This window comes from Rhinolophus sinicus, chromosome 18, assembly GCF_057876585.1.
Source record: "Rhinolophus sinicus isolate RSI-liver-muscle chromosome 18, RSI-T2T, whole genome shotgun sequence".
Taxonomy (NCBI): domain Eukaryota; kingdom Metazoa; phylum Chordata; class Mammalia; order Chiroptera; family Rhinolophidae; genus Rhinolophus; species Rhinolophus sinicus.
In genome coordinates, this window is record NC_142518.1 from 107,836,144 (window position 1) to 108,411,402 (window position 575,259).

The window sequence follows — 575,259 nt, forward strand, 5'->3', positions numbered from 1 at the left end:
ATGGGGACAGATGACAGATCACATAGGGCCTTGTAGGCTACTTGCTGTAAGGACTTTGGCTTTGACTCTGAGTCACATGGGGACTGACTGGGGAATTTTAGCGGAAGGAGGACAGGTTTGTCTTGTTGATTTGAAGGAGCTCTTTATATATTAAGGAGATGACTTCTTTATCAGCTATATATTTTGAAACGATTATTCCCCGTTTGTCTTGTATGTTTCAACTTTGTTTACAATATTTTTATATGTAAAACTTGGTAATATTTGTTTGATCAAATTTATCAATCTTTTGTATAATGGATAATTGTTGGCTAACCCCGAATTAATGTTTCCTTCATCAAGTAATAGGCCACAGTTTTCATTTGGAATCCACCCCTTCCCCACCCCTCACAATATGCATAGTTTAGGAGCTTGAAGCATTCCAGAAATAATCTGGCCTGGCCATGCCAAACATTGCATTTCCTAGCACCTGCTTTTTCCACATCAGTGACTGATTTGCAACAGGCATGAGACCTCAGCTACTTCTAGGGCCCAGCTCTTGGTTTCCACGTCCATATCCTCCTCTGAACAGGAGATCCAACTCCAAAGCAGGCTGCCTAAATTACCCCACGCCAGCTACTTACAGAGTCTCTGGGGGACCAAGAATCTGCCTTTCTCCATTCCATACCTACTTCATATATGAACGATAGAGATACGCAAGCAAGTTTGTGATCTGTCATCTCCATTATCTGGATCCAAATCAGAGGGATAAGGAATAAGTCAGCAATACCCAAGTCCTCAGGCTGAACTTTATCTATATATGTGAACTATATAGACTTCTTTTCTTTAACCCTTTTACTCACTCGCACCATTTTCCCACTCAGTGTATAAGAATAACAGCAAGTTCACAGAGTTATTATGAGGAGTTAAATGAGTTAATATATCTTAAGCCACTGAGGGCCTGCTACAATTGCTAAATAAGAGCTATTGAGCTATTATTATCATTATTACTTCCCTCAGGGTGGACTTACAGTGTCTCCTCTTCCAAGACCATATAAGGTTGATGTTTCTGGTTTCCTCTATTATGTCATTTTAATTTGGGGAGTGGTTTTGTGTCTTGGCTGACCTTTCAAGTGCCTGAGCAGTCTTTCTTTGATGATAACCCTATTAGAAGTGCTTTTCCTCTGAATGTGTGAAAACGCATTACATTTCCATAGTTATATGAGAAGCTAGCTGTTGCCTTTCTATTCTATCTTGCTGGTGTCAGTTGGTGTTTAGCCAACCTGATTTTTCCCCCCAATGTCCGTACTTTTTCGCAGAGACCTGTTTTTTTCTATTTCTTTTTGCTGTGTCTACTTTTTGCTAAAACACTATTAAATATTAAAGGTATTGTATATTTAAATTTATTTTACACATCAAGAGTTGCATTGAATCTATATATTAATGTAGGGTGATTTGGAATCGTTGTAATGTTGAGTCATCCTATTCAAAACCAGGATATGTCTTTCCATATATTCTAATCTTCTACTATGTCCCTCAACAGTTTTCTTCATATAAATATTGTGTATTTTTTAATTTTGTTATTGTTTTTATTTAATATCTTTTTTGATTATTTTAAATGTGGCCTTTGCTGCTCGCTTTCTCTATCAGGGATAGACAAACTATGGCCTGTGGACTAAATCCAGTGCACTGGCTGTTTTTGCAAACAAAGTTTTGTAATAAAGTTTAAATGGCCATTCCCATTCACTGGCATGTTGTCTATGGCTGCTTTTGTGCTACAGTGGCAGAACTGAGTAGTCATAACAGAGACAACATGGTCTGCAAAGCCAATAAGATTAACTAACTGGTCATTTACAGAAGAAAATTTGTTGACCTCTACTCTATGTTTTCAATCTAGTTGTTGGAAATAATAGGAAGCTGTTAATGCTTGTATATTAATTTTATCAGCTACTTTACTGTTTTTATTTTTTAATAGTTTTGCAGTGTTTTTCTTTGGTTTTCCAGGTATAACATCTGTAAATATGAATAACTCTATTTGCTAATATTTTACTTAGAATTTTTATGTCTATATTCACATGACAATCTGGCTTTAATTTTCTTTTGTGTTCATCAATCTAGGTTCACTCAGAAAAACAGAGCCACTTAAGTATCCCAGGAATTACTATAGAAATCTGGCCTTATTTTAATTTTGAATTATTTGAATTATCTGAATTACTTGAATTATTGCAATACTACTGCAAGGAGGTAGGGGTGGATTCCTAATGAAAATTAGAGCCTATTATTGGATAAAGCAAAAATTAATTCTGGGTACGCCAGCAACAAATACCCACTGTGCAAAAGTGATACATTTGACTGAAAATTAATTTGAATTATTTGAATTCATATAGAAATCCAGGCTGAGAAAGCTGGTGGAGCAGGTCAGCAGAATCATTGCAGGAGACCAGGAAAGTTGCAATTGGAAGGTGCAGGAAGCAGACACTGAATATCCAAGTCTGAAGCATGGAAGTTGGGGATCCTCAAAATCTTATTTGGAAACTTGGAATTATCAGGAATTCTGAGAAAGCTCCCATTCTGCAACAACAAAGTGGTAGTTCTGAAGCTATCAACAAGAAGCCATCGTGACTCTCCCACCTGTCCCTAAGTCTGATTGCACTATATCTGGAGACAAATGATCTCTGTTTCCCTTCTGCCTCCTACATCTCATGGGACTTCCTCTCTTTTGGCCATCTCTAACCCAGAACACTTACAGGGCAGGTGATTCTGGAAGTAGTCCTTTTTTTTTTTTTCTCCAAGAGATGGAGGTGATGCCAAGTTGATAAAAGACAATCTAGCATCTTTTTAAAATTTTGGTGTCAATGCTTCCTTTGGGTTCTAAATATGTGATCAGTTTCTGTGATTATTTCATGGGCCCTTGAAAAGAAGATGCATTTTCTAATTTCAGAAGATAGAACCAATCTGCCTTATTGATTAGGTACTGATGAGGTAGAGTTAATCTTAACTGTAATAATATATCTTATTAATTTGGTTAAATCCTCTACAGGTACTTAGTTTTTGACTTTTTATCATGGAATAATGGAGCTAAATTAAAAACTCCTACTCTGCTTGTTTCTAATTCCCTTCGTATTACTCTACATTTTGTTTTATAAATTTTGATGACATGTTACTTAGTGCATAGTCATTGCTGTTAAACCTTCCTCACATATTGTACCCTGCCCTTCTTTATCTAATTTTCCTTGAATTCAATCTTGTCTAATAGCAATTTTCAAATGTCTGCTTTTTTCAATTTTTATTTGTCTTATATGTCTTTGCCCATTCTTTTGCTATCAATTTTTCTGAGTCATTTCGTTTTACATAAGTAATCATATAGTCAATATTTAACTGAGTTTTGTTTCCTCAACTCAATAAGAGTCTTTTTTTGTGTGTATTAATATGGTAGATGTGTTTAGTATGAGGGTTACATTTTTTAAACTTTGATTTCCTGCTTTCTTTAATATGGCATTTCCTTCTATTATTTTTAAAGGTGCACAGTCTCTTTTTTAATTCTAATGGATGTCTTTGTAAGAATAATTTTGTATATTGTACATAATCCTCTATTTATTTAGCTGGTACTGACTCTTCAATAGCAGTAACAAATTAAATGAATATAACCCTACTTCTAACTTCCCCTTCCCTCTTCCTTTTAATTTTGTAGGTACTCTATTAATCTTAGTTCTTCTAGTTCTTTTAGCATTAAAATATATTTTTACCTTTTAAACTTTAATGCCACCTTAAAAAAATTTTACTCCCCCATTCACTATGAAAAATAAGATAGCCAACTTACGTGCACAATTTCACTTTCTCTTCCCTTATACCCCATAACTTTTATTGGTTATTTTAGCATTTCTCCATTATCATTGTGCACTACATTTACATTTTGTCTTTCCTTATTATGGTGCCAATTTTAAATAGTTCTATTTAAGACATCACGTTTTCCACTTTACAATACAGTGCTTATCAAGTGCATCGTTATTTCCTTTCCCTCTGCACATACTCCACATTCAAGTATCAAGAATGCCCAGCTATTTACTATATAGCAGCTCTACTTTAAAATGGAATTTGCTACAAATTTGGGTCCTTCCATATTTTTTGTGGAACAATGCTGTATCTATGCTCAAGGTTGGCTTAATCAACCTCTTCGATGGTGCGCCCAGAAGAGGTACCACCAGAAGGAGGGGTTCCACCACCAGGGAAGCCCCTAGGCATCCCTCCTGGCATGCCTCCTGCACTCCGGATGCCCATAAGATTTTTTTTCCTTTATTGTTTAACTCAGGAAAGTTTACTAGACTAACGTACCATGCTAATCTTTTTTTCCTTAACATATACTGTGCCCTGCCAATCGTTAGATTCAAATCGTCTTTAATATCAGGTAAGATTTTAAACATTACATCTTTGACTATTTTCTAATTTTTTAGTGTTTTTCTTCAAGAAGAAAACATTTATGCTTATGCTCTCTCTTCTCTGCCTGTCTTCCATATCTACAATTTTTCTCTAATCATTTTTTTAAATATCCATTTCATTTTGCTCAGTTGTCTGAAGGCTGCCATCCATAATCCTTTTGTCATCAGTGTTTACTATTACATTAGTTAATAGTATGATGATACAATGTCTTCAGCTACTATTTGCAAGGTAGCCATAATTTCTGTGATAACTGTAGTTTCCTCTTCTACTTCATACCCTAGACTCAACCAGCTCAATTTTAATCTCCTGATGCCTTTCTTGATTCCTTATGTATTGAGCTTTTAATCCACAGGGACTTCTTTTGTTAAGTTCTTGGAATTCTTAGACAAATATTTAGTCATGATTTTCATCAGTTCCACATCAAAACGTTCATGCTGTGTAGGCTTACTTTGCCTTTTTGTCCTGTTATTTTCAACCATTTTGTGATATTGTTGTAAGATCCCCTGGTTCCTATTTTCATTATTCGTCTTCCTTGAGTGAGCATAATCCTTCCTAGACCAGATATTTGAAAAGAATGGTGTGGAAGAGGGCCAGGGCAATGTTCCAGGTTAGCAGAAAATCCCCTGATTCCTAGTGAAGTCCTTTATGATTCATGGTCTTAGGGGACAAGATAGTCAGGTGGTTTTTGTGGATGTGTTTTGTGTGTGATAGAGAGTCAGTGACTCAGAGGTGATTTGACCATTGTTTTTCTTTTTAGCTCACAAAGAATGACCATTACAGAGACACTTAACACCCACAAGTTTTCTTCCACATGCTGCACATTTACAAAGATGGAACACCTGTGATTTTTCTCACTCATCCCTATCTTCCTTGCCATTTTAAATCCAAGAGGATTCAGGACGCCTCTGCAGTCAAACATGCATCCAGTCACCATTCCAAGTGAAAGACTGTTGGATTTACCTTCAGAGTAGACCACCTACTTTGGAGAAATTTGTGCTCTGCCAGTTCTTCCCAATATCTGAAAAGGCACTTATCTATAATGGAATGCCCATCACTCTAGCCCAATGTTCACTGGATGTGACATTTCATCTTATGTTTGTGGTTCGTGATTATAGGTGTTTCCTAGTTCCAACGAAAAAAAAGGGGGGGGGGGATTTCACGTTTCTCATTTGCTTTTGCTTTTTCAAATTTGGCTTCAGGGAGAAATACAGGCATTTTTACTCCAATATTTAAAATTAATATCAGGGAGTCACCTAGACTGCTCACTTATGTGTGCTGTGCTGTATGTGGTGTGACAAAGACTGCTACCTGTTCACCAGAATCTACTTCCTCTTCTTGAATACACAAGAAGACTACATTTCCCAGCTTCTTTTGCAATTATATGTGGCCACGTGATTGAGATTTAGCTAATGGAATTTAAACAGAAGCAAGGTATGCCAAGTCTAAGCTTTTCCCATTAAAAGAACCCCAACATGCACTCTTCCATGCTTTCCCCCTCCTGCCTAAGTTGGAGATAACCGCAGTGACGCTGAAAGCCATATGCTAAAGAGGGAAGAGCTTCCTTCAGCCTGGGCCTCTGAATGACTGTATAAAACAGAGCTGCCTGCCAATCTGGGACCATCCTGGATTGTTACACAAGCAAGAAATAAACGCCTACTGTGTTCAGTCATTAGGTGTGTGGGTTTATTTATTACCGCAGTCTAGCCTAACCAAAATAATATAGTGGGGGAGGCAAGGCCGTGGGGAAGCCTATTCAGTGTGTCATCCTTAGGGACAAGGTATAAAAATTATAAGGACCAGATACCAATGCTGATTGACTCAACAAAGACCAGAATAAGCAGTGATATGATACCAGAAGGAGATGCGGTGGCTAAAATAGGGGGATTGACCATTGCTATGGACAGTAAGTTAAGCGCAAAGTAGCCAGTCTCTGGGATCCTTATGTTATGGAAGATTGGAACCTACCTCTATATAAAATACAGGAAGAAAATAAGACAGGCAATCAAAGTGCATCATAGACATAATTATTTGCCCACAGGAGAATTTATAGGAAAAACTTCCTTTACCCATTTCATGCTGAAGGGGCATTCCAGCTATTCAACTCAGAGCAGCCCTTGTGGCGATTGCCATCTATCTAGCTGATGTCCTCAGAAGAATGGAATAAAGAGGCATCACTTTCAAGCTTCCCTTTCCCCACAAAGTGGGTTTGAATTCCAGACTTCGTCCTCAACGATTTCTGCTCCTTTTCACTTAACCGTTAGTCACTGAGTAGCTACTCGACCCTAAGCATCATACTAATAAGAACAGGAAAGACAGTGACACTTTACCAATGCCCGACGAGAATGAAGACATGAGCCCTCCCTCAAGGAGCCCTTGGTCTTCCCTTGGCAGTCCCCTTACTCCCTAGGCCAGAAGGGCTACGGAAAAAGCAGAACTCTCAAGTGGATTTATTGGAAAGCTAATCAAGATTCAGCTAAACTGTCCCTTTTTTGCAGGGACCTCCTTCTGAGACTCTGCACTTGATTTTGTATTTGCAATTTTGAATTATTTTTCTCAAAGAGGTCCCCCAACTTGTATAAGCTTCAGGTCCTATAAAACCTGGATCTGCTCCCTGGAAGCCAAAAAGCTTGACCAGAAATAACTTCCAGGGCTCATCCGGTGTTGGAGCAGTCATGGTTACATATTTAAATAAAAATGCAGAGAATCTGCAGGACCTTCATGGAGGCTGAAACCAAAGCTTTCTGCTGGTAGCATGACTGCCAGAAAACAGAAAGTGGGGTATCTCCATCTGCTGGCAGAAGAGCAAAACTGCACCACATTGCCTTGACTGCCGACACTGGGCTTTGTTTCCCTTTAAGTGAATAAATAAAATCAATCAAGCAACATCATATAGAATTAGGAAAGCAGAAGGGCTTACAACCACCTCCCCACAATAAAGCCATTACTTTCATTTTGAGGAACTACTTTACAACCTCTGTTCACAATTTTATATAGATATAACAGTTTATATAGATACAGACAGTCCTGCCTTATAGAAGACTTTTTTGTTTTGTTTTATTTTGTTTTCTACTGATTATAAGCATTTTACATATTCTACATTGTCTGCATAGCCAGCTCTTTTAATTGCTACGTTATATACTAGTGATGGGCCCTGAGAGATTTCAGCAGCAATCTTATTTAGGTAGCTTCCATATACCATTTTTACAAATAGTGCTGCAGTGGCCACGTTTGAGTATACAACTTTGTCTTTCCTGGGGATTATTTACGACAAACTAGGGCGACCAAATCCCACTCCATAACGTGGCTTAGGGAAAGCAGGACTTCAAAGGAAAAAGCAGCCCAGCCGGAGTCAGAGCTCAGCATATGCATCGTGGATGGATAAATGAATGATTGAGTCTGTTGGTCAGCGAATGACATACAAAGCAACCTCAAGGGGTTTGCTCTGATTTGCACAACGCGTGGAACATTCCAGTGTGCTAGTCTTACCACACTCTCATCAACACTGACAATCTCCCTTGAGAGAATTTCCACCAGGAGGTTTTTGACATTCTGCTCCAATCTCCAAGTTCCAACTGCTTTAACAATTTACATACTCAGTCAAATGTGGAATCTACTGAATTCTTATAGCAATTTTGCTTCACATATTGAAAGGACATTCTACATTAATCAATTATGAATCGTGATAAATCGCTTTCTAAAAATTATGTATGTGAAACAGCAATTGCCACGCCCCTTTGCTGGGCACACCCACCGCCCGCCAGTCCATGACTGGCTGGCTGAAAGATCAGGAAACAGGTGGAATGATGTACTAAATAAGCAACTGGAATAGAGGTCGGAGCTTTGCTTTTCTTCCTATTCCTACTATGGATGTGCCCTGTGACCCTGGACAAGTCACATCTCCTCTCTGTTCCCTTACTTCTAAACTGAAGAGGTAAGACTACTTGCCTTCTGAGGTACTTCTAAAACTAGAGTTCTATTAGTTCATCAGACCACATAGAGTCTTGGACCTTGCTGAAATCACTAGGCCTAAGAAGGCCCTAGGGCGGTCCCCTTCCTGGGCTAACTACTCCAAGTTAAGACCTTAAGATCGGGCCCATGATGTCATCATTTATACAGGAGTGAGGATGGCACAGGCCACACGACAGCCTGTTGCCAACCCAGAAACTAGGGTGCAGTTCCAGTAATCATTCTCCACGAAGGCAACTTGCAGAGGGCTGCTTTAGCTAAAGAGGGTTTTGCTTCTGCTGTATGCCCACTAGAGAGCCCACTAGATGCCTTCATGCCAAGCAGAGAATGGGATTGGGCTACTGAACTAAAAATACAACTCAGCACACTTTCTAAGCCCCACTCCAGAGCAGGCCAGGCCAATCCCTGGAGAACTTCAAAGACAAGCAGGCAGGGTATTGGTCCTCAAGGAACTCACAGTCTAGTGGAGGAGATAGGCCCACAGTATAGTTACGAATGTCCAACTAGAATTGCTGAGTTCTTAAAGTGAGTTCAAAAAATACAGGGAGAAATTAATTTAGACAAGGTGGGGAGAGATGGTGCTAGGAAGGGATTCTTGGGAAAACAATGTCACTTGTGTTGGGTCTTTCAGACAAGGTAGATTTTGATAGAAAGCAATAAGAAGGACCCGGAGGAGTACCAGACAACACAGTGAGAGCAACGGTCTGGACACAGAAAAGCATGGGGTGCGCTGTGCCATGTAAAATGTGGTTTGACCAGAGCATGGGATGCGCAAAAGGGCCTCCCCATCACCAGCGGGCTCTCCTGCTCAGTAGGAGTCCACTGTGGCTGGAAAAGGAACACATCAAAATGGGCCCTGTTTAAGGCTCAACCCAAAAGGGGGCCAGCTGGTAACCGTGGCTTTCTGTACCCTTAGCTTTTTCTTTCCCTGGTGTTGTCACAGACTTTGAAGGCAGTCCCAGGATTGTGCCAAGACAGATGCATGTGGGGATGTGGTCATCAAGAGCCTCTATCTTGGGAAATAGCGAGGGCTCCCATGAGAGGGCAGAAATGGGGTGATCCCCAAGGAAAAGGAGGCTCCTTCGCCATGGCTGTCCTTCCATGCAGCAGCTCTCGGCTCAGTGCCCCTGCTGTCAGGCCTGCTGCTCCCCATATGGTCAGCTCAGATGCGCGACACTCCTCGATTTTTATTATTGGAGCAATATAATCATTATTGCTCTCGTTACCCAACATCATATAAACACCCATTTAAGAGTAATGTAGGCATCATTTTTCTCTTTTATTTGATGAGAGCATCTTTCTGGTCGGCTCTTCTCATAGGAAGGCTGGGCAGTGGAGAGCAGCCTGCCTCATCACACTCTCTCCGAGGCCTGTTCCTCAGCCGCACATCCCATAAACACCACCCCTTCAGGTTGGAAAAGGGGCCCACACAGGTCTCATATGGCTTAGCAAGAGCCAGAGTCTCTGTGGCCTGACATCCTGGGATATCACCAACCACGAGTCATAAATTATTTAGGCCAGTGGGCAAGCTAGTGATCCACCCACATCAGGAATAGCAAATGGGATTCATCTCACTTTCCGATTTTGAATTCTTGGGAGTATGTGCCTGGAGTGCTGTGTTGAAAAGGATGCTGAGGCAGCATCTGGACCCTGTCCGAATATGCCTTCCATAGAGAGATGAAGCTTACAAGACAGGTGGAGGGGAGAGGGAAGGGATTGTTAACAGCCATCATAGACTACCCTGCTAGCCCAGCATAGGGCCTGACCCAGTGCAGGTTCTCAGCAAAGAGTCCCTTGAGTCAACAAATGGGTAAACCTGAGAGCATCCAACTCCAAAGCTCACGGCTTTCCTCCTGTGGGGCATGGCCCAGCCTCCTCAAAGAATCGCACTCCACGGAGGGCTGGGCCTGCAGACAGGCCTTATTGCCATCTGTTCTCTTACCAGCCCATGGAGGATTTGCTCAAAGATGTGAGGCTGAGGTTTGCTCGAGCTTTGCTCTCCCATATCTAGTGGACCATTCTGGCTCCGTGTTCCCATGGTAGTGCCCACAGCTCTGACAGAGCCAAAATAAATTTAAAAAGGAGAGTCTGACTCCAGCTGCTGGGAAAACCACCTGGGGTCTTCTTCAAGCCCCACCTAACACAGCCCAGTGGCTACATTGCCACAAGCACCTTATCACAGGCTCAGCTCCTAGAAACTCCATGACACAGAGGCCCTGGACTCACCTCTGCTTCCAGAATGGGTGACGTCACTGTGCATCACCACAGCTGACACACCTGCCAACCCTGAGAACCCCTGAGCAGTGACCAGAATGCCACAGAATTTGACACACTAGGCCAACGAACACGGTCCTATGCCAGGCCCCACAGAAGACAGCAGTCGTGTATAACCTCAAAGGGGACTCTGGTTTTCAGAAACGGCAGGAACACTGGAGAGTATCTGGACTGTATTGGAGGTTCTAGGGTGAGGAGGTGAACAAGAGGGAAGAGGAGCATTGGGATTATAGGGCACTAGAAACTCTCTCCCCAGTTCTTGATCTACTGGGATTCCACAAAAAAAAAAAAAAAAAAAAAAAAAAGGCTTTGAAAATAAATGAAAATTTCCACTCCCTCAAAATAAGGGTAAACATTTTACCAATTAAAAATAGCAACTGATTTGTAGAGAAAGAAGCCCATTGCCCTCAGTCTTACAGCTAGTTCATAGCAATCCCCAGGCTGAAAGCATGTTCTTCCTGAACCGTACTTTCCAAGCACATTGCCACAAGCCTATCCTATCCCTTGAGAGCCCTGCTAAAGGATATGTGCCCACGTGACCTCTTGAATGGCAGAAGTAAGAAGGCAAATGGATTCGTTCTTGGAGCTGTCCTAACAATGTACCACAAACTAGGTAGCTTAAACAACAGAAATGTATTGTATCCGTTCTGGAGGCCAGAAGTCGAAGATCAATGTGTCAGCAGGAATTATCCCAACCGATTTCTACCTCCACTTTCACATGGCGTTCTTCTTCTTCTTTGCAAGCCTATCCCTGTTTCTGAATTTCCCATTTTCGTAAGGACACCAGTCGTATCGGGTTAGAGCCCACCCTACCGGCCTCATCTACATTTGATTACATCTGCAAAGACTCTTTCCAAATAAGGTCACACTGAGATAGTGGGGGTTAGGACGCCTACATACAAATTTCGAAGGGACATAATTCAACCCATAATGGCAGGTGTAGTCAGAGACCAGAGGTCAGCAATGAGCAGTGAGGTCATAAGAGCCCAAAAGGCTTTCTGAGGGAAGGTGAAGAATGGGGTGCTGGAAGGAGAGTAGAGAAGGCTGCCCCTGACTCTCTGGGTTGTTGGGAAGGAGGTAGGAAGAAATGTGTTTTCCTGACAGGAAAGCACACCTGACTAGAGTTATTGAGGCACCAGGGGTGGCACATGCCATTCACTCTTCTTGCCCCACCACCCCATCCCCCCACATGCCCATCAACAGACATAACTGCATGGCCAGGAACATGAAACCAGAAACCACCTCAAAGATGACAAACTTCATAGTCATTCCTCTTTGCACTAGAACAAGCCAGTTGCCCTTCAATGGGCTAGCGGAACTTGCAGCTCCCACCTTCTATAGTTTCATGGTTGTCTACAGAATAATAGCAATGAAATGCTTTTAAAATCTGGTTGCAGGTTTATACAATCCTATATGGAGAACCTGTGGCCCAGAGAGAAGAGACTTACCCAACATCACAAAGAGAGTTAGAGACAAAACTAGAATTCACTCCTCAGTTTCCAGCATCTTATAAGAAATCCCTGATCATGCAAATGGCCAAGCCCAACGTTCTTTCTACTATTTTCCTGCCTTCCGGCATGTCAGCTTGTCAGCTGATCATGCTAGAAAGGTGGTAGCAGGTTTTCCCACCTTATGTGGACCCTTGCTCTTATCTACAGGGGCCTCCTAGAGACACCACCTTGCTCCAAAAAAGGGACTCCTGGAGGTAAGAGGGGGAGGCATGTCCAGTGTTGTATTGAAGTATGGGCTTTGTACCTTTCCTGTCAGTTGTCACTTTCTACTTTTTGGCAGCCTGCCCTTGGAAACGTGTTATTACCACACATCTCAGGGATGCTTCCGCTCTGCCGCTAGGTAGGCCAGGAAATAAACATCAAGAGTATGCCCCGGAGGCCATAGGCGAGACTTCTGAATGAAGTCTGTGTGTACCAGTGCATGGACTTTGTTGCATCTCCTCCAGATGCTGGGGTGGTAGGGTGGGAGTGGGGGGGTGCTTTCCTTTTTCTCCTTCTTGACTGGATACTTCACAGGTTAGCTGAGTTTGAGCGTCTTAAGGTGAGTGAGGAAGGGTCCACAGAAGGCAGTGTCCAAGCCCTTTAGATGCTGAGAGCCAGGGTACAGCAGAGTAACAGCAGCTGCCTATTACCAGGAAAAAGGGGTACTCAGACACTTGGCTCTCACTAGTAGACCCAAGGGATGGAGTGTTTTCCATAAGTATGTCCTCTTCTCTGACGGCGTCACTGACCCTTGTGCCAGAAGCTCGTCAGTTAGCCATTTGACTAAAAGACAACCCTTGTAAATGTTTCCTCAGCAAGACCTGTGACACACAATTCGTCTGGGGACACTTGCATTTGTCACCTTTCTAACTGCCAACTATTATTAAAGGCATTAGAATAGACCTAGAGTAACTATTTTACCATTAACATAGAGATGACTTTTAAGTTGTCCTGGAATGAAAGAAATCGTAAGACCGTTCAAATGTATGAGGTCAAGCACCTAAGTGAGTGGCTGTTCCATTTTTTAAAGTATCTAACAATTTGCGTGTAAGAGATTTCATGTAATAAAAGGAATTGAAAAAAATGGATGTGGGAATAATGTTTATCTTACCTTTCTAAGCCACAAAATGTACTGGAGAACTGAAAAGTCATACTAGCACAATGCATTTTTATAAGCTACACATTTTACACTGGCTTTTAAATAATACCTCTACTAGATCCATTATCACAAATTCCTCAGGGTCATCCTTATTTTAAAGTCTAACCAGAAAATGGAGTTGACAACCAATTCTTCGGCATTCTATTAACATGTGTTGAGCTGGATGGTAGGTCCCACACTGAGTACCTTATATTTTATCTCCTATGCTCTTGGCAACAACCCAGCAAGATAGATGTTAACACCATTTTACAACTGTAGCAACGAATGGCCAGAGAAGTGACATAACTTGCTCCAGGTCACACAGTGGGTAAGAGATATGGGCAGGATTTGAACCAATATCTGTGCTCCTCTGTGCTACTATGGGACAATAATCAACCAATAGTAGCCATGTAGCTCTGCACAGACCACTTTGGGGAATCACTTGGCCAGGGCTCTTTTCATTAGCTCATTTGTAGGAGACAAGAGAGCAGTCTTCATAGCCATATAAACTGTGAAATTATTCTCCCACATCAGTCATAGCTAGTCTCATTGACGAGATAACCCAATGCTTCTATCCAGCGAGACCTGAAGGATGGGAATATTAATTTATGAGAATGAGTCTACATCACCCTCCAAATGGGGGCCTACTATGTTCTGCTTGGGCATCTTGACTCCATGACCCATCCTCTTCTCTAAATTAACACCTTGGGAGATGGAACGGGGTGCTGCATAGGAGGGGTCCCTGACAGCAAGTTGGGTAGAGACCTAAATGGGATAAAAGAGTTTTAGGAATGAATCAAAGTGTGTTTTCAGGAGCATCCAGAGGCCCCAGCCCTGAGACCCTTTATAGAAACACACTTGGTTAGAATAGACTTGCTGTGTTGATGAGTTCACTCATTATGACTTGGGCGACGTGGGCTAGACAACATGTTCTCCTAGCTTGAATGCAGATCTTGGATTTTCTTCTCTCCCTGTGGGTAGGAAACATTTCCAGAAGAAATGGAAAACATCTGGAGAAAAACACAGCCCAGCAGTGAACCTCAGCTGCCATCCACCATATTAGCTCCTGAGATACATTTTCTGAGGAAGAACAATATGCCCTTAATGCAATTAGATCACAATACTGCAAGCCAGAAGCTAAAAGGCTTAGGTATCTCCCTAAGTTCTAAGTGGCTTTTTGTGCACCAGTTTAACTTTCCACCAAGATTTTAGGAGTGTGACATTGGAGCCTATGAATTTAGATAGCTCATTGGTTGTGGGACGCTAAGCACACACCGGTATCAAGTATGTTTTTAGATCCCTCAAACATGAGGAGAATTCAGGTAGAGTATCATACGTTACTACCTACTGCAGACTCGGACACAGCTCTGAATTTCTATTACAGCCTTATCCATAACTTTCAGACTTCATTAATTTGGGTAGAATTATGGTTTGGCTTTAGCTTTTTTAAAAGGTTGTGTGTGACAAAAAAATTATGCTTTCAATTTGTAAAACCAAATACCTACGTGAGACCTGTCATGGCCAGCATGAGCCGCAGACAGTCGCATTGATGGGGTTAATTGCCATTTTAAAATAATTCACTGTTTCCAGAGTGAGTCTTCTGTTTTTTTGTCTTTACACAACATTACTGTGTCTCACTCTAATTATTCAATGCTAAGTTCATACTTCTGAAGCAGGAGACTGGAGTCAGAGGAAATGGTGTTTGATTTGTTGCCATGGAAACGTCTAGCTGTAGATGGACTCTAATCCCATGACAACTCTCTCTCTTAAGAACCATTTTTTCTGACATAATAAAAATCTGATCAAGGTCAGATTTAATAACCATCTCAATTCCCCGACTTTCCCCTGTATTTGGTGTCAGAGACTCATTTTTGACAAAGAGATGCTTAAAAGAACTTTTGCTTGCTTTCTGTAGAAAATTATTGTTTATGTCTCTAAATGCGTAAACCTGGCTCCGTGTCACATTAATTTGCAGCCATACCTTTTGTTATTGCATAATTTCTGCATTAAATGAAAGTTACTTGTAATTGTTTGCACTGCGTTGGCAGATGTTAACATTTTGTGGTGCATTGTTCTTGTTAAAACATACATTAGGGGTATCAATAAAGCTTATCATTTGCCAACAAATGGTGTTTACAGTATTAACAAATGCCACGACCATTTGTCTTTCAGTTTGTACTGTAATAATTTTCTGAACTGATTATCATGCAAGCATGCAGTTCAGTGAGACGGGAACTGTGCAGTGCCATGCTGGAATGAAATACTTTATATTGGAGAAACGTAAATGAAAGATTGCCTGCTGTGTGACCTTAAGCAAAGCCTTTCCTCTCCCTGGGCTTTCTTGGCCTCATCTGTACAATGAGGGATGAGACCACATGGTCTCTAAGGACCCCTCTCACATCTGGCAGACCCTGATCTGCACTAGCCCTTCCCAGTCGGGGGCACAGGCTGCTGGGCTCCCGGCTTGCACCTCTTCCCGAGGATTAGAGCCCTAAGGTTATAATCAACTCTTCTACCTGCCATGCATATCCCAAATGCTTTAATTTGCTTCGTTGTAGACTTACAGTCGTCCTGTGAAGGAGGGCAGGAATTTTGAACTCCAATTTACAGGTGAAGAGCCTGAGACTCAGAGAGGTTAGGCTACCTGCCCGACATCACACAGCTTCTATTTAGCACAGGTAGGTCTCAGGTTCCCACTACTCCACACTGCCAAGGGAGTCAAGTTAGTGAAACTGGCCAGGAATACGGAGGCATCCAAACCCCTTTCATACTCAGAATTTTGAATCCCAGCTCTGTCTCTTACCACTTAGGTGTCCTGGGGGAAATTATTGAACCTCTCTCTACCTCAGATTCCTTATCTGTAAGAAGGGGAAGCTGACATGACTACTTCACTGAGTTGCAGGGAAACTAAATGAGAGTATGCATGTAAAGTGCTTAACGCAGAGCCCAACAAACAGTAGGTGCTCATGATGGCAGTGATGATTAACATGAAAACACCACACATACAATAAATCAGATGCCTATATGCTTACATCATTCCATTCCTTGACAGTCATTCTGTAAACATAGTTCTGATCTCCCTTTAGACATAAAGGCTCCATGATTTGTGTGACAGATGTAGCAGATGCAAATATCTTTCTTGCCTACTTTCTTGATTTCCTTCCACTCGTTATTAGAGCTAGTTCCACAGAACTCGGTGAAGGTGGCATTCTCTAGAGTAAGAGTCATCATAAGGCCAGGTCACCTGAGAGCCCATTCATCTGGGGGATTTTCTCCCAGAAGATTTACCTGTTTTGCAATTCTACAAATGCTTGAATGCTCTGGCCTCATATGAGACTTGGAGTTATGCAGAAGAAACAGGAACAACAGTCCATCGCCTAGGAACACACAGATTCATCTCCTTGCCTTCCAGCAATGAGAACCCTGCCCTGAATACCTTTGGTTGCTTCTCATACTTGCTCTTGTTTGGGGGTTACCAAGTGCCAAGGGACACAGGATGACTGAAGTCTGGGTCTTGGGCCTCCAGGAATTACCCACGCAACTCTCTTCCTCTATTTTTCCCATCCAAACCCCTCTCCAACATACACAGCTGAAAATAAATAGATTGATTAGATGGCTTCCAATGAACCCTCCCGTGCTGCGAGCATAAACAAGTATGGCGGGCAGGACTGTGTTTAATTGCTCTCAGGGCTACAGACTCAAGAAGGGACAAACATTGAGTCTCTACTGGTCACTGCTCTTATAAAACTCACTTGTTCATTTACAAGGAATCAACAAAGAAATATGTTAAATAAGAAGTAAAACGTTTTACAGACCTACAGCCTGGGCTTTTGTTCGCTGAACATTAGTGCAGAGAGTACCTTGAAATGCAGGCAAGATATTAAGCAGATTGCACTCTCTTAAATGACGAAATAATATCTTTCTCTCTGGTGAGATTTGGAATAAATGAGTGACATGTGTGATGTAAGGCTCAGGTAGTAACAGTACAAAAGAGGAATCAAGTAAAGAGACCAGATTTCCATTTCTCTCCTGACTCCTGGTCAACCCTCCCTCGTGGATTATCCAGTCTGATTTTCTGGCAAGTGTAAGCTTACAAAACATTTTTAAAGTAGTACTACTCCCCTAATGTCCTCCAAATTTGTCATCTCTCCATTTCCTCTGCTACTGTCATAATTCAAACCCTCATCACTTCTCTCCCAGTTACTATACCAGCTTCCTAGTTAGTTTCCCTGCCCTCTGTCACCCTCCTTTTAACTCTTCTACAAGGGAGATCTTGCTAAAACTGAGTCAGAAAATACTCAGGCTGTGACAAAGTACTTAACATGCAGGTACCCGTTTCAGGTACTGTGCCCAGCGTAGGCAACAGGGACACAGCAATGAACATTCACAGGTCGTCTCATGATAGGCATGACATGGTTATGATTGGGGCCAGGAAGTGGCTACAGAGAGCAGAAGTCATTCAAGCCTTACCACTTACACCACCTGTGTGACCTTGAAAAAAAGCACTTACCACTCTGGGCCTCAGGCTCCTTGACTGTAAAATGGGCATGAGAGTGATGGTCTAGTCTACCTCATGGGGATGCGGCCAGACCCAGGTGAAATTAGGTTGCCCAATTATCGGGCTCTATCCACCATGCATAAGGTGGTGTCCTTGTTGGCTCAGAAAGGACAGAGTAGTCTGAGCAGGTCTCCTAGAAAAGGTGAGATGTGGCCTGAAAGTTTGGCAAGGATTTCACAAGGTAAGAAGGAGAATAAAGGAGCTACCCTGGGTCATAAAGCTCAATTACAACCAGAGAGACAAATCTGTCCCTTAATAACCAACCCAACTGTGGCTGTTTCTATGACAAAGACAATAACAGCCCTTTCTCCCAAGTGTCACTGCAGAGTCAAGAGGAGGTTATGAGATGCCCTGTGCTGAAAAGAAAATGAACAATCAAACAGGGCTACCAGTACTTGAAGTGCTGTCAATGGTTTGGTGACCAAAGCCATCATTTTTCTCTCTTACTGCTCTAGTTTCTCTATATCCCAATGTCACTGTTTTGTAGTAAATTTGTCAAGTAATGTATGGCAAGAGTCAAGAACTGAAAGCAAAGTTGCCATAGGCACATTAAAGCCACTGCTGTCAGAAAACATGTGCAGATTTGTTTAGGCAAATATTGGGTGATGTCTTATAATGTCCCAGTGGGCACTGAGAAATGTCCCTAAGGAGGCCCTGCTGACAGTAGGGAAAGCAGGGTGAGGGGTAGGGCAGAGCGCAGGGGCAGGAGCCCCCTTCAATGCAACAGGAAGTCCCATAACTGAAATCCCCACGGCATTTAATAACCAGTGTTCAGTTTTGCGTTCCTCACTGGTGTGCTCACAATTCTCTTTGGGGAAAGCACCCTGGACCAGGAGTCAGGAGATCCTGGTTGGAGTCCTTGGTTTTCCTCCTACAAGTGGAGTGATCTTGGGTAGAGGCCTTGACCTCTCTTATTCTCAGTTTCCTCATCAGTGAAATGGGTAGATCTTTACCTACCCTAGAAACTTGTGTGAGAGAAGAGAAGGCAATGTAATTTGAGGGCTGTAAAGAGCTAGACAAATGGAAGTCATTTTTTATTATTAAATCACGCCTTGGAATTTACACATTCACTGCCTGCTCTCAAGGTTGAAAATAGAGCTCAAAGGTCAAGTGCAATTCATTAAAACCTAATTAGAAGACAAATTCTCTTTCATTTCAACATGTGATACAGAATCCAGCAGCTTAAGAAATAAGGATGGTTTATTTGAAACTCTTTGTTTAAATTCAAAGCTTCCAGGGATTGTCAAGCTGCTGCTCTGTGTAAGCCCTCTGAGGGGAATGCAGAGAAGTAGAGGGCACTATGCCCACCTTCACAGAGCTCACCATCCAATACAATGAGAAGACAAGGCCACAAATAAACAAGAGGCAGAACATGCTTGGGGGCTGACATAGCTTCGGGCCTAATGCCCTAGGCCAGGGTTCAGCAGTCTCATCTAACTGGGAAGGCATCATGATACTTCTTTAAAAACCAAAGGGTTTGGAGGGACTGAAAGGGAGCATATGGCTTGGCAGAGATAGGAGGCAAAAAGTGGAGCAGCAGACAGAAGCCAAGTGGCAGAGGTAGGAGGATGTGGGTCTAGTTCAGAAGACCCTGAATCTGCCCTGGCTGTGGCAGATGCAGTGCACAGGCCAGCTGATGCAATGAAGCTGGGAAGATCAGACTAAGGAACTTGACCACGAGTCAGTTCTTAGTGCAGAGATGTAGACAACCAGGGGGCTTGTCACACACAAATGACTCCATGGGTTTTGATTTTCTTCTGCTGGCTTCTTTGACCGCAAAGTCTTGCTGTTTCCCTGTCCTGCCTGAATGCAGGACTATCCCTCCATACTCAGCCTGGTCTCAGTCTGCCATAACCTGGCTATGCTAGATGAGTGAGTTCCGGAGGTCTGCACAACATTGCACCTGTAGTTAGCAATACTATATTATGCTCTGAAAACGCTGTCAAGAGGGTAGATCTTATACAAAAGGTTCTTACCACAATGAAAAAAAAAAAAAGATAGCAGAGCAGTACTGGAAAAGGGTGGCGTATGGGAGCACAAACAAAGGACATTTAAGCCAGAATGACGAGGTAAGAGATGCTTTAGGGAAGCATGATGACAGAGTAGAAACCCAAGGGCTCAGGCATTTGCCATGCAAATGGGGAGAAGTAGGAGTTCCTAGACAGAGAAATCATTGTGGTAAAAATATGGAACATTAGCTAATGCTGTATTACATGCTTGAAAGTTACTCCATGACTACATCTTAAATCTTCTCACTACAAAAAATAAATGGTAACTATGTGACGTGATGTAGGTGTGAGCTAACATTACAGTGGTAATTGTTTTGCAATACGTAAGTGTGTTAAATCAACATGTGTATATAAGTGTACCAAATCAACGCATTGTACACATTAAACGCACACAATGAACTGACAACTATATCTCAATAAAGCTGAAAAAATGTACATAAAATTTTTAAAAGATATGGAACATTCTACCCTCATTTCCCCCTTCAGATTCCCAAAGCTGGCAAGATCTTGCTACTCATTCTATTAACATCTAGAAACTTTTGTATAAACATACTCTGAGCTCTCTATACCGCAAAAGAAACCGTCAACAAAGTAAAAACCCACAGAATGGGAAAAAATATTTGCAAGTCAAAATATGACAAGGGGTCAATATAAAAAATATATAAATAACTCATACAACTCAATAGCATAAGAACAAACAACCCAATTGAAAAATTGAGATTCTTATGCTAAGCGAAATAAGTCAGACAGAAAAAGTCAAGAACCATATGATTTCACTGATATGTGGTATATAAAACTGGGAACAAAAGAACAAGACAAATGAAGAAACAGAAATTCATAGACACAGACAATAGTTTAATGGTTACCAGAGGGTAAGGGGATAGGGAGGATGGTAGATGAGGGTAAAGGGGGTGAAATATATGGTGATGGAAGGAGAACTGACCCTGGGTGGTGAACACACAATTTGATTTATAGAGGATGTAATACAGAATTGTACACCTGAAATCTATGTAATTTTACTAACAATTGTCACCCCAATAAATTTAAAAAAAAAAACCTATGTAACTTTACTAACCATTGTCACCCCAATAAACTTTAATTTTAAAAAATGGGGAAAAGACCTGAATAGGCATATTTCCAAACAAGATATACAAAAAGCCAACAAGTACATGAAAGGGTGCTCAACATCACTAGTCATTAGGGAAAAGCAAATTAAAACCACAATGAGATATCACTTCACACCTGTTAGAATGGCCTTTATCAAAAAGACAAGAGATAACAAATGCTGGCAAGCATGTGGAGAAAAGGGAACCCTCGTGCACTGTTCGAAGGATTGTAAATTAGCGCAGCCACTGTGGAAAACAATATGAAAGAGCCTCAAAATATTAAAAATAGAACTACCATATATCCAGCAATTCCACTTCTGGTAATATATTCAAAGGAAATGAAAACACTAATTCGAAAAGGTATCTGCACCCCACATTTATAGCGGCATTATTTCCAATAGCCAAGACTTGGAACCTAAGTGTCCATCAATGAATGAATGGATAAAGAAATTGTGATACACACATACATACACACACACACACACACACACACACACACACAATGGACTATCATTCAGCCAAAAAGAAAAACAAAAACAAGGAAATCTTGCCATTTGCGACAACATGGATTGCACTTGAGGGCACGTAAGTGAAATAAGTCAGACAGAGAAAGACAAATACTGTACGCATATGATCTCATTTATATCTGGAATCTGAAAAAATAAAACAAAACAAAAAATTATAGAAAAACAGATGAGACTTTTGATTACCAGTGGCAGGGGGTGACAGAAGATGGTCAAAATATACAAACTTGCAGTTGTTAGATACATAAGCACGAGGTATACAATGTACAACACGATGACTATAGCTAACACTGATGTATGGTCTATAGGAAAGTTAAGAGAGTAAATTCTAAGAGTTCTTATCACAATAAAAAATTTTGTTCTTTTTTTTCTTTTTGTTGTATCTATATGAGATGATGGATGTTACCAGAACCTATTGTGATCATTATTTCACAATATATGTAAATCAAACCATCATGTTATATGCCATAAAGTACACAATGATGTATGTCAATTATTTCTCAATAAAACTGGAAAAAAATTTAAAAAATAAAGTACTCTGAGCTCATAACCCAATACTTAGCACAGAGTCCAGCACATAGTAGGTGCTCAATAAACATTTGTGGAATTAATGAATAACTTATTGGCCTTATATGCATAAGTAAAAAAAGAAGAAATTGCTCTAGGTAGGAATATAAGTCAAGCACAAGTACTGCTCACTGAAGTAAGGAAAGGAATGAGAAACCAGGTAGTCTGCCAAGATCCTTTGAATAAATAGTTCTCCTGGGGTACAGATTGGGCAAGGCAGCCATAGCCCACTAGGCCTCCATCCATGTGCAAAACTTTGTCCTGGGTACTAGGTCAGTTTGAAAGGGTCCTGTCTGGTCCAGAAGTGATAGTATAGTTATGGGATGAAAGAGACCTTGGGAACAGGAAGAATGTAGATGAGTACAGGCCAAGGAGAGGTCAAGGTCAGACGGTGGAAAGGAACATCATATCTGACAAAGGAGACTATATCACCCAGATCAAAAGACTTTGGCCATGTTTGGTGGATATAGTCTTTCAAACTGTTTCTAATTCAAACTTTTAATATAATTGTCAGAAAGCAAAGAAAACGTGTAAAGGAAAAGAAGGTATGGCTGCCTGAAGTTTAAGAGGCCAAGCAGCAATACTGAAAAAAATCTAGCCTGGAAAGATCTGGTGATAGTGAAAGCTGTTTAAAAGTGTCTGACACTGCTCTACAGAACAAAATTGGTGACATACTGATTCCTTAAGGAAATATCTAAGTACCCCAAGCAGCTATCCCCAGGAAGATTTCTCTGAAAAAGAGGGAGACCAGCCAGTCTTGCTCATGGTGGGTCAATCCTGCTGATTCAATGACATTTAACTTGGTTTTTTAGAGTCTGAAACTACACTTAAGTAAAGGAAATTGCACTGAGAAAAACTATGGACATAATAGTGGTAATGTATCATGTGATTTCTTTTGTTTCCCTTCCAAAATCTCCAAGGTTAAGCATCGCGTACCCATCCACTTTATCATACCTCATGCCAGGCACTAGGGGTATTTCCTACTGGCTGGAATGTTAGGCGAGAGAGGAGTGCTGAGAGGGAGGCAAGGGGCACACCATTGATGGCCCATCTGTGCCATGTTAAGGAGGTTGCAGTTGATCCTGTGACTAGTGGGTCTCAACTCTTTACATAAGAGACAAGTGGGGACTTGTAGAAACATGACTGGACACCACTGAGCCAGGATCTACAGTTTGGGATGCAGACCAAGGGCGGCAAAGCAAGGCTGGTGACACTGAAGAACCATTGTGGGGTGCTTTGATGGTGGAGGCTATGTCCACTAGACCCCCAAATGATATTTAGAGTCTTAATAGGCATTTCAGCTCTAAGTATTTTCCATTAAAACCTTTAGATGTGATAAATAATATTAAATTTAAAAAATTTAACCTGCCTTCTTCACAAAGCCCGAAGAGTATTTCATGTGAAATTGCACTGGCACGACTGTACTTCATCTCAATCACGTCTAATTCTCACGCTCAGTTTCAAGCTTCTCCTTTGTTAATTGCCTTACTTTTGTTTGACAGTATGCAGGACAAACTCCTTCCCTGTAAGCTCCTCAGCACCAGCCTCAGCATTGAAGAAATTGGCTTTGCTCACTCTCAGGAGCTGTGGGAAAAAGAGGTAAAGAAGGGAAGACTTCCCCAAAGCTGTTCCAGGAAAGAAGGCTGCAAACTCTCTTTGGACTTCATCTGCACTCTTGGCTCTCCTGGGTCCCCAGTCTGTGTGCCCACACCACAGTCTCCATAATCATTAAGCCAATATGTGAGGTCTGACAACTAAGTTCGCAAAGTCATCCTAACAAAAGTGTTACATACCTTATTGCTGACTATCACTACGGTCATCTTCAAAGTACTCCCCTTGGGGAAGCTATGCACCGACGACAGCACCTAGTCCACCCTTCAAAGCAACTTTGGAACTCTCTTTCTGGAATGGCCATCAGAGCTGTCGTCCTATTACCCTTGATGTCTTGAATGTCATCCAAATGTCTTCCTTTCAGTATTTCCTTTATCTTTGGGTAAAGAGAGAAGGCATTGGGGGCCAGATCAGGTGAGTAGGGAGGGTGTTCCAATACGGTTATTTGTTTCCTGGCTAAAAACTCCCTCACAGACAGTGCTGTGTGTGCTGGTGCATTGTCGTGATGCAAGAGCCATGAATTATTAGTGACATGTTAAGGTCGTCTCACTTTTTCACGCAGCCTTTTCAGCACTTCCAAACAGTAAACTTGGTTCACTGTTTGTCCACTTGGTAGAAATTCATCACGAATAATCCCTCTGATATCAAAAAAGGTTAGCAACATCGTTTTCACTCTTGATTTGGCCTGATGGAACTTTCTTGGTCGTGGAGAGGTGCCCGACTTCCATTGTGCACTTTGACGCTTTGTTTCAGGGTCGTATTGGTACACCCAGGCTTCATCACCAGTTATTACATGGCCCAAAACATCGTCTTGTCTCTCCAAAAGGTCTTGGCAAACTTCCACTCTCCTTTGCTTTTGTTCATCAGTGAACTCATTCGGGATCATTTTTGCACACACTTTTCTCATGCCAAGATTTTCAGTTAAGATTTTCCTGTTTCTCTACTGATGCTTATTTGGTCTGCTATGCTTCTCACAGTCAGCCGACGATTTTGAGGCTCAATTCGAGGAACTTTTGGAATGTTTTCATCAGTTCTGCTCATTACTGGCTGCGCTGACGTCTCTTCATTAGTGACGCATTCTCTCCCCTCAGAAAAACGTTTGATCCATTTGTACACTGCCATTTTCTTCATGGCATTATCCCCATAAACTTGGACTAACATGTCCCTGACTTCACTTCCACTCTTGCTGAGTTTAACAAGAAATATAATGTTTGTTCTTTGCTCTAATTCAAGCTCAGACATTCTCGTGATGGCACACAAAAACACACAACAACAATAATGAATGCCAATCAGCAAGACACCACCACACGTTGACACAAACACAGCTGTCAGACACTGATATGCCAAGGTTATGAAACCTTACTGAGCTATTTGTCTATTTGTACAGTGCTGCCAACGTGAGTGCATGGTGGCAAGTTTGCGAACGTAACTGTCAATATATATACATATATATATATGACTTTTAGTATAATACTGTTGAATTCTCATGTTCATAAATAGGTACATTTTGCTACCATGTTTCCCCAAAAATAAGACCTACCCAGACCATCACTTCTAATGCATCTTTTGGAGCAAAATTTAATATAAGACCCCATCTATTATATTATATTATATTATATTATATTATATTATATTATATTATATTATATTATACCAAGTCTTATATTAAAATAAGACTGGGTGTTATATTAATTTTTGCTCCAAAAGAAGCATTAGAGTTGATGGTCCAGCTAGGTCTTATTTTCGGGGAAACACGGTAGCAAAATATACCTATTTATGAACACGAGCATTCAACAGTATTATATTAAAAGTCCAATTGGCCAACTGAACTCTGGCATATTTATATGATAGAATACAACTCAACATTAAAATTATTTTTAAAAAATATGTCGTCCCTGATATAATAAACGAAAAACAGGATACAATACTTTACATCCAACATGAACCTGATCTTATGTTTATATAGACATATATACTTTATACATTCATTAACATATCTGCATGTGCATAGAAAAATACTGAGAGAACACACAAAAATATTCTAAACGGAGGATGTCAGGGAGGTGGGATTACTGGTGATTTTTAAATTTTCTTTTTTTTCTGTATTTTCTAAATTTTGACCAGTGACTTTATCATCAGAAAATACATGTATTTTACGAAAAGGTAGCTGTAAGTTATTCTAAATGAGCTCATATCTACAACCTGAGTGAATTCCATTCCAAGACAATGGAACAACAAAGACAGGGAATAACTGAAGTCTGTCCATCCTTGAGGAATTTCTCTTATAAAACTAGAAATGACACTGGAAGAGTAGGAAAGGCAAAATTCTATCCCAATTTTCCCCAAGGATAAGGTGGCCCATTCTATAAATCACAAGTGTGTTTATAACCAATTGAATGACTGACTATACACCCAAAATTCTAATTAACTGAACTGTGTTAGCTGGAGGGGGACATTAGTCCTGCCTACTTTAACAATTTTCAACAGACTCTTGAATGGAGATATTGATGGCTTGTAGATAAAATTTACAGATGTCATGAAACTGGGAGGGAAATAAACTATATTAAAGAGCATAAGGACACAGGGTTATTTGAAAAGGAGAGCTGCTGAACAGAAACTATGAAGATTAAGTTTCATAAAGTTAGTGCAAAGTTCTGCACGTAGGTCCAAAAAGCCAACGTTTTTAGGTGAAGACCTGAATTAATGGCATGCATGAAGATGACGTAAGTCAAATGGAAGGGACTCTTCCTCACTGCCCTGCCCAAGTACTCCCAGCACATTCCCACCTCCACACATCTGCTTCTGGCATGTGCCTGACTGGAAGGCCCCCTTGCCTCACTCTCCTCTCCACAAGGCTGATCTTCTTTCCCTGAAGGCCTATCGCACCCTGCAGAGATTCAGCCCCTGCAGCCCTCCTTAAGGCAACTAACTGAGGATACCAGGCAGCATATGGTCTCTCAGGGAGGCTGGGAATTCCTCAGATGTGTATCATGCACCCCAACATAGGCCCTGCTCAATAAACATCTGGCAGGGAGGGCACAGATGTGGCAGTGCAGCCACAGAGATCTGGGAAGGTCATTAAGTAAAATAATAGTCCAGAAGGGTATGTATGCTGTTCTGTTCCCTATTATGCTGCTTGCTTGTACCTTTCAGGCCCTCGACAATTTATGGTACAGCAAAAATCCCATTAGAACAGACTACAAGAAGGTGTTCAAATTATGTCACTGTACTGGAATTTGGGCTGTTGAAGGCAATTCCAAATGAAAGAACCACTGGCCAGGACTGGCGCTTTCCATTGGAATGGAATTTGCCTTGTAATGTCATTTACAGGAACAAGATCTGCCTAGTCTTGAAGTTGCCTGTGGAACGAAGTGATAAATATCTGGACAAAAGTTGTAACTAGATTCTGTAAAAGCTAAGTATAATTCTTGGAGTATATAATTAGAGTGTGTGTTAGGCAGCTGAGGATGACCGATGACTGGGAATATGGCTCCACAGACTCGAACCCAGAGCAGCACGGCTAAGTGCAGACCCAAAAGCAAGTGACTATTAAATGACGTAGCTCATGATGCTAAACACTGACTATATATTTGTATCTTGTGTATAAACATGACGGCCCCTCTTCCGTTACTCTGAGGAATCTTTGATAATTCACATGTGAAATTAAAGGCATCTTATTCATTCAGTTATTTATTATTCTCTGTAAAATGAGTTAGGAATTTGTCCCCATGAATAATGTTAACCATAATAGTTAATTTACTCCTATTCATTGGCAGTAATAAAAATGTACAAGGGGAGGCAGAAACATTATTATTTCTTGCTTGAAGTGCAATTTCATGTGGTGAGAAAAACATGTTAATATGCTGCAAAGTGCTACAGGAATTTAGTTCTCAAAGGAATGGTGGTATTAAATGTATTCTGACAAGAAGGAGCCTCGGAAGGGAAACATTTATCTTCATAAAGTCATTAAATTTACTGAGCAGCATCGCATTCTTCCTGCAATCTGCTCACTCCATTAAAGGCGAAGCTGTGGAACTGGCTCTGTCACATGAGAGGTCCCTGCATTTCTGAAAAGAGGAAGAATGGGGCTCTTTCCCCTAATAATGGTTTCCCCCTGAAAGTCAACAAGCTCAAGCCCACACACACACACACACACACACACACACACAAACACACACACACACGCTGTTACCTCTTTCCAAAATAAGTAAATGGGTTACTGACAGGTTTCCTCTTTTCTGCACAGTGAGATGATTCTTCCTATGACCAAGAGAGAACAGATTTTGCAAACCCTCCTGTTTCACAGTTTCAAGAGACTCTTGGCGCTGAGGGTGTTTCCCCAGCCTGCTGAGATGCACCCCAGGCAGCTCACACAGGTCTGGGTCAACACGATGGCAGGAGCTGTTCTGCGTAGCAATTTTGTCTACGCATATGTGCATTTCTTCATCCAGTATCCTCATCCACACATATTGTCATGAGCCAGTGTTCTTGAACGTTGCAGAGGGGGAGCGTGCTCAGGTTCCTTGGAGTTATGTGCTTGTCTTGTATTTCTATAGGTAAAAGGGAGCTAAAATCGCCAAGAACAGCAAACGGACTTCAGAACCAAAGCCGTGCCGCCATCTTGGACACACGGTCGGGAATGAAAACAAACTAAACAGTTTTTAACACACTGCGAGAACATTTCCCACTCACCTTTCCTTCCCAACACTTTGCACACAGCTGTTGTTCTAGAAATGAGGACAAACATCCCAACTGCACTCACATCATGAGAAACAATGCATTTCAGGTGCAGGTCAGGAGAGGATGGGGGTATAGAGCACAAGCCAAAAATATTAAATTAAGAAGGGGTGCTGTGGGTCATGATTTGAAAATCCCAGTGCAAATTTATCTGGAGAAGAAAATGGCTTTAACTGTACCAATAGAACTAAGAGTTCCTCCACATCGTGCCACAAGCCACAGCTAGGACTATCTATAGACAAATCCAGAAGAGTCAAGCCATTTATTTGATGACATGAAAACCAGATAAAGGCATATCTTGTTTTATTGCACCTCACAGATGTTGCACTTTTTACAAATGGAAGGCAAAACCTTCCACCAGCAAAGAGATTACAGCTTGCTTTATTGCTATACTCGCTTTATGTCAGTGGTCTGGAAACAAACCCACAATATCTCTAAGATATGCCTATAATTGAAGGGAGCTAACTATAAGCTCCAAGAGGTCAGAGACAATATTGGTCACTATCACAGTCCCAGCACCTAGCTCATAAGACGTGCTCAATAAACATTTGTTAAGTAAAGGAATAGATGAATGTATGCATTGCTCAGTTTTGCTCAGGGAGTTTGCAGGCCTACATGGATGTCCTCCAAGTGATATTGGCCTGTCCAAAGGAGACTGCATTTTGTTAGCAGGATGGATTCTGAAATGTTTGACCAGGTTGATAGAATTTTCAGTGGCCAATTCCAAGAATTCTGATTCTCTGTTCTGAGAAAAGACTAATATTTGTGGAATATCCATCATGTGTTAATTATTTGACCTGTATTTTCACAGAATCCTTTGAGCAGCCCATTTTACAAGTGAGGAATCACATAAAGATTAAGTAACTTGCCTAAGAGCACATAGCTGGTAAACGGTAGACTAGTACTTACAACACATTCATTCGAGGCTCCAACATGCCAGGCCCTGTTCTTGGGTTTACCATAGCAAAAAAGACAGCATGTTTTCTGCCTTCCTAGAACCAATGATCCAGAGGTGGAAACTGTCATTGAACAATTAATAATCCAATTAATCACCTGGCTACACTGGGAAAAAGTGCTACAAAGAAGTACTCAGTGCTATGAGAATAAACAACAGCCAGAACTAACATTATCTTGGATGAGGGTCACAGAGGCTTCCTTGACAAAGTGACATTTGAGTAACACTTTTAAGGGTCAATGAGAACTAACTAGATAAAAAGAACAGAATAGGAGGGTACTCCATGCAAAAGAATCATGTGCAAAGAAGGCCCAGGGGCAGAAAGAAATGTACGAGTATATCTTCTGAGGAATCAAAAGGCATCCTGTGTGACTGGGTGGTAGAGAGTGAGGTGGAAAGTGGCTCAAGATGAGGCTGCAGTGGGCATTAGGGACTACATAGCTGATGTTAAGGGTTTGGGGATTTGGCCTAAGAATAATAGAAAGACTTTGAAAGGTTTTAAGCAAAAGAAAGATAAGATCTGTGTTGTTAAGAGATCACTTTTGCCACTATGTGGAGAACTAATTGAAAGTGGGTAAGAGCAGAAACTGGGAGATGTATTCGGAACCAGGACAGTTGTCCAGATGAGAGGAGATGACGGTGGCTTCAGTTAGTAGAGAGGATAAAGGAAGGTAGACATAGAAGAAAGATATTTAAGAGGTGGAATCTACAGGGCTGGGTGATAGATTGGCTGTAGGAAATCATGGAGAAGGAGGTCCCAAGGATGACTCTCAGATTCTGGATTGAGTCACTGAATGGAGGGAAATACTCTCCACTGAGACAGGGCTTGGATAGGGAGGAGAACATTCTGCCTACCTGGCATCTATTTACTCTATATTCCAGCAGGAAATGCCTTTCAACTCAAACACTGAGAGTGCTCCATCCTTGGCCTAGCAATTTGCACCAATTTTAGAGGTGAAATGACATTCTCATTCAGGAAGATGACTGAACTGGCCAATGGATGCTCAAATGGCATAACATGAGAAGACTAGTGCCCACTGAGGTTACAGACCAAGAGGATTTTCTTTAAAAAATGATTCCAATGGTGTTACAGAAGCATCCCCATCACCACCAATAAACAGCCCAAACCTGTTCAGCCTTTTCATAGCTTCAGCACCATGCTTCCCAGACTTTGCCACTGACGCTCAGTTAATAGAGTATGCAGAACAAGCCACCAGTGATGGGCCCAAGCATTTGTCTAAGCCTCACACAGTCTGTTCAATGATTTTTTAAAAGACCTTTGAAACATTCAAATAAATAGAGGCATTTTAGAATATCTGCCCTCTGTAACTGATCTGGCTAACTGCCAGCCCATCTGGAAGCCCACAGAGGAGAAGGCAGAAGAAGTTTCAAAAAATGGACTATGCAAAGCTCAATGCTTAACAGCCCAATGACTCTGTGAGATGATCTATCAAGAGAGAACAAGTTGAGCAATCTTCGCCTGGATGGAATGATAGCAGGATGGCCCTTCAAAGAGGTTCTTGTTCCCATACAGTAAGATCATTTGTTTTTAGTGCTATTTTATTCAGCATTTATTAATGAGTCAGGGACAGAATGTGACCTGATTCTAAGCATAGATTGTACAGCACATCAAATTCCTACATATACAGTATGTTTAAATCAAGGAGATTCATTTGTTCAGCAAATATTTTACATGAAAATATAAAATGAAAGGTTCAAAACAATCATTCATCGTGTCTGAACAACATGGCTATTATTTGGTAGACCCTTCATGCACTATGAAACTGCCCCATTGCTTCCCATGCTCTACTCCAAGCTAAGCTCTGTACCCCAACTCTCAGTGTCTACCTGGGGGCCTCACTTTGGGAGCTTTTTGGACTACCTTCTCTGTCTTTCTCAATTTCGTGTCCCACTTGGCTCTCAATTCTGAACGCTTTTATAAGCTCAGTGTTCCTCCATGAATTCAAAAGCAAGTGTTCCCCATAATGCTCAGCTTCTGAGAACTCTTCTAGCTGGACCACACCCAAGAACAAGATCTAAGAAGCCCCACCAGCAGTCCTTAAACCTAGCACTACTTTAACTAGTAGTGAGCACAGATATACATATGCATATACATGAAACTGCCCCCCAACTCTCCTTCCAATCACCTTTGTCACAGGTTAAACATGTGGGAGGCTCCTCACGTCACTCAGGTTAATATCGCCCAAAGAGGCAGAGCTTGTGGAACCAAGTTCTCACCAACTCAGCTAGCTACACCCACATGTGCCTAAGGTACTGGACCCACAGTAACTGCGTATCTTGTTTTGATGCTAAGATATTTGGAATTTGAAGAAAATCCCAGGAACCCAGAAAAGGTGAAAATCTGTCAGATAGTTTCCCTCTTTCAAGTGGCGTGATGATCAGAGGTTATGGAGGGAGCCTTGGCATTGAATCTTCCTTGGTAGTCACATCTTCTCTGGAATCAGGGAGAGAAGGAAGAGAGGCCATCTCATAGGGGGTTCTTGTATGGCAACCTTCTCCCCAGATTCCCAGGTTCTCCTCTCTTCTGCATGCTCACTCGCTTTTCATCATGTTGTAGGTAAGGTACAGCCCTTTCCCAATCTGTCTAGTAGAACTCTGAACTCGGAGGCTGAGAAGCTCATTCTTGCCTTTTTGTTGAGATTATTAAATCTGCCCTTTGCTCTGCTATTGGGTTGGTGCTTGGGTCTGGGATCTTAGCTATCAACGGTGTTAGCTCTGTGTGCTATAGAGTCAGGGAGCCTTCATCTTGAATGATGTCCCTTAGAGTAAAAAGAACACTATGTTCCTAAAGATTCTCTCAGCAAAGTGGTAGCTAATTGGCTGCTTGGGTAAGAACCCACATTCTAATTTCAACCTGAACTCATTTTTCTTCACTTCCACAAGGAGTCTTCTAGAATCAGCAAAGCCTGGGGCAGGCTGGGACTAGGGTAAGGTAAGTGAGGCATCTAGTGCCTCCTTGAGAAGTATGCCCAAGGTGCTTCACTTATGTATCCTAGTCCCTGCCCTGCCTGAGGCATAAGGCTAACATTTATCCCTAACAAAAAAAGTTCAAAGACTTAAAGTTAGAAAAAGTATTGACAGAAGAGAGATTTTTAATTTCTTTAGATCTTGGTCCATGAAATATCTTAGATTAGGCTTACACAAATTCATTCAGCAATTCAAAAGGACCTGTATGAGGTTCTGGGGACCCAAAGATTCACAGTGTCACTAACAATGTGTCCACAAGACCATACATTTTGTAAAATTTGCAAAAGTAAGATGTTTTAATCACAGTCAGTTAAGCCTACTGATCCTTTCGACTCTGACTTTCCCCTCAACCACATTTCCCCTTGTCTCACATGGTATTGGAATGGCTACAGGCATTTTCAGGATCAGGCTAGGGGTAGTTGACTTAGAATATATCAAATTGAGCTATGTAGGATATATTTATGGAGTTTGCAGTTACTTCCATGATTAGTTGAATTATTCCCAAGCATCCTCCTATGGGAATGACTTCCAGGACACTTCTTCCACCCATTATGCTGACTCACCTGGGGTCATGACACGAAAGTCCAGAATTCATATTGCTTTTGCACATGTCCTATAGCAGCTGGTACCAAAGGTGTGTGGCTAGTGGACGATCAACAAGGCTTGAGTGTACCCAGTCAGAAGCTAGTGTATGGAAAATTCTTTCAAATCTTACATACAGATTTAAAAAGAGAGAGAGGTCTTTCTAAATTTGACAATGTTAACAATTTAGATGAATTACCAAAAAAGAATTATGAAGCTAGGAGAAGAAAAGGTTTTCTGTACTATCAATGATATAAAACAAATTTCAACCAATAATGATAGAAGAAAAATTATCTTTCAACTTTCTCCATAAAAAATTTTTAAAAAGTGTCATATGCAGAAAGGATTAAATAATATGTCAGGCAGGTACTTAGTTAAAATAGTGTGTTATTTTTCAGAATTTTATGAGTTCTGGTGTGTTTGTCAGCCTTCCAAATTCCTGGTTCCTGTGATGCATTTTTCCTTTCTAAATAAATATTGACTTTTGTACCTACCGTGTTTCCCCGAAAATAAGACCTAGCCAGACATCAGCTCTAATGCATCTTTTGGAGCAAAAATTAATATAAGACCCGGTCCAAAACACGCATTAGAGCTGATGGTCTGGCTAGGTCTTACTTTCGGGGAAACGTGGTAATTTTGAATTTGCAGTTTTGGTTTCTTTTCTTAAAGAGGGTCACACAAATTTGGTAAGCTTCCGGCTCCCAAAATCTGGATCTGCTTCTGGTAGGAGATGGAAGATCATAGAGATTTATAGACATATTCATGATTTGTGTAGGTACTTTAAAAATCATTTTTAATAATAAAAAATGAGTTATGTACTAAATCCCTGTCTTGTCTCAGTTACCCACACCTGGGGAAAGGCTTGTTTGATGAGCCAAACAAGTGAAGTGGAGCAGCACAGTACCTCAGCGCTGAAGACCCAGCACCGAGGAGGAAATCATCATTTCTATGGGGAGCAACAAATGTCCTATCACTCAGAGCATTGTTTTTCAATTACAAACAGAAAGAATTTCACCCCCACACACTTCCTCTTGCAATATGGATTCAAAGCAAAATATTTATTGAGCATGCACAGCTCCAGGTCACCTTGGGATCAAACCAGGCAAGAAGATCCAGGCTACAGAGTGTGCTTGCGTGGTAGAAGTGCAAGTGAGATGAAGTCAAGTCTGGAGAACTCTGCTACATCTTGAAAAACCGGGCAGGCAAAGGGATGTGTTCATGATTTGCGTGGGTACTTTAAAAATCATTTTTTAAGGTGAGGAATTTCTACCCGCAGCAAGGATTAAGGCTTCAGACCAGGAGACAGAGGGAAGAGGGCCCAGGAAAACTAACTTTGGTATTCATTCTTCATTTGTCCCCACTCACAGAGCCCAGTGGGTCTGGAGGGATAGCAGGAGTGAAGCCAATTAGACCTCAGAGTGAGAGGCAGGGAGCACAGCAGGCCTCGAAGAGTGGTGTGGTACCCAAGATAGCCACTATAAGGGGGTTGGAACTGGGACTATCCCTAGCTACTTGTGCCGCAACTCACCCCAGACCGGCCCTAAAGAGGAAGCCGGCCAGGTAACATCCCTGCTGATAGCGTAGGCTTTGGAGGCAGGCCTGAGCCTCAGCTCCACCCTTCTAGCTGTGACCTAAGACAGATAATTTCATCTCTCTGTGTTTCAGTTTTCTCATCTATACACTGGGGATGATACTACCCACCTTACCAGGTTCTTACAAGGATTTATTAAAATAATACTAGCTGTAACTAACATTTACTCAGTATATACTATATGCCAGGCATAGCACAAAATACTTTGCTTAGTTGTTTATGGCATTTATTTGTCAGAACAATCCTCTTAGGAAGTTTTTCTCATTACCTCCGTTTTACAGATGAGAAAACTCAGGCACAGAGCAGTTGAGTAAGTTGCTCAAGAACACACAGCTAAATAGCAGAGCCAGGATTTGGGATGCTGGCAGTTCAACCTCAGATCCTGCATGTCTAATCACGCTCTCTGCTGCCTCTCACTGTCAAAGCTTGTCATTGAAATTTCTACTACAGACAAAGCATGGAAGGCTAAATTATAGACATTAAACAGAATGGAATGCTAATAACCTTGCTGGTGGGATGTAAAATGGTACCCCCCCCCCGCAATGGAGAGAAATTTGGCAATATTTAGCAAAAATATGTGTGTTTACCTTTTGGCCTGACAATACCAATTGTAGGAATCTATCCCACAGATGCACCTGGCAAAAATATGAAAATACATATACACAAAGCTATTTGTTGCAGAACAATTTGTACAAGCAAAAGACTGGCAACAGCCTAGATGTTCATCAATAGGGGATTGGTTGAACAAACTATGTTGCAACCACATAATGGAGTACTATGCAGGTGTTAAACAAATGAGGAAGATCTCAATATTCTACTATAAAGTGGTTTCCAGGATATATTGTTAAACTTAAGAAAAAGTAATGTGTATAAAAAAGTGTAGATCATGCTACCTTTTATTCAAGTAAGAAGGGATACAGAGATATGTATGAATATTCTTGTGTTAAAACGTTAAAATATAAAAGGATGAGCCATAAAAACTTTGGAAATGGCTGCCTCTAAGGTGTACAGGAAACAGAGTGGAGGGGACAGGGAAAGAAGCTAGATTTTTTTAAATTTTATTAAGTTTATTGGGGTGACATTGGTTAATAAAATTATATAGGTTTCAAGTGTAAAATTCTATAATACATCATCTGTATATTGCATTGTGTTCACTACCCAAAGTCAAATCTCCTTCTGTCACCATATATTTGACCCCCTTTACCTTTTTCTACCGCCCCACTCTTTTCCTCTCATAACCACCATACTATTGTCTGTGTCTATGAGTTTTTGTTTGTTGTTGTCTTGTTTGTTCATTTGTTGCTTTCAGTTTTATATCCCACATACGAGTGATATCACATGGTTCTAGACTTTTTCTTCTGATTTATTTCGTTTAGCATGATATTCTTAAGTTCCATGCATATTATCGCAAATGGCAGTATTTCATATTTTCTTATGGCTGAATAGTATTCCACTGTGTGTATATACCACATCTTCTTTATCCAATCATCTATCAAAGGACACTTTGGTTGTTTCCATGTCTTGGCCACCATGAATAATGCTGCAATAAACATAGGGCTACATATATCTTTACAAATTAAAGTTTTCAAATCTTTCAGGTAGATATTCAGAAGAGGGATTTGTGGGTCATATGCTAACTCTATTTTTAAGTTTTTGAGGAACCTCCACACTGCCTTCCATAGCGGTTGCACCAACTTACATTCCCATGAAAAGTGTGTGTGGGTTCCTTTTTCTTTATCTCCTCGCCAACACTTGTTATTACTTTTCTTGTTGATAATAGCCATTCTAACAGGTGTGAGGTGGTATCTCATGTGGTTTTGATTTGCATTTCCCTAATAGCTATTGCAGTTGAGCGTTTTTTCATATGTCTGTTGTTGGCCGTTTGTGTGTCTTGGGGAAAGTGTCTGCTCAGGTCCTATGCCCATTGTTTATTTGAATCTTTGTTTTTTGTTCTTGAGTTGTATGAGTTGTTTATATATTTTGGATATTAACCCCTTATCAGAGATGTTGTTTGAAAATATTTTCTCCCATTTGGTTGGTGGCCTTTTAGTTTTGTTGATGGTTTCATTGGCTGTGCAGAAGAAAAATTAACACATAGATCAATGGAATAGAATTGAGAGCCCAGAAATATATATATATATATATATATATATATATATATATATATATATATATATAGAGAGAGAGAGAGAGAGAGAGAGAGAGAGAGAGAAAGGAGCCAAAAACATACAATGGAGAAAAGAAATCCTCCTTAATAAATGGAACTGGGAAAATTGGAAAGCCACGTGCAAAAGAATGAAACTGGACTGCTATCTGTCACCATGTACCAAAATTAACTCAAAATGGATCAAAGACCTGTAACAATAAAATACATAGAAGGAAACATAGGTACTAAACTTATGGACCTTGGTCTTAGGATTTTATGAATTTAACATCAAAGGCAAGAGAAGTAAAAGCAAAAATAAATGAATGGGACTACATCAAACTAGAAACTAGATTTATTTGAATATATTTTGGCTTATAGATTTGACTTTGAAACCATGTAATCATATTACATAGTCATAAAAGAACTGTAAGAACACTATAAAACAGTAATTCCCCAAAATTGAAAGCAAAATAAAATAATCTGTGTATGTAGTTGGTGGCAGAGAGAAACTATTCCACCTGACTTTTAAGCAGTAATTTCATAGTATATCCCTAGTGAGATTTGCTTTAAGTACAAGAACTACAAAAAAATGGTAAATTACTTACAGTAAACATATTGTGATGGTAGCATGAGTATTGTTATTCTGAGACAGTTTGGGTTGTATGATGAGATAATTTGAATGAATAAGTATAATATTTTAATTCTATTATCCCCAGGTGGCCTTGAAAACTGGGGTTCTTAGTGTGAGAATAAGGAGATATGGACGTAAGATAGAAGATGTTACATAAACACCCTGTAGTCCTGAATTTGGATTGGAAGTATCAGTACGATCTCATGATATCTTTTCCTAGCTCTTCTGCTGTAAAGCTGTAGAAACAATGACGAGCCCAGTAACAATGAGCACCCTTAAAATGAAAATGGTGGTCTTGAAATGTCATTTGCCACTAAAAGAAACAAGGACTTCTTGGAGAAATGGCTGATCCTAGGTCTGGGGCAGGCAATGTACAAGATGAGCCTGGAGCATATTGTCCTACCAGAGAGCAAAAAAAGTATCCAAGACTACTGGGGTCATGGCTAAAGGACTCAGAAGCCAACGTGAAAGGTAGGGCTGTTAGAAGTGAAGTGGTAGAGGGGGAGGAGGAAAAGACCAGGTCCTCTCAGGGTTGAACACTCCTGTAAGCAAGGAAGTTGCCATCTTCAGAAAGAGCTGCCTCCTGGGACTTCCTACTCCTGCAATGTCCTTCCACCAAGCTGACTCCCACGCGCAATGACCTGAAGCTGAAGCCCTTATTCCTAAAACAATGACGATAAACTTTTCTAAAAGTTCCTCTTCACTCAGAAGACAAATCTGAAACACAGCTTAATGCTGCTATGAGTTTTTAATCATTGCGACTGTCGGTTGATCTAACTATTTTAATGAATGGTTTTATTATACTTCTGTCCTGAGGCTGTAAGCACAAAGCCCAATGGTAAAAATCAGATGTTCTCGCAGCCATATTTGTTTAGCATGTTAATAGTTTGCAGTGAATGTCCCCATCATGGTTATTTGTTACCGCTCACACTGAGAGATGATAGCAGTGGTAGTCTTTGTGGAAGAACCTTGAATGAGCTATCAGAAGTCTGGGGTTCACATTCTGCAATGTACTGGCTAGGTGAGCTTGGGCAAGCATATCGACTAATGTGAGCCTATGTTTCCTCATCTGTTAACGTGGAGATGATAAGCTTGACTAAACAGTAAACACCCTGCCTTGTGACTTACCTTCTTTCATATCATCTATTTGAACTATTATTCAAGTCTTGCCTTGCCATTTCTCTTTTCACAAGCTTATGTTTATCTCCCTAAGTTGGCTATACAGCTCAGAGGTCTGCCCTGGCCTGATAGTTCTTTGCACCACTTTACTGCTGTAACAACTGCACACCTACTCAGAGTGCTTTTTGAAAAAGAGGACTCTGAGGCAGTGAGTGGATGGGCCTGAGTCAGCAATCTTCCTCTGATGGGAACTTGCTGTGATCACCCAAGGTGGCAGTAAGGAGATCATATACGCCCACGCCACAAGAGGCATAGGAAGGGATTCAATGGGAGTGAATTCTCAGGCAAAATCAGTAGGGCTGAATGGGCTTAGAGGAATAAGAAAAAGTCAAGGATATCTCCAGCTGAGCTGGGCATGATCTCCAAGTTTCCAAGTATGGTGCTAACATCAATGACCCACCCCAGCTAAAACCATTCACACCAAGAGGACACTATAACCAAAGGACATTTGTTCAGTTGGTTGAAGCCTAAATCGTCCAATGGCTCTAATGGCACCAGGGATGGCACAGGCACAAAGAAAGAAGAGCTCATCAGAGGCCACTTTCTTGCAAGCCTGCCTGTGGTCTTGATGCTTCCAGCTCCCCACCAAAGTCCTTTGCAGACCAAAAGGTAAAGACCCCTATGAGGGGCTCAGGATATCCCTCTGCTTCCAATAACAAAGATAAGATACAGGCCAGCCCTGGCTGGAGCCCATCAACTCTAGATGCCAGACCAAAAAGGGCTCCCCAGAAAGCATGATTTCCTCCTCTCCCACATGTGTCCTCAGCAACAGGTACATGGCTTGCCAACACAACTTCCACCCAACCCCAAAATGCCTAGGACAGTCCTTCCTCTGCTGCCTAAACAAGGCCCCTGTAAGCTGGTCTTCCCAGGTACCCCCAAGCAAGAGGAGTGGTTCTTTCCCAGATCATTCATTTTAGATCTTTCCATGAAAGACAGCTCGGAAGAGGAAAAACCACAGGGACTTGGGAGTGAGAGAAATCTGGGTTAATAGCTTTGTGACCCTGGGTAAATCATTTCCTATCTCTGGGCTCAAGTAGCCATCTCAGTGAAATGGTAATAAAATGATAATGTATTTACCCAACAGGTTGTTGCCAGTGTTAAGTGGCACCCAGCCCAAGCAGGCACTCAGAAGCAGAAATCTTTATTACTATCACTCTATGTTGTGGTAAATTTAGTCAAAGAAAAGTCTACAAAGGGAGACAATCCACAGGATTGCTGGGAGTCTTTCCCTCCCCACAGCAATACACACATCCACGCATGCTCACACAGGCCTCCCACGGCTTGCCTGAGGCCTGAGCAAAGCCCAACCTCAGTATGCCTCTTGCACAGGTGAGGCTCATAGTTGCTCAAACAGTCCCCTCAGGAGACTCAGCAGAGGTTGAGCTCCCCTTCCTGTAGGCCAGGCCTGGAGCCTGCATCTGATTTGCATACTGATTAACACTGGTTGGAGAAATGTGTGATGATTTTGTTCCTTGTTGGTGTGTAGGGTATCCCAAGCTAGGCAGAAAAAATCTGATGCGCAGCTGAATTTCAATCTTCCAGCCAACCCAATCTGCTTTCCTCCTGGAACTAAAACCAGAGAAGGGTCTTGAACTCTGCCAGAAGCTTGCTAGCATCACAGTAAATACTTTTCAGGGATTCAAAGAGTCAAGGACCCAAGCCCCCGTTGTGTGTATAGTTCTTCCCCGTTTCTAAGGCACTTTCACAGCCATTATCACATTTAGTCCTCTAAATATCCCTGAGAGCTAGATATGAATAAACCCATTTTACAGAAGACTGTGGGATCATAGAGGTAAAGCGATTCATCTGAGGTCTCTCACACACGCATACATACACACACCTTAGTGGTTTCCAAGCTGAAATTCAAACATGAGTCTGGACTCCACATTCCATCTACCCCACTCTGCTACCTTTTATTACATCCTTCTTTCTTCTTTAATACCCAGCCATCTCCATCATCCCCTAATTGAGTCTCCTTTTCTGTGGCTCCCGCTCACCTAAGGAGTTTTATGGCTGCAGAGTCCAGCCAAGCCCTCAGGCCAGAAAGAAGAAGATGCCTACAAGTAGTGACCCGGCAGTTTCTGTTTTTAACAGTTGAATTTCAAAGGAAATGGATCTCACTCAACTAAATTTTCCTTCTATTTTTTCTAGCTATTAACGAACTTGCATATCTAATAAATATTTAATAGGAATTCCCCTCCAGCTGAATTTAGGCCCCTCAGCAACTCATTACCATGTCTTAGAATAGTATCCTCATTGTCACTTGCTTAATTATGCTAAGAAAGAGTTGAATTGTGTGGCTGTTGGGATCAGAAAGCGATTAAATTCACTTGGCAAGACTTTGGATATCTCATTATGATACTCATTTAGCACTTCTAATGGAGTTATTTTTTTCTCCAATACTGACTTGGGAAAGGCTTGCTCAGTGTAGCTCCGAAGTATTTCCCTAAGCCTTGCACAACTTTGCACTCTGCCAGAAAAGACCAGAAGTCATTGCATAGGTTATTTGCCCTCCCAAGAACACCAGCCACCCAAGGAGCAATGACGTAAAGCCCTGGAGAAATGGGTGCGGCAGTTGGACTGAACCAGTTTTCGGATCAGGCAGTGCGGTCCCCTCTGATGTTGGAATCCCTTCTGCACTAGCAACATCAAGGGTCATCCAGTCCCTGCTTGGATTCCTCCAATGTCAGGAAACTCACTTCTCCCTAAATCAGCCTCTTCCCTCTTTACAACATTCAGTAAGTCCTTCCTTGCTTCAGTCACTGGTTCTCTCCCTGTTTGTTTTGATAAGTAAATCTTCTTTCTCTGTTAGAAGAGCCTTTGGCAATGGGTAGTTTCCTCCTCTCCAGCCCTGCCCCCCAGTCTCCTCCTTTCTCACGTATGCACCCTTATTTCCTCCATTTTTCATAGGACACAATTGATTTCCAGGCCCTTCCTCATACAAATAATGCTCGTCTGATTTCCTCCCTCCCTTCCTTCCTTCTTTCTTTTCTTCTTGAGCACATACCCTACTGAATGACAGCCAGAAGAGTAGGTGCTGGGTATAGAGCGGTGACCACAGCAAACGTGGCCCCTGCCCTCCCAGAGCTTAGTGTCTAGGTAGGCAGACAAACAAGCACAGAGACATTTATATTAGTAACACAGGCATTGTGTGAGCAACAAGCGAGGAGCAACATCTAGTATTTATTGAATTCTGACTCTGCGCCCACTCTGCTAGGGACATTCCATGGATTACTTCATTTCTCCCTCACCACAACCCCATTCTACAGAGGAGAAAACAGAGGTACACAGAGGTCAAGTGATTTCCCCAAGATCACAGAATAAGTAGCAGATGGAGGATGTATATCCACAGAATACACTGTAATGGGGCTTCCTGATCCCGGAACCCAGATTGGGATTCAATACACCAAGAGTCCTCTGATCAGTCAAGAAAGAACGCCGCGTGTCCCTGCTCCTGAGTACTCCATCTCAGCTCCTCCTTGTCTTAGGAGCATGAGTCCTCCGGATGCTGGTTCTCATGAACGTGCTGACCACCAATCCCAGACACCGCTCATTGTACCACCTCCCTCCCCTGGCTTGGGCCAGGCTGCCTCAGTGCGGCTAAGTATTTCCCTAAGCCTTGCACAATTTTGCACTCTGCCAGAAAAGACCAGAAGTTGTTGCATACATTATTTGCACTCCCCAGAACACCTGCCGCCCAAGGAGCAATGACATAAAGCGCTGGAGAAATGGGTGGGGCAGTTGCCCGTCCCCCAGCTTTCCCCTCAGCAAAGCTCCGGCCGGCCCTTACACCCAGGCTCACCAGCCTTCAGGACAGGGGTTTGGCCAAAGAGAACAGAATCCTGGAAGAATGGCCTAAAGTTAGGTCCCAACTGCTCCCCAACATCCCTGAGCCTTATTCTTTGGAAAAATTTGCTTCTTTTGCACATGAGCAAAATAGACACAAGAGTGCCAAGAGCATGTTCAAGCCTGAGCAAACTATGTATTTTATTCCTGTCTCTTCTGCAGTGGACCACGTCCCAGAGGGAGGCCAACAGGTCAAGTTAAAAAGTGTGTAACCCTCTCATTTCCAAGGGGGTGCCCCACTTCCTGGATAAGGAGGATCAACTGGAACACTGAAATGTGCAGCCCCAATTCTGCCACCAAGTTGCACTGTGAGCTGGTGCAAGTCCCTTCCCCTCTCTGGGCCTCCACTTCTTGCATAAAGAGCAGTTTGAGAAAACCATCCTCCGTGGGCCTGTCTATCTTTAAGGTAAGGTGGGTTCAAGCCCATTTATGAAGTGCTTTGTCTTCCAAGAACATCCTTGAGTGCCTACTAAGTGCAACTCCTTGTGGAGAAGGGGTGAACTGGGTCCTAGGGAAGAGTGACTGAGGAAGCAGAGGCAGCTATTGTGATGCAATGTTTTGGCATTCCTGACACCTCCTTTTTGCCCCAGTGCCAGCTGTTTGCAAGCCCGGTCCCATGTCCTGGGAAGTACCAACACCACACTGCAGGCCAGAGAGAAGGAGGCCCAACCTCAACCAAGTTGCCTTCTAGCAACTTCTGGGCTGCCTCCCCCAATTATCAGCCAGCCCCCTGAGCTCTGGGACTAGAGCTCCTTCTAGTTGGTCTCTGCCCAGACCAGGGAAGAGACAGAACTTTCCCCAAACACACAGAGCCATTGTTAATAGTCACCACTCCTGGAGTTATTGCCTATCTTCAAAAAGAATAGGAAAGGCAGTGGTGATGCTGGAAAAGAAAAGGTGTGACTCAAATGAACAGAGACTGTCACTGGGATTGACCTGCCAGCTGACAGACCAAAAACCAAATAACCTGGCACTCAGCTGGGTCAATATACAGGGCCTGGCCCATATCCCTAAGCTCATATGCTGATCTCATCATTCTCTCAGGGTTGATTAGATGACGGGAGGTGCTCATACACACCCTGAAAGCTCTTAAGGTTCCAGGGAAGGAAACGAAAAGACTCTTTACTAGATTACAAAAAATAAAACTGCCAAGGAACGTCGCCCCACTCATCGCTGGGTCCCTAGGAAGCCAACTTGCCATCACAAAGTTGCTTGGGGAACATGGAGTCACCCTATGGGTCCTTGGTTTGATGCCTCCCCAAGTACATAGGGAAGTTGAACCAGGCAGTCTTGGATCTCCCATTCAGCCCTTGAAATGCAAAGAGTCAACGTAAGTCCTTCTCAAGCTTGCAAATAACATCCCAAAAGAGCCCCCTCTGTCCCTCTAAACTCAGACACTACACACGTCCTCTCTTCCCCCTTCACCGTCTTGCCACTCACAACATTTTTACATCTTAGTTCTCCATCTTCCCACCAATACAACCATTGCCTCTTGGCCGCCAAGTCTTTGCGTCCGGGCTCCATTCAAGAGTCTATGCTTTCCCCAGTTCTTCTTCCTAGCCCTCCTCATCCTCTGTGTGGTAATGACAATGTAAAAACAGCCCTAGGTGCTAAATTCACTCTGAGTAGCACCTTAGACTTTGTTGCTAATGCTGCTTTTGGGAAAATGAAACAATTTACTGGACCTTCCTATCCAAAAAGAATCATATCCAATGGTTCAGGCTTCATAAAAACAGCCACAGGTTCTGAGCACATAGTCCTAGTAGCCCCATATATATGAAAACAGTGACTTTGCTTACAAGAGCCCTTCCACAGGCTCAAACATCCCAACTTCACATGAACAAGGGTTGAGGACCACAGGGTGGCAGGACCGGAAGAGCACAGCACAAGAAGTCAGAGACCTGGATACCACTTGGATGGTTTCTCCTTAAATGGACAGCTTTGTGTAGCACATGACGTGTGCCTTGACTAGATGAATGACCTTGGACAATTCTTTTCACTTCTCTGAACTTCAGTGTCTGTATCTGTAACATGGTGAAAGCCAACTTGGTACGAAAAAAACGAGAATAGGAAGGAATTTAATTCACAAACAATATAGAGTTTATGATATGCCAGGCACTGCCCTAGACCCTTTACAAATATTAACTCACTTAATCTTAATCACAATCCTTTGAGGTAGATAGCATTGTTGTTATCTTGTTACAGAAGAAAATAAGGCACAGAGACGTTAAGTAACTTGCCCAAGTTCACACAGTTGGTGAGTTGGGATTTGAACCAAGCGAATCTAGCTCCAGAATCTGGACTTGATGCTATGCTGACTAACAGGCTGTTTTCACTATCTCTGACTTACAGATTGCTTATAGGCTTGGACACCACATCCAGTGCTTTTTCCTATTTGGTTCCACCTCTCACATACCCTGTACACTCACTGAAGATCCTCTAGAGAAACTTACACCTGGAAGAACCTGAAAATCCTCTCTCAGACCGGAGATTAGTCCTCCAGAGGACTGTTTGATGCTCCTGTGAAGTCTCACACTAGACTGGGTTCTGAGGTCCACGGCATTGATCTTACAGCCATGTCCTCATTTATCATGATACTTGAATCAACAGCTCCATCAGCAGCTGGAATATTGGGCTGGATGGAATTCATGGAGATGACATCTGGCTGGGCTCAGTCTTCTTTCAGGAGGCCACTGCAAGTCCCCTATCAGAGAAAAGCGCCAGAGAAAATTGTTCCTGCAATTCCTGACATAGGAGCCTTTGCGTCTGCAGAATGTGAGGCCACGGTTCCAACTTGTCCCTCAGCTTTCGTATAATAAATTTCTGTCTTGGGAGATTAACGCACTTCATTTCCTTTTCCCTCGTTTGATGCAGCCTACTTGGCTTACAGGTAGTTCTAACAGCAAGAAGAAGTTGGAAACACCTTCTTGAAAGCAACACAAAGCTCTGTCGGTCCTCTGTAAGACATTTTCCAGAGCCTCTCTCCTCTCCCACCTCCCCTTCAGAAAGCAGAACTACAACAGGCAGAGTGCCTTCTGTCAGAACATGAAGCCTGGCAGATAATTCTCCTGAGACAACACACCAAGTAACCAGCTCTGAGTGTGCTCCTACCCCTCACGCTTTAGAACGTATTTCACAGCCTTCTCTGAATTCTCATATCTAAATACATCGGGTAATAAAACTACTATAAAACTACAATGACATAGTTAAACAAAAATGCCTGATGTTTTATTCTTTTTTTATCCTTCATCTCTGGAAAGGAGAAACATGGTGCCAACACTTTAACGAGGGAGCCCCGCCTTGAGAGCAGACGATGCCTACATCTTGGTCCGTGCTTTCAGAACACATGATTTTAATCCACAGTATCTTCACCACTAAAGTCATCTTTCTAAGAGCACTCTGGCAAGGAAAGGCAAGCTGGCAACATGAAAAAATGAGTCCTGTGTCATGGTTGTTCTTTTTTCTTTCTTCAAGTCTAAAAGGAATCCACTCACAATCACAAATTTTTCTTTGTGATGAGGGGCAAGGAACATACCAGAAAAGGGGAAAACGATTACTAACAGGACAGCTGAAAGGAGATGGCTAATAGTTGATTAAATTTGGAAGTTAGCCTCTCTAGATAAATAGCCCCATCAAATGTTCTTTAAGAAGCATCAGTACAGGTTCCTTGATGGCATTCAATCAGGGAAATGATGGATGGAAGAAAATCAATATTCATTGAGTTTCTACAGAGCTGAGGGCATAATGCTAGATGCTTTCCTGTGTGCTGACCCATTTAAGCTGCAGAATGCTCCTGTGAGGGAGGTGTTATCGCCCTTCACTCGGTGGATAAGGAAATCAAGGCTCAGAGAGGAAGTGGCTTACTGAGGGCCACTAGGAAATGGCAGAGCTGGGATTCAAACAGCATGTCTTGCTCTTTCTGACAAAACTATAGAGTCACTGTAGGAAATACAGCTTATCATTTTAAATGGCAGGAAACGTAGTTTCCTGGGATCTGAGTACCTTTAGCACACACTACCTATCCATCTAATGCCTCACTTCATGAGGAAAAAAATGCTTCTCATGGACACCTGTACTCTGATGCAGTGACTATTCTTGTTAGGTATCCTTTGAGTTTCAGCTATTCAGTTATAGGCTTCATTCTTTTAGTATTTTCCAGAAATCACAAAATAGATCCTTGTCCACCTCCATTACTCAGGAATCTTTTGGTTGCAAGAGACAGAAACCAAACTCAATCTAGTCTAAGCCTCCCCCAAACCCCCATATTTGAGATAAAAATCCAAAGCCTGGAAACGGCAAAAATCCTCAGAAACAATAGGAAGTAGGGATCCAAATACCATTCACTAGCTCACCTATGATCATATACACATTCACTTATGAATTCTGTGTGTGTGTGTGTTTTAAAACCTTAATGTGTAGCTTCAAGACTGACTCTCTTAAGGTCAAGTTCAAAACTCCTACAGAAGGGAGTTCATCCAGCTTGGGATAATGTCTACACCTCTGAACAAAACAGTAGCCAAAGAGCATGAGGCAGACAATTTTATTGAATTCTTTGTATCAGTTTGTAGATTAGCTACCCTGAAAATTGCTCACCCAAGTCCAATTAGTTATAGTTGGGAACAGTCCAGTCATATTAAACATGTCTGACCAAGGACTGCCCCTTGAGCTGGGGCTGGAGGTAGCAAGGGTCCTATACCAGACATGTCTACAGCCTACTCAGAATTTGGGAGCTATAGAAGCCCTTAGATGTAGCACTCAACCCACTTCTGGCCATATGCAAGCACCAAGACCCAGAAAAGCCGTTGAATAGAGAATCGCTGTATACTCTTCACCTTGAGCCTCTCTTCTCAAGCAACCTTACTCGAGCTCTCACTGGCTGACAATCCTGTCATAACCAACCCAAGGGTCTTTAGGGAAACACTCTTACAGGAAGAACTTGCCATGAAAGGATTAACATGAGTCCTGCTCATCTGCCATTTTATTTAATTTCAGTTCATTTGTCCATATCCACAGAGACCATATATCGTCTACTACATTTGGCCTCCATTTCATTTCCTGTCACTAGGAACAGAATTGGTGTCCATGTGTGTCTATCTGCAATTAAGCTCAAAAACAAATTTAATTCTCATTACCATATCATCCCAGGTTCCTCGAAGAATTCTCTACCTCCCCTTCTCATGATCAGAAATTGCAAACCAGTGGCCCGCTGACCGACTGTGGTCCGCAAACCTGCCTTGTGTGACACGTAGTGCTTTTTAAAATCTGAATTATTTGCCAACACTTAAAATTTAGGAGATTTGTACATGAATATGCAAGTTTCTAGCTTCTCATGAAAATTTTGGAAACCTGGCCAGTCCCCCTGACAACAATCAGCCAGAGCTGAGTATGGCTGCCCCATGGAATGGTGCATTTGCTCTTCAGGTCACCATCTATTGTCTTAAAGTCACTTCACTCACATTACCTTCACTCATTATCTGTCTGTCCTCTGTAGGCCTTTGAGACCTCTGCCTTCAACGGTTTTTAACTTTCACTGTTAGTAACAATGCTGGTGTATTTATCTTCAACCTTAAATATTTTTTGGAACCAGTTAGGTATAAGTTATAAAACATTATTTTTTAAAAGAGATTAATACGAAACCTTGATGACTTCAGAATACCTTTGGCATAAAATCCAAACTATCAGCATAACATTCTGGATTCTTTATCATCAAATTCCAAACTATATATCCAGACCATGACCCACCGTACTCTACTATGTGTGCTCTACAACAGCCACTCTTCACTTCGCAGGCACCCCGTTGTGATTTCCTGCCTCTGCCATAGCTCATGTTCCCTCTGCCAAGAATGCCCATTGTTTGGCCAGCCAACTCCTATGACCTCTGTACAGACCAGATGCAACACCATCTCCTCTCCAAGTGCTTCCAAACATATGCCTGCCCAGGCCACCTGCTAATCCATACAGTGCCTTAGAATTAGAAGAAGGTGCCCCTTCCTTAAAACATGTTCTTCCGTCTTCTAAAATAATGTCCTAATAACTATACATATGTGTGGCACCTACAGTGTGGGTGATTTCTACTTAAATTTGGCACCCCTGTGCAGTGCGTGACCTGCATGGCTGCCCTTAGCAGTCTTGCTCCTGCTCAGTCAGAATTAACAACCCTTCTGTGTTCTCACAGTAATGTTTCACACCTCTACCAAAGAACAGAAGACATTATAGTATAATGGACTGCCCATATCTGTCATCCCTATAGATAGGTCACACATTCTCAGGGGGCAGGAACCACATCTTGATGATTTCAATATTCCCAGAACACATGGAAGGCAGTTCATAACAGGCATTGAATCAGTTTGTACACTATTGAATTGGGAACACCTGGCAGCTGGATGGAATAGATGGAAAATAGCAAGATCAGACAGACAGTCCAAAGGCATTACTAGAAGGGAGTGGAAGGTTCAGCTAATACCAGCTCATGGGCAAAGGGGCCCAGAGAACCCCTTAAAAGCAACTTGTTTTGAGTTGTCAGGAACAATATTAGACTTGGAGATCCACAAGACCATTAAAAGGAAAATCAAGAAGACTGAACTGAAATGTGTTGTGTTATTCCACTCACGAAATAGATTTTTCTTTATATTTTCCTGACTCCCTAACACAATAAAATAGCTTCAGCCTGACAGCCATCTTACTTAAATGAAACCATGATTTAATGAAATAGCATTTTATAAGCTGTAACCTACGCAAATATTTGACAGAAAATGGAGAGGACAGGAAAGAGAGGAGGGATAGGGAAGGAGAGGTAGGATAGAGAAGGTGAAGGAAGGCTGCTTCCGGGGATGCACACGGACCCATCTATGGTTGTCACACCTTCAAGTAGGGTTACTGACTGGCTCAAGGGATGAATGCAGAGAACGAGTTCATGCAGGTATGAAACAAGAGACAAGGGAAGAACACAGAAGGCAGTACAATCAAGGCAGTAAGCTTTGCTCCACAGAGATGATGGCAGGCCCAGGGAGAACTCTGTGAGCAGACAGCACCACTGACCACAGAGGTCTTGCTCCACCATCTTGCAAGGAGCAAATCCTCTAGATAGCACCACAATGTGAGTCCTCAGTGAGCCCATGCCTGCAACAGAGGCAAGCATGAAAGGCTCTCAGCAGACTTTGATAATTAAAAGTGTTCCATTTCCTCTAAACAATGTTGTTGTGGTATCTTTAAAGGAGGAATGCTACAACCTGCTTCAATCTTCTTCATTCCACAAAGTCTCTGAGTTGACAACTAATAATTAATGAACAATGAACAGTGTCTTGCTGCCTATCTCAGTGACTGGCACTCTCATCTCTAAAAAGAGAAAGATGTGCTACCATGGCAAGCTTCACAATCCCCACAGCTTCCAGCTCAGTGCCGGATGTGACAGGGCAGATCCCTTCGCAGGACCACTCAGCAAGAGGGTGTGGGGGTAGGAACAAGCGACAGCTTTCTAGAGCCAGGTCACAGAAGCCACCTGCCAACAGGGCACAAATTCATGATCCAGAAGCTCAGTCATCACCTCCATTCATTCAGTGATTTCATTGTCTTCTTCCACAGTGCTTTTCTCACTAACTCACCTCAGTTCTGCCCAAACTTACTGAGCATTTTCCATGTGCAGGGCCCTGGGGACTCAGGAGATGAACAGGCCAGGTGTCTCAAAGGGGCTTCGATCACTGAGTTGGCCTGTGATCAATTAGAGCGCAGAAAAAGAGTCGTGTTGACTGTCACTGAGCTATGTAGTCCTAGTCCTGACAGGGTTCTTTACTGTTCTCTCCTTTTAGGATATTGCCCAGCTCATTTGAAGATCTATGGATTTAAATACACATGCATATGGGAAGACCCTCCAGGTGGCTGATACCCAGAGCCACCTACCTGCCTGGCATGGAACACAGACTTTTTAGGAGAGGAGAATGGGGAGTTGGGGCCATTTGTTCAAGTCACTTGGGGGAATCTAACCATGGCTGTAGCACAATCAGGGCTGACAGCAGACTTAAGACATAAAAGGCAGCTGCCTGGTGCCAAGGGCTCTGCATTCTAGCCTAGCCCTGGCACGGACTTGTTGTGTCACCTTAAGTACCCTCCTCTCTTTGGGGAAACTGGGGTGCCTATCTGTAAAGACAGGGGTTTGGACTGAAAGTGTTTGTTCCTCACTGCATTCCAAACCCCCAGAGCAGTCCTTGGCCACGAACGAGATGCCTAGAAATGTTTATTGTCCAAATGATCTGCTACGGCTACTCCCGTTGCTGACCTTCCAGAACTCTGTAGAATCATCCTACTTGGTACTGTAATCTACCTTCACAGCTAGGCCATCTAATGACAGACTCTTCACTTGAATGGAGGTGGGGGTTTTTGTTGTTAAATCAGGTGACAAGCATTTGAGTTTCTCTTTTATGTTTTAAATCATTCTGCAGCTTACAGTTGCTTCCTCTGGTCACCTAGGAGATAGAAGCTTGCGCGAGTCATGCTCCCTTCACTGGTGATACATGCCACCGTACACAGAGATCTGTAAACATAAGGAAAGCATCAGAGATGAAAGCCTTGTTCCCATAATCCCCAGCCAAGCCAACATATCACAGCCTCACAGCCAATTCGTACAAGGAAAGAAGGGAGCAGACAGAAGAATATTAACACTGCCAATCTGAAAAAATGCAAGTTTAAAATTAGTAAAGGGGAAAATATGTCAATCATGACTCAGGCGGCATCACCGATCGCTTTGCATGTTCACTTCCTAACCAAAGAACCATTTGAAATTCTTTACATCCAAAATGTCTCTCGACAAAAATCGGTGCTAAGATCAGGCTTCAATGGGGGGCGGTGGACCCTCACAGAAAAGAGAAGGAGAGCCTGAGAGGAGAAATGTAAATCACAAACTAAAATGTATGTATGATTACCACAATTATCTTTACCTCTTACTAGAGAATTCTGGATTTATTGCAAAGTGTGGCCAAAAAAGTATAAAACAAAACAAAACATAGTAACATCTTCTACTAAGGCAGAGAACACGGGGAGGAGGGCAATTTTTGTGAGATTAAGGCAATTCTTGACGCCCATCCCGACCTCTGTTCTCAAAACTATAACTGGAGGTTGCAATGAAGCAGCAGTCACGTGGGAGCCCCCCCACCATGCCCTAGTCCTGTTAGGAGTGGATATGAAATACCTGAGGATGCTGACTAAGGCAAGACCAGTGCAGGCAGGAAGCCAGTCGTGATGCTGGGGGCTGTGCGGGTAAGTGGGGCAAGGCAGAAAGGGGAGCAAGTTCTTTGCACTTCATAAGGCCCCCAAAGCCCCATTGCGGGGACTAAAGGATGAGAGGAAAGGAGCATGCACTTGAAGTCCATCTACTCACCCTCTTCATTGGCCAGAATATGGGAGGACCCAGAAGGGAAATAACGATACTGACCACAGCGCTGGCACTCCAGAGGCCCCAGGGGCAGATGGACTACCGTCAGATGCATACTTACACATGGCTTGTACTAGGTGCAACACAAATATCTAGAATGGAAATACGTTTGGGAAGCTCATTCTCAGCTCTACCACATACCCTGTGAGTTCTATCTCAGACAAATCAGCTGCTTCCTGGCTTCAGTGTCTCCATCGAGGCGCTGCAGCAGGTGACGTCATGTCATAGGGACCTTGCAGACTGGTCATGACATGGCTAAAGCAAGCGCAGGGGACATGGGAACACAAGAAAAGCTCCCCATCCTTGTCTGAGCCAGGTGAAATTGGGGATGGGTGTTCCAAGCAGAAGGCCCAGCAAGTTTTCAACACAGTTGCCCTGCAATTGCAGTGGGTACAATCAGAAGTTTCTAAATCCAGTCCTGGCCTTAGAGACACTTGATTAGCCCTGAGCGAAATGCTCATTATCCAAGTGACCCAAAGAAACCCCTCGCCTCCCCTGACACTAATGTCCTGGCTGATGTAGGCCCACTCTGTCATCCCACAGACAGCCTGTCAGCATCTTATAATTAGGAATAGGCTGTTTCTGCCATCATCAAGCAGATCCATTTCACAGAGACAGCTTCTACATGTGAGTCAGTATTTCAAACAGAAAGGTTTCAAATACCAAAATCCAGGCACTCCAGTAAGCCATGTCTTGACAGCCTGGTCCTAGATGACTCAATATCCTTAATCTCACCTTCCTTTTGCTCTAGACAAGAAATTGCCCTTCTTGCTCCAGGACCAGAAGAAATTCAAACCTTTAAAGTAACTCTTGTCAATCTGGCTGAAAATAGCATTTTGCAATGGGAAAAAAATTTGACTAAGACCATAAAATGACGTTACTTCTTAGACATAAAGAGTCCTCTTAACTAATACATATGTACACACATGCACACACATACATGTTCTGACATTGAGAAATCTTTAAATAAACTACAAAACTGATAAATAGGGATATTGTATAGTGGAATTTCTGAATCACCATTTAATAAGAAATCAAACATGAAAGGCAAATATTTAATCAAAGTAAATGTGGTCACTCAAATCATGACCAGCCCCACACCTGTTCACTTAGGATTCACAGCAAACGAGAGACCATTGCGACCTACAAAGTGAGTGTTAAAAGCTCTGAAATGGGTAGTGGGTGTTTAAGTAAGAACCATCAAAAGAGCCAAAGAAACTGCCCACCTGACTTTCATTTGCATTCTGTAAATCATCGCACAGACGAAGGACTGAGGGCTTTCTGCCACTAATCAAAGGAAACTTTCTTTTCCAGGGAGCTCTAGAGTCACATGATTTTAATCTGCCAAATCTAAATGACGACACATCTTAACCTAAGCTATCAACTCTTCAGACGCTAATTGGAGAAAGGAGGCAGAGGCAAAGCAAAGGGAACAACAATGTATATATTTTCCATCTGACTATGCAAAACCGTAGTATTCTTCGTCATTAAACTCTCTTCTTACAAGACTCACTCATGAAGAAGTAATCACTTCCCCCTGCAAGGATTTGAAGGCAAACAATTGAAGTGCTTCCTTCATTTTTCTTCCTTGTCCATGCTTACTATAAACAAATGAGGCTTACAGGCTACGGGCCAAAGGCAAATAGAAAGGAGGCCCGTTTGGTGGGAAAGATGAAGGAGGTTTTCTTTGGTGTTCCCATGTTCAATGACAAGTTCATTAGCAGAATGTCTATTTATGTGTAATAAATGCTCCTTAGAGAAAATTTGCAAAATACAGAGGCACATAAAAAGACAATTGAGTTTTCATCCCGAAATGACCAATGTTAACACTGCTATATTTCCTTCTGCCTTTTTGGTTACAAATAAGTGCTGTTTGTTTCACATGGTTAAAATCAAATCATGCCAACAATTTCATATCCTGCTCTTTTCATGTACAATTATAAGCATCCTTACATATTACAAGCATCGTTTTGAGACCCTCATGATGTGCATGTGATAGAGACAAAAAGTGCACCATAGGTGGTTAAAAGCCTGGGCTTTGGGGTCATATAGAGCTGGGTTCAAATTGCAACTCCACTACTTACTGGCTCTGTGGTCTTATACAAGTGTTTAAACCTCTGAGCTTCAATCTCCTCCTCTATAAATTATGACAATAGCAGAGTATCCATCATCAGGGTTGTTTTGAGGCTTAATGAGATAATGCCATAAAGCATTTAGCACAGTGCCAGCCGTAACTCTTTCGTACATGTTAGCTGATATTACCGTGCTTCCCAGAAAATAAGACCTAGCTGGACAATCAGCTCTAATGCGTCTTTTGGAGCAAAAAATTAATATAAGACCTGGTATTATATTATATTGTATTATATTATATTATATTATATTATATTATATTATATTATATTATATACCTGGTCTGATAGTAAAATAAGACAGGGTGTTATATTAATTTTGGCTCCAAAAGACGCATTAGAGCTGATTGTCCGGCTAGGTCTTATTTTCGGGGAAACACGGTATGACCACCATTTTTAAATTATCCAATCTTTTATTTTTAGCCATTGTATGGCTTCCATATTTCACAGTTGGACAACTCTGCACTGTACACATAAATAGTTTGAATTCTTTTCCTGATAATATATTTCCCAAAAGTGAAATTCCCAGACATTCTGTGGCTGTTGATATGTATTGCCAAATTGTTTGGCTACATGGTTTTGCCCTACCTGGAATCAGTGTGAAGATATTACCAAGAGCTGCAGAACAGAGTGAGACTAAGGGACTCCTGCAGACTTTAAAGTTCTTAGGGCTAGAACGGCCCTTGAGGAGCACCAAGTACAATGCCGTTAAAATTACTAATGGGGGACAGCTACCCATAGAGATGACCTTGGCCTTATTTGAGCCCGGACCTCATAGACCACAGGACATGCATACAAAGCAGCATGTAGTGGGGCACTGCTGGGAGCCCACATCATCCATGCCCACAGGTTACTGAGCATTCAACACTGAATCCTATACCATGGGCCCTAGTCTCTCCCTTAAAGTCAAAGGCATATCTTCACACCCTCTTAGCACATCTCTCTCCAGCAGGAATGTTTCTAGCATGGGAATAGGATACAACCCCTGCTGTTTCCTTGCCTGAAGTGCTTTTACCCAACTTTTGAATGGCCACTGCCTTCTCATCCTTTATGTCATAGCTTCTGTGCCATCTCTTCTGAGAGAGAAGAACACCCGATTTTGAGTAGCTGCCTCATCCACAATTCTCTACAGTCATGCAAATACCTTTCATTCTAAGAACTCATCATGGCTTGAAATCATGTCTTTATTTGTTCACTTATTTATAGTGCATCTCCCCAACCAGACTGTCCACTTCATGAAGGGGTGAGACTATCTCAGTCTTGCTTAGTTGTATCCTTAGTCCCCAGCTAGCAAAGGGCCTGGCACATTGTAGGCCACTCCTGCCCTTTATTGTCTGTTTGTCCGATATTCAGAGCCCCCTTGGCCACACCAGCAGCGGGGCCCTGAGCTGGGCACTGGGGAAACAGGAACAAAGGATTACACAATCCCTGCCATTAAGGAGTGTCCATGGTTGTCTCTCTGCACAGCCATCTTGGCAAGAACTAAGAAGCCCTCATTTAGGAGCAATGTCCTATAATGCTAAGAAGGCAGCCAGAAGCCAGAGCTCACCAGTGGCCATCAATCCACAGGAAGGTTTATTCTACCACCCCCAACATGCATACTCATACTTGGCACCTGTGTGGATCTTGTCTGCTTTCACAAAGCCTCAAAAACCTATTCCTCAGATTCCCTTACAGCCTCCCATAAGCCAAGAGCTGAAAGGGCTGGTGCAGCAGAGCAAGAGTAAAGGAAAGATGGGGCAGGACAGAGGGCAAGAGTCTGAACTCTGGGCTTCAGCCCCAGTGTACCCCTCATGATAGTAGGTCAGCTCCTCAAGAACTTAAGTTTTCCCCTGAATAGTAGTACACAGTAGACCCTTCCCTGCCTCTTGGGAGGAGTCAGTGATCATGTGGACAGAAGGTAGGAGTGCAACCGGAAGGCCAAAGGGTCATTATAGTAAGTTGGGGAGATGAATATGCCAGCGCGTTGACCCTATGGGGCCCGTCTTGAAAATGTTGATGGTGGAGAAAGAGACAGAGCCATATATTCTGCACCTAGACCTAAACTTCCCTGGCCAAGGAATTCTCCTCGGGCCTTTTGAAAAAGCCCCCATGTTGGACTTCTTCTCGAACGGGCAGCCTACAGCCCTAAGAAGCTACTTCTTTTCTTTAAAGCAAGTTTTCTAATCAAATAGTCAGCATCTCCACAGCAGCCAAAAGAGATCTATAATTGATGAACCCAAAAGCTCAGACAAACCACAAATGCCCTATTAACCATGTGAGTCCTACAAAGGAAGTTGTGGTTCTGTCAGCGTTCCCTGCTACATAGAGCTGCAACATTGGCTTATATTACTAATTACATGCAGTGTGTGTATCTCGGCTTATAACAGATGGTGTTTGTGATGCATGCAAAAGCTTCAGATAGCCAAATGGTGCAGCCATGGAAATTTTCCAGAGAGAAGACAAAAACAACAACAAAATTGTCTCACCAGCAAAAATATGAAGACTGTTTATATTACTTCTTACTGTGGCAAAATAAAGAACATCCGATTCCTGCAACAGCTCCATTGAATAGGAGAAGCCAGCCAAGCATCAAGGGGCTGATACCACTGGAAAGCTCTACCTGAGGGACATGCTCTCACCCTTTCTAGAGGAGCTATTACTTATACAAGGTGAAAGTACAGAATCCAGGCCTCCTCATCCTACCAATTGATCTGGAACTCCCTCTACTTGCCAAGGTTGCCAACTTCATAGGTGGACTGCTCTAACGGGTAGGAATTTCTGTTCTAATAGAATACCCAAGATTTCTTTCCTGTTACTCACAAAACAAGTGGGGGTCATCTCTTCAACCCCCTTACTTCTCAGCTGAGGCTCCTGAATCCCAGATATGGAGGCGAGTCAGCCAAAGACAAGTGGCTAGACAATGACTTGACCTAGCCCTTTAATCTGAAGCACGGCAGCGGCCTCCTCACACACATAGAGGCAAGCAGCAAGCATCTATTCATGTTTTCACCAATTCTACAAGACCTACGTGAGCCACTTATTCCTGACCTGCTCCTGCTGTAATATCCTTGTGACTCTTGCCTGCCTCTGGACCTTCAAGCTGGAGCTTGGATTTTGTCTCCAGCTCTCTGTAAAGAACTTAGACTAGCCTCTTCACCCTGACCCACACTTTTGGCTCCACTGACTCCATACCCCAATCCCAGCAATCTCATCTGAGTCACAGCCCAGCCAATCCAAGCCATGGCTGAACCACCTCTAAAGACAAGGAAACTCAGACAGAGGCAAAAACAAGACCAAAGTCTAGTTCTTCTCACTCTAAGACCAATAAACTTCCCACTACATGATATCCCCTGCACCTGCACTGCTGTTATTGCCATAGTCTAAAACAGCCAGTAAATCTAATCCCTCCTTCATCCTATGAAGATAGTTTTCATATCTACCAACCATCCCTACCTGAGCCTTCTCTCCGCTACATGAATCAGCCCCAGCTTCTTCAAATTGACCTCATAATTCATGGTTTCCAGATCTTTAGAGGGCTTATAAATTCAATCATCATCCTCTTAAAAATAAAAAGAGAGAATACTTTGGATCCATCATGTCTATTTAGACCAGCTGCTTGTATCAATGCAACTGTGATCACGGTCATATTTTCATCAGCTGCATGTCACACGACACCAAGTTGTGGTCAACAAAAAACCCAAGATTAAACTCAAAATCAAAATCCTTCTTTAGGGATGTTCAAATAATGACAGGAGAGCAAAGATGCTTTCTCTTTTCTCTGGAGTCTTCAAGCTGGAATTTTGTAAACCCAGAGATGCCAGAGCCGTGTTCTACACCAGGTAAAGAAAGCTCATCTGAAATAGGAGAGAGAGAAAGCTAGACCACACTAGTATGTAAGCACATATTCACTGGTGCTATTCTCTTGCACGCTTCACCTAGGAAGGGAGGTTTTTGTCACTTACAACCAAAAGAAACATGACTCCAAGTTTCCTGAGATCTTCACATGGAAGGTTTCTTCTCCTACTTCACATTGCTGATTTATAGCCAGTGTAGAGCCTTTCCTTGTGGAAGGAGATGGAAGACCAGGTATCTGGACAATAGGAGGGGTAGAGAGAAGAGGAAGTGTGATAATGTTAGAGACCAATTCTTCTGCTTACCGCTTTGCTGAGTACCAGCCTAAGCCTTCTGTGGGCTCCTCCAAAGTTCCCTCCCATCTCATGAAGCTCAGATGAACGTGCCTTGCAGTTACCAAAGATTTCTACTCCAGATGGCAACCTCTGCAGAAGCTGGGTTCCTGGAGTGTAAAAAAAGTGCTTGGGAAAATAATAGGTCTGTGACACAGTCTGTATTTTTCCTGCTCCCAGGCCCTGCATAATGCAAGACCACCAATTGAAAGTGTGAAATGGAACGCCTTCTGTGTTCTGCGAAAGAAAATCTAAGAAACATGGACATGGCAAAAGTAAATGTTTGGGTTTGTAGTGATTGGCAAGAAGATAATCAAGTTGAATCTCCCAAGTGCCTTGGGCTCTTCCTCTTTTAAAGTGCTCTGTGCACAAATGAGAAAGGGATTTGGTGGAAAGACTGTAAGCTAACAAGTCACACGAGAACAACTTCCAAGCCAGCTGTTGCTAAAATAGGCAGCATTGTCCAGGAAAATGGTCAATATGATGCTGAGCGGAGAGCACTGTTCTTGGCATAGCTGTCCCCAGTGTAGCTAAGATGTAGTCCAGTAGCATCCATTACAATCAGTACTTAGAGGAACCATAGCTAGCTAATAGCCTTGCAGTTGTAAACTCACTCAGACAGGATTATGTGCTCCTACTAATACAGTAGTGCTGGAGTGAGCTTTGCTCGATTACATACTTGGCCTCAAGCCTTCTATTCAAGGCATTACAACAGCATCTCTCACAAACTCATCTACCAGGAAATCTGGTTTTTCCTCCTACACTAGTCTTAAAAAACCACCAAAGAAAGATTTTATTTGCTCACTGAGTTTGCACTTTCTTGCTTTATTTCAGGAAATGATGCTTCTGGAAGCACAAAGGGATGAGATAAAGAAACATAATGTCATGCATTTAATCTAGGAAACACAGTTCTTACATATTTATAAATCCTTTCTGTACACTAATTGATTTCTAATCTTTTGGAGAAACTGTTAACAGCCCAGATGGCAATAATCTGAAGAAGGGGAGTTAGTAAATGGCTTAAGATCAAACTGAATAATAATAATGAAAAGGGATTTATAGACACACTGGGGTATACACCTAAATGGAAAGAAATATTTTTTTGGGGGGTAAATTTTAGCAACTACTTTCCCACCAAGGAACCTTTGATAAAACAGCCTACTCACCTACCGTGTCTCCCCGAAAATAAAACCTAACCAGAAAATAAGCCCTAGCATGATTTTTCAGGATAACATCCCCTGAACGTAAGCCCTAATGCGTCTTTTGGAGTAAAAGTTAATATAAGACCCGGTCTTATTTTCGGGGAAACATAGTAGTTACAGATCATCTTAAAGCCTGTACTTGGCACCTTGGAGCTATTTAAGAAAACACAGAAAATAAATTAACATTGATTGGAGGAATGAAGCACTTCATGACTCCTTCAGGAATGGTGTCCTGAAAAAAGTGTGAAGCAGTCGCAGAGAGGGCCTGGGACTTTGGCAAATGTTCTAAGCATTCTCCTTCATATTGTCCTTGGGTGCCGTATCACCAAAGCTATTTGAAGAATGGACTTGACATTGCGTCAGCCAATAAGCTGGGGGGCATAGATTCACACTGATGTGTTCTGGTGCTAAGTTTTGTGGTCTACTACACGCCCAAAATACAATTGATGGATGTCTGCTCTCAAGACAAGATAATGACTACCTTTAATAAATGTGTAATCACTCTAGAGACGGACAGCAGCCAGGTACATGAGAAAGTATGTTAGGAGACTGAGAGTCCTTCCCAAATAAGTAACACAGATAAAGGAAGCATCTGACTCTTTTATTGTAGGACTGTCTTGACACTAAATACCCTACTGGATAGTATCCCCATAAACCTCTCATGTGTCCTAGAATTGCCAGTATTTCAGCAAATAGTGACAGAATTGAGTCAGTAATCATAGCAATACCAACTTCAACAACTCACAGAGATCTCATCTCAGATTACATATCTTTGGTCTTTCACTGATATTGACAACATAGTACTCCAGCTTTGAGAGGGAAATTCCTATAAGTTGATGTTTCAGCTGGAGGTCTTTGACTGCAAACAATAGAAAAGGATTCCAGGTAACTTAAGTGAAAATGAGAATGCATTAGAAGACTAGGGAAGCTCATAAGATCATAGAAAAACTAAAGATCCGGGATTGGAAGAGCCAGGAACCAGGAGTTCCGGAGAGTCTGGGATCACTCAGCAGTTTCATCCAAGCACATACCAGTACTGGAATTCATTCACTTATCTAATACATATTTATGAGTACCTACCATGTGCCAGGCATAGTTCTACATGCTAGGGATAGAACAGTAAACAAAATAGATAACACCTCCATTGTCATGGGGCTTTCACCCTAGTAGGGGGAGACAGATAATATCAATAGTAATAATCACAATGGTAGTGGTAACAGCTCTAATTTTTGAGCATCTGCTCTGTGACTAGCACTGTGCTAAGTGTTTTATATATTCATACACCTATTCAACAAACATTTATTGAGTCCCAGTATGCCAGGAACTGTCCTAAGTACTGAAAATGCAGCCATGAACAAAGCCAATAAGAATCCTTGCCCTCATGCTGTTGACATTATAGTGAAATGAGTAAGTTCAAAATCCCCCAAAAGCCAAGTCCTAGGAAACAGCATACAACTCGCCATGCTTAGATCATGTATATGCCACCAGCTTTACCAGGGCAGTAAGAGGTACATAGGAGAGCAGGCATCTAGATTTACTGTTTAACCAAGAGTAAACACAGTGGGAGAAGAGTCCCTGAAAAGAAATCAGGGAACTGTGAGGAAAGAAAATAGATGCTAGGCAGAAAAAAGTCTATTCCAACGTATAAGGCATGAGATAATGGAGACTACTTCACCTGGGCCTTATTGGTGTGTCAGGATCCTTAGTAAAAGTATACCAGAAACTAGATTGTATATAAACAGAAAATACAATGATGTTTTAGACTGCTTGAGCTTGACTCTTACTCCAAAATACACAAGGTTAGCTGTAGGATCGTGGGCAAATTATTTAACCTCTCTATTCCTCAGTGTCCTCTTTTGTGAAATGGGGAATGTTATTAATATCTACCAGTAGTGCTGACATGAAAAGTAAATGAGTCAATAGTTGTGAAGTGCTTAGAACACTATTTAGAAATATAGAAAGTACTCTGTTAAGTAAATAAAAATGGAAAAATACTTAATTGATAGGCATTCATAGGCTATTATGTAGAAAAAATAGGTTGCACATAGGTACTTAACATAATCCTAATTTTTATTTAAAAATTAACGGTTATTATAAAAAGAAATACACATATTAAATGGTTTGCAGCATTTATCTCTAGCTGAGAGTAGGATATGTGGATAATTTCTATCTTCTCCTTTTTTCCCATTTCTGTATTTTCTAAATTTCTAGTGTGAATACTTATTACTATTTTATTTAAGTTCTTATAAAAGCATCTATATTCAAACACATATAAACATCTAAATATCAGTAAAAGGAATGTGTTGGCAGATGGGGAAGTGACCAATTGCAAACATGTTTAAATTGCTTAACAACTTAATGTTACTCAGTAAGGTATGCTGAAAGGAGAAAAAAGTCAGAGGAAAATTCCCGGCTCTAAAATAATTATAATAAAGACCCTCAGTAATGATAACTGAGAGTCTAATATTACATTAGAAAAGAAGCAATCAACAAAAAAGGACCATACGTGAGTACTGGGGCTCCACAACCCTGGAGATACTCAAGACTCTCCTGCCTAATAGGACAAAGCCCAACATTGTTTAAAAAAAGACAGAGTTCCTGGCAACCTGTGAGACAATATCAACTGATTTAACCCTCATGTACTTGGAATTACAGAAACAGAAGGGAGGAACAAGACACACACACACACACACACACACACACACACACACACGAATGACAACAAACTTCTCATCATAAGCTATGCACGCCAGAAAACAATGGAACAACCACTTTAAAGTGCTGAAGATACTGTCTACTTAGAATTTTATATCCAGAGTAAAGATCTTTCCGAAATTAAAGCAAAATAAAGAACTTTCCAGACAAACAAAATTTGACATGATTCATTGCCATCAGACCCACACTACAAGAAATGTTAAAGGAATTTCATCAAGCATGAAGAAAATGATACCTGATGAAAATATGCATCTATACACAGAAACAGAGAACTGGAAAGATTAAATATATGGCTAAATATAAAAGCTATTTCTTCACTTTCTTTTTAATGTCTTTAAAAGCTGAGTGACTGTTTAAAGCAACAACAACTATGCATTGCAGTGTTAATTACATATATATACATGTATATATATGTGTGTGTGTGTGTGTGGGTGTGTGTGTGTGTGTATATATATATATATATATATATATATATATATATTCATATATGAGAGATGTTAACTAAACCTATTGTGATAATCGTATCACAATCCAGCTGACCCTTGAACAACATGGGTTTGAACTGCGTGGATCCACTTATACATGAATGAGGAAATGAAGGTGACAAGAGTTCATATGACTGAGTACCAGACAGGAGAAAGTTGCAGAGAGAGAGAAGCCCAGAGATCTTCAGGGATCTCCATCAAATATTCAGGAAAGTATTGATCAGTACATAAAAGTGAGAAATCTACCCAGACCAAATAATCACAAAAAAGGATTACAGGGAACAGTGCCCAGAGATCACACAGTCAGGAATAGTATCTGTTGTCTATAGTCAGTGTGGGAAATACCATAACTCAGGGAGCATTGGTTAGAGCTATGGCGCAAGGAATTATCTGTCCCAAAATGTCAATAGTACGGAGGACCAGAAATCCTAGGTTAAAGTAATAAAAAGGATCTTGCCTCAGTAATAGTGAAAAAGTAACCCTAGACTAAACCCTGTGCTTGTCCCAACTAACAAAACATTTGCTCATACAAGACCTGAAAGGATCAAACTATTTCCACAAAATTGCATCCCAGAACAAAGCTCGAGAATATTTATAGAAATGTAAAACCATTCAGTATCTAATAAGGAAAAACTGACAATGTTTGCCATCCAATAAAAAAATTACCAGACAGACAAAGAAGAAGAAACACCCAACCCATGAGAAAAATCTATTTACATTGACAGAGAAAATAAATAAATGGTGAAATTAATAGAAAAATGCATTAAAATAATTATTATAACTGTATTTCATATGTTCAAGAAGCCAGAGGAAAGACTGACCATGTTAAGTAGACAAATGGGACATAAGGAATGATCCAAACCAACTTCCAGACATGAAAACTAGAATGTCTAAGGTGAAAAATATACTGCATGGGATTTATGACATATTATGACACATTACAAATCAAAAGATTATGAAAGCATAGCAAATACATATCACCTAAAATGAAATACAAAGTAAAAACCAACTATAAACATAAATAAACAGAGCATCAGTGAAATGTGGCACAACTTCAAGCAATAAAATAGAAACACAATTGAAGTTCCCAAAAGCCAGATGAGAAAGTAAGTTCAAAAAACATTTGAACCTCTCTTTTGCTCTCCACCATATGACACAGCAAGAAGACATCCATCTGCAAACCAGGAAGCAGGCTCTCACCAGACAACAGATCTGCTGGCACCTTGATCTTAGACTTTCCAGCCTTCATATCTGTGTAAAAGTCTGTTGTTTAAAATATACATATATATATTTGAAGAAATAATGGCCAAAATTTTTCAAAAGTTGATGACAACTATAAACCAGAAGATCTATGAAGCTCAACAAACCCCAGCACAAGAAACATAAAGAAAGCTGTGCTAAGGCACCATAATCAAATCGCTTGAAATCAGTGATAAAAAGAAAATCCTCAAAGTAGCTAGAGGAAAAAAGAATGATACACTATGCATGGAGGAGCAAAGATGAAGATAATGACGATTTCTCATCGGAAATCACGCTATATGATTCCATTCATATGAAAGTCCATTGTAGAGATCCATAGAGACAGAAAGCATATTAATGGTTGTTTAGTGCTAGGTGGAGGGTGAAGACAGGTTATAGGGGAGTAATAGCTGAAAGCTACAGGGATTTTTCTTCAGGTGATGAAAATAATCTAAAATTGACTGTGGTAATGGTTGCATCTATCCCTGAGAATATAAAAATATTGAAATTTATACTTTAAATGGGTGAATTGTATGGTATACGAATTATATTTTAATAAAGCTGTTATAATATAATGGACTGTTTTAAAAAGAAAAACAACAATGTACTGGGGGATTTATAAAATACTAGAATTAAAATATATGAAAATGATAGCACAAAGGTCAGGAGGAAAGAAATTGAAGTATACTGTTGTATGATTCTCATAATTTATGTGAAGCAGTATAATGTCACTTGAAAATAGATTGTGACAACAAAAGGATGTATATTATAAACCTTACAGGAATCACTAACTAATAAAACTAAGAATTACAGTTAGTAAGCCAACAAAGGAGATAAAATAGAATCATAAGAAAAAACACTCAGTTAACTCAAAAGATATCACAAAAAGAGAAACAAAAATAGAAGACACATAATGAGATAACAGACTTAATCTCAACCATATCAATAATCAGATTACATGCAAACAGTCTAAATGCCACACCAAAAAAGGCAGAGGTTATCAAATTGGTTAAAAAGGAAAACTCTAGCTATATGATGCCTTCAAGAAAACACTTTCAATAAAAAGACACAAACGGGGTAAAAAATAAAAGAATGGAAAATGATATTCCATGCTGACACTAGTCCAAAGAAAGCTGGACTAGATATATTAATCAGATAAAGTAGATTTCAGAGGAAAGAAAAATGCTAAAGGTAGTGATCATTTTACAATGTTAAAGGTGCCAATTTATCAATAGAACATACTATTTTTTAAACTAAGAGCTGAGCTTCTAAACACATGATGCAAAAACTAAAAGAACTTCAAAATTAAACAGAAAAATTCAGCATTACAATTGGAGATTACAATACTCCTCTCCACAACTAATAAAAAGTATGGACATAAAACCAGCAATGCTATAAAAGACCTGAATAACAAAATCAATCTATTGGACCTAATTGACATATATAACAGAACACATATTTTTTCCCAATATACATGGAACATTTACTAAGATAAGCCATATTGAGGGCTTTAACATAGATTACATTAAATTTAAGAGGATTCAAGTTATATAAAGTATGTTCTCTGACCGCTACAGAATTAAAGTAGAAATCAATAAAAGAAAGATATTTGAAAAATCCCCAAATATTTGAAAACTAAGTAAAATGCATCCAAATAACCTATGAGATATGAAACAAAATTGAAATTTAAAATATATTTAACTAAATGAAAATGAAAACACAACATATCAACATTTATAGGACGTAGCCAAAGCAGTACTTAGAAAAAATGTAGCATTATACATCTCTATTAGAAAAGAAAAAAGGTGTCATAACAATGAACTCAGCCTGTCATTAAGGAACTAGAAAAAAAGAGCAAATGAAACCCAAACTAAGCATAAGAATGAAACTAATAGAGATCAGAGCAGAATCATTGAAATAGAAAACAAAAAACAATAGCGAGAATCAATAAAATCAAAATCCGATTATTGACTCAGTGAATAACACTGGTAAACATCCAGCCATGCTGATCAGGGAGAAAAGAGAAAAGACAAATTACTGATCTCAGAAATGAAAGAGGTAACATCACTAAAGATTCTACAGATATTAAAAGACCCATAAGAGCATATTACGGTTTAACATATGAAAATCAATCTATGTAAAACCCCACATTACCAGAATAAAGGGAAAAAACCCACATGACCATCTCAACCAGCTGGACATTAAGAATGAATCATATTGGTGGTATATAATACTTACCCTTGATATAATGTGATGAGAGTGGCATTTTACCTCTGATCTTCCACCCAAAACTCATAATCTCAGTCTACTCATGAGAAAAACATCAGACAAATCACAATTGAGAGGCATTCTACATAATACCTGGCCAGTATTCCTCAAAATTGTCAAGGTCATAAAGAATAGGGAAAGTCTGAGAAATTGTCATACCCCAAAGGAGCCTCAGGAGATATGACACCTAAATGTAATGTGGTATTTATCCTGAATGGGATCCTGGGACAAAAAAGGGACATTAAGTAAAAACTAAGGAAATCTGAACGAAATATGGATCTTAGTAATTGTAATGTAATGGTTCATTAATTTTGACAAATACACCACACTAAGCAGGACGATAATATATGGGAAATATATAGGAATGCTGTAGTATCTTTGCAATTTTTCTGTAAGACTAAATTTATCCTACATTTTATTAAACAAACAAACCAAAAACCCTGATGCGTGATCCCACGCCCCAGAGATTCTGATTCAGTTTGTCAGTATTGTGGCCTGAGCCTTGGGAGTTTTGAAAGCTCTCAGGGGATTCTAAGGTGCAGCCAGGTTTGAGAACTACAGGACGAGAAGCTGAGGTTGAGGACCTGGTCTGGGCAAGTGCCAGGAGCCACATGCATACCAACAATGCCTACTGGCCCAAACTTAATCTCATGAAATCATATTTCTGCAACAGACAATTGTTTCCCTGCTTAGAGGATAAACAGGTGGGACCAGACAAAATATCTTTTCGTATTATCCTCGATCAAACAGTGCTGTTCAAAAGAGCTTTCTGTGGTGATAAAAATGTTCTCTATACACTGTCTGATATGGTACCCACTCGCTACATGTGGCTACTGAGCACTTGAAATGTGGCTGTTCTGACTGAAGAAATGAAATTTTTATTTAATTAATTCAAATTTAAATAGCAACACGTGAATAATGTACTGGACAGCACTGCTCTATAACTTTTTTCTTCCTACAAGTTGGACTGGCCTATTTGCTAGGAGGCATTTTTGCTTTAAAACAGCAGTACATGGTGATGGAAGGAGAACTGACTCTGGGTGATGAACACACAATGGGATTTATAGATGATGTAATACAGAATTGTGCACCTGAAATCTATGTAATTTTACTAACAATTGTCACCACAATAAATTTAATAAAATAAAATTTAAAAAACAAAACAAACAAAAAAAAACACAGCAGTACAAGTGCTACCACACTCCCCCTTGTTGGCAACAGATGGGCTTGGCATCCTCCCTTGGCCTCCCTCACTTGGGATGCCTGCTGCTGGCTTCAGGAAGCAGCCATTGTGCCCTTGGAGGAGAGCATTTCTTCTCAGCTCCAACCCCCCTTTCTAGATCAGTTGGGTTCAATCCAACTCTAATTTTTCTCTGGACTTAATTCCAGACTCCTAAAGAAGAAAAGAAAACAGGGTCTCCTGGCAGAGGGCTGCAGATGTTCTGTTATTTGTTTCCATTTAAAAAATAGTTTCTCCCCAACCCTCTACCATATCCACGAATTTCTACTATACTGCACAGCTAATGACTACATTAAGCATTTGGAAGGTCTGCATTATTGTATTGCTGATAGCTCGGTAGCAAAATACAATTATACTATAGATGGCTTAGGCTGTCTGGGTGATAGGAAGAAAGAAACATTCTGGAGGGGAAGTATAGATTGAGCTTTATCACATACGACCCCCCACCCCCACCCCCGGCTGCCAGCTCCATATCCTGAATACTGAAAGCAAAAACTAAATACTGCTTTTAGAAATACTGCTGCCATGCTGAGGCCACGTACCGTGCCACTTACACAGTACGGTGGAAGTTCAGCTGTCCTTGCATTTTCGTAGGTGTAGGGTTTGTGTAGTGTTAATGATGCAAGATGGTGGGGAGAGGATGGATGACTTAAAAAGTAACAGCTTCAGCAGCAGTCAGAGGCTGTCCCACGCTTATTTCACAGATCAGGAAGATATCTAGGCTATGATGAGCAATTAGCAGAGGACAAAAAAATCGAGGCTAGCATTAGAATTAGAGATTCTAAATTGTGAACTTGACAGCAAGACTTCTCTGTTTCTCAATTTTGCCACATCTCTTGGACTTAGTTCAGGGCATATGGTTTCAGAGTTTGTTGTTTAACAGCTTCATTGAGATATAATTTAAATACTATAAAATTCATCCATTTTAAATGCACAATTCAATGATTTTTAGTGAATTTACATTTGTGCAACCATCGCCACTTTCCAGTTTAGAACCTCTCTTCCACCACAAAGAGTGCCCATTCAGTAACTACCTATTGTGGACTGAAAAATAATATTCACTAGGTGTTTCGTCACCAAAAAGGATTTATTCGGGAAAAAGAAAGGGTTGCCACCCAGGGCATGCGACATGGCAAGCCATGTGCACACTCAGGCCTGCTGCCAAGATGGAGGGGTTATTTATAAGAGGGAAAAGGACGTTAAGGGACTGGGTAAGTTAGAACCATAGAGCTTTATTGTTGTAGGCTTCTCATGATGAAATAGAGTGTAAGGACTCCTCCCATAAGCCCCAGCTCCTCCCATAGGCCCTCCTACCTAATGGATTCTGTTGGCTGAAAGTTCCAGTTAGCCGTTATCACTACTATTCCCAACCTTTCCCAAAACTTAAGCAACCGCTAATCTATTTTCTGTCTCTATGGATTTGCCTGTTCTGGATTTTTCATATAAATTGAATCATGTTATAAGTAGTATTTTGTGTCTGGCTTCTTTCATTCACCATAATGTTTTCAAGTTTCATTCATGTCGTAGCATGGATCAGGACTTCATTCCTTTTTATGGAGGAATAATATATCCAATTGTATGGCTAGACCACATTTTGTTTTTCCGTTTATCAGTTGATGAACATTTAGGTCGTTTCCACTTTCTGTCTATTATGAATAATGCTACTATTTGTGTACAAGTTTTTGTTTGGATAAATATTTCCAATTCTTTGGGGTATATACTTAGGAGTGGACTTGCTAGGTCATATGGTAATTCTATGTTTAACTTTTTGAGGAAATGCTAAACTGTTTTCCAAAGTGGCTACACCATTTTACAAACCCACCAGCAATGTGTGAAAGTTCCAATTTTTCCACATCCTCATTAATACCTTATTTCCCATTTTACAAAAACTTATAGCCATCCTAGTGAGTGTGAAGTGGGACATCATTATGTTTTGACTTATATTTCCCTAATGACTAATGACGCTGAATACCTTTTCATGTGCTTACTAGACATTCATAAATGTTCTATGTAGAAAATTTTAATTGAATCAATTGGGTTGTCTTATTTCTACTAAATTGTAAGCATTCTATTTATATTCTGGAAAGAAAAGTGTCTTACCAGACATAATATTTGCAAAGATTGCCTTTAATTCACTAGGTTATCATTTCACTTTCTTAATAATGTTTCGAAGAACATAAATTTTTAATTCTGATAAAGTCAAATTTATATTTTTTCTTTTAATGATTGTGGGGTGTTTTTTTTCCATATCAAAACCATCTTTGCCAAATCCAAGATCAGAAAGATTTTCTCCTACGTGTAGTCTAGAAGGGGGTCAGAGGTGTGGGCACATCTTCTGATTCCACTCTCTCCTCTGCAAAGTGAGGCCCTCTAAAGCACAAGTACCAGAGTGGGGCTCTTCTAGCATAGATCTAAGTGTGGTACTAAGCCTGCCAAATTCTGAGGAGCAGAAAGGTCGGGTAGAACTAATGGCGAGTGGTCCCAGGGATTTGCCCACTTGCCCTTTCTCCTCCATGGGCCCTTCTCCAAACCTGGAAACAGAAAATGGCAGCCAGCACAGCTTGTGCCAACAGGATGACCAAATTAATCCACTTCCATTAAGGCAAAGGGGGTAAACAACCTCAAAGGGAATGACTCGGCCTTGAGTCTTATAAACCTGGGCTATTAGTTCCTGTATTTTCCTGCCTTGTCTTCCCCAATCAGATTTCAACCTGTTTACCAACAATCTCATCCACAGGTCTCCGGTTTAACAGAGCTGTCTATGCATTTCCATGGCCCTGTGGCTGGGACAGTGGGAACCCAGTTCAGGGTAAGGACACCTGGCTGCAGGCTCTCCTCACTGGTTGCATCCAAAGGCAATGCCCCTCAATGGTGGGTGAACACCAAGCACTGCTTAGTAGCTGCTTCTCTAGTTGTGTGGAGAGACTTCAGGCAGCTCCACCAGAGTAGACAGCTCCAGCACACTCCCACCTTCACAATGAGCTGCCTGGTTTGAGTGAAGCCAGCCGCTCTGTTTATTCACGCACGAGCAAGCTGCTGATACGGAGCTAGTGCAATGCAGAGAGACATTCAGCTCTGCACTGCCCGTAAATGAATGTGCTTATGTGTTGCAATCCCCTTGGTGCAGGTGGGACATATGATACTCATTCACTCAGCACCAAGGGCTGGCCCAGGACTCAGGGCCAACTCAGCAGCAGCAATCTGTCATTTGTCACACACCTTCTTGTGTTGCCTTTCTCAACTTGGCTGGAGCCTCTGAGCCATGCCCAAGTAACCATTTCAAAGATTGCCATAGACAATAGAACTCTGTGGTGGTAGAAGCTTACAGAAGACAGATGCCCCCAAAAGAGGGATGGCAACCAAGTTTTGTTTTCTTTGGGGCGGGCTGGGGGCATGCTGACACTAGGCAGCAGAGCATAGACAGGCATAAACTGAAAAGATTTTGAAGAGGGAGAGAGACTGGAGTTGACCAATGCCCAGTGATGTGGACAGGTACTTTCAGGAACAAAGAAATATATAGCTCCTGGGGCCTCAGTTAACGCCCTATTAGATGCAGCTCTATTGCAGAGACAGAGACAGAGAAAGAGGATTGAACCTGAGAGTGTAAAAATGAAGAGGAAGGGATGGGGTTGGACCACAGCATCCCAGAGGATGGCTGCGTAGGTCCCATTCACAGCATTGATTTCTATTCTTTATGGACTCTTGGAAGTTCTAGTACTATTACTCCATAGAACAATTATGATCAGGTTCTGAACTTCCTAATTATTTCTCTTCCGGTTTCTGTTTACCACCCACCTTCCTTTCCATTGCTGTGTCAAAAAAATGTAATAGCATATGGTGTAGAAAGTTCATTTCGGTAAATTTTCACTTTTTAAGTAACTTATTTATTCAACAAACACTTCCTGAGGCTCAGCTATGTGCTAGGCCCTATACTAGATGTTGGGACTATCACGATGAATGGAACAAGCATGGTCCCTGATCTCCTGGGATTTACATTCCATCAGGGTGAAGGGTAGAGAGCAGTAAACACATAGCATAATAGGAATATAATCAAATGATGATAATTACTATGAAGACAAAGTAGCAAAATGGCAAGCAACTGCAGTGAAGGTGGCCAGAGAAATCACCTCTCAAGAAATAATCTTTGAGCTGAGAATTGAACAATGAAAAAGAGGAGAAGGGGGAAAGGAGGAATGGTAAGAGATGCCTGTGTGTGAGTCATACCTTCGCGTTTCTTTAATGTCACATCATCTTTTTGTTGAAAACTAGATCATTCAAATAATATAATGTGGCAACTGTGGAAGTCAGACTCGCCCCACTTTCTTGGGTTTTTGTTGTTGTTTTTGCTGCTGCTGTTTATTGTAATTGCTGTGTGGTGGTTTAGTGACTTTCTAAACTAATTCTGTAAAATCTGTATTTTTTGCTGTGTGTAGCCACTAAAGTCTCTCTTCGCTTAATGGTCAGCTAATGATTGGACAGAGATTTACTTAACCATGGTAGGACACTGCTCCATTCCAAATTTTCTCAGTAAGAAAGTGGGCTAATTTGTATTGGGTTTGTAGCATCCAAAAACCATTATTTTTTTCCTTGGGAGTGCTGTCAATAACTTTTATTTGGATAAATTTAGGCTTTGGTTTTTGTTTTTCTTTTTATGAGGTTATTTGGTTACTTCCTGCACAGTATTGGGAAAAGCAAACACCACTATGAAGTAAATGGCCTGGAGGTAGTTACTTTGTCCACCTTTCATTAGGGGATAACCCTGTCACCCAACATATATCACCCCTCTGCCGATTCGGGTTCTGACAATCTAAATGTTGATGTCATCAGAAAGAGAGAGAGAGAGAGAGAGAGAGAGAGAGAGAAAGAGAGAGAGAGAGAAGCACCACACCCTTTTTTTCTTCTTGCCCATGGCTTAAAATGTTGATGTGAATTTGTCTTCAGTGCCCAGCCCTCACCCAATCCTTATCGCGAATGTCTGGCCAACTCAACTGTGGACCTGCCACTGTGCCCCCCAACTCTCCAGAACCTCACTTTCTCCCTTTTCACACACCTGTCTCTTCCCTTCTTCCTTTAGGTCAGAGAACTTGGACACACAAACACATACACATACCCATTTCCTGGAATAAGGGGCTTTTCAAAGATTGTTGGCTTTATTTTAGTCCCGACCACCTCTGTTCCATGTTGAATCTTGTAGGAGTGTCATTTTGTAGGGACTCCTGGGCCTGGCTTCAGTGCTTTGGGCTTAGGCTACTACTCAATCTTTGTTAATGGACGAAACTTCTTGGCCCTTTTCACTCTCTTCACCTTTTTTGGAATTTTACTCGCACGGGAAGATTTCTTTCTTGGACTCCCATGAAGCAGTCTTTTTATTTCCCTCTGTATCTTCTTCACCTGGAAGGACAACAGGATGATCTCAGAATGACACTGGGTAAGAAGAAGAAGATGGCAACTGCATAGAAAGGAAGACTTCATGCTACTTATGTGTTTTATGCCAAGCAAGGGAAGGGTGTGAGTTTGGGGGAAGGAGAATCAATGGGAAAGAAGAGAGGAATTTGGCTGAGGGGATCTCACCTTGCCTCCATCTCTGGACATACGTTGACAGGGATTCTTACTCTTCTTCCTCCCTGTTTTGCTTGAGGTTGGTTGCTTCATGTCTCTTCTAGGTTTCTCTGGTTTCCTGGTAACTTTAGCCCTGTTGAAACGTCCCAGTAGTCTTCTCCAGAGCCCCTAGCTACCCTATAAAATATCCCTTGCCAGGACAACCAAGAGCCACACCCCTCCTCTTTGTTTGCTTAGCTAGGCACCTCCCCCAACCAGTAGGGTGTAAGGGGGCGTGGTTCAGACATCACAAAGCTCTACTCCTGGTTCCTCCCTGGGGGTGGGAATGCTGGAGAAACCAAGATGTGCTGGTTGGGGTTGGAGAGAGTGGGCATTTTCTGAACATTTCCCTAAAGAGCTTTCCCAAACTGACCTGCCATCCCTTCTCATCATCTGCACACACAATAGGAAAAAGGTACTCCCTCCAAATCTTTCCCCATAACCACTCCCTCGATTTTTCTTTTATTCTATTCTCTCCCATCTTTCACCATTACCTGGTAATTTGGATATCTTACCTGAAATCCATCCAAGATATTATGATTATATTTAAGTTTCTGTGGTGATGCAAATCCTCCCATTTCCCTTCAACGGTTTTCTCTTCTGCATCCTAAAGTTCCCTTACTTTTTGGCTACTACCAAGAAATTTTCCCATCCCATCTCCTCTTCACAGTGTCTATGTAGATCCTCAGTTTTCTATTCTCTAGTCTGAAATTGCTGCCTTTATCAGTAATCAAAACAGTGTAAAACTGGCATAAGGATAGATGTGTAGATCAATGGAATAAAACTGATTGTCCAGAAATAAACCCATATACCTACAGGCAATTGATTTTTGAGAATAATGCCAAGAACATTCATTGGGAAAGAATAGTTATTTCAACAAATGTTGTTGTGACAACTGGATATCCACACACAAAAGAATGAATTTGGACCCTTACTTCACCTTATATATGCAAATAAACTCAAAACTGATCACAGCCCTAAATGTAGTTGCTAAAACTAAAAAAGCTGTGGATCTTGGGTGGGTCATTTTCTCTTTCTGACTCCATTTCCTCATCTGTAAAACAGGATTAATAATAATACCCACCGTATAAGGTGACTGTAAGGATTAACTTAAATAAACAGAATATTTTACACTCACCATCGACAATTCACTGACCCTAACTCCCTTGAGAATATACCCACTGCAATGGTAACTCTCCTATACTGCTGGAGGGAGTACAAAGTGTTACAACTACTTTGGACAATTGGTTGGCAGTCAGTATACCTATAATGGAATATTCTTCAGCCTTACAAAGGAAGGAAATTCTGACCCATGCTACAGTATGGATGAACCTTGAGGATATTATGCTAAGAGAAATAAGCCAGTCACAAAAAGACAAACACTATATGATTCCACTTATATGAGGTCCCAAGATTAGTCAAAATCACAGTGACAGAAAGTGGAATGGTGGTTGCCAGGGGATGCGAGAAGGGGGAAATGAGGAATTGCTGATCAGTGGACATAGAGTTTCAATTTTGCAAGATGAGAAAATTCCAGAAACCTGTTGCACAACAATATGATATTTCTAACACTACTCAATATACACACTTAAAAACAGTTAAGATGGTAAATTTTATGTTACGTGTTTTCTAACCACAATTTTCAAAAGTAAAAATAAGATCAAATACTGTCAAAAACGTAAAGAAAGGAAGGAAGGGAAGAAAAGAAGTGTTTACTGTCGGGCCAAAAGCAGCCAGAAGAGCTAGCAGCTGATAAACCGAGTGGTACTAACACAGCACTCAAATCCATCTCCTCTGTCTGTTTGTTCTGACATCACGGTCCAGCTTCTCACCTAAAGTCCAAAACAGTGGCCCTCCACCTTGGTTGCATGTTGGAACCAACTGAGGAAATTTAAAAATTTTTGATGTGATCCCCACCCCTAGAGATTCTGACCTACTTTGTCTGGGGTATGGTCTGGTAATTAAATATATATATATATATATATATATATATATATATATATATATATATATATATATGATTCTAAATAACAGCTAAGAGGACCACTGATCTAGAGAGATTCAGAGTTAGTGTGCAGGTCTCTTTGAGGATGGAGTTTTCAGGCCTGGTGTACTTAAAGGGACTGAAATGAAGCAGCTGGTGGGAATGGAGCTGAGCTTGGTGATGACAGGAGGGTTGGAAAGAGAAGGTTAACTTCCGGCTTCCTGGCTTGAACAACAGGAAGGATGGTAGTGTAATTCCGTCAGGTGGGAAAGACTGGAGAGAGGGCCAGTATTCGCAGGGGAAGACCATGGGTTCAGTTAGGAAGACTTCTGGAGGTTCAGATGCCTATTAGAGATCCACGTAGAGGTGGTGAGTAAGGAACTGGATATAGTAGTCTGGAGCTTGGGGAAGGGCCCACTGCAGAGGTGAATTCTGTACCATTTAGAGGTATAGGGATTGATGAAATCACTCTGGGGAGAAAGTATAAAGTGAGAAAAGAGAGCTTAGAACCAGGCTCTTGAGTACTACAATACTGGCTTGGGAAACTGAAAAACAGAGTGATTTTTTTTGTGTGTGATTTAGTTATTTGTTTTTTTAATTAGTTTCAGGTGCACAAGACAAAGTAATACTTAGACTTTTATCTTTTATGTCCCTCACACTGTGTGAACCCCCCCATCCACTATCCCTCTGACATCACACAGAGCCATTACATTTACACTGTCTCTATTCCTAATGCTGTACTGTTTCTTGTAAGTACATACATATACACATACACACACACACACACACACATATATATATAAATACATATATATGTATATATATATGTATATGTATATATATATATATATATATATATATATATATATATATATAAATATATACACACACACACACACATACAAACTTGTAGTTGACATTTATTATTGTTCAGCTTCAGCTTCAGGTGTACAATGCAGTGATCAGGCATCTACATCATCCCTGAGGTGGTCTCCCTAATGAGACACGTGTCCAACGGATACCCTACAAAATCTTTACAACATTATTGATTACATTCCCAAAATTAATTTTCAAAACCCCGTGGCCATCTTGTGGTTACCGACTGTTTTCCAATCCCCTCACCTTCCCCCTTATCCCCACCCACCTCCCATCTAGCAACTCTCAGTTTTTCCTCTATGTCTCCAAAACTGTTTCTGATTAGTTCATTCACTTATTATTTTCTTTAGATTCCACATATAAGTGAGATCATATGGTATTTGTCTTTCTCTGTCTGACTTATTTCACTTAACATAATGTTCTCTAGGTCCATCCATGTTGTTGCAAATGGTAAGATTTCTTTCTTCTTTATGGCTGCGTAATACTCCATTGTATAAATGTACCACAGTTTCTTAATCCAGTCATCTACCGATGGGCATTTCAGTTGTTTCCATGTCTTGGCTATTGTGTATAGTGCTGCAATAAACATAGGGGTGCATAAAGATTTTTGAATTGGTGTTTTGGATTTCTCCGGATAGATACCTAGGAGTGGAATTGCTGGATCGTAAGGTAGTTCCATTTTCAGATTTTTGAGATACCTCCATACTGTTTTCCATAGTGGCTGCACCAATCTGCAATCCCACCAACAGTGCACAAGGGTTCCCTTTTCTCCACATCTGCACCAGCACTTGTTGTTTGTTGATTTATTGATGATAGCCATTTTGACTGGGGTGAGGTGGTATCTCATTGTGGGTTTTATTTGCATTTCTCTGATGGTTAGTGAGGTTGAGCATTTTTTCATATGTCTGTTTGCCATCTGTATGTCCTTTTTAGAAAAATGTCTCTTCATGTCCTCTCCCCATTTTTTAATTGGGTTGTTTGTTTGTTTTTTTTTTGGAGTTGAGTTGAGTGAGTTTTTTTTATAAATTTGTGATATTAACCCCTTATCAGATATATCATTGACAAATATTTTTTCCCCTTTCAGTAGGATCCCTTTTTGTTCTATGGATGGTTTCCTTTACTGTGAAAAAAACTTTTAGTTTGATGTAATCCCACATGTTTATTTTTTCTCTTACTTCCCTTGTGCGAGGGGATATATCAGTACAAATCTTACTCCGGATAATGTCTGTGAAGTTTCTTCCTATATTTTCTTCTAGGAATTTTATGGTTTCAGATCTTATATTTAAGTCTTTAAGCCATTTTGAATTTATTTCTGTATATGGTGTAAGGAGGTGGTCCAGCTTCATTTTTTTGCATGTGTCTGTCCAGGTTTCCCAGCACCATTTATTGAATAGACTGTCTTTACCCCACTGTAAATTCTTGCTTCCATTGTCGTAGATTAAATGACCATATAGGCATAGATTTATTTCTGGACTCTCTATTCTGTTCCATTGATCTATGGGTCTGTTTTTATGCCAGTACCATGCTGTTTTGATTACTGTAGCCTTGTAGTATAATAGTGATAGTTTTTTAATGGTAAAAATAATTATAACTAATATTTATTAGAAATTAATTTGTTCTTTTCTGCATTGCAGTAGCAAGCTGTCTTTTTCCTCTTTTTTAATGTTTTTTTTCTTCTTTATCCTGTATGTTATGCTTAATTGTATAGTGTCCTATTAGGTGTAGGGGTTGCCATTTCCTGTCTCTGTGCATAATACTACTCATGGTTTTGTATGCTTTTGCTTTTTAATTTCAGGTCAAATAGCCTCCTTCAGTATTTCTTATGCTAAGCGAAATAAGTCACAGGAAAAGTTGAGAACCATTTGATTTCACTGATATGTGGGATATAAAACTGAAGACAACAAAGGAACAAGACAAACAAATGAGAAACAGAAACTCATAGACACAGACAATAGTTTAGTGGTTACCAGAGGGTAAGGGGGTGGGGGGGTGGGAGATGAGGGTAAGGGGGATCGAATATATGGTGATGGAAGGAGAACTGACTCTGGATGGTGAACACACAATATGATATATAGATGATGTAATACAGAATTGTACACCTGAAATCTATGTAACTTTACTAACCATTGTCACCCCAGTAAACTTTAATTAGAAAAAGAAATTAATTTGTGCCGAGCCCTGTTCCCCAAGCTAAAGGCTTTGTTTGTTTTAATTCAATTAATCCTCACAACCACTTCATGAGTTAGATGATTTTTTTTTTAATTTTATTTTATTAAATTTATTGGGGTGACAATTGTTAGTAAAATTATATAGATTTCAGGTGTACAACTCTGTATTACATCATCTATAAATCCCATTGTGTGTTCATCACCCAGAGTCAGTTCTCCTTCCATCACCATATATTCGATCTCCCTTACCCTCATCTCCCACCCCCCACCCCCCGCCCCCCTTATTAATAAAGTATCTAACTGCATTTTGATTTTTGACCTTCAGCGCTTTCAAGCCCCCTCCCTCCTCCTCCCCCTTTTGCTCCATACCTGAGCAACTTAGGTGTTCTGTCCATTGGCACCAGTGGGAATTTCAAATCATGAGAGGCCCAGCCCCATGCACTTACTCCCACCCAGCTCCACTGCTCACCACAAGAAAAATCCAAAGCCATCTACCACCATTTCACTGCTGTTTCACCCAAAAAGGAATCTGAGCCCTTCTTTGGGGGGAATCTTTGTGCTGTTGACCATGTGAGTTTCCTGTGTCTGCTGTAATAGACTTCCTCAAACTTGGTGGCATGAATCAATGAAAATGTATCCTCTCACAGTTCTGGAATCTGAAGTGAGTTTCACTTGTATGAAATTAAAGTTTCAGCAGGACTGCACTTCCACTGGAAGCTCTAAGGAAGAATCTGTTCTTAGCCTCCTTCAGCTTCTGGTGCCCGCTGGCATCTCTTTGCTTGTGGCCTCATTGCTCCAACATTTAAAACTAGGATCTTCAAATTTCTCTCTTCTCTATCTTCATGTCTCCTTCTCGTGTGTGTGTGTGTGTGTGTGTGTGTGTGAAATCTACCTTTGCCTCCTTCTTATAAGGATACATGGGACTGCATTTAGGGTCCACCCACATCATCCAGGATGAAGTCCCCATATCAAGACCATTAACTTAATCACATCTGCATAACCCTTTCTTCAAATAAGGTAACATTTAAAAGTTCCAGGGATCAGGGCCTGAAGTCTTCAGGAGCCATTTTTCAGCCTACCACATCCCTTGGTGTCTATGTGTCATTTGTCCTGACATCGAAATATTCTTGTATCTGGGAGGACTGCCCAGTATCTAGTAGGGAAAGCTAGGCACCCAAATAAAATAGTATTATTATTCCTAATTCACAGATGACAGGACTAAAGGAACACTAGAGGTTGGAGAAGTGAGAGGAAGGTGTGTTTAGTTATGTGTTCTTTCAATAGGACAACTCCTTAATACCTAAAAAATCTCATGGGTCCTTTACAGAAAATAGGCAAAAAATGAAAAGGCCATCTGCAGTGCAATGAGCTGGCCTGGAAGTGTTGGAGGAAAGGAAAGAAAAAATGAGACCCAAAGAGCAAACCAATTTCTAAGTACAGAATAAGCTGATTATACTGTAGAGGAGAGCAGACACCAGGACTGCAGGCAGGGAGCTAGCAAGTGGCTCCCACACTGTAGTGATTTTCAGCTGTATTTATACGGAATTAGAGCTACCGTTGTTATACATCATCCTATTTTTATTAAGCGGGAGATGTGTCAAGGTTGACGGTAATTACTCTGACATGCTGTTTTCCATGATTATCAGGCTTACTTTGATGTGTTGTTCTTCACCGTGCTTTATAAGTTCCTCCTATGGTTCCCCTTGACAGTTTGTCTAGCACATATGATTAGGCGTGTCCTTCAACACTCCTCAGTGAGGTTGGATTAAGTTCAGTTTCCCCACAGAAGTGAGATCTGAGTTCAGGTACTGGTGCTGCCACTACCTGCATGCCATGGAGCAAATCCCTTCTCCTATCTGGGTTTCAGACTTCAAATCTGAAAACAAAAGGTATATGGCCCTGTTCAAAAGCACACAATTCTTTATGGTCGCAGAAGCACCCTGGACCCTCCCCAGAGAGAAAGAATTGAGAAGGAAACTCTTAAACCACAGCACTGCTGACCCACACAGAAGGCTGCTCACTGCCTTTGCGACGTCTCATATTGGTCCTGAATTCTACTATGTGGCATTAGACAATGAAAAACACTCATTTTCCTTTGGAGTGACTGTGACAGATCTCATTCTTGGCAATTACTGTAGGTGGGAATGAGAAAATGTTTTCGTGATGAACAAAAGCTTTTGTGTCTTTTCCAAGCAGTGGAAAACCGCCTAGATGGACACACCAAACCACCCTGATGGAAGACTTTGGAATGTCTAATTTGAAAACCAGGCACAGGGCAATACAATGAAAGGCCTCTTCCTCCTCTCTTCTACATTGCTTTTCCTCTCTCTGCTTGCTCCACTGTGCCAAATTTAAACAATCTTTTTTCTCTGGAAACTTGAAAACTTTACCATAATCTTTTTTACTGCTTTTAAGCAAGTACAAATGAATTAGCAAAACAGGACAGCCAAATAACCAGCGTAATGTGCTCCAGGGGTAGACAGCCTTTAAAAATACTCTTTATTCCATGCTGACTAACCCACCTCCCTCCAGCATAGGACAGTGGGGAAAGCATGGGAAGGGCTTTGAGTCGGCCTGATAAAGTCAGGCTAGAATCCCAGTTCTATTATTTACTAATGTGTGACTTTGGGCAAGTTGTTAACCTTCCTGGGCCTCCATTCCCTCATCTATAAAATCAGCCTCATAGCAGCTACTCACTATGGTAACTGTTTTATATGGATTATATCACTTAATCCTCACTGTAGCTTCTGAGGTTGGTGGCTTGTGCTTTTTGTGAGGATTAAGTGAGATAACTCAGGTAAGCAACAGATAGGTTGGGGTGCTAAAGAAAATGGTGGCCAGTTATTACTGGGTGCTCAGCTTTGTGCTAGGCATTGTGGGAGAAATCAAGAAGTATTGAGTCATCAAACATAGATTGAGTACCTACTTCATTTTATATAAAAAGTGGAGGGGGAATGTTCAAGGAAAGTATATGACACAGTTTGTCAGTCTTGACTAGTTCTTTTCTGTTTGCAGTCGTTTGGGTGATGTTGGATTAAATACCCCTCCTGGCCAGATGAGCCACCAAGAGTCATATGTTTCTCTGTTATAGTTACCTGTTCAGAGCTCAAGGCTACAGACTGGGACACAATCCTTTGGGCGGGGGGGATGGACATCACCGACATTGCTGATGAAGCTGTATATAAACCAAACCAAAGACAGAAAAGATTTGGGACATTCAAGTGGTCTCTGCAAGAGAAGGCAGAGGTTCACGCTCCCCTACTGCAAACCCTTCACAGAATGGCCTCCTGCAAGTTGGCCTTCATCCACTGACTGTCCCTCCCACCTCCAGTCTGTCACACATGCTCCTTGAAGAGCTTGCCAAACCCTCACTCTCTGATCTTCTTGTCATTCTTCAGGTCATCCCTGGGTCTGGCAGAAGACTTCTATGCCCATTGAAATTCAACTCATCTTACAAGTTCAAATAGCCCCTCAGGGGATGGTATCAGGACTGAAAGTAGAGGCCGCCTTTCTATGGCACATGGTGAAAACAGCAACTCTTGAACATGATGAGAGCTGATTAGCGTAGTTTAATCCCTACGAAATCCATCACAAATGCACAGTTAATTTTTAAAATAAATATAAGAGTGATATTTATGTAGTATGCATGAAACAATTATGAACATAAATTAATAAAAAGTTAGTACTGCACACCAGATGTCAGCTTATTGCCAGATGCCAATATTTATAACCATATGGAGCTATATCATACACATACCCTACTGTCAAGATTAACATGTAAACACTTTACAATTATATGATTACATATGATGTATAGATTTATATATGAGAAAATACAATTAACCAAGGGAAAAACTATAAAGATGGTTGAGGCACTAAATAGCCTAAACGATAAAAGAATACTAAAGACTAGAATAGAGTGCCTAAAAGCATCAATGATTTAAAGTGAGAAATGCAGTGCATAAAGGTTGCACCCTGAGGTTTTAGGCTACCACGATTAAAAGGAAACTCTGATTCTAAATTGCAATGAAATAAAATAAAAGTTTTATCCACTTAATTTTACTGAGCGACTGTAGTGGGTTGAATAGTACACTTCCCCCAGATTCCACCTGGAACCTCAGATTGTGACCTTATTTGGAAAGCGAGTCTTTGCAGTTGTAATTGGTTAAGGATCTCAACATGAAATCATTCTGAATGTAAGGTGAGTCGTAAATCCAATGACTGGTGTCCTTATAAGAAGAGAGGACACAGAGAGACACACGGGGGAAAGTCATGTGAAGATGAAGGTAGACATTGAAGTGACACACCCACAAGTCAAGAAATGCCAAGGACTGCTGAAATTCACCACAAATTAGGAGAGAGGCATAGAACAGATTCTCCATCAGAACCGCCAAAAGGGACCAATAACTCCTACACCTTAATTTCAGAATTCTGGCCTCCTGAACTGTGAGAGAATAAATTTCTGTTGTTTTAAGCCACTCAGCTTGTGATAATTTCTTACAGTAGCCACAGAAACTAGCACAGTTACCTTAACTTTGATATCCAAATCTGACAAATCACCAAAAATTAGAACTAAAAATCTACCTAATTTATGAATGTAAAAGCATAAATTCTAAATAAAACATTAGCAAATCAATTCCTGAAGAACATTTATTAAAATATCATAGTAAGACTAGTTTACTATGACTAGGCAGGTTTTATCTTAGGCACAGATAGGTGTTTGATTATTAGAAAATCTGTGAATAGTATTCATCATATCAGAATCAAAGTCATATGACCATCTTGATACGTATCAGGATGGCATCTGTTAAAATCCACATGAGTTTCCAATAACTGTTCTTAATAAAGTGTGATGATAAAGACATTTCGTTATCAGGACACACAATATGCATCTGAATGTATATATGCGTGTGTTTGTATATACACACATATACTTCCCAGCTCTATCCACTGAGAGGACTTAGAAGTAATGACCACAGTAGCAATGAATATACCTAGTACCCAGATCTTGATTCCTAGTCCTTGGAGAAATGAACTAGGGCAGCAAATGTACAAGATGAGCCTAGAGCATCTTGTAGTACCAGAAAGTAAGAAATGCTCAAAGAATGAAAGAATGGAGACATGACAAAGGGATTCAGGAATCAAACTGAAAGAGCACTCTGACTAAAGTTGGAATGATTTGAGTAACAAAATAAAGTAGTAGTGGAGTATAACCCAAAGTACAAAATAAATATACGTAAGTCTGTACTGATATAAATACATGATTGAATAAATAAATGAGGGAGAAAGGAAATCTCTTTCAATTCATAAATAGAGAAGGAATGATGGACATAACAAATCATCATTTGGCAGATACCACAGTAGTAATTGTTTCAAGAAGCATCATCAGTGGATGCTAAAATTAGTGGATAAAAGTATGATGAGAAACAATATTTATATAGTCTCAAAATATCTTACTACAAAATATTTATAATTACTAAAGGGAAAATAGTAACTTTACAGTGAAGAAACCTTGCAAACAATGATCAAAGTTAACATCATCAGAATTGGGAGATACTGACATCATGAAACTCCTGATAGGACACCCTAAGAAGGGCACTGCATCACTTCTGTGGTATTCGTGCACAAAATGCAAACTGTGAGTTTAATCAAGGAAATCTCAGACAAATTGAGCAACATTCTACAAAATACGTGGGCAATTCTCTTCAAAATTTTCAGAATCAGTAAAAATAAAGACTAAGGAACTGTCCTAGATTATAGAAGACAAGAGACATGACAACTAAATGCCATGTGTGGTCCTAGGTTAGATCCTGGATCAAAAGAAAAAAGAAAAATTAGTGGAACAATTGATAAAATCTGTATAAGGTCTATAAATTGGTTAATGGTATTGCATCAATGTTAATTTTCTGGTTTTGATGCTTGTGCCATGATTTTGTAAGATGTTAATATTTGAGGAAGCTGCATGGAGATTATATGAGAATTCTTTGTACTGTTCTGCAAATTTTTGTAAATCTGAAATTATTTCAAAATTAAAAGTTAAATAAATTTAAAGATACCAAAAACTTTTTTTTACATTATACTGTATCTCACACAATGCAATTTTATACAAATATTAAACTTAGGGTTTTCTTAAAGTAATAGGGTGCCAATGAGGGAATGGTCGCACTATGAGTATATTATATGGAGCTATATATGTAAATTTTATGTTCTGTATGATCCCAATAGTGTATAATTATTCATAGCTTATATGTATGCCAAAGCAAGAAATTTAAAGGTAATATTGGGAAGTAGAAGACAAAATTATTGTATTTGCAGATGTTATTACATTCTATCTACTTAGCAATGCAAGAGAATCAACTATAAGAACTAAGAAAATTCAGTTAGGTGGTTACCAAATAAATGTACAGGATTTTATAGTATTCTGTATGTCAGCAATAACAAGTTAGAAAATATAATTTTAAAAGAAAATCCCATTCACGAATAAAACCTTTAGAATACTAGGAGTAAAATTCTATTTTAGTAAGAGGGATTTGAAATCCAAGCTAGTAAGGAGTTTGGACAGAGCTGCTACAATTGGTTAAATATGAAATAAAATAAAGTACATTTGCCATTGAAGAGTAGCAAAATATACCACCCCAAAACATGTCTTTTTGGCATAAGGATTATTTTGAGAAATTGCAGATACAGGAGAAGCTCTGAAAACAGAGTAGAAGCTATCCTTTTGTAAGAGGAATTGGCATTCTAGAAAGGGGGCCTGTACTAGGAAGAGCGCTGTTAGCAGAGATCACTTTTTCATCTGAAAGACTTATCTGTCTGGCAGAGCAAACCTTTGTTTACCAAACACTTCCTCTTTTCACCTTGCTGTGGGTTGCCGCCCCTCCTTTGAAGCCCCAGTCCTGTATCCCTTTCCTCAGAATGGTCCATAAAACTCAATGGTCTGACTACCTTTTGAGTCTCATATCTTCATGTGGATCCTATGTGTGCATATGTATATAATTATTTTTTTTCTCCTGCTAACCTCTTTTATTACAGGTGGTCCCAGCCAAGAACCTAGAAAGGTAGAGGAAAAAATATTTTTCCTCCTCTACACCATTATAAATATCCTATGAATTAAATAGCAAAGTGTGAAATGTTTAACCATTGGGGGAAAATAAGCTAGACATCATTAAGGTGAATATTTAATCTCAGGGGAAGAACTAATTCTTTAAGCACAAGTAGGTAGAAGCAATAAAGGAAAAATTGCTAGTTTTGATTACATAAAAGTTTTTAATTTATTTAGTTCAACAAGACCATAAATAAAAAAAGAGAAATGACAAATCTGGAAAAACAATTGTAATATATGTGACAGGCAAGGATCAATACCATTAATATGTAAAGAGCTCTTACCATCTGACACTGCACCATGCTGAAACTAATATAATATTATGTTAGCTGTACTTTAATAAAAATCTTTGAAAACACATATTTTTACACCTAAAAAACTGCTAGGAAAATGTTAATATTTATCATCTCTGAGTAATGTGATTTACTAGGGGAAGTATTTTCTTTTTATTATTTCCTATATTTGTAGTCTTTTTACAACCTTTAGGTCACTTTTATAATCAGAAATAAAAACTAAACTAAAAAAATAAAGAGTTCCTACAAATAATCAGGAAAAAAAAAAAACTCCAACAGAGAAAAAAAAATGATGTGAGACAGGGACAGAGTAGTCATGAAAGAAAAACTACAAATGGCAAAAGAATGGGGAGGGGAGAGAGAGAAAAGGAAGGAAGGAGAGAGGGAAGGAAGGCAGGAAGAAAAGGAGAGAAAGATTGTATGACTTTATTAGTAAACAAAGAAATGCAAGTAAAATAATATTTTCATCTATAAAATTGGAAAAAAGTAAAAGGAATTATAATATGCGAGGTTGATGAAGATGCAGAGCTAAGGACACTCGCACACTGTATTGTGGATGATGAGCTAAATTAGTACAACTTTTCTGAAGCGCAATTTGACAATATAACAAGAGCCATAATGAAATTTATTCACTTTGATCCAGAACTTTCAATTATCCCAAGGATTTATCAGAAGTGTTCCCAAGAAAGTATGCATAATATATAGTGGTGCTGATAGGAGCAAAATACTGAAAACAATATAAATAGGCAGCACTAAGGAAATGATTAAATAAATCCTGGTCCATTTATCTATAAGATAAAATATCACACAGCCTTCAAAAATTATTATACAAAAATGTCAGAATTATGAAAACTACTTATGAAATACAGTATACAGTTAAGTAAAATATAATTCAGGGTAAAGTAATAAAAAGCATGCTACTAAAGTATAATCCTAACTTAAATATATATGTAATTTAAGTTAGGATTATACTTTAGTAGCATATATATATATATATATATATATATATATATATGCATATATATATGCATATATATATATATATATATATATATATATATATATATAATGTAAATACCTCTGTCTTACTTTAAATGAAACAAGAATGTTTATTTTGAATATACTGGGAACCTGATAAGAGCAAAAAAATTAAAAACATAACTGAAATTGAAATACTGTGAAATTTTAATAAAAGAAAATTCAATTATATGAGTAATTGAATATTATACATGTATAATTTATTAATTTATTAATTCAATAAATATTTATCAAGCACCAATTATAGGGCAAGCACTCTAGTAGGCTCTGGTGATACAATAGTGAACAAGAACACAAACTTGTCCTCGTGCCATTTGCACTCTGGTATACCAGATGTATTCAATATTTAAATACACAAATAAACATATAACTACAGATTTCAATAAGTGCCGTGAAGAAATAGTACAGTTACCGCTATAGCACAGAAATGGGGACTCATTTGTTAGGAGGGCAAGAGTGTAGAGGGTGTGTAGAGCATACAAATAAAACCTAAAAGTTGTTTTTTAAAATCTTAAAAGTGATTATTATTTTAATAGAACCATTAGTAATTATTAGTAGTTTTCCTTTTTATCATTTTTACTATATTTTCCTAAATTTCAGCAATGAACATGTCTTATTGTTATAACCAAAAAATAATAAAATACTTAGGAATACATTTAACCAAAGAGGTGAAAGACTTGTATCCTGAAAACTATAAAACACTGATGACAGAAATTAAAGCAGACACAAATAAATGAAAAGATGTTTCATGTTCATGGACTATAAGAATTAATGTTGTTAAAATGGCCATCCTACCCAAAGCAATATACAACTCGATGTAATCCCTATAAAAATCCCAATGGCATTTTTTACAGAAATAGAAAAAAAAATCCTAAAATCCAATAATGGAACCACGAAAGATTCCACATAGCCAAAACAATTTTGAGCAAGAAGAACAAAGCCGGAGACATCATACATTCTGATTTCATAATATATTACCAACTACAGTAATGAAAACAGTATGATAACTGGCATCAAAACAGACATGTAAACCAATGGAACAGATTAGAGAGCCCAGATAAATCCACATATATACAGTCAACTGAGCCTCCACAGGGAGCCAAGAATACACAACAGGGAAATGATAGTCTCTTCAATAAATGGTGTTGGAATAACCGGATATCCACATAGAAAAGAATGAAATTAGACACTTATCTTACACCATACACGAAGTAAACTCAAAATGGCTTAAAGACTTAAATGTAAGACCCGAAACTATAAAACTGCTAGAAAAAAAACATAGAGAAAGAGCTTCTTAACAGTGGTCTCAGCAATGATTTCTTGGATGACACCAAAAGCAAATGCAAAAAAAATAAAATAATAAAATAAAATAAACACGTGGGACTCCATCAAACTAAAAGTTTCTACTCACAAAGGAAACAATCAACAGAATGAAAAGGCAACCTACAGAGTGGAAGAAAATATTTGCAAGCTATATATCTGCTAAAGAGTTAATATGCACAATATATAAGAAACTCTTAAAACTCAATAGCAAAAAGAAAAAAAGAAACTAATAATTTGATTAAAAACTGGGCAGAGGACTTAAATAGACATTTCTCCAAAGAAGACATACAAATAGTCAACAGATACATGAAAAGGTGCTCAACATCACTAATCATCTGGGAAATGCAAATCAAAACCACAATAAGATACCCCTCATACCGTCAGAATAGCTATCATCAAAAAGTCAACAAATAACATGCGTTGGTGAGGATGTGGAGAAAAAGGAACCCTTGTTCCTTTGTTGGTGGAAACGTTAAGTCGGTGCAGCCACTATGGAAAACAGTATGGAGGTTCCTCAATAAATTAAACAGACTACCATATGATCCCACTTTCCCATTTCTAGGTATAAGTCCAAAGGAATTAAAATCAGGATATCAAAGAGATATCTGTACTCACATGTTCATTGCAGCATTATTCACAATAGCCAAGGATGGAAGCTACCTAAGTGTCTATCATTCAATGAATGAATAAAGAAATTGTGGTTGTCTTAGTTCAGGATACTATGGCAATGTACCATAGACAGGATGGCTTAAACCACAATTTATTTCTCACACTTCTGGAGTCTAGAAATCCAAGATCAGGATTCCAACATGGTTGGATTTTGGTGAGAGCTTTCTTTCAGGTTTCAAGCAGTCAACTTCTCCCTCTATCCTCATGGCAGAAAGAGAGCAAGAGCGCTCTCTGCATTCCCTTTTATAAGGGTACCAATCCCATGCATGAGGGCACCACCCTCATAACTTGATTATTTCTCACAGACTCCACCGCCTAATATCATCACATCGGGTGTTAAGATTTCAACATACGAATTTTATGAGTACACAGACCTTCAGCTCATAACAGTGGTATATACATACAATGGAATATTATTCAGCCTTTAAAAAGAAGAGAATCCTGCCATTTGTGACATCATGGATGAACCTGGAGGACATTGTGCTAAGTGAAATAATCCAGGTAAAGAAGGAGAAATAGTACATGACCCCACTTATAATGAGGAATCTAAAATAGACTCAAGGAAACAGAGGATAGAATGGTGGTTGCCAGGCGCTGGGAATAGGAGGAAACAGGGAGGTATTAGTCAAAGGGTACAAGGTTTTAGTTGTATAAGACAAGTAAGAGAGCTAAGAGAGCTACTGTATAGCATAGTACCTAGAGCGTACAATACTGTATTGTATACTTAGTAATTTCCCAGGAGGGTAGATCTTATGTGAAGTGCTCTTATCATTAAAAAAATAATAAATAAAGAGGGTGGTAGATAACTTTTCGAGGTAATGATATGTTTACAGCATACTGTGTTTCCCTGAAAATAAGACCTAGCCGACAATCAGCTCTAATGCATCTTTTGGAGTAAAAATTAATATTAATATAAGACCCGGTCTTATTTTACTATAATATAAGACCGGGATATAATATAATATAATATAATTTAATATGCTAGCTGTAAGTTGCATAATAACAGCAACTGTTTGGTTGTAAGGAGAAAATAAAACAATGGATATAAAGCACTTGGCACAGCGGGCAGAAGACAGTGAGTGTTCAGTAACTGACTACCAACATCATCATCGTTATTACTTCTCAGTTTGCATTTACAATCTTCCTTTTGAAATACTATAAGATCAATAACTTGTTAACCTTATGGCTCCCCACATGTCAGAGATAAGCATTTTCGCATGCAAATATGTCATATTTATTGATTCCTCCTCAATGGAAGAAAGTACTGTTGGTAGAAATAAAATATCAGCCTCAACTTGTACATATACCCAAGATCTCATAAGTCATTACAATGTGTTTTTGAGAGTTGCCACTTCACTGCTCTATAAAAAGCTTCCTGGAAAAAGTATTAACAGATGGCCTCTTACTCTCTGAGACTGTTAGTAGCACACCAGATGGCAACCCAAATGAGAAGATTCAACTTAAATTCTCCAAACTGAAGGAAATGTGATACTAGCTTTTTAATAGGTGTGTAGCATTAGAGGTAGCAAAGAAATGATCAGTTAAGATTAAAAAAAAACTGATTTTGTCTCGTTGTTTCAATGTGGAATACAGTCTTTATTGTCCTACCAGCTTGCCAGATAGTTCATATAAAATGCTGAAAATCATTTGCCCAACACAAACAAATTTTATTTGAAATGACTGACAGATTTATGAGGTGGAAGGCGAGTCTAAAGAATGAAAATACAAGGCAGTCCCCCAGAGAGGAGTGCTCTGTGCCATGGATATTCCTTTCTCTCCAGGACCAGTCATTAGTTTGCAACATTTTGCTCTTATTGTTAGAAATATTTGGCATCAGCTCAACTGTCAAACCTTTGACAGGGAGGTTATAACTGTTCTAGGATACTGATGTTTCCAGATGTCCAACTCACCTACTGCTGAATAAAAGCCTGACCTGGGGGTTCCATCACTACTATACAAATTCACCCAGGTGCCTTTGCGTTCCAAAACGACCACATTAGGATTCAGAAAAGGCCAACAGAGTCTTCATATGGGCTTAGGAAGGTGTCCTTCTACCATCTTAGGTTACATGAGTCAATGTGCATGCTTCTGGATATTAGAGAATCCCCAGATATCAATGTTTCCATAGCTCATGGACTCCCCCAAAGTTGGCACTCAACTATTCCACTCTGGAGACCATCTCGGATCCTCAACTATGGAAGCCAATAGGGCACACAGCACAGATAGATTTCTGGCAAAGTGGCTGAAAATATAATCTGCGGTATGAACACAGAACATTAAAATGTGCGTGTAGGCTCTCTGAATCAGTCATTGGGGGCAAATGGTGAATCACAGCCTCCCTGGCTGCACAACACTGCTGTCCTGTCCTGTCTCAAGTGCAACTCTAGTGCAGGGTTGGGATAGACACAAAGGAAACATGACTGCCACAAACCACATCAAATTTCCAGGAGCTCCTTCCAGTTTTCTTGTGAGCTCCTAGGACAGCTTGGAGAAGTGAAAAACAGGGATTGGGTCCATATCCTCTGCTCTCACAGACCCTTCATACCTGTGAGCTATAAGCTAAGACTGGGGACACCCAGGAGTTGGAGGAGACAGACATGGTTCCAGAGCTCCAGAAAACAGGTCCTGTCTAAAGAAAAAATGAGTCCACCAAGGGGGCTGCCCAGCATGGGAAACCAAGTTCAAAGAAGTACAAGGTGTCATTTCTACCCAGCATTATCTAAGGAAGAAAAATCTGGATCTGGAGTCACTAAGGAAATGATCCTTGTTCTGGGACAGGGACAGACCACAGAGCTGCCTTAATGCTGGAATGCAAAGGCCCACCCCAGGCCACCCACATCTCCAAGCAATATTTTACTGAATGATTCTGCTTCCCAGGTCTTTGGATACTGAGGAGACACAAAAGCATTCTGGATACTGGAAAGAGGGAAGCCCCATGATAGATTCCTTGACTTTTTGCGTTATACGTCACTGTCTAGTATTTCAGTTAGCATGAGTCTATTCTCACTTCAGCCACTCTGTCACAGTTTAAGACTGAGAATTGGACTGCAGGCTGGATTTTTTAACCTGGGGTCCATGGTCTTTTAGGATAGGTATTTAGGAGTTTAATGAACTCCACAAAATTATATATATTAATGTGTGTGTACCATGTTTCCCTGAAAATAAGACCTAGGGACAATCAGTTCTAATGTGCCTTTTGGAGCAAAACTTAATATAAGACCCAGTATTATATTATACCCGGTATTATATATTATATTATATTATATTATATTATATTATATTATATTATATTATATTGACTCAGTCTTATATTAAAATAAGACTGGGTCTTATATTAACTTTTGCTCCAAAAAAACGCATTAGAGCTGATAATCCGGCTAGGTCTTATTTTCGGGGAAACACGGTATATACATTTGAGCATGTAGGGTTATGAACGTGTTCTTTCAGATTCCCAAAGTGGTCCATGAATCTAAAAAGGTTAAAAACCATTTCTCTAGTTTCATGGTGGGCGAACACACGGAGGTGCTTGGTGAATGGTGTGCCTGGGGAGAGCACGGAAGCTCCATGGTACCCCTTGCCTCCACAATACCTTGCCCTGCACATCGTTTCCACCTGACTGCTTCTGAGTTACATCCTTTTCAATACATCAGTAATAGTAAGTTTAAAAAAAAAAAAAAACACAAAAAACACTTTTCTAGAATGTGGTGACCCAACCAAGGAGCTCTTCTGGAGAAACCCTACCCACCACTAACCATCACCCCTAGATGGCGCGTAGGTACCCAGACAGCATCCTTGCATCCCCTAAGTTGCAATGCCTAAACCATACCAGGCATGACCATTTCTATTATTCCTAAAGATTCTCAGAAAAGATTTTACCACTTCTCTCAGTTATAATCCAGAAAGGAAGCTGTTCTCAAAGCAAAATAATTCTTCTATTATTTGCTACCAAGTCCTCACCCACAGATAAGTTTGTCTTTTCTGTACTGCTAAGTCTTAGTATAATTGGCTCATCTTCCAGGAATTAGAAGTGAGGTCTGGTGGAAGGCTAATGTTTCTCAATCCAAAAATGTCTGGGTTTTCTTTACCATGTGATGTATTAGGGCTCAGAAAGAGGTTATACTAATCTCATAATAGTTAAATGAAAACATGATTGCCAATTAACAGCAGAGGACAATGTATGAACTTGCAAACTACACAGATGTCCTCTCAGACAAAGAAAGCATTTATATAAAGTCAAATATACTGATAATAACATCACATATTTATCATGGTGGCAGATGCAGGCAAAATCCCACAGAGAAAGCCTTCCTCTTGGCTTCAGCATTGGCTGCTATCCAAAATTCACAGACTATAAACAATGAAAACCTTTCCATGGAGAAAGTTAGGAGTGGGACTCACTTGGGGTCCCCAACTTTCTGAGGAAGTGCTCAAGCCATAAGTCAAAGTAACATTTTCATCAGCCCAAGGTGGCAGGCAGGATAAATGACCTGGCCATGAATGCACACGTTGAGAGGGAACTATGAGAGGGGCCCTCAGGAAATACCTGCGGAATGCTGACTCCCATCTCAGTGGGCCATTGAAGGTGTTACACCACAGTGGGAAGCAGAGCTCCTGTGAGCCTGTCTCACTCCAGTGAAACACAACGGCTTCATTGTCGACTCTCTGTGGAAACAAGTTTCTGGTTTGACTAGCAGCCTAATTCAGGGAACGTGCTGGCTGGGCTTTTATGTTATATGAGGCTAAGAAGGTTGAAGATAGCCTGAAGTCAGGCTGTAGGCACTAAAGCTTCATGATGGCCTAACCCAGGAGATTACAATTTTCTCTGTGATTACTGCTGCTCCAGGTGAGCAGATGTCCACATATTTTACACTGTATTTTCCTGAGGTGTTGACGCTTTCCAGCTTTTGAAGATGTAAATTTGTGATGTGTGAAATGAAAAGTACAGTACCGGTTCCTTTGAAAACCTAAAAGAAAAAAGCCATTTAGGAAAAATTCTTTCCCCTTGAGGTCACTGGGTTGATTTTACCTCAGGCTGGTTGTTACCAAACCTCATTACTAAGACTTACTTTCTAAATATCAAAGTTTCAGGGCATTGAGAGAAAAGGGGAGAAAGTGGTGCTGAGAGGAGGCTGGGGGGAGGTACGGGGTGACCAGAACTCCCAGCAGCTGGGCCAGTTGGGGTGCAGACCCCAAAGGAGTCCATTATTGCTAGGAGGCCCAGAACAATGGTCTCAAATCCAGAGTTTGTGGAAATGAACCCTCATTCTTTTTTCAAGCACTGAAATATCTGCAGGATGTTTTAGGGATAAAGAAGGGAAATGGGGTCATCTCCCACCACCCAGTGAATCACAGTCATGCCCTGCACATGAGCCTTTTCAGGTCCCTGGTGTCTCACTTGGGAAGAGTGGAAAGTTGGAGGTGATGATGGACACCTGTGACTCCCAGAACACTTGTAATCATAGAATTAGGGTTCAGAGGACTCTAACACAGGTCCCACACAAAACGAAATATCACAGGGAAGTTTAATGGACACTTAAGGACCCTTACAAGAGCTTTTCTGTGGGCAGTGATGGGTAGAAAAGAGTAAAAGCATGGATGGTTGTGGACTCCGGGAGCTGGGCTAGATTCCTTCCCACGCACCAACTTTCCAGGGCTTCCATCGGAGTTATAAATGACTACATGGTGTGGGACTATCACTGAAATATATAATTAATACACGTGCAAAGACAAAAGGACTATGTGTGTAAAGTGTCTGGCACAGCAAGGAGTTAACACGTGGAAGACACTGTTATTATCACATACGTAGTCATTTGAAGCTGTGCCCAAGTTCTACCACCAGACTGAGTTCCCTGAGAGCAAACACCTCTTGGTATTTCCCATGATAATAAGGCACAGTATCAGAAAGTGAGAGAGAGAGAGAGAGAGAGAGAGAGAGAGAGAGAGAGAGAGAGAGAGAGAGAGAGAGAGAAAAGGAAGGAAGGAGGAAGGAAGGAAGGAAGGAAGGAAGGAAGGAAGGAAGGAAGGAAGGAAGGAAGTAAAAGCACTACCTAGGTATTGCACGGGAACAAAAGAACAATCTCTCATCATTCACATCAAATGAATACTGCTGAGTTTACCTCCTAACATCTTTAAAGCCATTCCTCAACTTCTCTCTGTCACCACTGCCACCACCCTGTCATCAACAATAGCCTAGCCTATACAAAGTCTCCTAACTTCCGCCTATCTCAACTCCCCTTCAACTACCCTTCACTCGGCAGTCAATGGGATCTACTTAAAATTCATATCTAGTCATCATGTCACCCTTCTTTTTAAAACATCTCTTTGAAGCCATTGCACTTGGGATAAAGACCAAACTCCTTACCACAGTGTGGCACATTAAAGATGTACGTTGAGTCTGAGCAGTAGAAAAATCGAAGACCAACATGGCCACAGCCATGGGACTCTTAAAAGCAGCAGGGCACAAGAAAGGCTAATTCAATTCCCAAGTTGTAATACTCATTCCAGAAGAAGGCAGCCCAGACACCATCTGCTGAAGAAAGCCCCACTGTGGCGACAGAGCCCCAGAGAGCAGTTTCCAGGCTCTCGGCCTCACGTGAAAAGGTGCTGGCTCGGGTGGTGGATGGCCATCGGCTGTGGCTAGTTGGCCGTCAGTTGTAGCCAGTTAGCCAGTTGGACACTGGTATAACTGCCGCGGCTGTGGTGGAGAGAGAGTTGTCGGTCCGTTGGCAGAAAAGCGGGCAGCAGGTCGCACGTCGTGTGAATCCAGCCTCCAGTGAGACAATAATGGTATGACTCCCCTACCTATGGCTCCGTGGGTGTTCCTTTTTGGCCTCACCGTACGTATCCTGTGTTCTTGTGTGGGGAGCAGGACCGGAGGCCCCACAGGCCTCCCTGCCTGATACCCCGCACGACAAATGGCACAGCGAGCAGGGTCCCCTGCACGACAAATGGCGCAGCAAGCAGGGTATGGTGCCGGCCAAAAGTCACCAAAGGATGGCGGAGCAGTTTATGCGTACAAAAGTTCAGCTTCAGGAGGCCCGCGAGGAGCGACACCGGGAACGGGAGGCACGGTCTGCCCAGGAGACTCGAGCCTCCAGTTGGCACATCACCCTCTTGGCCATGGACGGCATTGCCTTCATTTTGGTGATCTGCTGCGGCCTTAGGCTCCGAGGGTTATGGACGTCTTACACGGAGGCCTCCACCCACTCAGACACCTGGCACAGCGAGCAAGATTCCGACCAGGTAGGAATGGAATCTGACTCTGGGCAGGAGGACGTGTGGCCCCCACACAGTATATGGTGTTCGGTGGCCACTGTTCTCAGGAGTTGGACCCCCAAGGAGGGGTGGGAGGACATGGACGGCTCTCCGGCCAGTGTGGAGAGGGCCCTGCAGGCTCTGGCTGAGCGGTTGCTGGAGGAGGCGAAGGCTACAGCCGGCCGCGTGGGCTGGATGTTCCTCACAACCTTGAGTCTCAACACGGAAAATGCGCTTAATGAAATGGCCCAGGTACCAGACCAGGTGTCCCAGTTGGAGGCGCTGGAAGCCCGGGTCCTCCTGTTAGAACAGGGGCCCCAAGGTGGAGACTCTGAGGCAGAGGCGGAGGAAGGGGGTGGAGACAATATAGCTCCCAACCCCCAAGCCCGGCCAATCTTGAAGCAAAGGGTAAAACGTGAGCAACCTTTGGGCCCTGGGGGCGTTGCTGCCGGCAACCCAGCTGTGACTGAGTTCACAACCTACACCTCTTACACTCCCACTGAGTTGCAGGAGCTGGGGAGGCGGTACAGACAGCGCCCTGGAGAGCCAGTCTCGGCTTGGCTACCACGTTTATGGGATGAGGGAGCAGACAGCATTCTCTGCTCCCCAGGCGAGATGGAAAAGCTAGCCTTCGTGACAGTGCATCCGTCCCTGCGACAAAGGTTACAGAACTGCCATAGGTTGGCCCATGACCAGGGCAACCACACTCTAATGGGTGGCTCACTGCTGCGGTACACAGTATGGGGACAGGCTGGCGAGCTGCCAGACACTGTGAGTCAATGGCAGTCATATACGGAACTTACTCAAATAATCCGTGAAATGGGTATGAGACATGCTATTTTTAACCTCAACATGCAGGGCCCAGATGACGAGCTTTTTACTGCCAGCATGAGAGATCTGGTTTTGGACACTGCACCTGCGAGTGCTTTTGGATCCTTGGTTGCTATTCTTACACCGTATGTAGGGCGACGGATCCATGAAGTTACAACTGCCATGGCCACCCTAGGGGATGTTGAAAGCTGGAGACAAAGGAAGTTAAGACAGGAGGTCCGCACAGTTGAGACCTGGAAGCCCAAACCAAAGGTGAAGGGGCGAGGTCGCGGGCCTCAGAGAGTAACACGCGCACAGATGTGGCGTGATCTCGTGGCAGCAGGGGTCGATAGGAAGAAAATAGACCGACAACCCAATGCACTCCTGCTTGAACTTTGGAAACAGTTGCGTCTGGAACAACAATTCCGGAGAAGCCTAAAGGAGGAGTCTGGCAAAGCGCCACCCGTGTCCCTCCAGGACTTCATGCGGCCGCTTGAGGCTGACTCCTCTCAGCTTGATTAGGGGTGGGGCCAAGGTACCCGGTCAGAGGGGACGAGCAGGGACCGGAGGCCCCACATGGAACTGTCCATACATTGGTCCCCTTCTAATGTACACAGGGTTTTGGCCCTAGGTGACACATGGCGCAGCGAGCAGGGTCCCCTGAATGACACCCACTCTGCCTAGACATCCAGGATACCGATGGCTGAGACTGAGCAAAAAGAAAAATTAAAATAAATTTTGGACTTCAATTTCTTTGGAGTTAAGCATTCTAAGCTTTGGACTTCACTTATAAGAGGAGATTTCAATTTGGAAACTTCTTTGGACCTTAACTTACAAAAACAAGAGGATCTAATTTGTTTTTGTTTTCCAACATTTTAATATTATATGCAGTTGTAACCTATGACAGCATCTACTGTTCTAATTGGGACCAAGTTTTCAAATATGAATACATATATCTTTGTGCAACTCATCTTATTTTTCCCATCCTTGGTTCCATTTTCATAATAAAAGAAGTATAGTATTTTTTTCAATTTTAAAATAAACATTTCCCCCTGGGGAATCTTTTATTTATTTTTCCCCATTTTTTATTGTGCTAAAATACACATAACATAAAACTTAACCATTTTTAAATGTACCATTCAGTAACATTAAGTACATTCATATTATTGTGTAACCATCACCATCATCTATCTCCAGATCATTTTTCATATTGCAAAACTGAAACTCTGTACCTACCAAACAATACCTCCTCATGCCACCACCCCTCAACTGCTGGAAAATACCATTTTACTTTCTTTTTTATTTTTATTTTTTCACTCTCCCTTTTCCCCCATGCTCCAGCCTCTGATAATCACCATTCCACTCTGTCATTATGAGTTTGGCTTTTTTTATTTTTTATCTGTTTTTTTTTTTTTTTTTTTTTTTAATTTATTGGGGTGACAATTGTTAGTAAAATTACATAGATTTCAGGTGTACAATTCTGTATTACATCATCTATAAATCCCATTGTGTGTTCATCACCCAGAGTCAGTTGGAAGGCAGTGTGGAGGTTCCTCAAAAAATTACGAATAGAATTGCCGTATGACCCAGCAATCCCTCTACTGGGTATCTACCCAAAAAATCTGAAAACATTTAGAGATAAAGACACGTGTGCTCCAATGTTCTTTGCAGCTTTGTTTACAGTGGCCAAGACATGGAAACAGCGTGTGTGTTTTTTTAATTCTACATATAAGTGAGATCATGCAATATTTATCTTTATCTATCTGGCTTATTTCACTTAGTATAATGCCCTCCAGATTCACCCAGGTTGTTACAAATAGCAGGATTTCCTTCTTTTTAAAGGCTGAGTAATATTCAATTGTTTATATATATAACATATGTATTATATATTACTTCTTCTTTATCCATTCATCCATTGGCAAACATTTAGGGTGTTTTTATACTTTGGCTATTATGAATAATGCTGCAGTGAACATGAGAGTGCAGATATCTCTTTGAGATAGTGATTTCACTTCCTTCAGATATATAGTCAGAAGTAGGATTGCTGGATCATATGGTAATTCTATTTTTAATTTTTTGAGGAACTTCCATACTGCTTTCTGTAGTGACCGTAACAACTTACATGCCCACCAACTGTATAAAAGAGTTTCCTTTCCTTCATAGCCTCACCAGCACTCATTATTTCTTATCTTTTTGATGATAGCCATTCGAACAGGTATGAGGTGATATCTCATTGGGGTTTTGATTTGCATTTCCCAGATGATGAGTGATGTTGAATACCTTTTCATATATGTATTAGCCATTTGTATGTCTTTTGTAAAATCTCTGTTCAGGTCCTCTGCCCATTTTTAATCAGGTTATTTGTTGCTTTGCTACGGAGTTGTATGAATTATTCATATATTTTCTCTTTTTTTCTCTTTTTTATTAGTTTCAGGTGTACAAAACAACATAGTGATTAGACATTTATATACCTCACAAAGTGATAACCTTAATAAGCCTATTACCCATCTGACACTGTACAGTTATTACAATATTATTGACTATATTCCCTATGCTTTACTATATATCCCCATGACTATTTTATTATAGTTGACAGTCAATATTATTTTATATTAGTTTCAGGTGTACAGCATAGTGGTTAGACATTTATATAAATTATGAAGTGATTCCCCTGACTAGTCTAGTACTAGTCACACTACACATAGTTTATACAATATTATTGACTATATTTCACATACTGAACTTTACATCCCCACGACTCTTTTGTAACTACCAATTTGTACTTCTTAATCCCTTCACCTTTTTCACCCTGCACCCCAACCCCCCTACCATCTGGCAACCATTAAAATGTTTGTTCTCTGTTATCTATGGGTCTGTTTCTGGGTTATTTTGTTTGTTTATTTTGTTCTTTAGATTCCATATATAAGTGAGATCATAGTATTTGTCTTTCTCAGTCTGACCTATTTCACTTAGCATACTACCCTCTAGGTCCATCCGTGTCACAAATGGTAAAATTTCATTCTTCTTTATGGCAGAGTAATGTTCTATTATATATGGTTATTGGGAATAGCGCTGCAGTGAACATAGGGCTGCATATATTTTCGAATTAGTGTTTGGTATTTCTTTGGATAAATACCCAGGAGTGGAACTGCTGGCTCATAAGGTAGTTTTATTTTTAATTTTTTGAGGAACCTCTAGACTGTTTTCCATAGTGGCTGCACCAATTTGCAATCCAACCAACAGAGCACTACTGTTGCCTTTTCTCCACATCCTTGCCAACACTTGTTGCTTGTCGATTCATTTATGATGGGCATTCTGACAGGTGTGAGATGATATATCGTTGTTTTAATTTGCATTTCTCTGATGATTAGTGATGTTGAGCATCTTTTCATATGTCTTTTGGCCATCTGTATGTCCTCTTGGGAGAAATGTCTAGTCAGGTCCTCTGCTAACTTTTAATTGGATTGTTTTTTTGTTTTGTTGGTGTTGTGTTTTTTTATAGATTTTTTATATTAACCACTTATCAGATGTGTCACTGGCAAATATCTTCTCCCATTCAGACTTCTTCAGAGTTGAGCTGAAATATCAACTCTTCCCGGGCTCCAGCCTGATGCCCTGCCCTGCAGACTTGCCAACCCCCAATTTCTTAAATAACAAATCTCTCTCTCTCTCTCTCTCTCTCTCTCTCTCTCTCTCTCTCTCTCTCTCTATCTCTATCTCTATCTCTATCTCTCTCTCTCATACAAATATATATATACACACACAAGCATATATGTTATATGTATAACATATATATTATATATACATATATTATGTATATATAATACATATAATATATATATAAAGGTAACTGACCTGCTGAAGTAACAGAACTACTTATCTGTAGAGCTCAGACTACGTAGAAGCTCTAACTCCTCACTGGCACAGTTGTCACCTATGAAGATTTCGCAAACACTTAAATCCAGCATTCCCCTTCCTGTGTCCATGACAGACATCATGAGTTGATCTTTCCTTTCCTCTGGGCCCTGTCGCATCCTCAGAGACTCCCTCAAGGCACACTCTAGGCAACCTGTTGCAGTCAATAGGCCCTGGCAGGTGAGAAGAGACCTGTTTGTCATCCCTGTTCCGGGCTATATTCAGAACCTTTCTGAAATTCATCGCCATGACTTTGGCAGAGGCTGGCAGTGCCTGCCCCATTTTCCCACCTCTGCTGCCTTAGCAGGTCCTTGGAGCTGGAGTCAATTGTGTCTTCAAGTCGCACCCCACCCTGCTCCACAGACTTAGTGCTGATTCAAGCCTACTCTGTTTTCTGACAGAGGCTGCAGAGACTACCCCTCCCCCCCAGAAAAAGCCCCACACCCAAGGGACTGGAGCTCGAACATAGCGTCACTCCCAGAGCCCAGATCTGATGGCCCATCAAGAGCTGAGTCTAGCATGGACCTGGCCAAGAATAGATAGTACTCGGGGTTGATGGACTGAGAAAAGGAACACATGAGTGAATGAACACCTCTAGACACAGTGAGTTATTTCAAAGTCTGTCATTCCAGTGGCCTTTAGAGGAGCTGACTAAGAAAAGGACAAAAAAAGTCACAAAGCTGGTCCTGTTATTCTGGAGTCCCCACACACCAGCCTAGAGCTCTGTCAAATATTTGCCAAAGTGCTTACAGATGCTGCAACTTCTCTTGTTACGGAATCTAAGGCCATGGATTTGGGAAAGTGGATTTGCAAGATAAACCCAGCAGAGGTGGCAAACCCTAGCTGGTTAATCACTGCAAAGGGAGCTGGTGCAGGGACCGCTGGCCCAGCCAGGAATCCTCCGACTACTCAGGAGACAAATCTGTCGACATTGCTCTGGGCAGCTCTTGGAAGATGGAGCCACCATGGAAAAAAACTGGGCCCTCCCCCATCCTGGCTGTGGGGGAAATCTGCAGCATACACAGCTGTAGCACATCAAGAGAAAAGCAAGTAAAGATAGCGCTCCAGGCTACAGGTTGAGTGGGATACATGACAGAGACAGCCAGAGCCTTCCACAGAGGAAATGCTTTAACAAACAAGGTCGGGCCTCTGCGCCCTCACCCCCACCTTTAACCTGCTGTCCTGTCAGAAGAGCCACACGGGCCAGCTGCGGAAGTGAGGATGCTGGGAACTAGCAAATCCAAGGCTACGAATTCCCAGTGGGAAAACAGGCAAGCTTTTCTACTATGTGAATACATAGTCTGCCAAGGTCACTTTGATGAGGCCATGAACAGGGAACCAAAAGCCATCTGGACCAGAGATTAGGAGATCAGCATCTGTCAGCATCCTACTGTCAGCAGCCTCACTGACCCCCCAAGGTCAAATGCTGTCCAAATGCTGGGCAATATTGCAGTGGCATAACCACTCTGATGCTTTGGATTTAGACAGTCTGTTCACACTGTCTGATCAAATCCTAAAAACAACCCAGTGAGCTAGGCAAAATACATCATCCCCTTTACACATGAAGAGAGAGATTAAGGCTCAGAGAGGTTAATATACTTACCTAAGGCCACACAGCTAGTCTGGGGTGGAGTCAGAATTCACACTCCAAAATCAGGGAACATTCTTACCTGCCATGGTTTCTCTGACAAGCTCCAAACAGTGATCAAAAAGTGTTGCAACAAATACCTTGGGAACCCCTGTGAGGCCCTGTTCTGCACTGTGAGAATACAGTGGTAAATAAGATACTACGCAATTCCTGCTCTCTGGACCTGTCTTTCTGGTGGCTTTGGGAATGTATGATGACCCATTACCAAGAACAGAACTCAAGTTCAGAAAATCATAGGTGCTGTGAAGGAAATGAAGCCAGGCAATATGAGAAAGATGTGGCAGGTCTAAAGACTGGGTGGGCAGGGAAATGAAGCAAGTGACAATTTTTACAGCCCAGGGCCCTTTGAGGAAATCACACTCCCCTAGGCTGTGCATCTGTGAGTTCCAGAGCAGGGCCAGCTGTCCAGATCAGGGTCTCCTCTCTGGAGGTCATGACCTGCAAGGTAAACCCTTATCCCCACCCTTCTGTCAGGTAGCCTCCCCCAACCCTGATCCCCCCAAAACTGGAAGTGACCCTTAAGCTACAGTCTGGCCTGGTACCATGCCAGTCTGGGACGATCCTGTCAGCCCAAGGAACTGAGGAAATGTGTATGTGTGTGAGTTTGGTCTGAGGTTAAACTCATCCAAGTTTAGTTCTAGAAAGAACTAGAAAGAAGGAAAATAAATCTATGATTGTATACTGCCACTCACCATGACCACAGCTCCCATGCAAAGAGCTGACCTTTCACAGGAGTCTAGAGTATGTCAGCTGGGAAGGATACCTCCTAGATGGGGAGACCAAGGACCCAAGGGTCACGGTCGGGGTCAAGGCTTGAATCTCAGTACTGGGAGGGCAGAGATGGGAACACAATCCCTAACCTCCAGGTGCTCACAGCCTGGGCAAACAATGAATGGTCCAAATAATTGCCATAGACTTTGATACTTGCAAAGTATAATTCTATTAACTAGTTGCTTGTTTCGGAAGAATCCCCTAACCAGGGGATTCTTCCCTCTTAAATGTTTGTACTCCAGCAGTGGTGGCCTGGCATATGTAGATGGATCACTTTCAAGAGGGTCCCACCTTCGCCCCATCCTCATCATAGAGTTTGGAAAAAGAGAAGACACATGGGCAGATGCTGTCAGGTGACAGAATGGGATCAACCCAGGTCTGTGTGGGCTCCTCCAAATCCCTCCAGGATTTCTCCTGGCCCCTTGAAGGTCTGATTAGATCAAAAAGAGGGGACCAGAATCAGGGGCTCCCTGGGAAATCTGGTCTATTTGCCAAAGCAGAAAATGGAAAATTCCAGGGTTGCACATCCCCACTGAATCCTGGAGACCTCCGGCCAGAGGGGAGAGCTTTGTGAGGGCAGAGGAGGTGAACATGAGTATGCTGGGACCACAGGGACTTGAGGAGCCCACATTCAAAATGCCTAGTGTACCACCTATAATGCAATACGAATGCCCCTTGCTGGCTTCACCCCCTTCTCTGGCTGCCCAGAGTTAAATCTCCTGCTGGTCCCACCTGCAGCCCCAGGCCTGCCACGCGGTTTGTGGTGACTGCGCCAGGGGTAGGACCTATGTCACTGCAGGGCCTCCCAGCCCAGTGACCAATGGGCGAACTCAGTGGGGCTGGCAATCAAGTCCCCTGAAGCTGATGTGCCTGTCTAGGAGTTGTAGGTGAGGGCGGTAAGCAAAAAGAGAAAAGTAGAACATTACCTCCAGTTGCCATTTCTCAGTGAGAAAACCCCTTCCTCTGAGACCCCTTACCACCAGGCAAGTCTGAGAGGTCGTTTGTTCTCTGTCTGAACTTGTGGCACTTATCACCACCCACCTGAGATGAGAACTCTTTGTGGCCAGCTTCAGCCCTCAACCACCCCGAGTCTCTGCCTTCCCTCTGGGCAGCTCAAGTCTACCTGTTCCAGGTCACCCCTCCTGTGTAGGGTGGCCTGAGTTTGCAAATCAAAATGCAGGAGGCCCAGTTCAACTGGAATTTCTGGGAAACGACGAAAAGTTAAGTATGACCCATATGATAGATACGTGGAACGTAGTGATAGTAGTCAATGATGCGTTGTTCATCTGAAATTCATATGTAACTGGGTGTCCTGTGTTTCATCCATCGCCCTATTCCTGCAGCCCACGTGGTGCCCCGCACCTGCTGCCTGTGCTGGTTGATGGAGAAAACTGTAATATCCTGTTTTGCAAAAGTATTGGGGGATAAATACTACAGGCTGCAGCCGCGGCATTTCTTCCTCTCGTGTCATTTTTGGAGGACGTTTTCACCGTGTATAAAGCCAGTATCTCATGGGATGCAAATCAGACCCAGTCCCAGAGGGGGGAGGGAAATGAGTTAGAAAGCAGTTAGAAAACAACCCCAGGGAATCTGAGACCCGCGCTTCATCTGCCGAGTCTTTTATTCTTGTTAATTCATAACAGTGTCTTTAAAATCCTGGACTAGAATTCTAGAACAGTCGGTGTGTGAGTGTGACAGTCATTATTCCTAGGAGACGCCCCCTCCGCCAGCTGGGCACCTACCCCGCGTTCTTGGTGCCACAGCGGCCTCCAGTGGCCTACCGGGGAACAGCACGCTGTCTCAACACCGGGCCAGAGCCATTCGGCGCGATGCGGGAGCGCGGCGTCCTTCACCACCCCGGGGCCTGAGCGGTGTGGAAGCATCGCCGCCCAAAGGCACAAGTCCAAATGCTCCATGTGGAAACAAAGCTCTTCCCTGCTGCTGTGAAGCTCCGACCAGACTAAGGCTGTATTTCATCTTGTCTGCCAACGTGTAACATATCTGCTGACCCAATTTTACAGATGTTCTCTTCAAAACGGACTCGGCTATGTGAATATTTTTCTTTAACTATGTGGTGATGGAAACGTCAAAAAAAGCCCCTTTAAATAAAATGAGAGATGGTTGGGCACAGAATTGATTCTTCTACCAGTTGCTGTGCTTAAATGGATAGTTGGGGTATGTGGAAAAGGTAAAACCACCGAAATTAGGACCCCCACCCACTGCCTCTTCTCTCCAACCTAACAACCCTCCTGCTTCAGTTTCAACAAAGGGCTGCCCCGCCGATCCATTATTGAAAACACACGACTCCCATAAGCTTGTTCATTTTCATATATGTAGCTCGGGGCAAGAGGTTGTCTGCCACAGCTTCCCTTTGATTTGAAAGCAATACAAGAATAAAGGGAAATGAAAAATATGGCCATAGAGAGGACAGCGCTTGATCCTTAGACACACACACACACACAAAGGCAATTTTCTAAACGGGTGGTCACCAGCCTTTCTCCTTTCACAAGCTGATTTTCTGGCAGCTTCACAGCTTTTAGTTGGCTCATTTGCTCATCATTTCAGCTGAAACCTACCTCCTGGGTGGGGAGACCCAAGAAGAGGAAGGTTGCCTAAGCCACAGCCTTTGCAGCAGCCAGTACAGAGACCTGGACTTGGAGGTGGCCATAGAACGGACATGGTGGACTTAGGTCTGAGGCAAGCTTCCGCTTGGCTAGCTGCAAACCCTTGGCTGAGTAGCTTCCCTCCTCTGGGCTGTAGCTCCCCTCGTGGAATAAGGAAATGCATGGGCATCCTCCCAACTCTGAGTCTCTGATTTCAGTTTTGTCTTCCTCAAAATCTTTTTTAAAAATTATTTTCATTCATTTAGCAAACATGTAAGTCCTAAAATGTGCCAGGTCCTGGGTGAGAGGCTTAGTATGGAGACATGAATAAGGAATGTCCCTTTCCTTAGAAGTAGGTCATCACAAAACGAGAGAAGAAATACTAGAGGAGAGACATAAAGCCAAAGGTTGCCCTGCTGATGGGAGTGTCAATGTGTGCAACCTCTTTGGAAGCTAGTTTGGCACCAGCTTCTAGATTGTCCTATGTATACTCTACATTAGTCAGGAGCCCTAGTTGCTTGACTAACTCTAGTTAACTTAAGCAGAAAAGGATTTGGGTTTGTTTTATAAGGCTATTGAGTAACTTGCAGAGTCCCAGGGAAGGTTGCAGTCTCAGACCCAGGTAGGACATAAGGGACAAAGAAGCTGCCACAACCACAGCTGAAATCACACCACAAAAACAGTCTGGCATGGACAGTGCCATTGTCACTTCCAGACATGCATGGCCACTATTCATCCACTGTTGCTGCAGAGCCTTCATGCTCTGCCATGCCACCACTCCTCCCTATCACAAAGATGGAGTCACCATGGTTCCTGCTTCACAAATCAGGGAGCAGGGTGTCTGCTTAGCCGAGTCAAGGTCACATACCTGGTCTTTAGACACAAGGGAGCCCCAGGAAAAATGGCCACCTGGCATTTTGTGCCTCTACAGTGGCAAGTGGGTTCTGCCCCCCACCCAAAATAATAGCATGAGGAATTTCCCCAGCAGAGGGAGACATTTATGATGCTGGTGGCCAAAATCATGACAAATGTCCTCTACAAACATATTTGACCTAGAAATTCCATTTGTAGAATTTAATCCTTGAGAGTTATGTTAATACTCACACAAGTACTCATTCATTTCACTAACATTTGTAATGGGGGGGGGGTTGCCATGTTCAAGGCCCTGGGAGAAATGGTGCAAAAACAGAGACACTCAATGCCCCCATGGAACTTACTGGGAGGGGGAAGGGTACACATACAAATGAAGTAATTACATAAATGCGTGTGAAAGTACAACGGAGCTGTGGGGCTAAGAAAAAACAGTAGGGGTACTATAAGGCAGCATCTCAACTCCCATTCCCCGCACAAGAACGCAGGATATGGTGAGGCCAAGAAGGAACACCCACGGAGCCATAAATAGGGGAGTCATACCACTATAGTCTCGCTGGCAACTGGTCGAGACACATAAGCAAACATCTGCCAGTACCCCAACAAGAGGTCTTCCTGCACCCCAGTCTCACTGGCGGCCGGGCGAGACACAGGAAGTGGGATCAACATGATCCGCAATATAATTGGCTTGCTAACTGCAATCCACCGTCCATTTCTTTGCCAACAACACTTGCCAGCCGCAATCCGCCATCCGCTTCTCTGCCAACCAACCAACCCCCTTGCCAGCATAGCCACGGCAGTTATATTAGTAGCTAATGGCTAACTGGTAACAGCTGATGGCCACCAGTTACAGCGGATTGCCATCTAATAACCAAGCCAGCACCTCTCCACGTGAGGCCGAGAGCCTGTTAACTGCTCTCTGGGACTCTGCCCTCACACGTATGCTGCCTCCTGACCTAGTCAAAGGCATTAGGGAAAGATGTCCTTGGGAAGGGAGGCTCGAGTGGGCCCTGAAGACAGAGTAGGAGTCAGGACAAGGAGGTATGGTGGGTCGGTAGGGGCCAATTCATGAAGGGTCTACACAAAGGCCAGGTTGAAGTGTTTTCTGCCTGTCCTCACTTCAATGAGAAATTACTGAACACTACAGAGGGTGCCAGAAAAATGTACACACATTTTAAGAAAGGAGAACTGTATTAAAATTGTAAGACTCAATATATACCGATAACAAAAAAGGAGTACAAGTCATGTTTGACTTCTGCAATGACAAGAGGTGCTCAGAGCAGTTACCATCAGCGTTCAGACACTTCTGATGATGGCAAACTACTGCTTGAGCAACGCTGACCAAAGTGTCCACTTGTATACATTTTTTGGCACCCCAGCTATATTTGGGAGTGGCAGTGGGCAGTGACATCAGATTTGCATTTTCCGAAGATCATCTTCAGAACTGTGACCCGGACTGCAGAAGCCCACTTAGGAAGTGGTCAGGTGTCCAAGAGATAGGAGATGATGGCGTGGAACAGTATAGGTAGAGATAGAGGCATGGCTGGGTTCAGGATATACTGAAGGAGGTGAAATCCACATGGTCTTTTGGTGGAAGTCTACACCCCATGGAGTTGCTGGGCTCTCCAAGGCCCCGTGGCCAGCAAAGTCATGAAGGTCAAGGCTGGGAAGAATATCAGTCTTGGTATTAACTTTTGTAGAAATATTCACATTTATAAGCTGTCATGGAAGAAGGAAGCTCTGAGATTTCCAGTTCTGTCCTCCAGGAAATAGCATCACATGCTCACATGCAAATGCTTCAGATTTGTATGTCATAGAAAGATGGAGTTGGGGAAACCTTAGAAGTTATGAAGCATGTTATAAAATACGATGTAGGAAAACAAAAGAACAAGACAAACAAATGAGAAACAGAAACTCATAGACACAGATAATAGTTTAGTGGTTGCCAGAGGGTAAGGGGGGTGGGGGGTGGAGGGTGGGAGATGAGGGTAAGGGGGATCGAATATATGGTGATGGAAGGAGAACTGACTCTGGGTGATGAACACACAATGGGATTTATAGATGATGTAATACAGAATTGTACACCTGAAATCTATGTAATTTTACTAACAATTGTCACCCCAATAAATTTAATAAAATAAAATTAAAAAAAAAAAAGAAAACAGACAAAATGTAGAATAGGGTCCAATTGTTGAATATATTACACATAGGAAGGGCTGTGCCAAGTTACCAGTGGTGTTAGATTATCGCCTTTGCTTTTGTATATGTTTCTAATTTTTCTGTGATAAATATGTAAATTGTATTGCAATAAGGGAGGAATCCAATATTATTTTTTAAAAGAAATTACCTAGTATATATAAATCCTCTTCTATCAGAGAGGAACTTAACATGGGAGAATCTCTCTTGACAGGAGAAATGAAAAAACCCAATAAACTCCTATTATAGAAACTTTTTCTGTTGCTGTTTTAAAAGCTTCGTCTTTATTTGAAAGCTCCTTGCCCTCTTTATTTTTCAAGACTACATGCAAAGGGCCACTCATTTTATATAGTCAGCACATTATTTTAATAATTGAGTGTGTATTCCCGAAATCCTAAAAGTCTCAGAGGCAGAAGGGGTTTTCCTAGTTAGTCCTGCTTTGGAAAAGTATTGCCTGTCAGGGTTTCTCGACCTCAGCACTATTGCCATTTGGAGCTGGATGGTTTTTGTTGGGGGGCTGTCCTATGCATGCTTCCTGTCACCCCATCCTCTCCTCACCTAATACCAGTAGCACTGCCCCCAATTGTGACAACCAAAAATGACTCCAGACATTGCCAAATGTCCCCTGAAGGCAGAACCATCCCTGTTGAGAGCCACCAGCCTCCGTGTTGCTGGTGAAAGAGGGCTCACCACAACTATGACCAGACTCTTCCAACCATGAGCTACTGTTCAAGTTCAAACTTCCACCGAGCAGCCATCTGTCTCCTGCAGTGTCTGGTGTTGGGAGCTGGTTTTTTCCTTGGGGCCATTAGACAGCATGTCCAATCTCTCTTGCCTATGGTAGTTCTGCAGAGATATCAAGATAGCACCATCCTCGGCCCCCCATCACCCCACACCTGCTCCCAAGTCTTTTCTGTCCCAAGTTGAATATTCCTCCTTCAGCTGTTCCTCATATGCCATGTTGCGCCTCCTGTTTGTTTCTCTACGTTTCTGTGACAGCTCTGGGTCCTTGGCTAAACACAATTCTCCAGGTGCTGGCTGACTGTGTAGGAAGAACCAGTGTCCACCTGCTTCCTCCCAAATACGCATTTATGTAGCTCAATTTTCCTTTCACTTCCTGTTGCTGTCACATTAAGTCCCTATACTAAGCTGTTGATCAAAATGCTAAAGATTTGCATGTATGACACTGCACCCTTGGGTCACCCCTCATTAGCAACTTGGTTCTGGGGCCCACCTGTTAGGCCTACATTTATCCATATCAAACTTCAGTAATTCACAAGAAACTGGTAACAGTGCTTGCCTCCAAGGACAGCAGGGTGGCTAGGGATGGGACATAGGAGAAAATGACTCTTCATTGTATATATGTGTGTGCCTTTTAAACTTTGTACTGTGCACACATATTACCTTGTCACAATAAACAAGCCAGTGAATAAATACATTTGACATATTTCATCTGCTTAGATTCAACCAATCCTTCCAGCCTGTTCCAATACTTTTTGGAAATTTATGATGTCTTCACTCGACGCCATACAGAAGCAAATGTGGAAAAAGATAAGCCGAAGTTCCTCAAAACATGTATACCTCAAGACACTACATGGGGGCTTTTCCCGTTGGGACCCCAGGAACTCACCCATTTCCTGCAAGCTTTCCTTGAAATGGTTGCTATTGCATATCTGGATTCCAGAAGAGGCCCACTCACCTGAGCTCCACACTTCCTTCTTTGTAGGAGACTCTGACTACAGGGCAAGCTGGGAGAAATATCACTGCCCAGAAAAGCACATCTACCCCCAAGTTACTACTCACCTCTTACCCTCAAGAATTCAACTCCTTCGTAAGACCCACATGACATCTGCCTCACACGGGTGGGACAGGATGGTTACCATAAAGGTGCAAACCTCTACCACCATATCAAGATCTGTTAAATGGCTTCATTTATTTTAAGGCAGCATCAAGCAGTCTCGAAACAGCAGCAAGAATTGCACACACAATGATAATGGTAAATTTAATGTGATTTAATTGTACAATAACACACGCTGCACTTGACACAAATACAAGGGTATCATTTTCAATATTGTGAAAGAGATGAACTCATAAAATCTGTTAAGCAAGTAGTGACTTTTCAATATCAATCACCTGCAAAAGGCTCCTTCCAAAATACACCCAAAACAATGATAAATATGGGCAACCGTTTCGTACATGTCAGACTTGCTCCTTCTCCAAACAACCTTACCCAATAAATCACGGTCCTTGACTTTTACAGACAGGAAAGAGCAAAAGTGGTTAACCCCTGGCCTTACCCCTCTCTGTATCCACATCCAAAGTCTGGCTTCCTAGCAGGTGCCAAACACACAAGACCTTGAGCCTTTGTTCCCTGCTGGCAGTGGGGCTCTGCTCCTCCTGCCAGGGCTTTGCCACAGGACCCTCTGCGGGCACCTGTATGTGGTGTCCAGACACCTCATCCAGAACCAACCCGTCATGTTTATTTTCTCCAGTGCAGACTTGACCCCATCCGAGCCTTAGGGCGATCGTCTGGAATCCAGAGCCAAACAAAGACATCTGTCAGTGACTAGCACCATTGGCTGCCAGCGCTTTTGGGTGGGACGTGGAGTAACAGACAGGAAACTGTCCCAAAGAAAAGCCTTGGGGGGTGGGCTCCCCACCACATCAGAATGCCTGTACTTCAGCAGACACTGGAGAGGAAAGCGGCACCTGGCCCACCAGCTGGGCTAATGCACAGGGACGCCAGCAGGAGCTCCAGTAGCATAGGCAGGGCAAGTCTCAAGAGCAGAGAGGGCTCTTACGCATCATGGCAACACTATGGGCAAGCCGAGGGCACTGATTAGTGACAGCCTTCTCAGCTTCAAATTCTCGTGTGCAGAGGAGGGCCTGCCCAGGAAGAACAAGGGGACACCACATGCTTCGGGTCAGGAAAAGGCGAGGCTGACAGCATGCTCAGCCCCAACAGGCTACACCTAAGGCCCAAAGAGAGAATGCATGAAGGCCAAAGGGGGCAGCTGGATCCCAGGCCCGAATTCAAGACTCCTCAGAGGAGCTATAGCCTACAGGTAGGACTTGAGCAAGGAGAGGAGGCCACGCTCCATTTCAGAATTTATACCCAAAGCCCTTCACATGGTGACATATGACGACTTGGGACCTGGCAGGCATCATTGAATTTGGACCAAGAGGGGGAAGAGTCAGGCCCTTGCCATCGTGCAGACAAGTCTTGCCCTCTGTAGCCAGAGGGAGGCTCCTGCAGAGCCACCTTGCTCATCTCTCAGCACACACCCCAACATTTTTAAGTGACAAAACATGAACGTACGCTGGGTATATGCCCCAAAGAATGAAAAGCAGAGAATCGGACAGATAGTTCTACAGCCATGATCATAGTAGCGTTATCTGCAATACCCAAAAGGTAGAAACTACCTAAGTGTCCACCAAGGGATGAATGGATAAACAAAACGGGGTCTATTCATAACGGAGCGTTACTCAGCCTTTCAAAGGAAGGAAATTCTGCAATATGCTACAACATGCATCAACCTTAAGAATTATTACGCTAAATGAAATTAGCCAGACACAAAAGGACAATTACTGCACGATTCCACTTATGTGAGGCACCGAGGGTAATCAAATTCATAGGGACTAGGGACAGAGAGTAGAATGGTGGTCACCAGGCATTAGGGGCAGGGAAGAATGGGGAGTGAGTGAGTGTTTAATGGGAACAGAGGTTCGGTTTTGCAAGAGGGAAAGAGCTCTGTAGGTGGATGTCGGTGACAGCAGTGTAACAGTGTGAAGCTACTTAACGCCACTGAACTTCACACTTAATAATGTTTCAGGTGATAAATTCGATGTTACGTGTATTGTACCGCAATTTAAACGAATGCATACGGAAGTTTAAAATGTCCATATCTGGACATATGTATGTGGGCAGGACAAAGAGCGGAAAGAACCGCGCAAATGTCAATACCGCCTATATTCTGGTGAGTGGGCTTCTTTTCATCACTACCGTTTTCCACATTTTCCACAACGAGCACGTGTTACTCTGGTAATGGGAAAGAGACACAGCATAAATCAGCATCAAACCAAACAACAAAAAGCAAAGGAAAAGGAAAATTTATTCAATCTTCCGATTGGGAGGGGTCTCCATGTTTAACAGAAACAGACAGGGGAAAAATCACATAGAAAAAGAGCGATTTGTTTGATTACTTAAAAAGTGAAACCCAATACTGAAATTCAAAGGCAATTCACACACTGGAAATACAGATGCCCAACAATCGTACTGACAGAACATGATCAAGGTCACCCATAAGCAAAGAATTAGACGGTTAAACAGGATACCACTTTCACTTCTTATCATTAGGGGTGCGGTGTTTTGTTTGGTTTGTTTTTTTTGGTGTTATGGTTTTTAATTTGTATGCTTCTTTGCTTTAGTTTCAGTGTTATTACCCTAAGGCAGCAGCAGAGTGAGGAGAGGAGTAAAACAGAAGCTTTTGACCATTGAGCACTAAGACACTAACCTAAGGGAGTATTTTGAAATACGTAAAAACATTTTATTCGCAAAGTTGTTCATCACAGCATTATTTACAATACTGAAAGTTTGGAAATCACGTAAATTCCCAATAATTGAAAGAAGGTTACGTAAATTACGATAAACACAACACAATAAAACATTGCTACCAGTATAAAGTACCTTTGCAAAAATCTGCAATAACCACATGTAATACTTAGTGAAAAAACAAGAATATAAAATTGCATGAGAAAGCATAAAGTATGATCACAACAGCATAAAAAACTCACACCCCCCACACTAGACATCAAGCGACTATCTTAAGGTAAAACACTGCTGCATCTTCTTTAACGACATTTCTGTTTCCCAATTTTTCTACAGTTAACACCATTTTGTGACCAGAAAACCATGCCTTTTCTCAAGTAAGGGGACCACAAGATTATTGAGCAATGTTCATTTCATCCCATGACGCCGTCTAGTGAGTCACAAACCCTCAGCCTCCTTGAGGTGGGACCATGGGAGCAGGCTGTGAAGAATGGTCATGAAAGCATGGTGAAGGGAAGAGGGGACAACCTAGGGGTGGACGGGCAGGTAGGGATTGGCAAAGGAGAGTTTGGGACCAGTATGGAAACTGGTCAACCGAGGAAAGGGGCTTCGTGGAGTCAGGGAAGACGCTGATTTCTCAGTGAAGGTCTGTGTAGACCTAGTCGTAGGCACTATTGGTGTTCTCAAGGGGTAGGACAAGAGAGGGATTTCAGGAAGACACATGGATTTTTGAGGGACCAGGGAGGAAAGAGGAGGGGTGGGTAAACTACTTGGAAAGGCTTGGGGCCATGGCCATGGGAGTGGAGAGGAAGAGGCCGACTGCCAGAGTGAACTCCCTATGCTAGCCTTACACCAAACTCACCTCCAGGCAAACTCACCTTACACTTCACTCACCTCCAGACACATCTTTGCAGGCAAACACAGGGCAGAGAATCAGCCCACAGGTGGAACTTGCCAACAGCCATGTGGATCCAGCTCAAATTCAGAGTGAACCTAGGGCAGCTCCATTCAACTTTCTGCCACGACAGAAAGCTTCTAGATTTGCGCTGTCCAATATGGTAGCCACTAACCACATGTGGTTATTGAGCACTGAAATATGGCAAGTGCAACTGGGATTCTGCTTTTGAAATGTTTATTTCATCTCAACTAATGTAAAGTTAAATAGACACATGTACCTAGTGTCTACTGGACAGCACACACATAGGGGAAGTTGTTCTCAAAGTGGGGTCTTTAGAGCAGCAGCGTGATGTGGAAGAAATGCAAATTCTCAGGCCCCATCTCAGATGCACTGAATTAGATCCTCTGTTAGGCAGGACCCAGCACGCTGGAGTTGACAAGCCCTTCAGGTGGTTCTGACATACCCTCATGTTTGTGAGAACGGAATTAGGGCCATTCAAAATGTCTGGGGTCACACGTTTCAAATGAACTATACGAAAGAACTGCTGGAGTGAAATGGGGTTTTCTACAAATCAAGGGACTGGAGAACCATTAATAATAGATGTCCAGCTCAATAGGAAAGGAGACAGGTGATGAAAAGCAACACATGTGTGGTTTTTCTTGGTCAAGTCAAGATAAGGAACACGAGCAGCTGTGATAGCCGAAAACCGCAAAGTGGCTGCTCATCCCAATGTGTATCGGAAACATGCAAAAGGAAATAAAAGTGGCTCTAAATTGGGTTCAGTGTCAAAAATGCAAAAGGCAACCGTAACTCATACGATGATTGCAAGAGCTCACTGTGGAACTTGAAGTGCAGCCTTCTTCACTTCTAAAGTGATAGATTTGTAAAGGGAAGCCAAGAAAAATTACAACCATAGGAGAGCAGAAGCATTCTGAGGCTACGCCCTTGGGTAGAACAGATAAGCTAGAAGCACTTCCAGTAGAGACAGATCCACACGCAAAAGCACCCCATGCAGACGCAGAGCTGGATGCAGATTTGGACATGCAGGCGAATTACTGCCAAAATGGCAGCTACACATCCTACGTGCATGTTGCTTGACCGTCTCCCAGCAGAGTTCAGCTTACAACTTCAGCAAGACCCGAATTTGAAGATTTTTGATACTAAACCTGTGCTTCAAGAAATAAAGCGCAGAAAAATGATCACATGTGCGTACTGTAGCCAACAGGAGCAATGAGTGAATGTGAAATAAAACCCTGTGTTAAAACTTACTGTAACTGTGGAGTAGGACATAAAGCTAAATATACTAAAAATATGTCAGGAGGAATTTACAGACAGGATTGTAAAAATCCTTGAGGAAGTGATAAGAGCCACAAAAGGATAAAGAAGGAGAAAGAAAAGGCTGAAGGGAATCACACATAAAGTTGAAGTTTCCACAGAGACATAAGCTTCAGGATCCAGAGAGATGAGTTGGGCCTTCACACCACAAGTAGAAACTGTTGTTGCCAGAACAGTAAGTCACTTCATCACTTAGAAGATACTTGTGTTACTATATATACTTCGATTGTAGGCTAATTAGTGAATACAGAAAACATTTTCTGAAATTTCACTGAATTGAAGTAATTTTTTTTTATACAATCAATATCTTGCCCTTTTTGGTTGCCATGGAATAAATACCCTTTAGTAACTTATGCTACTATGCTGTATTTTGTTTCACAAATATTTCCCTTTAAACACTGAAGTACCTGTAAAGAGAGAATGACTGAAAAATACTCACTTTGATACATGACTATCTTAGATGTTTATTGAAAAAACGGTTGACTCTTCTGATAACTCCTGATGATTGATCAGCTTCAACATGTTCTAAATATGAGTTGTGCATATTCTACCCTTTTTAAGATGACATAGGCTAAGCTTGTCAGAACCACCTGCCTTTTTGGTTACTTTCATATTTAAGGAATACAGAACTACATACTGGGGGATTTCAAATGACCTAATATTATACTAATGAACAGTTTTCACAATCCTCAAAATACTTTAGAATTTAATAAAATTAATGTTGTCACTACTCAGCAATTAAAAGTAGAATATTTCCTGCCTATTGCATAAATGGATGCCAGCAAGTAGCCAGCCCTGAAGAAGGAGAAAACTACGAAGGTTGTGAATGCCCCAATTCATGGATAGAGCTAGGTCTCTAAATGTTTTCCATTGCAAATAACATTGCCTTTCAATAGATGGACTTTGGGTTCAAAGGTCATATTGTTTACTAACAAATTACTATTTGGGCCAAGAAATCTCTAAAAATTTGAACTGAGTTTCCATATGTCTCATGCCTCTAGCTTACTGAGCATGATTTATGATTTGAAGTAGAAATTACACATTAATCTCTTCATGTACATTTCATCTTTGAATTTTGAAATGTTTTGATCTTAGAAACAAAAACTGAACACAAAATATTCAAGGCCTTGGCATCTAGCATTATTATTTAATTTTACATCTTTAAAGAGAAACCTGGATTACATGTTGACAGTATTTTAATACACTGGGCTGAATAAGAAATCGTATTAAATTATAAATGGAAGAACCAGGAACTCAGTATCAAACCTAATTGGATATAGGCTTACTCTTTGAAGTACACTAAATTCCACAAATAATTAAGGTATTACTTGAGAATAGTATTACGTTTGGTTATTACGGTCTTGATATCTAAAGCTTTCACCCTTTTAGTTTGTGCACTCTATACTTATTCATTCAATAATGAAGCTGTTCAAAAATATGACCATTCAAAGATAAAAAGGAAAGAAAAGGTTCAGCCCAGGCCCAGTTCAGTTACCAATTAGAAATTAATAAAGACCAAATCAAAGATTTGCCTGTTACACATTCTTAGGCTAAAGCGTCGATGCATGTTGTGTTGCGTGCCCCTCGGGCTGCTTCCAATATTATGTGTAATCAGAAAATGACTGGCTCTAACCCCTTCTCTCACCAGCTGGATGGCAGCACATTACATATGTGCCGTCAGTGGTTGGCACAACTCAAGGTGTCAATGAATGGGGAAGGTCTCCACCTCGGGTGTCATTATACATGTTGTGATCCTGCAAAGGGTCAGAATCTACAAAATAGAGTTCCCCTGCATGGACATCAGAAAAGTTAGCCAGAAATTCATGGGGATTGAAGCCAACCCACACAGTATACCTATAGTCTATCGTGCGTATGGAATAGCCCATGACCTTGATGTCTTTTAAGCTTGGCTTGTCAGAATTCCACTGAGGAGAATCTGCAGGCCGGGGGTACTGGCTATAGGCAATCGACTCACGGGGATTACCATGGAGAGCCACGTCCTCCTCCGAGTCATGGAATCGAAAATGCTTCAGAAGGCTCTGGCCTTCTCGGCACAGCTGCACGTGAAATGAGGGAATGGGACAGCGAGGTGGAATGTGCAGGCCCGCAAGTCCGGCGAGTGTGGGGAAGAGAGAGACAAGTTCCACGAGGTCCACAGCTTCCCGGCCTGAAGGAGGAAGAGACCCAGCAGAATGGGTTACATTACGAAACCTGCCCTAGCCAGGCAGAATGTGTGGAGCTGGTCTGGGCTCCACAGGCTGTCTTTTTTGCTTTTATGCTTCTTTTTAGCACAATATTGTGTGGCGTGTATCTACCACATTTTGTTTATCCCTTCGTCTATCACTGGACACTTAGGTTGCTTCTGCATTTTTGGCTACTGTGAATAATGCTCTGTGTACACGTTTTTCTTTCAATACCTCGTTTCAATTCTATGGGTTATACACCTAGAAGTGGAACTGTTGAGTTCCACATACATGGGAATTCTACCCGTAAGTCTTTGAGAATCACCGAACCCTTTTACACTTTAGCTGCACCATTTCACATTCCCACCAGCAGTGTCTGAGGGTTCAAATTTCTCCACATCCTCACAAGCATCATTGTTTTCTGTGTAGTTTGATAACAGCCACCCTAATGGGTGTGAAATGATATCTCATTGTGCTTGATCCATCCTTAGAGTCTAAATCCTGTACTTGATATGGATTATGTTCAATGTATCTTGGCTTTGGACCATCATTCTAGCCATTCTGGATCTCTGAGAGTTTGCTCCATGCTTCCCAATTTCATCTCCTACACATTTGATTTGTAAGCCAAATAAAAATTAAAAAGTAAAGAGAGTTTTAAAAGGACACCTTTACAATGGCAAAACCTGCCTGATGTGACCTTAACCAGGTGACCGAATGTGGCTTCATCGTAATGGCACAGGCCTCCAGGAAGGACACCAGATGTGATACAAGGGGAGCACACAACCTCATGTGTACGGAACTTGTCAAAAAATGTTTACCCTGAATCTAGTCACAAGGAAGCAATCACACAAATCCAGACTGTGGGCCGTTGTGCAAGACAGCTGGCTCAGACACTTTGGCTCAGAGTGAGATGCGAGAGCGTGGGAGGCTCCACAGCACAGCTATGACACAACTTGACTTGGGTTTTCACAGGATCACATTAGCTACCGGGAGGAACAAAAACTCTAGGGGATCGAGGGCACAGCCAGGAGATGTTAGCAAGTTGTTGCAGAAATCCAGCAAGAATTGGTGGCCGGCCGTTTGGTACACAGTGCTGGTGGGGAAGTGGTGAGAAATGATATGGACACATTCTGAATGGAGAGTGACAGGCTTGCTGACACACTGCATATCACATATAGAATATGAGAGAAAGACAGAGGTCGAGCTGCCTCCATGATGTGTTGGTCTCAGACTCTTTTGCCATTTCCTGACAGGCGGAAGAGTGTCAAAGGAACGGCCTGAGGTAAAATTATGGTCAGAAGTTCAGCTTTGGGAGGTGAGACTGGCTAAGTGGGACAGGCGGTTGGAAAGCCAAGTCCAAAGTTCAGGGAAGAGATACAGGCTAGAGATTAAATTTAGAAATAAACTGGAGGCCAGTGCACTTGTATGAATTTATAAGTTACCGAACACCTCCCAACAACAATTCCAAAAACAACTGTCAACCTGTCAGATTTCTCCAAGTAAAAAAAGGGCTATAATCGTGCCTTGAAACTGTTTAACTTTTTTGTCAATGACATGAAAGAAGACAGGGAATGCAGCACACAAATTTCAAATATGCAGAAATAAAATCAGACAGTAGAAAGCAAACTTGGAAAGATCCAGAAAGGCCAGGACAATGGCCCAAAACCAGGGAAAATTTAAACCACAATCTATATAAAATGCAGGATGTACATGTTAAAGATGGATTAAATGCAGAAGTCCAGAAAGGGGACACCCTTCTTTAGCAGAGCCCATAGGAAAAGCACTCCAAAAACAGCAAATGTCATCTGAAGTGCATACCTCTTCTCTCCACTGAGCTTATCAAGTCTCGAGACAACTCACAGAAAACCCACCCAAGTCGCCCCCTGAGGCAGGGAGGGTGGCTTGTCCAAGGGACATTTCTGGAAAAGGGCTTTCTCAAACAGGAGCATTTTGGAAGACAGAGACCAGGACAACCATAGGTCTACCACGATCTTGAGAGGAACAGCTGAACGATTGAGGACTTTGGCCTAAAGAAGAGAAGGCTATGCTGTTTCCAAAGCATGGGAGGACTGCCAGCTGCAAGGCTAGGTCAATGTGCCCTTTGCTGCCGGGGAAGGCAGAAGAAGAACCACCTGAGAACTGTACAGATCTCCTGGTTCACTAGACCAATGAGCTGCCCAAATGGCAACTGTCTCCCTCCCAGAGAAGCGAGTCCCTGCCTGAAGTGAGTAAGTAACAGAGTTCTGCTTACCAGGAGTGGGGGGGGGGACTCCAGCCAAGTCTGCCACCCCCTTCCTCTGACCTCCCAAGTAGGCTGCTGTCATCTGTCACCTCTATGACAGACCTCCCCATCCTGGGGATGCCTCCTGCTCCTTTGTCTCCCCCGCCCTGACCCAAACCCTGCCTCCTACAGCTCCTCGTGGACAGGGGCCACTCTTGTCTGCTCTGGCCCTGCCACTCCTGTGTGACCCAGAGCGTGGGAAGCACTCAGGACACGTGTACAGCAATGCCAACACTGGGCAGGAAGGTGGACTGGATCCATCCCAGGCCGTGATTCAGTAAGGTGCTCTCTATAAACTAAAGGAGCTATTACTGCCAAGCAACATCACTTCAGCATATTGTGTACCTGGCTCCATCAATGCTGAGACGGAATCAAAAGGGTTGATGTAAGGGAAAAGCTTGTCGCCTGCCTCTGGAAGCGGGGCCGTCCTTCCTGGAACGTAGAACATCAGGGGCACGCGAGTAGTGACGTCAAAATTGCTGTATTTAGCCCATTCTCCATGTTCGCCTAGAGCCCACCCTGGTTCAGAAAAAGCACCAAATAACAGAAAATAAATAACCACATCACAGCTTGTTCATGTTAGACACCATTTCATTTCCCATTGTGGAAACCAGGGGAAGCAAACACTCATCACCGACAAGAAAGAAATTCCTCTAGAATTACCACAAACAGGGTGATTCCGCCTGAATATTGCTTTATTTGAAGTTAGACATTTACCAGTATCTTGAATGAGGAAAGCTTTAAAAGGAAAAATGTGTTAAATTCCCAACGTAAAATATCTTCTTTCAACAAGCAACTGGCAATACATACCCATGTTCGGCTCCAAGGGACCCACGGACCCACCTCCCCCGCCGAGGCAGGGACCCCGACAGCCCTAGTGTCATCACTGCCTCGTCCTGTGCCTACCTGTCTGGACTCAAGTCTCAAAGCTCAGGTTTTCACTTTTGGCTGTGTACCGCCAAATAATGAGCTGTGCAACACTGGTACAATCACTGGCATTTAAAAAAGACAAGAAGCGCTTGTCCAATGTTTATCACATACCGTAGACCAAAAAATTATAACTTCTAATTCCACATCCTTAACCTTGATGAAAAATAGCCCTAAACCCTGATAGCAAGCATCCCTTGCCACAGATACCACGAATGCTCCAAGTTGGAAATGTCCAATCTTTTTTAGTTTGAGCACTCATTTTGGTGCAAAACATATAAAGGACACAGATAGTACACTGAGGTTTCCCTGTTACAAAATAACCCACACCATGAAGAGCTGCCATGTGTGGATTCAAGAAGGCTTTTGGAGTTCGGATGCAGGAAGTCCTGGGAGGGCCCTTTCAGAAGGACCTTTTGCATGCAGCTGCCACGGGGCAAAGAGAGCTTCCCAGCAGACCTTGCCTGCGTGGGGTGCAGTGGGCTGTGTCAGCAGTGCAGGAGGACAGTGGGCACGGAAGTGGATGGCAAGTCATTACGGAAAGAGTGAAAAATTATGTCAGCTCCATAAATGGGTACCGTGACTACAGGCCTTTATGAGGCATAAGCTAGATCTGTGAAACATGGCACGGAAAACTGTCTGTGACATGGTTAAGTCATAAAACACAAGCCAGGGAACAAAACTACACACATACGTAACACAACCAACCCCGCATTGTTCTGTGACTACGTGTTACATATGTGCACACACGTAACACATACCCATATGAACAACCAAAGGCTGGCTGACAGCCCCCGATCTCTCAGCCCCACTTGACCCGAGCAGTTGAGATAAAAGTGCAAGACTCTCCGGCCCTTTATGATATGCTCCGTGTGCTTTTTTTTCTTTTTACGAGCACATGGTGACCTAAAAGTATTGTGATTCGTATTTGATGATATTAAAGAATTGTTTTCCTATTTCTAAGTATGATAAAGGTAGTACGGTTAGCCTTCAAAGGAAACACATTTTATGAGTGATCCTACTGAGAAACTAGACCCTGAGGTGTGCTTCAAAACAATTCGGGGGGTGGGGGTGAGGTGGGGAGGATGAAATGAGCAAGATGGCCATGAGATTACATCTGGGGAGCCGGAAGATCGGGACCACACTATTGTATAGCCTCTACTCTTGGCACAATTCAATTTTTTCAAGTTAAAAATAATTTTTAAATAAGAGGTTTCCATTTTTGGAAAAAGCAGGAAACTACCTGAGAGGAGGTAAGCGTTGTGAACCCCAGGCGCAGGCTCCTGGCAGAGGACAGACAGCAGGGCTGGGGTGGAGGGGTGGAGGCAGGTCTGAGGGCCTTGTTGGGTTCTACCAGGATTGCTCTGGATCCTCCTAAGACCAATGAAACGTCCTCCACTCCTCTAGGTTAGACAAGGGGGCCAAAGGGGCTTCCCACACAAATGGACGGTTCCTGCTGTGTTCACCAAGAAAAACAGGTGGCTATAATGTTCCTCCTACTCACCCACCCACCTCCACCACCTTGGAGCAAGGAGCATCCAACTTGCTCCTTTGACCCACGGAGACAGGTCCCAGGAATCATAAGGTGGTCATAAAAGCACCCCAAGATCCCAGAGCAGGGCACCACTCATTCCCAAAAGAGAACACGCCTATGACAAAGGCAATCTAGAAAAGCACGTCTCACAGAAAAGTTCAAAGACTCTGAGTGACTCACCGGGGCATTTCCAAATGCTTACCGTGATCTGAGGTAAACGCCACGATCGTGCTGTTTGCCAGCTGAAGAGCCTCCAGAGCACTCAGAAGTTGGCCAACCTGCGTATCCAGGTACGAAACAGAGGCAAAGTAGCTCTGGCGGATTTTCCGCTGCAAGTTTTAAAAAGTAATAAGAGTTGTGGTGATTGAAATTTCCATGGCATACAGACATGCAGTTCCCCTCAACTCCCCGCACGAACGCCACCCCTCTGCTGATGCCAAGACTTGCTCAGCCAAAACACAACATTTGTTTCCCTACCATCTGCATCCCCTTCCCCCTTGGTCACACTGAAATCTGCAGGTCAGAAGGAAGACTCTTTTCTTAAGGTGATAGGCTTTCACATAGGGCTGAGATCACAGCAGGTGGATGAGCCACTTAACTGATTCTTTCTGTCTCCTTCACACACACCAACAGGTGCCAGGAGAAGACCGTCCACACAGGAACTGATCCCTCAGTCCCTCCAAACTCTGCTGAGGGTCACACCAAAGATACCACACAGTTGTATCCATTTCCTATGGCTGCTATAACAGAAGACAACAGACTGGGGGCCTTCAATTGACAGAAATGTATCATTGGCCACATATGGCCAGGACTCTGCACTTTTAACAAGCCATCAGGGCGATTCTGATGCAGGGGTCCAGGAAGCACACTTTGAAAACACGGGCCTCTTCCTTCCACTGGACACTTCCTGTTGAAGTATTCACGTGGTCACAGAAGGGCAGGGCTGCATGTGGAATGTTCCGGAAAAGGCCTTTGTCAGCATGTCTACTGCACTCCAGGGAGCAGGTGATGGATGAGTCACTATGAGGATTCTAACTCCGTGGTGGCCCAGCCCACAACAAGGCAAATGGACAGCAGACATTGCAGCTGGATGGCATGACCCGGCAGATGCCCCAGCTCCCTCTGCACCAACACCCTGCTCAGTTAGCCACCTCCTGAGAGCAGTGGGTGCCCGTGCAGGCTTCCCCACAGAGGGGACCTGCAAGTACCAGCAACATCACCCTATAACTGATGAACGAACCGTCACCTAGATTAAACGCCTTTCCCCGTGTGCTAGTGATGCTCATCCAGGCCTCTTCCCACATCCAGCGAGTCACCAAATCTACACATGCCCCTTCTCTAGTAAAGTAGAGACACTGACTCGGAGCCTCTGCATCCACCCAGCACTTCCCATGTCCTAAATGCCACCAGACCACCGCCAGCCCCAGCGCTCTGCAGTATGCTCTGTACACAGAAGGTTCTAAGTAAGACATGATGGACGGAGCAGTGTCCTGAGGAAGGCGGTGTCGCCAATGACACTATGCCAGTAGTGCCGCACCCCTCCCCCCAAACAAGCCTTGGTACCTGAAAGTCCACAGGAACCGGGCCATAGGGCACACTGAGGTTTAACGCTTGGACATCCTCCCGCTGCCTGATGTCCATCCAGGGGTTGTAGGCCACAGGAGGGAGGCCAGCAGGGACCTGGGGATCGGGAGCCAGGGTGATGCTCTCCAAGGGGTACAACTTCTGAAACTCCTAGAGGGAAAAGCACACAAAGCCACGCGCTTGTCACTCTTTGGGCAAAGGCACAAGGCTGGGACTGTCTTGGTTTTTACATTGCCTTTTCTCTAAGGCTGCGATGTTGACTTACACGGTGGCTCACTAACAAGCCCCAGGTCTTTCCCCCCCACCAGCAAGTCGGGCCTGAGGGCACTCTCACAACATGCCAGTGGTAATGGAACCATGTGACTTGTTTTCTATAAACCAAGCAGCGACAGCTCTCTACCCTCATATAAATCGATGCTCTCCAATCCCTATCCCCGCCTACCCTCCAACTGAAAAACGTGTGGGGAGGTGTAGAAGATGCCCAAACCACCCTCAGGTTCGGCACTTCCCTCGAAGAGCTCACAGGACGCAGTGCACGGTCATGCTCGTGACCAAGATTGACTAAGGAGAAAGGAGACCGAACACATTCAGCAAAGGGAGATGCCCCACACCTGAGGTCTGGGGGAAACCAGGCACTGGCTTTGAGGGTCCTGTCCCAGCAAAGTCACACTGGATGTGCTTAATGCCCCCAGTAGCGAGCTGTGGGACACCACAGGTGAAATGCTACTACCAGGGAAGCTCATTAAAGCCTCAGCACCCAGGGTTTGACTGGGCCTGGTCACCCAGGCACCCACCACCTGAACATACCCAAATGCCAGACTCCAAGCAAGAAGGCAGTGGTTTGCTTAACTACTTTAGGCACAGCGAGCCACTTGTCAGTTCTGGGAATGGTGGGAACACTCCCAAGATCCAGGTTCCCAGACAAGGGCCAACCTCGTAGGCGGGACTTTCAAAGGATGACAGTCAGACCTGCCAGGTTAACTCTCTTCTGCACAACAGGCAGGAGAACTGAGCCTCACTCCATCAAGGGGGCTGACCGCTCCTGCTAGGACGGAGAGATCCCTTGGGCCAATCAAAGCAAGCTACCGGCAGCATCAAAGAGCAGGTCTTCTGCTCTGGACTCTCATCACAAGTGATGGGCTTTCTAGGCCACGTCAAAAGAATGGGCTGCTCAAGCCTGGAGAAATCATAATGGGGAAAAACTGAAAAAAGATTTTTACAAAAGAAGAGAGTCCTTGCTCTACGCGACATACACGCAAGTACAGGATTTGAGGTTCCAACAAGCAATGCAGTGCCCTGTGTGTCAGAGTCTGACCTGACAGGCGCTGGGGAAAAGCGATTACAGAACAATTACTGAAAACAGTCCCTGAAATTGTATCACAAGGACCATCCCTTGTTGCAGGCTTTGGCAGCTAGGTCTGACTCACTTCTCTATCATAATCTCACCAACCAACCCAACACTTGCTCACTGAGTTCAAGAAAAGGAAATAAAACCCTCCAGTGGAGGGAAGTAGAAAGACAAGGTTTCCAACAAGATTCTTCTGGGTCCCAAGTCTACTTCTTAGCCTTGACTCTGAATCCCATCTTCACACCAGTGAGTGCGTCAGAGCCATCAGGCATCCCTGGCGACCCGGGATGGCAGGATGTGGCGACCTTCACTATACAAATCCCTCCTTCAACAAACCCGACGCAGCCATCACGGCTGCATTGGATCAGCCCTCAGCCAGCTCTTCACCTTGGGGTATCTGAAGGGGATGTGAGGCTTGTGATACCCAACGGCCAGGAAGAAAGGACTGGCAGATGATTTCATCTTTTCCAACAATCGTATGGCTTCCTCGGTGCTCTGTTTGTCAGGCAAAGTACCCTCGGGTACTTCTGCCACATCCACAGGGCAAAGCAGGTTGGCATGGAGTTCTCCGTCTGGCCCCTTACATGTCTTCCAAAACAAAAACAAACAGAAAGTCAGCTTTTTAAATGCAAGAAACAGAAATCAGGAAGGCGACATACACAATGGATTTCACATTCATATCAGCAGCCCATTAAGTATCAGTCACTGGGGACAGGCACACAGGAAGTAGAACTAAAACACAGAAGTGTTTCTTCCTTGTCCAGGCAGGGAGCAGAAATCCACCAGTACTTAGCTCCCTGCTCTTATTCCTCTGTCTCTAGGTCATGATGAAAGGAATCTCAAGTAAAAGAAGGATCAAAAATTTGCGTCCCATTCAACAATAAAAAAAGAGTCAATTAAAAAATGGACAAAGAACTGAAATAGATATTTCTCCGAAGACAATATACAAACAGCCAATAAGCACACATAAAGATGATTAACACCTTTAGTTATCATGGAAATGCAAATCAAAACCACAATGAGATACACACTAGTACACCGTAGGACGGCTATCATTTTTAAAGATGGAAAGTAAGTGTTGCAAAGGATGTGGAGAAACTGGAATCCTCATATGTTGCTGATGGGAATGTAAAATGGTGTGGCTGCTTTGAAAAACACTCTGGTAGTTCCTCCAGCAGTTAAACATAGAGTTATTATATGACCCTGCAGTTCCCCTCTGCCTGGGTATATACCAAAAATACATAAAAACTTAAGTCCACACAAACACCTGACCCAGCAATGCTACCCAAGAGAACTGACAACTCAAGTCCATACAAAAACCTGCGTATGAATGTTTATAGCGGGTTCATTCATATGGTCAAAAACAGGAAATGAGACAGAGGTCCATCAACTGGTGAATGGGTAAATATAATGTGTTCAACCGTACAACGCAATACCATTTGGCTATGAAAAGTAAGGAACGTCTGACACACGCTACAACATAGATGAGCCTCAAAAATATTACGCTAATCAAAACAGTCAGACACAAAGGGCCATATCCTGTATGACTCCATTTATATGAAATGTCCGGAATACGCAAATCCCAAGAGACAGAAAGTAGATCAGTTGTTGCCACAAGCTGGATGCTGACAGGAAATGGGGAGTGAACGATGACGGGTACAAGGCTACGGGTGGGGTAATGATGGTCTTACACTGGTTTGGGGGGTGGTTGCACAAGTCTGAATATTTTGAAAAATCACTGAATTGTACACTTTAAAAAGGGTGATGTTTATGTGTATGAATTAGATCTCAAAAGTTTTAACAAAAGAAAAATATTCGGTTTTGAAGACAGACTATGGCTTGTAAGTGACAAGATCTCCAGTCAAGTGGATAAGGTGACCTTCCATGGACAGTCCACATCGTCAACCACACCATGCACAGAATGCAGCCTACTGCTTCATTTCCCAAAGTGGCCATGCTGGCCACAAGGTCAGGGTCAACATGACCACGAATTCTACCTCACAAAGACCCAGGGGCAGTGGCAGCTGCTGCTCCATCTCAAAGAAGGGCGTCTTTCCACAGGCTGCTTTGTCCACCCCACCCCGGGGCAGAAGAGCCCAGCACCTGCTCCCTCTATGCTCACACCATCTGCAGTACTCACAGGGGATTTGGTACAGTCAGACCTACCGCTGTGAGAACAATTGTGGGGAGGGCGGGACAGGGACCAGGCATTTCTACGTGAGGTCACCAAAAAGGAACAAGATGGCTTCTGGGAATGGAAGGATTGAGATAGGGTCTTCCAGTCTCACGCTGTTAATACTCGAGACATAAATGAAAGGACAGAGCCCTTAGCTTTCTCTGTATTCTGAAATGCAACACCGTCAAGAATTTCGAATACTCCTCTGCATCCCACCAATCTCCACCAAACACACACCATTCTCCAGAGGACGGTGCTACAATCCTGCAGCTGCTTTTCTGAATTTCTTAATTGTGGGTTTTAGTTTCATCTATACATTGGAGAGTCTGTTGAACCACGATTAAGTGTCTTTGTACATTTCCTTTTTTCCATAATGCTCTAAAACTTTCAAACCCTTATCAAAGTTCCCGGCACCTGAACCTATGCATTTCAGCCCAAGACAGACGGATGGACGGTATGCCTTTCTTCCAATCTGGGTCGAGGCTCCTGGAGCACAGTTCTCTCTTCTCCCTTCCGTGTCTTGGCATCTTCTACAACCCTCAACACAGAGACTTACCCAGAATGAGCACCAAAGAGACATTCTATGAGTCTTACACACTAGAGCATAAGATTCTAGAACAAGGCATACCCCACCGGCTTCTAAAACCAACCCACCACTCTCATTGTACCTAATGCTAAAGACCCTAACACATGTCTCTGTCAAGTCAGGATCACACACCAAACCCACAAACCTCACTGGATACCGGCTTGAAGGAACTACAATATTACACTACACACAATATTTGACTTTAAATTGCTAGACAGGGAAAAGGTGGTTCTTTTTGGGAACAGAAGCCCTTTCACACCCTTACCTTGGTATTTTCATACTGTTCAGAGGACGGATGATAAGGTGGAACAGACCAGCTATATGGAGAATCATCACTGTGATTAGAAGATATTCCTTGAGGGGAGGAAAGAAAGTGTTTAAGGAAAACGTGAAGCGTCCTTCATTGCCCTCCCCACCCAAAGTTAAAACTTTGTAAACAATTGGGGAAGTATTATCTTCCCTCTTTGGGCTTCAGTTTCTTTAGCTATAAAATTAGGGGCTTAGGTCAGATGACAAGTCCTCATGGAAGCCTACTCTCTAGCTTCCTATTTGAGTACTAAGCATCTGACCTCCCCGTCCCTAAAGCCCTGATGATTCGTGCTAGGCTCTGAGGAAGGAACGCAAAAGGGTGAGATCTGCCAGCCTGTTACAGCAACACAGCCATGCAGAGCCCTCGCTGGAGCCTCTCACCCACCCCCTGAAGGAGGAAGCTGAACCACTGGCACCACCAAGAGGCTCAGAGCAAGTCAGTGCCTTGCCCGATGTCAACCAGATATTAGATGAATGAGCCAGGGTTCCAACCCATGCCTTAGAACTCCGGGTTCAGTGCTCATTCATGGAGCAGAAACACACCCCTACGCTGAGCACTTAACAGCCTATTTGGGAGGACAAAATAAGAACGTGTGAAATCAAGGAGGGAGGGACTGTCAGCCCTCTAGGGGGTAGAAGTGTTGTCATAAGTGGGGGGTGGCCCCAGTCACAGAGGTGATGTGGGTCTGCTGAGGGTGGGCAGCAGGCCTGAGAGGGGTCTGAGGGGAAGTGCTACCTATGAGGATTAGCCTGGAGGAACAGAGAGGGTAGCAGAGGCAGAGCCACAGGACCAAAAGCATCACCAGCACAATGACACATCCAGGGGCACTGGCTGCAGGGCTCTTCAGCACAGTAAGTGCAATTGAGAGAGGACAGGAGACTGACACACCTGGGTTCAAATCCCGACGCTGCCCCTTAGGACCCATGCAACCTTGGGCAAGCTACTTGACTTCCGTGAGCCTCAATTAACTCCTCAGGAAATGATGCCGAGGATACAAACCCACCTTGCTTGCTGTTGAGGGGAGGATCAAAGGAGCGACCAGAAAGTAACCAGCACGTACCTAGCTCTCACTCAATCATGGCTGCTGTCACCCTTCACAGGTCCTTCCCTGACAGAAAAAGGTCTTGAGAACAAAGACCCAGTTGAAAATGTGTTTCCACAATGACTGCAGGCAAAGCTTCTGCCCTCTGGCCAACACACAGGGCTTACAGCCTGACCCCAACTTCTCACCATCAGGAGTAAGGAGGCCAAGTCACTCTGTCAGGCCTTGTTTGGCCTCCTTTCCTGAAGCACGATTCCCCTCTGCTGTACTTCCTCCTCTCCCGCAGTTCGTCTCTTCCCTCCAGCTAGACTCAGACAAGGGGCGTCCTGATAGGAGTTCTGACTGCAGAAAGTTCTCCTGATGGTGGGTTTTTGGCTGCACAACCCGATTCCTGCACAACAGATTCAACTCCAAAACTGGACCTGACTTAGCCCAACCTTAAGTTACCTTCAACCTGGACAGGCCAGCTGGGTTGCAGAAGAAGGCTACTGAACCTGCTGATGGAAGCAGTGAGCAAAGGGAAAGCTACTGAAAACCTAATGATAAGCACTGCAGTCCACTGGGAGCCTGGGATTTCAACACACGTTCACACTCCTGAACGTCCTGCACTGGGCCGCTCCCCCAGGAGGGAATCAAGGCAGCTATGACTCCAGCTTCCCACAGAAGGAATCTGAGGCTCAAGGAGGGTGAATGATTTGCCCAAGGCCAACTGACCAGTTAAGAAGTGGCAGAGCTGGGACTGGAACCCAGGGTCCCAGATTCCTAGGGCCATTGCCCATCAGCAGTTCACTCTGCCTCCAGGGACGTTCATTCCAGAGGTGTGTGACAGCGCAGACCTGAAAACAATGAGGACTAAAGTCCACAGTACCTCTGAATGTTAGACTACTGTGCTGTCAGTAAATTGACTTTGCACGAATTGCAACTCTGTGGAAAACGCTGTGTTTAAAAGAAAATCACGACTTAAAATTATATGCACAGATCTGCAATCAGGAAAATGATGAGCCCAGAACAAGGGGCACATCAAAATACAGCTCTCCTAAGGCTGGTGCGATTGTAAGTGATTTCCATTCCGTTTATACTTTCCTTTTCTGCCAACGTCTTGTCAAATAATAGCAATTCTCCCAGAAGTTGAAAGAAGAGTCCTAACATTGCTCTGGGCTTCAGCATTCTCATTCTGGCCAGTTCATCGGGCAGCCAAACTTTGCTGGCAGAGATCCTGGGGTACACCTCCCCATCCAGGGCACTTTGTCCCACCCCAGGAGCCGAAGGAACCGAAACGACCCATGAGGCGTATGCGAAAGGAAGAAAAACGTCTACCCTTTTTCACTGTGGGTGAGGACATGAAGCCAGGTTGAGAAGCAATGTTTTGTAAAAGGCAGTAGTGAATCACGAGGTGTCCACTCAGCCCCAAGACACCTCCGCGGAGACAGCCCCAACCCCAGGAGGAGATCCCCGGACTCGGGCAAGAAACAAAAAGGAACCCAGACTTGCACAGCAAGCAGTACCAGGGTGAAAGACTTTTCCAACCGACATGGTCACGTAGCCATTCTCCTTGAAGTACTGGGGGATGGTGGAGAAGTTTCCAGCGTGTACCCTCCAGTAGGAGTTGAAGTCATACAGGCGTGTGGTGTCGGGTCTCCTCCCGGTGAGGAAGGACACGCGGCTCGGGGCGCACACTGCTTGCTGTTAGGGAGCAGAAGCAGAGGGAATTGCCCTCAGAGGAAAACATGCTGGGAGCTGAATGTAACCAGGCAACCTCCGGAGTCCTCGGCAAACAGCTGGACAGCTGAGTCATGTGGATCTCAAAGCCAGCCAGTGGGATGTGGGCCTCTCCTACTCAGAGAAGTAAATCTCCCAGGAGAGAAGGAGGGAAGGACTCAGCCCCTCAAACCTGGAGAAAACTGTGTCCTCCTCCTACAGGACACTGTTTCACGGGAGCACACAGCAGGCAAGGGTCCCAGGGCTGGCCCTGTGAGGGGTTCAGGAAGTTGTGCCACCATGGCAAGCTGCCTGGCACTCGCCCAAGGTCAGTCTGCAGACCTGAGGGTGGCACTCTGAGGCACCCATTCCTTCTCAGCACTGGACAACCCTTTCCCTAGGGAAGAAAGCTGCTCAGGACCATCCTGAGCACTTGAGGGCTGGGGCACGCCCTGCACCCGAGGAGGAAGGGCACCCTTGAAAGCACAAACTTCCTTGTTAGTGGACGAACCGGGGTATGGCAAACACCATTTTCCACATGATTCTTCCCTCTGACAGAGAGACGCCTGGCACAATCAGTGCCATCGAACAACAGCTGAGGGGACCCCACCCCCACCCCACCCTCAGTGCACAAGGCACACATCCACACCTCAAGGGCCCCAGACATACATACCTGGGCAAAGGCATTCTGGAAGAGGAGACTGCGGGATGCCAGTTGGTCGATGTTTGGGGACCTTATGAGCTTGTCCCCATAACAGCCCAGGGAGGGGCGCAGGTCGTCCACGATGATTAGAAGGACATTCAGAGCATCTGCACTGGAGGGTGGGGCTTCGGTGAGGTCAGCTGCACTAACACTGACCCCCCACCCATGGGAGGTGCTAGGGTACTGACAGGCCCAGGGAAGTCCCCTGCACCTTGACAACCCAGCTGGCCAGGTAAGAGAGGGCGGGAGAGGGTGATCAGAGGAAGGCCCAGTCCTGGGTGGCAGGGTTAGGCTTTGACCATGCAGGCCTCAAGCCAGCATGAGGGAGGGACAGAGGAAGAGACCAAAGGAGAGACCTAGGGAGAGCAAGGGAGAGAGGGGGAGGGAAGGACAGAGGAAAGGAAAGAAGAATTTAAGGGGAGAAGTATGGCTAGAGGGAAAAAAGCACTGTGGGTGGGAGGGAGGGAAGGAAGGAAGCAGCAATAGGATCAGAGAGGGAGCAAGAGAGGAAAGGATGGATATGTACAGGAAAGAATGCAGGGAACCTGGGAGGGAGGAAGCCCCCCTCCCCTTCCCCCCGCACCCCACCCCCCACACTACCACCCCCACCCCCCACCCCCGCCCCGCAATCTGGGACAGGGCGCAGGCTTCACCTTGGGCGTTGGATGGCACGGCAGACCCTAGCGAGGAGCAGACAGAGCCCAGGACCAGGCCTAGCCAGAGCTGACTCCGACCCGGCGGCGGCATTTCTGCCTCCGTGCGGCAGCTAAGGGTGCGATGGTGACCGGCGACGAAGCCAGTGCCCAGCCGCAGCCGCCACCGCCTCCGCAGCATCAGGCTGCGTGACAGGGAGGCTGGGAGGCCAGAACGCCGCTGGAGCACGATTGCGCCTGCGTGTCTTGGCCCCCACTTTCTGCCCCGCCCCGCACTGCACCTCGGGGGCGGGGCCTGGTGGCCAACGAGGCCCTTGCACCTGATCCTCCTTAAAGAGCAAGTGCGCGGCGTCTTTCCAGGTGTCTCCAAAGATCTGAGATACAACCACTGTCTTTAGCCAACAGTTTCCTGCCTCCTGGGCCTTGGTCGTGCTTTGCTTTTCACCTGGATGCCCTCCTCTTCCCTCATTTCTCTCTCAAACTCACTTTTCCTTGCACACAAGCCCAAATGCCATTTTCCTTCAATCAGGCCCTTTCAGAACCCGCCTGGGTCCATCTCAAAGGACCCGCTGTCCTATGCATTTTTTCAACAAATACTCTAAGTACCGCAGATGTGCTTACCAAGCACTGCTGGTGGCGTGGGGAGTTTTAAGTCCTGCCTTCAGGTAGCTTGCAGACAATACGTAACCAAATAAACAGAGTGGCAGTGGGCATGCAAGATCTGCATGGGAGGAGTTGTTACTTCCTATGGGGGTGACTAGTAAAGTGACATTCAAACAGAAACCTGAAGGACGCCCAGGAGCAAACCAAGAGGATGTCTGCAGGAAGAGGGCTCCAGGCAGAGGGAACAGCCATTGTGTGGCGCATGCTTGAGAGTGTTAGAGGACCACAGAGGCCAGGTGTGGCTGGCAGGTAACAGAATGGGAGCAGTGAAGGTCATGACTTCCTGGCAAGGATCATTCACTGTCTGTGGGGGCCTGAAGGTTGGGAAGGACATCACAGTCCGTGTTTCCCCTCTGACTCACCCACACCCCCAGTAACATAACCTAACACATGCGAGGCAGACTGGAGATCTTCTCCACATGAGTATTAGTATGGTTATTGGGACTTCCTACGCCCCGGGCAGCATGGTAATTTTCTCCTCACAGCAACACTGCGAGCTACATGCCATCATTCCCATTTCACAAATCCAGAAATTACAACTCAGAGAGGCTGACTCACTTGACCAAGGACACACAGCCAGCAAGTCGAGGAGCAAGGTGTCTCTCCAGGAGAGCCATGCCTCCTCAAGAGGGAGCCAGAGCATGGTCGTCGCCTGCTGCCACTGCTGCTGAGCCTGCTTTGCTGTTTCTTGGGGCCTCGGCAGGGCACCTGCTCACTCTGGAGCCTGGCTGGCATCCCCCCCCACCCCGGGAAGGGCCTGCCCCTGCCGGCTCTCCCCAGGCAGAGCACACTCAGCCCCTCCGGGGGTGGGGGCAGCCCCAGCCAAGGCCCAAAGCTCCCATGCTTCAGCTGGTCCCTCACTGTCCCTCTCTCATCCTCACACTTCCCTGGTTATTGGTGGCTGCTCAGGGTCTTGCCCTTTCCCTCCCAAAATCATGGCCTTAAGTTTCCAGAAACGTGAGCCCAGTGCCAACAAGGACTCCAGTGGATGTTTAGAAAAGTGTCCTTCCTTTATTTCCTCTTTCCTTGGCATCTATAATACTTGCTCATAGCCATAGGTGCCACCTATGTCTTGTGAACTAATTTTATACTTGTCCCTATCAAAAAGCCATTAAGGAAAAATAATTCGGTATACCCCATGGTGGACCAAAGAAGAGAATGAAGCCAAAGTCAAACACATTTCCTGCCTCTGAAAATGTCCACGGTTCTTTGGTGCATGAACTACCTTCCTATCCAGGCCCAGGGGCAGGGTCAGGGAATAAATACACGAGGAAGGAGGAGGCAGACTGGTCCTCACCTGCCCTCCTCCCCACAGATTGGGCACTTCCGGGGAGGAGGGGCAGCAGCACAACCTGATCGCAGTCACACAGGTGGACTTTCGATTTATCAAAAACAAGAGTTTCCCCAGAAGAAGCAATGGATGTGAAGACCAGTTCTCCCAGCCCAACACTGATTCAAGCACCTCTGACATGTGGCTGATGTGTTGGAGTCCACCAAAAAGGGGCAGGTGGAGATCCAGTTCTGAACAGCAGCCGGGACTCTGATGACAGATATGAGAGACCAGACATGCAGTCTCATCTGTATCTTTCTGGGAGAGTTTAGATTTGAATGAAGGTGAACAGCTGATGTTCACTGACAGCTGTGGCAGACACACCCAAGGGGGCCCCAAATGAGTCACGCCCTTGCATGATCCCCTCCCTTTGGGTGTGGGTGGAAGCTGTGCTTCTAACCAATAGAATATGGTGAAGGTGGGACAGGTTATCACACCTGTGACTACATCATGATGGACATATGATTCCATCATGCTAGCAAATACTAGAGATTCTCCTGCTGGTCTTTGAAAAGCCATATTGTAAGTGTCCATAGAGAAAGCCACATGGCATGGGACAGCGGGTGGCCTTTAGGACCTGAGGGCAGCCTCTGGCCAACAGCCAGTAAGGAGTCCAGAAGTCAGCCCTAGAACCACAAGGAAATAGATTTAGCCAACAACCAGGTGAGCTTGACAGAGGACCCTGAACGCCACAAAGGACTGCAGCCCGACCAACATTTCAACTGCAGCCTTGGGACACCCTGAGCGGAGGATGCAGCTGAGCTGTGCCTGTCCCTCTCACCCACAAAACTGTAAACTAATAAGTGTGTATTGTTTTAAGATGCTGAATTTGTGGTCACTTGTAGCGCAGCTATTGAAAATTAACACAGCAACATTATTCATTCGTAACATGAATAGACTTTGACCCCAAGGTCACATTTCTTCCAAGGGTGACCTGAACAACACTTAAGTAGATATAGAATCAGCTTCCTATACCTATGAAAGCATGGATGCCAAAAAAGAGTCCATGAGAGCAGGTTTGAACAGTTCCACAGAATCTACACCCATGAAGACCAAGCCACGAGATTCACTGGGGTATGTGTTGCCTACACAATCGTGCAGAGAAAAAAACAGCCTCTCTGTCCTCAATCTAGCTATGGCCATAATCAAAGAAAAGATGGAGGGAGAGGGGGATGTCTTCAGGTTTCTGACAAAGCCCAACAAGCCACAGACACAGCTGAACTTGAAGTTGCAGAGCAACAGATTGGCTTGAATGGTCAAATGCAGAAGTAGAGGCAGATGACGATGCAGGAGAAGTGAAAGTGAACGCTAAAGACTGATTTTTTTGGATACATAACCCTATTTATGGAACACAAAGCAGCTCCGACTGCTAGAGACATTCTAGACTTTAATGATCCCCACTATTGAAATGTCAAAGATGATATTTTTTCAAAGTACTTGAACCCCCCAACTAACCAGGAGGTGAAACTCCCTCTTAAATATCAGTTGTATTTGCACAGTAGGTTCAATTCATGGAGCAGTTTAAAGGGAGTAGCCTACTTTCACTAAATCTGTTTCGCTGAGAGCATCATACAATCAGATGGCCGATGTCTCAAGATTGGCACTGCTTTGTAGATCTGAGCCCACATGACATTTCATACGGGACTCTAAAGCAAACAGTTCTAATCCGGCTATACAAAATATATACAAGCAAATATTAAATAAACTTCTGGAAAATTAAAGAAATTATGACTGGTTCCACTTCCACTTTGAGTCAATTAACCAGACATACGCATTTGTTGTCTCTTATGAATTACGTTCATCAGAAAGCACGTCTGAAGCAGAGTTAAGTGTGCAGGAGGATGTCTGTGAGGGGGTGCCTTTGGGGCAAATATCCCTGGAAAGGATGGAAAGGGAGCAAGACTGGACAAAGGAGCAAAGGAGCTGTGATACAGGCCTGGGCTAACCTCACAGGGCAGTCTGGAGCAGGAAGAGCTGTTCAGAGTTGTCTCCAGTTAGGCTGAGATGGCGGGATATTTCTATATCATCTTGATAAGTCATTAAACGTGGCTACCCTGCGAGGAGTCTGATCTTGGGCAAGGTGGCTCTCTGCAGCTGAGGCAAACCCTGAAGGAAGGGCTGCCCTCTCAGCAAATGGGACCAGGAAGCTTTCATTGAAAGGGAGTTTAGGTGGCATATGTTTCCATTAACTACTCTTCACCCCTGGCAGGAGCAAACTGCAAGCCGCTCAGGACCTCAGAGGGAAAGAAGCACACAGGGTGGGGAGGAGAGGGACAGCGACCTGCAACGGCAGGTGCTCCGATGGCATTTGGGTACAGTGTGTTCTGCCAGTTGCTTCTGGGGGACAAGAAAGGGAGGCCGACTCTCAACAGGTGCCCAGGGCTCAGAAGAGGAGGCGACATCCATGGGCACAGTCCCCTAAAAGAACAACGGCAGAAATGGCAAGGACATCCTAAACAGAGGATGGGCTGTATTGTGGGGAACAGCTTGAGTAGGACCGTCTCTCCTGTCCCGGAGGCCGGGTGTCTGGTAATAGTGTGTGTGTGGGGGGGGCAGCACCCCAGGCACAGTGGCTCGAGGAAACAGAAGGAACCCCAAGAAGACCCTGATGTCTACTGACAGCTGTTGGGGCTCCAGGACGCCCGAGGAAGGCCAAGCAGTGGAAGGTGTGAGTGGGCAGGGTCCCGGAGACGAGGGCTGACCTACCTGGGGAGATGACCAGAGGGGGAGGGAATGAAGGCCTGTCCCTGCCAGGACTGTGCCTGAGAGGGAATAGGAAGCAACTGGTGAAGAGAATGTCACCTGGAGGTCACAAATCAGATCATCTTAGGGTTTGGCACCAACGTCTTATTTGTACTAAAAATCAAGACCGAGTAGCCACTTGGTCCCTTTGACAGGGGCAGCCCAATACCATGCCACCCCGCCGGCAACATGGCCAGGCCACTTCCTGGGAACCCCCACCCAGAAGGGAACTGGCCTTGCAGCCACTTCCCTTGGACTTTCCCCTCATCACACCACACTCCCCACCTTTACTGTTCCGCTTGTCACCTGGTTCTCTGCATACACAAGAGTGAAAAAACGGAGTCCTTCTGTAATGCCAGCACCGCTGCCCCACGCTAGCAGCCATGGAGTGGATGCCGCTAGCTCACCGGACACTTCTATTTCTTCAGTCCACAGGATTCGGGAGGAACACCAACAGCCCACCATTCAGGGGACCCTCCCACGTGACTTGAAACCCCTAGGAGGCAGTTCTGGGGTGTTCGACAGCAGCTGGTAACCATTCTTGGGGCGAGGATTGAGGACGGAAGGCCGGCAGGGATGGAGCTGGACCTCGTGGTCACTAAGGCCCCCGCAGTCCTGAGGCCCAAAGCCCATGAAGGAACACTCTGCCCCTCACCTCATCGCCAGCATTTCTGTTGCCTCGAGCTTCTGCAAGGAGAGAGTAGGTGCAGCTCACTGGAAGAGAAAGAAGTCCTCTGCTGATTCCACATTTACTAAGCAACTGCTGTGTCTCAGACGCCTGGCTTACAGAAACCAGTAAGACACAGGCCTTGCCTTCCAGGAACTCAGAGCCCCGAGGGGCCCAGAGTCTCTCAGCAGCGAGTAGTTACAACCCTGAGAGATAAGCAAGCGTCCAATGAAGGAAGGTGGGTGAGAAGGTACACGGTGCTACCAGAGCTGGGAGACCAGAGTGCCGGATGCTTGGGGGTGGGGAAGAGAAGAGATTGTTCAAGTTGTGGCTGGAAAGAGGACAAGAGTTTCCAGAGCAGGAGGCAGCATTCCAGGCCTGAGCAACCAGAGGAGCCAAAGGGAATGTGCTGGTAGCACACGTGTGTGTGCCTGGGGTGCAGGGAGTCTGCAGCACAGTGACGCAGAGTGGTGGGCGACAAGGGAGAGCGGGGGACACTGGAAGGAGCATCCCAAGGTCCCCAGGTGTTTGGGCTTAAACAGGAGAGGATGCGGTGGGGTTTCCAGTCCAGGCTTGACGAGGCACGTGTGCAGTTCAATGTCATGTGGAGGACCCTCTGGAGGAGGAAAGACAGGGGCGTCCTGGCCAGTGCGGAATCTCAGGTAATACCACTGGCCCCCCAGACCATGAGGCCTGAACTCAGGGAGTAGCAGCAGGGACAGGAAGAGGAGCATTTATGGTGACCGGGCATTTCAGAGCCAGGGACACAGGGCTTGGTCATCAAGTGAAAGCGAGGAAGGTGAGGGCAAGGGGACACGAGGAGCAAAGTGTGCAGGCACTGAGAGGGTTGAGCCCTACCTGAGAGGTAGAAGAGAGGAAACAGCTCTGACAGGGAAGCTGGCTTTGTTTGGGACCTGTGAGCTCTGAGGGGCAGCAGGAAACAGCGGGGATTTTCCTCCTGGCCTGCACAAAAAAAAGGCAATCTGCTGGCAGTCCTGGGGGTGGTGGGGAGCTGGCAGGAAGGACAACTGGTCTGGGCATCCTGTCCTGAGGTGCAGGACTCAGCCTAGAGGTCCTGCCCTCTCTCCACATCTGTGTCCCCGGGGTCCATGCTGAGGGTCGGCTTAGGTCACTGAGGACACTGGGCCGCCACTTTGAGTCATGCTTATGGTGCAGTGCGGACTGGGCACCACATGTCACCGCAGTCTAAAGGGCACCGCCTGGCCTTGGCACTGCTCAGCCCTGGCCCACCTGCCATGGAGTTCCCAGGGCCCAAAGCTACCTGGAGGCTCCACCCCCGCTCAGCTCCTCCTCCTCAGCTTCCCCCCAGCTCCACCGTGTCCCCCCCCCCCCGCAGCTAAACCCAGCTGCATCCTCCTCCTCCCCAACTATCGCCCGGCTCTGCACTGCTCCTACCTAGCTCTGCCTCTGCAGCTCTTGCCTAGCTTCGCCTCCTCTTCCCGTAGCTCCCACTCGCCTGCTCTCCTACCCCACCTTTCTCACAGCCCCGCCCACAGCTCCTCCCAATCCCTCTCACAGCCCCGCCCACAGCTCCTCCCAATCCCTCTCACAGCCCCGCCTCCTCCTCCCGCGGCTCCTCCTCCCCCAGCTTTCGCACAGATCATTCCCCAGCTACTCGCCGAGCGCTTTCCCACAGATCAGCCCCCAGGTATTCTCCGCGAGCTCTGCCTCCTTCCTGCATGTCTATGCCCAGGCTCACCCCCCCCCCCCCGCCCCGCACCTTCCTCTCGCCACCCCGCCCCGCAGTTACTTTTCCTCCGTCCTGTGACTGTCACAGCCGCCAGTCTGGAGCCCTGGACCCAGCCGGGTCGTCCCGCGCGCCTCAGCGTCTGGCGAGTCCAAGAGCGTCTCCTAGCAACCGTGGCCAGCGTGCATATTAGCCTGTGTACGTCTGCGCGTGTGCTCGTCACTGCCTGGCTGCTTGCCGGCTATGGGCGTGTCTGCTGTGTGCGTGTCTGCGAAGGGCGTGCCTGCTGGGGGAGTGCTCAGTACCCGCGTGTGCGCTGCATATAGGTGGGTAGCACAGAATACCAGAGGGTTTCCTTCCTTTATGGCAGGCTGCGTTGCGTATGGGCATGCTGCATTGCGAACCGCTGGGTTGTGACTCATAAGTAACGGCGCACTGCGTTGCTTATGGGCGTGCTGAGTGCATATATACATGTGTACGTGCCTTTTGAAGGCACGCAAAAAAGGGGTCATATTTGAACACCATAGGCACCCGTCATCTGTCAGCAGTCCCAGGTCCCTGAAAAGAAAAGGCACAACCAGGAAGCAGGCTGAAAGCTCTGTAGTCTCTCTGCACCCTGCGTGGTCACTGAACCTGGGCATAGGAGGAGGTAGTTCTGGCGCTGTTGGAATCGCCAGGCCAAGGAGTGGCTGCAGCCCCGGTGGCTCAGCGCACCTGTAACTTGCATGGCGGTTGGGGTCCGGAGACTAGCCTCACCAGAAGGGAAGCAGGATGTGCGGTGCCGCTGCCGGCCTGCTAGGCCCTTCCGGGGGACAGTGATTGTGACCTGGGGTTTCCCAGACTGTGGGGCTGGGGTCGCTCTCAGGACGCCCCAGGACGCACTTTCTTGTCCCTTCGTCCCTTCACTTGCCGCCATCCTTGTGTGTGTGCCTGTGACCTGCCACTGCCCATGCAAACGCGAGTGTGCTGCTCCGCATGCACAGGTCCGCCCTCTCTCCTGCCCTCCCCACGGGACCCTTACGCTGCCCTGTGCTGGGCTCAGCTGGTTGCCCGTGGCACACCTCCCAGTGAGACCTACTCAGGATCACATTGAGAGGAACTGAATTGTAGGGTCCCCCAATCCATCCCATGTGACGATGTGAGGGGAGGTGACGTTTATCTCCTCTTGGACACGGGGTCTACTGGGCTAGAAGAACACGACCCACTTAAGGGAAATGATTTTCTGGGCTTGGGGCGGGACAATCACGTGGTCCCTAAGCAGGCAGGGGACCAGAGAGCCACTGGCGTGATTAGTAGAACCAAACCATGAGTGAGATGCCACACGTGTTTCCCATCAGTGGGAAGGTCCTGGGTCCTGGTGTTCTTCAGTCCCTGCTGAGTAGAGGTCTGACTGGTATGTTAGGCGACATTGCTGTCTTGTCCCTAATGACCTGTCATCATTGTTCCTCTTGTCTGTGCAGGTGAAGAAGCTGACCCAAGTGGAAGAGCAGTTGTTCCTCAGGCCGCATAGCAGGTACTCCGTGTGGTGAGGCAGGAGGGCACTTCCTGGTTTTACATACAGTGCCCTCAGTTCTCTCGGGGAATTCCATCCACACACTTCAGGTCTCCTTGTTGTGGTCGTGTGGCGCTGAAGACAAAAGGGCCAAGAACCTGGATGGTGGGAACCAGGCAAAGCTGCAGTGCAGTCATATACCCCAGTGGAAGAAATAGAAATAGCCAGGCTACAGGGGGCCATCCAGCCCCCCTCATAAAGAATCCAAACCCCAAAACGAGGGTGACCCTTTGCTCCCCCATCAGGTGGGCGAAGGTTAAGCTCAGTGATGCTGCTCAGGGCTGCCAAGCATGTGAGGAAATGCACCGTTGCCCGTGGTTGGTGAAGCAGACGTGGGTGAGCACCAGTGGCAGGGAGTTTGCTGACATGTATCAGCGTCGCAGGTGTGCGTGCATGTGACCCAGGCCTCCTTCTAACATATCTTCAGTCAGCGAGTGTTGGCGGTAATGTCCTTTATAGTGGCAGAGGTGCAAAGCAGTCCGTGACCCTTCATCCACAGGGGAAGTCAGAACATTAGGGGACAACTAGCAATGGGATACCATACGGTCAGCAAAAACTAGGATAGATGAAGATGGACAGACATGAAGGCAGGTCCTGGATGTGCTGTTAATGGCGAAACCGTTCTGCAGCCTGTGGAGATACGTGGGAAAGAGCTTACACCTCTGTAGTCGTTTGCTGAGGTGCTCATATCAAAGTGACACAGCCCTGGTGGCTGAAACAATAAACAGGTGTTGTCTCAGAGTTATGGAGGTTGGAAGTCCAAGATTGAGGTATTGGCAGAGGTTGTGTCTTCTGAGGGCTGAGAGAGAATCTGTTCCATCCCTATCCCCAAGCTTCTGGTGGTTTGCTGCCAAGTTTTGGCATCCCTTGGCTTGTAGGTCTCAGCCTTCATCTTCACATGGTGTTCTCCTCCATGCATGTCTCTCTAGGTTCCCCTTTATATTAGGACAGCAGTCATAGGACGAGCGTCCACCCCAATGAGCTCACTGTAGCTTGATGACCTATGGAAAGACCTTTTCATTAGGATAAGGTCGCGGGAGCAAGGTCCTTGAGAGAGCAAGAGGGGTGGGGCCCAGAGCACAGGGGAGGGCGGCTCAGCCTGAGAAAGGGAAGGAAGGTGGAGGAGCTGGGCGTAGGGATGGGCAGGATGGTGGGTTGGAAGGGAGTGAACAGCAGACTACGTTCATCTTCTCGGGCCTTGTCTTTGTGAGTGGGTGGGTTTCCATAAACACGGGGACATAGCTGAGGTGAGATTTACATCCTTGAAGATGGGAGGATGGAAAATAACCAGAGTGGGAGGACTCATGGCTGGAGTACAGAGTCCACGCCCCATGATGGTGACAATGACGTGATGGGTAGCCACCAGTTGTGACTGTCATGTTAGGGTCCAGGTACTCACAGCCACGTGAACTCTGAGGCTCTGCCAGCTGCTGTGACAGGATTGATATTCGGCCCCGGGGCCCTGCTCTTCCCACTTCACAGCTCTGTCCTCCAGCAAGGAGGAGGGCCTCCCAAGTGCAAGGAGAGAAGGCAAGGACGGGGTGATGCAGTCAGGGCCCCTATGGTCATGGGCCATCACATCATCCCTCGGTGCTGCCTTCTCAGGTGAAGAGTGGGGTGACAGTGGAGCTGTCCCTATGCAGTTATTTCATGATGGAATTCTCGCATCTCTGGATCATGCCCATCCCAGGCTCTAGCATGGAGGCAGTGCATACATACCAGTGCCAGTTGTCCTGCTCCCCTTATTCGTTTCTCTGGGCTCGGGTCGGGGCTGGGGGTATCTGCTGAGAGTGGCCAGCAGTGGTATGGGACGGGGATGGAGGAGGGTGGCACCCGAAGGGGCTGGGAGGAAACAAGAAGTTAGATCCCAAGGGTTTGTGCTCAAGAGCCCTGGGGGAGGTACCAGGGAGCTCAGGGACCCGCAGTGCCTTGAGGTGGCAGGGCCACGGAGCTGTGTTGGGGTGGTGGGGGAGGGAGAAGAAGCAAAGCCCAGGATGGTCCCTGTCTGTTGGGAGGGGCTAGAACCTGCCCACTGGGTATGAAGCCAAGGGGCCGTCCCTCCCTGCGTCCCTCCTCTGTGCTCCACCTGGGCTCAGTGACCTCCTTTGCAGACTGACCACACGCTGCGCTGGATGTCTTTCTCTAGCTGTCCCTACCCACGTCCTTGAGCTCCCCAAAGACTCCATCGGATGGATGAGGCATCCCAATGACCAGCCCCTTCCTTTGGGCCTGTCAGCCAACTACGTGGTGGTAGAAGAAGGAGCCAGCACCTCTGCCCCCCGCCATGCCAGTCCATGGGGTTTCAGGGCCGTGAGCTCAGAAGGCGCGTGCGTGATGCTTATTGGCATTGGTGCTTCTGTTTCCGCAGGCCGCCTGAGCCCCGCGCGTCTCTGGGAAGATGAAGTTCTGCTGCCTCTCCTTCCGGCAGCCTTACGCAGGTTTTGTCTTAAATGGGGTCAAGACCTTGGAGACGCGTTGGCGTCCCCTGCTGAGGAGCCACCGGCACTGTACCCTCGCCATCCACATTGCACACAGGGACTGGGAAGACGCCTCCTGGAGGGAGCTGCTGCTGGAGAGGCTGGGCAGGACCCCCGCTCAGATCCAGGCCTTGCTTCAGGAAGGGGAGAAGTATGGCCGTGGAGTGATAGCCGGCAAGTGACGATGCCCTGAGCTGCTCAGACACCTGCAAGGGACCCCCAAGGCCTTGCTCAGGAGTTTGCGGCTTGTTTGCTTTTGAACCTTTTGGGGTTGGGCTGTGGTGTCTTTAAGCAGCACAACTTCAAAGGGGCAGCAAGCCGCCCTGGGCTAGGGGGTGGTGATCCAAGTTTCCCCGACTTCTGGTGAATCCCTTGTCCACTCGGCCTCAGTTCCCGTTGATGACCTGAGAGGCAGCGAGAGGTCCATGTCTGCATGTGTGTGCGTGTGTGTGTGTGTACGTGTGACAGACAAAGAGAGGCTGCACAGCACTCAACAGGGGGCCCGCTGGCCTCCAGACTCAGGCTGCCGGCCTGACCGCACTCGGCGGTCCCACTCCCACTGCCCACCGCATCCCACCCCTCACTGGTTGAGGTCCCACATCAGCTCCTGTCACCTGATGGCCTGTGGGCTCCGCGCAGCAGCCGAGGCCCTTCTCACCTGTACCTGTGGCCGTCCGCAGTCTGGCCGGGACCTGCCCAGGACTAGGTGGGGTTGTTGAGGACAAGGCCCTCTTCTCTTCACTGCTCTGCCTCAGCCTCACCCAGAATTCCCGGAAGAGAGTTTGGCACGTTGGAAGTGCTCAGAGGGCCCCAGTTCACTCCATGTCCATTGGGTGATACCAGCTTAGTCTCTCGAGGTTGTCACTTTGAATAACCGTGTTCTCTCACAGTTGGGCCTTAGTTTACAGAAGGAAACACACCTGTATGCTTCTGTCTTGCTGCACAGGGCTCGTTGACGTTGGGGAAACTTTGCAGTGCCCAGAAAACTTAGCTCCAGATGAGGTCGTGGAACTGGAAAATCAAGCTGTACTGACCAACCTGAGGCCATGAAGCCATGTGGCAGACATGTCACACAGCTGCGTCATGACCAAAGAAAGGTTCTGAAATACAGCTCTGATGGAAAAGTGATGACCAGTGTTGTTTGTTTTGTGGACAGTCTTTTATTTGTTTGGGGTCAATTCTGGGCAAAGTGATTGGTGGTTATTAGCTATGGGGATGGTGGGCTCTCCCCCAAGGCGATGCTTGGAACCTCCCGTCTTCTGAGCCAGACTGTGGGGGTCGTACACCCCCTTGGCAGATGGGTTGGCCCTACTTTTAGGGGCCTCTCTGGAAGTCCCCTGGAACTTGGGCTAGAGTCGCTCATAGGGGTCCCATGAGGAAAGACACTCCTTTTTCCAGATGCATAAATAATATAGGGGGGTTCCCCCAAGGTCAGGAGCCAGGCTGTTCTGTGTCCTGAGCTGCAGGTGAGGCTCAGTGGACCAGGTGCCCCAGGGCTTGCCTAAGGGCATCCCAACCACCTCCTCAGCTGGGTTTGTGAAAATGCTGCTGCTTCAAAGGAAAGAGGACAATGGGGACCAAAGCCTGTGTTGGGCCAGGGTTTCTAGCCTCCTCGGTCACATCTGATGAGGTGTGTGTGGCATGGGAACAAAGAACAGACTCACAATTCTCATTGGATTGTTTATTTACTGACATGGAGTTTTGCTTTTCTTTATTAAAGCTGAAAATCATCCACGGTTACATAGTGGTGATTTGATCTGTCACCAGTGGCTTGTGAGCTTAGGGAATTGGACTGTCCTTGATATGCTCGCAGAGTACACGCTTGTAATCTGAGGCCCCCTCCTCCTCCTCGTCCTCCTCAGGGGCCTCCTGTGGGGCCTTGACTGAAAGGGCCGCCAGCAGGAAGGAATAACAGCTGTTATACAAAGACATCACCGAACTATGATCTGGCGGGGGGGTGGGCAGTTTCCCTGCACCATCCCTTTCGGCAGTAGCCCTGGGCACAAACATGACGTTGCTGGATGTGCCCTCTGCACTTGGGCCACCTGGCTCACTTGAGGAAGGGTCTTCCATGGCATGTCCAGCTATATTGCCCATAAACCAGGTATCAGGCAATATGAATGACCGGGTGCCACTGCGTCCCCGAGCATTTGTGCCTTCTTTCTGGGCCCTTTTGTCAGCTTCGTTGGTGCATTTCTTGAGTTGGATTCTTTGGGAGCGTCGTGTAGGGGTTACCTCCTTCTTTCTCTTTGGAATTGTTACGCTCGTCCCTGGGCAAGTAATAATCATCAGATTACATTTTCTCTTGATGTTCTCGACGAGCAGAGGCTTCTGTCTCTGAAAGTTGCAGTGGCGGTAGATCTGAAACAAAATTAATCATGTTAGTCATTCTGGGAGAAAATACATCTATTTGACATTAATTGGCCCCTCAGGGTCTTAAGTCATCTCATCAGGTTATCTCTAAGGGGGTTATAGTTTCATATGAAAACCTATACTTTCTCATCTTTTGGTAAATATTGTCTCAGGTGAAAAAGAGTTATCCTTGGAAATGAAACCCTTTCAGGATAGCATTCTTGTTGGATAGCGTTGTTCTCTGTTTCCCGTACTAAGAACCCGTTCGGGTAACAGAGAACATGAGCAATGGGAGGAGTTCTACTTTACCATCATTGTCCTGTTCCCTGGAGAGCAAACCGAAGGGTCATTTGGGCGTATTTTGCTGAATCCATAGAGGTTCAGCAGGCGGATGAAGCTCTTCAAGCTGTCTGTTTCAAAGATTCTTTCTGCGCCCTTCCGGCTAAGAACCTCCGTCTGGAAGAGATCTTTCTCGATAACCACGGCGTCTCCATCGTCATTCCAGCACACAGATGTGAAGGTGTCGTCTTCCACTATCATCCAGAGCTTTTTGGGGAAGGAGAGCCCAAGAATGGCCCTGTTTCCTTCCACACTGGCAGCACCTTGGTTTGGGTCCTGCGGTTGTGGGCTGTCTTGGGGGCCTGGACCTTGGCTCACAGAGTTTTCACCATGGGTCCCCAGAATCTCCCTGGGATCCACATTTGGATCCAGTGATGAGACAGATGGGACACCTGTTGCTGGCTCTCCTTCCCCTGATGGGGCCAGCATGGCTTCTTCTGTCTCATAGGCACTTGGACTAGCCATGGAGCCAGTCTAGATCAGGAGCTTTTGCCACCTGGGATACTCGGTCACAAATGCCTTTGGTCACAGCAAGGATGCCCAGTAAATATGTTCCCAAAATTCTATTGACTCGGTCGTGGGGCAACCAGCTGCTTAAGTCACAGTCCACTTTCTTTGTCACATAATGTCATAAAGGCTGGTCTGGAGAGGGGGCCCTGGCCAAGTGTGGGGGAGGACATGGGGGCAGGACCCCAGCTTCTCTCTTTTCCAAAAGTACTGCAAAGCAGGGTTCAGGCTCAGGTACTACTATCTGCTGCCAGGCACGTGGATTCGTGTTGCTAGGCAGTGGATGGCTTCAGAAGCCATGATCCTTTCCTCCACCCCCACTCCTACAGATGGGGGAGGCCTGTTGCCGGTCTCTCCAATTGCTCAAGGGCCAGGCCCTGGTTAGCCCTAGCTTGGCTACCACCAAGACTGCCTGGGTCAGAGGGGCCCCCGGGGAACTGTACTTCCCAGAAGGTGGTGGTTGACCCAGTCTCAGTTGGTTGCCCCCTCTCTCATTCCCCCCTCTTCCTGCTTTGGTCTCTTCTGCCTCCTCCAGCTGGGTGGTCAGTCTTGCTCAGAGGGGCCCAAACAAAACTTCCTGTTTTCTTGCCCCCAGGGAAGTTGTCCCCCTGGTCAACTGGTCAAGTTGTCCCCAGGGCAGGGCTATGCTCCAACACGGTAGAAGCACTCCTCTGGTTCATCAAACTCAGTGTTACCCCCAAACACCTCAGACATGGTATGAACCACAGCAACAGCATGCCAGTGGACAGCGCCACCTTGCGCTGCAGGGGGGGGTCCCCTCTTGAGCTGTGCTTGCCCCCAAATCTCATCCCTCTCCAGATCACAACAGGATTGGCTTTGGTTCGGTGTCTTCCTCATAGGATCTCTTCTCTTTACCCAAGGTGGGCTCATTTTGGGACACCGGTGTTTGCCCTTCTCAAATCACCACCCCCCCCCCAGGCCCTGAGGTTCAGCCTCCCTAGGAGCCTCCTCTAGGCCCCATTTCCTTTCCTCACTGAGGTGGTTTGGCTTTTGCTCTCCCAGATTTCTGGCCTCCCACTTCCAAATTGGATCTCCTTTGGTACTTCCCCTTTTAATGACTGGCCTACATTCAGCTCTGTTGAAACAAAGCATTTTACTGACACTCTAATGCCTGCCCTGTTCTTGCCCAAAGGCCACCCCCAGCCCCCAACTGCAGGGACAGGCAGCAGAGGAGAAACTTACCTATCTGTTGATGTCTCATTTTGTACTTGTCCAAAGCTAAGGTGACCCTTGAAAGTGAATCCTTGGAGGCTAAGAATGGCACCGGGCCATTGGGTGAAAAGGGCTTTTCCACAGGGGCCACGTGCCATCGTCATTAACAGCCAGTCCCCACCCCCCTCTTTGTGGGCCCAGAGACCTGATCTCTAGGGATTTCTTCTAGTTTCTACAGTACCTGCCAAATCACCTCTCGGGACATCCCCGTCCCCCACCCCCAGTAGAGTTGTGGCAGTAAAGTCAGTCTCAAACACTCTCTGTCTGGAGTAAACTCTTTGTATTAGAGACAGAACAAGTCTCCAGATGAGTTTTGGGTGGGACTAGTCGGGTTGGTGGCAGTTGGCGGCAAAGACTAACTGATTGCCTGTTTCCTCATGTCAGTCCTTGTTCTCACTCCTGCATTCATGGAGCCATCCAAGAAAGGCACTGCCTTTTGCTGCCCCTCACTGGAGAACCGGTCAGGAGGACAGAGTTATGGAAACTCATTTTGAAACATGTAGAAAATTCAGAATTTTGTCCTGACCACTTCCTGAACTTGACCTGTCTTTCTGGCTCACTTTTTGACAATGAGTGTGAAAATGCTTTTGTCCCTCTTGCATATATCCCATCTAGACCAAAGGGACTGGGGGAGAAGAGGACGTGATGGAAACAATGTAAAGTTTTCTTACTGAAGGGGACCTGCTGATTGTGTCAGGATGGAGAAAAACCTCAACCCGACACCTGGGGAGGGCAGAGGAAAGACTATATGATGTAGGTTTACCAGAACAGCTCCTGGCAGCTTAGCGCTCCTCCTGAGGGAAAGGCGCCATGTTGCCTTTGCAAGAGCTGGGATCCCAATGGACCACTGAGCCTGGGAGCACACCTGACAGAGCTGATGAGGACGCAGCTGGGTGCATGCAGCTCTGGCACTTTCCAGGACAAACACCTGCACAGGTCACCCCCACTGGGCATGGACAGCCTAAACTGTTTGGAACTGACCGCCTTCACCACACTCCCTGCCTCCCAGGGACCCCCTTCTCGTCCTCTATCTGGAAGTGGGGACTTCAGTGTCCCCCACTATCCTGTACTTCCCTCCCGTGGGTCCAACTCCCTGGCCAAGTGGCAGAAGCACAAGAGAAGTAACAGGAGGCATTCCGCTCACACGATTCTTTCAAGTTTTCTTTCTTTTTGATTTCCCACAGTTTGAAAATGCCTAACCCAGGTTTTTTGTTTGTTTTTTTGTTGTTGTTTGTTTGTGTGTTTCTTTTACTTATCCTACTTGGTGTTTTCTGAGCTTCCTGAATCTGCGGTTTCATTTCTGTTGTTGATTTGGAAAAAATTCTCAGCCATTATCACTTTAAATAGTTCTGTGTATTTTTTCTCTTCCCTTCTTTTCTCATCTCCCACTTAGGCCTATGTTGCATCTTTTGGACTTGTCCGGCATTTCTCAGATATGTTCTTCCATCTTTTCATTCTTTTTTCCCCTTGCGTTTTAGTTTTGGAAGTTTTTGTTGACATTTCTTCAAGTCCGTTCATTCTGTCCCCACGTGTCCAGTCTGTTGATGAGCCCATCAAAGGCGCGCTTTATTTCTGTTATAGTGTGTTTTTAAATTAAAAGGTAACATATGTTATCTATTTTCAGTATCGCGGTAAAATACACACCACATAAAATTTGCTGTCATAACTGTTTCTAAATGTACAGTTCATTGGTATTAAGTACATTCTAATTGTTGTCCAAACATCACCACCATCCACCTCTGGAATTCTTTTCAACTTGCAAAACTGAAACTCTATACCTGTTGAACCGTCACTCCTCACTGATCCTTTAGCTCAACTCTGGCACCTACCTTTCTACTTTGTGGCTCTATGAATTTGACTACTCTGAGTACCTCATATGAAGGGACTCATACAGCATTTGTCTTTTTGTGTCTGGCTTCTTTTCCTTAGCATGACGTCCTCAAGGCTCATCGGTGTTATAGCACATGGCAGAATATCCTTGCTTTTAAAGGCTGAATGATATTTCATTAGATCACATTTTGTTTACCCATTCATCTGTTGGTAGATGCTTGGTTAGCTCTCACATTTTAGCTAAACAATACTGCTATGAACATGGCTGTACAGATACCACTGAGACCCAGGTTTCCTTTCTTTGGGGTATATACTCAGAAGCAGGGTTGCTGGATAATACGCCAATTGTTTTTAGTTTTTCTTCAGGAGCCACCATACTATTTTCAACAGCGGCTATATCATTTTACATTCCCACCAACCATGCACAAAGGTTCTAATTTCTCCACATCTTTGTCAACACTTGAGATTTTCTATATTTTTTTATGGTAGCCATCCTAAGGGGATGAGGTAACATCTCATTGTGGTTTCAATTTACATTTCCCTAATGATTAGTGATGTTGAGCATCTTTTCATGTGCTTATTGGCCATGTGTATGTTTTCTTTGGAGAAATGTCTGTTCAATTCCTTTGCTCTTTTTGAATAGGGCTGTTTGCCTGTCTTGCAGAAGTGAGGTAGGTCTATAAGTGCTGTCATGGGAATGTCCGGCATCCATCTCATTAAGTGGCAAAGGCATATGACTGATCAATATGTACATCGTGGATAATGCCACACATGTGTATTTCATACCACATCTGTGTATGAAAACTCCTAGAATAAGTTTAGCAATCATATACAGCAACATTTGTGGTGCCCTCTGAGGAGGGGGCTGAGTTGGGGAGGAATTTTGTAAAGTGAGAAATTGTGATTAATCTGTATTTTTAGAGCTTTTTTTTTTTTGCAACAAGAATGTATGCACTGTATGGAATACACACTATATGCAATATATTGTAATCTTTATATTAAATATTTATGTAAACCTAATAACAGAAATAGTAGAATAGAATAAATTCTGATGCGGTTTGTCAGGGGCCCTCTGCTGCAGGTGACCCAGGGGTCCAGGCTGCTTCCATCTTGTGGTTCCCCCATCTCAACACACAGTTGCTATGCTTGCTGGTGAACCGAGGCAGAGAGCATTGAACTGGCCTACTGGCTCTCATATGCTTGCTCTGCTCTTGTCTCAGTAGCAATGGGTCATCACATGGCCCTTCAACTCCAAGTGGACTGGTAACGTAGTGTCCCCTATGTCCAGGAACGAGAGCAAGACAAGATACGGACGGGCAGTGAAGTCTGTCCCTGCCACACACCGTCACATTGTAGGAGCTCAACACAAAGCAACCGTTATCATTTTCATTGCTCGGAGGAGTTCCTCTGGTCAGATGTGCCTGGAAATTCTCTGAATGTTTAAGTGCCTGCTACGTGACCGATGCCTTCAAATACAGAACTCCATCTCATTGTAAGAGGATCAGGGAAATCTCAGCCAGGAGGCTTCGCCTTCTCCACTCAATGGCACCTTCCTGCCCTTCCCTTTGCTCTAATGTCAGTAGGCTAAGAATTTTCTCCTTCCTTTGGTTGCATGGGTCAAATTGTAACCTGTGAGTCTCTGCTACTGTCCATGTGACTGAACTTGAACACGTGCACGTGTGCCATCAGGCTCACTGAAAGTCAGGACTTTCCTGTGGGGCAGATACCAGAGAGGACACAGGTGGAGGATGCCTAAATTCTTTTTCTTTTAAGTTTGACCTCACATGTTCACCAAGGAACCATTTCGCATCTCTTAACAGCATTCCAGGTTTGTTTGTTTTTCAGAGGAATTTGGTTTTACTCAATGTTTGCTCCTCATCTAACATTTATGATGAGGCGTTAATTTCTGACCACCTAAATAAGCTCTTTCCTCTGGGTATGTGTTCAACTCCAAGCTTCAAATAAGAAGCCCATTGAAGTCCTACTGCAAACACCAGGGTGGCTTCAAAAGTCCTGTGTGTAAGTCAGGGTTATGTCTCAAGGCCCAGCAGATGACAGGCATAATCAGACTCCACTCCCAGCCCCCTGGGAAAACAGAGTGTGGTGAAGACTCCCAGGGAGGGATGACCAGGTATCTAAAGAGGCTGGTCCAACGTCACACTTTCCACTCAGAGGCTGTGCTTGTCACACCGGATCCACGGTGAGCGACGGGAGAGCAGGGGACTTGTGCAGGAAATAGGACACACTTGTGCAGGAAATAGCTCTCTGTCGGGATGAGGGCAGCAGATTCTGTGCAGGTCAACAGGCCGGGTTCAGGAGGTGGACAGGAAGGCACACAGAGGAAGCCCAGGGGAAGGGTGCTGGCATGGGGGAAAGTGCTGGCACTGGGCAGAAATGCCGGCACCTGGCACAGTTAGCCCTCAACAAACCTCACACATCCCCAACTTGTGTTTGATCCTCATTGTCACCTTCCTTCCTTAGGCCTGCTTTTACTACCTGGGCCACAGGGTCCTACTGTGTCGTCTGAGAGAAGTCATGCATAGTACTGAGAAAAGAAATGAACCGTGAGATAGGTCTGCTACAGGCGGCAGAACATAGACTCTAGATGAATTCAGGCCAGGGGTCCGTCTCCGTCCTGGCACTTACTAGTCACGTAATCTGGAGAAAATTACCAGGCCTGTGAGCGTCAGGTTCTTCATCTGTGAAGTAAGTGGGTCTGATGAGCCCTGTCCTGTAGGACTGCAGGAGAGTATGGAGTTTGTAAAGCGACTCGCACAGTGCCTGGTGTACGTTGCAACTTTGGTGAGTGGCAGTGATGTCTAGTATTATATCACTCCCAAGCCCTACTGCTCTCTCCTCTGGAAAATTTGGTTTTTGTTTGTTTGTTTCTCAGATCTCAGAGATTATGCAATGCTAATTTATTCAGAACATTAAATTAGCCAAAAATACTGCTTCACAAATAAAACTCAGGACAATTTCCCTCCTAGAGGACCTATTATTTAATTTGAGTGTAGGGGAGTCTTTCCCAGGAGGATACAACTCAAAGCTCCTAGAATTTGAGTCAAAGACCACCCTTTTCCCTCCCGCCCAGCTGCTCTTACCTCCAAAGCACCATTGTCATTCATTCACCCTCACCAACATCTAGCCCTTGCTTAGAGTTGTACAAATTACACACAAGATAATGTAATTAAAATATCCTCTTTAATGCGCTGTGGCTGGTGTTCCATGGCCGGGGAAAGAGTGTCAGTCTAGAGGCTTCTCGGCATCACTTCAAAGGGACATGACTGAGTTTCTGCAGAAATCCTTGCAGGTGATGGGTGTGAAACATCTAGTTTGTACCCTGTATTCACTGCACTGGAACAAGCGTGTGGGACCCGTTCCCTATCTGCCCCGGGTGAGGATTGCTCTCTGGTTTATCCACTATCCCCCAAATAACTGCTATGTGCAGTTTTCCTTCCCAGGTTTTCCTCTCACGTACAAGACACACCATCTGCCCACCCTGACCGCTGCCACCACAAGCTTCATCACAATCATCTCCCACACAGGGAACCAGTTTCCCAAAGCCCCAAACGGCCTGAGTTAAGGCCTTTTACACTTGCGTGCTCTCCCCTGGAGCCCCACCGCCTCTCCCCTTCTTTCACTTGTTCTCTAGGACTGAGGGGACCCCTCACCACCTTCCCCATAGGACTGGGGCTCCCACCCTATCATTCAAGGGTGGGTGTGTCCTGCTGATCCTAGTGTCCCCGCTACTAACACAGGGCCTTCCAGAGGACAGAGGCTCTAGAAATGAGCCAGTGAGCGGGAGTTGTCCTTATTCAGATGAATTGTCTCTAATTTTCGTGGATGTACCAAGCACATCAAGGTATAAATAGATAATTTATTTCACAGAAAGACTGAGAAGAAATAACAAGCAGAACTAACAGCGTTTTACTTTTATTTCTCTATTTCTTGACCCACCGACTGTACTGCTAAGGTCTTTCACATTTCCAAGGAAATCCTGCTCCAATGCCATGGGATCTAGTTCGGGATCACAAACTGGGATGGAAGGGGTGCCAATTTGTGTTACACAATAGCACAACTCTTACTCTTCAACTCCTTAGTACAAATACATGTATGATCAAAATTATTAACAGACATAGATGTTGAAGCTTATTAAACCTTCTATTAAAAGGAACAACATTTGAAAAAATCACTAAAGGAAAATAGATCAATTTCTAAATCATCACAGGAGCCCAAAAACGTTACACACATGTTCCCCAACTTGCCCTGGCCCTCACTACCTAGAACGCTGAGGGCTCTCTACTCAAACACAGAATGAAGACTGGACCTCACTTTGAGCCCAGCAGGAGAAGCTACTGGGCCTGGGCCTGAACTGTGCCTGGATGCACGTGTGGCTCAGGCCCTCTCTTCCTCGTCACTCTCACCCTCTTCAGACTGGAATGGGATGGGCCTGGTATCCATGCTACTGACCCTGAACAAAAACTGAAGGACTTTCAACTTAGTGGTTTCAGCGTGGGCCCTGGGACCCCACAGGAACTCGTAACGAGCAGGCTCAGTGTTGGCCACCTGCCGATACTCCACATACTGTTCCTGCACCCAAACCTTGGTGATGAGCTCCTTGGGCTCCCCATAGATGGAATGCTCCACCCCGTCATGCAGCCCCATATCATTCAGCGCCTCCCACACTTTCTCCTCAGGGATGCTGTCGCCCGCCATGAGAATCACAAAGAGGAGCATGACCAGGAGGCCGTTCTTGGGCATGTGGCGCCCATCGTGCCCCATCCCATCATAGGTGAGGCCCAGCGAGTTGACCAGGACATAGGAGTGGTCGCTGGGGTCCACTTCCTTCACATCAATGCCAAAGACCCTCTGCAGGCACAGCGAAGCTTGGCGGAGGATCTCAGCGAAGTGGTCCTCGTGCTCTCTGATGACGCTGCTCAGCATTTCCGCCTTTGTGGTCGGCTCCTCTGCACGGCACTTCTGGAGCAGGAACCGCACCAACTCGGACATCTTCAAGTGCACTGCCTGTTTGACAGAGGACTCGGCATCTTCCAGGTCCTCCGTGCTGCTTTGCTGCTCCTCATCTTGGCTGCTGGAGCCTGCTCCCTGGATTTCGCTCAATGGAGGGGCTCCCATGGCCTCGGGAGAGGGATAGGCGCCTGGTGGTCTCTGAGGAAGACTAGGAACCACAGCAGCAGCCACCTCCTCTGGACTGTCTGGGAACACAACAGAGGGGGAAGAAGATGAGGAGGACGCAACTGATAGGACATCGTCTTCCATAGCCCAGAACACCTCCGCCTCCAACAGGTTCTGGCACTGTCTTGGCTCCTGATGGCCTCCCCCCAGCTTGCGGAGCTCATTCATCTGATGGTGAGGCATGATGACTCCTGTCAGGAGGCAACAAGAGTGTGGTGATGGGGACCTACACCTGGGGGGGAGGGAGTGTGAGCGGCCTCCGCTGAGAAACGCTCTAGGCCGCTCTGACCAAGGCAAATTACAAGGGCTCCTCTTTAGGGGTGCTCTCAGGCCTCACAGGGGTCCCTCCTTTGGGGTGTCCTCTCCTCTAAGAACCTGAAGGAGCAGGACAGATGGTACCTCAGGGTGCAGCTGGCACAGCCAGGGCTCTAGGGCTGACAGGATGGTGGGTATATTTAGGCGTTGTGGGGTCCCTTTTTCTGGGGTCAGGGAGCCACTGGGTAAATTCTCAGGGTGGACACCTCACCTTAGCTCCTAGCACTGTCTGGTCTTTCTCTGCTCTGTGACCGGAGGACATGGACCAATCTGGAAATGAGGGGCTCAGGCTAACAGAACGTCTGGGAATTTCCAGGGCTGACAGACAGAGCAGGCAGATTTCTGTGGGGACCCCTCTTTGTTCTGGGGATTCGAGTAAGCTCACGCCTCCCACACCATCCTCACCTTGATTCTTGGCAGGATCTGGGACTCCTCCCACTGTAGACAAGATGTGGCCCCCGGGATGACCTGACGTCGTCCGTTCAGACCAAGGTCCTCACCTTCCAGAGACCTCAGAGACAAAATGAGAAAGAACCCCATAAGCTCCACCCCCCCGGACTGGGTTCCCCCAACAACTAACAGTGGGGCTTGGGCTCGTCCATTCTGGAGTACGGATGTCCATATTCTGTCCTCCAGATATGGGCCTTTATTCCTGGCTAGGGTAGGTCACCCTGCTGACCTGATTTCACCCTGAGTGACTGTCCTTAATGAGAACCCCTGATAACAAGTATGTGGCAGAAGGGAGAGCAGGTCATACCCCTGCCTGCGCCCCGAGGATGAGAACGGGGCTCCCACATGCGGAGTGGCTTCTTTTCTCAGGGAAAACGAAGATGCAGTTCTCTCCAAGGGTTCAGATGCTTCCAACCATGGCAAAATCTCAATTCCTCTTTTAATGATCTGAACTCGTCCCTTTTGACCAAGGCCCTCACCTTCCTGAAGGCGCCGGGACAAAAGTGAGGGGATCCACCTATGTAAACCCATGTCAGGGGTCTCAAAGTACTGAAAGCAGCACACAGCGTGTTTCAGTGGGGTCCCCATTGTCTGGGGTGGTGGTACACTCGGTCCTCCCCAACTTCCATGTTACTCTGGAGGGCCTGGGCCCTTTTCCTTCTGCTGCCCTGAGAGGCATAGTGGAGAGTAAGGCCACCATGTCGCTGAGACCCCCACACAGGGAGGAAGTGGGGGAGGAGTCCCCTCCCGACCTCCTGCCAGGCCTCCCCTGGATACCTGCAGGGGTTTCTGATGTCTGTGGGGGGAGCCTTCCTGCCTAGGGTGGAACCCCCTCAGTCCTCCCTCAGGGTCCTCACCTTTAAGTCTGTAGGGCCTTGGACTCCTTTCCCCCCTCTGCTGAACGGAGCTGCACCCCTCAGACAAAGCCCTCATTTCTGTAAGCACTCCACTGTGGACGTTAGGACGCACCGCATCTTGCTCCCATGCCCCAGGAACCCAGCTGTGCCCACAGGCCATGAGCTAGCTGGTCCGTGTTGTTACCATGGTGGGAGGTGACCTCAGGCCTGCCTCAAGGCCACATTTCCATTACTGGCAAGGCCTGGGCCCTTCCACTTGTTGCCTGGCATCCGGCCCTGTCAGGTCAATGCCCTCAGGTTGCTGAGCCACCCCTCAGGCAGAAGAGCAGAAACACCCCAAATCCACAGCCCTGCCGTGAGACTTCCCTGTGTGGATGACAGGGTGAGTCACCTTTAATTTGTGCGAAGGGGCTGCATAATCCCAGTTCGGGTCCTCCTCTTGCCTCCTGGCAGAGCCTTGGTGGGGGGGGGTCCGTTCCTCTGCCTGCCTAGAGCCTGACCGCTAAGCCCTCTGGTACCAGAGTCCTCCAGTCCTCCCTCAGTGTCCTTGCCTCGGATGCAGACGGACCGGGGATCCTTCCCTCTGCTGCCTGAGGCCTTGCTCCTTATACCGAAGCCCCAGAGTGTCTCAGACCCTGATGCAGAAATCGGGAAACGCCACGTGAGGAAATTCCCCCCCACACATACCCGCTGTAAGGCCCACCAGAATCGCTTCTGTTATGGGGGCCAGGGTCACTCAGTCTCCCTTAGGGTGCTGTCCTTGACTCCTGGCAGGTCCTGGGCCCTCCCTCTGCCTGACCGAGGTTGATCCCCTCAGGCCTTATCCTTGACTCCTGAGTTGTCTGAGGTGCGGGAAGCTGGCGGGGGATGGTGGAAATACTCAACAACACAACCCAACCCTGGCGACTCTGAGTGCTGACAGCAGGGCAAACCTGGATTCTGTGGGGCCCCTCAGTCTCCCCCCAGGGTCATACTTTCAATCTCTGTTGGAAGGGACTTGAGTCTGTGCCCCCAGAAGAAGGCTGTGAGTCCCCGAGTTTCCTGAGGAGGTGGGGCTTGGGGTAGGGGTGCTCAGCCCCACAGCCCTACCCAGAGTCCACCAGAGCTAACAGTAGCGCCCTCAGGTGGATTCCGCAAAGCCCTCTTTGCTGGAGTGTAAGGAAGCCTCAGTCCTCACAACCCTCGCAGAGAAAGCTGCAGTCCCAGGGTCGATGCTATAGGGGGCGCTGCAGCTGCCACACGCTTGGGGGAGGGTCAGAGAAGAAGCTTCTCTTCCCTGCCTGTCTCTTCCCCAGCCCAACTGAGAATTGGAGACAATGTGTTCTAAAGGTTTACTTTTCACTGAAGACACTGAGCAGCAGCAAGGATTTGGTGACGCCCTACAGCTTTGCAGTTCTCTATATTGGCCTTGTGGAGGGCCGTGGTTTTCACTTTTTCATCCTCATTCATTGTTAAGTAATACATTTTACACCTCTACCTAATCTGTGTGTCCATTTTATGGGTTTATATAAACATAACATAAACGTAGATTAGATCTACTTGCATACCCATATGCATACATACCATGTACAGAAACATATATGCATGCGTGTTTATGTCATACATATTTATGTGTACAACACAATTTAGTTTATGGAAGACAACATAGCCTTACTATTCATAGCTTGGGGAAGATGAGGCTACCAGCACCCCAGACAATGGAGGTCCCGGTGAAAACCTCTTTATGCTGCTGTCAGCCCTTGGAAACCACCGACATGGGTCTCTGGAGGTGGGTTCCCCTCACTTTTGTCTCGGGGTCCTTAGGAAGTTGAGTGCCTTGCTCAGAAGGGATGAATTCAGGTCATGAAAAGAAAAACAAGGTTTTGCCATGGTTGGACATTTCTGAACGCTTCCTTGGAGAAAGTTTTGTGTTCCCTGAGAAAAGAAGATGCCACTCAGCATGTGGGAGCCCCATTCCTAGATGGGATCCTGTAACAATAATAGACTTTTGGGATTGATATGGGTTTGTTAGATGTGACAAATACATCATACAACGTATGATGAAAATAATCGGCCTGGGGGCTGGGTGTAGGGTCTATGGAAGGTCTCTGACTTGTTCTTGCAAATTTTGTGCAAATCTAAAACTATCTTAAATAACAAAGGTTATTTTTTTAAAGGCACTGAAAAGAGAAAGGGGGGAAAACCCCAGATGGGGAGAAAATATTTTAAATCCCGTATCTGATGGAGGACTCATGTCCCAAATGAATAAAGAACTTTTAGTATTAGAAAAACAAACAAGCCAATAAAAATATGTAACTACCAGAGGGTAAAGGGGGAGGGGTGTGGGAGATGAGGGTAAGGGGGATCAAATATATGGTCATTGAAGGAGAACTGACTCTGTGTGGTGAACACACAATGGGATTTATAGCTGATGTGATACAGAATTGTACACCTGAAATCTATGTAATTTTACTAACAATTTTCACCCCAATAAATTAAAAAATATACGTAACTAATTGAAAGACACTTCACCAAAGAGTGTACACAGATCACAAAAAAGCATCCAAAAGATGCTCAGCATCACTTTTCATTAGGAAAATGTAAATGTGAACTGAACAAAAGGTTCAACTACAAACCTATCAGAATGGCTAAGGTACCCAAACCTGAAAATACCAAATTTTGGAGAGGACCTGGAATTCTTCTTCATTGATGATAGGAAGGAAAAATGTTACAGTCACTTTAGAAGACACTTTGGCAGTTTCTTATAAAGTTAAACATAGACTTACCACTAGACTCAGCCTCCCTACTCCTGGTCTTATCTAAGTGAATTTGGAGTGCACAAAAAACACCCAAACTGTACATGAGTATGTAGAGCACTTTTATTCACAATTGCCAACCAAGACTTCCTTCAACAGGTGAATCGCTAAATAAGCAGTGGTACAGCTACAGACCTTTGAAACTTGTATTCAAAGCTCAAGCCACCCTGAAATGTTCCAGAAAAAGGCAATGTTGAAAGCCAGTTCTATCAAATGGTCAGTGAGAACTCATCATCTATGGCAACTCCTCCAAAGCCTACCAAAAGATTGGCAATTGTTCACCTCATCCTCCCAGGCTATCTCTGCTTTATTCAAAATCCAGATGAGGAATTCCCGTGAGAAGAACTCTTTAGACAAGCTCATTCACATAGCAGAAAATATCCTACATATATTAATGGCATGTTGAACACAATAGTGAATTAAATGAACAAGGAGCCCATGTCAAATAAATAAAAATAGGATTTAATGTTAGGAAAAGAACTTAATCGTAATTCCCTACATACAAGGTAGAGTAGGGAAAACATTTGGTCATGTCAATGGGTACAGAGGAAGCCTCGGAAAGAAATTCAGTATGAGTTCAGAGTGAAGCCTTTCAGCGAACTAAGCGTAAAAGGGAGTTTCCCTTCCTAAAGTTGACAGCAATCTACTTGAATGTGAAATGTTAGAAGCATTCCCATTACAGGCAGGGAGAAGTCAGAGACGTAGGCTGTCTCTTCTGCCACCCAAGACTGTACAGGAACACCAAGCCAGAGCTATGGGTGTCAAAGTGAATAAGAGGCATGAATATTGAAAAGAAACAAATAGTGTCTGTTGATCATACGATCATCAATCTAGAAAATGTAAAGGAATAGACACAAAGGTTATTCCAATGCATGAGAGACTGCAGGAAAAGTGTATGAAAACCACTATAGCCAAATCAAGAACCTGGCCATACAAAAAGAAAAAAATCTAATTAGAACATGTACTACAGAAGATCCCATTCACCACAGCAATAAAATCCAAAATTAACTAAGAAGCCTAATAAAAATATACAAGATCTTTATGAAGGCTAGTAAAAAAGTTTACTGATAGATTCAGGTCAGAAAAAAAAGTCCCAAATAAATGGAGCCATTAACAGTCATTCAAGGAAAGAGAATATTGCAAATATGTCAATTCAACTTAAACTATGGACATATTTAGTGTCCTATTGGCAGTTACCAACCTGACAATTAAGCTTGGGTGGTTGTCTTCTGCTCCCTAAATCAAAACTAGAAAAATATAGATGGAAGCTGTTCGGGGTGGGGGGTGGCAGGTAGTTCAACAACAAAAAATCTAAACAATAAACATGAGAAAGTCCTGGGGGAGACTGGAGGCTGTGGTGAGCTGGTCTTTGCGTTTGGGGTCGGGGGGTGGGGGAGAGGAAGCTGGGAGGGGCAGTAGTTTGCATGATGCAGATGACAGGATGGCTAGGAGGGAAGATTTTAAACTGACCCAACTTCATTGCACAGATCTGAGGCCCTGAGACCACACGTGCCGGTCACGCTGGGACAGACGATAGCAGGACAGTGGGAACATGGGAGCACTGAGGCATTTCACTGAGTCTGTGCTCAACCTGGGAAACCACCTTAGTGGGTGAGGACCGGCTTTTCAAAATTATTGTTTTAATAGAAGATGAAGAATAGACAAGAATTAGGATAGCGAATATCACAGTGAACCATGCACAGTAAGAGCAGGTATTCTTCCACGAAATAAGTTATGTAGCACGTATAAATATATATGCCATAAACACGCATGCATATATACATGTTTCTGTGCATGTTATGTATACATATGGGTATGCAAGTAGATCTAATCTACGTTTATGTTTATATACACGCATAAAATGGACACAGACTAGGTAGAGGTGTAAAATGTATTACTTAACTATGAAAGAGGATGAAAAAGTGAAAACCACGGCCCTCCACAAGGCCAACTCAGAGAACTGCAAAGCTGCAGGACCTCCCCAAATCCTTGCCGCCGCTCAGCGTCTTCAGGGAAAACTGAACGTTCAGACACACTGTTTCCAAATTCTCAGTTGTGCTGGGGAAGAGACACAAGGGGAAGAGAGGCTTCTTCTCTGACCTTCCCCCAAGGTCGTGGAAGCTGCAGCGCCCCCTATAGCATCGACCCTGGGACTGCAGCTTTCTCTGCGAGGGTTGTGAGGACTGAGGCTTCCCTGCGCTCCAGCAAAGAGGGCTTTGCGGAATCCACCTGAGGGCGCTACTGTTAGCTCTGGTGGACTCTGGGTAGGGCTGTGGGGCTGAGCACCCCTCCCCCAAGCCCCACCTCCTCAGGAAACTCCGGGACTCACCGCCTTCGTCTGAGGGTACAGACTCTAGTCCCTTCCAGCAGAGATTCAAGGTATGACCTTGAGGGGGGACTGAGGGGCACAACAGAACCTAGGTTTGCCGTGCTCTCAGCACTGAGTTGCTGGGGCTGGGCTCAGTGGCTGAGTACTAATCCCCCCACCCAACCCCCACCTCCTCAGAGAACTAGGGAATCAAAGACAAGGTCTGAGGGGAGGAAACTCAGGCAGCAGAGGGGAGAACCCAGTCAGCACATGACTAGTCCAGGTAAGGACACTGAGGGAGGACAGGAGGACTCTGGTACCAGAGGTCTTAGGGGTCAGACTCCACAGAGGCAGAGGAATGGGGCCTGGCTCTTCCAGGACACAAGCGGAGGACCGGAAGTGGGATTATGCAGCCCCTTCGCACAAATTAAAGGTGCCCCACCCTGTCATCCACACGGGGAACCCTCATGGCAGCGCTGTGGTTTTGGGGTGTTTCCGCTCTTCTGCCTGAGGAGTGGCTAAGGGAGCAGAGGACATTGACCTGAAGGGGACAAATGCCAGGCAACAAGGGGAAGGGCCCAGGCCTTGCCAGTAATGGAAATGTGGCCTTGAGGCAGGACTGAGGTCACCTCCCACCATGGTAACAACACAGACCAGCTAGCTCATGGCCTGTGGGCACAGCTGGGTTCCTGGGGCATGGGAGCAAGATGCGGTGCGTCCTAACGTCCACAGTGGAGTGCTTACAGAAATGAGGGCTTTGTCTGAGGGGTGCAGCTCCGTTCAGCAGAGGGAGGAAAGGAGTCCAAGGCCCTACAGACTTAAAGGTGAGGACCGTGAGGGAGGACTGAGGGGATTCCACCCTGGGCAGGAAGGCTCCCCCCACATACACCAGAAACCCCTGCAGGTATCCAGGGGAGGCCTGGCAGGAGGTCGGGAGGGGACTCCTCCCCCACTTCCTCCCTGTGTGGGGGTCTCAGCGACATGGTGGCCTTAGTCTCCACTATGCCTCTCAGGGCAGCAGCAGAAGGAAAAGGGCCCAGGCCCTCCGGGAGTAACATGGAAGTTGGGAAGGACCGAGTGTACCACCACCCCAGACAATGGGGACCCCACTGAAACACGCTGTGTGCTGCTTTCAGTACTTTGAGACCCCTGACATGGGTTTACATAGGTGGATCCCCTCACTTTTGTCTCGGCGCCTTCAGGAAGGTGAGGACCTTGGTCAAAAGGGACGAGTTCAGATCATTAAAAGAGGAATTGAGATTTTGCCATGGTTGGAAGCATCTGAACCCTTGGAGAGAACTGCATCTTCGTTTTCCCTGAGAAAAGAAGCCACTCCGCATGTGGGAGCCCCGTTCTCATCCTCAGGGGCGCAGGCAGGGGTGCCTGGATATGACCTGCTCTCCCTTCTCCCACATACTTGTTATCAGGGGTTCTCATTAAGGACAGTCACTCAGGGTGAAATCAGGTCAGCAGGGTGACCTAGCCTAGCCAGGAATAAAGGCCCATATCTGGAGGACAGAATATGGACACTCCGTACTCCAGAATGGATGGGCCCAAGCCCCACTGTTAGTTGTTGGGGGAACCCAAGCCGGGGGGGGGGGCTTATGGGGCTCTTTCTCATTTTGTCTCTGAGGTCTCTGGAAGGTGAGGACCTTGGTCTGAACGGACGACGTCAGGTCATCCCGGGGGCCACATCTTGTCTACAGTGGGAGGAGTCCCAGATCCTGCCAAGAATCAAGGTGAGGATGGTGTGGGAGGCGTGAACTTACTCGAATCCCCAGAACAAAGAGGGGACCCCACAGAAATCTGCCTGCTCTGTCTGTCAGCCCTGGAAATACCTAGACTAAGCCCCTCATTTCCAGATTGGTCTGTGTCCTCCGGTCACAGAGCAGAGGAAGGCCAGGCAGTGCTAGGAGCTAAGGTGAGGTGTCCACCCTGAAAATGTACCCAGTGGCTCCCTGACCCCAGAAAAAGTGACCCCATAGCGCCTAAATTTACCCCACCATCCTGTCAGCCCTAGAAACCTGGCTGTGCCAGCTACACCCTGAGGTACTATCTGTCTTGCTCCTTCAGCTTCTTAGAGGAGAGGACACCCCAAAGGAGGGACCCCTGTGAGGCCTGATAGCACCCCTAAAGAGGAGCACTATAAGTTGCCTTGGTCAGAGCCACCTAGAGAGTTTCTCAGCGGAGGCCGCTCATACTCCCTCCCCCCCAGGTGTGGGTCCCCATCACCACACTCTTGTTGCCTCCTGACATGCCTCACCATCAGATGAATGAGCTCCGCAAGCTGGGGGGAGGCCATCAGGATCCAAGAGGGAAGCAGGGTCTTCTGGAGGTGCAGGCGTTCAGGGATGAAAAGATGGAAGCCACGTCCCTCTCCTCCTCAGCTTCCCCCCCCTCTGCCCTGTTCCCAGACAGCCAAGAGGAGGTGGCTGCTACTGTGGCACCCAGTCTTCCCCACAGCCCACTGGGTGTCTGCCTCTCCTCTGCTTCCATGGAGACGCCTCCATTGAACCAAAGTGAGGAAGCGGGCTACGTCAGCCAATATGATGAGGGGCCAAGCGCCATGGAGAACACAGAAGACACCGAATCCTCTCTCAAAGAGGCCCTACGTTTGAAGATGGTCAGCCTGGTGAAGTTCCTGCTGCTGAAGTCCCGTGTAAAGGAGCCGACCACACAGGCGGAAATGCTGAGCATCATCCAAGAGCACGAGGACCACTTCCCCGAGCTCCTCAGACAAGCTTCGCTGTGCCTGCAGCTGGTCTTTGGCATTGATGTGAAGGAAGTGGATGCCAGTGACCACTCCTATGTCATGGTCAACTCGCTGGGCCTCACCTATGATGGGATGGGGCACGATGGGCGCCACATGCCCAAGAACAGCCTCCTGGTCATGCTCCTGTGTGTGATCCACCTGGAGGGTGACATTGTCCCTGAGGAGAAAGTGTGGGAAGCCCTGAATGTCATGGGGGTGTATGATGGGGTGGAGCATTCCATGTATGGGGAACCCAGGGAGCTCATCACCAAGGTTTGGGTACAGGAACAGTATGTGGAGTATCGGCAGGTGGCCAACACTGAGCCTGCTCGTTACGAGTTTCTGTGGGGTCCCAGGGCCCACGCTGAAACCACCAAGGCGAAAGTCCTGGAGTTTTTGCTCAGTTTCAATGAGGACAATCCCAGTTCCTTGCCATCCCAGTCTGAAGAGGCTGAGACTGATCAGGAACAGAGGGCCTGAGCCACACGTGCATCCAGGCACATTTCAGGCCCACGCCCAGTAGCTTCTCCTGCTGGGCACGAAGTGAGGCCTATTGTTCACTCTGTGTTTGAGTAGAGAGCCCTCAGCATTCTAGGTAGTGAGGGCCAGGGAAGTTGGGGAACATGCGTGTAACATTTTTGGGCTCCTGTGATGACATTGAAATTGATCTATTTTCCTTTAGGGATTCCTCAAATGTTCTTTTTTAATACAAGTTTTAATAAGGTTCAGCATCTAAGTTTGTGAATAACTTTGACCATACGTGCATTGTGCTAAGCAGTTTGAGAGTAAGAGTTGTGCTGTTCTGTAACACAAATTGGCACCCCTTCCATCCCGGTTTGTGATCCCGAATGAGATCCCATGGCATTGGAGCAGGATTTCCTTGGAAATGTGAAAGAACTTAGCAGTACAATCGAATGGGTCATGAAACAGAGAAATAAAAGTAAAAGCTTGTTAACTCTCGCTTCTTATCCCTTTTTGTGTGTCATTCTGTGAAACATTATATGTGTATACCCAGAATTGCTTGGTTCATTCAAGAGAGTCGGAGAGATTTCATCAGAATAAAGAAGAGCCCTGCTCAGTGGTTCACTTACCTCACAGACGTTCGCTGAGCCTCTGTCCTCTGGAAGGCCCTGTGTTAGTAGCGGGGATACTAGGATCAGCAGGACACACCCACCCTTGAATGATAGGGTGGGAGCCCCAGTCCTGTGGGGAAGGTGGTGAGGGGTCCCCTCAGTCCCAGAGAACAAGTAAAAGAAGGGGAGAGGCGGTGGGGCTCCAGGGGACAGCACGCAAGTGTAAAAGGCTCAGGCCGTTTGCGGCTTTGGGAAATGGATTCCCTCTGGGAGAGATGATTGTGATGAAGCTGGTGGTGGCTGCTGCTGGCATTGACAGAAGGTGTGTCTTGGGCGTGAGAGGAATTTCGTCAGAAAAGGAAAATTGCTCTGAGAAGTTCCTTTTGGATCGTGGAGAAATCTCACCTGTAACAGGTAGCGAAGATGCCCTGCACATTTGTCCCAGTGCATTCGAATGCAGAGAACAAGGATTTCTGTGCTATCAGGGTCTTGGTCCTTGATGTAATGAGTCACTAGACAGGCACTCTTCCATCTGGCCAGGGAAAGGCAGAACTGACTCCACTGCAGTGACAATGTATTTCGCTTACCTTGCATGCCGTTGACCAATTGTAAGCAAGTACTGTTTTGTTGCAGAAGACCCCACACCCAAATCAAATAATCTAGCCTCTAGGAGGGAAATAGACTAAGCAGCCTTTTTGGCTACTTTTCTATTTAGATTCCTGTTGAGCTTCCAATTCTCTGATATGTCATGGGAAAAACATTTCAAGAACAGGAGTGGTAGGGTCCGTGGCAAAAATAATGCTCAATAACTAGCTATCATTAAAGATCCAATACACGCCACGCATTTTGCTGGGTATTTTAATACACCCCCTACTTTCCAACAGTCCTACAAAAACGGTTTATCAAACCCATTTTACAGACCAAGAACCTGAGTCTCATAGTGCTGGGTAATTTTCCCAAGATCACGGGGCTAGTGAAGAACATGCTTGGCAGCATTCTGGGAATAGTCCCAGCATCCACTCTTTGTTGTCAACCCCCTTCCCCGAGTGGGAAATAGGCATCCTATTCCCAAGAGGCAGTCCTGGGATGTGCTTCTGACCCACCCCCCACCCCGATCACAGTGGCTCAGCCCCTGGGGAGGTTTGTCCCATTACTTTTCTCAGGACAGAGGGGTCGGTCGTCAGTGAAAAAGGTGGTAAAGCAGATGGATGTGTGTAAGTCCTGAAGCACTTTGCACACTCCACAGGGTAAGCTGACAGGTGCGCTGCAAACACTGGGCCATCCCTCTGCAAGTCTCCTTTTGAAACAGTGTCATTGACACCTACGCATATCTCACCATCTTCCCACCAAATTGATGCAAACTGATTGCTATTGACGATTTTCTACAGGAAAGGGGATAGAGAGGAGATCGCTGTCTCCCCACTGACAGCGCATCAGTTGGTGCGAGGCCTTTTGAAGGAAGGCTCTTGGTCACCACTTGGGAAGCAGTTCCTTTAAGCAGTAGCCTCAAGTTCAGGGTGCCCAGCCCACACTGGCTGGGCCTAAGGGAGTGAAGGGGTCCCCAGATGAGCATAGCTTTCGGAGCCAATCGCCAGAGCCATTGTTCCTGGAGGAAAAGGCAGCATTCCGAAGCCAGGCCCCTGCCAGTCTGATGACTTCTCTCATCTCTAGTCATACTAAGTGCCAGCGTGGCCCTCCCTCAGGTAAACAGGATAGTGCGGTGTGGCCAGCAGAACCCCTTGATAACGGTGGAGCTCGCGACATCACAGAGGCGCGCAGGTTGCTTGCGGGTAACATCACAGTACAGCTAGCAAGTGACCTGTTAAAGGGCCAGGCCACACAAGTAATCCGTCAGCTTGTCAGCATTCTGGACCACACACAGCCATTTCACTGGGAAAGATGAGTCACATGTGGGTACATGCCAAACATTCGGTGCAAACCAGGAACTGCCTCCTTGTGCTTGAGCTGCTGGGGCCAGGAGATACAGTGACGTGCTGACGAAGGCAGCCCAGAGCCCACTGGGGGCCCACTGGCCCTGAGGGTCCCAGACAACACTGGTGCTTTTACGCAGAGTTAAGTCCAGGCCCAGTGTGGCCACTCAGTGGCACGGCCACTCTCTCCTTTTACTATTGCACAGCCAAGGCAGTGAGTGATGTCCTCCACAGACACACTCCTAACACGCCCATGCCCTGGGTCCCCAGATGGCACATGGCAGAGTGCTGCTTAGGCCAATGGGTTAGCTAAGTGTCCCCTGGCCACCTGACAGATGGATGAGAATGGGTCCTTCTTGCTGCCACTCCTCAGCCTGCTCGTGCCCCACCCCACCTGCGCCCCGTGTCACAGCCTGTGTCTTCCTGTGCATGCCTCTGAGGGCATTAGCCGTTGGCCTTCATACTCGACTTTCTTTCCTTGACCGACATCAGCAGGGACCCCCATCCTGCTTCGTGCCCAGGGTTTGAACTTGGCAATCCTTCTTTGCGCTGTGGTGCTTGGAGGTGTGCAGATCAAGTGCAGCAGCCACGCAGCGCAGTCAGTCTAGCAGTCTCCCCACATGCAGGGCCATCTCCCCCGAAGCCCCCGAGATTTCCATGAAGCAGAAATGCCCCCAAACTTGACTGGTTAGCAGCCCAGTGCCCAGGCACTGTGCCCCAGTGCATGAGACCCGGGGTCCTGCATATGTCTTGCTGACACAGGCATCCTGGCCCTGCCATTTCCTAGTTGCATGACTGTGGGCCTGTTACTTGACCTCTGTGAGGCTCCATTTCTGCACGGGGGTAATCGCAGTTGCACCTGCTTCACAGGGGCCTGAGCATTCATTGGGACGTACAGCAGGTAGCACATACGTGACAGTGAAGTCATAGCGACTGTGGTTACCAAAAAGGGTGCCTGGTCTAACAGCAAGTCTGAAATGAATGAGCTTCAGAAATGATCCATCTGTGGCCTTTGGCTCCTGCAGGAAATCATCCACCTGCAGCCAAGTGGTGGGCTTCCTCATCTCTTGCTGCAAACACGGGCTGAAACGCCTCCTGAGTTCAGTGCCCATTAATTGTACAGGCAGGTAGGGCTCTCAGGACAGAAATCAGAGTATTTTCTTTCATCAGACGCAATATGTAGCCGCTGATGTGACCAAGCAATGCCTCAGGACCACTGAGAAGCCAGTTTCAGCTTTAGACAATTTTGGAACCCGAGAACACGTTTGTAAGGACCCCTTGGCTGTAACAGTTATGGCACTGCGTCCCCCAGCCAATGGCAGAATCTCTGAGACACCCCTTTCCTTCTGCATAAGGCATGTTCAGGCTGTACCTGAGGACTCGTTAGGGATGTTCACCTGCCCCCGCGTGTCTTGGCCACCTGTGGACACTAGTGGTTTCCTTTCCCACTGGCTGAGAACAACTGCAGAGTCCTGGACCATATCTAAAGCAAGACCGACACAGTGCACGTGGAAAATGAGGAACCAGTTTATTGAACAGCTAAAGGGAGCAAAAATAGTGGATTGAGCTACATTTGTTACACACCAAGCAGGAAAGGCTACACCACTGCAAATGTCTCCCTCCCCCCCCAAGACGAACAGCCTAGCTGGAGGCCACGGCCAGGCTGGATTCATGTATGCGCTGGACATCAGTTGAGCCCAGTTTAGTCAAGTTAGCAGCTGCCCACCTTTAACCATCCATGATTGTCCTGGATGAAAATAAGTGTTCCTTTTACCCTCCTTTAAAAAAACGGCCTCCTTCCCAGGTAGAAGGCTGCTATCCTGTCGGATCTGCTTTCTTCCCTTTTAACTCATGGCCCCACCACCAAGTCTTGGAGCAGCTGCACTCCTAGTTAAAAGCATGAGCGCAGCCAGAAGCGTCCTTGTTGGGAGCAGACAAAATGTGTCAGATGTTCACATGTACACCATTCTGCTGGCTGTGTCTAGTCTCAGCCATTTCCTCCAGTGTTCCAGTTTCAAGTCGTGCTTTCTTGTTTTCCAGCAAGGCAATAGTCCCAGAATGTTAGAAAAGCACAGACCATTTTTTGCTCTTTGTGGCTGTTCTGGCAGTAGCAGCTACTATGGATGTGGAGAAATTCAAGGGGAAATGGTGATGTCCCATCGAGGGGTGGCACCACAGTGGGGCGGGACAGGTGTGCCACCAACTTCTACTTCCGCCATAGAACACGTGTGTCTCCAGTACAAGCTTGTAAAAAAATACTTTAACACAATATACTGTACAGAACTAGGATTTCACACGGTATATTACAATGCTAAAATATTTGTATAAATACTATACAGGCACAGAGTCACTCTATTAGAAAGGGCTCACTGATGGGGCCATTAAAAACTGCTGTGAGCATGCCCAAAGAGAAACTACTTCCACAGCAGAGAACACAAACCGTAATGACGGCGTGGATACACACGGGGTGCCAGAGGCGTATTTACAGTTCCTACTGACTGCGCCACAACAGGAGAATCTGAGCTACGCACGTGCGCGCAAGGCCAGCCCGGTGTCAAATGACATTTTCAAAGAACACTTTTGAGAGGAATTTTAGCACTTTGAAAACCAGCTCTGTAGATGGTTCTTCTCTGACCTAATCGGCCATCCCCAATGGGTCTGAGCCAGCACGCTTTCTCCCCTCACACACGCTCCCTGCAGCCCATCCGATGACGCACCCCACCCCACACCATCTGTTCCAGTCACCAGACACACCACCTGTGTGCCCTGTTGTGGTGAGTCACTGGTAGGCATTGAGTGCAAACAAGGCATGAGATGGAAGTACCTGGAGACCCAGCTCCAGTTCCAGTTCTGGGGGGTGAAAAAGAGGCAAAGGAAGGTAGAGGTGTGCGTGCATCCCGGTGCGCTTGTGTTCTGCCCCAGGAAGTGCTGTCTAATCTGGCATTTCAATGTTTAATTTGGGAGGTGGGAGGACGTACTTCCCAGGGCTCTGGGTGATAACTACCCTGGTCTTCTTTCGAAACAGAGGAGCGATTTTAGGAGGTTCTGGAACTGGGGTTTCTTCGGTTTCCTCGTTATCTTCATGATGGAGGTCGTAGGAAATGTTTCCGTATTCTCTCAAAAATGGGAAGATTTCAAGCAGGAACTGACAGAAATCCTTGCGAATACCAAACCACCCTGAAAAAGAAAAATGTACTTTTTCAAACACTAGCCTCCGCTGCATTTCATGTTATTTTTCCTTCCTGCATCAGAAGTTCTCTCCTGCTGTCTCAGAAATGAAAACTGAGCAAGGCCTCAATACCACTAAGGACAAGAAGTCAGATGTGAGCGTTCTGCAAGTGGGGTTCCCAAACCAGCTGTGCTAGTGTCCCTGGGGCCCTGATAGGGTTGCAATCTTGGCCCGGCCCAAGAATTCCTGAATCAGAATTGGCGGGTGGGGCAGTCCGCTTGCACAGGCCGTCCTGGGATTCGATGGGGGCTCCAGTTTGAGTACTGCCCTCAAATATCTGCAACATCTAGACTCTCTTGATATCCTTCCCCTCCGGGGATAAACTCATGTACGACAAAGAATGTCATCCAAGGAAAGCATGTTTGGCCCAGGCCAGGAGGTGGCCTGAGCTCATGGGGACACCTCAAAGCTACTTCTCTGAGGCCCGCTCTTCCTGTCCGTGTACCAGGGGACTATCAGCTCAGTGCTGGCTCTCCTGGGCCACGATACCCTGTTCCATTGGCTTCCAGAAGAACATGCTCAAGGATGACAAGCAAAGGAGCTTAGTCTATTGAGGAAGAGAGCTTCCTCAAAGATCACTTCAAATCTGGGTATCCTAGTGTGCAGGTGGAGGAAGAGAGAGCAAGGAGGGCAGCACCGTCAAGATCTGTGATGTCAGGTGTGACACTGGGGAAAGCGAGAAGGAAACAGAACCTAGGAGGACTCCTGGGGTTTGGTGGGTAAGGTGGATTTTCATCTAATCCTCAGGAGTCCCTGAGAAGGAGGTATCTTGATTCTCATGCTGCAGTGGATGGGACGGGGCTCAGAGAGGCTACCTGCCAGGGTCAGTCCTACTGCAAATCGCAGAACATACTCCTAGGGAGGCTGTGGGGCAGGGCCGGGAAAGCAAGGTTTACAGCACGTCCTTCCCTTGGAAGATTCCAGACCTTTCTCAGCACTAGCTAGCTTTCCCATGAAAACTCCTTAATTGGGGCCCTCAGGCTCATGCTTTCATAGAGCAGGGCTACATGCATGCATGCAGACAGACAGACACACAGGTCAAGGGCTTCTGAAAGGCTGAGTACCTACAGTGGTTCCCTCCCTTCTGTCCGAAGGTGGTTGCCATCAGAGTGATCAAGGAAAGCCAAAGGGGGACAAATATTGGTATACAGGAGAATGCATTGTGGCCGTCCAGTTTGTGAACCAGCAGGATCTAAGGAAAGAGCAACAGTTGAGGTTCTTTGATATAGCACCTGAAAATGGACAAGGTCCGAAGCCAGAGCACCCCTCCCTCGTCAGGTCTCAGAATGGGGAAAGTCAGCTCCACAGGAGACCACAGAAACTCTCTCCTCTGAGGGAAACAAAATCTGTCCACCTGGAAAGTTCCCAACACCAGCACTGTTATGGGAAACTCCTCCTGGTTTTGGTTGGAGGGGTCAACAGTGCTCATCCTGTAATTCTCCATGGAACTCACATATGAAAATGCAACATCCAACTTCCTCTTTCTAGAAGTAGACAAATTGATAGAGATGCATCATAGCCAGAAAGGTGCATTTCTCACTGCCGGTGCCCAGCCTCCCCAAAGAAATGACATTCTAAATCTGTCGTTCTCTTGGCATGCTCTCCAGGCTTATGTGATTTCCAGGGAGAACAGGCTGCCCTTATAGGTCCACACGGTGCTGTCATAGGGAAGGGAGGCCTTGGGGGCCTTGGAATTTCTGGTGTTGGGAGCTTACCTCAAAAGTAAGGAGAGGCACGACAATGGTCATCCAGCTCAGTGCCATTGTGATGTGTGTCCTTCGTTGTTCTGCAATCACGTCCATGGAGCGCAGGAACAGGACAGACCACACGATGTAATAGAGGACCACCAGGCACAGAAAGGACATGAGAATCCACAGCGGGACACACACAACCTGAGGGAAGGAAGAGAGAAGAAATGTCTCTACGGTCATCTACTTGCGCCCCAGCCTCTGAGGGGAGGCGGAGCCAATCCCTTGCTTGATCTCTGCAGCGAAGACAGTGCCCCAGCCCCCAGGGAAATGGGGCAGTGCTGTCAGCGCCACGCACACTTGCCCCATCTCACCCTGACGTCCCCTATTCACAGGCCATTTCCCCATCCTGCCGGAGGTACTTTGGCCCGACTGGGGAATGTGCTCCCTGGAAACTTCAGCTTCCCAGAGTACAGAGACCCTCTGCTACGTCGCACACTGATGCTGGGAGGGCTCCGCTACCTGGTCCCTGCCACCTCCCCCAGACGGGTTCCGTGTCTGGTGCTGTCGTACCAGAAAGACCTTGTTTCATGCCCCCACGAGCCCACAGGCTAAGTCCTGGGGTCCTTATGATCTCTCCTCCCCTTGTACGGCCCACTTGGGACACGTCTGTTAGCCCTTTGTCTTGTGCTATCAATCAGTTAAACTGACAGTTTTCTTTTGGTGTACAGTTCTGATTTTTCATACATATAAGCATCGATCTGCATAGCCCCAGGCAGGACACAGTTCCTTGACCCAATACTCCCTCATGCTGTCCCTTCACTGTGTCACACCCTCGCCCCACCCATAACCCCTGGGAACCACTGATCTGTTCTTTATCAGCACACTTTTGTCTTTTCAAGAATGTGCTACAGATGGAATCCTACAGCACGTCTCCTTCTGAGACTCCCTTTTCTCAATCAGCAGAATATCTTTGAGATTCTTCCAACTTGTGTGTACTGACAGGTTGTTCCTTTTCATTGCTGAGTGGTGTTCCACTGGATGGACGTACCATAGCCTGTTCATCTAGCCACCCGTGGAAGGAGATTTGGGTGATTTCCTGCTTTTGATTATCACAAAGCTGCTATAAACACTTTTTTTGTGTGTGGCTGTATGTTTTGACTTCTCTAGGAAATACCCAGGATTGGCAGTGCTGGGTGACATGATAACTCCATGTTTAACTGTATAAGAAATTGACAGACCATTTTCCAGAGGGCCTATACAATTTGGCATTCCCCCTAGTGACATGCGAGTGTCCCCGTCCCTCTGCATCCGCCCCAGCACTTGGTATTATGGTACCTCATCCTGGTTTTTATTTGCCTTTCCCTAACGTGTAACGATGTCCTTTCCACGTGCCCATTCAGTATATGTATATCCTCTTTGTGAATGGTCTGTTCGGGTCTCCGATTTGTCAATTTTCAAATTAGGTTGTCTGGTTTTTATTTTGAAGTTTTGAGAGTTCGTTAGATGTTCTGGATACAAGTTCTTGGTCAGACATGTGCTTTGCAAATATTTTCTCCTAGTCTGTGGCCTATCTTTTCATTCATTTCATTTCACTTTTGAGCTCCTTTTATGGACCATGTAGTTGGTGTCATTTCCAGGAACTCTTCACCTAACCCCAAGTCCCAAATATTTTCTCCTGTGTTTCTTCTACCAGTTCTTGGCTTTTATTTGTTAGACCAATGACTTGAGGTGGTGTATGATTTTTAGTCCTGATATCTTGGTGTTCCTGGTCAGAGGCTTTGCTGTAAAGCCTATGCAAAGCCTCTTTCCTATGATCAGACTCTCATTTAGTCGCATGCCCCTCGTGAACAGAATGGTAGTGCTCATAAGAACCTCATTTGGTCTCTCTTGATCATTGTGGGAAACGTGCCATCAGGCTGCTTCATCTGCTGGGACCTGCACAGGATCGGGCCTGGAAAAATCCCTCTGTTCACCTACAGAAAACATTCACATTCCTATTCTTGTTTGTTTTACCCCCTGACTGTACCTTACACTAAAAATTTGGTCTTACCAAGATTTGTTTCCTCTGTGTCACAAGACAAAGTTTTAAACCCAAATTACAGTTCTTAAGATACAGTTCCCTGAAGATGTAGGATGGGTGCCTGGACAAAATAATAGACAATTTTCTATTATTTTCTCAAAAACTTGGGGGAGAAGTGATGAGTTTTGCTTTATTCACTGTAGAGGCAACATACATTCCCTTATTTTCCTCCCTGTCACCAAATGAATATTTTCTTTTTTTACTATATGTTTTTTTACTTTTGTTTTTTTAAACGTAAACCATTTCCATTACAGAAAATGTCTTGTGTGCAAAAGTACATATCAAGCAGCAGGGGGAAGAAAAACACCTGCATGACCTCATCTGTCAGAGGCAATGTAACTTTTCTACCTTTATTCTCATCTTCTTTCTATGCATTAATAGTTGAAACCATAGCATGTCCTCTAATTTGTATTAGGTTGGTGCAAAAGTAACTGCAGTTTTTGCAATTATTTTTAACCTTTTAAACCGCAACTACTTCTGCACCAACCTAATAGCTTGTTGTGTGTGTGTGTGTGTGTGAGTGTGTGTGTATCCACCTATCCACCCAACCATCTTCTTTCCTTCCTGCCTCCCTTCCTGCCTTCCATATGCACAGTCAATATTGACCAAATACTCATTAACTGAAGTCACAGGTTACAAGCATGACTCAGACCTCGCCCTTGGCAGGAGTATAAATTCACACAGCTTTCATGAAAAGCAAATTGGCAGTACAGTCTGTATTTCAAAACCTCAAAAAGTTCCCACCCTCTGGCCCCAGTAATACTGCTTCTGGAGTATTTCCCAAGAAAACAATGGGAAAAAATCAGGCAAAGATTTTTATGCACAAAAATATATGCTGCGGCACGATTTATAATCGTAAAATACTGATAACAACCTCGATATTCAGAAATAAGGGTGGTTTGGTAAATGCATTTGAAGAATATTTTCTATCAATTAAACACTTATGTTTTTAAAGACCTTTTATTGACATGGGAAAATGTTTATGATACAACATTAGAACAAAAAAGCAGGATACAAAATTATGTACATGATATGATGGTAACTTTTTTTAGAAAACAATAAACCCCAAAACAAGGAAACAAAAAACACTAACTGTCTTATCTCCCAGTAGCTCATGGGTGGTTAATATTCTATTACCTAGGTTTATCTGTCTTTTCCAAGTTTTCTACAATGAACACGAATTACTTTTGTAATAAAAAAAGAAAAGTTTATTTAAGGATTTAAAAAGTTACATACAAGCCAGGGCCAGTGGATGATCTTGTCCAGTCTTAAGGCAATGAATATAAACTGGAGAATGTTGACAGAACACAGGATTTCTAACTAAAAATGAAGAGAAGAATCAGTTAAACAAAGTAAAAGTTTGCCCGATACTGCAATTACTTGGCTAGCACACTAAAAGGCAATGCAAATTACAATACGGTAAAAGTTTTATTAAGTTACACTGGGACCACCTGATTTTCAGCACCAGAGGTGTGAACCTGCTCCTGGCCTTCTGCCTTGTACCCTCTGCTCAGCGGCTGCCCTGTCCTTTATGCTCGCCCAGGCAATGGCCTTGTTTCCAGGCTCACCAAGTGTGGAGGCAATCCACAGTAGACTCCCCAAGCTTCCGTCCTGCCCCTATCCACAAACACCTCTCTTCCTAACCACCCCTGTACTTCTTTCTTCTTGTACTCAGGACTCAGTCCTGTATTGCGCACCTTCCTTTCTGGCTCCTCAAGGACCTGGCACATCAAGACATCAGTTATACATTCTTTACTGCATCTTTAACCCCGCTTACTCCACTGATCCCTCCCAGAAACACAGGAACAAGTTCAACTCATTCCCATTACACACAAAACAACCACAAGACCAAATAAAGTCACCCTTCCCTTGATCCAGTATCCCCTCCTAGCTCTAGCTCTCTTTCTGTTACTAGGTGGGTGCAAAAGTAATTGCGGTTTAAAGGGTTAAAAATAATTGCAGAAACTGCTATCACATTTGCACCAAGCTAATATCATCAAACTTTGTGAGACATCATGGATACTTAAGCCCCATGGCCTACCCTGCCTTTCCAAGCTCCACACACTGTGATTTGGCCTCCACTCCCATGACCACCTGCAAACTGCTTTCCTCAAGGTCGCCAATAACCTCTGCAACATCAAACCACTTCAGTTCGCATCCTACTGGGCGTCTCTGCAGCAGCTGATATTGGTGACCACGCCTTCCTCCGTCTAGGGTCCCAGCATGCAATCTCACCCACCTCCTGGTGCTCTGACAATTCTTTCCCAGTCTCCTTTTCCTCTCCTGAAATGGGGATGCGCCCCAAAGCCTTAACCTCAGTCTTCTCTCCCCACTAGAGACACAAACACATGTGCGCTCACTCTGGCTCTGCTCTGGGGGTGGGGGAGAAGAAATGTCATCCACACCCCTGGTTTGCATTACCTCCTATTGGCCGGTTCCCTCATGTCTGTCTGCAACCTAGCCTTCATGCTGTGGCCCAGACCCAGATCTCCTCGAGGCACCTCAGAGGAAGCCAGTCCCAAACGGGGCTCATTATTCCCAGTACCTTTACCTCCACCTTGTCCCGCTCTGACAGGCCGCCCTCCCGCTGTCAGGTACCACAGTCGCCTAGTTACCCAAACCGCAGGCCAGAAAGCGTCCTACACTCCTTTCCCGCGCTCTCCGAGTCAGTCACCACACCCTTTCCTCTCTACCACGCAGCCTTGTCTTCACTCCCCTGCCTGCTCTCCCTCCGATTACTATCGCCTAGTCATGCCCTCCTCATCCCCAACGCCCCCAAACACTCCAGTGCTGGGGGCCGTCAGGTCCCCAGTGCCCTCCAGACGGTCTGCCGTCTGCCTCCAGTGCTAGCTGATGTTCGATGACTTGCCACTGCCCACAGAAGGAAAAGCACAATGAGGCCATTGGCTCTGGCCCAGAGCTTCTCCAAAGTTCCCAGTTCACAGGGCGTGTAGTGACTCAGCAATGCCTTCCTAGGCCTCTGGGCCAAAAGAAGTACCTAACAACGGTTCCACTGACTGAAGTCATTAGGTCTAAACTTAGTATTTGTGTCCCAAGTAGCCATCGATAAATGAATGAATGAATATACTAATACATAAACGAATGAATGAAAATCAAATCACTCACTCACCCACTCATTCCCTCACCTGAAGCAAACGAAACATATTTTCAGTTCATTCTTACATAAGCACCACTCATTCCTAAGGGGATGCGTGTGCCCACTGGATACCACACCATTTCTCAAGACATGTCCACCCTCGCTACTTGTTCTCCACATGGATTTTTGCATAGTACGACCTTCTCATGACAGCAACTGCCAACAACCCAGCTCCTTCCATGATGTCACTGAAAGGAATGGAATGTGACCTATAATAAAACCGTAAACCCCGTGGAGCTAGTGGTCCATGTGGTGTCCCCACAGATATGAGCTATCACTGCTTTCTCCTCACAAATGTCCAGTATACCAGTGGTGCCCCTGCGAGCTCACCACGATGCTTGGGGAACTGAGAAGATGGCCCCTACTCTGCCCAATCCATCTACACAGCCTCCCTTTCCCCCAACTGCCACAATGCCCTCCCTGCCACTTCATGCTCTAGGCATTCATTTGATTGTGGTAGAAAACATACAACAGACGTAAAACGTACCATTTTACCCACCTTTGTACAGTTCGGTGGCATTAAGTACATCAAACTGTTGTGCAACCCTCACCACCATCCACCTCCAGAACTCTCTGCAGTTTGCAAAACTGTGCTTCAGTCAGATGTGAGCCACCATAGTGCACTCAACACAACAGATTTTCTCCTGCCTCTGCCTTTGTATGCGTTGCTATTCCCTCTGCCTGGAAAATACCATTTCCTTCCCTACCTGCATAGGGCTCTCTGGCCAACCCTCACTCCTTCATGTCACTGTGTGAGCCTATCCCCAATCACCCCCTCGCAAATGCAGGTACTTCTCCTCCTGGGATACAGGGACCAAAGGGGAGCTCAACTCCTGGCAGGTGTTTCTTCTCATAGGTAGGGATGCCAAGAGCATCACTACACGAATGACATATTTTCGACAACTCTGCATTAGGCAAATACAGTTTCATGATCAATGCAGCCCTAGCCCTTGTGTATGCTTTGGCTTTCTAATAAACAAAGAAAGAAGTTTTCAGTTTTCTTAAACCTCCTTCTTAGCCCCTATCCAATGGTATTTAGGTAACTGTCTCAGTGCTTTTGAACCTGGGCGATGCTGCGCCCTTGGGGAGGGGTGAGGCGTGTGCAGGGGCGCTACTGGTTGTCACAAAGACTGGAGGGAGGGAGTGCCCCCACTACTATTTAGTGGGCAGAGGTCCTGCAACGCATAGGCCAGTGCTGTTCAACAAAACATTTCCTATCCAGAAGGTCAACTGCATACCCACAGCCCCCAGAGAAATGCTGAACCAAGTAAGTAATCTCTATAATGTTTGATCTCACTGATTGCGCTTAATGTAATCTTTTGCAAATGATTTTTAAAGCTTGGTTTTACTTCGTTTGCTCAGGTAATAGACACACATGCAAAGCAAGAGAGGCATAAAGTAGAGAGGTGAGGATGACTGGGGGAAATGTTATCTGTAAGAATGTAGGGAATACAGATTCAGGTGAAGATCGATACGGAATCTGGAGCTAGAGGAGAAATGAGTTTCGAAATGTGAATTTAGGAGATGACGTGGCAGTGGAGACAGAAAATGTAAACAAGATATTCAGAGGAAGTACACACCGTGAGGACAGAAAATGCCCAAAACTAGAATACTAACAAACAGCATCGGAGCCGAACACAGCGGTGGCCAGACTGGTCAGCAAAGGACTAGGGCTGCCAGGAGCTACAGTGTGGCTGGTGGCCAGAAAAAATGAGGACTGACAACGGCCTGCTGGATTTGGCCGGGAAGTGCTCAGTGCGTTTCGGGGTGTGCAGGGGCTGAGCGGGGAACCTTTCTGTGAATGAAAGGAAAAGGCACAGCAGCCAAACAGAGGACTGAGAGGGTTTCGCTGCTGTCATTTTGTTTTCTCTTTCCGGTAAGACAGACCAAAGTTACCTGAGAGAGTGCAATACGTTCAGGAGCAGATGCTTAGAGAAACCAGAGGGAGAGACGCTGAAGCGGGAGCTTGCCTGACCTGCCCCACGAAGGAGGATGGACAGGCAGGGAGCAGAGAAAACAGGTCAAGGTGGGGAATGACTCCTGGGGAACAGGGGGCGGGAGGGGGCACCATGCAGAGACAGACGGCTGGGGAAGGGGTTGCAGAAGAGCAGGGAGGATCTAGCTCAGAGCTTTTCAACTTGGCTTGCATTACTGTCCCCCTAGGAGTCTTTTTAGACATTTGTTTTCCTAGTCGCACTCCCTCATGAAATTTTCATACTGCTGGCAAGCTGCCGAGAAGGGGGGGCAGTACAGCGAAGTGGCTGGATTGTCCAGGTTTGGGGACGTGCAGGGAGGGTGCGAGTGAGCCCTCAGGGGTACCCCCTGCACAGTTCACAGCACCCTCTCCCCCAGCACCAGAAAAATCGTCCTTCCTCTTGGAGGCCAAGCCCATCCTGCTGTTTGGGGTTCTGTTCCCTCCGGTTTCCACAGACCTTTGCTTCCTCACCCTCCCGCTCCACAGGTGCCTTCCTCTCAAGGTTCACGTACCCTGAGCCACCCGCCAGCTCCTACCCTCCCTTTGAAGCCCAAGGCCATTTCCTTCTGCCACTCGTTACCCATGCAGCTCACAACAGAACGTTCCTAGTGTCCACTTCTCCGCTGAAGCCACGTGTGTAGAGCTGCAGGGGTGTAGGCCCATGGCTCCCGTGCGGTTCGCTGCACAGGATTCGGAGTCCAGCTGACTGCAGTGGGATCCCTGTCCTGCCCCACATGAGTGGCCGGGAGCAAATCGCTTACCTTCTCTGGGAAACAGGGATGACCCCTACGCCGACTTCACTGGGTTGTTGTGAATCCTTAATGAGCTATCACTGCATGCGAAGGGCCTAGCCCAATGCCTGGCACACAGTAAATGCTCAATAAATGTGATCTGTAATTATTTTCATTACTAGCATTAGTATTGTTAGTACTGCTTTTTAAAAAAATTTATCTGTGTATCCCCTATGTTTAGGCAAAAAGGGCTTGGTGTACAGCAAATCCTTGATAAATGTTTACTGAATGAGTAAATAAACATATAGGATAAGCTAACCGGACACCAGATGCAGTGTTGGAGCAGGGGGTCTGAGGCAGTGTGGTGGTTAGTTTCATGTGTCCTCTTGACTGGGCTATAGTAGCCAGTTTTCTAATCAAACCCTAATCTAGGTATTGCTGCGAAGGTACTGACTTTACGTAAAGGAGATGACCCTCCATGATGTGCGTAGGTCCCATCCAATGGGTTAAAAGGCCTTAAGAGCAAAAACTGAGCTTTCCTGGAGAGGAGGAAATTCTGCTTCAAGACTGGAGCCTCAACTCCCGCCCCGTGTCCAGCCTGCCAGGCTGCCCTGTGGATTTCAGAGTTGCCAGCCCTCCAATCACATGAGCCAGCTCCTTCAGATAAAGCACCTATCTCTGCATCTACACCTATACCTGCACCTCTCCTACTAGTGCTGTTTCCCAGGAGAAGCTTGACTGATACAGGTGGACAGGGGAAGACGTGAAGCTGTAAGAAGGCTGATGGTCTGGGTGAAAACAACCAGTGTTTTCACTGAGAGAGGGAAACAATGACTTCCACGGTCTTTTGTTTCCTTAGATACCCTGATCTAAAGCCAATGATCAATCTCTTCCTAACAAAGGGCAAGGAATCAACATTACAATCACTGACTATTCTGAAATCTATGAAATCTCACCTCCAGTGACCTGTCATGTCGAAAGCCCCAAACACAAGCTGCCACAGACACCGGGGAGACGAAGAACAGCGGCATGAAGACCAGGAGCCAGAAATGGTTGCCTCGCTCGATCCTGTCACAGACCAGCACTTCAAACATTAACAGGAGCAAGTGGATGCCCACTGCAATCAGCATGGCCTTGAACTCCACACACGTTTCTCCTTCTGCTCTAAAAAGGGACAGAAGAAGAAGGAAAAAAACAGCCTCAGTGCGGAATCTCCGTACCAAGCAAGCAGTCCAGGGCAAACACCACTTATGCTGATACTGAGTCGTATTTGTAACTCTGACCAAAAGTGAAGGAAATACCAAGTAGAAAGCTAACTTAATATTTAATAGGCGACCTTTCAACATCAAAGAACGACAAAAGTGAGCATTAAAATCAAACCGGCTTTAAAGTTTTAACTATATACGGATGATCTCAGAAGTAATGGCTACAGTTATTTTCCTGACAGTGGACACAAACACTTTTGTTCATACCGTTATATTCAAGTACTTCCAAGATTATTCAAGCTGATTGCTTCTATTGCTAAAAACTGACGAATGTCCCTTAAATCTCATGATCCTCATCTCTTAACAAATTAAAAACCATGTAAATAACATTTCATGCAGTGCTATAAAAATAACTCTAGTTTTACGAACAAGTGTGGGTTACATTTAAAGAAAGTTACAGTCACTATTGCTATGTGCTGTTTCAAAATACAAATAAAAAGTTTGAATGCCTTTTTATTTTCATTTCTATTCCATTAGGATGAATTAACACCTGCAGATGAAAAAGAGAAGAGCAAAAGAGTTAAAACTGTTCTTTTAAAACAATCCGTTTAATTAGCTAAGTACCATGCATGAACTTCACAGATTAACAATAAAAAAAGCATAAGGCCACTAATCAGGAAAATGCTTTGTAAAGCATTTGGAAGGCCTTCCACATTTCATTCAAAACGTAGATGAACATTTATGATCTGTCTCGATGAGGATAAATATAATTGAGTTTAGGATACAGAGAAAATGAGGCCAGTGGTTATTTCTATAGGACTCAACACTGTTCCCTTGAATATCGTTGACACCAGACGACACATCTGTACACTCAGGACATTCAACTATACACACACAATTCCTTTCCTTGCTCTAAAAACTTAAACCAAGAGAGAAAAGTTCAAATAGCATCTAAATATCAATTATATTTAAATATAATTGGAACCCAAAATATTCAATGATTTAGCGTTTCGTTCTTTTAGTAAACCTCAGATTTCTGAAAATATCTCATAAAAAAGAAAAGATTTGCAGCCATGCCGGTAATCCTTAAAAACAAAACAAAACATAAAAAACAATAACTTTAAAACAGCCACACACGAACGCTCCCCATCTGCCAAGGCTCCTCGTGTGGCTACTTTCAAGTTCTTAGATACGTATGCGGTGGTGTATTTTACATGATCTAAATCTTATTTTAATGTCACTAACCAAGAATTAAACAAGTTGAGGTGGTCCCAACTTCTACATTTTCCTCACATGAGCAGTTGCAGGTGTCCCCCTTTTTCTTCCCCACCTGTCCCCTAGGCATTCCTTCACTCCCCACCTTCCTGGTGAAGGTTCAGAATAGCCCCCCCTCAGTTCCTCATTCTTCCCTTTCGGAAGTTCCGGTCTCTGCAAGGGAGAGAGGGGAGACTCACAGGCCCCAGTAGCTCCAGGCTACTCGCTGGAGTGAGCCAACTCCAGGAACTTGGAGCAGCTGCGCCAGCCAAGAAGAAAGGCCCTGCTCTCCTGCACAGCATCTGGGGCTCATCTCTCCCCGTCTCAGGCACTCACTGTTTCCTGGCCGAGCTACCTCCCCCACACTAAGAACAGCCCTAGAATCCCAGGACTAGGAAACTGGGCCAAGGGGAGCCCCAGTTCCAGGACTGAACTGGAGATGGCTCTATCCCTGATGACCAGAGCTACAACTCTGGATAGTAGAACTGCTCCCACCAACGTGGGGGCTTCATACTTCTGAGTCTAACACGGCAGAACAGTTCTCTATTTTTCATGTATTTTAGGTTACATAGGCTTTTGTGGGCTGGCTGGGAATGGAACCACCCAAAATAACACCGCTTTTGCAAGAAAGTGCATATCAAACACCTAAGTTTAAAAAAACTTAAGACTAGAGTTCAGTTTGCCTGTATTATAGTTCTTATCAAACACTGGATAGGTAGAAAACAAAATAGTCCTTACTTTACCCGAAGTGAAAAACAAGATATTGCTCCCTCAGGATAGAGACCAAAGGGTTTTATCGTGCAGTATTACCGATATTGGGGATTTCGTGCCCAGACTCCAGTTCCAACTGAGGCTCCAACAATGACCATTAACTTCCACAGCCATATTGGCGCAAAGACAGCCCAGTAACTCCACTGAATGATGCCATCCAGACGAAGGGCCAGCAGCACAGAGAACAGCAGCAGACAGGCATAGATGAGGAATTTACTAGGAGAGAAGTAAAATGATTAAAGAGGATTCACATTTACAAATGTGTGATACTGACGTGAGGAGTAATAACAACAGGATTTTTCAGCACATGAAAAGAGCCATTAATTCAACGATCGCTTACTGAAAAGTTCTATGAAGTAGAAATACTGTGCTGGGGATAAGAAAAACATAAAGAAAACTAAAATCAATTCCCTGTTTTCCCAGGGTTCCTGTAGGAGGGACTCCACACAGAAACATACTGTGTTTCCCCGAAAATAAGACCTAGCCAGACAATCAGCTCTAATGCGTCTTTTGGAGCAAATATTAATATAAGACCCAGCGTTCCCAGTGTTATTTTACTATGATATAAGACCCGGTTTTCATAACATAACATAACATAACATCACAACAACACAACACAACACAACACAACACAACACAACACAACATAACATAACATCTATGTCTTACATTAATTTTTGCTCCAAAAAATGCATTAGAGCTGATTGTCTGGCTAGGTCTTACTTTCGGGGAAACACAGTATTTTGTCTCGTGGTATTCTCATCTACAAAAATAAAAAATCCAGGTAATATGTACCTCATAAAGTGGTTGTGATAGTGAATATGAAAAGTGTTTCGTGTAAAGCATTAAATTAGTGGTTCTCAAAATGTTTTGTATCAGGACTCCTTCACAATCTTAAAAATTACTGAGGACCCCAAAGAGCTTTGCTTATATGGGTTATACCAATCGCTTTTTACTATATCAAAATGTAAAACTGTTATTTAAATATATTTATTAAATCATTACAAATTAATTCATATGACACAAGTAAAATAGTTTTAATAAAAAAACTATTTTCTAAAATTGTTTTTATAGTTTTGCAAATGTCTGGCTTCACAGAAGTCTCCTAAATTCTAATAGACACATCTGCACTCATTCTGTTGCAATATGTCATTTTAGTTCAAGCGTATTTTTAAAACCTGGCCTCACAGAGATACGCAACTAGAAAAGAACTGAGCATTTTAACAGCTCTTTCAGATAATGGTGGCTATTCTTTGATAGGACACCGAAACTCAACAAGTGGTACCTTCTTGAAGGTTGACTATGGTGTGGAATCTAAAACCCTACCAATGAACTTTTGGACAATATTGATTCACTAAATAATTAAACCTTTCAAATGTTGACACATTTCACTATACAACAGCAAAAAAACCACATTACTTATTAGCACAAGCCACTTTACCAGAAATATTTTATTTATTGGGAGGCTGTCAAGCGCATGGTGGTGGATATAACTTTTCAAAAATTGTAATCTTCCCTTGAAAGCTCAAATTCTACCATTTGCAAAAACCACCATCAGTTGGATTCCTCGAAGTGACAAGTTCACTTGCATTGTTTTTGAGAAAATGTCTGTCAAACAACCTAATACAAATAACCACAGTCCCAGGTAAAAATGGTGTTCCATGAAAACAGCAGCTTGCAGCCTGGGCGTACAAGTGTTTTTCCTTGAGCCAACCAATGTACTTCAATATACAGCAGACGGCCTTTATACATTCTTATTTCTTCACACAGAACATTAAAATCGATATGCACTCAAGGGTCAAGATTGAATGACATTAATATTTTCTTCCTGCTTTATCAAGGACATTGTAAGTGAAGCTGGCTTTTTTGGTTGTTTTTTCTAACTGCGAGCACACTAGTGAAAAATGCAATGACGACTAGTACAGTTTTGTGTCACCAGCCTGATTTGTGCTCAGGTGCCAGCATTTGACCCACTGCTGCTTTTGCACCATCAGTGCAAGCATCAACCCAGAGAAAGAGGCAAAGAATGTCTTACTTAGTATTACTATGAAAAGTTTTGACCTTACAGACCCCTGGAAAAGTCCTTGAGGCCCCCCAGGGGTCTGTGGAAAATACTTTGGTAACTGCTGCACTAAATACATGTTACTGATGACTAATAACGTTCAAAAACAAGGGGTGGCCTTTACATGCTGCTACAAATCAAAAGAGCTACCGCTGAAAGATGCCAGCGTAAGAATGACTTCATCCCTAGACTTTGGACAAGAAAAGGGGGGATTCCCAAACTAAGAGAATTGGAGTGAGCACCACAAAGACAGAAAGTCAACAGCTGAAATGACTTTTTCTCTCTGAAAGCACAGGGAGATATCACAAAATCTAGAAAATCAGAACCCATATGTCAACCAAATTTGGCTACATGTATCATTACCAGAAACAATGGACTTGAAAATAGACAGAATACGAGTATTTAAAAGAAATAAGTGAGTGAGAAGATTAACAAAAGCAAAGGCAATTATAAACATAGGGTCATACATACATTGGATAATATGTAGAGGTAAAATTTTTCTAAAGGAGTTTCAGACTATAAAAAAAGTAGATGAGGTGGGGAGAGGTAAACCCTGTAAACTAAATCCATTATCTTCCCTAAAAGACAGTTTGCTTATTTAATAGAGGAAAAGAGTAGTGAAAATAATGACAATAGAAGTACCAAAATGTTTTAAATGTTGGAAAAGTGATTGTTTTATTATTTCTGACATAAAGGAAAATTAAGAGTTCTGGGTCTATTACATGAAAAACGAAAAATAGGAAAGAAACAAGATGAACTTACAAGAGGACAAATAATACAACAAATATAATTCCTAATTCAAACACTAGGGTTGGAAAAATAGAAATCGGAAGGAAGAGCCTTGTATTTGTTTTCTACTGCTGTCATACAAAATTGCTAGTAATCTAGTGGCTTAAAAAGCACAAACGCATTATGTTTACTGTTCTGGATGTCAAAAATCTGAATTGGGTCTCACTGGGCTGAAATCAAGGTGTGCCCAGGGCTGGGATCCTTCCGGAGGCTCTAGAAGAGAATGTTTCCCTGTCTTACCAGCTTCTAGCGGCTGCGTCCTGCCCCTTGGCTCATGGCCCCTGGCTCCAGCTTCAAAGCCAGCAGTGGAGTGTCCAGTTCTCCTCACATGGACTCACTCTGACCTCTGCTGCCCCCCCTCCTACATTTAAGACCTGTGATTATGGGCCAAGCCAGAGGATCCGGAATAATCTGCCTATTTTCAGGTCAGCTCATTAGCAACCTCAATTCTACCTGCTACCTTAATTTCTCTTTGCCGTGTAACAAACATATTCCCAGGTTCCAGGGATTAGGATGAGGGCATATTTGTGTGTGTGTGTGTGTGTGTGTGTGTGTGTGCGTGTGTGTGTGTGTGTGTTCATTATTCTGCCTATCCCAGGCTGATAATGAGAAAGGTCACTTACTGGATTGAAAAATAAAATCTAAATGTGTTGCATTCAAGAGTCACACTTGCAACCAATGTCAAAAGTCAAACCAAGTACAAGAAAGCTAAAGACAAATGTTTATCATGCCTGGGTGAGGACACGAGAAGCAGTTTACTAGTACAGTAATTTGATAAATTAGATTTCCAAACAAAAAGTATTAGTAAAATGACTAATCAGGAAAAATCTAAATAATGAAAACCTAGCAACATGACCACAGAATATGGAAATAGCATGACAAGTGTTCTTTTAAGAATATACAGAGATGTGTTCACTGTGGGCTTCTACATACCACTATTAAATCATCACAAATAAAGTACACAAAGTTCCTAAGGAAACTATGGAAGGAACACTCAAGTAGATAAAAATAGCATGGTTCTATTAAGAGAATTAAGTAGCAGGACAAAAAATATATAGAAACTTTCTTTACATGCATACAGATTTTTCCAGAGGGGAAAAGGGGATCATTGGGGCACTGATACACAATAAACAGAAATCTAATTAAAAATGTAAAATACTGTTTGAGTGCCTGCAATGTGTGGGATACACAAAGGTGAGAAAAAAAACAGCTTCAGCCCTGAAGATGCTCAAAGACTAATAGGAGCACAGGGCGGTGACGAATCCACAGGTAACTATATATACCACGGGAAACTGGTATGTGGCAGATAAACTGGGAAGGGAGGTGGGACTGGGGCAGTAGGTTGGGGATAGAGAATTCTAGATGAAGGGGATAAGATTTTTAAAAGTAGGAGACAGTCTTTTGTATCCCAGGAGACTGGAATCTGTGGAGTACATTCTGTGAAGTTTGGGGAGGTGGGGTGCTGGGGAGACGGGAGAAAAGGCACCTGAGGAAATAAGGGCAAGGCAGGCTCTGGTAAGATGGTTAGGGGATTTGAATATCAAAGTAAAGCCCTTGCAATGTATTAGTAGGCAATAGAAAGCCACTGAAGATTTTCTGAGCAAAAGGGTGACTGACAGAGGTATAGATGTGTGAGGTAGACTGTAATTGCTAGAGACTGGAGGCAGAAATTCTACCCAATTCATAATAAACTGACAGAAAATGGCCTAATCATATGGATCTTTTTCAATATTCATTTATTAAGTAGTATAGTAGCATTGAAGAGATGATTTGTGGAGCTTTATTTGAGCCTCAGGTTCCTCACAAGCAAAATACAGATAATACGACCTCTATCTACCAGGCAGCACAGAGGAAAGGATTAAAGAACTATCAGAAAGCACTTATAGCAAGGGCTTGAATCCAAGCAGGTAATACTTAAGGAATGTTAGTTTCCTTCCTTAAATAATGACTCAATCAAGGATGAAACACAACACTTCCAGGGAATATTTAAAATATATACTACTAAAACACAACTGAAATAGCAAAACACCTGGGCTGCTGCCAAAGCAAAACTCAGAGAAAATGTATCCACTGCAAAAGTGTAAATGAAAGCAAAAAAGAAAAGAAAAGAAAAAAAGAGGCAAAGGGAAAACTAGTGAACTGAGTTTCTAAGAAATGTTTTTTAAAAGGAGCCAAAATAGAAAAATAATAAAACTAAAAGTGGAAATACAGATTCAAAAACGGAATTGGTAAGTAGAACCAACTGCTGGTTCTTTGAAGAAAATGAACACACTACAAAGTTGATAAAAAAATTAATACAATCAGAAAACTTGAAAGTTGTAATTTATACACACAGCTTTAGTTGGAGGAAGAAGGAATAGTATCTGAACTATACCAATACATTTGAGACCGAGTAAAAAAAAAAAGACAACTGTATATCAAATAGGAAATTCCAAACCTGACTGGCAAGGAAAGAATATGATGCAGCAATAACACAGTGAGAGGAAAATTTATTTTTAGAAACGTCACAGTCAAAGCCTAAATTATAATACTTTGAGTTACTTTTCAAGAAATATTCAGACCAGAGTCCAAGTATAAAAATAAACTTCGCTTGATTCTCCACCAACCAGCAAATGGAGGTTCTACCTGGTATTTTGGCATTGGCCACTACTTCTAAATCTCATTTTCCCAATTACACTTCTAAAATGGATTTATTCCACTCGCATCTGAATTGGTAATGATAGTAAGCAATCACTGACTGAGTAGAGAGTCACATGGGTCAAACTACAAAGCTACTATCCTCTCTGAAATGTATATGGAGCTTTGGCTTGAGGCTTAAATTCCCTCTCTCTACTTTGGGGGGAAGGGAAAGGGATCACAGAGGGGAGGGAATATACCTAGTAAAGAGACGACTCTGTGAGGGTAAAAGTTCTAGTATCTGTTTCCTGCAAATCCAAAGAACGCACCTGGACTGTTTAGATCCTTCACTTTTCTCCGGTGAAAGCTGCTGACTTAACTGGAGCAGGCACACGAGCACGCACATGCCCACGTGTGTGCGTGTTCTGGGTGACACATCCCTGTGAACGCCTGTCTGTCTAACAGCAGACAGTGACTTCAATTGACAAACGACTAACTGACACTCTCCCAAATTGTTAAAGGGACTGCACCCCCCACACTGAGCAGACCCTTACTGACAAAATATAATGTCTTTTTGGGGCGATTTTAACTGGTTTTATTAAGATGACAAATGTTTAAGGGCATCTAACCAGTAGATATAAGAAAGCACAGAAGCCAAATAAAAACAAATCACTCTGAAGGAGGACTAGACAGAGCCCAGGCCGGCGTGAAGCTGAGTGATCGTGGGTGGGTGTGTCAATAATCAATTTTACCTATTTTAGCAGCTACCGTGTTTCCCCGAAACTAAGACCTAGACAGACCGTCAGCTCTAATGCGTCTTTTGGAGCAAAAATTAATATAAGACCCGGTCTTATTTTACTATTAAGACCCGGTCTAATATAATATAATACCAGGTCTTATATTAATTTTTGCTCCAAAAGACGCATTAGAGCTGACGGTCTGTCTAGGTCTTAGTTTCGGGGAAACACGGTACTATCAGGTTGTAGCTGACAAACTACAAATCGTCAGTTATAAAGAGCCTGTCTCTAGAGTTCAATTCAAGGCTTTCACCGTCAATTCTAGTCCCCTTGTACGGGTCTGACCTATGATCAGGGAAGGCGATGAGAAACCCCAAGCCCAATATTGGGGAGCTTAACTCCCAGAGTCCTAGGAAACCGTCGGAAACTCCTCCACCCCACTGTCTCTTCCCTACAACAGTCTCCAGTGGTACGTGTCTATTTGTACTCAGCATCACTCCTCAGCACGTTTACGAAATGCCTCAACATCCTGGCCTTCAAAGAACTCACAGCCAAGAAAAATATATGCGTAATTGCCAAGTAATGAGAATGAGATTTTTAAAACCAGAAAGTATGCATTCAAATGAGACTTGTCTCCATTCAACAGTCCCCCTGGGAGGCAACGCACTAACTCCACTTCATTGCTCAAACCATCTTTGGAGCCTGCCTCCTGGAATCGCGTGAGGCTGCAGTCTGTTCTCCCGAATAGCCTCAATGCTGTCAAACCTTCACCGAGAGGAGATTCGGTTTCTGGAAATGGCCCAAAGTCAGTCAGAGCCAAGTTTAGTGAATAAGATGTGTGATCAAACTAGGTGGCATTATTTTGGTTCAAAAATGCTATTTGATTATAAAGTGACAAAACTGATTTCCTTATATGTAACCTGACTCCACGGGAAAGTTCAGCTGTGCGACAAGCAGTATGAGCAATGGAATAGGTATATGTATATGCACACATTTCTCTTTTCCCTAAGTAACTTTTTTGAATGATAATACTCATTTGGATGCATCAACTCTCAAACTTTGTTTTGTTTAATCACTTACAACTCATAAATAGAAGGCGCCTTAGTATACCATACCTACTGTGGCATGGGGGGGGCTGTCACTAAATTAGAGAGGTAGCATGGTATGCAGGAAAGAGCACAGGCTTCAGAAGGAGACCAAGACTCGCTTTAGAATCCTGACTCGGCCGCTTGCTGCCTGTGTGACTTTAGGGAGGTCACAAGCTCTTGAAGACTCCGCAGAACAAGGCTGATAACTAACTTACAGTCTTGTCAAGATTCCAGATAATGGATTACCAAGCAATGACATCGTGCCTGGCACGTGGTACGTGCCCCAAAGGTGACAGCTATTATTAATAATAACCTCAGTATAATCAGAGCCTTTTCTTATTATAGGTGCTTTGAGATGACAGAATGACAGGTAAACAGACATTAGGGTGGTGAGTAGTTCTTCAACAATACCAACATACACTTAGCGCTGTTTAAAAACTGATACGTAAATAAGACTACAGGCAGGATTTTTCCATCACCTGACAGGCTGCCTGCAGGGCTCCCAGCACCCTGACCTTTCCCCAACTGTCTGAACATGCCAGGCCCTCCCAGGACCCCGTGCCTTTGCATACTTCGTCCCTCCTAAGATGCCTTTCCTGCCGTCTGGTCTGACAAAACCCCACAATGATATCCTCCTCTAAGATGGAGCTGTAGAACCTTCCCTGCCTGCTCTAGACAGAATTAGTGGCTCTGCGTCTGGTGCTCCCACAGCCTTTGGTTCCCATCTCTGGAATGCCTCATCCTGGGTTGAATGTGAATTTCTCTATTCATTTCTGTTGCTTCTGCTGGGCTTGAGCGTGGAGAGGGACCCATCCCGTTTCTTTTTGTACTTAGGCACCTAGCACACAGCGGGAACGCAGGAGGTGTTTGAGTAAGGAATGATTTAAATATAAATACTTTACAAACAGACTGTTAAAGGCCAGGTAGCTGCCTTTGGTTAACAATTACCAGCAATCACATTCATTTTTCTGACTTCACATAGGAGAGGAGATCCCTTACACAGACTCCAGAATGCCTTCAGAAGGGGCAGCATATGGAAGTTTCTAAACACTACCAAGCTCTTCAGTACTCCATGCCCACTTGATGGCACCCCTCAAGCAGGGTTCCTCGGCCTTTGTCCTGGTCCAGCACACCGGTGGGAGGCACTGCATTCACTGCGGATGACTCCAAAGGCCTAGCAGCTCTCACAGCCCTGGAGCACTGCCTGGCCACCGGGGCAGAACGGCCTTTCCTACGCCAGCAGCTCACCAAGGTAGCAGAAAGTCCCAGTGCTGCATGGGAGGGCAAGGTGCCAGCTGAATGCCACCTAGTCCTAGACCTCTACTCCCAGGAACACCTGGGAGTCAGAGTTTGCCAATTCTATAGACTTGGAATAGTGTGCCAATTCAATGCACAGGGCTCCCTAGCTGTGAGGAATCTTCAGGCATTCCGGGAAGGACTTGGTGGGTCCAGTGTGTGTGTTTCAGCCAGTCTTAATTATTGAGTAACTAAAAAGAAGTTCATGATCAACCAGTTCTGGGCCAGCTGGAAATAGGCAGAGGGTCAGCTGGTAGCCCTGTGCATCTGAGTGTTGACACTTGTGAATCATTCTCTGTCACTGCAGTTTTTCAGAGGCTGGCAGTACAGCAGCAGGTCCAACTCCCCAAGGCCAAAAGGTTGGAAAGGAGCTCTGGAGTCATGGCCCATGCCTTGGGACCCACCAAACCATGACAGTGACTATTTCTGCGACACACATAATACCCAAAGTAAAGGCAGCCACATTCCTCTTTCGTGTCATGGTCTTCCCTGTCTCTCTAACAGAATGGCTGCATTCTGAAGGAGGGAAGAGGGTGAAAGGAAAGAGAACCAGGCCACAGACCACCAGGAAAGCAGTGACTGAAAGACGCAGCTCTAGATTTCTCTTATAGGTTCTGGACAGTAATTCATTCATTCATTCATTCATTCATTCATTCATTCATTCATTCATACATTCATTCATTCCACAAATATTTACTGAGCCAGGTACTATTCCAGGCATGCAGGATACCATAATGAACAGTCATGACTCTGGCCCCATGGAACTTACAGTAGCAGAGTATAGTAGGGGAGCATTTAGGAAGGGAGACAGGCATTAATCAGATAAATATGCAGACAAATGTAAGTGTACAAATAAGCGTTATGATGGAGGAGTGAAGTATGCTACAGAGATTGTACAAACAGGGATTAGTGGACCTGGCCGGGGAAATCAGAAAAGCTTCCCTTAGCAAGTTTACAGGTGAGCTGGGATCTCAAGGATAAATTGGAGTCAGCTAGATCCAGGAGGAGAAGACAAGGAGAGGGAAACATTTCTGGCAAAGAGAACAGTATGTGTCAAAGTCCTGGGGTCAGAGGGAGCTATTGAACTGGCTCTGAATTACAGGCAGGGAGCAAGGCAGCAGCAATGAGGTTTGAAGCCTTGGCATAAGGTATCTCCTGTCTACACCCCTCAGTTTGCTTTCTAGCTGTCTGGAAGGTCCTTCTCATCATGGAACAAGGCTAAAGAACAATGTCAAAAACCAGGTATGCCCACGAGACCTGACACATCACTAGCTAAAAAATCAGACTTGCCAGTATTACCTGGCCACTGTCTTAGCCGTCACTCACTCCCATTGACTCAACACTGTGTCAAGAAAATAGTACCTTATAAAAGATTTTTCAGATAGCCATGCATTTCAACCCAGGTAGCCTTCAAGTGTTGATAAACATGCTGATGATGACTATAAATCTGTTCAGATACCTAATATTTCCCTGTTAATTTTCATACACCAATATTTTTTTGCGGGAGGGGAGGGGAAAAGCTACAGGAAAAAATGGTTAAGGGTGTTATCTATGCTGTACTATTTTGATTTGGCAACTCTGACAGACACTTAGATCACGCGAGGCAGTTCTTCGTAGCTTTGGAATGATCTGTTACCTTACCAAATAGTCCTGGAACTTTCTATTTGTAAAGCACCTTGCAGTCAATCATTAATTTGGCCTCCCTATCCTATTGAAACATTATACTCATTCTAAAGATAAAATGGACAGACAAGTGAGTGGCCGAAGGACACAATTTACTCATCTTTTTTGTCACCCTCACCAAACAATGTAGACACACAAGGTACGTGCAACTCTAACACCAATCCTGCTACCCTGCAGCCCAGTCCTAACCCCTAGAAGTAGCAGGAGAAGGCACTGCAGGTTGCTTTCCGTTACGTGCTCTCAACAGGCTCCTCTATGCAGAGTGCCTTCATGACCAGCAACGGTAATGACTACACTGCAATTGGGACACTGACGCTCCAGATCAGAATATGAACTTGGTAGTGCTCAACGAGGAATAAAAGCACCCAGGAAATCACAAGGGCTAGTAGCTTAAAATGTCACCGTCCCTAAGGAGACTGCACTCCCAACACGCATCCACTCCCAAGACGTCCTTTCATCCCCCACAAGCTGCCCAGACAGTGGTCTCCCCTGGGCTCCCACACAGTGCTGTATGTAAATCATCTATTTACATGCCCTTCTCCACCACCAAGCTGGGACCTCCCAGCATCCAAGGCACCTGCCATAGGACCCAGCATACAAAAGGTTTATTGAGTCCATGGCTCCCACCAGCAAATAAGGGAACTAGGTACTCCCTTCATAGAGCAGTGGACTTAAGAGCTCAATCGGGCCAACTTCTTTTCAGATGAGCAGAGAATCACTCAGTTGCATAGGGCCTGGTCTCCAATCCAGGTCTTAGGGCCCAGTTTAGTTCCTTAAATATTTCCTAAGCGCCTCTTATTTGTCAGACAAGCTGGGAGATGCTGGGGATAGTGAGTAGAACAGGAGATTGTCTCTGCTTCAGGGTGCTCACAGCCTGGGGGAGGGAACAGAGTTACAGAACACTTGGACAAGTGCAAGGACAGACACTTGATTCCTTAGCCAGTGTTCTCTCCACACTGTCCACTGGATATTCCCCAACTGGGAACTAGGACAGCAATATCTACTTCCTGCAAATAAACTTATAATGAACACAGGAGAAAAAGCGTATGGAAAATTGTCAGGTTCACCCCCAAAGGCATTATGTAAGGTATTGACCATACCCTGACACCAACTCCAAGGATTCAACGTTTCAGCTATCAGTTCGACAAAGAAGCAAACAAGGGAAGGATGGGCTTACCTCCAACGCAAAGCTGAAGGGCTGAGCGGACCTGAAGGCAACAGCTGGAGTGGGGGTTAAGGGTGGGCAGGCAAGTGAAATGGCCGTGGCGCAGGGAAAGGGAGCCAGGCAGCGGGGTGCAAGAAGCTGGAATGGAGAGGGGGAAGTTGGGACAGCAACGAAGGAGGGTAAACCAAGCGGAAACGGGTTCCCTCGGGGCCGGGCGGGGGGCCCTAGCCGGGAGGTTCTAGATGGCGCGGCGGGCCGGGGCGGGGGGCTGAAGGAACCGGGCGCAGGAGGAGGAAGCGGGCCGGCGCCGGGGGCCACAGCTGCCCCGCCGCCCGGTGCAGCACCGCGCCGGCCGCGCCTCCCCGGAACCGAGCCTGCGAGGTCTCACCTCGGGTTGAAGTCCTGGAAGAGGCCCCTCAGGTTCATGGCGGAGAACTTCACCGCGGCGGCCTCCTCCTCCCCCCGCCCCCCGCGCCGCGCAGACTGCGCGTTACAGCGGGTTCATGGTGCCCGCGCCAGCCGCGTCCCCGCCGCCTCCGCCGCCCAGAGAAACCTGAGCCACCGCCTCCCGCCCCTCCTTCCGGGCTTCCGTACGGCGACCGCGCATGCGCCCCAGGCCCCGCCCGGGCGGCTTTGGGAATCGCTGCGGGTCGCGCGTGACGCCACGCCCTGGCCCTCCGTCCCCGCGCGGTGGGCGGGGAGCTGGAGGCTGGGTGAGAACGGGGTCGGGGGAGGGGGCGGAGAGCCGAGTGGGGACGCGGACAGGGTGCAGGCCTGCGGGGAGGGAGCGGGCCGCCCAGGAGGCCCGCGCTGACGTCTTCCAGGACACCTGTCACCTTGGCTTGCGCTGCCTTCTGAAGATTTTCCCTAGTGAGCACTGAGCCTGGGAGCGTGGGAAGGGAAGGTGGTGGCCACAGGTGATACGTTGCATTTTGGCGATCTCTTTTCAGGTTTCACCTGTCAGATCTGTCAGTGACTCCAAAGTCGGTCTCCACTTCCTTCCCAACGCCCAGCCCAGCTCCAGGGAGATGGCTGGCCTTGCCAAATTCAGCAACACTGCATCAAAGCCATCTTCCCTCCCAACTGCCATTCCCTCCTGGGTTGCCTCTCCTTTGGTAGCAGACATATTCACTGGGGGTGGGGGATACCCAAATTAGAAACCTGGGGATCATTCTCATTTTGCTAAACTAGTTTAGAGACTCCTTGGCTCCTGACTAGACTTTTTGGTCCCCTCACACCAGACCTCTTCCACCCTTCCAGGCCATCATATTTATAACTGCCAGGTTCATCTTCATTGGGCAAGTCAACATCTTTGAGCCTCAACTTTTCTCCTCTGTAAAATGGACATGATAAAAACCTACTTCCTAAACTTGCTGGGAAGATTCAGTGAGATAGTGTGCATAATACCCTGCTTTATGCACGCTAGGTGCTCAGAGGATGCTCTTGCTATCTGATGCTCTTTCGATGCCTACCTCCTCAAGGAGTCTACTTATGGAATTGGAGAGCAGGACAAGCTCACAGCAGGTGACCTAGTCTGTCTTCTTCACCTCGGGCTGATTGAAGAGTTTTCCATGAGCACAGCGATACCTTACACATTAGTCAGCATCATGGATAATTGTCATTGTTACGATAGCAGTTTCCTGAATGGCAATTTTATATGGGTTAGCCCTGGGGGCAACTTGAGATCACAATGATGACAGTCATGCTTTGCCGTGATGTATCACCTTTTTTCTGAGAACTTGAAAGCATTTCACAAGTGGTAATTAGGCTTCCCAAACCCGCTGAAGAGTGGATATTATTATGTGAGCTGGTTTTAAGGATGAGTAACCTGAATCAAGTTTGTGAGCTGCTGAAGCACCAGGACCTGGTTTCCGAGATTTTGGTCCACCACCCCTGCCCATCCTCTGGGTGGAGTCCAGTGTTTATCCATGAGGAGGTTCCCAATGAACATTTAAAATCAGGAAGGAAAGCTGAGGCACAGAGAAGCTTGTAGAAAATGCCCTGAGTCACCCAGCTAGTAATGGTGTAGGAGCAAAGATGCAACTTGGGGTCTGGCTGAACCTACAGCCCACATTCTGCCAGAAAGAGGTACTTGCCAGTAGCCAGATAGGCCAGCACCATCTTAATTATGGGCAGCCTCACCCCAAAAAGGCATTAAGGAGTGAGTTTTTTCATTTGTGAAGAAAATCGAATAACAGGCACTGTTGCCTTTCTAAGAGCTTCACAGACAGAGATGAGGCAGGTGGCTCAGAGTCCACAGCCTCGAGAGCAGGTACTACTTGGTAAGGGTCCAGGGAGTCCCAAAGCTGAAGCACTGCTCTGCAGGACCACAGTCGGCCCAGAGATGGCCAGGATGGGGGATGCCTAGCCCAGGAAATACGACACAAATACACAACAAATTGCCAATGGATTCTTTGGCTCTGACAAGCCAAATTACCAAGAGGGAGCATACAGGCCTGTCCAAGAAGATACATGGGAAAAATGGGACTCCCCCAAGGCCTCATATCCAAATCTTTAAGAATTAGGTGTACCTGAACTGCTTCAACATCACTGGCACAGCCACGTACTCTACTGATGCTCTCATGAAAAGCAAGGTTGTCCTGTGGTTCACTCCCCTGGGCAGGCTGGACACATGGTAGACAAGCAGTTCGTAGCACAGTGAATATGGGACCCATGACAGTCATGCATCCTAATGGGTGAGGGTCTGTGGGGCCCTTTCGAACCAACCATCTGTCTGAGTGTTGGGAAAACATGGCTTTGCCCCTGATTCTCCTTTGTGGACATCCCTTGGCATCACACCCTGCATCCTGTCTCAGCCCAGCCCTATCCCTATACCCAGCCCCAGCCCCAGCACAGGAACCCAGGACAGGCAGAGACATAGGACCAATTACTTGCTCCTGAAGGTCCCAGGACAGCTGCCAGAGATATTTGCCACAGAGGAGGCCAGGAGAGAGCCAGGCTGAAGGTCAGCCCCTTGCCAAGGAGGCTGGAGTTCAGAGCAGGCTTTTGACCTGGTTGGGGAATGGGGACGTCTCAGGACAGCAGGACCATGGCAGAGACCAGTGACACCAGCTGTTCAGAGGGCCGGCTCAAGGCATCTAAAAAATGTCAGAACTTTACCCCGGATGGGCAGGGAACTCCTGGGTGCTCTGCCTCCACCCCCGGTCGGGACTGGCTAGGCACCTACCTGGTTGGCGTGTTCCAAAACAGTCTGCTTGACAAGATGCTGTACCCTGAAAATGCCTCCTTGAAGGACCATCCCAGCTGCCGCCACACTGCGGTCCATAGCCTCCTGGAGCGAGCACTGTCCTACACCAGTGAGTTCCCTCCAAAAATAGGCACTCGGAGTCCCTGCTTCCATCCTGAAGTGTCTCACAGGGTTCTGGTCCGGAGACTTGTCCCAAGAGCACCCATTTCACGATGTGGTCCAGGGCGCTAGCTCTCCTCCTGCTGCATCTCTCCCCATGTCCCTCCCCAGGCCAGCCCAGGGCAATGCAGATGGGATCTAGATGCTGGTCCTTCCACCTCTCCCAGGACAACTGACCCCCTTCACAGCCTGCCTCCTGGGACCCTAAAGCCCTCGCCATCTAGGCCCTTACCAAATCCTCATTTGAGGCTGCGGTGTCTGAGCCCTGAGGGGGGCGGGGTCCTGGTGAATACCTCTGCCATGTGCTACAGCCTTTCCTTTGCTCAAACTGCCTGTTTGGGATACCAAGGTCCTGACCAACTCTATGGGTGGATGAAAAGACACGCCAGCCCCCCTGTCTGCCTCTGCCCCACACAGCACAACCTCATAGTCACCTGAACAAGGCCATCAGTTTAATCAAATGTCTGGGTATTACAAAAGGAATTATTTCAAAACAACTAGTATTCACAGAGTTTACTCACAAGTTCACATGGCAATGTTTATTATTTACCAGACATTAGGAGCCTCACCAAGAAGATAAATGACGTCCTGCCAGCTCTGCCTGACCACTTAGAATTACAGGCCACAGACTGTCCATACATCCTGTTTGGTTCCCATTCTAAACTTCCTTCCTTAGGGCTGCTTTTAGTACTTTGGAAACTGAGTCTTGACCTTTTGTCCCTTGAGAGACATTATGGAGTGGTGAGAAGAGAAATGAATTAGTTCACAGAAGGTCAGCCACAGGCTGGGAGGACCACGAACAGTGTGGCTGACGATAAATTCAGGGCAGCCTTGTCCTTTCTTGCCCTGTGATCTTGGGGAAATTACCCAGCACTGTGAGCCTTAGGTTCTTAATCTATAAAATGGGTTTGATAAACCGTTTTTGTAGGACTATTGGAATGTAGGGGGGTATTAAAACACCCGGCAAAGTGCCTGGCGTATATTGGATCTTCAATGATAGGTAGTTGTTTTTAGTATTATTTTGATCCCAGGCCTGACCACTCCCTCCTCTGAAAATTTCTTTTCCTATGACAGAATTTGCAACTCAACAGAAATCTAAACAGAAAAGCACTCAAAAATGTAATTTGGTCTATTTTCCCCCCAAGAAGCTAGAATATTCGATGTGGGCGCAGGGGTCTTCCCCAGGAAGGTGAAACTAACAACACCCCGCTGAATTCTAGTTAAAGACTAACTGCTTAACCCCTTTGCAGCTTCTTTTCCATAGCAACAACTACTTTTATTTCATTTCATCTTCATGGAAATGTAGCCCTTCCTTAAAGGTAAGCAAAATAAATTCTTATTTCAGTGGAGTCAGTTCTGCCTTTCCCTGGTCAGATGGAAGAGTGCCCGTCCAGTGACTTCCTTCCATCAAGGACCAAGACCCTGATTGCTCAGGAAGTCCTTGCAGAATGGGGATAAAACACCTTGTTCTCTGCATTCGAATGCACTGGGACAAATGTGCAGGGCATCTTCGCTACCTGTTACAGGTGAGATTTCTCCACGATCCAAAAGGAACTTCTCAGAGCAATTTTCCTTTTCTGACGAAATTCCTCTCACGCCCAAGACACACCTTCTGCCAATGCCAGCAGCAGCCACCACCGGCTTCATCACAATCATCTCTCCCAGAGGGAATCCATTTCCCAAAGCCCCAAACGACCTGAGTTAAGGCCTTTTACACTTGCGTGCTCTCCCCTGGAGCCCCACCGCCTCTCCCCTTCTTTTACTTGTTCTCTGGGACTGAGGGGACCCCTCACCACCTTCCCCATAGGACTGGGGCTCCCACCCTATCATTCAAGGGTGGGTGTGTCCTGCTGATCCTAGTGTCCCCGCTACTAACACAGGGCCTTCCAGAGGACAGAGGCTCAGCGAACGTCTGTGAGGTAAGTGAACCACTGAGCAGGGCTCTTCTTTATTCTGATGAAATCTCTCCGACTCTCTTGAATGAACCAAGCAATTCTGGGTATACACATATAATGTTTCACAGAATGACACACAAAAAGGGACAAGAAGCGAGAGTTAACAAGCTTTTACTTTTATTTCTGTTTCGTGACCCATTCGATTGTACTGCTAAGTTCTTTCACATTTCCAAGGAAATCCTGCTCCAATGCCATGGGATCTCATTCGGGATCACAAACTGGGATGGAAGGGGTGCCAATTTGTGTTACACAATAGCACAACTCTTACTCTCAAACTGCTTAGCACAATGCATATATGGTCAAAGTTATTCACAAACTTAGATGCTGAACCTTATTAAAACTTGTATTAAAAAAGAACAACATTTGAGAAATTCCTAAAGGAAAATAGATTAATTGCTATGTCATCACAGGAGCCCAAAAACGTTACACGCATGTTCCCCAACTTGCCCTGGCCCTCACTACCTAGAACGCTGAGGGCTCTCTACTCAAACACAGAGTGAGCAATAGGCCTCACTTCGTGCCCAGCAGGGGAAGCTACTGGGCGTGGGCCTGAAATGTGCCTGGATGCACGTGTGGCTCAGGCCCTCTCTTCCTCAGAGTTCTCAGCCTCTTCGGACAGGGATGGGTATGAGCTGGCATCAGTGGTACTGTGCCTGTGCAAAAACTCCAGGACTTTCGCCTTGGTGGTTTCAGCATGGGCCCTGGGACCCCACAGGAACTCGTAACGAGCAGGCTCAGTGTTGGCCACCTGCCGATACTCCACATACTGTTCCTGCACCCAAACCTTGGTGATAAGCTCCCTGGGTTCCCCATAGATGGAATGCTCCACCCCGTCATGCAGCCCCATATCATTCAGCGCCTTCCACACTCTCTCCTCAGGGGCACTTTCTCCCTCCACAGCAATAACACACAGGAACATGACCAGCAGGCCGGTCTTGGGCATGTGGCGCCGATCACTTCCCATCCCATCATAGCTGAGGCCCAGGGTGGTGACCATGACATAGGAGTGGTCGCTGGCATCCACTTCCTTCACATCAATGCCAAAGAGCAGCTGCAGCCACAGCGAAGCCTGTTTGAGGAACTCGGGGAAGCGGTCCTCGTGCTCTCGGATGATGCTCAGCATCTCCGCCTGTGTGGTCGGCTCCTTCGCACGGTACTTCAGGAGCAGGTAAGCCAAGAGCTTGTTCATGCTGAAAGGCCGGGTGCTTCTCGGGGAGTAACTGGCCCCTCCCGGGACCTCCGAGGCGCTCGGCTTCTCCTCATCTTGGCTGCTGGAGCCCTCATCGTCTGACTGGCTCCATGGAATGGCTTCCATGGCAGAAGCGGAGCCACAGGCCCCCTGAGAGCTGTGGGGAAGACTCCCTGCCACAGGAGCAGCCTCCGGGCTGTGAGGTAACAGGACAGAGGGGGAGGGAGAGCTGGAGGAGGAGGGGGAGGGGTATTCCTCCTCCTCAGCCCCGAATGGCTGCTCATCCAACAGGTCCTGCGTCTCTGTTGGGTCCTGATGGTCTTCCCCAAGGTTGCCCAGCTCATTCATCTGGTTCACAGGCATGATGACTCCTGCCAGGAGGCAACAAGAGTGTGGGCAGCAGGTGGGCGATGGGGACCCACACCTGGGGGGGAGGGAGTGTGAGTGGCCTCAGCTGAGAAACACACCCTAGGTGGCTCTGACCAAGGCAACTTACAGGTCTCTTTACAGTTGCTCTCAGGCCTCACAGCGTCTCCTCTCCTGGGCAGCCTGTCCACTAAGAACCTAAAGGAGGAAGTGAGACAGCGTCTCAGGTTCAGGTGGCACAGCCCGAGGTTTGGGGGCTGACAGTGGGTGTCATAGATTTGGGCACTCTGGTGTCTCTTCTGATCGAGGGTGCACGAGCGCCTGTATACATATTAAGCAAAAGCTCCTCCCCTAACTCCTGGCCCTGCCTGGCTCTCCACTGCTCTGTGACCTTAGGACATGGAACTCAAAACAAGGGCTTAACCTACAAGGTCCTGAAGGCCATGTAAGAAGAAAGGAAAGGCACCTCAGTCCACAGATGGCAAATAGAGCTCTGGTCCCTAGTGCTGACAGGACTGGGGCCAGATTCCCAAAAGTCACCTGTGTTCCGGGGCAACAGTCACTTCCTTGTGCACTCAAGCTGCTCACCTTTCCCCTGCCAGAAACTCCCCACAACTACCACGCTGGCCTGAGGCAAATCACTCATAATGAGAACACACACCTTGAGACTAGACAGAAGGAAGTGAAAGGGCCCCAAACCTGACCTCACCTTGCCAGAACCTCCCAAGGAGTCAGAAAGGGGTGACCAAAGTTTTGGGTCCATCTCTGCTGGGATAGGGCTTCGATCATTTCTCACCTGGACACCCTGAAGGGCCTGGGAAACTCCTTCTCTCTACTGAGCCCACTCTACTTAGAAAAAGGCCTAGTCTCCATTAGACACCGGAAGTGGAAGTGAGCAGAGCAAATCCACGCAGCATCTTAGCTTGCTCTTGGCTGACAGAAGGGGCAGGGCAGGCCGGGGCTCCCCTGTGTTCCGGTTCCCCTCAGTGCTCACCATGATTCCTGGTAGGACCTGGGATCCTGCCCCAGCTAACCTGAGTCCAGACCCTCAGACCAACCCTGCCCACCCTGAGACTGCCACTCGGGAAATGAGCAGGGGCTCAGCCTGACAGAACTGCCAGGGATTTCCAGGGCTGACAGACAGAGCAGGCAGATTTCTGTGGGGACCCCTCTTTGTTCCGGGGATTCGAGTAAGCTCACGCCTCCCACACCATCCTCACCTTGATTCTTGGCAGGATCTGGGACTCCTCCCACTGTAGACAAGATGTGGCCCCCGGGATGACCTGACGTCGTCCGTTCAGACCAAGCTCCTCACCTTCCAGAGACCTCAGAGACAAAATGAGAAAGAGCCCCATAAGCCCCCCACCCCGGCCTGGGTTCCCCCAACAACTTACAGTGGGGCCTGGGCCCCCGTGTTCTGGGGTATGCGTGCCCTTATTCTGTCCTCCAGATATGGGCCTTTATTCCTGGCTAGGCTAAGTCACCCTGCTGACCTGATTTCACCCTGAGTGACTGTCCTTAATGAGAACCCCTGATAACAAGTATGTGGGAGAAGGGAGAGCAGGTCATATCCAGGCACCCCTGCCTGCGCCCCTGAGGATGAGAACGGGGCTCCCACATGCGGAGTGGCTTCTTTTCTCAGGGAAAATGAACATGCAGTTCTTTCTAAGGAAGGGTTCACATGCTTCCAACCTTGACAAAACCTCGATTCCTCTTTTCATGACCTGAACTCGTCCCTTTTGACCAAGGCCCTCACCTTCCTGAAGGCCCCGAGACAAAAGTGAGGGGATCCACCTATGTAAACCCATGTCAGGGGTCTCAAAGTACTGAAAGCAGCACACAGCGTGTTTCAGTGGGGTCCCGATTGTCTGGGGTGGTGGTAGCGTTGGTCCTCCCCAACTTCCATGTTACTCTGGAGGGCCTTGGCCCTTCCCCTTGTTGCCTGGCATTTGTCCCCTTCAGGTCAATGTCCCCTGCTCCCTTAGCCACTCCTCAGGCAGAACTGTGCAAACACCCCAAATCCACAGCCCTTACATGAGTCTTCCCTGTGCTGATGGCAGGATAGGGTATAGTGTGGCACCTTCAATGTGTGCTAGGGGGCCTGAGTAATCCCACCTTATGTCATCACCTTGCCTCCCGCCAGAGCCTGGGCCCCCTTCCTCTGCCTGCCCAGAGCCTGAACCTTCTGATTTCGGACGCCAGAGTCCTGCAGTCCTCCCTCCGGGTCCTCACCCTCAGTCCTGGCTGGACCTGGGCCCCCCCTACTATCCAGAGACCATCCTCCTCATACAATGTCCTAAGTCTGAGACCCGGATGTGGGATTCAGGACATGCTTCATGTCATGCCACCATGGGGACTCCGGGACTGACTGTTCTGGGGTATATGGTCACTCTGTCCTGTCTCTGGGTCCTCATCTTGAGCTGGGGCAGGGCCTGGGCCCTCCCTTCTGCCAACCTGTGGCCCTGCTCTTTATACCAAGTCCTCCATGTCAGAAGCAGATGCAGTGGTCAGGAAACACCGCATATGGTCATCTGGCTCTGGGGTATGCCAGGGCTCACAGCAGGAGCGAGCTTCTATGGAGTCCCCTCTGATCTGGCATCCAGGGTCCCTCAGTCCTCCGTCTGCAACCTCAGCTGGCTTCCGAGCCAGCCCTGGGACCTCCAATCGGCCATTAGTGGTTCTCCCTCCCCGGGTCCTCCCAGAGCTCACGGCAGGTATGGGCTTCTGTGGAGTCTTCTTTTGTGGGTTCCTGGGTCCCCTGAGTCCTCCCTCCTGGTCCTCAATTTCACTTTGGGCGATCTTGGTCCCTCCTTGATGACCTAAGGCCCTTTTCCTTACACGGAGCCCTCAGAGTCTCTCGTCAAGAACGGCACTGTGTTCATCCTGCCCTCTCGGCCACGATTGACTGATTGGCGTAGAGGGCCCCCAATCCTCACCTTGCCTCCGGCAGGATCAGGGATCCTCCTGTCTCTTGCCTGAGGCCTTACGCTTTATACCAAACCCCCAGAGTGTCTCAGATGCCGCCGAAGCAGAAATCGGGAAACGCCGTGTGTGGGCCTCTGCCCGTAATACTCACGAGACTCCCTTCTGTTCTGGGGTCCAGGGTCCCTCAACCTCCCTTAGGGTCCTACCCTTGACTCCCGGCAGGTCTTGGGCCCTCCCTCTGTGGACCTGAAGTTGCTCCCCTCAGAACTTTTTCCTCAACTCCAGAGTTGTCTGAGGAGGTGGGGGTTCGGTAACGGAAGTGGTGGGGGATGGGGTAGTACTCAGCCACAGAACCCAGTCCGTGTGGGTCTGAGTACTACCAGCAGGGCGAGCCTGGATGGTGTGGAGGCCCTCAGTCCTCCCTCAGGGTCATACCTTGAACCTCTGCCTGACCCGACTCCTTACCTCTGCCGACCCGAAGCTGGCGCCGCAGCCGGCCTCCTAGTCGCTCTCAGAATTCCGAGGCGGAAGTCAGTGTACGTCACATCCAAGCATTGCTTCTGGGGTTCCCCAGGGCTGACAGGAGGGGCAGAACTAGGTTCCCTGGTGGTCATGCAGCCCTCCCTGTCGTTCCAACCTGGAGCGGCCGACCTAAGTCTCTGCCCTCAGACCAAGGCTGTGACTCCTCAAGTTTCCTGAGGAGGTGGGGATTGGGGGTGCTCAGCCCTATCGCCCTGCCCAGAGTCCACCAGAGCTAACAATAGCGCCCTCAGATAGATTCCGCAAAGCCCTCTTTGCTGGAGTGCAGGGAAGCCTCAGTCCTCACAACCCTCGCAGAGAAAGCTGCAGTCCCAGGGTTGATACTATAGGGGGCGCTGCAGCTTCCACGACCTTGGGGGAGGGTCAGAGAAGAAGCCTCCTTCCACCATGTGTCTTTCCCCGCCCAACTGACAGTGGGAAACAGTGTGTCTAAAGGTTTAGTTTTCCCTGAAGATGCTGAGCAGAAGCAAGGATTTTCGGAGGTCCTGAGATTTTCTATGTTGGCCTTGTGGAGGGCCGTGGTTTTCACTTTTTCATCCTCTTTCATAGTTAAGTAATACATTTTACACCTCTACCTAGTCTGTGTCCATTTTATGTGTGTATATAAACATAAACGTAGATTAGATCTACTTGCATACCCATATGTATACATAACATGCACAGAAACATGTATATATGCATGCGTGTTTATGGCATATATATTTATACGTGCTACATAACTTATTTCGTGGAAGAATACCTGCTCTTACTGTGCATGGTTCACTGTGATATTCGCTATCCTAATTCTTGTCTATTCTTCATCTTCTATTAAAACAATAATTTTGAAAAGCCGGTCCTCACCCACTAAGGTGGTTTCCCGGGTTGAGCACAGACTCAGTCAAATGCCTCAGTGCTCCCATGTTCCCGCTGTCCTGCTATCGTCTGTCACACCAGGGCGACCAGCACGTGTGGTCTCAGGGCCTCAGATCTGTGCAATGAAGTTGGGTCAGTTTAAAATCTTCCCTCCTAGCCATCCTGTCATCTGCATCATGCAAACTACTGCCCATCCCAGCTTCCTGTCCCCCACACCCCCCCCAAACACAAAGACCAGCTCACCACAGCCTCCAGTCTCCCCCAGGGCTTTCTCATGTTTATTGTTTAGATTTTTTGTTGTTGAACTACCTGCCACCCCCCACCCCGAACAGCTTCCATCTATATTTTTCTAGTTTTGATTTAGGGAGCAGAAGACAACCACCCAAGCTTAATTGTCAGGTTGGTAACTGCCAATAGGACACTAAATCTGTCCATAGTTTAAGTTGAATTGACATATTTGCAATATTCTCTTTCCTTGAATGACTGTTAATGGCTCCATTTATTTGGGATTTTTTTTTTCTGACCTGAATCTATCAGTAAACTCTTTTACTTGCCTTCATAAAGATCTTGTATATTTTTATTAGGATTCTTAGTTAATTTTGGATTTTATTGCTGTGGTGAATGGGATCTTTTGTAGTACATGTTCTAATTAGATATTTTTTTTTTTTTGTATGGCCAGGTTCTTGATTTGGCTATAGTGGTTTTCATACACTTTTCCTGCAGTCTCTCATGCATTGGAATAACCTTTGTGTCTATTCCTTTACATTTTCTAGATTGATGATCGTATGATCAACAGACACTATTTGTTTCTTTTCAATATTCATGCCTCTTATTCACTTTGACACCCATAGCTCTGGTTTGGTGTTCCTGTACAGTCTTGGGTGGTAGAGGAGACAGCCTACGTCTCTGACTTCTCCCTGCCTGTAATGGAAATGCTTCTAACATTAGATTGACAGTAGATTGCTATCAATTTTAGGAAGGGAAACTCCCTTTTTCAACAGCCAAGATAAGAAAGCACCCTAAGTGCCCATCCATAGGTGATTGGATAAAGAAGAGGTGGCACGTATACACAATGGAATATTACTCGGCCATGAAAAACAGTGAAATCATAATACTTGGGACAACATGGATGGACCTAGAGGGTATTATGCTAAGTGAAATAAGTCAAACTGAGAAAGACAAATACCATATTTTCTCACTTACTTATGGCATTTAAGGAACAAAATAAATTAACAAAGAAAAACAAAAAAGATTTATAGGTACAGAGAACAAACTGATGGTTGCTAGAAGGCAGGTGTGTTGGGGGCCTGGATGAAAAAGAGTAAGGGATTAAGAAATACAAATTGGTAGCTTCAAATAGTCACGGGGATGTAAAATACAGTACAGACAAGAAGTCAGTAATATTACAACAACTATGTGTAGTCCTTGATGGATACTATACTAATGGGGGGACACTGCACAAATTTTAAAAATGTCTAAGTACTATACTGTACACCTGAAAGTAACATAGAATAATACTGAAAGTCAACTGGAACTGAGAAAAATAATTTTTAAAATGTTGGCATATTTATTTTTTTAATTAAAGTTTATTGGGGTGACAATTGTTAGTAAAGTTACATAAATTTCAGGTGTACAATTCTGTATTACACATCTATAAATCCCATTGTGTGTTCACCACCCAGAGTCAGTTCTCCTTCCATCACCATATATTTGATCCCCTTTACCCTCGTCTCCCACCACCCACCCCCTTACACTCTGGTAACCACTAAACTATTGTCTGTGTCTATGAGTTTTTGTTTCTCATTTGTTTGTCTTGTTCTTTTGTTGTTTTTGGTTTACATATCACATATCAGTGAAATCACATGGTTCTCTGCTTTTTCTGTCTGACTTATTTCGCTCAGCATTACACTCTCAAGATCCATCCATGTTATCACAAATGTTCCTATATCATCTTTTCTTACCGCCAAACAGTATTCCATTCTGTATATATACCACAACTTCTTTATCCATTCATCTATCGAAGGACATTTTGGATGTTTCCATGTCTTGGCCACCGTAAACAAAGCAGCACTGAACATTGGAGTACCGTGTCTTTATGTATAAATGTTTTCAGATTTTTTGGGTAGATACCCAGGAGAGGGATTGCTGGGTCATATGGCAATTCTATTCGTAATTTTTTGAGGAAGCTCCAGACTGCCTTCCATAATGGCTGCACCAGTCTGCATTCCCACCAACAGTGTATGAGGGTTCCTTTTTCTCCACAGCCTCTCCAACACTTGTTACTATTTGTCGTGTTGATGATAGCCATTCTGACTGGGGTGAGGTGATATCTCACTGTGGTTTTGATTTGCATTCCTCTGATGATTAGTGATGTTGAGCATTTTTTCGTATGTCTATTTGCCATTTGTATGTCCTCTTTGGAGAAATGTCTCTTCAGGTCCTCTGCCCATTTTTCAATTGGGTTGTTTGTTTTTTTGTTGTTGAGTTGCATGAGTTCCTTGTATATTTTGGATATTAGCCCCTTATTGGAGGCACTGTTTGCAAAAATCTTCTCTCATTCAGTTGGTTGTCTCTTCATTTTGTCGATGGTTTCCTTTGCTGTGCAGAAGCTTTTAAGTTTGATATAGTCCCATTCATTTATTTTAGCTTTTACTTCCTTTGCCTTTGCAGTCAAATTCATAAAATGCTCTTTGAACCCAAGGTCCATAGGTTTAGTACCTATGTTTTCTTCTATGTAGTTTCTTGTTTCAGGTCTGATGCTTAAGTCTTTGATCCATTTTGAATTGATTTTGGTACATGGTGACAGATAGCAGTCCAGTTTCATTCTTTTGCACGCGGCTTTCCAATTCTCCCAGCACCATTTATTGAAGAGGCTGCCTTTTCTCCATTGTATGTTTTTGGCTTCTTTGTCAAAAATTATCTGTCCATATTTATGTGTTTTTTTTCCTGAGTTCTCAATTCTATTCCATTGTTCTACGTGTCTGTTTTTCTGCCAATATCATGCTGTTTTGATTATTGTTGCCCCGTAGTACAAGCTAAAGTCAGAGAGTGGGATACCTCCAGTATTGTTCTTTTTTCTTAAGATTGCTTTGGCTATTCGGGGATTTTTGTGGTTCCAAACAAATCGGATAATTTCTTTAAAAATTGCCATGGGATTTTGATGGGGATTGCATTAAATCTGTATATTGCTTTGGGTAATATGGCCATTTTAACTATGTTGATTCTTCCAATCCAGGAGCACAGAATGTCTTTCCATTTCTTTGCGTCTTCTTCAATTTCTTTTAAAAATGTCTTGTAGTTTTCAGCACATAGGTCTTTCACAGATTTGGTTAAGTTTATTTCTAGGTATTTTATTCTTTTTGCTGCAATTGCAAATGGAATTGTTTTTTTAATTTCTTTCTCTGAGATTTCATTGTTAGTATATAGGAATGCAATGGACTTTTGTACGTTGATTTTGTAGCGGGCAACTTTACTGTATTTGTTGATTGTTTCTAATAGCTTTTTGTTGGAGTCTTTAGGGTTTTCTATATATAGCATCATGTCATCTGCAAAGAGTGACAATTTAACTTCTTTATTCCCAATTTGGATGCCTTTTATTTCTTTCTCTTGCCTGATTGCTCTGGCAAGGACTTCCAACACTATGTTGAAAAGCAGAGGTGATAGGGGACAGCCCTGCGTGTTCCTGAATGTAGAGCAAAGAGCTTCAGTTTTTCACCATTAATTATGAGATTAGCTGAGGGTTTGTCATATATGGCCCTTATTATGTTAAGGTATTTTCCTTCTATACCCATTTTATTAAGTGTTTTAATCATAAATGGATGTTGTATCTTGTCAAATGCTTTTTCTGCATCAATTGATATAATCATATGATTTTTGTCCTTTATTTTGTTTATGTGATGTATCACATTGATGGATTTGTGAATGTTGAACCATCCTTGTGCCCCTGGGATGAACCCCACTTGGTCGTGCTGAATAATCTTTTTAATGCATTGCTGCATTCGATTTGCTAGAATTTTGTTTACGATTTTTTTGCATCTGTATTCATCAGAGATATTGGTCTGTAGTTTTCTTTTTGTGTGTTGTCATTACCAGATTTTGGTATCAGGGTAATGTTGGCCTCATAAAATGAGTTAGGGAGTACTGTCTCTTCTTCAATTGTTTGGAAGAGTTTGAGCAGGATTGGTATTAGATCCTCTTTGAAGGTTTGGTAGAATTCACTAGTGAAGCCATCTGGTCCCGGAGTTTTGCTTTTGGGAAGGTTTTGAATGACTGATTCAATTTCCTTACTGGTGATCGGTCTGTTTAGATTTTCCAGTTCTTCATGGTTCAGCCTTGGAAGGCTATATGTTTCTAAGTTTATGTAAAAGAAAGTTTGATATTTAGAGTATTACATTTTCTTCAGCATGCTTACTTTCTCCATTCCCATATTCCGGTTCAGGCTTTTACTTTCCCCCTTTTTATGTTTTGGTCGCTACAAATTGTCCCTGTTGATGGTGGTTGAATAGCCTCCTTTAGTATTTCTTGTAATGCAGGTCGTGTATTCGAAAATTCCCTCAGCTTCTGTATGTCTGGAAAGGTCTTTATTCCTCCTTTATATCTAAAGGATATCTCTGATGGGTATATTATTCTTGGCTCATAATTTCTTTCTTTCAATAGTTTGAATATTTGATTCCACTCTCTCCTGGATTGTAGAGATTCTGCTGAGAAATCTGATGATAATCTAATGGGCTTTCCTTTGTACGTTACCGTCTTCTTTTCCCTGGCTGCCTTGAGGATTCTTTCTTTGTCATTGATTTTAGACAGCTTCGATACAATGTGCCTTGGAGAAGGCCTGTTGGGGTTGAGTTAATTAGGTGTTCTATTTGCTTCTTGGATTTCAGGATCCAGTTCTTTCTACAAGCTTGGGTAGTTCTCATCGACTGTTTGTTTGAATATACTCTCTGTTCCCTTCTCTCTTTCTTCTTCTTCTGGTATGCCCATTATTCTTATATTGCTCCTTCTGATGGAGTCAGAAAGTTCTTGTAGAATTCTTTCATTTCTTTTAAGTCTTGAGTCTCTTTCTTCTTCCATCCGTGTCATTTCCAGGTTTCTATCTTCGATGTCACTGATTCTTTCCTCCATCTGGTCAACACTACTACCTAAGCTGGCTATTTCACTCTTAATTTCTTCTATTGAGTTCTTAATCTCCAGAAATTCTATTTGGTTCTTTTTTAAAATTTCAATCTCTTTGGTAAAATGTTCATGTTGTTCTTTGATTGTGTTTCAGAGTTCATTAAACTGCCTTTCTGTGTTTTCTTGCATCTCATTGAGTATTTCAGAACTGCAATCTTGAATTCTCTGTCATTTAAGTCGCATATTTCCATATCTTTAAGTTCCTTTTCTGGAGACTTTCACTTTCTTTCTGAGCTGTCTTGTTGCCTTGGTTATTCATGGCAATTAATGATTTATTATTTCTCTTCCTAGACATCTACAGGAGTGGGTTCTGCAACAGGTTGATAGGAAGAGGTCTTTCTTTTGTTTTCCAGTACGTGTTTGTAAAATGTTTTATTTTCACTCCGACTGCAGCCCTTTTTTCTCTCTCACACTGTAGTGTTATGTTTTCTCTGCACTATTCCAGCTTCACACACAATGGGGGGATTCCCTGGAAGGCGGGCTTCTCCTCTGTTAGCAGTTCACCTGGGTCATAGGGCACTGCGTCCTGTCAGGATGCAGAGAGTTTTTGAAGTTCCAAAGCTCTTCCTGCACCAGATTCAGTGCCCGTGTGTTTCAGCAGTTCTGTTTACTACTGCAGGGATCCGCCGAGATAGGTAGGGACAGGGACGGGGTCAGTTGTGAGAGGTGGCCCAGAGCAATGCCAGCGACCACCACCACAGCCAGTCCTGTTTCCACAGCTCCCTCCCCTTTGCCGGAACTAATTGGGCTGCGAATCTGTGTCTGGGGACCACAGTTCTCAGAACTGCAAATATTCTGGCCTTTTGATTTGACACTGCTACTGTTCCGCTTCTAGTCCTGGGCAGGTGGGGGTGGGGCGAGCTCTGGGGGGGGGGGCGGCTAGTCTCAGTGCCTAAGGGTTCCGTTCTCTGCTCGGCAGTGAGGGCTTAAACCACCGTTTTCAGCCTTCTTCCCTCAGTCTTTGCTCCGAGGTCTCTGCCATGAGCGTTGGGTTCAGCCGTGTTATATGATGTCCTCAGCCCTGTGGACCATAAGTGGAGCCCTAGCAGTCCGAGTTCTTCCCTCTCCCGCAGCTGCAGTAGTTATGGGATGCAGCGAGCTCGGAGCACTGAGCTAGGTCTGCGTCCTGCACCCGCGGCTCCGTCTCCACACTTCTCCCTTCCCTCCTCCCCCGCTCACACAATTTGCCCACCTTTAGATGATTTCAGTAGTGGGCCTCTTCGTCTTGCCTGTCTGCTGTGCAGGGAGTCCTTTGTGGAGTTATAGCTATTTAATTTGTTGTAGATTCCAGGGGAGATTTCCAGAGGCTCATGTCACGCCGCCATTTTGATGAAATCTCTAAATGCTGGTATATTATAGAGAAACTGTAGTGGAAAAAAATTACAAGATATAGTGATGGAAATTCGAAATCAATAGGCAAATATGAGAACTTTAAAATTTAACAAAAGTACAAAGAGCAATAGTCATTAAAAAAAACTCTTTATCTTGAACTCTATTGAATTTCTTTCCGAGGCTTCCTCTGTACCCACTGACATGACCAAATATTTTTCCTACTCTACGTTGTATGTAGGGAATTACAACTGAGGCTTTTTCCTTTTGGTTTTGGTTTTGTTTGTTTTTTTGGAACATTAAATCCTATTTTTATTTCTTTAGTATGGGCTGCTTGTGCATTTAATTCAATGTTGTGTTGAACATGCCATTAATACATGTAGGATATTTTCTGCTATGTGAATGAGCTTGTCTAAAGAGTTCTTTTCACGGGAATTCCTCATCTGGATTTTGAATAAAGCAGAGATAGCCTGGGAGGATGAGGGGAATAATTGCCAATCTTTTGGTAGGCTTTGGAGGAGTTGCCATAGATGATGAGTTCTCACTGACCATTTGATAGAACTGGCTTTCAACATTGCCTTTTTCTGGAACATTTCAGGGTGGCTTGAGCTTTGAATACAAGTTTCAAAGGTCTGTAGCTGTACCACTGCTTATTTAGCGATTCACCTGTTGAAGGAAGTCTTGGTTGGCAATTGGGAATAAAAGTGCTCTACATATCCATGTACAGTTTGGGTGCTTTTTGTGCACTCCAAATTCACTTAGATAAGACCAAGGAGTAGGGAGCTGAGTCTAGTGGTAAGTCTATGTTTAACTTTATAAGAAACTGCCAAACTGTCTTCTAAAGTGACTGTAACATTTTTCCTTCCTATCATCAATGAAGAAGAATTCCAGGTCCTCTCCAAAATTTGGTATTTTCAGGTTTGGGTACCTTAGCCATTCTGATAGGTTTGTAGTTGAACCTTTTCTTCAGTTCACATTTAGGTTTTCCTAATGAAAAGTGATGCTGAGCATCTTATGGATGCTTTTTTTGTGTGATCTGTGTACACTCTTTGGTGAAGTGTCTTTCAATTAGTTACGCATTTTTTTTTAATTTATTGGGATGAAAATTGTTAGTAAAATTACATAGATTTCAGGTGTACAATTCTGTATCACATCAGCTATAAACCCCATTGTGTGTTCACCACACAGAGTCAGTTCTCCTTCAATGACCATATATTTGATCCCCCTTACCCTCATCTCCCACACCCCTCCCCCTTTACCCTCTGGTAGTTACATATTTTTATTGGCTCGTTTGTTTTTCTAATACTAAAAGTTCTTTATTCATTTGGGATATGAGTCCTTCATCAAATACGGGATTTAAAATATTTTCTCCCCATCTGGGGCTTTCCCCTCTTTCTCTTTTCAGTGCCTTTAAAAAAATAAGCTTTGTTATTTGAGGATAGTTTTAGATTTGCACAAAATTTGCAAGAACAACTCAGAAACCTTCCATAGGCCCTATACCCAGCCCCCACCCCAATTATTTTCATCGTATGTTGTATGATATATTTGTCACATCTAACAAACCCATATCAATCCCAAAAGTCTATTATTGTTACAGGATCCCATCTAGGAATGGGGCTCCCACATGCTGAGTGGCTTCTTCTTTTCTCAGGGAACACAAAACTTTCTCCAAGGAAGCGTTCAGAAATGTCCAACCACGGCAAAACCTTGTTCTTCTTTTCATGACCTGATTTCATCCCTTTTGAGCAAGGCACTCAACTTCCTAAGAGCCCCGAGACAAAAGTGAGGGGAACCCACCTCCAGAGACCCATGTCGGTGGTTTCCAAGGGCTGACAGCAGCATAAAGAGGTTTTCACCGGGACCTCCATTGTCTGGGGTGCTGGTAGCCTCATCTTCCCCAAGCTATGAATAGTAAGGCTATGTTGTCTTCCATAAACTAAATTGTGTTGTACACATAAATATGTATGACATAAACACGCATGCATATATATGTTTCTGTACATGGTATGTATGCATATGGGTATGCAAGTAGATCTAATCTACGTTTATGTTATGTTTATATAAACCCATAAAATGGACACACAGATTAGGTAGAAGTGTAAAATGTATTACTTAACAATGAATGAGGATGAAAAAGTGAAAACCACGGCCCTCCACAAGGCCAATATAGAGAACTGCAAAGCTGTAGGGCATCACCAAATCCTTGCTGCTGCTCAGTGTCTTCAGTGAAAAGTAAACCTTTAGAACACATTGTCTCCAATTCTCAGTTGGGCTGGGGAAGAGACAGGCAGGGAAGAGAAGCTTCTTCTCTGACCCTCCCCCAAGGTCGTGGAAGCTGCAGCGCCCCCTATAGCATCGACCCTGGGACTGCAGCTTTCTCTGCGAGGGTTGTGAGGACTGAGGCTTCCCTGCACTCCAGCAAAGAGGGCTTTGCGGAATCCATCTGAGGGCGCTACTGTTAGCTCTGGTGGACTCTGGGTAGGGCTGTGGGGCTGAGCACCCCTCCCCCAAGCCCCACCTCCTCAGGAAACTCGGGGACTCACAGCCTTGGTCTGAGGGTACAGACTCTAGTCCCTTCTAACAGAGATTGAAAGTATGACCCTGAGGGGAGACTGAGGGGCCCCACAGAATCCAGGTTTGCCCTGCTGTCAGCACTCAGAGTCGCCAGGGTTGGATTGTGTTGTTGAGTATTTCCACCATCCCCCGCCAGCTTCCCGCACCTCAGACAACTCAGGAGTCAAGGATGAGGCCTGAGGGGATCAACCTCAGTCAGGCAGAGGGAGGGCCCAGGACCTGCCAGGAGTCAAGGGCAGCACCCTAAGGGAGACTGAGTGACCCTGGCCCCCATAACAGAAGCGATTCTGGTGGGCCTTACAGCGGGTATGTGTGGGGGGTAATTTCCTCACGTGGCGTTTCCCGATTTCTGCATCAGGGTCTGAGACACTCTGGGGCTTTGGTGTAAGGAGCAAGGCCTCAGGCAGCAGAGGGGAGGATCCCCGGTCCGTCTGCATCCGAGGCAAGGACACTGAGGGAGGACTGCAGGACTCTGGTACCAGAGGGCTTAGCGGTCAGGCTCTAGGCAGGCAGAGGAACGGACCCCCCCTCCCAAGGCTCTGCCAGGAGGCAAGGGGAGGACCCGAAAGGGAGCCCCTTCGCACAAATTGAAGAGGCCTCACCCCTGTCATCCACACAGGGAAGCCTCACGGCAGGGCTGTGGATTTGGGGTGTTTCTGCTCTTCTGCGTGAGGGGTGGCTCAGCAACCTGAGGGCATTGACCTGACAGGGCCGGATGCCAGGCAACAAGTGGAAGGGCCCAGGCCTTGCCAGTAATGGAAATGTGGCCTTGAGGCAGGCCTGAGGTCACCTCCCACCATGGTAACAACACGGACCAGCTAGCTCATGGCCTGTGGGCACAGCTGGGTTCCTGGGGCATGAGAGCAAGATGCAGTGCGTCCTAACGTCCACAGTGGAGTGCTTACAGAAATGAGGGCTTTGTCTGAGGGGTGCAGCTCCGTTCAGCAGAGGGAGGAAAGGAGTCCAAGGCCCTACAGACTTAAAGGTGAGGACCCTGAGGGAGGACTGAGGGGGTTCCACCCTGGGCAGGAAGGCACCCCCCACAGACACCAGAAACCCCTGCAGGTATCCAGGGGAGGCCTGGCAGGAGGTCGGGAGGGGACTCCTCCCCCACTTCCTCCCTGTGTGGGGTTCTCAGCGACATGGTGGCCTTAGTCTCCACTATGCCTCTCAGGGCAGCAGCAGAAGGAAAAGGGCCCAGGCCCTCCGGGAGTAACATGGAAGTTGGGAAGGACCGAGTGTACCACCACCCCAGAGAATGGGGACCCCACTGAAACACGCTGTGTGCTGCTTTCAGTACTTTGAGACCCCTGACATGGGTTTACATAGGTGGATCCCCTCACTTTTGTCTCGGGGCCTTCAGGAAGGTGAGGGCCTTGGTCAAAAGGGACGAGTTCAGGTCATGAAAAGAGGAATTGAGATTTTGCCATGGTTGGAAGCATCTGAACCCTTGGAGAGAACTGCATCTTCATTTTCCCTGAGAAAAGAAGCCACTCCGCATGTGGGAGCCCCGTTCTCATCCTCGGGGACCCAGGCAGGGGTATGACCTGCTCTCCCTTCTCCCACATACTTGTTATCAGGGGTTCTCATTAAGGACAGTCACTCAGGGTGAAATCAGGTCAGCAGGGTGACCTAGCCTAGCCAGGAATAAAGGCCCATATCTGGAGGACAGAATATGGACACTCCGTACTCCAGAATGGACGAGCCCAAGCCCCACTGTTAGTTGTTGGGGGAACCCAGGCCGGGGGGTTGCTTATGGGGCTCTTTCTCATTTTGGCTCTGAGGTCTCTGGAAGGTGAGGACCTTGGTCTGAACGGACGACGTCAGGTCATCCCGGGGGCCACATCTTGTCTACAGTGGGAGGAGTCCCAGATCCTGCCAAGAATCAAGGTGAGGATCCTCTGGGAGGCGTGAACTTACTCGAATCCCCAGAACAAAGAGGGGACCCCACAGAAATCTGCCTGCTCTGTCTGTCAGCCCTGGAAATACCTAGACGTTCTGTTAGCCTGAGCCCCTCATTTCCAGATTGGTCCGTGTCCTCCGGTCACAGAGCAGAGGAAGGCCAGGCAGTGCTAGGAGCTAAGGTGAGGTGTCCACCCTGAGAATTTACCCAGTGGCTCCCTGACCCCAGAAAAAGTGACCCCATAGCGCCTAAATTTACCCCACCATCCTGTCAGCTCTAGAACCCTGGCTGTGCCAGCTGCACCCTGAGGTACCATCTGTCCTGCTCCTTCAGCTTCTTAGAGGAGAGGACACCCCAAAGGAGGGACCCCTGTGAGGCCTCAGAGCACCCCTAAAGAGGAGCCCTTGTAAGTCGCCTTGGTCAGAGCGGCCTAGAGTGTTTCTCAGCGGAGGCCGCTCACACTCCCTCCCCCCCAGGTGTGGGTCCCCATCGCCCACACTCTTGTTGCCTCCTGACAGGAGTCATCATGCCTCACCGTCAGATGAATGAGCTCCGCAAGCTGGGGGGAGGCCATCAGGAGCCAAGACAGTACCAGAACCTGTTGGAGGCGGAGGTGTTCTGGGCTATGGAAGACGATGTCCTATCAGTTGCGTCCTCCTCATCTTCTTCCCCCTCTGTTGTGTTCCCAGACAGTCCAGAGGAGGTGGCTGCTGCTGTGGTTCCTAGTCTTCCTCAGAGCCCACCAGGCGCCTATTCCTCTCCCGAGGCCATGGGAGCCCCTCCATTGAGGGAAATCCAGGGAGCAGGCTCCAGCAGCCAAGATGAGGAGCAGCAAAGCAGCACGGAGGACCTGGAAGATGCCGAGTCCTCTGTCAAACGGGCAGTGCACTTGAAGATGTCCGAGTTGGTGCGGTTCCTGCTCCAGAAGTACCGTGCAGAGGAGCCGACCACAAAGGTGGAAATGCTGAGCAGCGTCATCAGAGAGCACGAAGACCACTTCGCTGAGATCCTCCGCCAAGCTTCGCTGTGCCTGCAGAGGGTCTTTGGCATTGATGTGAAGGAAGTGGACCCCAGCGACCACTCCTATGTCCTGGTCAACTCGCTGGGCCTCACCTATGATGGGATGGGGCTCGATGGGCGCCGCATGCCCAAGAACGGCCTCCTGGTCATGCTCCTCTTTGTGATTCTCATGGAGGGCGACAGCATCCCTGAGGAGAAAGTGTGGGAGGCGCTGAATGATATAGAGGTGCATGACGGGGTGGAGCATTCCATCTATGGGGAGCCCAGGGAGCTCATCACCAAGGTTTGGGTGCAGGAACAGTATGTGGAGTATCGGCAGGTGGCCAACACTGAGCCTGCTCGTTACGAGTTCCTGTGGGGTCCCAGGGCCCACGCTGAAACCACTAAGTTGAAAGTCCTTCAGTTTTTGTTCAGGGTCAGTAGCATGGATACCAGGCCCATCCCATTCCAGTCTGAAGAGGGTGAGAGTGACGAGGAAGAGAGGGCCTGAGCCACACGTGCATCCAGGCACATTTCAGGCCCAGGCCCAGTAGCTTCTCCTGCTGGGCACGAAGTGAGGTCCAGTCTTCATTCTGTGTTTGAGTAGAGAGCCCTCAGCGTTCTAGGTAGTGAGCGCCAGGGCAAGTTGGGGAACATGTATGTAACGTTTTGGGGCTCCTGTGATGATTTAGAAATTGATCTATTTTCCTTTAGTGATTTCTCAAATGTTGTTCCTTTTAATAGAAGGTTTAATAAGCTTCAACATCTATGTCTGTGAATAATTTTGATCATACATGTATTTGTACTAAGCAGTTTGAGAGTAAGAGTTGTGCTGTTGTGTAACACAAACTGGCACCCCTTCCATCCCAGTTTGTGATCCCGAACTAGATCCCATGGCATTGGAGCAGGATTTCCTTGGAAATGTGAAAGACCTTAGCAGTACAGTCGGTGGGTCAAGAAATAGAGAAATAAAAGTAAAACGCTGTTAGTTCTGCTTGTTACCTCTTCTCTGTCATTCTGTGAAATAAATTATCTATTTATACCTTGATGTGCTTGGTACATCCACGAAAATTAGAGACAATTCATCTGAGTAAGGACGACCCCCGCTCACTGGCTCATTTCTATCCCCTGAGGTTCGCTGAGCCTCTGTCCTCTGGAAGGCCCTGTGTTAGTAGCGGGGACACTAGGATCAGCAGGACACACCCACCCTTGAATGATAGGGTGGGAGCCCCAGTCCTATGGGGAAGGTGGTGAGGGGTCCCCTCAGTCCCAGAGAACAAGTGAAAGAAGGGGAGAGGGGGTGGGGCTCCAGGGGACAGCACGCAAGTGTAAAAGGCCTTCACTCAGGCCGTTTGGGGCTTTGAAGAACTGATTCCCTGTGTGGGAGACGATTGTGATGAAACTTGTGGTGGCAGCAGCCAGAGTGGGCAGATGGTGTGTCTTGGGCGTGAGAGGAAAACCTGGGAAGGAAAACTGCACATAGCAGTTATTTGGGGGATAGTGGATAAACCAGAGAGCAATCCTCAACCGGGGCAGATAGGGAAGGGGTCCCACACGCTTGTTCCAGTGCAGGTGAATACAGGTTGCAAACTAGATGTTTCACACCCATCATCTGCACGGATTTCTGCGGAAATACAGTCATGTCCCTTTGAAGTGATGCCGAGAAGCCTCTAGACTGACACTCTTTCCCCGGCCATGGAACACCAGCCACAGCGCATCAAAGAGATTATTTTAATTACATTATCTTGTGTGTAATTTGTACAACTCTAAGCAAGGGCTAGATGTCGGTGAGGGTGCATGAATGAAAATGGTGCTTTGGAGGTAAGAGCAGCTGGGCGGGAGGGAAAAGGGTGGTCTTTGACTCAAATTCTAGGAGCTTTGAGTTGTATCCTGCTGGGAAAGACTCCCCTACACTCAAATTAAATAATAGGTCCTCTAGGAGGGAAATTGTCCTGAGTTTTATTTGTGAAGCAGTCTTTTTGGCTAATTTAATATTCTGTATAAATTAGCATTGCATAATCTCTGAGATCTAAGAAACAAACAAAAACCAAATTTTCCAGAGGAGAGAGCAGTAGGGCTTGGGGGTAATACAATACTAGACATCACTGCCACTCACCAAAGTTGCAATGTACACCAGGCACTGTGCGAGTCGCTTTACAAACACTCCATACTCTCCTGCAGTCCTACAGGACAGGGCTCATCAGACCCACTTACTTCACAGATGAAGAACCTGACGCTCACAAGCCTGGTAATTTTCTCAAGGTCACGTGACTAGTAAGTGACAGGACGGAGACGGACCCCTGGCCTGAATTCATCTAGAGTCTATGTTCTGCCAGCCTGTGGCTGACTTTCTACCTCATGGTTCATTTCTTTCCTCAGTACTATGCATGACTTCTCTCAGACGACACAGTAGAACCCTGCGGCCCAGGTAGTATAAGCAGGCCTAAGGAAGGAAGGTGACAGTGAGGATCAAACACAAGTTGGGGATTGTGTGAGGTTTGTTGAGGGCTAACTGTGCCAGGTGCCGGCATTTCTGCCCAGTGCCAGCACTTTCCCCCATGCCAGCACCCTTCCCCTGGGCTTCCTCTGTGTGCCTTCCTGTCCACCTCCTGAACCCGGCCTGCTGACCTGCTCCTCACTGCTGCCTCCTCTGAAGGCAGCACAGAATCTGCTGCCCTCATCCCGACAGAGAGCTCTCCTATTTCCTGCACAAGTCCCCTGCTCTCCCATCGCTCACCGTTATTCCTTCCTGCTGGCGGCCCTTTCAGTCAAGGCCCCACAGGAGGCCCCTGAGGAGGACGAGGAGGAGGAGGGCGCCTCAGATTACAAGTGTGCACTCTGCGAGCATATCAAGGACAGTCCAATTCCCTAAGCTCACAAGCCACTGGTGACAGATCAAATCACCACTATGTAACCGTGGATGATTTTCAGCTTTCATAAAGAAAAGCAAAACTCCATGTCAGTAAATAAACAATCCAATGAGAATTGTGAGTCTGTTCTTTGTTCCCATGCCACACACACCTCATCAGATGTGACCGAGGAGGCTAGAAACCCTGGCCCAACACAGGCTTTGGTCCCCATTGTCCTTTCCTTTGAAGCAGCAGCATTTTCACAAACCCAGCTGAGGAGGTGGTTGGGATGCCCTTAGGCAAGCCCTGGGGCACCTGGTCTGCTGAGCCTCACCTGCAGCTCAGGACACAGAACAGCCTGGCTCCTGACCTTGGGGGAACCCCCTATGTCATTCATGCATCTGGAAAAAGGAGTGTCTTTCCTCATGGGACCCCTATGAGCGATTCTAGCCCAAGTTCCAGGGGACTTCCAGAGAGGCCCCTAAAAGTAGGGCCAACCCATCTGCCAAGGGGGTGTACGACCACCACAGTCTGGCTCAGAAGACGGGAGGTTCCAAGCATCGCCTTGGGGGAGAGCCCACCATCCCCACAGCTAATAACCACCAATCACTTTGCCCAGAATTGACCCCAAACAAATAAAAGATTGTCCACAAAACAAACAACACTGGTCATCACCTTTCCATCAGAGCTGTATTTCAGAACCTTTCTTTGGTCATGACGCAGCTGTGTGACCTGTCTGCCACATGGCTTCATGAGACAGGGACACTTTTACCGCAGATCAACAGTCACTTGCCGGGACAGACAGGTGCTCCGTCTCCAAGTCTGATGGCCTTTTCACGGTGAACGGGCCACCCCTGGCTGGTCACCCTCTGGCAGTCATTCAGCGCCCACTCCCAGCCCTCCCACAACGCTCCCTAGATGCTGTTGAAACATCCTGGGAGTACGACCAGAACAAGAGAGGGGAAAACGTGTAAGGGAGCCCCGAGTACTAACCAGTTCTCTTAACAAATATTTCTTTGCACAACCCAGGAATCAGCAGGACCAAAATGAATGGCAACGCCAAGACATTTACTGGCAGCTTTCCCTGTTTCCTCAAGTTCAAAGTCCTTGACACTGTCAACAAGCCCAGAAGGGCACCCCAAAGGAAGGTCCCCTGCATCTGAGTGGAGAAACCTGTTTAAACGAACAGCACGGGGTGGTCAGTGCTCAACGTAGCGCGGCCAATTCAGATCGAACCCGATCTGTATGTCCATCCGCGGCACGATGGTGAGTTGATGGTCATGATTCAGCTGGTTCCTCAGTCCCCGTCCTCCGAAGAGCCGCCTCCGTCAGGCCTCCTGCCCCAAGGGGATCAGGTGCTCTGGGATGTCTACCTGGAAGATATCCTTTCCGCCTTTCCTCGGTATTGGCTCCAGCAACCACCTGGGGTTTGAAAGTGCAGTCAGGTACTTCTGCCTCAGGTTGGTCAGGACAGCTTGATTTTCCAGTTCCACGACCTCATCTGGAGCTAAGTTTTCTGGGCACTGCAAAGTTTCCCCAACGTCAACGAGCCCTGTGCAGCAAGACAGAAGCATACAGGTGTGTTTCCTTCTGTAAACTAAGGCACACCTGTGAGAGAACACGGTTATTCAAAGTGACAACCTCGAGAGACTAAGGTGGTATCACCCAATGGACATGGAGTGAACTGGGGCCCTCTGAGCACTTCCAACGTGCCAAACTCTCTTCCGGGAATTCTGGGTGAGGCTGAGGCAGAGCAGTGAAGAGAAGAGGGCCTTGTCCTCAACAACCCCACCTAGTCCTGGGCAGGTCCCGGCCAGACTGCGGACGGCCACAGGTACAGGTGAGAAGGGCCTCGGCTGCTGCGCGGAGCCCACAGGCCATCAGGTGACAGGAGCTGATGTGGGACCTCAACTAGTGAGGGGTGGGATGCGGTGGGCAGTGGGAGTGGGACCGCCGAGTGCGGTCAGGCCGGCAGCCTGAGTCTGGAGGCCAGCGGGCCCCCTGTTGAGTGCTGTGCAGCCTCTCTTTGTCTGTCACACGTACACACACACACACGCACACACATGCAGACATGGACCTCTCGCTGCCTCTCAGGTCATCAACGGGAACTGAGGCCGAGTGGACAAGGGATTCACCAGAAGTCGGGGAAACTCGGATCACCACCCCCCAGCCCAGGGCGGCTTGCTGCCCCTTTGAAGTTGTGCTGCTTAAAGACACCACAGCCCAACCCCAAAAGGTTCAAAAGCAAACAAGCCGCAAACTCCTGAGCAAGGCCTTGGGGGTCCCTTGCAGGTGTCTGAGCAGCTCAGGGCATCGTCACTTGCCGGCTATCACTCCACGGCCATACTTCTCCCCTTCCTGAAGCAAGGCCTGGATCTGAGCGGGGGTCCTGCCCAGCCTCTCCAGCAGCAGCTCCCTCCAGGAGGCGTCTTCCCAGTCCCTGTGTGCAATGTGGATGGCTAGGGTACAGTGCCGGTGGCTCCTCAGCAGGGGACGCCAACGCGTCTCCAAGGTCTTGACCCCATTTAAGACAAAACCTGCGTAAGGCTGCCGGAAGGAGAGGCAGCAGAACTTCATCTTCCCAGAGACACGCGGGGCTCAGGCGGCCTGCGGAAACAGAAGCACCAATGCCAATAAGCATCACGCACGCGCCTTCTGAGCTCACGGCCCTGAAACCCCACGGACTGGCATGGCGGGGGGCAGAGGTGCTGGCTCCTTCTTCTACCACCACGTAGTTGGCTGACAGGCCCAAAGGAAGGGGCTGGTCATTGGGATGCCTCATCCATCCGATGGAGTCTTTGGGGAGTTCAAGGACGAGGGTAGGGACAGCTAGAGAAAGACATCCAGCGCAGCGTGTGCTCAGTCTGCAAAGGAGGTCACTGAGCCCAGGTGGAGCACAGAGGAGGGACGCAGGGAGGGAGGGCCCCTTGGCTTCATACCCAGTGGGCAGGTTCTAGCCCCTCCCAGCACAGACAGGGACCATCCTGGGCTTTGCTTCTTCTCCCTCCCCCACCACCCCAACACTCAGCTCCGTGGCCCTGCCACCTCAAGGCGCTGTGGGTCCCTGAGCTCCCTGGTACCTCCCCCAGGGCTCTTGAGCACAAACCCTTGGGATCTAACTTCTTGTTTCCTCCCAGCCCCTTCGGGTGCCACCCTCCTCCATCCCCGTCCCATACCACTGCTGGCCACTCTCAGCAGATACCCCCAGCCCCGACCCGAGCCCAGAGAAACGAATAAGGGGAGCAGGACAACTGGCACTGGTACGTATGCACTGCCTCCATGCTAGAGCCTGGGATGGGCATGATCCAGAGATGCGAGAATTCCATCATGAAATAACTGCATAGGGACAGCTCCACTGTCACCCCACTCTTCACCTGAGAAGGCAGCACCGAGGGATGAAGTGATGGCCCATGACCATAGGGGCCCTGACTGCATCACCCCATCCTTGCCTTCTCTCCTTGTACTTGGGAGGCCCTCCTCCTTGCTGGAGGACAGAGCTGTGAAGTGGGAAGAGCAGGGCCCCGGGGCCGAATATCAATCCTGTCACAGCAGCTGGCAGAGCCTCAGAGTTCACGTGGCTGTGAGTACCTGGCCCCTAACAGGACAGTCACAACTGGTGGCTACCCATCACGTCATTGTCACCATCATGGGGCGTGGACTCTGTACTCCAGCCATGAGTCCTCCCACTCTGGTTCGTTTCCATCCTCCCATCTTCAAGGATGTAAATCTCACCTCAGCTATGTCCTCGTGTTTATGGAAACCCACCCACTCACGAAGACAAGGCCTGAGAAGATGAACGTAGTCTGCTGTTCACTCCCTTCCCAACCCACCGTCCTGCCCATCCCTGCGCCCAGCTCCTCCACCTTCCTTCCCTTTCTCAGGCTGAGCCGCCCTCCCCTGTGCTCTGGGCCCCACCCCTCTTGCTCTCTCAAGGACATTGCTCCCGTGACCTTATCCTAATGAAAAGGTCTTTCCATAGGTCATCAAGCTACAGTGAGCTCATTGGGGTGGACGCTCGTCCTATGACTGCTGTCCTAATATAAAGGGGAACCTAGAGAGACATGCATGGAGGAGAACACCATGTGAAGATGAAGGCTGAGATCTACAAGCCAAGGGATGCCAAAACTTGGCAGCAAACCACCAGAAGCTTGGGGATAGGGATGGAACAGATTCTCTCTCAGCCCTCAGAAGACACAACCTCTGCCAATACCTCAATCTTGGACTTCCAACCTCCGTAACTCTGAGACAACACCTGTTTATTGTTTCAGCCACCAGGGCTGTGTCACTTTGATATGAGCAGCTCAGCAAACGACTACAGAGGTGTAAGCTCTTTCCCACGTATCTCCACAGGCTGCAGAACGGTTTCGCCATTAACAGCACATCCAGGACCTGCCTTCATGTCTGTCCATCTTCATCTATCCTAGTTTTTGCTGACCGTATGGTATCCCATTGCTAGTTGTCCCCTAATGTTCTGACTTCCCCTGCGGATGAAGGGTCACGGACTGCTTTGCACCTCTGCCACTATAAAGGACATTACCGCTAACACTCGCTGACTGAAGATATGTTAGAAGGAGGCCTGGGTCACATGCACGCACACCTGCGACGCTGATACATGTCAGCAAACTCCCTGCCACTGGGGCTCACCCACGTCTGCTTCACCAACCACGGGCAACGGTGCATTTCCTCACATGCTTGGCAGCCCTGAGCAGCATCACTGAGCTTAACCTTCGCCCACCTGATGGGGGAGCAAAGGGTCACCCTCGTTTTGGGGTTTGGATTCTTTATGAGGGGGGCTGGACGGCCCCCTGTAGCCTGGCTATTTCTATTTCTTCCACTGGGGTATATGACTGCACTGCAGCTTTGCCTGGTTCCCACCATCCAGGTTCTTGGCCCTTTTGTCATCAGCGCCACACGACCACAACAAGGAGACCTGAAGTGTGTGGATGGAATTCCCTGAGAGAACTGAGGGCACTGTATGTAAAACCAGGAAGTGCCCTCCTGCCTCACCACACGGAGTACCTGCTATGCGGCCTGAGGAACAACTGCTCTTCCACTTGGGTCAGCTTCTTCACCTGCACAGACAAGAGGAACAATGATGACAGGTCATTAGGGACAAGACAGCAACGTCGCCTAACATACCAGTCAGTCCTCTACTCAGCAGGGACTGAAGAACACCAGGACCCAGGACCTTCCCACTGATGGGAAACACGTGTGGCATCTCACTCATGGTTTGGTTCCACTAATCACGCCAGTGGCTCTCTGGTCCCCTGCCTGCTTAGGGACCACGTGATTGTCCCGCCCCAAGCCCAGAAAATCATTTCCCTTAAGTGGGTCGTGTTCTTCTAGCCCAGTAGACCCCGTGTCCAAGAGGAGATAAACGTCACCTCCCCTCACATCGTCACATGGGATGGATCGGGGGACCCTACAATTCAGTTCCTCTCAATGTGATCCTGAGTAGGTCTCACTGGGAGGTGTGCCATGGGCAACCAGCTGAGCCCAGCACAGGGCAGCGTAAGGGTCCCGTGGGGAGGGCAGGAGAGAGGGCGGACCTGTGCATGCGGAGCAGCACACTCGCGTTTGCATGGGCAGTGGCAGGTCACAGGCACACACACAAGGATGGCGGCAAGGGAAGGGACGAAGGGACAAGAAAGTGCGTCCTGGGGCGTCCTGAGAGCGACCCCAGCCCCACAGTCTGGGAAACCCCAGGTCACAATCACTGTCCGCCGGAAGGGCCTAGCAGGCCGGCAGCGGCACCGCACATCCTGCTTCCCTTCTGGTGAGGCTAGTCTCCCGACCCCACCCGCCATGCAAATCACCTGCACGCTAGGCCAATCCGGCTGTGGCCACCAGTCTGGAGAGTCCTGGGTCACGGGCGCCGGGAATACTGCCTCCTAAGCTCAGGTGAGGTGACAACCCGGGGCGCGGAGAGATTCCACAGCATGCAGCCTGCTTCTCGCCAGCGCTTCCATCACCCAATGACTCAAGAACTCTGACACGTGACACGCGCCCGCTGTGGTTAAAAAAGACCCTTTTGGGCGTGGCTTATAATAGCACGTAAACGTGTATATAAACACGCAGCACGCCTGTACGCAACGCAGCCCGCCCTGACGCAACGCAGCTTGCCGTTACGCAAGGCAGCACGCCGGCACGCACGCTCTCCCCCAGCGGTACGCAATTAAGCATGCTGGTACGCACCGCAATGCAACGGCCGGTAAGCGAAGCAGCACGGCGGTACGCAACGCAGCACACCCACCGTTACGTAACGCAGCACGCTAATACGCAACGCAACCCGCCGGCGTGCAGCGCATACGCGGGTACTGAGCACTCCCCCAGCAGGCACGCCCTTCGCAGACACGCACACAGCAGACACGCCCATAGCCGGCAAGCAGCCAGGCAGTGACGAGCACACGCGCAGACGTACACAGGCTAATATGCACGCTGGCCACGGTTGCTAGGAGACGCTCTTGGACTCGCCAGACGCTGAGGCGCGCGGGACGACCCGGCTGGGTCCAGGGCTCCAGACTGGCGGCTGTGACAGTCACAGGACGGAGGAAAAGTAACTGCGGGGCGGGGTGGCGAGAGGAAGGTGCGGGGCGGGGGGGGGGGTGAGCCTGGGCATAGACATGCAGGAAGGAGGCAGAGCTCGCGGAGAATATCTGGGGGCTGATCTGTTGGGAAAGCGCTCGGCGAGTAGCTGGGGAATGATCTGTGCGAAAGCTGGGGGAGGAGGAGCCGCGGGAGGAGGAGGCGGGGCTGTGAGGGATTGGGAGGAGCTGTGGGCGGGGCTGTGAGAGGGATTGGGAGGAGCTGTGGGCGGGGCTGTGAGAAAGGTGGGGTAGGAGAGCTGGCGAGTGGGAGCTACGGGAAGAGGAGGCGAAGCTAGGCAAGAGCTGCAGAGGCAGAGCTAGGTAGGAGCAGTGCAGAGCCGGGCGATAGTTGGGGAGGAGGAGGATGCAGCTGGGTTTAGCTGCGGGGGGCGGGGGGACACGGTGGAGCTGGGGGGAAGCTGAGGAGGAGGAGCTGAGCGGGGGTGGAGCCTCCAGGTAGCTTTGGGCCCTGGGAACTCCATGGCAGGTGGGCCAGGGCTGAGCAGTGCCAAGGCCAGGCGGTGCCCTTTAGACTGCGGTGACATGTGGTGCCCAGTCCGCACTGCACCATAAGCATGACTCAAAGTGGCGGCCCAGTGTCCTCAGTGATCTAAGCCGACCCTCAGCATGGACCCCGGGGACACGGATGTGGAGAGAGGGCAGGACCTCTAGGCTGAGTCCTGCACCTCAGGACAGGATGCCCAGACCAGTTGTCCTTCCTGCCAGCTCCCCACCACCCCCAGGACTGCCAGCAGATTGCCTTTTTTTTTTGCAGGCCAGGAGGAAAATCCCCGCTGTTTCCTGCTGCCCCTCAGAGCTGACAGGTCCCAAACAAAGCCAGCTTCCCTGTCAGAGCTGTTTCCTCTCTTCTACCTCTCAGGTAGGGCTCAACCCTCTCAGTGCCTGCACACTTTGCTCCTCGTGTCCCCTTGCCCTCACCTTCCTCGCTTTCACTTGATGACCAAGCCCTGTGTCCCTGGCTCTGAAATGCCCGGTCACCATAAATGCTCCTCTTCCTGTCCCTGCTGCTACTCCCTGAGTTCAGGCCTCATGGTCTGGGGGGCCAGTGGTATTACCCGAGATTCCGCACTGGCCAGGACGCCCCTGTCTTTCCTCCTCCAGAGGGTCCTCCACATGACATTGAACTGCACACGTGCCTCGTCAAGCCTGGACTGGAAACCCCACCGCATCCTCTCCTGTTTAAGCCCAAACACCTGGGGACCTTGGGATGCTCCTTCCAGTGTCCCCCGCTCTCCCTTGTCGCCCACCACTCTGGGTCACTGTGCTGCAGACTCCCTGCACCCCAGGCACACACACGTGTGCTACCAGCACATTCCCTTTGGCTCCTGTGGTTGCTCAGGCCTGGAATGCTGCCTCCTGCTCTGGCAAACTCTTGTCCTCTTTCCAGGCACAGCTTGAACAATCTCTTCTCTTCCCCACCCCCAAGCATCCGGCACTCTGGTCTCCCAGCTCTGGTAGCACCGTGTACCTTCTCACCCACCTTCCTTCATTGGACGCTTGCTTATCTCTCAGGGTTGTAACTACTCGCTGCTGAGAGACTCTGGGCCCCTCGGGGCTCTGAGTTCCTGGAAGGCAAGGCCTGTGTCTTACTGGTTTCTGTAAGCCAGGCATCTGAGACACAGCAGTTGCTTAGTAAATGTGGAATCAGCAGGACTTCTTTCTCTTCCAGTGAGCTGCACCTACTCTCTCCTTGCAGAAGCTCGAGGCAACAGAAATGCTGGCGATGAGGTGAGGGGCAGAGTGTTCCTTCATGGGCTTTGGGCCTCAGGACTGCGGGGGCCTTAGTGACCACGAGGTCCAGCTCCATCCCTGCCGGCCTCCCGTCCTCAATCCTCGCCCCAAGAATGGTTACCAGCTGCTGTCGAACACCCCAGAACTGCCTCCTAGGGGTTTCAAGTCACGTGGGAGGGTCCCCTGAATGGTGGGCTATTGGTGTTCCTCCCGAATCCTGTGGACTGAAGAAATAGAAGTGTCCGGTGAGCTAGCGGCATCCACTCCATGGCTGCTAGCGTGGGGCAGCGGTGCTGGCATTACAGAAGGACTCCGTTTTTTCACTCTTGTGTATGCAGAGAACCAGGTGACAATCTGCCTCGGGCAGCGGAACAGTAAAGGTGGGGAGTGTGGTGTGATGAGGGGAAAGTCCAAGGGAAGTGGCTGCAAGGCCAGTTCCCTTCTGGGTGGGGGTTCCCAGGAAGTGGCCTGGCCATGTTGCCGGCGGGGTGGCATGGTATTGGGCTGCCCCTGTCAAAGGGACCAAGTGGCTACTCGGTCTTGATTTTTAGTACAAATAAGACGTTGGTGCCAAACCCTAAGATGATCTGATTTGTGACCTCCAGGTGACATTCTCTTCACCAGTTGCTTCCCATTCCCTCTCAGGCACAGTCCTGGCAGGGACAGGCCTTCATTCCCTCCCCCTCTGGTCATCTCCCCAGGCAGGTCAACCCTCGTCTCCGGGACCCTGCCCACTCACACCTTCCACTGCTTGGCCTTCCTCGGGCGTCCTGGAGCCTCAACAGCTGTCAGTAGACATCGGGGTCTTCTTGGGGTTCCTTCTGTTTCCTCGAGCCACTGTGCCTGGTGTGCTGCCCCCCCCCCACACTATTACCAGACACCCGGCCTCTGGGACAGGAGAGACGGTCCTACTCAAGCTGTTCCCCACAATACAGCCCATCCTCTGTTTAGGATGTCCTTGCCATTTCTGCCCTTGTTCTTTTAGGGGACTGTGCCCATGGACGTCGCCTCCTCTTCTGAGCCCCGGGCACCTGTTGGGAGTCGGCCTCCCTTTGTTGTCCCCCTGAAGCAACTGGCAGAATACACTGTACCCAAGTGCCATCCGAACACCTGCCGTTGCAGGTCGCTGTCCCTCTCCTCCCCACCCTGTGTGCTTCTTTCCCTCTGAGGCCCTGAGCGGGTTGCCATTTGCTCCTGCCACGGGTTTTGTAGCACCACCAGCGCTGGGACCTGCTTGACCCAAATTCCTGGTTTCCTTTCTCTCCTTCTTGGTAGGTCCAGTTTCCTCCTGTGATAACTGCGTTTGGCCCATCCTCCTACTGAGCTGCCTGGCTTCTTTTATGCGGAGTTGTGGGGTTCTCTGTGAAGTCTGGGTGCTAATCCTATCCTGGTGGTTTGTGTTTCAGATTCCTCCTCCTGCGCCTCGGAGGCTGGTTTCTTCCTTGCAGGCCTGCTTTGGATTCAGTATTCGCCTAGAGCCTCCAAACTGTAAGTGACCCCACAGGGACTGTCCCACTGCCCCTCCCTCTGGAGGCTGGCTGCCACCTGGTATGAGCAGTGCCTGAGGAGGAGGTGCCCTGGCATCCAGCACTCTGCCCATGAGAAATGGCTGCGTGTCTCTTTTATTCCCTCGGTCACAGGTTGGCCCTAGTTCCGAGCCCCGGACTCATCAAGAAGCCCCAACGAAGCTCTGCAGTTGCGGGAAGAGAGCAAGTCTTGTTTCTTTTTCCCAGGCTCTCCCATTTGACCTCCCGAGCCTCCCCCGGCCTGCTTCCAAGATGCATGTTCCCCTGTCCCCGTTTTCCTCTCTGTCCCCTGGGCAGCTCTGTTTGGCTGTGTTCCTCTCAGCAGGGCCCAGATCCAGTGGTCCAGCCTGGGAACCCTACTGAATCGTGGTTTTGTCTTCCTGGCACTCTAAGGCCACAGGAAGAAGCTGCACCACAGGGAACCTGCAGAAAGAGGCAGGCGACTTGGATGCCCTGGTTAGGTGTGAGGCCTGCTGGCGGAACATGGCACAGTGGAGTTGGAACCTTGGGAATTTCTGCGACTTCTGGCACCCACCACTTGCATTCATAATACAGACCATTATATCAGCCTTAATGGGGGGCAGGCAGATGCTTATTTCCATGTTTCCATCGTTCCTGGGCTCTTCCCTCTACACATTCTTCACTGTCCCCAGTCTCTGAGCACATGAGCCAGGACCCGCATTCCCGGCCCTGCCCAGCTCCAGGGTGGGCTTCCACACGTCACAGTGCAGCCTCATCCAGCCAATACGCAGTCCAGCTGGTTTGTTTACTAATTTGGTGGGCAGGACCTGGAACACTTGTGGCCATCCCATAACCACGGTTACGGGGCTCTCCTGGGGACACTCATGAACCCGGTACAGAAGATGCATTTAGCCCACTCTTGAGTATGTGCATACTCATTGTGGCCACTTTGCAGAGGCCAGAAAGCACCTGAAGAATCAGGACAGGTTGCTCATAAGGCTTTATCTGGAGGCAAGAACGTTCCCAACTTGGGTGTGTTCTTCAGTTCTTTTTCCATGCATTTTCTCTTGACTCAGTTGACTTCATGCTGTGTTACCATTTTGTCTTGTACTGTTTTCATTTTAAGTATTATCTCATGTTCAGAAAGATCTCTCAGAAGACATCTCACTAAGCTGAGCGCCTCGTTCTGGAGTACATCGGATGTCGGGTTCTCCTTGTTCAAGACAACTGACAGATCCTCAGGACTGGCCCAGGATACCTTGGACCAGTGACATCCTGTGATCAGAAACTCTGGCACAGGGGGGTCCTCCTGAAGCAGACACGGAGACAGAGTGTAATGAGTCTCCCAGCTCAGTATTAAGCTGGACACTGCCCGACAACCTCAAGCAGTCTGGTTGTCCCATTTCCAAGGTTCAGTCACTCACTGCATAGCCAGAGGTCCCTTTGGGAAGGGCTGGGTGATCATTCCAGTGCCTTCCTGCCATGGTGCTGCAGTGGCCTTTACTTTGGGGATGGGGCCAATTCTAGTTTACAGTTCCAGGTCTGGAAACAGGCTCGGGCAGGACCTGGACCTGAGAGCATGACTTGTTTATTGGGATGGCTGCTCTCAGCCTCCTGCTGTCTGTTCTTGCTCTTTTCAGTATCCATTTGAGGCTGTCCCTTGGTCAATTGCCCATCCATTTGGCCCCCTGGGGGGCAATGTGGTGGTGACCTCCTCCTCCACTCTGTGGGTCAGGCCTGCTGGTCGGTGGTGTCTGTCATCATGAGCCCCTGGCTTCTGGCCCTTCCATGCTGCCCCTGGACCTCTGCTGCACTTCTGGGGGGTGTTAGGAGATGCAGTCCCTTTCCTCCCTTACCAGGCTGGCATGCTGGGCCTGTGTTGTGCTGTGACTTATCTCTGGTTGGGGGCCTGACATTAGGCCGCCACCTCTTCCTGGCTTCCCTGTGACTCTCCCAGCTGTAGCACTGCTAGTCCTGCAGCAAATTGGGATGGTTACCCCACCTCCTGGTATGGAGGGCACCTGTGGGGAAATGTGTGTGTGTGATTTTTCTGTTCCCTCTGGTGGGGTGGGAGCAGTAGCTGTTTTTAGGAAGGGGTAGGCTACTGCTGCAGGTTCACTGGTTTCAGAGACATCTGGGGAGTCCAGATCTTTGCCCAGATGTTTCTGCTCCTTGTGTCAAGGGTATAGGTTTTCCCAAGTGCGCTTCTGATGTTGGCATGACAAAGCTGCTTGGTTGAACATTCAGTCACCTTCGATGTTCAGCCACTTTTATGGAGTCCTGGGTTTGGCCTTGGTCCACTGCCTGAGATGGGCCTCCTCTGTGGGCTATTGAGGAGATCCAGGGCTCTCAGTTTTCACTTTGTTAGCCACTCGAAGGTTCTCATCCCCCTGTGAGTCATCAAAGCACAGAAGTCACCGCCATCAATACCCATACATCACATACGTACACCTGGATCTTCTCACCTGCCAGGAAATTCCTCTCTACCTGTCAGTACAGCGAAAAGTCCTAACGTGCGAGTTCTAGCAGTGGGGCTGTGGCCTTGTGCCTGTGGCTGTCTGCACACCACCAGCCTCTGGGATGGGGTCCTTATTTCCAGTGGTTGGGTGAGGAGCAGTGATGTACCAACACCCCATCTTACCACCTGCTTTTTGGATCAGTCCAGAACCAACCATCTCAGGTTAGGTGCTGCTGAGGAAGTTAGGAGAGCCAAAGGCTGATTGGGGACTAACACCCACTAAGGGAGCAGGGAGGAAGTGGGGTTGGGCAGGGCTTCCCTTTAGCCTGAGACTGGGACCTGACAGTTCCTACATGACAGTCCCTCGGAGCCGCAGAGCCAGGGTCATCATCAGAGGCCCACACCGAGCCCAATCAGGCCCTTGCAGTGCCTGAGGCCTTGCAATCCATGTGGACGGAAGGGGCGAACCAACATCCAGACTGGACTCACTGGGAATGGGAGTGTGCTGAGCAGCACACATAGGGTGCCAGCTGCCTTGATATGGGCAGAGCTGGCTGCACCCTGAGGCTGGCAACTGCTGGGCCAGGAAGGGGGTGCACTTCCAGGGCATGTCAGCATCTGCATCAGCACAGCCCATTGGGAGAGGACATATCTGGGTACAAAACATCCTAAGGCCCAGCAGGTTGATGTGAGCAGGCACCTGCCCTGTAAGAGGCTCCTGGATCGTGCGGGTACACAGGTGCGCATGCTGCTCTGCGGTGCTCAGGCCGGAAGGGTGTACCTTGCAGGCCCACCTGTAAACTGCAGAGTGTGAGATTAGGTAAACATGAAGAGGAAGGAGCTGCTGGCTCAGGGCAAGAAGCTGCCAAATGCTTCAGAGATAGGGCCGTTGGAACCGGGCCTTGAAGGTAAAGGGGGTCTCCTTATGTGAGATATGGGGGAAGGCCCCTGAAAGGGCCAGATACATTTAGAGAACTCAGAGAAGTTTCATGACTGGAGCAGATGCATTTGTGGAGTGAGGTCATCGGAGATGGGACTGGGACACTAGACTGGGTCCACCTCACAGAGGCCACGCTTAGGAGTCCGGGCTGTGCTCTGGGTGCGGCTGGTCAGCGCCCTCACTTGCTGGTTTAATGGCAGTGTTTTACTTCTGTCCCTCGGAATAATTTGGTGATCACTTGGTTGGTCAGTCCATCATTTGACAAATGTTTGCGTGCGTGTGATGAGCCAGGCAGCATGTAGAGATGGGTCGCCCAGGGAAATAAGCTGCAGCCCTGTGTGACCCAGAAGCGGCCCTCCACAGACGAGCAGTGCTTCCTGCAGCATGCCCTTGTCCTTGCCGGTTGGATGTTTGGGCCTTTTCCTTTGCTCATTCTCCTGGCTGGTGATGAGGTTTCCAATTCTTCTTCCTGACTTTAGAAGGAAGTTTGGAGACATGCCCAGTCTGAGCAGAGTGGCTGCTGATGACCCAGAGAAAGAAGGCATGGGGTGGGCTTGGCCAGGTCGGTTCTCGGATGGCCTGAGCTGTGACAGCGTCCAGGGCCGGGAGGGATTTGGCAGTGTGGGCCCCTCACTCACTACCTCTGGACATGTGCTCTTTGAAGGAGGAGGGGAGGGGAGGTGTGAAGACAGGGACAAGGGAGTCTCCTTGGCATGTTGTGTCACTCAACTAGAGTGTTCCCAAAAATGATACTTGGAGAAAACTTTAGGAACGGGGCCCGCGAAGTGTCTAAATGACGCTTAACTAGGGTTTGACAATAGTAACGTGCTGCAAGCTCGTTGTGCCATCTGCTGGCGGACTCATCCAACTTCACTTTCAATGACAGCAGATAGGTGAGCAGAGGCTTGATCAAGGAGTGAGTAGCTTCTGTAGCAGAAAGCTCTGTGCAGGGTCGGGTGGTGGCGGCGGTGCGGAGAGAGTGTAAAAACGAGGGGCTAAGACTAATGTGTGGATACATGGTACAATATCTCCTCTCCTTTCCCTCCTCCGACCACTCCTGCCTTCTTGATCTTTTTAGCTTTCCCAAGGCATAGAGATGTCAGGTATAGAATGATGGATATTAAACAAATTTGTAATGCTTGTTACCATGAAGATACAGCAACCCAGCTTGCATTTTCCTTGTGAAGAGCCTATACTAGGAGCCCAGGTGTTGGCATGGGAGCCCATTGTTTGCGTCCCATGGGTCCATGAGGATGGAAGTGCTCCCTTATTTGAGTGGACGTGTGTCTGTGTCGCTCATAGGGCTGGGCCAGTGTGTGGAGCATGCAGAGGGGCTGGGGGGATAAGTTCTAGAGCCTGGGCTTTGGGGCCTGGGGGCCTGGATTGGGATGTCAGGTCCTCTCTTCCTACGTGACCTTGGCACTTACTATCTCCATGTCTCTCTGTCCTTTCTTGTAAGCCAGGTGGCACAGATGCCACACACCTCACAGGGCAGTTGCCGGGGCACAGCCTTGAATGTCGTGTCCTCTCCTGGTGGGGCTCAGGCTCTCAGTCTTTGCTTCTACTTTTGCACGTTAGAGGTAATTCTAGCAACATTGACTGAAGATTTTGCCTGATTACCAGGCTTTGTAAATTTCAGTGTGTTTTTTTTTGTTGTTGTTTTAACAGCATTCAAGGGACTATGATGTGATCCTGGCAAAAGTCCTTTATGCTCTTTGGGAGCTCTCCAGTTGTGCCATGTAGGAAATGAGATGATTGATCTAGAATAATTGTTCTCAAACCTTTGTGGCCATGGCATATCTTGGTGTGACCAGAGGTTCAGCCTCTCAAACAGATCAGGAACACACCGCTCAGCTGAAGTGAGGCCCCATCCCCACACCCCTTCCCGTCTCTTCATGGCCCGTTCCTCGTAGAGGCCCGTAAAGCATGCCACAAGACAGTTTGAAAACCAGTGCTCTAGATCCGTGATTGGAAACCTTGCATGGCACGTTCAGATCTCTCAGCGATCTTGTCAAATGCAGCAGTTCTAGGGTGGCCCTGAGAGTCTGTGTGTCTAACCACATCCCAGGTGAGGCCCAGGTGGCTGGCCCATGGATGGCAAGCCTGCTCACAGGACACTGCTTACCTTCTACAGCCTTTGATTTTGAGTTCTTTACTTACTGATACTCTGATTATATTATAAATCGAAAATTTGTGTAGAATGAATGTCTCTGTGAAGCGCGAAATCCTCGGTTATGCAGATGTGGAAACTGACCTTCTGGGATCTGAGGAAGACAGCAAGTATTTGTTTCTCTCCTAGCTTTGAGTGTATGCAGCATTTGTAAAATATTTTGTGAAGAGCACAATTTCGGTTAAGAAGCTGTTGGTTTATCCATGCAATTAGGGAGAGTTGCACTTTGGTTTGGTTGCAATTTGGATGCTAAGGAGGTCTATTTATGAGAGGTAATGGACACTTTTCCAAGGTTGCTTCTGGCAGAAACAGGTGTGACCTGCTTTCAGACCCTGGCCAAGGCCTGCATCCATGCTCTAAGTCTAAGGAAAGGTTTAGAATTGTGGACAGCTATCGGTATATCTGGCATCGATGTGATTTCTTGATAATCTTAATGATATACTATCCAGAAAGAAGCCTTCCCATAAATGCCCTCCATCCTTTCTATCCAATACTGAGTTGAGTGCCCCAAGTTTAATGTTGGTAGAGTGCTCTGTCTTCTGGATTCTTTGCTGGGACTCCTCCTGTGTGTGTCCTGCTGCTTTGACAGATTGTAGGGCTTCGCTCAATCAGGCTTTGTTTCACTTCAGCAATGTCATGGCTAAGATGGGGAGTCCACTTTCACAAGGGGACAAATAACCCAGTTGCTAGGGTGGCCAGTGGTTTTAAATGTGACTTGTCCTATGTGGAATATGGCAGAAGAAAAGAGTATTCTTTGTGGCTTTGCCTCAGCCCTTCATTAAGAAGGATGAAAGCTTTCCCATGGTGGCAGAGGTGGTGTTTGCACCACCTGAGAAAGTGAGGGAAGACTGACTGTCAGATAGGCGGGATCCAAACACAAAGGTATTCCTTTTGTGCCCGATTGGTGAGGAGAACATTCTAGTAGATGTGTGTTCCGGGGGCTTGTCGATGGGCTCCTTTAGTATCAGGCATGTAGGGGGCACAGAAGGAGTGGGCCTAGCTTTTTCTTGCTCCAAAAGCTGACAGTCTGCTGACTGCTCCATCCATTCCAACATCAGTGGCGATAGGTGACAATCATGCCTTCCTTCCTTCCTTGATCTCTTCACTCTCCAGTGTGTGAGCACCTCCTTTGTGCTGGGCATTGGGTGTACAAAGATGGAGAAGACAGGGAAGTTGCTCACAGGCCACAGACAGGCAGACGGTGTGAGGGGCCTTAAAGAAAGGCACAGTTCAAAGGTTCTGGAATCTCCAAGGAGAGAGACAGAACTTCGGCTGGGGATGGCGGGGCTGGGGCTACGGAGCTCAGTGTAGGGGGAGGTTTGATACAGAATGCACTGTATTCTCGTCACTTCCGTCAAATATTCAGCTCTCCACAGGTACCTCTGAAGGGCCTGCAAGTGAACCTTCCCTGGGCACCTTTTATAAAGCACAAGAATCTCTTTTCCCAGCCACCCCTCTTCCACTCAGTTTTCCACCCCTGGGACAAAATCAGCAGTGAGAAGTAGAGGGACCACATATAGAATCCTTAAAGAAAAGTTTCTGGAAGAATATCCTGTTCTTCTGGTGTTTCCTGAGCTCTCTCAAAGCTGGGGCCTTTGCTCCCATGACAAGCAGGTTTCTAATTCCTCTCTGGCGCCCTGGTGATCTCGGCCTCCCTTGTAGCATAACCGTGCTTCCACAAGCACAACTTTGTCCAGGGGTTGCCCTGGCTCGTGCTGCTTGGCATTCAAGTTCCGGAACCTGTCTAGCCTCAGTTTGCCCACCTGTCAAGTGGGAATAATAAAAATGGTCTTCAACTCGTGGGGTTACTATGAGCACTAGATGAGCGTGGGCTCAGCCATTACTCTGAGCTTCATCAGGCTATGACCATAACGTGGCTTTGTTCAAGGCAGGCTTCCCCTGCTTCCTGGGTCATAGGGGCCCCTTCTACTCCCCCAGTTTGTGCTCTTCCCCACTTCCTAGCACTCGGTGCCTCTGGCCTCCGTACGTCCCGTGTGTTCGTGAAGCCTCTGAAGTTGACTTCCGGGACTGCTCCTTCTTCCTGACAGACTTGATGGAAACTCTGGTCCCTGTCTGTCGCACTGTCCTACTCCTTTTGTGCAAGGTTACACTGGGCAATTTCAGTTGTCTGTGTGCACGTGTGTGCACTGTTACCCCAGCTAGACCAGAATCCCTCTGAGGACAAGGACCCTGCCTAGTTTATCTTTATGCTGTTCCCAGGGCCTGCCTCTGCCAGAGGAGACACTCCGGAGATATTGATGGATGATGGCAATAAACTGTTCCGTTCAAGTCATCCAGCATCCATGGATTCTACTGTGACAAGTCGCTGGACCACACTGGGCTTGGCTGATGAGTGAGATGGGCCCTGGCCTAGAGGCAGTGCATGCTGATGCTAGTGGGGTAAGAAAGACAAGTATGTCCGTAGCTCTCCTTTGAGGCAGGACCAGACACCAAGCACAGAACTACCTGTGACATAGTTGGAGGCCCAGGAGAAGCCAGGACACATGTCCCTGGGAGATCAGGAATGCTCCAGAGGGAGGCTGGCTCTGAGCTGTGCACTGAAGATTGGGCAGGGTTTTGAAGGGCAGGGTGATAGAGGAGTCCACTCCCCAGAAATCACCTTCAGTGTGGAGGGCAGGAGATCAGAGGCGGTAAGGAAGAGTAGCCCAGGCAAAGGAAGTGGGGCAAAGGGGGTTCCCCCATCTTATCTGTCTTTGGTCCTTGAATGAATCTGGCGGTATAGGTGCTGTTAGATCCGTTGGATTGATGAGGAAAGCGAGAGCACAGAGGCCAAGAGACTTGGCTAAGTGCTCTCAGTTGGATAGGGAGGGTGGGATTCAAACTCAGGATGGGCCGACACAGAGGCCGTGTGTCCGCCAAACGAGGTGGGAACACAGGGCATGCACTGAGCTGTGCTCCTGAAGTTTGGGGCCGGCCCTGGCTTGTGCGTGTGTTCTTCATCAAGTCCCTTTGCTACACATCTGCAAAGCAAGGGACTCAGCCTCAGTGACCACTTCAGGTCCTTCCAGGTCCGGTGCCGTGTGAGTCAGGGTTTGAATCGTGCTGCTTATCTGTGAGCCAGGCCACATCTTCCTTCAGAGTGCAGGAGGCACTGTTACACTTGAATCAAATGAGTATGCATTTCACAGAATATACTTCACGATGGCAACCGAAGAGTCAACTCTCTTTATTCATCTCTGGCTGGTCCTCTGTCCAGTGGAAAGGGACGCTGAATCCCAGGGGAGATGAAGGGCCTGCTATGCTGCACAGCTGTCTGAAAGCACCACCCTTAAACTTGCACCCCTAACACCGCAGTTGAGAACGGCCAGATTCAGCCTATGCATTCATCCCCACACTTGAGAGTCCTGCTGAAGGATTCTCCACAATGACCTGGGGTGACAAGTGTCCACCAAGTCTGTCGCTTGCTTCTGCGGATCTGTGCAGTCCAAGGCCATGTGACTTTAAAAACTGCATACCTCTTTACTTTGCTGCCAATCCCTGCATGTACGTCTTCCTACTGGGGTACAGCAGGGCTTGGAGATGGGTCGGGGGGAGATGAGGGAGTGTAAGTGTCATCTGTAGTCACAGCAAGTCTGCCCTCGCTTTCCTCCCTCTCTCTCAGACATCTGGGCGCTTGCTTGTGTCCCCTCCTCCCTCCTTTCTCCTCCTTCCTGGCAAAACTACTTATTGGAGTACATCCTATTTGTTAAATGACTGCTGTTTATATCAAATCAACCCCAAAGCAGTACTGTCAGTTTCCCCCTGAAATATCAACAAGGCCACCGCTTTAAACTGCTTGTACGTTCGGGAGAGAGGAGAGTCAGGGAGAGTTGGTGTGTTCCGAGCATCCCCACGGTACCCAGAGAGGGAGTTCAGCACGCCTGCTGTGCGTGGTCTCTGCCGTAGTATGCACAGCTAAGATTCCTGCAAGGCGTTGCAGCTCACAGCGTGCTTGCCCGTGGGTCCTTGCGTTCCAGCTCAGGGAGAATGCCTTTCCGGTCCTTTTCCTCATCCTGGTGCTATGTCAGATTGTCCTCAGGCTCCTGGGACTGCTTTATCATTCTCTCCACTTGAGAGATGAGGCAGCTGAGATTCAGAGAGGGAAAGTGACTGACCTCAGTTTGCACAGTATGTGACCAAGGCAGAACTCAGGCCGCCCTTCTGACTCCAGCTGTGGTTATCGGCTCCCTCTACCCACAGAGAACGGAGGGTAGACTGTAGGCCCTTGGGTTTCCCGAAGCCCAAGCTCGGGAAACATTTGCTGCTGTGACTACCTTTTGGGAATTCAGTCCTGACCAATTCAGAAGGTTAGCTTTCTTCGCTGTCTCTTTGGTCCCTGGATTGCTCAATTCAATTCTGAGCCTGCCCAGCGCAGCTCCCCTCTGCCTGTGGTTCATGGTTCAGGAAGCCTGACCCTGAACTAGCTCTTCCTCCTGTCCACTCAGTGTCTACCTAACCTCACGCAGATTTCTTACCTCAGCCACGGAAGAAAGACAGCTCTTAGTTTGAGTCCCTTGTGTTGTGTGCCAGCTCAGGCTGTCATTTTATTTCTAGGTCACATGGGGGTCACTCATTCCCAGGTACGTTTGCGCTCTGGTTATCTGGAATTCATTCTCATTTCCTTATTTCCTTGCTTCTGCTTACATACTCTCCTTTCTTCTGCATTGTTATCTGGGCCCCAAGCCTTTTATGAGTGTCTGGTTTCCCTTCTGTAACTCTCTGGACCAGACACAGATGCACAGTGAAGCTAATGAAGTTTAGGATTAAGCTCCAAGGTCACTGCTTGCACAGGCCTAGAAGGGGCCCTAGCAGTCTGCTTTATGCTAGTCATATGGCTCGTAAAATCTACAAAAGATTTTTCAGCTGCAGTCGGTTCAGGGCACCTCTCTTTTCATTTTGCTGTATCCGTCTCTCTTGCTCTTATGTGGGTGGCAATGCAGTGGCCATGGGCATGTTGGGAATCTGGCCAAAGGGAGGTTAACTTGGGATAGGTTGACTTTGAATTTGGAGAGACGTATTTAAGGGTCTCCCAACCAACTCCGCACATAATCAAGTTACTGCAAACTGCCCTGTTTTGAAGTTGCTTTCAGGAATACCTCCTCGTGTGCCAGCATACCCAGGATCAGGACAAGGGCAGTGAGGTGGGAGGGCACAGTGTGATGTCACGTGCTTCCCAGCACTAGGTGCCTGAAGGATATTGGCTCTGGAGAAGGATCAAGGTTTGCAATGTATGGAACCAGAAGCTGATCTGCAAAAAAGTCTTCCAGTCATGAATCAGATATGTGAAACTGACAGACACGTTCTCTTGTGTCCAGAATATACTCAGTGTGCCATGTACGCGGTTATAAACCCAACAGATTTATATTAAAATTTGGATGGGGGTTGTATGCAAAGGCAGTCTTAAAAATTGCTGTGATTGTGAGGCACGGACGGGTAGCAGGACACAAACATTGAGTAGTGTGCAGAAAAGAGGGAATTTAGCAGGCCTGAGACTGCTTATAAGGGTGCCACCCCCACCCCCACCCCGCTGGCATCTGGGGACTTGGCTGTCAGCGTGTCCCCAGTTAACAAAAAACTGATGAAACTAGCTTGCTTGTGTTTCGACTGTGTTTGAAAACAATGTGGTTCATGCTGAATCTCTGTTTTCCTTCTGGGGGTCTGGACTTTTGGGGCACACTAGGCAGAGGGTGCCTGTGTGACCAGCCCTGAATAACAACCGTGGGCACTGAATCTAGCCTGCTTTGGGCAGAAACATGACACACGTGTCTCTGCATTTTCGTTGCTGAGGGAAGAATGTTCTGCGGCCCCTCATGAGAAGCAGAGAACATACGCAAGTCTGCACATGGGTTCCTCCAGGCCTGTGGTTTTTCCCCTTCTGACCCACTCATGTGCCTTACTACATTGATTGCCATATAAATTTTAACTGTGAGTACAGTTTGCTGAGTCCTGTGAGTCTCAAACTGTAGCAGACAAGAAAAGTAGTAATGACATATTACAGAGGTGTGTCAGGTAGTTAATAAAATCTATGCTTGTGTCATGTCATTTTTCTTGAATTTTGAGATGTGTCTAACATTTGTTGACTTTTCAAATGTGTACTCTATTGTATTTCTTTTCTCATTTTAAGTATTTTCTTTCATTCCTGATTTTGTATTGGTAATTCTATATTCTTATCCTTAAAGAGGGCCCCCAGCGTTATAAGCTTCAGGCCCCACAAAAACTGAATCTGCCTCTGTCATGAATCCAAGACTTGTTGTTGACTTTGTTATTGTCACCCCGTATTTCATAGGTGGGGTGATTAAAACCCAAAGGTCTAAGTCAAGCTTACTTGGCAAAACTGGGACAGGATCCAGGTTTTCCAATTCCCAATTTAATGCCCTTTTTCCTCCATTCCATAAAGTGTTTTGACGAGTTGTCTGTAAACCATGGTCACAGTGCACCAGCCATATACTGTATGGCACTTAGGAGGCTGAAGTTCTAGTCCCTTCTCTTTCAGTAGGTGGGTAATCTTGAATGAGTCCTTTCACTTCTGGGACACGTCTTCCCCTTTTGTAAAACAAAAAGGCTGGCCTAGATGGTCTTGATAGGCCTTTCTCTCTCTGATATTCCCTGAGTTTGTCATTCTAGAAATGCTGAATCACATAGTAATAGTTGAAACCTTCATCTTGTCCTTTGTTCTTCACCATCTCTAAAAATGGATAAAATACCTACCTCTCTGCATGTATGTACCACCTCCTCTTTCTCCATTCATCCATCGATGGACACCCAGGCTGCCTCCACATCTTGGCCATTGTAAACATGCTGCAATGAACATATGGATGCACAGGCCCCCTCGAAGCAGCACTTTGGGTTTCTTCAGATAAATACCCAGATGGGGGATTACTGGGTCCTTCTTTGTCTCTTGTTATAGCCTTTGTTTGAAAGTCTATTTTGTCTGCTATAAGTATTGCTACTCCAGCATTTTTTTGTTTCTATTTGCATGAAAAATCTTTTTCCATCCCTTTACTTTCTGTCTCTGTGTGTCTTTCAGTCTGAAGTGGGTCTCTTGTAGGCAGCATATGCATGGGTCTTGTTTTCTTATCCAGTCATCTACCCTATGTCTTTTCATTGGAGCACTTTATCCATGTACATTTAAAGTGATTATTGATAGATACATAGTTGTTGCCATTTTATTCATATTTATGTTCTCCCCCCCCTCTTAAAGAAGTCTCTTTAACATTTCTTGTAATATTGGTTTGGTGGTGATGATCTTTTTACCTTTTGTTTCTTTGTTTTTTTGTTTGTGAAGCTCTTTATCTCTCCTTCAATTTTACATGATAGCCTTGCTGTGTATAGTAGACTTGGTTGTAGGTCCTAGCTTTTCAGCACTTTGAATATTTTGTGCTGATCTCTTCTTGCCTGCAAAGTTTCTGTTGAGAAATCAGCTGACAATCTTATGAGAGCTCACTTGTAGGTAACTAGGTACCTTTCTCTTGTTGCTGTTAGGATTCTCTCTTTGTCTTTAACCTTTGCCATTTTAATTATAATGTATCTTGGTGTGGGCGTCTTTGGGTTCATCTTGTTTGGGACTTTGCACTTCCTGAACTTGTATGTCTGTTCCCTTTTCCAGGTTAGGGAAGTTTTCAGTCATTATTTCTTCAAATAGGTTCTCAATCCCTTGCTTGTTTTCTTCTTCTGGTACCCGTATGATGCAAATGTTGTTATGCTTAATGTTGCCCCAGCGGTCTCTTAAACTATCCTCATGCTTTTTTTAAAATTCTTTTTTTCTTTTTGGTGCTCCAATTGGGTGTTTTCTACTACCGTGTTTTCTAAATTGTGGGTTCAATCCTCTGCTTCATCTAATCTGTTGATTCCCTCTAAGGTAGTTTTCATTTCAGTTATTGTATTCTTCATTTCTGACTGGTTCTTTTTTGTGATTTCTACATCCTTTTTTATGCTTGCTATCTCTTTGTTGAAGTTCTCACTTAGTTCATCGATTCTTCCCCTAAGTTCATTGAGCATCCTTATAATCATTGTTGGGACTATGTCTCTGGTAGGTTGCTTGCCTCCATTTCATTTAGTTCTTTTTCTGAAGTTTTCTCCTGGTTTTTTTTTTGCCATTTAGGACTTATTTCTTTGTTTCCTCATTTTGGCTATCTCTCTGTGTTTGTTTCTATGTGTTAGGTAGATCTGCTACATCTCCCAATCTTGGCCAGGTGGCCTTGTGTAGCAGGTGCACCATGGGGCCCTGGCACAGTCTCCCCGGTCACCTGCTCCAGGTGCTCCAGGAGTGTCCCTTGTGTGTGTTATATATATATATGCCTTCCTGTTATAGTTGAGCCTTGATTGCTATTGGCACGTCAGTAGGTAGTATTGACTCTCAGGCTGATTGGCTATGGGTTATGGTCGTGTCCACTGCTTATGGGCTGCTGTATGGGGGAGCTTACCCCGCAGAGCAGGATTCACCCCAGTGCACTCTGCTGCCTGCTGATACTGACCTTCTGGGTGTGCTGCTTGTGGGGCTAATTGGGTTGTGCTCTGCTGTGGTCCGAAGTTGACTTCCAGGTATGTTTGTTCTGGGGCCTCTTGGGAGGGGCTCCAGTGCAGGCCAAGGTAAGCCACTCCCTGTGACTGGCTGGGGAGTACCTGGCAGGAGCTGCAGTTGGTCACCCCCTGTGCTGGACCTGGAGGCATGTTGCAGAGGCCACACTGCAAACTAAGGACAGCTGCCAACAGTACCGGGCCTGGGGTAGTTCTGCAAAAATCCTAGTGCACCCTGAGGCCTTCTGTCACCTGCCAGTTCCCATAAGGCTCAACCGCTGATATAGTCTTGTCGTACGAGCTGAGTGCGGCAGGGTCCCAGGGAGTCACCCGGGTGGGGCGAGCAGAGCTCACCAGGCCAGTGCAGATTCAGATTTGGCCATGTGGGGGAGGGCTTTACACAGGAAAGAGGTTTCTACACAGAGAAAGTGGTTACTGTCCCTCCAGTCCTTGACCTGAAGTCACACAACTAAGTCTCTCCCTGTATGTCTCTGACTCCTCCCAAGTCACCATACCTCCACTAGAGTCCAGGGTGAGTGCCTGTGAGTGAGTGAGTCTGTGCACTGGCCCTTTAATAGGACCCCTGGGTTTCCTGCAGCCTTCTGTCTCACTCAGATAGTTGGAATCCCTGCTGTTTTTCACAGCCAGATGTGGGGGCTCCTCTTTCTGGCACCAGTATTCCAGGCTGGGGGGCCTGGTGTGGGGCTGGGGTCCCTCACTCCTTCTTGGGGTGGGGCTCTGTGGCTGAGATCTCCCTCCCAATTCTCAACTGCTACATGCAAATGTGTGGCCGGCTGTTTAATGTCTCTGCCCCTCCTACCAACTCAACATGGCATCTTCTTTATGTTCTTAGTTATAGTACTTCTGTTCAGCTGGACTTCAGATGCTTCTCCAGGTTAATTGTTCTATATTTTAGTTGTAATTTTAATGTGGTTTCCGGAGGAGGCAAGTACAGCATTTATCTGCCATCTTGGATCTCAGGAATCAGAATTTTTCATGGTCATTGAGCTAAGCTGCCTAGCAAGTTTACTGGAGCCTCACCAGATTGATTAACCTGTGAACTCTCTCCTATGTAACTTGAAAAGCCAAGAAGCTAGTCTTCAGCACGTGCAGGACCTCCCTTGGGCACAGCCTGGGTCCGAGCCTCTCTGCTACCTCAAAAACCTAGAGAAGGGAAATCCAGACCAGCTGGAGTGGCCAGCTTGCACACTGGGCATGTGCAGGGGGTAGACCTCCAGGTTGGCTTAGGGAGCCGGAGGATTCTGGAAGCTCCTGTGTGGTGTGCACCCTTTGCATGAGACCTAGTTCCATGTCCTTCAGACTGGAGTGGTTCGGAGAGAACCCTGGGCCGGACCAACCCAGCATCCACCAGCACTGCAGCAATGTCCAGCAACAGCTTGGCTTACAATGAGCACTCCAGAGGAGGGGAGGCAACCTCAACTATTTCCCATGCCAGTGCCTTCCAGTGCCATTCTAGTACCTTCAGCCTCTTTAGCAGTGATTTGAAGAAGTGAGGAGATAGGTTTTAGGTGTGGTGACGGGACTGAGAAACTGAGGATCCCAGAGGAGCAGTCCCCGGGCTCGGACTCCCCCAGTAGTGTCAGTTTTTAGCTAATGTATTTTTAAGCTCCATTAAGTGCACACACATTTAGGATTTTTATATCTTATTGGTAAGTTGACCTTTTTGTTATGTAATGTTCTTTATTTCTAGTAATATTCTTTGTTCTGAAGTTTTTGTCTGATGTTACTATAGCTACTCTGGCATCATATTTTGCTATTTTTGCTTTAGACAGTCATCTTTTAGAACAATTAAATATTAAAGATCAATTTATTTTACCTTAATTTATTTCTTTTTAGCATTTTTGACTTGTTTGTGAAGATCCACATTTCAGCCTAATATATTTCTTCAGCCTGAAAACTCCTTTAAGATTTCCTGTGGAGTAGTACCACTGGCTGTGATTTTCATTTTTTATTTTTGTTTTTCTGAGAAAATTTATTTCTCCTTCATTTTAAAAGTTAGCCTTATGGCGATATAATTTACATACGGTACAATTCACCTTTTAAAGTGTACACTTCAAAGATTTTTAGTGAATTTACAGTTGTGCAACCATCACCCAAATCCACTTTTCGAATGTTGCCATCATCCCAAAGATCCTTCATACCATAAGTAAATCACCTTCCCACCTCTTACCCTGGGGAACCACTAATCTGCTTTCTGTGCTTATAGATTTTCCTTCTTTGGAATTTCATATAAATTGAATCACACAATATTGAGTCTTCGAGGCTCATCCATGTTGTGGTATTTTGTTCCTTTGTATTGCTAATAGTATTCCATTGTATGGGTGTACCATTATTTGTTGATCTGTTTATTAGTTGATGAACATTTGAATGTTTTCACGTCTTGGCTATTGTGAATAATACTTTTTTTAAATTAAAGTTTATTGGGGTGACAATTGTTAGTAAAGTTACATAGATTTCAGGTGTACAATTCTGTATTACATCATCTATATATCACTTTGTGTGTTCGCCACCCAGATAATACTTTTATGAACATTTCCTTACAAGGCTTTGTGTGGACATGCCTGGAAATGGGCACACATTTTCTTCCGGTAGGTCTTTAGAGCAGAATTTTGCATTAACCTGGTTAGCAATTGGACTGGGTTTAAGGTTGTTGTTGGCGTGTCTCTGCTCAGTGCACCACAGGCTTCACATTCCTGTAGTGATTCCTCACGCTTAGGGTGAGAGCTGGTTTTCCCTAGCAATGTCTTTTCAACACCGAGCTTTGGGTCTTCCCTTTACACTGTGGCTCAGATCATCTCTTTGCATGCTCTTCTTCCTCGTCTCTCCCTTTCCCAGTAGTATTGTGCTGTTACTAGTTGCTTCATTTGATTTGCTTAGTGATTTGGGGAATTGGAAGGGGGGCATTTTTTGTTGTTCAGCTTAAACCTTGGTCTTAGGTACTGTGTCCCTTGGCAAGCCTTTTGCCTCGTGCCTTGTGTGATTCTGGGCCCAGCACATATTTCTGACTTTCCCCCAGGAGTAGTTCTTTTTCTGTTTCCTTCTCCTAGCTGCAATGCATTTCCACCAGTGCCCTACAGGTGACAGAGTTTGTTGTCCTTTCCCCCACAGAGTAAGGCATTTTTCCCTAGGGGAGATGGGAGAATGCATGGAAATCTACCCCTTCTGCATGGCTAGTGTTCCCCTTTCCAAGTTCTGTATCTCGGTGGTCCATTCTTAGGGCTCTTTCTGATCTTTTCTGAAAGCACCCAGTACGGTTCAGGGAGAAAGAAATCTTCCAGATAATTGAGTGTTCACATCTCCTTTCCTCCTGCAGGGACTGTATCCCCAGATCTTGGGTAAATTTGCTGCTCTGCAACCTCTTTCTAATGCATTAGAAAAAATTCATGAATTTGAAGTTAGTCGGGCTTGCATTTTGTTTTAACTACGGGAATGATGTTTCTTCTAGCCTCCTGCATACTGCATCCCAGAGTGGAAGCTGTCTCCTGGCTGATGAACTGTCAGATTTCCTGGAGCCCAGACTTCTCAGCTCCTCAGACCTCTCGTACTTAACTCATACAATGGAGTGTGCAGAACTCTTCCTTCTTGTGACTCTTGTCCTAAAAATGTCCTGCCGGGCTTTGCAGTAAGTACGTGTTGACTATTTTGGGGTACTCCTATTTTCAGGTATTTCAGATGCTGGTATTTATTCCTTCTGCTTCCTCTCAGCTGACACTGATACTATACTGTCTTGTAGATATTAGTGAATTATCTCCACCTGGTCCTATTTTGAGTTTCACGGAGAGGTACCTTTTCACCTAGTTTTGTTGTAGATATTGTTTATGGGTTTGTTTTGCTCATATTGCAGCACTCTGTTTTACATGGGTGATTTAGGGAGATTAAAAAACTGTTCTGCCACTGCTGCCACTTTCTCCGTAAAATCTTGCCTTCTTTTATGAAACGTATTTTTGCTATGTATAAAATTCTAGTTTGACAGACATTTTCTTAGTTTTTTGGTTATTGCAGTTTCAGAATTCAGTAAATAGCTTGAGGGACAAACTGACAGAATATTGGCCTCAGTTTCCCCCTTTTTCTCATCAGAATCCCAGCTCTTCAAGCTTCAAATATTTTTTCTCTGTCCCCAAAAGACTACCCAAAGCTCTGCTGGTTTCTTTCCTCTCAGTAGAGGCCCTCCGTCCAGGCCCTTGCTCATATTCCCACCCGTTTGCCTCATGCCCAGTGTGGGGGCAGAGCCCCAGAAAGTAGTTTCCAGGCTCTCGGCCTCACATGGACGGGTGCTGACTCAGGTAGTGGATGGCCATCAACTGTGATTGGATGGCCACCAGCTGTGGCTAGTTGGCCGTCAGCTGTAACCAGTGAGCCATTAGCCACTAATATAACTGCTGTGGGTACGCTAGAAGAGAGAGAAAAAAATGGGGGCTAGCAAGAAGATGGTGGCTGGGCTAGCAAGAGCAGATTGCAGAGAGGCGGATGCCGCCAGCGAGAATATAGTGGTATGACTCCCCCATCTATGGCTCCGTGGGTGTTCCTTTTTGGCCTCACCATATCCTGCGTTCTTGTGTGGGGAGCGGGAGCAGAGACCCCGCAGGCCTCCCCGCACGACACCCAGAATGAGCAAATGTCCTGAGGGGAAAAAATATGATTGCAGTGTTATCGCTTCTTTCCCAAACTCTTGTTGCCTTACCATTGCTCTCGTGTCTTCAAACAGATGTTTTAAAATGTTATCTGGCTTTCCTAGTTATTCTCAGTAGGAATATTAGTCTGCTACAAGCTACTCCATCACAATCACAATCAGAGGTCCACCTACACACTAAGTATTTGCAAACTAAAATGTCTTCTTTGTGAACTGGAGAAATTACTGAGGGGAGACATTTTAGGATATTCCTTTTCAGGTAGATTCATCACTGCTCTTCAAGATGAAAGACTCTCAAAATGAACAAACATGGCTGAGACTGAGTTATGTTATTGCATAATTTCCCTGACCTCTGTTTTAGGGTGGAAAAGGTAAGGAAATATTTAAGTTAGTACCAGATTAATTAGGTTGGAAAACGAGTGTTTCATAGACACTATAAAGATAGATATGGTGCTAACTTCTACACTTTTAGGGTCTGAATGAATGAGGTGCTACTACCTTCTGGTCATTACGAAGCCCACAGTACTGCTGCTATTTAAAATTATTACCTCTTGGTATGTTTATTGTCCTAGTAAAACACAAATAATCCTCTGTTTAGTTCTCAAGGACTCAGGCATAGGCACTCACAATAAATCCAGGAGTAATGTCCCTCTTTGGAGATAGAGAGCTCCATGCTAAGAAATCTAAAAAGGAACAGGAACTCCCTCGAGAGTAGATTTTACTCTGCTAATTATGCTTTCTGCCATAGTACCGCAGACGCCCTTGATCGTGTATTCCACAGCTGCGCAGAAAATTCCCAGAGAAGATTAGATTGTGTCTTCTGCAAGGTCTTCATATTGGAGTCTCTCCAGAAAGGGTGATAGGGCCACAGGAAAACAGAAGATTATCTTCTGTCCACAGGCCTTGTATTGCCAGGAAAGCAGCGTTGGGGTCTTAGCTCTACTGTTTACCAGCTGCATGACTCTGGGCCACTGACTGACCTGTCTGTGAATAAATTTCCCATCTCTAAAATCATCCTAACAATATTGGCTTCAGAAAGGTATTGTGAAGAACAACTGTAATAATGGATGAGAAAGTTGTTTGTAAATTTCAAAGTGTAGCGTACCAGTCAGGGATTGGTGTGATCGCTCGTTTCATCCCCCTTCAGTGTTCCTGGAGTCCCAGGGCAGGATGAAGTCTAATCCCATATTTCATCCAATGCACTGATCTTCTTGTCTATGTCCCAGAAAGGTGGCGTTTTAGCTTCTGCATGCAGAGCTCTTTCAGACATGGAATAGCTTTCCCTTATGCTTGTCTGGCAACTAATGTGCCAAGTCTTGGGAGATCTGGAACTTATGATCTCTTATGGCTGAGGAGGCAAGAGCAATGAAGACTTCTGAAGCCCACTGCTGTGCTGTGTGTTTAGTTTTGGGAACTAGTGTCTGATCTGGGAAATAAGCAGCCTCCTGTCGGGATGTATAAGTGGCTCTGAAAATGGGTTTGTTTTCATCTAGACCCCCTTTTCTAAACACATGGAAATTCCTAAGGGAAACCAAGTGCTAGTTCATCCCTCCAGGGTTTCTTTGGGTCTTTGGAATGGTAGTTCCTCTGAAAGGTCAAAGTGACCCGATTCTGGGAAGAGCTGGAGGCACCTAGTGACCTAAGCAGTTACTCAACAGGATGCGGAAGAAGACAAACCTAAGAAGCAGGAGGGACTGTTTCTCACTCAGATTAGCTAACCCATGCTGACCTTTTTTATATGCAAAAATAGTCATAGAATCTTAAAAAGTTATTTAATCTTATTGTTTGAGATTGTACACTTGTATTGTTTACTTCATAATAGTTATTTTCATCCGAGGTTACCAAGTGATAACCTTCTTAACCTTAGGCCTACATAAAATAGCATAAATCTTTGTTTTCTGTAAAAAGGCTATAGCAAATGATCTCTAGAGGTCTCTTCTGGCTCTGAGAGAGGTCTACAATTCTTGGATTCCTTCCTATAATCCTTTTAGAATGACTTGAACTCTTTCCCAGTCTACTTGGGATGGACAGGCTTCTTGTACAGCCTGGAGGCAGAGCAGCAGGCTGCAATGTTCTGTCACCTTCCCTTTGCTCTGAGACTCTCTGGTGCCTTATAGACCTCTTATTTACAGTTGCAGTTATAGGCTACGATGGGAATTCTCCACAGACTACTGCTTGGAGAAGTTCAACCTTTTAGAGACAGTTGCAATAAAAGAATTCTATCAAAAAGAACTCACTGAATTGCGATTATGGACAAAATGGCTTTGTGGGGACAAAATGTATGTTTGTTTTCCAGTCTCTCCTCCCATTGCTTCACTTATAATCTCTTTGCAGAAAGAAACATTTCAACAGAGAAGGCCATGGAAATTGAGACAGGTTATCTTCTCCGAGTCCTGACCTCCCATCCCTACCCCAGAAGGAACTTCTCTATTCACAGAAGCTAAAGCCAGCTCCAAATCCAGTTCCTTCCCAAGGGCAATTCTGTTTGGAAGTTGGATGCACACCTTCCAAAGCATTGTGGTCTCCCAGTGTAAGTTCAGTAACATAATGTCTTTCTGCAGCCTGAAAGAACTTTATGTCTTTGTGCTATCAAATAATGTGATAGTGTCTCAAATTTTGTTGGTAATGTTTAGAATGTTTACTATCATAAGGGAATTTTGGAGTTAGGTTTAAATTGTTTTATCTGGGTTACATATGACTCCTTCATTCTGGGGAAAACAAAGTTCTTTATTTGCAGCCTGTGTTCTCACAACACCCAGGCTGAGAGACTTGGGGAGAGTAGGAGCATCATTCGTTCTCATTCTGTAGGTGAAAACAATAAAAGCATAGAGAGGCAAACATATTTGCCAAGACAATGATTCTCAACTCCAATTTTAGGGACATTCCAGAGTGGCTCATAGGATCTCAAAGTGCCTCAAAAAATTGCTCTAAAATTCCCAAAGCCAAATTCATCTGAATCGACGTTATTATTTTTTTGAAGTGATAGCATTTTGGGGGATGGGTCCGTGAGTTTTACGAAAATAATACCAAAAAATAAGCAAATATAAGAACCAATGAAATGTCAAAACTCAAAAAACATTTGGGAAACAGTGGACTAGTCAGTACTTGAGCAGTCATTAAATGACCCAGGTGAGGTGATGAGAGGTATAAACTCTTGACTCGTCATCCAACGGATCTGTATTCTCAAAGGCAGTGTCTTGTGTGATGGCACATGTGAAGATACTTCTTTTCTGGGCAGGCCATTTATAGCACTTGAGAATGGTCCTAATGGCCTTTAGGGGTGATTTGATTTTTTTTCACTGCTGGAGAGGTAAAAAAAACATATAGTGATACACTTGAAGAGTGAACAATATAGTTTGTTGGAGCACGGGCTCATCATGTGTAAATGATGTCAAATATTTTTGGCAAGTTAGCTTGGGGCCACATTTTTGAGGGCCTTGAATACTACAAGGCCAGACAATTTAGTTCGCGAACTCATCCTAGAAAAAGTGCTGCATACCTCATTGCCGAATATCACTATGGTCACCTTTAAAGTACTCCCCTTGGGAAGCTATGCACTGATGCTAGTGCCTAGTCCACCATTCAAAGCAATTTTGGAACTCGTTTTCTGGAATGGCCATCAGAGCTGTCATCGTATTACCCTTGATGTCCTGAATGTCATCAAACTGTCTTCCTTTCAATATTTCCTTTATCTTCGGGTAAAGAAGGAAGTCATTGGGGGCCAGATCAGGTGAGGAGGGAGGGTGTTCCAATACAGTGATTTGTTAACTGGCTAAAAACTCCCTCAGAGACTGATGTGTGAGCTGGTGCATTGTCGTGATGCAAGAGCCATGAATTGTTGGCGAAAAGTTCAGGTCATCTAACTTTTTCACGCAGCCTTTTCAGCACTTCCAAATAGTAAAGTTGGTGAACTGTTTGTCCAGTTGGTACAAATTCATAATGAATAATCCCTCTGATATCAAAAAAGGTTAGCAACACCGTTGCAACAAGTTCGCGAACTTAATTGTCAGACTTCGTATACTGAGGTGTTTCAACTTTTTTCCATAGCCAGTTTGGAGGCATTGAAGGTTTTTGAACAGTGGTTGGAGGAGAAATATGAAATGGCCAGAATTAGACTTTGAGAATACTGGTATAGTTTTGGCCAAACTAGGACAAGTGAAGACAAAGAATTCAGTCAGAAACTTGCCACAGTCTAGAGGAAAGGTGTTATGGAGGTTGCCCCACTTTACTCTGAGCTCTGTTATTGTGCTGGTGTTTAGAAGCAGGGGAGGTGTTACCTCTTGAGTTTCACAGACTTTCTAGTTATGCCGGCTAGGATTTCGCCTGGCTCAACTAAAAAAGAAAAAAAAAAAAAAAAGATCCTGTGCCTCGCTTTTCAAGCGTACTTGTCCAGAATGGGCTTCTCAAGCCGCGTATAGGATAGTAGTCTTGGCATCATGACGTCTGTGTGGTTCTGTGAAGCTCCAAGTCCAAATTGACTGCCTCCAGTTCATTGCATTGAAAGAGAGGGCATCACTTGACACAGGCCAAGTCTGGAGTATTTAACACACAACGCTTTCAGGCTTGTTATGTGTGTGAGCTTGAGTAATGGGGACTCATTCTACTCTGATGTGAGAGGAAATTGAGAAGTTTCCCTATGCTCAGGTTGACAGCCACTACTTGCCTCATATTTGAAGGGGAAAATATAAGGACTATGCAATTTTGACATGAGTTTTTCTGTTCCTAAAAGCTTTTTTTCTGAAAACCCTAGTCTGTGGCTTGGGATACCCACAAAATAAAGGACTAATTTGTTTTAACGGAAAAAGTTATTTTTTCATATCTTTCATTATATGAAACTTTAGCAAAGGCAATTTCTTCCTTTACGTACTTTTTATGATAGACAAATTCCATCATCTCCCTACTAAGTAAGAAATAATGCTGAAAATGGTAGAATAATTTTAAAATTATGGGAGTACCATAGCATCCACAAAAACCTTGACTAAGCATTATGAAATTTGACCCTTACGGTTAATTTGTAAGCCCTTGGCGGTGAGATAGGATGTGTTCATTCACTTTGAAACAAAGGAAACCGATTGTGTCACAGGTAAGTTTGTATACTGATGCCATAGGGACTTCATCAGTGCCATGCCCTTATCCAGACAGTGCATTGGTCCCCACTGTTCCGCTTACTGTGATGATTTGTATTATTTTTATTTTAAAGATCTGTTTGAACACTTTTATCATGGGCAGCCATGCCTACTCCATTCCACTAGGTGGCATTCTTTACCCATGAGACTATCACAGCCATGCACCTACAAGAAGTCGCCAAGCAGTGGGCTGGGTTCAAACACTTCAGGGTTGGAAACACACTGCGGGTATCCTTGCCCCTCTACTCCCAAGTCTGGCACCAAGATACCGTTTCATACCTGCCGGCCTTTCAAAGTCTCACAAATGTTCATTGACCACCCACTGTTCTATGCCAGGTGCTGTGGTAGAGGCAAGATTTGAGATAAACTACGGTACGTCCTAGCCCTCCAGGAGCTCACATTCTAGAGGCAGGGGGAAGATGGCGTAAGAGCCAGAGTAGAGGGCCATGGCAGGGGAGAGATGCGTCTGCCTGGAGACTGCGTGACTGGGGGTTCTGAAGGCCTGGAGGTACATGAGCCTGATTTCTGGGGCTGTTGGTGTAGGGTGAGGGACTCCCCGGCAAGCAGTGGAATGGAGAGACTTGCATCATTGCATTATTTAACTGGTAGTGTTCCCATGTTCAGCCCCAGAGGCCAGGGGAGGAAAGCAGTGGCTATGAATGCTCCCTCCTGTTCCAGGAATGAACTGGGCTCTCCCAGAAGATCAAAAATGTCCTTACCATTCCAGGACCAATGAGCGGAAGTATCCATAGCTCTCTCATTTGGTTTTATTTATCTTATTTTTTATTTTTAGGAAATAAAAAAATAGAAAATCATACCTCCAAAAGTAACCTCCAGCCATGTTCCTACCAATAAGAATAAACCATTCTTAACATCTTGATATATTGGTTTCCAGAGTTTTCTATGTTTATACTTATTGTTATGCTCTACCTTTTCTCTCTCCTTGCTCCTCAAATGCAAACTTAAGTGTTTTTTTTTGTTGTTGTTGTTGTTTCCTGGAGTTTAAAAATAGGTACGTTGTGAAAAAGTGTAAAATGCAGAAAAATGAAAATAAACAAATCACCTGTGATCTTATCACTCGCAGCAAACAATAGTTGTTGTTCATTTGGTATATTTCCTTTTAGCTTTTTCTACATGGATTGTTTTTAAAAATTAGCTTTGTATTATATGTATTGTTTTATAATCTGCTTTTTTCACTGAATTTTAAAATGTATTTAAATATTCTTCTACCTCATGATTTTTAATAGTTGCCCACTATTCCATTCTATAGCTATATTGATAGTTGTCATACTTTATAATTACTATTGCTCAATACTTAGTTGGTTTTTTTTCGCTATTATAATAATGTATGTTCTTGTACATAAAATCTTTATGTGGATATATGACTATCAGGATAAGTTTAGAGAAGTGGAACTTTTGAGTTTAATAGTATAGGCATTAAAAGGCACTCTTTTATTGAATTTTTCTTTAACAAAGTGATACATATTTATTGTAGACCATATAGAAAACACAGATATACAGAAAGAAAACGTGAAAGGACATAAAAGTCACCCATATTCTTACCACTCAGAGGCAATCACTATTAACAATTTATTATAACCGTTCAGTCTTCTTCTCTCTATATTCTATATACTTTCATAAGCTTTTTACTTAATGTATTCTGAACATTCTTTTTAAGTTCATTATTCTTCTATACCTTAAATGCTCATACAGAATTTCATTGTATGAAAGTACCACAGTTTAGACTAACTCACTACTGTTGGACACTTAGTTTATTTCTGGTTTTTTCCTAGTATAAATAATGCAAAGATGAGAATTCTGTGGCTAAGTTTTTGTGAAAATCTTTAATTGCTTCCTTTGAATACATTCCTAGATGTGTAATTGTGGATTCCACACATATGCCCATTTTTAAGGCTTTGGATGGGTTTTGCTAAGTAGTCCTATAATAATTCTCATCTTAGAGGCAGAATGTGGGCATGCCCTGTTTTTGATATCACTGAGTGTTTTTGCCAATTTGACTGCGAAGAATTAGTATCTTATTTTAAAATTTACATCCATTTAATACCAGTGAAGCTGAACTTTTTTCTTTACTCTTTTGTCCAATTTTCTATTCTGGTGTAGATATATTTCTTTTTTTTTTAAGGGATTTTTAAAATAAATTTAAGATACTAAATTTTTGTCATTCCTACATGTTTTCTTCTTTAGCTAATTGTTGTGATGAACTATATGTCTAGATTTCCTAATATTAGACTGCGCCCCTGGAATAATCCCGCTTTTCTTATAGTGTAGTATTCTTTTTGTCTTGCCAGGTTTGGATAGCTGGTATTTTATTTAGGGTTTTTGCATCTATACCTGTAACTGACATTAGTCTTCAGCTCTCAATCAATCTCTGTCTCTCTCTCTCTCTTCATCATATTTTATGGACAGGATAACTTTAGTTTTATAAAATGAATGGGGTTTATTTCCTTCTTTTCCTTCACACTGGAAACTACTTTTAGAACATGGAAATTTTCTATTCTTTGTAAGTTAGAAAAAACTTGCTCAAAAACTATCTGGGCACTATAATAACCATTGGAGGAAATGTTTTTTAACAGCATAGTTTCCCCCCATGTTTTCTACTTCTTTGTAATTCCAATTTGCTAAGTTTCCTAGAAAATCATCCATTTTATTGAGATTTTCCAATTCATTAGCATTTTTCAAGCTTTTTTGCGATACAATACATATATCATACAATTCATCCATTTAGAGTGGTTTCTAATATATTCACAGAGCTGTGTCTCCGTCACCACAATACATTTTAGAACATTTTTAAAACCCCCAAAAGAAACCCCATAGCCATTAGCAATTGCTCTCCATTTCCCCTTAACCCCCCTGCCAGCCCTAGACAACCACTCATCTACTTTGTGTCTCCATAGATTTGCCTACTCCGGACCTTTTGTATAAATGGAATCATGCAATATGTGGTCTTCTGTGACTGGCTTCTCTTCATTAGCATAATGTTTCCAAAGTTCGTGCATGTTGTAACGTATACTATAATAGTACTTCATTCTCAGTTTTCTGTTTAATTAATAAACTTAATGTTTTAGAGCAGTTTTAGATTTACAGAAAATTGAACAGATCATACAGAGTTCCCATATATGCCCCTCTCCCCACTCCCTTGACCATAGTTTTCCCCCACTAACGTCTTGCTTTGGTGTGGTACATTTGTTATAATTCATAAGCCAGTATTCTTACATTATTATTAACTACAATTCATAGCTTACATTAGGGTTCTCTCTTTGTGTTGTGCACTTCTATGAGTTTTGACAAAAGCAGGATGCCGTGTATCCATCATTACAGTATGATACAGAATAGTTTTCATGAGTAGTTGGAACACGGGATTTTTAGTGCAGTCCTTCCCTCCTCCCACAAAACCTCGGGCAACCACTGATCTTTTTACTGTTTCCATGGTTTTACCATCTCCAAGATGTCATAGACTTGGAATCATACTTGGAAGCCTTTGCAGATTGGCTTCTTTCGCTGAGTAATACGCATTTAGGGTTCTTCCATGTCTTTCCATGGCTTCATAGAGCATTTCTTTTTAGTGCTGAATAATATTCCATTATCTGGATGGACCACAGTTTATCTCTTCACCTGCTGAAGGACATCTTGGTTGTTTCCAAGTTTTGACAATTATGAATAAAGCTGCTGTAAACATCCATGTGCAGGTTTTTGTGTGGACGTAAGTTTTTCACACATTTGGGTAAATACCAAAGAATGTGATTGCTGGATCGTATGCTAAGATATGCTTAGTTTTGTAAGAAAACACCAAACTGGCCTCCAAAGTGACTGTACTATTTTGCATTCCCACATGATGAATGAGCATTTTTGTTGCTCCACATCCTTGCTTGTATTTGGTGTTTTCAGTTGTTTGGATTTTAGCAATTCTAATAGATGCATAATTGTATCTCATTGTTGTTTTAATTTGAAATTCCCTAATGCATATGATGTGGAGCATCTTTTCATATGCCTGTTTGCCGTCTGTATATCTTCTTCGGTGAAATATCTGGTCAGATCCATTGCCCATTTTAAAATTGGATTGTTTGTTTTCCTGTTGAGTTTTAAGCATCCCTTGTATATTTTAGATACAAGTCCTTTATCAGACATTTATTTTGCAAATATTTCCCCTAGTCTGTGGTTTCTCTTTTCATTCTCTTAACAATGTCCTTCACAGAGCATACTTTAAATTTTTTTTAAATAAAGTCCAATTCCTTTTTATGGCTAAATAATATTCCTTTGAATGGACATTTCATTTCCTGTTTATCCATTCATCAGTTGATGGACACTTGGGTTCCCTTTGGCTATTATGAATAATGCTGCTATGAGTATTTGTGTACAAGTTTTTGTTTGGACATCTGTTTTCATTTCTCTTGGGTAGACACCTAGGACTGGAATTGCTGGATCATATGGCTACTCTATGTTTAACTTTTTGAGGCACTCCTGAGCTGTTTTCCATAGAAACTGCCTGACTTTTGCAAAGCATCTGCACCATTTTACATTCCCACTAGCAAGGTAGGAGGATTCAGTTTTTTCCATGTCCTCACCAACACTTGTTATTGTTAGTCTTTTTTATTACAGCCATTGTGGTGGATGTGAAGTTGTATCTCGTGTTTTGATTTGCATTTCTCTAATGACAGTGTTGAACACATTTTCATGTGCTTTTTTGGCCATTTGCATATCTTCTTTTCCTCTTCACTTTTGATAGTCTCTCCCATGGGAATTTCATGGATTCCACTAATACCTTCATACAGATGATTTCCAAATATTTACTTCCAGCCCTGCCCTTTCTCCTGAGATTGTCTCAGATTCCCATCTGCTAACTAGAAATTGATGTCCTGATTGCGTCTCAGAATTAGTATATCCCAGCTGAAACACAACAGCTTTCCCCCCTAGCTATTTACTCTTCTTGTGTTCCTAATTCTGTTAATTATACCATTACTCTTCTAATCACTTGAAACTTGGCATAATATTCGATTGTAAGAGAAATGGGATAGGGAAGAGTCAATTCATTGCCAAGTTCTATGTTACTTTCAGAATATTTTGCATCTTTTTTCTTTTCTCTCTCCTTTATCTCTCTCCTTTTTTTACTTTCTCGATCCCTCACTCTCCTGGTTCTTTTATGTCTGATCATTTATCTCAGGCTGTTTTTACCTGCCGCCTATGAATGGTCTGCCCCTTTCTTGACCATCTTCTGCAATCAGTGAATACATTCTGCCATGGTTATTTTTATGTAATCCCAAGATATGAACTATCATTTACACACATATAACTCCCAAATATGTATTTCTAGTCCTGAAATATCTTGAGAGCTTCAGACACAGCTATCCAACTATCTCTGCCGGACGTCTCTTTTTCACAGACTTCTCAAACTCGGTATGTCTAAACTAAATTATTCCCATCCCCGCTGCCCCCAAATTTGTTCCACCGTCGTATTTCCAGTCGTTGGCAACGCCATCCGTCTGGGATTCTCAGGACAGAAATCTGGCCATCATTCTTCCTCTCTCCCTCTCCTCCCAAGCCAAATAGTCACCAAGTCTATTCTATCCTAATACATATCTTTTAAATCTGTTGTTTTTATCCCCATGCTACTTCTTTGTTGAAGCTTTTGTCATCTCTCATTTAGACTGTGGCAGTGATCTTCTATCTTGTCTTTCTATTTCTGATCTCTCACCATGCCCCCCAAAAACCCTCCACGTAGTCTACCAACAGAAAGTGATTTTTCCAAACTGAAAATGTAGTCATGCCATTTCACTGCAAAGAACACACAAAAACAAGAACAATAGGGACAACAACAAAGTAAAAAAAATAATAATAATAAAACCAGGAAAATATTTAGTCTCCCTGGTGGCTCCTCACTTTCCTAAAGCCTATAGTTGAAGCTGCTTAGATGGCATGTTGATGTGCCTCCTACCTGCTTTAGCTTCGTTTCTCATTCCTCTCCACCCCGTCTTGTCTCAGGCTCCAGCAATATTCTTCTGGGATGTTGAACATCTTCCCTCTGCTCAGACTTTTTCCTGCTTATCCGCCTTCATCCTTTAAAACACTTTGGATGTTCCCTCCCCTGCAAAGCCTTTTCTGAGGATTCCAGCACAATGAACTACATTTCGTTCTGGAATTCTTGTGAGCTTTACACAATATCATATTGCAACTCTTTTGTTTATATGTCTGTCTTCCCTACTAAGCTGTGAGCTCTCCAAGGATAGATTTTGGCTGATTTTCCAGCTATATAGTAGGTGCTCAGTAAATATTTAGTGAACGAATGGTCAAGATAGTCTATGGGCTGATCTGTGATTCCCTGAAGTCTAACTCTGTGTGGCACTGAGTATACAATAACGTGATAACACAGGTTGCATCTCTTTTATTTTCTGTCAATCAAAGAGCCGAAACTTTGCAATTTCTTGGAGGTAGGTATGATCACCTGGATGATACCCAGAGGAAATTCTTGATAACATGCTTCAGTTAATGTAGACTTATACTTTCTGTGGACTCTGTATATTTAAAAAAAAAAAAATGCTTCCATCTCCGCTTTGTCTGGCTCTTGGAATAACTTCTGATAGTTCCCCTACTCTAGAAGTTACTTCTGGACCAATGACAGATCAGATTCCTTTAGGAATGTGGGCATTTTGTTGTATGTTGTCATTGCTAGATGCCTGCAGAGCTTGGGGTTCTAAGTAGTAATCTGTGGACTGGAGCTTACCCCAGAGGATGAACACCTCTATAGGAGAGAATGGGAGTTTAGGCCAAGGACTTTGGGGAGTTTATGGTCCCCTCTGGGCCTGCAGGATATGAGCCCTCAAGGACAACAGTGTAGTTCGGTAGAGAATAGCCCAGGGCTGCTCTAGGCTCACATTCCCCAGGACTAGCAAGTCAATTTGGTTTCCCTGGGCCCTGTGGGCCTGCACTTTAAGATTGCTGCCCCTGGGAGTGACTCTCAGGGGACCCAGTACTCACCTGAATAAACAGGCTTCAGGAAGACTTGGAGGAGCCTTAGGAAGTCCGGTTGTTGAGCCCAGTCTAACCGGCTGCACCAGGGCTCCGCACCCTTTTCCATGGAAACCTGAGCACAGGTTAGGCGGATGGCAGTGGAGAGAAGGATTGGGGCTCACTGACCTTTCCTCAGTGTTGCCCAGCTGTGAAGCCCGTGTCCTTGGGAGATTAGCACTGCACCTGTCAGAGTTGGTTCTCAGTATGCTATGCTTTCCCAGAGTGCACCTCCAATCCTGGTTAGGCCAGTGTACCCCCCCCCCAGGCTAAGTGACTTCACCCTGATACCTTGGTGACCCTACTGGACACTAGAGCTTGGTAGACTTTGTTTTTATGGAATGAAATTGTTATTTCTGGTTCCGAAAGACTAAGCAAAAGCTAAAATTGCAGAAATAGAGTTGCAATACTATGTAAGAGTTTACAAAAAAACCTTCACATACATTAACTGATTGGTTCAATCTTCACACACCTCAGTGTCTGGCACTTGGTAGACAGTTACATGTTTGGCATATGAATGAACATGTGGATTTTTATCCTATTTTACAGATGTGGGAACTGGGGCCTAAGCAGGTGGATTGAGTTTCCTAAAATCCAAATCTACAGTTAGTTAGTGTAGAGCCTTGACTTGAAATCAAGCTCATTTCAGGTTGATGTTTACTGAGCACTTATTACGTGAAAAACACTTGTCAGTGATGAATAAATATGTTCCTTCATCTGAGGAGCTTATAGGCTTGTCAGGAAGTCAGACACCTAAGGAAATAACTTCACCACAATGTGCTAAGGGCTGTCTATGATACAGACCTCTGCAGTGCTCTGGCATCACAGACCGGGGGCATCTAATTCAGTCTGATGAGATCCCGAAAGACTTCTTGCAGAAGCGACATGTGTGTTACATTTTGAAGGTTCGGTAGAGATTGGCCAAGGTAGAAAGGACATTCTAGGCTGAGAGTCAGCCTGAGTGGCAACACAGAGGTGTGAGCCAGCATGGTATGTTTCTAGGATTGCTGGAGTGTCGGGAATGATGACTAGGGAGGTGGGCAAGAGTCGAATCATTGCCTTGTACACCATTAATTCCCAAGCATTGCTGATTCATTCAACGAACCTAGGGAACTTAAAAATATAAAGATGTCTCACCCACATGCCCAGTGGTTTTCTGGATCAGCTGGTTTGACAGTCACTCAGGAGGCAACAGCAAACAATTGCAAAGTTGTAGCAGGGGAGAGACACAGATTGCCATGTTGGATCACTGGGGGTGATCTCTATGGAGGCAGGTGGATTTGGGAGGGCTGCTGCTGGAGGCACAGAGACCACTTAGGAGGCTGTTGAATTTAAGATTTCATGGTGGATGGAATGAGGTAGTAGCAGCAGTGATGGAGAGGAAAAGGCAGATAAAGACATTTTAAAGTGGTCAAATTCTTATGATGTGGGGAGGGGAAGTGAGGGAGAGAGAAGTGTCTAGGCTAATCCTCCAGGTTTCTGGCATGGCTGCCTGGGTAGAGGGGGTTTATTTCTGACCAAGATCAGGAATGGAAGGCAGAGAGAGAATGGGGAACAATTGATCGATTCAGCTTGGAACCTGCTGAATTTGAGGTACTGTGGGACATCCAGATGGGAAGGTGACTCCTTTGTTCCAGAACTCAGAATAAGTGCCTGGGCTAGAAATACAGATTTTGGCCCCTCCGTGTGAGGGATTTAAAGTCATGTGAGTAGCAGACAGCTCTCAGGGAGAGTATGTAGAGAGTGTACCTTCAATTGTTCTACCCCTTTCCGCCTTCAAGTGTTGTTCTCATGGGGAAGCAGAAGGTTTTATTTATTTGTTTTTAATGTTTTACCAATGCCAACTGGGGTAGTGGAAATGACATAACAGGTGGAGTTAGAGAACCTGAGTTGAAGCCCTGCCTCTGCCCCTTTACCCCTCTGCAACCCTGAGCAGTAACTGAGGCTCTCTCAGCCTCCAGATCTTTCTCGATAGAACAAGGGTAGTAGGAATATCTCCCTCACAGGGTTATTGTGAAAGTCCAGTGAGAAGACATATGAGAAAAATGTCGTGTAAAGAACCATAAAGACATAAGGGGTTCCACCTCCCCTCCAGGAAACCTGGACCGATATGGAGGAATTACAGGGAGGCAGATTTTGACCCAATGTAAGGCAAGACTGTCTAATCCCTTGAGCTGTTGGATGATGGGAAGAGTTTTTGGAGAAAGGACGCTCCGAGGCTCTGGAGGTCTTTAAGCAGAAGCTCGGTTTCTGGGCTTCTGCTGAGAGTTTTGTTGCCAGGGGTAGGGTCACCCTGGATGACCTCTGAGCTCCCTTTCATGGCTCTCATAGTGTTTGAATTACTAGGACACTTTACCCTTTTCCTGAAAAATTTACACTACTTAGTTGTTGTTTTTTTTATGAAAACAATAGAGGTTCATGGTTGTTTCTTTTCCTTTGAAATCTCTTAAAGCCCTGAACATTTTGGTTCCTAAGTGGAGTTTTGGTTTGTATACCACTAATAACCTGGCAAAGTGCTTCAGACCTAACTGCACGGGCATTTATAGACATGTTTATCCTAAATGCTCTTTAACGAGGATTCGGTGGATGCTGAGATGTGTCTGTGTAGTGTAGTTAGACCTCTCTAATACAGACCGGAGTGAAAGGGGGAGGGAGGGATGGGGATTCTAATACCGTGACAACTCCAAATCATAGGTTACTTTAAATGATGGATTTTTGTCATTTGCAAGCACAAATGATATTGCAAACCCCTAAGAAAATATTGCCAAGTAGAAGTCTTGATGGAGTGTACTCCAATGAGTAGGTAAAGATCATTTGAAATCACTACACTAATTATTTATATGCAAATGAATGTTGTCAGAGCGCTTAGGAACAAGTTGTTCTCTGAACTGGGTTAAACACCCCCTAAGAGCTCATGTTTATACTCTTACTCAGAAACCTGTTGTTGCTATTTTTCTTTAATAGAGGAAAGGTAAAACATGCCAGCCAGCCCGTGATTAAATTATCATAAATTTAGCAACAGTTTGAATGGAATGACATTTTTATATATTTATGCTATTGCCAATCACTAGTACCGTACACATGTGCTAAACAAGGCCTAATTTTTTTTTTTTGCTAACATTATCTACACAGAGATGATTTCTCGAAAGTTCTCTACCCATGATGTCTGATGATGAGGAATTATGTTTATGATAGTTTAGGTGACTTCTGAGCTCTTTTAAAAACATCACCAAAACAATTGCCTTAAGTAATAGTAATTTCATACCTGGCAAATATTCTAGCTAGAAGAAAGGTATTATAAACCATAGAAATGTGAACAATTTTGAAAAGCCAAGAATATAAGAAATGCATTGAGTCCTAATTGTGGGTAAAACTTAGCTTCCTCTTGTCATTCAGCAGGCCTTTCATGATCTTTGCAAGGACCCGGGTTAGCTTTGGGTTATCCTTTTTCATTGCACTGTAGCTAGGCCAAGGGGTGCTTGAGAGAAGCTTCTAGCCGATATTTTGAAAAAGTGAGTGTTCGTATATTGTTGTCTACGCCACCTGGACCAGGAGAAAGAGAGAACTGTGCCTGTACTTCAACTCCTAAAATGAGAGGGCCAGGTGGGGCAGCAGTGGGGTGGCAGACCCAAGGACAGGGACCATGGTGGCATGGAAGTTGGGAGGAAAGGAAAAAGAGTGGGTATCTGTGACAGAGCCAACGTGAGAAGCCAAGGAGCGTCAGGTCATGAAGCACACCGCAGGAAGATGGGTCAGAGTTAGGGGTAACGGGAGGAATAAGGGGGCATAGTTCAAGTCTAAGCCAGTCAGACCCTGTTTGGGCCATGGTGTCCCAGCAAGTTGGTTAGCTTTGGTCTCACTACAGAGGGAGGCTGAGCAGCCCAATAACCAGGTCATTCTGTAAGAGCCTTGGAGTTTATGTTGACTTACAACATCTCTTCATGCCAGTAAATTGCTCCATATGACTGACTGCTTGGACATGGTGTAGCAAGTTGACTTTAGGGGGCGATGTAGCGTGTTGGACAGAGCCCTGCCAGGAGGGGGAAAACTTGGGTGTTAGCCAGTGCTCTGCCACTAATTGGCCATGAAACCTTAGGCACAACATCTAATCCTTCAGAACCTCCATTTCCCTATATTAAAAGGAGGAGGATCGAGGGGATAAAGATGTAGAGCTCATCCATCAGTTATGAGTTCTAAAGCATAGAAAAGAATTCTGTGGCCTGTGGCATTTGGCTTGTTTGACCTGAGGAAACAAAATATATACCCTCTGCACTACAGTTGAGCTGAACCTAGGGAAACCCCGAAAGTCAAAATCAAGCTATAAATAGTCAAGTCCTTTCTCCAGTTTGTTTGCCAGAACCAGGGGTGTTGAAGACAGTCTGTGTCCTGTTGGGCTATGTAGCATTTGTGGAAATGGCTCGAAGCAAACTGAATAGCGTTGGATATTTGTGCTCCTCAGCCTGAGCAGATGCAGTAGCTCACATACCTGTGTTAAACCAGAGGTCCGCTGTGTTCCAGGCGGGCGAATGTGGCTGATAGCCCCTAGTGATACATCCACCACTGGCAAGCCACAGACCTTTAGTCCTTTGCCACAATCACACACGGCTCATTGGCTGAGGGCTGCGGTAAGATCGAATGCCTTTTCTGAACGGCCCACCCTGTCAATCCTCCCGATCCTGCTGGTGTGAGACAAAAGACATAAGAACTGCCATTGGACTTTTAAATGTTAATTTAAAAAATAGCCCTTAATTATTTTTTAAAAATTGCCTTAATTATAGCTTCCCACAGGCAGGCCATGCATTGCTGAGTAGTTTTACAAACAAGGGAATAAGTGAATAGTTGATAGGTGCTGGTGAGTTCTTTATTTGCATGTTGTCTGTCCCACATGTAGATTGTAATACTGCAATATCACAATTTGCAGCCAAATTAGAAGCACAATAAATTAACCCAATTTGTTCATTTCCTTTTCAATTATACTACAAGGAGGAGTATTTCTGTCTTTTGCCTTTTTTTGACATAAAGGCTTCATCTTAAAAGCAGAAAGACTTCCATATAGCTAAATCTATGTGTATGACAAATAAAGCTTGTTTTTATTTTCCTTACCCAGCTGGCTAAGATTCAAACATTAATTTTTCAACTGACGCATCTTAAATATTCTAGTTAAAATACACACTGCTGGCCAAGAATTGTTCAATCCATAGCACACTTTTCTTTGCCTGCAAGCAATAGGTAGTTAGAACTGTAAATGGGTAAACTCAGTCTTCCCATGTGGCGAGGTCAACAGAACTCATGGTGAACATACAAAGGATAGAGAACTAATTATTATTGAGATTCAGGTAAGTGATTTCTTAGGCATTTTAGCTGTCACGCTGTGGAATAATTGTAAACCCACCAGGAAGGAATTGCAAAACACAATCTACTTATCCTTTCCCTAATGGCTACATAGATTTTTTTTTTTTTCTGTTCTGCAATTTGTTCCAACCCTCTATTTAATCATTAAAAGGAATGTTGTTTTAAGTATTGCTTCCTCAATAACAGTGTTTGACCAGAATTCTACAAAATGGTGACTTTGCTTAGAGTGCGACTTCAATATACTGGCATGATTTCAGGCAATCAGAGCTATTAGTAATGGAATGCAGAGCTCTGTAGCAATTTTGTTTAAAGTTTTGTTTAAGTTAATATTATATCTGACTAATGTAACCATCTGTATCCAGTCCCATCAGTGACAACATAAAATTGTTAAACACCATTTCATGGGCATCAACTGATTTGGCTTGGGTATAATTTTATGATCATGCCTTATTGTACTACTTTATTACTATCATTTAAATATCAGTAACAGCAGCAGCAAATATTGTAAGGATGCCACCGAGCCCAAGGTAGTCGGTATGCCAGCTTTGTGACTAAATTCTTCCTGCTCCTAGGTCTTCAAATATTCTGTTCCTTTGTCCAGGAATGTCCTTCAAGTCTTGGTTTAAAGGCCTTTTCGAGAGGTCCGCCTTCCTCGTTCTCGCATTCTTGAACACTGTACCCATTTGTTTCCTTCATAGTATTTATCACAATTGGAAATGATATCTGTATCTTTTTTCTTATTGTCTCTCCTGCTAGACTGTCAGCTGTACAAGAGCAGAGATCATATCTATTTTTATTTACGTATGTATCCCCTTGCCTAGCAAAGTAAGTAGGGATTTTAGATACTTTTTTTTTGGGGGGGGACTCTAAATATTTTAATGAATAAATGAGGTGTAACATGGCAAAATTACAAGGAGGCAGGGCCCCTAGTTACAGGAGGCTGAGGACTTCCAAGTTAACCTCACGGTTGCATTTGGTCCTGCCTGGACTTGTACATGGACTTGAAACCATGCCAGACACCATTTCCACCTGGTGATCCACAGGCGTCTCACAGTCCGCGTTCCAACCTTTAATTCATCGTCTTGCCTCAACGCTCTTTTTCCTCCTTAGAGTCACAGCTTGGATAATGGCGCTGTCATGCATATCATCACCCAAGTAAGCGACTTGGCATTTATTCTCCCCCTCGCACCTCCTCAACTCCATCACCCAGTCCTGTCAGTGTGTCCACTTGGGTCTGTCCTCTCCCTTTCACCTCCATGAACATGACTTTGCTTCAGGTCCTTATCTTCTCTTATTTAAATTACTGCAAATGCTTCCTAATGATCTCTCTGATTCCCTGGTCTTATACCCTAAAGACCACCTCCTTTCCCCCCAAAAGTCAAATACTATCCTGTCTCCTTCTATCCAGAAGTCAATAAAGCAGGCAATGTGCAGAAGCAGCTGGAACCTTACTGAGCGAGAGATATTCAAAGATTGCAGACATATGATTTCTTCAAGATTAATTTCCTTTTTGTTTTTCTGCTATGAGTCCAACGGAATAAGCTATTAAAATGCTTTGAGCTTCTGAACGAAAGCACAGAACTGTGCCAGCAGAACAACACAAAGTCTTCCTTTATTTTTTCCCTTTAAGCATCTATCTGTGATGGATGATATGACCATGAATCTTCACTCAAATATGAAATCCTGAAGTATCCTAAAATCCCAGAGTGTCAGAGATGGACACAGGCCGTCTGGATCCTACGTCTGAGGCTCAGAGAAAGGAAGGGCCTTATTTAAGGTCACAAAGTGAGTTAGCTGAAGAATTAGGACTCAGACCCAGTTCTCTGTATTCCTCAAGTGATCATGAGGCTTGGTTTGGCTATATTGTTAAAACACTTGGCAGCCTTAAAGCCACTCCTCGGACCATTGTGGCATGACTTCATCTTTATTTTTATTTCTTGCTTCTCTTGTGTCTGAGTGCTAATCAGTAAGATTAGGAGGAAAGTCTGACCTTGATAATGTGACATATGTTTCAGTGGTGATTTTTAAAGGAGCATTTTGGAGCACTAGATATTTCTTGAACCTGCCTTGGGGGCCTTTGTGTGTATCAGTCAATTGGGTCCCAAGTAAACAGGGCTCTGGGCTGCCAACCCCATTTCATATTCCATACAGAGTTTTGTTTTCATGTTTTATATGGGCTCGTATTACTATCGGATTTAAATGAGTTCATGCTGACAAGGTGTTTTTGTTTGTTTATTTTAAGGTTTTTTATTAAAATACAGCTAACATACAATATTATATTACTTTCAGGTGTACAGCATAGCTATTCAACAGTACCCACCTAGCTCTATACAGTGTTATTACCACATTATTGATTATATTCCCCATGCTAAAGACGTGATCACCATGATAAATCCAGCAACCATCTGACACTGTACCACACTATCACAGTATGATTGATCTTCCCCCCCTTTTAAAATTTTCCATTAGAGTTGACATTCAATATTATTTTATATTCGTTTCAAGTGTACAGCATAGTGGTTAGACATTTATATAATTTAGGCAGCGATCCCCCTGACTAGTACCTCCTGGTATTTAGAATCGAAGGACAGCTGAAGAGCTTCCCAGACAAGAAAAAGCTAAAGGAGTTCATCATCACCAAACAACTATTACAAGGAATCTTAGAGGGACTTCTTTAAGATGGGAGGGGGGTTAGGGATGGGTGAAAAGGGGAAGGGATCAAGAAGTACAAATGGGTGTTACACCGTAGTCATGGGGATGTGGGCCACAGCGTAAGGAATATAGTCAACAATATTGTAATAACTAGGTATGGTGCCAGGTAGGTATTAGATCTATCAGGGTGATAGATGGGAATGGGGTTGGGGGCAGGGGGGAAAAGGTGAAGGCATTAAGCAATACAAATTGGTAGTTACAAAAGTCATGGGGATGTAAAGTGTAGGGCATATAATCAATAATATGATAAAAACCATGTTGAAAAGTTTTGAAAACTGTGCCTCAGGAATGTATGTGGTGGTTTTCTCCCCAGTCAAATATTGCAATTAAACAATATTTCTGTAGTTTTGTGTTTATTTTTAATTTGGACCCTTCTCTTATAATGATAAAAGACAGAGAAAACTGCAGGCTTACTCAGGTGAGTGTGGTAATTCGAATACAGATTGTTTGTAGCTAGGCAGTGGACAAGTGGCTGGGATTTTCTGGCTGCTCGGCTACGTGTTAGTGTGCATGAGTGAGGTCCGCCCTAAAGGGTCCCGTCCTCCCTCGCAGGCCACAGAGTTCACGGGACTGCTTGCTGGAAAGTATGTTGTCATTAAGAATGTAGTGTCTCTTGTCCAGCTTACTCGCATTCCATATCTTCAGTCTTTGATGCTGACCAGTGGTGAGCAAGGTGGAATGGCTGATTTCGGAGAGCCAAACACTGTGGTGGGGTAGTAAAATACTTCTTGGCATGGTAACAGGCAAGGCCACCCCTAACTTTGGCAGACCTGGGGTCGGGGCATAAAATGCAGGCTCACTGCCAGCTCCCCCTTCTTTCCAACCTCTTGGCTCTGTCCCTTACTCTGACAGGCCTTCCATGCATGCGTGTAAAAACCAGCCTTGCTCATCAAAGCATGGACCCCACTCCACAGCAGCAGTATTATGTGAGTGTTGGTTAGAATGGCGGCTCTCAGGGCCCACTCTAGGCCCACTTAACCAGGATCTGCATTTTAATAAGATCCCAGGTGATCCACAAACACATTCAAGTTTGAGAAGAACTGCTGTAGCCCACATGTTCAAGTTCCACCATCAATGGATGGAAGGGCAACAGCTGCCACATGGCCACCCCTCATTCATCCCGCCGTCCTAGGTTGTGCCCACCCGTGGTTTGATCCATCCTTAGAAAAGAAGAACTAGGGAAGAGGATTGCACAGGCCATGAACACAGGCTTGGGGCACAGGGGCGGGGAATTGCAAGGTCTTTGGTGCGAGAGTAGCATAGAAGAAGGAAGCAGAGACTTCGGGTGGCCAAGTCCCCTTGGCCCCCTAGACTCCTTGTCCTATGGGGAATAGTGTGGCTAGAGCAGGGCCAGAGCAAGGCCGTGTTAAGTACGGGACCTGGTTGCCCTAGTCTAAGAATGATACTGTTGAAAGGTGTCCTAGTTGTCTACATGGCTGGGGGAAGTTCATGCCTCCTCGAGGTACTAGGCAGTGGCTGCACCTTGGTGGCTCTTTGGTGTGTGGGGAAGTAGTAGTGTGGCCATTACTGCTTTAAGAGAATCAAAGTGCAGTGTTCTAAGCAAACCCTTTAGTAGCTGGGAGACCCATATGTTGACTTATCTATAGAAGGTGTACAGGGAAGGTGCCTCTTTTGGTGCCTAATGATAATTAAATTCGATCATCTGTTGGCCTCCAGCAGGAAACAGGTGGATGTGGGTGTGAAGGGCTTTGAACAGCTGCCTCTAAACCTAGGATGCAGGCAGTTTTTCTCTATGAATTAAGAGCAGTGGCTGCTGTGGTGGGCGTCAGGTAGCTGTGGAGGGGTAAAGTCGTATGTCATTGTGTGTCCACTGCCACCTGGATACTGCCATGGTTGTGGGATAAGAGCAGCTCTGAAGTGAAGTCCAATAGATTGCTGTTCCAGCCCTCAAACCTCAGCTTCTTCATCTGTAAAATGGATCTAACAGTCTTTACCCTGCCTGCCTTGCAGAGAGGCCGTGGGGTGGCTCTAGTGAGACAATGAATACCAAAGTGCTTTGTCATCTGCCAAGTGGGGCACACATGAAGAAACGATCACCCCACCGTTTGCTGCCTTTCCTCTGTGAGTGTGCCTTCCGCTGCGCATGAGTTTCAGATTTAGGTTGTTCTCCCCTTAGCAATGTCAAGTCTCCGTGCAAAGCCATCCCTGCCCCTCTGCCCCAAGGCCTTCAAGCCCCTTCCATACACATACACTGCTGGGATTCTTGTTTTTTGAGCTCCATAGACAGGGAAGGGGGATTTTATATTGGCAAACATTTGTGAAGAGACAAATAATTGCCTCTGGAAAGAGAATTATTTTCTCTTCCAAAAATTCATATTTGCTCGTTTAAATTGATGTGACTTTATTTTTTGGCTAGAGCTCTGCAGTGTTCCACTGAGCCATAATTATTCCTTCGGTGTTGCAGGAGTTTGCTGAGAGAAGGGAACTAGATCTAGAAGAGTGAATCCATCTAGTACCTATGTTGACACTCTCTCTGAGGCCACTGACACTGAAATGTTAGTGCTCGAATCTTATCTATTGGTATCATTTAGATATTGATAAAATGTGAGCTAGTGTCCTGGGTTGCTGAATCAAAAGCTGAATTCCATTCCCTTACATGGTACTGGCCCTGCACGGCAGATTGATGACCTTCTTGGCAGAGCACAATGGTAAGACAGACCCTGCATTCCAGTCCTGCCACCTGATTGTCAGACTCCAGGGGCCCCAGCCCCAATCAGGAGTAGTTGCTAAAGGTTAGCAGCCAGAAGACATAGAGAATCCCAGGACTGGAAACATTAAGAACTAAGCTTGGCAAGATAGTAGAAGTCCCCCTCCACCCACCACCACCAGTACATGGCAAATGGAATTAGCCTGATACCTCGAGGATTAAGTGCCTCTGGGAAGAGCCCCTGAGTCCCATGGGGGTTCATTCATTTCCAGCCTTCTTTGTTACATTGTGGTGTGGGTGATGCTGGGAGGTGTTCCAGGAACCCACTGAACACTTATCCTGCTTGGCTGGGGCTCTGACCTCCAGCCTGGGCTTTGTGAGGCCTTTCCCTGGGGGTGCTGGGCTCTGTCTCTCTACCTGGTTGCCAACTCGGGTCCAATGCAAATAAAACCTTGAAGAAACATGGTACTGCCACCTGCCTGATGCCCATGCTGCTAGGTCTTTCTTAACCAGATTGCCATCAGAAATAGCCAGCTTGAATTTGTCATGGTTTTTGATCTTTGTAACTTGGAGGACCAGGTTAGCCCCTTTGGGGACAACTCTGTGGCCCTCCCAGTCCTTGACTCTATTTGATCTGTGCTCATTCTGCTTTTCCTGCTCTCCTGGCATTGAAGTTTTTGGAGTCTCCACTCTCACTATAAAAGCTTTGCTGCAAAATACGGGCAATCATCTGCTTTATCCCATAGTTCAGTGACACATCCATGGGAAGCTGTGAACATCTCACAGTTTACTCAGGATTTAACCCACTCACAGTTTCTGCCTCATCTCTCCAGGAAGCATTAACCAAAGAAGCCACAAGAGGATTTATTTGCCAGCCTCCTGTGAAATAAAATGCTGTGCACTACCAAACAGCCAACCATCTAGATTTATTAGCAAAATCTGGCTGCTGTAGCTTTTTGACAATTTTCTTTTTCCTCTGTAGTCCAGCGTGAAATAGACTCCCCAGGATGAATTGTTATTGGGAGAGATTCGGGGCTGCCGGATGTCATTGGTACATGGCTGAGGAGAAGCCAACAGAAGAATTACCACCATTTTCCCCAAAAGCTGTGAAGGAAGGTTATTGATTATTTTTCAAATACCTTCCACCTTCATCATAGGATACCGTGGTCATTAAAGAAGCACTGTCATATATATATATATATATATATATATATATATATATATATATATATATATATATATATATATATAAAATGGTTTTCTGCTTTTTGTTTTCTTAATAGTCACTGTGCCCAGATACCTCTTTAGAGCCCAAAGGTCATGTTTCTTTCTTTGCCCATAGACTTTGTCCTTGCCCTTCTGGCAAACGGACTTGAATTGCTGCTGCTTGTGTCATTTGGCAGCTGGGTTTACTTAAAGGTCTTTGGGAAGGCCAGACAAGTCCGGTAACAGAAACCATTGTTGACTGCTCTCAACCTGCTGTCTGTCCCTCTCTCCCACACTTCTTTTTCTACCTCTCATGGCTTTCCATATAGGGTTGGAGGTACCATTTTTCTCTCAGAACTCCAAGTTTTGGGGTAAATATTATGTCTAAAGGTACATGTCAGAAGACTTTTTGGTGACATGTAAAGTACAGTGGCATTTGATCCATACAGAACCAGCCCTCCATCATACATAGATTACATGTATGGTGCTTAAGCCCTCAAACCCATTCATGGGGGCATGGGGGAGCTGTGGTAGCAGTGCTGCCCCATGGGTGTAGTAAATGTTGGGGTTTGGTCTTTTTATTGCCTCCTGGGCCATCCTTCAGGGTTGTTGTGGACCCCCTGGACTTCTGGGCCACCCTTTTGTGTTGAGGGGAGAGGGTATGCTTTGTTTCCTTTTATTCTGCATTTGTTTCAACACAATGTGCATCAAAGATCTGCTAATTAAGAACTATGGCTATGTTCTCCTGCCACAGTTCTGACTTCTCAATGCCCAGGTGAGAAACAGAGTCCTATCCAGGGTACAGTCATTTGCTCCAGGCTCAGAACACCTGGAGGACCCAGAAACATATGGTGCACTTTTGTTTTGGAGTCAAAAGACTTCTGTGAGCCCCTGCTGCCTTCCGGCCGCACCGAAGTGAGGTGTCCTGTTGTGACAGAGCTGCTCCCGAGGAGCCCTTTTCTGCTCAGCCCCGGGAGGAAGGCGCATTTTCTTGAATTTAGCATGATGGTTTTATAACACAATCTCCAAGTTTTTCTGATAGACTGGTGCTAAGTATTCCTGGTTACTTAAGTGTAAAAATTTTATTTGTGCCTCTATTTCTAATGTTTTTATCATTGCTGCTTTTGGAATTAGGATCCTGGAGGTAAAAGTCCTGCAAAATGTCTAGAGTTAGCTTTTAACTTGGAAGAACCCGTCTTAAGGGTCGGGTGGTAATTGAGTTTCTCTATTAAATACAATGTAGGCTAGACCCTGTTTTCTTCTTTAGGAATCCTGCCTGGAGAGTCGATTCACACAACTCCGCTGCTGCCAGCATCGTGTTCCTCATACTGGGTTGCCACTAGAATATGCATATATAGAATGGTTTAAAATTCTTTTCTCAATATAGTAGCACAAAAAAATTTGCATGAGGCTTGTAACAACACCGACAACAAAAACAATCAGGGCAGCACCGCTCCCTCCTAAGTCTGCGTCTCTGGAGCAGCCACTTTTTAAGCTGTGTTAGCTATTGCTTTTGATATTTACCTTCATATTTTATATAGTATATTTATACTGGTATTACTTGATTCATTATTTTAGGTGTTTGTTGACTTCCTCTGATGGTAGATGGGAATCTAGCTGTCTCGTAGCCTATTGTCAGTCAGACTTGGTTAGTTTATGTTGCAAAGCGCTTGTAATTACCAGTGGCTTTACACAACAAAAGTGTATTTCTTGCTCATGCTACATGTTTAGCATAGTTGGGCAGGGAGCCTCTGGCTCATGTCAGTCCTCCAGGCTGATGGAAGCTCCATCTTAACACCTGACTGCATGATCTTTGCAATAATGGCAACTGATAGGGTGATGGGGCTCTCGAAGTTTCTGCCCACTTATGATGCAAGTCCGTTTCACTCACATTCTGTTGATCAATGCAAATCATGTGGCCACACTTAATCTGGAAGGAGGCCAGGAAGTGCAGTCCTACCATATGCCTGAAAGGAGATGCCCTGGAATATCTGGGAAGAGCCCTAATAACTGCTATAGAGCCCCCTCCATTTTCCCTCCCCTATTGCCCCAATATAAGTAAATCATATATTTTTTTCAAAATCAGTATTCGATGCTTATATTATTATAGCTTGACAGAGATTGTCCACTGCCCAGCCAATGGATTGTGTTTACATGTCCTTGTTAAAATAATATTTTCCCCCTGGGGTCAGTAATTAATATGTATAAAAATATAATAGATGCAAAGTTTTCTTCTATTTCTGCACCATCTCTATTTTCTCTGGGTTCCCTTCTCCAGTTTGTTTGATTTGGCCTCTCTCATGTGAGAGGCTTTCCTCAAATGTCTTTTAATCCTTGGCTATCTATTCATATTTAAAAGTGGAGCCCTCAAACGCTGATTGGAAGTTTTGGATGGAAAGGCAGAGCTTGTCAACTAGTGAGCTTTACTATAGAGAGAGATTCAGCAGCAACTGACTTCATTGGAGGACATCCAAATGCCAGGATATAGAGGAATTTCCTCTAGTGACCTCTACTTATTTAAAGATAGAATCCTTTAGTCTGCCTGCAGGTATGATGGGATTTGGAGTAGGCTGGCTGGTTCTTGCCATTCCATATATAGACTTTCACTTGATCCCTCCATTTTCTGGCACATGCCTCACACCACCGTCTACTATACCTGACGTTCCTAGTGCCCTGAGTGTGGTTGGTGCAGTGTCTTCAGAGAGTACATCTCTTGTTTCCTGGGAGCAAAAGGGGTGGATAGAACAATTACCTGGCTAGCTGCATGGGATGAAGGAAACGGGGCAGTCTGCTCCTCCTTATACGGGCTTTGAATTCCTATTTTCCTGTATCTTACCCCTAGCATCTATGGTACCTAACATTTCTAAATCCTAAGTCTTCCCAGGATTCTTTGGGGGCTAACTGGCTCACTTTTTTTGGAAGTGTTTTTTTATTAGTTTCAGGTGTACAAAACAATGTAATAGACATTTACACCCCTCACTAAGTGATAACCCCCCTCCCCCAATCTACTACCCCTCTGACATGGTATATGGCTGTTACAATTCCTGGACTCTATTCCCTATGCTGTACTCCTCATCCTGTGACTATATGTATATTAAATTATAGTTGGCATTCCATATTGTTCAGCTTCAGGTGTACAGTGCAGTGGTCAGACATCTACACCGTCCATGAAGTGGTCTCCCTAATAAGACAAGTGCCCATCTGATACCCTATAAAATGTTTACAACATTATTGATTACATTCCCCAAACTGTCTTTCCTATCCCCGTGGCAATATTGTGGTTACCAGTTTGTACTTTCTAATCCCTTTACCTTCTCCCTCATCCCCAACCCCCTCCCATCTAGCAACCATCAGTTTTTTCTCTATATGTCTGAGACTACTGTGTTTCCCCCAAAATAAGACCGGGTCTTATATTAAGGTTTGCTCCAAAAGACGCATTAGGGATGTTCGGGGATGTCATCCTGAAAAATCATGCTAGGACTTGTTTTCCGGTTAGGTCTTATTTTCAGGGAGACATGGTCGAGTCCACAGTGGCTCACTTTTCATTGCCATCTCCTTCTATGGGCAATCATGTCATAGCTCCTCCACTCTTCTAAATTGATATACATTCCTCCATTCACTTCCCATCTTCAAAAAATCTGTTGACAGTTCTCATCCCTAAGGGTCTACTTTCCTGTTCTCCGAGTCTATGTGGACCTATACTGCTCTCTTCTTTCTCTCGTTGTTTTCTATTATAATTCCTTTACTGTTGTTTTAATGGGGCTTCAGGAGAGAAATAATTACATGTGGTCAATCTGCCATGTTTAACCAGAAGTCAAGCTGTGGAAGAATTTTTAAAACATAGTTTTCTTTACCTCGTGCTAAACTAAACATGGCCTTAAAATACGCCCTTGGTCTTCTAAATAAAAATAGCTTTGTACTTGGATGGGTGACATGCTTTCACTAACAAATTTTAAAGACAAAACATGAATGTTGATGGAAACTAAAATGTGTTCAGCACGTTCTGACGGTGAGCATGGTAAATAAATAAATGAGACAATCAATAAGGAAAGGGAAAGACGCTATGATGTATTCTCAATTTCCTACTTCAGATCCTCTCTTTACCCTTCTCTACCCTGCTCTGGGCCCCTGGAGGCTGACTTCTACAGACTATATCACCTAGGCTCCCTTGCCCTCTGGCTTTCAGTGGGTTCGGCCAATGGGCGAGATCCGTGGGGGAGGGAGGAGCATCAGAGAGTTGAGAGGAAAGAGAGGACTGGGTATTTATTTCTCCAGCTCCCTCTCTGCCAGGACACATTTGGCAGTGATTGTGTTTCCTCTTCCTTGTACCACACCGTCTGTTGGGTTGTCCTTTTCTGAAAGCCTCCGCTTTTACCATGTTCTGCTCTCCTTCCCACTTCAGGCCTAAGGATGGCACAGCTTCTCCCTGTTGCCCAATTGCTTGTCCCCTTCACCCTGCCCACACCTTCAGTTACACCTTTTGAATGTGCTCTGTTTCCTGCCAGGACCCTGGCTGGTACAAATGCTATAGTAGAGTTATCTCCTCACCGTCTAGGTGCTTTTGGACAAAGTGCTTCACTTGATGGGCCATGGATTCTGTATCTGAAAAATGCCGAGGTGGCAAAGTGTGGTCTGGTCTCTTGTCTGAGAGCCCCCTCCAGTAGTTCCGCCATAGGCACTGTCCATTGGCAGTTCTAGCTCCAGTTCTGTCCTTCTGACTTGATGGACCACTGTGGATAATCCTGAGTGGTGGATGATCACGACACAATTCCCTTCTTCCTTTGGGAGGCAGTTTGCTGGAGTTAAAAGAGTACAGACTTTGGAATCAGATCTGGGTTCAAATTCAGGCTCGGCCACTTTCTTACTGAGTTACGTTGAGTACATTAGTAAACCTCGCTAAGTCTCAGGTTCTTCATCTTAAGATGAGGGAATATGATGGACGCTATTAGTTACCTACCCAGTAGCCATTTCCTTCTTCTTTGTTAAAATAATGCTGATGTTTATTAGGTCGGAGCTGAACTTTTACTTGGGTGTTTTGATACTTGCAGCTTGTGGTAGATGTTGCCAGTGTGAGTATTTACTAACATCTGCTTTTCTCCTCCTGGGAACATGAAAGACTAACTTCCAAGCCTTCTTGTAGTGAGGCGGGGCTATGTCATTAAGTCTGGTCAATGAGCTGTGAGGGGAAAATGGCCTGTGTCACTTCTGCGCTGAAGCAGAGAAGAGCACGTGTGCAGTCTCCATGGGCTCTCTTCTCCCTGCTGTGGCAACTGGGAACCGTCCTCAGGGTGGAGCCTCCATGGCTTGGGGCCCCTGAGTGAGTGTGCGGAGCACAGACCCTCGTCACGTGCCATGAACACGTGACATGAGTGACAAGCGAACTGTTGTAGTGTTAAGCCAATGGAGTTTTGCTTTTTTAACTTATGTTTCCTGTTACAGTTGGCATACAGTATTATGTTAGCTTCAGGTGTACACCACAGTGATTAGACATTTATATCACTTACGAAGTGATCACCCCATAAGTCCAGTACCCATCTGACACCAAGCCAGTGCAGTTTTGAAATTAATTTGCCAGTTAATCCATAGCTGAAAGCATCCTTGTAGGCATAGGACACTGTTTTCCTTGAAGGGTTGTATGGATCAGATTTTCTGGGTTATATTCCTAGCTCTGTCCTTTATTAAGTTGTATGACTTTGGTCAAGTTACTTAACTTGTGTGTGCCTTGGTTTCCTCATCCATAGCACAAGGTTCCTAATACCTCCTCCCTCATGGAGTCTGCATGGATAATGAAGAAATGAACATACATGAAACCCTTACAACAGGGCCAGGCAGGCGTAAGTGCTATTCAGTGTTCGCTGTCAGAGAGGATGTATTTGAGAGTGTCCAGCAGTGTGTGGCTCTCATCAACAACTGTCGCTGGGACTTGTATTGCTGTTGTAAGAATTACAATGATCCATGGAAAGTCTTGGCATGTCGTGGGCATTTAGAACAAGGTCCCTATTATTTGGTGATTGTGCTTTTGTACTTACATCTAGATAGATGCCCCTCGTCTGTTAGTTATCTTCGAATGATAGAAGCCTTGCTCTCTAAGACTTCCCTTACAACGCAGGCTGTATTTAAGTGTTTGGATTTCAAAGGACATTCCTGAATGCAAAGTAAAGAAGACATTGAAATGGCAGTAAAGCCTTTGTTAAGCAGAGGAGGTACTAATCAGAAGTGGTACTATCCATAAGTGTGAGGGCACAGCCATCTACAGAGAAGCTCCACTCATGAGAATCCTCTTTTGGTTAATGAGTATTTGACTGCATTTTTCATCCAGAGTCCTTAAGCACTGTCGAACCGCACTCTTCAGTTTGCAGGTGAGGAAACTTAAGCCCAGGGAGGGAAGGGGCTGCTCTGGGATGATACAGCCAATAGCATAGGCAGGACTGGAGCCAGATTTTTGGACCCCAAATTCAGTGCTAGGTAGAAAAGGCCAGATTTGGTTTTTTAACATTTGTGCCCTTTGGAAACTAACACTGAACAACCAAAACTCTGGGCTTGATGAGAACATTAAAGTATTTCTGCTTTCCACTCTGTCCTTTGCATGGCTCATCATTATTTTGTTGGTGCTGGTGAGCTCATGCCTTTGAATACATCGGAAGTGACTTGATTTTTCTCTCTCCTTTGATGTCTAGTCATCGGCTGCAAGAGTGTCCTGTCCATTCTAGCTTTTGGATGGGCTGTGCAGCAAATCACCACCTACTTTGCTTCTTAGCCAACTAGAGGAAGGCAGAAATGAAAGAGGCCTGCCAGTATGTTTCCTTGGACACAAACACAGGAGGGGAGTTTCTGCGGAGCAACTAGTCTCCCCCCATTTTGGATTTCGGTGAGGCAGGTAGTTGAACCCTTTGAGGAAGTCTGGGTTTTCTCTGTCTCGGGAAATTACTGATAACATCAGAGCCAGAAGGTGAGTAAAATGGAAAAGAAAATTCATAAGAGTCACGCCAAGATTCAGATTGCTAGCCCCACCCAATTCTCCCCCAGTTCTCCTTTCAGCTGTGACTGGCTTCCCAGGAAGGAGAAAACAATAGTCTACTGATTGAATTTCTGTCTAAACTTCAGGCAATTAAAGGTGAGGGAAGTAAAACCTAGTTACATTTAGAATCAAAGTCCATATATCTCCATTGGGAGGCATAGTCTGTGTGTATACTTTGCAAGAGGAGCCTGGTTCTGAAGCGAAACTTGGAAATGCATTTGTTTGGGTAATTATTCTCTTGCTCAAAGTTTCTAGCTGGTCTTTCCAGGAAAGTGCAAAGGTCTTACAGTAAAGAGAAGAAAAAGCAGATTCATTGTGACTGGACTGAGTCCATATCGTGAGAACTGGAAAAAACTGAGATCTTGGGATAAAGGGAAAGCTATTGGACAGCTGGTCGGGAACATGGGGTAAAAACTCAGTCGTTCCTTTCTGACACGTGCCCCCTCCTTCCACCCCATGCAAAGAGGTTAAGTGTCTTAGGGACCGTATTATTTAGAAAAGTACACTCATTTATCTGGAGCTCTCTCAATGTGTAACAAGCGGCCCTTGGAAGTCACCGTTTTCTTTCTCTGCCAGGCCTTGCTCCTACCCTTCCCTCTAGCACGCGTTCCTTTGACCAGTGAATACATGCGAGAGGTCCAGTTGATTGTGCACACACAGTGGCGGCCCTGTGGGTGTCATGGTGACTAAAACAGTGCACCTCTGATGTACTGCTGTGCCATACACCAGCCTCAGAACTTCCCAGCTTGGTGCATCCATCGTTTTTACAATATTCCATGACTCAGGAATCCAGGCTGGGCTCAGCTTGGTGATTCTTGTTGTCAACAGAGATCACTCACCGGTGTTCAGCTGGAGGATGGACTGGTCTGGTGAGCCCATCACAGCACTCACACGTCTGGTGCAAGGATGGCTGGCAGCCTAGGCTCAGCGAACCCTGTCAACCAGAGCACCTACCTACCTATAGCCTTACAGCATGGTGAGCTCAGTGTGATGGGAGGTCTTATGTGGCAGTTCAGGCCTCCAAGAGCTAGTGTTTCAGTGACCCAGGATGGAGATACCTGGCCTTTTCTGACTGAGCCTCTGATGTCTCAGAATGTCACTTCCGCTGCGTTCTCTTGGTTTAACAAGACGCTGAGGGCCAACCCATATTCACAGGGAGGGTGATTAGAATCTATGTCTCAATGAAAGAAATAACTATGGCTTGACAGCTATCTTGAACATCGCAGACAGACAGCTGCTCTCCTCGAGGAGATTATCTGCTATTGGAGCAGGAAGCAGACTGGTCAGCAACTACTAAAGAGGCCCAGCCCCCCTTGAAAAAGTGACTGGAAAGCCTGTTGAGTTGTACAGTGAATCCTCTTTCATAACTATGCAGCAGAGGGCCTGGGGTTGTGCTCTCCTGGAGGGTTCTTAGCATTGAACCTCCTGCTCAGCAGTCCCTCTCATGCCACAAAACAACCAACTCTGCTGGCTAACACACATTCACAGGGCATGGTGGACAGCCTTATGTCCACACACAGCTGCTTCCATCATTCTCATTGGTTAAAATACAATTGTTTGACCCGAGGGTTTGCTAAGAACTTACTAATTATTCAGAGTTGTTCAGTCAGAATGTTGACATTGTTGTTCCATCCACCAGGACACTTTCCCCTCTCCTTCATTTTGCTAATTCCTACTTACTCTTTTTTAATTATTTCTTTTTTTCAGTTATAGTTGACATTCAATATTATTTTATATTAGTCTCAGGTGTACAGCATAGAGGTTAGACATTTACATAATTTATGCAGTGATCCCCCCGATTGGTCTAGTACCACCTGGCACCATACATAGTTGTTGCAACATTATTGACTATATGCCCTGTGCTGTACCTTACATCCCCGTGACTATTTTGTAACTACCGATTTGTACTTCTTAATCTCTTCCCCTTTTTCACCTAGCCCCCCCAACCCCTCTCCCCATATCTGCAGCCCTATTTTCACTGCAGCACTATTTACAATAGCCAAGATATGGAATCTACCCAAGTACCCATCAATAGACGATTGGATAAAGAGGAGGTACATCTATACAATGGAGTATTACTCTGCCATAAAGAAGAATGAAATCTTACCATTCACAACAGTATGGATGGAGCTAGAGGGTATTATGCTGAGTGAAATAAGTCAGACTGAGAAAGACAAATACCATATGATCTCACTTACATGTGGAATCTAAAGAACAAAATAAACGAACAAAGGAAACAGAAACAGACTCATGGATACAGAGAACCACTTCTCTCCTTATTCTTTAGAATTAAATATGAGGAGCTGTATGCCAGATTCTCTCTGAGAGAGCTACAGGTACTGGGGTGATTCAAACTGATACTCATTCCCTACAGACATGGATCTCCCAGGTGAAGGCAGATATTTAAAGAATCATTGCAAATGCTTTAAGTGTTCCACCAAAATACCCAACATGTCTGAGTCGCACAGATAGAGATTGGGACTGTGCCATTGTTTCTGCTGTTGCCATGGTGCTTGGCATATAATAGCACTTCAATAAATATGTATTAAGTGCAAGAGTGAATGTCGATGGTCCATTTGTTGAACACGTGGATAAAATTATGGTGATGGCAGAATGTTATTTCTCTTACTGTTAGAGCCCCCCACCTAAGATTTTTCCAGGCTGGACTAGGATCCCTTTCTTTAAGGAACAATGGGGGCAATGCCAGCATCTGGGCAGTTCAACCCCTTTCTTGCCAGCCAGATATGCTCGCCTCTGCTCATCCCTGGGTCAGTCTGATGTCTGGGGCTGGAAGGTGTTACCTCTTACATCAAGGTTTGTTCTTCTCCCCGGTTCATCTTTGACTTCAGCCATCATGACCCTGTTGATAGATGAAGCTCAGGGTTGATGGTTTCCTGCTGCCCATGTCCTATCTTTTGGAATAAATTCTGGCAGCCTTTAACTTGGCACCATGTGACCTAGACATACCTTGCCCTCTACCACCTTCTGGTGGACCTCGCTGACAGCTATATCGATCCTTTCTAGTAGCCTCTCCTTCCAGTACTGGCTTTCGCTGCACTGAATATGGTTTCTAGATCCCAGGTTCTTAGAACAAAAAGGGCATAGTCTGTGGAATAAGACATAATTGGTTTTGAAAGGACTGTTTTACTTTCTAGTTTTATCCCTCTGAACCTAATTTTCTCATTTATAAAAATGGGGATAATAATCATGACCTGGAAGAGTTGTTTTAAGTGTAGTGCCTGCCATGTAATTACTGAGAAAATAGTTCCCACCCATGTTCCGTCACAGTGTATTAACATTTGTATTCGAAGCAGACATTATTGATGCCTTTCCTTTCGGTATGTTATTTACTTTAGGGTGTTTTCCTAGATGGCAATGGTGATTTGCTTCTAGGGCTGGTTTTGACCACACCATGATCAGACCTTCTGGACTCTATAGTCACATGGCATGTATTATATCTGTCACTGAGATGAGGTTGTCATCATATAGGGCATACGTGGCCATCACAATTTCAATGCCCATTGTTACAATAGAGTTCAGAAAAAGTTAGCAGACCTTTTGCAAGAACCTATGCTTAATGTGTACTAAAAGACCTAATTATCAAAGCAGTCGTATTAGTCAGGATTCTCCAGAGAAACGGAACCAGTAGGAGGAGTTCCATGATCTACCATCTGCAAGCTGGAGACCCAGTAATGCCGGCGGGATAGTTTGCAGACCTGAGAACCAGAAAGCCAGTGGTCTAGATTCCAGTCTGAGTCTGAAGGCCTGAGAACCAGAAGAAGATTTCTATCTCAACTCCATCAGTCATAAAGAGATGGAATTCAACCTTCCTCTGCCGTTTTGTTCCATTCAGAGCCTCAAAGGATTGGATGAGGCCCACCTATATTTGGGGAGGGCCATCTGCTTTACTCAGTCTACCAATTCCAATGCTAATCTCTTCCAGAAACACTCTGACAGACACACTCACAAATAATGTTTAATCCCATCTCTGATCTCTGAAGGCCCAGAGAGTTGGACACATAAAATTTAGGCATCACACTGCCAGAAAACCTCGTTTGCTCTGTCTCACCTTCTGTCCAGCCAGGTATTTTCATTTACACCTGTAGTCACCCAGCGCAGGCTTGCTTGGAATTAATGCAGCATGAAAGGAAGGGAATAAATACAGGTACCTGCCATTTGGACAGCACTACCCTCAGGGTCAGGGTCAAAGGGCCTTGCCTTGTTCTCTGGCCTGCCTTGTTTGCTTAGGTCAGGAAGCCTTGCCGGTTTTCCGGCCCTTGAGGATCTTGTGCTGTTCCTTCAACATCTTCACAGTGGCTGACTTGTCTCCTTTTTCTATGCTTTTCTTGTTGTTGTAAAATAAGACATACATGATCAAATGCAAATAAAATAAGTGTGTTCAGTGAAATGTAAGCCCCTCTCTCCTATATGATCCCATGTTCCCTAGTTCCCTCCTCTAGAGGCAACTGCTCCAGCCAGCGTCCTGTGGTTCCCTCCAGAGTGAGTCTGCACACACACAGGCATACATGTAGATATTTGCATGGTCTCGGGGCTTCCCATCCTGCTTTGCCCACCAGTTTGTGTGACCCTTTGCTTCCCGTTCATTTTTCTGGTGCCGGTCCTGTCTGCCACCCTCTTTCGGCTTCATCATTCTCTACTTCTCACCTGCTCTCAGCCTGCTGCCCTGACCTGGGAAGACCCTAATCTGGAACAGGAAGAAGTAGAATTCATCATTTAGAAAGATGAAAGCATTTCTAGTTTCTATTTCCATTCTATATTGTCTAACCCTGCAAAATTAAATTACTCCTGTTCATCTGCTACTGACTCACTGGATTCTGTGAGCAAGGCATTTGCATTTTTCTTTACAACAACATCTTTCTCCTCAGGATGCTGTGGCAACTAATGTTTTAAAATTCTCAGAAAAAGTCATAATAATAAAACCTTTCCATTCTAAGCATCTAAAAATTAAATTGAGACCAAAGCATAGAGAAGTATTATTAAAGAAGCTAAATAGTTTACAAACTCAACCATGCCACATTGAAGATTAAATCCAAAAGACTGGGAATTCATTTAGGGCTCATTTGCATTTTGTGTTCCCAGGCATGGACACGTCCACAGTTCACCAAATGCATCACCACATAATAAGATGTGTTGAAGTATTTAGAAAATAGTAGCATCACACAGATAAAGAAGCTACTCATTCTATCTGGGGAGGTATTGAAAACCTACGGAATGCTGGGTTAGACTTTGATGGCCAAATGGGAGTTTTTCAGGTCAATAAGAGAGGGGTGGGCCTTCTAAGCAGAGGGGGAAATAGAAGAAGAGTGCACAATTGCAAACATATCCTGGGATATTCTGACAGCGGTAGGCAGTCCGTTTTGACTAAGGTTTGGAGTGTATGGCCGGAAAGACAGGCTTGAGACAGGCCTTGAAAGACTTCCATTCTATGCTAAGAAAACTGGGGGATTTTTTTCCTATAAAATAGGAGGGCACTGGAGCATTTTAAGAATGGAAGTGACACTACCAACTTTTTACTTTAGATTGTTCTGGCAGCAATGTGGAAATTGGATGGAGGGAGAGAGACTAGAAGCTGGGATACCAGTTAGCAGCTGTGTTAGTCCCAAATGAGAAAGAATGGGGGCTTTAACTAAGGCAGGGACAGAGAGCAGGGTAAATTTAGATGACCTGTCTGCCTTATGACTTTATATACGACTATTTGAGGTGGGTGTGGAAGGCAAGTGAAGGACATGAGAGGATTGACGAGAGGGATAGAGGGTAGAAATGAACCCATAAAATTTCAGAGTTGGAAGGGGCATGAAAGATCAGCTAGCCTCGGCTAAATACCTTTGGTTGCATCCCTACAAGTGACAGTCTAGTCTCTTCTGTGAATACCTCCAGTGACAGGGCGCTCCTTATATCTCAAGGCAGCTTACTTCATTTTCAGGTTGTTCTATTAGAAAGTTCTCTAGGCTGCACCAAAATCCATCCGCTAGTATCTTCTACTATTTGGCTCTAGATTAAACTCCTTGGGGCACCCCATCTTCTTTATCCATTCATCTATCGATAGACATTTAGGTTGTTTCCATATCTTGGCTATTGTAAATAATGCTGCAGTGAACATGGTACATATATCTTTTTGAATTAATGTTTTCATTTTCTACAGACAGATACCAGTAGTGGACTTGCTGGATCACATAGTAGCTCTATTTTTAATTTTTTTTTTAAGAACCTCCATTCTGTTTTTCATGGTGGCTGCACCAATTTACAATCCCACCAACAGTGCATGAGGGTTCATTTTCCCCACATCTTCACCAACACTTGTTATTTTCTGTTGTTTCCGTAACAGCCATTCTGACAGGTGTAAGAGGATCTGAATAGACATTTTTCCAAAGACGTACAGATGGCCAACAGGCACATGAAAAGGTGCTCAACGTCACTAATCATCAGGGAAATGCAAATCAGCATCACAATGAGATACCACCTTACATCTGTCAGCATGGCTACCAGAAGTTATTTACAAGGAAGTATCCATTACCAATTTGTTTAAACATCAATGGAACAACCTCAGTAGGGGTGTATGAGTGATTTTTTTTAAGCCCATTTAAACTCAGTTATAGACTGTATTTCCCAGAAAATGTGTACCCATAAAACGTACCAAATCTGAAGAGCAAATTAACATTTGAGAGAAAAGAGTATAGAAAACCTGCTAAATTCCATTTAAAAAATGGGCCTAGGTCTATTTTCAGTCCTACAAGATAGCCTGCCATTACAAACCCGTGCCATAATTTATACAATATTGATTTTATTGTCACAGCTTTGGAAATACTCTGTCATGTATATTTATGATGGCCCATAAATGTTCAGAATAACATTTGGACACCAAACCACTATTCAGAGTCAAGGAAATAGGGGGCTGTGTAGAGAGGTTAGGGCCCATTAATGGGCCAGTATGTGGACCGGAGAAACCTGCCTAAGACAACTTCTCTTGAAAAGCAAACAAAAGAAGCCCTCAAATAATAGGAGTTCAAAATGAGAATTCAAAAATGGAAAGCTGTGTAACCTGAGGTGATGAATCCATTTGAAAGCCCTCATTTTGTCTTGCCCAGGAATCCTCAAATGGTATATGTGTCAAAGCAATTGACACTCAAGCATTCAGCTGTACCAGGCATCCACATTTTCTGGTTGAGCAGATTGCAGCTTCAGCATATTGGCACTTCCTGAACACATAACTCCCAGTTCTAGACCTGGAGATGCTTGTGTGGCGAAATCAATACCTTGGGGACTCACAGCTCCAGTTGTATGGTGCTAGTTGGAAAGTCAGTATGGGGTCTAACCCAGACTAGCTCAGGGGCTTTGGTCCTGGGAGGGCGTGGGAGAGAAAGTGACTGTTTTGTTCCCATTTTGCTCCCATCCTGCATTAGAAACAAAGCACAAAGTTGGCTGGGATCAGTGTTAGCATTGCCCACAGCTGCTGAACTCTGATTTAACCAGATGCCATAACTATAGCAACGGGGAAATATTGAAATTTTGAGATTAACATGCTACTGAAATGTACTAAATATAGCCCACTTTGTGGTGGGATGCATATTGTAGATATTTCCTTTATTTTTCAAATGACAAAGTAAGTCAGGTTTTGGAAGGAACGTTAGTTTATTATATGTGATGGCTGCTGAAGTCTCCCTACACCCTTGGTCTACATCCATATGTGTGTGTTTTGAAATCAAGTCAGATAAGTCGGCTTGATTGTCCAAGGCATGAATGGAAATTGGGCTATCATAAGCTGTCTTCCGATTTGTGTGGATGTTGGAATATTCATCTTTGGGGTTCGATGGAAAGAACCTCAGGCTGAAAGACAGGAAACCTAAGTGCCAGCCTCTACTGTTAAATCATGTGATCTTAGACAGGTCCCTAAAGGGACTCTAGGTCTGAGGTTCCCCATTTTTTCAGTGCTTGGGGCTCAACTCTTCCAGCTGTCCCATTCTAGGATTCTGAGATATTTAGGGTTATGATTCTCTCTCCTTTGGAAGGTTCTTACTGACACCCTGCAGAATGAGAAAGAGAGATTCACATCCCAAGAGCCCTGGGTCAGAGAGGTACTGATAGTTGCAACTGGGCTCTCCTTACAGGTTTTCTTCTGGTTGGGGAAGTGCTCTCTCTACTCCACAAGCCCGATAAGGAGACTGACTATTGACTACATGCTCCTTCAGTCCTCCTTTCCTTACAGCTGGGCCTGTGTGGCCTCCAGATACAGGCCATCACCCCAGTCCACCCTACCCCATTCAGCAGGGCTCTGAGCTCCAGCTTGTCCATAGTCAAGGGAGATAAACTGTCCAGGGTCCTTGAGGCCGCGGAGCTGTAAGCTCTGCTCAGGCTCTGCGCCTCAGTCCTGATGAATAGATTCTTGATGCCTTCCCGTGACCAATCCTGGCCTTCTGTTCCGCATGCAGGAGCTCATTCCTTGTCTGTTACCCAGTCTGTTTTACCAGGCAGCCTGGGGCCCTGCCCTAATTAGCTGCGTACTTGGTGTCCTTTTCCTTTGAAGACTGGAAATGTGTTGCTTTGTACAGTCTTCTTTAGGTCTGAGCTTGGCCACTGCCAGACATCTCTGGTTTTCCCATCAGCCTGTATGAAGACATCTCTGTCCATGGTCGTGTCTGAGACTCGATGACACCGCATAGCCCAGCCAGCACAGCCCCATGTTGCTTACTGCTGTTGCTCACTGAAGCTGCTGCCTGCCTTGCCTGGACCGCTGCCTACTGTTTATCCCAGACGCTCTTAAGGAATGCTCCTTCTGCTTTCTGGGCACATGGCCCTGTTCCTCACTTCTGGACTGTCCTGGCACTGGCTGTTCACCTCTGCTTTTCACATCTCATTGGAGACCCTACCCTCAAAGGCTTCCAGGGCCGGACTGGTCTCTGGCTTCTGGATCTCCCCAGGCTGGTCTATCCCAACCCCAGCCAGTTTCCAGTTACTGTCTACAAAGTCTTTATGGACATTCCTTGGGCCAGGTTGTCCTACCTGGGCCCATCTCTCAGGATGGAAGCTACTGTGTCCAGACTTACCCACTATGTGCCTGTTAACAAACAGCCTGTGCAGCAAATGACTTTGTAAGCTAAATTCAAGTTAAAATTCTGAGATGGACAGTGAGGGAGAATTTCTGTATCTGTCTGTAACCTAAGGTAGAGAGGAGGAATGCTGTTAGGAATTTTTGAACCAGCAAGAGATAATTAGGTGAAAAATGCCTTTGTGACCTTTTTGGAAGCAAAGTTGCATGTGAACTAAGGTAAGATTGTTATTGCTATTAGTTGGCAGCCTAGTAATACTGAACTCCTTGCAAAGGTGCTTCTAGTTTAATGGAGTAACCCAGAGTGCGGCGCCCATAGCAGGGGCACGTGTCCTGGCTGGCTACATGCCCTTGTGCCGAGGACTTACTTTTTCTGAACCTCAATTTCCTCATCTGCCAAATGAGGCTTTGTAGAGATAATATCTTTGCTCTTTTATAAGTCTCAGGGTGGTGTCAAGAATACCAGTTAGTGGGTAGTGGATGTGAAAGTGTTTTAAGAACTAGAACACAGCATCCAGATTATCCAGATGGGTCGGGGCCATAGACATAGGGCCTCTTGCCCAGTTGTTGGACAGCAAAGATTGGTACCAGTGTCTTAAGGGAATAGTAGGTCAGAAATAAGTCAAACGGCCTACTATGGAGCCAGATGAGACCAGGGACACAGTCCACAAAACCAAGTGCTTTGGGGAGCCAGCAAAGCCCATGCATGGGGAAGCTGGAAGGAGAGGAATTTCCTGAGTGGAGAGGAATTTCATGAGCTAGAGTACAGGGGCGGCTGACTTCTTTTTGTTTGGTGCCTTCCGTTGCTAGTCTAGCAACTTACACTGAAACTATTTTGGAAGCAGTTAATAGGGTAGAAGAGCAAACCAAGTGTGAGGGCCTAGTCTCTTGAGATCTGGCAGGATTTAGGGACCAGGAAAAGGGTACAAGTCCAGTATCAGCCCAAGTAAAACCCAATTCAAAGGAGAACAGTAAGTGGCCGAGGTGAGCAGCCTAAGCAGCCATGTTTGAACACTGTGATGATTAATTTTATGTGCTATTTGGCCGGGCCGTGGTGCCCAGTTGTTTGGTCAAACACTAGTCTAGATGTCGCTGTGCAGGAATTTTTTAAGATGTGGTTAACATTTGAATCAGTCGACTTTGAGTAAAGCAAATTGCCCTCCATCATGTGGGTGGGCCTCACCCAATCAGTTGATGGCCTTAAGAGCAAAGATGGAGGTTTCCTAAAGAAGATAGAATTCAACCTCAGAACTGTAACATAGAAAGCCTTCCTGAGTTCCAGCCTGCTGGGCCTACCCTGCAGATTTTGGACTCAAGACTGCAACATCAATTCTTACCTGAATTTCTAGCCTGTTGGCCTGAGCTACAAATTTCAGACTTGTCAGCCCCTGTAATTATGTGAATCGATTCCTTAAAAGAAATCTCTATATATCTATATATCTACATCTATATATATAGATACATACATGTATATGTGTGTACACACACACACACACACACACACACACACACGAGACCTGACAATTAAGTTCACGAACTCATCCTAGAAAAAGTGCTACGTATCTCATTGCTGAATATCACTATGGTCACCTTCGAAGTACTCCCTTTGGGAAGCTGTGCACCGACGCCAGCGCCTAGTTCACCCTTCAAAGCAATTTTGGAACTCTTTTTCTGGAATGGCCATCAGAGCTGTCATCATATTACCCTTGATGTCCTGAATGTCATCCAAATCTCTTCCTTTCCATTTTTCCTTTATTCTCGGGTAAAGAAAGAAGTCATTGGGGGGCAGATCAGGTGAGTAGGGAGGGTGTTCCAATCCAGTGATTTGTTTACTGGCTAAAAACTCCCTCACAGACAGTGCCGTGTGAGCTGGTGCATTGTCGTGATGCAAGGGCCATGAATTGTTGGCGAAAAGTTTAGGTCGTCTCACTTTTTCACGCAGCCTTTTCAGCACTTCCAAATAGCAAACTTGGTTCACTGTTTGTCCAGTTGGTACAAATTCATAATGAACAATCCCTCTGATATCAAAAAGGTGAGAAACATCGTTGTAACAAGTTCGCAAACTTAATTGTCAGACCTCACATATATTATGTGATATGTATATATGCATCTATATCTATATTTATCTACCCTGTTGGTTCTGTTTCTGTGGAGAACCCTAACTGAAACAGACACCATGAAGATGGCAGTGCAGTGTAGAGCAGAGACAATTGCAGGATCATGGAGAGCGTCAATGAGTTCTCCTTATGAGTCCTTTTGCTGAAGTTGTCACTTGATTGCAAAGTAGTAATTGAAGCTCTACTCTGTCTACTAAGTGAGTAGCTATTGTGCCATAGAGATTGGTTAGCAAAACCTCTATCAACTCAGATTCCTGAGAGATCGTCCCAGAACCTGAGTGGAATGCTCTTACTTCATGTCAGAGAAGCTTTACTATGCTGCTGAGAGCACTGAAGCCTGAGCACCCTCCCCCAGGGGGTGGGGATCTGACTAGAAAGGGCCTCCAGCTCTGTCAGGTTGATAATGGGGTCAAGAAGGATTTCTGTGGGTCCTCTCACTCAGACGTACTAGAGTGAGTGCCACTGAAAATTAAGTTATCAGTCATTTGGTCCAGCTCCTCATTGTACAGATGGGGAGAGTGAGCCCAGGAGAGGAAGAGCCACTTACAGCAAGTTAGGTGTGCCCAGACCTGGCATTCAGATCTCTAGATAATAACTAAGGAAGAGAAGAAAAGGGGAAGGAAAGAGAAAGTTCGTTTGATAAAGAGAAGTCTGGATTCCCATTGTGCTTTTGCTATGGGCCATTCAGTGAGTAATTATCCCAAAGTTAGGAAGCACCCTATTTTTCACAGCTGGGTAGAAAGGAAGAAAAAGAGGAGAGAGTCTGAAAATCAAAGTGAAATAAAATAGGAAACCTATTTGTAAGGGCCCTCACTGCTAAATAACAAAATTCAAGATGATCAGCATAAGGGGGTCTCATTGAAGAGCAAAGAAGCTGTGCTGTGGAGTTCTCTAATAGCAAGATAGTCACCTGATCACCTTGGCCAAAGAGTGTTTGCCCTTGTTAAAATCAAGGCACACTTGGATTGCTACAGGACCAGATCTCCCTATTTCTTCCCATATTTGCTCAGGAATTTGGTTCTCTCCCAGGAGCATACAAAATTGAATTGATCAATGAAAATGGCATATGTGTTCATTTGTTTTAACTTGACTCTTGATAGCTTTATCCATTAAACTTTCAATGAAGTTGTAATTCTTTCTAAAAATATAAATTTAAAAAACATGCTGGCAATTCATGATCACTTTGGAATGCTTCAAGATGAATTAGTAAAGGTGACTCTCTTTCCTTTGCATTCAGTATTGCTGCTTTGTTCCTGTGTTTCCCATTTAGGATTTATTAGTGTAAATCCCCCTTATACATCATTGAAAGTGTTAGGATTTATATGGTGGAATATAGTCTGTGTTCGGCCTTCTAAGAGAGAGTGGATGACCTAGTAGGGTTTTATACCTTTAATTTCTACTGTTCTTTCTGGAAAGCTATTCATAATAAACTATCGTATTTGCGAAAGCAATGTTTCACCAATGGCATACATTATTACCAATATGGGATGTTTTACTGCACTTTCCATGGAGTCCCTGGGCTTCTCACTGAGATGCATTCTCATGGCAAAGCATGTTTCATGGCCCAAAGGAGAACATTAGCCTCTGCTCTGCCCCTTCCCTATTGGGAGCACAGCACAGCTTTGATCAGCTCCTTGAAGATGCTTCTGCTTACACCCTCTCATAGATCTGCAGACAGGTTTGCAAAGCACATTGGAATTTTGGCCGGCTGCACTACTGGAGTGGGGAAGGTGCTCGTGAGCTCTTTCTTTGGGTAGCTTTCCTTCTAGTTTTTCTCTTTTTGAGGTAGTGAAAACCTCCTGCAGGTTGCTTCTGTGATCTCTGTGTTCTCCCCCTTTATTTCTTTTCTCTCGATATCTTTTTCTCCTTTCTCATATACCAGCTGGTGGGGTGATTGAATAACTTTTATCCATTCATTGAAGCATTTACTGAGTCCTACTTCATGCAAAGCACTGTGAAATAGTCTGAGTTTTTAGAGTTACTGTTTTCAGGCGTTGTTCCTTTTTAAATTATAAAAGGAATATATATTCATGGTAAAAATACAAACAGTACAAAAGGATATGAAATGAAAATAAGAGCCCCTTCAAGCCCCTAGTCTCACTCCTTAGGTATAATAATCAGTAACCATCTCTTGTGTGTCCTTCCAGAACTTTACTATGCATATAAAAGTGTGTAGGCCCATTCACGCATACTCGCATACATGCACATAGGTACATATATACACATATATGCTTTTTCAGGAAACACCCATCAGAGCATGCTGAAAACAGTTTTGTCCATTTACTTCCATGTATATCTTGGTATGCTTTCCATGTCAGCACATGCAGTCCTGCTGACTGCCTTTAAGGCTGCTGGGTGAAGTGTAACTTTAAAAAAGCTGGAAGTTTTGATGAGTTTTCCATAGAGGGCACTAAATTTTGAATGTATGAACTCAGTTTTCATTCATTGTCCTCAGGTTTTTTATTTTGTCTTTATATTGGGAATGTTACTCACGTACGCATTCTGATAATTGAAGGATTCCAAGGGTTTGCAAATGCTTTGGTGACATCAAAATTAGCTTGATCGGTTTCCTTCCCCACACACCATGTGTCTACTCTGGCCCTGGACCACTCTCAAGGTGGCTCCTCAAACAGTCTCCAGAGCTTGTCCCAATACTTGAGGACAGTTTCTTTTCTCCTTTTCCTAAGAGCTTTCTCCTATAGTGTCAGCCTGTGTTTTCTGGTCTGGCCTCGTTGACTGTAAAGCTCTTGCTTATTTGGACATGTTGCATCCTCACTGGTTTTCATTTGTCCATGTGCAATGCGACTCTTCTCTCAAAGAGCTGCTAATTCTAGCTCACTCTTACTTGAGCCTTTACTATACATTAGATATTGTAATCCTCACAACAAACTCATGAGGGAGGCACAATAATTATCCCCAAATGACAGATGAGGCACATAAAGGTTAAGGACATTGTCCAAGGTCACACAGCTACCATGTTTTCCCAAAAATAAGACCTAGCCGGGCCATCAGCTCTAATGCGTCTTTTGGAGCAAAAATTAATATAAGACCTGGTCTCACATAAGACCGGGTCTTATTTTACTATATTATAAGACCAGATATAATATAATATAATAATAATATATAATACTGGGAATAATAAATATAATATAATATAATATAATATAATATAATATAATATAATATAATATAATATAATATAATATTATACCAGGTCTTATATAATATAATACCGGGTATAATATAATATAATACCAGGTCTTATATTAATTTTTGCTCCAAAAGACACCTTAGAGCTGATGGCCTGGCTAGGTCTTATTTTCAGGACAACACGGTAGTAGCTGGAAGAGCTGGAATGTGAACCCAGGTTTATCTGACCCTCGAAACTGCTTTTAAGCAGCATGAGTACTGTCTCCCTTAAGTCAGCAAGTGTTTGCTAGCCAGCCAATCATACAGAGCAGTCCTAGCCTTTCTGCGAGGCTGTGATTCCCTAAAGACAAGCCCCAACAGCTGCTCCCTGAGTAAGTGCTGCGTGACAGGCTCTGCAAGAGGGTCCCAGTGACAGTTTTCTCGTGCCGGAATGGCATTTTCTTACAAGCGAAACCATGGGAGGGATCCTGGGTGGGAAGAAGTACTTCCTGCTTATAATTCAAGCTACAAAAAGGTGCCCACATCGTGAAGCCCCACATTCCTTGTGAAATACAGTTCTAAGACCTCAGGCAGAATCAGCAGCTACTGCACAGTTTTGCTGTCCTCTCTTCTTGCTCTACTTCAGAGATACAGGCTTGCGACCCCTACATTGACCCCAAACACCAATATACATAAGGGAAATGGTCTTTTATTTGCCAGACCAGAGTTCTCCAGTTTCCCTATCAATTCTGCCCACCCTGGGTTGTTCCTCCTTGAATTCCGATTTATCTCAATGAGGTGACTAAGAGAAGGTACATGGTAATAGAAGATGATTTCCATCCCGGTCTCCTGCTTTTGGTGATCTCCATCCCTGATTTTCCAGCTGCCTTGTCATCATGTTCTAGGGATTCAGAATGTGGATGTGGTCATGGCCGGTTGCTGAACTGGGCATTTCTGAGTCCCTTGGAGTCCAAAAGAAAGGTCATTCCCCATGCCAGGTAAATGCATTTTATTTCTTCACCATCTGGTAGAAAGGGAATGGTTGGAGGAATGTTTATTTATTACTTATTTTCGGGTGTTTAGTTTTATTCTGTTTTGTTTTATTCCCAAGACTGGAAAATAAACCTGAAAGTCTGGAAAGGGAAAGGCCACACCAATAGTAATTGCCCTGGAATTGTGGACATTCTCAATAATAAATGTCTAGGTGGTGTGTTTCTTCCTGTTCCAGTCTAATTGAATTCAACAAATATCTGTTGAATGCCTGCTGTGAAAAAGATAAAGAATGAGTAAGACGTGGCTCTCACCCTCCAGGAGTTCACAGTCTAACAACAGGGAAATCAACATGTACACTGTTAATTCTCATACAAGGAAGACAATAATCAAGGTAAATATAGAAGTTTAAACATGGTGTTATGGGAGTATTGGAGGAGTGAAAAATTAAATTTAATTAGGGAATCTGGAAAGATTATGTTTGAAAAAGAAGCTTTTGAGCTTGGTCTTAAAGAATTGATGAGATTATTTACAGGAAGACATTGAGGTGAAAGATAGTGTAGGCTGAGGGGCCACACACTGTAGAGGTGAGAAAGCTCAGGGAAGGGCGATTGGTCTGGTAGGGTGGACAGCAGTATGAAACACACATCTGGAGAGCTGAGTCTGACCCAGTTTATGAAGAACCGCGACACTAGGCTAAGGGTTTGGACTTGCTCTGTAGATTGAAAAAGTCTTAGATTAGCACCCGCAACCCTAAATCATAGAGGAATCTCCCCTATCATCACAACCTCTGGGTGTTTGCAAGTGGTCTCTTTGTATAGAAAATGCCTTCTATTGCATTCGGATTCATTTGATGAAGATTCTCCATAAGACAAATACTTGACTTTAAAAAACACACAACATGGGATTGATTTAAATGGTTCCAATATATCAATAATGCATTTAATTTATTTCCCTCCCCACTCGTGTATATAATTACATGTACTTTGATTATCTTGACTAAGATCACAATCCATGCTGCTATAACCCAGGAGTAGTTATTTCATGATCTGAGCGGTATTGCATTTGAAATTTATCCTACTCTGGCTTCACTTCCACTCACTTTGAGCTTGTACCAAACCAGTTCCAGCTGTTCCATCAGGTGTCTCTTTTACTAGCTCTATTTGTTGTCTTTCTCCAGTAGTCCTATAAGAATGACAGATTAAATTATATCAGATGCTTCTTTCTCCAAGATATGTTAACTTTGCGCCATCCTCTTTTACCATTCAGCTTGTCATCCTATCATGAACAGGAATTAGCTTCATTTGGCATGATTTGTGTTTGAAGAATCCATATTAACTACTGTTTATCACTCAGGTTTCCCCTAGGTACTCATAAATGACTGCCTTAATAATTGTCCTCACAGCTTACCAGATATTGAAATTAAATTTATGAGTTTAATTCCCTGAGTTCCCTGGGGATTTCTTTTAAAGAAAAATGGAACAAGGCAGTTTCATGACTCACAGCAACTCTTCCATAATAAACCAGTGTGATAAAGAAAAACATTTTGCAAGGAAACAAATTTCAGTTTTAGCCTTCCCAAATTACTATTATAAAAATTAACAAATAATAACATTTTTTTTTGAAATACTAAAAGACATCCTGTGTCCTTTCAAACTATTTATTGCACTTATACATATTTTTAAGGGCCCTAACAGATGCCTAAAAATGTTAATCCACTAGTTTATAATCCTTACTTGGTGAAATTTAGTCTTTTTATATTCAAATTGTCTTACACTTAGAAAATAGCCCAATAATGACACTTTTAAAAGGTTATTTTGTAAGTACTGTTGGTTGGACATATGCTAAAGTAGTTTCAGGTTTCCAGGCAACCTGCCTGCCACAATGGTGGTTAACTATTTACAGCTTAATCATAATGCACTAACCTGAGACCTGAGTCGTATGTTCCCTGAATGCACTGTGGGAGTGCGGTAGGTAGGCTGTAGGTGCACCATAGCTACCTCTAAAATTGGTGAATGACTGGGGAGGGATTGCCGCACATTTGCTAGCAAACTGTAGGATGCCTGGAAAGGGATGGGTGCATAGACCATTAAATAACATCAAGAATTTAATCACGTTTCGATTTCTATTGTTGCCCAGCCAAGACTCTGCCTGCTACTGCAGCTAGAAATGTGTGGAATGACTAGTTGACATCAGTCATTGTAGAGAAGTAATTGATTTTCAGTGACCGAACAGTTTGGGCCCAGGGAAGAACAACATGCTGATGCTACTGTCCCCCTTTTCTTAATGTTCCATTGAAAAGTGCTAGGACATCTTTCTGAGCTGGGACCAGCCTCTTTCCCATGGCTTGGTCTAGAGGCAAATGATGTTTAAGAGCAATTGTGTTGGGTAATCTTTTTCAATAGGTATGACAGGTGTTCTGGAAGCTGTAGCATGGTGCATTTTGCTTCAGTCCCTGTCATAACTGTAATGCATAGGTTTTTGACTTGTTTTTGTGAATGTTTTTGTGAATGTTTTTATTTCAAAGACTGCCATCTAGGGCCATGCAGCAACAGAGCAATGAGAAAATCCTCCACTATACAATCATGGTCTGGGATAATATTTAGGATGAGAGAACATGCATAAGTTGCCTATCAACTTGACAGGAATAGACTCCAAATCTGGCATATCATGGCCTCACTCCTCACCCGTGTGCCCCTCAAGGGCAAGCCCACGGTGAGCAAGTCAGAGTTTCTTAGTGGGAGGGAAGCCTTGGGTTTCTGGACAAAGTCTTTGGATGGCATTTAAAGAAGTCATTCCATTTTTGGTAGCGTGGACAAGCCTTGTGGTACGCTCTTTTCTCTACATGAATACAATGACTGTCTCTCTCACATTTTTCTGATATTTATTCTGCAAATCAGCTACATGAGCCCCTGCCACTCTCCTGAATAAGCTCCAGGCATTACCTGCATGCTGTGTTCCTATGGAGGGATGGCAGTAATCTCTGCTAAGATAAACTAGAGCTTTTGTGGATAAAGCATAAACGCAGTGAAGTGTGTGTGGCTGTAAGATTTAATACCTCTACAGGTAATTTTTTTGGAGGGAGGATCTGGCATTTAATCAAATCCAGAGTCATTATGTAAATTTAATCACCTTGCAACACACTAGTAATTTTATTATCCCCTTTTCATTTGACAGTGCTTAGATACAAGTTGAGCTTAGAATTCCAGAGGTAGAACACTGCTGATGGAGGCATATTAAGGAAAATGTATGGTGGAAATGAGATAAAACCTTTATTCTTGCTATTGATTGTCGTCTTTGTATGTGTACAGGTGTCCAACAAAGGGTTTTTAGAATGAAGTGTGCCTGTTTAAAGTTTTCCACCTTTCTTAAAGCCCCCAATGAATTGCAAAGAGCCTGTTTTGAATGGACTGTGTGAAATCTACTCCTGTCAAATGGAAAACCTTAGCACTGAATGTGGTTCAAATTCTCCCTAACACAGGGGCCTCCTTTCCATTTGTGTAGCTCATTTTGTCTTGGCCTCTGGTTACTAGAATGATGTCTGATGTTGGATTATTTAAGCCGTAAAGTCTATTTAAAATATTTCCATTCATCAACACCAGTTTTGATAGATGTTTAAAAGGTCCATAACCACATCGCTGTTCATATTATGAGACTGAGGAAGAAAAGACCTGGTTAAGTTGGATTTTCCCAAAGTGCACCTGGGCTTTTTTGACCCCATGATTTACACTAATGATAGTGTCTTAATGAAAGGAATGAAGCTAGCTACTTAAACTACTTAAAGAGTAAAATTAGAAAGGAAGCCAGAGGGAAGACCTGATAACGTGTTGAACTGAATGTGCTAAGGCAAAAGAAATGGCCTTTTGGATATCTTTTCTTCCACTTCTCTGTTTTACTTTCCCCATTTTCTCTTATCTCTTAATCTGGGGGGAAAAACAAACTCTTGAGAATATCCCTTCTCCTGCAGACAGAGACTCCATGAGCTCCTCCATCCATACGCAGGAACATGGAGGCCCCTAGTCAGCCCGGAAGTCTTTCCTTTAATCACCTGATGTCTCTCCTGCTGTATCTTGCAGGCATGGAAACCAACAACTTAGGCAAATATGCTTAATTTGGGCTCAATTCAGATCACCAGTTTTCCTCTACCTAGAGTGCTACTTATTCCAGTGAAAGCTTTTCTTTTTTTCTAAAAACCGTCTTACTAAGTCCATGAATCATAACATGGCCTCATACTGAGAAATCAAAATGATGTAATCTTGGATTAAGATTGAAGTGCCTTCCTATCCAATTTCCCATTGACTTATTGTAATATCTGCTCTCTTTTTACCACTGATGCCTCAGCTTTCTCATCCTAAAATGGGGATAATAATTGCTACGTATCTCTAAGGGTTTGTACAAGGATTCAGTGAGACATTGGATGTGAAAGTATCCAGCTCTAGGTCTGGCCCTGAGCACATGCTAAGTAAAGGCAGGTTGAATCAGAATGGTCTTATGGTTAGGGGGATAAAGGGCTGACTTTTGAGAGGTGTTTATATGTTACATACAAGTCCTGTGTCAGAGATGTGGTTTGAAAATTCTCCCAGTCTATAGCTTGATTTCTCATTTTCTTAACAGCGTCTTCCACAGAGCAAAACTTTTAAATTTTGATTAAGTCCAATTTATCAACTTCTTTTTTATAGATCATGCTTTTGGTATAATATCTAAGATCTCTACCTAACCCAAGGTCATGAAGATATTCTCCAATGTTTGTTTGTTTTTTTCCTAAAAATTTTACAGGTTTATGTTTTACATTTGGATCAATTATATACCTTGATTTAATTTTTATATAAGGTATGAGCTTTAGGTCAAGGTTACATGTTTTGCCTATGGGTGTAAAATTGTTTTAGTACCATATGTTGAAAATGCGATCTTTTCTCCACTGAATTGCTTTGCACTTTTGTCAGCAATCAATTGGCCATATTTATGATTCTGTTTCTAGACTCTCTGTTCTGTTTCACTGTTCTATGGCTCCTTTCCTTTGTCAATACCACACTGTGTTGATTAGTGTAGATTTACAGTAAGTCTTAATTTAACATCAAATAGTGTTATCCCTCCAATTTATTCTTTTTCAAAATTGTTTCAGCTTTTAGCTCCTTTGCTTTTCAAATAAATTTTTATCTGAAAATACATGTTAATTGGAATTGCATTAAATCTTTAGATAAGTTTGGGAAGAATTGACATTTTTACTGTTTTTTTTAATCCATGGACAGTATGTCTCTCTATATTTAAATATTTAAAAAAATCTTTCATCAGTGATTTATGATTTTCATATGCAGAGTCTGTACATATTTCATTAGATTTATACCTAAGTATTTCCTTTTGTTTGAGCTATTGTAAATCGTATGTATTTTTTTTTCAAATTTTGGTTTCTAATGTTACATTGGGAATACATAGAAATATTATTGATTTTTGCATGTTGAACTTGTAACTTACTACCTTAATAAATTAATTTATTATTTCTAGGAAGATTTCTTTTGGTAAATTCCTTGGGATTTTCTGTGTAGACAGTTAAGTTGCTGGCAAATAGAGTTTTATTTGTTTCTTTCCAATATTTATGCCTTTTATGTACTTTTCTTGCCTCGTTGCATTGGCTAAGACCTCCAGTATGATGTTGAATTGGTGGTAAGAGAGAACGCTTTGTATTGCTCTTGGTCTTAGAAAGAGAATTTAGTCTTTTCCCATTAAGTATGATGGTATCTATAGGTTTTTTGAAGATGCTCTTTATCAGGTTGGGGAAGTTTCCTTGAATTTGCTGAGAATTTTTATCATTAATATATGTTGACTTTTCTTAAATGCCTTTTCTGCATTAATTGATATAATCATGTAGTTTTTATTCTTTAGATTGTTAATTTGGTGGATTATGTTGATTGGTTTTTCTATTATTGAACCAAACTTGTAATCCCATGATAAATCCAGTTTATTTCTTTATATATTGATGGATTTCATATGATAATATTTGTTAAGGATTTCATGTCTATATTCATGAAGGATATTAGTCTGTAGTTTGCTTTTTTGGAACAGTTTTTGTCTGATTTTGGTATCAGTATTAGGTTGCCTCATTAAATATTCTGGGAAGCATTTCCTCTTTGTCTATTTTTTTGGAAGATATTGTGTAGAACTGGTATTATTTCTTCTTTAAATGTTGTGTGGAATTTGTTAGTGAAATCATCTGGGCCTGAAGATTTTTTTCAGAAGGTTTCAACTACAAATTCAATTTCTTGAATGATTATATAACTGTTCTGTTTATCTATTTCATCTTGGGTGAGTTTTAGTAGTTTGTGGTATTTAAGGACTCATTGCTGTTTTGATCTTTACAATTACTCTGTGAAGTAGATGAGACAGGTAGTCTTTACTCACTACTCAGGACAGTTCCAAGTGCATAGTAGAAGCTTAGTTAATATTGGTAGGATGAATTTGTTAAATGAACTCCATTTCACAAATGTGGAAACTAAGGTTCAGAGTAGTGAAACAACTTGTTCAAAACTATTTAGCTCATAAGTGGCAATGCCAGGACTCAAACCCAAAAACTAAAATAGCTTTCGAAGAAAGGAAAGTGAGAAGGGAACTAATTCAGCATCTATGTTGTGCTAGACACTGCTGGATGCTTTCATATAACTTGTCTCATGTAAATTCTGACAATAACCCTGTGATATACATGTTGCTATTTCTATTTTAAAGTTGAGAGTAGTAAGGCTCTGTATTAGTTAGGGTCCTAACAGGAAATACATGGCATACTCAAATTAGGATAGTTTAAGGAGTGTTTAGTAAAAAGACTATTTACAAGGTATAGGCAGGGTATAGGGAAACTACAAGGGCTAATGAAATACACTGGGGCTAGTATAGTGAGGTTCTTACCCCACTACCACCACCACCACCACCCAAACCCAAAGGGGTGAAAGAAAGGAGAGTCTCAAGAGAGAACATCTAGAAAAAGAGACCTCTAGAGCAGGTAGCTTGGAGATGAACTGTGGTCTTTGGTCAGGGACATAGCTAACTCCCCAGAGGGTGATTCCACAGGGAGGAAGCTAGGAGGAAGCTACACTCTTTTCCTAGTCTTTGACCACTGGCCAGGCATCATTTCTAGCCGAACTCTACCAGAAGCCAGAGGCTGCTGAAGCCTGTTGATATAATCCATACCAGCCAGTTTCCTGGGAGGAAAGCAGGCTAGAGAGTGAATCTAGAGGATAAAGATGTTAAGTAACTTGTCCAAGGACAGCTTCATAGGCATGTGACCAGTGCAGTGACACAGGGTGCCATGCTCAGAAGTGGGCCCCATGCCAGGGCTTTAATGCCCGGTGGTTGCCTTTGAAAATCTGAATAATTTTATCTTTGAACGTGTGTTTTGTAAAGGAAGTCCAATGAGACAATAGAGCATACACTTGGGGATTGGAGCCTCCATTATTCACATATTGCTCCGCCTCCCATGGTCTCCGCATTGCTTCAAGATGGGTTCTCAACTGCCACTCCCTTGATTCCTGATTCCCTGGGCCCCTCTTCCCTTCCCGCACCCATGTCCATCTATCCCCAGAGAGAGCCTAGATGTGGGGAGGGTCAAGATCAGATACTTGCACCCTGAAGCCCCTCGGGGGGGGGGGGCATGGCAGTGACCATCCTTGTACCTGGTTCCTAGCACCAGGCGTGTTCAGTGGACATGTCCGTGGGGGCGAGCCTCTTGCCCATTCCTGATCCAGGTACCTAGTGCATCCTTGTGGAGAGGTTGTGATACCCTTGGGAGATGCCTATATGCTGTTGGTTGGGGTGGCAGGTTCATGGGAAGTGGGGGATGATGCCTGGCTGAAGTCCCCTGCCCTCTGACAAGGCACAGCATGTCAGTCCAGCAGCTGGTAGAAGGGGGGACCCAACAATTGTCCGGCCCACGCACACACATGCAACACAAATCATGATGCGGGATTCTCAGGCGCCTGTAAGAGTCTGCCTACACTTGCCCCATGAGTATCCCTGTGCCCTAGAGAGTGTCCTTTGGGCATGTCCCATATTTGGGAGAACTTCTCTTCCTCCTTCCAACTTTCCTGACTCTGAGTCTGGCGTGTGTTCGTCTCTTCTGGCCAGCTCGAGGCACCTTCCAGGGATGAAGCACTAAATACAAATTGCATAAGTTTGATGATTCCGGATATGAGTTAAATGCTGATATTTTTGTTTAAAACTGTCATTGCAAAATATAAAGATGAATGGTAAAAATACATGTTAATAGTTTTAAATTTTGCTTTTTCTTCACTTAGAATGACACTGAAAAGCAAATAGAATATACCATGACAAGTTGAATGGAAGACTGTAAAAGAAAGGAAAAATCTTTATATTTTAGTACCTTTAATGATACCTTTTTCTTGCTTTTTGAACAAGGGTTCACATTTTCAGTTTGCACTGGGCTCGACAAATTATGTATCTAGTCTTGCCTGGGTGTATACTTACAACATATAGATTTATCCAACCTTATTGATATTGTATAGGGCTCCAGGAATCTGTATTTTTACCGTGTTTCCCTGAAAATAAGATGTAGCTGGACCATCAGCTCTAATGTGTCTTTTGGAACAAAAATTAATATAAGACCCAGTCTGATATTATATTATATTGTATTGTATTATATTATGTTATATAGACCCAGTCTTATATTAAAATAAGACCGGGTCTTATATTAATTTTTGCTCCAAAAGATGCATTAGAGCAGATGGTCCAGCTACATATTATTTTTAGGGAAACATGGTAAAGTCACATCACAGAGTCTGTCATAGAAAGACACTACAAATAAGCAAGGAAGGAAAGCTAGCATAAACTTTGTGATTTTATATTAGAGTCAGAGATATCCATATGAAAACATATAAACATATCTATACCTATATATACATATATAAATATACATGTATAAAGATAGATACAGAAATACTGATATGTGTGTTTACATGGATTATTTTACATGCATGTATTTTCTACCTCAGTTCTCTGATGGGTCTTAGAGAAGTCATTGATTTGTTCAGTTTGTCCAGTTTTTCTTGTAAGGATGGGAATGATCACTTCCAAACTCTTATCAGAGCCGAAATCAGAAGACTATTTCAAAATTTACATGAAAAGTCACAAATCCTAGAATAGCTAAACAATAGCTGAAAAAGAAAACGAAAGGAGAAAGAATCAGGCTACCTGGTTTCAAGATTTATTATATGGCTACATTGGGTTGAATATATGGTGATGGAAGGAGAACTGACTCTGGGTGATGAACACACAATGGGATTGATAGATGATGTAATACAGAATTGTACACCTGAAATCTATGTAATTTTACTAACAATTGTCACCCCAATAAATTTAATAAAATAAATTAAAAAAAAAAAAAGTGTGGTTTGGCAGAGGAATCATTGGAACACAAGAGAGAACCAAGAAATAGACCCACACAAATATGCCCAACTGGTTTTTGACAAAGTTGCAAAAGCTACTCAGGGGAGGAAGGATAGACTTTGAAACAAATGATGTGGGAGCAATTGAACATCATAGGCAAACAAAACAAAACAAAACACCCTCATACCTTATGCATACATTATCCCAAAATGGATCATGTAAGTTCGCAAAATGTAAAACTATAAATATTTCAGAAAACAAACATAGGAGAAAATCTTTTGGATCTAGGGCTAGGCAAATATTTCTTAAACTTAACACCAAAAACAGTCTATAAAAGGGGAAAAAAAGATAAATTAGAGCTCATCAAAGTTAAAAACTTTTGTTCTGTGAAAGACCCCTTTTAAAGAGGATGAAAATACGAGCTATAAACTCTGAGAAAATATTTGCAAACCACATATCCCACAAAGAATAAAGAAGTCTAAAAACTCAACAGAATAAAACACAACCCAATTAGAAAATAAGCAAAAACAGCAACAGACATTTCACTGAAGAAGGTATATAGATGGCAGAGAGGTACATTAAAAGATGTTCAGTATCACTAGCCATACGTGTGTGTGTGTGTGTGTGTGTGTGTGTGTGTGTAATAGTTGACATTCAATATTATTTTATATTAGTTTCAGGTGTACAGCATAGTGGTTAGACATTTGTATAATTTATGAAGTGATCCCCCAATAAGTCCAGTACCCATCTGATACTATACATAATTTTTACAATTTTATTGACTATACTCCCTATACTGTATTTCACATCCCCATGATATTCAATATTATATTAGTTTCAGGTGTACAGCGTAGTGGTTAGACATATATACTAGACCTCTTTCTATTACATTTGCAACTTCATGTGAATCTACAATTATATCAACATAGTAGTTTTTAAAAATTGTAGCTTTACAGTGGAGAGACCTAGAAGAAATCTCCTTAACCAAATAATCAAGGCTAATGTCACCAGTATGTCATATTGATATCATGTATCTCCTGATACTACGTTATGAGAAAGGCATTTCACCTCCATGCTATCCTTCCCCAAAATACGTAATCCCGATTCAATCATGAGAAAATATCAGACAGACCCAAATTGGGGGACATTCTGAAAATACCTGACAAATAATATTTAAAATTATCAAGGTCATGAAAAACAAGGAAACACTGAGAAATTGTCATAGATGGGAAGTAACTAGGAAGCTATGATGACTACATACAGCACAGTATTCTGGGTTCAATCCTGGGACAGAAAAATGGCATTAGTGGAAAAATTTGTGAGGCACGTCATACAAAATAATTGATCAGAGCTCTTCAAATGTCACAATCATGAAAACATGAAAGGACTGATGAACTCATAGATTGGAGGAGACTAAAGACGTACGACAAGTAAATGCAACATGGTGTCCTGAATTTGATCCTGGAACAGAAAATGGACATTAGTGGAAAAACTGGTACAATCCAAATGAAATCTATGGTTTAGTGAATAGTTAATTTCTTAATTTTGATAACTACCATGGTTATGTAAGATTTTGACATGGGCAATGCTGGATGAAGTGTATGTGGCAGCCAGCTATGCTGTTTCTGCAACTTTTCTGTAATTTTAAAATTATTTCAAAATAAACTTAAAAAATAAAGCCTCCCTGGAGATTCTAATTTGTAGCCAGGGCTGAGAACTACTGCTAGCTCATCTATTAGATCCTGCCTCATGGGTTTCCACTGTATTCTCCTACTCGCTAGCCTGCCCTTTCTCCATCAAAATTGACCTGCTCTGGAGGGATTCGTTTTCAACTGGCTGCTGGCCTAAATAAGATGAGGCAAAAAAAACCCACAAAAGTTTCTACCACTATCCCAGTGGGAAACTCATTCCAAAGTTTCTAGCGTGGGAACTATCCTATCTGCTCTAGCCGGGTGCCATTACATAGTAAGAATTTCCACCTCAGAGATTTATTCCTTTGCATAAAGCATCATTACATTATCATTTAATAAGAATTATTAGTCATGTGAATTGGTACATCAGGGATGTTTCTTTTTTTTCAAACAGTGAAATGTATTACTGATATTAAAATGACCAAAAGAATCACATCTTGAAGATAACATTGAAAACAGCAAAATTTGAACTCAGAATTTTATGTAAAACACCAGAATCTTCACAAAATTTTGATCTGATATTTTGATTCAGGAGAATTTTTCTTGCTAAAAATAATGGCCGAAGGGAAAACTCTCAATAGCAAACGTTATAATCAGGCAAGCCAGATAGGAAAAACATGCTAATTAGTTGAGTCTTTGTCCAAAAATGCATATGGAAAACATTGACCTTAATATAAAATTTTTTCAATAAAATAAAAACTTTAATTGGAAAAATAAAGGAAATGTGTTGTATGGAAAACTGTTGAAGATACTACATTGGTTTTACTAACTGCCCTTTCCCCAATAACACAAAAAACCTATATCAATAACCTAGCATGTATCCTTCTATATATTTCTCTATATCTGTATAATCTTACATACTCATATTCATATGGTAGAGCCTTTTCATTATATTATAAAAATTGAACCATGTTATATACATTTCCAGGTATTTTGTTTTTCTCATTTAACAATACCTTACAGAAATCCTTTCAAATCAGAATGGGTTCATTTGTATAAAAGAAGGTCCATGAGAAGGATTGCGAGATTGAAGGGGAGAATATATATATATTTGTTTAAAAGAAGTTGCAAGATTACTTTCCAAAAGGACTGAAAAAATTCACCATTTCCTTTAGCAAAGTATGCAAGTCCCTCTTTCTCTGTATCCCACCAGCAGTTGGCATTACTATTTCTTTCCACCAATCTGGTAGAGGTAATGATTAATCCCAGTATTAGTTTAATTTGCATTTATCTAACTTGTCATAAATTTGGGCACCTTTTCAGGTTTCCTGGCAACTGGATTTGCTGTTCCACAAAATGCCTCTTTATATGATTTGGCCATTTTTTTTTAAGATTTATAAGGAGTGTTTATTCTGTTATAGGGTAACATTCTCTCTTTCTCTCTCTCGATATAGACGTAGTATAGATATAGATATAGATATATGGAAATTTATCTCTCTCTCCATATATATTAATATAATATATAATATATAATACATATTATATAATATACATTATATGTATTATATATATTATACATATTATATTAATATATATGGAGAGAGATAAATTTCCATATATGTTTATATTATATAATGTATATGATATACATTGTATTATATATAATATACTTTATATATTATATATAATATATATTATATATAATATACTTTATATATTATATATAATATATATTATATATATACACACACACATATATATCCCTTTAAAATGCATAGCATGAATGTTCAACTCTCTACCTGGCTCCTTATACTCTCTCCTTCCTGACTTGGGCTAAAGGAGCCCCCTCCCTCCTCTGAGTTAGTTCAGCGACTAGAAGTGACAGCATCCCAGACATTATTTTTTTCAACTACAGTTGACATTCAGTAGTATTTTATATTAGTTTCAGGTATACAGCATTGTGATTAGACATTTATATAATTTACAAAGTAATCCCCCGATTAGTCTAGTACCCACTTGGCACTATGCATAGTACAATGTTATTGACTATATTCCCTATGCTGTACTTTACATCCTCATTACTATTTGGTATCTACCTATTGGTATTTCTTGATCACTTCGCCTTTTTGACCCAGCCCCCCAACCCCTCCCATCTGACAGCCATTAGATTGTTCTCTGTATCTATGAGTCTGTTTATGTTTTGTTTGTTCATTTATTTTGTTTTTTAGATTCCACATATAAGTGAGATCATATGGTATTTGTCTTTCTCAGTCTGACTTATTTCACTTAGCATAATACCCTCTAGATCCATTCATGTTTTTACAAATTGTAGGATTTCATTCTTTTTATGGCCAAGTAATATTCCATTGCCTCTTCTTTATCCGATCATCTATTGATGGGCACTTAGCTTGCTTCCATATCTTGGCTATTGTAAATAATGATGCAGTAAACATAGAGGTGCATATGTCTTTTTGAATTAGTGTTTTGGATTTCTTCAGATAAATACCGAGAAGTAGAATTGCTAGATCATAAGGTAGTTCTATTTTTTTATTTTTTGAGGAAGCTCCATACTGTTTTCTGTAGTGGCTGTACCAATCTGCAATCCCACCAACAGTGCCCATAAGTTCCCTTTTCTCCACATCCTCGCCAGGACTTGTTGTTTGTTGATTTATTGATGATAGCCATTCTGACACATGTGAGGTGATAGCTCACTGTGGTTTTAATCTGCAGTTCTCTAATGATTAGTGACATTGAGCATCTTTTCATATGTCTATTGGCCATCTGTATGTCCTCTTTGGAGAACTGTCTATTCAGGTCCTTTACCCATTTTTTAATTCGATTGTGGGTGTTTTTTGGTGTTGGTTATGTAAGTTCTTTATAAATTTTGGATATTAACCCCTTTTCAGATATATCATTGGCAAATATCTTCTCCCATTCAGTAGGTTGTCTTTTCGTTTCATTGATGGTTTCCTTTGCTGTGCAAAAACATTTTAGTTTGATGTAGTCCCATTGGTTTATTTTTTTTCTTTTGTTTTCCTTTCCTAAGGAGATAAATCAGAATAAATATTATTAAGAGCAATATTAGTCATAGAGTTTACTGCTTATGTTTTCTTCTAGGAGTTTTATGGTTTCAGGTCTTACATTTCAGACTTTAATCCATTTTGAGTTTATTCTAGTATATGATATAAGAAGGTGGTCCAGTTCCATTTTTTACATGTATCTATTTACCCAACACCATTTATTGAATAGACTGTCTTTACCCCATTGCACATTCTTTCCTCCTTTCTCATAGATTAATTGACCATATAGGTGTGTGGGTTTATTTCTGGGCTCTCTATTCTGTTCCATTGAGCTAGGTGTCTGTTTTTATGCTAGTACCATGCTGTTTTGATTACTATAGGCTTGTAGTACATTTTGATATCAGGTAGCATGATACTTCCAACTTTATTCTTATTTCTCAAGATTGCTGGTGCTATTCAGGGTCTTTTGTGGTTCCATATAAATTTTAGGATTATTTGTTCTAGTACTATGAAAAATGCCATTGGTATTTTGATAGGGGTTGCATTGAATCTATAGATTGCTTTGATGATTTTAATTCTTCCAATCAGTGAGCACGGTATATGATTCCATTTATTTGAATGTTCTTCAATTTCTTTCTTTAATGGCTTATAATTTTCCAAGTACAGGTCTTTTACTTACTTGATTAGATTTACTCCTAGGTATTTTTTGATGCAATTATGAACTGGATTTAAAAAAAAAAATTTCTCTTTCTGATAGTTCATTTTTGGTATATAAAAATGTAACTGATTTCTGAATATTAATTTTGTATCCTACCACTTTACTGAATTTGGTAGAATCTTTAGGGTTCTCTCTATATAGTATCATGTCATCTGCAAATAATGACAGTTTTACCTCTTCCTTTCCAATTTGGATGCCTTTTATTTGTTTTCCTTGTCTGATTGTTGTGGTTAGGACTTCCAGTACTATGTTGGATAAAAACAGTGAAAGTGGACATTCTTGTCTTGTTCCTGATCTTAAGGAAAATGCTTTTAGCTTTTCACCATTGAGTATGATGTTAGCTATGGGTTTGTCATATATGGCCTTTATTATCTTGAGGTATGTTTCCTGTGTTCCAACTTTGTTGAGAGTTTTTAATCATAAACAGTTGCTGAGTTGTGTGAAACATTTTTTCTGCATACATTTTTTTCTGCATCTATTGATATAATCATATGATTTTTAACTTTCATTTTGTTTATGTGGTGTATCATGTTAGTTGATTTGCAGATATTGAACCAACCGTGAATCACAGGAATAAACCTCACTTGATCATGGTGTATGATCTTTTTAACATATTGTTGAATTCAGCTTGCAAATATTTTGTTGAGGATTTTTACATCTATATTGGCCTATAATTTTCTTTTTTTGTAATGTCTTTGTCTGGTTTTGGAATCAGGGTAATGGTGGCCTCGTAAAATGAGCTTGGGAGATTTCCCTCCTCTTGAATTTTTTATAATAGTTTGAGAAGGATAGGTGTTAATTCTTTGAAAGTTTGATAAAATTTACCTGTGAAGCTATCTGGTCCAAGACTTTTGTTTGTTGGAAGTTTTTTGATTACTGACTTGATTTCATTAGTAATAATTGGTCAGTTCAGATTTTCTCTTTGTTCTTGATTCAGTAATGGAAAATTGTATGTATCTAGGGATTTATTTATGTCTTCTAGATTGTCTAGCTCTTGGTTTCATTGATCTTTTGTATTGTTTTATGGACTCTATTGTGTTTATTTCCACTCTGATCTTTATTATTTCCTTCTACTCACTTTAGGCTTTGTTTGCTATTCTTTTTCTAGTTCCTTTAAGTGTAAGATGAGATTGTTTATTTGAGATTTTTCTTGTTTCTTCAGGTAGGCCTGCGTTGCTATGACTTTCCTCTTTTTTTTTCTTTTTTTTTTAATTTTTTTTTTTATTTTATTAAATTTATTGGGGACAATTGTTAGTAAAATTACATAGATTTAGGTGTACAATTCTGTATTACATCATCTATAAATCCCATTGTGTGTTCATCACCCAGAGTCAGTTCTCCTTCCATCACCATATATTCGATCCCCCTTACCCTCATGCTGAGCGAAATAAGTCAGACAGAAAAAGCAGAGAACCATGTGATTTCACTGATATGTGGTATATAAACCAAAAACAACAAAAGAACAAGACAAACAAATGAGAAACAGAAACTCATAGACACAGACAATAGTTTAGTCGTTGACTTTCCTCTTTAAGAGTGCTTTTGCTGTGTACCTATGGATTTGGGGTCAGTGTGTTTTCATTTTTATTTGTTTCAAGGTGTCTTTTGATTTTTTCCCTTGAGCTCATTGTTGACCCATTCAGTATTTAGTAGTATATTGTTTAGCCTCCATGTATTTATGTGTTTTTCAGTTTATTTTTTGTAATTGATTTCTATTTTCATACCATTGTGGTCAGAGAAGACGCTTGATATAATTTCAGTTTTCTTAAATTTATTGAGTCTTGTTTTATGGCCTAATATGTGGTCTATCTTGGAAAATATTCCATGTGCCCTTAAAAACAATGTATAGTCTCCTGTTTTGGGGTGAAATGCTCTAAAAATACCAATTAAATCCATCTGATCTAGTGAGTCATTTAAGGCTGCTGTTTCCTCATTGACTTTCTGTCTGGGAGATCCATTGATATCAATGGGGTGTTAAAGTTTGTTACTACGACTGTATTACTGTCAATCTCTCCCTTTATGTCTGTCAATATTTGATTTATATATTTAGGTGCTCCTATGTTGGAGGCATAAATGTTTACAAGGGTTAAATCCTCTTGTTGGATTGATCCCTTTATCATTATGAAATGCCCTTTGTCTTTTATTATAGTCTTTGTTTTAAAGTCTATTTTGTCTGATATAAGTATTGCTACCCCAGCTTTTTGTTGTTGTTGTTGTTTCTATTTGCATGAAATATCTTTTTCCATCCTTTCCCTTTCCGTCTGTGTGTGTCCTTTAATCTGAAGTAGGTCTCTTCTAGACAGCATATGTGTGGGTCTTGTTTTCTTATCCTTTCATCTACCCTATGTCTTTTGATTGCAACATTTTATCCATTTACATTTAAAGTGATTATTGATAGGTATGTTGTTATTGCCATTTTATTATTCATATTTATGTTCTTCCCCCTTCGTCTTCTTCTTAAAGACGTTCCTTTAACGTTTCTTAAAATACTGATTTGGTGGTGATGAGCTCCTTTAGTTTTTTCTTGTCTGGAAAGCTCTTTATCTCTCCTTCAGTTTTAAATGATAGCTTTGCTGGGTAGAGTTGTCTTGGTTGTTGGTCCTTCCTTTTTATCACTTTGAATATTCCATGCCAATCCCTCTGGCCTGCAAAGTTTGTGTTGAGAAATCAGGTGACAGTCTTATGGGAGTTCCCTCGTTGGTAACTAGCTGCCTTTCTATTGCTGCTTTTAAGATTCTCTCTTTGTCTTTAACCTTTGCCATTTTAATTATAATGTGCCTTGCTGTGGGCCTCTTTGGGTTCATTTTGTTTGGGAGTCTCTGCGCTTCCTGGACTTCTATATATGTTTCCTTCACCAGATTAGGGAAATTTTCAGTCATTACTTCTTCAGATAGGTCCTCAATCCATTGCCCTCTCTTTCCTCCTTCTGGTACCCCTATAATGCAAATGTTGTTACACTTGATGTTGTCCCAGAGGTCCCTTAAACTATCCTCATTTTTTAATTCATTTTTGTTTTGTTTTGTTTTGTTTTCACTTTTCTGATTGGGTGTTTTCTGCTACCTTGTCTTCTCAGTTGCTGATTTAATCCCCTGCTTCAGCTGATCTGCTATTGATTCCTTCTAGTGTGTTCTTCACTTCTACCTTTTTTTAAATGGTTACTATGTCCTTTTTTAATCCTTGCTATCTCTTAGTTGAAGTTCTCATTAAGTTCATTGAGCATCTTTATAATCAGTGTTTTGAACTGTGTATCTGGTAGATTGCTTGCCTCCATTTTGTTTAGTGCTTTTTTTTTCTGGAGTTTCTCCTGTTCTTTCATTTGGGACATGTTTCTTTGTTTCTTCATTTTGGCTGCCTCTTTGTGATTTTTCCGTGTATTAGGTAGATATACTACATCACCCAATCTTGACATAGTTACATTATTTAGTAGCTGTCCCGTGGGCCCCAGTGGTTCAGTTTCCCTTGTCACCTGCACTGGGTGCTCCAGGAGTGTCCCTTGTGTGTGTTGTGTGTGCCTCCATTTTGTAGTTGAGCCTTGATTGCTGTTGGCAAGTCAGTGGGTGGGCATCACCCTCAACCTGACTGGCTATGCAAATTTGTCCACAACCACAATATATGAGCTGCTGTGCAGAGGCTATCCCCATGGAGCAGGATTTGCCCCAGTAGGCTCTGGTAACTTCCAAGACCACCCTTTGGGAGTGCTACTTGTGGGGCTAATCAGGTGGTACTCTGTTGTGGTCTTAAGCTGGCCTCTGGGTGTGTTGGTTCTTGGACCTCTTTGGAGGGGCTCCTGTGCAGGCCAAGGTCAGCTGTTTCCTGTGACCAACCCAGGGCTACCCGGTAGGAGCTACAAAGTGATCCATGGTTGATCGCTGCCTTTGCTGGACCTGGACGCACATAGGAGAAGCCACAATGTGAACCCAGGCCAGCTGCCATCAGTACTGGGCCTGGGGCAGCTCAGCAAAAGGCCCAGGGAACCCTGAGGCCTGGCATTGACTGCTGGCTGCCTGTATCATGCAGCTGCTGAAAGAGCCTTGGGCGTTATGTGATTTAGGTGCAACAGGGTCACAGAGAGTCACCAAGTTGGGATGAGTTGTGTTCACCAGGTTAATGCAGATTCAGATATGGTGCTAGTGTTGAGCCTGGGGCTTCTCAACAAAAAGCCTGCAGCACGGGCAACACCAGACTCCTGCTGCTGAAGTTGCTTCAGGTGGTGCATTAGTTGCATGGGGTGGGGTCCCAGGGAGTCACCAGGGTGAAGTGAGCAGAGGTCACCAGGCCAGTGCAGATTCACATTTGGCCATGTGTGTGTGTGTGGGAGGGTGCTCAACACAGGAAAGATGGCACCCTCCCACAGGCTGCACAGAAGGAGGGCTCAATACAGGGACAATAGTGGCAGTTTCTCCAGCCCTTGTCCTGAAGCTACACCACTCAGTCTCTACCTGTATTTCTCTGGCACCTCCTGAGCCACTGTTCCTCCTCTGGATCCCAGAGTGAGTGCCTGGGAGCGAGACAGTCTGTGCGTGGGCTTTGAAGTGTATGCCTGTGTTTCTACCAGCCTTACATGTCACCCAGATGGATGGAATCTGTGCATATTTTCACAGCCAGATGTTGTGGGGGCTCCTCTTCCTGGCACTGGTGCTCCAGGCTGGGGAACCATGTTTGGGACTGGGACCCCTCACTCCTCAGCGGGGACCCCTCACTCCTCAGCGGGGACCCCTCACTCCTCAGCGGGGATTGAGAAATCCCCCCCCATCCTCAACTGCCACCTGTAGATGAGGGACCAGCCCATTTCACATCTCTGTTCCTCCTACTAGTCTCAACATGGATTCTTCTTTACATCCTTAGTTATAGGACTTCTGTCTATCAGAGCTTTTTCTGCAGCACCACAAAACACTGGGCACCTGTGGAGGAGATCTTTAATATTGTCAAGGTCATGAAAAACAAGGAAACATTGAGAAATTGCCATAGATTGGAAGCAATTAAGCAGATATGATGACTACATGCAGCACAGTATTCTGGATTTAATCCTGGGACAGAAAAAGGGCATTAGTGAAAAAATTTGTGAGACACATCATACAAAATAATTGATCAGTGCTCTTCAAATATCATGATCATGAAAAACATGGAAGGACTGATGAACAGTCATAGATTGGAGGAGACTAAAGACATATGGCAACTAAATGCAATGTGGTTTCCTGAATTTGATCCTGGAAGAGAAAATAGACATTAGTGGAAAAATTGGTACAATTCAAATGAAAGCTATGGTTTAGTGAGTAGTTAATTTGTTAATTTTGATAACTGTACCATGTTTATGTAAGATTTTGACATGGAGAATGCTGGATGAAGTGTGTGTGGCAGCTGGCTATTCTGTTACTGCAACTTTTCTGTAATTTTAAAATTATTTCAAAATAAACTTAAGAAATACCCCCCCACCCCCAGGAGATTCTAATGTGTAGCCAGTGCTGAGAACCGCTGCTAGCTCATCCATTAGATCCTGGCTCATGGGTTTCCACTGTATTCTCCTACTCGCTAGCCTGCCCTTTCTCCATCAAAATTGACCTGCTCTGGAGGGATTCATTCTCAACTTGAGTCCCTTGCAATCCGTTTTAGCTTTCTTTCTAAACGTGGAAAGCCAGCCCTTGTTTGGAGGCAGGAGGCTGGCATTGTGGGTGGTTAGAGCCAGGTGCTTCAAGACAGTGAGAAGCAAGAAGCCTCACAGGGTGATGCTCCATTCTTAGAGATCTGCCCTAGGTAGAGATAGTCAACATCTTGGATAGCAAATTCCTGTTGCTATGACAGCTTCCAAGAGCACACTTATCTCATCAGAGCCTGGGGCTTATTCAGTTGGCTCCACCCTCTTCCTGGAGTGCTCTGTTTATTAAAAGGGCCCTTCCCTTTATTTTGCTAGGATTAGTCATTATGGGTTGGTGCACTGCCCTTTCCCCCCCTCCACCCCAGCTTTTCATCTGCACCCTAGAAGGGAGGGCTGTGTCTTTGGGCCTGCTGAGAGTCCTTCAAGAGAGCTGATCTGAGAGAAAATTAAGAACAGCTGGGGGTAGACACAATGACATCATATGCCCCTAGCATAAAAGGCAGCTCAGAAAGTCTGATTCAAGAAGAACAGAAAAATAATGGGAATTGGAGAAAGGGGCTGAGATTTGGAAAGTATGTAAAGGCTGATTATTGAGGACAAGAGAGAAGACTAATCTCAGAGTACAAGAGCTGAGACATTGAAACTCTTACTAAGGATCTACTAATCTAGTATTAACACTTGGAGTCTATAGATTTAACAGCTGAAGCTAAACAAGGACAGATTGGTGAATGCTGTGATAATGCCCTGAGGCAACCTATGGTTAGAAGTAAGATTAACAAAGGAAATGGTTAGAAACAGCTATTTGCAGAGTAAGTTACAAATTGGACTCTTTGTTATAGACTGTCTTCCTTTCTTGATTGTTCTGTATGAGATTGCATGGTTTTCATATAAAAGTACATTAATTTACTTTATCATTTATTGTAAAGCAATAGATTCCTCTACATAAAATACTGATATTTGTTTGGAGTGGCATATCCTATGAAACTGAATGATAAATTAGTTCAGCTTGAAGGGATGTTAGAGATAATGTAGTTCAAACCTAATTTTATAAATGAGGTAGTTGAAGCCTAGAGAGTTAAGTGATATGTCCAAGACCACACAGCTATTACTATGTGACAGAGTCATGGTTGGAGCTTAGGTCTATCAATTCCTAGGCCAGTGCTGTTTTCACACCACATCTTTCTTACTTAGTTTAGCCATGTCCAAAGGGAGTCCAAGCTTCTACCCCTGTATTACTACTCATGACTGTCAGTGATCACAGGTAAAAAGCAGGCCACCTGGGATAATCAAACTGCCTCTACAGAATTTTTCTCAGAATCTTTAACATCTTAAGCATGGTGTGAAAAATTCACAGTGAAAAACAAAATACCAAGATGCACTTTGTTTGGCATTTATTTTATTATATCTCTATGTGCCATCTTTAAATATAGTGATGTTGCTCTGTTTAGCAGTTTTTAAAACATTATGTTATCAAGTTTAAACAGCAGTATCTGGCAATACATAGTTACATTGTCTGTTTCAAGTAACCACACTTAAGTTGTGCAACGATGGCAGTACTACCACTTGGTGATACCTTATCTTAATTGCAAGTTTGTCTCTTTGACGGATGAATAAACCTTTGGAAGAGTGAAGGTACAACCTAAACCTAGTAGAATGTCAGTAGAGTTATTAACATTAGTCTTAGAAATCTGATCAAAAGTTATAACCCAGGTAGTATGCGCAATCAAAAAACCTGCTTTTGTAACCTTAGAAGTTACTGAACATTAGTCTTCTTAAATAACATGTCTTTTAAGGAATGCACCTGTTCCAAAAGAAAGACAACAACCTTAACAGACCTTACCAAACAAAGCAGAGTTAATAAAGTAGTCAAAAGAGTAATTGAAAACAAACGAATATCATTGACAAGCTAAAGGAACATATTGGTAACATGAAGCAGGAATAAAAAGTTACAAAGAAGATGCATTCTAAAATATAAGCTATGAAAAATATGAGTTAAAATAAAGAATTTGACATACAATATTATATTAGTTTCAGGTGTACAACATAGCAATTAGAGATTTATGTAATTTACAAAGTGATCATCCTGATAAGTCTGGTACCCATCTGACATCATACATATTTATTACAATATTATTGACTATAGTCCCTATGCTGTACTCTACATCCCCATGACTATTTTTATAACTGCCAATTTGTACTTCTTAATCCCCTCACCTTTTTCACCCATTCCCCCAACCTGCTCCCATCTGGCAGTCATTAATCTGTTCTCTGTTTCTATGAGTTTGTTTCTGTTTTGTTTATTCATCTAATATAATATTGTATGTCAACTGTAATTGAAAATAAAAAATTTGTATATTAAAAATGAAGAAATAAAAATAAAGAACTTGATGGAGGGAGGCAAAAAACAAGATAGATATGGATGAAGAACGAATTAATGAGCTGAAATACCAGGCTGAATAACTTTCCCAGAAAGCATCAGAAAGGGATAAATCGTGGGGGAAAATATTTTTTTAAAAAATATAGAGACATAGAGAATGGAAGGATTAGTGTCAAGTCAGTATAATGAGAGCCCAAGAAGAAGAGAAAAAAAGTTAGTGGAAGGGAGCTAAGTGTTTGAAGAAATAAACACTTCCCCAGTCTTAGTGGAATATGGATGACTTCAGTTTAAGAGGATTTAGAGTTTGCCTAACAGAATATATAAGATAAAACCTATATCTAGAAACAGTAGTAAAAATAAAAAATATCAAAGATAAAGAGTAGCCTTCTCAGCAAGAAAAAGCAGATCACCTACAAAGGAACAAAATTATATTGATGTCCCAGTACTCAAAATACCAGAAGATAGTGGCATGCTAATTTTCAAAGTACTGAGAGGGGGAAAAACTTAGAACCTAGAATTTTATACCCAGCTAAATATAATTTAAATGTAAGATTGAAATATTCTCAGTCATTCAAGGCCTCAGAAATTTTACCACAGAAAGACTCTTTGAAATTAGTCCAATAAAACAGTATATGCAATGAATAAAAATGGATGGACTTCCCCAGAAGCCTCTCACAAATATTCCTTTAATTTCTCAGACCCATCAACCCTCCTCTTACTTTGGTAGCATCTCCAGGATTGAGATATTTGGAGGAAGCCAGTGTGTGGAGTTCGTATGCTATTTTGTAGGAACCTTGAGCGGCTCATTTCTGCTTTTGTTACAGTCTTATTTTTCCTGTTAAACTTATAAACTATCTGGGGACACAGTATTATTCATTTCTCTGTTCCCAATAGTATCTGTCACAGGGCTTTCTGTATGAGATAGGTATTCATTAAATGTCTATGACAGGAAGGGAGAGAGAGAGGGAGGAAATTTCAAGGCTGGAACATGAAGCTATGATTGCTTCAATTCAAGAAAATAGCTGTTCTTGCCTGTTTTTGTGACATCCTAGTGTGTGTCAATATTTTGCACTGCAGAGGACCACGTTTTCCATGTTAAGTCAGACTATAAGTGACTTGAAGGTAACTGAGCATTATTCATTTAACTAACAAAATATTAAAGGCAACCTGCTTATTTTGACTCCTCTTGATCATTTACTTGATTTTCCATTACCCTCAACCTCCCTGAGTAATTAATGATGAAGCGTGATATACTCACATACCAGTAAACATTCCCAAGTCAGGAATAAGAAGGGAAAGTAATCCATAGCATTTTATTTTGTCTGGAAATTGTCAATACATCTCGACAGTGCTGGTGAAAATCTCTCCCCCTACTTCAGCGAGGCAGTTCTTTTTGATCATGTGTGACTGTATGAGTGCCACTCAGGCAATATGGGTAATGCACACCTGTTGGCGTCCAAACCCTAAGAACTCAGTCTTGAAACAAACACTTTTGCCTTTCAGGGAAGAATTACATGGGTGGGTAGTGTTTCACACTTTTCTTTCCCTTGGCATTATTTGTTGGTGTTTGGAGGTGGGAAGAGCAAGAGACACCAGAGCTGAAAGAGGTGTCAGAGTTATTCCTTTATACACTTCCTGTAGTCAAATGTCATCTTTTCCACCTATCTAAAAAGCATTGGGTATGTGTAAAATGTTTACCTGCAAACTTGCTTTCTATAGTTGTCATTTTGTTGCAAATGCCAAAGAAAAGGAGCTGGACAGAACAGAGAATGACAGTAGCAGGCCCCCAAAACACATATATGACACATACACGTCTCAGAGGCCACCATTATCAGCAGCAGCAAATGTCAGCAGAGTTCCTTACCATCATTCTATGCTCTATGCTTTCTCACCCCTGATTCAGTTCTTGGCCATGTGTTTTTAACATTGAGTTGAGGTTGTTAACAGAAACTCTGGCATCTGGAATTAATTGAGTTATTGCTCAGGTACTTGAAATTCTTCCTACATTTTTTAGAAAATCATGTAACTTTTGGACACTACATGGATTTAATTCAGTTACTAGACATGGAGCACCTGCTCATTGCAGGCTCAGCTCTGGGCAGTGCCCAGGTACACTTACCAGTGTGAAGGAACCTTGGGGAGGAGTACAAATAAACTGGAAGTTTGAGGCAGGGATAGAACGTATCCTGGTGGAACAAAAGGAAAGACTTCTTGAGAAGGTGGCTTTAGGGACTGGACTTAAATGATGGGTAGAATTTCTACAAGCAGAGTCATTCCAGGGAGCAAGAACAGCTTGAGTAAAAGTAACAAGGTGAGCAATCATAGTATCCACTTAGGGCTAGTAATAGTCCTCATGTATTTAGTCATTACTCTATACTCATGTACTGAGTACACAGTAATGACTCAATACATATTCATGTATTGAGTATACAGTAATGACTCATGTATTGACTCGTTACTATGCCATGCATAGTGCTAAGGGTTTTCCATGTATTCTCTTATTTCATTGTCACCCACAACAATCTCCATGGTTATAGGCAGCAGCATCCCTACTGTACAATTCAGGAGACTAAGGCTCACAGCAATTAAGTAAACTTGGTTACCTGCTAAGACATGGCTGAACAGGGATTCAAACAGCAATTTGGGTTCCAAAGCCACTATTCTTTCCTCTCCTCTCCTCTCCTCTCCTCTCCTCTCCTCTCCTCTCCTCTCCTCTCCTCTCCTCTCCTCTCCTCTCCTCTCTTCTCCTTTCTCTCACTCTCTCTCTTTCTTCCAGTTTTATTGAGATATAATTGACATGCAATGCTGTATTAGTTTAAGGTGTATAATACAATGACTTTGAATAAGTATGTATATATTGTGCAATAATTACAACAATAAGTTTAGTGAACATCCTCCACCTCACCACTAAGCTCTATGCTTCAGAAATAAACATATGACTGGAAAGAAATGTTAGGACCATGATATGGAGAGTTTTAGGTGTTAAGTAAAGGATCCTCAATTTAAGGTAGTAGACTGTAATGTTAAAGGGAAAGGGATTTTCCTGTAACAGGAAATGAATGGTCAGTAAGGGATCAGCAGATTAGAGACCAATAAATAGTTCCAGAATGCTCTTCTTTCTTCATTTGTTCTGCCCCTTCCTAGGAGAAGAATGGGCTATATAGGAAAGAAACCTCCTTGTTCCTCTAAGGACTCTTGTGGAGAACTTCCTTTTTTTTTTTCTTTGACTGGAGAATAGGATTACTTAAATTTTTGGTTCCTATTGTGTTATCTTGGATAACTGAAGCCCCTTTTGTTTTTTTAAATTAATTTTTAAGGTTAAAGGAGATCTTTTATGTAGCTTCTCCTCAGTCATACAAAGAGGATTCATTAATTGCCCATGGCTATTATCTTCCTTTTCAATCTTATCCAGACTGGAAGGTTCTCTTGCCTTCACTTGTAAGTTAGCCACCTGTTTACCAGCCTTGGTTTGGGGTCCTGAAGAGCAAGTTCTTGGGGTCTTTAGATTCTCCAAGCTGCAATACAGTTTTTGACCTTCCACATAAAAGATAACCCGAGGAGCCCTTAATGAATTTGGTGTCAGTTCAAGCAGAAACATTTTAAAAGATTTTATTTTTTAAAAAATTTTAGACTTGCAAAAATGGTACATTGAATTCACTTCATCCAGCTTCCCCAAATGTTAACACCTCACATAATCATAGTAAAACTACAAAACCAGGATATTAACATGGATACAATATTATTAACTAATTTACAAATCTTACTCAACTTTCTCCAGTTGTTCTACTAATGTCCTTTTTTGTTTTGGGATCTAATCCACGCTCCCACTATAATCTGGAACAGTTCATCAATCTCTTTGTCTTTCATGCCCTTGGCACTTTTGAAGAGTACTCATCAGTTATTTTGTAGAATATTCTTCAATTTGGGTTTGTCTGATGTTTTCTTATGATTATATTGAGTTTATGCTTTTCTGGCAAGAATATCACAGAATTACGTGTGCTCTTCTTAGTGCATCATCATATCTGGGAGGGTGCATGGTATTGATGTGTCTCATTATTTGTGATGTTAACTTTGATCATTTGGTTAAGGGGGTGTCTCTCAGGTTTCTCCACTATATAGTTACTGTTTTTTCCTTTGTAATTAATAAGAATCTTGTGGAGAGATAGTCAGTTTCAGACTATGCAAATATCCTATTTATCATAATACTTTTGCCCACTAATTTTTGCATTTCTTTATCTATCTTAAAAACCATGAGTTTATTCTGATGCCTTTTATTCTAACCTAACCGCCCAGGGGTAATTCAACCCTTCCTTCTTTCCTTATTTTTAACTCCTCTCTCTAACAGTAAGAAAGCTGACACTTATTATCTAAAATACATTCACATACTTGATCAACCCTAATATACAATGTTCTTGCCTCTCTTCTTTTCACCCTGTTCCTGACTACCCCCTGCAGGTAAGCAAGCTCATTCGTTTCTGATTTATCATTTCTGTATTTCTTGTTGCACAAACAAGCAGATGCATGTAAATTTTTCTTACCATGTTTCCCCCAAAATAAGACCTAACCGGAAAATAAGCCCTAGCATGATTTTTCAGGATGACATCCCCTGAATATAAGCCCTAATGCGTCTTTTGGAGCAAAAATTAATATAAGACCTGGTCTTATTTTTGGGAAAACACGGTATATCCCTTTTTTTTTTTTCGTACATGAAGGATAGCATACTATAGAAATTCTTTTGCAATTTGCTTTTTCTCACTTAACAGTATATCCTGGAAACCACTCCATGTCAATCCATAGAGATCTTCCTTATTCTTTTATTACAGCTGCATTAGAACTCCATTGTGTGGATATATCATAGCTTATTCAGTCGTCTATGTATGGGCATTAGGGTTTTCCAATATTTTGAAATGACAAACAATGCTGTAATAAAAAACCTGGTACATGTGTATTTCCGTATTGTCAGAGGTGTATCTTCGTGGTTAATTCTTAGAAGTAGGACTGCTGTGTCAAACGGTAAGTGCATGTTGGTTTTGTTAGCTATTGAGAAATTCTCCATGAAAATTATACCAATGTGTATTCCCACCAGCAATGTTTGAATGTGCTAGTTTCTCTGCAGTCTCATAAATAAAATGTGTTCTCATACTTTTAAATTTTCATCAATCTGATAGGTGAGAAGTGGTACCTTGGTGTTGTTTTAATTTGCCTTTCTCTAATTTTGAGTGAATTGGGACATCTTTGTGTGTGTGTGTGTGTGTGTGTGTGTGTGTGTGTGTGTGTAATGTATTTGTGTGTATGTATATGTGAATTATCTGTTCATGCCACTCACTTTTTTCTTCTAGGTTTCTGGTCCTTTGTTCCAAAATTTTTGAGCATTCTTCATGCTTTAGGAAAGTAGCCTTTTGTAATATATGCTACAAATATGTTCTCCCAGTTTATCAATTGTGCTTTTACTCCATTTTTAGAGGGTTTTTTTGTTGTTCTTCTTCTTCTTCAGTGATTATGTGCTTTTACGTACCTGTTAGAATGGCTAAAATAAAAAATAGTGGTAACACCAAATTTTGTGAGGATTGGAGAAATTAAAACTTTCATACATTGCTTGTGGGAATGTAAAATGGTAGTCACTCTGGAAAGAAATATGACAATTTCTTATAAAACTAAATGTGCAATCACTATATAACCTAGCAATTGCACTTTTGGGAAGTTATCCCAAATAAATAAAAACTCATGTTCCCGTAAAAATTGTGCACACCAATGTTCATAGTATAGCAGATCCTTGAATAACGTCTTTTTATTCAATGTCATTTTGCTATAACGTTGATGAGATGCCATAGGAACTTAACTCGTGTTTGTATCAATTAGCCTGTGGTAAAATTGGTTTTATTATGTGTTACTTTGCTTAAAGTTACAGAACCTATCAATGATGTTAAGTGAGGACTTACTGTAGCTTTATTTATAATAACCCCAAACTGGAAACAACCCAAATGTCCTTCATTTGGTGATAGGTAAACAAACTCTGGTATATCCATCCCATGGAATACTACCCAGGAAGAAGAGAACGAAGTATTGATATACACAAAATCCTGGATGGGTGTTCATGACTTGATACTTAGTGAAAAAAGCCAACCTCAAAAGGTCAGTACGGTATGATACCGATTATATAACCTTCTTGAAATGACAAAATATATAGATAGAGAATAGATGAGTGGTTGCTAGGGGACACAGACGGGGGGAGGAGTTGATATGACCATAAAGGAATAGCATGAGGAAATACCTTTGTGTTGATGTAATAGTCTTTTATCTTGATTGTGATTACTATTGCATGGATTTTATTACACGTGTAATTTTATTACACGTGTAATAAAATTACATAGAGCTATAATCCTCTCACACATATGTGAGCGCATATAAAAACTGATAAAAATTGAATAAGCTTTGTAGTCTAATTAACTGTATTTTGCTATAATCATATAAGATGTCACCATTGGGGAAAGCTGGGGGAAGCAGCCAATGCACTCTGCGAACTATTTTGCAATCTCCTGTTAGTCTATAATTATCTCAAAAGAAAAAGTTTAAAAAGCAATGCCAGAGTTTTAATTGGAATGACATTAAATTACACATTAATTGAGGGTGGGGGCAAAGTGCAAAGTCCTGTGGTCAGCTGACATTAGGGAGATAGGATGAGAATGGCCTTGTGATAGTTCCTCACCAAGCTGCTTATTTTCCTTGCTCCAGAAGGAATTTCAGGGTGTTCTCCCAAGACCCGGGTCAGATTATGGTCAAGCCTTGACTTAAGTGGCCCATATGGAGACAAAAGAGGTCATTGCGTTTCTGTGTGATGGAGCTATTCTCTTACACATTTAGAAGTTCTTGTAGTTCAGGTCTGTTGGCAAAAATATTTTAACTTTTGTTTTACCTGAAAGTGTCTTTGTTTTGCCTTCATTCTTGAAGAATATATTTGCTGAGTATAGAATTCTGGGTTGGCATTTTTTCCTCACTTTAAAGATGTTGATCTTCTCTCTTTTGGCCTCCATTGTTTCTGATGTCAGCCATGTTTGAAACATTGCCCTACCACCACCACTCATGTATAAGGTGTTGTTTTTCTCTGGCTGTTTTTGTTTTCTAATTATATTTGGTTTTCAAAAGTTTGACTGTGAGATTCCCAGAGTTTTGTTTTCTATCGTCTTGGGGTTTGCTGAACTTCTTGAATCTTTAAATTTATGTGTTTCTTTAAATTTGGGGAAATTAAAGCTATTGCACATTCAATACTTACTTCTACCCCATTCCTTCCCTCCTACCCTTTAGAACTCTAATTTCATGTATGTTAGACCTTTGGGTATTGTCCTATATGTCCCTGAGGCTCTGTTCATGTTTTTGTTTCCTAAAATATTTTTCTCTCTGTTTCTCATATTGGATATGTCTATTGTTTTACCTTAAGTTTACTGAAACTTTTCCTCTTTCATTTCCACTCTGCTGTTGAGCCTATCCAGTGATTTTCTTTTTAAATTTCAGATATTTTTCCAATTCCGGAATTTTTATCTGGTTCTTTTCTTTTTTAATGGTTCCTATTTCTCTGATGTGATTTTCTATCTTTTCATTCATTGTGAGCATATTTTCTTTCCCTCCCTTGAGCATATAGTAATTGCTTTAAATTTCTTGTCTGCTGATTCCAACATCTGGGTCATTTCAGGTTCTCTGTTGATTTTTTTTAAAAAAGATTTTATTGGGGAAGGGGAACAGGCCTTTATTGGGGAACAGTGTGTACTTCCAGGACTTTTTTCCAAGTCAAGTTGTTGTCCTTTCAATCTTACTTGTGGAGGGTGCCGTTCAGCTTCAAGTTGTTGTCCTTTCAGTCTTAGTTGTGGAGGGCGCAGCTCAGCTCCAGGTCCAGTTGCCGTTGCTAGTTGCAGGGGGCACAGCCCACTATCCCTTGCGGGAGTCAAACCGGCAACCTTGTGGTTGAGAGGACGCACTCCAACCAACTGAGCCATCTGGGAGCTCAGCGGCAGCTCAGCTCAAGGTGCTGTGTTCAATCTTAGTTGCAGGGGGCACTGCCCACCATCCCTTGCGGGACTCGAGGAGTTGAACTGGCAACCTTTTGGTTGAGAGACCACTGGTCCATGTGGGAATCGAACTGGCAGCCTTTGGAGTTAGGAACATGGAGCTCCAACTGCCTGAGCCATCGGGCCGGCCCCTCTGTTGATTTTTTTTAGCTCTTGCAAATAGATTGCAATTTCTTAATTCTTCATAAGTTGAATAACTTTGGATTGTATCCTGGATATTTTGAATGTTATCTTATGGAGACTCTGGATTCTGATTTACTCCTCTGAAAAATATTGATTTTATTGTTTTTGCAGATAGTTAATGTGGCGAGATTCAAACTCTAAACTCTGCCCTTTGGGTGGTAGTTGAAATATTAGTTCAACTAATATTGATGTCTGTCCCACGTAGGTGTGGTTTAGAAGTCAGTTGAGATTGGTATAGCCTATAGACAGGAATTGGGGCTCCCTCTGGCTCTCTCCTTTCCAGGATCCTCCCCCCTTTACTTTTTAATGGCTGTGCTTTTCCCGGGCTCTATCCTATACTCTTCATTACCAGGAAGATTGTGGGTTTACTATTGGTGTCTTACTCTTGGTGTCTTAGCCACTTGGCAGCTTTAGTTTGCCCTCAGTCTAAAAGGTGTAAAAATGAGTAACTCATCTTGTGCCAACTCCTCTTCAGACTATGCCTGCTTCTGTTTACTTCCCAATTTCTTTATATTGTTGTTTCTTTATTTTTTTCCCAGTTTATATTTGCTCTTTACGGGAGGATCAGGTTTAATAGTTTACTCAGCAATATCAGAAACAAAAGAAACTATCCTGTTCACTTTTGATTTCAGTCTCACCAATTTGTCTTTAATGTGGGATTCTGTCCTAGAGGGAAGACTTGGCAGGTCAGCTTTTAGAGTTCATTGGAGCTAGATTTCTCTAGCCTCTTTAGTCCCTCTTGCCACAGGTTCCTTGCACTCACTTGGTATTACAGAGTGTACCAGTTTAAGCTGCTATTCTCAACTGTCCCACCATGCTTTCAAGTGAATACCCTTTGTGAGTTCCTGTTCCACCAGAGTTATTGGCTATCTTGGATTGTAATGTATAACTGTGGGCAGAAACTAAACCTTAAGTCTTTGCTGGTGCGCCCCAGTGAGTTTGATAGGGGAAGATATGCCTCCGGAGAGAAAACCTCTAATGTTTCAAATGGTAACTAAGTCTTGGCATTGCTTTCCTTCAAGAGAAACTTCTCCCAGTTGTAGTTTTCTAGCTTTTGGGGTAATGGTGTGTGGATGCAGGTAGGATAAAACTCTTAAGTGCCAGCAAATCCACATGCACCTGTTACTTAGCACCCATCATCCCAGCCAGCCCTGAATTCTACCCCGAAGTTACCAAGACAACCCTGGTAGGCACTGGTTTACCACTTATATGCTTCCCAGTGGTAAAGGGGCAGAAAGTGGTCTTCTCAGGGCAATGATAAGGAGAGAAAAAGAAGCATGTTTTTAAAAATTTCCCCTTAACTCCTGTACATTGTTCTTGTCCTTCTTTGGCGGGGAGGCTGTCTTTCCCTGAGTCCCACACCACTCAGCTCCCTGATCCATCTGCGTTTTGTTTTCCCAGAGGTTTTCTCACTGCTTTTATGCTGTTTTGATAGAACCATCTATCTCTGGATTCTGTGACATGTCCAAGGTTGGCTTCTGGAGAGAGGTCCAGTTTGTAATTTTGCAATTTGATAAGAACTAGGATAAATACCTCTTTATATAAAAAATGAAAATAACTAAAATTCTTCAGGTACATATTTCAGGACATTGAAACTTATCAACAAGGGATTCCTTCTGAACCCTAGAAGACCCTTGAGAATTTCAATCAATAAAGAATAATTGATCATCAGCTTCAGGTGCTTTCTCAGTTAATGACATAGACAGAATATTACCACCTGGGGTATAAATGTAAAATGAACCTTTATAGAAATATATTCTAACAGTACAGGAAACAATTTTTATTTTTATAAAATGTCTCATCAATAGTCTGGAAAGTAATGAATGACTTTTCCTGTGACATTATTGACCAGACATAGGGCTGTGGTTGCAATATTTGTTATCTAATAAAACTAACAATATCTGATTAATTATCTTTTCCTTTGCTTGTGGGCTTTGTTTATAGTCTGATGAGGTAAGTTATAATTTATAGCTTCTAAAGAGATTGGGATGACAGAAACTTTGAATGAAAAAAAGCCATATAAAATCCCTCTAGTTCTTAATTTTGTCTGACCTATTACAACCCAATTAAACACAGACCAAATTCCTGTTTGTTAGAAGTCTTACAAATGAGTGCTAACATAGTTATGGGAGTCCATTGCTTTCTGTTCCATACAATCTTCTGCAAAAAGGCATTGCGTCATTTTAATAACAAGTGTGTGTTCCATGAATATACTCATTCACATTGAGAAAACAGCCCTAACCATTTACAATCCAGTAATTCCAACTGTTCAAGCAAATGAGTGCATGAGCCATTAGCCAGCTTCTTTCCTTCTTACATCTTCTCTCTCATTAGTATTCCATCCCCACCCCCATGCCTGTGGAATCACTATTCATGGCCGCCAGGACCTGCTCAAAGAGTATCAAGCCCAGACCCTCCTCCACAAAACAGAATTGATTGCTTCCTTCTTTATTCTTCTCTTTCTCTAACACCGAGCCTAGAATCTGGCCTGTAGTAAATGTTAGGTGAATGCAGCAAGAGTAAAACCAACTGTGAAATGTTATCATTTTTGGAGATTGGCCACAAAGATGGTGCTTTCAAAAAGGCCTTTCTTCTTTACTGCCAAGACCCAAGCCAGCATGCTAAGACAGACTGCTTGTCTAAGACTTACTGTGTCTATTTATATCGGGAACAGAAGGAACCAAGAAGCATGGCATTTACTGAGCTGGTGGATGCCGGCATTAGTTTGCTTGGGCTAAGGGGAGTAGGGCAAGGTACTCCTGATTTGTGTTCTTGGCCAGGTCTTGCCATGGGCATGGAAACACTCCTCTTCCGTCAGTCACATGCTTCTGCAGCCACCGTTGCCCAACAGCAGAGAGGTGGATAACAAATGTGTTTTGGTGATATTTTCAAGGGGGGAAAAGAGTGTTATTAGAATCTAAGGTGTTAACTTTCTTTCCTGTTTCATCGGAAACCCTTCAAATTTTGAGACCTTCTAAATTAGAAGTATCAGAGATGCCTTTTTAGTTACATTGATGAATGAGTTATTCACCTCTACTCCCTCCCCATTATGTTCTTCATTTGAGGCAAATAAAATGCTCATTTAACTTTTGCATTCTCAGATTAACTGCAAGTGGAACAACCTAATGCGTCTCCCCAGTGTTGGAACTTAAATTCTGAGGACATCATGTTTCGTTTTCAAATGACGCTGACTTCACGAAAGAACAGCAGACCAAGCAGCAATGCTGGCCTTCTGTTTTGCGAAGCATCACTTGCAAGAAAAGAGCTTGTGGAATTTGGCTGCATTTCCCACAGCCATGGGATAAGGGTCGCCTGTAAATAATAATATCCTGTGCTACTTGGGCCTCATTTAACTATCTTTGTTGCTTTAGACGGAATTGCCAAGTGGGGTGTTTCTCAGCGCTCATGCTTGACATTCCAGAAATACTGTAGGGTCTACTTCAAAGATGGTACTCACACCGCCAAGCTTGTGATTGTTGGCACACTCTCGATCATCACCCGGCTTCACGTAGACACATTCTTTCAAATCACATGGGAAGTGCACCCTCCGTGAAGAATGAATCTAGTACTCCGAGGGCAGGCCTGTCATCGCGGGAGGCCTTTGCACTTATCACTTGGGTGTTTCCTGGAAAGTTGTGGTAGCGCTGAGCCTAGGATGACTATGTTTGCTGAACTAGAAACAGTGAGGTGATTTTTGCAAGGTAAACTGTTGTGTGGTTGATAGAACACTAAGCTGGGAGTCAGGAGACTTGGACTGTACTCTCCAGCTAACTAGCTCTTTGAACTTGTGAAATGTTCTTGGTTTCTCTGGCCTCGGTTTTCCAATTTTGAAATAATGGGATTATACTGCGGAATCTAAGTTCTTTCCCAGCCCTAAATTTGATCAGGTGACATAAAGCAGTAAACTTGAAACAGGGAGTCAGTGAACACAAGTTCCCAGTCCAGGCTCTGCTGCTCATTAACTGTGATTTGGGACAAGTCACTTAGCCCCCAGCCTCAAGTCTCCATCTCTGGGGAGACCAGTGTCTTCTCTACCTGCCTTACCTGGTGGTTGTACTGAGCCGGTAAGGAAACATTTTTCTCACTCAGCACTTACTGAGCAACTGCTTTGGGGGCACCAGCTGCACAGATGGCGAAGAGGTAGAGGCTATTGGATTATCTTTGACTACGTCTAATACTAGCTGCAATATAGTGAGCTTTTCCTATCACCAAGTACTTAGGTAGAATATCCCATTTCGTCTTCATTTTATGGATGAGGACATTGAAGTTCAAGAAGGTTGAATAACTTGCTCAAGACATGCAGCTAGACAGAGCTGACACTGAGATTTGTACCAGGGTTCTGTTCTTTAGTTTAAAAACGAGAAATGTCTCACCTTCTGCCAAGGAGCTCATGTTACTATTATTATTCCTCTGCTGGGTCACAGTACCCAAACCCCATGACCTGGAAGCTGTGTGCACGTGGGAGGAGACTGGCCTTGCTGGGGCAAAGGAGAGGTTCTCTTTGCACACACTGCCTGAGGCAGCACAGGTAGTGAAAAGACCTGAGGGGCAGCCCAAATCCACAAGCCAGAGGAAGTCCAAGTGCATTGCCCAGACTGAGGGACCAAATGCAGCAGGCATTAGGTGGTGGTGGCGGAGTTTGTAGAACAGAGCAGTAAAGATGAGAGCAAGCTCTGTGAGTCACAGGCCAGGAGGGAGTGCTTTGGGCCAATTGCCGAGACGAGGTGTCCTTTGAGTCTAGTTTTGGAGTGCTGCTCATGGCCGGGCATGTGAATAGGCCAGTTCCACGTACAGAGCCAGGCAGAGGGCAAAACAAGCCCTCTGTTTGCTCACTTGTAGAAGAAAGGCAGTGGGCGAAATGAGCTCTGAGGGCACCACGTGTCAGGCATTCCCCGAGTCAGCAGGTCTGCAGAGCTGGGCTCGTCCGGGGCTCTGAGCAGCAAACAAGTGCTCTTGCTAGGCCATTGTTCTCTATTAGAATGTGACACTGAGTCTCTGAGATGCTGGGGTTCTGTTTTTGTTATGTCAGGAGCTGTACTGGCAGAATCCCTGTCTGCAACGAAGCAAATAAACCAGTTGCCTTTCTGCTCTCTTTGCAAACTCTTCGCAGGGTGGCTCTACCATCAGGGAAAGTGGTGTTTCCAGCCTTTGGAAAGTTGTCCAACCACACCTAGTTCCCAGGGACATGGCCCAGCTTTTTGTGCCTCAGCTTTACTCCTCCAAGCCTGCTGCTTTTCTGAATCATATGGGTGTTTTCCCCACTTCCACTCACTGTAGGGACCGCCCAGCCCAAGAGAGAACAGTCCGCTTCCTCAAACTTTGGTTGTTAGAAGTGGGTGTTTGTCTGAACATGGGACTGGTGCACCTGGAATTCTGGGCTCAATGGCAGAAGCAGGCTAGGCAGTGTGGAGAGGGAACTGAGCCCTGGTACTAAGTAGAGCCACTGGGCCAGGACACCTGCTTGGGGAAGTGGTCTTGTTATAGGCAGAGGCAAGCAAGTGTGTGAGGGCAATGGTCTCCGAGCCCAGGTGCCACAATGACATTCTCGGAAATGGTCAATACTGAGGAGTCCAGGATAACAAACTCAATAATGATAACAATGGCAACAACAGACACTTACATGGGCACTCTGCCAAGCACTTAACAGAGATTCACTTTTGATCTTCACAGCAATCCTGTGAATTGCTGTGGAGGAGGAGGCAATGCTATTTTTCCACTTTAGACATAAGGCAACCGAGACAAAGAAAGGCTCAGTAACCTGCTCAAGGTCACACAGCTAAGGGGTGGGTATGTGGGTGTTGCTTGGATCTTCAGCTAACTGGGTAATCAACATCAAGAAGACCCGTCCCTAGTGGCCAAACCCATCATTGGGTCAAGGTGCCAGTTCCAGAGAGAAGGGGGGACAAGTACAAGGCAAGGCTGTAAGGCTCATCCACCCAGCAGGCAGGCATCGAGGGCCATCTTCTGGGCCTGGGGTGGAGGAACAGACAAGTAAGGTAGTGCCTCATTCAGGCCAGGGCTCCAGTTCTAACAGAGGCTGAGCTAGTAAGCAGGACTTAGGGGCGAGAATCAAGGCAGAAGGCCAGATGTTAAGACAGCATGGTGTGAGAGATAGGCTGAGGAAGAATTTGGGTCTGGGAGCATCACAGCCTCTCAGGCAGCTGTTCTCAGGGTACCAGATCCGGGAGGCAACCTATTCCTAATTCCCCGGGCCCAGGGCTGAGACCAGACAATTACCCGGGCCTGTGGATGGGTGGGTCTCGGAACTGGACTAGGCCTGAGCCTCTAGGTGGAAGGATCGGTGGGTCCAGCTGTGGGGATGTGAGTAGAGCAGTGGAATTGAATGGGGACTGATGGAACAGAATCCAGCAATGATACCCCAGCTCCCGTGGAGCCTGTGTTCCTTCTACTACCATGTTTCCCCGAAAATAAGACCTAGCCTGACCATCAGCTCTAACGCGTCGTTTGGAGCAAACATTAACATAAGACCCGGTACTATATTATATTATACTATACCTGGTATTATATTATATTATATTGTATTATATTGTACACAGTATTATATTATGTTATACCTGGTATTATATTATGTTATGTTGTTATATAAGACCCGGTCTTATATTAAAACAAGACCCAGTATTATATTATATTATATTATATTATATTATATTATATTATATTATATTATATTATATTATATAGAGCCGGTCTTATAGTAAAATAAGACCGGGTCTTATATTAATTTTTGCTCCAAAAGCCACATTAGAGCTGATGGTCCTGCTAGGTCTTATTTTCGGGGCAACACGGTATTGCTCTGGAAGCATTGGCCCCAGCGGTGGTACAAAGGGAAATGAATTTGGAGCCAGGAGATCTGGGCTCCATATGTTAGTAGAAACTGTGATGTCTGGACATTCCTGTTGGGATAGGTAAAATTCTGAGTAGAAATTCCAGGAAGACCAGAGGACATCTGGGAGATATATGTGGATTACGGTAGAGAAAACTACTTAATCTTCTGGGGGAAATCTCCAGGATCAAGAACCAGCTTTTTTTTTTTTTTTTTTTTTTTTTAAGTATTTTCTCCAAAGTGATATGTTAAGTAATGTATGTGAAAAGCTTTGTCAACTGTAGGTCTGGACCCCTGTGCAAGGCCTTGTTACATCTTCATTGTTACAGATGAGAAGACTGGCAACCTCAGCAGTTCACAGGAGGAGCTTGAGGTGTCGCCCCTCCCCACCCCAGCACATTCTGTCTGAAACCCGGAAGAATCATTGGTAGCATATTCTTAGTTCTCAGCTGTGCTCACTACTCTCCTGTACAGCCGTCAGCCAGGGCCACTGCCACCTGCAGGCAAGGCTACAATGGGTACGGGAAGAGGAGGGCAGAGCCCCTTGCCCTGGCAAGCTTAGCCCATCTCAGGAAGACCCTGAGACTTACCCGTAGTAAAGTGTAGAGGGTTAGAGCTCTGCCTGGTGGAGGGGAGGGGCAGGCTGCCAGAGTTCAAACCCTGGCTCTGTGACCTTAAGTCCAGTAAGTTACTTAACATCTCTGGGGAATGTCTACAAAACGGGGAGCTTAATATGAATATCTGCCTCATAGGATGGTTGTGAGGGTTACCTGACTGCCTGGAACGCACTCAGCCCAGCACCTGGCCCTCAGGCAGCATTTGGTAAATGTTGACGGCCACTATTCTCCTTTCCCCTTCCTTCTCCCCTGCTCTCTGTCATCCTTCTCCTTCTCTTCCTCCTCTCCCTCCTTCCTCCCCTTCCATCTTCAGAGGGCTTTCTGGAGCCTCAAGCTAGTGGCTTGGCAGACTCAGGACCCAGTCGGCCTGGCTGGCTGTCAGTACTTTGACCTGGTGGCCCAGTTTGGGTAACTAGATGTGGGTCTCTGAACCCCTGCATTCAGAGCATGAGCCCTATAGGGTTGGGACTTTGCCTGGCCCTTGCCTCTTCCCCTCCCACCCCTGTGACTGAGGCTCTGTGCCCTGCTCTCAGAGCTCCCTGAGGCCAGTCACTAGCTATCCCAACATACTTGTTGGCTATTCCTTCTCTTTGGGGAATAGTGGCCCACACAGCACACATCCTCACCTGCCACCCTACAAAGTGACCTCTAATGAGTCTAGTCCTCATTTCAGTGAACCTTCCCAACAACGCTGTGAGGTTGTGTAGTTCATGTATTCATTCAGCAAACGCCCATTGAGCACCTGCTCTGTGCCCCTGGAGATGCCACCAAGAATAAGGAGTCTTGGAAGAGACATTCAGGCTGTATGACAGAGCGGGTAAAACCTGAACTCCTGAGTCTCACAAACCCTGCTACTCACAGCAGTGTGGCCTTGGGCAAATCACCTCACCTCCCTTACCTCAGTTTCCTTGTACATATAATGGGCATATGAATAGACCCTGTGTCACAGGACGTCCTATAAGCCTAATTTCCTGCTCTGCACTCTCGTATACATTCCTTTTCTTTCTAGTTCTTTCTGGTTCATACAGTGTAATCCCATCTGCCTTCCAAGCTATATTCTAAGCTCCCATGGGGAGGAAACACTTGTTTATGTTTGTATCTCTGGTACCTCCCACAGTGTTTGGCCCAAAATATGCATTCAATAGGTGGTTGCTGAAATGTTAACATCATGTTGTTCTTTTCCTAGGTCTGTCTTCCTCAGTAAGCTGTGAGGTTCTAGAACACAGATATTTTGTCCCAGGGTCTGCAAACAAAACATGGGTTTGGCTTGGAGCAGGGACCTAGTAAATGGCCGTTAAATGAGTGGCTGGGTGAGTAGATGAGTCGGGAAGAAATGAAGGAACAGATGGAGGCTGAGGATTGAGGCAGTTTCTTACAGGTTCACTGTTATTAGCGAGGCCATTGTCAGCTTGAAATTAATTTGGATACATAGTAAGAATGTGGGGTGTGGGATAGTTCCATTTTCTGAGGTCTCCTCCTTCTCAGTCTTGTTCTAGGATTTAACACTGTGGACTACCCTTTCCTTGAAGTTCTTTCCTTCTTTAGCCTCCATGAGACCGAACTAGTTTGGATTTCCTTATGCTTTTCTGACTCCTTTCTTGTTCCTTGTTTTGTTTTGTTGTTGTTCAGTCTTTTTTCCCCTTTGCTTCCTCACCACCCCCTCTTCCACCTCCACTACCAACACCCTGCTGTGATGTAAATATTCCTAGAGTTTGGACCTGACCTACCTGTCTTCTTTCCCAGTGAAATCAATCCAATCCCAAGGCTTTGCTCTTTAGAGGTAACTGTGTGAATGACTCCCCAATCTCCAGCTCTCACTTTTCTTCTGAGTTTCAAGTCTGAATCTTCAAGCTCCTCTATGTCTAGAGGTTTTAATTAGATTCAGATTGAAATTTGGGGGTAAGAATGCTTCATAACCAGTGCTGTGTGTTTTCTATCCCATCACCTCATGAGGCAAGTGATGTCTGGTTGCCCCACTTTTAGTGATACCAAGATTGATGAATATATTCAAATGGTGTCACCTGCAGCCCTCCACCTAATGGTTTCCATAGTCATTGGCAATTCCTGATGAGGTCCATTATTTCATTGAGTTGCAAAATGGAATTTTTCTAGTTCTGTCATTCCTTCTGCATTCATTAATTGGGATTTTTCTATAAAGAAGATTTTTATTCATCAACCATTTAATTACCTCAAATTACAGTCTATACAAAAAAAAAAGTTAGGATAGACCTTTGATACCTTCCCTTTAAAAACATCAGTTTTCAGAATGAGTTGGTATCCTAGCAACCTCCCATGGTGACTAATCAAATCTCTTAAGTTATAAACTCATGGATTTTTATATATTTAATGTGTTTCGATCTAGTGTAGCCATCTTAGGCCAGTGGAGGTCCTTTCAGGCTGGCTTCTGTTTCCTTTTGTCATGATAGATTTCTTGATTTTTGGTTTGATGAGACATTTCAAGCTCATCATGTGTGTTGCCAAACCAAGACCTGGAGTCAACCATTTCTCCAAGTAGCTTTAGTCTTCTTGATGGTAAATGGTATTAGGACAGTACAGTCCAAGGGCTGTTTCCTCACTGCTACTAGGTTGTCAGGTCTTTTCTTTTAGTGAAAGAGATAGAAAATGCATACTTTTAAAAAAAGAAAAAATAGTAAGTTCCTACTGACATTTTAAAGTTGAATTTAGGAGTGCAAGACTTTTACTTAACATCTTGGATTTTGTAACTGTTTTCTCTCCTAAAGTCTTGGTTCCCAGTGATATTAACATAATTATTTGCATAACCATTTCAGAAGACCAATTTCAATGTCATTACTAAGAACACCAAATACAGTTTAAGATGCCTTGATTCTTCCTTTTGCCCTTAGAATAAGTTCTGCTAAGGAAGTAGTCCAAGTATTGTTTTAGAGTCACTTCTTTGAAGTAATTTCTTTCTCTGTGTGGTTACGTTACCAACTTGATACACGGTTTGATTCATTTGCTTCACTTTTTTCTCACTTTTATGGATTATTTCCTTTCCCTTTTTAAATTTAATTTTACATTTAATTTATGTAAAGCATTTACATGGTTCCAAAGTCAAAACCACATAGCAGGAGATATTCTAAAAATCTTGCCCGCTTCTCTCCCCATTCTTGCCCCCTCCTCTTCCTATCCCCCCCCCCCATAGTAATCGTGTTTATTAGGTCTTGGTTTATCTGTCCATTGTGGGTTTGAATATTAAATAAGTGAGAATAAGTAATTATGTTTCACCCCATTGCTTTGTTATTTTTCTGTTTTTTTCCATTTGAACAATTTTAAAATATTTATTTATTTTAACTGAGGTATAATTGTATATTATAGGAGGTTCCATATCACAGTACATTAGTTTCAGGGGTACCGCATAATGATTTCATATTTATATTCATTGCAAAATGATCACCACAATAAGTCTAGCTAACATCCCTCACCTTACAAAGTTACAAAAAAGTATTTTTTTTCTTGTGAGGAGAACTTTTAAGATCTATTCTCTTTTTTTTTTTTTAATTTTATTTTATTAAATTTATTGGGGTGACAATTGTTAGTAAAATTACATAGATTTCAGGTGTACAATTCTGTATTACATCATCTATAAATCCCATTGTGTGTTCATCACCCAGAGTCAGTTCTCCTTCCATCACCATATATTCGATCCCCCTTACCCTCATCTCCCACCCCCCACCCCCCACCCCCCTTACCCTCTGGCAACCACCAAACCATTGTCTGTGTCTATGAGTTTCTGTTTCTCATTTGTTTGTCTTGTTCTTTTGTTGGTTTTGGTTTATATACCACATATCAGTGAAATCACATGGTTCTCTGCTTTTTCTGTCTGACTTGTTTCGCTCAGCATTACTCTCTCAAGATCCATCCATGTTGTCACAAATGTTCCTATATCATCTTTTCTTACTGCCGAATAGTATTCCATTGTGGAGGACATACAAATGGCAAATAGACATATGAAAAAATGCTCAACATCACTAATCATCAGAGAAATGCAAATAAAAACCACAATGAGATATCACCTCACCCCAGTCAGAATGGCTATCATCAACAAGACAAATAATAACAAATGTTGGAGAGGCTGTGGAGAAAAAGGAACCCTCATACACTGTTGGTGGGAATGCAGACTGGTACAGCCGTTATGGAAGGCAGTGTGGAGGTTTCTCAAAGAATTACGAATAGAATTGCCATATGACCCAGCAATCCCTCTCCTGGGTATCTACCCAAAAAATCTGAAAACATTTAGAGATAAAGACACATGTGCTCCAATGTTCATTGCAGCTTTGTTTACGGTGGCCAAGACATGGAAACAACCAAAATGTCCTTCGATAGATGAATGGATAAAGAAGTTGTGGTATATATACACAAGATCTATTCTCTTATTAGCAAGTTTCAAATATGCAGTACAACATTATTAACTATAGTCACCGTGCTGTACATTATATCCCCATGACTTATTTATTCTGTAACTGGAAGTTTGTACCTTTTGACCCTTTATTCATTTCTCCCAGTCTTGCACCCCGACCCCTGGCAAACATCAATCTGTTCTCTGTACCTATGAACTCTTTTTTTATTTTTTATATGTTTTTTTAGAGTCCACAAAAAAGTGAGATCATACAGTATTTGGTTTTCTCTGTCAGGCTTATTTCACTTAGCATAGCGCTCCCAAAGTCCATCCATGTTGTCACAAATGGCAGGATTTTCTTCTTATAGTATTCCATGGAGTGTTTTACACACACACACACACACACTGTGGAATACTGAATAGTATTTTTTGTCAGATTAAAAAAAATTCTTTATCCACTCACAAATTGATGGACACAGGTTGTTTCCATGTGTAAACATGGGGGTGCAGTTATCTCTTCTAGATATTGATTTTGTTTCTTTTGGACATATACCCAGAAGTGGAATTGCTGAATCATATGATAATTCTATTTTTAATTTTTTTTTAGGAATCTCCATACTGTTTTCCATAGTGGCTGCACCAATTTGCATTCCCAGCAACAGTTAACAAACGTTCCCTTTTCTCCACCTCCTTGCCAATACTTGTTCTTTCTTGTCTTTTTGATGATACCCATTCTAACAGGTATGAAGTGATATCTCATTGTGATTTTGATTTACATTTGCCTGATGATTAGTGATGTTGAGCATCTTTTCATGTACCTGTTAACCATCTGTATGTATTCTTTGGGAAAATGTCTATTGAGATCTTCTGCCCATTTTTTAATTGGGTTATTTGTTTTTTTGCTGTTGAGTTATATGAGTTCTTTGTATATTTTGGATATTAACCCCTTATCAGATATATGATTTGCAAATATTTTCTCCTATTCCATAGGTTGCCTTTTCATTCTGTAGATGTTTTCCTTTGCTGTGCAAAGCTTTTTGGTGTGGTGTAGTCCCCCTTGTTTATTTGTGTTTTTGTTGCTTTTGCTTTTGGTGTCGTATTTAAACACCACCACCAAGGCCCATGTCAAGGGGCTTACTACCTGTGTTTTCTTCTAGGAGTTTTATGATTTCAGGTCTTACGTTCAAGTACTTAATCCATTTTGAGTTCATTTTTGTGGAGGGTATAAGATACTGGTCCAGTTTCATTCTTTTGTATGTGGCTGTCCAGTATTTCCAACACCGTATGTTGAAGAGACTGTCCTTTCCCCATTGTATGTTCTTGGCTCCTTTGTCGTATATTATTTGACTGTATATGTGTGGCTTTGTTTCTGGGCTCTTTATTCCATTCTGTTGATCTGTGTGTCTGTTTTAATGCCAGTACCATAGGATGTTTTGATTACTTGACCCTCATTTCTTACACCAATGTAGCATGTACCATCAACACTGCTCTGCTCCCCTTTCTTCATTGAACATCCCATGTCATTGTATGGAGATCGTCCTTGCTTCTCTTTTATAACTGTATAGTATGCCATCCTGAAGAAACACTGTATTTGTTCAACCAGTCAGTACTTGTTGACAGATGTTTGGGTTGGTTCCAGTCTTTTTCTATTAAAAAAATGCCACCATAAGTTGTGGAGGTGTCTGTCTCATGGTTCTTCTGGCTCCAAGTCTCAGTGGCATTCTCAGTTCTCTCTTTGCCTTCTTATGTACATCTAATCACTTCTGAACCCTAATGATCCTTTGTACTCTTCTCTGTTCCTGTCTTTCTATCCCTATTGCTCTCATTCAATTTCAGGCACTAGTTATTTTGGCCTGTATCATAGCAATAGCAATGGAATCCCTACCTGTTTTTATCTCCAGTCCAGTCTGTGCTGCACACTACAGCCAGATTCATCTCCTAAAAGAGTGCTTTCATCACGATCTCTTGTCACCCTACACCAAAATCGTCAGTGATAGCATAAAATTCAAATTCCTTAGTTTGGTATTCAAGGGCCTCCATGAACGGACCTAAATCTCCTTTCCAGCTATTCATTCCCTCTCTTTTGGTCCATTGCTCTGCATATGTGATTTCCCGAGCATCATGTTAATTATTACTTTTTTATACCTTATCTTTCCTCAAAGTGCCGCTCAGATTCCAGATCTTTGAAAACCCTACTGGAAACTTCAGCTCAGGTTCTCTCTCTCTCTCTCTCTCTCTCTCTCTCTCTCTCTCTCTCTCTCTCTCTCTCCTCTCTCCTCCCTCCCTCCCTCCCTCCCTCGCTCCCTCCCTTCCTCCCTCCCTTTCTCCTCCCTGTCCCTCCCCTGAGCTCCTATGCTTTGTGATATCAATTTGAAACTGAGCATAGACTTAGTCCCCAGCCAAATGGAAAGATCTCATTGAGTCCATCTGGTCTGAGAAATTAATTGATACAATCATCAAGCATTAACTGAACATCAAAACAGCATCAAAAAGTGAGGGAAGTAGACCCTTGGATTGGTTAGGGCTCTTGCTGATAGTGACCGAGAAGCTGTGGGACTCTGTCTGTCAGGTGGCACCGCTAAGACGATGTTCCAAGGTGGCAGTACTTGACTGAGAGCTATCGGAGTAGACTGTGTGTCCTTTCCAAAGGTAGATTTAATTCCAGTTCAAGGAGAAGAAGTTGCACTTTTATCTGAGTAGGGGCTTGTCCAATGGGTATTGAGTCAAAAGTTACCAAATCGGGAGAAAGCACTGCTTTTTCCACCTTTTGTTAGGACTCATATGAGCCTGACTTTATCTTGGCCCACCCATGTGACAGGGCGGTTGGTGAATCACACATTACGGAACCCTGCATTGTATACTGCTTTCTTTCTGTACTTTTGTTGTTTGGGTTGCATTAACCTTAGTTTCTTAAAGTTCCTTTTAAAACTTCGCCATCTGAGGCTAGAATTATTTTCAGTTTATTTCTTTACAATTTATTATTTTCTCTCTATTTCCAAAAGGATTTGCAGAAGCTTACAAGTTTAAACATAATGCAAAGTAAGACATAGAGCACAATTGTCTATTTCAAGAAGGAGTAGATATTTCTAGATACCTCGGGTGAGTGCAATGGTATGGTTGTTGAGTGCTGGCTTTGACTCTGAATTTTTTGGTAATTAAGAATAAGGGTTACAGTGGTATATACAGGGGGTGCCAACAAAATGTATACACATGACTTGTATTCATCTTTTGTTATCAGTATATAATGAGTATTACAATTAATAGTTTTTTCCTTTCTTAAAACGTATATACATTTTTTGACACCCTCTGTATAATCTAAGACCCAGAAAGCAGATCTGCTCCCCCCTGACATGAAACTTAGTAGGGATTTGTCCCAGGACCCTTGTATCAGCGTATTAGGTAGTGCACTGACCCATGTCTTTAACTTTAATTTTTACAAATTAAACACAGAATATAACACAGGAATACCAATTAAATAACTGCTTATATGAATTGAACGGTTTTGTTTTTCTTGTTATTGTTTGTTTGAAAAGTTAATTCAACTAGCACAGTGCTAGCTGAAGGATAAACTGATACAAACACTTCAGGATGCTGTTTGTCAGTATCTAGTAAAGCTAAACAAATGTCTACCCTATGTCCCAGTGATTGCACTGCATTTGTTCACCAAAAGCCATATGCAGAAATATCCAGTAGAGCATTATTTAGTACAAATAATAGAAATGATCCAAATGCCCATTGACAGTGAATAGATGAATAAATCGTGGTATGTTTATACAATGGAATACTCTATAGTAATGAAAATGAAAAATTAGAGCTACACGCAAGAACATGGAAGACTCTTACAAACATATTGTTCAAAATAATTCAGATTCTAAAGAATACACACTGTCTAATTCAATTTCTATAAAATTTGAAAACGACAAAACTAAACTAGAATGTTGAAAATCAGGATAGTAGTTAACTTTCAGGAGGAAGGGGAGGAAAATGATGAGGGCCTGATGGGACTTCTAGAGACTGGTAGTGTTCTATTTTGGGGCCCAGTGGTGGTTAGTAGGGTATGTTCAATTTATGCTAATTCATTGATTTGTCCCAATATGAACTACACACTTTTCTATAGTTATGTTATATTTAAGCAAAAGTTTAAATATTAATACATGCACATGGTAAGATTTCAAACTATAAAGAAGAGCACACAATGAAAATTTAATTACCCTCCTACTCCTACCCTCTAAACTCCCATTCCCTGTCATCATAGTCTTTCACTGTTGCCAGTTTCTTGTATATTCTTCTAGAAATATCCTGTAATAAAAGCGCAGTGGTATGTATTTATCTGTAGGACTCTCTCTATTCCTTTTGTTATTTACAAAAATGGAAGGACACCATATACATTGCTGTGCCACATGCCTTTTTCATGTAACACTATGCGTTGGACATCTCCTATCAGTGAATGAGAACTATCTAGCTGCTTCTTTGGAACGGCTCCATAAAGTATTCCACTCTGGGGATTCACCATGTTTAACCAATCGTCTATTAGTGAACATTTAGGAGTTTCCCAGTATTTAAGATACTATAATGAGACATTAAACTTTAAGCATCGTTTTACATAATGTCCTTGCACACATGTATGGGGTACAGTGGACTTGAGCATCTTTTGTTAGATTATTTAACCAGCACATGAGGTGAAAATCCCATAGAGTCAAAACCACCCTTAAGATTCCCTTTGGAAGGCTCACATACCGTGTCTTCATTCTTCCAGCGGAGCCTGTTTGCCTCTGTCCCCCAGTTGAAATCCATTGCTGAATCTTTGGCTCAGCACCAGATGAACGGTGAGCTTGTGGTCATCAGCCATGCTGAAGACACACGTGTGTCTTCAAACACCAGAATCACAGTGAGATGCTGACTCTGTGAGAGGCGCATGGGGAATGAGACTTACTGAGGAGATAACAGAACCACCATTTCCACCTTACAGTCTCTCTAAGGCACAGCGGGGTCCTTGAGCAGAATTGTAGGCACGACGTGCTCCACCATTTCAATTATCGTCTCCTGTCTCAACTCTCTATCTTTCTGCTGATGTTTCTGTCTCTGTCCTCCTCTGTCTCCCCTCCCTCCTCTCTGCTCCCTCTGTATTCTGAGTGCCTGTGTTTGAATTTGTATGACTCATATATGTCTATGGTGTCATTCCACTACATATCCATAGGATCAATTCCAAGACGTGGGATTTTGGCACATACATGCATGCATGTGTGTATGTATATGTTTTCGATAGATACATCTTTCTATTATGAAAAATTTCAAATGTATACAAAAGCAGATAGAATTAATTATATAATGAGATCCCTGTATCAATTACCCAGCATCAAAAATTATTGACCCATGGCCACTCTTCTTTCACCAATACCACATCCACTGTCCCTTTTTCTGTAATATTTTGAAGCAAACCACAGACATCATAACATTTCATTTGTAAATAATTTATTATGTGTTTCTAAAGGATTAAGACTCTTTAAATAATCCACAATACAATTACCACCCCTCAAAATGAACAAAACTTCATTAAAATCAACAAATATCCAGTCAATGCTCCAGTTTCCAATTATCTTATAATTAGGATAAGTGGATTTTTGCTTGTTTGAATAAAGCTCTAAATAAGGGCTAGATACTATAATTGACTGGCATAGCCTTTTAGTCTCTTTCAATCTTGCAGTTTATTTCTTGGGGGAAAAAATGGATGGCTTTCTCTGTAGCATTTCCCACATTCTGGATTTCGCTGATTGCATTCCTATTGTTAAGTTTAATACTTAGATACTCTAACTATCCTCAGACTTCTGTGTTTTCTCTAAATTAGTAGTTGATTTTAGAGGCTTAATCAGACTAAAGTTTAAGGATGGTTTTTTTTGTTTGTTTGATTTTTGTTTTTTTGCTTTGTTTTTGGTGAGACTACTTCATACATGGTTTCGTGTTTTCCATGAAGAGACACATACAGTCTGGTTGTCTCTGTTTTGTGTTAGCAGCCACTGATGATTAAGTCTAGGTTTCATTCATTCATTAAGGGTTGCAAAATGTTGACATTCTTTTTTCATTCCTTCCTTATTTTTTTTTTTTGACGATTTTTTTTTTTTTTGTAATTAAATTTATTGGGGTGACAATTGTTAGTAAAATTACATAGATTTCAGGTGTACAATTCTGTATTACATCATCTGTAAATCCCATTGTGTGTTCATCACCCAGAGTCAGTTCTCCTTCCATCACCATATATTCGATCCCCCTTACCCTCATCTCCCACCCCCCACCCCCCGCCCCCGTTTTCTGTACATTTATTACTTGCTTGTCCAAGGGTACAGTTTATATAAGAAGACAAGCTAAATGCCGATTCAGAATAATGAGCTAGTTCACTGGCACGTGCTAATAAAGTCAATGAGTGATTATTTTTAAAGCATAATGATGAATTTGTGGATTTAAGTGTATTTTATGGGCTTTAATTAATTGTTCTTATTCATATGGAGGTTTGCGTTGGCCATTGGGGGCCCCTTTCACTTGTCTCCTTGAATCCTTTTTACATGAGTCTAGTCGTCTTTGGAAACGTCCTTGCTGGATACTATGATAAGGTAGTCCGAGAGCATCAGATACATTCCCTGCTCCAGACCCGAAGAACCCTATTGTTTGATAGCAACAGAGTGTGTACTATAGTGGAAAGAACAGTTTTTGGAGTCAGAGAGATGAGGATTAAATCCTGGCTCTACTTCACACTGCCTGTCTGGCCGTGGACAACCTACTTACTTACCATGTATCCATTCACATTTCTTCTTTTGTTAAATGAGCTAGTAAAACCAATCTGCCATGCTTTTTAGAATTAAAGTTTCATATATATATATATATATATATATATATATATATATATATATATAACTATATATTACATATACGTACTCGTATATGCATACATACATATGTCTATGTGTGTTTGTGTGTGTGTGTGTGTATATATATATATATATATGAGCTAGTTCACTGGCAGGTGAATGGCATATATATATATATATATATATATATATATATATATATATACAGAGAGAGAGAGAGAAAACCTAGCCTAGAGCGCCGCACATAGTAGATACTCAGAAATTCAAGTTTCCTCCCCATTTCCAGTGATCTTCTTACTCAAGTGACAGCATCACATCTTCGATGATTACTTAGGTTTCTATGTCTATAATGGGGAATGTTCTCTTTCATGTCTGGTTGATATTTAATACATATGTACAAATTGACTGAGGATTAGATGCCATGAAATACATGATGCCCGCATGTGAAAGTAGGCATTGTCTCAATGCAGTTGTTTTTAAGAAACATTTTTCCTCTACTTTTCAGAGTACCCGTTCACAAATATTAGTAAATAGATCCCTTCTCACCATCTCTGCCACACTGCCCAGAATTGAGGTGATGCCAGCTTTCAGTTGTGTTAAAGAAAGAAAAGAAGCATGGATAATGCAAAAGGAGAGTTCAAGGCAGTGAGTCACTCCAAAGCCACTCACTCCAGTTTGAAAGATGTGTTACTTGATATATGTATAGCAGATTTCCCTTCTTAAATTAGCTTTACGTACACTCTTATTAAAATGGCTATTTATTCCTCGAGGTCACAAGCGCTAGGGAGGGTAATACATCCCAAATGTACTAAACAGAAGCCAACTTGAGATAAGGTGTTTACCCTAGATATTCTGCGCTCAGACTCAAATGTTGCTCTGATGCTGTCCTCACCTTAGGATCAGGATTAGGAAATCGTCAGGCAGCCTCAGTGTTCCAGACCTAGCAGCCAGGGGAGCAGCAGCTGCTGCAAAGAGCACAGCTTTTTTTTTTTTTTTTTTTTTTTTTAATTAAATTTATTGGGGTGACAATTGTTAGTAAAATTACATAGATTTCAGGTGTACAATTCTGTATTACAACATCTATAAATCCCATTGTGTGTTCATCACCCAGAGTCAGTTCTTCCATCACCATATATTCGATCCCCCTTACCCTCACCTCCCCCCACTGATATGTGGTATATAAACCCAAAACAACAAAAGAACAAGACAAACAAATGAGAAACAGAAACTCATAGACACGGACAATAGTTTAGTGGTTGCCAGAGGGTAAGGGAGCACAGCTTTTTGACAATTAACTAAAAGATACTGGATGAAGGTGGAAACAGTGATGAAGGCAAAAGTCACCTCAACTAAACAGTATCCAGTGATGGCCTTCAGCTTAGCATCTATTTCAGTGTGAACTGGGATTTTTGCAAGAGTGCACTGGACAATTCTTTTCCCTGGTGGCTGCTTCCCCCAAAATACCCAGTGCTGCTTTCTGACCAGGGAAAGCTGTTTGACCACCTAGCTTCAAGCTGTTTGTCCGGTGGTGGGATGGAGGCAGCTGGCTGAGGTCCCTGGAGAGCCCACTTGTGTTTCCTGAGAGTTAAGCTCTGTGGCTATGTCCTGTCAGGGGATGGCTACCCAGTATCCCTTTTCCCATAAGTCCCAGGGGTAGACCCCTAATAAACATAAGAGTTTACTCTGTACCAGAGCCTTCTGAGGCCCTTTGCATGCATTCTGTCATTGAATCTTCATATCCGAGGTGGCAAGGTGGGTATTAAATACACATCTGATAGACCAAGGAATTAAAGATTCAGAGAGACTCAGTGACATGTCACAAGTGCTTTTCTTCCCTTGCTTTGCCCTGGCTGCTCTTACCCCAGTTCCACTTCCTGGCTGACACTTCTTGCATTTCAGAAACTTCACTGCGAATCAGCCCTTAATGGGAAGTAGGCAAGGAAGAGCAAGGATGACCCAGGTCTGGAATCCTCACACAGTTGTTTTTTACCCCATTTACTGCCCATCCCATCTCTTCTGGCAGGATCTGAAGTCTTCTAGCCTTGACATTCAATGGCTAGAGCCATAATCTGACAAGAACAAATGTATTTGGGGCCTGGTCAATGAAGCCAACCAGTGGAAGTGGCCTGTCCCAGAAAATTTGGTGTTCTTGTTTAACCGGGCTTGGAGTCCTCACTAACTTCGTTCCTGCTCTCCTGTCATTTACTCCAGTAGCCTCCCAGGAAAGATGACATGTTCCCCCGGGGCTCGGGGCTTCAGGATGGTTGGGCTGCTTGCTGAACCCTGCACAGACTGCATCTGTAGTTCACCTTCCAATATCCAACTGAGCCACAGTACATCAGGACTGATTATGGGACAAAAAGATGTGTCTTTATGTAAGCTTGTGGTCAAATAGAGAAGGAAACAAAATTGGGGCATGAAATATTTAACCTGAGAAGCAACGAGCTAATTAGACCCTTGGAAACACTATGTCAATGCCAAGTAACTGTCAGGAGTAGAAATTATTTGAACCCATGCTCGGTATATTTAGTACTTTTCTTTTTTGTTTTATTTTGTGGTTAAGAATTGCAAATGAATGAAAAAAAGTGAGAAGGAAGCGTATGACTGAGGTTTTACCTCGTCTCAGAAGATTATTTTCATCACAGGGCATCTTTAAAATAGGTAACAACCAGTATTAAATAGAAAAAAATGTTGAGAAAAGAACCCAGTTAGGAAACATTTTCTTTGGAAATAACATTAAACATTATATTTCAAAAATGCTCTTTTCCTACTCTCAGGTTACTGTCTCATGTTTCCTATCTGTCAATACTAAACAGTTATAATAAATCATGCTCTCTTAACAGAATTATCCTTTTTATTCTGTCATTTTTTTCCTAACCACTTTAGTTTATAATACTGTGCTCCTCTGTGTGTATATATGTGTATGTTTTAGCATAATGACCAACGATTCTGAAATTAGATTTAATTCATTGTCTTTGAAACCTGAAAGCTCCACAGCTCTGAGTGTTTCTATAGATAGCCCCTACCTTGCCAGAAGGGCATAATGAAATGCCAGGGGGTGGCTGTTCATCTTTCCGTTTCTGGGCTTTTTGTCTTTCACATTCTTTTTTTTTTTTTTTTTTTTTTCTATATGAAAGTCTAGCCTTTTATTTTTTTTTTAAGAATTTTTTTTTTTAATTTATTGGGGTGACAATTGTTGGTAAAATTACATAGATTTCAGGTGTACAATTCTGTATTACATCATCTATAAATCCCATTGTGTGTTCACCACCCAGAGTCAGTTCTCCTTCCATCACCATATGTTTGATCCCCCTTACCTTCATCTCCCACCCCCCCACCCCCTTACCCTCTGGTAACCACTAAACTATTGTCTGTGTCTATGAGTTTTTGTTTCTCATTTGTTTGTCTTGTTCTTTTGTTGTTTTTGGTTTATATACCACATATCAGTGAAATCATACAGTTCTCTGCTTTTTCTGTCTGACTTATTTCGCTTAGCATCATACTCTCAAGATCCATCCATGTTGTCACAATGTTCCTATATCATCTTTTCTTATCACTGAATAGTATTCCATTGTGTGTATATACCACAACTTCTTTATCCATTCATCTATCGAAGGACATTTTGGTTGTTTCCATGTCTTGGCCACCGTAAACAAAGCTGCAATGAACATTGGAGCACACGTGTCTTTATGTATAAATGTTTTCAGATTTTTTTGGGTAGATACCCAGGAGAGAGGAGAGGGATTGATGGGTCATATGGCAATTCTATTCGTAATTTTTTGAGGAACCTCCACACTGCCTTCCATAACGGCTGCACCAGTCTGCATTCCCACCAACAGTGTATGAGGGTTCCTTTTTCTCCACAGCCTCTCCAACACTTGTTACTATTTGTCTTGTTGATGATAGCCATTCTGACTGGGGTGAGGTGATATCTCATTGTGGCTTTTATTTACATTTCTCTGATGATGAGTGATGTTGAGCATTTTTTCATATGTCTATTTGCCATTTGTATGTCCTCTTTGGAGAAATGTCTCTTCAGGTCCTCTGCCCATTTTTCAATTGGGTTGTTTGTTTTTTTGTTGTTGAGTTGCACGAGTTCCTTGTATATTTTGGATATAAGCCCCTTATCAGAGGCACTGTTAGCAAAAACCTTCTCCCATTCAGTTGGTGGCCTCTTTATTTTGTCGATGGTTTCTTTTGCTGTGCAGAAACTTTTAAGTTTCATCTAGTCCCATTTGTTTATTTTAGCTTTTGCTTCCATTGCCTTTGGAGTCAAATTCATAAAATGCTCTTTGAACCCAAGGTCCATAAGTTTAGTACCTATGTTTTTTCTATGCAGTTTATTGCGTCAGGTCTTATGCTTAAGTCTTTGATCCATTTTGAATTAATTTTGGTACATGGTGACAGATAGCAGTCCAATTTCATTCTTTTGTATGTGGCTATCCAATTCTCCCAGCACCATTTATTGAAGAGGCTGTTTTTCCTCCATTGTATGTTTTTGCTTCTTTGTCAAAAATTATCTGTCCGTATTTATGTGGTTTTATTTCTGGGTTCTCAATTCTATTCCATTGGTCTATGTGTCTGTTTTTCTGCCAAGACCATGCTGTTTTGATTATTGTTGCCCTGTAGTACAAGCTAAAGTCAGGGAGTATGATACCTCCAGTATTGTTCTTTTTGCTTAAGATTGCTTTGGCTATTCAGGGTCTTTTGTGGTTCCAAACAAATCTGATGATTTTTGTTCTATTTCTTTTAAAAATGCCATTGGGATTTTGATGGGGATTGCATTAAATCTGTATATTGCTTTGGGTAATATGGCCATTTTAACTATGTTGATTCTTCCAATCCATGAGCACAGAATGTCTTTCCATTTCTTTGTGTCTTCTTCAATTTCTTTCAAAAATGTTATAGTTTTCAGCATATAGGTCCTTCACATCCTTGGTTAAGTTTATTCCTAGGTATTTTATTCTTTTTCCTGCAATTGCAAAAGGAATAGTTTTTTGTATTTCTTTTTCTGAGATTTCATTGTTAGTATATAGAAATGCAATGGACTTTTGTACGTTGATTTTGTAGCCAGCAACTTGACTGTATTCGTTGATTGTTTCTAATAGCATTTTGGTGGAGTCTTTAGGGTTTTCTATATAAAGCATCATGTCATCTGCAAAGAGTGATAATTTAACTTCTTCATTCCCAATTTGGATGCCTTTTATTTCTTTCTCTTGCCTGATTGCTCTGGCAAGGACTTCCAGCACTATGTTGAAAAGCAGAGGTGATAGGGGACAGTCCTGTCGTGTTCCTGAACGTAGATCAAAGGGTTTCAGTTTTTCACCATTAATTATGAGATTAGCTGAGGGCTTGTCATATATGGCCTTTATTATGTTAAGGTATTTTCCTTCAATACCTATTTTATTAAGTGTTTTAATCATAAGTGGATGTTGTATCTTGTCAAATGCTTTTTCTGCATCAATTGCTATAATCATATGATTTTTGTCCTTTATTTTGTTCATGTGATGTATCACATTGATGGATTTGTGGATGTTGAACCATCCTTGTGCCTCGGAGATGAACTCCACTTGGTCGTGATGAATAATCTTTTTAATGCATTGTGTTCGATTTGCTAGAATTTTGTTTAGGATTTTTGCATCTGTATTCATCAGAGATATTGGTCTGTAGTTTTTTTGTGTGTGTGTTGTCCTTACCAGATTTTGGTATCAGGGTAATGTTGGCCTCATAAAACGAATTAGGTAGTACTGTCTCTTCTTCAATTGTTCGGACGAGTTTGAGCAGGATTGGTATTAGATCCTCTTTGAAGGTTTGTTAGAATTCACTAGTGAAGCCATCTGGTCCCGGACTTTTGCTTTTGGGAATGTTTTGAATGACTGATTCAATTTCGCTACTGGTGATCAGTCTGTTTAGATTTTCCAGTTCTTCATGGTTCAGCCTTGGAAGGCTATATGTTTCTAAGAATTTGTCCATTTCTTCTAGGTTATTGAATTTGGTGGCATGTAGTCCTTCATAGTATTCTTGGATGAGCCTTTGTATTTCTGTGGCATCCGTGATAACTTCCTCTTTTTCATTTCTGATTTTGTTAATTAGTGTCTTTTCTCTTTCTATCTTAGTGAGTCTAGCCAAGGGTTTGTCAATTTTGTTAATCTTTTCAAAGAACCAGCTCTTTGTCACATTAATTTTTTCTATTGTCTTTTTGTTCTCTATTTCATTTAGTTCTGCTCTGATTTTTGTTATTTCCTTCTACTGACCTTGGGTTTCACTTTTTCTTCTTTTTCTAGTTCTTTAAGGTGTAACATGAGGTTATTTATTTGGTATTTTTCTTGTTTCTTGATATAGGCCTGTAATGATATAAATTTCCCTCTTAAAACTGCTTTCGCTGCATCCCAGAAATTTTGGTAGGATGTACTTTCATTGTCATTTGTTTCTATGTATCTTTTGATCTCTCCTCTAATTTCTTCTTTGACCCAGTCGTTCTTTAAAAGTCTGTTGTTTAATCTCCATGTATTTGTGTGTTTTTCCTGCTTTCTTTTTACAGTTGATATCCAATTTCAAAGCCTTGTGATCAGAGAATATGCATGGTATGATTTCAATCTTCTTAAATTTGTTGAGACTGATTTTATTTCCCAATATATGGTCTATCCTTGAGAATGTTCCATGTACACTAGAGAAGAATGTATAGTCTGATGTTTTAGGATGAAGTGCTCTATAAATGTCAATTATGTCCATTTCATCTAATGTGTCATTTAGGGCTACTATTTCATTATTTATTTTCTGTTTGGATGATCTATCTATAGCTGTCAATGATGCATTTAAGTCCCCTAGTAGAATTGTGTTTTGGTCAATTTCTCCCTTTAGTTCTGTTAGTAGTTGCTTGGTGTATTTCGGTGCTCCTTGATTGGGGGCATAAATATTGATGTCTATTATGTCTTCTTGTTGTATAGTCCCCATTACCATTATGAAATGTCCATCTTTGTCTCTTGTTATCTTTTTCACCCTGAAGTCTGTTTCATCTGCTATCATTATGGCTACACCTGATTTTCTCTGGGTACCATTTGCTTGGTGTGTCAATTTCCACCCTTTCACTTTGAGTCTATGCTTTTCCTTGTAGCAGAGATGTGTCTCTTGGAGACAGCATATGGTTGGTTTTAGTTTTTTGATCCAATCTGCTACACTGTGCCTTTTTATTGGTGAGTTCAGTCCATTTACATTTAGGGTGTTTATTGATATGTGAGGATTTCCTGTCATTCTATCTTTAGTTTTCTGGTAAGGCTGTGTTTCCATTGTTTCTTTGCCTTTTTGTTGTTGTCTATTATTTCTGTGTGGTGGTATTCTGTGATGTTTCCCTTGGTTTCTTCTTTTATTACAGTATATATTTCAGTTCTGGATTTGTTTTTGAGTGGTTACCCTTAAGTTTATATACAAGAAAGTTTGATATTTAGAGTATTCCATTTTCTTCAGAACGCTTACTTTCTCCATTCCTATATTATGGTTCAGACCTTTACTCTCCCCTTTTTTATGTTTTGGTTGCCACAAATTGTCCCTGTGGATGGTGGTCGAATAGCCTCCTTTAGTATTTCTTGTAGTGCAGGTCGTGTATTAGAAAATTCCCTCAGCTTCTGTATGTCTGGAAAGGTCTTTATTCCTCCTTCATATCTAAAGGATATCTTTGCTGGATATATTAATCTTGGCTCATGATTTCTCTCTTTCAATAGTTTGAATATTTGGTTCCACTCCCTCCTGGCTTGTAGAGTTTCTGCTGAAAAATCTGATAATAATCTAATGGGCTTTCCTTTGTAGGTTACCGTCTTCTTTTCCCTGGCTGCCTTGAGGATTCTTTCTTTGTTGTTGATTTTAGACAGCTTCAATACAATGTGCCTTGGAGAAGGCCTGTCGGGATTGAGATAATTAGGTGTTCTACTTGCTTCTTGGATTCGAGGATCCAGTTCTGTCCACCAGTTTGGGAAGTTCTCATCAAAAATTTGTTTGGATATATTCTCTGTTCCCTTCTCTCTTTCTTCTCCTTCTGGTATGCCCATTATTCTTATATTGCTCTTTCTGATGGAGTCAGAAAGTTCTTGTAGAGTTCTTTCATTTCTTTTACGTCTCGAGTCTCTTTCTTCTTCCATCTGTGTAATTTCCAGGTTTCTATCTTCGATGTCACTGATTCTTTCCTCCATCTGGTCAACTCTACTACCTAAGCTGGCTATTTCATTCGTAATTTCTTCTACTGAGTTCTTAATCTCCAGAAATTCTATTTGGTTCTTTTTTATAATATCAATCTCTTTCATAAAATCTCATGTTGCTCTTTGATTGTGTTTCAGAGTTCATTAAACTGCCTTTCTGTGTGTTCTTGCATCTCGTTGAGTTTTTTCAGAACTGCAATCTTGAATTCTCTGTCATTTAAGTCACATATTTCCATATCTTTAAATTCCTTTCCTGGCGACTTTTCACTTTCTTTCTGAGCTGTCTTGTTGCCTTGGTTATTCATGGCAATTAATGATTTATTATTTCTCTTCCTAGACATCTACAGGAGTGGGTTCTGCAACAGGTTGATAGGAAGAGGTCTTTCTTTTGTTTTCCAGTACTTGTTGATAGAATGTTTTATTTTCTCTCCGACTCCAGCCTTTTTTTTCTCTCTCACATGGTAGTTCTGTGTTTCCTCTGCACTATTCCAGATTCTCACACAATGGGGGGATTCCCTGGGAGACGGGTTTCTCCTCTGTTAATAGTTCACCTTCATCACAGGGCTTAGTGTCCGTGTGCATATGCGGAGAGCTTTTGAAGTTCCAAAGCTCTTCCTGCACCAGATTCAGAGCTCGTATTATTTCAGCAGTTCTGTTTACTCCTGCAGTGATCCGCCCAGATAGGTGGGGTCAGAGGCAGAGTGAGTTGTGAGAGGTGGCCCAGAGCAATGGTAGTGACCACCACCACAGCCGGTCCTGCTTCCACACCTCCCTCCCCTTTCCCGGAACTAGTTGGGCTGCGAATCTGTGTCTGCGGTCCCCAGTTCTCAGAACAGCAAATATTCTGTTCTTTTGATCTGACACTTCTACTGTTCTGTTTCTAGCACCAGGCAGGTGGGGGCAGGGCGAGCTCCAGGAGGGTAGGGAGGGGGCGGCTAGTCTCAGTGCTTAAGGCTTCCGTTCTCTGCTCCACAGTGAGGGCTTAGACCACCGTTTTCAGCCTTCTTCCCTCAGTCTTTTCTCCGAGGTCTCTGCCGTGAGAGTTGTGTTCAGCCTTGTTATATGCTGCCCCCTCAGCCCTGTGGGCCATAAACGGAGCCCTAGCAGTCCGAGTTCTTCCCTCTCCCACAGCTGCGGTAGTTCCGGGATGCAGCGAGCTCAGAGCAGAGAGCTAGGTCTGGGTCCTGTGCCCGCGCGGCTCTGTCTCCGCACTTCTCCCTTCCCTCCTCCCCCACTCACGTGATTTGGCCACCTTTAGGTGAATTCAGTAGTGGGCCTCTTCGTCTTGCCTGTCTGCTGTGCAGGGAGTGCTTTGTGGAGTTATTGTTGTTCGAATATTTGTAAATTCCACGGGAGCTTTACAGAGGCTCACCTCCCACCGTCATTTTTTCAAATCTTGTCTTTCACATTTTTCATGCTGCTTGATCATCCTCTGCTTGGGCAGATCTAACATAAGGAACTATTGGTATTCTTTCTTCATTTCAGAAGATCTCGCCATCATGAGTTCTTCTCCAATACTGTTGCCCAGTGGGGGACATGCTCATATCTTCTACTCCGACTACATGAGATGCATCTCACGTTCATGAACCTGAGCTAACACAAAATCATCTCTTACAGCTATGATCTGCAGTATGGGTTGGCATACTATAGCCCACCAACCAAATCTGCCCCCACCCCAACCCCCACTTTTGTAAAGTTTTATTGGCACAAAGCCACAGTCATTTGTTTACATGTTTTCTATGATTGCTTTTGTGCTGCAACAGCAGAGTTGCGTTGTCACCAGACCAAATGTCTTGCAAGAGCTAAAATATTTACTATATTGTACTTTGTGGAAAATGTGTGCTGACCCCTGCTCCAGAGAACAGATCTCCACCCCTACATGTACCCAAAACATCTTGGACTCTGTTTGCAAATATTTTAGAGGTGAGAGCAAAAGACTATGAGGAAGATAATAGCAAGAGTTCTCAGGTGAGGGGATCCAGTCCTTGCTCTGGTGCTATTTGCATCAACTTGGGAAGATCCCATTCCTGGTCCAAGTTTGCCTAGAAGGTAAAATGAAGGAATTGGTGGTCTAGAGCAGCTCTTCCAACTCTGGGATTCTGTGGTTCCAATGTTTAACCTATTAAGATTTTTTTTTATAATACAGAGGTGTATATCTACAGTTAAGACTAAAGTATGCTCCAATTTTCAAAACCCTTTGATTTTGAGATAATTTTAGATTTACAGAAAAGTTGAAAACGCACAACAGGGAACTGTCACACACGCTTCAGTCAGCTTCCCCCACATTGACATGTTACGTAACCATTGTATAGTCCTTAAAATTAAGGAATTAACCTTGGTATAATATTATGAATTAAACTACGGACTTTCCTTAGATTTTACCAGTTTTTTCACTAATGTATTTAGTCATCATATCTCCTCAGTCTTCTCCAGTCTATGACAGTTCAGCAGTCTTTCCTTGTCTTTTATGACTGACACTTGGAAGAACACCAATCAGTTATTTTGTAGAATGCCCCTCTGTTTAGTTTTGTCTCAATTTTTCTTGTGATTACTTTGAGATTGTGCATTTTGTGAAAGGCTACCATAGCGGTGAAGTGCCATTATCAGTCCATAATATCAGGGGGGACATGGTATCAATACCATGACCTTGATTACCTGGCCAAAGTGGTCTCTGACAGGATTCTCCACCATAAAGTTATCATTTCCTTTTCACACTCCTGTACTTACTAAATATTTTGAGGGAAATACCTGGAGGTTATACAGACATACTGTTTCTGCTTAAACTTTTTTCCCCACTCATGACAGCATCCTTTGGTGGATCCCACCTGCAGCATCACTGTGGTACCCTAATGGTGATTTTCTATTTCCCGCATTCCTTCTGTCTATTAATTGGAATTTTCCCATTAGGAAGCATATACCTTCTCTCACATTTATTGATTGATATCAGTATGAATTCATGGATTTTATTTTATGCTCATAGCTCATGGGTGTTTTTTGCTCGTTGCTCAAGTTGCTTCAACTTTGGCCATTGGTAACTCTTTCAGGTTGGCTTCTGTGCCCCTTCAATATGCTCCTTTTATGTTTTTTGAGGCTTCCTACCTTATATATAAAAAGGAATGGTCTCTGGGTTGCTACAGTATTGAAAGTTTGGTTCTTAAGTGGGGTGATTTTGCTACCCCACCTCCACCCTTGGGGACATTTGGCAATGTCTGGACACATTTTTGGTTGTCACAACTGCCAAACATCCTACAGTGCACAGCACAGCTCCCCACATCCAAGAATTTTCCAAAATGTCAATAGTTCTGAAGTTGAGAAACTGGTCTAGATCATTTTTTTCTTGATGGCCCGATAATGACACCAAAAATAAAAAAATAAATACTGTTAGGGACAAAAATAATGGTTTCCTTAAAATATGTTTTTAAAATTATTAAACATTTTGTGCTTATGAAATATAAAAATTAATATAATATGAAACTTCCTCTCCCAGCCATGATGGAATGCTAGGACTGATTATGGTCCATCTTAAAAAACTAGAAAACCAAACAGAATATATAAAATAATGGCTTTCAGGCACTGTATTACCTGTTGAGGTAGTACAAAAGTACAAAATGATAACTCCCAAAAGAGGGATAAAAAGTAAGATGAGTAAACAGAAATAGTCTCAGAGATGTAGAGGAAAAACTGATGGTTGCTAGATGGGAAGAGGGTGGGGATGAGGGAGAAGGGGAAGGGATTAGACAGCATAAATTGGTAACTACAATATTGCCACAGGGATATGAAAGACAGTTTGGGGAATATAAGCAATGTCTTATTAGGAAGACCACTTCATGGACGGTGTAGATGATTGACCACTGCACTGTACACCTGAAGCTGAAGCTGAATAAGACTGAATGTCAACTATATATATATAGTCATGGGGTATGGAGTACAGCATGGGGAATAGAGTCAATAGAATTGTAACAGCTATATACGATGTCACAGGAGCAATAGATTGGGGGAGGTGGGTTATCACTTTGTGAGGGGTGAAATGTCTAACTATTACATAGTTTTGTACATCTGAAACTAAGAATAAAAAAAAAGTAAGGTGAGCCCTATGATTGTTATAGCTTATTGCCTGGAATCATTATCTAGGCTTCAGCAAAGAAGAGGGAAACCAAAACAATCCTAGGGATCTTGCTCAATAAAAGAGACAAAGATAAGAGTTCATGGAATCCAAGGAGGCTGGAAATTATGAGGAACAATACTAGAGAAGTAAGATCTGTACACATAGAGAGATCTTCAGAGATATGCAGAGGGCCCCCTTGATTCTTTGACTGAATTCTGATCTGCATATGAATGAAAAAAGACTACCCTGGGTAAATGAAAGAACTACCAGAAACAAGTAGACTGAACAACTACCAGAGCTCACATAGGGTTGGGAATAGTTCATGTTCCCACCAACCAGTGTGGAAAAACCTGCAATACCTAGGATATTAGGTAGAGTCCTCAAAAAGATATTGTCCTAGTAATAGGCCTAAATTATCCCTAGACTAAGGAATCAAACTGATTCCAAGTAATTTGTCTCTATCCTGTAATAAAAATCAACAATATTTAAAGGAATACAATAAAATCCAATACCCAACAATGCAAAATACACAATTTTCAGTGTCCAAATAATATTGACCTATAAAGAAGCAGGAAAATATGATTCATAATGAGGAGACATACCAATCAAAAGAAAAACACTCTTAGAAATGATGAAATTAGCAGACAAGAATGTTAACATAGCTATTATAAATACACTTCATAATATATGAAATAAAACATATACTGGATTCAGAATTAACAGAATAGAAACTGCAGTAGATTAGATAACTTGAAGTCTTAGCTATAGAAACTAATCAAAGCAAAGTACAGAGAGAAAAGACTGGGGGAAAAGGAACATAGCATGAGTGACCTACGGATAATATAAAGTGATCAAACATATGCACAATTGAAATGTCAGGAAGGGAGAGCAGAAAAATATTTGAACAAACAGGCTGGAGAAATTTTACACTTTATGAAAAATTAAGTATCCAGTTATCCAAGAATCTCAACAAACTCCAACAGAATAAATGTAAAAAAAGAATGGCATCATGACACATCATAATCAAATTGCTGGAAAACATTTAAAAAGAGAAACATTAAAAGCAATCAAAAAAAGCAACCAGAGGAAAAGAGACATATTACATGAGAAAAGAAGATATAGATTACATTAGACTTCTTGATTGAAACCATGTAAGCTACAAGACAGTGTAGTGGCACCTTAAATGTACTAAAGGAAAAAAAAAGTCATCCAGAAAGCTAAATGCAGTGAAAATATCTTTCAAAAATTAAAAGACTTTTTAGTAATGTTTTTCTGATCTATTTCATTTATTTCTGATCTAATCTTTGTTATTTCCTTTCTCCTTGTAATTTCAGGGTTTGTTTAGTCTTTTTCTACTTCCTTGAGGCGTAAAGTTGGGTTGTTTGTTTGAGATCTTTCTTTTTTCTTAATGTAGGCATTTATTGCTATGAACTTCCCTCTTAGAACTGCTTTTGCTGCATCCCATAAGTTTTGGTATGTTGTGTTTCTATTTTCCTTTGTCTCAAGATGTTTTGTTTTTAGTTCCCCTTTGATTTTTTCCTTGGCCTACTGGCTATTCAGGAATGTGTTATTTAATTTGCAAATATTTGTGGATTTTCTAATTTTCATCTTGTTATCCATTTCTAGTCCCATACCATTGCAGTCAGAAAAGATATCTAATGTGATTTCAGTCTTCTTAAATTTGTTAAGACTTGTTTTATGACTTAACATATAATCTATTCTGGAGAATGTGCACTTGAACGTATGTGCTGCTGCTGTTGTATGGAATTTTCTGTATATATGTCTGTTAGGTCCATTCGATCTACAGTGTTAATCAAGTCGTCTGTTTCTTAATTGATTTTCTATCTGGATGATCTATCTATTGTTGACAGTGGGGTATTGAAATCACCTACTATTACTGTATTGATGTTCATTTCTCTCTTCAGTTCTTTCAATGTTTGCTTTATATAATTAGGTGCTCCAATGTTCGGTACATATATATTTATAACTGTTATATCCTCTTGGTGAATTGACCCCTCTGTCATTATATAATGACCTTGTATGTCTCTTGTTAGAGTTTTTGACTTAAGGTCTATTTTGTCTGATATAAGTATAGCTACCTCTGATATCTTTTGATTACCATTTGCAATGAATATCGTTTTCTATCTCTTCACTTTTAGCCTATGTATTTCCTTAAAGATAAAGTGAGTCTCTTGGAGGCAGTGTATAGTTGTACCTTATCATTTTTTTTAGGTATTAGAGCATTTATTATGCTTCTGGAGTCCCCAAGGTGGGCTAGTTGTATCTTATATATTTTATCTATTCAGACACTCTACGTATTTTGCTTGGAGAATTTAATCTGTTTATAGTTAAAGTAATTATTGATAAGTAAGGACTTATTGCTCTTTGTTAATTTTTTCTGTTTTGTAGTTCCTTTGTTTCTTTATTCCTTTCTTGATGTCTTTTGTGATTTTTTAATACATTTCAGACAAAAGCTGAGAGAATTCATAGCCGACAAACATGTACTACAAAGAAATGTTAAAGAAAGTTCTTCATACAAAAGGAAAATGATAGCAAATGAAAATTTGGATCAAACAAAGGGCATGAAGAGCACTGGAACTTCTAAACATGTGAGTATATATAAAAGACATTTTTTTAATTTTCTCCTTAAATGAAAATTAACTGTTTAAATGAAAAATAATAACAGTATATTGGAGTATTTATAATATATAGAAATAAAATGCATGGTAACAATAGCACAAAGAACAGGAAAGGGAGAAGGGAAGTATGCTGTTTTAAGTTCTTAGAGCATATGTGAAGTGGTATAATATTGCTTGAAGTTAGATTGTGCTAAATTAAACACTTTCTTGAAAGCCCTAGAATAACCAATAAAAATGAGACAAAGAGAGCCATTAAAGCCAATACTGGAGATTAAAAGGAATCATAAAAATAACTAATTAAAAAGAAGGCAGGAAAAGAGAAGAAAAAATAAGACCAAGATGAAACAAATAAAAATCAGATAGCAAGGTTGTAAATTAAAACCCCACAAAATCAATAACTTAATATAAATGGTCTAAACACCCCAATTAAAAAATAAAGATTGTCATTTTGAGTAAAAAAGCAAGACTTAACTATATGCTGTCTATAAGAATCCTGCTTTAAATCTAAAGACACATACAGCTTAAAAGAAAAAATAAGCACAAGCAAACACTAATGAAAAGAACGTTAGAGTAACTATATTAACACCAGGCAAAGTAGATTTTGGTACAAGGAATATTACTAGGGATAAAGGGAATAGTTCGTGATAATAAAGAGATCCATTCATCAGGAGGATATAACAGCCTTAAATGTATATGCATCTAATAGGGGAGCTTCAAATATGTGAAGTAAAAACTGAAAGAAGTATAAGGAGAAATAAGCAATTTCACAATTATAGTTGGAGATTTCTTTTTTTTAAAATTTTATTTTATTAAATTTATTGGGGTGACAATTGTTAGTAAAATTACATAGATTTCAGGTGTACAATACTCCTCTTTCAGTCATTGATAGAACAAATAGAAAGAAAATCAGTAAAGATACAGAAAACCTGAGTTGTGGTTTCATCCAAATTTATCTAATTCACTTTTATAGAATATTCCATCCAACTAGAGAAGAATATATATCATTTTCAAGTGCACACAGAACATTCACAAGGACCATATTCTGGGCCATAAAAAAAGTCTCCATAAATTTAAGAGAATTTAAATCATGTAAAGGATGTTCTCTAGCTGCCAAGCAATCAAACGAGAAATTAGTAACATATAGAAATCTGGAAAATTCCCAATACATGGTTTTTAACAGCTTTTTAAAGATATAATTCACGTATCATGCAATTCACTCATTTAAAGTATACAGTTTAATGGGTTTTAACATTTTCAAAGATATGTGCAACCATCACCACAGTCAATTTTAAAACATTTTCGTCACCTCAATAAGAAACTGTATCCTGTAGCTATCATCTCTCTACCTCCCCAAATATACCTAAGCCACCAATAATCTACTTTCTGTCTCTATAGATTTCTCTGTTCTTAACTTTCATATGAATGGAATCATATAGCATATAGTCTTTGGTGACTGGTTTCTTTCACTTGGCATAATGTTTTCAAGGTTCATCTACATTGCAGCATATATCAGGACTTATTTCTTTTTTATGGCTAAATAATGTTCATTATATAGCTGTACCAGATTTTATCTATTCATTCATCCATTGATGGTTATTTGAATTGTTTTCACCTTTGGGGTATAATGCTGATATAATTACTCATGTACAAGTTTCTGTATGGACATATATTCACATTTTTATTGAGTATATAAAAGGAATGGAATTAGCTGGGTTGCATTGTAACTCTTTATTTGTTTGAGGAACTTCCAGATTGCTTTTCCAAAGCAGCTGCACCATTTTACATTCCCACCAACATCGTCTGAGGGTCTGGTTTCTCCACATCCTCCCTAACACATGTTGTTATCTGACTTTTTGATTCTAGCCCTCCTAGTAGGTGTGAAATGATATCTCATTGGGGTTTTGATTTACATTTTCCTGATGACTAATGTAGAACAGCATTTCATGTGCTTATCGGTCATTTGTATATCTTCTTTTAAGCAATATCTGTTCAGATCCTTTGCCCATCTTTAATATGTTTATTTTTATTGCTGAGATGTAAGAGCTTTTCATATGTTCTAGATACAAGTCCCTTGTCAGGTATATGATTTGCAAATATTTTCTATTCTGTGGGTCATCTTTTTATTTCCTTGCTGACATCAATATATGGATATTAAACTGCACTTTTCTAAGTAACATATGGGTCAATGAACAAATTTCAAGAGTAATTAGAAAATGTTTTGAACCAAATAAAACTGAAAACACAACATTACAAAATTTGTAGGGTGCAGCTAAAACGATACTTATAAAGAAATATTTAGTATTCAGTGCTTAATTTAGAAAAGTCTAAAGCGAACTATCTAAGCTTCACTTGAAGCAATTGTTTAAACATTTATATACTAGACATTGTCAGATCGGTCTCCAAAGTGTTTATGCCAGTTTGTGCTTCCAGCAACAGTGCATGTTCCTATCATCAACATTCCTGATATTGTTAGACTTTACTATTTGGCCAAATGGATGTGAAATGTGTTTCCTTGCTTTAGTTTATATTCCCTGATCACTGCAGAGTTGACCAACTTTTCATATATTTAATGGCCTTTCAGTTCTCATCCTCTGTGTAGTTCCCGTTAACATTTTTGCCCATTTAATTGGGTTGTCTGTCTTAACTTTTCGATTGGAGGAAGTCTTAAGATATTAAGTGAGTGCTTTCCAGTGATATCTGTTGAAAATGTCTTCTCCCAGTCTGTAGCTATCTTTGAACTTCGTGTTGCCTTTGTTGTATAACTGTTTTAATTAGAAGAAGTCCAATTTATTAGTACTTTTAAAGTATGGTTTGTGTGTGTTTTTCTCTTAAGGAATCCTATCTTATCATAAATATACTGTATTTCCCCGAAAATAAGACCTAACTGGACAATCAACTCTAATGTGTCTTTTGGAGCAAAAATTAATATAAGAGCCGGTCTTATATAAGACCGGGTCTTATAGTAAAATAAGACCTGGTATTGTATTGTATTGTATTGTATTGTATTATATTATATTATATTATATTATATTATATTATATTATATTATATAAGACCCAGCCTTTCATTATAGTAAAATAAGACCGGGTCTTATATTAATTTTTGCTCCAAAAGACGCATTAGAGCTGATTGTCCGGCTAGGTCTTATTTTCAGGGAAACATGGTAGTCTCCTATATGTTCTTTTTAAATTTTTTAATGTTTTTATTTTACATATTGCTTTATAATTCACCTTGAACTTATTTTTTTGTATAGGATTTACTTTTTTTCACAGGGCTATTGAATGATCTATGCACCATTTATTAAATAGTGTTTCCTTTCCCTACCTCTCTGCTATGCTACCATTGTCGTGTATCAAGTTTCCCTACATCTGTGGGTTACTTTCTGAGCTTGCTGTTCTGTTTCCCTGGTCTGTTTTATTTTGTCCTTAAGCTTATACCACATAGTTCTATTACTGTAAGCTTGTAATAAATATTGCTGTCTGGTAGCATGAACCACCACCACCCCTCATCCCCCACCCCCCGACCCCCACCCCCGCTCATTCTCTCATTCTTCTTCATGAGTGTTGTAACTATCCTTGGTCCTTTGTTCTTCCATATAAATTTTATGGTCAGCTTGTCAAGTTTGGCAAAAAATAATCTGTTAGAAGTCTATTGGAATTGAAATGAATTTATGGATTAGTTATGAAAGAATTGCCATTTCTGTAATACCAAGTCTTCTATTTAATGAAAAGAACGTTTTTGTCTTGTTTTGTTTTGTTGAGGGATCTCTGCAGCTACCTAAAAGTGGTAGGCATCCCACCTCCGGACATCCAGCTCACCGAAGGCCAGAGCTAATAATACTTCTGGTGAAGGACCTTGAACTATGTGTAGAATTTAGTCTGAGTGCTCTCTTCCCTAATTGTCAGTTGTGCATATAAGACCAACCCAGTGGTGTTTGTCTTCTTCGTTCCTTTGTGTTTTTCTTGCCATTCCTGTTTGGTTGCTCCAGGTTCTAGGAATTCAAGGAGTCAGCACAAAAACCTAGGCTGGGAAGAACACTAAGAGCCTAAAGAGTTCCACTTGGTAAATACCTACATCCCCTGCCTTTAGTGGGAAAATCATAGGAACTAATGGTCTAGATTGAAAGGGAACATTTTGAAGTGTTTTGACGACCGTAGAATGACAACTATCCTGTGAGTTTCTGGTTTGTTTTGCTTCTTCCATTTCATATGGTTCTGCGGCTATTGTTTAGATATACAGCATATCACAGAAGACTGACCTGCATGATGCCTGGATAGGGCTATTCCTAAGTATTGAGATACATGACCAAATTGTTTGGTGATCATTAACATGAGTCAGTGCAGACTTTTAGCCAGGGTTTCAGAGTATACCCGGCATTTGCCTTTTTGTCTGTTACGAAACAGAAGTTTTCCAGCTCTCTACTGCTTCCTTCTATATCTGGACTCTTAGGCCTCTTCTTTTTGTTTTGTTTTTTTTTAATTACTAGACTTTATTTTTTAAGAGCAGTTTTAGATTTACAGAGTTCCCATATACTCCCTCAGTTTTCCCTATTATTAATATCTCGTATTGGTGTAGTACATTTGGTACAACCATGAACCAATGTTGATGAATTATCATTAATTTAAGTCCATAGTTCCCCCTTTGTGTTGTATATTCTGTGGTTTTTGACAAATGCATAATGTCATGTATCTATCATTTCAGAATCATACAGAATAGTTTCACTGCCCTAAACTCACCTCTTCATCACTCCCCCACTCTCCTCAAATTCCTGGCAATCACTGATCTTTGTATTATCTCTATAGTTTTGCCTTTTCTGGAATATCATATAAACTAAACTATACACTAGTATGGAGCTTTTTCAGACCGACTTCTTTCGCTGAGTAATATGCATTCAAGGTTTCTCCATGACTTGGTAGCTTATTTCTTTTTATTGTTGGATAGTATTCCATTGTCTGGATGTACCACTAAGGTCTATTCTTAACCTCTTGCTCTTTGATGATTTGACTGTGACAGCCCCCAATTCTAAATCGCAAAGCCCTCCATGCCAACGATAGTCAAGGACCTATTTGAACAACCAGTCCATTTAGACTCATTTCCTGGCCAATGCAAACTGCTGATCATTTGGGTAAGGAAAGGAATTAGCCAAATTAGTGGTCACTGACTTGACCTGACAGCTCCATCAAGGTGGTCAAACTGGCTGGATCTGGGGGTCTAACCTCAGAGGCAGGTGACATGGTCCAGTGGAAGGAGCCTGGGCCCAGGAGTCAAGGGCTCTGGGTTGTACTAACAGCTTTACCATCAACCTGTGCTTAGCTACTCCCCTGTGGACCCCATTCTTTGAAGGCCTTGCCTGCTTTGCTGAACACAAATGCCAGAAGAGCTGTGAGTACTCTCTTATGATCAGCCTCTCATCTGTAGCGTGGAATGCCACTTACGTGCCAAAGCATTGTCTACTAGGACAGCAGGACCGAGGACTCACAGATACATCCTTTGCCATGTGGGCATCTTTCTGAGACTTAACTGCTTGCCGGGGCATGGGGCTCATGCTGCATGCCCCTGAGGGCTTTGCAGAACTTTCACGTGAAAGGACTCATGGTGCATACTCATCCTGGGGCCTGTTGGAGCTAGGCAAAGGGTGACATTCTGAAAATAGTATTTTCCTTGGCCCTGAGAAGGCCTTTTCTTCCTGTATTATTAGGCCAACACTGATGCAGAGCCATTGATGATTAATGCTGCTAGATGGAGCTGGGTCACTTTAGATGAGCCTCCTTCCCTTATGCACAACTGTGTAAATCACTGCAAGCTATTGTACTTCCTAAGTTTAAACTCTTCTTTGCTATCAGGAACTGGCTTCCCTGAGTGTTTCTGCAGTTTGGGATTTAAATATTACCTGCTTTTCACACTGAAGTCTCCCCACTCTTCGTTGCCTGTATCTTTTGAGGGGCAGAGTCTACAGTGTTAAACCAGAAGCTTAGTGGGGCATCTGGTTAGCTCAGTTGCTTAGAGTGCGGTGCTCTTAACAACAAGGTTGCTGGTTCAATCCCCACATGGGCCACTGTGAGCTGCACCCTCCACAACTAGATTGAAACAACTACTTGACTTGGAGCTAATGGGTCCTGGAAAAACACACTTACAATAAATAAAAGTTAAAAAAAAAAAAAAAGCCCAGAAGCTTCACATTCGTTTCTTCTGAAAATTAATTTGGTTCACCTTTCCCAAGAGACTCTTCCCTCTATGCTGGGCCCTTGGGATGAGCTTGGCAGTGGGCTCCATGGAGGGAATGGAAGTTCCTGTGACTTTGGGGAGCACACATTTTCAGATCTTGGCCAGGAGGCCCACTATATCCCTAGCTGCTCAGGTAGAAACTCTTCCCTCTCCCTTGGCTGCCACTCACCATTTGACTTCTGGGGTGTCAACTACTTATGTCTCCCATTGGTGCTGGCAGAAACCCCCTTCCCTGCCCCCCTTGCTCCAGGTTATCCCCTACACTGCCCCTAGTGGGAGAGAGATTCTTCCCATTATGAAGTCACGCCTTCCACTCAGGACGCTAGCATCTCCACTGGCTTCCAGATTAAGTTGCAATTTAGGCTTGGTGTGCAGGGCCCTCCTCACCCCAGCATTCTACTTCCTGTTCAGCTCTCCAAGATCTCGGCCACCCCCTTCCCAAAATCCTTGTGCTTCAACCATCCCAGACCTGCTTCTGTCCCCACCATTGCGTGTACCTTCACATTGCTCTACCTTGTTCGTGCTGTCCCCGTTGTCTGCAATTCTTCTCCCCTTCCCCACATTCCTTTCCTAGGCATTCTTCAAGCTGCAGCTCGAACATCACCAACTGTATAAAGCCTTCTGCAATCCCTGGAGAGTTCATTTCCTCTTAGGTTAGGGCAGAGTGAGACCAGAACTGGATTCTCAAGGCCTTCACCCCATGCTGTTTGGTGCAGAGAACTTGCACTGAGTATTTCCCAGAGTGACCAGGAGTCTCCAGGAGCATGGGCTACCCAGGCTCTTTGCTAGCTTCTTGTGCAGCAGGTGGCTAGAGCTGCTACACCCTCTTCCATGAGGAAGGATGCCCTCTTCGACTGGCAGAACGTCTAGGGATGAAGGTGCCAGCAAGTAGGCTTCCCAGACTTGTCTTGAGAGGAATGGGGCAGCCAGCTTCCCAGGCTAATACCTTTCCCTGGACAAGGTCACTTCAGGAACTCTAGACTGACCATCCACTGGACACCAGGCGCTGGACTGGTTGGTGCTGGACTCCTGCCCTCGAGGAGTTCACAGTCAAGTAGGGAAGATAGAGTTCTCTATATGGGTATATTCATTTGCTAGGATTGCTGTAACAAAAGACCACAGACTGGGGGGCTTGAACAACAGAAATGTATTGCCTCCCAGTTCTGGAGGCTGGAAATCCAAACTCAAGGTGTTGACAGGGTTGTTTCCTTCTGAGGAAACAGGGAGGCAGCTCGGCATCCCTAGCTCTGGGGCCCAAATGGTGGCAGGACGCCTGGAACAGAGCAGAAACGCCATAGCCCCAGGGTCTGGCAGCCAAGTCCGGGCCACAGCTTTGCCCTGCCTGGCTCTTGGTTTTGCACAAATCCCTGCCCCTCTCTGGGCCTTGGTTCCTTTAGCATCAGACTGAGGACGTTGACCCATGCCATCCATGAGCTCCCTTCTCACTCTAAATCTCCCTGCCTCCAGGCCGATATTGAGCCCTGAGATCAGGGAACTGAAAGGCCTTTCAGTCAGGCTAGGAATTGTTCTTCTGCCAGCCCAGTGGAGGGTTTCCTGTGGGTCCTGCCTGTGCCTGCCTCATGCCTACTGCTGATCAACCATCCCCTCAGTCCAGAACAGACACACATTCATTGTCCATAGAGACAAACTCCAGGTGGGAAAAGTATCATGCTTTTAAGGAGCCAAGCAGCAACTAGGCTCCAACCTGTTTCTTCACAAAGTGTTTCTACCCCTTGGCCCATCTGCTTCTTAGTAACCTGAAGTACAACAAAGACAGTATGTGGCCCAGCCATGGATTGGGCCACTAAGCCTGCCTTAAAAATCCGCATCACGCCTAGCTTTCCCCCTCAGCAATAGCTCGTCCTAAATGACCCTAACTCTGTCCCACAGATACTTGGCCCAGTGAAAGCAAACATTTCAAGAGTTAACTCTCTCACTCCAGTCCTTCTCTAGTCATGTTAAATCCCAATTTAGAAGGGAAAAAAAATATTTATCACATTCTTCCATGGCCATTCTACACCACATTGAGTGGGTGACAGGCAAGGAAACTGGAAAGGAAATGCCTGTAATATTTAGTTAATGTGGTCATCATATTTGATTTGGCTGCATGTCCCCAAATGCAAATACAAACATCCCACTGTATTTGCATGTGAATCTTTTCTTCCCCAGAGGGCAGGGTGGAGATGCTGGAGCACAGAGAGGCTTAGCTGAGGCAGAACAGTTGTGCTGGGCCCCAGGTGGCTGGTGGTGTAGTCTCTAGGAAACTGCTAAGGAGACAAACTGAGGGCAGCTTGGAAAATACCACAATTCAGTTTTGCAGGAAACCATTTCCCCGGTGCCTCTCACAGAAAAGGCCGGGGGAGTGGAAAGAGCCCTGGGCTGGGAATAGAATCACTCAATTCAAATTTGACTTCTACCACTTGATCTCGGGTGAGTTTCTTAGCTTCGTGGAGCCTCAGTTTTCTCCTTGGTAAAAATGGGCTTAAAATTCCCTGCTCTGCTGACCCCATAGGGCTGTTGTGAACATTCTTGGGAAAAATGCACATGCAAGCTGTTGTCAAATAATTTAGGAACGTGATATATTACTATGACTGTGATTGTTAATAGGTGAGGAAGCTAGAGAAAGTCTATAGAGCAAAATCAGGCAACAGTTCTGGTTTTAGGTGATCTGGACTCAAAACAACTCATCCAAAAGAAGTGTTTTGGAACATGTAGAATTGTTCTTAAGAACTTATTAACCCTGGGCTTTAGGCCAGAGAGCAGCTTAACACACTCTGTAATCTAGGAAGGGAGTGCTACTGCCCTCCCTGCCCCGTCTCACTTTCCCCATCCCCGTGTGGGGCTGGCCTAGCTGCTCTCTCCGGCCCCTGGGAGTCTAAGGCAGCCTAGCCTGCTGGATGGTACCGACTGAACACATTTTCACTGGGCCTTTGCAGGTAGGAATTTCCACGTTTCTGTAGGCCTAGCCTTTTGAACAGCAGGTTCATTTGCAGCTCTGATCTACTTGAGCCTAATATTTACTAGAGAACAGGCCAGCGTTGTGGGCGAATACCATGAGATCTGGAGGGAGAGCCATGATCCTATTCAACAGTCCTGTAAGCCTCAGCCGTCTTGACCCCAGGAGGCACAAACAAATGCAAGGGGCCTCTGCCTGGCTCAATTCTAGAAGCAGTCTACCTGGCCTAATCAGCCCTGAGATCAAAGAGACACAAGACCACAGGCTCAGGACAGTTTTCCAAAGAGCCTCCCAAGCAGAAGAATCAAGGCATTTGGATGAAAATTGACATATTTCCAACAGGGCTGATTTAATTATGTAGCAAATTCATTACTGATCATTGCAAATCATGTCTTAAGGGCTTATGTTTTTCTTCCATTTGGCTGCTACCAGACCACGCTAGAAACAGTCAGTTCTGCAGAAATTTTACCTTGGGACTCCTCTTAGCCTTGCTGTGAGGCTTGGCTTCCTAGAGACTCCTGTTACTCACTTCCCCCTGGTCTTCATAAAACCCAGAATCCAACATGCTGCCCAAGTTGAAGCCATTTTGATAGTGCAGTTAGAATAGTTGCCACTGCTAAAAGCTGGCAGTTTCCCCATTCTCAGATTTCACTCTTTCAACCTACTGCCCTGCTTTAGATCACCTCCCAGGAGCAGGACCTCCCCTACCTGCCATTCTATACCTTCCCTCATTCATCCCGTCAGGGTAGAACAGTGGGGAAGATGGTTGGCTTTAGATGCCAGCAGATCCGAGTTTGAATGTCAGCTTTATCTCATACATGACCTTAGACAATCACTATGCTTTTCTTTCCAAGCCCCTATGTGTTCATCTTCAAAGGGAGATAATAACGCCTCGTGGAGCTGTTGCGAGGATTGAAGAGATAATAATAAATGCAGAGCATCCGGCCCGTGGTGGTTGCTCAGTTGTCAGTGGCCGTGAACACTGCAATTCTATCATGCACAGTCTGGCCCCGACCTCCCCTCCAACATTTCATCTTCTCTTCCCCGCACATCCTGTGCTCCAGCCAGATGGAGACTTTGCTGTTACGCTAAGACTGTCCGACAGGCCTTTGCTTTGACGTCAGGCCTTTGCTTACGCTCATCCCTTTTCCCTTCTATTCACCTGTCTCAAGTAAGGTCTGTATTTCAAGTCATGGCTCAGAGAAAGTCCATCTGGACCCCCAGCCTGAGGTGACCATTTTTCCTCTGAGTCCCTGTCGCCCTTCAGCCCTCCTTGGTGGTGCTCATCATGATTCCGGCCCAAACCACTGCTCCATCTCAAGCCCTGTACTTGGTGCTGCAGTGTATCCTGAAGTGATTCCGACTCAGTAACTACCTTCGAGGAGCTCAGTCTGCTGAGCAACCAGAGAAACCGGGCCACTAAGATACACTTAGCGGCGTATCTCTGTTTGGATCCTACGTAGCTGCCTCCTGCTTGCCTACCCACAGACAGACCCACAGGTTATTCTTTTGGGGAAAGCCAGAAGCTCCCAGGGATACCCTTTGCCCATTTCCCACATCTTAAATCATCACAGACTCCATCTTCCTGTGTTGCTTTAAGCGTCTGGTTCGGACAAACTGAGCCAGCCCAAAGACAATGTGGCAATGAGAGCTAAGACACTGGGGTCAGAGAGAGGTGACTCTTCCCCCTTACTAGCTGTGTGACCTTAGGCAAGTCACTTCAGCCTTCTGTCAAGTGTTTCTGAGGAGTAAATGGGAAGGACCAGGTATGGGGTGGGTAGGGCACATGGTGGATACTCAATGAAGGGTCATTACTGGGCTAGTGGTATTTACCCTGCCGCCATCAAGGGGACTTCAGCATAGATGGGCTTCTCTTGGGTCCCATTCAAAGGAACGTATATCCGGAAGTGCCCAAGGACTTTTTCACAATGAAGCCTTTCCCATGAGGCTACCCTGAGACCTGGGCCCTGAAGGGAGTAGTTCAGAGAGGCTCCCATTGCTGGAAACGGTGGCTATTACTGAGGACGCATTGATATGGTGTCAGTTCGTGATGATTTCATTCAGTAGTATGGTGACAGCTGTCCACTCAGATGTCAGTGGTGTGGAAGGAAAAGTGTGTCTTTCAGGAAGAGCTGCTATTGACCAATGTGATCGAGTGGTGATGGGAGGCGATGAGGAGGATTTGTGGCAGGTGCCCCATTAAATCTGACATAAGGACGATCTCGGCAGAGCTTCCATTTAATGCTTAGTGCTTTGTCCTCTGTGGGTTGGGGGGTCCAGTTTCCAGTCCCTTGGCAGCATTCTGGATGGGCTGAGCTGTGGGCTGAGCTGTGTCCTTAGCAGGTTGGCCTGGTGGAGATGAGGAGGCAGCTGGGGCTATAGAGACAGGTCCCTTTAAGAGCTACTGAGAAGCCCAGGCGTTATCAAAAGTGATGAGCCAACGTGGGTGTGGTTTGTGCAGGTGCTGGTATCTGAGGCAGGGCTCATCTTTTTGAGTCAGTGTGGCAATGGGAGCTTGGAGACGCTGGAAGTCTAGAGCTTGGAGACACATTGTCAGGCGCTGAACCATTTGCAGCAAAAGCCTGCTAGCAGCTGCTGGGGAGAGGGGGACTGTCATCACTTCTGGTGGAAGGGCCAGACAAAAGTGGGTCACGGAGACAGGACCTGATCCAAATATACTGGGGCTTAGGGCCAGGCTTCAGGTCTTCAGCAGAGAAACCGAGGCAGAAGCCCATGTATGTGGCCTTGGTCAATATGGCTGTGGTGGGGACAGGCTGTGCTTCTGTAAGCACAGGAGAATGGGGCTCCCCCAGCCTCCCTGACTGCCTGCTTTTCACAGCAAGACAGAAGAGGCTGACTGGGTCCTACTGGGGTGGGGTCAGGTCAGGGCTGGGACCGTGAGGAGAGGCTCTGAGCCTGGCTGTGAGGGGCAGGGACCGGCAGGGACCAAGACACTGGCTGACCCAATGCTCTTTTAGTTATTTGCTAATTTTCACTTGGGGGCCGTATTAGAGTTTACTTGGCTACATTTTTCTTCATTTTTCCAACCAGTATTTATTTCCTGGGCAACCTGCTCCAGTCAGCCCCTCTGCTCTATTCTAAACAGACTAGTGACACTGAGACCGTGGCTCTCTCCTCAAAGACCTCCCACCGTCTCCTGGTGTTGGCAGATGAGGAAACAGACACTTAGAGCATGTGCTTCTGGCCATGATGCAGTAGCCACGTTGGTCGCTACCTCTGCAGAGTCTTCTCAAACAGAACTTTAAGGTGGCAGGGGGCGTGGCAAAACAAAGTGCAGGAGATTCTCAGCTCCTCCCCAGGACTGATTTGATTGAATTCTCACAGTTGGGACCAGGAAGTAAGCCCAAACACTCAGAAAGGTAACTGATGATGAAAAAGCAATCTCTGTATGGACTAGCTCTGACACAGCGCAGAAACTAGCAGGATGGGAAAGAACCTTGGAGGGAAAAAGGCAGAAATAGTCAACTTCACTTGGGGCCCAGGAATTTTCTCAAAGTTGGCAGCAAAGCCTTATGGGAAAATAAAGCTCCCAAGGAGGCTCACGCCCCTTTTCCCTCTGGATGTTGTTCCTGTGGAGAAGGATATATGAAGGCCCTAGGTCCTCCTGGGAAAAAAGGTTTCCGTTCTAATGATCCAGGGACTAGGATTTTATTCTGAAGTGGGATGGCGAATGGTAAGCATGGCTGGCTGGGGACTGAAAAACACAGGGCCCCAGAAATTCAGGAAAGGACAGTAACCCCCTGTAGCCGAGGCCCTTGTGGGAGAAGAACATCACTAGAACTGCTCAGCACCCCAGGAAAGGCACTGGCATCTCCTCCCACAGAAGAGGGTTGCAGTGCAGGGAAATTCACCAAAGGCAATAATAGAGGTCACTAGTATGAATGGCTGCTTTCCTTTTAAAAATGGTTCGACAAGTATTGGGAGGAAAATTATACTGCGTCAGAACCCAGGGCTTGCAAAAGAGGAGGCAGCTCTCCGTGGGCTTTCTGGCCTCTTTCCATCCTAAAATGCCCTATTTTTCTACATAGAATAAGAAAATTCACTTGTCCCCCTCCCTCTCGCCTCCCGCCCTTTCTCACTTTGTTCCAGTTACATAAAGCCATTGTGAGGAACAGCCTGGGTACAGCCTCAAGAATCGCATGCACGCCTCTGTGGCCATCTTCTCTTTAGTATCTTCTGCTAGTGATCCATCCAGGCCCATTTACTTGGCTTGCAAGACTCTGAGAGCCACCTCCTTCCTGGACCAGTGCTATCATTTGTAGAACAGCTCAAAGGTACCCCTGTGCACCCCCACTGGACAACACTTCCAATCGCTAATCCTAGGAAAGACCAGGATTCACAAAACCCCTCTGAGACTAGCCCTCTATCTTCTGTTATCACTGTGTCCGTTTTACAGATCGAAAGAGGAAGCCTAGGGCCTTAAAGGCTACGATACCTGAAAGGCCAGTGGCAGCAGACTGCACCGGATCTCAATATTTGTACACTCCGTTGTTGACTACAAAGCAAAGTTCTGGGTTCAGCTTGGAACACACAGCAGGCAGATCCCTGTTTTCCCCAAGTTCAGACTAGGAATAAGGACAAAGTAGACAGTCAGGAAATTATTTTGAACATGTAAGAGATACCTCTAAAGTAATGTGACTCGTTTGTGTTCATCCTGGAGTGGTAGAAAGATTGATACGTTTGGAGGGAGAAGGTCTGTGTTCAACTTTCCTCTTTGCCAGGGACTAGCTATGTGACCTTGGGAAAGCTAGCCACCCTCCCATTAGTAAAGGGATGGTAAAGCATCTAGCCACAGGCTTGTTGATGACAAAATGAGGTAAGAGGTGTGGCAGTACTGGGAAATGGCAGCAGGCTCACCGTCCTCAAGCACCCCATGTGGATCTTTAGGTGGGTGCTTGGTGCTCATACCATCTGTGGGACTTGTTTTAGGCATCTGCCTTCAGAGCTGGCCAGCCATTCCTGAAATAGTTCTTTATCGTTTGAGGGTGGGTATGATTGTCAGTAGCCCAAAAGTCTTCTGAGAGAATATGGAGAAGGTGGCTGGTGAAACCAGGGAAGGCTGGATTTGGCTACAGAGGGTGGGGTGACCCATAAACTGTCTCCAACGACCTCTGCAGCCCCATGGTGTTTGAGCAACAGCAGCTGTGCGAACATGCGTAAACCTCTTAAGCAGAAGACTTTGAAGGAAGCCATTTCCTTGATGGTGTAAATTCTGTGCTTAAAAACAGATTCTTTATCATGACCTCCTGTATAAAAGAGCATCCATGTCGATGCCTAGCCTGACATGGGCCTCCATTTTTCAATTGACTAAGGCTGATGGGGACTGGATGCTCTTCAGGGTTGCTTCCAGTTCTTATGTGTTCCAGTTGAGCTTCTGCTTCTGGGTGGGCTGATATGAGCTTGCCTCAGGAGTGATCACGGCAGCATGCTGGGAATAATAACAAACACGTATAGAGCTGTACTCTTCCAACCAGGTAGGCACTATGATCATTCCTATTTTACGGATGAGGAAACTGAGGAAGAGAGGTGAAATGATTCGCTTCGGGTCACACAGCAACTAGAAGCGGTAGAGCCAGGATGTGAACTCAGGGAGCCTGGCTCCAGAGTTCATGCTTTGCTCTATTGAAGGGGGTACTGTGAGCTGAATCTTCCAGAATGCTCTTATCTAATAAAAGCGATGAGAGCAATGATTGCCCAGACCGTAATCTCCCTTTCAGTGCTTCCACTTCGTTCTTGGAAACACAACTGCTCTGGGTGGAGGGGGGGAGGAAGGAGGGGAGTATAGTGCTTTGAGTGGTGTCCCCCCAAAGATAGATCCCCTCAGGACCTGTGGACGTGATCTTATTTGGAGAAAGGGTCTTTACAGATGTAATTAAGTTAAGGATCTCGAGATGACATCATCCTGGATGTAGGGTGGGCCCTACATCTAATGACAAGTATCTTTATGAGAGACAGAAGAAAAGACACGGGGAGAAGAAGGCCATGTAAAAAATGGAGGCAGAAATTAGACCCATATGGCTACAAGCCAAGGAATGCCAAGGATTGCTGGTAGTCGCCAGAAGCTAATAGAGAGCCATGGAACAGAGTCTACCCCAGAGCCTTTGGGAGGAGTGTGGCCTGGCTGACACCTTGCATTTGGACTTCTGGCCTCCACTGACAGAGTCCACTTCTGTTGTTTTAAGGCACCCAGTTAGTAGCAACTTATATGACCGTCCCAGGAAACAGATACGGGGAGTGAGCCCCCAAGAAGAGTCTTGATGCACCATTGCTCCTCAAAGACATTGGAGGGTCAGTCTGGGGATGGGTATCAGTACTACCAATGCTTCAGAAGTGTCTGGGAGAGTGCTGGAGGTTGGCATTGGCTCCTTCAGGCCCAAAGTCCCCTCTACTCAGAGGCTTCTTGCCCAGTGCTCAGAGGTCATCATGAGTGGCAGAGCCATCTGCCAGATGAGCTGCTCAAGAGGGGCCTTGGTTCCCGGTGGTATCCAGGAAACCCCAAGAGTGGCCAATCGTAACGGCCCTCAACAGGGCTCCTGCATTCAGTTAATTTACCTCTCAGCTCGCTTGACCTGTATTTCATCCCTTTTGGCACATTTTGTTTTGTAATTGATACAAGGGAAGGAGAGCGAGGCAGGACGAGAGAGGAGAATATTTGTTTGCTTGACATTTCCACGTTATTGGCATTGGCATCGTTCTTGCCTGGGCACATATTGAAAGCAATGGTCTTTTGATGTTCTCAAGACTTGAAGGTCACCTAGTAAGTTCGGCCCTCCTTCCCAGGCTCCATGGTTCCCACTCAAAGGCTGCGCCGATGGGAGCTGCCGTGTGATTGGAAATAACAAAAGGATGGCAGAGAGGCCAGGGACTTGAATCCCAGACATCTGGGACTGGACATGCCTGCAGGGCTCGTGAGGCCCAAAGCTCTTAGCTCACACTGGAGGAAACAGGCCCAGAGGGAAACAGGGACTCATCCCAGGCTGCACGCTTTGCTCACTACCAAGCTGGGACTGGGAAACAGGACTCTTTCTGACGTGTGTTGCCAGGTGAGCTTAAATCCCCTTCCTGGTCACCATGAGAAGCCAGGGCTGGGGCAGGCCTCCAAAATTCTTTTTCTTGCTGCAAGTCCCCTATTCTCCTTGCAGCCTCCAGCCTGGTGCTCTGCTGTTCCTGGGGCACTGTGACTGCATTCCACGTGATTATTTAGGTCCCTGCCTTGTCCCCTCTGCTGGACCACAAGGCTCAAGGTCAGGGCCTAAGCCTGCTGTGCACCTGTGTTCTCCCAGTTCCTGCCAGGGTGCAGCCAGGGCCTGGCATGGAATCAGAGCTCAGCACATGTTTATTGAATGCATGAATGAATGAATGAATGAATGAATGAATGAATGAATGAATGAAATGGATATGTAACAGTAAGTCTTTTGTGCTAAGGTGCATACTGAGAGTGAATTAGAATGGACACATTTTTATATTAAATTACATTAGAAATACATTAGCATTTCAGATTTTAGTGGAGAAGAAATTAGAGACAAATCCATGCATTCTCATTCCTCAGGGATGGCTGACCCCCAAAGATTTAAAGGAGAAACAGTAACCTAATGTCATTATGTTTTTCTCTCCTTCTCTTTTGCTGCTTGACAGCTGTGATACTATGCATGTTTTGAAATGCATTTTCTATCATTTCAGGACTCTTACATGAGTTCATAAAATTAACTCCCAATCTTACTTGTCTTTTCTTCTTTGCTCTGGCATTGTGTGGTTAACACACCCTTTTACCGTATTGAAAAGCCAAGGTCATTAAATGGCAGGAGCCCCACATGTGGCTCTGTAGCTTCATGGGTGCATGTGCTTGGCTAGCTCTGCGGGGTACAGGGTGAGCAGGGCCCAGGGTGGACCTGGGCTCGTGGGCCTGGCAGTCCTGGGTGTGGCAGGTTGGGTGTGGGAAAGCCCTCAGTGTGGCCTGGTGGCTCACCTCATGAAAGGGCCTCTCTCAGGTAGGACAAGCAGGGGAGGGGCCCCCCATCCAGAAAGCCCCACTTGGGTGGAACCAGAGGAGGCCACATCCTGGGACTCGTGCTTGAGTTTCCTGCGTTACCACTGTCTGTGGGAAAGTCATTTCACAGCCAAGGCTGCTGTTCAAGAGGCAATAGCGGGGAGCAGTGCAGCAGAAGCACTTAGGAGGGGGGATCCTGAACTCCCACATTTCCTAGGCAAGGGATGTGGGGCATCTTACTCCGTGTCTCCGAGCCTCTGTTCCCTCTTCTGTAAGTTGGAGGTCATAGCACCAGCCAGCAGGAGTTTAATCTCCGTGTGCACTTGGCACAGATCCTCGTCCGTGAGAGGCATCCTGTATGTGCGTCCTGTGGTGGGGACGGTGGTATGTGGTGGCGGTGGTCACCATAGTGTGGTAACACCAGCTGCGAATTGAGTGCTTTCTGGGTGGTGGGCAGTAGTGCTGCCCTCCTCTACCCCTTGACAAAACAGTCTCTGCAAGGGGAGGGGACTTGCTCGGGGTCACACAGCCCCCTCCCAGGGCTTTCTCAAGGGTCCAGTGAAGTAACAAAGGCTGTGAAAGCCATGTCATCCACGCTGCCTTCTTTGCTCCTGCGTCATCCAGGCCATTTAGAGGAGCAGATTCACCTGAATTTGTATCTCCCTGGGGCTTGAGGAAAGGTTTCCTGAGAAAGGACGCTCCACAGGCTGTCAGTGAACGATGTGGACCGTCAGCCAGCAAGATGTCAGGGCTCGAAGTGTAAATCGTATTTGCTTGAAGAAGGGAAAAATTATACCTCGCAGACCTTCAATGTCAGGTTGACTTCACACAGCAAAGCAGCTGGCTTGCGGTGTTCTTGCCCCGCACTGGCTTTCCTAGGCAAGGGCTTTGGAAGCATTTTCTAGGTGAGAAGAAACCAGACGGGGTCTACGGAAGGGAGGGATGACATGCAGCCATTGGGTAAGGGACACTGGGGATTTGTGACTTCCAGATCTCAATTAGGGTGTGTACTTATCTTCCAGAACCACACAGATGTGTCTGGTATTTAAGGTGGGGTTCTTTTGAGAAGCTAAATCAGGGCAGGTTGAAAGTTAGGAAGGAAGGCCTAGCAGGAGGGAGGCTGAGCTGTCAGCCCAACGCGAGAGACTTAGCTGCTCCCAGGCCTCTCTGTCTCTCATGTGCCATGATCTTATGGGCTGTTTAGTGAGCCGGGGCCAGTCACAGTCTGAACAAGCTAGTGTACTCCTCCTGACTCTGGAATGTTCTCTAACCTCCCTGCCTCGGTCTCCTCATCTGCAAAGTAGGCTCAATCAAGTGCGTATGGTTGTTAATCAGGCTTGTTTTAGGGCAACTCTACAGGGATGGGGAGACAGAAGGAAGGCCCTTGCCTCTGGGTGACCAGACTCGGCTTTGAAATTAACTTGGGGGACAGGCAGTGTCACTGGTTGGTAACCCAGACATGTTGAAAGGAGAGGGAAACAGGGCCACGGCCAGTCTATGGCTTGTTCTACTGGGGTGCCACCTTAAAGCACCCTTGTCCTAGCCACAATAAAGCCCCTCTGCCCTTGGTGTGTACCTCTGCTCCCAGAATGCAGCACTGCGGAGATGAATCCATTTGTCACGGTGCCACAGCCTGTTTAGGCAAATCTGTTAACCTTTACTTTTCATTCCGTGGAGCGCTGATGAATTGTTTGGGGTGATATCCGTGGACACACTTCAGACTTCATGGATTCTGTGTGTTCTCTCTGATGTTGCATTTGTCAGGGAGCTGAGAAGAATTGGTCCTTGGACTGACACTAATTTCCTTCTCTATTTCAAGTCCAGACAGAGAAGAGCACTGATTGACTGGAACTTTACAAGCCCGTCAGTTCCAAACCGCTCAGCCCTGTGCAGGAATCCCCTCTCCAGAATTAGGTTTCTATTGGATTACCTCTAAGCACATGCTTCTCTCTGCTTCCTAAGGCAGCCTGTTCCAGGTTCAAACAGTGCCAATTCTCTGGAACGTTTTCCTAGGAGCCGAAATCTATCTCTCTGAAACATCTACCCACCGCCCTGGTCCTGTTCTCTGTGTGCACCTGCCCATGACCACTCTGGATGTAGGTAGAGACGGCAGCCATGGACCCCTCATCTTCTTTTCTCCAGCCTTATCAGTCCTTCCTCTTATGTCATGATTTCAAGACCCTTCACCAGCCTGTTCTCCCTTCCGTTTTCTTCTGGTTTCTCCCCATATATATAATTCCATAACCCATCTGGAATAAATTGGATTATTCAAGGAGAGGTAAAGATTTCAGTGGATTTCCCTCATGTTCATATCCAGGTTCCCCCAGAACACTTCCGATATAACCTTCAACTTTCTTGAGCTTTTCTTTCACCAGGTTGGGTGCCATTTCTGAAATATATTTCATACCTGGCTTTATATTTCCTTGTTTCACTCCGACTCTGTATTAGTTTCATAGGCTGCTGTAACAAAGTACCACAAATTTAGTGGCTTAAAACAACACACATTTATTATCTTACAGTTTCAGAGGCCAGAAGTCCAAAATGGGTCTCACTGGGCTAAACTCAAGGGGTTGGCAGAGCTGCATTCCTTTGGAAGGTTCCAGGGGAGGGACTGCTTTCTTGGCACTTTCCAGCTTTTAGAGACCACCCCTATTCCCTGGCTCATGGCCCTTTCCTCCATCTTTAAGGCCAGCAACATAGCATCTTCAAATTTCAATCTCCCGGACACCTCTCTCTGTCTGACTCCACTTCCGTAATGCCATGTTACTCTGACCCACTCTTCTGCCTCACTCTTTCACTTACTGGGACCCCAGTGAGTACATTGAATCCACCTAGATAATCCAGAATAACCTCCCCATCCCAAGATCTGTAATAGATTACCTCTGCAAAGTACCTTTCTCCACGTAGGGTAACATAGTCACAGGTTCCAGGGATTAGGATGTGGACATCTTTGGGGGGCTATTATTCTGTCTTCCACAGACTCCTTCTGCCGGCAAGGCCGTAGTGTTAGCAGCATGAGCTTGGCTGACCATGGATAGATTCATCTGCAGACCCCGCCCCCTGTGCCCGCCCAGGGAGGTGCTGCACTACCTGGGGGCGGGGGCGATGAACTATGAGCAACTCCAGGGCCCAGAATCAGCCCCACATGTGGTATTTGAAGCATCTAGTTCCCAGAAGCTCTTCTTTTAGGTCCATGATGGGCCTGGCTGGAGTAAGAGTTTAGTGAATGAGTGACTGGCTGACTGGCTGACTGAGTCACCTGTTGCCACATCCGTCATATTCATATGACCTTCATACATCACCCATCAGCCCATGTGAGTTTTCTCTTCAGAAATAGTCGGTGGCATCCCTCAGTGCTCAGATTCAATCCCAGACTCCTCCGCCTGGCCTCTGCGACCCCAGCTTACTGGTCCAGCTTCACCTCTCACTGCATCGCCCTCCTCGAGCCCCGCCTCTGGGCTCACTGGACTGAGTAGGAATAATAGTAGCTTGTCAAGCACGTACAGAGAGCTTGCCAAGTCCCAGGCCCTGTGCTGAGGGCTTTACCTGTATTAACTCATGTAGTCCTTGCAACAACCCTGTAGGTAAGTACGATGACTGTCTCCATCCATTTGACAAATAAGTAAACAGGCTTGGAGCAGTGCAGTAACTTACCCAGCTTCGTGGCCAGTTAGCAGTGAGCAGAGCCAGGATTCCAACTTGGGTGGTTTAGTTTCGGAGCACATGGTTTTAACCATTCGAACCATTGCACCACCTCTTAAAATATCCTTTGCTGCTGTGTCCTATGTCCCGTGTCCTTTTGTCCTTGCTGCTCTGACCTGTGGGGAGCCAGTGTCTCTTTCAAGGTACAGTCAGCTCTGCCCTGACTGTCTCTGCCCTCACCACACCCCCACCCCCACTGTTCTCTCCTCTGGTCCTCACCGTCACTGCAGTTTTGGGTCATTCTGCACTGCAGTGTGGGCTGCTCCCATGTCTGGGGCTCTGGGGCTCAGCTCGGGGGCCTCAGGAATGTCCGGGTTCTGACATCTCAGAGCCCCATGACCTGCTGGGCTGGTTCAGTGCAGGCCCCATGTGAGAGGAGGTAGCTGGTTCTCAACTCAGCTCCATGCACTTCCCAGCTGAGAGAGAGAACTCTCTAGTTCGGAGGTTCTTAACCTTTGCTGGGCCATGGAACCTCTTCAAGACTCCCATGAAAGCCACAGGAGCTTCTCCCCAGAAAAACACTCATGCACGCACACTGTACACAATCTCTGAGGGTTCCAGGCACTCCTGAAGCCCATCTGGGACCCCTGGTTAAGAAGCCTTCCCCGTGGAAGGAAAGCTGGCATTTATAGAGCCCCTTGTGGGCACCAGTCACATTGCCAAGGCCTTGCAAATGCATTGTCTCATTGACCCCTCTCAGGCACACGGGAAGTAGTGACCCCGGCTATCTCCTCAGCATTCTGGGAAGGAATCTGGGGAGCAACTCTTGTTGTTGGCCAGGACGCTGGGGACCCTGAGCTTTGGCACAAGGGTAGAGCAGCTGGGGGATGGGCTGGCAGCAAGCCTGTCAGAACACAAGAGCCCGGATGCTGGGAGGAAGCAGATAATGGCCAGAATGGGATTTCCTGAGGTGCCTGCAAGGTCAGCGGGGAGGGCCTAAAGCCAGAGCGGAACCTGGTGTTTCACTGGGGAACAGCTCTGCTTCTCTTCCAGCTCTGTACCAGCACACAGCAGCCAGGCCAGAGCTTTGGCGCTGTCCGCTGGGGCCCTTGTGGGCTCTGGCATTGCTGGTCAGAGGACAGGACAGGGTACAGAATCACCCAAGGTCAAGAGGCATGAGGTCTGGATCAGGTCAGGCTCGATCCCTGGCGTGTTGGGTGACTTTGGGCCATTCCTCCCTGTCACTAGGCTGCAGGCCCCCATCTGTCCAATAACTACACCGTCTCCAAGAGTCTCTCCATAGTAATGATATCTTTACTTCTAGGATCTCTGTCCCCACCTCAGTCAGGGACCTGGGACAATCCTCCCTTACCTGAGCCGCCAAGGATGTCATCTGTGACAGAGCAAGAGTACATCATTATCAGTTCAGCGTGCATTTACTGAGGTAGCCTGTGGGCAGCCACTGGGCTGGGGGTGAGGCTCCAAGGAGGAGGCTCGCCCTGCCTCTGTCTTGGGGGGCTCCCCACAGGGTAGGGACACCTGGCATGTGAAACCAACCTCAAAAGCTGCACGTGCACCTTGGACGCTGACAGTCATCCCTATATGTGCCCAGGAGCTAGTGTTCCTGGTCCAAGTGCAGAAACGGCCTGTACTCGCACATTCATTGGACATAGGCATAGACAAACACCACGAGGAAGCAGGGTGACAGGGGAGCCACATGAATGTCGTTCTGCTGGAGGATCTTAGGCTGGGAGTCTGGAGTGAGAAGCAGCATTGGAACAATGCACCTTGCGAGGCTGTTGTGGGGCTGGAATGAGAGAATTCCTTTACATAGCCAGAGCCTGGACAAAGCACATGCTCCACAAATGATGACTTTTATTGGCTCCATTTTCCAGACAAGACAATAGAGGACCAGTAAGGTTGCAGTTACTTGTCTAAGATCAGAAAGGAACTTCATGGCAGAACTGAGATTCTCACCCAGGTTGGACCAGCTTCTGACCCCATGCACGTGTCCTCGTACCACTGGGCTCTATATTACTTTAGGCTGATTCTGAAATTTAAAAAATCTGTCATTCAGATTTTAAAGCTGTGCCAGCATCATTAGTTTGCACAAGTATGTCTGGATCCTGAGGACACTTCCCCTCAGAGAAGCTTATCTTTGCTGACCCTTGCCTCTGAAAGCCCTTGTCTGTGCCCACCTTGAAGCTGGTGCCAGGCTTCTGGGTAGCATGGACTTCCCCTGCATGTGCATACACACACACACACACACACACACCACCCTGCTCCCTACCTTCTCTCCTTGGCAGAAAGTGAAATCTTATCAGCCGCAGTGCTCTGCCCACAGCAGAGGTGGTGGCTTGGGACACATGTGCAATTCTCATCTGGCTTCTTCCTCTCTGCCCTCGGTGGCACCTGAGGCCCACAGGCTCCCTCAGTCGTGGGGGAGATCACTGACAATCCTAGGCCCAGCCACACTTGTCGGACAGCCACAGGTGAGAGTTGGGAGAAGCCACCGCAGGGAGTGGGGGGGGGGCAGCCCGCAGCCCCAGCTTTATCACCAACTCCTGGCCTGGCACTAGGCAGGGCCTTTTCTCTATTCTGGGTCTTGGGGTGTGGTTGTGTAAAATCAAGGGGCTTGAAGCAGAGCAGTGGGATCCGAACCATATTGTCTCACATTCTCAGAGCAGTACCTTGGGGGAGCAAGGATGAGGCCGAGGTGTGGCTTCTCCAAAGAAAATGGTTCTCCTGTGGGAGATGGAATGTCACTGGGCCCTCTCTATGTCTGACATCCCATCATTTGTGTTTGTGTGTGAAGAGGGAGAGAGTGTGATTTATTTTGGCATGTTCGTACATTACCTGTGTGCTGGGGATGTGCGAGTGTATTAATGCTGTGTCACCTTCCCTGCACCTCAGTAACGTTATGGACGCCCAGTCCCCTACAGTCGCCATCACAACATTACCCTGGATTTTGTCATCATAACACTTACTATGGAATTATTATTCAGAACACTTCTTATGAAATCATTATGTATTCGTTGACTTCTTGTTCTCTCCTCCCCAAGTTCAATGTCTGTTCTCAGAGAGCAGGGATTGTGTCTGTCTTGGCCATCACGTTGCCCCTAGCACATAGCCCAGTGGCTGGTATTCAGTGAGTGTGAGAGTCAGGCGTGGCTCTGTGTTTGGGAGGGATGGGGGTATACTGGGTAAAGGGGTAGTCAGAGGACTCCTCTGAACCTAGCAAGCCTGGACTTGACCTTGGTCTAAATCTTGAGCCAATCCCTCATCCTGGCTGTTGCCTGGTCCCTCAGGGGGAAGGTTCGACTGCTAGGAAAGCACCAGGCAGGGATAGCGATGAGAAAGGCAAAGGAGGGAGGTGAAGGGGTTAAACTTCACCCATGTACTCTGCCACCTTTACTTAGTTCGGAGTCCTTCATTGGACTTTTCTTCTGTGCTCTGCATTAGCCATTGTCAATTCTGATTCATTGGAGGGTCCTTGCCACTTCAGCTTGTGTGGAGTGGAGATGGGGTTTGTGACAAAGAAACGAGGCCGCTGATATGCTGATTCGTTGGGTCCTTGGGCTCACATCCAGCATGTCTGGGCACCAGCTCATAGGCCATTGTCCCAGGCAGGTGGTCTTCCTGGCTTCAGAACAGCTTTTATTGTACTGGCTGGCTGGCTGGCATGCGGCAAGCACTCCCAACTTGAGGTCCGATTAATGAATGCAGCGCGGACTTGTGACTTGCCGCTCTTCTGCATTCAGACCAGCGTGACCTCCACAAATAACGAATCAGACTGCTAGGCATGTGCAGGGGCCTAGGGAAGGATTCAAGGCAAGCGTGTCTCCATGATTCCTGCTGGTGGCCTTGGAAAGGGCAGGAGGACGCTGTGCTTCCAGAGTTGACCGAAAGATGGGGTCAGTGAGTGAGTGGCTACTATTTGGCCCAAGTGTATCTTGTTTGACCTTCCCCAGAATGTCTTCCTGCAGACTGAACAGTGTAGGAGAAGAAGCACTGGCTCTGCACCACCCACAGAGACCATGACGGGCACGCAAGTTCAAATCCTGGCCCTGACACTGGCCAGCTCTGTGAACTTAGGGCAACTCGCTTTGCCTCCCCAAGCCTCCGTTTTCTCATTTGATGAGTGAGAATAAGAAGACCGGCCTCTTGCGGCTGTTTGGGGGAATTGACTTCTACATATTAGATGTACGTAACCAAGCGCGGTCCGGCATTAGGCCAGAGGTAAAATGTTGGATCAATCTGATTGTGGCAACATGTCCCACACTCAGACGGCAGCTATTGTTACTGTCATGGGTTAATGAGTGTCACACGCACAAGGAAGTATCTTCAAAGAAGACTATCCCAGCCCCGTGCAGAAAACAGAATTCTACAATTTGGGGAACTTATTTGCTAACTGGGAACCACTTTGAGCACCTCTTGTCATTGCAGAAGTCAAACGTGACTTGGATTCATCTTTTGTGATCGGTACATATTGAGCATTACAATTTTAATACAGCTTTTTCCTTTCTTAAAATGTGTGTACATTTTTTTTGGCATCCTCTGTATGTGTCTATCGAGCCATTCAAGAATCACCCATCAATAAAACCATCTGAGGATTTCTAGCTCGTCTATCCCTTATTAGCTACAACTTTGCACTCTGTCTACATGACAGGACATCATTACCTGAGCATAAGAGGAGCTGGTAACAGTTTGTGTTGATGATAGAATTTTTTTTAAGAAAGCAGAGTGAGTTACTTTAGGTTTGATTATCCTAACAGCTTCACTAAGTAGTTGGCCTTCCATCTTAGCAGCCACTGGGAAGTGAACCAGAGGTCTACTCTGAGGGCAGTGGTACCAGGCAATGTGTTACAGTCCTGGGTTTGAGTCCCAGTCCTGTCATTTGATGCTCTTGTTACTGAACATGATTTCCATGTAGCTAGCACTCTCCAGGCCAGATACAGCTTTCAGTGTGTTTTTTTGTGTGTGTTTTTGACCTCGGGACAGTTTGGGGAGGCAGGCAAGACAAGGATAATTCTACTACGTATTGTTTTCCACATGAGGAAGTGGAGCTGTAGGGAGTTTAAGTGAATTCCACAAGGTCCTGCATTTGGTTGGTGGTAAGGTGGGGCAGTGGCATTTGAAGCACCGCTCTGGCGCACTCAGCAGCTTTTCATGGGCTGAAAATCTCATACTCGACTTCAAACCAAGGGCTGTCTGCCAGCAGCTGCAGGAGTAACTCCTGAAGAAGTCTGCCGAATACCTCACAGCATCTTTGCATGTGTTTGTCAGTCGTTTGGATATGCTCTCTTGTCATATGCCTGGTAAGTCATTTTCCTACCTTTTCTATTGGGTTGTTTGCCTTTTTCTTATTGATCTATGGGAGTTTTTATATAGTCTGAGATACTACTCCTTTGTTCCTTTTATGTTCTCTCAAACTGTGGTTTGGCTTTATTTTTCAAAATTTTGTTATGAAAATTTTCAAACATACAGACAAGCTGAAAGACTTTTACAGTCCACACTCTTACTCGTATATGTGCCTCCTAGATTTGACAACTAATGTTTTACTCTACATGCTTTATCATTTATCTGTCGCCCTCACTATCCATCAAGCCATCTTATTTTTGATGAGTTTCAAAGTTGCAGTCAGTATGAGTACCATTAATATTTATTTACAGTTCATTTTTTAATTCTGGCACGAAATTTGCACATATGAAATGCACGAATCATAAGTGTTTCATTTGACAAGTTTGGAAGAATACATATACCTGTATAACGAAAACTCTATGGAGAATTAGAGCGTCACCACATCCTGGCAAGTTCCCTCATGCTCTTTCCCAGTCAGTCCCTGCACCCAGATTCCATTGCCAACTAATGCTCTGATTTTTTTCACCATAGACTAGAGTGACCTATTCTAGAATGTCGTATATATAGATTCATACAGTATGTCCTTTCTTAATGTCTTTTTTCATTCAACATAATGATTTTGAAATTCAACCGTATTGTTGCATATATCAGTAATTTGTTTCTTTTTTATTGCAGCGTTGTATTCCACTGTGTGAATTTAATTTCTGAAACAAAAATTACAATTTGTTTATCCATTCTCCTATTATTGATGGACACCTGGGCAGTTCACAGGTTTTGACTTTTGTGAATAAAGCTGCTATGAATGTCCTGTCATAAAACTCTTTGTGGACATTTGTTTCCATTTCCCTTTGGTAAATACCTAGGGATGTAATTGCTTGGTCATAGGGTAGGTGCATGTTTAGGTTTATAAGAAACTGCAAGCTAGACCATATTCTGAAGTGGCTGTACCATTTATTGTTCACATCGACACTGTGTAGAGTTCTAGTTGCTCCATAACCTTGTCAACACTTGTTTTCATTCTTTTTCCTTTTAGCCATTCAAGAGGATATAATGATATCTCATCGTTGTTTTGATTTGCATTTCCCTAATGACTAATGATGTCGATCATCTTTTCACATTCTTATTGGCCACTTGTATATCTTCTGTTTAAATATTTTTATTGAGTTGTCTTTTTATTATTGAGTTTTAGAAGTTATTTTTTGTTTTGTTTTGTTTTTTTAACATCCTAGATCATAGTTTTTCATCAGATATATATTTTGCAGATACTTTCTTCCAGCCAGTGACTCATCTCTACATTTACTTAATGATGTCTTTTTAAAAATAGGCTTTTTTATTTAGATCAGTTTTAGATTTATAAAAAAAATGAGAAGATAGTACAGAGAATTCCGATATACCTCTCACCCAGTTTCCTCTATTATTAATGCCTTACATTATTATGGTACATTTGTGACAATTAATAAACCTAGATTGGTATATTATTATTAATAAAATCCATACCCATACTTCATATTTTCTTAGTTTTTACTTAATGTCCTTTTTCTGCTCCAGAGTCTTATCGAGGATATCACATATTACCCTTAGTTGTCCTGTCTCTTTAAACTCTTGGCTGTTACAGTATATCAGACTTTTCTTGTTTTTGATGATCTTGATAGTTTTGAGGAGGACTAGTCAGGTATTTTGTAGGATGCCCCCTATTGGGATTTGTCTAATGTTTTTCTCATGTTTAGACTGGACTTATGGATTTATGAAAGACCACGGAGGTCCAGGGCCATTTCATGACATCATATCAACATGTTGATGTTGACCATGACCCCTGGCGGAGCTAGTGTTTGTCAGGTTTCTCCACTATAACGTTACTCTTTCTTTCCCCCATATATCTTAATGTCATTTGAGGAGCTTGCTTACTCACAAGTCGTGAACATTTCTCAACCCGTACCCATATCATACACAAAAATGTAATTTGAGATGTTTCACAAAACTGATCATAAAAGCTAAACCCATAAAGTTTCTACAAAAGAATATAGGTATTAGGGTCATGCTGGCTTCATCAAACAAGTCGCATCCCTTCCTCCTCTATTTTCTGAAAGTATTTGTAAGATTTTTCTTTCTTCCTTAAATATCTGATAGAATACACCAGTGAAACCACTTAACATTGGAGTTTTCTGTGTGGGAATGTGTTTGATAATAAATTTGATTTCTTTAATAGATACGAAATGCATATTTTCTGTTTCATCTTCTGTCCATGTCAGTAGGTTGTTAGTTTTTTAAAGATTGTTCATTTCATCCAAGTTGTCAAATTGGTTGGCATAAAGATGTTCATGGTGTTTCATCATTATCCTTTCAATGCTATGGGATCTGTAATGATATTCCCTTTTTTACTCTTGATATTGCTAATTTGTGTTCTTTTTTTCTTGATTAACCTACCCAGAGAGTTAGCAATTTTTGTTGATCTTTTTACTCTGTTAATTTTCTTTGTTTCTATTTCATTGACCTCTGCTCTTCTTTCTATTATCTCTTAATTTGTACTTACTTTGGGTTTACTTTGCCCACCTTTTTCTTCCTTCTTAGTGAGGAAACATGTTTCTAACATAAGCCACTTTTCTAATATAAGCATTTAAAGTTATAACCTTTTCTTTAAGCACTGCTTTACCTGCTTCTCACAAATTTGAATGGTAGTGTTTTTATTTTCATACATTCAAAATGTTTTCTAATTTCCCTTATGATTTCTTTGACCCATATGTTATTTAGAAGTGCATTGTTTAATTCTCATATATTTCAGAGTTTTGGACTATGTTGTTTTTGTTGACTTCTTATTTAATTCCATTGTGGTCTGAGAACATCCACTGTATGATTTCACTTCTGTCAAATTTACTTACACATAGTATGTACCATGTATACTTGAAAAAAAATGTATTGGGGGTGGTGGTATGGTGCTTTGTAAGCATTATTTAGGTCAAAATGATCAATAGTGTTATTCAAATCATCTATGTCTTTACTAATTTTTCTCTAGTTATTTTGTCTATTACTAAGAACAGATTGTTGACTCTTTAGCTATGGTTTCTCTCTTTAATTCTGCCAATTTTCACCTTGTTTATTTTGAAGTTCTGTTATTAGGCACCATATGAATGTCTTGTCTTTCTGATAAGTTAATCTTCTTTCATTATGAAATGTCTCTCTTCACCTCTGATAAGACTCTTTTACTTGAAGTCTACTTTATCTGATATTAACTCTTTCATTGCATTCATTGATTTCAAGTTTTTTCCAAAATGTGTCCGAAATCCACAAAAACCAAAAAGTTTATATTTTGACTGCTTTATGCCTTTAATAACAATTTGAGCTGCTTTGTAAATAAATGGCATTATTTTTATGTATAAAAATTTCCTATTGTTATTTATTCTTGAAAAACACAAAAATATAGAAAAACACACATCTGCTTTCCTAAACTTCCTTTCTGGAAATTTCCATCTGCAGTCAGCAGATGGAAGTATTCGTTCGAATATATCTGACCATTGCGGCAAAAGGGCTAATACCGCCTTTGCAGCCTCCTCATACTTCATGTTTCCATAGTATAGATCCTTTTCCATCCATTTACTTTCAGTCTGTCTCTATAGTTAAAGTGCATCTTTCCCAGCAAGTGTATCATATACTGTCTTGCTCTTTTTAATCCATTCTGACATTCTGCCTTTTAATTCAAGTGTTTAGTCCATTAACATTTATTATTAGTATGCTGGGGCTGCTGTAACAGACTGGGTGGTTTAAACAATAGAAATTGATTTCTTCACAGTTCTAGAAGGTAGAAGTCAAAGGCCAAGGTGTCAGCAGGGTTGATTTCCCCTGAGGCCTCTCTCCTTGACTTGCAGACGGCCACCTTCTCCCTGTGTCCTTACATGGACTTTTCTCTGTTCAGGCGCATCCTTGGTATCTCTGTGAGCTCAAGTTTCCTCTTCTTATAAGGAAAACAGTTGGATTGGATTAAAGTACACTCTAATGACCTCATTTTAAATTTAATAATCTCTTCAAAGGCCCTGTCTCCAAATACAGTCACATTTGCAGGTACTTGGGGGTTAGGGCTTCATCATATGAGTCTGAAGGGGAGGGACACAATTTAGCCCCTAACAATATTTAGCATAATTTTTTTTTATTTAATTTTATTAAATTTATTGGGGTGACAATTGTTAGTAAAATTACATAGATTTCAGGTGTACAATTCTGTATTACATCATCTATAAATCCCATTGTGTGTGATGGAAGCATAATTTTTGATACGTTTAGATTCAGGTCATTTTTTTACTATTTGTTTTCTATGTCTCCCTTCTCTTTGCTTCTATGTTCTTCCTTTTCTGCATTCTCTTGGATTATTTGGATATATTGTAGATTTTATTTATTTGTTAACTATACCTCTTTACTGTTGTTCGAGGGATTATTATATACCTTCCTATCTTTTCAGTCTATTTAGAGATAATATTGTACCACTTCATGTCAAATGTGGAAAACTTGCAACTTTGTATCCACCCTCTCCAAATGGTTATGCTATAATTGTCAGGTTTACATCTTATTGACATTATACATTCCATAATACAGTGTTATAATTTTTGCTTTAAACAATCATAGGTATTTTTAAGAAATCAAGAGGAAAAATTACCTTTTATTTACTCACATAATTACCATTTCTAATACTCTTCATTTCTTCTGTAGATCAAGGTTTCCATCTGGTATTATTTCCTTTCAGCCCAAAGAATTTCCTTCAGCATTTCTTGTAATGCAAACCTGATGGTGATTAATTCTGTTAGTTATTGTTTATCTTAAAAAATGCCTTTATTTCACCTTCATTCCTGATTTTTGCTGCATTTAGAGTTCTTGGTTGTTTTCTTTCAGCACTTAAAACATATTGTTCCACTGTCTTTGGGCCTCCATTTTATTTCATGTGTAGTGAGTAGTCACTTGAATTGATCCCTCTGTGTGTCATTTTCCTCTAGCTTCTTTAAGATTTTATCTTTATCTTTCATTTTTAGCAGTTTGGCTGTGATGTAGTAGGTGTGATTTTATTTGTGTTCATCTTGCTTTGGATTCACTGAGCTTCTTTTTTTTTTTTTTTTTTTTTTTTTTTTTTTTTTATGTTTGCCTTGCCTATGCTTTTTTTGTTGTTGTTCAGATTTTATTGGGGAAGGGGAACAGGACTTTTTTGGGGAACATGTGTACTTCTAGGACTTTTTTCCAAGTCAAGTTGTTGTCCTTTCAATCTTAGTTGTGGAGGGTGCCATTCAGCTTCAAGTTGTTGTCCTTTCAGTCTTAGTTGTGGAGGGCGCAGCTCAGCTCCAGGTCCAGTTGCCGTTGCTAGTTGCAAGGGGCACAGCCCACCATCCCTTGCGGGAGTCGAACTGGCAACCTTGTGGTTGAGAGGACACACTCCAACCAACTGAGCCATCCGGGAGCTCAGCGGCAGCTCAGCTCAAGGTGCTGTGTTCAATCTTAGTTGCAGGGGCGCACTGCCCACCATCCCTTGCGGGACTCAAGGAATTAAACTGGCAACCTTGTGGTTGAGAGCCCACTGGCCCATGTGGGAATCAAACTGGCAGCCTTCGGAGTTAGGAGCATGGAGCTCTAACCGCCTGAGCCACCGGGCTGGCCCTCACTGAGCTTCTTGAATCCATGACTTTATGTCCTTCACAAAATTAGGGAAGTTTACTTCTATTATGTTTTCTGGTTTATTATCTCTCCTCTCCTTCTAGGTCTCCAACTATATATACTTTAGATATTTTTATAATGTTCCATAGACCTCTGAGGATCTGGGGTTATTTCTTTAATTTTGTTTTCTCGCTGTTATTCAGAATGGATCATTTCTATTCATCTATCTTCATTTTTTCTGACTCTTCTGTCATTTTCATTCCACTGTTAAGCCTGTCAACATAAGAAACATCCAAACCTGTAGAGAATTTTTATAAGCACTTATTTGAGCCAAACTGACAACATGCCAGGAAGCAAGATCTCAAATGCTCTGACAAATGACAGTTTTGTGGTCATTTTATACATTTGAAATTGAAGAGGGAATGTAAGGAAGGTTACCTGAAAGTGAGAGAAAGTAAGGAGGACACATCTCTATGAATGGATTACAGGATAGTTAGCAAGATTATGTGTCCTTTTGAGAGTGGTTACTCCTCTGAGGGGTTTGGGAAAGAAGAAAATAACTGCGGCATTTCAAAGGTGTGTTAACTTAAGCAATGAACAGGTCTTGCTTAAGGCAAGATAAACCTTTTACTAAAGAAGTTATAGGCCTGGGGCAGGACTACCCACCATGACCTGTCCAATTAGGAATTTGTGATCAGATCCCCCTGTGAGGTTAATTTCAGTCACTGGATTTGTCAGATTTATTAGAGTCCCTTTTGATTCACAAGCCTACTCAGCATATTTTTATTTCAGATATTGTATGCTTCAGTTATAAAATTTCCATTTGGTTCTTTATTATAATTTTTATTTCTTTGCTGATATTTTCTGTCTTTCCATTCATTACAAGCATATTTCCCTTTATATCTTTCAGCATAGCTATAATAGCTACTTTTCAAACCTTTGTCTGCTAATTCCAACATCTGGGTTATCTCAGTTGATTCCACTTTCTCTTGAGTTTTTCTCACATTTTTCTGGTGGTTCTTGTGTGTGGAGATTCTGCTTTTGTTCTGTTCCTATGATAAATGTTGATTTTGTTTGTTTGTTTATTTCATTTGTGTTAGCAGGCAATTAAATTGGCTGGACTCAAACTGCAAGCTATGTTTTCCCTGTTGTGGGCAGCAGCTCAAATCACAGTTCAGTTCTTTTAGTCTTAGCTGAGTATGGTATAATAAAAATAAACGTTTGGTCTTTACCCCTGGTTCCTGGTACAGAGGTCCTAAAATCCTTGAAATTCCCTGAGTGATTGGAGTGTCTTTTGCTATTCAGAATGAACTCCTTTCAACCCTATCTGAATTTATCCTGAGATGGCTTGGGATGAGGGCTGGTCCCCAGAAAGACTAAGCGGGTGATTAGAAGGTTGGGACTTTAAGCCCCACCCTTCCTCCTCCAGGAAGGGGAAGGGAGGCTGGAGATTGAGTTCAATCACCAATGGCTAATGATTTAATTAATCATTCTTACATAGAGAAACTTTGATGAAAACTCTTGAACAATGTGATTCAGTGATGGTAAACACATTGACGTGCTGTTAGGGTGGCTTACCTGGAAAGGGTATGTAAATGCTGTGTCCACACTCCCCCTTCCCTATACTTTGATCTATGCATCTCTTCCATTTGGCTGTTCCTGAATTGTATTTTTATAATAAATTGGTAATTGTAAGTAAAACACTTTTTTTTTAGTTGTGTGAGTCATTCTAGTGAATTATCAAGCCTGAAGGGGTATCATGGGAACCCTGACGTCTGTAGTCAGCTGAGCAGAAGGGGGATGGTAGCCTGGATATCCCATTTGTGGCTAGCATCTGAAGCGATGGCGGACTTGTAGGACAGAGGCCTTAAACTTGTGGAGTCTGACACTAATTCCAAGTACTGTCAGAATTGAGTTGAATTGCAGGACACCCAGTTGGTGTTGGAGAATTGGAGAATTGGTTGTCATTTAGGAAAGACACATTTGGTGTCAGAAAAAAACATACACTGGTATTATTGAAGTCTGTCCCACACATGCACGGTCTGAGGTCATCAGAGAGCTGGGTATAAGTTAAACATAGGATTTGAGGCTCTTTCTGGTGCTCTCATTTTGGGGGACTTTCTTCTTACTATTTGGCTGCTGTGGTTGCTCTGAATTCTATACTCAGGTTCTTCAATCTGGAAAGGATGCAAGTTTTCCATCCGAGTTTTAGCTGCCCTGCGTGGTGCAGACTGGGTCCTGTTCTCAAGCTAAACACCATAAAAAAGTGACCCAGTGTCATTTTCTTCTTCCAAGTGTTTACTACCCTCTAGTATCTGTCTGCTTGTGATCTCTCCCCACTGTATTCAGATAGTATGTTCTTGCTTTATTTTGTTTGTTTATTCTCTAGAGTTTTTAGTTTTTATCTGCAGTAGGATTCAATAAGAGTTTGCTTGTCCATTGCTGGAAATAGAATCTGTGGCTTTTTAAAAAAATCTTAATCGTTTTTTTTTTATTAACAGGAGCTCTTAATTTGAATGTAGTTAAATCTATCTTTTCATTTACAGTTAATTCCTTTTATATCTTATGCAAGAAAGTGTTTCCTATCCCAAGATCATTCATACATTCTCCTATATAATCTTTCATAAAATTTGCCTTGTACATTTAGTTTTTTCTTTCTTTTTTGGGGGGGTGGGATTGATAATGATTATTGAAAGATGATTAGACATGGTTGAACAGGAAAATGGAGAAAGGTCAGGAAACAGAAGTTCATTCACACAGAACTTTGTATTTCCCCACATTTTTTTTTCTTGTCTCACATTCTCAGTGATGCTTTTAGGAAATAAAAATGTTGAGGCTTACTATCTAGTTACTAAAGATAAGAAAAGGTTATGGAAAGTTTTCTTGGCTTTTTTTTAACATGCTGTACTTATGGGACTGAAATGCACAGAATATTAAAAGTGAAAATAATTAACACGTGTTGAGCGCTAAGTGCTGGAATGCATTCTCAGTTAATCCTCATAACAAGCCAATGAGGTAGGTTTTATTATAGTCTTTTCAGTCTTCTTTTAATTGATTTTTAACTTGTTTTAAAATAAACTTTTTAAAATTTTAAAATAAATTTAGATTTACAGAAGCATTATAAAAATTGTACAAAGAGTTCCCGTATACCCTGCACCACGTTTTACCTATTATTATCATCTTACATTAGTATGGTACATTTGTCACAATCAGTTAACCAATATGGATACATTGTTATTAGTTAAAATCCATACTTTATTCATATTTCCTTAGTTTCTATCTTGTTCCTTTCTGTTCCAGGATCCCATCCAGAACACCACATTGTAGTTAGTTGTTATATCTTCTTAGGCTCCTCTTGGCTATGATGGTTTCTCAACTTTCCTTGTTTTTTTATGGCCTTGACAGTTTTGAGGTGTATTGATCATGTATTTTGTAGATTATCCATTAATTTGAACTCATCTGAAGTGTTTCTGATGGAATTTATTTTTATTTTTATGTGTGTTATGAAATAAAGGTCTAATTTCATTTTTTCCATTATAAATAGGGAATTTTCCCCATTCATTGAAAAGTCCAACATGGCATGCTGTCATGCATCAGGTGTCAATGTATGTGTGCATGTATTTCTATGCTTTATATTCTGTTTCATTGGTCTATTTGTTTATTCTTAAGACGGTACTACACTGTCTTAATTATTATAGCTTTATAATCAATCTTGATGCCTGGTATAGCAAGCTCTCCAATATATTATTTTTCTTTGAGAGTATCATGGCTATTGTTGACCCAGTCCATATACATTTTAGAGGCAGCTTGTCAACCTGCACACACACACACAAAAGAAAAAAAACACAACTCTTAGGATATGGCATTGAATTAATAAATCAATGTGGAGACTATTGATATCTTTATAATATTGAATGTTACTTTTCATGAACATGGTATACATTTCTATTTATGTAGACTGCTTTCGTTAGATTTTTCCCCAACTATTTAATTTTCATATACTATCCTTTTTCCCAGTAATGCTTTGATTAATTACAGGCTGGATCAATGAATAAAATCTCTGTACTAGAGTCTGTGAGAAATACCAAGGGCAAAAGGAAGGAAGGAAGGAATGACTGTTGAGGGCCAAATACATGCCAGGTACTATTATAGATGCTTTAGTTACCTTTTTTCTTATTTAATCATTTCAACAACCATGTCAACACTCTAATAAATACCAAAATGTATAGATGAAGAAACTGAATCTCTGGGAAGTTCAGGGACTTGCCTAAGGTAAGGAAGCTAAGAAGTGGTAGAGCTGGACTTGATACTGAGTCTGCCTAATTCTAGTGTACATGGTGTCTACTATAACACTCTGTCTCCTGTTGACTCAATCATAGCTCCTCCCCTACAGGACCCTACATCTTTTGGGGGAGTGCAGGATAGAAAGTGTGTATCCAGGCAATAAGATTGAGTACTGCAGATGAAGTGATATAGGCATTCTGAGGAAACAGTCACTTTGAGCTGAGGGGCTCCCCTAAGACAGACTTCCCGCAAGAGGGAACTCTGTCACTAAGTCACACATGCCAGAGACTATTTGGGCACACAGGAGTGGAAGGCCACAAATGTCAGGGATGCTAAAAAGATCAGCTCCAGGATAATGGATGCTGAGAGTGAGTCTGATTCAGGAGCCACAAAGAGGAGGTGGAGTGACAAACTCACACGGTTGTATAAAGCCTAATGAGACTGGCTTCCTCGTTAGGTTCCCTTCTCATAGACCTGCCTCAGGGTTCATGGTACCACAGACTTTAGACCTATCTCTTTCTCTCTTGGATACAGGAGTAATTAAATGGACAAGATAGGCTTGCATCTGCAAATGGTAGTGGCTTTGCTTCCAGTGACTTCCTTGGGCACTGCAGGCAGCATCCAGCCAGGGCAAGCTGGGAGGAGCTGATAAGGGTCTCAGCACTGCTTTCCTTACAGTGAGGTGGAAAGCGGAAAAGAGCTTCTAAGAGGAAGCTCAGTTCTGCTCAGCCCCACCTGAGCTTTGGCACCTGTCCAGCTTTCCATGGCTCTTAAAGGTATCCGGCTCCTACAACGTGGTGTTCAAGGCCACAGCACCTGCTCCCAGCCCATGTGTCTGGTCTCCCATTTTTCCCTTTCACCCAACACTAAATTACCTTATGCATGGGTCGCACTCCATCATTCTGCATTTCCAGCACTCTCCCACTCATGGGCCACTTGCTCACACTGTTTCTTTGGCCAGGGATCCCTTCACTACCTCCACTCCCATGGAAGGGTTCAACAGATTCATAGTGAGTACCACGTGCCAGGCACTCTTCTGGTCCCGTGGCACCAGCCTCTACCTGGTCACCCAGACCAGATTTCTCAGCACCACCTTTAACTCCTCCCACCCCCCCAACTCCCCGCCTAATCAACCACCAAGTTCTGCCAGTTTACCTCCAAATTGTTTCTAGAGTGTATCGCCTCCTCAAAAGCACTCCCACCACTGCTCTGATTTAGGTCTTTATCATGTGTTACTCTATTTGTCCCCTCAGTGGCTCCCCCTAGATCTTCCTCTTTGCATCAGCAGGAGTGATGTACTTAAAATGCTAGTTCAACCACATCACCTCCATGCTTGAATGGCTCCCCAATCTGAAAAACCGGGAATTTGAGAGACATCCCTTCTGAAGGTGCTACAAGCTGATGTAGTGTGACCCTGCCACAGACTCCCTGGGTGAGCTCAGGGAAGTCCCTTTACTTCTTCGGGCCTCAGTCTCTTCATCTAAAATACAAGGGGCTTAGATAGCTCTGTTTCCCAACAGGTACCGTCTGGACTGCTAGTCTCATGAAATGCTTTTTCCACATGGGTCAGAGTCCAATATTTTTGGGGAATGCTGGGTTCTCTAGTCCCCATTGGAGAGTCACAATATGCCTTTGCATGTCACTGGCTCTGGGAAGTCTGGCAATCAAAAAAGCTTGCTAACTTTCCTCCACTCAGCTTTACTCAAACTTTTGTCACCACACAACCCCTTTGGAGTTGAGCATCTGTTAGATTCTTTGGAACCACCATCTGTGGAACATACTTTGGGAAATGCTGAAGTGGATGATTACCCAGGACCCACCTTGCTCTGATAGGTGGTGAGTTCTCTGAAGTTACTATTTGAGGGAAGACGACAAGTGACATCTGTCTCAGATCTGCTTCTGTCATGGTAGGTACCCCGACAGTAGACGTTAAACAGGGGGTGTAATAAAGACGGAGTGGCTCGTTTGGATGCAGACAATGGATTCTCAGCCACGAGAAGAGGGCAGATTATTCCCAGAAAGAAATGAGTAGCGGGCTTGATGGGGAGAGCATGTTAACCACTATGTGCCTGTCCGCTGGCCATGTCAGTTCAAGGCCATTCTCAACTGATAGTTCCTCTGGGAAAGTTTACCCAGGGACTCTGGGGTAGCAGGAAAATGAGCTGCCCCACTCATGTTCCTTGCATTGCATATCAGGCATTGTTGGCATTGGTAAATATTGACTCTAAGGAGCTCTGCTATTAAATCAGCTTTTTATATATATATATCTCTGGACCATGCCCGAGACAAGGCAGAAGGCTTCGTGGCACTGGGTGTGGGGCCTGGCCTGCTGTATCCCTCAGCTGGGCCTTCCATTAGCACTGATTGCTGGCAGGCAAGGCTGTCGGCCCAGGGCTGTGTTTTTCTAATCAAGGAGGCCAGTTTAGCAGTTGGGAAAGACTGGTCAGCTGGGCCACGTTACTTTTCTCTCCTAGTAGAAATAATGTCGACAGAGATGGTTTTTCAGGCAGCCTCAAGTCGCGGAGGCCCTCTCCTTGCCAGACACTTCAAGGGTGCTCACTGGAGTTCACCAACAGGCCTTCCTGTCCTGGGGCTGGTGGGAGAGACTGGGTCCTCTTCTCTGCTGCTCTCCCAGCAGCCCAGGGAAGAGGAGGGCGAAAAGCATTTCCAGATCCTGAGGCAGGAAGACTGGGGTTTTCTTTATTCTATCAGAGTCCCTCATAGGATAGTTCATTCTCTATCCTGTGTTAGTAATACAATGCCACTACGAGTAGCTGAGATTTATTGAACATTTACTTTGCTATATGCCAGGCCATGTGCTGCATGCTTTCTATGCCATTAGATCTTCATAATAACCCAACAGGAGTCAGTATTAATATTATGGTGAAACCAAGGTGTCACACATGGTGACAGGCGGGTCTCCTCTGGGGTCTCTGGTCCTGCTCCCCACATAAGAACACAGGACATGGTGAGGCCAAAACGGAAAACCCACGGAGCCATAGGTAGGGGAGTCATACTACTATAGTCTTGCTGGCGGCTGGGTTGGAGACACAGGAAGCAGGAGCCCCACTATCCGCAACCCGCCGTCCGCTTCTCTGTCAACCAACCAACCCCACTTGCTAGCAGCAATCTGCCCTGCTAGTTGCAATCTGCCGTGCTAACAGCAATCCGCTCTTGCTAGCCCAGCCACCATCTTCTTGCTAGCCCCCATTTTCTGTTAGTGTAGCCACAGCAGTTATATTAGTGGCCAATGGCTCACTGGTTACAGCTGATGGCCAACTAGCCACAGCCAATGGCCATGCAATCACAGTTGATGGCCATTTACTACCTGAGCCAGCACCTTTGCACGTGAGGCCGAGAGCCTGGAAACTGTACTCCTGGCTCTGTCCCCACACGAGGCAAAGAGAAGATCTGAATTAACTTGCTCAAGACCACACAGCAAGGACATGCGAAGCTTGGATCCCAACCCACATCACCTACGTACTCTTGACCATGAAACCACATCGCACCCCTGTTACTTGTGTATTCATTTGGCTCTACCAGAGGGGGTGGGCTCTTTGAGGGCAAGGGCTGTGTCTGGCTCGTGGCAGGACCTGGCACGTGGCGCTGAGGGGAGCCTGGTAGTCAGTGCAGGGCTGCCTTTGTCAGAACGTTGTGGTTCCTTCGTCAAGGCTGTGGGGAAAGTTCCATGGCATGTAGGCTCAAAGAAACAAGTGCATCTGCTCCTTAGTTTCCAAGCCTGGCACCCCCCAAAGATAATTACTGTGGACTTTCAGCTGTTGGAGCTCAGAGCCTATTGCACACGGCTCAGTCTGTTTCCCAAAACAAGTCTGCATTGTTTTGAAACCATGGTGCAGGGCACCCAGAGAACAAATAGAAGTTGATCCCCACACAACAGGCAGTAACTAAGGCACCAAGAGTATATGGGACAGCCTTGGGCGGGGGGTGGGGGCTGAAGGAGAAGGCTGGCTAGTATTGAGAGTATGCACATTTCAGAAAGGGTCCCACCCGTGCAGAAGGCGGCACAGTTAACTGAAGCAGGAGCTCTGGGGCTATTCCTACCCTTTAAACCAATAATTCCCCCTCCTGAGATTTTATTCCTCAGGAAGGATTTCAACAGAATTGAGAAGATACATGCATGAAGATGTTTATGACAAGACTGGCTGTAGTAAGATAACAGTGGGAACAAATGTATCACCCAACAATAAGGGGTGGTTAATTAAATTATGGCCGATCCATTCCATTGCATATTATGAGGCCATTTAACACGCTCATTCTGAAATCTACAGCAGCCTGAGGAATAAATGCACGGAACAGAAGGTTTTGTAAAGAGAAAGGCTCCATTGTATTTACATTGTGATCCTGTACCTTACACTTTCTGCACAGTAAATAACCCACGTATAAAGAGCTCTGTTAGGGTGATGGGATTTGGGTGATTTCTTTGTAAAAAAAAAAAAAAGTCTTGATCATAGTTATATTGTTTTCACATTTCCGAATGGAATTTTGTGTCTGTGTGTGTGTGCATGTGTGTCTGTGTTGGAGGAATCAGCACATAATGTCTCCCCAAAGCTAATTCTATTTGCAGTGATTCCTACATCTTCTTGAGAATAAAAGTGTATGCTGTATTTCCCCCAAAATAAGACCTAGCCAAACAATCAGCTCTTATGCGTCTTTTGGAGCAAAAATTAATATAAGACCCGGTCTTATTTTACTATAAGACCGGTATAATATAATATAATATAATATAATATAATATAATATAATATAATATAATACGCATTAGAGCTGATTGTCCAGCTAGGTTTTATTTTCGGGGAAACATGGTATATGAGGTACAGGGACAAGAAGAAAACAGGTGCTTGCACCATTTGATGCATAATCAGGACCATGACATATTACTAAGAAGAAGCCTGGATCCTTGCATGGCACAGCTGGCTATTCATGAACCTTTGAAATGGATAAGGCATCTGGTCCATTGTTGCCATTCCTATATCGCCAGCCAGCCCTCATCTGACGTCTTTAATTTGCAAATGGTTCCTGCCTATCAGTTAACAGGGGTGAATCCAGAACCTTTCTCTCAGACGAACCACAGGAAGTGGGCACTCCTCCCCAAACAGGAGAAAGAAGCTTGCCCCAAGTCTCAAGCTTGAATGCCCATTGGTCTTGTCAGGGTACCTGTGGGCAGAGAGCTCCCCAGTCGCCACTACCGGACGGGGTCCCCTTTAGCCCAAAGGTAGCAGAGTATGTGACAGAGCAGTTTTTGGAGGCAGCAGTGGTGACCGCCATCTCAAGCACAGGCCTTTGGTGCTGATGCTCTGCTCTACCTGGCAGATATCAGCCGCGTTCCACTTCCGCCAGCCTGCCTCTCTGACACGTGGGTAATATACCTTGGGACCATGTGCAGTGATGTTAGCGGTGGTTCAAAGCCTTTGGCTTTCATACCTCTCCACTTCCCCATTTCTGCTACCCCTTTCCTAACTGGCACCTTTTAGATGCTCGGCTTGGACTAGCTAGTATGCAGGCCCTCGTATCACCATGCTAGTTCCCACTCAGCAGCAATGAAACCCGGGATGACTAGGTGGGGGAGGACCAATTGGCTGCCTTAAGTTGAGGCCTTTGCTGTTCTCGCTTCAGGACTTGACTGCGCTTGCCCTTCTTAAAGGCTGGATTTGTTTGCAGAACGATACAGACATCTAGATACATCCATTCTGTCTCTCATTGCCCCTGGTAGCCAGGGCTAGTCATAAAGAAACTAATGCTGAGAAGTGAAACGACCTGTCCGAGGTCATGTATGTCGAAGGTCATGTATTGCTGGTGCCTTAACCCAGGTCCGCGGCCTTTGGTAGGTGGCCCCTGGGGAATATGCTCTGATTTGGGCATGCCTTAACGGCAAAGCCTAATACCACCAGTGCATCCTGAAGCCTCAGGTGGGTATGCAGTGAGGCAGCAGAGGAGAAGATGCATTGTCCAGCCTGGCATGCAGCTGCCCCCAGCAAGTCCAATGATTGCCCTTGCCGCTTGCTCTGTGCAGCTCTCAACTTTCCTGGCCTCATTCCCCTGGACCAGCCCTCAGCTTGCCTGTCAGTTACCATCTTTGCTCTTCTTTTTATTTGACTGTCTTTAGTTGTAAAATATGACATCTAAACAAAAAGTTGCACAGCCAAAACTTACAGATTAACAAATTGCTATAAAGCAAATGCTCATGTAACCACCATCCGGATCAGAAAGATAGCGCTGCTAGCCCGCCACCCTGCCCCGACACCACCCACATATCCCTTTCCAGTCACTATCCCCCCACTCCCTGCTACAGGAACCCACCCACCTGGCTTTGCCAGCAATCACTTCCTTGCTCAGCTTCTTAGTTTTACCACTTAAGGTTGGATCCCTAAGCATTGTGCTTTAACTTTGCCTGCTTTTTGGACCTTAATATAAATAAAATCATGCAATATGTGTTTTTTTGTGCATAAAACTATGTGAGAAAATCTGTTGTGTGCAAGATTGATCTGTGTAATTGATACAGAACATTTCCATTACCTCCAAAAGCTCCCTCGTGCCCTTTTGAAGTCAAACCCCTCCCACCCTGGCCCCAGGCAAGTGCTGATCTGCTTGTGTCACTATTGATAAGTCTTGCCTTTTGTAGAATTTCATATACACAGAATAATACAGTGTACATATACCCTTTTGTCCTGGGCTTCATTTGCTCATCAATTTTGGGGGGCTCATTCATGTTGCTGTGTATATCACTAGTTTGTTTTTGTCCCATGCTGTGTAGCATTCCATATTGTGCATATACTACAACTTGTTTATTCGTTCTCCTGTTGATGGCATTTGGGTTGATTCCAGTTTTTGACTATTACAAATTATGCTGCTATGAACATTGGCGTGCAAATATCTGTGTGGACATATGTTTTCATTTCTCTTGGTTCATATTTAGTAATGGAAATGCTATGGTTAGTGTATGTTAAACTTTATAATAAATTGCCAAAGCGTTTTTCAAAGGGATCATGCCATTTTGCATTTCCACAGTGCAAAGTTTAAGAGATGCAGTTGCTCTGCATCCTTGCTTCCACTTGTGATTGTCCAGCTTTTTCATTTTTGCCATTCAAGTCAGTGTGAAGTGGTATCTCTTTGTGTTTTAATTTGCATTTCCCTGAGGACAAATGATGGTGAGTATATTTTCATGTGCTTCTTGGCCATTTGAATGTCTTCTTTTGTGAAGTGTGTATTTAAATTGTTTGCCCATTTTTTAATTGGGTTGTTTGACTTATATTAAATTATAAGTGTAATTTATATATTCTGGATGTAAGTCCTTTTTCACATATGTCATTTTAAAATTTATCGTTTAATTTTCTTAGTGGTTCTCTCACAAAGTAGAATTTGAAGAAATTTCATGTATCATTTTTATTTCTTATATGGTTCATCCTTTTTATGCCCTATCAAGAAAATGTTTGCCAATCCTAAATTTGGAAGTAGTTTTCCTATTTTTTCTTCTGATTTTTTCAACAGTTTTACCTTTTATGTTTCAGTGTATGATCCATTTCAAGTTAATTTTTATATATGGTATATGATAAGGGTTGAGGCTCATTTTTTCCCCATATGAATATTCAGTTGTAATCACACCATGTTTAAAAAAGTCTGTGATGTTACCCATTAAATGACCTTGGCACCCTTGTTGAAAATCAATTGGCCAAATGTGTGTGACGCTATTTCTTTTCAATTGATCTATTTACCTATCCTTGCACCAATATCACACTTTCCAAGTATTCAATCTTTATAGTGAGTCTTTAAGGCTATCAATGTAACGCCTACAGTTTTGCTCATTTAAAAAAATATTTGTAAATTGACATTTTTGTATATAGTTCTGTGAATTTTAATGTAAAGATAGATTGGTGCAAGTACCACCATAAATCAAAATATGGAACAATCTAATCTAGTGCAGTTTAGCAAGACAGAAAACTTTTAGAGAATGACTGTTTTACTTAGCCAAATATCACAAGAAAAAACTGTATATGCCTATATGTGTATATATAATTTATATATTTATATTACTATATAATGTTATCATATTACTGTATGTATAATGTAATACCTAGAGCAACCACTTAAAAAGCTATACAAGAATATGTACTCAGACACTACAGGTAAATCAAAGTGGATGTTCAATATCATTAGCCATCAGGAAATGCAAATTAAAACCACAATGAGATATAGTTACAAACTTGTCAGAATGGCTGAAATTTAAAAAAAAATGGTGACACCACCAATGCTGGGGAGGGTGCAGAGAAACTGGATCACTCATGCACTGTTGGTGGAACGTAAAATGGTACAGACATTCTGGAAAATAGTTTGGCAGTTTCTTTAAAAACTAAACACGCAAGTACCATACAACCTAGCAATTGCACTCTTGGCAGTTATCCCAGAGAAATAAAAACTTACGTCCACACAAAACCTGTACACAAATGTTATAGCAGCTTTATTCATAATAGCCTAATATTGGAACTGATCCAGATGTTCTTCAACAAGTGAGTGGTTAAACAAGCTGGTATATCCATACCATGAAATACTTTCTAAGGAAAGAGCTCTCAAGGCATGCAATAAATCTGAATGAATCTCCAGAGAATTATGCTAAGTGAAAACTGCCAATCCCGTTTATGATTGGCTTTTTATATGTATGATTTTATTTATATAGCATTCTTGAAATGACAAAATTATGGAGATAGAGAATGGATTGGTGATGTCCCGGGTTAAGGAGGGGTGACAGGAGGAGAGAAGGGGGCGTGGCTATAAAAGCACAACATGAGGGATCTGTGTAGTGATTTTTTTTAATTTATTTTATTTTTTGGCCTATGGATATCCAATTGCTCCAGCACTGTTTGTATCCTTGTTCCTTTGTAGATAATGTATATATTTTTTCTTCTGGCTTCTTTTGAAATTTTCTCTTATCTTTAATGTTCGTTCAGTGGTTTGACTATAACGTGACTAGGCACGATTTTCTTCGTATCTATTCTGCTTGAGGTTCGCTGAGCTCTTTGGTTCTATAAATCCTAATTTTTATCAAACTAGGAAAATTGTGTCCTTTATTTCTTAATCTATTTTTTCTGCCTCATTCTCACTCTCTTCTTTTGAGACTAAAGTTGTGTGCATATTACACTATTTGATGTCGTACAGATCCCTGAAGTTCTGGTTTTTGGTTTTTGTGTGTTGTTTTTTTCTCTCTGTTCTTCATATTGGATAAATTCTGTTAATTTCTCTTCAAAGCTACTGAGTCCTTCTCCTGTCTTTTTCAAAATACTATTAAGCCCACCCAGGGAATTATTCATTTCAATTATTGGCCTTTTCAGTTTTAGAGTTTCATTTGGTTCTTTTGGATAGTTTCCATTTCTCTGCTTAGACTCCCTGTCTGTTCACTCATCATTGCTATGTTTGCCTTTTATTCTTAGAATATATTTTTTCATAGTTGTTTTAACATCTTCCCAAATTGAACATCTCAGGGTTGGTTTCAATTGACGGCTTATTTCACAATTTCATGGTTCCTTGAATATGTAGTAACTTCTTAGTGTGTACCGGATATCACAGATGATATCTTGCCCTGCCTATTTATAGCCCAAATTCTGCCAAAACCTTTCAGGGAACCGCACCTGGATTTTTATGTTAAGTTGTGTTCCCTCCAGATTCACATGTTGAAGTCCTAACCACCACCAGTACTGCAGACTAATTCTGTACCATGGTTTTGTCTGTGGATCTGCTCTTCTGGCCAACAAGCCTGAATCTCTAATTATCCCAGCAATTCTGTGAGCTACCCAATATCCTTTCTATAAATTCCTTTATCTAAAGGCCCCAAATGTTGTATCTGTCTTCCTGATTCTGAGTTCCTAGAGAGCTTGCCCCCATTATCCTTATTATCTTAGATTTTTAATACTTTACAGAGACTATTTTTTATTTTTTAACTAGAATTTTTATTTCTCTTTGGTGGGATAGCTAATCTTCCATTATCAAATACGGAAGCCTCAACTTTTCAACTCTGATTTCTCCTTCATGGTCTATAGAGTTAGTCTGGTGGGAATAACTCTGTTGGCACCACTGAGCAGCAGACCTTGTAGTTTGTCCACTAATATCACCATTGAGGGCCTCTGGCACCACTGGCATGACTGCTCCCGGAAATGGGACGCTGTGGCTGATTCTCTACTTATCTTCATCATTAGCACCAACCGAAAATTTAATGGCCTAAGCCTCAGTCAGATACTGTGTCCTCGCCTCAAAAGGAAGCTAGGAGAGTAACTGATGCTTTTAGCTCCTTCAGACTTGGGCAGGGAGTGAAATGCTGGGAAGCCAAAAAGAGGTAGCTCTCCACCACAAGCCCAAGTCAGGATTGTGTGGCCATAGGCCACCTGGGAGCAGCCACTCACATCCATGCCTCCCATGCCACGCACTAAGGATCTTCCCTCTTGTGTGTGGGGAGCATGCAAAGAGGCTGTCCTCTTTAGGTTCCCTCTCCCCACCATGTCTCCTAGCACATCTCAAGGTATGTGCATCCCCTGGGATTCGGAGGCCAGCTTGCCTCGAGTCTTAATACAGAGCTCCTCACCCATCATCTGAATCCCAGCCCACATCCTTGCTCTTCTGCCTTCAGCACATGCAGTGCTTTCCGAGGGCTTGTCTCCAGTATCAAGGGCTGAAGCCAGACGCTTCTCCTACTTATAGAGCATCAAGTACTAGTCCTACGAGCAGAACAGTTGTCTTTTGTGAAGTTTTGGAGAGCTGCAGAGCAAGGCTGACAGTCAAAGTCCTCTGCCCGTTCCGTAGTAAGTGATTGCAGCCAACTCTGGGGCTTTGGTGTTTACTGTGATGTTTATGTCATTATTTGATTTCTTGGCATCCAACATCCTCATTAATATACATGTGTATCTCCCTGTGGAAATGAAGGAGCGTGTTCTGTGTGTATGTACTCACATTTCTTTATTTAGCCTGGCACCTGCCTTCTTCCCCAGCATGTTACTTTAGCATCCGTGCTGTTCCCTTGCAAATCTCTAGAGCTTACAGTTCTTAGAGGAAATGATTTATTTATCTCGAGGAAGATTTTTCTTTTTTCCCTTTAACTATCCTTTAGGGCTCAATAAAGTCTTGTGCTACAGGTGGGTGAGCTATGCCACCAACTCCAGCAGATGGGGCCACTGAGCGCCCCCCTCCCCTCAGTAGAGGGAGGTATCCTAGGCCAGAGTGACTGCTGCTTCCGTGTACCCTCTTACGTCGAGCCCAGAAAAGTTCCAAGGATGATTCACTTGCAAGGGTTCCTGTCACCTGAACTGGGTAATGGTTTATGCCGGCTGGGCTGCAGGCCAGCTCCGGGCAAGAGAGAAGCTGTGACTGGAGCACTCCTGGGTGCTTGCTGTTCACCAGGCCCCAAGAGAGCTGGCACTTGGATTTCAGCAGTTACGAAGAGGGAATGAGACTGGCTGTCAGTAGCCCTCACAGGAGCTGGGCCCTGAGCCAGGGGACTTCTGCATGGATTACTGGCCTATCAGCTGGGTGATGGACATTTGGGGCCATTCCTTACAAGCATCTGCTGGGCTGGGTTGGGCTGGGCTGGGAACAACTTGTCAGCCTGGCCACTTGTGCAAGTCTTCACCTCTGGAGGTGAGTCACGGGGGACAGCAATGGGTGATTGTCAAGCCAGGCTACAGACTCAGCCAGACCTGCAGTTGCATCCCGGCTTCACCACTTACTTGCCTTCTGGCTTTGGGCAGGTTGCCTCCCTTAAGTCAGTGTCTGTCTCTTCATCTGGAAAATGGAAGGGTTCAGGGAGAGTGTTCAGCAAGCACCTAGGGCAGTGCCTGGCTCGTGGAAGGTACTTAATCATCAAAACTCATTGTTATAAAAATAACACTGGACTTAAAGCCTGGAATTTTAGCCCCAACTGCCTCACTAAGGATGAGCAAATCACTGCTCCTGTCTTGGCTTCAATGGAAAGGAGAAATAGCCCCTGCCCTGCCTCCCTCCTTAGAACTCTGTGAGTTGAAAATGAAATAAAGAACACGAAGCGCTTTGATTCCTGTGAAGTGCTGCCCCAGTGGGAGGGAGGATTGTCCCGGGATTAAGTTAGGAAGACAATAGGAGCCAGTGGAAAGAAAGGTGCGGTCATAAAGAGCCAAAGAGACAGAAACGGTCACAACTGAAGTAGGCCGAATGCCATCCTGCTGGCTGGGAGGACACTAAGGGACAAGTGCTAAGAAGTCAAGTGGGTTTTTTCTTCCACAATGAGTCTTTCCATCTCCCAGCTAGTGCCTATTACCTCCGCATTCCCATCAGGGCGCAGGAATGTTCACCTGCTGGGCAGGCAGAAAGGAGACCGCACTCTGCCCCTCTCTTTCCAGTCACGTAGCCTTCCACCTTTCAGCGTCGTCCTTTTATTCATCTGCAAACGCTGGATAGTAGTGTCCACCACTGGATAGGGGGTTAAGCAATAGTGTGAATGTGGAAGTGCTTTGGAGTCTAGAGAGCATTTGATAGAAGGGTAGGAGTTTGTTTCTATTATGCGTCTTCATTAACATAAAATATAAAGGGAAAGTGGATTGAAATCCAGCTAATGTTTTGTACACACAGACCCTGCTGTGCCCTGCTTCTCCAAGAATACATCTCCTGTGTTGCAAGCCTCAAAAGGGGAATTTGTACCTATAGGCTGGGTGGGAGATATGTGCGTGGATGTGTGTGCACATGTGTGAGCGTGCACACAAATGTATGAGTTCTCTGGGGCTGCCGTAACAAAGTACCACAAACGGGGGGGGCTTAAACAACAGAAATGTATTGTCTCCCAGTTCTGGAGACCAGAAGTCCAAAATCAGTTGTGGGCAGGGTTGGTTCCTTCTGAGGCCGTGAGAGAGAATCTGCTCCATGCCTCCCCCCTCGTTTCTGCTGTTTTACTGGCCATCTTTGGCGTTCCTGCTTGGGGAAGCATCCCCTCCATCTCTGCCTTCATCTTCACGGGGCCGTCTTCTCCCTGTGTGCGTGTCTGTATCCAAATTTCCTCTGTTGCTAAGGACGCCAGTCGTATTGGATTTGGGACCCATTCTACTCCACTGTGACCTCATCTTAATTTGTCTAATTCCATCTACAACAACCCCATGTCCAAATAAGGTCACATTCTGAGGTATGGGATGTCAAGACTTCAACATATGAATATGTGGGGGAGGGATACAATTCAACCCATAACAGTATTGTGTGCTTTGATGAAACACTGTCTTTAAAGGGTACCCACGTGGCTGCTTTCCAAGTCATTGGGGCCTCTCCACTCTCCCAACTCTTTAGTGTTTCCTCATCCCCAGGGTCTTAGCCCTGGGACAGGTGAAACAAAGTTTGGGCTCCATCCAGGGGGCAGGCAGCTGAGAGAAGAGGCATGTGAAGAGCCAGAGAACGGTCAAGCCTTATAGCCTTGTAGCCTTATAGCCCTGCACACCTGCCTGCCTGGACCAGGACAGAGCTCCTGGCATTCTTTGAACTAACTCTGTTCTGTTCCCTACTGACGCCAATAACCCCCTTCTCTGTGTTGCTATGGCCTGATCGTGTCCTGAAGGAGAACTTTCCAGCTCCTTGACCTCTGCACGGGGCTCCCTTTCCTCCGAGCAGGCTTAGCAATGATGCGGCAACATCTCCCCATCTCGTGCCATCCTTGGTCACTTCTTGAGCCAGAAACTTTCCTATTGACAACGCTGGTCAGAATCTGGCCCCATTGTTCCTGTGCGCTGGCTGCCAAGAAGCTCAGAGCCGAGCATATTTCCATCTCAGTGATCTCACCTGTGGGTCTCAGCGAAATGACCTCTCTCCTTTCTCTAAACATTGATGACTTCTATCTCAAAGGTTTAGTTCCACTGCCCTCTTTATTCTGTGTTTTCATTGTAAGCCACCTCAGATCTTTAGAGAAGTATGTATAAAATGGTGTTTTTCTTACTACAACTTGGGCAAAAAAGGGGGGGGTTCACTGACTTTATTTATAAGTGAGGTAGGTGAGCAAGCAGGAAGCATCTTCACAGCATGTGGTCAGTCTGATGGAAAAGGCCCCGGACATAGAATCTAAAGGTCTGGGATTGATTCCCGGCTCTACCACTGACTAACTATATCAAATCAAGAAAATCCCTACATCTCCCCAAGCCTCAATTTTCTGATCTATCAAAGAGACTAATGATCTTGCTCTTCCCATTTCAGGAGGACCTTGTGGATCCTGATAAGATTTTTAAAAAGTAATAGTCAATACTTTTATAGTTTGTAGTGTATGCCAGGCACTGTTCTAAACGTGGTATACATGTTATTTCATTGAACTCACAACAACCCTAAGAGATAGTTTCTATTATCATCCTCATTGTGGAGAAGAGGAAACTGAGGCTCAGGGAGATTAAGAGACTCGCCCCAGCTCACACAATGAGTAAGTTTCCGACTCAAGGAGTCTGGTTCCTGATTAGCTGCTCTTACCCACTGCACGTCCTGCTTCTCACGGGGCAAGTGACATTTCCTCAGATGGTGAGAGGTTTTGTGAATAAGGTATGATCCTAATTCAAAGGATACTGCCTATATTTTTGTTTATTCTGGGACTCAGCTTCCCCATCCCCAAAGTGTAGAGGTCAGCCTCGAGGTCCCTCTTCCCTCTCTGACAAGCTGTCAGTCTGTGTGTGTCTTGTGGAATATCCAAAAAACAGAAACATAAATGTGTTATTTGTCATACTTCTGAAATGATCATATTTGTTACCGGGGTGAAGTGATACTCCTGTTAGAAGTTGGCATGCTGTTTTTATTTTTGGCTGCATGATTTGATCATGAGACAAAAATCACAAAATAGCTTGGCACCAACTAGAACATTCTAGATGTGTGTAAGGCCCATTCCCCAGAGACCTGTCAAAAGTTTTGGCTCTTCCAGCCCATAAGCATGTGTTGCTACCAGAGAGTAAGAGTTTGTGCCATCTCGGCATTCATGCCAAGCCTCTTGAGGATACCAGCAGGCTCGCTTCAGGAGTCCGATGCTGGCCTGCAAATACCCTCCACCCAGACAGGAGTGTGCAGGGAAACACACATCCCCAGAAGGGCCTGTCTTTAGCTGCCCAATGAGAGTGCCTGGGAGGAGTGCTTATTTCTAAAAAGTTAGCCTTTTTATGGAAAGAAATGAGGTTAAAGACCTTCGGGATTCATCCGCGGTGTCTTCTAGAGCCTGAAGCACTGCCAGTTTCCCTGGCCCCAGTCGTCCCCACCACAGAAGCTGAGGCCTTTCCAGTCCCATCTACAGGCCGCTTGCTGCCTGCACACTTGAGCAGGCTCTTACACCCTCCTAGGTCCCTTGCACACAGGACATCTTGCTGTCAGATGGGCTTCTTAGTCATGAGGCCCGGGGGCAGACCATCAGCCTGCCACTCAGGAAGTCAGAACCCAGAAGGCAGAGGTTTTGGTGCTAAACACTGGCAGAGAGCTTCCAATGGGAGATGGGGCAGGAAGGGGGGCAGAGTGCGGTCCTGGACCCAATTCTCGAACTCGCTCCTTGCTCCCCTGACTGTCTGACATTGGGTGCCTGGTGTCGGTGTGCTGGTGTCTCTCCAGTGCCAGGGCCCAATATGCTGGGATCCCACTCTGCCTCTACCTATCCCTGTGCATCCAAGTAATGGGGCCCCACAGTTACTTCCTCCCAAGGTGGATTCTCCAGCCCAACCCCAATGTAGGAGCCATATGCTTGTGGTCCCCTTTGGTGTGGGTCGCTTGCAAAGACTTTGCTAGATCCTGAATTTCAAAAGAGGAACCGTGCAGTGGAAGTGAGAGCTGCAGGACACTCTCCTTCATGCTCAGGAGGTGCGAGAGGCTGGTTCACCCTCAGATCACTGGTACCACTTCTCTGCCAAAGGCAGCTCGGCTGTGCCAGCATCCTCCTAGGCTGAGCAGGTAGCCACCAAAGCGGGTTCCACTTGGCTCCTCTTCCCCGGGAGTTTTGCAGGGCTATGAATTCCCAGGGCTTCTCCCCAATTGGCCTGGCAAAATGAGCCATTTGAACCTCTTCCTGATTTTTCACTGTCTGTATTGTTCCAACACAAGTCGGACTCTGTTACGCCCTTGCTCAAATCATTGCATGGCCCTCACAGCCTAGAGGCTGCAGTCCACAGCCAGATGCCCCTTCTGCAGCCCTCTGTGATGTATGGTGAGCCCGTGGGCCCATCCTCCTCTTTCATGATGTCACGTACTCCCCATGGCCCACTGGAGACTGCTTAGTGGCAGCCTCTCCTTCTCTCTGCCCGGCCCTGGCCCAAGCTGCCCTTCTCTTTCCAGGTCCAAAGCAGCCTACCCTCCTCTCATGCTTCTAAGAAACTCTCTTTTGTGGTAAGGCCCTAGCATATCTAGGTATGGACTGCCCACGACTGAAAACCAAATCAAAATCCGATCATGACTCCAGAGGCTATCAAAGGACTCCACCTGTCTACCCCAAGGAAAAGAGGGCCACAGCTTTTTTGTTGGAAGCCAAAAATGTCTCTTGAGTGCTGTTATCTGTCAAGATGAACTCACATCACTCACTGGTGTTTAGGAATTTGAGAGGAAATAAAAATGAGAGTTGACCGTTGAGGCCTGACAGCCGAGAGAGAGGAGTACTGGAGAGCAGTGGTGTTTCTGGGGAAAGCCGGTGAGTCATAACGCACGTGTTCCAGCCAGGTGGAACCCTCTGGCCCCGCGGGCTGAACGGCTGCCTGTTCAGGGGCTGTGGCAGGTCTGTGATGCACAGTGGATGCTGAGTTGTCTAACGGCTTCCGTTTATGGGACCTGCCATGCTTCACATGAAGGACAGTGAGGCAGGAGCAGGAGGTGGCATGGGAGATGGGGGAAGGTCTGGGAGGAACCAAAAGGGTAAATGGGCAGAACGGGCAGCTCAGAACGAACTGTATCAGTAGTCTCAGATACTGCAGAAAGAGAAAGAAAGGAGTCTTTTTGCGGTTTCAGCTTGAGATAAAGCCTATCAAGCCTGGCTTTGAATGAACAATAGCCTTTTCTATTTCCCTCGTTCCATCCTGTCTATATGAGCACATACACACTCTCTACCCCCATCTCAGACTCACTTTCAGAATGAGATACGTCTCACGAGGAGCGAAGAGTACACGGCGTCTCTGTGTTATTTGTTTCAACTGCTGTAAATCTACTTTTACCTCCAAACAAAAAGCTTAATTTGAAAAAAAGAGAGATGAAAGGAAGTAGTTTCCTGACTCTGGGCACCTCAGCCCAATCTCTTCCTTCTCTGGACCTCAGTTTCCTTTTTTGTAAAATGGGACTATTGGAGTAGCCGATCTCTGAGGGCTCTTTCAGGGCTGCCATTGCCACAACTGACCACTGAGGACCTAGGAGAGCCCTGGGTACCCGTTCTTCTGGGGGCGGCCATGGGGCGGTCTGACTAGGGGCTGCATCTCCACTTCACAGAGCGGACGCCAGATTGGGTCACCCAGCCTGTGGGGACGAGGCTGAGTTTGGGGGTGTAACCTTGGTCCAGTTATCAAAATCGGGTAATCAACATTGATACAATACTTTTAACTAAACTACAGACCTGAGGATTGTGGTTTTATTTGGCCATTTTACAGATGAGACAACTGAGGCTCAGAAAAGTGAAGTGACTTTACCCCTGGAGTAGTTACAGGCTCCAAATGGGAAGGAGTCATGCTGCAGGCGTTTTCTCCTAGAGCTTGTCCCCATTTCATCCTTGGTGACACAAGGCAGCCCAGAAAGACAGGACGTGAACAGGGAGGAGACACTGAAAGGTGAGTTAGTGTTATCCAGCACCAGGGTGACCCTTGGCCACACTGGGGGCCAGGGCTTCACCTCAGAGACGAGCTCCCTGGTCCCACTGTGTGTGTGGTCCCACTGTGTGTGCGGTCCCACTGTGTGTGCGTACTGCCAGCAGCCCCGGTGCAGCAAGCTCATTTCCTGTCTTTCCCACAAAGATTGTTTAGTCTGGTGCCTCCCTTTCACCTTGGGGATAGCTCCTGGGGATTGATTTTTCTGGGAAAATATGTTCAGTGTGGCCAGCTCTACTGGAAGTGACAGCACATGCACTTTTTAAGCCCTCTGTTAAAGGAGGAAAATAGAGCAGCCTTGCCCTGTCACAACCAAGTTTCTTTCAAAGCAGAGACCCAACCACGTGACTATGGATTTTGCAGTGACGCTGGACCTGGCGTTTGGTGACACTCTCTGAGACTGCCCTGTCTTTGCAGTGGCATGCAGAGTGGCTAGACGATGCCTTATGCGAAGGTACCTGAGCTCCAGGCTGCTCAGAGGGCCCCCAAGGAGAGCATCTTCCCTTCTGCCCTGGAAGGGGACATATGGGGAGTACCACCGGGCCCAGGACCAGCATAGCATGGCTCCTGGGAAGGAGAGGCCACCCTCCTGCCACAGAGGCCCCAAGACTGGGGTGGATGGCAGGGGAGTGGGTGCTCGCTCCTTGCCAGTAGAGCCTGCAGCCCCCGGGCCCCAGGCAGATAGGATAGGATGATGCAGGCTGGCTTGTCACCAAGGACCCTTTCCTCTGCGTAGTCAGAATAGGTAATAACAATGTGACTCCCCCACCAGAAAAAAATCAGCAGACTCCTCACCAGCCAGCATGATGTCATATATCCCCAGGGGACATGCACACATTCGGGCTATTTTTGTAATCGACAGTAAAAGCCCCTGCATTAGTCATGCCATGCATAGAAATCTGTCTCATTTCACTTCTGAATCCTCGCCTATAAATGCGACAAATGAAAGGTGGCCCGGAGAGAACTCCTGAACTGGGCTTCTGCAGTGGGTGGGGCCCAACACTCCGGGGCTCACTCACTGGCTCCGTCATCCCTTTCAGCACCATTTCCTGTGCCCCAGCCTGTGCCAGGAGCTGGGGGCCGAGGTCTGGGCTTTATCCTCAAGGAACACACCATCCATGGGTGGGCAGGCCTTAAAATAATCTTAGTCTATCGTGCTGAGTGCTGGGATGAGACAGGGGCCTCCAGAAAGGGCTGGCGCATTCGGCCTGAGGCAGGTGACTTCGAAGGGTGCCTGGAAGAAGTGGCACTTTGTCAGAACTGGACGCTGTGTGTGCCTGTGTTCGGGAAGGATGGGGTGGGGTTGGCAAGAGTTGAATGGGACTGGGAGGGTGGAAAACAGTCAGGTTAGTGTGTCTGGGGCCGCAGAGGCTTGGTGTGGTGACAGGGCAGGGCCAGCTCTGGCAGGGCTTTGTCAGCCCCTTTCAGGACCTGGGCTTGGGTCCTCTTGCTGGAGCTCCTGTCATATTTTGCATTATCTCTAGGATAGTAGCGCTGAATGAATATGAGGGGGTGGGGACAGCCCTGGGCCTGTGCTTTCTAAACACGGTAACCCCTGCTATTTAGGGGCTTATAGTCCCAAGTCTTCCGTTGCCCTGAATGCCTTCCAGCCCACTGAATTCTTTCTAGATTGGGAGGCTCACATCTAGACCCAGGCAGTCTTCTCCTAGTTTAAGGGCCCTGAATCCACAATGGGACTTTTAAAAGCAAAGCATCTTGGTTAAAGAGCAAATATCCTTTCGGGTCCTGGGAGCCGCATGATAAAGTGGTTCTGTTAAGAAAGAAAAGGCTAAGAGTCTGTTGACTATGAATGTTCAAGAGATGAGGTCTTGCCAAGATGTAGATCTTGTACTCCAGACCTGGCCCACCGCCTACCTGCCCAAGAAGAGAGCAGGCCAGACCACTCCCAGCAAGCCCCCCACCTGAAGGAGACTCCCCACAAACACCCATCTCTCTTTGCCTAGGCTGTTTCTGGCGTCAACTGTTTCAACTGCAACCCAAACCTAGCAAGGATCTTGCACTGAACACTGTATCCTTTCCTCCCTGCTCACTTGGTACTTTTGATGGGATCACCCAGGAAGGACGTGCATCTTAGGGGCTTTCTCTGTAGTGTTTCTGAAGGTAGCGAGTCACCTCACAGCAAAGGCAGGCACTAGTAACTGGTATTGTTTGTTCATTGATAACCTACGGTGTGCCCAGAACTCATCTACAGTCCTGACAATATCCCTAAGGGTTGGGAGGTTTAAAATTTAAAAATAATTTAAAATTAATGCAAATCAATAAATACATTCAAATTGCACATCATTTTAGACAACTTGAAAAAGTAGCACAGGGAGTTCCTGTATACCCCTTGCCCAGCTGCCCTCGTGTTAACATCTTCCATAACTTTGGTAAAATTATCAAAAGCAGGTAATCAAATTGATATAATACTATTAACTAAACTACAGACTTGAAGATTGTGGTTTAATCTTGCCATCTTACAGATGAGGAAACTGAGGCTCAGAGAAGTGAAGTGACTTTATCCATCGCTCCACTTTCAGAAAGTAGAGGAGTTGGGATTCAAACTCAAGGTTACCTGCATACTCTGTCCACTTTAGCACGTTGCTTCCACCAGTGACAGGTGGTGGTTGTGTGTCTGGTTGCCCATGTTGTCACCAGCATGTCCCCAGTAGGGCACAGGCCCCAGACAAATCTGACATCTGCAACGCCATGATGTCCAAAGCTTCCACTGTGGCTGGGAACCCCAAGGCTGCCCCAAGCGTGTGGAGCCCTTAGGAGTCTGTTCTGGTTCTTATTACAAGGTATGCCCAGACCACCTTGTCGGGGAGCCTAGGATGGATCCTGCCACTCCCACTCCTGGACTGGATCAGATAGAGCCACAACCTCCACATGGAGCCCTGAGAGGCCACTGGATGGACCTGGGGCAAGGTGGCTTGCGGACATCCATGGAAACCCAGACTCATACTGGGAGCTGCAAAGCCCAAAAAAATGGCAGTTGGCCACTGAGCTGGCTCTGGCCCAGGAGCCAAGCAATGGCAGCATCCCAGGGAAGACAGCCCCTCACCACTTTGCCTTCAGCCTCCCACCCTTGGCAGGCATTCCCTGGCATTCACATGGTGGTCCAGTCTTGGCTTGAACCCTTTCCCATGATGAGAAATTCTCTCCTCTGTGACATGTGTGATTAGAAACGGGCCTCTGTGGCTCCAGCTTCCATCACCTCGGCTAATGTGGGAGTCCGTGTTTAGGGCTTGTTCACTAGTCATCTCTCCCCTGCTCCCTGGCTACACGACCCCCTGGTTAGTGGCCAAATAAGGCGACATACAACTCCATTTTCAGAACTACCTTGCCAGGCCCCAGGCCTTCTCTTGGAGAGAGTCCCAGCTTGTGGTCCCAGGAGCTCAGAGCAAAACAGGAGGCCAGGCCAAAGGTGCAGCTTCTGATCACTGCTCCCTGTTGCCCAGGCCAGGTCTTCAAAACAGAGGTCCTTGGAGTTGGGCCACCTCCCCTTCTCCAGGAAGGAGGGCCCGGTACCACCCTCTGGGGGCCTATTGTGTATCCTGTCCCGAAGTCAGCGAAGGGGAGGGCAGTCCCCCTGGGGAGCTGGTCTTAGGAATAGCTGAATTGTCACCAAAGGCGGCAGAAGAGATACTCTGTATGCTGACTGCAGGCAGAATGAACCGACAGAATAAAAGAAAAAAATACCACAAAATCTGTCCTTGCTACCAGAAGGTTCAGCTAGACATTTAGAGCTGATGACTCACTTTCTCAAACCCAGAGTGTCTTTATTCCTTTCCAGGGAAAAGTTTCACTCCTTTTGAATGACTTCATGACTGCCAGGCCCTGGGAGAAAGGAGCAGTCCCTCAGTAGCCACTACGTGGGGCTACCCTGGGGGCCGGCAAGCGGGGGCACAGCTAGCAGACACACATTTCCCCTTTCTGCTCCCCAGGATCGGGAGAGACAAAGGCCCAGAGACAGAAACCTCCCTGCTGGGAGGGCTCGCCCTTTAGCCAAGCTGACATTCCCCCAGGGAACACCAGGACCTGGTAAGGCATTTCTAGAAATGGAGTTGTATGTGGCCTCATTCGGCCACTCTTCCTGGAGGGCATTTGCCCCTCTCTGAACTCCAGTTGGCAAATCTGTAGCCTCTTGGAATAATCTCCAAGATGCTGCCACAGCGCTCCCCATCCATGTGTGTGTCCTGTGAGGTGGGACCAGTCATCTCTGCCCCCTAAGGAAGCTGACCTGGTACCTACAAATGGCCGACCCCTTGTTTTGCATTATTTCATGTACTCCTCACAGCTCAGTGAAGGATGGGAGATAATCATTCCCCTGCTACAGATGAGAAACTGAGGCAGCTGTTCAGCGACAGAGCCAGGGTCTGAGTCCCAATCTGCAGTACCCCCCCTTTTTGGAAGTCTGCTCCCACGGCCTCTTGACTAACCCGGAGGGCTGTCCCAGGAGCCTGGATTGCCACCTCCTGTTCCGTGTTCTGATTTTCCAAGCTTGCTGAGGTCTTGGTCTTCACAGAGAGCACCCCTCTGGATTCCTCACACTGCGGGTGGGGTGGACACCAGATAGCTTCTGAATAGTGAGACCTTGCAGCCAAGTGTCCAGTGCTGAGTGGCAGGGCTGGGAGCCCGGCTAGCCTTCAGCAGCAGTGGCTTAGAAAGGAAGCAGGGATGTGGCGCTGACGGGATGGGCAGAGGAGGGTCCGGGTCACACAGTGTGGAGGAGGGAGCCAGCCCTGAGAAACAGCAGTGGGCAGGGAGGAGATGGAGCCCAGAGGACAGACTTGTGCAGAGCTTGCAAATCATTGGCCATGGAAGCCAAGTAAATGGCAGACGTCTGAGGTGGTCCCAGGTTTCTGCCTCAGGCCGTTGGGTGGCTGGTGCTGTTGTTTTGTGAGAAAGGGAACCCAGCAGGAGCCATATTGGGAAGTGAGGGTGATGGCAGTGGGTTCGATGTTAGAAAGTTTGTAGTTTGACATGTCAGTAGAGCACCCAGGTAGAGATGCCCGTTAGGCATTTGGGTATCCAGGACTGAGACTCAGGGCAGAAGGAAGGTCTAGGCTAGAGTTACTGATTTGGAGGTCCTCGGCGTCTAGGCTTGTGTTGTCCAAGATGGTGGCTACTAGCCACATGTGACTGTTCAAGTTTAAACTGATTTTAACTTTCAAAAACTGAGTACACAGTTTCTGTTTGGGATGATGAAAAAGTTCTGGAAATAGATGGTGATGGTTGCACAACACTTTGAGCGTAACGAATGTCATTGAATTATACACAGAAACAGCTAAAATGGCAAACTTTATATTATGTACATTTTACCACCACTTTAAAATGAGGAAGAATATGAATTACAATGAAAACTTCAGGTCTTCACTCACGTAGCCATATATCCAGTAGCTCGGTGAGCTACATGTGACTTGTGGCTACTATACTGGATTGTGCGGATCTGAAGCATTGCCATCGTCACAGACATTTCCATTTGACAGCCCTACTATCGAGAGTAACTGGAGTCCTGGGGGCTGCTGGGATTCCTGGGGACTGTGGAGTGAGAGGAGAAGGGAGGAGGAAGGGGGCAGCCCCGGACAGCAGAGGAGGAGCCTGGAACGGGGACCGGGGACAAATGCTGATGGAGACAAGTACGTAGTGCTAAGGCAGCCCAGGAGACAGCAGAGACAGCAACCAACCACTTTCCAGAAAATATGCGGGACTTGCTGTTTCAAAATAGTCCTTGCTTTCCTACCCCCTCAGGCCTTCTTTCGTGGGTGCCTTCTGCTGGGAACACTCCTGTTGCCAGCCCCCACCCCTGTCCAAGTGCTGCCCTCGGTTCTAAGGCCCCACACAGCCCCTCCCCACACGACTGTGAACCCAAAATCTCGTAACCAAAAAGAAACAGAACCAGACACTAGTGGTTTTGTCAGATTTATTAGGAAGACTTTTTTTTTTTTTACAGATTAAGACCTGCAGAACAGTTTATACAAGGGAATCAGCTCATGCGTGTGGGACTCTGTCCAAAGCTGAGAATGCCAGGCTTCTGTAACCCAGCAGAGAGGAGCTGCAGAGTGGCTTTAGGGTCAGGCAAGAGACTCAGAGAGGGAGGGGCTGAAATGGGGCTACGGGAGAGTCCTGCAGGCAGTGGTAGGGAAGAGTGGAGTCCAGCAAACTTACACTGAGCGGGGCGGGGGGGCGGGGTCCAGACCTGGGCAAGTCTGTGCACATCGGCAGTGCCCTTCCAGCTGGACTGCGTGTACGCACGTCCTGGGCTTGTGTTTGGTGCTCAACAATAGTGAGGCGCTGCCAGGGCTCCCACATGGAGGCGTGTTGGGCTGCACTGATCCAGGTTGTTTCTTAGCAGGCTGGGCTCAAAGTAGACATGGGCTGAGCCTGCGCGCTGGTTCAGGTGGAATCAGCCAGTGAGCCGTTGCAGAACCTCCTTCTGCTCCGCTGACGCAGGCTGTACTTCCCTGAAGAGCTGCACCCTGTGGGTCGGGGGGATGCAGCCAGCGGCCCATTGCAGCAGCTCTGTCTGCCTCCCTCAGCAGGGCTGCGGTTCCTTGAGGAGCTCCACTTGCTGTGGACACGGGGCAAGTCTCCACAACGATCCCCAGTTGAGTTAAGTGCAACCGGTGTTCTCTTGCAGTGGCTAGTTCTGAGCTGACCAGGTGCTGGCCATAGAGACAGGCAACGCGGGCAGGTAGAGACCAGGGTCCTCGATGAACAGTTAGAGTCCACCTGTAATGCATTGCCCCGTGCCGATCCAGCTGGGAGCCACACTCCACGTACACACAGGCTGTATATCCACCAGCAGCCCTGGCTCGTCCAGGTACTGGCTGTGATTAGGTACGGCAGGGCCTTCCGTGCTGATCCAGGTGGCGGTCCCCAGTGGGGCTGTGCACACTACGTACAGGCTGTGTCCCCAGCACATCGCCTGGTGCATGTATGCAGGCAGGAGCTTGGCCTGCGCTGGGCCAGGTTGCAGTTCCTTGCAAAGCCTCATTTTCTGTGGAAGCTGTGTGGTGTGGTGGAGACACTGCCTGGTTCTCTGCAGATGCAGCCTCATGCTGAGTAAATATAGCCTCACTCTCTGCAGGCACAACTTTACTCGGGACATATGCAACTTCATCCTGGGCAGGCACTGTCTCGTCTTGGGTAGATGCGGCCTCATCCGAGGAACGTGCCACCTTGTCCTGGGCAGCCATGGGCTGGTTCTGTGCAGACCCTGCCTGTGTCTCCACACAGAGTTCTGGCTTCTGTAGACACAACTTCTTTCTGCTTGCAGAGCAGCTGTCCACACAGCTGACATCCTCTGGTGGAGTCTCGCCCTGGACAGATGTAGCTGGACTTCCTTGTAGAGATGCTTTGCACCTGGAAATAGAGCGTTCTCCTTGGTGGCCGTGGCCAGCCTCAGCCTGTTGAGGCTCATCCTGTGTGCATGTCACCTGCGCCTCTTTGCGCAGCCTCCTTGCATGAACGCGTCTGCGCCTCCTTAGTAAGCTTCGCTTGGTGCTACCCCAGCCCACACCAGCATGCAGAGCTGTGCGCCATGGAGAGCCCCGGGAGGCCCTGAAGAGCTGCATGCGCAAGTACTGCAGCCTCCGCCGCCGGGCATTGCCTCGTTTCCGGATGGACCAGCCATCAGTGCTCTGCAGAGCTGTGGTCCATGCAGTGGCAGTCTGCGTCGCCTGGCAGAGCCACAGTCCCTGGCTTTGGTGCTGTCTGTGTCTCCGGGGTGGGCACTGTTCTGCATTTGTTCTGTCTGCCCCTCCTGGCAGATCTGGGCTCTGTGTAGATGCGGTCTGCATCTGCCTGCTAGGCATGGCTCCATGTAGACGCAGCCTGTATCCCTTTGCAGAGGCTTGTCCTTTGAGGACACAGTACTCTTTTCTTTGGGGAGTCTTCTCCTGGGTGGACACCATCTGCATCTCCTTGGAGGGCCTAGCTCCACGCAGATGCAGCCTGCGTCTCCTGGCAGAGCCTCGTACCATGTAGACACAGCCCACCCCTCCACATGGAGGCTCAGTCTGTGTAGACATGGTCTTGTGCAGTGGGGCTACCTGTGGATCCCAGCTCCTTCTGGCCGATTGCCTTACCTGCTGCCCCAGGTTGCTCAGGTGGCCTGGTCCCTGCAGCTCCAGCTCCACCCTGCAAAGCTGTTCTCTTTGCTGCGACATCTGCTCAGGCAGCTGTGGGCTCAGCTGAGTGCCGCAGCCCCAGTCCCTGCTCAGGGCCTCCACCTCCTTAGGACCCGAGCCAGTAGTAGCACAGCCTGCCTGCATCTCAGCTCTATCTGACCAGACCAGAGAGGCTGCTCTTCCAAAGCCGCTGAGAGTGCAGGGGTAGGACAGCAGGTGGGGGAGTGGGCAGCTGAGAGGAGCAGGGAGCACCGAGAGAGCTGGGAGGCTGGCAAGAAGGAGACAGAGGAAAGAAGCAGGAGCTAGAGAGAGGGACGAGGGGAACGAGAGCTGGCTGTAGAGCCAGGCAGCTGAGAGTGCACGCCTTGGCTGAAGAGGGTGTCTTTATACAGTGAGAAGGAGGTGGGGAAAATCCCGTGTGACTCCCTGATTGGCTCCAGCCCTGGTCAGAATGAACCCTGGAGAGATTTCCCAGCCTGCCTACTTTCTGAATGGATTTAAGGCAGCCCTGGAGAGTTGTTCCCGAGGAATAGACCCCCATCTAAATGGTGGCCCTGTCCAGGTCAGCTGTAAACCTCTGACTCCAGAGAAAGGACCCTGCAGAGAGCAGAGCAGGCCGTAGCTGCTCGCCACGATCATCCGATTAGAGCCCTAGGGGGCTGAAAACCACAGGCATTCAGAACCCACAGTATATGGAGCGTGCAGTATGTCCATAGTGTCCTCAGGAAGAATTTCCAGAGGTCCCTAAGACCTACCAATAAATTTCCCCAGGCCCTAACTGAGGTCTATTCCCCACACTCACCTGCTACCACTCCCCGTCAACAAATATACCAACCTGCCGTTGGCTCACTGCCCCATGGGTGCCCTATCTGTGTACGAATACGGGGCAGGAAGATACTCCCTTTCCACTGGGGTGAATATTGAGGGCAGCTGGCTTTCTCTGTGTTATGTGATGACTTATGTCACCCACTCCAGGTAGAATTGTCCCTTGCCTGTTTCATTCAGGTCCTCGGGACCAGAACAAGGCTCTCCATGGCAAAGTGAATCAGGTAGACTCTTCTTGAGGGCTCTGGGAGGTGAACATTCAATGGTGGTTGCTCCCTGACTAATGCTGCCTAAATTCCAATAACCCAGAGCTCGTCCAACCTTCTCTTTCTTCAAGTGGGGGAAACTGAGGCCCAGTCCTCAGCAGGGTTGACTCCAAGTCTCTTGGTTCCCAGTCTTGTCTTCTCTCCACCCCACCACGCTACCTGCCCTTTGGGGATGTGGCTGAGAGGGCCAGCCTTCCTCAGCTTACCACTCTCAAACTGACTTTGACAAGAACTCAGACTTCAAGTGGGGTAAATGTGGCAGTGAAGGGTAGCTGAATGATGGCATCTCTAGCTTCATGGGGGTCAGCCCATAACTGCAAGGCTCAGAGCCAACAGCTGTAGGCCTGACAGGACTGCATCCACATGCCAGTGGCAGTGGAGACAGATTTACCCCCAGGTGCCCTGAACCATTGGAATGGACTCCAGTAGCAGAGCACTCTCTTTCCTTTGATAAATTAAGGTGATGTGTGGGGGTAGCCATGGGGAGGTACCAGGCGGGTGTATGAGATCAGACAATTAAGTTCGTGAACTCATCTTAGAAAAAGTGCTACATACCTCATTGTTGAATATCACTACGGTCACCTTAGAAGGACTCCCCTTGGGAAGCTATGCACTGATGTCAGTGCCTAGTCCACCCTTCAAAGCAATTTTGCAACTCTTTCTCTGCAATGGCCATCAGAGCTGTTGTTGTATTACCCTTGATGTCCTGAATGCCATCCAAATGTCTTCCTTTCAATATTTTCTTTATCTTTGGGTAAAGAAAGAAGTCACTGGGGGCAAGATCAGGTGAGTAGGGAGGGTGTTCCAATACAGTTATTTGTTTCCTGGCTAAAAACTCCCTCAGAGACAGTGCTGTGTGAGCTGGTGCATTGTCGTGATGCAAGAGCCATGAATTGTTGGCGAAAAGTTCAGGTCGTCTAACTTTTTCACGCAGCGTTTTCAGCCCTTCCAAATAGTAAACTTGGTTCACTGTTTGTCCAGTTGGTACAAATTCATAATGAAGAATCCCTCTGATATCAAAAAACATTTGCAACATCGTCGCAACAAGTTCACGAATGTAATTGTCCGACCTCGTCAAAACACCTCTCAAGTTTGGGTGCCTAGGGTCTTTCCAGGTATCCTGGAACTTCCACCAGCCAGTTGTCAAAGTGCCCTTTACCCTAGGTAGGTGCAGAACTAGAGGACAGGCATGTCCTCTGGGGCTGTAGGTACGATACGGCTCTAGCAGGAAAGCTTAATGTAAGCTTCTTTGCTCTTCCAAAGCCCAATTAGCCTGTGCACAGAAAGCCACCAAGCAAAGGCAAAGCCCCCTAGGGCACTGGGCAGATGGTGCTGCCGTGCTCTTACCATCTCCTAGGAAGAGAGGGTTATGGGCCCATCACCCAGACAGCCTAGAGGATGGACCAAGCCATAGTGGTGACTCCTCAGCTGCACACAAGACGTGAGAGCCACGAGGCACAGTGGCAGCATTTTCATCCATGTCACTGTCATCATTGCAACCCCCATCATGGCTGTGTGCCATTGAGCGCCTCCTGTGTACTGAGAATGTTGTAAGCATTCTCTCCTCCATTGACTCTCACAACTCCCCTTTGGGATGGCTATTATGATTAGCTCTATTTTATAGATGAGGAGAGCAAGGCTCAGAGAGGTCAAGTTACTCACCAGTGTCTCACAGCTCGGAAGCAAGTGGCAATGAGATGAATAAGACTTGTCTCTCGTTCTCAAGATATTGCCGGTCACATCTAGAGACAGAGTGTACAGAAAGGGAATCAATGCTTCTTCCCAGGGATTGATAAGAACTCCCATTTACTGAGTATCTACTATGCTCCAGGAACTTTACGTGCATTTTCCCATTTCAGCCTCACAATAGGGCCATGAATATGCTACTATTACATCCATTTTGGGGGTCAAAAAAATTAGACTCCTAGAAGTTAAGTGACCAAGGTATCACAGCTAATATAAAGCAGAGCTGGGATTTGAGCCACAAAGCCAGTGATTCTCCAACTATTGGGTTTCAGACCCTGTTGTACTCTTAAAACTTATTGCGGGTAAATCCTCGGAGACAGAAAGCAGGTCAGTGGTGACCAGAGACTGGTTGGAAGAGAGAAAGGGGAGTGACTGCTTAATGGGTATGGAGTTTCCTTTGGGGGTGAAGAAAATGTTGTGGAACTAGATAGCAGTGGTAGTTGCACAATATTGTAAATGTACTAAGTGCCAATGAATTGTATGATTTAAAATGATCAATTTTATGTCATGTGAATTTTACCTCAATTTTACCTCAACAAAAAGCAGAATATAATGAGTAAATCAGCAAAAACAATATTTTGAATACCCCCAAAGAGTTTTTCTTTACATGACTTATAGCTCTTCATGTTAACCATATTGGATACAGAATTGTTAAAATATTTGCATATCTATTAATAGTGAAATTAAAATAATTAACTCATTTCACATAAACATAAATAATATTTAATGAAAATAACTATATTTTCCAAAACAAAAACTTGTGTTGAAAAAAGTTGCATTGTTTTACACTTTTTTCAAATTTCCCCAATATCAAGCTTGCTAGAAGGCAGCTAGAGTTTCACATCCAATTCTCTGTTCGGTTATGATATCTCATTATGGTGGAAGTATATGAAGGAAATCCAGTCTCACATATGCGATTGGAAGAGGGAGGGATATTTTAATAGACTTTTCATATAATTGTGGACATTCTTCTTTGGAGTGATACCAAAACTTGACCATGATTGTTTCTTACAGGTTAAGTGCAGTGTGGAAACGTGTATAAGTGAACTTTCCATACTCAGTTCCATTAAAGTCCACAGAACTCTTTTATCCTTTGAATGGATGTTTTAACCATTTGTCGTTTGGTACCATCATGCATCGGTCACTTGGAAAATATGGACGCCCTGACTTATGCATAGCTTCCATATGTTGACACATTTCATTCTATAACATTAAAAAGAAAATCGCATTTGTTCTTATAACCACCTGTCTCATTGGAAACAGTCTTTAAGTATTGGGAAGCTATCAGGCTCACCATGGTGGATCCAAGCTTCGCAAAATTCTAATTTTTGCTTTAAAGCTGAAATTTTATCATTGGCAAAAAATACTGTCAGTTGTTTTCCTTGAAGTAATAGGCTCACTTCGTTCATTTACAAGAAAATGCCTGCCAAATACCCAAATCTGAGTAACATTAGTCATTCTTGCAAGTAAATATGATGTTCTATGAAAAACCAGCCAGTTGAGTTCACAACTCGTAATAACATGAGTGTTTTGCCTTGAGTCAACCATTGCACTGTGGTTTCCAGCACAAGTGCTTTAAGCAGATTTCCCATTTTGTCACACGGAATTTTTAAAATACAGGTATTCAAGGATCAATATTTAACAAAGTTAATTATTACTACTTTGCTAACAACGTTCTTTTTTTAAAAATTAAAGTTTATTGGGGTGACAATTGTTAGTAAAGTTACATAGGTTTCAGGTGTACAATTCTGTATTACATCATCTGTATCTCACATTATAGGTTCACTACCCAGAGTCAGTTCTCCTTCCATCACCATATATTGGATCCCCTTTATCCTCTTCTACCACGCCCCTCCCCCTTACCCTCTGGTAACCACTAAACTATTGTCTGTGTCTATGAAGTTTTGTTTATTTGTCTTGTTTTTTTGTTGCTTTCAGTTTTATATCCCACATATCAGTGAAATCATATGGTTCTCGACTTTGTCGCTAACAACATTCTTAAGTGAAGCTGGCTTTTTGTTTTATAACTACAAGTGCGTGGTTGTGGAGAATCCAGTGGTGGCTAGTACGATTTGGTGCCATTGCCCTGATCCCACCAGCAGTGCCAACGTCAACTCAGTGGAAAAATCCAAAAGCATTTTAGTGTTACAGTGAAAAGAGTTTTGACCTCCTCGCACAACTTCTAAAGGGTCTTGGGGACCTCTGGGGGTCCACGGATCTCACTCTGAGAAGAGCCATGTGAGGCTATGCATACATCTGCTCCCGCCACCTCCCTTCATCAGGACCTCTGATGGCTTCCTATCACCTGCAGAACCAAGCCTGACCTCGGCCTATGCTGCCAGCCTGGGACCCTGGGTTCCAGCCCGATGGACTACTCGCCATTATCCAAGTTTGTCCTTCCATGCCCTGGCCCATGCTTTTCCCTGCCCTGGGAAATGTCCTCATCACGATGTCTGGCCATTGAAATGCTACTTATTCTGCCTCTTCGAGGACACCTTCGCAGGGTTTTAAGTAAAAACAATTTTGTTCTCTGAACTTCCTGAGCCCACTCTCAAAACGTCTCTAGCACGTAGCAGGCTGGTTATTATATTAGAAGGAGGTGTTTCCTCATCGGTACACTTCCCAGGGACGGACACCAAGTCTCTCCATTTCCCTGCGGTTCAGCCTTGTTTATCCCTGGGGTAGGGGTCATTTGTTCAATGGTACTGGATTGCAGGGATTCAGCTCCAGTGCCCATAATGTAAAACTGGAAAATGCCATGTGGCTGCAGCTGTGAATGCTCAAAGCTCACGGAGCATATTTTGCCTTTTTTCAGTCTCCAAGGAGAGTCACAATGGGTGTGGATATTTGCCCATGCTTCTTAAAAATGATCTTATTTCACAGATAGGGAAATGGGGTTACACTTCTGGACTACTGCAACCCCAGGAATCTCACATCCTCGAGCTGGAACAATCCTTAAGAGGGAGAAAGTCTCCCTGGCACCACTGTGCTGAAGGTGCTATGTTTCTTGCCCCCATTTTTCAGATGATATAGTGCTTGCCCTGGCATGCCCAACACTCTGCCCCCGTAGGCCCAGCTCAACTTGGGCTGGAAGACTTTATCTCATTTGAAGCTTGTCTTACAACCTTGCAGAATCACATTTGATGCCTGCGGAGATGCACTTGTTTGTTTCAAAGGCCAATTTAATTTTGATGCATTTGGCCTCAATAGTTGTTTCCTGATTTCCAAGAATTGCTCTCAATTTAGCGGTTGCCAGCTCACAGCTTTCTGCACCAGCCCTTTGCCTGCCTGCTGTGCTCTAACTTCTCTCTCTTCAATGATCATGTTGTCTGGCAGGGGCATGGAAGTGGGAGAAGGAAGGATCTGCACAGGCTGGAGCATGGAGGAGAGGACCTGGGCGATGGAGACGGAGGGACTCTGAACCAGGGTCCAGAGAGCACAGAGAGCAAGACGTGAAGATGGGCAAGGAGAATAGTCAGCCACTCAGTATGAGTTGGTACCAAAATGGTGTGGCCAGATACGTAATCAGGACCATGGGCTCTATCAACAAAGGCAAAGTATTCAGAACGAGGGAGGTGAGTGTGCTGCTCTCTTCTGTAATGTGGTGTATAAGACATGGGCTCTGGAACCAGATTGTTTGATTAAACTTTTCATTCTCTGTGACTTTGGGCAAATTACTTAACCCCTGTGAGACTCAGATGTTGTTTTTCATCTTTTCAATGGGCACAATAACAGAAACAAGTTCAATGTGCTGTTAGGAGGCTCCAGTGAGATCCTAGATGTGAAGTGGTGTGTACAACCCCGCTCTGCTCTGCTTTGGCCAGACACCAACCAGATATTTCGGCTGGTTCTAGAGCATGTGTAGAGGAGGAAAGGCCACGGGGTGGGGGGTGGGGGGGGCAAAAGAAGTACCATTTCCCCAGTGGGAGAGAAGGCATCTCCTGATGTGGCTAACAGGTTCCTTGACGACGGGGATGGGGGTGGCAGAAGTGACTGAGATGCAGGTTCTGGTGTCATGGGAAAGCAGACATCGCAAGAACTCAGTCACGTGACCATTGGTTACTTCAGGAGTGAGCAGGTTGAGCCGGTTCCTTCTGGGGGAGGCATACCACCAGGGACTAGCTGTTGTAGGAGAAGGGGGCCTCAGGCTGCAGCCATGCCTGGGCCGTGGGGATGGTGGAGCGCAGCCCCAGACTGCAAATGCCAAAGGCTTTCTGCTCAGGCCATGCTGACTGGGAGGCGTGCAGGCCATTCCTAGGGACCCACGAGTCACCGGCCAGTCAAGGGCCTCCCGGTTAGAATTTCAGTGTGTTTGCTCCTGGTGCCGTAGCAGCTGGAGTCTGGTGGATCGTGGAGCTGCTGCCCACCCAGCTGATCGTCAGCCATACCGAAAACAATGGGCCACTGTGGTCTCCTGGGCAGCTGTAGGCATCTGAGCTGGGAGACCACCCCAAGATCCTTACTCTAGCCCCCTCCTTTTCAAGTTGAGGGGGCCGAGGCCTGTGAGAAGCAAGGCCTGCTCATATAACACTGAGATGGATGTATACAGCCACTACCCCAAAGCCCAGCCCTGCCTTGGACCCAGGAACCCTGAGGGCTTGCTCCCCTTGCAAATGCCCGTGCCGTGTAAATGAGTCAGGCCTGGCCCTGAGAGCAGCCGGCTTCTCCAGGCAGTAGGAGCCTAGAGACCAGGTGCCAAGTCCCTGGTCTGTCCCTTCCTTGCCAGGGGACCTTTAGGCAAGGCAGCCTCCTCCCTTCAGGCCTCAACTACTTCCGTTCTGAAAAGAGAAAGTGGCAGTTGGTCTTGTCAATTGTCCTTCCACCCTGAAAGCCAGATTTCAAGGAACTTAGGGACCTGTGATCCAGTGGTGGGGATGGTCTAGTGGGGTGAATAGTGGCCTATAAAAAAGATATGTCCAAGCTCTACCTCCAGAGCCTATGAACGTGAAATTATGTGGGGAAAGGGTCTTTGCTGATGTAATGAAGTTAAGGATCTCCAGATGAAGCCATCCTGGATCGTCTTGGTGAAGCCTAAATGCAATCACAAGTGTCCTTACAGAGACAGAAGAGGAGAAAGACACAGAGCAGAAGAGACGGCCTTGTGAAGAAGGAGTAAGAGATTGGAGTGATTCAGCCACAAGCCAAGGAATGCCAAGAATGCTGGCAACCACCAGAATCTGGACGAGCCAAGGAAAACCCACCCCCTAGAAACTTCCGAGACTGTGGCCCTACCAACACCTGGACTTCAGACTTCTGGCCTGCAGAACTATGGGACAATATTCATATTTCTGTTCTTTTAAGTCACACAGTGTGTGGTAACTGGTTACAGCAGCCCGCGGACTCTCATGGACTGGGCCAAGCTGCTGCCTAGACCCGGAGCCCATGGGCCATCCAAGGGCTCAGGCCCTGCCAAGTGGCTCCCGAGGAGCTCCTAGAGGCTGACTGAGCCTTGCTGGGTGGACCTGCTGTACCGTTCACTCACGGCTGAGGCAGTATGATTGGCTTGGTCTCCTGTCAGGCCCACTCAGTACCCGTGAACTTCCGGCTGAAGGTCAAGTGCCGCTCCAGCTCACTGATGATGGTTGGCAGCAGCCCGTGCTGATACCTCCAGGCTTACGCCTCTAATTCCTGAGTCCTGCTTTGCTTTGCCACAGTGCCAGCCCAAAGTGTAGTGGTAGCAAAGAGATGCTCTCCGGGGACCCTTGCCTGCCTCAGTGCTGTCCTCTTTGCCTCAGTCCGGCTGCCCAGTGTGTGGCAGGAGTACCCAGAAGGTGTGACCAGGCCCTGGCTTCAAGAGCCACACACGTAGCCATGCTGTCCACGGCCATCCTGGGTGCCCCCGGAAGGGGGGAAGAAAGACGCGTGGCCCACAGGCAGCAGGTGGCAAGCCAGAGCTACCAAGAGCCAAGGCTCCCTGGGCTGCCTTCGTACCAGCTCAGTTCTGAAAACCACAGCTCTGATCCCCGTGCATCAAGAGACACTGGTAGCTGGGATTCCATTTTCGAGCCTCCCCATAGTAAAAGCACTGGCATTCGGTGGTGGACCCGGGTGATCAGGGAAGACGATACTACAGAAGTTCCCTTTGACCTTTAGAGTGAGTTTTTACCACCTCTTCTCATACACTTTGGAAATTCTGATTACATTATTAACAGCTCTTAATTGCTTTTTATTCCTAAGCCTTCATGCAGAGGCAGAGATGGCAGAAGGGTGTGTGAAGGGAGGTTATTCTCTGTGGTAGAGGAATAACATCCAGCATAGTATCATCCTGAGTGAGGCCCAGGTAGAAATCATGTCTTCGTTAAGTTTACCAGTTCCTTTTGTGTTACCAGTGTATTCTAGGAAGTACAGTATATTTAAGTTTAGTCAAGGGTGGAGGGGATAGGAGGCCAAAGCCACCTTTCAGGCGTCTCAGGCCAGCTGCCCATGGCCTTTTTGGAGTTCTCAGGGCTCACCTGTGCCAGTCCCCAGAAGAGCTGATGGGGTGCCTAGAAAATGAACACTGTTGAGCTTCCAGGTGACACAGATGCTTGGGGTTGGGAATCTGGGCTCCTCACCTTGGACTGAGCCTGTCAGCCAATGGAGGGTGGCTGCCTTCGAATAGGGACACCTTTCCCAGGCTGCTCAGTAAAACGGGCCTGAGTGTGAGGACTCAGGGGGGCCCCAGCTGCCACTTCTCCTTGAAGACAAGGCCACATTTTTCTGCCTTATATGTGATTGCTCTTGTAGCAATCCTCTAAATATCTTTGTCACATAACGAGACCCGGGGGTTCAAAGGGAGCTCTGAAAGGAGCTTTTGTCTCCTGATTTTAGACTTTTATGAGTCACAAGCAGTAATGAGCTTCCCTCCACCAGCCCGGAGGCACATTCAGCTAGGCAAGGCACTGGGGAAGGTGGACGCCACCCAAAAGCACGGGGAATACAGTCTGCAGATGTCAGAGCAGGCGGAGGGGTGGCAAGGCTTTGGGAGTCAAGGTCCCAGTTGCAGGCAGGAGTGAGGGGCAGGGACAAGTACGGCTTCTCTGGTTTCTGTGGAGTGTGGGGAGCTGCAGCTCCCCACACTCCACAGAAGCCAGAGAAGCTGTACTTGGACAATGTTAAGAGTTGACTGGCTGTTTAACACTCCTTTTGGCCCAAAGCAAGCTGCTACTGTAAGAAATTTACAGGTAACTACCCTCATCTGCTCTGCTGTTAAGACACGAGCACACTGAGGCTCAGAGAGGGAAAGCAACTTGCCCAGGGTCACCCAGCTGGTGGCAGAACTGGAGTGGAACGCTGCCCTCCTGACCACAGGTTGCCAACCTCTCTAGATCATGCGTATGTGGCCTGCACCAGCTGTGTGGGGGACAGGCTAGGGTCCATGTCGGGTGGAGAGGGCCGAGGATGCAGACCAGATCATTGTACGCAGGCGTGGGTTCCCCAGGAGTTTCCATTTCTGGCGTGGTGGTTGCTGCTATATGCCACCCCAGCCAACATACCTCACACACTTGTCCACTGTATTAGGGGGAGAGACAGACACACACACACACACACACACACACACACACACAGAGAGACAGAGGCACACAGAGATTTAGGTTAAGGAATTGGCTCATGCAATGGTCAGGGCTGGCAAGCTGGAAATCAGCAGGCTGCAGATTCAGGCAGGAGTTGTTGCCATCTTGAGTACGAAGGCTGGAAACTCAGGCAGGGTTTCTGTGCTGTAGTCTGGGGTTAGAATTCCTTCTTTGGGGAACCTCAGTCTTTGGCTTTTAAGGCCTTCAACTGATTGGATGAGGCCCACCTGTGTTATGGAGGACAATCTGCTTTACTCGAACTTGACTGATTTAAATGTTAATCACATCTTCACAGCGGCATCCACATTGGTGTTTGGCCAAACAACCGGGCATCATGGCCCGGCCAAGTTGACACGTAAAATGAGCCATCACATCCACAGTGTCTTCTGCAGCAGCCCAGGGAAGCAACTGTTGGCTTTGAGAGCAGAACATGCTGCTGGATGGTGGCCTGCTGGTGAAGGCAGGGGAAGCAGCCTGACCAGAATCTGGGCAGCCCGAGGCCCCCTGCCTCCCCACCTCCTGCAGCTGCCCTTGGCCTAATATTCTGGCCTCTTCCAGAGATCAGCTCCCCATGAGGGGAGCTAGCGGGGATAGAGTCTCTGTTAGAGCCCAGGCTTGGGAGCTCAGGGCTTGGCCCCACTGTGCCTTCCTCCCTGGGGATACCCATCCCTGCATTTCCCTCCTGCCCAGTGCATGGTGGCCACACCTTTGGATTCCAGCCCATAAGTCCACCTTCCATCAAGAGGAGGGAGCAGCTGCAAGGCCGCTGAGAGCAGGTTGCTCGGTACTGAGGAGTCAGATTTGTGCAAATGCACCCTCCCCCAACAAACCCCGTCAACCCAGTCACTCCCTCAGGGGTCCTCTTCTTCTGGCTCTCCCCTGTCTTTTGTCCCAAGTGATGAAGCTCTCTTTGCTGTTCTGTCATCTTCTGCATGCTCCCTGGGCACCAGATGAGAATGGCTCTCTGAAAAGCTGCTCTGGCAGCCTCACCCCTGCACCAGCACTTCCTTGTGGCTCATCTTGGTAGAGTTCTTTCCCCAGGGGGTATGCTTGGAGCTGAGGAGCAATTCAGCTTCAGCCACCAGGTCAGCAGGTCTAGTGGGGTTTCTGTGCTGCCAGGAAAAACAAGAAGAGGGCTACAGAGTCTTCAGATGAGATGCCCCCCGGTGCCCAGGCTTTCTGCCTCTTGTTTCAAGGTCATCGCAGTCCTAAGGTAGGAATGAATCATATCCTCATTTCATGGACGAGCAGACTGAGCCTCGGACAGGGTGGGCTGCTGGCCCAAGGCAGTGCAGGGGATAGAGATGGGCTAAGTGGGAATCCAGAGCCCCACCACTCAGCACCTAGGGGTTGTGCTAGCACCCCCTCTGGGCACACAGCCCGGAATGGGCTTCTTCCCAGCTCTAAACAGAAACCAGCAGATGGGTGAGCAGGCTTGCTGGAAGCCCCAGCTCTGGCCTCAAGCCATTAGGGCTGCCATCCCAAATGCGGAAGCAATGTCTTCGGGTACATACCGATAAATGGGGACAACCTGAAGAGAGACTCTGAGTTGAGGAGCAGGGGATGCCCTCCATTCCCAGACCCAGTGCTGCAGCCTCGAGCTCCCAAAGCTCTGCTACCAGTGTCCCCTGAGCTCCCAAGTCTGTCATGGCTCAGGATCTAAATTGGGCTCCTTAAGTGCTCAAGCACCATCCCCCACCTCAACCCCTACCACCCCAACACCCCGATACCCCAGGTCCTCCAGGATATGGCCATGACCACCTCTCCCACCTAATATTCTAGAACATTCCTTTTCCCTCCACAGTACTACTCCCACCAGTCTTCTCCTACTTCCCTGCCCTTCCTACCCTCACCCTCCTAACTCAGGGCCATAAACTGCCACCTCCTCCCCGATACACTTCCCAGTGTAGTGCGCAAAGCCCAGCAGTCTCCCCACCACCCCGGCTTTCCACTGTGCCCATCATAAGGATGGACATTTCCCCCGCCATTTTGCCCTGCCTGCCCAACACCCTCGGCTTCCACCTCAGTGTTCCAGCCCGTCACAGAGTGTGTGGCTTCGACGGGAAGTGTTGCAGGTGGCAGAGTCTGCCCACACTAGGAGGCCAGAATCTGCTTTCGAGCAGTGACCACCTTGAGCTGAATCTGCATACCCCACGGCTGGGTACACCCAGGACTTGACCCAGAGTTAAGTGCTCAAGGAACAGAAAGCAAGCTGGCCCTTCTTTCAGGGAACTTCTTGGAACTTGCCCAGCAAATACTTCAATGGACATTCTAGAATCCTAGAACCAAAAGTCTGGGGCAGTGGACAGGGCCCTGAAAGCAGCTCATGCAGAGTCTCCAAGCCAAGCTGTGCAGCCGGGACACTGGGGCTGCTGATTACAATGCAGATTTCCTGGGCCCTATGCCAGAGGTACTAAATCAGAATCTCCATGCGGGTGGGGAATAGCCAGCTGCATTTTTAAAAGGCCTCCACAGGTGGTTCTGATGTATTCCACAGATTGGACAGGCCAGGGCCCCAGCTTGCACAGCGAGTCATCGCAGACTGGGACCGGAACTCTGACTCTTGGCTCCCGATGTGGGGCTCTCTTCCCTATGTCATCAGGCCCAGCCAGCTGTCAAGGCTAAGGAGCTACATCCATGAGTCACTTGCTAACAAGAGGCATCCTGCCTCAAGGGCATGAGTCATAACGGAGCCCAGCTGACAATGGTCAACTCCAAAGAATCAACAGGAAATGTTGGGGATGCCTCGTCTGTGCTGCTGCCCGAGACAGAACGGTCTGGGCTCCTTGGGCAGGGGTGCCTGTCTCTTGTTATGAAGCCTGCACAGCCTTCAGTCCTTCAGAACAGGCTTCTGTCTGCTGCTTCAGACCCAAACATTCTGTTTGTCTAGCAGCCATCTAGGAGCTGGATCCACGGCCGCGACATGCTGTCAGGAGACTGCAAGGAGCAGGAAAGCCATCATCACTTAGAGGAGGTACGGCCAGGGGAGGTGCACGATAGCCTCTGTACGTGCAGATGGGTCAGCCTGGTCTGGTGGGCAGGCACACAGATGGAGGAGGACGAGGAGGTAGCCCACGGGGTGGGGCCAGGGGAAGTGGGCCACTGCAGGCAGAGAGTGCGGTATATGTGCAGGCTCTGTATGTGTACAGGCATGCGCAGAAGAGGACGGCTGGTGTTGCCGGTGCCCAGAATAGAAGTGCAGGACCAGAGGGGCATACAATGGGGCACAGAGAGGCTGCAAGAGGGGAGGAGGCAGGTCCTTTGAGGCCCTGATAGGGATGTTTTATTTTATGGTAAGAACAATGGGAAGGGCCAACAAACATGAAAAGATGCTCCACATCACTAGTCATTGGAGAAATAGAAATCAAATCCATGAGATACCACCTCACACCCACCTAGATTTAAAAAGAAAAAGGAAGTGTTGATAAGAAAGTCAAGAAATTGGGATCCTCATGCATCGCTAGTGGGAAAATAAAATGGTGCAGCCACTGTGGAGGACAGATTAATGGTTCCTCAAAAAGCTAAACATAGGGGTCGGCCACGTGGCTCAGTTGGTTACAGCACGAGCTCTCAACAACAAGGTTACCGGTTCAATTCCCACATGGGACGGTGGGCTGCGCCCCTACGACTAAAGGTTGAAAATGGCAACTGGACTTGGAGCTGAGCTGTGCCCTCCATAACTAAATTGAAGAACAACGACTTGGAGCTGATGGGCCCTGGAGAAACACACTGTTGCCCAATATTCCCCAATAAAATTTTTTAAAAAAATGTTCACTGGCAAATTCCATCACACACACACACACACACACACACACACACACACACACACACAAACCACAACTTTAAAAAGCAGCGGGAAGAACACTGGGAAGGCGGAAGGCTGGTTGAGGGCCGGAGGCAGGCTTCCTGCCAGTTCTGAGCACTTTGCTGTCTGTGCCCCTGTCTCTACCTTCCAAAGCTTCTGGGCGCTCGGAGCCTGCTTGTGTACTGTGGGCCTGGCCATGGTTTGTCCCTGCTGCGGGGCTTCGATGCGACAGTGTGTGGGATACCCTGACTCATAGGATGTCTGTAGCCCATGCCAGCTGCTTTCCTTGGGAGGCGCATCATACAAGGAAAGGGCGGTTTGGATGGGTGGAGTGACCTGCTCATGCCATGCAGCTAAGAAGTGACTAAGTCCCGACTCTCTAGAATCACACTGCCTGGTTCCTTCAACCCTTGGAGCAGCCATGTCCTTGTACGTAAAATGCAGCTGCTAACAACAGTCTTGCCAGGAAGCAGTTTTCTCTCAGAGGACCAAGCCTGGCTCACTTCCTTGGAGAAGGTGAAAAGGGCTCCACTTCCAAGAGACTTCCAGATGGGTCATCATCACTCAGTTCAACCTCAGGAAACATACAAAAATGTTCTTATCTCATGGCCCCTGCTGTTGGCCTGGGGGAGATGAAAATCACTGAGGGAAGAAAATCAGAGGCATGTGCAGGCTCTTTTCTTGAAAAGTGTTAGGGAAGATGTTAACTTTTACATCAGGTTCTGTGCTGTTGTTCCAAGGTTATCAAACTATCAATAGAAGATGGTTCTAGAAGGGCAAATTTTGAGAACACAGGGAAACGTGGAGGGTCTCTTCCTTAGCTCCTTTCCGCCACTGCTGGGTCCCTTCTGCTCTGTACCCTTCACTCCCTCGGACTCTCCCACTCCCTGCCAGCCTGGTGCCTCCACTTCTGGTCTCTAAAATGGGTTTCATGGGAAGATGAAAGGATTGAGGCTTAGCCCGATGGTGAACTTATAATATAAGTGCTCAGTAAGGTTAGCTATAATGACAAGAATTTTAAATAATAAAAAAGCAGTGTTGGTTTTTCTCATGGACCTTGTTCTCTTCCACATAATTGGTCATCTACATTGTAAGACTTTATCTTTTTGCACGGGATTCAATAGACTTCTTTTTCGTGACAAAGACATTTTAAAAGCAGTCGGTCCACCCTCTTCTTGGTGCTGACTCAGCTATTCCAGGAAGAAGGTTGTTCCTTCTTGGCCTGGACACCCTCCAAGCCACTCCCAGGGCTGGCACGAGTCTCAGGGCTGTGGGCTAGTGAGCCCCAGACACCCTTGGGGCTGACTTCTCCATTAGGCATAGTAGGCACTAGGGCCATGGGACGTTTAGGGGCTCGTGAAAATATTTTAATTTCTTTTCAAGTTGGAAGACAAAATGAATTTTTAGAAGGAAGGAAATATTTTAATATATACTATTAATGTGAATTAATGTACATTCATATGAATTAATGTATTCGTCTTTATACAATCACAAAATGTAATTTTTACTTATTTTCTTTTTATTGAGGAAAGGGCCCACAAAGGCAGCGATCCCCAGGGTCCACAGACATGAAAATGCAGCCCTGGGTCTTTCCCGCTAGGCTTCTCGTTTCCGATTCTATTCACTAACGCCAGGCCCCGAAGGTAGCCAGGATGGTGAATCTTTCCCCACTTTCCACAAAAACAGACTGAGGTTTGGAAATAAGAAGTGAGTTGGCTGATTATCACCCAGAGCTTTCTGCTGCCCCTAATGGCCATTTCAGGGCCCTTCCCTGCCAGGGAGACTAAAGTGGGGGAGTCCCTATGCCTGAGAGGAAAGCCTCCTCCACCTGCCCCCAAGCCTCTCCTGACATGTCCCTCAGCTATTTCTGGGCCATTGGGAAGAGAGCTGGAGGGTCAGAACAGTGCAGGAAAATGTTAACCACTAATCCTGGTCAGAACCATGGCTGCCAAACCTCCATAGAGCCGTGAAGCTGTGGTCAAAGGGTTATACGCGGTGCCCTGGGGATGCCCACAGACTCCTCACCTGGCTCAGTCAGAGTTCCACAGAGAAGCAGAACAATGGGAGATTAGATAGACAGACAGAGGTGGATGATGGATGGATAGATAATAGATAGATTTATTTATTTATTTATTTATTTATTTATTTATTTATTTATTTCAAAGAACTGGTTCACACAACTGTGGGGCCTGGCAAGTCCCAAATCTGCAGGGCAGACCAGCAGGATGGAAACTCAGGCAGGGGTTGATGCTGTAGTCTGGAGACAGTCTTCTTTGGGAAACCTCAGTGTTTTCTCTGTAGGGCTTCAACTGATTAGACGAGGCCCACCACATTATCAAGGGTTAGTAGTCTTCTCAAAGTCAGCAGATTGTAGATGTTAACCACAACGACAAAATACCTTCACAGCAACACTCAGATTAGTGTTTGATTGAATAACTGGGGACTATATTCTGGCCATCCATGATCCGTGCCACATTGGCCGAGGTAAGGGCTTGCTGGCTTATTTGACCACTTGAATCCTCTGTAATTTTTTCCTGCCTCCCCAAGCAGGAAGGCCCAAGTCAGGTTCTCAAGTAGAAGAGACTTTGAACCAAAGTCCAGTATCTGGCCCTTTGGCTGGGTCAGAGTGATATGGTGTCCCCTGGGCTCCTCAGCCCAACGGATGGCCCCTTGCTGCCAGCACCTGCCCTGCCATAGCAATTGTAAACAATGGCCCAAAGCGTGTGCTGTCACTGCCTTACCTGGGGAGTCCTGGCTTCCTAGACTATGCAGTCCTAGGTGCTGTAGCAGAGAGGAGCCTCCAGGAGGTTTCTGCTTTAGGGTCTTGGGCACCCCCACCCCTGCTGGGGGAGGGTGTGATGTCTTTGCTTTCCCAGCAGGGGGGAAACACAGCCCCTCCAGGGGTCCACACTCAGAGGAAAACAATTATCACAAGCCTCTAAAACCCCCGTGGGGTCCTGGGGCTTAGGGGCTAGCTGGATGCACTGGAAGCATCTAGAACTGTTCAAACTGCTACCTATGACTCACCTATGGTTGTCCTAAAATCAAGCTAGCAAGTCTCGACCAACATATACACAGGGTGCCCCCAAAAAATGTATACACGCTTTAAGAAAGGAAAAAAGAAACTATTAAAATGGTAATCCTCAGTATATACTAATAACAAAACGTGAATACAAGTCATGTATACATTTTTTGGCACCCTCAGTATTTGGAAAAATGAAACAGAATAAAAAGAAGGTAGCAGAAAATATCTAAGTGCATTGTGTTAGTCCATTTGACTGTTATAACAAAAATACAATAGACTGGGTGGTTTTAACAACCAACATTTATGTTTCACAGTTCTGGAATCTGGCAAGTCCAAGATCAAGGCACCAGCAGATTGGGTGTCTGGTGAGGGTCACAGATGCCCACTTTCTAGCTGTGCCTCCCAGGGTGAAGGAATGTGGGGTTTCTTTTATAAGGGTACCAATCCCATTCATGAGGGCCCTACTTTCATGACCTCATCACCTCCCAAAGGCCCACCTCCTAATGTCATCACCTTGGGGACACAAACATTTAGTTTATGACATGACGCCCCTGGCTCCACACAATTCACATCCCTCTCACGTGCTTTTAAGATGCCTCAATACTCACTTTCATAGTTTGCTTTTCATATGAATGCACCGCTTTATTGACCCATTCGACTGCAATGGACAGTTGGGTGGGTTCCAGACTTTGTATACCTTGAACAAAGGTATACTTTGTATACCTTTGTATACCTTGGTTCATGTCTCCTGATGCACGTGTGTACTCACTCCCATAGCATATAGAACTAGGAGTGGAATTGCTGGGTCATCGGGCGTGGCCATCTTCAACTTCACTAGGTAATGCAAACTTTCCCAAAGTACCTATCCCATTGCACACCCCCAAAGCAGTATGAATGAGTGTTCCAGGGGCTCCCCATTCTCACCGACACTTGTGAATTTTAGCCCTTCTGGTGGGTACATAGTGGATCTCTTTGAGGTTTCCATGTGCATTTCCCTTATTACTAGAAATCAAACTGCATTTCACACATTTATTAGCCATTTGGATTTCCTGGCTTGTAAATTATCTATTAAGCCTTTTGCCAATTTTTCTATTTGGCCGTCTGTGTTTTTGTTAATAACTTGTAGGACTTTAAAAAAAAAAAATCTGGCTATAAGCCCTTTGTCAGTTTTATGTGTTCCAGATCCCTTTTCTCAATTTGTGGCTTGCTTTTTACTCTCTTCATGCTATCTTTTGAAAAATATGAATTCTTCATTTTAATGCAGTCCAGCTTGTCCATCTTTTCCTTATGCTTAGTGTTTTTCCTGCCATGTTTAAGAAATCTTACCCTACCCTTAGGTCATGAAGACATTCTCTTTTATGCTCTTTGGAAAGCTGTGTAGTCTCACCTTTCACATTTAAATCCTTCATCCACCTGGACTTGATTTTTGTGTGTGATGGGAAATAGGAGCCCTACTTCATTTTTTATCCTTATGGATCCCCTATTATCCTTGCACGATTGACTGAGAAGGCTATTCCCTCCTCACTCCCATGCAAGGTGTCCTGTCATAAATCAGAATATATATCTGTGGGTCTGTCTGTGGGCTCACTCAGCTAGCCCATCAGTCTATTTAGCCATCCTTGTACTGAAACCATAGCAGGCAGATGTCTCTCAACACTTATTGACCCAGGCTTTCCTCATAAGGGGTTAGAAGGCTAAAAGTTAGCTATACCCAGATTGGTAAGGATCTTGAAAATCAATTGGAGAGGCCTAGACTTGACCTGGGGAGCAAAGGGGTTCCCCAGCATGTCAGGAAGCAGAAGAGAGATCCTGGATCAGTGTCTTAGGAAGATATTTCTGGGACTCAAGTGTCAGCACAGGAGCGTGGGGCCGAGAAAAGAATGTGGGGGTTATTGCAGTGGTTCAAGACTAAGATCACGGGCCTGGATGAAGGAGGTGGCCGCGGAAACAGAAAGGAAAGGATGTGTCCAAGAGACATTTAAAGGAGAAAATGGAAATGATGGTATTTTGTTATGAGTCACAGGAAGAGGGAGGGCTTTGGAGACTGAAAACTGATGCCAAGCTTTCTAGCCCAGAAACAGAGAGGACTCTGGTTTGATGAAAGAGGCCCAGAAAGTAATTGGGGGAGTATGTTTTTTTCCACCACTCCATCCTGAAAGTTCAGTTAGTGTTCCAGAAAATCAATCAGAGTAGTCTTGACAGTAAGCCTGTTGAGCAGTGACATGTCCGTTGCCCATGGCTTTGGGTTTTAAGAGTTGCAGTGAGACCTTGAGCCGTGTTTGGGCACCCCTGGGCATCGTTGATTTGATTTGCTTTGCAGACTGAATCCAGTTGGATCATGAGGACATCCTAAAGCAATTTGATAAATAAACAACTGCCTTTCCAATAGTTAAAATGACAGATTCAAACAAGAGCAGTAACAAAAAGAATGACCAAACCTAAAGGGAAAAGTAACTTTAAAAAAAAAAAAGGTAGCCCTAGGCCAATAATGTATGGAACACTATGAAATATATCTAAAAGGTACAGTGGATACTTGTAAATACTTGTAATTGTTCTTCTTTCTATTGGCGTAGTATGTTTAAACGTGTATAGTCCTCTCAATCTTCCTATCCCTGCTGACATGCGCCAAAGCGTGCAGGTCTAATACTATTACTGAAAAGCCAACAGCATATTTACAGAGACTGAATGTGTATGAAGAGCAGATAAATCAAGTCTCTTGGAAAAATAAAATCCCATAGTCAATTATGTTGTGAAAAGACTAAAATAGTGTTTGCAACTCAATTACACCACCAGTTGGATTTTTAAAAAGAGGCCATTCACATTTTAGGTCATAAAATCGCTCCCTTAATCCTTTAAACATCAAATAAAATTAAGATTTTAGGATAAGATTCACTTGGTTAAAAATAATATGAAAATCTTTGGCAAATAATTAAAAGGGATTTGGCAACATAATAACCAGTTAACTCCAGCACAGATTTAATAAAGAATGGGTTCTGAGAGGAACTGGTATTTACTTTTTTTTTTTCTTTTCTGTATGGAACTACAAGAGTCCCTGATTCTGAGTACTACTGATATTTGCAGATGAAATCAAATGAAAGGTGCTGTGAGATTCTGTCCTGGGCGTGAGGGGCTGACTCAGTAAGCCTGGGCCCCTGGAGACCTCTTCCCCTAAAAGACAAGAGTCCACAGTCAAACAAGGCTCAAGTGTGGCCATGAAATTGACATCTTGACTTTCTATAGCCACCTGTCATTTGTTCTGTGGTATGAGAGCCAATGCTGACTTTTCTCCTGGGTCTCAGAAATCCTACGCTCAAGCCACCCAACTTTCCAAGCCAGAATCCTTGTTTCACAAAGGCCAAAACACACAAGTGTTGTGAGCCTAGATACTCATCCTGTCACCCATTCGCTTAGTCACTCATCTGTCCACTCACTCCGTCGTTCATTCACTCACTTATTTCACAAACATGTCTTGAGTGTTTGCTGTAGGCCTGGTGCTGAGGGGAATACAGAGCAGAACAGGCGTTAGCCCGACTCTCATGGAGCTCACCCCCTAGTCATCACGAGGCAGAAGTACAAAGTAACCACACCACAGGGCAGAGGAAAATAGGGCAACAAGGAGATACGAAGATTCAGGGAGGGCAGAAGGAGAAGCTAATTTCACCTCTAAAATTCCCCATCCTTTACTTGACTCCTTTATTGCGTCCCTTCCCCATTAGAATATCAGCTCCGTGAGGGCAGAGGTGTATGAACGCACTGTTGTATCCTGTGTACTAGAAAAGTGCCTGGCACATGATGGGTGCCATGAAAATGTCTGTGGTATAAATGAGTGAATTGTAGGAGGAGGGAGAACACTGATGGAGCTCTCTTTGGAAATGCTTTGCAGAGGAGAAAATCCTCGAGATGGGCTTTGACACAATGAAATAGCATCTTGGTCGAAAGGAACAGCTGGAGCCCAGGGCTGAGAAGTTGCATGGTGTGTTCCAGGAACAGAGTTGTCCAGTGTAGAGAAATGTAGGACACGAGGGGAGACCAGATCACCGAGAGCGTTCAAAGCCAGGCAGAGGTGCTGTGTGTTCTCCTGTGAGTGCTGGGGTCTCTAGAGAAGGAAATGGACATCCACTTACTGAAAAGGCTAACTGCCTGGTGGATCCAAGGTTCGTACCCGGGGAGCCTGCCTAAGAGCTCCGATGCTCTTTACCAGGATCTAGTGATCACCTGCTATGTCTGCAAGAAAAGACAAATAGGGTGGAAAGAACTAGTAGCAGAAGCTATAGCAGGAAGGACCCTATGACCGAGGGAAGTAGGGGGTAGGCCTCAAGCTGGGCCTCCCAGCCTGGCTGGCAGCCCCCTGATGGGGAAGGGCCAGCTGATCCTAAAGGCCCCCACAGCCCTGACATTCTGGGACTCTAATTATAGAAGTGAAAGCTTCATTCCAGATAGCTGGGGAAATCCTGGGGTTCAGTTTCATCTCCCAGGGGCTGCTAGTACAGCTGGCACTGAGGCAGTTAAAAAGGAATGGACTGGAAATCCGGCGAGTCTGCATCAGCCTAATTGTCTCTCCCCCGACTTGTTTGCTTCTAGATGTCAGCAACTCTTTCAGGACAGCAGCCTTTTCACAGGCAAGGGGCTGTGAAGGGGATGGGTCCTGGAGGCCAAGAAGAAATCAAAGACCATGTTCCTTCCTATCTCTGCTTCTAAAAAAGCAAATAAGAAAGGTAGAGCTGAGGTCTGATGGACAAAGGGGGCAACCTTGTCATAAACAAGTCTCAGTTTTCATGGAAGTCGATCCCACGGGCAGCTGAGAGGGAAGCCCCCATTCCCAAAGACTAGGCTGGGCTGTCCTTTCTATGTCTGTGCAAGGGGGGCCCGTGGGAGACCTGTGCCCTGGGGCGTCATTCCTGACACTGAAGCTGGGCTTGCACAAAGAAACCAGCTGAGGAAAAAGTCTATAACCAGCCAAACAACTGGTTACTAGAAAATCACCAGAACTAGTCATGAAAAACAAAAGAAATACATACCTCAAACTAGCTCTAATTGGTTATTTCTGTGGTTTGAATTCCACTGCCTGAAAAGTTTGACTGTAACATGGTCCAAGCTGGGCACCAACCCCAGGGAGGCCAGGCAAAGCCACTAGCTGGACTTAAGGTTGAAAGTCAAAGGCTGATCATCAGTGCAAAGGGATAAGGTGTGATAAGGTGGGGAGGGGAGGGAGGACACCCCGGTGGGGGGGGGAATCAGCCATGACTCGGGTGCTGGTGGCACTATTGCTACATGGGGAACAGAGATGGGGTCTGCAGTGACAGGCAAAAGATCCAGCTGTGAGCTCTATAAGACTGAGGAGCCCATGGGTCGTCCTGGAGGACAGGCCAGGAAGGAGTTGGGAAGACAGGTGTGGGCTCCAGACAGAGATTGGCGGACTCCCTTCAGACACTGTCACAGTGGTCTGTGTGTGTGGGGGGGGGGGGCGGTGGGCTGAAGTTCAGCTTTGGCCACGGTTGGAGGAGCTTAAGAAATATCTGGGTGGACATGTCCAGCAGGCTGTTGGATATACAACTCTAGTGCTGAGGGCAGAAGGAGGGCTGGTGAGCCTGTGCCGGGAGCCCAGGGGAGTGACAGTCCCCTCTCCCACCCTCAACCTCTCCTTTGTCACCATAGCCGCCAAGTTTCTGGCTCAGCCAAACCCCTCTGGATCACTGGAGCCCTGTGCCTGGGGCCTCGGGTCCCTCTGCTGCCCTAGTGGGAGGGGGCGTCCTGGGGTCCCCAGCTGCCTGCCCCTAGTGGGTCCCAGGGGCCCCTGCCAGGCTGGCCTCTTCCTGTTCCCGTACCTCCATCCTCAGGCTCATCCTGTGGCGGCCTCACCCTCTAAGGCCTGTCCTTGGCCCGGGGTCCCCCCCCCACCCCGCCTTCCCTGGAAGGTCAGGTGACAGCTCAGTGGGGAGGAGAGGCCTGGACTGCAGCTGTGTCTCTGCAGTGTGTTCTCGCCATGTTGGGGACGCAGCTGAGCTGTCTGTGTGCTGGGCTGGGCTGGGACTCTGCCAGTAGAGCGAGTGGTTACGTCAGAAGCCCCTTGTGCACCTTCGCCAGGCTGGGACCTGCCTGTGGGCCAGCGACCAGTGTGGCCTGCTCTCCTCTGCAGAGAGGGCCAGCAGAGGGGATGGGGGGGGCTGGGAAAGCCACGGGCCTGCAAATGGCAGTGCCCTCCCACGTGTGGGGAGCGGACCCTCTGAGAGCCCGGGAAGCAAACAGAGATGAAAGGAGGGAAGGCAGGGAGGGAAACAGGGAGGGAGGGGCTGCCCATGTCTTCCCTGGGCACCCATGGTAAATGCCCCGTCAGCCAGCACCAGGGCCAACGCAGGGCCAGGGTGACTGCTTCTGAGATGCGTCCTGTGTCCTCGGGGACCAGGTGCTTAGTGGATGCCGCCTCCGGCAGGTGTCACCAGGGCAGGCCATGTGTCCCCAAGGAGAAAACCTCATGGAGGCCACAGTATTCGACCTGTTAATCCTGGTGAAACTTGGAGGGGCTGCCAGGTCCTCCAGAGCCCATGGGCGTCTCGGGGGGGGGGCCTGCTGAGAGTCCTGGCTGAGGACGCAGGGACCCTGGGCCGGCCCTGACTTGCATGTGACCTTGGGCACAGTCCTGGGCTCTGTGGGCCTGGTCTCTCCGTCTGTCAGCAGCTTGAGCACGGGGCCTGGCTGACCTAAAGGGCCCTGCCGGTCCCTCCCATAGGCTTCCAGGGACCAACCGGCTCAGGGCTGCAGGTGCGCCAGGCCACCCTGGGTCAGCTGTGCTGCCTGCTGCACAGGGACCAGCCATGGGCCCCTCTGTCCCCTCATCTCCAGTCGCGTCCCAGCTCCTAGGACAACGTGCTTCTTCCCATTGTGGGAATTATAAAGAGTACTGCCCCCAGCTTGTCGTCACCCCAAGGGCCACACCAGTGTGGGCATACCTCAGAGAGCCCAGAGCGGCCAAGCACCCTCCTGGACCACCCAGTGTGGACCCCTGGAGCTGAGGGCTGGGCCCTGAGCAGAAAATGTCCTTTGCTTGGGTGGTGGCTGCTTGTTTTCTGTCTCTTGTTCATGTTATTTTTAGCCCACTTTGTGAGCACTCTCTCGGCCTTGGCAGAACGAGAGCGTGCCCAGGGAAACTAGTGGGCACATTAGCAAGGCAGACGGACCAATGGGTCTGCCGAGGGGCTGGGAGGCCGGAGGAGAAATTGTTTGCTTGGCCCCATCTATTTATTAGTGTGCTCAGAGATTGCTATTTATATTTTAACCCCCCCAGGGACAGCCGTGAATCTCTGGATGAAAAGAGTTGGTGTATTTGCAGCCTTGAAAGTAAAAAATAATCAGTAGTCACAAACCGAGCCAAGACTGCCAAGGGTGGGAGGCTGTGGGGGGGTGCGGCCCTGAGAGGCCCAGAGAATAGCTACAGGACAGCTTGCAAGGTCTGTGTTCTCACATGTTAATTGGGCTGTTGGTGGTGCAGATCAAGATAAGCAAAGGACAGAGAAAGCCTGTGAAAATGTGGCCTGGCAATTGCAAAAGGGTTTCACACCTCAGAAAAGGGGGACTGTTTCCCAGCCCTACCCCAGCAGCTGTAGAACATGCTGGAGGTCCCATGGGAAGTGGAGTGGCCAGGCTGGGGCCAGAGTCAGGGCCAGGGTTCCTTCCGTCTGAGCAGGAAGGCAGCTTTCACAGGCCTAGAAGCCCACTCTCCCCTTGCCCCAGCTCCTAGAAGCATCCGTGGGGCGTAGACCACCCTGGCCCAGACCACCCCGGCCCAGCTCCCTCTGTGCAGCTGTCAGGCCAAGGCCGGCTCAGTCTCTGGGCCTGAGAGGCCCATAAGGGGTTGGTGCAGGAAGAAGGTTTGGATGAGCCTCTCTTTGAGGGAGGGCCATTTCAGCTTGAATCCACCCTGATCCTGCTGCCCCCAGAGGGCCTGCCAGGTGGGAGTGAGGCCACCAACGTGTCAAGCTGGGGGTGGGAAGCAGGGGATGGGTTGGGGCTTAGAGCCTCTTCAAGGGTCTGAGCCTAGTTTTTTGAAGCAAACTAGAAACTTGCAAATATTAAGACATTTCCACTGTGAGCTGTTTGCATCTCAGACGCCCTTGTATTTAGTCTGTTATAATGGAGATGTTTGGGGACGCTTATCAATAAGCATTTTAACAATTTGCAGCAGCCCGCTTGTGGTTTTAGGCACACTGGATGCTGTCTCTAGAGCTTACTAAGGGGCGACAGTTTAAGGACGTGTGTAGACATAACTGACTTCTTCCTGGAGTAAGACTAGCTTGCAGGCATCTCAGAACTTGACTGGAGAAAAGTAACCCAAACCTGGCACCCCTCCCAGGAGAGCTTTTCCTTCCTAAGGGGACCCAGCAATGTGCGTTTCAGCTCCTGGCGGGGGGTTTCTGCGGAGTCTGACAACTCTAATGGTCTTGTTTGCCACGTGCTCAGGCATCAGGCGCCTGCATCGTCTGTCCGTCTAGTCCCATGGCGGGAGGGGGGGAGGGGAGGAAGCCCAGGGCCATCCTGCCCTGGCGCCTGATGAAAGCTCAGGTTTTAGCGCAATTAACATCTCCGGCCCATAGTTTATGGCTAAATCTCCATACATCACAATCTAAAAGCAAACATTTGCCTTTGATAGCTCTAATTTATGCATAGAATCAGTTGACTGTTCACATCTTAATTGTTATTTTTTTTTGAATAGCTTCACAGCGGAAAATCAAAGCCGTCTGAGTTTTCTAAGCTGCAACTTATTTTCTTGGTGTGTTTTTTTTCTAACGTAAAACATCTAATTAATCCATGTAATCTGGATACTTTATGTTTAAACCTTTCATGCTCCTAAAACAAACTGAAGGAAAATGTAGCTAATTTGTATAGAAGCTTTGTATCTTTTTTTCTCTCTTTCCTCAGATACATTAGCGAATACATGGTGAGAACAGGAGGAAGACTGTGAAACAAGAAAATGAATGAAATTCCAGTCATTGATATGTTAAAGGAGCTTTACTTCCCTGGGAAAATATTAATATTCGTAAGTTAACCCAGTGCTAGCTGGGGCACCTTTCTCCCTTCGCCTTCATTTCAGAAAGGGTTTGCCTAAGGGGGGTCCCTTGGGCCCCACACAGTTGGGTGAGGGTCCAGCAGCCAGGCAGCGCTAGGCACAGGTCAGAGGCATAGCAGAACCGTCACCCGCCTGCTCCAAGCCTGCCTTCTCCTCGGCAGAGCCTCCAGCCAACCTCCTTGTGAGTCTGCCTGAGGCCCCTTAGCTGCGCAGTGAAGAAGCCAGTAGCTGATCTGAGAGCTACCTGACTCCAGATCTTAGCTTTTGGGCTCCATGGCTCAAGAAAAATCCCTTAGGATCTCAGTCCTGAGCTTAAAGACCTTTGCGGCGCCTCTGAGGTCAGAGAAGGAGCTGGAGGCTGCACAACACCAGTGCATCTCTGGGCTTTGCAGATACATCTCAATGGAGCAAACTCTGCGGCCCTCCCCTCCCTCCTGAGCCTCAGCCCTGTCAGTCCCCATGTTCTGCCTTGGCTGGGGACTCAAATCCCAAGAAACAAAGAGGGTATTTAAGTGCAATATCCCTAGTGAATAAAGAAAGGAGATTTGCTTGCCAGACTATTTAAGGCAAGTTCTCTAAGCCATTTCTCCTTAGCCAGCACGTTGGCCTGGGGGACGGTAAAGGACCTGAGCAGCTCTCAAAAGCCTGTCTTCAGAATCCCTCCTGGAACCACTATGTGGAAGGAAGAATTGACAAATTACAAATTATTACCATGGGCAGAAGGCAAAGGCACCTCTAGACAGGATATGGGGAAAGCTCCTGGGAACAGGCTTATTCCACTACACTCTTCCCAGCACACAGATTACAACTGGCCAGGGGACTGAGGGGGAGGAAGTGGCCAGATGGCACTGGGCTCCACCCCAGCCCCTGCTGGAGGGTGTCTGCAGGAGGGCTGCTTGCAATTCTCTGTCACCACCCACACCACCACTGCCTACCTGGTGCGCTACCTTTGGCAGAGGGGCTGGTCAGGGTCCAGGACGAGTAGATGCTGCACTGGAGGAAGGCTGTGTCTTGGGGCCATTTCCTGTTGGCTTCGAAACAGGCTCTGAGGGAAAGGAAGAATCCCAGGGCTGGGCCTCATTTCCTCATCTGCCATTCTCACCTCCACACCAATATGAAAACATTTTGCAGACTCCACATAACAGCAACTAGTGGTACTTTTATCATCTGCTAATCAAGGAACACAAAAGTACAAGAGAGCCAGTATCAATGGGCTGAGACCCAGTGTCAGCAGGGCTGTGCTGTTTGAAGGCTCCAGGGGCTTATCCTTCCTGCATCTTCTCGTCCAGCTTTTGGTGGCCCCAGATGTTCCTTGGCTTGTTGCTGTGTCACTCCAATCTCTGCTTCTCCTTTCCATTTTGTTCTCTTCTTAGGGCACTTGTCATTGGATTTAGGGCTCACCCAGATAATCCAGGAGGATCTGATCTGGAAACCCTTACCTTAATGACACCTGCAAAAACTTTTTTTCCAAATAAGGTCACGTTCATGAGTTCCAGGGGGACTTAGCACTGCAGTACAAACGTGTTGTACTGTAGACTGATTGACCAGGCCCTCCTGCCACATGGCCGGTGTGGAGTGGGCAGTCTATATGTCACCTGAATTCTAGTGTGGTGGAAACTGGACTCTGCATTTCCTTTGAGTTGGTTATTTCTCTCTCCCAGCCACAAAGCTTCCACCACGAAGGGAAGGGAAGGGAAGGGAAGGGAAGGGAAGGGAAGGGAAGGGAAGGGAAGGGAAGGGAAGGGAAGGGAAGGGAAGGGAAGGGAAGGGAAGGGAAGGGAAGGGAAGGGAAGGGAAGGGAAGGGAAGGGAAGGGAAGGGAAGGGAAGGGAAGGGAAGGGAAGGGAAGGGAAGGGAAGGGAAGGGAAGGGAAGGGAAGGGAAGGGAAGGGAAGGGAAGGGAAGGGAAGGGAAGGGAAGGGAAGGAAAGGGAAGGGGAAAAGAAAGATACATGCATATTCCTCCGTTCAGCCACTAGAGGTGCTATCCCATAGGGCAGCTTGGCTCCTGCCCTCGCTGATTAGCCTTTGATGGCTCCCTGGTGCCTGTGAGATGTAGTCTGTGCCAGTCTGCTCAGCTTGGCATTCAAGATCAGGAGGATCCAGCCTACCTCTGGAACACCCCTGTGGGGACAGAGTCCCAGAGAGCAGTTTCCAGGCTCTCGGCCTCACATGGAAAGGTGCTGGCTCGGGTAGTAGATGGTCATCAGCTGTGATTGGATGGCCATCAGCTGTAAGCAGTTAGCCATTGGCCACTGATATAACTGCAGTGGGTACGCTAGCAAGCACGGAGTGTGGATTGAGGGTTGCAGAGGCAGATTGCAGTCAGCAAGTGGGGTTGGTTGGCAGAGAAGTAGACGGCAGGTTGCAGATAGTGTGGCTCCTGCTTCCTGTGTCTCCAACCCAGCCACCAGTGAGACTATAGTGGTATGACTCCCCTACCTATGGCTCCGTGGGTGTTCTGTTTTGGCTTCACCATATCCTGCGTTCTTGGGCGGGGAGCGGGAGCACAGAGGCTGCATGACAACCTCTCTCTCCACCCCTCACCCATCTCACAGAATACCCTGCCCTCCTCTGCCCCCAGGCTTCTGCTGACTTCTTCCTTGCCTGGGATACTTTTCCACACCTGCTTGCCTTCTTTCCATCTTACAAGGCTCAGCTCAAACTTTACCACTGCCTACTGTAGAAGCCTTCCCAGACTAGCAGAGTTGAGAATGACACCCTCCCTCTGGTCTAGTCCCTTCTTAAGGGTCCATATCAATATCACAGTTAGACTTGTGGCCAACTCACCTAATCAGGGGTCTCTTTCTTGTTTCAAGGGATGGAGTTGAACTTTCCCTGGGGTCCCTGACACCTCGCACATGGTAAGATATGCAATTGTTTTTGTTGAATTGAAGGCATGTGTACATATTATTACTTCCTCTGTTACTTAGTTGGCAAGGAAATTGTCCAATTCCAAGAGGGGAAAAGGGAAGGAAAAGCAGCTGAGAGAGAAGGGGTCCAGACTCACCCAGCATAGCAGATGGCATGCAGAGATTCTGACCTTTGCCCTGCCCTCTCCTGCTGTCCCTTTTCTGCAGGGTGCCCCTGGTCCAGAGTGTCTCAGGCATCCCCCTTGCCTACTCTTTGAAGAACTGCAGTTGTCTTGGCATAGGGACTAGGGGTTCATTCTGTCAACACCTGAGATAAGTGCAGATATTGCTCAGATTGCCTCAGCCTTCACAGATGTCCCTCACATCCCCTTCCTGCTTCCTCCTTGCTTTAGCCAAGGCCAGATCTCATCCTTTCAGCTCCTCTAGGTGCTGGGAAAGTACACCTCACCCCCAAGCTCACAGCTAGACATCATACCCAATCCCCAACTAAACCTCACCCCTGGAGTCTGTCCCCAGAAGCCCCCTGACTCAGCCCCGCTAATCACGATGCACAGCCCCCTCAGAGACTAGCTGTCTGTGTTTGTCCACAGCTTTTTCTCAGCCCCTCAGGCTCTTCACACTTGCTCCCATAGGAGCGTCAGCCCAAAAACTCCATCCTGCCATCACTATGGTGTGGGCAGCGGAGAGCATGAACTCTGACATCAGCTGGCGGGGGTGGAGGTGGGGGCGTGTCTCAGCTCTGCCCCTTATTAGTTTGGAACTTTTCTGAGCCTCAGGTCCCAATGAACTCATTCATTCACTTACTCAGTAAAATATACACACACACAAAGGTCAGACATGTATAGCACCTACTACCGTGTTTCCCCAAAAGTAAGACCTAGACAGACCATCAGCTCTAGTGCATCTTTTGGAGCAAAAATTAATATAAGACCTGGTATTGTATTATATTATACCCGGTCTTATAGTAAAATAAGACTGGGTCTTATATTAATGTTTGCTCCAAAAGACGCATTAGAGCTGATGGTCTACCTAGGTCTTATTTTCGGGGAAACACGGTAGGTGCTAGCCATTGCAGGGGGGACAGCAGTGTAAAGGACGAATGCCTGCCTTCCATGAGCTCAGGCGTTGGTCCTGGGCGAGGTGCTAGCCATGCAAATAAGCATGATAAATTAAAAAAAAAAAAAAAAAGGATGTAATGCCAGGCAGTGCTCTGCTCTGATGGGACTGCTGAGCTCCTAAACATTTTCTGCTCTCAATCATTATATTATAAAAACACAGCAAAGGGCTAGGGGCTAGAGAATTCTAAACTTGCAATAAAAAGTTACTTTTCCTGCAAGGATTTTAATAAGGAAGATTAAAAAAAAAATAGCTGTGGGTGTATTTGACTATTACAGGCTAAAATAATCAGCTGCTCCAGATGTCCTGAATAGCCCATAAAAACAAAGTCAAGGTTCTCGGCCATCCAAATACTGTGTCCTCAATTTTAGGACAGTGTGATTGATAAGATGCAAATACTTGCATAATGGTTTTTCAGACAGAAATAAAGAGGAAACCAAACGGCACTGAAGGTGCCCATGGAGAGTGAGGAGCATTGGTGTTAACATGTGAGAAAGCCTGTGGCTCTGAAAAGCCTCTTTGCCGCCAGGCTCCCAAACACCAGCGGCTGAGGTGAGCCAGCCGCTCTGCCAGCACAGCCTGCTTCATCCATCAGTCACAAGCGACACTTCTGCCCCCTCCCCACCCCGGTAGCTCCAGTTCCCAACTCAAATCATGCCATCACCAAGAGCAAGCTGAGTAAGTAATGTAACTGGGCTGTCCTGGTGATGCTTTTCTGTTCCATGGGAGTCAGTGCAAGAACATGCTTGTGGGTGCAAATGGGGGACAAGGGAAAGAAGCCGCCACATCCATCCCTGGGAGGGGTCCGAGGCCTGGACTGAAGTGGCAGGGAAGCCAGCAGCATGAGGGGACTATTTAGGAAGTGAACTGACAGAACTGGTTATTGAGAGTCTGTGGAGAGAAAAAATGATGGGGGGTGGGTGCATTGGAGGTGTGTCCAATTTCCTGGCTGATTACTGAGAAGTTTGAAAACGGTGTGGGGAAGGCCCACCTCAGGGCTAGATCCAGCAGAGCACTTGCCCCACGCTCCCACTTTCCCCTGCAGCCAGCTCTGTGATGTTTGCGGAGGGACTGACGAGGTGCAGTTGAGCTGGGCTGTACCTATCCCCTTCCTGAAGGCCAGCTCCATGGCCATCTCCTCCAGGTCTCTCTCCTGAACCCGCAGAGACTCTGGGTGGTTCTTTGTGCTTCTCTGACAACCCTGATCCTACCTTTCCCCATCTGAAGTGCACAGTTAGTGCAGACTGCTGGCAGGGCCCCCAAGCAGCCCTGCTGGGATCCCCATCTGCATGACGGGGCAAGTCTGCAGTCCCCGTGTTGGGGTTCCCATCCTGGGTCCACTTCTCTCTGTGCAGGGGGGCTGTAGGAAGGGCCTGCTTCTTATGATACAGCCATGACATAGGGTCGTGCTATGAGGGCACCAGGACAGTGCCTGCCTGGCCCTGGGTGTCTGCCTGGCCGTTGGTAGAGGCTCAGTAAGTGGTAGCTTTGCTTCTGATTGTGTGTTTTTTCCTCCTTTCTTCCTTCTCCCTCTCCTTGGCATTGTTGCTATGGTATGTGTATTGGTTTCCTGTTGCTGCCCTACGAAATTACCACACATTTGTTGGCTTAAAATAGCAGAAATGTATTCATTTATGCAGAAATTTATGCATATAATGTATTTATCCTCTCACTGTTCTGAAGCCACAGTCTGAAATGAAGGTGTCAGCCAGGCCACATTCCTCAGGAGGGTTCTAGAGTAGATTCCTTCCTTGCCTCCTCCAGCTTCTGCTGGCCCCAGGCTTCCTTGGCTTGTGGCCGCATCATTCCACCTCGGCCTCCTCCAAATGGCCGTCTCCCCTATGTTTCCAATCTCCTTCTACCCCCCTCTCATAAGGACACCTGCCGTTGGATTGAGGGCCCACCTGGATAAACCAGAATACGTCAGCTCCAGATTTTTCATTTCATTACATCTGCAAAGGCCTTTTGTCAAATAAGGTCCCATTCCTAGGATCTGGGTGCACGTATCTTGTTGAGGCTGCCATTCAACACACTATAGTATGAGTATTAGGATTTCCCATCACCTCCAAGATCACAGGCCACCCCACCTGGGTTCCCTTTGCTGAGCCCCTGTAGGACACTCACAGAGCTAAGTGCCCGCAGCAAGACTGGAGGCAAGAGCGCAGCTGGTCTGGACTCTCCAGAACTCAAGGGAAAAGTGACCCTGGTGATCAGGTTGTTGCAAAGCCATCACAAACCTGGCAGGGGAAACGGGGGACTCTGTAGGAGGCCCTCGCAGGGGCAGGCTCTTCCAGGAGGCCTACCTCCTGCCTGCTTTCAGCAAGCTTTGAGAAGGCATCTCCTGTGTGCCTGGCTAATATTTGTTGCTGGGACACAGTGTTAAGTCAAGCCCCAGGGGCCCCTCCCAGCAGTCACAGGCGTCTTGCCGTTCCTGCTTCTGCCCTCGGGGCTACCCAGACTTCCTTAAGGGACTGCAAAGGGGCTCTCCCCTGACCCTACAGAAACACACACCCTCAGGAGGCAGTGGGTCCTGAAGCACACAGGGTCCCCACCCGGTTTCTGGAACGACAGTCCTGGGTTTGAGCTCTGACTAGCGCGTCTGTCACTTCAGGCCACTTCACGGAGGTAAAAGTGGCGGCAGTGAGCCTGATAGGGTGTGAAACACACGCAGAGAGGGAAGTGGAAGCATTTTACAACCTGCAAAGGGCCCTGCAGGAGGTATTGTTGAAGATGCCAGGCTACTCCTCACACCTGTGTGGCCTTGGGGCCACGGCTGATCCGATGTGTCCTGTGTCAGACAGGACAAACTGATGCTCTCATGCTGGGGCGAAAGTGAGGGCGTGAGGGGAGGGGGAGCCCCTGCAAAACGCAGCCCCCCACCCCACCAGCACACTTCTGAGAAGGCAGAGATGGAACAGAACAAGAGAAAGACCATGTTCTTTCACCAAACGGGGGAGGGGACAATCCAGTGACCAATTTGGGTGATTAGCTACAAGAAGAGGGCCCTTTATTCCAGGCGTGTGTATGCCTTTTAATTTGCTCTTGTGGGCTCCTGAGGGGGCCCAGTAACCGTGCCATTTGTATTCTTTGCCAGCCTCGGAGGATATGGGCACACTCTGGGAGATGGCTCCAGGTGGTACGGAGTGCCACCTGCACTCCCAGTTTCCCGATTAACTGCTCTATACCCACCTCCACGGGGCGGGGGTGGGGAGGTGGCAGGCCCACTGGGTCTGCTCCAAGGCCCAGGTGGGCCTTCTCCTGGTCTGGAGGCAGCAGCAGCGAGGTCTGAGTTGATGGTGGCACTTTCCCACTTTTGTACTAAACAAAATAAAAATGTACTATTGGTGACAAAGGGACATGGTCCTCTTAAGCAATTAAAGGCACCGGAGTTACCAAGCAGGCCAATTAAGAGTGGGTGATTTGCATTACAAGAAGACCCTTTGCTTCATAAAAGGAGTTCTCACGGGGCTGCAATAGATGGCGCCTCAGGGGGGTTAAAGATTCAATTTACAAAACAGCCACTGACCCACCAGTCTTCAGCAGCACACTCCGCTGTGTAAAGCCAGCGCATCTGCACTGACTTTGGACCCTCCTCCCAGCCCCGAGATTTGTGGCCTGGCCGAAGGCGGGAGCAGCCTTTCTCCCAGCTCACAGGCACACACCCCTTCTTTGCTGCACCCTGGCAATTTCTCAAAAGCAGGACACGTGACTCCTCTCCAGGCTGGCCCAGCAAGTTGCGGGGCCTGTTTACTCTTTGAGAGGGTGAACCACCTCGATAGAACAGGGGAGGGTGGACAACAGTAATCTCCCAAGGCACTTCCAGCCTCACGATTCTGGGAGTTCCAGTCCTGGGCTGGCTGGGTGGCCCTGGTGGTGCCCTTGACCTGTGAAGAGGGACAAGGACGTGGTCCAGGATAATGCACAGAATAATGGCAGGGGGAAATGAAATATGTTTGTGAAAGTACTTTAGAAATGATATGTTTCACAGATGCTGGAGATGCAGATGGAGGCGGGGTGGCCTGCGTTCCTGGAAAAGGGGCATGTGAGAAGTCACCCGCCCCACCGCCTCAGCACTCAGATGGTGTAAAACCCGCTCGGTGGGCGCATGTGTGCCAAGTGCTGATGCATGCCAGGGTCCAGCTTGGCAAGCTCTAGGATATTTCCATTCCAGTCAATGGTCAGTGGAAGTCAACTCCTTCCATGCACTGGGAACTTTAGAGAAAAGCAGAGTCCCAAAACGCAAAGTTTGTGTTTCAGAGACGTTAACTGAATCTTAGTTTGGAATATAGTGGAAGCTTAAGGAAATGACTTGGAAGTGCCTGTTCGAGATAGAGCCTTGAAATTGGAACTGATTTTTCGAATTGGCCCAAGCTCTGGAACTTGCTGGGGTTTCTCAAGAGGCGGGTGGAAGTTGGCAGATGAGGTGAGAGCAGCCACCATGTAACTTTGTGGTGCTGGTGGCCAGAGGTCCCAAAATGTGTCTCCCCAACTCCTGCCATTGCTCAAATTGAGAAGCAGTTTCTGCCCACCCCCCGTCTTGTAGACACCTTAAGGATTCAAAGTGTTGTTTTGTTTTTTTTTTTAAGATTTTATTGGGGAAGGGGAACAGGACTTTATTGGGGAACACTGTGTACTTCCAGGACTTTTTTTCCCAAGTCAAGTTGTTGTCCTTTCAATCTTATTTGTGGATGGTGCCGTTCAGCTTCAAGTTGTTATCCTTTCAGTCTTAGTTGTGGAGGGCACAGCTCAGCTCCAGGTCTAGTTGCCATTGCTAGTTGCAGGGGGCACAGCCCACCATCTCTTGCAGGAGTCGAACCGGCAACCCTGTGGTTGAGAGGACGCACTCCAACCAACTGAGCCATCTGGGAGCTCAGCGGCAGCTCAGCTCAAGGTGCCGTGTTCAATCTTAGTTGCAGGGGGCACAGCCCACCATCCCTTGTGGGAGTCAAGGAATCGAACTGGCAACCTTGTGGTTGAGAGGACGCGCTCCAACCAACTGAGCCAACCAACTGAGCCATCTGGGAGGCAGCTCAGCTCAAGGTGCCATGTTTAATGTTAGTTGCAGGGGGCGGAGCCCACCATCCCTTGCGGGACTCGAGGAGTTGAACAGGCAACCTGTGGTTGAGAGCCCACTGGCCCATGTGGGAATTGAACCGGCAGCCTTCGGCATTAGGAGCATGGAGCTCCAACTGCCTGAACCACTGTGCTGGCCCCCAAAGTGGTTTTTAAAAGTTCTGCAATCCAACCCTCGACCAGAGAGTTGTTTTCAGAGCTAGGAAGTTTGAGGGACTTAAAATGAAGCTGGGGAAAAGGCAATAGAGCAAGAGCTAGTACAGACAGAGGCTCCAAGGAAGGGAGATGGGGAGGGACTTGGGAAGAATATCGAACTCACTCCTTCCCATTCTGGCCTGCTCTGGAGGTCACACCAGAAGGAAGAATCCCCTGAAAGTCCCAAAGGTCTCCTTTCTTCTAGGAGAATGGCTGATTTTCACCCCTACTGGAGGGTGAGTGCTGTGTCAAACTCCCCTCCTGGACTGTCCTTACCTCAGTGCCGCATGAACCTGGAGTCAGACAGAGGCCACCTGAGGTCAGCAGGTGCAACTAGGAATCAATGAAGGAGGTGGTGACAGAATCCAGAAGTCACTGGTGCAGTCTTAATCAGCAAGATTGTCATCCAGTCAGCAATGGACTAACTGTCCCAGCCCTTCGGGCCAAAGACAGGCCTTGGCCTCCATGCTTCTAGTCCCTTCCTTGAAGCGTTCGGATAAATCAAGTGACGAGCCTTAAGCAAGGGACTTCGAGCTGGTGGCTCCCGGCAGCTTCCTGCTCCTGAACCATCATCATCTTCTCCTGAAGTCTTCCCATCCTCCCCGCACATGCATGCAGGCCCTGGGGAGACTTTGTCAAGAGTAGAGGGGGGCTTCTATCCCTGTCTGGGTGATGAGAAAGCTGCCTTCTGTCCCAGCTTTGCCACTAGCCACCTGTATGGGTTTCCTGTGGTTGCTGTAACAATTGACCACCAATTTAGTGGCTTAAAACAGTGTACATTTACTGTCTTATAGTTCCAGAGGGCACAAGCCACTTTCACTTGGCTGAAGTTAAGGGGTCAGCAGGGCTATTGCTGTTGTAGGCTCTGAGGGGAGAATCCATATCCTTGCGCTTTCCAGCTTCTAATGGTGCCTACATTCCTTGGCTTGTGGCTTCCTCCTCCATCTTCGAAGTGCATCACTCCAATCTCTCCTTCCGCCATCACACTGCCTTGTTCTCTACTTTTTCTCCCTCTTATAAGGCCCTTGTGATGGCATTTAGGGCCCATCAAAAAACCCAGGACCATCCCTCCTTATCAAGGTATTAATTAATCACATCTGCAAAGTCCCTTTTGCCGTATAACAGTCACAGGTTCCAGGGACTAGGACGTGGATACCTTTCGCGGCCAGTATTCAGCCTCCCACCCCATGTACAGGTTTTTGGGCAATTAAGTCACTGCACTTCTCTGACCCTCAGTTTCCTCATTTTACCAATGGGATGAGGATTCTGCCCTGCTGACCTCATGGGCTTAATGGGAGGTTCCAGGGAGACGATGGATGTCACGGCATTTTGTAAGCTGTTGAGTGAAGCCTGCCAGCACTGAGACTGGTTCTTGTCGCCCTTCCTATGGAGCTCCAGTCCCCTCAGTTCAGTCACCCATGGCCCAGGGACTCTGCCTCCATGGCCTTCTCTGGTATGTCTTGATAAATGCTTTCCAAGCTGAACTTGCCCCTAAGCCGACTAGCTCCTCCCACCCTGTCCCAATGAGTGACAGTGGAGAGTACAAGGTCCCTGGGTGAGTGGCAGCCATTTGGCTTGGATTTCAGGCACTAGCCAGAGATCATCTCAATTGGCCAAAATTTCCCTACCCGCTCTGCTGTGTAGTGGTTCCAGGGAGATCCACGTATATATACAGAGGATCATGAGTATGAGGCCCTCAGCACAGTGGCACAGGAAATGGCACATAGTCATTGTTCTCTGAGTAGCCATTACAGCATTCTGTGCTTGTCACCCCTTCGCTGCCCGTACAACCATCCTTTACTTCTTCCTCTACAAGATACCATAAGATCGTGGCCAGCAGCCTTGGCGTTGGTGCCATTCTGGCCCTCTGCCAGTTGTTATCCACAGTCATTTTGATGAATCAGGCCCTATCGTCGTCCTCAGCTGGCCAGCCTACCTTGGGCCAGGTCACAGTTTTTATCCAGAAGCTGAAAGGTGGTAGGCAAGGTACAGCAAAGCTCCGAATGGAAAGATTGGCAAAGCTACCTCAGTGCACGACCACAGCTGGCTCCCAGGGCTTGGCAGAGACCATGAAGATTACCAGCAAAGCTTTCAAAGGGAACCAGTTGTCTCTCTACCCAAACCCAGGAAAGTCACATCGGTTACTACCTTTGGTGGGGAGAGGCTTCAGCTAAGCTTGTGAGAAACTGGGAACACAAAGGCCCTTTCTGGTTATGGCCTTCCCTCCTCCTCATCATGGCAGTGTGGAGACAGGATCCACAGAGAACAGGGGAGCGGGGAGAAATGTCGGTGTGGACAGGACCTGGCTATTATTCCCCAAGACAGCCTGGGGCCACACAGCCGTGTTGGCTGAAGCATTATCAGCTTACTTTCCTTGCGCAGGCGTTCTGAATGCAACCCCACTCTAGAGCAGCCCCACCGTTTCTAAGGCCCATTCCACATGACGTTGATGTCTGCATTAGGCATTCCCTTCCTCAGACAGGAAACTGAGTATACCTTTTCTGTATTTGTTTGCTTGTTTCTATTGGTTGTTTTCTTCCTCTGTGAACTGTGTAAGGCAACTTGGCACTAGTGACAGACCCTGAGTTGGTAGGTGGACGGACCGAGTCTTTTCTGTGGCCCAACCCCAATGCAAGGTAAAGATCCTGGAAATAAAACTATTCACTGCTTTCAGGATTTGGGGGTGGGGAATCTTCCCCCTCCCGGGAAAAGCTCAAGCATCAATTTATAGCCAGCTTTTGGGGAGCAGCATACCTGGTCCTGGACTGGATCTCTAGTGGGGAGTGCAGTGTTCAGTAACAGAGTAACGTGGGGACACAATTCCAGTGATTCTAGAGCAGTGCTTCACACAGTGTGGTCCAAGGCCCATGAGGGTCCCTGAGGACATTTCTGGGACCCACAAGATCAAAAGTCTTCTCACAGTAATACCAAGATACGTTTGTCTTTTCTACTTTCTTTTCTCTCACCATTGCACAGTGATTTTTTGCTGGAGACAACACAACATGTGACATTACTACAGATTGAATGCAGAAGCAGATACAAGAATCCAGCTGTCTTCTATTAAGCCTGACATTAGAGAGATTTGCAGAAATGTAAAAACAATGTCAGTCTTCTCACTGATCATTTGTGTTTGGGAAAATATAGTTGTTTGTGTTACCATGTAATGGGTTTATTACTGTTATTTTAATATGAATGAATAAATAGTTTTCTCAGTTTAAATTCCTAAAACTGTAAATCTCAATAGATAGAGCCAAGAGCTCTTTGGGGTCCTTGATAATTGTCAAGAGTGTAAAGGGACCTTGAGACCCAAAAGCTTGAGAATTGCTGTCCTAGAAATCAGGGGATCCTCCCATTGGGCATTTGGGGACACTGTGTGGGGCAGAAATTGCCCCAGGTCACCCAGTGATTTATTGGATTTATTGACAGAAACAGGACTTCAATCAAGGTCTTCTTATGACCCAAGTCTCGATTTTCAGACTATTTTTTGTCAAAAGCTTCAGTGACTTGGCTCAGGGGCAAAGGCCTAAAGAACCAAAAGTGCCATACTTTCCCCAGCTACCAAATACTTGCACCTCCAGAGCTCTTCACCTACAAGGGGATTTTTACCTACTTACCACCTTGAAGAATTGTGACGTGGGTGAGAATCTCACTGGACATGCAACAAGCCAGTGGTCCAACAGAACCTGGATCTAGGCTCCAAACTCCCCTGTTAATCACTGTTGTACTGGGGACTTCTGTCCCCAGAAAGACTCTCTCTGAGCCAACAAAAAGCATTAAAATTGGCCAGGGCTCATTAAAGTCAGCAGACTCTTGAAAAGGCTGAGTGCCCCCGCCTCAGCCCACTCCCCAGCTCCATCCGTCCACAAGAGGTTTCAGCTACATCTTACCTCACTGCTCTGAATTGCTCCTGCATTCTAGGAATGGAAGTGTATTAAACACATCCGCCTACACACAGTATCTCATGGCGTGAGACAGTCTGAAATCTGTACACACCAGGTAATTCTCTTAAACGCCTTTGTTCTTTCATCAGTTTCCATGCCACCACCATGTAACCTGTGTGCACAGATTATTTAAAAAGGGCTGTCTCCGTGCTCTGTGGGCCCTTCAATCAAACCTCATTTGATTTTAATAGCACTGATGCCTTGCATTCTTCTAAACATCAGACTGTCGGAACTATAAAATTGACATGCTCTTTCTCTATGAATTGTTTCCAAAAGATGAGAGGGGAGGGACTGCCTGTGACTTGGGTACTACTGATGATTTGTGTTAGTAATGAAACCCCAGCTGCATACTCATTAAACATCGTGGCTTTTAAACAGGCTTCACATAGGAACCTTCTTGCTGGTGTTCTTCCAGCCCATTTGCAAATAGAGAAGGGAGCTGTTGAATCTTGCTTTGTAATAGACTTCTGTGGCATTCTGGCCTGGAGTTTTCCATTTCCTAGTCTTGGTGGTGGGTCAGGTAGAGCTCCGCATTGCAGGGAGGACTGGCTGAAGAGAGAAAGGAGAACACACTCTGGAGGAGGAGTGGCCCAATTTCTCTACTACCCCTGACATGTATCATTAACTATTAATCGAGAATCCTTATTTTTGTGGATTTGTCACAATTGCCTTCTACAACTGGCTTTCTCAGTGCTCTGCTAATTATCCATATGTGCTCCAAGGCACATTTGTGAATGCCAATCATTTATTGCCAATTTACATAATTATGGAGGGCTGTTGATAACACAGAAATGCTTTAGAGTCAATGCATTAGCATTTGTCTCCAGATCATTTTATGCTCTTATCATAAATATACTTAACCTTTTGCATCTCTGGACAAAGCACAGAAACTGGCTACGTCTCTGCCAAGGTCATTTATCTGACATAATATCCCAAGGTTGGTGTTCTCATGTGCTTAGAGGTTTCTTTTTCTTATATTTAAAAAAACCAAATAGATACCACTTCCAAAGCTGACAGAAGAAGAAACAGAAATTTTGAGTAGTCCAATATCTATTAAAGAAATTGCATATTAGTTAAAAGCCATCCCACAAAGAACCCCCAGACACAGATGGATTCACTTGAGAATCCCTCCAAATGTTTAAGGAAGAGATAACACTAACCTTACATACTCGTAAGCTCTTGCAGAGAAAAGAAAAAAGGAGGATACCCTTGATTCCAAAACCTGACAGGATATTACAAGGAAGGAACATTATAAACCAATTTCTCTCATGAACATAGTTTCACAAATCCTTAACAAAATATTAGTCAATTAAATCCAGTACATATATACATACAGTATGTATTGATGTATTTATTTATATACACATATATAATATATACATATAGCTATATCTCCATTCAGATTTCATTCATATACATGCTTATGGATAATATATATATATATATATATATATATATATATATATATATATATTCATATATATTTATTGCCCAATTTGTGTGTGTGTGGAGAGAGAGAGAGAGAGAGAGAGAGAGAGAGAGAGAGAGAGAGAGAGAGAAAAACACTTCACATTCATATTCCTTCTCATGTTTTCAGGAATCAACTCCTTGTATTCCAATTCTTCATCTAGTGTCTGCTTCTGGGGTGAAAACAACAACAACAAAAAACACAACCAATTGAGGTTTATTCCAGGCATGAGTGGGTAGAAAATCAATCAATCATATTAACAGAGGAAAAGGAGAAAATCATACAATTATTTAAATAGAAGAGAATTTGACAATATTCAACAGCCATCCATGATAAAACACACAGAAACAAAAATCTCTTCACAAGCTAGGAATAAAAGGGAATTTTCTAACCTGAAAGGAAGCTACAAAAAGCTACCATGTTTCCCCGAAAATAAGACCTAACCGGAAAATAAGCCCTAGCATGATTTTTCAGGATGACATCCCCTGAACATAAACCCTGACACATCTTTTGGAGCAAAGCTTAATATAAGACCGGTCTTATTTTTGGGGAAACAGTGCAGCAACCATCATAATCAACAATAAAATATTAAAAATTTCCCCATAGATTGGAAATGAGAAAAAGTTGCCCACTATCACCACTTTTCTGTTCTATATTGTACCAGAGGTGTAATCCAGTTCAGTAGAAAATAAATCAGTCTCTATTCACAAACTACATATTTGGATACATAATAAATCCAGTAGAATCCAGAGACAAACTATTAGATTCATAAAGTAGCAGGTTACAAAGTCAATCTATAAGAATCAGTTATATTTTTACATATCAGCAACAAAAAAATAGAAAATGAAATTAGAAAAGATACCATTTACAATATCAAAAGTCGTCGAATACCTAGAACTAATCCTAGAAATAAATGAAAGATGTGTAAAACTTCTACACTGAAAACAAGAAAACATTATCAAGAGAAATTAAAACAATCTAAGTAAAAGGAAAGATATGCCATTATTAATAGGTTGGTAGACCAAATACTGTAACTATATCCGTTTTCTTCACATTAGTCCACAGATTTGACACAATGCCAATAAAAATCCAGGCAGGCTTTATTTATTTATTTGTTTTACACTGCCAGGCATCAAGCACGCTACAATAAATAAGACAATGTGGTATTGATGCAAGGACAGTCAAAAGTCAATTTGAAAATGTAACAGAATAAAGAGTCCAGAAATAGACCCATAAATATACTGTTACCTGGTTTATGAAAATGATTGTGTCTTCAATAAATTATTATGCGTCAATTGAATATCATGTGGAAAACACACTGTGACTCCTACCTCATGTCATACACCCAAACCAATTCTAGGTGAAGTGGAAAAGGTAAAAAAGTAAATATTTTAGAGGAACACAAGTAAACATCCTCATGACTTTAGACAAAGATAGCTTTAGTGGGATACTAAATGCACTAACCTTATTAAAAATATAATAAATTAGATATACAAAATATAATACATTAAAATTAAAATTGTATCCAAAATTAAGAGCGGGAAAAGGCCATCCTCAGAGAGGGGAAGAGATATTTTCCATACATATGTATATATATTCAGGTCCTTTGGCAAAGTTTTTGTTGAGGTGTCTGTCTTTTTCATACTGGTTTATAGAAATTCTTTATATATTATATATTCTGGATAGTTTTTTGAGATAGATACATGTCCAGCATATACAGCCGAGAAAACTATCTAGAATATATAAAGCATTCCTATACACATGATCTGGGCACATTTCCGAATATAATACTTTAGTGAAATGATCTTGAAAAACATAAAAAACACAGGTACAACGCAGACGTCTGGAAACTGGCAGAGGCAGCCACCTGAGCTGTGGCCGGGACAACATTTGAAGCACCCCAACGTTTCAAGGCAGGCCAGCCCCCACGTTTGAGAGTGCTCAGGTTCCCTGCTCTATGCATCCTGACCCCTGAGGCCTAGGCTGGGCTTTGGCAGCAGGGCAGCTAGCTGGTTGGGGTTGGAGGAACACTCGAACCAAATCAGCATACTCACCTGCCTTGGCCTATTGATGGGCGACGTGGGGGTAGCCATGGTTTTGTTATTACTGAGTGGGTGGCAGCTTGAGAGGGGAGACAATTCTCCGTGATGAGTCAGTCAAGATAGAAGCAGGGCACTTGGTGTTGAGAATAAAATGCCTTCTTCCCTGTCTACTGGAAAGGTTCAGCAGGTATGCTCTTTGATAAATGGTCACAGTAATGAAATTCACACTCTTTAATCACAAGGGCTATAACTTAATTAAAAACACATCGAGGATTGATTTGGGTTGGAGAGCTCTCCTAGTTCCTGGGCTTTATTAAATTCGGTGTTTCTTTTCTCAACCTCATCCAACATGTTTAAGTACAGAAGTTGATGGCTGAGGAGCTGTCGTTGTCCTGATGGGATACACCCCACTGTGGTGCCTTGGACAGATCTGGCTGAAGGGAGATGGGGGCCAGGTACCCAGAGTGGGGGCCCAGGCCTGAAGCCTTTCCCTGCCTTTGCCTACAGCATCTTCTAAGCAGACTGTAAGAAGTCAGAGTCTTCACTTTGGTGAGTCCAAGGCAGGGCTCTTTTTGAGCCTTGTGACTTTGGTCTCGCAGGACAGATCTGACGTTGGGGAAGTGAATTTCATGTGAGATAGGAACTGTTGCTCTTTCCATTTTACACGTGTGGGAGCCTAGTAAGAAGGAAGAGGGGGAATGAGTGGCCCGGAGGGCTGAGATGCAAGCGCCCTGGCAGATACCATCCATATACAACTGCCAAACAGACACACCCCTTCCACCCCCACACACAGATGTATTTCCCTCCCATCTGCATCCCTGCAGATACACCTGGGTACAGATACACATCTTCACACCCATTTGCACTCCCAACACACACACGCACATATACATGCATTCCACACCCCTGTGCAGATACACCCAGATACAGACACACACCTACACATTCATCTGCACGCCCAACACACATGCACATACATGCACTAAAATACATAACCTTCATACACCCGGTCAAATATACATACACATACCTGTGCAGATACACCTGGATACAGGCACACCTCCACACACACCCTCATGCCCTCCCCACACCCACAGGTGTACAGATACACCCAGTTACAGACATATAGCTACACAGACATACATATCATACCTCTACATACCTTTATAAACATCTACACCCGTGCAGATACAGTCAGATATATGAGTATACATGCACACACGTACATACTGCCTCCAACACACACAATGTGTATTCCATGCCTACATTCCAGATACACGTGAAGTAGACACACATTCATAAACCGATCCACACCCTACTCATATGCAGACGCATAGCTGCATCTCCTCCACACAACTATACCCATAAAGATACACCCAGATGCAAACACACATCTGCATGTTCGTACATACCTGCACGCCCCTAGCACTCATGCTCGTATGCACATGTATACACATACATCCATGCCTACACATGAACACACACATAAACTCACATACATACACATAAAACAAGCGCACATATACACAGGTATAATGTGTATACAACATGTACACATATTCATACACACACATATTGATACACTCAAAGACACACAAACATATACACCTACACATATACATGCACAAAAATACACACAACAAATATATATATGTGTGTGTGGAGGGTGTATGTGCATGTCCAAGTTTTCATACTGGTTTATGGAGAAGTCTGAAGTCAAAGTACCAGCAGAGCTGGGTCATTGTCAGGGCTGTGAGGGAGCATGCGCTCCAGGCCTCTCTCCAAGCTTCTGGCAGCCTCAGGTGTTCCTTGACGTGTGGCTGCTGTTCTCCCTGTATCTGTGTGTGTCTGTCTGTGTCCACATTTCCCCCTTTGATAAGAACATGGGTCATCCTGGATTAAGGCCCACCCTAAAGACCTCAGCTTAACTTGGTTACCTTTGTAAAGATCCCATTTCCAAACGAGGTCACTTCCACAGGTACTGGGAGTTAGGACTCCAACCTCTTTTGGGGGGCACATAGCACTTGTCAAGTTTCTGCTATGAACAGGAGCTCATGCAGCCCCTCCTGGGGTGAGGCAGCAGCGGCAGAAGGAAGCAAACTGCTCCGTCCAGACTGAGAGCCATGTCCCGCCAGGGAAGACCTTCCCCGGAGGCCTGGAACCCTAGTGCGAGGCAGGCCTTCCCTAAGGAGCCTGCGGATGGAGAGCAGAGGCTGCCGGGCAAGTCCCAGAGAGGGAAGGCTGTGTGAGTGGCAGCCGCAGCCTGGGAGATGTGCGAGACCCTCCTGCCCTGGGCCTTCTCCAAAGGGAATTAGGACACTTGTGCTGCGAATGGGCATTTCTAGGCCAGTGGACTATGGGCTCCAACAGAGGGAAGCCCAGGTTGTGAGGGAACAGAGCTGGAGCGTGTGAGTGTGTATGTGGGTCTCTGTGAACAGGGGTGCCTCTGGGGGCATGGGTATGAGTGTATGTCACCTTGTACAAGAGCATGTGTAGCGGTGAGGGCATGCCTTCGTGGGTGCATGAATGGGGGTGGGGGGCACAGGTGGTCAGAGAAGGTTGACAGGGGAGCTGCTCCCTAAGCTGTAGCTAAGCTGGACTTTAAACTCCTCATAAAAGCATCAGGTGGCCACCTGCTTTGCCCCTCAGCCACCTTAATCCCTCTCCGCCTATCCCAAGTCCCTGGCACTTCATCTCCCTCAGATGCATCTTCTCTGCAGGGTATGGCGGCTGGCAGGAGGCCTGCTGGGTCCCCAACCGCCTGTGCGTGTGGTTGCTAAGCCTTCGTAGGCCACATTTCAGTTGTTATTTGTTTTCTCACTTATAATCCAGAAAGGGTCTGGCTGCTAAACTGAACGCGCTCACTGGGAATGGAGGTTCCCTGGGGCCAACCAAGGCCTGGGCAGTGGCTGCAGTGCGGGGCTTGCTTGCTTCCTCAGTGAGGTAGACAAGATCCAGGCTGTATGCCTGTCAGCCCAGGCCGGGGGGCAGACACACAGGGAGAGTCTGAGACACAGACTTCAGGTCTTTCTTGTCTACTAACCCTTTTGTCCATGGAAAAGCAGAGAGAGGCTCAGCTCACGCCTGTTGATCACATTTTAGTGTGAACAAGAGCTAAGTGGTTAGAGGCACCACTGGCGTTCTCTCTAACAGAGGGACAATGGCCTTTGCCTCTAGGTAGAGTCCTTTAAGTGTCAGTGGCTAGGGGACAAGTACCACGGGGCCTAAGAAAATAGGGCAGCCCTGGGTGCCAGTCCCGACTCCGGGGCCTCTCTCCAGTTGTACGACCTGGCTGTGCCAGTTTCCTTATCCACAGAGGGGGCTGTGAGTAAGAGTTGCGCCATCCACCTTCCATGGTTGGGAGGGCCAGATGCAAGGAGGGCCGGAGAAACGTTTTGTAAACCACTGATATCTGAGCAGATGTAAGGGCTTTTTATTGTTTGTAAAGGAAATTACGATGTTGAGAAAGTAAGCACGAAGCCCCAAGAAGCAAATACTTCTAAGTCTACAGCACGGCTCATATGTGCGCAGGCATGGGGCCCCTGATGCCTCTTCCATCTCCCAAGTAACTGAATGCCCAGTACCCTCTGCCTCAATCTTACTGTATAACCTGGAACCTCCTAAAGAGCTGGCTCCATTTTGAAGTCCGTCTCCAAAGTCTTTATACCTCAGCGGCATTTCCCTTTTCCCAATGACACTTTAGAATCCCTTACATTGCTCAGAAGGCTGGAGGGAGGCAGCCATTTTTGAATGCTTACTTTTTTGCCCATGTTGCATTTGGTACAATTATTTACCAGGTTGCTGACAAACTTTGTGGCCACACTGCACAATTGCAAATGCGCACATTGCTTTCCTCCACTTGGAAACGTCAACCTCCAAACTGTATGTACTTGATTGAAATGTTCCATGTGGCTCTGGGTTCTGCCTGTGTGTGTGTGTGTGTGTGTGTGTGTAGAGAGAGAGAAAGAGACAGAGAGAAAGAAAGAGAGAGAGAGGAGATGAAGGTGATTGTTTTGGTAGAAATAATGATAATCCATTAGCAAGTAGAGCTCTCTTGGGCTGGGGTACCTTGGGGAGTGTCTTTTAGGGTCCATGCTGTTTCCCCGCACACTTCTCATTCCTCCTCCTGTGCTGTCATCAGGAGTGGTAGGAGTGGTAGGACAGAGCCTCGTGCTCACAGGGAATCATGTTGTGCCTCTAGGACTGAGATGGATGGGAAGAAGCCAAAGGTCAGGGTTTGGGAATGATCTCCCTTCATCTCAATAATAGTGCAAAAGATTCTCAAATATTTTGGCCTCTGGATCCCCTTTACATTCTTATGAACATTGCATCTATTGATATTTAATATGTCAGAAATTAAAACTGAGATCATCTAAAAACATTTATCAATTCATTTAAAAATAAAAACAAAATAATCCATCTGTGATGGCTAAAGTTTATGTCAACTTGATTAGGCCACTGAGTGCCCAGACATTTGGTCAATCATTATTCTGGGTGTTTCTGTGAGGGTGATTTTGGATGAGATTAACATTTAAATTGATGGACTGAGTAAAGCAGATTGCTCTTCACCTTATGAGTGGGACTCATGCAATCCAGTGAAGGCCTGAATAGAACAAAAAGGTGTCTAGAGTGAAAGTTTTCTTCCTGCTTGACTGCCTTTCAACTAGGACTCTGGCTTTCTCCTGCCTCCAAACTTGAACTAAAGCCTTGATAACCACTAGTGAAAAAAAATATAGCTATAAATATAGATATAGATAGACATAGATAGATACAGATATATAGATATAAGCACCAATTGACAAGTGTGGAGAAGAGAAAGAATGGAATAATAAGAAATCGTCTAAAAGAAGGCAAGAAAGAGAAAAAGGACTTGTAAGACTTTTTTATATTTCTTAGCTACAAATCCCTTATCAGATAAATGATTTGCATATATTTTCTCCCAGTTTGTAACTTGTTTTTGTTTCTCTTACTAATGTCATTTAAAAAGTATAACTTTTTAAGTTTGAGCCTTCCGGCCTTTGGACTGGAACCACCCATTGTTTCTCCTGGTTCTCAAGCCTTCAGACTCAAACTGGAACTACACCTGAGTCTCCAGCTTGCCAACACACCCTGCAACTCTTGGGACTTGTCAGCCTCCATAATCATGTGAGCCTCTCATACCATGTTTCCCCCAAAATAAGCCCTAACCGGAAAATAAGCCCTAGCATGATTTTTCAGGATGACATCTCCTGAACATAAGCCCTAATGCGTCTTTTGGAACAAAAATTAATATAAGACCCGGTCTTATTTTCGGAGAAACACGGTAGTAAATCAATCAATATACCCCATCGTTCTCTCTTCTATTGGTTCTGTTTCTCTGGAGAACTGTAACACACTATTATATGTCAACACAAATAACATTTGTTTCATGAAAAATTACTATATTATTCTAAACAAAAATGTAACAAGAAGAGTGGTACGGTTTTACATTTTTGCAAAGCTCCTTAATTTCTGGCTTAACAGAAGAAAGCTGGATTCTCATATCTGCTCCTGCATTCAATCTGTTGTGAGCTCTTTGGGCTGGGGTGCCTTTTAGGGGTTCATGCTGGAAAACTCCATTGTATGCTTATGAGAGTGGAAAAGGCAGCAAACAGCTTAGTATTATTATGGAAATAGTTTTAATCTCTCAGGCGCTGAAAGGTTCTTGGAGACCATGGGTGTCCTCAGACTACTAGGGAGAACGGCTGCTCTAGAGTATAGCATTCATCCTTGATTTGTAAGATTCATCCTTGACTTACCAAAGTCTAATGTTAATTTGTACCTTTCCTCTCTTCCTTTGCAATGCAAAGACCTTAAAATACCTTAATTCTGCTTCCCCTCTTTTAATTTATATGCTATTGTATTAGTACATTTTAATTCTATATGCACCTTAAATCCCCCATAAATAGCATTTTTTCATAAAGCCTGTGTTTATTTAGGTTTGCCTATATAGTTACCCTTTGATCCAGCTTTTTCTAGCTGTTTTCATTGAGAAGAAGGATCCGAATTACCTAGTCCACCATTGTCAGAAGTAGAAATCAATAAAGCTTTTGGTATGCTGTTCCTTCAGTCTGGAATCATGCTTCCCCCAGTTACTGTTTGTCAAAACCATATCCTTCAAAGTGTTTTTCAGTCAGTCCACGTTCAGAAGAGATCTATTGAGTGCCTACTATGCACCAAGCATTCTTCTAGAGCTGTGCCATCTCATAGAACCTTCTGGGATGGTGGACATGTCCTATATCTGCACTGTCCTGTCGGGGAGCCACCACGTGGCTCTGGAGCACTTGAAATGTGGCTAGTACAACTGAGGAACTAAATATTTAACTTAATTGAATTTAATTAATTTATATTTAAGTAGCCACATGTGACTAGCTGCTATCAGAGGGGGCAGCAGTTTTAGACAATAGAGAGTGAAAATGAACAAATCTGGCAAAAATCCCTGTTGTCATGGGGCTCATATTCTAGTGCAGGAAGATGACAATGAGCAAATCCCAGGGGAGGTTTTATGGGGAGGATTTGAATTACCGCACCCCACCCCAGGGATATAGGGTAGAGCAGTGGAAGGAACACGGCTTTTTGAAGTGAAGGGTCTGGGTTAGACTCCAGCCTCTGGCCACTTACTAGCTCTGCGATTGTGGACAACATGCTGAAGCGAGGTGCTGAAGCGCCTGAGCTGCAGATACCCCACTGGGGAAGCGGGTTAATGACACTGGCCAGACAGAGTGGCTGATGACTGAATGCAGAGCACTCCAAAGTGGCTCAAATATCCATTTGCCGTCCCCTCCCCCCAGCCCATTCTGTTACTTGTGGCTGCTGTTCTGGCCTTGCCCTTGATCTCCAGGCCATAAACATGCAGGACGTTAACACAACCAAGGAAAAGTCACATTAGCTGCTTCAAAGGCACAGGACTGAGTCACAGAGGAGATGGGGCTGCCAAAGGGGTGCAAATGACCACAAGAGGAATGTGGCTTTGGGGGGGGGGGGCTGAACTCTTGCCTGAGTGTATGAAGGGCCTGGGCATTTGGCCTCTTGACCCAATCTTCCAACACAACGTGGAACCAAGTGAGAGGCCAGTCCTCCCACCGGCCTCTGTGTGGAGGGGGCATGGGCAAAAGATGCCTTTGAGTGGATACTCCTTACCTTCTCTCTGAGTAGTTGGATTTCTAGGGGAAAAAAAGTTTCAGGCTTACTTGTGAGTACAGCGTTGGGCCCAGGAAATTGCCTTGTGATCTAGGGGTGCAGCCCCAGTTCAGTCCCCCAGGCTCTGAGGTCTGCCCTGCTCCTCTATGAGGCCTTTCTAGGACTGATGGCTTGCTGTTCCAAGGGACCCCAGGGGTAAGTCAGGCCAGGCCAAGAGGGAAGGCAGTGAGCTAGGTAGTGGGAAGCTCCTGTTGTTATTTAAGTTGCTGGAGGGATAGTGTTAGCAAAGCATTCTGGGAAGGGGATAAGTCAGGCTGTGGTAGAAATATCCCTGCAAACAAATAGGAAAGCTGGCTTGAAAATCAGTAAGTCCAAAGAGCAAGAATACCTTTCACTTTGTAGGGGCTTATGGCAAAACTGCCCTGTGTTCTAATCCCACCCTGAAAAACTCAGAATGCCTTGCTCCCCCACTCACCCCGGCCCCACCACTGCCCTGCTGGCACTCCATACTTCTGTCTACTCCCCACCTACTACTCCACTAGCTTTTCACCTGGGTGTGGACAAGGCACACGTGCTTTCCACGTTTTCCATCTAGGAGCCCAGCCCTGACCTTGCCAAGAGAAAGCCTCGGTGGCTGATGACAAACTTTCCTCAGCCATCTGCCTCCTAAAAAGGAGGGCCCGGTGCTTTGTCTCTTATAGAGACTTGTGTAAAGCACGTGCTGGATACAAGGCATGGGGCACCCACTAAGGGAAGGCACCGCTGCTGACCTGATGGCTTTCAGGCTGGCAGGGAGCCCCCTAAATCCCAGCATGGTGTGTGGCAGCCACAGCCTAGAAACCCGGAGCCTAGAGGTGCTGGGAAGGAAGAGTCTAGGTCTGCTTTACTTCTCACTGGATTACCCAGTGTAAAGTAGGAACTCGGTGAACGCTTGCAAAGGCATGCAAAATCTCCGATGGAATGGGCCTCAAAGATCAAGAAGCAAAGCTCTGCCAAGGTCAAAGCTGCAGGAGGCCATTCCCAGTCTTCCTCCTGCTCTCCAGCCCACTCCCAGCCCAGTGACCTCTGTAGCTCTTACCTCCATCACACCCTTCCTTTGCATTCAGCTGAAGGGACTCCCCCGGGAAGCCACACACACACACACACACACACACACACACACAAACACACACACACACACAGCTGCGGGCATAGGACACACCATTCAGGATGCCATAAGATGCACTAAGAGAGCTTTACCATCCTTCCATCCTTTCACGTGCATTCTTCCAGAGCCTCAAAGCCATTCTACCAGACACAGGGGTATTAAGCCCACTTTACCCATGAGGGAACTGAGGCTCAGGGAGATTCAGTCCCGCAACCCTAGTCACACAGCTCGGAAGTGGGGGGCTGGGATTTCGATCTATGCTTGGCTAAGTCCAAAGCAGTGCTCCAATCAGAGGAGAAATGGATGACCAGAAGGAAGCAGAAGGCCAGGGATCCAGACTCCAAGCCAAACTCGCACACATGCTAATGGGCTGCCATTGGGGGCATGTGGTAAGTTCTGCCTCTCTACTTGCGAGTAGCTACTACTTCCTTCCAATTCCCTGGGGGCAGCCAGAGCCCTGGGAGAACCTAGCAAGTGCCAACCAAATAGGCAAAGAGCTTGGCAATGCCTAAGGAGGGGAGTGCAGTGAGGTGGGTGGAAGTGGCTCAGGGAGCCTAGTGCCCACTCCCCACTTACTGGTCATCAGAACTGGCCTTTCAGTTGCCTCCTCGGATAAGAAGCCAAGTCACCCTGTGCCTTTCCTCTCCCGCTGAAGAATGAAGATATGTGACGGCCTGGACTGCGAGGGCCAATTTGGAGCCAAGTGTCACAGGGTCACACACTGAGCAGAGCAGGAAACACCATATCCTTGGGAGGAAGAACACTGGTGTAAGTCCGCCTTCTCCTCCTCTCAGTGGTGTGACCTTGGGCAAGCTGCTCTCAATTTCAGAATATTCTCAGCCCCAGATCTGTCCATGATGAATTCGTTTTGGATAACTTCTTGGGTTCTTTAAGATTAGAAGCTAGATCCTGCTTCCAGCTATGGCACGGAGAGGGCTCTGGGTGCGCTCTGCAAGCCAGCACATTCGTCTGAGTGTTGCTATGACTTGAATCTCCACATCTAGAAACAAACTTGCCCACCCACCCAGCTTGCCCCATCCCACTGTCACCCATTGGGTCTACCGTGAAGTCTGGCCGGTTTGGGGGGTCTCTGAAGTAAGGCCTGGTTTGGGGGGTCTCTGAGGTAAGGCCAGGATAGTCTGGGACAGCAGGACTGCCTGTGGGAGGACTCTTTTCTCTTCCCCAGGGATGTCCGGGCCACAAAGACTAGGAGGGCACAGGACATTGAAGGGGAGCAGAATTTGTCACCCCAAAATATGCCTCTTTGGCATGAAGATTATTTTAGGCTGGTTATTTTTAAGAAACAGCAGTCTTACGAGAAGCTGTGAAAACTCAGTAGAAGCTGCCCTTTTGTAAGAGACATTTACATTTATAAGGGAAATCTCCATTTGTAAAGATGTCATTCTCTCCCTAGAAACTCTTATTGAGGAAGAACTGCAGGACCTAAATCTGCATAATAGTCATACCTTTGTTTACTGTGGTTTTCCTGGTCACCTCCCATAACTGACCCCCCTACCCCCAACACCTTCTTTTGTCTTTAGCTCCAGATGGTATTTAAGGTGATGGCTTGGGGCCCTTACTGAGTTTTTTTGGGTCACTCCCATGTATATAGGAGGTATTCTTGTTAATAAATTTGTTTGTTTTTCTCCTGTTAATCTGTCTTTTACTACTGGGGGGTCTTGGCCAAGAACCTAGAAGGGTAGAGAGGGAAAATTGTTTTTCCTTCAGCACGCACAAGGAGAACTGGGGGCTGCAGTGTGAAGGCCAAGGCCTTCTATGGGAACCCCCCGACCCCCATTCCATCTCCTACTCTCCCCCCTCCCACCGCCTCATCCCCCGCCTCCGTGGAGCTTCCTCTCTGCTGAGGCAAAACCTTGACTAAAATCAAGTTCTCTTCTTTTTGTCGGGTTTTGGGGCATCTGGTTTTCCAGCCACTCATTTGATTTGTGTTGTAAATGTTTCTTTTATGGGACTTGACGTGGAGTTGAGATTGGTGAGGATAAAAAAAAAAAGCTGACATTTGATTTATAGGCAGGGAGCAGGGCACACGGGATAAATAACTAACTGACGCTACTGGGGACCGCTGGCTTGGGGTCCTGGTCTGCTTGTAGTCCAACGCCACTGAGCAAGTGGCCCATTTTTTGAAGTGTCTGACACATCATACTTCCACGGAGCTTCTTCCTTCCAACTGTGGGATGGTGAGTGTGTTTGTGCAGGAATTCGGCAGCCACAGGCCACTCCTACTGCCTCGTGTCTCATCCCAGAAGGTCCACAGTGTGGACGAATGGGGATTTCTCCAAGCAGGGCAAAGCACTTCTTTGCCATCCTTGACTTAATCAAGAGGAAACTACTCTAAAGTGACCAATGTTAACTTATGGATGTGCATTGAATTTGGAGATGAGAATCTCCCACTTCTTTATTTGGGATTGCTGCCAATAAGGGGTTGACTCTACATGTCAGATGCATTGGTTTGCAGTTCAATGGTGACTGCTGATAATAATTCAAAGTGTGCTTTTCCCGTGTGATGGCATTTTACACAACGCCTCTGACGTCCCTGCAGTGTGGACACTGAACTGACGGGGCCAGAAGCCTTGAGGCTGAAGGTCTGAACCTCATGAACTGATGAGATGCCAAATACTTGTCTCTTTTCGAAAGGTCAGTGAAATCACTTATACAAAGCGTAATTGTTGCCTTTTTTGCCTGCCCCTAACTTGCTTCACATACCAAATTAGTGATCTTTATTTTCCTTGGCTAGATGGTGACAATGGGTACCTTGGGATCCCCTCTCACACTGGGCTGGATGGGGAGGTGAAGTAGGGTGGTGACTCCGGGACCTTCCTGGCTTTTAATCCAAATTGTACTGCAACCAAGCCTTCCCTTGGGGTGTCCACAAGTGTCCCGGCAACAAGGTAAGAAGGCTTAGGGGTGCTCCCAGGAAGGGACAGGCAGAGATATCAGGGTGGAACCCAAACCAGCACAAAGTGGGGCAAGCAGCAGTCAGCAGGGACCACTATGCATGCCCAGACACCATGGCCAACCAGGAGAACCAAAGATGGGCCTTCGAGACAATGGGGAAGGCCCAGAGTAGCAGCCCAGTATCCTGGGTGAGAGAGGCATTGGGAGCATTGGAAAGAGGAGAGAAATGGCTGCTGTACAAGAAAGAACTCAAAGGTGATCCAGAAGGGCCCAGCTGATTTTGGTCTTAAATGTAGCAAAAGGAGACATGGATGCTGCAACTTCCTTTTGCTTTTTCCTTCTTACTTAAAATGTCAAAGCGATTAAGGAAACATGTAGGAAACTAATAAGCATAGTCAAGAGCTAGAGTGCCTTATTCTGTCTAAGGAGTCCATACTCTCCTTTGGATGTTTGTCCCTAAGGTCCCCCAAGATTTCCCATGTTCCATTAGTGAAAGATGTGGAACTGATTTGCATGGGCACCTCATGGCTGGCAGCCAGAGTGATGCCACACTGGGAGCCACTCATATTTCTGGTGTGTTCCATTGGGGAGACAGTTTTGGGTGGTGAGGGGCCACATGTGTATGAGAGTGGTGCTAGAATTTTCTGAAGGAAACAAGAATACCTTTCAAATTCGACCAGCAAAAAATAGCTCTTCAGGAAATTCACAAAAGAACGGTTTATTTTGGGCCGGCTGGGTGGCTCAGGCAGTTAGCGCTCCATGCTCCTAACTCCGAAGGCTGCCGGTTCGATTCCCACATGGGCCAGTGGGCTTTCAACCACAAGGTTGCCAGTTCAACTCCTCAAGTCCCATAAGGGATGGTGGGCTCCGCCCCCTGCAACTAAGATTGAACACAGCACCTTGAGCTGAGCTGCCACTGAGCTCCCGGATGGCTCAGTTGGTTGTCCTCTCAACCACAAGGTTGCCGGTTCGACTCCTGCATGGGATGGTGGGCTGTGCCCCCTGCAACTAGAAAACGGCAACTGGACCTGGAGTTGAGCTGCTCCCTCCACAACTAAGACTGAGAGAACAACAACTTGAAGCTGAACAGCACCCTCCACAACTAAGATTGAAAGGACAACAACTTGACTTGGAAAAAAGTCCTGGAAGTACACAGTGTTCCCCAATAAAGTCCTGTTCCCCTTCCCCAATAAAAAAAAATCTTTTAAAAAAAGAAAGAACGGTTTATTTGGGAAAAAGAAAAAAGAAACAAAGCCACCAAGGAGTGTGTATATGCACACTCACCGGCCAGTGTCCCAACCGGCCGCTCACGTGGAAAAAAAAAGGGCTAGACCAACATGGCTTCCCCCTTTATTTGTATCCCTCCCCCAAAAGTTACCACAAAGTTCAACAGGAAGTCAGGACTAGAGAGTTAACACGGGGCCCAACTCCACCCATAGTCCTCCCAGCTCTATGGTTAAGCATTTTAAGATGCCCGTTCACTTTTATGACAAATTATTAACGTACTTGATTCTACAATCCATTTTCCCCACTTTCAATATGAACTTTGACAAGAAAGATTTGTTTATGCTCTCACATGACTCAGTCTCAGTAATTAGACCTGTTAAAGTGACTTTTTCAGCACAATTGAGTTTGTTGTGTTTTTGACATTTGTCCTGTGGGGGAGACTGTTGTATGTAAATAGCTGGAAAACCCAGTGATAAAGCTGTATGATCATTGCTGTCTTTGAGGTGGCATTTGGCTTTGTGGGCAAAGGGTTTCTTATGGAGGTTGGAGCCTGGATTCTCCCTACAACCCTTGTGGCCAACTCCCCATTTATCTCTTGTCTCTTCCACTGCTCCAGCCTCTTCCCTGGTCTCCCTAAGTCCAGACTGGCACTCAGAGAGCAAGGCTTCTTGAGCCCACAACTGCCTGTGTTATTTCCCTTCCCTTCCGTTGTGTCCCACTGTGTATGGGACAAAAGCCAAACCTGCTACAGAGAGTCCTCCCTGACCCATTTCCGGCCAGCCAATCTGGCCACACCTCCCTACTTCCCTGTTAATCACAGCAGAAGTGGGTCCTCAGGTGCCTTGGCCACAGCCACTCGTAGGGCTGGCCCAACTGAGCACTGCCTGTCACCATGCACCCCACAGGGCCACTAGGCCCATGACCGGTCCCCATCTCACCTTCTAGGGAGGGGATCTAATAAGATCATAACAAACTGTGAGTGAAGCTGGATGGTCCCTCTCAGCTTTCAGAATAGCCCCTCTATTTGCCATCGCAATTTTGTTCAGAAGTATTTGGTGGTCCTGAAACAGTGATAGAAAAAAGAGCCTTGGTGTAGAAGTCGGAAGTCCTTGGTTCTAGTCTCCACTCTGCATGTAACTCCTGGGGAGTCAGGGTGCGAGGGTGACACTGGTTAATTCCCTTCTTTGTGCCTCTGTTTCCTCATCTGTGAAATCAGAATATAATAACACTACTTAGCTACAGGCAGTGTTGCCCTCTCCTCTTCCTGGACCATTTGGTTGAATAATTGCTGAGACTCAGGGATCTTTCTTTTCCCCATTTACATTATACGACATTTTTTGTTAATTCAGCTTCTGCCTGTGCATATAGTCAGATTTTGTTTCACTACGAGTCCCTTTAATTCATCACAGGCTGCACTGAACTCTCCAGCATTTCACTACAGTCCCTTGGCTGGAGACCTGGCTCCCTCTCATGACCCAGCAACTTCTGGGCCATTATGGAAGGTTCTTTCTTTAAGATGTACCTGACAGCTTGGTCCATGGGGGTGTGGTGGGCTGTGCGAGATCTCCTGGGGCAATATAGGCACAAGTGTGAATGTGGTTTGCTCCCTTCCCTCTCCTGGCCCTCTGGACTGAACTGGGGAGACAGACCCAGTCTGTTTGGTGGAACCTTCCGAAGTCAGGCTCAAGGTGAATTGCTGCTGGGTCCATGGACTTCAGATCAATCCCATCCCTGGCTTGAACCCTGCCTCCCATGTTGCCCACAGAGCCCACCTCACTTTCTCTACCCTCCTCAGGGCTGCCCACCGCCTTCCATTATCTTCCTTGGTCCAGGGGTGCTGAGCCAGCTCAGGCAGAATCTATTGGCTTCATGAGGGAGGGAGGATATAACACTGGAAAAAGGGAACTCCAGGGAAGCCTTTGTTGTTGGAATATGTAATAATACACACACACACACACACACACACACACACACACACACACACATGCTCACACATGTGCAGGCATTCATGCATTCACATATATGCATGCACATGCTCATATGTACACACGCTCTCATGCCTGTGTACTTGTAGACATGCACAGATGCACATATGTACATGAACACACAGACCCTCCACACACGTGCACAGGCACACATGCTCATGCACACAGCCAGCTTTGCCTTTGCACCTCCGTTCCTTGTGGGCTGGCAGCTGCCACTCGGCCTGTTTTCTAACGCACCGTCCTCTGCTGCAGCCCTCCAATCTGCTGGCCTTCTCTGCCACTGCATGCCTAATCCAAAAAAGCCTGGCCATGGGTTTCATTCTTCTCTGCTTTCTCTTTATCATTTATGTTGTTCTACTTCTGCCATCAAGTGGGGCCCCACTGGGCAGAATCAGGGGACTTCATGGATGGTCTGTTACCATCCATGCTTCACTGGCCACTTGGCCCTGTCGTTTCATCATTTAGTGCAGCCTTGGAGCTTGGGTCCTGGGGGCTGCTCTGGGGAAGGCTCAGGGCTGCACAGCCTTGGTACTTGCTGTCCCAGCAATTGGCTGGGAATGGTACGCTGCTTCCCCTCATCGGTGCCTACCAAGGGAAGCCAAGAGGAGGAGGAGTTCAGCCATACCTAAACCATGGTGTCACTCTTCGAAATGTAGTCAACGTGCCCATCTGAGCCCCCAACTCTTGGTCTTTTCCATTTTGTAGCTTGGAAAAACATTTTGGATTCCAAGTCAAACATTTCTCCCATAGCCATCTTTGTGCAATGTCCACGGGGTTGGGTTTTTAAGTTTTGTTTTGAGTTGTTTGTCCTAGCTTTTTTCCACCCTCTCAGCAACATCCTCCATTTTCCTGGGGCTTTGGGGAAAATGGCACTGGTGGCCTGAGCATCATGAAGAGGACTGAGTTTGACTTGTAATTCTGTCTCATATGGTATGACGTCAGGCAAGTTGGGGAACAGATAATAACCACCCTCAGGGCTCCTGGAAGGCTGAGCAACAGAATTCAGGTGCAAGAGGGCTGTAAACCATAGTCACACCTAGCTTTGGTCGTTGTTATTGCTTGTTATAACTCTCACTTGAGGTAAAGCAACTATATTTGGGGCCTGACCTTCTGGAATCCATCAGGGTAGGCCTTCCGCCATCCTTGTACTGAGAGGGCATGCTTTTGCTTGGGGTAGTAGCTCATCCTGGGCTATTAGCTCATTTAAGGGGGCTGTCCAGGAACCCTGACATAGCTCAGATATATACCCTGACTCCTCAAACTTGAGACCATCCTGCTCCACTGGGTGCCTAACTGGCTCCCGTCCACAAACCCAGGACCGACATGGGGCTTTTGTGGGCATCTTGCAGGCCCACTAAGACCACAAAGACCCAGGCAGCCCCGGCAGCCATCTGAGAAGGCTGGCATTGCCCAGTATGGCTCTGACTGTGACGGCTGAGCCGCTGCCACGAGCTTCTGTTCTATTCTATGGATTCCTGTGCTCATTTCCCTTAGTGTCAGGTGTGGCCCCCGAAAGGGGCTGTATTCCCATTCCTTGCCTGCCTTGGCTTTCAGTCCAGCTTGTCATGCGCCTTTTTAAAAAAGATTTTTTCATGAAAAATATAGCTAACATACAATATTATATTAGTTTCAGGGGAACAACATAGTTATTCAACATTTATATACCTAAAGAAGTGATCACCATAAGCCCAGCAACCATCTGACACCGTACCACGCTATCACAATATTATTAACTACATTCCCTATGCTGTACATTGCATCCCCATGACTTATTTGTTTTATACCTGGAAATGTGAACCTCTTATTCCCCTCTTTTTAAAATTTTTCAATGGCAATTGACTTTCAGTATTATTTTATGTTAGTTTCAAGTGTACAGCATAGTGGTTAGACATTTGTATAATTTAAGAGGTGATCCCACTGACTAGTCTAGTACCCACCTGGCACTATACATACCTATCACCATATCATTGACTGTATTCCCTATGCTTTATTTATATCCCCATGACTATTTTGTAACTACAGATTTGTACTTCTTAATCCTTTCACCTTTCTTACCCAGCCCTCCAACCCCTTCCCATCTATCACCCCAATAAATCTAGCACCCATCTGACACCATGCATACTTATTACAATATTATTCACTCTATTCCTCATACTATACCCTACATCCCAATGACCATAACAACCAATTCGTACTTCTTAATCTCTTCCCCTTTCTTCACCCACACCCCCAACCCCACTCCCATCTGGCAACCATCAAAATGTTTTCTGTATCTATGAGTTTGTTGATGTTTTGTTTATTTTGTTCTTTAGATTCCACTTATAAATGAAATCACATTGCACCTGTCTTTTTCTGTCTGACACTCCACTCAGCACCGTACCTTCCATGTCCATCCATGCTGCTGCAGATGGCAAGAATCCATTCCCTTCCATGGCCGAGCAATATGCCATTGTATATACGTACCACCTCTTTATCCATTCCTCCATCGACAGACACCCAGACTGCCTCCACATCTTGGCGATTGTAAACAGGGCTGCAATGAACATATAGATGCACAGGTCCCCTCGAAGTAGCGTTTTGAGTTTCTTCAGATAAATAACCAGAAGTGACATTACTGGGTCCTTCTTCATCTCTTGTTGTTTTAAAGTCTATTTTTTCTGGTATAAGTATTGCTACCCCAGATTTTGTTTGTTTGTTTCCATTTTCATGAAATAACTTTTTCTATCCCTTTACTTTCTGTGTGTGTGTGTGTCTTTCAATCTGAAGTGAGTCTCTTACAGGCAGCATATGTAAGAGTTTTTTTCTTATCCTTTCAGCCCTCCTATGGCTTTTGATTAAAGCATTTAATCCATTTGCATTGAAAGATATGTAGCTATTGCCGTTTCATTATTCATAACTTTGATCTCTCTTTTTTTTTTTTCCATCTTAAAGAAGTCCCTCTAAGATTTCTTGTAATACTGATCTGGTGGTGATGAATTCCTTTAGCTTTCTCTTGTCTGGGAAGCTCTTTATCTGTTCTTTGTTTCTAAATGATAGCCTTAGTGGGTAGAGTACCGTTGGTTGTAAGTCCTTCCTTTTCATAATATTGAATATTTTGTGCCAATCCCTTCTGGCCTGCAAAATTTCTGCTGAGAAATCAGCTGACAGTCTTATGGGAGCTCCCTTATAAGTTACTAGTTGTCTTTCTCTTGCTGCTTTTAGGATTCTCTCTTTGTCTTTAACTTTTGCCATTTTAATTATAACGTATCTTGGTGTGGGCTTGTTTGGGTTCATCTTGTTTAGGACTCTCTGTGCTTCCTGGACTTGTATGTCTATTTCCTTCACCAGGTTAGGGAAGTTTTCAGTCATTATTTCTTCAAATAGGTTCTCAATCCCTTGCTTTCTCTCCTCTCCTTCTGGTACCCCTATAATGTAAATGTTGTTATGATTGGTGTTGTCCCAGAGGTCTCTTAAACTATCCTCATTTTTTGTGGATTCTTCTTTTCTTTTTGTTGTTCTGATTGAGTGTTTTAAGCTACCTTGTCTTCCAAATCACTGATTCAATCCTCTGCTTCATCTAGTCTGCTGGTGATTCCTTCTAGTTCATTCTTCATTTCAGTTATTGTATTCTTCAGTTCTGATTGGTTCTTTTTTTATGGCTTCTACGTCCTTCTTAATGCTTGCTATCTTCTTGTTGAAGTTCTCACTAAGTTCCTTGAGCATCCTTATAAACATTGTTTTGAATTCTGTCTCTGATAGGTTGCTTATCTCCATTTCATTTAGTTCTTGTTTTGGAATTTTCTCCTGTTCTTTTCATTTGGGACATATTTCTTTGCTTACTCATTTTGGCTGCCTCTCTGTTTCTATGTATTAGGTAGATCTGCTATGTCTCCCAGTCTTGGCTGGATGGTCTTATGTAGTAGGTGCCCTGTGGGGCCCTGGCACAGTCTCCCTGGTCACCTGAGTCGGATGCTCCAAGAATGTCCTTGTGTGGGTTGTATGTGCCCTCCTATTATAGTTGAGTCTTGATTGCTATTGGCATGTCAGTGCGTGGGGATTGGTGATTGACTGTGTTGTTTTTCCATGTCCACAGCTTACACATAGTGGGATTCACCCCAGTGGGCTCTGGTGCCTGTTGAGACTGTCCTTTGTGTGTGCCGATTTGGGGGTTAATTGGATACTGCTCTGCTGTGATCTGAAGCCAACCTCCAACTATGTTGGTATTGGGGCCTCTTGGGAGGGGCTCCAGTGCAGACCAAGGTCACCCACTACCTGTGACTGACCGGGTACTACCGGGTAGGAGCTACAAAACTATTTGCAGTTGTTTGCTACCTGTGCTAAAGTTGGAGGCATGTGGGAGAGGCCACGCTGTGAACCAAAGACAGCTGCCACCAGTACTGGGCCTGGGGTAGTTCTTCCAAAAGCCAGGAAACCCCAAGGCCTGCTCTCACCTGCCAGCTTCCTTAAGGTTCAGCCACTGATAAAGCCCTGAGCGTTATGGGAGTTGGGTGAGGCTGGGTCTCAGGGAGTCACTAGCGTGGGAAGAATTGTGGTCACCAGGTTAATGTAGACTCTGGTTTGGTGCCAGTGCTGAGCGTGGAGCTACTCAGCAAAACTCTCGGAGCACACCCAGGCCAGTTGTACATGCCTGGAGCCCATGGACTCTGACAGTAAGCGTGCAATGTGGTTGGGGCTGGCCACTCTTGGAGAAAGTGTCTCTGGCATTGGGGGAGTTAGGTGGAGCAGAGTTCCAGCTGAGTCAGCAGGGCGGAGCTCCAGAGCTCACCAGACCAATCAGATTCAGATTTGTCTGTAAGCGTAGGGGGTCGAGCTCAGCACAGTAAGATGGTACCTGACTTCCGGCTGCACCAGAGAAGACCACTCACAGGGAAAATGCCGACTGTCCTTTAGCCCTCCTTCCGAAGTCACACAACTCAGTCTTCCTCCACCTTCCACCTCCCCCATATGTCTCTGACACCCTCCGAATTTCTGTTCCTCCGCTGGAGCCCAAGGTGAGTGGCTGGGAATGAGAGAGTCTCTGTGTGGGCAATTTAAGAGGACACCTGGGTTTCCCACTGCCATCCATCCCACCTGGATGGTCAGAATCCCCACTGTTTTTCACAGCCAAATGTTGTGGGGGCTCTTCTCTTTGGCACCAGAACTCTGGGCTGGGGAGGCTAGTGTGGGGCTGGATTCCCTCACTACTCTAAAGGGAGCCTCTATGGCTGAGATGTCCTTTCTGGTTCTCAACCGCCACACGGAGGTTTGGGGTTAGCCAATTCCGCATCTCTGCCCCTCCTACCAGTCTCGATATGGCTTCTTCTTTATATCCTTAGTTATAAGACTTCTGTTCAGCCAGACTTCAGATGGTTCTCCAGGCTGATTGTTCTATAATTTAGTTGTAATTTTAATGTGTTCATAGAATGAAGCACGCACAGTGTTTATATACTATGCCATCTTGGATGTCCCCTTGCCGTATGCTTTGATGGGTACACTTGTCTCATTTTCCCTTATTTCTCTTTTTAAAAAAACCAACAAATTGTTTCAGATGCCTTTTTTAAAAGAGAATACAGGAGAAGAATTAGATTTTTACTGTATTATGTATTTGAGAGGCACTTTGACATTTATTCCAGAAAATTCCTTTGAATGTTTAATACCCATTGTCTGGCTGTCAGTATAGGTGGTTTGCTAAGGCTGCCGTATTGGTTTGATAAGGCTGCCATAACAAAGGCCCACAAGCTGGGAGGCTTAAGACAACAGAAATGATCGTCTCCCAGTTCTGGAGGCTGGAAGTCCCAGATCAAGGTGTCATCATATTTGGTTCCTCCTATGGCCTGTGAGTGAAGGATCTGTTCCAGGCCTCTCTCCTTGGTTTACAGATGGCTGTCTTTTACCTGTTTATTCACGTGGTCTTCTCTCTACATCTCTGTGTCCTAATATCCTCTTCTTATAAGGACACCAGTCATAGTGGCTTAGGATCTACCCTAATGACCTCATTTTAACTTGATCACCTCTATAAGGACCCTATCTCCAAATGTGGTCACATTCTGAGGTATCACAGGTTACAACTCCAACAAATCTTTTTGGGGCAAATGGGGGACACAATTGAGCATACAGTGGTGGCTCTCAGAGCATGGGTATTCTTAGTTCAGGGAGTCTTCCCTAGCTCAAGGATGGCAGGTTCACTCCATCCTCAGAGTGGCTATGGTGTCAACTTGAGCGGCTACTCCAGAAAAGGGCAGGACATTTCTCTCCTGTAAGTCCCAGAGGAGGCTTGGGAGGTGGCTCTGAGGAAATCACGGAACAAGGAGCTGAAGCCTCAGATGGTGGGAGCTCTCTCTCTTCTTGGGGACCTGGAAATAACTCTGAGCAAGGACAAAGGGCAGCAACTCAGTCCATGGGCAGTACTAAAAGGGGCCTGGGACCAGGAAAAAGATAGGCAATACTGGGTCAAACATGGAAATTGTGGAGAAAGCAAAATTTGGAGGACTACACTGTTTCTTATCACACTGATTTTCCCAAGGTGGGATTATAAAGAGAGTTTAACTGTAACCCCTCCATATCCAAATGCATTGCACACATTTGAAGGAGAGCTCTGAACTGCTTGTCGACCTTCCCGTACTCTGCGGCCAAGGTGGATGGATTTGGCTTGAGCAAGGAATAGCCAAGCTGAGTGAGATGCTCAGTGCGGTATCTATCAATTGGGAAATAGCTGAGATGGGGTCTCACTGCTGGGGTTACTCCCTTCATGAGGCACTCCTGATGTCCAGCCTGTTTTCTCAAGGGAAGAGAAGTAGTTGTCCATAGCCTCCTATTAATCAAGAGAAACCAGTAAACACAAGCTCTTGAAGATGGACCCAGGCACTGCTAGCCCTGCTTCCGTGGTTTCTTTCTGGGACTTGAGCTCTTTCTGAGTTAAGTTTATAGTGTCACTAGATCATTATGCCCATATGATAGGACCCAAACCACAGAGGTATCAACAGTGAAATATGCTTTTGGTTTACTGCAAAACATTTTTGAAAATGGTTCTTCCAAACCTGTTCCACAGTGGTTGAAATGATGGTGTTTTGTTTTTTTCTTCACCAATAACAGTGCTGTGATCTCCTTATTGGCAAGAATTTGATCTAAATGGAGAAGGCAGCCAGCCTCAGTAACAGCTTAACTCTCACTTTTCACGTTTCTTGTGTTTTTTGTTGCTTTTCCCTCTGGGAGAGACTCATAAGGAAGCAGTCCTTGTTCTCTCAGGGGTGGGGCTGAATTTGCTCTGTCTCTTTCACTCCTGATCCATTCTGGCCATTTGGCATGGCACAGGTTCAGCAAGGCCCCTACATGACACCTCAAAACCAAACCAGCAAATGTTGTGTTTCCACAGCAAAGGTATGGCTCCAGATGGAGGATCTATGGGGCATCTTTGGAAAAATATCTGTGTGGGGACAGAGTCCCAGAGAGCAGTTTCCAGACTCTCAGCCTCATGTGGAAAGGTGCTGGCTCGGGTAGTAGATGGCCGTCAGCTGTGACTGGTTGGCCATCAACTGTAACCAGTTAGCCAATTAGCCACTGATATAACTGCTGTGACTGCGTTGGTTGGTGGGCTGGTTGGCAGGCAGAAAAGTGGATGGCAGATTGCGGATTGTATGGATCCTACTTCCTGAGTCTGGCTCGGCCACCAGAGAGACTGTGGTGTAGGAAGACCCCTTGTTGGGGTACTGGTGGATGTTTGCTTCTGTGTCTCCAACCGAGCCACCAGCAAGAATATAGTGGTATGACTCCCCTATCTATGGCTCCGTGGGCGTTCCTTTTTGGCCTCACCATGTCCTGCGTTCTTGGGCGGGGAGTGGGACCAGATACCCCACGTGACACTCTGCATGACAATCTGCTTTAGTGTGTCTTCATATGTGGCTGAAATGAGGTGGCTCTACACCCTTCGAAGCACAAACACATACGGTGCACACTCCAGGGGCGGACCCAGGCCATAATAGGGTCTGTGGTAGCAAAAGGCCCAAGTTCCTGGCTGATATGGACACTGGCTTTCCAATCTTATCATTAGCCAGGGAGATCTGGCTAAAGGCAAGCATCAGTGAGTGAGGTGGACAGGTATTTCCCAGGTACTCCAGCTGCTTTACAGATTACAGCACAAGACTGGGAGAAATGTGATCATTCTTCCAGTATCTAGTACTATTTGCTAGTTACCCTTGACATTGACCAGAGTCTGGGATTTGGGCACAGTCGGATGGGATCTTCTTGTTATCATCAGTGTCACATTGTGGTTTCTCAACTCAGGGTCTTGTTTGGCAACTCGTTTATAATGAAGGTGCTTCTATCTTCAAGCAGGCCCTGTCACAGCCTGGCCATTCTCCTAACGAGCAACCAAGTTGCCCTGCCAAGTTCCGCCTGTGTTGGTGAGGCAGTTCACTAATACTCAGCCTGTGGGAAGGACCTCCGTGTGGATACTTGCCCAGCTGGAGCCAACACTCTGTTTAAGTGGACTAAGCTAATTTGTTGAGACTTTGCTGTGACTGAACACGTGTGTTTGGGATGAGATTTAATTTAAATTTAAATCTCATTTGTAATGTCTCGGGGGTAAGACTTTCCAAACTGAGGAGATGAACGAGGTGATTCATGCCCTGGGTGAGGAATGGAATTGCTGCTTTGAGTGTTGCAGACTTGGTGGGTTGTTTGTTAGTTGAAGGTGGCTGTCTCTGGATGGTTGCTTTGTTTTATTTTAATCTATTTTCCATAGCAGACTGGGGAGAGGTTACTTTTGACTAAAAATGTTTTTTAAAAGCAAATTGCTTTTGCCATCAGTCTATGCCCTGCTTCCACCCAGTTGCCATGACAGCAGTCAGTATCCTTGAAGGGACATTCAGGTACAGGGGGGTAAAGAGACCAAGTGATCCCACAGGATCCTCTTCCCACCTCTGATGTTCCCAAACTATATGAACCAAAGGTACTTAGTGGGGGAAATATTTGCAATCCATATATTTCACAGGGGAATTGTATCCAGAATGTATGAAAAACTCAACAATAAACATACAAATAACCCAATTAAAAACAGGCAAAATATCTGAATAGACATTTCTCCAAAGAAGATATACACATGCCCAATGAGCACATGAAAAGATACTCAGCATCACTAATCATTAGGGAAATGCAAATGAAAATCAAAACCACAGTGAGAGAACACTTTACACCCACTAGGATGGCTATTATTTTTAAGAAAAGGAAAATAAGTGGTGTGAGGATGTGGTGAAATTGGAACCTGTATATATTGCTAGTAAGAATATAAAATGGTGTAGTCACATTGGAAAATAGTCTGGCAGTTTCCCAAAAATTTAAACGTAGTGTGACCATATGACCCAGCAATTACACTCTTAGGTATCTACCCAAAAGAACTGAAAACCTATGTCCATGCAATAAGTTGTACACAAATGTTCATAGCAGCATTCTTCATAAGAGAAAAAAGTGGAAACAACTAAAATGTCCATCAATGGATGAATGTATAAATGAAATGTGGTATATTCATATTATACAATATTAATCAGCCATGCAAAGAATGAAGTACTGATACATGCTACAAGATGGATGAATCTTAAATACATTAAGTGAAAGAAGCCAGTCAGAAAAGGCTACATATTGTATGACTCCATTTATATGAAATGCCAATAATAGGCAAATCCATAGAGACAGAAAGCAGATTAGTGGTTTTCCGGGGTGGAGGGAGGGGAGAATATATTTAAAATTATACATTTTCAAAGGGTGAATTTTATAGTATATGAATCATATCTCAATTTTCAAAAATACAATAAAGTTAAAAAAAATCATTTGTAACTCCTCACTGCCTGTCAAAGAGATGCATGTTAGGTGTTAACCTTGGTGAGATCTGGGATCTGTGCCCTTTGGTCACTGTTCTTTCCACCTTCTAAAACTTGCTTTCTAAGGCCTCTTTGACCTTGATCTCTATGATAAGCTGCAGGTGGGGGCAGGGATAACATTTAGGACTGGACCTTAATTCTCCGTTCTCAAGGAGGCCCAGTACTTAGGGAAATACGTCTCTCATGAAGTTTATAGAGGCTGCCTAACTTTGTGGTTAAGAATACTGATTCTGGAGTTAAACAATCTGGGGTTGGGATTTTAGTGTCCAACTTTACGGTTGTGTGACTTGGGCAAGTCACTTAACGTCTGTGAGCCAGCACATCCTCTTGTGTAAAATCAGTAATCTCAGCACCCACTTCCCCAGTGCCTGGCGAATGATTAGTACTTAATAAATGGTGCAGATGACTGGGTTGGGGGAAGGGTACCACAGTGGGCAGTAAACCAGTGCACTTGATTTAAGGGGTTCCAGTCCAGACTCCTCTGTGGACTCTGTGATTGTGGGTAGGGTCTCCACTTTCCCATCTGGTCAGAGACGAGCCTACCTTGATGGTGTGTAGGGCCTGTCCGGCTCGGATTTCAGTAATCCCTATCTGGCGTGCCCCCATTCCCTCCTGTCTCCCCTGCCCTGGAGGGGGAGGGTAGGCTGAGGGCCCAGCCAAGCCTCTGTGTTGTTTGTTTTGATCCCTAGTCTGTGATGAGGAGCCCACTTGTACAGCTCTCATACAAGCACTCACCGTTTCCCCCAGCTCTCGAAGCATCAGAACCTCTACACACCATCCAAGTGTCCTTTTGGCCTTGCTCAAAGTACTTTCAGAAAAAATGTGTCCCCAACTGAAGTGAGTGTGATGCGAGATTGACCTAAGTATGATTTGCTTTGCCTGTCCCTCATTCTTGATTTTGAGCAGAATCGAGTGGGGCTCTTTCTTTAAAATGTTTTATTGTGGTAAAATACATATAACATGAAATTCGCCATTTTAACCATCTTGAAGTGTCCATCCAGTTCAGTGGCATTAAGTGCATTCACATTGTTGTGTCGCCCTCACCACCGTCCATCTCCAGAGCTCCTTTCATCTTCCCAAAGGGAAACTCTTTTCCCATTAAACAACCAATTTCCTTCCCCCCACCCCTGCTCCCAACCCCTTGTAACCACCGTTCTACTTTCTGTTCCTATGAATTTGACTATTGTAGGAACCTCATATAAGTGGAATTATACAGTATTTGTCCTTTTTTGTCTGGCCTATTTCACTTAGCATAATGTCCTCCATGTTCATCCATGTTGTAGCATATGTCAGAATGTCCTTCCTGTTTAAGGCTGAATAATATTCTATTGTATGGATACACCACATTTTGTTTATCTGTTCCTCTGTCCATGGACATTTGACTTGTTTCCTAAGTGGGGCTCTTTGATTTAAGAAGTCCAATGGTGGAGGAGAGAGGGGCAGACACAGACAAGGGAAAAGTAGGAAATAGGGTGTCAGCCTACCCCAGGGCTCACCCTCTTCCCCTGTCCCTCAGTCACCTTGCAAAACTTGGCCCTGGATGAGGAGGAAGGAAAAAAGAGGGGTCCTTAGGAGGACATTGAGCTCAGAGGTAGGGGGCCCTCTCCCCTCTATCCCTAACCAGGCAGCAGTGACTAAGGTGAGACTTCCTCTGGGAGCCTTACTGGAAGAGGGATGCTGTGATTCTCCCTGTTCAGGAAGTGACTCCACCAGAACGCACCCTTTCAGCCCTTGATCTGGAAGCTTCTAGGAGAGTGGCCTGCCTGTCAGTCAGAGAGCAATTTGGGAAGACAAGAAGGCTTCCATGTGCATCTGTCTTCACAAAAGTCTTTAGTGCTTAGCAACCTGATGGACTGATGCTGAGGCTAAAAGAATGAGAACAATGGTTCCCAGGTCAGTACATGTTAAATACATCACAGCCGTCACACAACTTGCAAATGGACTTTGACAGTAGCCAATTGGCCAAATCTGAAATATCTGATTATAGCCACCTCTGTTGAAGGGCAGCCCCCTCTAAAACTCTTTGCCCAGAACCTTGAATGTACACATATTTGTGGAGGTGCAAAACCTCCCCCTCCTTTCTTGTATACTTGCCCCTTTTCTTCACAACATCCAGATGCCCACACCCACGTCCACAATTGATGGGTTTTCTGAAGCATTTGCCGACAATTCCTAAACTAAAGGAGTATGCCCTCCGTGGGTCTGTCCTGTGTCCTATGGCCCCCTTTCCTATATTCAAGACAGATGGGGAAGTGTGGGCTCAAATGTCCCAGAGTTACAGCCCATGTTTTCATAAAGCACAACTTTTCCACCATGGGGTATTTCAGTTCATCTAGGAAGACTTTTTATCATGGACTGTGAGTGATACAAGCATTCTGCTTGGTGAGCCCAAATCTAGACACGAGCTGCTAATTTTCTGATTAAACCATCAGTGTTGAGAGTTCTCTTAGTTCTCAGAGCCCCCACATAGAGTTCCTTAATCATGTTTGGAAAGAAGGTTCAAGACACAAATTGGACAAAGGCTGGGCTGGAAATTTGGGTGCAAAAAGCAAAATGCTTTTCTTCTTGAGCGAACATATTTCATGGTCCTGCCCATCAATTACTCCCATGGCTAGTGGTTCAGATGGCTCTGTCTCCTGCAGGGCTGGATGGGCTGGAAGGGGGGAGACACACTGAGGGCCAGAGAGCAGGAAACCAGGTGTCAGGACAGGCTCTGTAAAGAAGTGGACCATTTCACTCAGTAACATTTCCAGAGATCCTACGGTGGGTTCAGTGTCATGATGGGATTGTGGGAGACCAAGTCACCATGATGGGTTGGGTGAAGATTGGGAAGTAGACTGGATGATTAGCGAGTTTGGCAGGCACCCCATACAACCCCAAATGAGGGGTGTAACAGGCCAGTGACTCTGAAGAGGGTCTCAGTCAGCCCAAAGGTGAGGGGACAGGAGCACTGGGGATTTGATTTAGGCTTACTCTTTGAGGCCAAACACTTTTGTTCTTTCTGGCCCAGTACCAGCCCAGGACAGGGATGGGTAACACGACTGTACCCTGTTGTTGGGAACCTCCTCTGAAGACAGGGGAGCCTACCCCCCACATTGAATGCCTCACCTTATCTCTCCTCACCACCTGCCCAGGACCTTTTTTGTAGGAGCTGGAGGAAATGAAATGGCATTATACAAGTCCACAGAGTGGGCTTTTCCCCTTGGACACTCTCTGGGGAAGCTGATGGGGTGAGGTAAGAGGAAAGGTAATTTCAAGGTCCCCTCAAAGCCTTTAAAGAAATTTAAACGAACTATTAGAAGTCCTGGGGAAGGGACTAGTGGTTCAATGGGCTGGGCAGATAAGGGGACCGCTGAAAGGAGTAGAACTCACCCTGTGAGGCTCAAATGTAAATATAAGGCTTTGCATTAATAAAACGCTCAACAAAATGAATAATTTAGTCCAGCCATGCCTTTTGTTTTGATCCTAAGTGGGAAGACTGTGGCAGCTCTTAACAAATAGCCCCCAATGACTTCCTCTGCGGCCAGGACATGCCCCAAGTGGTGGACTTGGCCCCCACCGGAGCCTACTGCATTCCCAATTAACACTTTTCAAAATGAAATTTAGGGTGCTTTTTTTCCTTCTACCTAATGAGGTTTCTTCCTTCCCTGCTGTCTTGCTACAAAGCTTGATGCCGTCTGAGTGTGTTCATATGGTGCTCGAGTGCGTTATCTGACCTTGATTGGTGTTTGGGGAGCCGGTTAAATAGATTACATGGGGGTTACCTTGGCAACTGTCTTCGCTGATTTAGCAATGCAGTTCATTCTTGGACACAGGACTCTCGGCAACTCTGCAAGCCCACCACTGCGTGTTAATCATTAACACAGAGTTGGACATCGGCTCTGTCAGGCAGCAGCCAGGAGGAGTCTGGGGAAGGGTGGACAGTCTTTTAAGCTATGACTAAGGTGCTCACAATGGGGGCCCGAAATGTGGGGCCATGAAAGGAGGTAGCCAGGAGCCACCCTGAGATCTCTGTCCCTTTGCCCACGGTCCTGAAGGGTGTTGAGAAGGATCGTATCGCTCAGTCCATTGGACTACAGATGGGTTTGTCATAGAGGCGCTGCCCATGCCCCCTTCCTCCCTAAGGTGGTGGGGTGGCCATGCTGGTTGTGACCTGCGGCCAACTGGTGCCTCCTCCAGCCACGTGTGGCGGCACAGAAGCAGAGACAGGCTCTGTGGTGTGGAGGCTGTGGTCCCGCCTTGCCTCTCACTTGCTGTGTAACTTTGGACAAGTCACCCCACCTCCTGGAGCTTCAGCTTCCTTTTCCATGTAAAACATGGGACAACAGCACTGCCTCCCTCCTCGCACGGGTGAGGCTGCATAAAGCAGCTGGCACGCAACCAATGCTAATGATTATTGTTACCCGCTCCCTGGCTAGCAGAGTAGGTGCCTGGTCATTGTGTGTTGAAAATGTTCATTATTTAATCTGAAGCAAAAACTCACCCTGTGCCAAAGTAATTATTAAGTCTATTTTACGGATGAGGCTGAGGCTCTGAGCGGTTAACTAGTCCAGGTGGTGCAGCTGGTAAAAGACAGAGCTGGGACGAGAACTCAAGTCTGTCTGATCTCCATCTTGAGCTCCAGAGGGATGTCTGCCTGGGAGCAGTCAGGGGGTAGGGCCAGAAGTACCCAGTGTTCCCATGCAGTGGGCATCAGAGAAGTGGCCCCTCTCTGAGCTCGTGGTTTGAGGCCCAGGGCAGGAAGCCACTAGAGAATTAGCCCCCCAGGCCCACGGCCTGTCTCAGCTGGTAAATGTCAAATGACCAGGGACAACATGACCACACAGCCAGGGACTTGCACCACATCTGAGTCTTCCGTTTTCTGGCTGGAAGGAACTATTTCTTCTGTACTTGACACTAATAGACAAACAAGAGGGTTCTGCCTAATAAACCCGTAAAACACTTCATGGTTTGCAAAGCATGTTCATGTCCACTTTTCCCTAGACCGGTCCAACAGCGCAGGGAGTGAATGAGGCAGGCTATCATCTTCCCATTTCATGAACAAGGCACTGAAGGTGAGAGAACTTACCTCTTTGACTGTGTACCTTCTGGACATGCACTCGTGTTTCATTATGAATAGTTGAGGCCTCAGCATTAGCAGAGCTGAAAACGGGCCTCAACAAGGACAGATAGGCAGCCGAATGGCCTCCCAAGTCTCAGAGTTTGTGACCGTCCAAGCTGGGAGTGGTCTTAGGGAGCCCCCATCTAAGGCCCAGTTCTTCTCTTTGTTTATTCATGTCAGGGCCCCTGGGGGCTGAGGTGGATTGAGTGCAGTGTAGGGAAGACTTCACTGCTTTTGCAAACCTCACATGCCCACTGTCCCATCCCATGTGGTAAGGAAAAAGAGCAAGGGCTTTAAAGCCAAGTAGAGCTAAATTCAAACCCTGACTTGGCTCTGCACTCACTTTGTTTCCTTCCTGAGCATCAGGTTCCTGGAATAATAGCTACTTTCCTGGGTTGTTATAAAGAATGGAGATAATGTATGCAAATTAGTTTATCATGTAGGTAATGGAATACTCTTGAACATTTTTTTTTTTTAGCAAAAGTAGCATGAGATCTGTGTTTTAAGAGCACATGAACTGTTACAAAGAGGATGGAATGCGAGGGGATTTGGAATAAGCCAGGCAAAAATGGTGGCTTGGACCAGGGCAGCAGCAGTGGAGATGGACAGAAGTGGGTGTATTCTGGACATTTCTAGGATATAGAATGGGAAGTACCAGCTGAGGGAGGGAGAGGGTCAACAGTGTCTCAGCTTTCTGAGTTGAGCCACATGGGGGGCTGGTGGTGTGATGGGACCACATGCTGACATGGGAAGCACTGGGGAAGCAAGATGATGAGTTCTGTTTGGGACAAGTTGGCTTGAAGAACCTGTAGAGCATCCAGGGAAGATATCTAGGTGACAATTGGTTCTACAGACTCTGAAGCTTAGGGCTGGAGATACACCTGTGGAGGGAATCAATGAGCAGAGGAATGTTAACCAAAATCATGGGATTGGATGAAACTGCTCGGGGAGAGTGAAAGCAGCAGGGAGCCCCAGAAGAGTTTCAGGCCAGAGAGTAAGATGATTATATATTCAATTTAGAAAGGTCATGTCATGAAATGTAGAGGATGGATTGGAGGGAGAGAGACCATAGGCAGGGAACCAGTCAGGAGTTTACCGTAGGCCAGAGAGGTAGTGGCCCTGGGCCTGTGAAGGAAGAGACAGCTCCCAGACATGGAAGACGAAGATAGACCACAGTTGGCGACTGGTTGGCTGTGGGAAATGAGGGCGAGGGAAAATTCAAGGTTTGACTTCCAGGTTTCCAACTTGAGTGACAAAGGAGGGGCCACTTACTGAGATGAGGAGCACAGGAGGAGGAACAGGTTTCAGGGGACATTGTGAAGTGTGGGCGCCTGTGGGAACTCTTGGAAGAAATGCTCATAGCCAACACCCAGTGCTTAGGGCAGATGGTAGGGTAGAAGGCAACCTGTAGCATCTGTGTCAGCTCTCACCTGGGGACCAAACAATGAGGTACCACAACGTGACAGGCCTGCCTGTGGCAGGTGTTGGCAGCATTCAGTCCCCGGGTCCAATGACCCAGGGACCCCTCCAATGACCCAGAAGTCTTTACCATCTTGAAACCTCAGTTCTCCTGATAAGGAGGCAGTAACTTGTTGGGATGTCCACATCAGTTCCTGGGCAAAGGCCAAGGAAATCTGGGGGTCCGTTATGAAAAGTGAGGGTGTGAGGTGCACAGTGCCCAGCTTTAGGTGATGTGGGGGAGGCCAAGGAAGCTGAACACCTGCCCCCCGGCCCCGGCCCCCAGAGGCATCCACTATGATCAGAAACAACTCATCCAATGGATGCTGAATCCTCTATGGCCAGGCAGCTTGGGGTTGCTTCCCAGAATATCCATGTGTTAAATATTGGGGTACCTAGCAAATGCCACAAAGAAGTTTGGCTGGCAAGAGAGTGATGCAATTTGCCACTTGCAAATGTGTGCAGGTTTAAGAAAGGATGCAAAGCGGTGTTGAGGGCACTCAAAGTGGAGGTGGGGGGAAGGGAAGCAGCCTCTCATTTGTGGAGCACCCATGTTTCCTATGTAGACCCCTGGCTATTGACGTCCCAATGCCTTCAAGGCAGGCCAAGGACTATTTTCACCATTTGATCGCTGGGGAAATTGAGGCTCAGGGCAAGGAATGTAAGTTCACAAGGATGACGTAATGAATCCAGTTCCATAGAACTGGTCCTGGACCCAGAACTCCTGCCTCTCAGCCCGCTGCAGTTCCCATTTCATCACTTAGCCCAGGCAGTGGTGTGCTAGAGCTGTTCTAGACTGGTTCTCAAAGATGATCGTGCAACTTTCAAAACCTCGGCAGCCAGCCGATAGTTGACATCACGTTGGTATTTTGAAATCAGCCATGATGAGGATATTTATGCCATGAGAAATGACAAATGCTACTAGCACATCACTCACCCCACATCACTGCAGCCTCATCTGCTAGCACCTAAGGCTGTGTCCACTGCCAGGGGCTGTAAGTTATGGTTTGGTAGCTGTGTGTGAAAAACGTACATCTTGGAATTAGATGGTAAAGGGATTTGGGGGTCAGCACTCAGGCCTGGGCCTTACAAAGTGTTTCTAGCACCTGCCCCAGGGACACCCAACTGGTGACGCTGGTTTACTGCTGAGATCAATAACCCAGAAAGAATTTCTACCTCCTCCACTTGCCACACCAAGACTTAAATGATGAGTTAGCACAAAGGGGGACTCTTTTCAGTGCATGGGATCTCGTTTCACTTCCACTGTATTAGTTTGGATAGTGACTACGTCTGTCCTGGCCTTTTAGACTGGCTTAGATCATTATGGAAAAGGAGAACTATGTGAACACCAAACTCGAAGGAGGAAGATTCAGGGTTGTAAGAATCCCAAGCAATGAATGGCACCATTTAAAAAGGATTAAAAAAAAGAAAAGAAAAAATCAGAGCTCCACAAAAATAGGTATATTATTCACTGTACATCATCTTATTTCATATGTAAAAGCAAAAAGAACTGGGGGTTTTGCAGGCTCTTGGAGTGAAAGGAGTTACAGACAGTTTCTGCTGTTCACCCTTAAATAAATAGCTGCTGTTCTTGCTTGTTAAAATGTAAAATTTGCAGATCTAAATGTCAGAGAATTCTAGGAAAAAATGTAAAACCATTACTTCATAAACATGTAATTGTGCTATTACTGCTAAATGCGATGACATTCTATAAATATCACAGTTCAGGCCTCATAGTCTATAAATAGACCTAGCTAATCACCGGAAATATATTTTATTTCTTGAATTATAATGGAGTAAATTACAGACTCTTCATTTTCCAGTGGCAGAGTCCACTCCCAGTTTTGGTGGTATCTTTCCCTCTGCTTGGGCTCCTCCAGGAGCTATAAATACTCTCCAGCAAGTATTAGGACAAGGACGATGGGGGGAGGGGATCAGCTCCACTTGCCAGAGCCCCAGTCTAGAACCCTGGGATGTGTTTAGACTACATTGCTAAAGCCTGTCGCCCAACACTGGGATGGATGGGTGTTGGCACAGCTGGCTGTACTGCTCAGGGTGCCACTGTTAGGGGCACATGGGCAGCTGATTAGATAAGCACGGGATGATCTGGAGTCAGAAGCGTGTGGAAGGGCAATCTGGAATGTGTCCTATTCAGCACCAAGCCAGGCTGGAGGGCTGACTCAGGCAGCCTCTCCCAAGTGGTTGAAGCTAAAGGCCCTAAATCTGTTGTGGGTGATTCCCCAGAATCCCCTGCTTGTGTCTGGCTACTATAAACACTTGACTGGGCCACGGATTTGGCTATTTTGTAGCTTAAGCCATGTCCCAACCTACACAAGAAGACTGGTGCACAGTTCACTACGGAATAGAACATGTGTCCCCCTCCACACACACACAGTCCTTACTATACACCTCAGTGCCATGAGGGGGTTAGAGCAAGAAGTTGAACGTCTTTTGTGGTCCCAGGGATTCTCTGGTCAAGGGAAGTTATCATCAGCTACTTGCTCTTTCTGGACCTCAGTTTCCCCATTTGTAAAACTGGAGGGCAAGAGGGCTGTGGTGAGATAGAGCAGTAACTGAGTTAGAAGAGATTCGTTTCAATTCTGACATCGCCTTGGGCCATGACCTTGGGCAAGTCTTCTCCCTTCTCTTGGGCTCAGTTTCCCCAACTGTATTGTGGCAAGGAAGAGGGAGAATCTTGGCCTTTTGCCAATGCTTCAGGCCTGTACAGGGGCTCAGTCAGTCAGACACCTCTTCTAAGAGAGCCCCCTGGAATCCTACTCTCTGAGCACATAGCTGAGTTATGATTCCTGTTCCAGAAAGACTTTTCTGAAAATATTATTTATATATCCCTATCCTGGTATAAACAATTGAGGGGGTAGGGTGAGCCTTGTCCTATTTAATAAAGTAGGAACACTGAGGGGAAAAAAAAGAATTAGGGGAAAAGGGAAGAAACAAATCTGAAACTTCCAAGGATTAATCTAATTTGGGGACTAAACATAAAATTTAGCCAGGAGCTTACTGGCAACTAGAGCAAAAAAGAAAACAACAGAAACAAACAAATAAACAAAAACCATGTGGAACTCCAGAGTTTTCATCATCAGAAAAAAAGAAGCATATTTTTATCTTCAGAGGGACATATTTTTTCCTAATGGCTCCGAATTCAGAAAGAAAGGCATTTTTTTTTAAACCTGGGTATTTAGAGTTAATATACTCAGTGGAACACTAATCAAGAGTTTCAAAGCAAATTCAGAAGACATTCAATAAGGTAATTTGTAACCAAGAGCAATTTGTAACCAAGCCTAGGGCTCAGTATTCAAGCAGAGCTGGAGGGGCAGGGTTCTGCCAGGGCTGGGCTTGGCAGGCTCCCCGGCCTTTTGGCTCGAGGTCAAATGTGTTGCAATATGGCTTTCTTTGTATGGTATCCCCAAATAGGATAATTATTTCCCCTTGACAAATGCATCTCCTTTCCTTTGAGTTGGCAACTTGTAGCAATTCGTTTCAATGACGGGAGTCAGTGTGCATTTGAAAGGGTCAGCACTGGCTAGGTCTCATAGGCTAAGAGGGCACCATGGGATCAGCCATCAAGGGGCTTGTGCTCAAGGCAACAGAAAAGACTTCTCTCAGGGCGGTCCCATGGTGTCCCCGAGATGCCAGCCTTCTTGGGAGAAGGACCTGCTTTTCACTACTTAATGCTGACCAAAGCCAGGGAGGAAAGGGAAGGCTGGCAGAAGTGGCAGCAGTGCTCAGCATGCCACCCAGGGTGGGCAGCAACTGGATGTTCACCAGGCGTCACTCATGGTGCTTCCGGGTTGGCTCCATCTTGCAGGCCAGGATAGCAGGGCTCTTACACGGGACACTCACCGTGGAGCCCAGGGCTCCCAGGCTCCCGGGGTCAGAATATCATGGGTCTCAATGAGGTCCTGAGTCCATTGGGTGGGAGGGGTGATGTAAACAGCAGCCCCTTGGTGACATGGGCTGTAATGGGCTCTTTTCCTGTGTGACTCAATCGGGGAAACAATCATGTGGAAGCACGGTCCCTGAGATCCATTCCACAAAGCTGTTTTGATTACCTACTTCATCTCTGTGCCAGGCAAAGAGGAGTTTAGGCAAAGGAAGGCACTCACTGCCATCAGACTTCATAGTCTAATGGGGGACACAGCCACAGGAATAGATCACCCCAGTGCTGTGGTGGGAAACATAAGAATCCTGAAGAAAGAGTGGAGGCAGATGACTAGGGCGGCTGGGGGGCAGGTAGTGGTGGACCCTGAGGGCCAAGCCGTTGAAGGGCCAGATCCTGCAGGATCTTGCAGGCCATTCTAAGGGACTTGGAATTTAGCCTGAGGACATGGGGAACGCATGGTAGGGTTTGGAGCGGTCACATGGTCAGGACTCCATGTGGGGCACACCTTGGCTGCCATGTGCAGGACAATCTGGAAGAAGTGTTGGAGTGGACCCTCAGAGATGCTGCACGTCACGTGGCTCTTCTGTTGGTTGAATAGGCGTGAGACTCCTGTATCCCAGAGGCACAGCCCTGTCAGCTCCCTGATACGTCACTGGCCCCGGTCCTTCTGTTCCTCACCAAAGGCCCGGGAGATGGGCTGAGCAGAGTTCCAAGCACAGGTCAAGGGCCATCCCCAAGTCACCCAGCCAGTCAGGACAGGAGAAGGGAGGGCAGAGCCAGGGTTCACTTCCAGGTCTTCAGGCACCCTAGCCAGATCTCTGACTCACTTTGCCCTGCCACTAGATGTCAGCCCCTCCTCGTCGGGGTGCCTGCATGTGTGAACCCAGAAAAGCGGGGAAGTATTTAGACAATAGCCAGTTCCTTAAGGCAAAGAGCGGGGTACACCCATGACCGACAATGGCCTCCCTCGTTGTCCCCGACCCCCTCACTCCCACCCCCACCAGCCTGCGCCTCTTGTGCCTTGCTCTGGGAAAATCACGCTGTGGGTGTGGATGTGTTTACTCTCATCCAACCTGATGCACTTTTCAGTTAGAAAATATGTGTGTCCCCAGAGGCCCAGCTGGCTCTTTGTTCTCTTTGTTTGGAAATTAGTTTAGAGATATCAGCTAGCAGATTAAAAAGCCCATATCAGATCTGCTAAAATCTTTTCCCTTCCAGATTTCATTTCTGCTCCTTCAGGAAATTTCTGCTGTTCTTTTAGAATGATGGATTTTCTTCCTGTTCAACTGCCAGAGAAGATGACTCTTCTTACAGAGGGAGTCTGCTGGGGGTGGTGAGGGGCTGCACTAGGACTCACCTTGCCCTCCAGGTCTGGGGCCTCAGTGGGCCTCATCTCTGAGGTTCCATAGTCCCTCCTGCACCATCCCCCCTTCTCACTTTGCTCTGCTTCCCAGCAAGGCTGTTGAGCAGCAGCCCCTTTCTCCTGTCCTTTCTACCAAGCCCTCCAGGAGTGTCACAGGTCTTGTGCTTTTGCCCTGAGGATCTGAAGTGGGAAATGGGTGGGTAGGATGCATGCTGCTGCCTAAGCCTTTGAGTAAACTCACTTCACAGTGCTTCGAGCACACACTGGCACGTCCCACTAACCAGACACATATCCCCTCTCTCAGCTGATTTCTGGGGATGGCAGTGATGGAAGAAGGCCCTACTGGCCATAGCTGCTTCTTCCATCAGTTGCTCCCTCTACCTAGTGGCTTCAGGGAGGTGTGGGGTTCAGAGCAGGAGGGACATAGATGCACTGAGGTTTGTGGTCCTCTCTAACAACCACACTCAGAGGGACAGGTCACAGGGATTGACCACGGACCCAGAGTAAGATGCCAAGCTGTGATTCACGGCCAGGTCTCTCTGGTACCCAAAACAGGGCTTGTTCTACTACACCACAGCTGGCCACTTGTGACCACAGGATGGGTGCCAGGGGCTGTTTGCAGACTTGGCAGGCCTTCTGAAACCTCAGCAGGAAGAACATCCTAATGCTGAGGAACAGTAACGAGCTGCAGATGAGGTCCCCTCGTGGACCGAATGCAGTAATTACCCAAGAGACCAGCAAGTATGGCACCAAGCAGCTCAGGGCAGCGGAGATGCTGGGGACAGAAAAGCCCAGAGGATGTAAGTTTACCAAGGAAGGCACCAGTAGAAACTGGGTACCTCGCCCAAGGAGGTTTGAGGGGAGGAGAGCAGAGACTGGGGACTTTGTGGGCAGGCAAGGCCAAGTGCCCAGTGCTGAGACAGTCAGAAACGGGCGGGAGGTCCTACTGGGTGGACACATAAGCCAAAAGTCAGAGGCTCAGCGGCATCCAGTCCAGCCTTTTCCTGCTGAGCAGCTTCGGTTTCCTCATCTGTGCAGTGGGGCTAGAAACCCTGTCTGGCAGGCTGTGGGGCAAGTAGCTGATTGGTCACTTAAGGAATCTCTTTTGAGCCCCTGGTACACACACTAGGCTGGGCCCTGCGGACGCTTCCCAGCCAAACACATTAAGCTCTCATAGCTCCATGCTTCCTGTAAGAGAAGATATGCCTCATAGCCAGAGAGGTAGAAGATTCTAGGTAGAGGTGAGAGCAGCTGATTCACTCTTTCTGGATTAAAGAGAAGCCTTTGGCTGGGACAGGGATTTGGGGTTCTTTGGAGGCCACTTCTCCTTCTCCCTTCGAATGACAGCATGTGAAGGATTGAGGCTGAGGTGGTACGGAGACTGGCTCATTCTTGGGTGGGCTCTGAGTTGAGTAACCTGGATATCCAGCTTCCTAGCCAGCTTTGCAGTCCCTTTTCCCATTCCTCTCTCCAGGAATCACACCTTTCCCAATGTTTGGGCTCTTTCTGTCACTAATCTGAAATTATCAGATCTAGTTAGAGTTGTAACATTATGTATTCAGAAGCTGAATCCTTCAGTTTAAACAAAATTGCACTTCTCAGGAGCCACAGGCAAGAAGAAAGGCAAGGACCATCTTGACCTTGAATCTAACGAGGACACATTGTCCTTACTTCCCTTCCTCCAGGTGTACTCAACTCAAGCATCTATGCCTTGCAATCAAGGTCTTCTGTAACTTGACCCTGCCCACTTCTCCAACTACATGTCCCTGTGTCCCAGCTGCCCCAGGGTGGTCTCCATTCCCCAAGTTCTCCCTGTACTTTCCAGCCTGTCTGACTTGGCTCGTGCGGTTCCATCTACCTATAATTTCTTTCACTTCTTTCTCTACCTATGTGAATTCCACTTGTCTTTTAAGGCCTAGTGCAATGCCAAGTCCTCTAGAAAGCTTTCCCTGAAGGCATGGCATGTAAACTGATTAATACAGTGCCCAAGAAATCTCTGTGCCCATTCCCTTTGCTGACTGCTGCTCCATCCTGAGGAATTGTTAATCTCACATTTCTCTCTGTTCCCATTTCAGTTTGCTAGTTCTTAGACCTAAGAAGACTTTCATCATCGAGGTTAAGGATAGGGGTCTGTATCCAGATAGCCCTGGGTCACCTACTAACTGTGTGACCTGAGGCAAGTCATTTCAACCCTGAGACTCAGTTTTCTCATCTGACAAATGGGGATGCCAATATCTACTTCACAGCATCATTGTATTGATGGAATGAAATGATATACAGATAGTTTTTAGAAGAGAGAGCATTTTGTCTATAGCAAGCATTTAATATGGGGTTGTTGTTCTTATTATTGTTATTTCTTTAATAAAGTAGAGGGACCTCAAGGGCTGGCCAAGAAGGAATAGCCCTATTCCTCCTAGGTCCTAGTATCTGTAACAATGAATGAACCCTGGATGTAACAAAACAAACAAACAAACATAGAAAAACTGCAAAAGGTAGAAGAGAGAAAGAGGACTCTCTAGGGACCTTGGGACTTGAAGAATGACCTGGTAGTGAGTTCCCTGGGTTTCCTTATTGCCTCCCATATATCTGTGAAAGGGTGCAGTAGATACCCTTAACCTGAAACTCTCAACAGACACAGACTAAACAACCCAAGAAAAGTCTTCTCCCTCTAGCCAAACACCTGGGGAAAAGATGACCTAGCAAAACAGAAACATATTTGATGTGACGTTTCCTACTGCAGCCACACAAGAAAGGAAAAACAGCTCCCTCTCTACAGTGTCAGCAACATCAAGTGGGGAGCAGAATTTCCGATTCCATCCCTATAGCAAAGAGGTGGAACAAGAGTGAACAGTGGTGCTAGTTGGTACTCCACGGTCCCAAACATAGTAGTGTCAGCGGGGTCCAGCAGGAAAATGAACTTCCACTCCCACCTAATGGCCACACGCCAATGCAAGGTGGTGAAATTTGGCAGTGTACTTTTGGCATTGTCAGGGCCCAATGGGGAGTAGAGCATCACCACCACTTGGATCTACATACAATGCCTCCACAGGGTCACTGCCTCCAGAAACGAAGATTACGTAGGATCCAAAATCTCTCAGAATAACACCCTCATGATGTCTGGGATACATGAAAACATCACTTGTCATACTGAGGACCAGAAAAATTACAACTTGAATGAGAAAAGATAATAAACAGAGGTCAATATTTAGACAACAGAGGGTTGGAATTATCTGACAAAGATTTTAGAGCAGCCATAGTAAAACTGCATCAACGAGCAATTATGAATATTCTTGAAACAAATGAAAAAGTAGGAAGTCTCAGTAAAGAAGTAGAAGACCAAAGAACAAACTTAAATGTTTAGAATTGCAAAATACAATAACTGAAATGAAAATCTCAGTAGATGGGCTCAACAGAAGAATGGAGGGGACAGAGGCAAGAGATCAGTAAATTTGACAATAGAACAATAGAAATGACCTAATCTGAACAAGAGAAATAGATTGGAAGATAGATTGAAAAAAATGAACAGAGCCTCAGGAACATGGGAGGCTATAAAAAGATCTAACATTCATATCATCAAAGTCTCAGAAGGAGAGGGAGAAAGAGAGAGTGGAACTGAAAGTATTGGAAGAAATAATGGATGAAAAAATCCCAAATTTGGTAAAGACATAAACCTATAGATTCAAGGAGCTGGGCAAAACCAAGCGGGGTGAACTCAAGAAATCCATGCCAACACATCACAGTCTAAATTCAGAAAACTAAACAAAAAAAAAAGAATCTTAAAAATAACTAAAGATAAATGAATCATTACCTATAAAAGTATGTCTTAGTCAGCTCAGGCTGCTATAACAGAATACCACAGACTGGGTGGCATAAACAACAGAAATTGATTTCTCATAGTTCTAGAGTCTGGGAAGTCTGAGATCAGGCTACCAGCATGGTTGGGTTCTGGTGAGAGCCTACTTTCTGGGTTTGCATATAGCTATCTTCTTGTTGTGTTTTCACATGGTGAAGAGATCATCTACCTCATGTCTCTTCTTATAAAAGCACTAATCCTATTTATGAAGGTTACAACATCATAACATCATTACCTCCCAAAGGCCCCACCTCCAAATACTGTCACATTGGGGATTAGGATTTCAGCATATGAATTGGGGTGGAGGCACACAAACATTCAGTCCATAGCAAGGTACAGTGTCTTTCTCCAGAAAACATGGAGGCAAGAAGGGGTTGGCACAACACTTTTCAAGTGCTAAATAAAAGTACTGTCAACCCAGAATTCCTTCCTCAGAGAAAATAACCTTAAGGAATAAAGGTGAAATGAACAAATTCTCAGATGAGAGAAAATATATCACCAGCACACTTACCCTAAAAAATGGCTTAAAGGAAGTTCTCTAATCTTCCTTTATAAATGATACAATAAGAAAACCTCAAACAACAGGAATGAAGAACAGCAGAAAGGATAACCATGTAAGTAAAAATAATGCACTGTTCTCTCCTCTTCAATTTTTAAAATTATGTTAGATGATGGAAGCAAAAGTTATGACATTATCTGATGGGATTCTAAACACATATAGAGAAAATATTTAAGACAATTATACTATAAAGTGAGGGAAGGCAGAAAGACATAAATGGAGGTAAGGTTTCTACATTTTACTTAAACTGGTAAAGTTTTGATACCAGTAGACCACAATACAACCACTATGAAAACTATACAAATAGGTACTCTCAAAATCACTATGATTAAATCAAAATGGAATTCTAAAAAGACAGGTCTTGACAAAATGGATTGGAAAACATGGCCCAACTATATGTGTCTACAAGAAACTCATTTGAATATAACAATATGGGCAGGTAGAAAATGAAAAGATGGAAAAACAATATCATGCAAACATTTATCAAAAGATAGCAGGAGTGATATGTTAATATCAGATAAAGCAGACTTCAGAGCAAAGAAATTACCAGAGACAGAAAGGAACATTATATAATATTAAAAGGGTCAATCCACCAAAAAGACATTGCATCCCTAAATGTGTACAAACCAAGCAACTGCACTGCAAAATATGTGAAGCAAACACGGATAGACTTGAGAAGAAAAATAGACAAATCTACAATTATAGTTGGAGATTTCAACAGCTCTCTCTCAATAATCAATAGAAAAATTAGAGGGAAAATCAGCAAGGATGTAGAAGAACTCAACAACACCATCATTGAAGCAGGATCTACTTGACAGTTATACAACACTCACCCAACAACAGCAGAATATGCATTCTTTTCAAGTGTCTATAATATTCTCCAAGGTAAATTGTACTCTGGGTTATAAGACAAAACTAAACAAATTTAAAATAATTGAAAATATACAGAATGTGTTCTGTGACCACAATGGTATCAAAATAGAAATCAAAATACAACATATCAAAATTTGTGAGACACAGCTATTGCAGTGCTGAGAAGGAAATTTATAGCATTAAATGCATACATTAGAGAAAAGGAATAGTCTCAAATAAGTAGTCTAAGTTCCTACTTTAAGAACCTAAAAACAAAGAGCAAAATAAACCCAAAACCAGCAGAAGGGAGAAATAACAACAATCAATGAAATTGAAAACAGAAAACAAGGCAAAATCAATGAAACAAAAAACTAGTTTTCTGAAAAGAACACTAAGGTTGACGAATACCTAGCAATACTGACAGAAAAAAAGAGAAGACACAATTTACCAATATCTGGAATGAAACGGATATCACTACAGGTGCCACAGTCATCAAAAGAATGATAAGGGAATACTATGAACAACTCTACACACATAAATTTGACAACTTAGATATATTGGACCACGTCTTTGAAAAGCCAAACTACCAAAAGTTACCTACGAAAAAGATAATATGAATAGCCATATGCCCATTAAAGAAATGGAATCCATAGTTTAAAAACATTCTTGAGAAATAAATCTCGAGACCCAGATGGTTTAATTGGCATCTTCTACCAAAGGTTTAAAGAATTAACACCAATTTTACACAGTCTCTTCCAGAAAAGTAAAAGTGGAGAGAAAATCCAATCTCATTTTATGAGGCCAGACTTATCTTGGTGCCACAGCCACAGACAGGACAAAAAAGAAAACTACATACCAATATTCTTAATGATTGTAGATACAAAGAGGGTACGGGGGGCGGGAGGATGGTAGAACAGGGTAAAGAGGGTCAGATATATGGTGATAGAAGGAGAAGTGACTCAGGGTGGTGAGCACACAATGTGATGTATAGATGATGTATGTGACAGAATTGTACACTTGGAACCTATGTAATTTTACTAACAATTGTCACCCCAATAAATTTTAATGTATATATAAATTTATATATATATAAACAAACATACACCGGGGGTGCCAAAAAAATGTATACAAGTGGACACTTTGGTCAGCGTTGCTCAAGCAGTAGTTCGCTGTAATCAGAAGTGTCTGGACGCTGATGGTAACCACTTTGAGCACCTCTTGTAATTGCAGAAGTCAACCATATTCATCTTTTGTTATTGGCACATATTGAGTATTACAATTTTAATACAGTTTTCCTTTCTTAAAATGTGTATACATTTTTTTTTGGCACCGTGTGTGTGTGTGTGTGTGTGTGTGTGTGTGTGTGTGTGTATGAATTAGAATTCAGTAATATATAAAAACATTTAGAAACTATGACTAAGTGGGGTTTATTCCAAGTATGCAAAGCTGGTTCAATATTTGCAATGAATGTAATCCATTATACCAACAGGCTAAACGAGAAAAATCACATTAATCAATGCAGAAAAGCATGTGGCAAAATCCAACAGCCATTCATGATTTTTAAAAAACTCTCAGTAATTTAGGAATAAAGGGTGTTATGGACTAAATTGTGTCCCCCTAAAATTCATATGTTGAAGTCCTAACCCCCAATGTCACCGTATTCGAAGAGAGGGCCTCTAAGGAGATAATTAAGGTTAAATGAGGTCATAAGGGCAGGGCTCTTATCCAATAGGATTGATGTCCTTATAAAAAGATAGACACCAGAGTTGACTGACTCTCTCTCTCTCTCTCTCTCTCTCTCTCTCTCTCTCTCTCTCTCCTTCCTTCCCTCTCTCCCTCTCTCCCTGTCTCCCTCTGTCTCTCTACCTGGCATGTGCACAGAAGAAAGTCCATGTGAGGACACAGCAAGTAGGTGGTATCTAGAAGCCAACTTTGAGAGACCTCACCAGACACCAACTATGCTGGCACCTTGATCTTGGACTTCTAGCCTCCAGGACTGTGAGAAAATAACTGTCTATTGTTTAAGCCACCCAGTCTGTGGTATTCTATTATGGCAGCCCAAGCAGACTAATACGGAGGGGGAACTTCCTCAGTTTCATAAAGAGCATCTACAAAAAACCTACAGCTAACATCACACTTAGTGGTGAAAGAATGAATATGTTCCCTCTAAGATTAGGAAGAAATAAAACTGTCCCTATTTGCAGATGGCATGATTGTCTATGTAAAAAAAAAAATCCCAAGGCATCTACAGAATGAGTAATGAGTGAGTTCAGCAATGTTGCAGGATACAAGATCAACACAAAGAATCAATTCTATTTTTATGATGAGGAAACTATAATTAAAAACACAATACCATTTACAATCACTCCAAAAAAAGAAATAAATACTTCTATAAATCTAACAGCACAAGTACGGTACTTTGATGCTGAAAGCTACATAATGCTGATTACAAAAATCAAAGATTGTCTAAATAAATGAAGAGACATACCATGTTTGGAGATTAAAAGACTTAACATAGTAAAGATGTCAGTGCTCCCCAAATTGATACACAGGTGAAATGCAATTCTTATCAAAAATCCCAGCAGGACTTTTTTTTTTTTAAACATAGGCAATATTATCCTTAAATTTATATGGAAAAACAAAGGAACTAGAATAGTTAAAACAATTTTGAAAAGGAAAATAAAGTAGGAGGAATTACTGTGTTCAATAGTAAGACCTTTTGTACAAGCGCAATAACCAGGACAGTGTGGTTTGGACACAAAATGAATGAGAAAGGACAGGGAACTCAGAAATAGACCCACACAAATATACCCAACATATTTTTTACAAAGTTGCAGAAGCAATTCAATAGAGGAGGGATAGTCTTTTAAAAAAATGGTGCTGGAGCAACTGGATATGCATAGGCAAAAAAAAAAAAAAAAAAGAAAAGAGAAAAAGAAAGAAAGAAAGAATGAAAGCAAGAAAAAAGAAAGAAAAGAAATCTAGACCTAATCTCCACACCTTATATAAAAGTGAACTCAAAGTGGATCACAGACTTAAACATAAAGCATATAACTATAAAACTTTCAGAAGAGAACATAGCAGGAAATCATTGGGACCCAGGGCTTAATGAACAGCTCTTAGCGTTGATACCAAAACCACAATCAATACAAGAAAAAAAGATTAATTCCCCGCCACCATCGTGAACGACACAGTAACTATCCGGATCAGGGAGTTCATGACCAATAGACCACGTCAACAGAAACATGGTCATCGACGTCCTTCACCCTGGGAAGGCAACAGTACGTAAGACAGAAATTCGGGAAAAACTAGCCAAAATGCACAAGACTACACCATATGTCATCTTCATATTTGGATTCAGAACCCATTTCAGTGGTGGCAACACAACTGGCTTTGGCATGATTTATGATTCCTTGGATTAAGCAAAGAAAAATGAACTCAGACGTAGACTTGCAAGACATGGCCTGTATGAGAAGAAAAAGACCTCGAGGAAACAGCAAAAGGAACGCAAGAACAGAGTGAAGAAAGTTAGGGGGACTGTAAAGGCCAATGTTGGTGCTGGCAAAGGGAGAGGTGGAGATTGGACGACAGGAGTGAAGATTCATCAGTAACTATCAGTGGTGAGTGAGCAGATTTTTCATGAGAGGACTAATAAACTAAGAACTTTAAAAAAAAAAAAAAAAAAAAAAAAGAAGTAAGAAAAAAGGATTAATTGAATTGCACCAAAACTAAATACTTCATTTGTGAAAGAACCTGTTAAGTGGATGAAAAGACAAGTTACAAACTGGAAGAAAATATTTATAAACCAGATATTTAACAAGGGACTTGTGTCTTGGATATATAAAAAAAATCTATCAAATACAAACATTAAAAAAAAAGCCCACTCCCATTAGAAGATAGTCAAAAGACATAAAAAGATATTTCACAGAAGATGATCCACAGACGGTAAATAAGCACATGAAGAGATGCTCAGTATCATTATTCATCAGGGAATGCAAGTTCAAGCCACCATAAGGTATCATTGTACACCCATCAGAAAGGCTAAAATAAAAAAAATAGTGACAACATCAAATACTGGAAAGGATGTTGAAAAACTGTACCACTCATACATTATTGGTGAGAATGCAAAACACTACAGGCCCTCTGGAAAACAGTTTGGCAGTTTCTTATAAAACTAAACATGTAACTACTACATAACACGGCAATTGGTCTTTGGGAACATTTATCCAGATAAAAGGAAGCTTATTTTCTCTCTCTCTCTCTCTCACACACACAAACACACACACACACACACACACACACACACACACACACACACACACACACACACCAAATCTATACACGGATATTCATAGCAACTTTATTTGTAATAGCTCCAAACTGGAAACAACTCAGCTATCTTTCAGTGGGTGAAGGGTTAAACAAACCGTGTCCCTTCCACACCATAGAAAACTACTCAGCAATAACCAGAAATGAACTGATGATACATGCAACAACTTGGGGGAATCTCAAGGGCACTGAGTGAAAAAAAATCTATTTACATAACATTCTCAAAATGAAAAAATTATGGAGGGGTGTCTGGTTAGCTCAGTTGGTTAGAGCGTGGTGCTGATAATACCAAGGTCGCCGGTTCACTCACTGCATGGGCCACTGTGAGCTGTGCCCTCCTTAAAAAAAAAAAAAAAAAAAAAAGTATGGAGATGGAAAACAGATTAGTAGTTGCCAGGGATTAGTGATGATGGCAGGGAGAGAGAGAGAGAGAGAGAGAGAGAGAGAGAGAGAGAGAGAGAGAGAGAGAGAGAGAGAGAGAGAGAGATCGAAAGAGGTAGTACAAGGAAGATCTTTGTAGAATGAAACAGTTTTCTATCTGGATTGCAGTGGTGGTTACTGGAGTCTACACATACTTCTGAGGCAATGACAGAAATATACACAAGTTGTACCAATATCAATTTCCTGGTTTTGTTATTGTACTGTAGTTGCAAGGAACATAGTAATTAGGGGAAACTGGGCAAAGGGTACACAGGACTTCTCTGCAGTATCTTTGTAACTTCCTGTGACTCTATAATTATTTCTAAGTTAAAAAGAAAAAAGTAGGCTCCGAGGTGTGCTGTAGTGGGCAGAACATGCACTTTGAAGATAGCCAGTCCTGGGTTTGAAGCCTGTCTTGACTTTTTACTAGCAAGTTACACCATTTCACTGAGCCTCGGTTCCCTGCTCTGTAAAATGGGGCTAATAATAGGACCTACACCACAGGATTTGGGGGAGGATCCTGACCGATACGAAAGTTCTTGGCTCAGGGTCTGGCCCATAATAAATACTCAGGGAAATGAGTTACCTAAAGGTGAACGGATTTATTGTAACATGGCACTTGTTTCCTTTGTCCTAGTATGAAAGAGATTGAATGGTTGGGCCAACTGCCACCACCACACAAAAAGCACCTTAGGCGTTAAGTGTGTACCATTTGGCTTTGTGCACTGACCCCAGGCCATTGCCCAGGCCCTTGAGTGGTATATCCAACAGAGATCTCGGCTACAGGCACTGCCCAGGATGGCATGGTCCCTGTTTCCATGAGTGAGGAGCTCAGTAGCACGAAGGCTTGGCGTGCTCTGAGATGTGGGCACAACCTCATATGAAATGTCCGCTTTCACAAGTTGCCTCGGAGTCTGTGCCCCACGACTTGGTTGGGCCCATTAATCATGGCAGGCTTTCAAATTACTTGTCTGGAAATGCACAGTGATAACAGATGTTATCAAATTGTTTTCATGAAGGATGGTCAGAGTACAAAATAATCCCGCTGTTTGATTACTCTGGTGATATTGTTCCCCCCACCCCACTTTTGCTCCAAAATGCCACTTCACTTCTCCCTCAAGGGCCCTTCACCCGGGCTTGCAGGTCTGTCTCCCTGAGGCTTCAGCCTCCCTCCCTCCGTCTACCACTACTCCCCCTCTCACACACCTCCTCTCCACTCTCAGCAAAAGCAACTGCTTCTTCTGCCACAGTGGAGCCCTCCACGCCTTTACCTGCGCTGTCCCCTTTCCCCAAATTGCTTTCTCCACCCCACCATGCTCTGTACATACTCGAACCCTGCCAGCTCTTCTCCCCTCCCCCAACATCTGGCCTGGGTTTGTACCTTCCCTGAGTGTCCCCAGCCAACCAAACTGTGCTTATGGATCCCCCGGCTTCCCTCAGACCTGCACCGAGCTGGTGAGCTCCTGGGCACCTAGTTACTTCTCAGGAAATGTTTGTGGAATAAGTACTCAATGCCTACGGCTTGCATACAATGAAGAGTGGCCCGAGTCCTGCCAGCCAGCAACTGTGCTTGCAGTGTCCCCACTTACGTTATGGAAGATGGAGACTTTCCAGTCAACACGAAGGGGGAGCAAAGGCCGGAGAGTGTGAACTCTGTCATTGGCTTGGCAGTTACCCAGCATGCCCCTGGCCAGGAGGTGGCTGGGCAACCCTGGTCTCACAGACAGCCATTGAGCAAGCCTCATAAAGGGGGTCTGTGTCCATAGGCCTGACACATCTGGGCCGGGTGCTTGCAAAGCCAGTTGATATGCTAGATGGCACAGGCAGTTTCCTGTGAGTTGTTGTGGCAAAGGACCTACCCCTCCCCCCGCCCCTTTAAGCTTCAGGCAGACTTACAGATATTCTGTTTGGCTGCTGTGGGCTGAGAGGCAACAGACAGGGATAGAGCACTAGACTGGGAGGCCATCTAGATTCGGTATGCAGCTCTTAACTGATAAAGACTTTTTAGAGACCATCTGTAGTTTACATATGCATGTACCATGCTAATGAACAGTTGCACTCCTGGGCATTTATCCTGCAGGAATGAAAGTGTGTGTTCATGAATGGTCATAGCTGCTTTATTTGTAATAGCCAAAACTGGAATCAGACTAGATATCCTTTGATGGGAATGGTTAAACAAGCTGTGGTACATCCATCCATATCATGGAATACTACTCAGCAACAAAAAGAAACAAACCATTAACACACAATTTGGATGCATCGCTGGATAATTGTGCTGAGTAAAAAGTTCAGTGTCTAGAGGTTACGTACTGTATGGATCCATTTATATAACATTTTTGAAATGGCAAAATTTTGGAAGTGGAACACAGATTGGTGGTGGCCAAAAGTTAAGGACAGTGGTGGGGGAGGGGGAGAGCTGATATGAGGAATCCTTGTGACAGAATTGTTTGGTATCCTGATTGTGGTGGTGGTGGAAACACCAACCTATACATGTGATAAATTTGAATTGTATAGAACTAAACACACACATACACTCACAAATGATTACAGACAAAAGTGCAGAAATAGGAATAAGACCAGTGGATTGTATCAGTGTTCATCATTTCATTGGAGGTTGCCAAGTGGTGACATTCTATTTCTCCCCTTCCTTCTTCATTTATTAGCTGGAATACTTCCATAAAAAGAACTTCCCTCACCAGCTCTTTGGTTATCCTGAAGTATAGTTTACATAGTTGATTTCCTAGTGTCCTCCAAAGATGAGAACCAATGGGACCAATGTCTTTTTAAAACCTTTGGCATCAGGAGGATCTCATAGATTTGAATAGATTTGATGTGCTCCTCGTTGAGGCTCAAATTGTCCCATCGTCGGCCGGTGGGGAGCTTATACAGATTGGTTCCTGGGTCCTTGTGCCATGAACTTGGTAGTCCTTGACAGCTTCCTTGCTATTTCTCCAAGGACCTCTGGCTCCTTTTAGTGGCAAGTGGTATTTCAAAATCAAGTTCTGGGTGCTAGAGGTATCATTGCCAGTGGGTTTGCCATTTGTTTCTAGGTCTTTTCAGAGACAGGTAGGAAATATTTTTTAAGATAAAATAAGTCATAGATTCTTATTTAACCTCTTCCATCCAGTGAAACCAGCACTCAGTTGATTTATCCCACAACACATGTACAAAAGACCCAGAATAACAAAACTAACACTACCACCAACAATAACACTATGATTTCTGAAAACAGTTTAAGAAATTTTTTGCAGTTTTTTTCCCCCCAGGATAGATCCAATTAGGAATGCTCAAATTACTTTGTTTTAAAAGTCACTCGAAATACTTCCTCTACTCAATTTCATGTTGTTTTTTATTTTTGTTTTTCATTTTTCTTTTGACTTTTAGGGACTGCTTTTTCATGTATTTAAATTTGTTTTATAATTATGTAAACGATTTCCTTGGCTCCAGAGTCAGTCTTTGGGAGTTTCGTCTCTTTGTGGTGACAGCCACCCCCCTGTAAGGAAGCCTGGTTCTTTTGGTTTATTATAATTGTTTGTTAATGTATCAGTCTCGCCTACTAAGCTGTCAGCCCCATGAGGCAGGGTCAACAGGTGTCTTGGCTACCTTTGGACCCCACTACCTGACATAGAGTCTGGCACGTGGAGCAGTGCTCAGTAAATATTGGTCGGGTGAATAAACCTGGAATGAGAACCCTAGGGTTTGGAACAGAGATCATCTCCATGACACCATCTTGGGCTTCCTTACTAGCTTCCGAGATCAGGCATTTAGAGCGCCCTCAGCCCTCTCTTAGCTGAGGGAGCATTTCTACCTAATTCTCCCAACCATCAGCCATGTTCTCAAAACTCCTAAATACCAGTGTAACAGGAACCCAAAATCCCAGTCTGGAGATTTCTCTCAGGAGACCTAGAGACCCTTAAGGAAATAGGACTCTAGGTAGTCAATCTGACATTCCAGAATTCTTAGGAATCCAATTAAATGCAAACTAGGCTCTCCTCTGTAAACAGATAGCTAAAACAATCATCTTATCAAATATTCCTGTGTTTCTATAGAGAACGTATTCTAGAAAAGGCTAAAGCTTGTCCCACAAGTTTTCCATACTAATACACAGCATTACGTGGAGATGGAATTAAGACTGTCTTGATTTCCTGGTTGTGTGGATTTTAGATTTCTTTTGTTTGTTTCACACCCTGAAGTAGGAAACCAAGAATAGTTATTCCTGAGCTGCAGCATGGATCCAAGGCTCCGGTTCTTTGCCAGGGATAGAAGCAGTATGGTTCAATCCAGTGGGAAGATTTTAAGGATTAGCAGCCAGGAGCTCTGGGTTCTGGCTTGTCTCTGGCTCCGTGGTCCCACCTATACCCCATGGAGGGAGAATGAGGTGGTTTCCAGAGTTTTCCTATCCTTCCAGGACTGGTCAGCTGAAGGCTCTTTGATGACCTGCTCACCACTAGAAACTCCACAAGTGGGAATAGTTGAAGACTCTCCGGGGGGTGTCTGTCAACATGTGTCCCCCCCCCCTTCTTCAGCTGGGCGTGGCCTGGGCAGCCTGGCAGGAGCATAAACAATCCCTAAGCTCCTCAAGACCCACATGCTTTCTCCAATGCCTTGAATTATTCAATTGAACCAGTACCCCCCACACCAAAAAAGGTATTATTTATCTTGAAATGTATTCTCTTCCCTCCCACAAGGACAGCCCAGGTAGGTGTGGAGCTGTAGTCAGGGAAATTAAAATATGCAAATGAAAAAAGCTAGGCATCGCAAGTCCTGGTGTTCCCAGGGTTTTCTTGAATAGCAACAAATTAAAGAAATGCTATGTAATCAAAGTTTATATCAAGCCTTAAGAAAGAAAAACTCCATTATCTCTAAATATAGCGATGTGTTTCAATGTGTGCCTTTGCGTCTTGAAATTGTGTATGCCTCGCTGAGCCAGTGCACGCTCAGAGCATTGGGTTTCCTTGGAATGTGGGGTGTGGGGAGCATCTCCTTTTTCTACCTCTTTTTCAAATGTAATTAACAGATTACAATTAGCAGAGAAATGTAATTTGCGCTACAAACCCTTCTGGCCCAGGTTTGGCCCCAGTTTTTCCTGTGCAATTCGATTTGCCGATTCTCAGTTTAAATTCCAAACTGAAGGGGGGCGGTGCTGGGACAGGAGCAGTAAGTAGGGCTCTCTACATACAAGCTGACCCCCTGGTCCTTGTTTGGCAGGAGTGGTTTTAAGTGTCAGCCTCCTGGGACCACCTGGGCTGCTTGGACTTCCCTGGGGATTTGCTCATTGTCACATTGGTTTGGAATTTGCAGGTGTTACATTGAACAAGTCTTGCATTTCGCTTCACACCACGAATCCAAGTTAGCCAAGATTTTCACCTCCAGTATCTTGATAAGGCCTGGAGCTCTTATCAAAGAACTTGGGCCCCGAAGGCTGAGCAGCAGCATAGCTCAGCAGTGAGTTCATCCTGCTTTCATTGAAGGAAGCATTTGCTTTGGGCATTTGGTAATGCCTGATACAAGCAAGGTTGATGTTTTTGACTAGGGCTTGAAATGTCAGCCCCTAGTAGCAGAGAACTTTGAATGCTACACTGTTAGGAATAGCTTTAGGCACAAGAGAATGAAGAGGGCATGAGTAGGAGGCAGGAAAAGAGCTAACAATTATGCTCCTGCTTCTAAACCAAAGGAAGGCTGAAAACCAGGGACTGTTTATAAGTGTTTCTCAATTGGCCCTAAATAGAAATCACGGTTCCTCCAAAAGTGTTTATACAACTTTCTGATTTTCAGACCAACCTTGGGTGATCTGTCTGCTGCCCAGGAAAGCAGGTATTTTTTTTTTTTTTCTGCTTTACTTTTTTTTAAAATTAAATTTGTTAGGGTGACATTGGTTAGTAAAATTATATAGGTTGCAAGTGTACATTTCTATAATACATCATCCATATATTGCATTGCAAGAATTTTTTTGCTGCTTCTACAAATCCAAGGTGAAATCCTCAACTCGTTTATTTATATTTTACTTAACCAACACTATATAGCACTTAATGTGTGCACAGCACTATTCTAAAACCTTTTCAAATATTGACTCATTTAATCCTCGCAACAATCCTGTGAGATAAGCACTATTATCGAGATCCACAGAGTAGGACACTGAAGCACTAAGTGATTCACACAGCTGGTCAGTGGGTAAATGGATAAAAACTGTGGTACATCCACCCCATGGAATACTATTCAGTAATAAAAAAGAACACACTATTGATACTCAAAAACTTGATGGATTTCCAGAATTATGCTGAGTGTAAAAAGCCAATCCGTATGGCTCCTGGCACACTGCCTGCTGGGAGATGGCTGTGGTCTGAAGCCAAGTATGTTGGTTCTGGGGCCTCTTGAGAGGCGCTCCCGTGCAGGCCCAGGTCACCCACTGCCTGTGACCAGCTGGGGACTACCTGGGAAGAGCTACAAAGTGATCCATGGGTGTTTGTTGCCTGAGCTAACCCTGGAGGTACATGGAAGAGGCCATGTCTGCGAGCAGTACCAGGCCTGGGGAAGCTCTGTAAAATGCCAGGACACGCCAAGGCCTTCTGCCACCAGCCAGTTCCCTTGAGGTTCAGCCACTGATAAAGCTTCATGCAGTATGGGAGTTGGGTGAGGCAGGGTCTCGGGGAGTCACTAAAGTGGGAAGAATTGTAGTCAAAAGGTTAATGTAGGCTCTGGTTTGGTGCCAGTGCTGAGCCTGGAGCTACTCAGCAAAACTCTCAGAGCACACTGAGGCCAGTCGCCACCCACCTGGGGCCCTGGACTCTGACAGTAAGAGTGCAATGCGGGTGGGGCTGGCTGCTTTTGGAGATAATTGCCTCTGGTGTTGGGGGAGTTAATGTGGGGCAGAGTCCCAGCTGGGTCAGCAGGGCGGAGCTCCAAAGCTCACCAGACCAATCAGATTCTGATTTGGTTGTAAGCGTAGCGGGGCGGGCTCAACACAGGAAAGATGGCACCTGCCTTCCGGCTACACCAGAGAAGAACCACCCACAGGGAAAATGCCACCTGTCCTCCAGCCCTCCTCCCGAAGTCACACAACTCAGTCTGCCCCCATATGTCTCCAACAACTTCTGAGTTACTGTCCCTCCACTGGAGCCCAAGGTGAGTGCCTGAGAATTAGAGCATCTGTGTGCGGCCATTAAAGAGAACGCCTGGGTTTCCCACCACCTTCTGTCCCACCTGGTTGTCAGAATCCCCACTGTTTTTTACAGCGGATGTTGTGGGGGCTCCTCTTCCTGGCAGCAGAACTCTGGGCTGGGGTGGCAGGTATGGGGCTGGAGTCCTTCACTCCTCTAGGGGGATCCTCCAGGGCCGAGCTGTCCCTTCCCGTTCTCAACTGGCACACGGAGGTTTGGGGTTAACCAGTTCCACGTCTCTGCCCCTCCTACCAGTCTCAACGTGGCTTCTTTCTATCCTTAGTTCCAGGACTTCTGTTCAGCCAGACTTCAGATGGTTCTCCAGGTTGATTGTTCTACAATTTAGTTGTAATTCTAATGTGGTCACGGAAGGAAGCAAGCTCAGTGTTTATCTACTCTGCCATCTTGGATTCCTTGTTATTTTTCCTTTCTTTATTTCTTTACTGTCATGTATCTGGGATTTGAAGAAGGAGCAGAGATAAATGTCGATGCTCTATTCATGGTGCTTAACCAGCAATCCTCAAGAGACTCTTGAGGACAACCGTTTGGTTAGAAAGGGAAAAATGTTTACCTTTTGGTTACAACAACTGCTCCTGTTCACACAGGGCACTCCCCCCTTCCACGCCCATCATGAACATCCCCTCTTGGTCAAATGCAGCACATTCAAGCCAGACTGGTCAGTTAAAGATATCCAGGAACTTTGGGCCTTCTAGGCCACAAACCTGACTGATCACAGCAGAATTTGCTAGGGACCAGGAGTGGCAGTCACTTAGAGGCTTTCACTCAGGAAGAACAGTGGTCTGTCGCAAGGGATATTGATTCAAGTCTAAGAAATAAATTTGACCTCAGTTGCTATGGAAGACAGAGGCCACAAGGGAATACAGGAAGAGGCATCTTATTGTGATAACTCAGTCTTCTTCCCTGGAGAAAAATGCCAGCCCTCTTGCCTGGGTCACTGTACCTTTGGAGCCCAAAGCCCCTGCTACCATAGTGATGAAAGCACAGACCTATGTGGCATTTTTGGAAGTGGAGATTGCCAGTGAACTCCTGTCTCCCACTTGCCTGCCCCACAGAAAGAATATCACTTGGGAATGGTAGTGGGGATCAAGGTGACCTGGCTGCAGAAAGCCAATGAGATTTATTATTATTATTATTATTAATTTCAGGTGTACAAAATAATGTAATAGTTAGACATTTCACCCCTCACAAAGTGATAACCCTCCTCCCCCAATCTACTACCCTTCTGACATAGTATATAGCTGTTAAAATTCTAATGACTCTATTCCCTATGCTGTACTCCACATCCTGTGACTATATATATATATATATATATATATATATTCAAATATATATACATAATCAAATATATATATATTCAAATATATGTATTAAAATATATACAATCAAATATATATATATATATATATATATATATATATATATATATACACACATAATTATAGTTGACATTCAATATTATTCAGCTTCAGCTTCAGGTGTACAGTGCAGTGATCAGGCATCTACACTGTCCCTGAAGTGGTCTCCCTTCCCAACTAGCAACCATCAGTTTTTTTCTCTATATCTCTGAGTCTATTTCTGTTTAGTTTGCTCATTCATTCTGTTCTTTAGATTCGACATATAAGTGAGATCATATGATATTTGTCTTTCTCAGTCTGACTTATTTCACTTAGCATAATATTCTCTAGGTCCATCCATGTCGTTGCAAATGGTAAGATTTCATTCTTCTTTATGGCCGAATAATACTCCATTGTATAAATGTACCACAGTTTCTTTATCCAGTCATCTACTGATGGGCATTTCGGTTGTTTCCATGTCTTGGCTATTGTGAATAGTGCTGCAATATACATAGGGGTGCATATATTTTTTTCAATTAGTGTTTTGGATTTCTCTGGATAGATGCCCAAGAGTGGAATTGCTGGTCATAAGGTAGTTCCATTTTCAGATTTTTGAGATACCTCCACACTGTTTCCCCTAGTGGCTGCACCAATCTGCAATCACACCAACAGTGCACAAGGGTTCCCTTTTCTCTACATCCTCACCAGCACTTGTTGTTTGTTGATTTATTGATGATAGCCATTCTGACAGGAGTGAAGTGGTATCTAATTGTGGTTTTTATTTGTGTTTCTTTAATGCTTAGTGATTTTGAGCATTTTTTCATATGTCTGTTGGTAATCTGTATGTCTTCTTTAGAGAAATGTCTCTTTATATCCTCTGCCCATTTTTTAATTGGGTTGTTTGGTTTTTTTGGTGTTGAGTTGTATGAGTTTCTAAAGTAAATTTTGAAAATTAACCCCTTGTCAGATGTATCATTGGCAAATATCTTTCCCATTCAGTAGGTTTCCTGTTTGTTTTATTGATGCTTTCTTTTACTGTGAAAAAACTTTTTAGTTTGATGTAATCCTATATGTTTATTTTTTCTTTTGCTCCCCTTGCCCAAGGGGATATATCAGTAAAAATATCACTAAGGGTAATGTCTGCCAATTTACTTCCTATATTTTCTTCTAGGAGTTTTATGGTTTTGGATTTTACATTTAAGTCTTTAATCCATTTTGAATTTATTCTCGTGTATGGTGTAAGGAGGTGGTCCAGATTCATTTTTTGCATGTGTCTGTCCAGTTTTCCCACCACCTTTTATTGAATAGACTGTCTTTACCCCAGTGTAAATTCTTGCTTCCATTGTCATAGATGAAATGACCATATAGGTATGAATTTATTTCTAGGCTCTCTATTCTGTTCCACTGCTCTATGTGTCTGTTTTTATGCCGATAGCATGCTGTTTTGATTACTATGGCCTTGTAGTATGAGTTGATGTCAAGTAGCATGATACCTCCCACTTTGTTCCTATTTCTCAAGATTCCCATGCTATTCAGGTTCTATATACATTTATGGTTCTATATACATTTTAGGATTATATATTCTAGTTCTGGAAAATGTCATTGGTGATTTGATAGGGATTGTGATGAATCTGTACATTGCCTTAGGTAGTATGGACATTTTAACTATATTAATTCTTCCTATCCATATAGCATGGTGTTTCTATTTAGTTGTATTGTCCTTAATTTGTCTCTTCAGTGTCTTATAATTTTCTGAGTACAAGCCTTTTACTTCCTTGGTTAAATTTATTCCTAAGTATTTTATTGTCTTTGAAGCAATTGTAAATGGGATTGTTTTCTTAATTTCTCCTTCTGATAGTTTGTTATTGGTGTATACAAATGCAACTGATTTCTGAATATTAGTTTTGTATTCTGCTACTTTACTAAATTTATTTATCAGTTCTAATAGTTTCTTGGTGGATTCTTTGGGGTTCTTTATATATAGTATCATGTCATCTGTTTTACTTCCTCCTTACTGATTTGGATGCCTTTTATTTCTTTTTCTTGTCCGATTGCTGTGGCTAGAATTTCCAGCAGTATGTTGAATAGAAGTGGAGAAAGTGGACAACCTTGTCTTCTTCCTGATCTTAGGGGGAATGGTTTTAGCTTTTCCCCATTGACCATGATGTCAGCTGTGGGTTTATCATATATGGCCTTTATTATGTTGAGATATGATCCCTCTATTCCCACTTTCTTAAGGGTTTTATCATAAATGGCTGCTGGATTTTGGCAAATGCTTTTTCTGTATCTATTGATGTGACCATATGATTTTATTTTTCATTTTGTTAATCAGGTGTATCATGTTCATTGATTTGTGGATGTTGAAGCCAATGAGAGTTTTAAGCATAACATGTGTCATCACCCTCCTTGACATGCGCTGCACATCCCTGTGACCCCTCTTGACCGGGGATGGCAAGACCCCTAACACACGCCATCATCCCCTTTCTGATGGCCTGGCAGAGATTGCTAATCAATCACAATGTTCATGTGCATCCCACTGAGCCTGGACTCAGCCACTTCAGTCTGCCAATGTTGGAACACAAGTAGAAACCCATGTGCCAGCCTTGTCCTAGAATCTAAAGGTCTTAGTCATTGAGAGGAACTGCTCCTGTCAGCAGAGAGAAATGCCTCCAAAGTGGGGGCTGCAGATGTCTGCCAACTAGTCTGTCTGCCCCACACTCCTTCCTGGTGAGCCACACCAGAGCCAGATCACTGCCGAGGTCAAATGGGAGTGGGACCCTCTTACCATCTCAGCCTCCTGGGCATCATGGGCCCTGAACCCCTAAATGTGGGTGGGGGAGAATGAGTGACAGGATAGACTCTCTGAGACCCCAGCCAGGAATCAGACTGGCTCCATGCCCTCAAGAAACAATGAAGTAAATTGGGTATACACACTGTGTTTAAAAACCTTGGCCTCCTAGATGAAAAGCCCCAACTCTCAGATGGCTTTAAGGTCCCTCCACTCCTAACAGAGTGATGGGTCCATCTGTCCCCTGGTCAAGCTTGTCAATCTCTGGATGCTGTTCCCTGTCAGGAATATGGCCAAGACTTCTCCACCTCAGTGTGTGGCCCCAAGAGAATCACCAGCAATTGCCTGGTGGGGGTGTGTGTGGTGTGGTGAGTTCCCTGTGAAACAAAATTCTGACCCCTGAATCCCAGGTGGTATTGCTGCCTGGTGGGCATTTGTTGCTCTACTTCTGATATGTGAGCAAGGGCCCACATTACAAGGATGAGAGAGGGCTCCTAGCTGGGGGTCAGGGCTAGAAGTGAGAGGAGAGAGCTGCATCTTCTCAAATTCTCTGTCCTCTCCTCCTCCCCACTTCCGGGACCTCCCCTGAAGACAAGTGCTGAGAGGAGTGCTGAGCCCGTTCAGCTGGGCAGTCTGGGGCTTTGCTTCCTACAGTGCTCTGCATGCACCTGCCTCCCCACATACAGTGGGCTCCAATGGGCATGGACCTCAGGAACCAGGCAGCCTGGCCTGTGGCAAGGCTGCAGGCACCAGGCCAGAAACTCAAAAGTACAAGCCAGTGAGTCAGCCCCGTGCCAGGGGGCATTAGCATGCTGATCAGCGAAGCCACCCAAGCTTCCTACTGCCCCAGGAGCCAGCGATGCAGCCCGAGAAAGCACAGGGCTGGCAAATAGGGACCCAAAGGCCAGACAGAGCTCAAGAGCTAGCCCAGACCCCATAGGTTTCACTGGTGGCATGGCTTCCCAGCAGCACTCCTCTTGGATTCTGGTCCCCAGCTCCTCACAAGCACCCATTCCTGCCCTGAGTGCCCAGCTGGGAAGAGGACTGTTGGGTCGGTGGCTCATACACCACCACCCCGTGTGAGCCCATGCCCAGCACAGGGCCAAGCACCGGAGATGCCCCACATTCCTTGAGACTCCTTGCCTAGAGGAGCCCTTGCCCTGTGCCCTGGGAAGGCCTGGCAAAGGAGACTGGACTGGCTAGGGAGCTGGGGCCCCGTGCCTGCGGGAACACTCTTAGCTGAACCTCCTTCAGACAAATTGGAGTCAGGCCCAAAGAGGAAAGAAACTGTTAGCTGCTCAGGCAGGACTCAGGCCTGGGGAAGGTGAGGCGAGGCAGAGAGCTCCAATTTCTTTTCCATTTCCTGTAGATTCTGCACTGCTTTTAGTGTTTTAATTGATTACATCAACTGTGCTCATTTCCCTGGACAAATTGGTCTTTACACAGAAGAGGCAATTACCTGGGCTCGTTCCATCCCGATCGGCAGAAGCAGGCAGGAGCCTCCTTGGGGCCACACAAGATTATCTGAAAAGACTTTGTGATTCAAAATGAGGACAATTATTTCAGCCTTATAACCTTTTTTGTTTGTCTAAAAATATCTCGTGCTGATGTGGGTCCTACAGGGCAGGAAGAACAGTGGCCTAAGTCCATCTGAATTTAGGCCTCAAGCTCAAGGGGCTTTGCCTGGTGGCTGTGGACAGGTGGGCAAACAGCAGATGTGGGGAGGAGAGACATAGAGGATGAAGAAAGAGGGCACATTGAAAGTTGGGTTTAATTCACGGTTCTGCACCTGTAGGCTGTGTGGCCTTGGACAGGCTGCTTCCCCTCGACTGCCTGATCTGGGCAAGTAGCTAAGATTCTCTGCCTTGCTGCCATTAAAAGATGGCTGTAGGACTCCATGAGATCCTGGGTGTCAATGTGTTTTGTCACTTCTCAATGCTTTGCCCTTGGGAGGGCAACCCAGGCCCCCAGAGGTAACTGTGGGAGCAGGAGGCCCCAGGTCTTATGGAGGGACTGTCAGGACCAACCTGGAAGCCACTGGAACTTGGATCTGTGATGGAAACTAGGGTGAGGACATGAGGCATCTAAGGAGGCCTCACCTCAGGGCTGTACACATGCAGGGGCAGCACCCAAGAGTAGATGCCTCAAGAAGTTTTGCACCCTATACACCTCAGCAAACTCACCCAATCCCAGCCCCAGATGCAGCGTTTACTTCCAGCCATCATAGCCAGGCAGGGCTTGAGCTGAGGCACACATGGACTATTTGCTTTGGATCTTGACTGTTGTAGAAAGTCTTCTGGAGGAGGGGGCATCCATCAGGACCTCCATCGCAAGCAGATATGCTTCTTGGGGAATGAGAGACAGGGGCTAGCAAGGATAGAGAGTGAGCCCTGGGGCTGGGAGGAGGAGGCTGGCCTCTAGGTCACGTTCTGTTCTGTCGCTGGCTGATCCCATACCTGTGGTTACGGCCACACCTACTCTGGGCCCGAATGTGCCACGGGGAGGGGTTTGGCCTCGATCATCTCCAATGCTGGCCCTAGTTCGGAAATTCTCCCAAATGACGACCTTGAGGGGTACAAAAGTTTCTGACCCTTTAGGCCCTGGCCCGGTACAGACTGGCTGTCAGGCAGTGCAGGGTGTGCTGGATACCCATCCTCTGACTGCTGCCTGCAACTGTCGGGGGGAATGTTGTGCCCGTGTCCAGGCAGGACTGGTTGCCTTGTTCTGACCAGATGGAGTCCAAAGCAGATGCTGGGTTTGGGGCTGGGGATTTGTTTTTTTGTTTGTTTGTTTTGTTTTTTTTGTGTTTTTTTTTTTTGTATTTTTTTAGTTTCAGGTGTACAAAACAATGTAATTGTTAGACGTTTATCATTTATATCCCTCACGGGGCTTGGGTTTTTTAAACTCTCAAAGGAAACAGGGCCATCTAATGAAGGAATTGTTGCCCAGTTTTCTTTTTTGAAAATCAATGCTTTCTTATTAAAAAAGGTTAGAGATATTTTTTGGTGCAGACTTTTATGCAGATAAACCTGTAGAATTTAGAAATGATTTTATGGAGTTTGTTTTCAAAGGATACTTGCAGCCAAACCAAAGTGTTGTGAGTCAGGCCCCTTCAAACCACACTTCATGTAAAACTTCGAAATCCTGGAGAAGCAAGGTCTCTAAGCAAAGTGCTAACCCAGGTGTAATATGGAGCCCTGAACCCCCATGCTCTCTTAAAGGGGACATTTCATGAGAATGAGCTCCAGCTCATCAGCTTCTGAGCTCACAATACAACAGCTCTGGAGCAGCAATGCCTTGGAACACAACATGTGACAGTCTGAAGACCCTCAGCTGACCCCTTGGCTCCTGGTCAAGTCTTCACCACTGTTTGCTCAGACAATGGCCACAGCTTCCTACTCGTTTCCTGTTCCCACACTTACTCTTTCCAATATACTTCCCATCCTGCAACTGCTGTCACTGTGTATATACCCTTGAGCCTGACCCTGACATGCCCCTGCCTATAACCCTTCCCTGGCTCCCCTTTGCCTCAGGAGCAAGCCAAAGCTCCTAATGGTGCTCAGCAAGGTTCTACTTGCTTCTGCAGCCTCCTCTCCTGCTGCTTCCACCCGCAGCCCACAGGCAGCAACCCTCAACCACCCAAGGCTCTGTGGGCACTTTGGTTCCATCCTGCCTCTGGGCCTTTGCTAAAGCTCGTCCCTGTCCTCGCAATGACATACATTTGATGATGCAACTCTTCCTTCATAGCCCAGCTCCACCTGGCCCACATTTGCAGCCATCGAAGTAGGAGAGAAAGGAAGCAGGGGCTGGGAACCAGGCAGAGCCTGACCCCAAGCCTCATCCTCATTCCAAGAGAGCTACAGCATCTAATTTGGGCATGATTAGATTTGAGAAAGGTCACTATCGCTCAGTCAAGTCCATTTTGCCAACACTTATTGAATACCTGCTGCAATCCAGACCCCAAGCTGGCTGGAGGGGTTGCAGTGAGGAACAAGGCTTGGTCTCTACCCTCCAAACCTGTAGGAGAATCAACACACACACACACACACACACACACACACACACACACACACACCATGATAACTAATCATGCAGAGGTAAATTTTTAGAGTCAAAATGAATGAAAACAGGTTCTAAAGCATCAGGAAAGGCTTCCTGGACAAGGTAGCTCCCCGAAAGACTGGGAAAAGATTTAACTTAGCAAAGCAGATGGCATCCCATGTGAGAGGACAACAAAGGCTCAGAGGTGGGGTGAGCACAGCATTGTGTAAAAGACTTTGAACTGCCAGTCTGGCCCGTGTGGAAGATGGGGATGTCGATGAATCAAGGAAAATCAGACTGATTAGCAGAGGCAGGCAGGGCTAACCCTCATAGAGCCTTCCGTTCCCCTTCAAGGATTCTGTACTTCATACTTTATCCAGTGCTTCCTCACTGGTTATCCTGAGTGGCCACAGGCAGAGCCAATGGCCAACTAGTCCACCCACAAGGCCTTGCCAGACAATGCTATTTGATTGGAGAGGCCAGTCCTCCAGGTTTTAAGTAGTTTCATATGCTGGACAGCTCCGATCTCTTTCTAGGGTATCCATAATGTATAAAAGAACTGTGGAGATTTTTGAAGCAAAGAAATAGACTCCATGTTCCTTAGTCTGCTGGTGGTGGAGAGGGGCCAGGAAACATGACAGGAGGGTCTTCCACTGCTCCCAGGGTGGAGGTGGAGTAAGAGTGAGGCTTCAGAGTAGCTGGTTTGGAAAGGGAGGAAGAAAGGACCACAGAGTCTTTCTTCCTTGTTTACATAATAAGACAGGGAGTCCTACTGGAGACAACCTCCTGTAGGCCAAGTTCTAATGCCATGTATACCTGAAGTGTTGCATAACTTCATGTGCTGTGGGGAACTTGTGGGTCCCTTCAGGAAGCTGTGAACATGGAAAGTGGAATCACGGCTTTCCCAGCATGGTGGCCAGGAGCTGGGCTAATGGGGGATCCTAGAGATGTGTACTGGGTTGAATGGTGGCCCCCCAAATATGTCCATGTACTCATCAGCAGAACATGTAAATATTTTGTCATATGGCAAGAAATTCGATTTAGTTAAGGATTTTGAGAGGAAGAGTTTATCCTGGATTATCTGGGAAGGCCCTAAATGTAATCACACATATCCTTATGAAACAGACACACGAGGGAAGACAGCCACCCGAAGAGGGAGGCAGAGACTGGAGTGATGAGGCCACAAGCCAAGAATTGCCTGGGGCCACCAGAAGCTGGAAGAGGCAGGAAGCATTCTCCTCTAAAGCCTCTAGTAGGAAGTGGTGATCCTGCTGACACCTTGGTTTCAGATTTCTGGCCTCCAGAACTGTGAGAGAATGCCTTTCTGTTGTTCTAAGCACACCATTTGTGATACTTGGTTACAGGAGCCACAGGAAACTAACAAAAGATGGGAAGTTCATGCCAAGGGGGCACAAATCTGGCCCTGGTTCTAGAAAGAGATCCCCTGGGACAAGACCCCCATTAACCCAATCCTAACCAAAAGGCTTTTAGCTCAGACATCTAGAAAATGTCTTTTTTCCTATAGAAAAAATACATGGCAATCAATGAAAGAATAAATATTGCTCTGCAGAGATGCCCATTGCAGGCAACTTTGCTGTAATATATCCATTCCCTTGGGGTGGGGAAACACTGCTTCCTTTCAGAGTTCTCACCACGCAGGTATGCATTTTGGGTTCAGGATTCCCATAATTGTTTAGGGAAGTGGAACCTCACTCTGGAGGAGGAGACAGAAAATATGAATGTCAAATATGGGTGAGGCTGAGGTGAGAAGGACAACCAATGTATCCAACGCCCAGCCCCAGGGGCCAAGCGGAACAAAGTCATAAGGAGAAGTATGAGACCCTCTAAATTGAGAGGCCCTAAGCCAAGTGCCCCAGAATCTGGCAGTGGAAGTAGGCCTTGGGAGCAGGGCCTTGGTGGCAGCTAGATAAGCCATGGTATATACCAGGGGTGCCAAAAAAATGTATACAAGTGGACACTTTGGTTAGCGTTGCTCAAGCCATAGTTTGCCATCATCAGAAGTTTCTGGATGCTGATCGTAACCACTTTGAGCACCTCTTGTAATTGCAGAAGTCAAACGTGAGTTTTATTCATCTTTTGTTGTCAGTACATGTTGAGTATTACAATGTTAATACAGTTTTCCTTTCTTAAAACGTGTATACATATTTTTGGCACCCTCTGTATTAATAGAGGTAGAGGCCCCAGAATGAAGGAGGTGGGAGTCCTGTGACCATCTGTCCCTTGATGGCTCAGCTTGCTCTGGGTCCCATGCTATAAGAGGCCTGGGGACAAACAACAATGTTTTGGGGGAACAGGCCCCAGAGGGGAAGGGGACACAAACCTATAGCATCTGAGGTGGGCATTAAGAGTGATGCCCTCAGCTCTCTGGAGGGTCTGAGGGCCCAGGGTTATAGCTCAGGGGTGAGAAGTGCTGTGGAAATACCCAGAAGCTGATTGACACTCCCCACAAGGAAGCACTTGATGCCAACAGAGCTACCAAAAGGTGAACGTTTCTGTCATCTCTAGAACCATTTTCAAGGTCACGGTGAGCATGGAGTTTAATCAAACTTTAGTGCTTTCAAAAGTAAAAAACAACACCTCAGGAGACCAACATCGCCTCTCTGGAGCAGTGAATGACTGGGTCTCCCGACATATGTCTTCTCCAGGACACTGGGCAGCAGGTGACAGTGTGTCTTTGAAATATTAAGAAGTCTCAGCTGAAGATTTCAGAGTAGATTGGTGAGAATCGTTTGCGAATGAGGACAAGAGGAGGGTCACCTTATTTATTCAGAGTCTAGGCTTCATTTTTCTAGAGATTTACTTGATAAAATCCAGAAGGACAGGATGCCGATCCTTGACAGTATCTCTCGTAGGCGTGTATTTTTAAATGAGCGGTGGTACCGTTTCCATATCTTCCTGGGGATACATATAGAAAGGCTGGCTGGCACAATGCTGGCATGGTGGTGGCTGTGGGGCAGTCCTGCGGACCAGGTAGTCAGCTCAGGACGTAGGTGAAGCCATGTGCAGCCGGGAACCAGCCCGGGGTCTCCAGTGGCCAGTCTGCTGAACACCCACTATGTAGCAGGCTGTGTGTGAGCCAGGTAAGCTGCTATGCCACCGCATAGGGGGGTCAGTGAGAGTGCCAGCCAGCCAGCCAGCCAGCCTGTAGTCTGCTCTCTTGGTATTTGGGCTGGGCTGTACTAGAAAGACTACAGCCAAAAACATGGCGGGGGGCTGGCCCCAGCACTGGCTGGAGAAGGAGAGCACACCCCTTGAAGCTGTAGACCGGAGCCATCTTTTGTATATTTGGGGTTAATGCCGATGTTATTTAAGTGTGTCCTTGTGGCAAGTGAGTGATTGCCTATGAGAAAGCAACAGCTACTCGAAGATAAATTGTCTGGGGGCGGGGCAAGGAGTGCTGGTCCAGGGAGTTGGGCATCCTGGAGTCAGGCAGAGTCTCGAAACTGAGTGAGGGAGGGGTCCTGCCCACCGGAAGCTGGAGGCCTGGACCAGAGATCAAGGCTATAAAGAGACTGATGGTGGGGAAGCCAGTCAGAGGGAGGTTCCTGGGGAGAGGGAAGGATAAAAAGCAGAGAAGGTAGAAAGCCAAATCCCTTGGAAAGAAGCAGTGGACAAGTTGCACCCCCACCCATTCAGGAGACAGGAGACTGGAGTTGGTCTCAGCTGGCCAGCACCTCGCTGTGGACCCTCACTGAGACCCTTACCCTCTCTGGGCCTCAGTTTCCCCATCATTAAGCAGCCTGATACAGATGATTTTTCCGGCCCCTTTCCACATCATTTTCCCTCCTTTAGCCAAAGAAGGGCACACCTGTGTTCATTTCCTGTGACTACGGTAACAAAATATCATTAACTGGCGGGCTTAAAGCAACAGAAATCGATTCTCTCACAGTTCTAGAAGCCAGAAGTCCAAAATCAGTAATGGGCCTAAATCAAAGTCACATGTCAGCAAGGTCACACTCCCTCCAGAGGCTCTAGAGGAGCTTATGGTGGCTGCTGTGCTCCTGCCAACCCCTCCCACCATTTTCATTTTGCCTTCTCCTCTGTGTGTCTGTGGCAACTTCCCCACCTCCCTCTTTGAAGGACCTTTGTGACTGCATTTAGGGACCACTGGGACAATCCAGGGTAATCTCTCATCTCATGATTCTTCAATCCAGTCTACAAAGTCCTCTTATGCCATATAAGGTAACACTCACAGGATCATAACACGACGTAGGTATCTTTCGGGGGACATTTTGTGGCCTGCCATACCACCATTTGCGCCTTTCTCGGTTATTTTCATATCCTTCCCATGTCGACTCAAATGTTTTCACAGGATTCACCTGTTCTCAACTGTCAAAAGTCCTTACAAAAATACCTGTTTATAGCCAACACTTAACCATGTCCTGGTATATTCGCACAAACATCCCCCCGTGGCCCACTTCAGCCCTCACCCAGCAGAGCGTACCCTTCAGCTGGAACCCAGCTGCACTTGTCACAGAATCCAAGTCCAAAGACTCTAAAGACCTCAAAACATTCTTTATAGCATTTGGCAAGGCTGTGCGTATGTGTGTAGGCTGGGTAGGGGGCAATGACCTGCAGAGAAAGTTTTGAAAACACTGAGGTTCTGGATGTCGGTGGGCCTCTTGCCTTGCAAGGAACCCTTCACATCTTAGGTCTGGGACCTAAGGCTGACACAGTTTGAAGCCAAGCCATTGCCACATCATGTAGCTAAAACACTGAGAGTCTGCCGTAGCAAGCTGCATCAAAGGGAATGGGTGAATCTGACATATGTTATCACAGAAGGAGACAGAGACATTGGACAGTGCCTACCAGGTTAAGGGGCAAAAATGGGGGAAATTTGGAGAGCCGGAGAACCCAATTTCCTTGCCAGCTGCCCTGTGCCCACCTCCCACTATTTAGAGAGAGTGTGCTCAGGAAGATGGAGTTTAAAGTGTGAACAGGAATTCAGCCTCCAGCTCCTGCCCACCTTGTGATAATGCGACTTGAAGGCCACAAAAGGTGCTATCACAACCTCACTTCTGAAGAACAGCACCCAGGCTCCTGGGATTTGCTTCTACAATCATAAAGCTGGCTCTCACCAAAGGTTGAGGGCAGCTGGGGATGTTGCAGAGTGGCCAACGTCAAGATATCTGTGAGGCTTTATAATATGTGTCCATTTGGCCAAGCCAGGCTGCCCAGATGTTTGGTCAAACGCCAGTCTAGATGCTATTGTGAAGGTATTTTGTAGCTGTGATTTACACTGAAATGAATTGACTTTGAGGAAAGCAGATGGCCCTCCATAACATGGGTGGGCCTCATCCGATCAGTTGACGGCCTTAAGAGCAAACACAGATGTCATGAAGAGAAAGGAATTCAACCTCCAGACTAGTATAGAAACCCTGCCTGAGTTTCCATTATTTAGCCCCAACACTGCAACATCAACTCTTTCCTGAGTATGTAGCCTGCTGGCCTGCGCTACAAATTCAGACTTGCCAGCCCTCCCATGAGCTAATTTCTTAAGAGGCATAGCTAGGTAGATAGATGATAGATAGATAGATAGATAGATAGATAGATAGATAGATAGATAGATAGACAGACTGGATGGATGGATGGATGGATGGATGGATGGATGGATGGATGGGTGAGAGAGAGAGAGAGAGAGAGAGAGAGAGAGAGAGAGAGAGAGAGAGAGAGAGAATAGATAATTTCCTAGTGGTTGTTCCTCCATAGAACCCTGACTAATGCAATGCATATGGGGTCTTGGAGGGCTTCTGAGTTCTGAGGAGGAAATAAGTGGACCCTGGCTACAGTCTCCACAGTCCACCCTGTATGGAAAGGAGGTATCTTCGGGCCCTTCTCCCTCTCATCCCTCCAAGCAGCCCATCTGCCCCCTGACTCAGCCCCACCTTGTGAATACAACGGTCCCGCCCTTCAAGACCCCTGCCATGCACACTCACACCGTGATGGGACTTGAACTCCACAGCCAGCTCCAAAGCTCTCCCTGGTGGGCCCAGCCATGGGGAGCTCACTGCCCCCTCATTTGGAAGAAATGGAATTCAAGTTCTAGCCATGTCCATGTCATCTCCCACAGAGGAGGGCCCTACATTCCACAATAGTCATGAACTCATTCAGTTCTCACAATAAGCCTATAAGGTAGGGACCATTACACTCACGTTTTAAGATGAGGAACATGGAGGCTCAGAGAAGTTATGTGGCTTGCCTAAGTTACACAGCTAGCAGGAGGTAGCTGAAAGCCAAGTGCCTATCTGTGTCACTCTAGAACCCATGTTCTTTCTACTACATCCAACACCCAGGATTGCTATTCTCTGTAGACACAGCTTAAAAATAAGGCACAGACTCATAGAGAGGTTGCTTCAGAAATGTGCTCTGCCTTCCAGAGTCACACAGGGGCTCAGGCTCAGATATAAGGCACGTACCTGGTCTGCAGTGATTACCTATGTGTGGCTGAAGGATGAGGCTGTTTGGAGCTTGAGGCTCTTAAAACCCAGAAATCACTTCAGAAATTGGATTGTGCTGTCGGGAGTGACAACTTACCTCTGCTCATTTGACCAAGTTGAGGAGGAGTCTAAATAGAATGATATCTGAGAAAGAGAGGATGATTTTCTTCCAATAACAGTGTTGTCATTGAGCTTGGATTTCAATAGAAGTGGTGAGGGCTCCGTGGAGACCGGGACATGCTCTCTGGGGGAAGAAAAGCCTGAATTCAGCTCCAGCCAGGATAGCAGCCAGGCTGGAGCAGAATTCAAGAGAGACTCTGCGAGGCCTCCCCGCCAGGTGTCCAGCCTTCTCTGGAGGAAAAGGCACAGGCCTTGCTGGGGACAGGACAAGCGTGCCCGTGATGCTGGTCCCAGGGCTGTGCAGAGACAGGAAGGTGGTTACCCAGCTGACATCTGAGCTCCATCGTCATCGGGCTGGTGAGTGGAGCTCAAGAGCCTGTTGATTGTACTTCCAAAGGCGTTGCAGCTCTGAATCCGAATCGAGAAGCAGAGCAAATGAGAAACACCGAATGGAGGGAAAGTGTGACCTTGGCTTGGGGAGAGAACGTGCTCCAGGGAGAAATGCAAACAGACAGGATGAAGGGCTCAAGGCAGGTTGGTGGGTCCCACTGGTCCTCCATTTGTCCATCTATCTTCCCATCTTTTGGTTTATCCACCCATTCTTCTGTCTACTCTCCATTGCATGCGTCCCTCTAAGCCTGTCTGAACCCTGGTTCTAGGTCAGGCCCTGGGCAGGACTGTTTTGTGGGAAGCACAGGGAAGAATCTGATGCAGACCCTCATTCCAGAGCAGGGCACCCTCTCCTACACCCCTGTTCTGACCTGGCCCGCTCCACCCCAGCAATGCCCAAATGCTTATAACTCCATCATGCCTCTGCCCGGAAGCCATTCCCCACCTCATTCCTGGAGAATTGGCAACAACAGGCCCTGTGCAGCAGGTGGGGAAATGTTAACTGAAGATATCAGGCCCAATCCCTCAGAACCTGTGAATGTTCCTTTATGTGGCCCCAAAATGCAATTAATTTCAAGATCTTGAGATAGAGAGATGATCCTGGATTATCCACATGGGCCATAAATGTGATCACCAGAAGCTGGAAGGGGCAAGGAACAGATTTCTCCTCTGGAGCTTCTGGGGGGAACGTAACCCTGTTGACACCTTGATTTAGCCCAGTGATACTGATTTTGGACTTCTGGTGTCCAGACTGTGAGAGAATAAATTTCTGTTGTTTTAAACCTCCCAGTTTATGATAATGTGTTATAGGAAACTAATATACCCAGGCAGGTTGGTTGTAAAGGTTCACAAACAGCCTGTATTTATATGCAGGCTCTGGCATGTGGTATGTGCTCAGCGAATGGTGACTTAACTGAGCATTAACAGAATGTAACAGGCCAAGGGGTTACATATGCAAAGTCCAATCAAGAATTGCAAACTCTCCAGCCTCCCCAGGCCGGGGTAGATGGAAATGCTCATTGTTCGTTGAGGAGACTTAAGAAACCTCAAGTTGACTTGATTCATAAGTAAAAGGCTTTCTTCTTTCTAAGGACACCTTGCCACCAAACCTTCACATATCTCAGGGTTCAGAAAGGAACAGTTCTGAACTTCAGGCACATATAGTGTTTCTGGGGAGGCCCCTCCCAGGAGATAGTGAGGCTTCATTGGAAAGACAAACAGTAGACATGGAAGTGATGCAAACTTGAGTCACTAGAGTCGTGCTGCCATCACAGAGCCAGCTCCCCCCACCCAACCCCTGGTTTTTCACCACACAGGCTCCCAGAGGGAGGGGCTCCGTGAACCTACAGTCTAGTTGGTTTACCCCAACCTGTCAGGGGGCAGGCCCCGAGCCTCAGGGTAAGCAGGCTGTGAGGATTGTCTGTCTCCCATGCTGCCCTGCGGGCCTGGCCAGCCCTCCAAGCACAGCACCTTCCAAGCCCTGTTTCTAGAGCCCTGGCCCCTGGACTACGAGGAGAGAACAAGGACTCTGTCTTCCCTGAGGCTTCAGGCCTGGCTAGTAGGCTTTGGTCAGAGGGAAGAATCCCGTCAGGGCATGCCCCACAAAAGGCAAGCCTCAATGGCCACTCGATGAAGGTCGCCTCTTACCTCAGCCCTGCAGCACTCACCATACCAAAGCCACCAGGAAGCCCGTCATTACACAGCCATTCTACAATGCTGCAAAATAGCTGCCCTCCTGCCTGGACACAGAGAAAAACATCAGAGAATTGCTGTGTGTGTGTGTGTGTGTGTGTGTGTGTGTGTGTGTGTGTGTGTGTGTGAGAGAGAGAGAGAGAGAGAGACAGAAAGAGACAGAGACAGAGACAGAGACAGAGACAGAGAGAGAGACAGAGAGAGAGACAGAGAGACAGAGAGGCCATGCACAAGTGGCTGGGATTATTAGATGCTACCAAGTTCCTCGTGGAGAAGCCAGATGAATCCTCTTCCTCCAGTCTCCTCAGCGGCTGCTCGCTCAGACCAAGCAGCAGTTTATTATGAATCCTATCCGATAGAAATATTTCTATTGAGTAGCAAATATATAAGCTTGGCTTGGTCCAAAAAGATGTACTATGAGATATGTCTGCTCTACCTTGTAATTTGCATGATCTCACCAGGTTGGTCCCGCTTAAAGGGCACTGGGTGCGGTCTGAAGCAGGGGTGCTGCTAAGGGCCCCCCATCAGGAAACATTTCCTAAATACTAGGCAGCAAAGAGAAGGCAGCAAAAGACCCGTGCCCCCCACCATTGCCCATGGACCTCCTGCTATGCCACTGTGCCCTCTTTAGCTTATACCAAGCCTTGGACCATCCATCCTCTGGTCCCTCTGCAATGGGACGCCAGGTATCCACAAGCCCCAAGGTCAGCAGAGCTGGTTATAGTGCGCTACTCCCTTATATTTGCCTTCTACCCACACCTCAAGCCTGGCTTCCTGCACATGAGTGAGATTTGGGACGGCCTAGTAGGTGCCAGCCCCCACCTGGACCCTATCCACAATCGAGTCAGGATAGGAGGGAAGCAGAAAGAAAATTCTCCTTCACCTCTGTGCCAGGCACTGACCTAGATGCTGGTGACTCTGCTGCATCAGGTAGAGTACCCCTCACCCAACGGGCTTCTCAATCATGGGGGAGCCAGATGCATAAGCATTTAGGAACTATAAACTTAAAAAAAAAAATTATCACTTTTTAAATTTTGTTGGGGAGTATTGGGGAACAGTGTGTTTCTCCAGGGCCCATCAGTTCCAAGTCAAGTCGTTGTCCTTCAGTCTAGTTGTGGAGGGTGCAGCTCAGCTCCAAGTCCAGTCGCCATTTTCAATCTTTAGTTGCAGGGGGCGCAGCCCACCATCCCATGTGGGAATTGAACCGGCAACCCTGTTGTTCAGAGCTCGCGCTCTAACCAACTGAGCCATCCGGCCGCCTCTGGAACCATGAACTTTCAACAAGTGACTTCACTTCTCTGGACCTGTGTCCTCACCTGTAAATTGGAGCTAATAAGAGTAACAGAAGTTGAGTTTCTAATGAGATAAGACATGGGCAAGTGCTTCCAAGAACTTAAAGCAGCAGTGAGTGTTATAGGTGAGCCCTGCCCATTTCCCACCATGCCCACCAGTGCCCAAGAAGCAAGAAAAGGAGCCAGGAATGCTGCCAGACATCCGGTCTTTGGAAATCCCTGTAGCGCCTTGGCTTGGCTCTCAACTTGATGCTCTCTTGGCCTGCCTCTCCGTGTCCTTCCAGCTTGTGAAGCAGAACCCTCTGCTCAGAAATGCAGGTAGGTGATAGGTGCCACACTGCCCACAAAGGTGGGCATGAGAGAGGTTACCATTCCCTCCCCTGAGAGACTATGGGGAAGCAGAGCCAATGCCTACTCCAAATTGGCACCAGAAACCACCATGTCTGAGAAAAACCTCCCCTGACTTGAAACTCCATACCTGCGGCGCACACTGGGCCCATTCTCTGTCAGCAAGTCTACTAGTTCTTTACCACCTCTCCTCTCAGCTTCCTGGTGACAAGCTGAAGTCCTCTTGCTATGTCCTGCCAGTTTAGTTGGCTATCAAGAAAGGATGGAACAGCCCACTAGACCAGCATCCAAGGTAATGGTGCCCAGCATGGCAGGAGGGGAATGGGCTCCGGGGAGGCCCCTGGGGAGCAGGGAGGGCTGCGGGCCTCGGAAGGCCCGAGTACCGGTAGGGAGCACAGGGAGTCAGTCTCACGGGGTGAGCTGGGCCTCTGCACTTCTCTGTGCTCTTGTGTCCTGGGCGCTCGCGGCCTGCATCCCTCCCCACCCCGGCCTGGCCACCAACCACATTGCAGATGGATCCAGATCTGAAATTCCCAGGAGTGAAGGAAATTGGTTTCCAAGGAGGCCTGGGTGAAGGGGGCAGTGCCTTCCACCGTCCCCTGACATTAGCCCAGCTTTCCCTTTTTAAATAAGAAGTGAAGATGTTAAAGATATCTTTGCCAGAGCAAGAAATGGAAAATATAGGCTTCTGAAAACATCTATTGAAAATGAGGAACTTGTGATTGGATCGTGTAGTCAGTCTTCAGATTCCAGGGATAGGGATTGTGATTCCTTTGTTTTCCCCCTGTTGGAGGACAAACAGCTGTGCTATATATTATTCAGGTTATAGTCTCAGAATGCCCAGGGATATGAATGGATATTCATGTGTGGTCTCCAGATCATTCTCATGTTCATCAAAAAATGTTGGATGTAGCACAAGAGTGACTCTGAAAAAGACGTTTGGAAGTGGCCACATAAAAGATGAAGTATATGGAACAGTAAAGGACGATGTATCATTACATGGATGTAAAATATATTTGCTGTCACAATCTTCTCCTGCCCTGTTGACTGCAGCTGAGGAAGAATTACAACAGATTAAAATTAATGAGGTACAAACTTATGTGGGTGTGTGGACACTAAGCATCAAACAGTGCAAGGAGTAGCATTTCCTATTTCTCAAGAAGCTTTTCAGGCTTTGGAAAAGTTGAATAAGCAGACAGCTCAACTAAGTGCAACTGGACATAGATATAAAAAATGAAATCGTAATTTTGGCCAACACAACAATACAGAACCAAAAGATTTGCCAAAGAGGATTCCCAAGGATTCAGCACATTACCATTACTTTCTGTGTAAACATTCCCATGAAGTGGACTATTTGGAGTCCATAGTTTTTATTTATTCAATGCCTGGCTGGATAAGAGACACGCAGTATAAGAGAACGGATGCTGCATTCTAGCTACAAGAGCCCTGTACTAGAAACCATGGAAAGACAACTACAAATTGATGTCATTAGAAGACTGAGATAGACAATGGAAATTAAATGACTATAGAATTCCTTTATGAAGAAGTACACCCTGAGCAGCGTGTACATAAGCAAAGTTTTGCAAAACCAAAAGGTCCAGCAGGGAAAAGGAATTCGAAGACTAATTAGGGATACAGCTGAAACTAAAACCACGGATGATTAATATCATTATATCAATTATTATAATACTAGCTTTTAAAAAGTCTAGCTTTTAGTACAGGAGAACTGAAATTGCATGTTGATATGTAGTTGGGAAAAATGTACTTTTTGAAAAATAGCACCTTTCACTTCTCTGTTTTTTTAAAATTAATGTTATAGAAGTCTCATGATTTCTATTTTTGAGTTAAAGTTAGAAAAGCATTCAACATAGTGATGTTTAATTTTGTAACAGTGTTTTCATAGTGTGATGATTCCACACTTTCACATAATTCTTAAAGTTTTATATGGTTGAGCCAATTCCAGGAAGTCTAATGTCTAAAATTAAGATATACTTCTTATTACTCTTTAGTGAGACATTATTTTTTTTCCTTTAAGGGAACGAGAAAGACGGTAAAATATCCGTACTACTTAATGAATATGTTAAAAATCAGGTTAGATTATTTTCTAAAGGGGAAAACTTAGTGTGCCTAAGAAAAGGTGGAAAGTTGCTTACTCTGATGAACACTGCTCACTGTCAGACTGTGGGATCACGTCTACAACTCAGAAATAGTTCTTTATTGTAGCGGTCTTCTATTTGACTCTTTGGTTTCTAAAATGGCGTTAAAATTTCAGAAGATCAGCTTACTCTGAAATCTTAAAGGTACAAGATATTTTCTGTACCTCAGGATTTCTGATGGCATTGAAAGACACATTTAAATAGCTTCAGTAAATTCTCTTTCTAGTGCCTTAAAAAGTTTCTACTTCAAAAGTAAGTCATGTCATTATAAGTGGTGAGGACAGATATTTATGTTCAGTTGAATATTAAATGAATATCATTCAAAAGCAAACAAAACTAAAGTCAACAATGTTGAAAAAGTTTTGAGCATCAAGACTTATTTCTCTTCCAAACCATATATTTATAGGCAAATTGTGTTCTTTATTACCTTTCAGCAAATATTCAGATTTAATAAAATTGTTTTAAAGTCCTAGTACTTATCAGCCTAACACAGATAAACACTTAAGGATCTTGTTTCAATTTATATCTTATTTCAAAATACGTTTTACTGTTTTCAAAAGCTTTGCATTTTCAGCTACAGCCTACAGAGATTTTGAGCCTCATTTTTCTTTGCTATTTGAAATAGAGAGAGCTAGAACACTTCAGCGTGTTTAATCTGTTAAACCTGCTGCAAGAGTCATAACTTGGAGGTGTTTTCTGAGTGAACTGTGGGGATCCAGGATATAAAAGTTTTTGATCTAAACTTTATGTTGCATAAAACAAATATCAGAAATGTACATTTCATAGTATAAGATATGAAATACTCATTTTTATACCTTAACATCTAAGGTGATTGAATTTATCAAGCATGCTTGAAACAAAAATATAAAAATCTTAGCAAAGGCTTAAAAGATACAGAAGAACTCAATGAAAATTTGGATCTGAAAAATGCAATCATTGAAATGCACATCTTTCTGGATGGACTCTATAGTAGATTGCAGATGACAGGGATAATCAGAGAACTTGAAGATAGAACAACAGAATTTATTTAATCTGAACAACAGAGAAAATTGGAAAAAATATGAACAGAGCCTCAGGGACCTGTGCGACTATAAATAAAGATCATTATAATGAAAGATCATTAAAGATTCATGTCATTAAATTCCCAGGAGGAGAGAAAAAAGAGTGTGAGTCTGAAGAATTATTCAAAGAAATAATAACTGAAAAATTTCCAGATTTGTCAAAAGACATAAACCTACAGATTCAATAAGCTGAGTGGACCCCAAACAGGACAAATTCAAAGAAATACACACCAAGACACATCACAGTCCTGAAAAATAAAGACAAAGGAAAAATCTTGAATGGAGTGAGGGCGAATGATACGTATAGGGGAAACACAATTTGAATGAGCGGATTTCTCAATAAAAACCATGGAGGCCAGAAAGAAGTGACACATTTTTCAACAACTGTCAATTCAGAAGTTTAAATCCAGAATAAATATCTTTCTGATGGAAAACTAAAAGAATTTGTCACCAGCAGACCTGCCTTAAAATAATGGCTAAAGTACGTTCTCTAAATAGAAAGGAAATGATAACAGAAGAAATCTTGGAAGGACAAAAGGACAAGAGAAAGAGTAAAAGCTTAGGTAAATACATCAGACATTCCTCCTCTCGAGTTTTCTGAATTATGCTGATAGTTGTAGCAAAAATGACAGCACTCTCTGATGTTCTGAATGTATGTAGAGGAAATAGTTAAGATAAGTGTCAAAAGTGGAGGAGGGTAGAGGAGGAAACGTGCTGTCCATACCAACAGACTGCCAATTAATGATGAGTCGATAAAGTTTCCTTTTTTAGTTAAAAAGAAAGTCCATGAAGAGTCTTTCATGGGCAATTGCTCAATCAACATCAGTGGCAGGCAGTGGTAACATTGCTAATGTCCATAAAGATAAACAACATCAGCTTATTGCTGGGGCCTGAGGAGACCGGGTTAAATGACATACTGGGTCCTGCCTTCAGGTGGATTACAATGCAGTGGGAGAAACAGAGTCAGAAACAAATAAATAAAAAGAGAACAAGAAAGAAACAACTGGCTCTAGTTCAAGTGTGACGGGGAAGTGATCTAATTTACAACAATGTGTGTTCAGTGGTTTAATGAGCTGAATTGTGTACTCCCTCCAAAATTGTATGTTGAAGTCCTAACCCCCAGTATCTCACAATGTGAGTGTATTTGGAGATAAGGTCTTTACAGTGGTGATTAAGTTAAAAGGAGGCCCTTAGGGTAGGCCCTCATCCAATTTGACTGTTAACCTTATGAGACAGAAAAGGGACAGACACCAAGGGCATACACACACACACAGAAAAGACCTTTTGAGGACATAGGGTGGAGGCAGCCATCTGCATTGTGTATCCATGAAAAGTAATGATTTTTAAAAGCATTTTTAATGATGTGGGGCAATACATAGGATACAATGGTAGACACATCTGATGCCTCATATCACGTCCCCTCTGGTTTCAACCACAGTGCAGTGGACACTTCCGTGAGAGCTCTGCCAGTTATCTCCCCTAGCTGGAGCTTGGGTTTCATGTCTTCCCGTTTTGAACTCCAGAGCCTTTCTCAAAGCGGTGGGCATCCCCCCAGCCAGCTTACAAGCATGATCCCGAAGTACAGTGTTGTGAATGGCTCCAGGAGCCGAAGGGTAAATACTTCAACCTCCCACCCTTCAGGTGGGCAAGCACCTATGGGAAGCTTTCTAGGCATTTCCCAGAAGGCCCTGGTAGAATCAAGGTGTCCTTGCCCACAGCAAGCCCCTCATAATACTTTCTGACACTGACCTTCCTTCCTTTCTTGTCTCATGTTCCCTGCCCCCTCACTCCTACTTTTTGAGATTGCCTCCTATATTGGTCTGTGTTCTCCAGAGAAACAGAACCAATAGGAGTTGTACATATAAATATAGAGAGGATTATTTTAAGGAATTGGTTCATAAAGTTTTGGAGGGCGAGAAGTCCAAAATCTTCAGGGTGGGCTGTCAGTCTGGAGACCCAGGGAAGAGCTGATGTTGCAATTCATGTCGAAAGGCAGTCTGCTGGCAGCATGCAGTCTAGCTCTGGCGAGGTCAGTCTTTGTTCTGTTCAGGCCTTCAACCGCTGGGATGAGGCCCACCTACATTGCAGAGTATTCTTTTACTTAATGTCCAGTGACTTAAACGTGAATCTCATGCACAAAGGCACTCTAACAGAAACATCCAGGGTACTGTTTGACCAAACATCTGGGCACTGTGGCCCAGTCAAGTTGACACATAAAATTGGCCATCGCACTTCCCAAATAAACTACCTTCACCCAAGTGCTGTCTCAGGCTCTGCTTTAGGGTAACCAAACAAATAGTGAATGAAAATAAGCAGGATCCAAACACAGCAAGGAAACGATGTATGGACACACAACTGGAGAGAAATATGGGAAAATCTTAACAGCAGTTGTTTCTGGGAGAGGGAATTGTGGGTGGTCTCCCCCTTTGGCTTCTTTGTTGATGCTTTTCTGTTTTTGCATGAATTGTCTCCATAAGCATGCTTGGATAATCAAAGAAAAAAGCAAGGTTCATATATTATATTTCTTTGGCATCCCTACATCAGATATTATAATGCTTGGTACATAATAGGCATAAAATAAAAGGCTGTTGATTGTTTGTATTGTAAAAAAAAAAAAATAGAATGCATACGACAGATCAATGAAGAATAAATTAGATAAGAGCAAATTGCTCCCGGAGAGTAGAGAGGGGAGTGATTCATTACCCTTGGGGGAGTTTAGGAGGACTTCATGGAAGAGGTGGCATTTGATTTGCCATATGGAAGGATGGATGGGGCAGAGAGGGCTGGGGAGGACATTCTAAGTTGAAGAAGTAGTGTGAGGAGAATCACAGAGATAAGAAAGTAGAGGACAAAGATGAAATCACCCATTCTGACCAGCCTGAAGGGCTTCTCAGGGACTTATGTGAGTCACTGTCATTATGGGAAGGGTTCCCAAGGGGTCTTCTGTACTTGGCAGGCCCCAGAGTAAAAGACAAAGCATATGTGAGGTTTGTAACCTGAGGCCTTAGGACAGTGGTTCTTCTGGTAATGATGGGTGCCTGCTGTTGGGCCCAAGCTTGCTAACCACAAATGCACTTGCCTAACCAGCCGTCCATCACAAAGGAAACACAGGGGCTCAGTCCTAGCCTGAGCTAGGTCCCTCCTGTATCTTCCTGCATTTCCTTCTTTCTTCCTTCCTTCCTCTTCTCCTGAGAGTGTACCTTCCCTCTGGGGGAGTATGAACAACAACTCAATTGTTTTTCCCATCTGCTCTCCCCACCACAACCAAACACACATTTTCTCTTCTCTCCCCTTCTCTCTGACACCACATTCTTTTTCACACTAAGACAGGCTCTTACCAGCTCACATGAGACTCACCTCTCACACAGGCTCTCTCTCTCTCTCTCTCTCTCTCTCTCTCTCTCTCTCTCTCTCTCTCTCTCTCTCTTCCTCTGTCTGAGTGCTCTGGAAATGGTCCAAAAGAGGCAGGTACCAGCATAAGTCTAAAGATGTGAAAAGGAGTTCAATTAGAGAAAAGGTGTTAGCGGTGCCCATCGTGCCAATAACAAGACAGAACGAGTGGGGACTTGGATTGATATCAGTGAGAAGGTGGTGGTTTGTCCTTGCCCTTGTAAGAAAGTGGAAAGCCTTTGCAAGAGGATTCTTTTAAAGGAGGATCTCTAATAGTGCATTAAAAAGACATTTCTGTGGAGCTGGGTTAGTTTGCACCTCCGTTTTGTGCTATAACAGAAAGCAAACTCCCAAACAAGTCACTCACTGGAGCTGGTTTTGCAAAGAATGAAGCACAGCCTCTGCTTTGGAGAGTTTGTGAGCAATGGGCCAGAAACCAGGCAAAAAGCTGAAGTTTTCAGTCAGCCCAGAAGGTAAACTGTCACATCAAGGCTTTGCTAGGCCAGAGCCACCTGAAAGCTAGGGGAGAGAGGTGAGCAACAAAGAGAGTTTGGCAGCCATGAGAATGCACCCCACAAGTCCCCACTGCAAGGGCATTCCTGACCTGGGGCCCTGACTCTGTCCTTTAAAATCCATCACTGTGTTTGCGCTGAGGCCCCGGACTGTTCCCAGCCAATGACTGGACTAGTAAGGATGCTAAGTTAGACCTGTTTCTGAGAAACATGGGTCTCCTCAGGTGCTCAACTTTTGCTTGGGGACTCCCAGATACCCTTGGCAAGCCTTCTTGAGACTGTGTGACAGTCTAGATGTTTCCATGTAACCCTTCTTCCCTCTCTCCTTCACTCAGGGTCAGATTATACTGTGGTCTGACAGCTCTTCAGACTTCTCCAGCCCCCTCCCCATTTTTTCTCACAGGTGTTTCCACTAATAAAATCCTAGCACAATAGTCCTACGTTGGCCTCTGCTTCTTGAAGGACCACAGCTAGCACAGCATGAGAACTTCTGTGGTGACACTCCCATTAGCTTTGTCTGTCCAGGATGGACTTTCATGAGAAGCAGGCCAGTGACAGATGAGAACCATAGTGGAGCCCGAACCCTCAGGTGAGCATTTGTCTTCCAGCTCAGGGTGATCACCGGCGCCAAATGCCACCCCTATGCTACCCAAGATACATGAAGTGTGGCTCGAAACTGATTCTCCTGCTCTCTCTCCTTTCCTCTCACTAACCTTTCCCTTCCTCCTGCTTTCTCCCCCAAGTAACCTCAGTACAGAGATGACTCAGACTGAGCAAGAGCCTCCCTTACCATCATCACGAATTCCACTACTTTCTCTGTATCACCATCTCTACTTTCACTTCCACCACTACCACCATCATCTCCATCACTTCCACCTCCTCTACCACTGCCAACTCCATGACCACCTCCACTTCCATCTCCATCTCTACTTCTGTCTCCATCACTACCACCACCATCACCTCTATCATCTCCACCATCACCCCTACCACCACCGCTGCCACCACTTTTATCTCCCATCTGTGCGTCCACCTCCATCGTCACCACCACCACCACCATCACCACCACGACATCTACCATCATCACCACCACCTCTACCATACCCTACATTTCATCGACTACTTTCTGTAAGACTCCAGAAAGTGTTCTGAGCACAGTCGTGTGCCACCACTGGCAATGTGATGGTATGTATAGTAGGACCATGCATCTAGTGTAAGGTCGATCTGAGTTCAATTACTGGATCTGTCCCTTACAGGCTACGTGACTGAGACCAGATTTACCTAACTTTGCTAAGCATCAGTTTCCCAATTTGTAAAGTGAGGGTAAAAACTGTATTGTTGCAAGGACTACATGAGCTCATCCACACAAGAGGCTCCAAATGAGCTGTCATCATTACTATAAGAACCATCAACATCATTATTCTCACTTAGCAGACAAAGAAATTGCAATTCAGGGAAGTTGAGGCTCACTGAGGATAGCAGAGCTTCTCATGTGTTTATTCAGCATTCATTGTGCACCAACTCTGTGGCAGACCCCTGATTCGATGCTGGGCATTCAGTAGCACAGAAGGAAGAGCCCATGGCTCTATAGTTTAATCTCTAGGGAGGACATATTCATACAATAGAGGCAAGCACTGTGCCTGAGAGGTAGAGGGAAACAAACAAAGGTTTGGCCCAGCCTGAAGGTCAGGAAAGGATTCCCCCCAAGGACCCAACTTTTAAGCTGAGACCTGAAACAGAAGATTTCCCTAGGCAAAGGACGGGTAAGATATGGGGCAGTGTGTGTGGTGGGTTCAAAAGGCGGGTATCTGTGGACCCCCTGTGTTGCACACATTGTACCGTGCTGTACTCTCTTCTCTACCCTCAGTGCTTTTCAAAGCATTTTCACCACCGTTCGATAGTTTGACCCTTACAACAGTCCGAGGGGGTGAGAATGTTCATTGTCCCCATTTTTTAGTTAAGAGCACTAAGGCTCAGAGAGAGGTCATGACTAGCCTGCAGTTACAGAGCTAACAAGTGACAGAGCAGGGACAGGTATTCAGGCTGCTGATGCCAATCTGGAGTCCTCTCCTGAGCACTGGACTGCCCTCGGTGTGGTCAGGGATGGCTTCACCAATGCTCTCTGAATAGCCATGCATGCTCTCGGGAGCTTTTCTCCTTACCACTCTGCCCTCAGAGTTTTGTATTTTCGCAGTAGAATAGCTTTCTGTCTCTTCCTCTGTCTTTCTTTCTCTCTTTCTTTCTTTTTCTCTTAATTTTCAGATCAACAACTAAATCGAGTCCAGGGTAGCACAGCATAATGAATGCCCTCTTCTCTAGGCTCTGAGGCTCCGAGTGTTGTCATCCTGACTAATTCTTCACCACAAGCAGGATGCTGGCTCAGAAGCCAGATTCAGGCTGCCAGTGGTGGTGACGTGGGGTAAGCCTCTTTGAAGGGGCAGCCCTGACCCCAGCCTCCCTCCAGGGAGGGCCTCTTGTGGGATTTGCTCCTAAGCCATCTCAGGAGCCGTGGGGGCTTCCCAAGTCTGAAGCCCAGCTCCCTTCCAGGGCAAACCTGAGATGGCTCCTCCACTGGGCTTCAGGAAAACCGCTTCCCTGGTCATCAATCTCCTCAAACTTGGGTCTGAAGTGATCATCTTGGAGATCTAGGCAGGGCTTCCTGTTTCCAGCCATTGTCAGGTTGGCTGAAATGGGGAGTTGGCATCTCTTGTCTGTCGGCTTCCTGTTCCTCAGCCCTGGAGCGGCCGCGGCTGCTGCCAGGCACCCAATTCCTGAGGAGCTGGGAGGCAGAGCTCTCACCCAAGCAAGTCCTCCCCCGCCCTCCTCCACCCTGTTATCAACCTGGCAATTTGTATACTTAATAGTATGACTAAGTGAAGATGACAGAACTCTCCCGCCTGAAATGGAGATAGAAAATGTTGTGGCTGAGGTATTTTCGTTTCTTACTTCCCAAGCTTGCCAGGATGTCCACATGTAAGAGCTCTCATTCTATTTTGGGTTGGTGCTTCATAAATAAAACAGGATATTCTGCCAAGTTCAGAACATACCTTTCATCATGCACTGGGAGGTCAGGTGGACCTGCCCATCCTCCCCCGACCCCCGAATCAGCAATACCCAGCCCGACCCAGCCGAGAACAGGAAGTTCCTGCACTAACCAACTTGCTTCAGGCTCCGAAATTCCCCTGAAGTGAGGGCAGAGAACACACTTCCTTTGATGACAGGCAACCTGAATGCTGATAGCAGGGGTTTCCTGCCCACTTGGCTTTCAGCCTTTTCCTTGGGTGTGGAGTGGGGAGCAGAGCCGGGGCTAGTGGGTGGTGCCTGCAGTCCCTGCTGACTCCTTCCCCCACTCCTACCAGCCAAGGGTACCAAATCGGAGCCTCCTCTGCTCTGACAAGCAGTGTTTCTAGGAGCCTGGTATGGATCTGCTGGGAATTACTTGTGTGGCTTTGGACCAAAACCTTCACCTCTCTTGCCTCCATCTGTTCTCTGTAAAAGGGCGGACACACTGCCCTTGGAAGCTCCTATAGAAAAATAATGAGACACATGGGCACATGGACCCGTCCGTGTGTGCTGGCTCCAAGCTGGGATGCTTCAGAATGCTTCGTTCCATCTACTGTGAACCCAGAGCTGAGCCATCAGCTTTCTCGTATGCTAAGCTCCGCCCCTTGTCTAGATTCCTAACTTGTGTTTTTCTGCTTTGGGAGGTTGGGGCTCATTGCCCACATCATTCTGGGTTTGCCAAGTTTGAGCTCCAATAAAAATCCTTTGCCAAACACACTCTCCCTCAGCTTGGGAAACAAGTGATATCAGAAGGGACATTTTATCTCCATGTGTTTGTGTGATTTACACTGAAAGCCTTGAAGTTGGACCTCAGGGTGAAGCGCTGTCATGAATTGCTGGAGAGACCCTTCCCCTGTCCTGATATCAGCCCTCTTTGCAAAGGGTACAACACCAAAGATCAGCCATGCCACCGCTCATGCCAACCCTGGCCATGTGGAACAGGCCATAGGTATGGAGCAAGGCACCCAGCTCCTCCCCGAGGAGCTGATGGGGAGGCCACCACAGCCCTCCCATGGGACAGGACACTTCTAGCTCCAGTCCAGATCCCCTTCCTTTACTGGTGGAATATCTCAGGCTCCCCCTGGAAACACTGAGCTCTGTGTTGAGGATGGACATTGGCACAAGTAATTGGCCGATTTTTCTTGGCTACAGGCTGAAGGGTGCGAGGTGCTATCAAGTGCTAGGGTGAGTATCAGTAAGAACAGAAAAGAAGACTAGACGATTATGTGCAGAGGGAAATGTGTCTATGAAACCTTAGCACAGAAGACAGAGCTTTATTTAAGGGGTGCTGTCAAGTTGAGGTTTGAATAATTCTATGGAGGGCAGAGATGGCTTCAGTTTCCGAGTCCACAGAAGGCAGGCCTGGGCCTGAAAATCTCTACTCCTCCCCCCCCCCCCCCCCCCGCAATTCACCCCACACGTCGCTTTAGCTGGATCCTTCTGAGGCCCACACTGTTCTGTTTGCTGCCCTGCAGAGAGACCTTGAAGCTCCCATGGCCTTCAGAGGCTCATCCAGAGGGTCTGGAGAAAAGTCCATGGGTTCACAGATGAAGGACTTCTGAGGTCAAAGCAGCTGGCAAACTCTGCATATGCGGTTCCCGTCTTGGAGAATCCCAGTGCACACAGCACAGAAAAGGACCTGAATAACTTAACCTTTCTCAAATGTATGAGAGTCAGGACATTTTTGGGTGACACTCCTATTAACATGGTGTCCATAGAATGAGACGGGGACACAGGGGCAGACACCACACGCAGGAGAGGTTGAAAAGAGCATGGAAATAGGAGTCAAGAGACCTTGATTCCATTCCTGTCCCCATCACTGACTTGCTAGGTGGTCTTAAGTGAGTCCGTCTCCTGTATGGGCCTCTGTTGGGCCTCTTGGCTCTGAGAGGCTCTTCTAAAGAGGAAAAGGTAGGAGATAGTGAGCCATGCTGTGGGCATGGGGGTCCCGAGTACCTGGTCCCAGGACTAATGGTCACTCCCTTATTCTGCTCCCTGTAAAAGGCAGCCCTTTGCCCTCTTGGGCTGCAGCTTCCTCTCTGAAAGATGAGGGGTGGAGCCAAATGGGCTCGCATCTGGGGTTCCTCTGGTCTTGCTGGGGGGTTGTGCATCGGAGGGCACCTATGCTGTCCTTGTGACCTTAGGATCCTGGCTTAGGGCACTGTGATTTGGGACAAGCTCCACCCCATATCCACTTCTATACGGGAACCGTAGCTCTTTCTACCTATACCCTCCCAAGTGCTTCTGGGACTGTGGTTTGAAAGAGGGTCCTTTCCTGGTTCCCATTTATTCCATAGAGGTACAGAGCCCAGGTAGGGCCTCCTGTATGGGCTATCACCCCGTTGTTACAGATTGAATTTCAGTCCCTTAAAATACACGTTAAAGTCCTAACCCCCTGTACCTGGGAATGTGACGTATTTAGAAATAGGGTTGTTACAAATTTAATTAGTTAAGATGAGGGCATGTTGGAGTGGGGTGGGCCCCTAATCCAATATGACTGGTATCCTTATACAAAAGGGATCTTTAGAGACAGACACACATAGAGGAGAACTCAATATGAGCATGGGGACAGAAATCGGGGTGATGCTTCCATCAGCCAAGGCTGGCTTCATAGGTGTGCAGTTACATAGGGCCCCATGTTCAGAGGCGGGCCCCAGGATTGATTGAATGCTCTGCTGATGCTGTCCTGAAATTCTTAAGAATTTTTGAAGAAGGGACCCTGCCTTTACATTTTGTACTGAGCCCCACAAATTATGCAGCCAGTCTTGGCTGGGCCCTATTCCCAGAGTCTCTGTTTCAGTGGGTCTGGGAGGAGGTGGGAGGCCCAAGAATTTGCATTTCAGAGAAGCTCTAGGTGATACTACCGTGTTTCCTTGAAAATCAGACCTAGCCGGAAAATAAGCCCTAGCCTGAATTTTCAGGATGACATCCCCTGAGCATAAGCCCTAATGCGTCTTTTGGAGCCAAAATGAATATAACACCCAGTCTTATTTTCGGGGAAACATGGTAGTACTGATGGTTTTTGAACCACACTTTGAAAACCACTGTATTAGAATGACAAAAAAATTGCAGTAACTAAATAGCTTCCAGGTATATTTAGGCTGTATTTCAGACCATTAATACATTGATGATCAATCAGAAATGAAGATGGGGGGCTCCCCAATGATCATGCAAGTCAATTTGAAACCCCAACATGTGGTTCAAAGAAAGTTGGACGCTGGAAACTCTTGGCCTGTCCAGCATGTGGCTTAGCTTTCATCTTGATACACTCCCTTCTGGGTTCACATCTCTGGTCAGCTCCTTTGGAACTGGCAACAGTGGGCAAGCTGCTTATCCTGTCTCCATCTAATTTCCTTCATTTGTGAAATGAGATAATAAGATCTGCCTCTCAGAATTTTGGGTGATGGTCGAAGGCCTTGAGGCCCTAATTCATGATTCTTTTGGCACATGTTCTCCTGGGCAGGGGTTGGGGGAGAACCTCAGCTCCTCTGTCTGTCCTCCAATACACAGTGAGTTCTCCCTGGGAGCAGGACTCCCCACTCTGACCTTCTGGGGTCCGCTAGTCTGTCCTTGCTCAGAGGCTCCTGAGGATGGAGCTAGGACCCTGGACGGGAGGTGGGATAGAACTACTTTCCACAAGGTGAGGGAGTTAGAATCTGCGGGAGAGCCTATGGGGTCCTCAATGAGCCAGATCCCAGAAAAGGGGCTCCCAGATTCTTGTGGTGCTATCCCAAATGGTGCTATGAGTCCGTCTCTGATGTTGCCCCAAAAGAGGGTCCCGGCAGCAAGAGGAACGGGCAGGACACACATGTAGGAGGGTCGTGTTTGGTGACATGGAAGGAAGCATGCGTATCTCTTCTCTGCTGTGGCTGTTTTCCCCATGGGATAGGAGGCAAAGGTGAAGATGACATGGGCAGCATGAGAGCCACTTCCCTTGTCACAGTCTGGACAGTCATTATTCAAACAGGTCTTGCAAAGGCCCGTGAAGAAATTCACTTTGCCACACATGCCACCATGCCAGTGGACAAACTGCACATTGCAAAAGCCTGCTATTATTGAATTAGGTCTCTTTGGTCCATAAATCAGGGTTCTTGGTCTCAGCCGCCGGAAGGAGTGAGCTGCTGGCAATCAGAAGCCTCAGGCTCTACCTGATCTGACACTGACCCAATTGAGTGACGTTTGGCAAAGGCCATGTCCGTCTCTGAGGCTCAGTGTTGAGTCTGCCACGGCCTCGGAGCACAGATGGTTGAGACTCCCTTGGTTTCAAGGGACATGATGGGGCAGGAAGAGGCTCTTTGGCCACAGCAGGGACTACCTCACAGTTTGTGAGCTCACAGCTCCAGGAGGCATTCTCACCAAAGCTTGGAATCAACGCCCAGGCCTGGGTGCTGCAAGGGCATCACTGCTGGGGCCAGAGGCTACCAGAGGACCCTGAGTCCCAGCCCCAGGCCTCTTGAGAAGTCAGTGATAGAAAGCGAGCCCAGCCTGATCCAGAACAGTCCCTTGCTTCCCCGGTGCTGGAATAAGTGCTTGTGAATCTAGCCTCTAATCTTGGTGCTTCCTTGCCCCCGGCAGCAGTTGAAGAGTAGAGGGCCTCGAGCTCAGTAGGCCCGGGACCAGTCCTTGTGCTACCACATCTCCGCTGGGTGTATACGGGCAAGCTGTTCCTCCATGAGCCCCATCTGTAAAATGGGCATTATAGCAGGAGCTTCCTACACCCACAGGGACCATTCTGTGCATCAAATGAGGCAGTGGGCAAGAATCCTGGAGCACAGGGCCTACCTAGCCCATGATGAGGGCTTAAGAGTGAACTCCTTTCTATATCCATTTGCCTTGGCTGCTGGCTGCTACCACCAACTTGGTGGCTTCAAACAACATGCGTGTGTGCTCTTACTCTTTTGAAGGTCAGAAGTCTGAATTGGGTGTCACAGGGCCAAAGTCAGGACAACAGCAGGCAGGCCAGTGGCTCTGCTCCTTCTCCTTTGTTACCCTTTCTTCCAGTAATAGAGACTCGGAAGTGCTAGGAGGTAGAGGGGGCCCCTTTTCCAGAGGGGCAAGGCCTTCTCAAGGCAGTATCTAAGGCCCCTTGGCAATCTCCAGACCTGCATCTCAGAGGAGATGGTAGGGGGCACCCATGCCGACCCTGCCCAAGCCTCCAGCCCCTCTGATAGGCTCTGAGGCCCCAGGATATCTTCATCACTCCCCTGCTCACAATCGTTCTGTCATGCCTACGTTAGAGTGGACCCCAGGGGCAGGTAGCAGTGGTTCAGCATTTCCAAGGGGCTAAGCAAGGGCTGCTGCCTACAGTTCACACACACGCACACACGTCTGCACCCTCACACATAACCATACTTGTATATACGCATACACAGTCACACACATACACACTCGTATATACCGTATTCACACGCACATGCGCACACACACACAGAGGTCACGTGCCTCTCCCACGGGCCAGACTCGAGACTGCTTTTCCTCCCTTCACCCCAGAAATGCACTTGCTGCCTCCTCTGCCCTCACCACGTGCCCCTTTTCCAGCACTCCAGGGCAGGTGGAAGTGGGGTGGGGGAGTACAAGCTGAGATGAAAGAATGAATTTCGATCCATCCCTGTTGGACTGGCTGTCCCATCTCGGAGACCAGGGACAGGATTTTCCATGCTTTTCTGAAAGAGCCGCTCAGTCTCAGCGCATTGAATGAATGGGACACTGAGGGTCTGTTTCTGACTTGGCTTCTGTTCACAGAGTAGAGCCTTTTGACTATATGCCCAACAGCCAAGAGGTCTGGGCTACTGTGGAAAGGGGAGGGGGGGTCCACGTGCACATGCTGCGTGCACGCATCTGTGGGCATGTGCGTTTATGTGTGGATGTGCCCTTGTGCACGCTCTGGATTTGGACCCATGTGTCTGTGGTTGGACATGGGAACACTCCTCTGGGTGTGCAGGTACACGTGTATGCACGCCCTTCTGTAAGTTGTAATCATGCGTGTGCACATGTGTGTCTGTGCTTGCTTGTGTGCACAGGTGTATATGTGTCTGCATGTGTGCCTGTGTCAGTCAGCTCAGGCTGCTATAACAAAATACCACCGACTGGCAGCTTCGAGGACACATTTATGTCTCCCAGTTCTGGAGGCCGGAAGTCCAGGAGCAAGGCGCCAGCAGATCTGGTTCCTGGTCTGCGTCTCTCTTCCTGGCATACAGATGCCTCCTCACTGTGTCCTTAGAGGGTAGAGAGAGTACACTCTGGTCTCTCTTCCTCTTCTTATAAGGGTCCTAATCCCATGATAAGGACCCCACTCTCACCACCTCATCTAAACCTAATCACCTCCAAAAGGTCTCATCTCCTAATGCCGTCACATTGAGGAAGAGGGCTTGAACATATGGATTTGGGGAGGTGACACACACATTCAATGCATTGCAGTGCCCATGTGTGCATGTGTGTTTGCACGTGTGCCTATGTCTGCATGTATGCATACATGTGTGCATGTGTGTGTGCCAGAGGGTTAGCGGCTGCGTCAGGCTGCTGCCACCACTGTCCCCTCTAGATTTCCATGCTCGTCATTCTCTCTGCTTCTCCTGCTAAATGCCTATTTTTCCTTTCAAGCACAGTTCCATGCCCCCTCCCCAGGAAGCCTTGCTAGTCTGGCAGCTTGTACCCCGAAAGGCTGAGTCACTCTCCTGCCTGAGTTCCCATGGTGCTTTGCATACACCGTTCTTATAGCACTTGCCAAGTGCTAGTTTAGACATTTCTGCCTCCACAGCTACCAAGGCAGAGTCTGCCACCAGTTCACTTTGTCATGCTAAGCACCTATTTGTTGAGAGACTGAGAGCATAACTAGTATTGTCCCATGAAAAGCCAGGGGGCCATGCCCAGGAGGACACAGTTCGCTGGCCAGGCCCTCCCACTGGGTACCAACCCCTGATGAGACGGAGCCATAAGAAACAGGGCTGGTCAGGAAACATCGTGCTGTGGTTGTGGTTGTCTCCATCAAGACAGCCCAACCCACTGGCAGCACAGAACATGGAGGCAATCCGTGCTGGGGTTGAGGGTGGGTACCCTCTATGTCCTCCCACCCTGGCCAGGAAGCCTGTAGTTCCATAAATGTTGGAGCGATCACAGGTCCAAAGACGGCTGCCCCTCTGCACTGATGGGAACACCACGACCCAGATGGACTGGACCTTACCAGAGTCTCAGAAGGGCAGTGACAGAGCTGGGCCTCAAATCCAGGGTTAACCCCTGCCCCGTGTGACACAAGAAGGCCATGCCGCAGACCTGCTCTGCTGTCAGGGAGCAGGGGCTCCAGCTGCTTCCTTTCCTGCCCGGAATGTGGATTCCAAATAGACAGGGCAGCCAGGTCTGAGGTTCTGGAAGTGCTGCGATGGTGCGGGGCACTGCCGCCACCAAGGAGATGAGCCTATGGAGCTCTGCTGGCCATAAGCCCTGCTTCCTCTGAATGGGACCATGAAGAATGAGCTGTGTACCACACTGCCTTTGCTGGCAGTTACACCCCTACCCATCACCAGCCACATTCCTGGGAACTTTCAAACAGCCAATTTCAGCGGATACAGGGACTTCCGATTCTCCACTGCAGGTCAGGAGAAGCACCCCCAGATGGTCCCATCTGAACTGGTGGCACAGGGAGCCCAGCTGAGCCAGAACCCGACCAGAAATGGCAAGGCGGGGGCAGGGTGTGGGGAAGGAGTCTTTGGAGGTTTGATTACTTTGTGCTTTGTGATGGCTGGCTCCGAGCCCACACATTTCTTGAATACATAATAGGGAGCTGGGCAAGACCGCAGAAATAAATTTTATTAACATACAATCACTGCAGTCGCAGACAGGGCCTTCTTTCACCAGGTTGGGTCAATTAGCAGAAGAATGCCAGGCAGGTTTTCCTTTTAAAGGGTTTAATTAAAGTTTGGGTACAATGAACATGTAAGCCACCAATCTGTCTTTCAAGGCATGTATTATCTGGAAATTGATTGTAACTTATACTCATTTCTAGAAGTGTAATTCCTTGGAAGACGCTGAAGGCACCCTTCCCCACCCTCCCACCTGCCCCGTCCTGCCTCTCCTGCCCTAATTTAGTGAGCAGTGTCCAGGTCTCGCACGGGGTTCAGTGGTTCTGGGGTTCCTTTAGGATCTGACATGCACTTGGGCTTTTTCCTTCGTTCAGAGTGCTGGATACCCCTGAGACAGCTTTCAGCACCCTGCGACAGCCCAGGGTAGCAAATGTTCCTCAAGCCAGCCCATGCTGCCGGGGGACAGCCTCATGGCGCCAATAGGCCTCCCTTACCTTAGGCCCTGGATCAGGACAAGATGTAAAGCGTGCGGCTCCCCATCTAGCTGGCTGGGTGGCTCCTTGGGTCACGGGAAGCCAGGTGAAGGTCAGCCCCAGCCAGACGGAGTGCGAGCAGCTTTCGTCTCTGCTGCTCCATGTGCATCTGTGGTTTCCGTTATCGTTCCCATCAGAACTCTGGTTGCCCTGTGAGGAGTCCCAGGATCAGTACCGTCCACTGTGGAGAGGGCGGCTCTGCAGAGTAGAGGGAGTACACTGTCCCTGGAGCTGGGACGCAACTGGAGATGAGGGGACAGAGGGGCCCACGGCTGGTCCCTGTGCAGCAGGCAGCACAGCTGACCCAGGGTGGCCTGGCGCACCTGCAGCCCTGAGCCGGTCGGTCCCCGGAAGCCTATGGGAGGGACAGGCAGGGCCCTTTAGGTCAGCCAGGCCCCGTGCTCAAGCTGCTGACAGACGAAGAGACCAGGCCCACAGAGCCCAGGACTGTGCCCAAGGTCACATGCAAGTCAGGGCCGGCCCAGGGTCCCTGCGTCCTCAGCCAGGACTCTCAGCAGGCCCCCCCCCCCCGAGATGCCCATGGGCTCTGGAGGACCTGGCAGCCCCTCCAAGTTTCACCAGGATTAACAGGTCGAATACTGTGGCCTCCATGAGGTTTTCTCCTTGGGGACACATGGCCTGCCCTGGTGACACCTGCCGGAGGCGGCATCCACTAAGCACCTGGTCCCCGAGGACACAGGACGCATCTCAGAAGCAGTCACCCTGGCCCTGCGTTGGCCCTGGTGCTGGCTGACGGGGCATTTACCATGGGTGCCCAGGGAACACATGGGCAGCCCCTCCCTCCCTGTTTCCCTCCCTGCCTTCCCTCCTTTCATCTCTGTTTGCTTCCCGGGCTCTCAGAGGGTCCGCTCCACACACGTGGGAGGCCACTGCCATTTGCAGGCCCGTGGCTTTCCCAGCCCCCCCATCCCCTCTGCTGGCCCTCTCTGCAGAGGAGAGCAGGCCACACTGGTCGCTGGCCCACAGGCAGGTCCCAGCCTGGCGAAGGTGCACAAGGGGCTTCTGATGTAACCACTCGCTCTACTGGCAGAGTCCCAGCCCAGCCCAGCACACAGACAGCTCAGCTGCGTCCCCAACATGGCGAGAACACACTGCAGAGACACAGCTGCAGTCCAGGCCTCTCCTCCCCACTGAGCTGTCACCTGACCTTCCAGGGAAGGCGGGGTGGGGGGGGGACCCCGGGCCAAGGACAGGCCTTAGAGGGTGAGGCCGCCACAGGATGAGCCTGAGGATGGAGGTACGGGGACAGGAAGAGGCCAGCCTGGCAGGGGCCCCTGGGACCCACTAGGGGCAGGCAGCTGGGGACCCCAGGACGCCCCCTCCCACTAGGGCAGCAGAGGGACCCGAGGCCCCAGGCACAGGGCTCCAGTGATCCAGAGAGGTTTGGCTGAGCCAGAAACTTGGCGGCTATGGTGACAAAGGAGAGGTTGAGGGTGGGAGAAGGGACTGTCACTCCCCTGGGCTCCCGGCACAGGCTCACCAGCCCTCCTTCTGCCCTCAGCACTAGAGTTGGGGCTAGGGATACAGTTTCATAGTTTCCGCCCCTTCTTTCCTAGACCCCAAAATAAAGAGGAGGAATCTGAGAGCCTAAAGAATTCCTCAGATTCCTCCCCTGCCAAATTTAGCCCTGGAATGGGCCAGACACTTCATGACAGAGATGCTGAGATTTTCTGGGTAATGACCATGGGCTGTCATTTGCAGGAAGGCTGGCCTCCTGGCCTGAAAGCGTCAGGTTGATCACAGCAAAGGTAGGCCTGAGTGCCAGGGGCCTGGGGAATGCCTGTTAACCTGCCCCAAGGAGGAGAGGAGGCTGATGTGTCTAGTCATAGGGCTGAGGGACTGGGCTTCCCGCTCTGGGGGTGCACAGGGGACAGTAGGGTGAGCTGCGGGGAGAATGGGATCCATGTGGCAGCAAGGGAAACTGCTGCTTTAGTGTGAGAGGGCTGTCACAGAGTTCCAGATTCTTCTGTGAAGTTCTGGGGAACATGGTTCAGCTGGTGTGAACCAAGCCCCCACTCTGTAGAAAGGCATGCACGGACCCTCAATGCAGAGCAGAGAAGGAACAAGAACGTGGCTGGGAGGCGGGGTGGCCTTGGTCATGTCTCTTCCACTCTGTGCCTCTAGATTTTATGTGGGACTGCCAGCCAGACTTTCCACAGAGGATACTTGTCAGGGTGACCTTGGACAATTAGGCAAGTGCTAAGCACAGAGCTGGACGGGGGTTGGGGTGGTGGGGGGTGGTGAGGCCAGCTCTTGGGGAGATTTGACTGCCATTCTAAAACATCTAAGGTGAATGTGCAGCAAGGGTGAAGCAAGTGAAGAGGGCACACACCCGGGAGGACCCTGTGAGTAGTCCCGCGTATGGAGCCACCTAATCCAGGGCTGTAAGGCCACTCTGCCACCCAGCCAGCCTTGCCTTCCTGCTCGTTTTTGACATTCTTTTATGCCCTCCAGAGTCCCTTATGCGAGGGCAGTCAGCATCACATCCTGTTCCCTCCACAACCCTCCAAAGCAGTACGGCACGATGCAAGTGACACAGAATGAGGAAGTGGGGTCTGCTCCCAGCTCCATCACTTACTGGCCAAATGACATTGGGCAAGTCACATTCCTACTCATTTTAAGCCTCAGCTTCCTTGCTTGTAAAATGCAGCCTTATTGCATATAAGAGGGCCCCAAAGTTGGTTGTTTCCCTCTATACCCTAAGCATCCTAAACACAGGGGTTTCCCACACCCCCACCGAGGCAGACCACTACTCCCTCCCCACAGCCCCAGCCCAACAGGCCTCCCTTCAGTTCCCTCTAACCCTGTCCCACTCCCAGGTATCAGAAACTCCGGGGATGAGACTGGCCACGGAAGGGCAATAAGCTTGTCCTGGTTGCCATGGCCTGGCCTTCTCTTCACTATGACAAAGACCTTAGTTTTATCACCTGTTTCGACAAGAGGTAGCTAGTGTAGGACCTTGTCATTGGTCAAGCTTATTATATGAAGGACAATCCAATTGGCAGCAGCTGGGGGTGGGCGGAAGAAATAAGGGGTGGCCAGTGAGGAGAAGTAGAGAAAACCCTGAGCAGGGAGGTAGGACACCTGGGATCAAATGTTCTCACTCCGCCTTGTTCTAAGCACACAGCCCTAAGCATAGTGCTCCCTGCCCTCTTTAGGAGCTGCAGTAGACTCCCATAGTCCTTGAAAAATGTAGCTTGCTTGGAATTGTTTGTTCCTTGTTTATCTTCCCTGCGAGGTGGCAAGCACCAGGTCAGGATGAGGTTGATCTTGGTCACCACTCCACCTCCAATGCTGACATGCGACCAGCACGTGGTAAATATGAGTATGTAGTGAGCGTAAGAATGAACAGATGAATAAAACGTACAGGAATATGCAAGGCACTGTGCATACCCCAGGGACCTGTCTTATGGAAGCCCAGTGGGTCTAAGGCAGGAACAAACACGTAGGCTTCTAGGCTCTTCTTCCTGAGACAGTCCAGCAGAGGGTGACTTCCAGGAGTGCCAGCTCCTCCTCCTAAACTTGGTGTTGTTCAGGGCTGCCTTCCAGAGTGTCACCTGCATTCCCTGCGATCAGAGTTGAGGGCCAAGGATCAGCCACCCTGGGGCGCAGAAGGAAAGAGAGACTGAAGCCTGCAGCACACCCATCTCTAGTCATCTGTTTTGAGGACAAGCTGCTACTATGGATCTGGGCCCCAAGGTCAACACACATTTGTACTGCGCCTTGGAATCCTGGCATTTTTCTTCTGGAATAATGGGGGAGTGTGTGTTAACTGTGAGGGGGAGGCAGGGGAAGAATGCTGTTGTTCAGCCCCCTCCCCATTCGCTCCAAGGACATGCCTGCTGTCCTTGTTCAGCTGTTCGAGCTGACCTGTGCCTGAGGTCAGATGACAGACAGCAAGGAAGGGAGGGAGGATGGGAGGGAGAGAAGGAGAGAGCGAAGTAGGAGGGAGACAGGAAGAAAGTAGGAAGGGAGAAAAGAATGGATGGAGGGAGGAATCTTAGCGGTTGTATCTCCTAAAGTTCCTGATTCCTTCCAAGTTGTATTTGTCTCAACACTGCCATCCCTTGCTCCTAGAATGGTTTGCCCTACTTTTGGGTTTTGTTTGTTTGTTTTATACAAGAGTGCAAACAAGCAAAGCTTAGCTATTAGCTGTCTCTAGCCAGTTCCTGAGACCCACCTCCAGAAAGAGTCCTCAATACACCCTTCTATCAGCACCTGGGAAAGAGAGGGCAGTAGCTTCAACCTCTGCGCTTGTAGACCAGTTCTAAGATGGAGAGCAGACTAAGGATCATTCTAGTCTTCCCCTCTCTTCATACAGATGGGATCACTGATGCCAGAGAGGGGCCAAGCCTGACGCAAGGGACAGCCCCTCATCAGCTCTGAGCCCCAGCCTCATCTGAGCTCAGGTCTTCATCAGAGCACGAGACCTCAGTAGAATGGTCAGCATGGTCATTCATTAGCCAATAGCCCAAAGGCCAACATGGAAGTAAATTCTGGACGTTTCATTGAAGCATGTCCATTTGGGAAATCCGTAGCCCATGGTCCTGGCTTGAGGTCGTAGTGGGACAAGTTCCTGGAGTTTCAAACTTTGGGATGATTCCTGAGCAGTGCTGGAAGCACAGGTACATTGAAACTTCACAGCCAATGAGGCAGCAAGTATACGTCTCCCGCTACCCCTGTGGGCCTGAGAACACACACCCGGAGATACTTCCCAACAAGTGCACAGGCAAATAAAGCCCTGCAGGCCTGGCCCAGACAGGTGCGAAGCTTCTGCTGCCTTTGTAGGACTGTCTCCTGTCAGTGAAAATTCTTGGGGTGGGGGGGTGGTAACAGCACTCCAGCCTGAGACTGTGGATGGCCTTGGGCTGCTTATCCTGAGACCTGTGATGTTTGGTCAGCAGGCTGCTCTGAGAGGTGGCCATAGTGGTAAGAGCACCAGCTGAAGTTAGGCTACCTGTGTTAAGATCCCGCCTTTGTGACTGGCTCGCCATCTGCCCTAATCAGTTGAAATGCCCTAATAGCAAAAGTGTGCTTTCCCTGAGGCAGAAGAAATTCTGCCCTGAGACTGCAGCATCAGTTCCCGCCTGAGTTTGCAGCCTGCTGGCCTGTCATGTAAATTTTGGACTTGCCAGCCCGCACAATCGCACGAGCCAATTCCTTAATATAGTCCTCATATATTTATATCCTACTGGCTCAGTTTCTCTGGAGAACCCTGTCTGATACAACGAGTAACTAAAAGTATTTGGGGTGGCATCTGGGACACAAGAAAGCACTACACACGGGATTGTAGAATAGACATCTGGCAGCTTGGGCCAGGGCGGGGGTGGGGACTGATAGAGGGTAGAGTGTCTGAGCACTCACATTTGCCCCCACCCTCCACTCATCTCCAAGGAAGCTCATGTGCTCGGCAGAGTTCTCCAATTAAGTGGGGGTGAACAGAACTTCCCCAAGCTCAGGAAATGATTTCCGAAGCAAACCTGGTCAACAGAAGACTGTTATTCTGCCAGATACTCTGCAAAGGAATTTCATAGTATTTTAAATATAGTTGGGAAACACTCTATCACCCTTCTGAAAATTCAAAGCGTCCATGATCTGATGAGGACTCTAGAAATTCTCCTGGAAAGAGAATCATTTAACATTGTTTAAACCAATCTTTTCCAAACATCTTTGATCTTAGAATCCTTTTTTCTTAGAATAGCTATTCTGTTCACATCTGGTAAAACTCATGCTCCACAGAACACATTTCTGGAAATATTGGACTCGGTGGCCTTTAGATGGCCTTTCAGCTTCAACAGGTTAGGGTTTTTTGTTTTTTTTTTTCAATTTCCACAAGACTCATAAACCTGGTTGGCTCTCTGTTAATTGTCATACATTCATTGGGATGCTGGGGGATGTTTTGACTCACAGATGGGATTCTGGCTGAGTGCAAATACCTGTAGCCACAGTACCCTTGGCAGTGGCCCAGGGACTTGAGAGCAGTACCCCTTTGACTGTGTGAATTTGACACTCTGACCACAGATGAGTTGCGCAGGGTCCAGGCCCACTGCAGGCTGTGTCCACCAAGAACATTTAGAGCAGTGGTTCTGGGCTGCTAATTAGGAGGTTATAGATCTTTTTAAAGACCTGAGAAAAGTTATGGAACTTCTCAAAAAAACACGCAGAAGCCACATGTGTGCACACGTATGTACTCACAATATCTGCATCAAAATCCAAGGGACTCGTGAATGAGGTGAAACCCTTATAGGGGTGTCTGGACGTGGCTTAAAAACCCTAGAATGGCTTTGGGCTCCTGGTGGGGGCTCACCTCTGATACTATTTGACTTCCCAAGAAGTCTGGAGACTTCTTACTCTCTAGGTGCGTGGTGCGGGGGGCCAGGAGACTCAGCCCCTGCCTTCGGAGCTGGCCCTCCAACGAGGGCCCTGAGATAGGCGCTTGTTGTCTCCTGGCCCTGGCTAAATTCCGAAAGCAACAGGAATTGTAGGAGTGCATTGGACAAGAGGGCTGGTCTGGGGCTTCTATGAGAGGTTTGAGAATGGTCGCTATTTAATCACAAAGATAGCTCCTTAGAGGTGGGGCTTTGAGCTGCGATTTGAAGAATGTGGGTTGTGGCTTGCGGAGGGGCGGGGATCTAAGGCCAGTTGTTGCTTGCACAAGGGACAACTCAGGCGGAGGCTAGGTGGTGGGAAAGGGGGATGCATTTGAGAGTGGGGGGGGAAGTAAGAAGGAGAACCAAGTATGGGTCAAGTGGAGGGTAATCGTGAACTCATGGCAACTCAGGCCACAAATGGCAAAGCCACTCTATACTCAACAAACATCCTGGGGCCCTCCTCTATGCAAAGTGCTCTCTGGCCTGGAAGGCAGGTAAGGCAGGCGCCCTCCGTCCTCAACTCAATCCCTCTGGAATTCCCCACAGCAGCTGTCCTGAGCCTTCACTACCAGCCTCCTCCAGCCCTGGCCCCACCCACCTCTGCCAGCAGCAGGCTCAGCTCAGGCTTTGCAGAGAAGACAAAAGTCGTCCAACTTGAAGCTTCCATCATCCTTGCCACTCCAAAATCACTGCATGGAAACAACTGAAGTGTCCTTCAATAGATAAGGATAAAGAAGATGTAGTATATATGCACAGTGGAATATTACTCAGCTGTAAGAAAAGATGAAATACTACTATCTGCAACAACATGGATGGATCTTGAGATTATCATGCTAAGCGAAATAAGTCAGACAGAAAAAGTCGAGAACCATATGATTTCACTGATATGTGGGATATAAAACTGAAAGCAACAAAGGAACAAGACAGACAAATGAAGGAACAAAAACTCATAGACACAGACAATAGTTTAGTGGTTACCAGAGGGTAAGGGGGGTGGGCAGTGGGGGTCAAGGGGGTCAAGTATATGGTGATGGAAGGAGAACTGACTCTGGGTGGCGAACACACAATGTGATATATAGAGGATGTATTATGGAATTGTACACCCGAAACCTATGTAACTTTACTAACCAATGTCACCCCAATAAATTTAATAATTTTAAAAAATCACTGTAAACCTCCTTCTCTTCCTTCTTTCTATTCAATCTCAGAAGAAAAATGGCCCCTCCTTCCCCTGTGCATGGTGGCAGATCCTCGGTCCTGGACCCCATCTTGTCCCATCTCCTCTGTGTCCTCCTTCTAGAAAGAGTGCTCCGCTATGACTACCTCAACCTCCCCTACATCTCCTCAACCACTCCTACTTATAAGGCTGAAACATTTGATGAATCCTCATCCTGCAAAAACACCCACAAAAACACTGGTACACGCCCCTTTCTCCTGACAAACCATCTGCTCATGCTTCATAAATTAGCCGAACTTTCAAAATTGAGGGAAGCCTTCCGAATCCCCACCCCCCCTGCCCCAGATGAATCAAGACTCCTATGATCTCCCACACTCCTACTGCATTGGGCACAGCCTCTGTACGGGACACATTACACCAGGTGTATGAATGTCCTGTGTTTGTCTCTCCAGCCAGTCTTAAAACTCAGTGAGGGCAGGTGTGTACCAACTCTCTTAGCCTGCACTCCCCCAAAAGTCAAACTGGAGGCAAAGGCTTATGTGTGAGTGCTTTGGGGGAGACAGTGACCCCAGGGAGCAGAAGTGAGGGACAAGGGGAGCAATGCAGGGAAAAAAGGGAAGTCAATACAAGAACGTGTTTATCAAGTAGGCCGTTGTGAAAGGCAACCGGCTGCTTGAATTTATGGTACCATCTAAGAAGCCCTGCGAAATGCATCTCAAGATTATCCGTGCTTGAAGAAAAAGAGAAGCAGTTGTCTCATGGGGTGTTAACACCCCCAAACACAAATGCGCATGTGTGGGTGCAGAGAGCTGTTTTATAAAAGGAGAACAAACTTCTGGCACAGAAGGCATATCCTTGCTCCCAAACCTGAGGAGTCTGCACTGCGACTCTGCTATTAGAGCTTGCCAAAGACTCCACACAGCATACTTGTCTACCACAGATACCCCAGTGCCACTGAACCTCATGAATCATTAGGCTCAAGAGGTAGAGTAGCTTGTACTTCAGCGTGGGCCTGCAGCACAGCCCTCTCTTGTTCTAAACCCCGCTTGAAACTGGCAACCTCTGAACAAGTCAATAAATATCTTGGAGCAAAATTCCCAACTGCATTCTATGCTGTCTCCAAAATCCAAAAAGACCCACCAAGCGTGTATCTCTTTCTTAGTGGTAGGCGATTCAAGGTAAAATAATTTGTCATTTTTCGTAGAGGAGATGTCATGGCATGTTTTAGATCATTAGGCCCCTACAAATTTCACTGACATGGCAGGCCCATGCATCTTCTTGGGGGTCTGTCTCCCACACTCTTATTTGCTGTGTTTTACAAGAACATCTGAGATACTTATAATCTGATGCCCACCAGTTCCCATTAGCACGATGTCAGCAATTTCATCAATATGATGGACCGATGTGATGTTCTGGGAAATGTCAAGAAGATCAAGGTTCCTACAGACTGCATTGTGACAGAGTAGCGAGCAGAGAGCCTACCCCTGGGGTAAAATAGTGAATATGTACTGCTGGCCATCTCATGTAAAGGCAAATTGCATTTAATCCCACTTCTTGATGGGAATTAAAATAATGCATTCTCCAGACTAATAGCCACACACCAAATTCCAAAGGGTCTTCTGGTCTGCTTTAGTAAAGATAGCACACCCAGCAGTTCAGCCACAGCTGGAGCAACCGCCTGGTTAGGTTTGCCAAAAGCGGTGTACCATTATCTGCCACAATCCTTTTTTTTTTTTTTTTTTTTGGTTGGAGCCATACAGGTGAATCAAACAAGGATCTGACCACTATCCTTGCGGTCTTTGATAGTGGAACTAATTTTTGCGATTTCTCCTAGGCTTGCTTCTGATTTACTATCTTGGCTGAGGGGGCAGACAGTTTCAGTGCTTTCTACTTGATTCTTCCTATCAAAATGTTCTTACTCCACAAATTGGGGTACCAATGTGAGGGTTCTTTTACTTGCTAAAAATATCTACCCCAATTATATACTTGGAAGCCAGGGAAATGACTACAGGGTGGGTCCACAGACCCATTAGACAATTGGGCTAGAACTCCATTTATCACCTTACTTCAGTAAGTACCCACTCGAACAAGAAAGACATGATGGCATTTTGGGTTTCCTGATACTAGAGTAAGCTCAGGCCCTGTATCCAACAGACATTGGAAAGTATAAGATTGGGAGAATATTTGTCATGTGTAATTGTGGTGGCACTATAGAATTCTTCCACAAACAGCCCTTTCAATCTCGGCTCTGGATTTGGAAAGTAACTTAGATATGGAAACTGAGTAAGGAACTGTGTTTTTCATTGTGGTGGCTCACACCTGCCTTCTGCTCATAAGCTTTACATTTGTTTTTTAAATTATATGCACTAAAAAAAAATTATACGCATTAAGTGACACCCTAGTCTTCTCTCCATCTATCTGCCCTAGGAACACAAGGGTCTGCTGGTTATCACACAGATCTCGGCAGGTATGGCGCCCCCGTTGCTCCTCTGACTTTGTTTCCCATTACAATAATGGCTAAGTTGCCACCTGGCTCCTCCCATTCTAGAGTCTCATCATCTTCACTGATACCAGGGAACCCAGTTTCATAGTGGTACCTCATACTTTAAAACTCAACCTAGAGAGAACAGCTACCTACCAAGCTTCTCAAACATGCTAGTGCCCCTCTCACCTACTGCCTTGGTGAAGGGAGTGTTCTTTGGCCCACCCAAGGAACACAGTCAAATGATAGGTTCTCTGGTATCACCTAATACATCTATTCTAACACTTCTCTGAATATTATGATTCCTCCCTTGATACTATACCAACAAAGTTACAGCAGCTCCATCTTAATTATTGCAGGTTTTTGTCATATCCAAGTTTCAAAGAGCCATCCCAGCAGAGTGTTAGGACCTATTTCTAATGTCTTTGTCTAAACATCGAATCCCTGGGCACAGGTGAGTGCCACTATGTCAATAAATTCTCCTCCGTCTACTCCCTGGATTCAACACCTTCAACATTCAACTCCCATAAGTTTTCTCACAATTGCTACTTGTGTATATTAGCCAGTTTTTGCAATTCCTTTGGCATGTAAGCTATTTTCTTTAAGAACAAGAATTGTCCTTCCAAGCTTGGGCTATACTGAGATATGACCTTGGTTATCAGCCTGGAGGCAATGAGAGTTAGTAGAGGTGGGTCTTAAGGAAGAGCATCATCTTGCAATTCACCTGCATCAGGTGAGTTCACTTCAGCATCTCCACACAGGGTCAAGCTGCTCTCCTCTGGCAAAAGGAAAGAGGCTGCCAGCGTGGAGGGTTCTGGAGAATATGGGGGTCCCAGATTCTCAGGCTTATCCACCCAAATGTTCCCAGTCCAGTTCTCAACTTCTCACTATTGTCGCATCAAGACCCTGACATAAGAAACTATTGAGGCTGGGGTGGCCAGTTAGCTCAGTTGGTTACAATGTGGTGCTGGTAGCACCAAGGTTGCTGGTTCAATCCCCGCATGGGCCATTGTGAGCTGTGCCCTCCTTAAAAAAAAAAAAAGAAAGAAAGAAATCACATGGTTCTCTGCTTTTTCTGTCTGACTTATTTCGCTCAGCATTACACTTTCAAGATCCATCCATGTTGTCACAAATGTTCCTATATCATCTTTTCTTACCGCCGAATAGTATTCCATTGTGTATATATACCACAACTTCTTTATCCATTCATCTATCGAAGGACGTTTTGGTTGTTTCCATGTCTTGGCCACCGTAAACAAAGCTGCAAAGTGGTTACCAGAGGGTAAGCGGGGCAGGGAGTGGTAGAAGAGGGTAAAGGGGGTCAAATATATGGTGATGGAAGCAGAACTGACTCTAGGTGGTGAGAACACAATGTCATATATAGAGGATGTATTATAGAAACATACCATTGAAACCTATGTAATTTTACTAACCATTGTCACCCCAATAAATTTAATTAGAAAAATAAATAAAGAAAGAAAAAAGAAAAAAAGAAAAAGAAACTATTGAGGCTGTATACAATCTCATTTGCAACACTCCCTTCTTACAATTTGCTGCTGGGTCTGATTTCCATCCAGTTCTTCCCTGCTGCTGAAGGCGGTGAGGATCCTTTTAAAAGCTTCCATGGAGGCCCTCTAGCTTTCACAGGGTGTTTTCAATTGATGGTGGGCTGACCGAAGCTTGTCATTTTCTTTATTGCATGTTTCTCAAAGTGATGAAAACTAGACGACCTCCAAATCCTTATACCATATACTTCACAAGCGACAGTCAGGGGTCATCACCAGCCCTTTTCCCACCAGAAATGGAGTCCATATTATTATCTGACTGGTAAGAGATACAGCTCCAAACTCTCATCCTCAGGATTTCTAAGGCCCTTCCTAGTACAAATTATCTGGATCCCCAGAAAGCAGAGCATAAGACAAAGGCTTATCTGCAATATCTTTATTGGGAAATGTTATTCCAGAGAGCACGAGTCAGAAATGGGGTTGGGCAAAACGGGAAACGAGGAAGAGCCAAAGCAAGGCTTTGCATCTTTATGTGTGGCTGGCTGCTTGAGTCCATATAACCTTACGAGAAGCCAAATGAAATATGTATCAGAACTGTAGGGGGAGAAAAGGGGAGCAGTTATGCCCTGTCTCCTTTCCCCATTGGCTAAAGTTTTCCTCCATGGGAACTTAGCTCCCTGGCTTGTGTGCACACCGAAAAAAGTCCCCCTGGCATTCCATGCTACAGTGTCAAAAGAGAAGGCTCCCCGGGATAGAGGCATGTGATGTAAGCCTGAGGTAAGGTGCTGTCAAGCTATACCTTCATGAAGTTTGTTGGACCCCACACAGAAAAAACTGGTTGCTTCAGAGGTGGCTGGAATAAGACACAGGTGATGCTAAGTGAATTGGATATGGTATATAAGAGGTGTTGGTAGCCCTCTTTTTTTTTAATAGATCTTTCTTCCATGATTAGTGTGGTGGTGCTGGAGCAAGCTGCTCAGAAGATGCTTGGGAGAGAGTGAGTGCCTGCTCCTTCTCAGGCTGGACACTGGAGCTGGGAGTCACAAACAGGGTTGAGAAAAGTTGGTGGACCACCTGGCTTCAGATTCCAGGTTTAAGGAGCCTGGTGGTGGGAAGGATCAAGGCCTCAAAACAATACAGACTACTAGCCCATAGGCTTCTGCTCCCTTCCTGCCAAGAGATGGAGACCACCATTTTCCAAGCTGAGGGACAATGGACCATTTGGGAGAAGTAGGAATCCTTTAACAGGAAGTAAAGGAGGGAGGCCTCTGGGGACCAAGAGGGCAGAGTGGGTCCTGGGAGGTGGGAACAGGATCCAGGGCCATGAAAAAACATCATAAGAGCAGCCACTTAAATCTACAGATGTCAGCTCCCATCTGTAGCTGGACCTCTAGAGGAAGTGAGATGGAGGGTTCTCCAGGAGACAGTGAGTGGAAACCGAGCCACAAGAAGCAGCACGAACTGCCTCTCTCAGTGCTTTCAGCGATGGATGAACTCCTTGCATCTGAGCCCATGGCCTCAAGCAAATGGGTGGAGATCCATGGGCAGGATGGCTTCGATTTGCTCCATGCCACAGTCCCAGGAAACCACAATTGAAAATCAATAATCACTAATAAATCACTAAGTAATGTTACACTGGCAAAATGGCCATTTCATTAGCAGGTACAAGCCCTGAGGAGAGAGCAAGAGGAGTTGGCATGGAGTTTGGCAGGGGATAGCTAGTTCTGGCCCATGTCTGGGGCAGGAAAGGTTCTGCTTGCTGTTCATTCTACTATAGGGAAATATGGTCCCTCATGGCCGCAGCATCTTAGGGCTGCAGAAGCTTTTCAAGGCTTCTGTTCTGATTACCCCAGCCTCACTGAGCCTACGGAGTGGCATGGTGCGGAGGTGCCTGTGAGGTGGCACACTGCCACATTTGCTCTTCAGGAACGAGGAGCCAGTGTGTGACTGTGGCTTTACAGACATGGCCAGGATGCTGGAGGGACAATGAAGCATCCTGGGAAGGAGGATTTCTGTGAGACAGGGCTAGGGACAGGCCACAACGGGGAGGAAGCCAAGCCCTGCATGGCCACCTGTGATAAGCTTTGAGATACCCGCTGCAAGGGTCAGCGCGGCACCATGTCTAGCTTGTTTAGAATGCCACAGCTCTAAAGCAGGGCACCGTGGCCCTTCTAACCAGCCAGGCATATGCCACTAGGTCCAGGGGATTTGATTATTAAAGTCGTTTGTTTTGCCGCTGATGCAACATGACACCAGCCTGCAATGTGATGGAAATTTGGCTTCTGCAAAAGGCACCGACTTTGTCTTCTCTGAATCTCCTTTCTCTGAACAGCAGGGACATTTCAGTCCCATGTAAAGCACACACTGTCTTCCTCTTGGCAAATGCCCAGTACCTTACAGTGCCATCTTGGCAGAGCCTCAGGTAGCATCTCAGGAGCAAGAAGACTGCTCTGCATGTGAGGTCCTGAGGCAGTGCGGGGAGTGATGAAGTGCTCAGAGAGAATGCACTTGGGTAGCAGAGCATCTTCTGGCTGTACTTGTCTCTGTGCTCAGGAGAAAGGGTTGGGGAGACAAAAGTCCCAGGTCACAGGCAAGAACAGCAAGCCACTTCCTTGCCCTTTCATTTGGTTACTCAAATTGCGCCAGGGGCATCTATCCTCATTCCTCAAGGCAGCAGGGCTTCCTTGCTGGCAGACATGCCATGCACAAGGCAGGATGGGGGAGGCATAGCCACAGCTCTAACACAACTGGAAGCCACCTGCAGCCCAGGACTGGTCTCTCAGCCTCCAGGGCAGGTGGAGGGCCTTTATGGGAAATGCCACAGATGGGAGGCCCAATCCTGTGGGACAGCCAGAACCTGAAGCCCACAGAGAGAAAGGAGCTGGCCCCAGGTCCCAGGCTGGACCAGCTGCAGGACTGAGCCAAGAACCCAGGGTTTTGCCTCCCAGGCCGCACCTCTTCTCATTTGATGGCACTGCCACCACCAGACACCCTGCGTCACTGGCTCTTTAGGGGTCTGTCCCCTCTGCACATATACACATTTATTTGTCCATGCTGCCTGAGGTGCACTAAAGTCATTTCATGGACAGGACAGATGTACCACACTTAAGAGCTGGAGGGGCCCTGTCACTGGAAAGATGAGCAGGCTTTGCCCTCAGCAAGTATTTACAGCAGATGGAAGTTGGCTACATCTGAATGACAGCTAATATCTGACAGATATTAACTCACTGAATCCTTACTCCACCCCTGTGAGGTAGGTACCCTGATTAGCCCCATTTTACAGATGAGGAAACACGGGCACAGAGAGGGTAAGCAAGTTGCCCAAAGTCACACAGCTGGTAAGTGGAAAAGCCTGGGTTGAAGTTAAGTTGGCTCTTGGCTGCTTGCTTTCCCACTATGTTGTGTAATCTCTCCCAGGGGCAGTGGGAAGGTCCGATGAGTTACTCTGTGTCAGGTGCCAGTACCTGCTGCTAAGGGCCGCTCCAGCTCTCAAGTGTGGTATATCTGTTATCTCTAATGATGAGGGTGAGATAGTTTGTCCTTGTTCCCCCCACCTCCACACCCACAACGCTGTACAACCCAAGTCCAGTGCTCTGTGCATCTTAGGTGTTCAGAAAAGTCTCCCTGGCTCAGTCAATCACTCGGACACACAGGCATTTATATACTGCACAGCAGCTGTGTGTCGGAGCCTGTGCTATGAAGACAGGGTAAAGGAGACCTGGTGCCCAGAATCAAGCAGCACCTAGCCTAATGGGAGACAGTGGGTCTGCAGTTGCAGGCCAGAGTGGAGAAGATGCAGGAGAGTGAGCTCAGATGTCGGAGGCGCTTGCTGTAAAAGCAGCTCCTTCTTCTGGCCTCGGGGAGAAGGGGTGTTACCGAGGGTCGCACAGCAGCGAACTAAGTCTTCAGCTGAGGCATGCTGGCTGCAGAGGAGTGCCCCAAGTGAGCGGGGAAAGCCCAGAGGGAATGCCGTATGCACTGCATGGACTCGTGAAATAACAATGTGTTTTGGAATAATCGGTTGTTTGCTGCGTCCACCACAGGAGCTGTCTTTGTGAAGGTTGAGGGGCAAACACGGAGGACATACCCTTGAGCCAGAGAATCATTCTCAAGCTTTAAAATCAAATGGAATTTCCCCTGCTAGGTTTCAGACTTTCTTGGGACTCTTTTTCTTTCTGATTTCTCCCTTCTGGAATGGGAATGTCTCTCCTATGCCTGTCCCTCTGTATTAGTCATGGTTCTGGAGAGAAACAGGACCAATGGAATACATAGATAGATAGATGATAGATAGATGGAGAGATGATTGATTGATAGATTGATGATAATAGATAGATAGATAGATAGATAGATAGATAGATAGATAGATAGATAGATGATAAATAGATGATAGATTTATGATAGGTTTGGCTCATGTGGTTATGGAGGCTGAGCAGTCCCACAACCTGCCGTCTGTAAGCTGGAAAATCAGGAAAGCCAGTGGTGTAATTTAGTCTGAGTCCAAAGGCCTGAGAATGAGGAGGACACGGGTGGAAGTCCCGGAGTATGAAGGTTTGAGAACCAGGAGCTCTGAGGGCCAAGGGCAGGAAAAGATGGATATCCCAGCTCAAGAAGAGAGAGGGAATCTGTCTTTCCTTTGCCTTTCTGTTCCATTTGGGGCCTCAGTGGATTGGTTGAGGGTGGATCTCTTTCCTCAGCCTACTGATTCAAATGTTAATCTCTTCCACAAACACCCTTACAGATACACCCAGAAATAAGGATTTACCAGCTCTCTTGGCATCCCTTAGCCCAGTCAAGCTGATGCATAAAAATAATCACTACACCCATCATTACACTTTGGAAGCAGAACACTTGTTACTTGGTTTCACAGGTTCACAATTAGAAAGGAATTTTGGCCCAGGATGGATGGTACCCTGAGTCTCACCCATACCTGATTTAGATGACATTTGGATGAGATTTTGGTTCTGAGAGTTGTTGCTGGAATGGGTTAAGGCTTTGGGGGATATTGGGATGGGAGGTTGAGTGTATTTTGCATGTGAGAAAGATGCATGAACTTTTGGGGGCCAGAGGGCAGACGCTGATGGGTTGAATTGTGCCCCACAAAAATCGGTATGTTGAAGTTCTAACCCCCAGTACCTCAGAATGTGGAACTAGGGTAATTGTAAATGTAATTAATTAAGGTGAGGTGATATTGATGTTGGGTGGGACCCTAATGTAATATCACTGGTGTCCTTATAAAAAGGAGGAAATTTGGACACAGAGGCATGCATTGAAGGAAGACAATGTGCAAAGATACAGGGAGAGGCGGCCATCTACCAGCTAAGGCGAGAGGCCTGGGACAGATCCTTCCCTCAGCCCTCAGAAGGAACCATCCTTAGTGACGTCTAGTGTTCAGACTTCCGGCCTCCCTGGGGGCTAATACATTTCTGTTGTCTAAGCCCCCCAGTCTGTGGTACTTTGTTACAGCAACCCAAGCAGAGGAAGAGATTTTGGTACTTTGGAGCAGGGACCTTTTCCCAGGGATAATAGGGAGCCATGGAAATATTTTAAGAAGGGGAGGAATGAGGTAAGATCTATATTCTAGAAATTTACCCTAGGAGCTGGGGGGAAGATGCACTGGAGGGGGCAAGACTGGAGGCAAGGAGACTAATTAGGACATGTTGTAGTCTAGATGGAAGGAGAAGACTGCTAATAATGATGATGATGTAAAAATTTACAACATTAGCTGATCACTTATACTGCGCTAGGTGCTTTACATAGATTGTTATATTTAACACTGACACTATTGTCAGCTCCATTTTGCAGACTAGGAAACTTGTCTCAGTCCATACAGTAAGTGGTGGGGCCAGGCAGTGAGGCTGTCACACCTGCATGCAATAGTATGTTGGTAAATGTTTAACAACCAGACCTGATTTGCAGCATTTGCCTATTTCTGTGGTGTAGATACTCCCACCAGGGCCAATTCCAAGCTATCAACGAGTCATCAACATGTTCACAAAATGGCTGAAAATGTAGCTGTTGTTTCTTACGAGCTGGTGAAAGCCAGCCAGCCAGCCGAGCCAGCCGGCTAGCAAAGTGCCAGGCACAGAGCTAAAAACACGTGACGTGTGTGTTACCTCCCTCCTCCCTGATAAGCTTGTCTTCATGGGATTCTGTTGAGGTTGCTGAGCCCCAGAACACCTAGGACATTCAAATCTTGGTTCTACCAGTGAGTAGCTGTGTGATCTCAGACAAGTTGCTGAACCTCTCTGAGCCTGTTTGCTTAGTTCTGAAATTCGTTTTTATGAGGCTTCCTTGAGCTCATGGATGTGAAGCATAGAGCCTGCTACATAGTAGGTGTGCCCCAAGCTTTAGCTGCTTTTACTGTTACTATGACTGTGTTTTCCAAACCCAGACCAGTGGGAACACACCGTCTGTTTTTTCTCCAGATGTCTGCCTGGACTAGACTGGGCCTCAGGTGGCTCCCTGGTGTTAGGTCATATTAACCTTCTGAGTGGTTGTAGTGGTAGTGGTTCAGCAGTAGCCTTGCTGCTTGCTAGGAGAGCCACAGGCTTGAGTTTCCGTGTGTATGTGTGTGTGTGTGTGTGTGTGTGTGTGTGTGTGTGAGAGAGAGAGAGAGAGAGAGAGAGAGAGAGAGAGAGAGAGAGAGAGAGAGAGAGATCACAAAATTGCAAATGGCCTGAAGTGTTCTAGAACAATGGAAGGGGCCTCGTCCCCTGTGGGGCCTGAGTCGTGCCTGTGCTATTGGGAAAAAATGTCATTGCATGAAGAATAATAATTAGCAAAAAAAAAAAAAAAGAGTAATAATTAGCAAGGCATCTGCATACTTTTTTCCATATAAAAAGCTCTGACAATGTCTTTCAGTTGTATGTATGGTGCAAGAGGAAAACTGGAAGCCATCTGGATTTATGTAAATTCCCTAAATCATTGCTCCATCTCTGTTTAGATAACCATTTCCCATCCTTATCTATGCTTTGATGGAATTGCCTATGCATTCTGGAAGTGGTGCATGGTAGGCCAGGAGTTGTGGGGGGAAACTGACTCGGAGCCACAGTTTTCTGGTTGCATGGTGAAATTGATGCAACCATTCTGCAGCCTCTTAATTAACTGCTCGCTTGCTAATGAGGGTTTTTCTTCTTAAAGGTTCCTTTTTTTTTTTAAGTTGGTGAAGTCGTCAGGAAATGACAATCAATATTTTAACAGTTTCCCATTTGTTTCCATGTGATTCTCAAAAATACTTACCACCCCTAATGTCCCCGAGAAAATGAAAATTGTTTAAGAACACGATGAAGGGAAACGATCTGACTCGTTTCCCAGTGCCTCTCCTCCATTCTACCAGGGCAAAATGCCATGTGTCCCCCACAAGTGCCCCAAACGGGCTCCTCACCTGGCAGAGACTCACCTTTTGCCAGATATATCAGAATGCTCACAGTTTGCCCAATATCATAAGGTGTTTGGACGTGTGCAGGGAACCTGAGCTTTCATCCTGTGCATTTCATCTAGTTAGATTCAACATCTGCCTCCTGTCTTTGGGGGTATTTACCATAGCAATCCTAACAGGAGCCTCTTCTCTGAGGACTAAAAACCTATGCCATGCATCCTGCCATGGGTGGTCCCATGCATAGGGGGGCTGCAGCTCTAACTACACCCCAGTAAGGCAGGTGCCACTATGACATCCAAGATTCAGGAGGTTTATACAGCTAGGAGGCTGCAGAACCTGGATATGTATGTATACCTGGACCTCTAGTCTCCCCGATTAAGTTGCGCTTTCTTTGCATGGGGCAGTCACCCCCTTGGGCCTCCCCATGGGCATTTGTCTGTCCTGGTTCCTGTCAGTTGTGGCCTGCAGTGTGCTGTGGTCAGAGAACGCAGATCACCACTGGGGTTGGGACTGCATGCAGAGGAAGAGTCAACAAGTCCTGAGTGAATGCTTCAGGAGCCTAGAGCTCAGAGACTGGGCTGAGGTTGGCGGAGGCCTCTGCATGAGTGGGGTGTGACTGCTGGGAGCCAGGAGAGAGGCAGAGAGAGCAGGTGGCCTCCAGTTAGGCACAGCCAACAGCCTCTGCACTTATGCAGAGGTGGGGGGAATCCAAGCCCCATGCTGAGTCCTGCCACATCCATCACCCCATTTCCTCCCTCT

The 575,259-nt window shown here is 45.1% G+C and overlaps 8 protein-coding genes, 1 long non-coding RNA gene, 1 other non-coding gene and 2 pseudogenes across 17 annotated transcripts; 6 read left to right on the top strand and 6 right to left on the bottom strand.

The window, feature by feature from the left end:
* Positions 1-112,396: 112,396 nt before the first annotated feature.
* On the bottom strand, positions 112,397-139,367 carry IDS (iduronate 2-sulfatase). Of its 2 annotated transcripts, XM_074324180.2 has the most exons (11): positions 139,284-139,367; positions 138,371-138,475; positions 137,501-137,559; positions 131,428-131,569; positions 130,562-130,739; positions 127,970-128,058; positions 125,330-125,530; positions 123,574-123,744; positions 122,213-122,339; positions 119,895-120,068; positions 112,397-117,252 (listed from the first exon to the last, which is right to left on the bottom strand). In XM_074324180.2, the coding sequence occupies exons 3-11, from the start codon at positions 137,512-137,514 to the stop codon at positions 116,780-116,782; spliced, it is 1,569 nt and encodes a 522-aa protein (XP_074180281.2). In that variant the 5' UTR covers positions 137,515-137,559; positions 138,371-138,475; positions 139,284-139,367; the 3' UTR covers positions 112,397-116,779. The 2 variants fall into 2 exon arrangements, with proteins under 2 accessions (XP_074180281.2, XP_019568225.3); XM_019712666.3 differs by lacking the exons at positions 137,501-137,559; positions 138,371-138,475; positions 139,284-139,367 and adding an exon at positions 132,111-132,360 and having other exon boundaries at positions 131,428-131,564.
* LOC141569741 (uncharacterized) lies at positions 139,127-144,373 on the top strand. 3 transcript variants are annotated; one of them, XR_016020038.1, is made up of 5 exons: positions 139,127-139,181; positions 139,311-139,418; positions 140,681-140,733; positions 143,141-143,423; positions 144,196-144,373. It is a non-coding gene; the product is annotated as an uncharacterized LOC141569741 (long non-coding RNA). The 3 variants fall into 3 exon arrangements; XR_016020039.1 differs by lacking the exon at positions 139,311-139,418 and having other exon boundaries at positions 139,133-139,181; XR_016020037.1 differs by lacking the exons at positions 139,127-139,181; positions 139,311-139,418 and adding an exon at positions 139,427-139,546.
* A 91-nt stretch (positions 144,374-144,464) lies between these two features.
* On the bottom strand, positions 144,465-146,580 carry LOC109435085 (heat shock transcription factor, X-linked member 3-like). Its single transcript, XM_019712663.3, has 2 exons — positions 145,911-146,580; positions 144,465-145,610 (listed from the first exon to the last, which is right to left on the bottom strand). Exons 1-2 carry the CDS (start codon positions 146,403-146,405, stop codon positions 145,029-145,031), a joined length of 1,077 nt encoding a protein of 358 aa, XP_019568222.2. The 5' UTR covers positions 146,406-146,580; the 3' UTR covers positions 144,465-145,028.
* A 7,325-nt stretch (positions 146,581-153,905) lies between these two features.
* On the bottom strand, positions 153,906-154,889 carry LOC141569544 (melanoma-associated antigen 10-like). Its single transcript, XM_074323220.2, has one exon. The coding sequence runs from the start codon at positions 154,887-154,889 to the stop codon at positions 153,906-153,908; it is 984 nt and encodes a 327-aa protein (XP_074179321.2).
* Positions 154,890-163,685: 8,796 nt separating this feature from the next.
* LOC141569734 (melanoma-associated antigen 10-like) lies at positions 163,686-165,047 on the top strand. Its single transcript, XM_074324102.2, has one exon. The coding sequence runs from the start codon at positions 163,686-163,688 to the stop codon at positions 164,661-164,663; it is 978 nt and encodes a 325-aa protein (XP_074180203.2). The 3' UTR covers positions 164,664-165,047.
* A 3,649-nt stretch (positions 165,048-168,696) lies between these two features.
* Positions 168,697-195,298, bottom strand: TMEM185A (transmembrane protein 185A). Of its 4 annotated transcripts, XM_074323213.2 has the most exons (8): positions 195,105-195,253; positions 194,729-194,854; positions 183,320-183,496; positions 181,007-181,214; positions 175,424-175,507; positions 172,132-172,308; positions 171,485-171,608; positions 168,697-170,364 (listed from the first exon to the last, which is right to left on the bottom strand). In XM_074323213.2, exons 3-8 carry the CDS (start codon positions 183,376-183,378, stop codon positions 170,120-170,122), a joined length of 897 nt encoding a protein of 298 aa, XP_074179314.1. In that variant the 5' UTR covers positions 183,379-183,496; positions 194,729-194,854; positions 195,105-195,253; the 3' UTR covers positions 168,697-170,119. The 4 variants fall into 4 exon arrangements, with proteins under 4 accessions (XP_074179314.1, XP_019568226.1, XP_074179313.1 ...); XM_019712667.3 differs by lacking the exon at positions 194,729-194,854 and having other exon boundaries at positions 195,105-195,298; XM_019712669.3 differs by lacking the exon at positions 194,729-194,854 and having other exon boundaries at positions 170,190-170,364; positions 171,481-171,608; positions 195,105-195,298.
* Positions 195,299-200,211: 4,913 nt separating this feature from the next.
* LOC141569677 (melanoma-associated antigen 10-like) lies at positions 200,212-201,793 on the bottom strand. The gene is made up of 2 exons (XM_074323880.2): positions 201,724-201,793; positions 200,212-201,598 (listed from the first exon to the last, which is right to left on the bottom strand). Exon 2 carries the CDS (start codon positions 201,588-201,590, stop codon positions 200,616-200,618), a length of 975 nt encoding a protein of 324 aa, XP_074179981.1. The 5' UTR covers positions 201,591-201,598; positions 201,724-201,793; the 3' UTR covers positions 200,212-200,615.
* A 15,621-nt stretch (positions 201,794-217,414) lies between these two features.
* On the top strand, positions 217,415-218,751 carry LOC141569728 (melanoma-associated antigen 10-like). Its single transcript, XM_074324085.2, has one exon. It carries the CDS (start codon positions 217,415-217,417, stop codon positions 218,396-218,398), a length of 984 nt encoding a protein of 327 aa, XP_074180186.2. The 3' UTR covers positions 218,399-218,751.
* A 2,656-nt stretch (positions 218,752-221,407) lies between these two features.
* On the bottom strand, positions 221,408-226,750 carry EOLA2 (endothelium and lymphocyte associated ASCH domain 2). 2 transcript variants are annotated; one of them, XM_074324235.2, is made up of 4 exons: positions 226,553-226,750; positions 225,756-225,808; positions 223,061-223,343; positions 221,408-222,288 (listed from the first exon to the last, which is right to left on the bottom strand). In XM_074324235.2, exons 3-4 carry the CDS (start codon positions 223,311-223,313, stop codon positions 222,065-222,067), a joined length of 477 nt encoding a protein of 158 aa, XP_074180336.1. In that variant the 5' UTR covers positions 223,314-223,343; positions 225,756-225,808; positions 226,553-226,750; the 3' UTR covers positions 221,408-222,064. The 2 variants fall into 2 exon arrangements, with proteins under 2 accessions (XP_074180336.1, XP_074180337.1); XM_074324236.2 differs by lacking the exon at positions 225,756-225,808.
* An 18-nt stretch (positions 226,751-226,768) lies between these two features.
* LOC109459202 (uncharacterized) lies at positions 226,769-451,453 on the top strand. Its single transcript, XR_016019901.1, has 12 exons — positions 226,769-227,292; positions 228,099-228,203; positions 229,014-229,072; positions 230,061-230,197; positions 230,482-230,563; positions 230,716-238,530; positions 248,114-248,290; positions 251,633-251,828; positions 360,109-360,250; positions 428,485-428,723; positions 448,445-448,562; positions 451,409-451,453. It is a non-coding gene; the product is annotated as an uncharacterized LOC109459202 (transcript).
* A 57,008-nt stretch (positions 451,454-508,461) lies between these two features.
* On the top strand, positions 508,462-510,899 carry LOC148754692 (small ribosomal subunit protein eS24 pseudogene; annotated as a pseudogene).
* Positions 510,900-537,379: 26,480 nt separating this feature from the next.
* Positions 537,380-538,722, top strand: LOC141569588 (twinfilin-1 pseudogene; annotated as a pseudogene).
* Positions 538,723-575,259: the final 36,537 nt, after the last annotated feature.

Coding starts and splice junctions, on each gene's coding strand:
- IDS (XM_019712666.3), bottom strand. CDS start 132,291: ATGCTGCGGAGGCGGTGGCGGCTGCGGCTGGGCACTGGCTTCGTCGCC. Junction 123,745..125,329: donor TCCCCTTCAGATACCCCAAG/GTGAAGAGCTGG, acceptor TTTTCCCTCTAG/GAGTTTCAGAAGTTGTACCC. Junction 122,340..123,573: donor CGGTTCCTGTGGACTTTCAG/GTACCAAGGCTT, acceptor TAAAACTTGCAG/CGGAAAATCCGCCAGAGCTA.
- LOC109435085 (XM_019712663.3), bottom strand. CDS start 146,405: ATGGCTAGTCCAAGTGCCTATGAGACAGAAGAAGCCATGCTGGCCCCA. Junction 145,611..145,910: donor CAGGGAACAGGACAATGATG/GTAAAGTAGAAC, acceptor ATTTTGTTTCAG/ATCTACCGCCACTGCAACTT.
- LOC141569544 (XM_074323220.2), bottom strand. CDS start 154,889: ATGCCTCACCATCAGATGAATGAGCTCCGCAAGCTGGGGGGAGGCCAT.
- LOC141569734 (XM_074324102.2), top strand. CDS start 163,686: ATGCCTCACCATCAGATGAATGAGCTCCGCAAGCTGGGGGGAGGCCAT.
- TMEM185A (XM_019712667.3), bottom strand. CDS start 195,142: ATGAACCTGAGGGGCCTCTTCCAGGACTTCAACCCGAG. Junction 181,215..183,319: donor GCACGAAATCCCCAATATCG/GTAATACTGCAC, acceptor GTCCCTTTTTAG/AGCAGAAGGAGAAACGTGTG. Junction 170,365..171,484: donor ACAGAAGGGAGGGAACCACT/GTAGGTACTCAG, acceptor TTTCTTTTTCAG/GGTGGTTTGGTATTCGCAAG.
- LOC141569677 (XM_074323880.2), bottom strand. CDS start 201,590: ATGCCTGTGAACCAGATGAATGAGCTGGGCAACCTTGGGGAAGACCAT.
- LOC141569728 (XM_074324085.2), top strand. CDS start 217,415: ATGCCTCACCGTCAGATGAATGAGCTCCGCAAGCTGGGGGGAGGCCAT.
- EOLA2 (XM_074324236.2), bottom strand. CDS start 223,313: ATGAAGTTCTGCTGCCTCTCCTTCCGGCAGCCTTACGCAGGTTTTGTC. Junction 222,289..223,060: donor TGGCCGTGGAGTGATAGCCG/GCAAGTGACGAT, acceptor CTTGCTGCACAG/GGCTCGTTGACGTTGGGGAA.